Raw genomic sequence first — 469,094 nt, 5'->3', positions numbered from 1 at the left:
ACAGTAACAGTCACATGCAAAGCCCTGTATCCATCAGCTCCTACACGCTAGTGTGTCCCAGCAGTACTTTTCAGAGGGAGAGGTTCCCTAGTCCCTCTGTGATTTTGGAAAGCTTTGGGTATGGCATGAGAACAGTCAGAGGAAAGCTGTATTGCCTTCTAAAGAAAGGAGTGTACTTTGGTGATGCCCACTGCTGTCCTTCATTGTCACCCCTCTCACCCTTCTCATTTTATCTGCATGACCTGTATTTGTAAAGATGGAGAACGCAGATTAAGGAGTGAAAACCCATCTAGTGTTTATGTGATTTTTAAATACAAGAGGCAGTTTGGTGGGTAGTTTTTCCTTATCTTCGAAGCATTTGCACTGCTTTTCCAGGAACAATTCGCCACAGCTCAGAAAAGGTCTGCCTTGCACTTTGTTTTTGTTTGTTTGTTGGTTTGGTTTTGGGTTTTAATATTGGAATAAGAATCCTAATATAACCAGTTAGATGGTGCCTGGGCCAGTTCTGACCCTCGCTGCTGGGCCAAAGGCAGCACTGTGGTGTTTTACCCCAGAGATACCTTGGCTGAGAGTGCAGCGGGGCACAGGCGCAAGTCCAGGCTTGTCAGGACTCCGTTTACCTCAGGAGAGAGAGCTTCTGGCGATGGTGAAGATAAGAAAGGGAGTGGATTCTGCTGGAGGGTTATATCCAGATGTTTACTCCACGGGTACAGAGGTCTGAGCCAGGGCAATTCCTCCAACAGAATGGAGGCCGCATGGTCTCATTAACCTTTTAAGCTCAGGGCAGGGGAAGGGGAGGGGACAGGTGAGCCACCAACCAGGTGAAGGGGCAGGGTCTCAAGGGACTAGGGACACCTATACGGGCCAATGTCCCCCAGGCCTGAGGGACCAATCACACGACGCCTTGCTGGTATGTTAGCCTGATTGACAGGGCACACTCAGCGAGGGGCAAGGGGGAAGGGAGAAGGTGTAGGCACACCTGGGAAGGGACCGGAAGTTTAAAACAGGACATTGCAACACACCGCAACATTTTAATACCCATTAATTTTATTTGCTTGCTCTCTGCTTTTTCCTTCCTTGCCCAGACTGGACCTGATGCTTTGTGGTGCCTCTTGCACCACCATCTTCCCCTCTGGGCTCTGCAAGGTGTTAGTGCAGGTAGGATGTGTTAGTAGGCAAGGGCTATTGCATGGTTCCTGTGGGCAGCTCTTCTGCTGCCCACACTGCAGGGGCAGAAAGATGTGCAACCACCTGAGCAGAGCTGACAGAGATATCTTCCTGTGTGTGTGCTGTGCAAACAAATATCAGGGGTTGTCAGAAGTCCTCTCTTCTGATATTGGCATTGTCGCAAAACCTTGGAAAAGTGTTGTACCTCCTCCAGGCTGCCTTCTTACACAAGCCACGCTGTCTAAACACATTGAGTAATCCCTGCCTCAGGCTCAAAAACTTCTGCTTGAAATAGTGTAGATCAGTTAAAAGTATAAGATGTTAATTTTAACATCTTAAGTTATTGAAAGCTAGCTGTTTCAGAATGCATTGTACCACAGACTGGTTGCTCCCATAACTCAACATTTGGGACCTGATTCTATCCAGTTCTTGTTGTCAAATGTCACTTGTCTATGCAGATGCTTCCAGATTTAAAATCCCATGTCCCCTAGGAGCTTTCCCCTAGGCAACTCCAGTGCTGGTGACTTCCCTTTATCTGCAGAAATGTATTCCCCAGTGGCATTTGGATGCTGCTTTCTCCATGGTGGCATGGCTATGGCTAATGAAATCTTTGCTTTGCTCTTTCAAACCTTATCATTTCCATGGTGAAAGGACTGATTCTGGGTGGTTTGTGAAGTAATTTTATGAAGATTTTTCTTTGATTCTTGGACTGCATCATGGCTGGTACATATCCTTGTTTCTGCAGCAACAAGCTGTTTACAGTTTATTTTCTCTGTACTAAAGTGCTAACCAGCTTGAACAACAATTTAAAAATGGTGTCATTTACAGTATGTCTAGTATCTAAGGAGAACCAAACCATGTATCTGAAAATATGTCTTTGGAGCAGGCACTCGCTACAGCCTAAATTGGAAGGAAAGTTCCTGTCCCACAAAATGAGTGCTATGTTCAGTGCTGTTGGACTAATCTGGTTCTCACAGTAAACCTAAAAATGCAGTTTCCACTATTCATATAGAGGATTACCTGCCCATACTGAGTAATTTCCACTTTTTTTTTAAGTACAGAGATCTCAATGACAAATTTTGTGTTGCTTCATTGTTATTGCTCATCCTATGCACTCAGTTCAGTCTTCCACAGCCTTTAGCAGCACTGTTTAAACACTGCTTCACCCAACATCTCCTTCCTCCATAACTCCTCTGTGAAATAAGCCAGGAAAGGCAAGTTTGTGTGTGTCTTTGAATGAGAAGCAGCTCTTTCCAAATTCCTGCCCATCACACAGCTGTTCAGTCGCCATTCAAGTTGTTGGTTTTTTTTGGTTTTGTTTTTTTTTTTTTCCTAGAGGCGCCTTCTTGTCTCTGATCTGATAGCAAATGTCTCCTTTCATGTCCTACATCAAGGCTGCTACTTTGGCCTCCTATTCCATTTGCTCCTCTTTTTTAATGCCGTGCCAAACATATTAATGTCAGGCGGAGCTGTCCTGGATCCCTCGGCATCATTCCAAATACAAAGCCCTCCCTTTGCCCACTGGGCCCGGGCTTAGGCGGCCCGGCTGCTCCCCGGCCCGTGTGGGCTGTGGCGGTGGCACCGTCCCACGCACGGCCTGTGTGCTGCCCGTTTGTTGCTCGCAGGGCCGGGTGCCTTTTGGCCCAGCTGGCTCTGCAGCATCCATCCATAAATGCATCCGGCTGCCCTCTAGTGAGAGCTGCCCGCGGGCCCTCGGCCCCGGGAGGAGCAGGGACCTATGGGGCCGCAGGTGTGCGGGCAGGCCGGGCTGTGCTGCCAGCGCAGGCTGCGGAAGGGCCGCTTCCCGCCCAGCTCTTTGGTGTCCGTGCCACCTCCGGCCCCAGCCTTTGTGGTACTGCTGCCTCCAGCTCACCCGCTCAGCTTCATCCTCAGGCCAAACAGACTGCAAACCCTTTGAAAATCAGGGAGTGGGGGAAGGAGCAAGCTATTTGACGGGTGATTATGGTTAGGGATTTTCTTCCTATTTATTCGGGTGTAGCTGCATGCCAGCCAGTTGGAACGCGCACTACGTGCCCTGGCGAAACGGAATTTTGCTGCATTGCCCCATTGCAATACAGAGGGAGAAGCTCCTCATCATCCACACTTCTAGTGCACAGGAGGAGTTTATGCAAGCCGAGTGATGCCCTGGCACACGCTGCCGCCGATGCCCAAGTTATGAAGGGAGGAGAGGATCCGGTCACTGCTTTAGTGACAGCCCCCCTGGGCAGCCAGAGCACTGCACAGTGTGACAGCTCTTGCTGGCTCTGGCTTAGCTGGCGATGAGTCACCTTGAGTGCCTGACTTCTTGACAAATCCTGGGAAAAACAGGGCAGTTAAATGTCAGCCAATGGGGAAAATTTCAGCTGGGCTAAGTTAAACTAGCTCTGCAGCTGTGAGGGACACTTGGCCACCAACCACCCACCTGCAGGTGTGGCTGGTTCAATAGCACTCCTCTGCTATGAATCTGTTGGGAGGAGGCTGGTCGGGTGGGCCACAATTTTAAAAGCAAAGTCTGAGATGCTACTATGGTTGTCCCTCTCCTGAGGCAACAGAGTTTGTCTTATTTTTGAGGCCAGGTAGGTAAAGAAAGAGGCTTTGTCTTCCTCTCCTTCTCAGGAATGTGGACAAAGGTAAAATGAGAAAATGCCTCTGTTTTTGCCTAATGTATTGTTCTTTCCAGGTTCTCAGCTGTATCTTAGTCACTTTAAAAGTTGATCGGAATTATTGATCTCATTTACTCTCCTTATAGCTTGACTGATTCATTATTTGGAAACTGGAGTATTGAGATACAACGAAAAAGCAAAGCTCATCTCGTGGACTGGAACAAAAATGCACTTTAGAGTATCTGAAATCTGTCAGGTGGCGTTTTATTTCTATGGTTTTGTTGAAATACTGAGTCCCAAGAAGGGGACTGTGACCCACTTCTGTGCTGTGGAGAGGATTCTGGCCTCCTGGTCCTCTAGAGAGAGGCTCTTTTTCTGCTGCCCTTGTGTGCTTTCCTCAGCTTCCCTGAACCTGCATCTCTGGGGAATGGCAGCTTCTGCTAGGAGAAAAGGTGGAAAGCTGCAGCAGCATTTCTGCATCTGGCCAGGCAGCTCTTGCCCTTTAGGGTTGATGGTTCGTGGTGTAGGAGACAGACCTAACCCTTCATTCCCTTTCCTTCTGCAAAGTTAGCTTTGCACAAGCTTCCCTCAGAGCTGTATCTCTCATTTTAGGCGTTTTAAGTGGGCTTGATGGTCAGTCAGAAGAGCACTGTGGGAAAGCTCAGTAAAGAATATGGTTGACTCTTTAATGCTAGGAGAAGTGAGAGCCACCTTTTCCAAAAGCTGTGCTCAACAGTGAGAAGTTTCAGATGACTCACCTGCTGGAAAGAAAAAAAAAAAAAGTAAAGTAATTCCTAATTCTGGACACTTCTTGACCTACTTCCAAGCCATATTCCTTCCCTACCACCACCCACTGTGAGAGCACAAGCTTTGCAAGGAATATTGCTGTGTGGCTGTTAATGGTTAAATGCAATTTTGTTTATTGGATGTTTTGGAAAACATAGAAAACGGCTAAGTGCACAGACAGACTGTTGCATCCAAAATGATTTACTGCTTTGCCTTTTATAGCTTTTGATTACATCAGGTTGCTGCATCAATATCTTTTCTGTGCAGTCCAGCCTGGTGGGGCAGCAAGGCAAAGAATATTGTTGCTGGGTAGTTTTCCAGGTGGTGTGGCAATTAAAGTAGCTTTCCTGGGGGACGTAGGGCTGATCACCCAAAGCTGGGAAGCAATTTAAACTCATGCATGTTCCGATGCTTGCCCAGCCCATAGACATAAAATAAAAATGCAATGTTTTAATGAAATATTTGGGTTGTTTTGCTTAGGACTGCCTGGCTGTACGTGAGCAAAAACCTTGCCTGAGTATTTTACTACAGCTGTCTTTGTTCAGGTTGCAGTCTAGAATTACAAAAAGCTGTCCATAGCAAGGGATGAGTGAAGGCTGTGAACACAGCTTTGCACTTTAAAGCCTCTAGAATATGAAGCTGCTTGGATCCAGTTCAGAAATAGGCATCAGTAGCAATGCCTTCCCCCAGTCTGGGATTCACAGGCTTTGTCTCCTTAAAAGTATCAGTAGGGTAGGATTCAGAACTTAGTGCCCAGTGCCATGTTATGGCTGTCTTTGCACCTGCAGGTCTCGTGGTCCTTGTAGGAAAGTGTCCTCCTGACTGCCCAACAACTGAGGAAGCCAAAGAGGGGATTGAACTTTGAGGATCCAGCAAAGCCCACAGCAGGAACAGATTCCCAGTGTTCTGATATCTCCTGTGAGGCCAAATCTGAATCCAAAGGAGATTTTTTTTCTTGTATTAGAAGATGTTCCCCTCCACTGTTGTGGTCCACTCCCTTCAGCAGGTAAACCAGCTTTTCCTGAAGGATGCAGGAGACAGCAGAGGAAAAGTGACTAAGGTGGTGTGCCTGGTGTATTACCTCCACAGTGGCCCAGAGCAGCTGGGACAGGAGGGAAAAGGGCCCAGTGCACTGAAAGAGCTTTCCTCATAGAGGACAGAAAAAGTGAGGCTAGAAAAGCAAATGCTAGAGCAGTTCTCTTGGTGAAAGATGCAATAGTTGTGACCTTAAGCCCCAGACAATACAGAATGGGGAAGGCCATGTGAGACAAGGAGGCTCCCTGGTGAAAGCCATTTTCATCAAGAGTTCAATTTCCTACTGCAGCCAGAGCTTGTGCCTGATGAGTGTACATCTTAAAATCAGATAGACTTTATACTCCTATTCTTTGGCTGTGCACTAGACACAAGGAGTGATTGCAGGAAATTGAACACAGGACTGCATGTCTGCAGCTCTGGGGAATGTTATGGCATTAGCAACCCGACCAAGGGTCTCCTTCTGGTGGCTCTGGAACTCACAGAAACACAGCACAGATCCTCAGATCCAATTTCCTGCTCCCCTTTATCCTGGGTGAACGTGTCAGTCAGAGTGACCTCCTGTCATTATCAAGTGATCCATCATATTAAAACAAGGGGGAAGGAAAAACCACAGTAGAAAGGAAAATTAATGTGTTGCAGACTTTGAAGTACTTCCCCTTTCATCCTAGCCCATAAAACTTTGATTTAGTTTTGTATCCTGGCTCAAGGGTTTCTCTCTGTCCCAGTGTTCTGATCAGTCTGGTTTGGACGCTGGTGAAAACCAAGCAGTACCTGCACCAGTGTGTGCTAACCTGGCCCAAGGCAAGTGCCCTGGGCGACTGTCACTTGACTCATGCTGGCTAACAGCGTGGCATGCCAGGGAAGCAGGCTCATTAGTGCTGCCCCAGGTTTGTGCCCCTTCCCCTCCAGGTTTATTAAACAACAAACTGTCAGAGGGTAACGCCAGGGAGGATGGTGACCTTGTGCCAGGCTGGTGTGTGAAGGAGGAGGACCTGCAGCATACAGGGAGATGTAGGCTGTGCCAGTGACTCTCCATACGTGTGGCCCGTTCCTTAATGAGATGGTCAGGCCGTACTAGTGGGACTGTAATAACTTCCAGTCCAGTTCAAGGCCAGGAGCAAACCAATGACCTCTTTGTCTGTCATCTTGCCTTTTAGTAGCAGGTGTCAACTAAGCAGGTGTTATTAAAGGTCTGTTGTGCTCCATGAGGGAACTGGTGGCTATGACATTCTGATCAGAGTACAGATTTCATTCTGCTTCTGCAAATTCCCCTTGGAAGGAGTTGGATGCAGCATACTTTCCTTTCTGCCCTTCACCATTCTGCACTGTTTCTCCTGACTCTTCAGCAGCTTTTATAGAGTGGTGTGGACTATACTTCTCGCAGTGAAAAGTTCCAGCTGATTTCCATAGGTTCAGGATTTGGCTTGATCCCATGCACTCCACTCCAGGGACTGGAAGCTCCCTGCACCACCCTCCATGCACTGCAGTAGCACCAAGTTGGTTGGGACCTTGTTGCAATTGTCCCTTGTGAATGCAGAGGGTGACAGAGAGATCTCACATTGGCAGCTGTGGATGTGGGTGAGGAAGGATTATCTGCAGGTCCTCTGGCTGGCCAAAGTTCATGAGTTTGCATTTCCTGAATTGGTCTTACAAGATGTGGGGACCCTTTACCTAGTCAAGAGCAGTGAATGCTCAGACAATTCAGACAATGCCTGGTGGCTGAGTCTGGGTGCTTAATGCTCCACAGCTGGAGCACCTGGGCTCAGAGCTCTGCCCTCCCTGCTGCTGAGAGGTGCAAGAGCCAGAGGAAATGTGAATGTGTCTTATTTACTCTGTGCTGTTGAGAAATCTGTGAAGGAAATATCCCCATCTCAGTATCTCAAGCACCTTGAGACATTTCTATGGCAAAGACTGGCACTTGTCTGCCTGTTTTCATCAAAGAAAAATGGTGACCTGGTTTGGACAGCTGTGTCTCATCATTCCCCAGTGGTACCCGGGGTTGGGGGAAAACTCGGTAGCTGAGAATGAACCCACAGCTGCAATTGCATTCAGAAGGTGGTTTCACATCCCCACCTTCTGTGATGAAAACCTCTGTCATGAAATTAATCGGTGATTTCACACTTCCTGATATACTATGAAAATGATTAGACACAGCAGCAGCTGGGGAAGTGATGAGACTCATTGAGGCTTTGCTCCTTCTAATATCTTCTATTTTATTTTTTCCCCTTTTCTGAACACACATTCATTGTTCATGGAAACTGAACCAATTGCAATATACCTACCAAAAAATCCAGCAAGGGAGCTGCTCTTGCAGCCTGTCCATACCACATGGCAACAGCTCTGTCTCATCAAGGCAGTATAAAAAACTGTAAAACCACTAATAAAGATAAGGAGGAAGTTGTCTATGCAGGGGCTAGAAAAAAGGTGTTTCCTGGTTTTTGCCTTTCTGGAGGCATGATGAAATAAGCCTCATCTCAGGCCTCTGTTGCATGCTTTTGTCACTGCTTGCTGTTACAGCGATGGGATTAAAATCCTTACAGCATGTGAAGTGGAGGCGATGCCCGTCACCTCCCTTGGGAGCACAGTGGGTCTGTCACTGACCTGGGCCGGGGAGCTCCTGCCAGGCTTCTGGGGGTAGTAGGTGACGGGTGGCAGCCTGGATGCCCAGAGGCATGGTAACCCACGGGCACCATGGGCAGAGGGGAGATGCCAAGAGGGAGATGCTCTCCCAGCCAGTGGAGAAGAGGGGAGCAGTGGTCTTTTCCCAGGGATTGCTGTGGCAGCTGATGGCTTTTCTTCCCCTAGATCCCCAGCAGCAGTCACAGTGCTGTCTGTGCCCTGTAGGACATGGAGCCATCCCTACACTCTTCTTCTCAAGAAAGTACTTGAGTGGGGGCCCTAGAAAGCTGTTAAATAGAATACCATATGAATGTAACCATATAGAGTAAGTAAGGGCTCAGTCCATTTCTAGATGCAGCTAAAACCAGTGAGATGATGGCAGTAGGGTCACCAGCTGAAAGGGGAGTGCAGTGGTTCATAGCAGAAACAATTGAAAGGGAATCACTGCAGGGTTTACTCCTCTTTCAGTGTGAGCAAAACCACATGATGCTGGGGGAGGAGGCTCCCTGGTAATGTTGCCACTCCTGGGATGCCATTTCCCTTGTCCAGTAAATACTGCTTCTGGAATAAGCTGCATAATGAGTGTGCAGAACCACACCTTCATCTTCTGGGCAGCATCACAACAAGAGTCAAGCAATTATCCCTTGTAGTGGCTTTGGGAGAACAGTAATGCCCCCCTTGCACTTTTGGAGTTGCCTGGTGCTGCTGAAGCTCCTGGAGTAAGCCAGGGCAGGGCTGGGACCAGCAGGTCTGTCCCTCCCATAGCTCTGGTTAGGTTAGGTGGCTAATCTACTGTAGGGGAATAGAATATAAGAAAATAAAGGTAGCATAGAAAGTAATCTTACCCCTAAGGAGTTGCAGCTGGGTTAATTATTAAAGATTAGGAGCAGGCCTGACTTTACTGGCCACAGCTGTAGCAAATCAGAAGAGTGCTATAAAAGAGTGGATTGGCTGGTTGAGGGGGACCTGGAGTTGGTTGGTTTCTGTGAGAAGGAAAAGTCAGTGCTTAGATGAGATGCCTATGAGAAACATCAAGGAGGTATGGAACTCTTGTACTAAGGAGACAACAATATGGGACCTTTGTAATATAATGACAGCAACCCACAGCAGGGAAATTTGGTAGCCAGGTAGCAGTTTCCAAAATCCTAATTTCCCACTTGTGAGCAATTAGGCAGGTGGAAGGAGAGGCTTGGAATTCCCAGTCTGTGGGAAGTACATGGAATGTTAGGGCTCTGCTGTAAGACAGTCAGTGCTGCCAGCTGGGTCTTATCTGCTGTCAGCTTTGCTGAGTGATGCTGGGTCACTCCTGTTGTGTGTGGCTCAGGTGGCTGGTACAGTGGTGAGCCCTGACAAATCTCTTAGTGGCATGTGGAGGTGAGGTGGGTTTTTCTGCATTGTTTCTGCTCCTGGCCTTTGGGGTGAGGTTGATGTATTTGGTAAACAATGCTGTGAGCAACTTGTGTGACTAGGATTTCTGGAAGCTACTGCTCTGTAGCTGCAAGGTGGTCAGCAGTGCAAAAATGAATGTCAGAAACCACACAGACCAGAGCCTGTGCAAAATGGCCATAGCTTCCCTCTGCCTGGAGAGAGCCAAGGTAGGCAGCCCAAGACTCTCCAGGCTGAAGTGCTTCAGCCATTCCAAATTATTCTCCCTGTTATCTCCAGAGCAAAACTTGTTCTGCACGTTCTGGGATACAAATCGGTTATCAGGGAGAGTTAATTCAAATTTGGAGTTTATGTGAAGTGTTGAGAAGAGCAACAGCTAAACCCATGTCCCCACAGGAACAACATAAAGAGGGTGTGTGATGAGAGGAGCAAGGGCAAGAAGTACGTGTAGGTGGGAGACTGCACAGAATGGGGCAGAGGAGAGGGCAGAGGCTGAATGCAGGACTCTTTACAAAGTACAGGACAAAATACACATTGTGTGTAGAAGAAACCCCAGGATATGAAAGACCACCCTATTTTTTGCACACAAGTGTGTTGTTCTCCACAAATTAACTTCTATCTGAATTCTTTTGACTGCTCTGAGGGTGGGATCCTGTTGTTGGAGCAATCCTGTGGGACTGCTTCAGATTGTGATGGCATGTCTAGGGCATGTGGAGTGTGTTCAGCAGGATATAAGCATGTATAGATATATAGGTGCTCTAGAATGACCCTGCTTGAGCAGGGAGGTCAGACCAGATGACCCAGTGTGGTCCCTTCCAATCTAACCCATTCTGGGACAGAAACAGTGCATGTGTCAAAGTACTTTTCTGGCTGTGCACTTTTTTAAAACAAGAGAAAATAATCTTGTAAATTTAACTTTCAGGAGAACCTGAATAAATTAATATTTAAAGGGAAAGCCAACATTTTATCATCCACTTAATCCCAAAACATGAAGGATGGGTTTTTGCAAGTCATCAGAAGGATGATTTGCAACACAACTAGATATTTAAAGTCAAGTCTTCAGTGCTGAGGGAGGTATCAGGCCTTGTGTGGTGTCATGATGACAGTCTTCTTCCCAGGGAAACTGTCTCTGTCTTACCATCGTCAGAGCAGTCTGGGGTCAGACTTCACACCAGAAGCACTCATCTCATATGTGTCTCCTGGATCCTGCCAGATCTGGACAGAAGCCACATGTATCCTAGAGATGGATGGATCTCTCCGTGCACAAGCGGCTTACTCCTTTAATTAAACTCCAAACTTTCATTAACAGCTGATCTTAATTTACTTTATAGTTCTTTTTCACATACAGCCCCCCTTCACCCCCTGATTTTTTATAAACCTGGATCAGATTCTCCTGGAGGGAAGCACGGCTTTCTTCTAACTGCTCAGGGGAAAAGACAATCTGGCATTCTTCACTTTGTCCCAGATTTGTAAAGGAAGATACACCATTCCATAGGAGACTTTTTTTTTTTTTTTTTTAGTAGGTCTTACCTATTTTCCTAAGAAAATTATTACACTGACTTTAGGGGAATTGTAAAATTTCATTCAATTGTTATCCCCACTGGACAGTGCTATCAAGGTCTGTAGCTGTGCTATCTGATAACATCTGCTGAAGTTGGGGGCCTTCAGCTTTGGCATGTTACATTCTCAAAAGTGGAGTCAAATGATAGCGTGAAGCCTTGTTTGCCAGCCTGTCAGAAGCTGTTTGTGAGGTTAAAAGAGGGGCACCCTCAGCCACACCAGCACTTGCTGCCCACGAGCTGAGCACCCACAACACCCCTGCATGTGAAGGTGGGCAGCTACAGGACAGCTGTAGGAGAGTCTGAATTGCTGTGGAACACCCTTATGAACTGAAAGCCAATACAGGGATTACATGCTCCTGCTACTCATGTGCTATCCACATACAACATAACCCCAAATGTATTTCATTGTGGCACAGTTTTAACATGTTAGCAAACATGCTGGCCAGGGAGTAATTTACCCAGAATGTGAAGGCAGAGGATGCAGAAGGAAGGGTTTGAAAGAGGTGTAAGAAAACCAGCCTGTGTGCAGTGCATGGCTGAAGCACCAGCTACTGCTCTAGAATCATCCTCTCCATGAAGCACTAGCTTAGTTTAAGAAACATGGATTTTATTTTTTCTTTTCGTGCTATTAGCCAGCATGTGGTGCAGGAAGCAGAAAAAACACCTTGGTGCCAGTGTTTAACAGGGAAACCAGAGTGGTGGTAGTGCAATTGATTTTTGTCTTTGTTGGGTTTCAAAATCAATGAAATATGAACTTTTCCCATTGATTTTTTTGAATTCAAAATTATTTTGGGAAGCTGTTAAATGAATTGACATCTTTGTGAGCTAAATCTTCTTCTACGCTTTGTAAGACACGTGTGAGAATCCATCAGAATGTGCTGAAGCGCCTACAGGCCTCTTGCCATCTTACTGTTTGTTGGTGTCTTCTGTCATACCAAACCTCTTCCTCCGAGGCCAGGTTCCTTGGTCCTCAGTGAGAGTGGGGTATTGGAATATGAATCCCAATATTACCAGTTAGATAGTGCCTGGGCCAGTCTGACCCTTGCTGCTGGGCCAGAGGCGGCAGCTGTAGTTTATCACCCCAGAGACACCTTTAGCTTGCTGGAGGTTGCAGCTGGGCACTAAACAAGTTCAGGCTTGTTAGGAACTCCGTTTACCTCAGGAGGGAAGGCTTCAGGCGATGGTGAAGAGAAAGGAGACGGATTCTGCCGGAGGGTTAATATCCAGAGCTTTATTCCATGGTCACAGAGGTCTGAATCTTGGTAACAGCTCCAACAGAATGCTGAGCACATGGCTTGATTCAGCTTTTAAGCTCAGGGACAGGGGGAGGGGAAGGGACAGGTGAGCCACCAACCAGGTGGGAGGGGGAGGGTCTTGGGGACGAGGGACACATAGACAGGCCAATGACCCCCAGGCCTGAGGGGCATCCTTTGAAAGTGACGAACCACACAACGCCTTTGCTGGAATGTTAAAACTGATTGACAACTCAGCAGGGGGGCGAGGGGGGAAGGGTAAGAGAGGTATTGCCACACCTGGGAGGTGACCTGGAAGTCTAAAACAGGGCATTACAACACACCACAACAGTGGGGTAGGAGCGGATCCAATCCACTGCTGTAATCTGAGCCTCGTGTTCTTGTTCTGCAGCTGAGAAAAGGGATGTATCTCCTGCAGTGTTGGTGCTGGTTGCTCATTAGTAGTCACTGCAGTTGAAATGGCCTTTTTGAATGTGCCCCTTGTCGTGGCACGTAGCCTGATGCTGTAACCCCAGAGTCCCATTGGTCCTTCCTGGAAAAAAGCCCTCAAAAACATACAACCTAATTTGTAATAGAGTTGCTATTAAGCCATTGCTCTAAGACACCAAAAATATGTGAAATCTCAGAGTTCCTCAACCTGACAAGGTTCCCCTGACCACCTCCCATGGTTGGCAGTTAAAATGCACAAAAAAATCCCCTTTGAATGAGTCTTGTTTCCTGCCCCAGGACACACTGCCTTGCCAGGCCAAGCCTCAGGGTGTTTGTCCTGAACAGAGGATATGCTCCACTACAGGTGTCCACTTCTCTGCAACCTGCAGTGGTCCATCCATGGACCATGGATCAACATAGTTTTTGAAGCCAGTGCTAAAATGGAAAACTTTGGAATTAACATGTGTTAATTAACACAAGGTAAGTCCTAGATTCCACCATTATCAAAGTCTGCTTGTCAGATGTACCCTCATTTTCTATTGTCAGGTAGAGTCTTTGGAAGATGTCACTTCTCATCAGAAGTTTTCCAGGGTTTGACTTGCCTGAACTTCCAGTGGCTAGTTGCTGTCCTCAGTTAGGTTTTTTTACTTTTTGAGGGTTTCTGTATGGTGTTTGAATGCTGTCTAAAATTTCTTTAGGTCTGTGTTCTCTTGCACAGAAAACCTTTGGCAAGCTCAGGCCAGGACATGTTTGTGGTATCAGTCACCTGCGTGTGGGCTGTCTCTACATTACCCTGCAATCATTTGTGAAGATGACTACACAAAGAATTGCCCTTCATTGTAAGCCAGACCTGAGGAAGGTGGCCTTTGACCCCAGGCTTAACCTCTTAGGAAGCTCTACAATGAGACTAGAGGATCTTATTGCAACCTGCAGCTGGCACAGACACATCTGTGGGTCAGAAAATTTAAACCCATAATTTTCTCCTTTCTGAGCATTGTACAAAGGATACACAAAGAATCTTTACCCATCTGTGGCAGCCCTCTGTCTGCTAGGACCTGTGGAGGAATTGTCCCCTGGTTATGGAGAAATGCCATGAAGAGTGCATGGACTGTCCCAGGTGTCTCATGACTTGTTTCATAAGAATTTGCACACTGTTGTGTGTGTAAAGCTCAGCTTGGCTTTCAGGGCTCTAACCATATTTGCAAAACAGACTTTCATAGGACTAAAAAATAAAGAACTTTACATTTGAACTGGGTTCATTTGCTCTGTAATCATGGATAGGCTTGAAGCTGGCTTCTACATTGTGGCTCCTTTCCTCTTTTGCCCAGAAAGTAATTTTTTCTCAGATTTAAAACTTCATTTCAAGGCTCTGCAAATGCATCATATTAATAAAATGTCACATTATCTCATCCCTTCTGACACAAATGTGAGCAGGCACCTGATGAAAGCTGGTGAGGGAGGAAAAGCAAAGCTATGGAAAAATAGCCCAAACAACACAGGTTCACCAAGATCAGATCTTGAATGAGAGAAGGGGGCTGTGCCAAGCCCTTTCGTACAAAATTGAAGTCTGCAGCAGTTAGTCTGCTTGTATTCAAGAAAAAAGGGCTGATATGGTGTTTGTTTCTTTCTTATATCTAGTCTAAATCAAATTCTTGGATCATTAGGCCAAGGGCCAAAAGATTTCAGGACAGCAATAGTAGGAGCACTTCCTAAAGCCTTGCTCAGCTAGAAATTTTTCAAGGAAAAGCCAAACCTACAGCTTGTCATGTCTGCCATAATAAAACAATAATATGGCCCTATCCATCTGAAATTTTGGATGGTAACTGTGAAATTCTTATCTGTATGTGTGAAGTGTATAGCTGGTGAATGAAGGGGAAAGAACAGGTCCTTTCAGACTCAGCTAACACACTCACAGAGTTTCCTCTGGAACTTGTAGGACACTGGCAGGTTTTTATGTCAATAGATGCTGTTGGCCTGGCAGAGCAAGTCAATGCCTGTTATGCACATTGTCTTTAACAACAGCACTGCTGTCGAGTACATTCTGCTGTCAGCATGTTTATTATCAGCATGGTTGCCAGCAGAAGGCTGAAGTCATGGGATGTTGAAACTATGGGTTGTGTTAAAAAAGTCTTCTCCAGTTTCAGGAGGAAAAGGAAAGGAAGAGCCAAGCCTCCATTTCTTCTTCTGCTTCAAATCTCAAAAACTTGGAGACAGGTTTGAGAGAAGTATTTAAGGTCCTGATTGTTCATGGGATAACTCCCCTCTCTTTTATGAAGAACTTCTTTACTGTGTGGGTGACTGATCACTGGAACAGTTGCCCAGAGAGTTTATGGAGATATCCAAAAGCTGTTGATACTCAATCCTGTGTAAAGTGCTCTAAGGGACCTGTGTGAGCGGGGAGGTTGGACCAGATGACCTCTGGTTAGAATGGTCCATTCTAACCGTACTCATTCTGTGTTCTTTTAATATTCCACTGTTTGGTAGAATTCCAGTGGTTTTGGGTTAGAATAATACAATAGTTTAAATTGGAAGGCATCTTTTAAAGGTCACCCAGTTCCAGCCCTCTGCAATGAGCAAGGACATCTTCAATTAGATCATGTTGCTCAGAGCTCCACCCCACCTGACCTTTAATGTTTTCAGGGATGGCATGCCTACCATCTCTCTGGGCAACCTAGGCCAGTATTTCACTGCCCTCTTTGAAAGAAAACATTTCTTTCTTATTATCTAATCTAAATCAGCCCTCTGTCAGTTCAAAACTATTAGCTCTGGTCCTTAGGTAACACTTGAAACATCAAGTGATCTTGGTAGTCATTAAAAACTAATATCCGTGCTTGTTTAGTGAGATTGCGCTAAACAGCCCAGGAATTTGATCATCCTGTATTTTAATTGTTAGAGCTAATATAAACAAGAGGTGGTTGGTTTTTTTGTGGCGTTTTGGTGTTTTTAAAAATTTTTAAACAGTATTTTTATATAAACACTTTGGTTGCTTTTGTCTTAGGTTAGTACTTTGCAAGCACACCTTTAAGACTAAGGAGATAAAAAATTTCATATACTCCCTCTTGTGATGAAAATTTTTTTCTTGAGCTGAGCAACGTAAGATTAGGTCCATATGGAAGGGAAGGAAAGAGGGAAGTGCCTGGGAGCATTTCTTAAATGTATTAGGCATGATTTTATGTACTGGGATGACGTGAAATGAAACAGCTGTGTACCATAAAGAGCTCTATCTTAAGTTATTGTCAACTGTAAATTTTTGTATTGCTCCTGCTGATGAGCATTTTGTACTGCAGTTCCTCAGCTCTAGACCCACTCTTGCTGAGCCTTAAACACGAGCAGTTGTTTGGAACTGCCTGATGATGAGCTGGGCATGGGTTGGTGAGCATGAGATGGGTTGGGAGAGTTTCCCTGTGCCAGCTGGGGCAGTTTCCTTTGCTTGGTGTTGGAGGTGACTGGAGAGCTGCCACCCTTGGGGCTGTCCTCCCTGGTAGGGGTGTGACGCTTGGAGGTGGCCACCTGGAGATCAGGTGACACTGGCCAGTTCCAGAGTCCCTGCATCCACACAGTCTTAGGTTTCAGCCACTGATGCTGTGCTGTTGATTTTATGTGTTGATGTCAGTAAGGGTTCTTCTGCAGCTCGGGTGAGACTGCTGGGCACTTAAATGCCACGGGCCACACATGCACATATGCCTGTGTTCCCCCAGGCACTGGGAAGCCCTTCCCCTCCCTAACATCACACAGGAGCATCATTCAGGGTTGCAGCCCTGTGCAGAGCTGGCCAGCACCCTGAGGTCAGACACTTCTGTAAATGTTGGATCTTATCATGTCTCTGGCCCATGTGCATCCCTTACCATGTTCCTACCTGCTAAGCTGCCTTGCTGGGTTATTTGAGGACACCAGGAATAGCAGGTGGTATTTGGGGAGATAAAAGGCCGAGTCCGGGACCCATAAGGGGTTTTGCCACCATCTTTTGTACCACTGTCTTGTATTTACTTGCAGCAAATCTGTCCCCGTGTGCCTCTTCCTGCTGTGTGTTTGTCCTGGACTTCCATGCCCTGTTCTAAACAACAACAGTGAGTAGCCAGACCAGAATGGATAATTGCTCTTCCAGGTCTCTGGATCTCTTCTGTGCTGAGGTGTGGGGCCAGGGGCTGTTCTTATTATGGAGCCATAACTACTATGGAGCATTAACTGGAATGTATCAGCTGACTTCCAGGGCCTTAGTGGTGTGTGCTGTCTTGCAGGGGACCACAGCCCATTTGCAGCTTTTCTTGTCCACTTTTGGCAGCATGAAGCCTGTGCAACTCTCAGACAGGTCACCCTCTCGGTAACTGTTCTGCCCTTTCCTCTTCCGTCTTTGTACGTCCGCTGCCTGTGCCTGGCTGAGGTAAAAGTTCTTGCCCAGCATAGGACTTGGGCTCAGGTTTCTCATGGCAGTTTATTCAGCTGCTTTTGAGAGGGATGGTTTGCACTTGCACATGTGCTCAGGTCTCACCAGAAAGCTTCAGGGCCTTCATCACCTCAGGGGGTATGGGGAGTCACTGGCTATCCTGCCAGAGAGAAGCATTTCCTGGCTGTTCCTGCCAGAAAGAATGGTCTGTTTCATCCTCCAGAGAAGCATTCTTTGGCAGGATAGCCTGGTGTTAGGGATTGTTGCCTTGTAATACCTGGTCTTTAAAGAAGTGAGAAGCCATGCCAGTAGGTAAATCTCCTGGAAACGCGTCTGCCCATAGCTGCTGGGGCAAAAACAGAGGGATCCTAAGGGGAGACAAACGTGTATAAATATTGTGATCTGTCTTGTGTGAGGCATAACTGTGCCGCTTTGCTCCATGGTCCTGGAAACCAGCCCCCAGCAGTCTTCTGCCAAAGTCAAATAGCAACTTTGGAGGTAATGTGTATTTTTTTACCTTAAAATTATTTGCTGTCTCACAACTTGTTATTTTACTTTGGTTAAAAAATAACTGGGTGGTTTCTGCAAGCACAAACTAAAGCATGCAGCTTCAAATGGATACCAGGACTAATCTGGCTGTGTAATTATATTGCCTATATTTAATCTCTCAGAAGTGTTTGGCAGATGCTTTAAATTTCAGATATGCAATCAATATCTTCTTCTCTGAGGCTCAACTACCATGTTCTTCCCCCACCTTGCTTGAAATACACGAAGTCAAGTCAATATACTTGGATGGTACAGGAGTGATCCCCGCTCAGTGAGTGTATATCTCTATCTATATATACCGATGAAGACCTCGTAGAGGTGTGTGTGCGCGTGTTACATGCAAGACGTGCTCTGCCTTTATTTATTTTGGAAAGGGTTTGCCTTGGTTTCACCGTGCCTTGCTTTAAACGATCCGAAAATCCCCCCCCGGATTCAGAGGAATAAATATGCATGGCTTGTAATTCTGTTGCAGCGCTCGCTCCCAGCTGATAGGTGACGTGGAGTTTGGAGGCTCGCAGATTGGCTTTTTGATTTGGCTTCTTGCTGCAGTTGTGCAAACCTCGCTGGCTCCCAGAAATCAGGCTCAGCGCTTTGCCGTGCACCGTAATGCTGGGAAACCTGCACCAAGCCCCGATGGTGTGAGCGCGGGAGCGGGGAAAACCCAGCAGATTCAGTGGCAATCTGGGGTACAATCCATTTTCTCTTTCCCCCTCCCATTCATCTCCGTCCTCCTCGCCCTCCTCCCTCTTCGCCAAATCTCCCTTCCCTCCCCAAACTCCACCGCACGGAGCTGAAGATCAAGGCTGGTGGATTTATCAACATTTTACCTCCACCCCCACCCCCTTTTCCAGATGCACCTCCCCGCTCTCCCTGACAGCTGCAAAAGGGAGCACAGGTTTTGTAGCGAGCGAGGCAACTTGGACTGACATGCAAAGGCGAACCCCCCCGTACCCGCACACACCGTCGGTGAATCACCGGGAGATGCGATGAGCTCCCTTTAGGAACCGGAAGGATTTGTGTTGGGGAGTCAGTGGAGCCCCCCCTCCCCATCCCCCAGCCCGACCCTCCAGAAAAAAGTCAGGAAAGCCGCCAGAAAGGGTAAGTAAGGGGGTGCCACCCCCGCTCCGCGGGAGACGCGAGGCTGGCGGGCAGGTGTCCTGCTGTCGGTCGGGGCTCCATGCCTTGCACGCGAATGGCCGTGAGCGGGGGGTGTTGAGGGGTGGGGGGACGAGAGCTCTTTGCAGGCTCATCTCCCGGGATAGCGGGGGGAATTAGCGTTGCCCAGGCGCTGGGAGCTCGCTTCATTCCCGCTATCTTCCCGGCGCCGTGGCGGCTCCGTGCCCGTTTGTGTGTGTGTGTGTGCGTGTATGTGTGTGTGCGCTGCGGAGGGAGGGAGGGCTTTGCCTTCGGCGCGGAGCGGGCGCTGCGGGGTGGATGCGCGCCGGGGAGGGGGCGCCGGGCCGGGCCGAGCGCTGCGGGGCCGGGGCCTGGCGGAGCGGGCGTGCGCGGCAGGAGCTGCCCGGTCCCGCGGCACCGCGCGCGGCCGCCCCGGGATCCCTCCCGCCGCCGGGCGGGGGTGCCCCGATTCGGCGGCGCGGCGCGGCCCGCAGGGATGCCGGGGAGCCCGGGGGGGTGGTTCTGCCCGGGGCTGCCAGGCGGGGGAAGCGGCTCTCATGCAGTGCTATAAATTTCCTTTTTTATAATTCCCCCCCACCACTCCCCCCTTTTAAATTTCCTTTTTATTTTTAATTTATTTTTTTCTTCCGCCGGGAGAGGCCGGGCCGGGCCATCCCCGGCCGTGGGGCGGGGGCGCCGGGGCCGCCGTCCTGGGCAGCTGTCGCTCTCCGTCCGCCGGGGCCGGCTTGTTTACCCCGGGTGTCAAATATAGCTGCTGCGCCAGGCGCTGCCCTAAATAGGGCACGGGCCGCCGGCAGGCCCGCAGCCCCCATGGCAGGGGGACAGGAACTCTGCACACACACATGCACACGCATGAGAGCTGACCTAAATGTGGGCTGGTTTTACACTCTACCTGTCTCCCAGCCTTGCTTCAGAGCTTTATGTTTTTTCACCTGTGTCTAAGTATTGATCATCCTGGGTGAGAGATGAAACCATTGCAGTTGGTTTTGGGGTTTCCTTAACTATTATTCTAAAGAGTGGCCATTCACAAGCATAGTCATTTCCCCCTCTGCCCCCTCCAATGGGGCTGTAGTTTAATGGTTGGGTTCCTGACTTTTTGGTGCTGTTCCTTGGCTTGTTCTGGGGATTTTACCCTAAAAATATAGTTCAGATTTAGGGGGACATGCTGGAGGGACAGTCAGAGTGAGAAGAGGTGCCCTACACACATCTCTCCCCCCTCTTCATGCTTATATGTATGTTCCTTTAACTTCACACATCTTTTTTTAAAGCAAAAGAGTGATTTTTTTGGAGCTGTTTTTTTTTTTATTATTATTATTTTTTGGTTATGGAGATGAGAGGGTTGGAAGACTTAGGTAACAGTCAGTAGCACCTTTCCATTTTGGAGCACACATCTCATGGCCCCTAGGAGACTGGTGGGAGGCCCAGGACAGCAGAGCTGGCTTTAGGGGACACAGAGGCCTTGAAGGTGCTCTGTGGGTTCGGTGCAGCAGGGAGAGGCATCGCACCCCTGCAGCACCAGCATTTCTAGGGAGTCCCTAATCCTGCTCCATCCACTGCTGTTGGAAGCTTTTGTTTACCCTGATCATGGTTTAGCTGAGAAAGTCACATTTGGTGCTCATGTTTGTGCTTCTGTGTTCAACTGGAACGAGACTTGCTTCCTGAATAGAAGTAGTGATGTTGGAAAAGAGCATGTCCAGCTGCTGCCGAGGGCTGGCTGGGGAGGAGTGGGAGCAGCCCAGGAGCCCTCAGTTCTGCCATGAGTGTGCAACATGAGGCGAATTGGCTACCCTGCGTTGTAAATAGAAGGATGTAGTATCAGCCAGTGTGGGGAAGGAGATGACTGTTGGTTGTAGAGAGCCTTACACAAAAGGTGCAGTACAGCAGTCTGGTTTCTTTTCCTTAAAGCCAAATATTAGTCCTGCTCTAATAAGGAGGTAGTTTAAGCATTGCTCAAATGCCCAAGGTAGGACAGACTGTAGTAATCCCACTGCTGACGTCCTAAAGTGAGAGCAGAGGAAATGCAAGTAACCTCGCTATGTTTTTTGCATGCCTCCAGTGTGCTGCTAGGCACATCTCAGGTCCTGGATTTTATTTGTATAATTAATGGTACTTTTGTTCCTGGGTGGGGATTTGGTTGCAATAACTAGTGGGTGACAAGGTGTGAGAGGGAAGGCAGATATGTAGCCATCCTAACACGGCTCTGCGCTGCACTTGTTTTTGCAGAGATCCTGCTCCTTGCAAAGCTGCCACCTGACAGTGTGGCACCTGGGATGGCAGATGCCATCATCAGGTGGGAATAGTCCTTTCTGTTGCCCTGGGCAGTGTGGGAAGCAGTCTTCAGCATCCAGAACAGGAGATCACATGTGGAGCAGTACCAAGCACAGCCTGGACCGTGCATCGTTCTGTGCTCCACAGGTTCTTGCTGGGCCAGTGTAGAGCAGGGGCTGCCCTGTCTGATCCAGTCAGACTGGAGCACGCTGTGTTGTTGGGAGTCATGGGCAATTGTTCTTCATGGCAATCCTAGGATGCTGAAGGCACTTCTCTTCAGCTGGGCTGGCATGGAGGAAGGAAAGAGGTACCCACGGATGAATCCACCCTTCCTGCTTCCTCTGCTTTCCTCTGAAACTGGTGGGTTTGAAGTCAGAAGAGGCTGGTCCAAGTTTGGCAGATGCTATGATGTTGCAGGTTGGACCGGTAGAGAGATTGCTAAGGGCTTAGGCTGACCTGCTGCTGTGTTGTGGCAGATCCCTTATTTTTAAAGGGTCTTTCCTGTGGGAGGCTTCCTGTGTCCCCAAGGCAGGGCAAGGCCACAACAGCGTGTGTCAGCATTTTTATTAGAAACCAAGTGAAGATGTATTCCCTTCGCCAATATTTTCAAGTGAAGCACTATACAGATAAATGGTCTGTCTGTCAGGGTTTTGTTTGCTTGTTTTAAACAAACAGCATCAGTCTCCTCCCCTAAGCTTCCCCAATGGCCAAGTGGCGTTGACAAATAGTTCCTTGTTCTTTGTTGCTGTCATGTTTCAGATGCCTTTCATGTGCTTCACAGTTAAAAAGATAGCTTTGATTGCTGGCCAATTTTTTTTTTATAAACCAGGCAGTAATTTCTAATTCTGTATTTAAAAAAAAAAAAGTGAAGGAAATTAAATTACAATGACAAAAACATCTTCTTAATAGGGAAAAAAGTCTCTGAAGCCAGGAAATTGATAGTTGCGATGCTCCATCTACCATCACCCACTGTGTTGAGGTATTGTGGCATAGATTAATGCTATTGTTGATTTACTGTTTAGATAATGGTAACTCCTAAAGGCATTAGCCTGGTTGGGGACCCATGTTTCCAAGTGCCATACAGATGTTTAGTAAATTACAGTCTTTGTCCTGAAGAGTTTCATGCATTGAGAAATACATGAGACGATAAGCTGTTCTCGGGAACCTTTAAAACACCTTTATTGCTGAGCTTGTGGTCCTGAATCTGCTGATTTCAGTGATGTGGGGTTTGGGGCTGAAGAGGAGGCTCCTGGTCATGTCCCTGCTTGCTGGCAGGATGAGATCCAGGAACCACCTCAAGTCTCCTGCAGCTTCAATGGGCTTCTGGGCTGCTTGAGGACTAACACAGTATAGAGTGTAGCTGCCTTCTCTGCCTCTCCTCTGCCTTAATACTTTAAGCTACAAGCTGTGGTTGAGGGCCATCATGGATGTGAGTGCATGAAGTTCACCATGATGGCCTCCCAACCTCCCCACGAGACCCTTCTGTCACAGGGGTTTGCAGGGATGTGTCATGCCATTCTGAAGGTAGCACCACCACCGCATCTTGGTAGTGTCACAGTGAAACCCAGGTGCCATTGTTCCTGCAGTACAGCATCATAAAGTAATTAGCTTGCCCCATAAGACACATTTATAAATAGGTGATTATCATGCCCCCATGCTCCTTCAACTCTCAATTTTCTGGTAATTCTGCCTTTAAATCTGCTTGCTGGAGCCTTTGATCACACAGCCGAGCTGTCATTGATGTCTCTGACAGTTGACATCATGGGAGAGAAGGGAGCTTAGGGCTCTTAACATTTCTTTTATGACAGCTTGTTTTCTAATGAAACACTCCAATGAGGATTTTCCATCATAATAAAACAGGGAGCTCTTCCAGAGCACTCAGATTTAGGGAGAAGCTTCTGTTTCTATTCACTAGCAGATTATTTCAAGGCTACAAAACTGAGCTTGCTCTGGTTGCTGCCTTCCTGTACTCCGCTGTCTTTTTACCTAAGCCTCCTAACTCAGGACAGCAGCAGAGACAGCCAGGTCAAGAGCAATCAGAAACACTAAATATCCTGTGCTGCTGGGCATGTTTTGCAACTAGCGAGGTGCCAAAGAATTTTAGGAACTACAGACAGATGAGACTGCATTGCCATTGCTTTCATCTCCCCTCTCCTAGGCTGGTACTTGGATGCTGTCTCAAAGCAAACAGCAGCATTGCAGAATAGAGTTTTAATCAAAAGAAGTGTAGTGATGCAGGGATGTACCTGTGAGAGGGCACTTAGATCTGACTGCTGAGGTTGTGTTGAAGGTGACATGTCCAGGAGTGAAGGTGGGACTACAGTGCTGACAACAAAAGGTGCCCTGCCAGTGCATTCATATGCTGCATGCTGGTGAAAGCTGGTTTTCATCCCCAGAGTAGGGGCAGAAGCAGGGAGGGTTAGAGCATGTCTGCACCTCACTCTGGGTGTGTCCTAGCTCACCTCGATGTGAGTAGTGCTAGGAGAGAGTCTGTCAGAGTCCAGGCAGGCTGTGAAATCCACCACTGCCCCAGAGCCACAGCTCCCCGCACACAAATTAGCGAAGGCAGCACTGCCTCTGCCCTGCACAGGTGAGGGTACTTGGAATACTGCTTCAGGTCTGAAGATCCTGTCCTTTTGCTCTCCATACTGCTTACTGTCAGGAAAATTTATCTTGGATGATTAACTTGTGGATGTCTTAGTATACCAACTGAGGGAGGCCTTCATTGTTGGGGAGCAATATCTTGATGTTGAGCTTCAAGTTCACCTAAATAAGCACCTTTATCCTCTTCTCTGGTTTTGGTTGGGATTAGGCAGTGACTTGAACACACGTGTTTGTTGAGAAAAATGGAGACAGAGATATGTCTCTGCCCTTGCATTCCAGGACAAGGCTGTTCAGTGGTCTGGGAGGTGTTACAGGATTCACTGCTGCAAGAGGCAAACCTGCCTCTGCCCATACAGCTGATGCACTTGCCATGCTTCTCATCTGGGCCTTGTTTTCTACAGCTTTCCCACCCTGGCTGCTTGTTTCTTCTCCTGTCCCACCCCTGCAGGATGCTGGCACAGTGGCACGTGTGCCCAGGTGGTGGGTTCTGCTTGCTTTTCTGCCAGACAGATTCCTGGTCCTTATTCACGCCCTAGCCTTGCAAATAGTTATGGCAATATAAAGGGGAGAGCTAGAGCAGAGTGGTAACAAATGACCAGAGGTGGAACATGTTCAGGTTGGCTTAAGAATCCCTGCTTCCACCTGTGAAGCTTCTGCCTGAATTGCCTGCAGCAGTTAAGGCTTGGAGTTGGTTCAGCCTTGAAGTCTGTGCTTGATGAAACAGTACTGAATGCAAATTAGTTGCAAAGAATCTAAGAGTGAAGGGGTCTGCGAAGTCCTTTTAAAGCTATTAAGAGGCACAAAAAGCAGAAAAAAAAACCAAAATAATTTTTAACATAAAATCATCCCAAGAACATGCACAGGGGTTAATCCTGATTTAAAAAAAAATCAGAGTCTAGGCCAAGCTATTTCTCAGATGCAACATGCCAAATGGACTCAGGTTTTTCAAGAAGAGAATAAAATGGGAACTTCCCCTCTGCTCTCGATTCTTTCGAGTCCCTTGAAGCTTCACACTAGCACTCAGCACTTCATCAACAGCCATCTCTCCATGTTGAAGCCTCCAGACTGCATTCCCTGGCAGTGCAAGTGGGAGCAGTGCCAACTGTTTTATTAGGTTTGCACCCACGAAACCCACTAGCAAGGGAGGACGTGACTCTTTGTCCTCACGGGACCGCAGCGGGCTCAGCGTGCGGTGCTGCCGTGCACACACCGGGGGTGCTGAGTGTGGACTCTTGGCCAGTGAGAGAGTCCTGGGGAGGCTGCTGGCCTCAGTGCTAACAGGGCCCCGTGTGAGGACCCAGGGACCAGAGTGAGGTGGAGCTCTCAGTGTTGCTGTCTTCAAGGTGTGAGGGAAGGTGGGTGTCTGTGTACTTTTCCTTTGTGAAGGATTCTGATGAGGGATAATGACTTATCATGCTTAATGCTGCTGCTTTTGCTCTGGCAGCCCCTAGACAAGAATGAGCTTTTCAAAGCTGGTGTCATAGGAGACAAGCAGGCGGAATGCTGCTGGAGTTAGCCATGATTGGATATTCTCCCATATGAGAATTTTGGAGATGGGTGGACTAGACAATGGCCTCACACAAATTGTTGCCCATACTGACTTTTTAAGCCTCATTTTTTCCTTTCATTTTAACCTTCCAGAGTAGTTTCAGGTTCACTTCTTCTAGTAAATGTTTCCTCTTCTCTTAACTTAAATAATCCATCTCCCCAAAGCTGACCTGACAGATGTTTCCCCCGCAGTGACCCTACGCACACAGCACACTTCATGAAACCCTGGCTTCCATGGGGAAATGCAGCACCAGCAGTGACCCTGCTGGTGTCCCAGCTAAAAATAAAGCCTGTCCCTCCTGGCAGTGTTGGGGTTTGCTTTTAAGTAGGTAGGCAGTTTTACCCACTGGCTGCAGTGTGCTCTTGTGCCAGGCAGAAGGCACAGCTTAACCTTCAGAGCATGATGGAGCTGCCTTCCCTCTGGGGAATCACACCAGGAGACTGAAGGTGAGAAGATGCTCCGCTGCACTTGGTGCACCTACGTCACTCCCAAAAATCTGCTGGCTTGCCTGCTGCCTGTCTAGATCCATCTCTTTGCTGTTTGTGCATCCTAGTGAGTCACAAACACCCTTCCTTCTCCCAGCTGTGGCCTTTTCCTGCCTCTGCTTTTCCTTCTTAAATATATAGATTTCTTCATGATTCTCAGTAACTGCCCCAACTCCTGACTTCCCTCAAAAACTCCATGCCTTCTTGCTTCCAGCATCAAGCTTCTTTTGCCTTGGTTGACCAGCTCTATCTCTCAGACCAAAGTTAATTTCCCAGTGAAGGCTGAGGGAGGGAATGTGGGAACTATGTTGGGTTGTGCAGTATTCCAGAAACCTCATCTAATTACTGTTGAAAAGAGACTATGAAGAGGTGGTCTGGTCATAATTTGCAAGTATCTGTGTGGGAGCCAACAGCTACTAGGCATGGTGGGCTTGGTGCAGTCAACCCAGATGAAGGGTGGTCTTGGTAAGCAGGTTTGGGAAAGACCACAAGGGTTCTGTGGGAGGAGGGGTCAGGGGGAAGATCCAGAAATGTTTCTATGTCCATGGAGTGAAGATTTGTTTTGATACAGGCCTCAAGTTCATTGAGAACCCGTTTTATTCATTTGTCTGCTCACTGAACTCTCACTGCAAAATGGATTTGTTTCAAGGCTTTGTCTTGAAAAGTGACCATCGTTTCGTCAAAGATGTTTTGTGCTTGTTCTTTTACCTGTTCATGTCTCTGACCAGATTGCAACACTAATGGTGGCTCTGCCTGGGATAACATTCTTCCTATCCATTGTTCCTCACGTGCTGGTGTTGGAGGACTGTTGCTTCTGTTTTGGCAAAGCATTTGCCTGTGACTTGTGACAGATGACAGGAGTTGCTGTCATCAGCAATGTCAGGATGAGCTGGGTTCAGAGCACCACCACAGAAATATGGCTGGGCACGAGAGGCTTTCTGGGCTGAGGCAGGAGGGGTAGGGAGTGAGTCTTGAGTAAGGGTGTGAAAACTGGCTGTTTATTCCTGCCTCAGCTGTTGCACAAGTCAATCCTGCACTGAAACTTGCAGCAAGAGTGGGACCCTGCAGTTTTCTTGCTGTAGCAGGGTCTTAGGAGAGATTTGGACTTGAAAGCAAGTTAAATGCATCTCAGTTTTGAATTTTCTCTTCGCAGAAAAGGATGAAAAAATAATTTTTGCTGTCCCTGAAGGGTACTCAAACTCCTGAGTAAAACTGATGGAGATATGGGACTACTAGGAATCCATAATGGAAGCTGTGCCCCTCAGTGGCAGGATAGAAGCTGTCCTCTCTTTTTGCCCTGGTGGCTTAAATAGATTGTGCAGTGAGTGCTGCATGGGATGAGTATGTTATCCAAGCACATGCATTAAGCCAGTGACTCCTGTCATTTTACCTCCAGGATGAGGCACTTCACATGCTGATCCAAGGTGACAGTGGGCACATGGTAGAGGGGAGAGACTCTAAGCCTTGTGTGCTGCAGGCTGGGATTGTGGGGAGAAGGAGAATATTCTCATTCTCTTGTCTGGTTTCAGTGCATTTGGCTGAGGTGGTCATCTCCCATGACTCAGCTACTGCTCCTGTTGGCAGGACTAGTTGTGGCAGATTTGGGGCCAGCATGGAGTATTGGGAGGAAGGAGGAATCAGGGCAGGATTGGACAGGAATATAGTTGTACAGGGGAAGTAGGAAGATGCCCCCCAGCTGCTGTGTGTGATGTGGATTGTGAGGAAGAAATAGATTAAGTTTTCCTTTTGAAGGTTTTTGTTGTATAAAATGTTGCCAAAGGTCCTAAGGCATCTCTTTCATAGAGTAAGCTGGCTCTGCTGACTTGGGCTCACTGGACCTATGCTGATTTATGCCAGAGAAAATCTGGTCCTAAGTACTCTGTCTCTCTTCTCTCTTGCCAGCCCCCCTCTGATGGTATGCAAATTGACTAGGCTGGAAAGATAGTTCTGGTTTTTAAGATGACTTTGTGTAAAAACAGGCTTTTAGAGGGGAGGGTCAAGGGGAGGAAGCTGGTGAAAGTAAGTGCTCTGAATACCAGGAGAATGCTATTTCTTCACTTTGGAGATAAACAGTAGTATGATTACCATATATGTTGCTAGAAAGTTCTTCTGATATATGATATCCTACATCCAGTTTTCAAATATTCTCCACTGGTATCTAAGTTAGGACTTGCTGACTGCTGGGAATGGAAGAGTATCATTGCAGGCATGTTGGACAGCACAGGGGAGAAGCCTCATCCTTTACAAACAAAGTGCTTTGTTGTATGCACTGCCTCCAAGCTGGCAATATAGGTAATCTTGATTTTTTTGAATCTTCTTAACGGATCGAGTCATGTATTTACCTGGCTTAGCCCTATGACACCTGGGTATGGAATCTGCATGATGCTCTTGGTAGGAATCAAGAAATAACCTCATGTCTTTCTTTGGAGAAAACTGTATTGGTCTCTCATAGTCATCTGTTTGATTTTCTACAGGAATTCTAAATCATGCCTAGGTGTCCAGTGGAAAATCTGTGATTTCAGTGGGTTCCAGGTATCCAAGTGGGTTAAAAGGAGCTGCTCTGTTAAGCTTCTAATCACCCTTTGAAATGTGGTCCTTTGCAACTCCTTTGGGGGAATATCTAAGGCACATTCAGACCATGGAGGAGGCAGAGGAGGAAGGTAGTGAGGCTGTAATAGTGAGAAAGAAGGATGTGGGTATTGAGGGTGTCTAGCTCCAGACAATATTTCAGATTACCTGCCCTTGGCAGGACAGAGCGGGGCAGCCAGCCAGCGAGGGCAGACCTGCAGTTGGAACACACTGAAAGGAAAAAGGTGAATCAACCTGTCTGGTAATTCTGTAGTGAAGAACAAATTTCTGCCTGTCTTTGCTGTAGAGATCAGAGTGGCATATGGCTTTATACAGCCCACAGGGAAAGCCATCAGAGGGTGGGGAGGGAAGAAATGGAGGTGGGGCAGCGGATAGCCTGGAGACTGCTGCCACTTACTGTAATTGCTGTAGCAGCTCAGCTTCCACTGTTTGTTGTCCATGTCATCTCTGCAATTACCATATGGTAAATATGACTTGAGTCTCTAGCAAATAACAGAGCTAGTATTAAAAGAGAATCTGTAAACAGCTAGTGCAGAAATGAACAAAGAACAATAAACAGCCTGGACTTATGAAGAATGAATTAATCATTGTGGATGCGAGGGCTTATTTTTTTAAAGCAGTTGCAGAATTAGCAGCTGAAAAAACACCAACGGATTAAGATATCTAAATTGTCAATAAGAGAGACGTGGGGATATATGGCAGTAAAGGGTGAAAGTGCTGTGTGGAATCTTATTTGATAACTGTATTCAAACTGGGTGAATTTACAGGTTTTGGCACCTCCCAAGTGAAGTGGGAGGTATTTTGAGGATAACCCATAGCTCAGTGCATTTTTCATGCCTCCTGCTGTGCTCAGATCTGCAGAAGCAGTGGGCGTGTTACAGTGTATTTCCCACATCTCAGCTGGAGACCTTGACTTTCTGGTTGAAACTCTGGAAATCTCTGCTTTCATTCTGCACATGGCAGTCAGCGCTGTGCTCCTTGTGCCAGCCCCACCGTGCTGGGGGTGCACAGCAAACAGGTGGAGAGGTCTTAAAAAGTGAACAACACAGTGGGTCTCTGTGCATCGGTCTTGATTTAACCTTCCTAACAGTCCAGTATCTTGTGAAAACCTGCTGTACAGCAGAGCTGAGAGGAAAGCGTTCACTGCCCAGGCATGTCTTTCCTGCTCCAACGAGGGCAGATCTGCTGTTGTTTTTGGTGGGAGCAGGCACTGAACTTTGGCTCTCCCAGACACCCGTCTGCTTCTGACTGCCTCAAAGATGGAGAATCAAGAAGAGATGAAGATAAATGATTAAAGGGCAGCCTGGGCTAATTTATAAAGATTAAAATAAATTTGTGTGCTTTGGCCAAAGAAAAGCTGTGGAGGAGAAGAGCTATTTACAAGTATCTGAAGCATGTAAATCTCAGACAGGGAGGAGAATGGTTGAGAGTGCTCCAAGGACATGATAATGAGAACTAGCAGCATAAATTTTCTTAATTTCATCCTAAATATAAGGAAGACGGCTAAAGCCTCCAAGATAAATTACATCATGGCAGAGTCTCTATGGGAAGTTGTGGAGATGCCATCACGTGGATAATTTAAAACTCAGCTAGACAAAGTACTAGGAGATAATGGTTACAAGGGGAGGAAGGCAGTGGAAGTCCCTGAGGCATGGACCAGGCAACTCTTCTGTCTCTGGTCTAGGTAACTCTGAAATGAATGAAATCTGTGCTAATTAGGCTGAGGGCTTTTCTAATATGACAACAACCACTTGTTTTTGCTGCAGTAGTAAAGATGCTTTCTGAAGTGTAACCTTCTTCTCCCCTACCGGTTTTCTGCCTAGTCCCTCACTTCACCATTTGCTGCTTCTGCCTCCATTCACTTTTTTAATATTTTCTTTCTTGCTGAGCCAGGAACAGGCCCTTCTGAACAGACTTGTGGAGGGCTTATAATTTCTCTCCTGTGTGATGTGGCATTTTTGGCAAAAACTTTTTTTTGCTGCATATAGACCAAAAAAATATTAAATTTTGTTTTTATTTTTCCTTTAGTAAGTTAAGAAATAAACTGGCTTTTCCAGAGGATGGGAACAGTGAGTGCCCCAGTTCCTGGGATTAGCACTCAGCATGGCTTGCTGGTGGCTAAGGGCTCCCTACCTGCCTACTTGTTGCACCAAATCCAGCACATCATGTGGTTTTTGTTTGTCTCAAATAGGTTTTCTGTCAGAAAACTTGTTTTTCTTAACGAAGTCTGGATCTAAAGATGAGATGTGACTACAACACCTCTTCTCTCCTTATGTACCATTTAGCCTGCCTCTCTGTGCAAATAACTGTGGGCTTTGAGGCACAAGTGCACTGTTGACTACAAATCCTAGAGTCTTTAATTGTAACAGTTGCAGATCTGTCACCAGAATGCTAAAGAAATGTCAGAATTGCTGCTGTCATCTGTAGGATGCTGTGAGTCACTAGGTGATAAGTTGCACTCTGATGGTGGCACCTGAACCAGCAGTATAATATTTCTATGAAGCAGGAACAGTAAATAACACACCCTGTGTGCTGCCACGGGCAGTACATAAAATGTCTTTCACTGACAAGAAGTTTTCCTCACACTGCTGAAATGTTTTTCCCCTTCCCCTACTGCTCCCCAAATGGTCTTCACTACTCTTTATAAACCAGCAAGACAGTGTGATGGAAACCAGTGCCTTGAAGGTTGCAGCAGAGGAACCAGTGCCTGGTGCAACCCCAGGTGTGGTCAGGTGCTCCATGTTTTGTCTCCTTAAGCTGCAGTCCATGGAAGAGGCAGGGGGACCACCAAGTGGGTGACCAAGTAACTCCACTTCTTGATTTCCCTCAGCCTCCCAAACCTAAAAGGGAAGATTTTCAGTATCTTCACTGAGCTTTTCACATCATGAGCATAAGTCTGGAGAATGTGGCTGAACCTTCCCCCTCATTTTGGGGCCATTCAGTCACTGGGAAGAACAGGGAGTCACCTGTAAGGGAATACAAGCACCTAAAGACTTCAACTGCGTTTAGAAATGTTGAAGAGACTGATCCTTGAGGCTCAGCCTCTAAATGTGCAACGGAGGCTTCCCAGGGACTTCTGAAGGGCCACAACACTTTTTGCCAAATGCACGTGTGGTTGTCACCAAGGCACTGCAGTGAGCTCCAGGTGCAGTTTGCTCTGGGTCCCTGTGCACTAACAGCAGGATTGGTGGTCACAAGCAGGCCTGGACCCCATAGCTGTGCTTCTTAGTCTCTTACTATGTGGGTGACTGAGCATGGGCACAGGCTGACCAGAGAGGTTGTGCTTGAATATCCTCAAATGTATTTTTTAGTATGTTTTGAATGTATTCAAAAGCTAGCTGTATGTGGTCCTGGGCAGTTGGCTCTAGGTGGCCCTGTTTGAGCCAGGGGGTTGAAGTCGATAGTCTCCAGAGATCCCTGCCACCTCCTGTGTGAACTGCCTGCTTGAAAGTCCTAGAAAAACAACAGTGAGATTTGTGTAATGTTCATGAAAAGAAAAAGCCCTCATCTATATCTGAGCAGATAATACTGCCTTTTAAGCAGGAGCATGCCCACTACTAATCTGTATGTCAGCCTAAATACTAGGTTTTGGGGTTTGAATGTAAAAGAGGCTATGGTTCTGGGGGAAAAAAGAGCAACTCTTGCTGTTTCCCAGGCTCAGGAATCTCAAACATGAATATGGACGGGGAGCAGAAGAGCGAACCCACCGTGGCCTCAAAGAAGGCTGCAGTACCACACACCATCAATAAGGATGGCTTTTAAAGTGTGGCTGTGGCTGGCCACTGGAGGCTTTCTGCAGTGTCTGCCACCTCCTGTGCATGTCTGTGTACAGAGCCGTGTTGCAGCTCCGCTACCCATTATCTGTCTGTCCTATACAGATGTTCTTTAGGTCAGGTGTGAGCAAGGAAATAAAATGCCTGGCCAGTCAAGTGCAGTCAGTGGGGTATTGGAAAGGGACAATTAATTACAGGCATCTTTATGGGTTAGCTATTTATGCCCCTGCTTTTCCAGGAGCATCATGGATACTAAAATACAGAAAAAACAGTGTGGACTGGTTCCCTAGGGCAAGTTGAGTGTTTGGAGGTTGCTCCTAGCTGTACACAGACTTGTGCTCTGCTTGGACCAGCCCCTGGGATCACCAAATGACCTGGATCTCATCACTGCAGCATTTCTATAAGGAATTAGTAGACTTGAGTTGTTATGTCAATTAACACCCATTTACCATGTTAGAATGGTGGGTATTGCTCAAATTAGTAGAGATGCCAGCTTGTAAATATTAAAGACTTGCTAAGAGAGCTGGTAGCTTTTTTTTTTTTATGGTAACTTTTTTTTTGCACCATCTTGAGCAAAAAGAAAGGCTGCTTTTGACACATACCCAGGGGATTAATCCATAGGCAGCTAATTCTGGGCTTTGGCATGTTTACTGTGAAGTGCAGAGTAACAAGCACCTACAGCTCTCTGCCATAACTTTTCCATGGAGCCGAACTGTGGGGATCTGTCATGGTCTAGACATGAGTTATTGTGCTGTTTCCCTCATAAAAACCTAGCTGGTGCAGTAGTACAGAGGTAAACTACCTCTTTGCTGTATCATAATCTGTGTAAAGTCAGCTTGGGCTCCTTGGTTGTGCTCATTTCAGGTAGGCAGGCATGTGCCATTAGTCTGACAGTTTAAGGCCTGGTCTGTGTTGGAAATCTGTACTTGTCAGGCAAAAGGAATCTGATTACACTGCTGTGGCCTTTGGCTTGCAGGTAAATCTTAACTTGCATTCTGGATACTATTCTTGTAGTGATGAGCAAGGGTCTCAATAGCATTTCAATGGAGAAAATTGAAAAATAGGCTTTGTTTCGTATTAAATATTTTGCCATGCTTTTATGCTGGGGGAGGGAGGACTGTGCAGTAGGTATAATACCTCCTCTGCAAAAAGTCAGTCATTTGTGTTCTTTGGCAAAAAGGTTATAATTTCAATTTTAGTTCATGGTTGTGAAAACCCCTGTATGTTCAATCAAAAGGCTTTTATGTGCTTTGGAACTGAGGAATGTGAAGTCATGTTATTAAGCTGAGCCTTATTTCTGTCTCACTCAGCTTTGGAGCAGGGCTGTGAGATGATGCTGATAGCAGTGCTGTATCTGCTAAGTGCACCTTGAGCCATCTCTGCCTGGCTCCAGTGCAGCACCCACGCCTGAGTGGGGCTCACCCCATGCTGAGATCTAATCAGCTGCCTTTCCTGGCTAGTCACAAATTTACTCCCATGTCTCATTTATCTGGGAGGTGGGAGGAAGAGGGGAAGGAGAGGGAGGTGCCAGAAGACTTAATCTTATTTCCAGGTCAAATCCAAAGGCTTATTTGATGGTTTAAGGGGCATTTTGCCTAAATAAGAAATTAACAGGGACTTAGGGGGTTGCCTTTGGTTTTGTATTTAATGAGCAATGATATAGGAACTTGGTATGTAGAGGTTACGTATTAGCCATAACTGTGTTACGTTGCCTCTTGATTTTATTTCTTGTAAGTGCTTCCTTTTGAAAATATCCTTACCTTTAGATTAATGAAAGAAGTTGTACACAAAAAGCTAAATTATAAGGTATCAGTATAGCCTTGCCAGCTTTATGCCAAATACAAATCCACAGGAGACAAACCATTAGTCTTCTGAAACTCAGCTATTATAAAATATCATAAAATTTATCTCATAGAACCATAAAGTGGTTTGGGTTGGAAGAGACCTTAATTGTGACAAGCATGGTCCATACTACCCTCTAGACTGTCTTCAGAAGGATTTCAAGACTCATCTTTTTACTTTTGGGTTCTATTTATACATTTATAGATGATGTGGCCATTGTCAACTCTTGTAGAAGGAGTTCCTTCCACTAAAATAACTATTATGTGTCTTCCCAGAGCCTTCCTGTTGAACGCTTGCTCATCCTGGTGCAGTGATGCTCACAGCGCTTTGTCTCTCTTTTGCATTGATTGATTGCTTTGAACTTACCCTGCCATACAGGGGGCACTTTCTGGTCCCTTCACTGCCAATGCCCTCATTTGCGTGTATTCAGTTTCGAAGCAGGAGCAGGGCAGAGACCTGTGGGAGAAAATTCTGTCTGATAGCAAAGAGATGGTGGAAATTATGATCCTTGTGATCACCCAGTACCAACTAACTTTCTACTGTTGCTGCAGCCTCCTGCTGTTCACATCTTGTAGGGCCAGGGCAGTGACAGTGCTGGAATGACACCTCTGTGTGCCGGACGTGGATGTGTTTTGTTGCACTGGTGTCAGAGGGGTGACACCATGACGCCTCCTGAGTGCCTAGGAGTGTCTCAGGATTGTGCTGCAAGGCCACCTGGAGGCCTGGTGCTCAGAGCAAGTCTCGTGCTAAAGTTTGGCTCCTGTCATAGTCAGCCCGCTGAGATCAATGCCACTGCTTAGAGGAGGAGTGGGGAGTGTCTGCTGCACTCCAGGCAGGCCAGGAATTCCCTCCTCTGGTTTTTAGACTGAGTTTAGTAGCTATACATTAGGGAGAACCTGCACCTTGTGTAAGCAACCTTGATGACCTGGAGCTAGAGAGTGAATTTTAACTTTTCTGTCCTCTGCCACCTGAATGTCAAAGCATTACCTCAATGTTTTCTTAAGACCAGTTTTAAAATTTAATGCTTTTATTCAGTTATAAAGCATTTTTGTAGCAGTTCTCAATAGGGGGATGACCATAAGAATGCTTCACTGTATTTTTCAGTTTGGTTAGGTTGCTGTTTTTCATGTTAATGAACATATATTAAGATCTTATTAGACAGCATGGCTGTAAGCAAAGTTCCTGTTGGTCCCACTGGGAAGTTTTATCTGTGGCAAAGAATTGCAGGATCAGGTCATTATCGTTTCATTTTAGAAAAATGATTGTGACCTCTACTCGATGTCAAAGCAAATGAAAATCAGTGAAGAAAAATGTTCCCAATTTCTGAGATTTTAGTCTGCAACACATAGCCTGAGTTTGGAGATCCTAACACATAAACAGAGGCTACCCTAGCAGAGATTGTCTTTGAGATAACATACTATTAGTTTGATAAATAATAGTAAAATTAGCCTCTGCTTAAAATCAAATTAAAAATTTAAGTGGAACTGGCAAGGTCCTGGAGTGTGTCGAGGAGTGCCAAGCAATAGAAACCATCATGGTATTACAGAAGGTAGACAGTGTTAATTACAGAAGTTGTTTGTCCCACAGAGAAGGAGGTTGGTGGTAGCAGTGATTTATTTCAGAGGGCATTTAGTCATTGCACTATTCCTAGACAAGGCTCTGAATTTAAGTGATGCTTAGACTCCTAAATAATGTTTGAAACCAAATTTAGGTGGTTGAGTCATGTATATGTTTTCGAAAGTACTCCTGTCTTTCTGTCAGCCATTTCTACATGGCTGATCTTGGAAGACACAGCACCTACTGGATGTGGTACAGTTAAATAGGAGCTGGGAGCTGAAAGTCTCAAGAGGTTGGTGGATACCTGCCAGCGGCTGCAGTATGGAAAAGGATGATCTGATGTGCCTGGGGTGTTTTTGGAGCTGCTGTGCTCGTGCAGCTGGTCTCTGTGTGCACCTTGCGTCAGAGGCACCTGGAATGCGTCATCTTTGCTGTTGTGTGCACACATCTACCTGGCAGCCCAGAGATCTTGGGCTTGCTCACAGTCACTGGCCTGCACATGTTCACTGGCCCTTTCTCAGGAGTTTCCTAACACCCTGCACCCCGAAATCTAGGCAAATACTGTGCAGAGAGCGAAGGAGGAAAAAAAGGAGCATCACACTGAATCTGAGTTGTATTTTCTGGGCAGTTCAGTCTTCGCTGTGACCCTGAGATATGCAGGTAGTGGGGTGTTTTAGTGAGATTTCAAGGCTGTCTAGCAGTCCTCACTGGGACTGAGGTCTCTCACATTGCTGGGAGCTCAATCAGGCACCAGGGCTGTGGGATACAGGGGGATAGGTAAGTAGGCATTGGAGTGGGAAGGTATGTAGGCGAACACAGGAGAATTTCACTCTTTTGAATTAGTCGGCACAGCATGAAGAACTGTATTGTTTTTTAATATCAAGGGTGTCAGATATGGATTTGTGATCCTGATACTGCATAATCAATTCTCTTCCCTCTGCTGTGCTTTGTCAGGAACAGTTTTGTTCATTTGCAGTCTGTGTTCACGCTTTCCCTCCTGTTTTGCTGTCTTTATAGATTTTTATCTGAAAGTTGAAAATGTTTTTTTGTTGATATTGGGAAGATTGCACCTGCTTTTGGAAATAGGCAAGCAACACAATATGATGATAAAATAGCCATTTGAGATGCATTTATTATTGCTGATAACACAATAATGTTGTCTGGAATATTTACAGTTCAGAGAGGAGGGTGGATCTCCTCAAGTGTTCAGGAGCTAGTTAATCTCTTTGAACTACTGTCATCTGAAGTTCAGGCATCTTGCTCTAAATTGCCTGACTGGGCACCCTCATGAGACAGCAGAGAAAGGTGTGAAGGGACATAATCCCTTCTGGAGATGTAGATCTTAAATACATCTTTTGTGTCAGCACGGGGTGGGACGGGAAGGACCGCTCCCTGGAAATGAGTCTCTCCTCTGACTACAAAGGGAGCCTGAGAGACTTGGTTTGACTTGCTGCCCAAGATTTGGTAGTTACAGTAGGGGAAATGAATCCCAGGCCTGCTCATTTGGCAGTACAAACCTCAATGAAAGTTAGTGGGAGTTAAGGCATTTGAACCTTCCAAGTGCTATAGATAATGCCACTATTAAGGTTGATGTTTCCTGTGAGATACTTGCCTGTGTGTGGATTCACAAATGTGATTTGTCAGTTAAGCTTGAGATCAAATTCTTCCAGAGGCCCGTTATGAAGGAAGGAGAATAGTGTGATCCATGATAATGTGAAGGGTTCAGAATCCAATTTTAAATGGTGCAAGCCCTACAGCAATGTAGTCTGTAAGTAATAGAAGGTATTGTTGGGCAGTGATATGCCAAATCTGTGTGCTACATCGATCAGCTCCATTGTTTATGTATGGTATTTTAGGTTAGAGATTACTTTCATTTTGGAAGATATTTGAAAATACATCAATTTCTTAGGGATGCAGAGGGAATGTTAGTGGGAATATGCATTTTGCTCTGTCTTCTGAGTTTTATGAGCACAACTTTGCCTAAATGTGGTATTTTTGTAGGCTTCTGTGGCCATTTAAAAGCATGATTATTGATGTAAAATGTGACTGTCCAGATGGCAAAGGAGAGGCTAGTGATAAATGGCCTTTGGCACTTTGCCGAGCATGAGTCTTCTGCCCTATTTCGGAGTTGATACCTTTACCTTCTAACATGGACCACCTGTGCATCAGAGCTTGGGGGAGCAGTAGGACTCTTCTGCAGACTCTGCAGCCTGTTAGGAGGGGCTGTTTGTGGGGATGATTTGGTCACAAAGGTACTCCATGATTTATGACTGAATCACGTCATACAAATGGACTTCATTTGGCGATTGGTCACTGGTCTTAAGCGGTACTTTTTATGTTGCTAGAGACTGCTTGAATTGTTTTATTCCCTGGGTTCTGAGTCAGGGGGGTCCTTAGGTTTGACAGCTTGTGCTGAGTTGAAGTGCTGTGCACTGAGGATCACCATGGCATCACTAGGTGAGTGGTAGCTGAGCGTTAGGTTCTGTTGCACATGATGTACGTCAGGAATGAGCTTATATATATATATATACACACACACACATACCTTTCCTCTGAATTACTTTTCTAGCAATTGATCTGCAGGGCATGTAAATGCTGCAGTTTGTTAGAGTCCCTGCTAAATACTTTCTTCAAAGTGGCAGAGAGACAGCCCATACATCTCTACCAGTACTCTTCAGTGGTGAGATACTGAAGTGCGTTTGGGTAAATGTTGCATCTTCCTTCTCTCTCATGCTTCCCTCCCCCCTCTCTGTTTTGTTTGTTTCAGGTTCTCGGCCTTTTTGGATCTACACAGTGGAAGTTGCATCTTGTGTATGGCGTGGTTAAGCTTGCAGCCTGTCACCTCGGCCTTCCTCCATTTTGGGCTGGTTACTTTTGTGCTGTTTTTGCATGGTTTGCAGGTGGATGCTGGCCTGACGGGAGACTCAACCAGTACAGTACAAAACAGCTCGTGTTCAGGATCTTTTGACTGCAAGGAGGGTGTTATCCTGCCAATATGGTACCCAGAAAACCCATCCCTTGGGGACAAAATTGCCCGTGTTATCGTATACTTTGTAGCGCTGATCTACATGTTCCTTGGAGTCTCCATCATTGCAGATCGTTTCATGGCATCTATAGAGGTCATTACATCACAGGAGAAAGAAATAACAATTAAGAAACCCAATGGAGAGACCACAACAACCACAATTCGGATTTGGAATGAAACTGTTTCCAACTTGACCCTCATGGCTCTGGGCTCCTCTGCTCCTGAGATCCTCTTGTCTCTGATAGAAGTGTGTGGGCATGGATTCATGGCTGGAGACCTGGGACCATCTACAATTGTTGGCAGCGCTGCTTTCAATATGTTTATCATCATTGCCATCTGTGTCTATGTGATCCCTGATGGGGAAACCAGGAAGATAAAACACCTGAGGGTTTTCTTTGTCACAGCTGCATGGAGCATCTTTGCTTACATCTGGTTGTACATGATCCTTGCTGTTTTCTCTCCAGGTGTGGTTCAGGTTTGGGAAGGCCTGCTCACGCTGTTTTTCTTTCCACTTTGTGTCGTTCTGGCTTGGATAGCAGATAGACGTCTGCTTTTCTACAAGTATATGCACAAAAAGTACCGTACTGATAAGCACAGGGGCATTATCATAGAATCAGAAGGCGATCACCCTAAGGGAATTGAGATGGATGGCAAGATGATGAACTCTCACTTTCTAGATGGGAACTTAGTGACTGTGGAGGGGAAGGAGGTAGATGAATCTCGCAAAGAGATGATCCGGATCCTAAAGGACCTGAAGCAAAAGCACCCAGAAAAGGACTTGGACCAGCTGGTGGAGATGGCCAACTACTACGCCTTGTCTCATCAGCAGAAGAGCAGAGCCTTTTATCGCATTCAAGCAACCAGAATGATGACAGGAGCTGGCAATATTCTGAAAAAACATGCAGCTGAGCAAGCCAAGAGAACCACTAGCTTGCATGAGGTACGGCCAGAAGAACCCGAGGAATTCATCTCCAAAATTTATTTTGACCCATGCTCCTACCAGTGTCTTGAGAACTGTGGTGCTGTTCTCCTGACAGTGGTGCGGAAAGGAGGGGACATGTCCAAGACCATCTATGTGGACTATAAAACAGAGGATGGCTCTGCCAATGCTGGTGCTGACTATGAGTTTACAGAGGGGACTGTTGTCTTGAAATCCGGGGAGACCCAGAAGGAGTTCTCTGTGGGAATTATTGATGATGACATCTTTGAGGAAGATGAGCATTTCTTTGTGCGGCTCAGTAATCTCCGTGTGGTGGAGAGTGAGGAACCTCCAGAGCTCAGTAACTCCCCATACCCAAAGGCCATGTTGGCTTCTCCTTGTGTGGCCACAGTGACTATCCTGGATGATGACCACGCTGGCATCTTCACATTTGAGTGTGACATTATACACGTCAGTGAGAGCATTGGTGTGATGGAAGTCAAAGTCCTAAGGACATCAGGTGCGCGGGGTACAGTCATAGTGCCATTTAGGACAGTAGAAGGGACAGCAAAAGGAGGTGGCGAAGACTTTGAAGACACTTACGGGGAGTTGGAGTTCAAGAATGATGAAACTGTGTAAGTACCCCATTCATTTCTGTTCTCGGGTCTAGTTATGGTATTTAACCCCACATTTTGAGTCCATTACAGGTGAATGCTGACAAGGGACAGGCTCCTTTTCTTCAGCTTTCTATCAGTTTCCCTACTTACCTCTATCAGGCAAGAGCCGACAGCAGGATTTAAGAGCTCAAAGCTCTTGTCCCTTCCCTCTTGGGAATGACAAACTGAGGCTTAGAAATACTGGGGATCAGGGATAGGAAGAAAATATATAATTCTCTGAGGTCCTGTAATAAAGCTAAGGGTTAATGGAGAGTTAAGGTAGAGAGAGAAGGAAAAAGATGAGGTTTTACTTGGCTGGGCAAATACGGGAAAGCCTCTTTTAGAACACCAAACATAGGGAACACAGAACTTTGTTGCAATCCCTAGATTAAAGGTTCATAACAATTATTCCCAGGCATGCAAGAGCTGTTCAGTAGTCCTTGGGTTTTATTTTCACATGAGCAATACTTCGTACCTGTGTCCCTAGGCTTGCCTGTGCAACTGGCAGGTCTGTGTGGCAGCTAATTCCCATCACAGGCACAGCTGCAAAGCTATTCTGCTGAACCTGAAATCCCTGCAGCCTTTATGACTCTATAGTCTACCTATATTCCCTACATCACCTTCTCTATGATCGCTGTATGTCTGTTCATTTGCTACCTGTGGTTTTTTCCCCCTTATAAAATACTGTGGCAAATGGCAAGTATGGTCTAAAGCATTACAGATCACAGCCTGCCCATGTGGCTCCATGACCCAGTGTTTTCATACAGAATAAAGAAGGGAAGCAGCACCCATCCTATTAATTCAGCTTTTTTTATTGCATACTGAGTAGCTGATGCTAAGCTAGGAAGTAATAAAGACCAGAGAGGCGATAGTGTCTAATTACTCTAAGTACCTGTTGTTAACAAAAGTGAGGAATGAGAAAAGTCCCTTAGTTGAGCAGGGAGAAGAACAGAGGTGTGAGCCTGGTGCTAAAACTCCTAAGTGCCTAGTTCCTTTTGTTAAAATCTAATCACTTGACCTATCACAGGAAGAATTGTGCGGCTTGCATCTGACATCAGAGAAAGGAAATATTTGTACCAAACCTCCCAAGGATGTGCCCAGAAGGATGTTAATATATTAAATTCTGCAAAGTAGGGATGTCCTAATTTGATAGGCCCTTCTGTTTTAGCCCACTAAACCATTTAATCCAGCTAATATCCACAGTCTTGATGCTTGATTATAAGTATATGTTCTTCCTGTTAGAGGAAGAGAAGCTCCTGTTGGCTGGCTTCAGCCAGTGTCAGAGCTGGAAGGGGATCAGCTGTCCTAATCTGGCCTTTTTGGGAAGATGGACCATGCAGGTCAGTCTCCTTAACTGAACCACAAGCTAATTTCTGTGGAGAAAGCAAAGAAGAATGTTAGGTTTGTGGTTACAGTCTCTTGTGAACAGGCTACCTAAAATATGATGAGTACTACTTCGCTTTGGCCAGGGCTTGAAGCAGAGACTTTCCTTGCTCGAAGAAGACCATCCGTGAAAGGCCAGCAGATCTGGGGTAACAGAGAGTACTCAGAGCTGTACTCCCTTTCTCTCATGTGCTGGCTAATGGAAGACTTCTTTTTGTCTTTGAAAAGTGTGACAGAAGGTCAGAGCATACCTACAGAGTTGCTTCACTTGGGTTAAAACAAATTGTTTTCAGCAGAACCTTGTGGCACAGACTCCAATAAAAAAAAGGCAGTCCAGAAAACAAGTATGTGTAAGTTGCTTAACACTGTAGTTTTTGACCCAGCAGTGGCGTAGAGCATAGACAGGACATTTGTAGTGTATTTAAAATGGTGGCCACACCTGATGCATTAATGAGACTCACTTCTGCATCAGAAGCCTACTGAGAACAAAGCCCACTAGCCTCAGTGGCCATGAAGATCATATGGCCTAACAGATTTTAATTTATTTTGAAGCTGGAATTAGTGTAGTGGCTCAACATAGCATTTAATCAAGCTAATATGCCTAACAGGGAGGGAGATAATATTTGCCAGCACATATCTTTATTCACTCTCTGTTTACTCCTTTATTCATACCTCCAGGAATTACAGGAATGGAATTTTAGTCTGGAAACATGGAGGTAGTTTTCAGTAATCAGTCTTTGGCCTTTAAATTCAGCGAACACAGGTCAGTTGCTGCATTTTGCCAGCTCCTCTTTGAGGTCCAGGTTATAGCAGGTGTAGAAACCTGGAAGCAGTAGTAGGTGGGTTTAATATTTTCTTCCTTCTCTGCTTTCTAAATCTGAATGCAGAAAAATAATTTTGATATTATACCTATTATTTAGGCTACAAATAAATTTGAAGTGATTTAAATCTGAATTTTGGACTTCAGACCCATAATGCTGCTATTCCAACAAACAGTTTGCTTAGCCCAGTTTGGGAAGATGGGTGGATAGGGTGTTTGGTAGTTTTGCTGACCCAGGGGGCAGTGCATGAGTCACAGAATTGCTTGGTACAAGGCTGTCTGAAGACACTGGGTCACCAAATAGCCAGAGCTATGCCTGGCTAAATATTTGAGTCTGCCTCTTAGATGCCTTGCCACTGAGGGGGATTCACCATGAGGTATTGACATCCCCTGCACACTGAAGGGGGAACCAGGAGTCCACCAAGCTCAGTACAGAACAGAGAGGACAGAGAGGACAGCAGGGGGACTAAGATGATCAGCAGGCAATACGGTGGGAGGCAAAAAGCAGCGAGAAGTTAATGTGCTCCCCACTTCAGCCTACTGTTTAGATCCTTGCCTAAGAAAAATGGAATTTGGGCTCTAGTTTCCATGCTGGTGTAAAACTCCTACACCAGCATGTCCACCTCACTGCCTTAACCTTCACAGTCTTCTCATGGAGTCACTTTGATAAGATTTTTTGACTCATGGAGGAGACAAATTATTTAACAGCATCTTGCAAACACATAAGACAGTGCTGAGCTTTGCCATGGCTATGCACATATGCTAAGGATCTGCAGAACTGCAGCCACAGAGAAGCACTGATCTGTGTAAACTGAAGGAGAGCAAAGCTTCAGTTCATGCTCTCAGCTTGCTCTCCGTCACAGGAACTTAAAAACTCACATTGTGCAGCAGCAGGCAATCTGTAAGCAGTTTGTAGGTTGGCCTCCTGAAGTGTAGCAATGGCTAAATTAACTTGGGGAGAGGATTGGATTACACAGCACCCCTGAGATCAAACTGTAGGAGAAGTGCTGCCACCTACCAGATCCCGAGGGCCAAGGATAAGGGCTTTCCCTGGAAACTAAACTAAAGGGGGAACAGGCCTTCACTTAGATATAACAGGACAAAACAAACAGTCTCACGAGTGGTTTTGAGAAGCTTTCCCTAAAATATATGGGACCAAAAAAAAAGCTGAGTTGATTTGAGCTTTACAGAACAAGAGGGAAATGGGTCCTGCCAGCGGGTCTTGCTTATTGCCTCTGTGATTCTTTCTAGACTAACACAGTCAAAGTTTCCTTACTCACTTTTGGGTGGGAGCACAAGAGAAGATGCTGAGAATGCAGGCTGAGACGAGGGGTATTGAAACCATGCCACTATTACTGAAATACGGTTCTATGCAGAGTGTGTGTGTTTGTATGTATGTATGGGTGTGTTTGAGTGTTGGATAGCTGTGAATCAAGCCATATAATCTTGAATGCTGTTGTCTGTTGAGAAGGGAGTTGATCAAATCTCAAATATTTGATTATTCCGCCTCCTTTTCAATACATTTTTTATTTCTGAATTCCTGCTCCATTGAGGGCCAGATATAAACTAAGCAGCTAAAGTGGAATCCTAGCTCTCTTGTTGACCAAAAGGATCAATCAACCCAAAAGCTTCTTTTTTTTTTTTTTTGGCAAAATTACTGAATACTTTTATTTTAAATTATTTTGTATGGAAATAAATGTTAGGTTCTTGAAGGTATGAAAATGTAGAAGAATGATTGACCCTGCTGCTTTATCATGTCTCAGCAATAAAGAAATCATTAAGAGCCAGAAGCAAAAAATGAATTGAGTTTTAAAGGATTTTTTTTTACATTAGAAAGAGAGCTCCTTTCAAGCCATTAAATTTAATTTAAATTTTCTCTGTTTAAATTGTTTCTTCTGTTTAAAACTGTTGAAATTCATATGGAAATTTGTCTATGTCTTGTTTTAGAAAGATACACAAGTTACCAATGGCTAGCTGATATGCTAGACAATCATGAAGTTCTGCTGTGGCCCTGTCACTTGCAGCAGCTGTACTGACTTAAGGCTTACTAGATGCCTTTGTTGCTTGCTAAGTTGCTTGCAGGACTTGCAGGCTACTAGAATTACAGCTATTTGCTTGTAGCCTTTGCAGAGTGTTGCCTGTGGCTCAGGAAGGCTATTGAGAGATGCTGTGGTGTTGAAATGGTATGCAGTGGGCTGCACAGCCTCTTTTCCAAGTCAGCTTGGCTAAACTTTGGTAGCATATGGGAACCTAGAGTCCCTTATCTATGTGTGTGTTAGGCAGAGTGCTTGATATCAGAAGGGCTGTCTACTCCTTTTATACAGAGACTGCTGGAGACAAACATATGGGGACACTGCCTTGATAGGCAGTGAGATACTGTTCCTTCCCTTCAGGATTTGGGTAGGATGTTGTGCAAGTTGCATGTTGCCTCTCCTTGTCTGCTTCTCCCCAGAGAATCCCACAGGCTGCTGTGTGCATGGCTGTGTCTGCACCATGAATCACTGTGAGCCTTGGGCTGTCTCCCAGGATGTGCTTAGTTTGGTAATGCTGGTCTTCCAAAGGGCTGCCATGGCACTGTGCAGTGAAAAATCATCCTCCTGTTGGGGGCTTCAGGCACTTTCTGGCAGGGGGCTCATGAAATGCATGTCTTTGTGTGCATGTGGTGGCTGGAGGTGGTCCTGTCTGCATCAAGGTCACCGTGGTGCTGTGCCCCAAGGCTGCTGGTTAACAGTTGCCCCAGGGCAGACAGCACATGCTGGTGCTGCTGTCTTCTCTCCTGTGTGTTGTGCCACCCTTGTTTGGTAGGAAGGTCAGTATCCCTTTTCCCCTCCTGTCTAACGGGGGTTGGACACAGAGACCCTGGGCCCTAACCCTTTGCTCTCTTGCCTGCCGTGATGGCTCTTGGCTTCTTCCAGCAGATCTGGTCATGGTGATGGGGGAGAAAAGGGAGCGTTGGTTTCTGCTTGAAGGATGTCATGCTGAGGTTTAGCACCCTTAGTTGGCCTTCCTTTTTGCCATGCAGCACTTGAGGAAACTGTCAAACTAATTTTTTAATTTGATCACCTACACAGTCATGGTTGTGTCATTTTCAGGGGAATGCTATTATTGATACTTAGCTCTTTTGTTTGGTATTTCTTCAGTAGACCTCCTAGCACTTTGCAAAGGAGATTGAGAGACAGTATTCCCATTTTGCAGATGTGAAAAAAATACAGAGAAAGTGACTTGTCTTCCTTCTGGATTACCGACCAGATCAAAAGCAAAGACATGAATAAAAACTGATCTCCCTGAACTGCTGACCTGTGCTCTATCCAGAGAAGGTCTGTGTACATCAAGCTTATAGTTTTGCATTACTCAGGACCACATTGAATTTTTTGCAGATTCACTGACCTCTCTTCAGCTGTTGAGAGTCAGGATGGTACAGGTGTAGGCAGTAACTGGAATATCTCACTATTCCCCCAAGCTGACAACAGGAGCTGCAGTTCTGGATGTTCATTTTCCTAAATTAAATTTTGGCTACATGACATGGAGGTCTGCTGCATCAGCAGACTTTGCTTTATTTATATCAGCTGTGATTACGCCAATTAATGACCAAGATAATAACAAAATTATTTTGGTACTTGAATCTGAAATCTTATTCAATAGCTGTCATACACCATACACTGACCCTAAGGCTCTGGTTCTGAGAAGACAGCCTTCAAAAAAATAAGATTTAGTAGTGGGACTCCAGGCAATGAGAATTTGTTGTGTGAGACTGATGCTTTCCTTCTCTCAGGAGGGAATGCTTCCTTCCCATTACAGCCTACTGAGATTGAATCCTCTAAACTTTTCTCTAGTTTGTCTCTATTAGTGGGTAGGCACCCTCTGGCTTTCTTCTCCTGCTTCTACAGTTAAATTAGAAGTTCTTGATCCCTATTATAATTCACATTAAAGCAAAACAGTAGCAGACACCCTCAAGTTAAGCAAACTTGCCCCCACTATTTTGCCATTGATAAAGGCTGTTGTATTTGCTTTTTGCGGTGAAATTCTCCTGTCAGTTTTCTTAGCAGTATCTCAGCAGTATTTAATTTAACTGAATTCCTTTTCCTACATGCACAGATGCTTTAATTTCTGCTACAGTCTGTCCCACTGTGAGGTCTAGGTGGTGTGACCTGCAGGGGATTAGTGTAAGGTGTCAGGGGACTGTTTCTGGAATGTCTGTAAAACCAGCCTGCAGAAATGTGAGACCTTGACACCACACTGGGAAGAAGAGAAGCCCTGAGCTGACCTTTACCTTCCCAGATAGTCCTGTTGGCAGGTGTCAGGGGGATATACTTGCCCTCTGTCCATGAAGGACAAGCAACATCCTGTCTCAGGGACTGTGACTTCTTGCCCAGAGGCATTATGTGACAGTGTTAAATGGGGGAGGCCTGGGACTCCAGCTCAAAACTGAGGCACGTGGCAGGGATCAGCTCTTCAGCAGCTCCTGGGAGGCCTATGGATTCTTCAAGAAGGCCCTTCAGATGGACATTCTGCAATGTATAGGTGAGGGCAGTGAAATTCCTAGTTTAGGGCAAACACAGGGAAATTCACCCTGACAAATGACACAACCAAGTTTTGGGTTTAAAAACAAACAAAGGACCAGAAGTGGTCCAAGATAAAACAAGTTTACTGTGGTTTTGCCTGCTTAACTCATACTGACTCATGCCTTACGGAGTGGAGCGCCTTTGCAAAATGAGTAACTTAGAGGTCATGCTGTCTACACACAGGGTTAGAGGCACAGGCTGTATTTGTTTCCCATATGTAAAGAAGAAGGAGAAAGCACAGTTTGAATGATATGAAGCTTCAGGGGATTAAGAAGAGATGCTGGTAGCAAGCTTGATGGACATCCCATCATATGTGCTGGGAGTTTTTTTGAAAGCCAACAGTGGGAATGCTACTTATGGCATCATTATCAAGTGTCTGTGACTCTGACTTCTAACAAATCAGAGTGCCAGTAGAATTTGTGTTAAGTATGGGCTTATCCTTCTGTAAATGAGATGAAGAGAACAACGGTGTCTAAAGTATCCCCACCCAGAGGTCCTTCAGCATGTTTTTGATGTGATTAAAGAGGAGCAGCTCATGCTGCTCATGGTGCAAGATGGCAGCGGTTTCAAATAAGAGCTGATTTACCTGTTGCTAGCAGTGTGATTTGGTTTTTATTTACCTCATGTCAGGAAAAAAGGTGATAAAAGAATTTGCTATGCTGGCTGATTGAAGCACCAGGGACCAAGTTCATCCTCCATTTAGCTTCAGTGAAAACAGCAGATTAAAGATGGGAGGAATGTGGACTCATACATATTTACAGCTGTCTTAGCAGATGGGCTGTTGACAGATGAGGCCCCTCAAGTCTCTGCCTGGGTGCTGGGTGCCAGCATGTATTGCTGAGAGCATTTTAGCTGAAGTCAGTCCTGGTGTTGAGCAGGCACTGGTTGCTTCCTGGGTCAGACCCTTTACGTGAATTGTGCTGGAAGGGCAGTGAGATGGAAGTTTGAATGTCAGATAGCACCAGTTCTTCCTGCCAGGCTTTACGGGAACTGTCCTTAGGAGGCCGGTGGAGACATCTGCTGAGGTGCCACAAAGCCTGAGCAGCTTCATGTGGAGCGTGGTGCAGCCCCAGATGTGGACTGCAGTAACTGGAAACCTTCCTCTGAACAGCACATTCCTAACAGCTTCTGCTTATCCTGGCTCTCTCCTTCCACATCCTCACGTGGAGACCTTCTGGGTGTTAAAAGCAGACCAGGACTTGATGCTCTACTCCATGTGAGCAAAAGCCACGGCTCTGTTCTCCTGCTCCTTTTGTTAGATGGTGGAAAATCTCCTTTGGTGTTTCCTGGTGCTGGGGAAGAAAGAGCCTTCTTCTTTCTTCCCTGTTCACCTCTCTAAAGAGATTCCAGGAGTGGTTGCTCCTGCCTGTGCTGTGGCTGTTTGGCTGAGTGTGTCGTTGATGTTTTATCTCCTGCTGCACCTCTTTAGTGATCTATGTAAAAGTATGTTGTTAAAGTGAAATGGGTTAGGAATTACCTTTTGTGCTTCTGTTTTTCTTTCCATGAGATCAGCAAGCCAAATGTGTCCTGCTCTCAGAAAATTACCTACCTGAGCACTGTGCTGCTTGACTTTTATCATTTAAAGAGAAAAGGGTGATAAAATGATTAATGTTTAACATAGAAATTTTGCTCCACTTACCTGTACTTTATCTGTTTTCCCTCCTGGGTTGGTCTCTCCTTTGCCTCATCTGCTTGAGAGTTTTTGTTTAATACTGCTATTCCCGTTTCCCTCAGTAAAGACAACTAGATCACAATGCTGTTTGGGAAGGATGTGCTGGGACCAGTGCATTGGCTTTACAAGATATCAAATGCTCCGTTTTCTAAGACTTCAGAAATGGTTACTTTTGGGGTGGGTTGTGGCGGGCTTTGGTAGCTCACAGTAGTTTTCTCATTCTGTGTTGTAACTGGGAAGAGGGAACATGTGAATTGGCAGTTTTTCCCAGATGTGTCCTGTTAGCTAACACCACCAGAGGTGGGCAGAACTCTGAATAATGCAGGAGCACAGTAAGCTGACTATGTATGAGCAATAACTGCTTGCCTAGTAGCTGGGCTCCCAGGGTTTCATCAGCTGGATCCTGCAGACCCGTACCTGAAAGCTGTGGCAGGGTCCTGAAAGCCAGGGAGGAGCCTGGTATGAGAGGCTGTAGCACTGGGAAAGCATGAGGAGCTGAGCACACTATCTCAGTGGCATGGTGCCTGTCCTATTGCAAAGTCCTAATTTTCTGTGATTAGCAAATTCTTGACATAATTGTCTTTCTTGCTCTTTTTGTGGCCTGAGAAGTGGAGCAGTGCTAGACATGGTCTGTGGGAATCAGGGCTGATGGCAGCTTCAGTAGGTCATTAGACTTTGTGGTGGGCAGCTGGTGCTGGCTTTCCCTTGAGGTACTGACAAAGAAAAAAAGTCAGAGGCCTCATTAACCCATCCTTTATATGGTATGGGCAGCAAAAACCAGCATAACAGATGTGACATCCCCCCTGGCTTGACAGTAAGCTGTAGACAGCAGAGGCCGAGCAGGAGAGAAGTGCAGAGTGGTTTTCTTGGAGCACAGTGCCCAGGAGAGAGGGTAAAGAGCAAAGGATCTGCTGCTTGAAGTGCTGGGAGAACATCAGTAAGTGACAGGTGGGTTTTTTCTTCTCTAAGCTCTGTGTGGAGTAGTAGAACCCCTCTGTGTTCCTGTGCAGTGCTTTTGGCCATCCAGGAGGCCAAAAGCATCATCTGGAGGAGGTGAGGTGCCATGGTGCAGAGGCAGCAGGGCAGCTGTCTTTGCTAGCCTGGTGCTGCAGCTCTCCTGGGAAGATCTGGTTGATGACAGAAAATCTCAGCAAGTCCAGACTAAAATGAAGAGCAAAGTCCAAGGATGAAATAGGCCACTGGCTTTGGGTGCCCAGGCGATGGAAGCATGGCCAGCCTCAGGGGAAGAAGCTGCTTTGTGCTGGGGTCACTCTGTCTGGCTGAGGGGCCAGGGTGATCTTTCACAGCTCTGGGGCATTTGAAGACAGGACAAATGGAGGAGCAGGCTGAGGGAGGACCTTTCCCAACATATGCTGTATTGACTGGAGTCCCTGAATGCCCTAGCCTGAGACAAGGGCATTCAATGCCCTCCAAATGCCTTTGGAGACAGCTTCTTGGAGTCTTTCTAAAGAAGACTGAGATTTCCTCGTGCACGTAGCCTGACGTGTCATACCTCATGTGGCGCCGTATTTCCTGTCCCCACTCTGGGAATGGAGCCCAGCAGTTGCCTGGGCAGGGAATGGTGACTGCTGTTGGCAAGGAATTTCTCCCATGTAGTGTAGGGCTGTCCTGGCGGCAAGCAAAGGAGTTTCTCAGGGCTGTGAGGTTGTGGAGGAGAGGAACAAGTATGCAGCATCAACAAACTTCTGCTAAGGGTACCTTTCTTTCAGTCTGATGGGGGGAGATGATTTTTTAAAATGAATTGCTGTATAAGGTAATGGCCTGCTCCCTGGAGAGAACATCTAATGGAATGAAAGGGTATCTCTATCTTGTTTTGGGCGGTGAGAGCTTCCTCGAACTGCTGCCCAGAATACTTGTGAGACACCCTATAATTCAATTAGAAGTACCCTCCAGGGAGCATATAATTATATCATATCTATGAAACATAATGACAGCCCCCTCATATCACATGGTGAGCAACTGTCTGCTGCTGCCCAGAACCTTTCACCGGTAAGGAACTAATCTGCTTAGCACAGATTGAACTCGGTGGTGTACAGTGCTTACCCAAATGCTTCTGAAGGGAATCCCTGCCAGCAGAATAAACCTGTTAGCAGCATGTGAGCATCGCTGCACCCGCATTTCTCTCCCCAGCCTTCAGGCCATTCCAGCCAGGGCAGTTCACCTGTACCTTTGCTATCTTCTCTAAAGCTGCTTGGGAATTTTAAAGACTGGGAGGTTTTCTTTATGCCTTTAAACTTGTCTTTTTGCCCCTTATTGTGTAGTAATAGCCAGTGATACAGTGTGCGCTGCAGGGATTGAGGTCCATAATAGGCAGTGTGCTACCATTCTGCTGGTAGTTTGTAAGATTTCAATACAAGTTAGGATGTTGTGGGAAGAAGAGCAATTGTACTACCAGTTGAAATGAGTTTCCCTGGTGTGAACCACAGCATTGCAGCATCTCAAAAGGTTTTAGACTAGAAGTGAGGAACACTGACCACCACGTAGAGGACTTCTGTGGGATACTGTATTTCCAATTAACTCTCACAAGAGGCATCAGCTTCAGTCAATCTGCAGAAGACTGTAGAGGGAGAACAGGGTGGGGTGTTGATGTGACTTTCAAGTACCCAAGGAAATCCTGTGGAGGAATTTCCTGACCCACAGTAGAAGTCAGCTGGGAAACAGCATTGTCTGCCTTGTGATTGAAGAGTAGCCCAGTCCAGAGAGGACTGACGATGCTCTGCCAAGATTGGGCTGCCCCCAATCTTGCTGTAGTTAGTTCAGCAGCCTCAGATGGCTCTCACAGAAAGCTCATCCACCCACATGAGTAAACTCATCTACCTGTCCCAGGATTGTAGTTGCTGTAGGTACTGTTGCTGTCTGTCAGCCTCCAAGTGTCTTTTTGCCCTCAGATCCCAGAGCTCTAAGGGAGTTGGACACCTCTGGAATATGAGACAAGGACCTTTGAGAGATGATAGAGACAGTGGATGAGCGAAGTTTCCTCCCATTAGGAAGAAGGAGAACATCATGCTGAACTTGAAGACAATGGATCTGAGTCCCAACGTGTGTCCTTGACTGCCATTTTGGGGGTGAATCTCCACAGGTGGAGCTGAGTTTTTTTAGATGGCACTAGAGTGCAGCATCTTTTTTAGGAAGGAATTCTTCACAGAAATGGTGATTGGATAGTGGAAAGGGCAGGGAGGTGTTGGTGTAGTCACCATCCCTGGAGGTGTTTAAGGAAAGGCCAGTGGAGCTCAGTGTTCTGGTCTGGGTGACAAGGCGATGTTTGGTCATAGGATGGACTCAGTGCATCTCAGAGATCTCTTCCAACCTAACTGATTCTGTGATCTCTGTGATTCTCTCCTTGGGGACAGTTCTATGAGGAATCACCGGCCATCAGGGCCCTAGTGGGGGTGTGTCCAGGGCTCAGCTGAGTTCTGCTGAGAATTGCTGAGTAATCTGGTAAAAGGCAGATAAAGAGCATCATGGTTGGAATGCGAAATGGATGAGAGTTCCTTGCTAAGAACCATGGGGCCTTGGTCTCCTCCTCTGGTGTGGGGCTGGGTTTCCTTCTGCAAGGGCTCCTCGGTCAGTGGGAATGTCTTGGAGAGGAATTCATCTCCTATTTTCTTCTCCACTAACTGGTAGGAAAGGAAATTTCAGTCTTGCTGAGGCAAGAGAAGGGAAGGAGGAGCTGATCTCTGCTCTTTCTGCTGTCTCTACTCCCCCTCGCCAGAAAAAAATCTAGCACTGTGGAGCCTACCTACTTCCACTACCTATGGCCAGTGAATGCTTCAGCAAACTGGGAGGGCATCTGTTCTTCAGGCAGCACTAGTCTTGAGCATGGCTTGAAGTGAAGGGAAAACCAAGATTCTTCCCCATATTTACCTTCTTCTTAGCATCTAGGTATCTGTAATGATGATCCCCAACTCCAAGCAGTGCAGCAAAGCAAGAGTTTTGGTATGAAAGAAAATGCTGAATCATTGTGTAAATCCTGGTGGCTCTTGAGTACCATATCCTTATTATCCAGAACAGGAGACTTAGACAAACACTTGAGACAGGCTCCCACTGGCTGCATTTGACTTGTGTTTTCACCACAGCTCTGGAGTAATGCTCACTGCTTATGTGCATTTGTTGGCTTTCTGTTCCTGTGGAAGCTCCTTTTACCAGCTGGCTCATGCTTCACTTGGCCCTAGGAGCAGTTGCATGCTTTTTCTGTAACAAGGAGGTGGGACAGTAGCACAGTCAAGGTTATCTGACCTCCTGTAGGCAGAGTACTGAGAGACCCTGAGGAATATTGAGGAAACATTATTTGGTTACCCTGGACAGTTTCTCATAACAATTAAAGATATTTTGTGGTTTTATTTCTCTTTTTGTATGGAGGGAATCCAAAATTCCTCAACAAATTGAGCAGCAAAATCATTTTATGTACTGAGAAAAAGTGAGTGCCCATAGGCATGCTGTGTTTGGCGGCCAGTGGTCCTGTGAGGTAGCATAGGGCAAAGGGTTCTCATGACCAGGAGGGGCCTGTGCTGGGCAGGTTTGGGGGCTGGCACAGTCAGCAGTACGGTGTCTGTTCCACGAGGAGGGGTGTGCTGCTCTTGGGGAGCATGCAGTGAGCCAGGAGTGAGTGCCTGGGTCCCGAGCACCCTTCAGTGCTGGATGGGTGACTGGAGTGTTTGTGTGGTGCTCACTTGAAAACACAGGCTCTGGAGAGCAGAGTGGTTGACACAGCTGGGATGCAGGGAATAGAAACCAGACAGTTTCTTCATAAGGAGTACAGATCTGCGACAAAAATCACAGGCTTCATTTCTACATGGGCACCAGGTGCTGGGGAAAAGGCCTCCCTGGAGAAGCCTGCCTAGGGTCGCCCCTGAGATGCTTCTGTTGCCATGCCCAGATGGGGCACATTGATCCTCTTTGGGAGCAGTGATGGGTTGGTGGGCTTTGTGGCATGCTGTGATGTTGCTGACCTTGGCTCCAACAGCCCTCTCCAAGCAGCCCGCATAGGTCTGAATGTCAGCTATTGCTGCAAGGCTCCTGCAGGGATGTAGTGTCTCACCAGAGCCCTGCCATTTAAAGCATCAACCTCTTGCTAACCCCTTAGCAGCTGTGGAACTGTTGATCTGTTTCTGCCTTTTTGCAGCATCTGGGTACACTGTTCCCTCCTCTCACATGCATGTCACGGTTTTTGTGCACAGAAGGTGATGCCACTGTTTCCTCTGCTCATGCTGCCTGTACTGACCCAATAGGAACCTGTTGCCAGACTCTGGTGAGCACCTCTGAGAAGTGTGGAGACTGAAGTCCCATCCATAAAGGTGGCAGGGTCTGCCAGCCTATTTGTTAGCTGATGTCAGGGTGTGTGATGTGGGTACGTGCCCATCTCAGCTTGTGCTTATAGCCCTTATTCACTCAGTCCTTTCACCAGAGACTGCTTGGGTACTTTAGCAACTTTAAATTGCCTTTAGCCTTGACTAAACTGAGAACCTACAAGGAAAAGCTTTTTTACAGTGAAAACCATCTGGGAGTGGATATATGCTAGATTGGGCTCTTTCTAGCTGCAGAAGGTGACTGGGAGCGGTCAGCATGAGTTTACTATAGCAGATCATGGCTGACTAACCTGATGGCTTTCTGTGGTGATATGCCTGAGATGGTGGCTATGGAGGGAGCAGTGGGTGACATTTATCTTGGCTTCTGGTTTTTGATGTGTTCTACTGCATCATTTAGCCAGACTGGGAAGATACAGCCTTGATAGGTGATACAAGATGAATTAACAGGCTGTCTGGTCTAGCAGACTGAAAAGGTAGTGGTCAGTGCTCTGAGGTTGAATGGGTAGCCAGTTCCTAATCACAGCCTTAAGAAGCCAATGTAAGAACTGGACAGTTCAGCATCCTAATCTATGCCTACAGGGTCCCTAGTCTACAGGGATGACAGGGTAACATGCAGCCCTGTGCTGGTGTGCCCATATGCACTGTGGTCCAGGGGGAAGGTTGGTATGCTGGAGTGTGGGTTGCTGGCCAAAGGGACCTCAGTGTGCAGCAGAAAGGGACCAATGGGCCTTGGGAAGTCGGGAGAGAGAAATGCAGATCTTGTACCTGGGATGGGGTCAGCCATTGCCCTGGTGCAGGCTTGTGGGCTGGCTGGGAATGGCTCTGCAGGGAAGGAGCTGTGCTGCAGGGAGAAACTGCTTGGTTCATGCAGTTTAAAACAAATCAAGATTGAAGCAGCGCATTGATTTATCAGCAACATATAATTAACCAGCAATCAGTGAACTATATAAGGATCAATACCAGCAGCTCAGGGAAGAAACCACAGTGCCAGTCACCTATGCAGTGCTGATGTTCAGCTACAAATTTCCAAGAGTCCTTCTGTAACCGACTCTCAGAAGCTGGGCTCACACACAGTTATGTGCCTCCCTGGCTTTCCTGGCTCAATGGCAGTTGGTGCCTGGGGTGAGCTCTGTGAGACCCTGGTGGTCCCTGTGGACATCAGTCAGCAGCACAGTATGTCTTAAATATTAGCCAGAGTTGTCACTGCTACTGACCTGGGATTTTGCAGGCAGTGGCAGAGGATTTTTCCCTGTAAAAGATAGAAGCAGCTCTGGCCCTTATTGGGATGTCAAGGGAAGGTCTCCCTGGGCTGCCCACCTTCCCCCCTTGTCTAGGCAATGTTCAGGCAAAGCTGGTAAGCTTGAATTTCCCACCCAATGCCTATTTTGTGATTTTTCTCCCATCTGAAGTAGGTGAGCGCTCTTCGATGTTGACCAGCTGAAGTGCTGCTTACTAGACACGTAGCAGAGCTGGGGACAGCACACCTCTGCAGTAGAGCTACTATCCCAGTCTGGCAAGTGTACTTCTTGCTGAACCTCTGGGAAGTGTTGGATGATGTCCCTTTGCATGATATACATGTATTATGTACTCATCATGCGGTATTCATTTTCCATCTGCCCAGCTGTACACAGCCATTGTTGGCTGCTGGAACTAGCTGAGGACATGCAGCAACATCCTCTCCAGGTCATCTGTTGCTTTGACCTCCAGGTCTAAATTCTGAGTGTCTATCACACATTGAAATTGTGGGGCAGAAATTAGTTCCCCTGGTCTATGTCCTGTGTGATACCGGGTGGAGACCAGTAGCAGCAACCCCAGAGCGAGTTTCTCTTCCTGACACTGGTGGAGTAGCAGATTTGGCAGAAAGGGATAAAAAGCAGGAGAAGCTTTCCAGAAATAATAGATGAAAAAAGGGCTAAAGACAAGGAGGTGAGAAGCACCGTCTTCTTGGTATCTCCGATAATATGTATTTCATGTGAAGTACACAACAGCCAGCCTGGCTGTCTTTGAACCCTGATGTCTGGTAGATTTTTTTTTTCCTGTTAACATTCAATTTTAAATAGAGTAGTCCTCTGAGGGCCCAAGCTCAAGCATCTCAAATGTAGCAGAAAGACTCCCACAGTTAGAGCAGGTGGAGGGAGTTGAATTAACCATCTCTTTGCTGGTATTTGCTGTTTTGTTGGCAAGTTACTTCCATGTCATTTGGACTTGTCCGGTTGGAAGAGCACAAACCATGCAGTCATGACAGCTTATTTAAAGCTTCCTTTCTCAGGCAGTCCAGGTGTCTCTAGATGGCTGTGTGCCATAAGGACATGTCAGTAAATAGCCATGAAATTGGACTATTTACATGAGATTTTAACCAAGGTCTGCCAGGACTGGAGTGCAAGTAGGAACTGAAATATTTAAGTCCCCTATGGAAGGACTTTATTTTCCTAGCTGAAAGGGTATGGAAATTTCACAGGCCCAGAAGACCAGTCTGTGAAATATTCTTTGAGAACCTCAGTTTTTAGAAGTGTTTCTTTGTGAAAAATGGAATAAAAGGGCAGTTCATATTCTTTTGGCTGCATAGCATTTTTATTCGTTGTGGTGACTTGGAAGCACAATAGTAAACCATGAGAAAATGCAGTAATTCCTACTATTAGGGGTTTTTCTACAATTGTTCCTGTTCTCTCTGGATTTAAGTCAGAACAGGAATTTGGCTTTTCCATTGGCTTTCTTGACCTGTATGAAGGTTGGGAAATTTTCTGTCAAGCAGCTGTGGTTACACACTTGTTATTGAGAGGGTTAAATCTCAGTGATTTGTGTTGAAAACGTGACATAAGAGATTAGATCTAGAATCCTATTTTGCTGGTGCACTGATAACAGGATGTTATCAGCCTGCCACTCTTATTTGATTACTAACACTTGCTACTGCAGAAACTGAGAAGGAGAAAGGGGAAGTGGCTATTGATTGGCAATCAATAGGAACTGAGGTGCTTTCATCAGCTCCAGGCAAGGTGGCACATTCACCTACTAATTGCAGCCTGCAAATCCCAGGGGGCGTGCTCTGGCATGGCATTGCAGCATGTTGTACTACCAGACCAATGCTTTAAGGGATCAGTCTTGAAATCAGTACTTTTTGGCACCGTGCCTGTGTAAGCTGTGCCATCCAGTGACAGAGCCACCCACGCTTCAGCCTAAGGTCAGGAATATTGACGGAATTCATCAAACATGCCCCGAGAGGATGCAGAACAACTGGATATTGTACAATGGGGCTGACTGTGATTATTGCTTGAATACTGATTCTTCATTAAACAATAGGGGGCTTTTGCTGTTGGGAATAGGACCAAGCCTCCATTTTTCTTGATAGAAGCCAGATGAAGTTTCATAATCCTTTTCCTCTTTCTCTGTGTATGCGTCTATATCCATTTTTATCTCTTACTCTCTAAACCTCTGTTTCTCAACCTGTGTGTGCTTTACCTTCAAGTGCACCTCTGCTTCATATGTTTTTAAATGTCCTTGGAGAAAGAAGTCTGGATTGGCAAGTAATGCAAATATTAGAAAAGGTGAGGAACATCCTACATAATGGTGGTGTCACCTCCAATAAGCGCGCTTTAAGGTTTTACACAGGACAGACTATGACCGAGCCCCGTGTGTTCAGCATGCTGTGGTGGATACAGACTGGGCCACAGGTGGTCCCTAGCTCCTGATGACTGTGAGCCAAAATACAGAGGGGAAACCATCTCATTCCCTTCTGCTCATTCCTGAATTAGACTTGATGCTGGACAGGGCCAAGGTACCTCATGCCATTGCTATTATCTGTACAGACCATGGAGTGCTGCGCCCTGACACAGGACCGCTGCAAACAGGGACATTGCCAGGCCCAGATCAATGGTTTTTAATGTTCTGTACATGTAAGCAGGATGGACATTCGATGGAACTTCTGGAATCACGCAGGGATCGTAACTTAGTTCAGTGTGAAACACAGACTTTGGACACAACTTATTTCTGACACAGATGTTCATGAACGTGCTGTGTTGTTGCAGCCACTCCTGCTTTGCTTCTCCTCAGTCTGCCTCTGCACTGTTGGCATGACTTTTGTTCTGTAGTAAACAGCATGGAGCTGAGCATGGCTATGCTGTGCCCCAGTGACCCACCTTGGCAGGCTGCCTTAAGTGGGAGCTGGGGCAGGAGGCTTGCTAAGGCGATCTGCAGTCCGATGGCCTCCTGAGTGCAGTTGTCCAGGATGAGGATGTGGTATGCCCAAAGAAAGGTGCTTTTGTGTGAAAGCATTCCCTGGGATGGAAAGGAGTACCCTTTGTCTTGCCCAGTCTCGATTTAAACTCAAGAGGGACGGTTTAAAAAAAAATCTAGTTAAGAGAGTATCCCATTTGCTTTAGTAAGTCCTAGAAGTCAATAATGCCAAGCAGAACATTAATACTGCCCCCAGTGTGTGTCATTATAAAATGATATTTAATGACACAATTATAAACTGTTTTTCTGATAATGAGATGTACTCTGTGTCTTCTACGCGCAGAGGTTTATATGTGAAACATCTTGCAGGATTTTTGCAATCTGCTGTACTCTCACTAAATTAATTATCCTGATTCTGCCATGTGCAGCTGAATTGACCTGTGCCTAATTCTCTCTTAATTTTTACTGAGCCAATGTGTGTACATCAAAAGAGGCTCCCTTCACATTAAGAGAGTTACACCGGTGTAAACCAGACAAAATAAGGAGTTTTTCCCTCATATAGTGGTTGTCAGCCTTTCTCAATTTTTGCTGCCTTCAAAATATTCTAGGGGAATATACGAGCCCCTTCAGAAACATCTTACTTTGTCTTATAGAGTACAGCAATCTTGTTTTATCCAGTAACCTTTTGTGAATCCCTCAGGAGCAGTCCACAGTCTGCCATCAAAATGGCAGGCTGAAAGCCACTGCTCGAAGCCTTTTAGGCAAAAATTCCCTTCCAAGTCAATGGCTGTGTATTATACCATTCACTGTCCATTAGCACTTCACTGTGGAGGGTGAAACAGTTAACTTCAGAGCTATTTTAGCTGCAAAACTTTGGTGGCCTAAATAAGCCTGCAGCAGTTCTCTCATTATGTGCTGTTATATTTAATTTCTTGTATGTTGTGTAAGAGAAGTGTACTAAGCTCTTTTCTCATTAGGGACTCTGGGAAGTTTGTTCTGTAGAACATAGAGATGCACTGTACTGAGCAGTATTGCACTGACTGATAGATTATGGCTTCATGGGATTTAAATAATGAGACGTGTCTGCATTGTTGATGTCTGTACTGTGTGTGTAGAGTAAGAATTGCTTTTGGGAAAGTAACTCTCATGCCATGGGACAAAAAAAATAATTCTGCCATCACAGTGTTCTTCTTGATATTGCCCCTTAATTTTGTTGATGTACTTAGGTGTGCCAGAACGCTGCTGTGCTAAGGCCGCAGGCTCAAGCTTCATTTTCCATGGCAAAACCAAATCATACCTTTAAATGGAGATTTTTTTTTCCAAATGGTTGAGTACAGACATCTTTCTCTTGATTTACTATTGCAATCAAGAAACAAGTGCTTATCCTGTCACTACAAAATAATAAAATAATATTCAAATGATAGTAATAGGCTGGCATTTAGAAACATTCTGTGCTGACCAGAGCTGGTGGGGTAGAGCATCACAGCAGTAGTTAATAGCTATTTAAACACCCTCTAGCTGTGTTGGAACCAACTGTGTATTTGGAATGGTAGAGCACAGGCTATGGTGATGCTGCTCTTCAGGAAGCATGTGGTAGCTCTGTAGAGGTGGTGATATGACCAGAAATGGTGGAACATTTTGAAAAGGAATGAAACCAGAGTGTGATGGTTCTGGTGTCTGGACTGGTGGCTGTACCATGAGTTCGATCAGACTCAAGTCTGCCAAAATCAGGCTGAACCAGTTCTAGTTTTATCGACTGAGGCTTTGTCTGAAGACGTTAGTTAAAGTCTGTTAACTCCATGTGTGGGTGAGCTCATTCCCAGGACCTTACTCTAGCTTAATTGCCTTTACAAGAAGATTAAGTTAAACTGAACTGAGGTCATGCTACTTCAGAGCATGAGCATCAACACAGGGCTTTCTAATGCCTTAACTTCCCATTCCTAATTAATTCAGCTTAATTTTCCCAAGCATCCCCAGATAGATGAGGCCTTCTCAGTGTTGCTAGATTATATTTTTCTTACATAGTGTTGGAAGCATGTGTATCTCCTCATGCTAAACACAGAAGATGGGGATAGGAGACATGCTGTGGTAGGTCCCGATTTCTCAAAGAAAGCAGCAAAGACCACTTGGAACTGCTGTCTAGGACTGTTCCATTATGCTGGGGCACACAGTAGCATCCCCAGGCTCTGGCAACAGTGGAGCTGCATGACTGTGCTGGCTGTGGAGCAGCCAGCACAAGCACAGCTTGGATTTTGGATTTCAGGCTGACCCAGGTCTGTTGCACTGTACTCCCAACACCCATCCCTTGCGGCCAAAAATAAATCACCTTTATTATGGCTTCATTTACCATAACTGAGTAGACTAGGATTAGATTAGACCTAATTTCTGTTGGGATTTTTTTCCCAGTGGTGATGCAGCTGAGCATCTTTTCTCATTCTGGCCATGTTTAATAGTCTTATATGATACACCTCTAAGGGGAGTAATTGAGGAAGAATCACTTCTCACTTATTAGTAAGCCCTTGCAGCAGAATGGTAAGGGGGTGTATCCAGTCCAGCCCAAGAATAAGGTTTGCAATTAACTTAAAGACTGCAGTGGTGGTTTGACTGACCAGACTTGGAGAGCTGGGAGGTCTTGCAGGGCAGCTAAGGCAGCTGCAAGCAGGAAAGTCTGTTTCAGTCTGTTGCTAAAATGCCTGTGGCTACTTTAGGTCTGTATGGCTGATTCCCTCTTTCAGCTACTGCTGTGTAACATAAGATGGAGGAAACTGTGGTCTCCTGGACCTGCCTGTGATTCGCTGTGCAGCTGTGGGCAAGCTGCATAACTGCTCTGTGCCTCACTTCCCCCGCATGGAAAATGGGAGTAGTGTAGCAGTCATTACATTTTCTAATGCTGCAATATCACGGAAAGTCTCTTGTCCGTGGTCACTGCTTCCTTCTCTGCTCTGTTCAGGGATGCCTAGGACTGAGCAGCTCTGCCCTAAGAGCGGACATGTAAGAACTGTCAGAGTGATTTTGAGGAAGACTGGAACTGACTCAGAAGACCCATGGGTAGGGATAAAGCTAAAGGCATCTGTCCTGCACTGGGTGCTGGTATGGCAGGATGCTGGCTTCAGCAGAGCTCTGTGTAGGGTTAAGTCCTTAAATCTGTCCAGTGCCATGGACTGCAGTCGGGGGAATGCAGAACTAAATTAATGGCAGCGCATCTTCAGTGTCATGGCCCCCACTGGACTGAGCATCTCTTCTTTCTGAGGAACTAATAAGGTTTTCAACTAAGTTCCTTGAACTGCACATTAGCTTACAGCTTAGCATCTTTTAGTGGTAATGGAGAAAACTATTCACCTGACATTGGGTTGAATGGTGGCAGGGTGGCAACTTGAAGCCTTGGGAAAGACCCTGAAAGGTTTGGTATGTGGTAGAGACGTGTTCTGCTCCAGCCTGCTGGAGAAAGGATGGTTCCTGAGATCTGCCCCTTCCCCATAAGATGCTGGGAAACTGCTGGGGAATGGTACACTGGCTCCTCCAGGCTTGGTAGCTACACTCATGCTGTGGCAGTGGGCTTTTCCCACTGGACATGGGCTCCCTTCCTGTGGCAGAATGGATGGCATTGATGTTGACTGTGTGCTGTGGTGTGCTTCCTGAGCTGTGCTGCACACAGGGAAACAGGCAACATGATGGATACCAGACTTAAAAAAATAGTATCTGTTCCCTTCTTTTACCAATTTCTCAGCTTTGAAGTTTTTCAAGGCCTGGTCTTCTCTGTGTGAATTGCTTCTGTTTGTGCGGGCAGCATGGGTAAACTATTCCTGGTCCTCCACAAACAGGATAGCTGTGGAAAAACAGACTGCGATGGCTTCTGTCAGCACCAGACTTTGCTCTATAATTACAAGGTCTTTATTACCAGGGGAAGCAGACAAGATCATGTCTGACTCTCAGATCCTAGGCTGGATTTGCAGAAGAGACAGTTAAAAGTAAATAAATAAAAATTGAAATATTTTTACAATTCATTCAGTCTTGTTTCATATGGGAGCCATTGCAGGGGGAAACCCAAATGTGCAAATAATACCAGCAACAGCAGCAGCAACAAAAAAATTACAGAGTCCCTCTAACACTGACCATGCTCTGGGTAGCTTATTGTGTCCCCCTCTAACACTCTGGTATTTAAAGCATCAAATTAGCAAAGCCATGTAGTTACGAAGGAGACCACCAGTCATCTCTGAGCCTGACGCCTGTGACTTGCTGGCACTGTTTGCAAGGTTCCCCATTTCCTATCTTTGCCACCCTGAAACCTGACATAGCAGGGAGCATCTACCATCCATTTCCCTCTGACAGAGAGTGACAGGGAAGGTGCACTGGGAAGATGAGAAGCATTACTGGTGGCAGCATAGCTGTGCTGAATTATTGCCTATCGTGTGGGGAGCAGAAATTTGCTTTTGGAATGCTGGACTCTAAGTCATCCATCTCTTTCTTTTAAAGGTGAAGAGTTTTGCATGGAGGAAAGAACTAGCCAACTAGAGCCAGAGAGCATAGAAAGATAGCATAAAAAGCTTTAAGAGCACTTCCTTATTGAAAATAAGGACTGAAAATCACCTTCTCCTTTATTTATTCTTCGCTTTTTGGTTGTTGCTTTTGTCTAGTTAACACCACCAAGTAAGTCAGTGTTGGAAGAGGTTAGGGTATTACTGTGATGGACTTTCCAAGGTACTGCCTGTTCCCTCTTGTTCTCTTGAAATGCAGTGCTCCTGGAATGAAGTTGCTCTTGTATCTTGAAATCTGTGAGATGGGATGGGGTGGCTGATCAGCACAACCTCAGTGTGTACTCTTAGATACATTTCATCTAGAGTCCTTCAGGGTGTACATGTTGGTTACATGTTTCTGTGTTGTCAGAAAATGCAGATTTGAATGCATATCTGCACCTGAGACAGGATTTGGGGTGCAGAAGAGCTTTTAACCAAGACTTGTGTGTCGCCTTACTGTGTGGAAATCCAGGCTTGAGTTAAGAGTGGTTAACCTCAGGGAACATCTGTTTCTGTGAACATGAAAATCTCAAAAAGTAAAAGGATTCTTGAATTATCCCGGTCCCAGTGTGATGCCCCACTGTGGAGCTACCTGCCCTGGGTCAGGAGGCAACAGGGCACGGACCCTGCTGCAGACAGGAAGATCTGAAGGAATCTGCTTTACAGCCTCCATAAGAGCAACAACTTTGCTCTTCAGTGGCAGCTTCTAGCATTTCTTACAGATCTTGCATCCTGTTTTGCAGATGAAACTAAGGCAGAAAGGCAGTTTTGCGAAGTTAAACCATAAAGCTCTGCAGAGGGGAAGAATAGGACTATAGTCTCTAGGACCACAAGGGCTTTTCTCTGCTACACTACTTTCCTTTCTTCCTCTTTCCTTCTTCTCAGGCCTAAACTGTTTCTCTCTCCCTTCCTAGATGTAGAAGCATAGTGCTTAACATGACATTACACCATGCATGATATCTGTCCAGGGAGAAGGTTGGTGGGTGCCAGACTGGCTATGAGGAGTCAGTCTGGGTGTTGAGGGTGATGGAGATGTATGGGGAGTGTTTCTTGGGGAATTTCAGACTGCCAGTGTGTAGGTTCCTGTGTGGGAGCATGTGGACCTGTAGGGACGGTGTGAAGGAAGGCAATGAGTTGCAAGCCCTGCATGTTGCTTGCCACAATCCAGGGAGACATAATCTCATGCTGTATGTATCTGGAGGCCTTAGTAAGGAAACCTGGGAGCTGGGAAGGAGGGACTACAGTTTGTAGGAGCAGAGGTGAGCAAAAGGCTCCTGCAGGGGATCTGTTTCAGATATCTGTCTGCAGTAGTACAAGGCACGTGGTGGTGTGGGAACCATTCAGACCCTCCGAGCCACCCTGCACCAGGAGAGCAGACAGTGCCATGCCATGGGAGCAGTGCCTTGGTAGGAGTGTGTGAAGTTTTGGGACCAGAATAATGATTGTCATCATGGCCTGAGCCTGAGATGCAGTGATGGGAGTAGGAGGATGGGAGTGCTCTCATGTGGCTGCTTCTTGGCTCCCTGGCATGAGCATCTCCCTTTCCATCTGGTTTCTCTTCCACTCAGGGACTTGAAAAGCCAGAGCCCAATATTCCCTTCTGTTTGAATTATCTCTCTTAGCCTTCTGCTGGGGTATCACATGAGTGTGGGCTGACATTTCCCTTTCCAGTGGATGAATTGCTTACTGCCGTTTGGTGTGGTCTCTCCCAGAGATCAACATCCCCCCAAGAGCCTGCTTGGGCTTTAATGAAGCACTGCCTGCCTTGGAGACTCCCCCAGAGCTTTCCGTCTCTTTTGTTTTTATTGCAGTAATAAATCTTCCCAGATTTCTCTAGCTGGAAGGGTAGGAGGGTTGAAGAGGGGAGGTTTCCTGCCTAGTGCATTGCAAGCTTTTATTGACTGCCAGAAGTAGCAGTAAATCTGAAGTGGGAGGTGGTATGGCATCGATGAGCTGAGCACTGAGTCCCTGATGGGGATCCAGCACAGTCCCCATGGGATCACTGCTGCTCCACAGTCCCCACCAGCAGACAGAGCTCAGCTTCAAGATGGAGTTGGGCTCACAACTGTGGTGCAGCTGGGTGAGACAGGTCATCCACTTCTCCAGGGCTTGGGTCAGCGTGTCTTTGCATATCTTCAGCAATCTGGGTGCGATACAAATCTGATCAAAAACCCCCTACCCTGAAGTGTCCTGACTGGCACTGGTGAAATACTTGGCCACCTGGCTTCCAGAAGGTTAGCAGCTAGCTGTGTCATTTTAGCCAGTTATATTTTTTCTAAAACCTATAGCCCCAAAGCCCAGATATCTTTGTTTTTAGGATTACTGACTTTTTTCCTGGTAATTTTTTTCTATGTATTTCTCAGAAGCAGTGTGAAGGACTGGCACTGGTAAAATTTGTGTTGCCTTGAGGAGGTGTCTGCCAGCACTGCTAAGGGGGTCTTACAAATTTCCCCAGTGAGATTCCTGCCTTTAGGAGCCAGAACTTCTTGCAACATGCAGAGGGGACTGTTTTGGCTGGAGCAAAGCAGCATCAGTGGTCGTGTGTCCTGGAAGGGTGCAAGCTGTAACTCTGAGAGCACGGCAGGATCCAGGCTGGGCAGTTGGAGGGATGGGAAATAGGAAATGTTGAGTTATGTGTAGGTCTGCACCCTGCATCTGCTCCTGCACCATGCCTGGAGCAAAGGCCCCGGATATATTTTCAGAAAGCATTAATGCAGTCAAACCTCGGGGTCATCACAATGATGTGAGCTCCATGTGTAGGTGTCAACATGTCCTTCCCAGCAGGCTGCAGAGAGAAAACTATTCTGTAGTAAATAATTCTTTAATACCCCCCAAAATATTGTAACTAGTATTTTAAATAATCATGAATAGCTTTTTTGAGAAGAAGCTATTAAGCGAAATCTAGCAGGGTTCTCTGTGCAGATCTTCCCAATTTGTCAGGTTGATAAGGACAGAATGGAGGATGTGTATCACCTGGATTCCTCTAGGCTGGGAAGAATGACAGTGTCTCATCTCTCATTTTTGCCATGGCGCATTAGAACTGTGTCAACCAGGTCCCTGCAGGTCCAGAGATTCCTACAGCTAGCAACATACTGCTGTTTGGGTAGGGCTAGAGTGATGTCCTTGGTTGCTGGTAAATCACAAAACCTCTAGTCTGCAGTCCAGGTCGGACAAGTAATAGAGAGGCCTGCCTGTAAGAGATCCTTTGCTTGGATTTCTCAATGAATGTCATTTTCCACCCACACCACCCCCGTTAAGTCCAGCAGGTTAGACGAGAATTTCCATCTCTTCTGTGATCTCTTTGCTGCTCTCTTTTAAAGGCAGAAGAATCACAGCTCAGTGTGATGACAGAAGTGATTGTGGCCCCTCTAGCAATGACAATCACTCCTTCCTCTGATGTCATTCAAATGAGCATTAGAGGCAAAATGTTACTCTAGCAAAGGGACTGTAAAGCTAGAAAACCCAGCTTTTATAAGTCATGGCATGAAAGGTATTGATGTGGCTCGTAGCTCATCCTTCTGGCTTTATGTCCTTTAATTACCACCCTAAGGAACTCTTCAGAACGTGGCTCTGCACCCATTAGGAAGCATCCACTCTGGCATCTCCATCCCTGGACAGGGAAGATGCACACAGAGGTCTGTGTCCTCCCTATGCTGCTCTCATTTCTTCTCCCCTGCAGATAAATGCTGGACTACGAAGCCTGTACGCAGGCTCCACACCTAGAAGGGATGTTCCTGTCTTTCTTGTGAAATTTGGATACTTCTTATAGCAATTCAGCTAGAAGCAAGACTATCTTTTCAAATTAAATTTCAGCACACTGACTGAATTTCTAGCCAGGATCTGTCATTTTGTTGGCAAGAGAACATGGAAAGAAATAGGGGGAAAGTTTAAAAAATGCCATATTCTTAATGATGTTTCTAAAACTGGTGATGCTACAAAAATGGACGTGAATCTTAACTCTGTAAAACCAATTCTCACATCCTTAATTCATAGTCTGTCTCACCTGAACAGTGGAGCCAAATGTCTTGGCAGGACAGATGATGGATAACATCTCTACCACAGTGCATGCAGTGTAGTGCTCTGGCATTCTGAGGTCAAACTGGGTAAGCAAAGGGTTTTTTTGTCTCCCAGCTAGCCAGCTCTCAAATTAGCCTTGTTGCTCATCCTTCATTGGCTCGGTATTTGTAGAAAATGCCACTACTCTGCTCTTGTAGTTGGCCATCAGCAGTCACCATTAATGCCTGCTTTAACTTGGAAGAGAATTCTGGCTTCCCTGCTGCCAGTCCCCTTCCCAGAAATGGCAGTCAATGCAGTGCCTGTCTTATGGAGGGAGTGGACAGACAAGGAGACAGCTCTTGGTGAAATCCCTCTGGACAAAGCAGCTCAGTTTGCGGAGTGTTACAAGGATGGCCAGCAGTTTACAGAATTCAAGGGATGATCCCTCTGAGGAGAGGGTTATCCCTCCTTTGCTGTCCCAGTTAAGCACAATGACTGTTGGTTGATCAGCTGAGAAGCACGGGCATAAAACAGCCAACTAAAAAAGGTGCAACATCATCTCAGCTTAGGGCAGAGCCACTTGCACCTTTGTATTTTCTGACAGATATTTTCTCAGTCTGTTCTTGAAAATCTTTGGTGCAGAGGCATGTACAATACCCTCTAAGAAAGATACCCTCACTATCCTAACACATTAGAAAGAGGTTTCTGATTTTTGAGCTAAGTCGGCCTTGCTCCAAATCCAGCCTCTTATTGTTCATTCTCTCCATGAGGGACATGGAAAATACATTTTTGCCAGATCCTTCCTTTCTTTATTTCTTCCTAAGTCTTTCACATCTTTGAAAGTTGCATTTCCTGTTGTGTTTTTCTCCTCTGTATGATAATCCCAGTTCCCTTAACCTTTCTTCAAGTAAACCAGCTCCACTTACCATCCAATTGTTCTCCTTGTTTTTCCATGGACTTGGTCCACATTTCTCTGGAAGTACAGCACCCTGGACTGGATCTGTACTCCAGCGGAGGCCTTTTAAGTTCTAGGTAGCGTGGAGAGATGGATTTAGTCCCAGGATAGCTGGTCCATGTCTATGTCTGCTACCTTGTGTAGGTCCTGCCAGCTCATGCTGGTAAATCATTCTTTCCAACCCTTATTTTTATCTCCTGTCCTTGGTAATTAAAAGTGGGTCTCATCTGTTTCTGTAATTAGTTCTGTGGTCAGCAAAACTTGCCCTGTTTGATGAGGCTGAAGGCATACCTGCTGTGGCTGCTCCTCCTGCTCTCATCACACCCTCTCAGCTTTGTGCCGCTGTAATTCCTCCTCTTCCTCTTTTAATGCCCTCCAGGATATCTACTTTCCTCCCTCTGCTGAGTTGCACTGGCTGCCAAGCACAAACCATTGAGCCTAGGGGCTATTCACTTCACACCTTGCCTATGAGATGGTGGCTGTTTGTCATACTTTATAATCCATGATCTATTATGAAGCTGCTGAAGTCCCATCTATTTTTATAAACCTCAGTCCAGGTGGGGTGGGGTGAGAAGGAGAAAAGGCCTTGATGCTATGCAAGCTCTGCTTGGAAGTAATGAAGACATTCCTGTGTTATCAGCACTGTGCATTCTAAAAATATCCTTTTTCATACCTAGATAATATTTGAAATATTCTACTGGTCTGGGGCAGACATCTTGATCCTATTTTTTGAAGGTCATTTGGCTAATTAGGAAGCCTCCTGGTGTGTATGAGGTGACACTCCTTCCAAGCCTTAGTTTGAAGATGAAGCAAGGATGGAGGTATGCACTTCCCTGGACAGAGGACAAGTGGGAGGTTATCAGACAGGATGTGCCCTCCATTGCTGTCACATGTACTGTCTTGGCACTCCTTACAGACCCAGGAGACCTCAGGGTGGGATTTGCACATTCACAATGAGCTTCTCCCAAGCTGCAAATGGCAGGGGGATGGGAGGCACTGTGATGCCCTGTGTGTTTGCAGAGCTGTTGGTGTCTTCCCACGCAGGGGTAAGGCTGGTACATCACTCAGCCCTGCTCACAGGGGTTGGCAGAGTCCATCCCTTCCTAGTGCCTCCCTTTGCTGCAGGATCTTGTCCATTCATGTAAGACAGGTTCATGCCTGAGCCCACAGCTCATGGAATCAGAGGAGTTTGTTCCCATGCCAGCATGCTCCTTGGAGGTGAGTGTCTGTGAGGCCAGGCCAGCATCTCTTCTCTTCTTTTTCTGTGTCTTTCCTCCCAGTGTAACATAGGCCTGGACAAATGTTCCTTCAGTGAACAGCACAAGGCAAATCCCTACATTCTCCATCCCTCATTATTGCCACCTCCTACTACTTTTCCTTTCATTATGTCTCACTCTTGCTTGTCCATGTTCGTGTCCTTGAAGGTTTCGGAGAAAACAAAGCTTAGAGAAGACAGCTGAATTCTCACCTCTGAATTAGCTGAGCTACTGACACAGCTTGGACTTAGATGTGTAGGCCTTCTGAGAATTCAGACAGGGATGCCGTCCCTTAGCCACATCCTCCATCCCCAAAAAGCTGTGTGCAGGAAGAATAGGTGGAGCAGCAGATACGACTGATCTGTTCCAAAAATCCTCTCCACTGCCAAGAGCTGCCAAAATCTTACTAAGAAAGGAGCAAATGTCTCTTGTTTTCTCCTGTGGTCACCTGAGTGAGGTGGTGGCACTGGGTATTTCTTGGAGGAGCCTTTTGTTGCCAGATCTGAATTCAGTATTGTACAACACCAGTAAGCAGTCAGTTGAAGAGCCACTGAGGCAACTGGAAAGAGACTGAAGAGAGCACTGGGGCCTTGGGGAGAGAGGAGGGTAGGGAGAAGATAGTTCTTTCACAAACCAAACATCTAAGATTCGTCTGTGGATCTGGTCTGGTTGAGGACTGGAGGTAGCCCAAGGAAAAAGACTAGTGAAAAAGGATGGGGAGGAAGGAATAGGTGGATATGGTCTGTCAGACATTGCTGTCAGGGTAGCAAAGCTGTGACAGATGGGACTGCAGCAGGAAGAGACAGCACGAGCTCTGCTACAACCTGTATTTGGTAAGAGCTCTTCCTCCAGTGCACAAGGCTTTTTGCTCCCATTTGTGAACAATGTTGCTATGAATTAGACGTTTATCTGAGTAAGAATAGCATCACCAGTTGTACAAATTAGGATGAAAGGAGTCCTCAAGCTTTCAGATAGGAACTGAATGCTTGCTGGGGCCAGGAGAAAGCAAAAACTGTTTAGAGACTTCTGACACAGGTTGGTGTGCCACAGGCACCATGCCCAAACCAGCTGGAGTTGGGCACTGCCAGGATGTTGAAGTGGATCAAACAGGTCACTTGCTTGATGTGACAGACGTCTGCTATTCTGTTATGGGAGGCAGGGTAAGGACAGGATCTGTCTAGCACTCTCTGGGAAGTAAGGAATTCCAGCTGGCTTTTGCTCTTGGAAAAGCAGGCACAGCTGTTGGTGACAACTGCAGATGAAGAGGTAGAGGGATTGCCTGGGATGCCTTTACTTTCTGCTTTTTTGAAGATCTCAGGAGGTGCTTCTAGGAGACTGCCTGAACAGCAAATACCAGGCAGAGAACTCAGTGTTGTTCCCACCCCTCTGAGACACAAGGAACTGCACAAAACTTCACTGTGGCTGTGTATACAAGATTGCTTCCTTGATTATCTTCTAAAACGTAACTCTTGTATTTTGGTGAAATGTTTGCTTTACACAGCATTTCTAGCATTAGTTATTTTTAACTGTATATCTTTGAAACACTCAGTGGGTTTGAAGTTTGCTCTTTTTTCTGGGATGTCACAGTTGTTTATTTTATGTGAGATGAACCCCAGGTTGCTATTAATCTGCCTTCCTAGGGAGGCTGTGTAGGAACCAGCCACTTCAAGATTAAACTCCTGCAGATCTGCTGGCAATGCCCTAAATTACCCAGGCCCTGGAAACTGTCCTGAAAACATTCTTGTCTCAGTTCTCATGGTGGGTTCTCACGTGGTCTCTGCCTGAAGTCCAGAGGAGACAATGTTGTGTGGGTCATGTCATGAGGTCATGATGGCCCTGGTCAGACCAGGAACTGCACGTAGGAGGAGAGATGCTTTAATGGATCTCTGACTATTTGATCCACAAATTGCAAATGGTGGATAATTATCCCAGCTTTTCTGTCATTCATTCCCTCAACAGATCCTGCTTGGACCATATATTTCTGTGTTTTGGGTTGATCCACTTTCAGCTGTTTGTGCAAAAGAAGAATGCTGATCTCATCCACCTTAGTGCCTCCTAGCCAGGAACAAGCTCTGTGTGATCTTGAGCCCAGAGGGTTCCCTCTTCTCCCTTAGGAAGTCAGGATTGGGTCATAAAAATTTCATGTTACCATTTAGATGTACTCATTGACCTGAGCCTGCTGCTCCAAATCTGTGTGCTTCCTCACCTCCTGGAAGGGTGTTAACCACAACACAAATACAATGCATGATACTTCATCTATCAACACTATGGGAAACGTGACGGAAAAGAAATTTTAGTCCTTGGTAAGAAGCTATACATCTAGACGTGTTTTTTTTAACTTTAATTTTCTAGGTAGCTTGAAATCGAACCTTTCATTCCTCTTCATTCTGCCATATCTCCACTGGCCCCTTGAGCTCCTTCCTCTTCCCATAGACATGGCTTTTGTCGTGTAGAGTGTTTTTTGTTCTGAGACATCTCCTTTGCCTGCTTTCCTCAATGGACACTGATGTGACATGCAGAGCTGAGCTGTCAGAGCTCGGGGGTGTTTTTTTCTCCACCCTGTGATGAGCTGTGACACTCCTGTATCCCAGCTCCACAGGCCACTTCTCTATGCTTTTGTTAATGTTTCACTGTGAATGCAGCAAGCGTCTGAGGGCAAAATGCAGTGGCTAGAGGTCTGCCCAGTACAGGGGGCATTTTTGAAATACATTATTTTTCAGTTTTACTTGAAGAATCCATAAGGCAGCTTTGAAGATTATTCCTGCTTCCTTTCTTCACGATTTTTCTCCTCGTGGATTTTCCCCTGTTTCTCTAGCTTGTCCTGGCCATTATTTTCTTCCCTCTGCTCCTCTTCTGTCTGGCTCAGGGGAGAGTTTTGTGGGTGGATCATGGGCTCTTTGGGGCAAATTTACATCCCTTGGTGATGCAAATGAGGAAGCACATTATTGGAGTTGGTAGTAGTGAGCAGTATAAATGAAATTATCCCTGCAAGCTTATTTCCATGAAGCAAAATAAGGCTGAATATGAGAAAGAAAGAAGTTTGAGTGCGGCTTCTTTGTTGGATTTTGTTTAACAGCCATTGCAATGAAGGAAATTTCACTTGTGCCCCATCCTAGGGCCAGCTGGTAGGCTGGGCAGTGTGAAGGCAAGATCTGGGTTCAGCCAGCCTGTGGAGCAGGCAAAGCCAGGAGCCTGGGAGCAGCTACCTGAGTGCTGCTGAGAAGGAGCAGAGCTGCCCAAGGATGAGAGGGGACAGCCTGGTGCAGGGAGGGCATCCTGCCTGTTCGCTAGCTGACACACAGGCACTGACCTTTCTATAGGAATGAATCTTGTAGGCTGATCCTATTAAGATTATCAGCAAAAGCCTCCCTGAGGCCTTTGCCCTCCAATATATTAAAGCTGAGCTCTGTTCCATCTCATATTGCCTTTGCAGTAGCCTCTCTGGCTTTACTCTTTGCTAGCCTGGTGCTGTTTAACCCTGAGGACTTGACGTGTTGGAGTTTTTCACAGGGGACACGTGGTGCCCCACTCTGGTGCCTGGAGATGTAGAATCCATCTGCCCCAGGCAGGACGTCTTCACCTGACACTGGCAGAAGTCCTTCCGGAAAGAGGCCAAGCATGCATGGTGTCTATAGGATGCTAACAGGACTGGGGTGGAGAGGATGTGAGCTTGTCTTTGGGACACCCTCTGATGGGACCTGATATGCACTGGAGGTTTGATTTTAGATATCCTGCTGAGCAGTTATACTAAATGGGTGTTTGCATGGTTGCAGCCAGTCATCAGTTTTGCCTGGGACTGTTTGTCCCTTTGCCAGGCAATCCTCAGAGTATTTTTTTAGAATGGCTGATGTGTCCTGGCACTATTTCCCCTTGCTGCAGTGGCACTTACATTGCAGGGGGCAATATGTCCAGTGGGAAACATGGGGGTCTCACAGGGGAGACATACGGTTATGGAAGAGGTAGGGTTTCTGGCTAGAAACATCCATCCAGCTCGTTGGTCCCCAGTGATCCCAGCTGTGCATCAAGGCCAGAGCAGCAGTGAGCTGCAGACAGCATCACAGGTTGCTCTCTCCTTGAGTTGCTACTTCTAAATTTCAATTTCTTTTGGCTGTGGGCTAGGTCAGAAAATGTGAGTGGTGCCCTGGTCAGTGGGAGCTGTGGGAAGAAGCAGCCCTGTACAGGGAGCAGGGCAGTGCAGGGGGAGACTTTGTTTTTGTCACATAGCTTGGGAGGAATGGGAGAGAGAGGAGAGGAAAGCCAGGGTGTGCTGTCAGATGGGAAAGCAGGATTCACATTGGAATACCCCAAGCATGCTACTGGATAGGACAAACAGGAAGAGAATCTTTCTTTGCTCAAAAATCTGTAATTTTTTACCTGTAATCCAACTATGTTTCCCACTCAGAAATCTGAGGCAAGGACTTGTTTGAAGAAGCCATGCATCTCAGCCATGTTCCTGATGGGGTAGTATTGAACAAGATCAAATACTGGCAAGTATCAGTTGTCATCTAGCAGATGCCCTGGCAGGGAAGCCGACTGGAAATCCTCAGAGAGATTATCCTGATCTCCTCATAAACACTGAGGCATGGAATAGAATAACTTACTTTAAATACTAATGCTAATTTAACATTAATTTTGACTTTGTTACTGGTGGGAGGTACTGCTGTGACACTCCTAACAAAACAAAATCTTCTTAGTTACAAAACTGTGAGGGGAAGGACAGAATACAGCTTTGCTGTGCTCTTCTGCAAACTCATGGAAAATCTGCTGTTCAGTTGACTATTCATCTACTTTTGTGATTCTTTGAATAGCTAATAGACAAGCTTTTGAAAGAAACCCCACCCACCACTTTCTTCTAGTGGTGGCTTTTTTAATTTTTTTTCAGCCTAGGAAAAAAAGGTGTAATCATTCAAGAGGTAATAGTTTAATTTGTTGCTACAGCTTCTCAGGGGGTTTTTTGCAGGTTTATGTTTCCAGAGTAGGCAAAACCACTTGTTGGCACACAGGGTCTCCATAAATAGTTGTTTGCACAGCAGCACAGATAACAGGAGATATAAATGGATACTAGGATGCCTAAAGATCTTCTAAGACATGAACAATGAGTCTTGTACTGCTGTAATTATGTTGAAAATATTGCTGAATTTGGAAAAGTGGTCTGTAAATTAGATTTGTTGCTGCAAACCCACTGCCAATGATGGGACTTGTGCTGTGTCTGCAGAACTTTGGGCTAACTTCAGCATTCCTTTCAGTGCACCTTGGGCTGAGCTTGGACTCTGATAACTTTGGGACTTTTTGGTGGATGTTGGTTGATAAAGCAGGATTGCAGTGCTGCGGCCAGATCTTGGGAAGCACCAGGCCTTTTCCTCTGCACTAATACACACTGTACAACACTCATTACTGGTTTTGCTGGGACACTGCAGAGCTGGTTGACCGAACCCATCACAGGTTCTCCCAGCAGCAGAGCAAGGATCTGCTCAGGTTGGTGCATGCTGTTAAAAGAAATCATTACCCTTTGTGGCTCCATTAGGTAAATTTCATGAGATGCAGAAATACCACTCTCCCCATCCCCTTGCCTCTGCATCCTAACTGTGCTGGAAATTCTTCCAGGTAAGTATTATGTCACAGTGTTATGCAGCCTTGGCTTTAGAACAGCACCCCTCTCTGTCTTGTAGCTGTTGAGAGTTTCTTGAGAGCAGTTAGCAGCAAGCAGAACTGATACAGCCATACCAGCATGCGTGACTGGGCAGTTCCTGCTTCTCTCCTGGGTGCAGAAATATCTGCTTGGCACTGTGAATATATTGTGTGAGCCTTTTTGTCCCAATTCCATGAATTTTGCAGATTTGCTGATATAGTTGAAATACAAGCAATCTCATATTTGTTGGGATATTTCCTGAGCAGCACTGAAATATCAGGGTATTATCTTTATGTCCTGGGTATGTGGAGAAAACAAATCTGGAGATGCAGTCCTTGGCTCCCCTGAGCCTTGTCTGAATGTATGCATGGATTTAGGGATCTGTTTTCTGTACGCTGTTTATCTCACAGGTTTACTTCAGCTGATAAGATTTTACAGACCTGCTGTTTACAGCATGCATTGTAGACAAAAAGGTGATGATACAGCCTATGGGGATCAGACGCTACCCTTGGTCTTGTGAGGTGTGAGGGCAGAACTGAGCACAACGCTATCCACAGAGCACTGAGGCCGAGCTGCCTTTCAAAATAAGATGCTTCAGATTGTTCTAGTGAAAGTAATGAAAAGTCAAAGAAAAATAGAAGATGACTCCAGGGGTTTCTTTTCCATGCTCAACCAAACCAGGCCTTTGACTTTTAAGCTTGGGGCTATATAACCTCTTCTCCCTTGACCCAGCTATCATGCTTTTGGGATGGTTGCTGATGACCCTGTTTCACTTTGGCAGGGATGAATCATGCCTGTGCATATGTCAAGCTGCAAGAAACAGCAAAGGAGGGAATGAAGGAAGAGAGGACAGGTCTTGTCTGCTGTAGGGCACTTCCCCACTGATATTGTCCTGGTCCCTTTCTGCTGGCATTCTATCTGGATGCACCTTTCTCCTGGTAAAATAAAGCTTAAAAAAAAAAAGCCCATATTTTTTTTTTTTTTTTGTGCAGATCTCCTTCGTTTGGGCCCAGTGTCTGGGGTAGAAGTAACAAGGTGCAGTGCCTTTTCTAGGGAAGTCGTGTGCCTGCCACTATTCATGAGCTACAAGGGTTAAGGAGATTAGCTGTTTCAGTGGATTAGCAAGGGGCTGTGAGATCTGTTCATCTCTGTGTAGCTAGATGTCTTGCAAGTGGATGTGTTGAGCATCTAAAAATAATTCAATTATTTGTGCAAAATATCTGTCAGGCTTGTTTCCCTCAGGCAGGCACTCGCTTCCAGAGCCGTGCTCTTGCAGAGCAAGGTCCCACCCGAAGAGAGATGGGAGCAGATCCCTGCCACGGCTGTGGAGTCTCAAGCTGCTCGTTCCCCTCTCCTCCTCCTCCCCACAAACCAGACTCTGCCCTTGATGCTGTGTCAAGCAGTGGCCTTCCCCCTTTCCCCTCTGCCCCTCAGCCACCCCCTTGCTGTCTGTTCCTCAGTCCTGATGGCTGGGCAGGGTCACTGCCAACAGCCTCCCCAGGTCTGGTGCCACCCTTGCACCGACGGGACCATGGGGAGCACATGTGGGAGCTCTCCTGGGGACAGGGCAGACAGGCTGGGGAGACCAGGCTGAATCTCCCTTCTTCCCCTCTGGCTGCTGGGGATGTTTCTCAGTAGGAATAACTCTATGCCGAGACGCCCAGTATTAGTGTTCTCCAATGTGAGCGCAATAAAAATCAGTGGCCTTGAGTGGTATCAATTGAACTTTGGAGGCATTCTGAAGCCTTGGCTGTAGATTCTCCACCTGTTTGAATATATGAAAAATAAAAAAAGTTTTATAGATTCCTGAGGCATCTCTTAGGCAGAATAGAGCATTTCAGCTTTCTGTGCCAATGTTACTCACACCCACATGTAGCTGCTTGATCTTAGAGGTCCCTGTGATAGTATCTGATCAAGGTTAGAGCTGTGGGGTAGCACACAGAGCAGTAGCTAGGGAATATGATTGGGAGGCGCTGGGATCTAGAATTCTGTCCTAATTTTTCCACTGAGCTCCTGAGTGCACTGGCAAGTCTCTTAGTTCACTATGTCTCATTTTTGCTGTTTGTAAATGGGAACACGTTTCACCTCACAGAGCTGCTGTGAAGCAAAATTAAGATTTGCAAAGTGCTTTGGTGCTGTATAAATGCCAGTCACTTTAATTAATAAAATTAAATGGGTGCGCACTCTTGGCTTCTTTGTTTACCTAGGTGTGAGCAAGTAGCAGTTAGTGCAATGATGTGCAATACAGCTGATATTCCACACAGTTCTGTTTTATAGTTTCCTGTTTTCTGTAAGGCACCTTGGGATACCTTACTGACCGGTTAGACTCTCCCTTTCCCTGACTGGACATCACCTTTGGAAATAAGGGATGAGTATATCAAGCCTGAGTTGCAAGGACTCCCTCACCACTGCAGGTGGTCATCTGGCAGGGCATGTGGGAGAATGCAGCAGAAAGCACATGTGTCTGTGTGTGCTTTAGTGTCCTGCTTTCTGGTGCCCAGAAGACAGAACAAGCTGCCTGCATGTGCCTGGAGCCAGAGGGCTCAGAGGTATGTGGTGTCAGCGGTAAAGACAGCTGCACGGTTTGAGCACAGCCTGGTGTTGGAAAAGCTGGGATGTGCAGGAGGAGAGGTCTGTGGTGATGGGACAGGGATGATGAGTGGGTCAGGGTCTGAACGGCGTTGGCAGGGTGCGTGCAGCCAGGCACAGCTCGAGCAGGGACTGTGGGCAAGAGCTGAAAAGTAGCTCCCCTCTGAAGGAGAGCATGAAGGTCCTGGGTGATGCTGTGGGGGAGAGCTGGTTTGACCAGTCTTCTGAGGCTGCTTCTGGTTTGCTCCTGCTCAGCAGGTCTCCTCGGTTGGAGCTGGGGGAAGTGGGGCAGCTCACTCCAGATCCTGCCATGGGAGAAGCAAAGAGAACCGAAGCAATCCACAGAAATGTCTTTTCTTGCCTTTCTTTAGTTTTCCCTGACCATGTTCAAGGAAGGATTTTGCTAGCTGTGTCATCAGCATCTTTATAGAAAAGGCTTATTTTACATTCATGAGAGCCAAAAATGTCCATGAGGAAGAAGCTAACAAGAAGCTCATTAAGAGGTCTTTTTCTCAGACTTCCAGGTGCCAAATGCTCCAAAGAGTGTTCTCAGGTCTGTCCCTTAGTGCCTGGCCAGATTTCCAGCAGTTGCTTTGTCCAGTGCGACAGAAGCACTGGTTGCTTCATTGTGGTGAATGCCCAGTATTGTCACATGCTGGTCCAGAGCAACAGCCCTACATTTCTGGCTACTTTAGATATAGATCTGAGTATCCTTGCTCTGAAATCAGGAATCAAAACTTTGGCTCTGCACCTGGAGGATGCATTGTGGTGACCTCTATGAGATCACTACTCTTTGTTGTTCAAAGAAGAGTCTGAAATACATGACTGTAGGAGAGAAGAACCTGCATGAGTGCTGTCTGTTCCTGGACAGGCATCCAATATAGAAGTTGGTGGAAAGAGCCCTCTGTATGGCTTTTATTTGAGTTAATAATCTGTTTTTGCCCAAACTCTTTCCTGCTGTAGATTCCGAGGACACAGCTTCCTCCTCACTTTCTTATTTGTGGAAATTGAATGGTGTTCCCCTTGTAATGTTGTCATGTTTAAGCCCTAGCCAGCAACTAAGCATCACCCAGCTGTTCTCTTTCTCTCCCCTCAGTGGGACTTGAGAGAGAATCAGAAGGGTAAAAATGAGAAAACTGATGGGTTGAGATAAAGACAGTTTAATAGGAAATGTGAAAGCCGTGTGTACAAACAAAGCAGAACAAACAATTAATTCACCACTTCCAGTGGGCAGGCAGGTGTTTGGCCATCAGGGCAGGGCTCCATCACACATAAGGGTTACTTGGGAGGACAAACACCCTACCCATGAATGTACCCCCTTCCTTCCTTCTTCCCCCAGTTTTACTTGCTGACCAAGGTGCGATATGCCTGTGGTCACTTATGCCTGTCCCAGCTGTGTCCCCTCACAAGCTTTTGGGCCTCTCCCCAGCCCACTGGCAGATGAAGTGATACAAGACATAGAAAAGGCCTGTTTTCAGCACAAATCCAAAACAGCCCCATCCTAGCTACTGTGAAGAAAGTGAACTCTTATCTGCAAACCAGCAAAGAAGTACAGTTCTTTTTCTGTCACTCAGACCTATCCATCTCCTTCATAGTCAGAAGGGTGGAGTGGCAATGAAGCTTCATCTGTGTGGTGGTACCATGCTGTTGTCTCTCAGCCTTTCCATCTGAGTGTAACTCTATCATGGATGAGTCTAAACCATAAAGACCTCAGAGTCCTTAAGTTCTCTCTCCTGCTGTTGATTCTTTTCATAGGATTTAGCCAAATGGATAGTTTTCTGAATATGCAGGTTTCCTGTTACCCTGTCCAAGGCCAGGTCTCTGGAGACTACTTGGTTTGATGGATCCATGGTCCTTCTGCCTCCTCCTCCCTCTTTCCTCCTCACTCTCGCCTCATGGGCAGCAAGAAGGAGGAGGGAAGATGCTCTGCCTAATGTGCATTTCCCCACTCCAGGATGGTTGCCATCCTTCACCCATCAGTAGGTGATGCTGCTGCCAAAGGCACTGCAATCTGGCGCAGCAGCACATCCTCTCCTGGAGGAAACAGTGTGGGCAGGCAGGAGATCCCTGTCTCCTGGTGAGGATGATGTTTAAGCATGTAGGTATCAGTGTTGGTACACTCTGCTAGCGTGCATTGCTGTGTGTATCTCCACACCTATCATTTGTACTGTAGAGAAGCACTACCTCTTGTCTGAATGTCTGCACTACAGGGACGAGTAGGCGTGTGTGTAGATGACTGCTTTTTATGAGCTGCCAAAGGTTTGTACGTGCAACCTGCTGAGCCACTTGTAGTTGAAAACCAAGTGTGACTCTCTCTCTTTTCCACCCTCACCCTCAGGGTCAGAGTTTTCTTGGTGATTTTTAACAGTTACCTCTGTGATGGACTAAAGCTGACCTTTGACTCCTGATTATTGCACCGTGATTCAGGCTTCTGAGCAGAAATCCGTATCATCTTTCTGCCCTTGCAGAATATGTGTAACTAAGAGCACAGGCAGCAGTGGAGGATCAGGGTGCTTTATGGGCTCTCATATTGCTTCTTACTCATGTCTCTGTGACCCTGCTGTTATGTCACAGCTTAATATGTTGTCCAGAATGTAATGGGTTAGCTTAGTAGCAAGTACCGGAGAAAGTCACAAGATCAAATTAAACTCCATGCCACTGACAGATTTGATTTCAGGGGTGAATTTGCAGCAGGGGGTGGATATGTCGAGCCAAATTCTAAGACCAAGATGAATTTCAAAAATATAATTGTGATATTTAAAGACTGGCGGGAATATTTTAATATTTTTAAGTTTTACATTGCCTTTTCCAGTAATAGTGGTCATCGAATTGTAGAATGATTTGGGTTGGAAAGGTCCTTAAGTATCATTCCTGATGCTCAAATCCCCATGCAGTGTGGCCTTGAACGCTTCTAGGGATGGGACATCCACTGCTTCTCTGGGCAACCTGTTCCAGTGTCTTGCCACCATCACAACAGAATTTCTTCCTAACATCTAATCTAAATCTCTTCTCTTTTAGTTTAAAACCATTCCCCATTGTGCTATTGCTATCTGCCTGTGTTAAAAGTCACTCTCCCTCTTTTTTCAAAGCCTCATCTAAGTACTACAAGGCAGCAATAAGGTCTCCCCAGAGCCTTCTCTTCTCCAGACTAAACAACCTCAGCTTTCTCAGCCTATCATAATATGCTGTTGTTTAAATTTGAAAGGGCGATCAACACTCAGATCTAGCACAGATAACCCTTTAACAGGTTATTGCTTTTTGCAAATCTGAGTGCTAATACTAGATTAACCTTGTAGCTTGAACACCAAGGAACAAATCATGTTATTTCTTTAAAAATATATGTAAGCTAGAGACCTACTTGATGTCTCTACTGTGGTTTGCGCCAGATTTTAATGAAACCACTACAATTTCTTATGTGGTCAAAGTCAGTAAGAATGAATTCAAACTACTTGGAATTAGTAAGTGGAATTCTGTGGTGAATATTTCCTTAAATCAACATTACAAGGCTGTCAATACTTCCTATGCAAGATACAAAGGAGTGTGCTTTCCTGCTGATATCTGATATCTCTGTTGGTGAGAAGGTGAGTGGCCAGTAAAGGACAATGGCCAGTAAAGGACACTGTCTGGGTGCCAGCCCATAGAGGGGGTGACACGATAGAAGTTCAGTGGGAGGAGTTAAGCCTTTTAAGAGACATGCAGACCTCATAGGGGACATCCAGACCTCCTGAGAGGCAGGGAAAAAGGCAGACCACCTTTGTCATCAATGGTGCAGAGTTCAGCCCCTCTTATCTCTGAAATATCCTCATTAGAGGACAAGTGATGTCCAGTGACTGAGCTGTGATGGAAATGCGGCGGACCTCATTATTGCAGGACAGGCTGTACCATACAAAGCAAACACAGAAGCCTTGGGTTTGGTCCTTACTGGCTAGGGCTGCTCAGTCTGAAAAGAGCCACTGACTATGGCTGAAGTCAGACCAGCATAAAGATGTGGGACGTGGACTTGGCTGCAGAACAAAGACAGTGAGCCCCAAAGGTGATCTCAAAAGATTTGATTAAAAGCACAGGCAGAGTTAGAGTGTTTAAATGAGTACAGGCCTCTTCACAGAAGCTGATGCTAGAACTTCAAGAGGCCTGGCATTGCCAGTATGATGCTGAACACAATCCACACTGTGAAAACAGCATTAGTCTACGTGGCCTTTTCACTGTCCAGGCATGGAAATGCAAAGAGCAGAGAAAAGTTAAAAAGCTAAAGAAACTCCTTTGAAGTCTCAGGAGTGGGCTTCAGGTCAGATGCTAGCAACAAAAATTCAGAGAGTATTTTTTTCCTAGCTATAATAACATTTTACTCACAAGAGTATTGGCTGAGAAACTCAAAACACACCATTCATTCACTGGTTGTTTCGACTTCTCAGAAATGCATCATGACCATCCCATCCCACTGTCAGCTGGAATGCCCTGCAAGCCCTGAGAACAGGAGGAAGGTGGCTCCTCTCTCTGTAGAGTGTGCAGCAAGGCTCTACTGGCTGCTTGTGGTCAGGATCAACTCTCTGCATATACTCTGGTCCAGACAAAGCATTTTTGATGGGTGTGTTGACTGCACTGGAGGACCTGCCTTCTTTCAAAGACAATTTTTGGTAACAAACTGGGTGTCCCATCTTAGTTTCAAAGCTGTGAGCAAGCCATGGGAATGGGAACATTTCCATGATCAGGGAGTTGCGGGGCTGCTGACTCACTGAGCATGCCAGCGGCACTGCTCTGCCTTCCCCAGCATGGAGGGGGAGGGAGATGGAGGCACTGCAAAGATTGGTTGAGAGATAAGGTCACCTACTGCCTCAGGTCACCCAAGCAGAGTAGCTGGGATTTTCATGACGTTGTTTGCCCACACCGAGAGGAAAGAACGGAAAGATTCCCTTTGTAACAGCCCTAACTTCATTCAAATGCCTGATTTAAAGCTACTTGAGTCATGAAGGAGATTCAAGAATTGATTAGTGTTGATCTGGCCTGTTTTGGTGTGCCAGGTGAGATCAGCCCCCTGCCCTTTTGCTCAGGTGTGTGAGGTGTTTTGCACAGCATCTGCAATGTTGCCAGGTGTAGGTGTCCTCTCCTCCAGCAAGAGGTATATCCCCCTCTAATCCCATGCTCAGGATCAATAATTGTGATGTTTGTGGTTAAATTCAGGCTGGAGCTGTACCTGCCATGGTATTGTGTGGCTTGCTCTGCCAGGCATATTCCATGCCAGGCAGTATAGTCACTTTTCACTGGAGCAAGGGACCTCCCCAGACATTGCCCCCTCCCTCTTTAATTGTGGGGCACCCTCCTGTGGCCAACAGTACCACACAGCAGCAAGTACCCTGAAAAACCGAAACCACTAAACCCCATAAAGGCAAATCTCTGTGCTGTACCCAAAACTCTGTGCTGTACTCAGAGCCTTCTGCACCCAGAGCCTGTGGGGAGGAAGGGAGTGTTAATAAAGCACACGTGACAAGCATTAGTCACATTGCTTAACAAAGGGTAGAAGGCACTTGCAGACCCTGAATAGATGATGACTGCTGTGTGGATTTTCTGGCCCTGAAGTTAAACATAACAGACCTTGTTTTTACAGGATTTCAGGTCAGCTTTTTCTATCAGAGTTGCATGTATGCAAGATAACCCTGTAAGAGAACTCTTAGAGTGAGCTGAAAATGAAGGGAGTTTGGGAATTCCTGCTCTTTGGCTTTTGAAAATCATCTACTGGGATGGCAACTGAGGATTTCCTGTTGTTGATCTTCTTGACATTTTTAGCTTCCCCATCATCTTTCTCTCATCTTCCAGGATCTCAGTTCTTGACCTCAATTCTTCCCCAAGGTAAGCACAATGCTCCAGCTAATTATCCAAAAGGGAAACATTAGTGAAAATCATAGGTGGAGTATAAGCTGAAAATCTCAGAGCAGTGGGCCCAGCTGGCTGGTTAGTGTACCCTGCCCAACATGACGCACTGTTTGCTTGCTTTCTTAAAAGACCCTTTGATGAACACATAGCAGTGCTCCTGAGATGGTTTGTAGTCCTCTCCTTGGCATATCTGTGGCTCCCTCTACATTCAAATCCACCATCAAAAGGAGCCTCAGGACAGCCTGGTGCTAAGGTTAAGGTTCTCTTTTAGCCCAGCTGGTCAAAAATAGTCTTCAGAAGGTCTGTGAATCTTGGACAGGAGTAGAAAGAGCAGGGCAGGTCCCTGTTTAAAAAGTGACAAATACTTTCTAATTGCAAGGGCAGCAGGCCTGGTGACCATGTGGGGACACTCTCCAGGCCACTGGTGCCCCACAGACCATGGTCTAAGCACCACTGGCTACCACATGGGTTTTTAATAAGTTGGCTTCTGTCTTTCAGTCAGTGCCTTTCAGTCACGGAAACATTTAACATCCTTTTACCACTTTGTGTTGGCTGCTCTAATTCAAGATCCCAAGAGTGCAAGGTTTGACTTTTCTCTCAACAATTTTCAGCCTTCATAATGATCAGGGTGAATTTTCCGTTCAGAACAGAGGGATAGGCAGTCATTTCCCTTAATCTGCTTGTGGAAGTCCAGCCAGTGGTTTAATCCGTCTCAGAACAAGGGTCACCAATCCTCTTTTCTCTGTGGACATGTCACTGAATCAGGGGAGCAGAGAGGAAATTGTTCCCTGTGTTAATCCAGTGGGATAGCAAGCGTTTTCAGGATGGAAGGAGATAGGTACCAGTGTGTTAATTAAAACATGCAGGCCAGTGCAGTGGAGCAGCAAACATTATTGCTACCATCAGCTTGAGTCTTACCAGCCCTTGCACAAGTCCCAGACAGAACACCAGCTTGAGCCTACTCTGCCTGCAATAGTTTTCTCACACTACTTCCAGTACATGGTAGCATATTTGGGGCATTTCTGGTTTGTTGTGCTTTTTGAAGAATGTTTATTCCATTGGAGGGAGGATCTCACATGGATCATTTTGCATTTTGTCATCCTTATTCAGTTATTCACAGAATAACTGAATGGTTATTCAGTTTTCACAGAATCACAGAGTGCTGAGGCTGGAAGGAACCCACAGAGGTCATCTGTTCCAATCCCCCTGCTCAAGCAGGGCCATCTAGAGCTTGTTACACAGGAACTTGTCCAGGTGTATTTTGACTGTCTCTAAGAATGTAAAGTACACAACCTTCCCTGCTACCCTTGTAAAAAGTGTTTCCTGATATTTACAAGGAATCTTCTCTGTTTTGGTTTGTGCTCATCGCTTCCGATACACTTACTGGGTGTCAGTAAGAGCCTGTCTTCGTCCACTTTTCAACTTCACTCTAGGTATTTATATACATTGATAAAAGCCTTTTCTTCTCTATGCTGAATGGTCCTGGCTCACTTAGCTTTTCCACATACGGAGAGATGCTCCAGTCACTTAGAGGGACAAGATCAAGTGCTGCCTGCTTTCGCCCTCACTTCCCCTGCCACAAGGGTAGCAGAGGCAGCCATTGTGGTGTAGGCAGCAGTTATGTCCTGACATCACAGAGCTCCTCTGTCCAGGGTTGGCAAGAGCTTTGTATACTCTAGCGAGCAGTCTGGAGAAGCTAAAGTCAAGGCTCTCAAGCAGAGGTAACAAGACTGCTCCAAATGTGAAGAGGAAGTGGGACCTGTGTCCATATAGCATCTTGAGGAGTGGTTGTGGTGCAGAAAGGATAAAACCTCTCTTTTAGCCCTCTGATTCTGATGACATTTGTGCAGTGACTGCAGTTTTTAGAAGGAGACCTAAGTGTTCTTAAACAGTTTTAAACAGTTGCAGTAACCTGGAGATCAATAGTGTAAATTAATTTTCCCCCAGAGTTGCAGGTAGCTTTAGCGTGTGAGGAGCCCTGCACTGCTGTGGCTATGTCACTAGCAGCTGGTGATAGCCAGCACAAGGAGCTTGACACCACCTATAGCTACAGCAGTGATTGCAGTACAGATGCAGCCCTCAGCATGCAAGCCTGAAAATATTGGCCTGTCTACCCATATGTAAATCTCAGTGCATATATTTATTTCTGTCAAGAACTAAATTAAATGGAAATGGATGGTTTGCCAGGCCTATAAACATGTCAGGTCTTCAGAAAAGCCCCATCTTCAGAACAGCATTTGAAATACTGCATATATATTGGTGAGGATTAGAGCCAAATGAGAAGATAGCAGATAGAGCAATAAACTCAGGCTTGCAGCCTGTTTTGTTGAGTCTTAGGAGTAAAGAGACTGCAGATCCACCTTGCATCAAACAAGGTGGCAGCATGGCAGGCTCCTTGTGTGTATGGAGGAGTTGACTCATCTTCACTGCATTTTATGTGGTGTTTTCTTCCGTCCCGTTGAGCTTAACAGGTGAGAAGTGTGGCATGCTGGCAGTCATGGGAGCTGGTACAAGCCCTCAGACGTGTCTTCTTTAGGGCTTCAAGCTAATGATTTTCCTTTTGGCAATATAGATTCATGGAGCCCCTTTTAACTTGAGCAGTTATATTGAATAACAAAACCCAAAAGAACAAAAGCAAACCCTCCCCTGGTCCCTAGCCCCAGGACTAAGCTGGCTGAGATAAGAGAGCATGGTGAGAACCAGATATTTGCATAGACTAAATCCTGTTTCTCACTCAGACTGTAGGTTTTTTTGCTGTTGCTGCTTTAGTCTTTGTCTTATAGTCCTTCCTCTTCCATTGCAGAGATTATTTTTCCTTCCCTATCACAAAACAATAGCTGCCTATAAATGTCTTCATTTTGGGTAATAAGGCATGCCTCAGTTTAGGCATCATCTCTTAGCTACCTTATGCAGACGATAGGCTTTTATCCAAAACACACACTGCACATCTGTCACCTTTGGTGCTTCTGGCAGGCTGTTCCCCAGAGGTGATCAAGACTCAGATTGAGAGAATCACTTATGCATGAGCTGCAGACCAGACCTGCTTGTTAAGCGTACTTTAACAGGAGCTTCATCTCTAGCTCGTTGCCTAAAATCGAGAGTATGGGAAGGGGGAAAAAAGAAGCGTGATGATTTTATTCTCTCTCTTTCTTCTCCTGTTGCCTGACCCAAATGCAACAACAGCCTGCAAGGAGGGTATAATCTACTACAGACTTCCCTTTACAGCCAGCATACCAGATTGTGTACCTATTCTTAAGACAAAATACAAAAAAAAAAAAAAAAAATCAAAAAACCCAAAAACCCCTTTATTTGCGTGGAGTCTTGTCTTAGTAGCTCTTGCAAACAAGCAAAGTAAAAGGCAAACTTTGACTCCTCCTTGCCCATATGTTGCTAATGTTTGAAAAGCAGTGAAGTAGAAGAGATGCTTTTGCAAGGGGTTCAAAACTGTAGCACATTCTCCAAGCCTTGGGTCCAGGTCTGAGTGTTCCACACAAGAACCAAGCTGCCCAGTTCTCAGCTGCTAAGTGTAAAAAGATGTTCAATAAATTCAGCTCTAACTCAGGTGGTCCTGGCTATACCAGGTTTCTGCCCAGAAGCCAGCCTGGCCTGGCTGAGAGGAGTTCATTCCTGGAGCAGCCATGGGGTGCTACACATGCTTCTGATTTATGGGGTGATAGCTTCAGGCACCAGAATCACTCTGGGCATCTGGTTGAAGACACTACCAGTGTTCAGGCATCTTTTCCGATCCCTAGCTGCCATCTATAGCAACCCTTTTCTAAGGAAGGGTCTTTTCCCCAGACAGGAGCCAGTAGCCAGGAGTTCTTTGGTGCCATCTGGACACTAGATGGGAGTCACAACTCCTACCTTAATTCTTCCTTTGGTTCCCATCTCATTGGCATGCTGCAGGGGTAAATGCGTGAAAGTGTGTGAGACATTAAGATGTGAGGGGTCCTGTGAGAGACCAGATTGCTAGCAATGACTGTGGCCTTCCTATTCACAGCAAGCCTTTAAGTGCTGCCAGCAAGCCTCATAATTGATAACAAGCAGAGGTCTAAGGGTCCATGGCTAGGTTTTATCATTCTTGACAGATCTGCTGACTTCTTGGTTTGTGAGAGCCGAGGATGCAGCAGGGCTCCTGAAATGGACTAAGGAGCTGAGCCGGCCACAGCCTTCACTCGGGTCATGTGCCACATGTCCCTGTCTCAGTGTCATGCTGCTGGACACCCTCCTGCCAGCAGACAGGAGGTCCATGGAAGCCAAGCTTGTCCCATCTTGACAGCTTCATCTCCCTTACAGGCAGCTCCCTGCCTCTCTCTGCACCATTGCCTAGTCCCATGCTGGTCCTCCTGGGGATCCAGAGAATCTTGCACAGGAACTCCTGGGAGTGGAGCCAAAAAGGGTGGGAAGAGAAGAAAAATGGGGCCAGTCCAGGAAGACTGCTCTGCTAAGAGCATCCATAAAGAAAAATCCTGGAAAGGGAGAGAACACAAAAAGCATGGAGGAGATCTGAGGCCAGGTGGCTGAGCTGCCTGGTGAGGTGGAAACCTGCCAGAGTTCTCTGCCTCACAGTGAGGTGTGAAAACAACCCATGTGCAAAGCCTGTGAGAGTTGATTTGGGGCCAAAAAAGGTGTTATCTCATTTTGTATGTGTAGTAAAGCAAGATTTCCAGTCTGTCTGGGAATGAGAGCATGACTGGAGGAAGGCAAGCAGGAGAGATGGTGCTTTGGGATGTCCCCTGTGGGTTATCTTCTCTGCTCCCATCCTCCAGGGCAGGGCCCCAGGCTCTGAAGGGGAGTCTCTGGGACAGCTTACATGGTTCCAGTTCCTGCAGCATGACTGCTTATCTCCAAACATACTGTGCTTTTCAGATGTCCTTGGTAGAGATCTTACTCTTTACAAGAGACCAGGAGCACCTTTGTATTTCTTAAAAGCTCGTAGCTGCCCTTGCTGTGAGACTGAGGTCAATCTTACAGGAGCTTGTCTCAGGCAGGCTCTTCTCAGTCCTGGTGAGGACTGAACAGACATTCAAGAGCCTTCCTAAGGGCTTGGCCTGTTAAGTTCCATGTCTTGCCATTTATGAGAGTTAGCATTTGTTTCACCAGGTTGTGTGATCTTGTTTAGCAAGGTGGGTGGTTATAGGACAAATCATGTCTATGTGTGCCGCCTTCCCCATGACTGGAGCAGCAAATACAGTGTGATTATGGTGGAATATATTGTTGCAGCAAATATTGTAGGTTTCACCTTAGGTTGTCTGAAACCAGAGCTGTGGTGGAGAGCTCAAGTATTTCCAGAAGAAATTGAGGATGCCTTCTTATTGCTTTCTTACTTTTAAGTAAGACCTTAATTAGCTATTTATGCTGTTGCAAACTGTGATGGCCTAAGGATATAAGTCTCCAGGGAGAGGAAACTTGAGCCCAGCTGATTTGTATGAGTTCCACAGAAGAGACAATTTAAGGCAATACAAACCTTTTTATACAGGGTCAAACAGAAGCCCCAGTTTTGAAACTGAGTACATTTTGAGCCCAAATCCTGTGTTTTAAGAAGCTCATAGAGCAACATCAGTTGAGCTAGTAAAGCATAGCACCTCTCCTTAAAAACTTTGCTTCTATTTATTTAGGCATTTCAAGTATTCTCTTCTCTATATATTGAAGTGTTCTGAAATATTAATGCACTCATGCTTATGGCATGCTTCAGAGACAAAGAAGCACTTGTTTCCATTTTACAAGTGGGGACAGAAGTGACTTTCTTAGAGTCACAACAGAGAACACTGTCAGAAGCAGAGCAAGGACTATATGGTGGCATCCCCAGTTCTCTGGTTCTTTTGGTTAGGAAATCTAGATTAGCTAAGGAAGAGGCCTTTTCTCTCCCTATGTACCATTTATAATTTAACTCCATGTTATGGGGCATGATAGTGGATCATGCTGTAATTTTAAATGAAAACTGGCGTTTGTGTGAGTAAAGGTACAGATATGGCTGACTTCCTTTTGCCCCACTGGTGCTGCGCTCCCGCACTGCAGGCACCTCCTTTGATCAGGAAGATGCTGTACTAGCTCCTTCTTTGCATCTGTCAATGCAAGGGAGTGTACAGCTTTGATATCTGCTCATTTATTTCAGAACTCAGTGGGGTAATGAGATTGGGTTTTGAACTGCATCGCTGTACGAGGCAAAATGACTGTCCAGGCCTCTTTAATGTCAAAAGTTATTTTAAATAGAGGTCTCAAGGGAAAGGAGAAAAATTTTGACATGCGACCACTAAGGTTCAGGCTACAATATCCTGAGAAAGCAGGTTTGTATGGTCTAAATTGTGCATCCATCACCTTTGCAAAGAGGAGATGTCACAGAGGCCAGAATGAGCTCCAGTGACAGCTGTACTGAATTGGCATGAGCCGTGGTGCCACAGAGAAGGGGAGATCTTGCCAAACCCTCTGTGTGCAGCCTGTGGGGAGACTGAGGCAGAGGTGTCAGCCTAGCAGCCTTGTGTCATGAGGAGCAGGAAGGAAGAAAGGAGGATACCTTAACAGGCAGTACTTTTGTTCCAGCTTTTATGACCACATGTGGTCAGGGCTGGGGCTGCTGCAGTGCTGGAGGTGTCTCTGCCTAATCAAGCAGCTGTGGACAGTTTTCTGCATGGGTCCCTTAAATTTTCCTGGTGCTGTTGACATCTTAATTTGTGGCAACAGTTTTAGTGCTGTGTGTAGTTTAACATGAACCATGTTTCATCCTAGTAGCAAACCCTTTCCATGGGGCAGAGAGATGATTTTCTATTACATTTGGGAAATGCCTCTTGTTGTGTTTTGGTAGGCTTATAGCAGGACATGAACCTGGTTTAGCAGGAGAGACGTAACAGATGGGAGCTAATGTATACAAAATCAGCTTATATAAGGGTTCAGTGCCTCCAAGTGATGACTTTTCATGTCAACAGGAATGGCTTATTCTAGAGAGAAGGGTACTGGGTAGATTGCTTTGAGTTGAAGGATGCCTGAATACAAGGATCTGAGCAGAAAGAAGTGGAAAACAGGGATCTTTGATTTTAACATCCAGATATACTAGGTTCAAACCATGTTTCAGTGCCCGGCTGGGTTGTTTGATTTAGGACTGCCTTCATTTAAAGGCACCTGGTTTTGCCAGAATTGTCATTTATATGGAGCAATTCTGAGGTCCTTGATTTATGAGTTCCTTGTGACAAATATGTAGATTTGAGCAGAGGTTGGGCATTCTTTTTTCCCCAGATATTTTATCAGGCTTCAGTTTCTCATGACTGAAGTAAAGATGTTACTATTTACCTTTATTTTTTGAATTGCTTTTATTAGTCCTTAGATAGAAAGTTGTGTCACAGGACAAGGAAGAATATCACTGTGTGAAGGAAATTCCTGGGGAAAAAATTCTTCATTTTGGAAGAATATTGTGTCTTTATAATGGGAATAGAGACTTTGGTCTGTGACACTCCAGCAAAGGTGTCACCTTCTGAATAGCAAATTTAATCTGACTAGTAATAGGCTAGCTTGTCCAAGGTATTTTCCACATTTCACAAAAATAATCCATGGGTCCATAAACACCTGTGAGCCACAGAACACCAGCTGCTAGTCTATTACTTAGAGCTATGTACACCAAAGTGGGTTTTTTTGGCTGGCATACATTCTTACTCTTGCACACAGTGTGGGAGGATTAGTATGGAGGACAGGAGGCAATAATCTTTGTTTTATTCTTCTTTGAAAAGCTATGCTTGCAATGGTTTTTTATCCCATATTTTTCATCAAAAGTGTTGATTTTTTTACTGGGTTTTCCCACCCCTCTCCCTGCACTGGCACAGAATATGCCACCCATGAAATATAAACTAGTACCACTTCCTCTGTGACCTTAGATGTCTCCAGGTCTCCAGTCTGTACCAGCCAGTTATCCAGCTACATTTTGTCAACTCTGTGAGAAACCCACTTTTTACTGAGAATGTTGTTTACCACATAGGTAGACTCAAACAGCCTCCTTGATTTATCCCTGTTTTAACATTTTTGCCTGTGGGTGATGGAGTTTAATTAAGGCTGACTAGTAAATATTTATTCTCTTGGCAGAAATAGGTCCAGGTTTGTCTGTTAAAAATACTGCACAGCTTGCCTCTTTGACTGCAGTTAACTGAACCAAACACTCCACAGTTTTATTAATATCAGCAAGGAAAAAAACCCTCAAATCCCACCACCACAAGCTTCTAACTGTGCGGCTTTCCCCCAGTCAAGGAGCACCTCTCCCCCCAAGTATCCCTGTCCCCTGCATCCCTGGCCCTGCCGAAGTGGAGCCCGTTGCCATGGAAGCCTCATTAAATCTGCATCTCGCCTGGCCGGGGCTGCAGGGGCTGCGGCTGTATTTTTAGCCGGCGGTGGTTGCGTAAGGGGGGCGGGATGGGGCTGGGCTGTGCCTTGTATCTTGCCTTGATGGAAGTCTGCCAGGAAGCACCGCCAGCCAAAAGACATGTCCTGCTCAGGAAAGCTCTCTCAGGCCAGGCAGCCTTTGGCAGCCCCCAGTGTTGCTAGAGGTGAGCACGGGGAAGATGCAGCATGCGGAGTTTGGCTTAATGGCCAAGCAAGCTCTAGGGTGGTGGCATAGCTCTGCCAGGGGCTCCGGAGAATGAGGCTCTCTTTAGATTAGACTAAAGATAATAAATCTCTCTTGACTTGAGCAAAACCTTAACACCTGGAGGGGTAGGAAGAAACTCATCAGAGCACAGCTGCAGAACAGCACTGCACTCCTAGCCATGTACATTTTGAGGAAAACAATGCCACATCTAAGTGCATTGCCCCCAAAAGAGGAAAATAGAGCTAGATGGTGTCAGAGATGCTCAGGGTCAATCTAATCTTGGGTGCAGTGTTCCCTAAATCAATTTTTGGAAGGATGGGATTTGAACCCATCTCCCTGTTTGACAAATAGATGACACTGAACAATCTGAAATCTGCTCTTACTGTAAGACTCTTACACCAAAAAACCAAACCAAAAAAACCCATTACAAAAAAAAAAAAAAAAAAGAAAACCTCCAAACTGCCCCACATGTTCATTCTTCAGAATTTCAAATCAGAGTTGCTGGAAGTAGAAGACAAAAAAAGAGGTTTTAGCATCTCTGCACTATCAGACTTTCTTGGCTCAAAGCATGGAGCTAGGCCCCCCCCTCTCAGCACTGAATCCCAGCAGTGCTGAATGTTCCAAAAACCAGATTTTTATCCAGAATTACACCTGGGCAATCTTTCAGTCTTCAGTGGGTCTCACAGATGGCCAGGAGAGCCTTGTTTAGCCTGCAAAACTGTTATTATTTGTGCTGAGGCATGAGAAGGAAGGAGTCCAGTTTGACTGTAAACTAATGACTCTTGCCTCTAATAAAAGCTATGTCTTTCGTTGAAGGCTGTGAAAATTTGATCTGGAGCAGTTGGGCTAAAATTAAACAGAGCCCAGTGCTGCTATCCTGTACAGTCACACTCTGTCAGAGCAGAGTCATATGTGAAGCTCCAAGGGCTAGTAGGGACTGTTACTATCATTGCTTTTTAAATAGATGCCAATATCATGCCAATATCATTAGTAGCCTTTGTCCTTTTTCCAGTTGCAGGTCTCCAAATGCTTGTCTTTGCAGGAGGCACCAACTGGTAAATAAATGTTTAATAACAAAACCAAAAAAGGAAACAACAACAACCTCCAAAAAACCAAACCACCAAACCCAGCATTATTTCTAATTTGCTGGAAGTGGAATGTGACCTGATTATCTGTAGGCAAGTGTGCCTGACAGAGCCAGCTTTTGCTGCTGCAAGTTGTCCCTGGCTGTAGACCATCTCTGAGTCCTTCATGTGGAGATATTTCCAGCTTCAAGGCTGGCTTCATAGACCTTTCTCAACATTAGGACCTGAAAAAGGTTTGCACAGGTTTGCAGGGACTCCTTTACAGTTGCAGGAGATGCAGCTCACCTTCAGTCATGCCATGAGATTAGGCCAAGTGTTGTTTTGCCCAGGCAGCCTCATTCCTCCTGATTCAGTATCCTGATTGTGAGTCTTGCGCAGCTCAAGTGAAAGTGGACTTTTCAGACTACTTCAGAAAGCCCTAAATTATTTCCTTTTCCCTTGCTCAGAGCCTGGCTCTGGTTTCAAAGACCCAGCCTGGTATAAGCTCCTGCTTGGCAGCGCCCACCAACCCAGGAGGGCACACATGGCTACCGGGAGAGCCCAGGGCACTCCTTGCTGGGCCCTGGCAGCAGCGATGCTGCAGATGGGCAGACTGAGCTGCTGTGCTGCAGCCCAGAGCCAGTGCCACTCCAGCGGCAGCCCTGGGTGTGGGGGTGTTCCCTGGTGGCAGGAAGGCCAGGCAAGTGCCTGGGAAGCCAGCAGTGGGGGGGAATCTCTCTTGTGTGTTCATTCCCATCTGCTCCAGCTGATTGCTGCCTGCGAAGCCAAGCAAGTCTTTGATATCCTCTCTGCTTCAGCTCTGCTTCTGGAGAGCAAAGATAAGTGCAGTGTGTCCACAGGTGAGAAGCCAGGGAAGAACCTCAGATGAATGAGGTGCACATTCAGGTCTGGTTTGTGGCTGATTGGCATCAGTCTGAAGGGCTTTTAACAATTTATTTCTCAGCATATATTTTACTCCACTGCCTTTCTAGGGTGGCAAAGGAAGCATGGAGCAATGTGATGGCAAGGAGCAAGGGACAGCCTCTGAATATAAGAATAAGCCATTGATAAACACAGACAGACACCCTGGTAAACAGACAGACAGAGCAGAAGGCTCCTGCTCCTGACAGTCTCCCTGGCATGTAGCAGTTTCCTTGTAAGAGCACTGACACTCACTGCAGGGCACATGTGAAATGAGCTGGAAGAAAGCAGAGGCTGGAGCAGGGAGGAAATGATGCTCAGGCACCAATGGCATTGCAACTCAATTATGTTCTGGCTGGGCAGAGAGCTGGGATGGGACTTCCTTTCAGAAAAATATTAAAATCAGTTCAAAAAACCTCAGGTGCACCTTTTCCTTTCTCTTCAGAAGATCTTTATCTTAGGATTTCAAGTCCTAAAAAGTTTTCTAGGTCCCATAATGGGCAAAACTTCTGATTGAGACATGGCATTACTTTTTTTTAAATAAACAGGCTGGGAGGGCAAAGAGGGAGCCCATTATACAACAGCCTTTCTCTGACACCACAAGGGGTTCATCCTAGAGTTCCTTGTGAGGTTTTAACCTTTAGAGCAGTTGTGTCACGTTGCTAAACCCCTGAGGACATGTTTACTGATTCTAGGGTGAAGGGTGCTGCACCTGCCACCAAGCTAGGGATCAGACCAGGGCTGATAGTGATTTTTTCTTATTAGTTGCAGTTCCAACTGCAGATGGAGACAAGTATGTGATGCCACCCTACAAACCCAACATTTAGTCGTGTTTGATATATGCCAGAGGCCATCAGGATTGTGGCTGGTCTTTGACAGGGCCAGTCAGGACATACAGTTGTTCAGTGGTATAATCAAAACTTGCAAGGGAGGAGACAGAGCATCATCTGTTAAGGTGTGAGATGTTTAAATGGTTGTAGTGGGAGGGTTTGGACAGCAAGAACAGGAACAAGAGCTGAGGGACATGTTGGAATGAGAGTAGGCTAAATTTTTAGGATCGGTAAAGGGCCTTTTGCCACAAGGTAGAGAAGATAGAAGATTCCTGTTTGCCAGCCAGGGACCCCAGGAGGATTTTAAGCTGTCTCTCATATAGGTCATTTAGCAGCTTAGCCAAAACCAGATCGAGAGCAGCCCTGCTGAGTACTGGGTGGTGCATGAGAGGCAATGGGCACTGCCAGCCCAGAGAGCCTATTGTATCCTGGGCTGCATCCAGAGCAGTGTGGGCAGCAGGGCCAGGGAGGGGATTCTGCCCCTCTGCTCTGCTGAGAGCCCACCTGCAGAGCTGCATCCAGCTCTGAGGCCTCAGCACAGGAAGGACAAGGACCTGTTGGAGTGAGTCCAGAGGAGGCCACCAAGATGCCTAGAGGAACTTAACACCTTTGGTGTGAGGAAAGGCTGAGAGAACTGGGATTGTTCATCCTGGAAAAGGCTTTGAGGTGACCTAATAGTGGTCTACCAGTACCTGAAGGGAACCTATGAGAAAGATGAGAGAGACTTTTTACAAGAGCATGTGGAGTCAGGACAAGGGTAAAAGGATTCAAAGTGAGAGAAAGTAGGTTCAGATTAGATATTAGGAGGAATTTCTTCGTTATGAGGCAATGGAACAGGTTTCCCAGAGAAGTTGTGGGTGCCCCATCCCTGGAGGTGTTCAAGGCTAGACTGGAGCTCTGAGCAGCCAAGTCTAGTGAAAGGCATCCCTGTCCATGGCAGGAAGGTTGGAACTAGATGATCCTTAAGGTCCCTTCCAACCCATGGATGTGATTCCAAGAATCTATAGGAGACCTGCATGGGTGGGAGAATGCTGTGCAGGCTGTGGTGTGCTTGGTCTGTGTGATGGGGTCCTGCCAGTGTGCAGCACTCCCCTGTCTGGCTGAGCCAGGCTGTCCTGCACAGGGCTGGGCTGTGGCAAGACACAGAGGCAGTGCAGCAGCCCATCTCTCTGTGAACTGAAGCTGGTTCATCAATTGAGGCTTGAGGGTTGCACTGCTCCTAGATTTAACCCTTCTGAATCATTCAGGTTCACTGCAAAGTTGGCTGATGACGTGATTTCTGTTCAGTTTATGAATAAGGAGGTGGTTTTTTAATGGTGCAAAGCTCTGGATTCTGAAAGTAAAAGCCCACCAGGCCTGGCCTCCTTCTGGGAATTGCAGCTTCTCCCAAGGCATGAATTCCTGGAAATTCAGAAAATGGCCCTGTTTGATTTTCCCAGTGTGTTTTTATTCTGTAAGAAACAGAAATAAAACAGCCCCAAAGAGCAAAATGAAATGGTGTAACTGAGTATCCTTTGCCCTATTTTCAGTGTTACAGAAGAGAACTGTGAGTCCCATCAAATGCACAGAGCCTTGGATAAAGATGCAGTATCTTGGCTCTATGTAAATGATTGGATTTGGCTGTGTCAATTCATTGTGCTGCCCCTTATCTTGGTCACAAGAAGCCTGTGACCGGAGCCAAAGCACCTCAACTCCGTCTCCAGCTCCTTTTGTTCATATACAATAATTGTATCTGCAGTGTGCAGAGCGGGCTCATTTCAGGCTGGCAGCTGCACAGTGTTGTTTGCAGCTCATTAATTTCCTACAGATTGCTGCCTTGCTGCTTTGGATGTAGTGCAACTCCAGTGGCTGGGCTGAATGCCGTCCTGCAGAGCTGAAAGCACCGTCTGCGTGGGTGTGTGGCAAGAGCATGGTGAGGGAGGGGACAGCGGGACTTGTGAGCCTGGTATCCGGAGACAATTGTGATAGGAAAGTTGGCTTTGCTCTCTACCCTTTTTGATGTGCTTTGAGCACTGAAATCTGTGGATGCTGTCACATGCAGGTGCCAGAAAAGAGTGGGGTGCTGAGATATTCCAGCTTCCGTGCTGGGAACTGGGGGGACTGTCCTGACCTTTCTTGAAAAGCCAAATTTCATTGCCATTGTTGCCCTAAAATAGGTTCTTTCACTTGGTAAGCAAGAGGCTGGTACACACACAGAATCGAGGTGTTTGTCTGATTTACAGTTTTGGGCAGAAAGGCGTGCTGGGTGACAAATCCACAAAGTTAGCACAAGGACTATCAAAACTTTTCGCTATTTATACATTTTAGCAAGCAAAGGCATTGATGTTCATTGGCTACAAGTTCCCTATTAATGCTCTTATCAACTAATTAATTAATTGTATTTTAGTGCTCTTATTAGTTAGTTTTCTGTCTTTTGGTTAAATTATTTCAGTTCTCTGCTCTACCAGCTTTTCATTCCTTCTCATGCTAATTAGTCCACATGCTCAGTCTTTCTCTTCTTTTGAGTCCATCAGTTTTCTGAGTCAGTACTTCATGAGTGATCTCCTCCTGTCGAAATGACCTCTTACCCAGTCAGAGCTGATTTCAACACAGTTGCTGAGTTGGCTTTATTAGTTTCTTCCTTATCTGGGGATTTCTGCCAAATGTCCTTGTGGCCAGGAAATCCTGCATTCTTTGTGTCCACTATCAGTAGTACATGCTTCTCCCCAAGCATTGTCAACCTCCCCCTTGGTCTGAGATCCCTGAAGCATGTCAAGCCCTAAACTTTTAGCAAGGAAATTCTATCAACAAGTAATTTATCTTTCTAATGCCTGTACATCAGCAGTGTAGTAATCGTAGTACAGTGAGTCTTGAACAACAGCCATGTTGAGAAGAGCCCTTAGTCTCACCTGTGTTGTCTCTACTGGGAAGAGCAATGTTGTAGGTATGAATCTGCACATCTATCTGTGCCTGCATCTAGTGTGATCCCGGGGAATGGGGATGTGCTTGGCTGACAGAGATCAAGGACCTGTAATTCCTGCCTATGGTCCACTTTACTCTCACCGCAGCCTGGCTCCTGTGCTGGGTTGTTTGTCCCTAGTGTGCTAGCATGTCCCTGCCCATGCTTCTGGGTAGACTTGAGCAGTTCTGCCCCCAGCTGCAGCACCCTGTCTACCTCTACTGTTGACAGCAGAGACAAAGCCACCCCAGCTATGGCAGGAGCTGACCAAGTATGGGGTCAGTATGAACTTGTGAAGCAGCATGGCAGCAGCAAGACATTCATGAAGTTCCCAGAGTTCTGTTTTTGGCAAGCTCAGGTCAAGGGGGCCGCACTCTCCTAAAGGAGCAGTGTTGAAGGCCAGCCCCTTGTGTCTCTTCAAACCTGCCATGACAAAGCATTGAGCAAAGCATGGCAGGGTCACACCGTCAGGCAATGCCAGGGGCTCCTTTTGGCTTACAAGCTCCAGCAGTTTTTGCCCTAGGAGGAATTTAAAGCCTTCCCAGGCTGGTGAGGATTGTTTTGAATCTAGTATTTCTCATTCCTCAGCTTCCTCCCCCTTCTGTCCCCACCTTCTCATCCTCACCAGCATCTCCATGGCAACCCTGTTGCTGAAGAGTAGGAAAGACATCTAAATATAGCTTCCAAATCTACATGCCTTCAGCAAAAAGTCTAAAACTAGGGGCGACAGCTTGAAGCACTGATCTGCCTGTACCAGCCAATGATGAGCATCTGTCTTGCAGGTGGAATTCAGGAACACTGTGGTGGGACAGGGGGTCACTTCCAGCTGAATCCCCATTTTGTGTTTGCTCAGAATATCTCAAGAGGCTTTGAGGTAGTCCAGCCTACCGGTCCTGTCCAGGGCACTCCCAGTCCTGCACCCTGTCAAGCTTTGGAGCCGTTCTCTAGAGCAAACAAAAGATCTCTAGTACTTTTTTTTTTTTGGCCATTGATACCCATGATGCATTTTGAGATTATAAGTATTTACTTTGGTACATCAGACTCAGATGGAAGCAGTAAAATTCAAAGACCTTTAGTAAGGAATAAATGTCCTTCCTTCCTGCTCTTCCTCCCTTGCTCCTTCTATCATTCCCTCCGTCTGTCCCTCCATTCCTCCCTTCCTCCCTCCCCACAATATGGCTGTTGTTGAAGTCTTGCTCCCTCTGAAATTCCTTTCTAAGACAAAAAAGGCACAGAGTCTCCTCAGTGAAGCTGTTCCCCTGGGAATCTGCCCAAGGTAGGGAGGGGTAAAATGTCTATGCCCAGGGCCCTGGCTCTGCTTTGCACCTACACCAGGCTGATACCCACCTCAACTGTCTGGTTTCATGGGCTGCCAGGTTGAATTATTGCTTGTACAAGACATGTACTTACTGTACAGACCTCAACAAATAGCTCCACAGGCTGCTGAAATTTTGTCTGTTCTCCCCTGGCCCTGAAGCATCAAGTCTCATAGGGTAAGCAAGAAGAAGCTGACTTGGAGCAGGCCAGACAAGGGCCTGCTTGTGTCTGTACACACAGCTTCAATATTCGAACCCAAGTAGCTTCATGAAACTGAATAAGGAAAAGAAAACCTGTGGAGCTGGGCTGCTATGCTTGTACAGCCTAACTTAAATAGCTCAGCTGGTCAGCAGCATGGACTCAGCTGAGAGAATGGGGTTTAACAAACTCTGATTTTCCCTTTTTTTGCAGAAATTCTTAAAAACTGTGACATCTTTCCTTGAAGAACCCTGTATATGTTCTAGCATTTTATAATGTTTGAACAAAGTGAAATACAGAGTGCTTTGGATATCTTGTCTGGCAGGACTGACTGCATTATGGACGTTCATGGAGCATTTTTTGGTGCTTCAGGGTTTCCAAGTTGAGTGTGAGACTTGAGAGTGGAGTGAATTTGCCATTTACTAGCTCCAGTGGTGATTCCCATAGCTTATACATGGATATATCACATGTCTTGAGTTGCCCTGAATTTATTAGTCACTTAAGGATTTTTTTTTTTTTTATGGCATGGATGTGCTTAATGGACTTACTTGCAACTTAGCATCTCTGATTTCTCATTGCTGGTACAGTTATTTGTACTGGTACAAAGGTGTGAAACATTGTCATGTGAATTTGGTGGCATTTCTTATCTCTTGGCAGTCTTGGCTGGCAATGGGAATCGACAGCTGGGCTGCTGTGCACAAAACAGGCACAAATTGAAAAATGAAGATGACCAGAAAGACAAAAAAAACCCTTCGATGTTGTCATCTAGGATAGAGAAACCATAACAAGCAATTTTAAATTTCTTTTTTACTTTGGATTTATTTTTTTTAATGGTTATCACTATAAATCTTTTACTTGTAATGCTTTAAAGTTTTCTTATACAAGTAAAGACTAAAAAATACAGCTCTTAGTCTTGGCTATGTCCTTTTAATTATCATGTGTCAGCTACTAAAGCATTTTCAATAGTTCTAATTGAAGCATGAGCCAATTTACTAATTAGCCAAGATTACATGAGGAATACACAAAGGGAAGATGCCTTTCTGTGTCAATATTTCCTCCTTTATGCCTTAGGAGATCTGGTGTGATGTGAACAAACTACACTGCTAACAGTCAGGCAGGCAGAGCCCCTGAGCTCCTGGTGGTCCTGCACATTTGTCCCACACAGTCCCACACAGGGGTAGGCATGAGGGATCACCCAAGGCTTTGGACTGGGGTCACTGTCCCCACCTCGGGGTACAGCCGCTTCTTGCATGGTGTCTTCTCCAGTGAACCTTTTCCCCCGGCCTGTGAGCTGCCATAGCAGAGCTGGATGTTTCTGGCCCTGGCTCTTGGGGGAGTGGAGCAGAGATCTCCTGTGTGCTGCATGTATGGCAGGAATAGAGGCTTGCAGAAGGGCTCTGGGTCTCCTGGGCCAGTCTCAGACTCTGCCTGTGTGGGAGGAACAGCAGGGATGCAGGGAGCCGCTCCAGGGGGCAGTGCCAAAGGCACTTCTCCCTCCTGCCTTGTCAGTCTGGGTGGACATTACAAAGGACTTTCTAGGGGTAAAGAGTTGAAATATAGGGAAAGATCATCCAGAGAACCATCTTTATAATGTGGCTGTTAGAAGGCAGTTGGGCAACACCTACTAGTCAGGAATGGCTTGGTGGAAATGCCTCTGCCCAGAGGCAGGATGATAGTTGTTTGCAGACATATTTTCTGAGGCCTTTTAGTTCCCCCATGAAGTAACTAGACTTTAGCAAGGAAGAGGAGGTGCCCTACAGAAGTGCACAGCTCGTTCAAATGGGAACCATGTCAGATGAAGCCAGAATAAGTTGATACTCGTACGAATAAATGAAACTTGGACCACCACTTCAAGCTGTCTCTGTTCTCTTCCCTCACTTTCTTTCTGGTTGCATCACTGTAGCACCTTCCACATTGGGAGTTCAAAGAAAGTAGGGACTGTCCCCTATCAAGTCCCTGTGAAAAATAAGGACCATGGACCCTGCATGGATATAGAAACTAAAATATGGAGGTATCAACTGACTTACTTGTAAGGCTTCAGGCTTGACATCAGAAATACATAGGTCATATAGTGATTAGCACTGCAAAGAACCTTATTTCAATGATAAGATGGTAGTTTCTTACAATGATTTATCAGGTGATTTTGATTGAAAGACAATTAGTTACCATCTGGTTATCCCATAAAACAATTTGACAACAAAAGAGAAAAAACAGAAGGGGGAAATCTCATTTTCTGGGGATGGCTTCTGACTATGTTACTTTATAGCCGACTGGCTGGTAGTGAAGCTGTTGGGGCTTTCCCCCATGTGCTTGCTACACAGAGTAGGATAACTCTTGCACAGCTGCTCTTCCAAGGTCCTCATGAACAATGCAGCCAGATCTTGGAAACTGGCCTGCCATGGCTTGTCTCCAACTTCTGCACCAGCACCAGCTCTTCTGTAACTCAAACATCAGCAACATGCACATCAGTGCAAATCAGTGATCTGCTTGAAACTGTGTTCTGACAGTTCATCTATCCTGTTGGCACCTGTTTAGTCAATCGGTATCAACATCTAATCTGACCTTAGAGGCACCTTCATTTCTTACCTTTCTGCTAGAATAAACGGTGACCATATCCAGTGGCTGCAGCTGAATGCTTGATGGCTTGTCCCCCCACTCCATAATCTCCATGGTAATCAAAAAATCTTCTTTCATAAACATGATCTTAAGACCAAAGTGCAACTTGCCTGTCTTGGTCATAATCTGGATTGATTCTTAAATTACGATGATTTTCTCTTGAAATTAAGATCACTCAGCATCTCCTTGGTGAGTTTAGTGAATCTAGTTTTGGATCTAATGATTCTGCCTTTCAAACACTTTTTTTTCTTTTTCTGTGCCATGTGACAGCATAATTCTTTGCTTCAAAATTGCTCAGTTTGTTACTCTGGGTTATTGATGCACAACTTCATATGACATGGGCATCAAATCAGGCTTCTTTTGCTGTCTTTTTCACCTTTCCTGTGTGCACTGTCACATTATTGTGTTTAATATCCACCTCCCAGTGAACTAGGCAAAGACAGATCCCCACTATTTATAACCTTATTTAATCCCTTCTGGTTTGCCTCAAGCACACAGCATTGCCAGCCAGTCAAAGCAGGTGATTTTCCTGCTCTGCTCCTCACTGGGTGGCATCACCTCGAGTCTTGTGTGCAGTTCTGGGCACCACAATATAAAAAAAGCATTGAGGAATTACAGTGTCTGAAGAAGAGGCATGAGGATGGTGAAGGGTCTGGAGGGGAAGCCATGTGAGATCTGAGATCTAGCTGAGATCACTTGGTCTGTTCAGCCTGGAGGAGGCTGAGGGGAGACCTCATTGTGGTCTTTAGCATCCTCATGAGGAGAAGTGTCAGGTACTGATCTCTTCACTCTTGTGACCAGTGGCAGGACTTGAGGAACAAACATGAAGTTGAGTCAGGGAAGGTTTAGGTTGGATATCAGGAAAAAGTTTTTCACTCAGAGGGTGATTGAGCACTGGAAAGGCTCCCCAGGGAAGTGGTCACAGCACCAAGCCTGACAGAGTTCAAGCATTTGGACAGTGCTCTCAGGCACATGGTATGATTGTTGGGGTATCCTGCCCAGGGCCAGGAATTGGACTCTGTGAGCCTAATGGGTCCCTTCCAACTCAGCATATTTTATGATACTGCGACTGCTTTATGAAGTCTTCTGGCATAGTAGCTGGGCCCTATCTGCAGCTTCACAGTGAAATCCCAAACCAGCTCAGAGCTCTGGGGAAGAGTCAGTCTGGTACCACAGGCTTTGAACTTCACGCTGCAGGAACTTCCACCCACCGCAAATCAGATGAAGATTTGGGTTCATCAGGATATGTGTCAAGAACAGAATGGCTTGACGCAAAATGTTTGTACTAATGATTCGCATTAATGAGTTACTGAACATCTCCTGGTACATCTCACTCAAAGGGGGATGTTTACTTTGCTGTCTTGGCTGCTTTTCATCCTGGCTAATAGCGTCCCACCAGGGACTCTAAAATGTGCCCTTGCACAGCCCTGCCTGTTTCAGTGGCATACACTATGTGACATCTCCTGACTTGCATTCTTTTTAGAGTTGCTTCACATTCCAAAATCACACAGACCCACACAGACACATCCTTCTAACCTTCTCAGCAATAATTCCTGAAAATGAGAGTGTCCACACAAAGAGATACTCAGTATTTTCTAGCACATTAATCAAATAACCATTCAGTTGTTGCCTTATGTGTTGGAAGTGGACGTGTTGTCAAATAAAATGATTTTATAGATTATCCTCTGTACTTCCCAGATGGGAAATTTAGCAACATCATGTGCACAAAGTCCTTTAGGAGAAGATCGATGTCTATTCATTTCATCTTCTGTTGCTTACTCAGGGAAATCTCATTCTTAATGTTGCTCCCCAGAGGAGCTTTTCCATCCCTGACATTTAAAACCAGTGGTTGTTTCTAAGTGTATGTTCTAAGCAGAACCTCATCTGAAGGCTGTTGGGTGGCCGCTTGCAATGACCTCAGAGAAAAAGAAGCAAGTGAGCAGCTATCCTCACTTCTGTATGACCAGGTGTTCCCTGAGAGTGCTGGCTTTTGGTTTGCCCTGCTGTGCCACAGGCCAGATCGAAAGCATTGCTCAGTCTGCTGAAAGCTGCACCAAGCCCTGAATTAAAGAGCCCTTCCCATCACTGTAGTTATGCAGGTGCTGAGATTGGACTATGCTGTGGCTTGGTGCTGGGAGTGGGGCTTTGTGTTCTGCAGAGTGGCTCCTTGCTGCCAGGAGAGGCTTTTGGATGGTCTCTATTGTTCTCTGCTTTAGAGCTGTCTGAGGTGTGTCTTGGCCCCAGTCAAACTGTCAGAGAGAATGGGGAAGGCTGGAAAGTGTCCTCCTTTGCCCATGTGAAGTGGCCAGAGGCTGGGGAATGAAAGCTGCTCAGCTGAGCAAGGTTCCTTGCTTCCCATGGTGGTGAGCATGCCCATCAGGGCTGCTGCACGGCCAGCCCCTCTCGTGCCCGCCTCTGCCTCCATTAATTTCAAGAAGCTGTCATGATGTTCTTGCAGCAAAATGTTCCCAAGCCTCCCGCTCCCACACGCTCTCTGCCTCTCGGTGTCCTTCTGTCACATCTCTCACATTAACGTGATGTCCTCCCGGGGCAGCGTTACACTCCAGCCCTTCTCTCCATCCATCTCCTCCACTCTTCCTGCCTTCTGAGGACGCAGCTCTCAGTGTGGCTGTAGGTGAGAGATGAGATTATGTGGGAGCAATCTGTGTTTTGGCCTCCAGACAATTTATGACAGCTCAGGACGCAGCTGTATTTATGGTTGCTTTCATAGGCCTGGAGACGAGCGAGATGCTCACAGAGATAGGGAAGCTGCACAGCAGGGGAAAGGGCAGCCCTCACCGGCCACAGTGGGCTGGGAGGGGTGGCCTGATGGGCCACCACACCCCCCCTCTGTCAGCACTGACACCTTTCTGCAGTGACAGTCACGGGAGCAGCCAGCCGAAAGAAAGGCACTTCCCCTGAAGGGAGCAAACGCAGCACTGTGCCCCCATCTGTGCAGGCTGCAGAGCGGCCTGGGAGCAGGGATGCTGCTCTTCCCTCTGCCACAAATCCCAGGGAAAGGTTAACTGCTCCCCATTATAGGGCACTGGGTCTGTGAGCCCTGGCCCACCTCCCCATGTAACTGCACAGTCCTTGCCAAGTTCTGCCTTGCTCCCTTCCCCCTTGCACAGGGAGGTCTGTCAACACCCTGACTCTGGAGCAAGAGCTGGCATTGGCTGCAGTTTGGCTCCCATCACCCTCATCCCACCACACCTGGCCCCAAGCATCACCTCCAGGCTCCTGCTGTATCCCCAAGGCTTTTATGGGGTGGATGACCTTCTGAGCACTCACCACCTCTCAGCAAAGCTGGAGAGGTCAGGCACCACCTCCTTTGGGATTCAGTCAGATGGGGAGAGGGGGTGCAAGGCTCAGCCTGTGTCCATGTAGGGCGCCTGTGGCTTTGGCCTGTTGCTTTGATCTGTCCTTCACCTGTTGTTTCAGAGCTGGGTAAAAGGTTCTTTTCTCCTTAAAAGCTTGTAACAAAGGAGGAAACCAGGAAGTTACAGGCTTGGTAACCAAATTCAGAGTCTCTTTTTGGAAAAGCCACCTGATGCTTGAGTGTGTGGTAGTGGTCCAGTTTGCAGCAGAGCTGAGTTGGTTTTGGAGCCTAGAAGGTTTGTGTTCCAGACTTAAGGGGACCTGTTTTTGCAAAGCCAGCACTTTGCCATGCTAGCTTCTAGGGATCCCCAACAACCCTTCTTTCTCTTTCTTTATAACTGTTTTTTTTTTTAACATTAAAACAAAGGCTATTCTAAGGAAGTCTCAGCACTGTGGAACTACTTGGTAGGGTGGAGGGAGGGAGGGAGGGAGGGAGGGAAGGAGGGAAGGAGGGAAGGAGGGAAGGAAGGAAGGAAGGAAGGAAGGAAGGAAGGAAGGAAGGAAGGAAGGAAGGAAGGAAGGAAGGAAGGAAGGAAGGAAGGAAGGAAAGGGAAGGAAGGAAGGAAGGAGAGGAAGGAAGGAAGGAAGGAAGGAAGGAAGGAAGGAAGGAAGGAAGGAAGGAAGGAAGGAAGGAAGGAAGGAAGGAAGGAAGGAAGGAAGGAAGGAAGGAAGGAAGGAAGGAAGGAAGGAAGGAAGGAAGGAAGGAAGGAAGGGTTTGCATGTAGAATATTAACTGTACAAAGCCTTAGAATAGCTTTGTCGCAGTACATAAACTGACCCCAGGAAACAGAGTCTGTGGTGTTTTTTCCAAATTTTTGCAGACAAGCAATACTGATTATTTCAAAGCTCCTAGAATAGAAAAACCATAAGCAATGGTACTTATGAAAGGGATTATTAAAAGCAACCCACGTCCAGGAAGCACTGGCTGCTTTGGAAAATCCCACCTTCTGTTTTGTAGTAATGAGCAAGGAAAAGATCAGAGCTATGAATCAGCTGTAGGTTTAACTCAGCAAATTGAACAAGCTTTGCAAAGTATCAGGGGCCCAGATAAAATCTGGTTCAAAAGCCAAATTCAACATCTCCAACAAAAATGAAACAAAAAATCATCATGATGAAGTCTTGGCAGAGCAGCAACATTTACACCAGAGAAATACCTTTTAAAATCTTTCAGGCTGGATTAGCAGAGATTGAAGGAGCCTAGAGAAGGGAAAGGAGGCTTTCTGACATTGGTGCAGGGTATGGGTAGAGCAAGCACTGGCAAAAATAAAGCTGATTTAGCTCAGAAAGAAGAATTGGAGGTGATTTTTCCTGCATATTCCTGCACTGATAGATAGGCCGACATTGTCCAAATTCTGCTCCCACCCCTGTGCCATCATTTGAAAGAGAAGGGTTGGGACCAAGATCAAGACCAGAGTCAGCACAGGGAACAGGATTTCCACAGCTGGAGTGCAGGAGGAATTGACTTGAGGGTCAAATTGTAGGATGACCAAATAATTTTGTGGTCATTATTGATATCAGTAGGAATGCAAGTTGCAGTGAAGATTCTCCTGTTCTGTGCTGAAGTGATGATTTTCCAGAGGCTGATGGCTGTGGCAGCATCCCCAGGGGTGGGGATCACAGCACCCCCAGGGTGCAGGGCTGGACTGCTTGTTCTCTGAGGCACTGTGAGATCAGAGATACAGGATTTAATTGCAAAGACTACAGTCTGAGGCACATAGAGATGTGAATTTGGTCACATCTGTCCAGATTGCCAGTGATTGTGATTGCCAGTCCTGCTTTTTTCTTCCTTCCCATTGCTAGTCAAGACTGATTGTGCACAACATGCACCTGGGCCTGATCTGATTGCTAAGGATGGGCAGGAAGAAGAGGAGGAGCTTGTTGTGTCAGGGCCGTGTGTGGGACCAGAGCAGTGGGAAGCAGGGGGTCTTTCACTTGCAGGAGGGCAATTGTTTTGAGGAAAGGAAAATACTTTTTATGTGGAACTGACTTCTGGTTTAAAAAATGCAGTTCCAGCTTGGGGTAGGGTTCCAGGAGCCCCAAGATGGCAAGTAGGTACCCATTCAGAGGAGTTACATGTGCAAACAGTGTTGTATTTAAGAGGGGCTTATGCCAGCTTGGAATGAAAGCATCGATGTCTTCAGTCACAAGTGAGGGATGTGACTGCATGAACCTTTGCAGCCACTGGCAGAATGAGGGGTGTGCAGGGGTTATTTTGAGCTTGCAACAGTCAGTGCAGCCTGTCTGTAAGGAGGCAGTGGCTTGGCAGTCTTTGAGTTGTTTCTCTTGTTCTCTTTGGGTGTGAAAGTTGTGGGACAGTACTCTGCATAAGGCATGTATTTGCTGTGAAGGAAGCCATGACAGAGTGAGCTCTTCTTTTCCTACAAAATAGTACAAGAACTTGCAAGAAATTTTCTAAAGGAGAAGAAACATGGGATCTGCTGCCCAGCTGCTCAGCAGCTCCAGCAACCAGCACTTCTCAGAGCAGGCCAATGAAGCTGAGGCAGCAGCAGGGTGCCAGCAGGGTGTGTGGATGTGTGTGGATGTGTGTGTGTGTGCACAGGGGTAACAGGGTGAGGGAAGCCTGCTTCTCTGCTGGCCATGAGACCTCACTGCCCACAGGCTGAGCCCTGAGTCAGTTTGCTGGGGGATTGTTTTTGTCTAACTTCACTTCATAGTTTAGCCTACCATTCTGCCTTTGGGTTAAACAGAAAATTGGCCAGTGTTGCTTGCAGAAGGGGGGCTTTAGCCTTTCTCAAAGGGCCATGTTGAGTATGTTCAGTGGGTGAGAAAACTTTGACTCTCTAATGTACCCATTTAACTCTGTCCTTCCTTGACTTTTGCTTCTCTGTTCCCCTCTCCCCTTTATGACCCTTATTATTTTTCCATCCACAGCAAAACAGTTCACATCAAGGTAATTGATGATGAGGAGTATGAAAAAACCAAGAATTTCTTCATTGAGCTGATGAGCCCCCGCATGGTGGATATGAGTTTACAGAAAGGTGTAGTACTGGCCCTGCAGACTAACATTAACGTTCTTTCCTCCTCTCTTCCATCTCCTTCCTCCTCTTCTCTTCCTCTGATGTCTCTCTGTCTCTGACTGCTCTGCCCTAAACACTGCTGTGCACGCACACTGTGTCACATGGTACCCATGGGGTGGCATGGGGAGTGGTGCTGGGGCTGCTGAGAGGCAAAGTGGCAAGGGGAGGAGAGAGAGAAGGATGGAGAGCAGTCCTGCTTGTCCAGATTTCTCTGGTGACTTGAGAGGAACCTTCTGCCACCCCCACTGGAGGGCCCAAGAAAATTTTGTAGTGTCAGTGGGAAGATGTTGGCTAGAAACACATCCAGCATCTCAGGAGATCATTCCCCAGCCCTGGTCCTATGGGTTGTTCCAGTCAGTTTCATGTTAGAAAAACACAGGAATTGAGGCCTGGCAGAGAAGCAGCTCTGTAACTTCTGAGAAGCAGTGGGCAAAGGCTGTGCAACCCCTGGTCTGGTTGTCACAGAGCAACTCTGGGAGCAGGAGCTGAGGGCAAGGAAGAGCCAGGGCCTGCTTTGCTTTGCCTGGGGTCTCACAGCAGCTGTGTACATTGCAGGGGTAGTGGAGGGGGCCAGACAAGCTGGCCTCAAGGGAAAGAGGCTAGATCTGCTCCAGTGCCCAGGGCATTTGTTTTTGAACCTTGGAGGCATTGTCCCATTGTGTCTCCTGTGAGCAAAGCTGTCCATCCCCTGGGAAGACTGCATCCTCATTTGAGGAACAGGACAGGAAGATGGGTAGATACTATCAATAAGAGAAAGCAGTAAGATGTGCCATTTTAAAAATGGGAGTTAGAACCATCAGCCTCCTTAGCAGCTAGTGGAGCTGTAGCCACTGGCAGAGACCTGCCTCTCCACACTGGGGAATGTGTCTCTCTCTTCTCCTCAGGTTCCAAGCCCAGAGTCTTTGCAGACTTATTATTAATCATGAGGGTATTATTACTGTATTTATTATTAATGGTAAGAAGAAATTGGTCTTCCAGCTAAAATGCAGTGGGTAGCTCAGGGTGGTGGTCCCTGATGCTTTTCAGGCAACTGATACCCTTTCCATTACCATCTGACACTGAAAAAAAATGCGCTGCAGATGTCACCTTCCACTAACCATCAGCAAGGTCCTCCTCCCACTTTTCCCTGCCTCCTCACTCCCTTGCCAGCCCCCCCCTGCCCCTAACAGCCCGCTCCCAAGGAGCCGCTGCAAGGATGCTGTGTCCGAAGGCAGGCCAGCGCACGCCGCCCCAGCGGGACGGGCTGCGTGCCAGGAGCCCTTGCTGCCGCCGCCGCCGCGCCTCCAGCCAGCTGACCCGCTGTACACGGTTGTCTCTCTTGTTGTCCCTACAGGAAGACCATAAGGGTTAAGATAGTAGATGAGGAGGAATACGAAAGGCAGGAGAATTTCTTCATTGCCCTTGGTGAACCGCAATGGATGGAACGAGGAATATCAGGTGTGAGATCCTTTATGAAAAACTGCAAAAAAGAAAAAAATCAGAATCAAGTATCCAAACCCCAAATCCAGAAAATATAACCTTCTTTCTCCTCCTTACCCTTCCTCCTTTTCTCCTCCTCCTGTAGAGGGATCGACTTTTACTCTTTGCCCTCCTGTATTCTGCTCTTACTCTGTTTCAGTGTCATCTCTGTGCCTTTAAGAGCCTAGCTTACTTCTGATCCTCCTTTTGTGCAATGCTTGAGTCTCGGAGGCTGTGTTATTTTGATTGGGTTTCCTTGTCTTGATCTGTTTTTTGTTCTGAGCACACCTTTGCTGTTCTCCCTGCTCCTGCTTCTTTGCCAGGACCTTGGGGAATGCAAAAGGCAAGAGAAGGGTGTAATGCATGGCTGCCCCCTTCAACTCCTCCTGTACTCCCCTGTCCTTCCCTCTGTTGTTGCCTCCAGTGGCACTGCTTTGGTGCTCTTGGGTCCCTATGAAGTGTTATGAAAAGTCCATAGGAGAAGAGAGAAGGTGTGAAGTAACTTGGCTTACTTTTTTTTGAAATGGTTCTTCATGTCTTTCATTTGAAAACCCTTTAAATGTGTCACAAACAATCACAGTCTGTGAGGGTGAAGGGTGTGAAGCTCTACTGAGGTCCTGCTTCATCTGAAGTGAGACCCAGGATCTCCCAGGAGGCCAGGATTCATTGCTGGAATAAACCCAGATTTACAGCTGTGTCTTGCCTACATCTCCCTTTGTTCTTGTCCTATATGTGTTTGACTCCTTTCTCACTGAGTCTTGCCACTGGCTTCACTAGCTTTGGGGTGGCCTAGGAGGGCCAAGATTTAAACAGAGGCACTTTACATAAAGGAATTCAAATCCTTCTGGGTGCCTGTTACAGTGTGGAGCCAAATGTGTGTGCCCACAGGTTTATTTCTGCTCTCAGGTGCTGCTGTTGGTGGTGGGACACCTGGCTGCTGCCCATGCACTGCACAGCCCAGCTCTCCCTTGATGAAATGTCTTCTGTTTCTTACCTCATCAGCACAGCAGCTGCCCTCTGGCCAGTCCAAGCTCCCATAGACTGCTCCATAGGATGTTCAGGATAGACACAGGTTACATTAGCATTTCAGTATCATGTAGCATCCATGGACTTGTGAAATGTAAACCCATATTTTAATACTGTTAGACTGCCTCCTGCAGCCCACAGGCAATGAGGGATATCGGGTTTCACTTTGTCAAGCACAAGCCCTCAGTTTTCACTGAAGTCCAACTGCCCTTGAGCAGAAGCAGTGATCAACCTTGCCATATCCCATGGGAGTATGTCCCAGCAATCAGTTGCCTGCCAGAGTAAAGATGTGAACATGGCTTCTAGGTAGAAGTTGTCTGGCATCAGCTTGTAGCCACTAGTTATTTTACTACTTTTTTCCATCATATAAAAGAACTGTATAATGCCACAGCTTCCATGTAGCTGTCTGTTCTCTACACCCACAGTATGCTCAGGTTTCTTCTTGGGCATTGTGAAGGCCAAATCCTGGATCAAAGTCTTCAGTCCTAGAATCACACTGGGGTCTTCTCTCCACATGTGTGGAGATGTCTTCCTATCCATGGGTCTCCCACCTCCATCTCAGCAGGTCCAGGAGGAAAATCACAGGCCCCTGGCTTTCTCCTGCTTGGTAGCTTGGAGCAACACAATTAATTTTTTCCTCAGCTGTCTGTTCTCCGTGAATCCTGCAGCCTTTTCTAAACAATGAGCAGAATCAGAATATAGAGTCATAAATGGGCTGTTTTTATGAAGTCCCATATTTCTTTTTCCTACACAGGTCACATTGCACCTGGTTGAATAAGAACAAGTGTTTGGAAAGAACCCAAGTGGCCCCGGAAGTGGACCAGTTGTAAAACGTCCCTCATTATTGCTAGGACTACAGAGCCAGTTTGCTGTATCATATGTCTCCTATTTACATCTATATCAGCTCTAGTCAGTGTGATTGTCTGATTTGCAAGAGGCAGAGAAGAGGTCAGAGCTAGACTAAATTGATGTGCAGCGCAGAGCCTGCAGGCCAGGAGGTGAGGGCACACCCTTGGACAGACCCTCTTTTGCCTGGAGGAAGTAAAGGACCATGCCAGGGGGGAGATGCAGGGCCCCAGTTGGCCTCATTAGAGAAAAGTCAGAGTGAGAGCACCATGGTTTTAAAATATGAGAGGCAGCAGATTAAACTGCATTTGTAAATGTTGCTGGCACAAGGTGGCACAGTCGCTACACTAAATCCAGGGCATCTGGAAAGATCCCCAGCTCTGTACTGGGGATCTTTGTACTCTGTGCACTTTGCGGCACCTCCGATGAGCCTACCTTGTGCCTGGCATGAAGAATAAGGAGCTACGAGAGGCTTTCCCATAGAGAGCATTGTGAGTGATCCAGAGCAGATGCTGTGGCCAGCAGCTTCACAGAATTCATGCATGACCAGCTGGCTCCCGGCGGAGAGGAGGCAGCCCGGGCCACGCTCGGGCTCGCACGTGCTGGGGCATCGTGCGCCGTGCAGCGCTGGGAGGGGGTGCTCGTGCTGGCTGCAGCACACGCCTTCCTGCTGGCATTGTGTGGGTGCTGCCATTGCCCTGTGCCCACAGACAGGGAAAATCCCACACCACAGTCCCCTAGCGGGGGCTTTGCTGGGTTTTGTTGTGGTGATGGATGAACCCCCACGTGACTCACACAGCAAGTGCAAAGCACTGCTGTTGCCTCTCCTTGGGGACCCAGGCCCGGTAGCTTTTGAGGTAGAGTCTCTCTGGGTTTTGGCTACTCATGCATTTGTTCCCAGTGCTGCAAAAGATGTGGTGTTTTTGACAGTGTGTCCTTGTTTTGTTGTTACTCCACACTTAGCTCTGTCACACTGAACCTGTGCCTCGGTGCTGTAGGAGGATTGATGCTCTCAGCTATTTGCAGCATCTTCAAAACCTCTCCTGGCTCCTCTGAAAGCAGGGTGGTGTTGGGCACCTCAGATGAATGGCAGTCATGTTTGGAAGTAATCTGCAGTCCAGGTCACGCAGAGACAGCTAGTTGTGCCTGCACTACCACAGCTTTGTGCTGAGGGCCTGCAGCCAGCCCAGGACTTCTCCATGCAGAGGGCAGCTCCAAGCTTACCTCAGGGGTACAAACAAGGTGGCAGTGATGAAATCGGGGTGAAATGTTCCCTGAAGTGATGGCAGAGCTGATGACAGGGAGTAGTATGTGCTTTTCAAAGCAGCCTGGGGCAGAGTTTGAGCGGTTTATTTTGGGATGCAGAACTTGGTCCAGAGCCTGGTGCTATTCAGACCCAGTGTGCTGTCCCTGAGGGTACCCGCACTGCTGCAGGCTGTGGTGGCAGTGGCTCCTGACAGACATGCAGTGGAGGAGGATGGCAGGTGGGAGCAAAGCTTACTACCACACCGTTGATTTGCATTACTGTCTGTGCTGTCCTGTACACCTGCAAATACAAAGCAGTCACCTCCAGTCAAGAAAACTTCTCCTTGGCCCAGATAAGGGCTGTGGGCCACAGAGGTCTTCAGGATAGTCTCTGTGAGGGCCAGAACTCAGCATGACATTCATCCTATTGCTCTTGCTCTCTGCATCTGCTAGCACCTTACTGGAGGAAAAATCCTCTCTGCACAGAAGTGTTCCTGTGGTGATGCAAACAAAAATGCCTGTCTTCAGGTTGACCAGGGCTTGCAGAATGCAGATCTGCCACTGATACAGCCTTTGAACTGGAACATTGTGCATCATCTGCAGATGCTGCTCCTCACTGTTCATCCCCAGTTACATGAGTCATGCTGCTTTGAGCCTTGGGACACTCAGCTGTTAACCCTTGCTGTAAGGACAGCTGACCACTTACTTCTGCTACATAAATGCTACATCTACTTTGTCTCACAGGTCATCTGTTCTTTTTCATCAATCACTTTCTGCAGCTGGAGTTTTTCAAAGTCTTTCTGATCATCCAAACAAATCACATCATGTAGTTTTACTATAGCAGCTCTTTTTGTTGATGTGCTCCAATAATTCAAAGAGATGAGAACAGATCTGAGATTGGTATCTTGCCAGCCTGGCCTGTGGTGACGACCAGTGCTGACTCAGTAGTGGCATATCAGATGCACAGAGCACTGGCAAAGATGGTGCTTGCTGCAAGCTTGTTGCATCTAAGTGAATGAGTAAAAAGAAATCAAAGAGAGAGACTCATATTCTTTGCTTGGCCAGGATGGTAAATGTTGCTTTTCTCTATCCTCCTGACCATTTTCCAGGTTTCCTGACTTTTTTTGTCCTTTCCATTTCTAAGAAATTAATCTTCAAATCCTTCTTGTCTCACCTTTCCTCCATATGCAAAGTCATGTAACCTGAATCCCTGTTTACTGAGTGCTGAAGGGTTTTGAAACTTCCCTGCACCATATTTCTGGGCATCCTTTTGTCAGCACCTTTTTAAAGGGTTCCTGCAGGGAAATGAGTGTCTTCCTCTATGAAGAGATGCTGTCTGTTGGTTTGACTCTTGCTCTCATAGCATCTCTGCTATCGTGTCAGCTCACAACTCAGAATGCAGATTTTGCTGTTGTCCCAGCAAGATTTTGGCGTAATACTTTCTTCACACATCGGCTTTTACAGTTTTTCCTCAGCCCTGGATTACAGAGGAAGAACTTGCTTTGCATTCCCTGGACGAAGTTGCTCGTCTGCTTAAATTGTGGCTAATCTTAGTGTTGATACAGCCTGAATGGCAAGTGAGGCTAGTTTGGAAGATTTCACTTGATTGCAGATAATGGTGCAAATGGCATTTGGAAAAATACGTTACATGAGGATTACTGGGAATCAGCTTGTGAGAATTCATGGCACAGTGGTGGAAGATTCAACCTCAGGGCTGATGCCTGAAGGCTGACTCTGAGGGTTATGTTTTGTGAAAGGGACTGACAACCTTCATGTGAAGTTTTGCTTCAGAAAGCATGTCTCCCACAAGATATGACTTTGCTGGAAATGGCTGTGCAGATGGCTGGCAAACACTGTTATCAGCTGGGTGGCATGCCCTGGCTTGGGAGGATTTTGTCTTCTCAGCCCTCCCAGCACAGAATCAACTGGTGCAGACAAATCTCATAACTCATCTCCTTCTAATCAAGTGTCGGCACCTCTGATGGGGAAGCTTTGTGCCCAGAGGGAGGATGTGACTGGGAGTCACAGAGAAAGGATTGAATTGCAAAGAAGGAAGGATTCCCAGATTGGATTGATCCATCAAGTTATCTATATCAAAATATTGATGAAATTATTTGACTTGTTACAAAGATCCATACCTGTTTAAGGTAAGCTGTATTGATACGTGTGCTGCAGTTTTCTGAAGTGTGAACAGATGGTAAGACACTCCTTCATCAACTCCATCAGCTGCTGATGAGAGTAGCAAAAAAATGTTAGATTGTTGTTACCTCATTCCCTCAAGGTTTAATAATTTGCTCACAGCTCTGTGATTAGGCTGAATGCGCTGATTCTCCTGATGGAGAGGAGTTTCTTGGAGTCTGCAAGAGCTTTGCTATTGCCTTCAATAATAATAGGATTCAGGCTAATGCTGCAAAATCTCTGCCTTGTTTGGCCTGTAGAAAACCCCATGTTAGGTCTCTTCACAATCTGTTAGAGAAACATTTTACTCACTTCAGTGAGCAAATCTGGAAGCAGAGCCTGCAGACAGTTACATCTGGGAGATGGGGGACCATTATCTCTTTGGGAAGGGAGCCTGTGTTCCACATGGGCACTTCTTGGCCACCTTTGAGTGTGCAGGGAGTGGAGGCTGTGTGTTCTCTTTGCCTGTGGCATCCTCTGACTGCCCTGCTGTAGGACTGAGATTTTCCTCAAAATTCATCCTCCTCTCTCTCATTGCAACTCCCTCTCTAAATCTCAGGCCTTTAACAAGGATCCTCTTATCTACACAGTGGCTTCTCTGAGTCTTTAGGGATACTGATTAGAAAAGATTTATATTAATGAAGAATGAGTCCAGAATAAAGCATGCAGCATAGTCAAATCTCTCAGTGAGGTAAACAGCAGAGAAAAGTGTTTAGAAAAAGGCTGGGACACACATTCGGCACATCAGGTTGCTGTAAACACAGGATTGCTGGATTGCTGGTCTGCTTCAATCCCAAGCCTGGTTCCTCTTGCTTTAAGCTTTTTGGAGTTAACACAGGAGGTGATGAAATTCCTGATCTGTAACCCACACCAACATGCATGTCGCAGCAGAATTTGACCTCAAAGTATGCCAAAAACATGCAGAATAAATGGCTTATTAGTACACAGATTTTTAGCAGCTTTTTAAAATTCAGGTTAAAATTGTCCATTTTCAGGGGTGGCAAGGGAAGCAGAGTTCATGCATGCAATTTTGACTTCACCTAGTCAAAACCAAGCCTTCAGTGAAGAGAAACCCCAGTGAAGGAGGAGCAGGGATCCACAGCTAAAGGCTGTGGGTCCTCCTGGGTGAGTCAGCATCATAGCCCCCTTATCTGCAGGCACACATGTTTGTCCACAGCACATCATGCAAGGGTTAGGTAAGGGATACTTGGGACTGCTATTTTGGAGTTGGCTGCGGAGCTAATTTTAGCAGTTCCCCGTAAGAGTACCCATGTTAAGCCTCTGAGACTACCTGAAATGCCAGGAGCAGTGAGGTGGCCTGGCTTGGCCCCATAAGGAGCGTGATGTGCAGAGCAGCAGTGCAGCAGAGGGAGAGGTGCCCTGGGGAGGGCTGGAGGGATGCAGCCCAGGCTGGGGAGAGTGGAGGGAGGCTTGTGGGATGGGAGCAGCACGGAGGCCATCAGTGAAGCTGGTACAGGTACAGCATCCCCAGATGGGCTGTCAGGAAACATTACAGGTCAGGGCTAAGGGCACATTAGCAGATGTGTGTGCAGGAAGAAAGCTTTAGTCCGTGAAATAATTTTCTTCATTGTGCTTGCATGCACAGCATTCACTCTGAAATATAAAGACAGAAGAATCCCTTGGCTTTCTGCAGACTGTATTCTTGATGTTTCATTCATAGCTTTATAGGCTTCTTCAAATATTCATGTATTATATCATAAGTGAAAGGGAGAAAAATTGTTCTTTTTCAGGCTCACAAGGAAATGGGGAAAAAAATAAACTCAAATCCCAGAGCAGTATAATAACAGTTTTAACAAACACGAGGAACCAATGGTTTTTTAATAGCCGCCGTAGCTTAGGGTCCCAGTAATACTTCATTATTTTACATTTGAACACCAAACTGACCCATTGTACTAATGCTTGTAATTGCAAAAGGCAAATTAAATATCTGTACATTGTCTGGAGAGCCAGAAGACCATGGAACAGTAAGAAGGTCCCATGATAGCATTAACTGCAGCAGGACAGAGCTATAAGGAATCTCCAGAGTCATGCTGCCAGGGGTACTGGTGAGCCTGTTGGAGACTTCAAGGAGAGGTGTGTGGATGTCAGGAGGTGCAGGCAGAGCAAACATCCCTTTGGATCTTGTGGCTCAGTGGAACCTAATGCAGAACGTACTCACGAATAGTTTCCCCAAAGTTTTTACTCTCAAAAGGAATTGACCCTGAAATGGAATGGTTGCTCAGCAAGGAGCCTCTTCATTTCACCTTTCACTGTGCCTCTACCTGCCCACATGGACAAGGGAGATCTCTTGGGTTGCCTACAGTCCTTCCAGCTGAGGAGACGGATCAGTGGATGAACATCTTGGCTGGGTCACTCTCTGCAGACTCTCCAGTTTCTCTGTTGGGAAAGCTGTGCCCATGGTTGCTGCTCAACAGAGCAAGGAAGTTACTGGGTGTCAGGACTCAGGATTAGTTTCCCTGGCTCTGCCATGGATGTGCTGTGCGACCTTTTATAAATTGCTTAGGAAATCACTTTCAAATGGCACAGATACAATTGGGTGCATCTATATAAAAGTGCCTGCTTTTCAGAAGTCCGAACCGGCAAGGCTGGGAAAATTAGCACTTTTGGACTACAGCCAACTTCTGAGTTTGCAAAATGTTCCCTTTAGCTTCTTTTTGCTTGCTTCACCATCTGTCAAATAGGGCTGTTAATACTGACTCTGTACAGAGTTTTAAGCTTCTGAGACTAAAAGTGCATGATAATAAGTGTTAGTAATTACAATACTGTCATCACATGCAACCAAGTCTTCAGGGATTGGTTTGCTGTTTGAAAAACAAGTAGAAGTTAAAGCTATGGCACAGACTTGGTGCTTGGCCCCTCTCAAAGAGTGTTTGAGATTTTTAGCTATATGGATTCAGCTGCAGCTGGTTTGATACCTGGATGTAAGCTGTGGCTGTCTGTGGGTTATACTTCAGAGGGATCCAGCCAGATGTTTCTTTGTGACAGTTCTGGGGAGTGGAGAAATCAAGAGAGGAGAGGGTCAGGAGGTCACTTCCAAAGGGGCTGGACTGTGTCTTTATGGAGAGCCAGGGTAAGGTCATCCCTTGCAAGGACCTTCTCTCCTTTCTCCTCTTTTCCTCCCACCTCAAATCTCAGAGGACCATGCAGTCACATTTCCTGAGACCATGAAGTCACATTTCATGACAGGCAGTTGCATCCCACTATGGTGATGTTGCATGGCCCGTGTCCATGCAGCACTGTCAGGCAGATCAGCAATTTGGAACAAAGAGATCCAGGAGGACACAAACAGTGATGCTCTACATGTGGCTAAGCTCCTCTAGGTACCCTGAGCCTCTGAAAGTGGTACCTGTGGGGTGTGGGATAGGTGTAGGTGATCCAGGGCATCATCCTGAGGGATGATGCATGGCTGTGTAACCCCTGCCCCTTTTGACATTGGAGGCCATCTGTTCAATCAATGCCTCTCTCTGATGCTCCTCTTCTCAATGAGGAGCCTTCTCTTCTCAGTACCTACAGGTTTATTGAGGCTCCTCAGTTGTGCCAAGCCCTGCCACAACCACACATACCCAGCTTAGGCAGGGGCACCTCCCACGCCTTTGGGTCAGTTTGGCTTGTGTCAGGCCCCAGTGGCAAGTGTAGCTGCCCTCCTTCCCCCCTTTTCCTCCTTGCCACTTCCCCCTGCTGCATCCCATCCCTTTGCCTTTGTTGGGGGGAAGGGGTGACTTTGGGGAGCCAGTGCCGTGGTGCTCACTGGAGCACCCCAGTCTCCTCTCCATCTTGCTGCTGTGGTGTCTGCTCCCCAGCCTGTGCCCAACATGCAGCCCTGGTGAGCTCGCACGCTGCCTTGCACCATGTCCATTGCTCACTGACAGCCTTCATCTGCAAAACTGCTTTTTCCCAGTGGATATTAACTTCTTCCCTCTTTTTCTTTTCTCTCTCTGTCTTTCTCATGTTCTTTCACCACAGCCCTACTGCTCACACAAGGTAAGTGCTTTTTCTCCTTTTCTCTGGCTGCTCTGGCTCTCTTTTTGTCCCTTTTGGTCAGAGCCTCCCTGCTTGTGTTTGCTGTGTTGTAGACAACTTCAGCTCTTGATGTTTGTGTCTAGTCTAGTTAAGAGCAGTACAATTAAGAAAATAACAGTGATTGATTGATTGATTCATTGATTGATTGACTGATTGATTGATTAATTGATTGACTGACATCTAAGAGCATTTCCCATATTCCAGATTTTTCCTGGCAGTTTGGGGGAAATGATCCAGACAGAGTTGCAAAGCAACACAGGCAGCTATACCTGGTCTGAAGCTGTGACTCGAGACTCTCTTTAGGCAGCTCTGGTGCTTGGGTTGTGCTGATGCACAGGGAAAGACAGGGATTTCTGCAGGGAGGTGGCATTTCTGCAGTGTGGGACAGTATTGCCTGGGGTGGGTAAGGGTACAAGGTTGTGCAGGTGTCCCCTTCCCATGGAGAGTCACATGTCACCCCTCAGTCCCTTCACCCCTGTGCTCTCCACCTTCCATCCTAGGGGATCCCCAGGGTGTGCCCAGCACCAGAGCAGTACTACCAGGATATGATCAGCACCGTTTTCTTCCTCACCCTCAGCTCTGGTTCTGCACTCTGCATCTCCTGTCCCTGTGTCAGGATTTCATGTGTATTAATACAGAGCCCCTTTTCCTTGCCTGAAATCCCCATTACACTGGTCTGTCTTTATCCCACCGTGGTGCAGTGTATGCCTCCTGTATTGTGGTTATTCCTTCAGTTCCAGATGTGATTACTGTTCAATTTCCACAAAGAAGCACTTCTTGAAGGATAAGGGTGGGCATGGAGGGTGAAGAGAGGAGCTTGAAATCCCACAGGCTTGCGAGCAGGCCTGAAAACCAAAGCGTTCATGATGCCTGAGCTGTGCTGCAAATCCAAGGAGCAGCATCTGCCACACAGGCTTCAGTCTGGCCCCTTTTTGGAGGATGCCAAATCTGCTGCACAGGGGATGTCCTGAGCCCTCTGTTGGACTAATTAGAAAATTGCTAGTGGCAGGCAGAAATCCCCAGTTCCCCAAATACCAGCTAAGGGTGCTTATGGAAAACTCCTTGGAATGCTTTGGACAGTTTCCTTTGTTACCTCTTCAGATTGGGGAGGACTGGAAATAAGTTGAGCGCAGTCTCCTTCCCAGTAATTTCATTGCTTTAATTCAGTAGCTGCCTAATTTGATCAGAACCCTGGGAACCAAATAATTCCTATTAAAATAACATAACTTTCCTCCCTCTGTTTTGATCCAGCCTGATTGCTTTTGGCAGCTGTTACTGGAGGACTTGGTCACCAGCTATGAAAAGTTACTTTTTGTAAGGGAGAGCCTCCTCTCTGTCTGGTGAGGGGTGCCTGGGGTACCCCCCTTGCCGAGCTGCCTCAGGGTGCTCTCTGTGCATGTGACGTGTTTGGCTTGTGGTGCTTGGCCCCCACACGTGCTTCAATCCAGCAAGCAGGCACGTGCTGGAGTGTCACTCAGCAGCAATCAGGGCTAATCAGTGGGGAGAGAAGCGATGTCCTCGTTTAGTCCATGTCATGTTAGATTTAGGTTACACCGGCGCACGGGAATCTTTGTTTAAAAACTGCATTATTGAATGTTCCAGTGGAATCTGTCAGTCCCACACCTCGTCCCTTGCCTCCTGGAGCATCTTGCACAGCTCTTCCTGGGCAGCATCCCATTCCTGGGGATGTGTCTCTGGACTGCTGGGTGCCCTGGCTCTCCTCTGCAGCCCTGGGGCATTCCTCTTCCTATGGCACCACTTTGGCAGCCCCTGCAGGGCCAGCAGCTGCCCAGCCCCTGTTCACAAGAGTGATCCCTTCTCTTCACAGAAAGTGTGGGTACCCTGATGGATGAGCCCAAGTGACAATGCCTCTCTTGTCCCAAGAGCCCTTACCTGGGAAGAAATGAGGGATCCTGCCTTTGGCCCCCCGGCCTGGCAGGGCTCTCCCAAGGAAAACAGGGATGTGAATTTTACACAAGGTGAAGTAATTGGGCAGGGCACTGGTTCTGCTCAGCATTTATTTCTTCCAAATTTCTTCTCTCTCTGAGCCAGACTTGCAAGGCCATGCAGCACTTGGTCATGTGTCCAGCACCAACTGTTCAGGCTTCAGAGTAGCATGGCATAGCTGTGGAGAGACTTGAGGGTCTGGGGGTTTCTTAACCTTCTTTTTTGACACTGGCAATGATCTCTCTGTATATTGTTTATACAGGGAAATACTTGATACCAAAGTGCAAAGGTACTCCAGTTGTCCCTGCCTTTGCCAGCAATAGGAGAGCTGCTCTCAAGGTCTTTCCAGCCTTTGCAAAAGTCACTGAAAGCTTGGGCACAGCCTTTGCTTGAAAGTTCTTGGGCTCTAAAGATCTAGATCTTTAAAGGGCTATGGAATTATCTATATGGTATATAGTTCTATATCATTATTTCTATATACTCATCCAGTTCCAAGAAAATATGTCTAAATATATTTCTTTATTTATGCATTAAAACTCCCATGTCCACTTAGCAGTGGGCAAGACCGAGGAGCAGAGATGCCAGTTGTCTGGCCAGTCAGGGATGGTCATGTCAGCAGCAATCTCAAGTCAGAGCCAGGAGTGGAATAATGCTCAGTTCCCAGCCCTGTGCCTTTGCCTCCCTCTCATGAATGTGCATCATTTCCCAGTTACCATTAAGGAATGCTGAGCATGTACATGGGATGTATCATGTCTCAAGAATAGCTTTCAGGGCTAAGTCGGCAGATTCCTTACATTTTAGAAGGCAGCCTGGGCTGCCAGTGTTTGTATGTGGACATGTGCTTCTGTAAAGGGCATATCCATATGCTAATCTCCAAAGCCAGAGTGTCTTTTAGCCAGAAGTCTTCTCCACTTGTGACTGACAGCTTGACAGTGCACTGGAGAGAGGAACTCATTCATGCTCTCTATTTACTCTGTTTAGCCAGGGTTATATCTTATTAAGCCACAACAAAAAAGATCCCATTTTAATTGTTTTAATTTTTTCTTAGCAGCCTAGTGTCCAAAAGGGGTGACCTTCATGAGATACATGCCCACTCCAAAAATGGATGGAGACAAGATAGCTTGAAGAGTGTGAAATGGCCTTCAAAGCAATCTTTCATGAATACATTGCTGGTTTTAGTCCAATTTATTCAGCAAGCATCAGGGAACCCAAACTTGTCCATGGTTTGGTAGTTTTGCAGCATTGCCTAGGTGATGGGTATCTACCTCTCTGATGGTGTTACAGGGCCTTCCCATTGCCTGCTTCAGCTCAAAAGATGCAGTGGGCAGATTACACAATAGAAATGGATTTTGTCAAACTTTGATTTATAATGTGGCCAGGAGGCCACAGGCAATGTCTAGTTCCTGTTTGATTCCCTCCCGACTCTGAAGGAGGTTGAGTGGGCAAGCAGTGCAGGATATGGGAACATAGCTCAGTGCTCCCTTTTCCCTGGAAGAAATACAATGAGATGGGGATATGCTCACAGTATTTTGACCCCAATAATTGGCCTGTCATGTGCAGGTCTGAAATGCTTTGCGGATCACTGCAGCTCAAGTCCTGGGATGGCCCTGCAGACATAAGTTGAGAGAGACAGACTGAGAGGGATGTGGCGAAAGCTGGGCGGTGAGCATGGCAGAGACATGCCCAGGGCTGCAGAGCACAGCAGTAGCAGGACCATAACCAGGAGCTGCTCAGCCCCCTTGTCTGTCATAGCTTTAAGGGTCTGAACAAGGCAGAATGAGAGCATGGAGTGGTTTATCCTCTTGCTTCCCGCACAGTCCAGCATCTAGTGGGTATCAGCTGTGGCTGTTGCTACAGCCCAAGCAAAAGCGAACTTGATCCTCATTCCTCCCACCCAGCCTTTGATTTTACTGCACCTGTTGTCTCACTTGCTTGTAGCATATTCTCTCTACCTCACTGGCTCCCTGGCACCAGGAGCAGGGTACCTTGGTGCAGCAGCTGCCACAGCAGCCCCAGCTTGCCTGGCCTCAGCAGCCTGTGTGTGTTCCTGCTGCCCAGAGAGGTTCCTAACTCTCAATGGTAGCACATACCTAGGTGCCAGAGCAGACAGGGTCTAGGGTACCCCTCTCTGGCCACCTTCTCCTTTCCAGGGAGGAGGTAGAGGCAGCCCAGAAGGTCCTGGCAAGCTCTGTTCTCGATAGGCACAGCCAGACCTTATCAGGCTTAATTGGAGTTGACAGCAGGGAGTCCAGGGTGCAATCCGCATTGAAAAGTAGGTACTGATGCAGATACAAACAGAAATCAGGCTAGTTAATAATTAAGCTGCAGCTTGGCAGCATTCACCTTGACAGACATGACCTTCCAAATTAAAATCTCTCTCCCAACATACAATCCCCCCCATCCTTGCTCCCCCTACCTTGTGTTCTATTTATCTCAGCCCTTGGTAGTCTTCTTTGCAGGCTGCCATACTGGGGTGATGTGTGACACACATCACAGATGTCCTGTCTCTGCTTCCTTCAGGTGCCCTCCAAGACCCCAGCCCTACACCAGACTGTGTGGGAGCATATTCCACACTTGCAGCAAGTGAGCAGCCTGATGGATTGCAAGGATTGTTGGAAGCAAGCGAGGATAGCAACCTCCTGTGGCTCTGTAGGCGGGCTGGGGCATCCTGTGCTGGGTGAAGTGCCTCCCTGAAATGCCAGTGTTGGGATTGTCCTTTGCCACTGGGTTTTGTGCAAGAGTTTATTCCTTCTCAGCTGTTGGGTCAGTACACACAGGCTCAGCTCAGCCCTCAGCATCCCATTGAAACAGGCAGACCCAACAGGTCTGGAGCAGTCTTAGGATGGGATATGGTGTTTTGCAGAGGTTGACACTGATTCCCACCCCAAGATGCTCGTGTGTCCTAAACAATAGGTGGGCAGAATTGGTGGAATCATGTAGGTGCTTCATATTGCTCTTTGAAGGTGCTCAGCCCACCTTAACTGTATGGCAACTATAGGTTCTGGAGAAAAAATATCAGCTGGGCTCCTAAATTTGTCCTTCCTGCCACTGCCTTAATTTAGAAAACAGTCAGCAGCCTTGTATTTAGCACCTATGGGTCACTTGCATAAGTACATTGAGCAAGATCCAGTACAGTACTGACATGGGAGTCTTGTGTTTTTCTCCTGCATTAGGATGGAGCCTCAGTGAAAATACAATGGCAGCTTAAATGTTTTCAAATGCACCTTTGAAATTTAGGTTTAGGTCAGGTTTCTGTGCTTTGCTTTCCTGTTGCACGTTCAAAAAGGTGACTGAATTTTAATGAGACATTAAGGGATTACCTTTTTTCTTCCTTATCCAAAAGCTTCCACTATTAACATTTCTATGAGGTACCCATTTGGACATGCTCCCTGTGCCTGGTCTCCTGTGGTTTGCTTGCAGCTGACATTGAAAGACCTAGCTGGACAGTCATGTTCAATCACTTGTCCCCACAGGATGCCCTTTGATGTGCCATCTTGGGTGCCCATGTTCTTCTGTCTGCACCCTGTTCACCGTACACATGGAAGAGGAGGTGACATCAGTGCCTCACTTATTCATGTTTCTCTGGGTGTGCTGTCAATAGGCTGAAGGTCTCCTTTGCTAGTCAGCTTGTCTCTTCACTCCAGGTGGCTTACTGAGGGCTTGAAGGTGCCTCTGGTAGCACTTAGTCTGCTGGCAAGGTGCCTTCTGAAGTAGCAGGACTCCTGCCACCTTCACTTTGTGGAGTCTCTGGTCCTGTGCTCATGATAGCATCTAGCCCCTAGGCTGACAGACACTCTTGGACATGCTTGTGTTGCTTGATTTACTCTAAGAGCTGCCTGGCAAGTGATTGCCTTGGTTGTGGCATTAGTAGGTGATCCACAGGTGGCTTGCAGAGACATCAAAGCCACATACTAGAAGGGGAAGGTCTTGTGAACACAGGCATTCCCATGCAGCCTGCCCACCCGCCCAGAACATGGCACACACAGGGAGGAGATTTTCCTCCTCAGGGAGGGATTCACATCTTCCACTGTCCTGCCTGGTGCAAGTACATAAACTAGCATAAGCAAGATGCCAGGTTCTCGGATAAAGCTGTGTTGGATACCATTTCCTATGGAGATAAGAAAACTTGCTGCATTGCACGTGCCTCCAGACCTGCCTGCAGTTCAGCCTTGCCTAGAGGCATAACATTTGCGTGAGACTCTGTGTTCTTTTACCATGCCAAAGGCTTTTGTAATCAGTTAGATTGGGGATTGAGGTTTCATTGCATCATTTCTCTGGGAGTTGTTAAGCTAAGGAAATGCTGCCTGATATTCCCTATTTTCAGAGCATTTCCTCAGATTCCAGGCATTTGCTTTCTGCGCTCTGCAACTGCAGCTAGCGGGCAGGAGCCTAAGGGACTGTGCCGCCAGCTGTGACTGCAGCTTTTCAGATGTGTTTGTTCCAGGGAAGGTTGTACTGAGTCACACTGTCAACCAAGTCTGGGCTTTGCAACCCTTCTGGGATGGCCGTAGTGCTTTTGCTCAGTTCTTTATTGTCAGCACACGTCAGCATGTGCTCAAGCTCATCTGCCAAGCTGGGTTTTGTGGAGCTGAGGGTGCCTTTGCCCCTGACCTTCAGGTTACGAGGAGCTCAGACAGAAGCAAATCCATGTCATAAGTGCTATGGCAAATGATGTGTGAGCACCTGCATTTTCATTGATGGACACAGCTTATCTTCACACACTCTCAGGTAGAGCAAGACACTGGACTTTCTTGTTCTGTGTCTTAGAAAAAGAGATGTACATGATACGAGACTCCTTGTTCCACTGAATACAAGTACCTTGCATCTTGTTCTTGATAATCGTCAGTTCATGCATCCAAGTGTAGTGTAAAGCAGAACATTTTCAAAGAATCATGGAATTATAGAATCATTAAGGTTGGAAAAGACCTCCAAGATCATTGTCTAACTTCTGACCAAACAGCACCATGACAACTAAACCATAGCACAAAGTACCACATCAAGTTCTTTCTTGATCTCCTCCAGGGATGGTGACTCCACCACCTTCCTGGGCCCATTCTGATGCTTAACTGCCTTTTCAGTACATCCCCCTGCATTGCCTTTCTTCTTCTCCAGGTGCTGTGCTCCTCTGTCTGTGCAATTTTTTTCTAAACTTACAGGGATTCCTAAATCCAGATGATGCTGTCTTGGAGCTAGGCAGTGATGGTTTTGATGTACATCATTGATTTTAAATGATGGATGCAACTTTTCTCTTTCTGTGATGGATTATAATAATGTCACCTGCCATAGGAGGTCTGGCAAGGCTTACAGCCTTTGCAGTCAATCTAGCCAGGCAGATGAAGAGAAAAGTCAGAGTTTATAAATAGATTTCCCTGTGACTGCATAATTTCTATGTGACTTTTAGTGTGTAGTATGAGATCTGCTGGAGTCCACATGGGATCAGTCACATCTGAGGCATTACCTGGGCATTTGTTCAAGCTCTGCAGGAAACCTCAGGTAACATCTGACCCACTGCTTAGCCAGAACAAGATGCTCTGCCTTGGTGATATGCTCTCCCAGGTTCTAAAGAGCTCCAGCTTGCACTACCAGGCTCAGCTGGGCCCTGTATTGCAGCTTGTACACCCTGACTGCTCAGGCACGGGAAAGCCAGGGGAGAGCCAGCCCCTTTCTTGAGGTGTCAGTTTTACAGAGAGCCCATCAGCATCTTCCTGCACTAAGGCATGTGAGTGGAAGACAAGATCTGGGCCAGGCCTAGGCACCCTTCCAGCTGGTTGGGATGCTCCTTCCCATCTGGTCAAGCAGAACCCTCTTGAGGCACCTCGCTGGGTTAGCTGGGTCATCAGCGAGATTGAGCCTGACACAGGGTCATCTCAGCATGCTGCTGACCCAGCGTCCTGGTTTAGTTTCCTTCAGCAGAAACGACATACGGAATTACAGAATGGAATATGTTGGAAGGAATCTTAAAGATCATCTGGTTTCAACCCCGCTCGCATGGGACACCTTTCCCTAGGCTGCTCAAACACCACATCCAACCTGGTCTTGGAATTCCAGGGACAGGGTATTCACACCTTCTCTGGACAACCTGTTCCAGTGCCTTTGCACCTTTGCAGTATTATGAATGGAAAAAACTACTTGTTTCATTACTTGTTCCCTTTTCCAATTCATGTGTGGTTTACATGTGGTTGTGACTGTGTGTCTGAGTGTTAGATCAAGCACTGAGTGGCACAAGGAGCCAACCATGATTTTTTACTCAAAGGGGGAAAAAAGGCTCTGTCTCTTGTTAATGCAAATGAGGGAGCATGTCAGGGTGTTACAAGGGTCTTAAAGGGCACTTCTGCCAAGTGGCAGAATGATTTTTTACCTTGCTCTCCCCAAAACTGTGGCTGCTGCAGGGGTGATGGGAGAGTGGATGTCAACTGAGAGCATCAATGCACACTAAAGAAACATTTAAGGTTTTTTTTGTTAACAAATTAAAACCACGTTGCTTATGCTCTTGGTGACTGATATTCAGAAATCTCGGTCCTTTGTTTCTGTGGTCCAACACCCCACCACTGCCCCCCAAACTGCTGTGAGGGGGCTGCAGCAGCCCATGCTCAGGCCCTGCAGACAAGCCCCCATGGTGCCCTGGAGGGCTGCTGCCCACAGCTTGGTGTTGGCCTTGCTTTCACAGAGGTGGCTGAGAGGAAGATGACAGTAGAAGAGGAGGAAGCCAAGAGAATCGCAGAGATGGGCAAACCAATACTCGGCGAGCACCCCAAACTGGAAGTCATCATTGAGGAGTCCTATGAGTTCAAGGTCAGTAGGTGTCCCAGGGGTCCTCCAGGAGAGGAAAGCCATGTGGCACTGTCGAGCAGCCTTGGAGAGCAGGACTGAGGAGGCAGCATGTGCTGGAAAAGGTTGTTGAGAGAGGAAAGAAGTATGTAATGCAGCTAAGGATGGATGAAGTCTACAAGAAATGTCAAAAGTAGCAGCTGCTGGTTGGTGGGGGTGGACAGAGAAAGGCAAGAAGGCCCTGATGGATGCAGAAGAAGCCAGTGGGCAGGAGGATGGAGGAGCAAAGCTGTCTCTGGTGAAGCAGGGTTGAGGGAAGAAGGAACCTAATCAGGATTGAGATGCGGCAAACAAGCAGGCTCTGGTGAGGTCTGGATCAGCCAGTCCAGCGAGAGGTGGGCTCAACCCTAGTCATGGCCTAATCTAGCTGGTAGGAGAGTGCTTGTGACACTTCTATAGTTTGGAAATGGTCTGTGAGACCACAGTGTACTGCAAGATCATCCTTGCCCACTAGCAGCTGGTTTAACTGCTGTGCATCTTTATTCCCACAACAGAGCACCGTGGACAAGCTGATTAGGAAGACAAACCTGGCTTTGGTTGTAGGGACACATTCCTGGAGGGACCAGTTCATGGAGGCCATTACTGTGAGTGCAGGTGAGTGGGACATCAGAAAATCCATACTAACATCCACAGGATTCATACATCCTGGAATGACAGCATCTCCCTGGTCACTGATGCTCAGCTGTGGTCACCCACCAGCAAAGCCAGTCCAAAGAGCTCCTCTGCTCCAAATATAGTGGGCTTTTGCAGGTACATTAGTGAGGAAGCCAGGAGATCCATCTTCTGGTGCAGAGCCCTCCAGAAGGCCAGTTTTCAAAGGCTGTGTCAGATGGTGGTGCTCCTGCTGCTTCAATGATCTGATGAGCTGTGTGCAGGCAGCAAAATCCCATCCTGGCTGGGATCCTGGCCAGTGCAGGTAGCTCCTACTGGGAGATGTCCTGAGATGTCCTGTCATAGCCAGTAGAGTTCCTGGGAGTAGGGAGAGTTACCACATGAAGACTGGAGATGTTGCCTCATGAGGCAGCTGCTGGTAAAAGAAGAGGCCCAGAACTTGCCAGCTGTTGTCTGATGAGAGAGCTCACTGCTTTCAGAGCCAGGCAGCTGTGGGGAAGGTGTTTTAGGCACATCTGTGCCAATAATGGCAGTTTGGCATCTTTCTGAACCTTTCCTTGATGGTTGGTTTCACATCTGCCTCAAAGGGGTGTTTTTCACCCCGCTGTATAGGAGGCAGTGGATAGCCCAGCCTGTGCTCTGGAGCAGGAGGATCAAAAGATCTCTCCAGTTTCCCAATTTTATTACTTTCCACTAGTTTTGGTCCAAAACATCACTTGCCTGTGTAATTTCTTCATGCCACTCAATAGTGATCACCACAGGTTGACTACCTCCTGTGTGACTGCCTATGGACAGGGACAGGGCTGCTCCTCTGTGGGTACAACATCCCATTACACTGTTCCCCATCCCTGAGGGCTCTGGGGTTCCTGGGAGAGACTTTTTGCCAAGCCTCACCCATCACTGAAGGACCTGGTATGCCTTGGATTCACTGTCATGGCCAGCACCACTCCACCTTATCCCCGTAGAGCAGAATCCCTGGAGCCTTGGGGTGGAGGAGACAAGCATGAGCTGCCCCAGTGGAATGAATGCTGGACCTCTCCTTCCATGTTGTTTGCAGCAGGTGATGAGGACGAGGATGAGTCTGGTGAGGAGCGCCTGCCATCCTGCTTTGACTACGTGATGCACTTCCTGACAGTCTTCTGGAAGGTGCTGTTTGCCTGTGTGCCCCCCACCGAGTACTGCAATGGCTGGGCCTGCTTCATCGTCTCCATCCTCATCATCGGCATGCTCACGGCTGTCATTGGCGACCTCGCCTCCCACTTTGGCTGCACCATTGGCCTCAAGGACTCGGTGACTGCCGTCGTCTTCGTCGCCTTTGGCACCTCTGTACCAGGTGGGGCGGCCGTGGGGAGGGGATGGGGTGGGAGGTAAATCCTCTGGAGATGCTCCTGATTTCAGGAGAGAAGCTCTGTCATGGGATGGGATTAGTCTGGGAAGGGTATCCTCAAAGCCCTGTCTCCAGGCAAGGTCTGCACCTTGCTTTTTGGCAACATGGGATCTCTGAACCTAGGAGGGGACTGTGCGCCTCTTGGTCTGTGTCCTAACCTGGTTGGTGACACACTTGAGCCTCCCTTGTCCCCCAGGCATGAAGGGGTGTCTGTTTCTCCTGTTGGACCCCCAGTGATTTCTCCTTCCCTCCTCCCTCAACCCCAGACACCTTTGCCAGCAAAGCCGCAGCTGTCCAGGACATGTATGCTGATGCCTCCATCACCAACGTCACGGGCAGCAACGCTGTCAACGTCTTCCTGGGCATCGGGCTGGCGTGGTCAGTGGCAGCGATCTACTGGGCGTCGCAGGGGCAGGAGTTCCAGGTGTCAGCAGGCACCCTGGCGTTCTCCGTCACCCTCTTCACCATCTTCGCCTTCATCTGCATCAGCGTGCTCCTCTACCGCCGGCGGCCCCACCTTGGCGGGGAGCTGGGCGGCCCCCGGGGGTGCAAAGTGGCCACGACATTGCTCTTCGTCAGCCTCTGGCTGCTCTACATCCTCTTCGCCACCCTGGAGGCCTACTGCTACATCAAGGGGTTTTAGGCGGCGGCGGAGGGACGGTGCTGCCGGGGGAGGGACCCTCCTCTGTTACCTCACCGCACACCAGTCCTGGGAGCGCGGTTTCACTGGAGGGACGGACGGCCGTCTGTCAGGGGCTGCCGCTGCCCACACCGTCGGACAGCTGCGTGCCAGGAAGGGCAAAACCATCACAGAGTGAAAAAAACAAAGAGACAAAACCCATCCAAAAATGGTACAAAAGAAAGCAACAATGGCAAGTGTTGAAATAAAACACAATAAACCCAGGCACTGACCCTATTCAATGAAATTATGAAGTTTCAACTATCTCCAAAGGCCACCTCTCCCACAGGGGGTCATCTCCTTTCCTGCCGAGCACCCCTCCACTGTAAGGAGATGTTTCCTCATTTTTACTAGTTGAGAATTGCAGAAGTCTGGTTCAGGAATTTGTGGGGGTTTTTTCTTTTTTTTTTCTGTTTGCTCGTTGCTTTTTGGTTCTAGGGGAGCACGCTGATTCTTTTTTTCTTTTCTTTTTTACTACTTAATCCGAAAAATGTCAAAAAGTTAAACTCAAAGCTTCAAGCTGCCGTCAGTGCTGGAACTGAACATGTGTATTTCTGAAGCCACAAAAGACTGTGACACAGTCAAAAAACTTTTTCACTATTACCCGTTTCCTCCCCTGCCGCCTTCCATTTCTTTCTTTTTTAAGAACATCACAAGACTGATATATTTTTAATACAAACACAGACACACAGTCACACACATTTAGTGACAAAAGCTGGAGCATGTAGCATCTCAATCACCTGCCTGGGCTAAGAAAAAAGGAAGGAGAAAAAACCCCAACCCTCTAATACGTGTCATGTATATTTTGACTATGGCATTTCTCTTTGTATAATTAACTTTGAGCTCGTGGCTCTGCAGGGAGAGAAAATTATGTTAATTTACAACTGTTAAAGAAATAAAACATCCTGCCCTGGGGGGAGCAAGGGGGACAGGGAAAACAGCAGCGGCTCCTTGGGATGGTGGTGGTGGCAGGTTGGCTGCGTGGGCCTCCTGCTCAGAGGTGGAAATGAATTCAGGAGAACCTGGATAGTGTGCCCATATGTTCCCAGCACCATCCCACCCAGAGCTGTGCCGTGGCTGCCCTTCCATTCTGTTGCTACTCCATTTTTCACAGCACCTGCGCCTCGCTGGTGGCCATTGACAGGTACAGGCTCAAAAACTGCCACCCACATCAGGACTCCTACATCATCTCAAATACCTTTTAGGAACACCAGACAGACAAAAAAGTATCATTTTAATTTGAAATGCATTTCTTTTTAAGGATAAAGAAGAAAAAAACCCACCACCATGAGAGTATGTCATGAGTTACATCAACAGCTGCAAATTGAAATGTTGGGTTGGTAATAAAATAAATAAAAACTATACCTATATCTATATAAACAGTGCTATCTAGAAACATATTTCTTAATTGAGAGCCCTGTAAGACAATGTTAAAATCCTACTCTTTGTAAAGTGTTTTTGAGATTAAGATAATTTCTTCTGTCATGAAACAGGTGCTGTAAAAGGGAACCATGTTCATCAAGTTCCCTAAAAGAAGCCAAACTTTGGGAGGCAGCAAGTAAGAGAGGGGCTGCCAAAGGGTAAAGTTCTGCCTGCTGCTGTGCTTTTGGCTGCCCCAGGAGGCAGGGAGGAGGTGCCCATGGATTAGGGAAAAAGCAATGGGAACAAGATTGTCATGGACAAAAAGATGTAACATTATAGCAGGTCACTAGATGGAGGCAATGATGGTTTTTAAAACGCAGATGAAGTATTTATTTTCATACAAAATGTTTATCAGATATCTATATATAAATGTGTATACATGAGGCAGAGAAGAGGGATCCTTCCCAGATGCGCAGCCTGAGCTTTGTTGATGGGAGCCCACAATGAGTGAAAGCCACTGGGTTTGAAGCTACCAAGTATCCAACCCTGCCTCCTTACCCTCCCTCTGCCTTGCCTCTGGGAAAGGACCTAAAAAAGATGGGCAAGAGACCCCAAGGCCAGGCTCCCACTGAGCTCGCTGGTCCTTCTGGCTCCAGTAGTGCCAGCAGCCACCAAGAGCAGCTGCTGCCACTGCCACGTGGCCCATCAGCCCCAGAGCTCATATGTGTGACACTAAAGGAAAATTACAAGAGTCCCCAAAGGTTTTTTGTGGGGGTTCAACGTGCAGCTCTCAAGGGGAGATTGGTGTTGTTGCTGTTTTTAACTGGGACATACAGAGTCTGTTGAGTTTTATTTTGCCCGTGCCAGCATAGCCATCCCTGGCTAAAGCCCAGCCTGGGGTGCTGCTGTGCTCTTCTTCTGTGCTTGTGGTGTATCCACCGTGTGCTTTTTATCCACTTCCTTCTCCAGCTGACTGCAGGGAAGGGGTGTGGGGTAGGACTGGCTTGCCATGAGGGAACTGTATGGGGCTCCTAGTGCCCTCCATGCAGAAGAGTGATCTGCACCAGGCTGACATCTGTGGCATGTTCCTTTTATTTTATTTTTTTTACTCCATTAAAAAATATGCAAGCTAAAAAAACACAACAGGTTTGGTGCCTTTGGGGATTTTTTTTTTTTTCTGAAGCTGTTGTTTCATTTCAGGTCTTGCTCTCTGCTCGCTTCTCTTTTCCTTGGGGCAGCTGCCTGGACTTGGTTGCAATGGCTTTGGCTGGTTGTCCCCCCACCCCACCACCCCAGCCCTCCGGTTTGGTGCTGCTGGGAGGACCCTGCAGCCTTGGCCCTGTCTAGCTGGCAGAGAGGAGGTTCTGCTGCTGTTTTGGTTGCTGTTGATCTTTCCCCTTTGTTTCTCCCATCAGCTTCCCATGGCAGCCTGCAATAACAGCTGCTGGTCCCTCCCAGCAGCCCTTGTGCTGCACATCTTCCCCTTCTGCCTCTTCCCCTGCATCACTGCTGTGATTGAGAGTAAATAACACATCCTGACATCAGGAGGGAAAAGCCAAGGGGATTGAAGGAGTTGCTTTGTCCCTGGGGCCTACCATGCTATGGGGACGTAGTCCAAGGGCCATGGATGGTGTGGGGCCAGTGGTACCTCTGGCTGCTTCCCATCACTGTTGCCACAAAGGCTTTGCTGTCCTGCATGGGTGCTGGTCAAAAATCAGCCTTTGAGTAAAGAAGATTTTGGCAAAGAGATATTTACACCTGTCCCCCAAAAACTCTCCAGGAACTGTGTCCCCGTTTTGGCCAGTACCATGCTGCCTCCTCACCCAGTGTCATCACTGACTGATTTTTTCCACTTGCATTTGGACCCTCAAATGCCCTTTGCAGTGGCCCTTGAGCTAGAACTGTTCCTGCCTGCCCTCTGAAGCATAGGGGCAGCTGCTGCAGCCCATAACCCCAATCCTCTTCTTTGCCTGACAGCATGGGTGTTATGTTAACTCCAGTTCTGGGGTTCAGGGGAGACTGGGGCTTGGGCACCTCGCAGTGCAACGCAAAATAACCGAGTGGGGTGGAAGAATTCCCAGTTGGGCACCCATAGGAAAGGCAGCCCTGGATGTCACTTTTTTGGGCAACCAGATCTTGGCAGAGCAGAAGAGACCACTGCCCTGTTGTGTCCTGCACACTCCCACCCCGCTCCACAGGCCTGTGGGGTCACTTCCCACCTCTAGCCCTGCTGGACAGCTCCTGCCCAAAGAGAGCACACCTGCTCCTGACCTAAGGGCAAACACACAAGTTCCAGCTCTGTCTCTGGCTCATCTTTGACTCCAGTGATGGGACCAAGAGGATTTTTTGGGGGTGTTGAGGCTCATTTGGGCTGGTTTGCTGCCACTGCTGCACAGAAGTATCCTGGTTCCCACAGCTTTGGAGATTTAGATCCAGGACCAAAGGGAGCCAAGCCAGAGAAAGCTGAAATTAGTAAGAGGAGTGTGTGCAAGCATCAGGAATCTGTTATGGCACAGTACAGTGAGAAATGGAAGTGTTTGTTAGAGACACTGACCAAAGGTTTTAAATTAGGAAGGAGGCATTTGCAGCATGTGGATTGGACTTTGTTACCTTTCTGGCAGTTACTGTGGTGTTGGTGTGATCAAGACTCTTCTGGACAAGCTCAGACAAATCATGATGCATGTATCTTCTGATTCCATGTCTGGGGCTGCTGGACTGCTTTGTAGGTCACTTGTGGTCCCTGGCATGGAAGGAGCCCTCCACTTCTCTCTATCCCTAAGTACCAACAGGATGCCTCTTCACAGCCCCATCTGCCAGGAGAAGTCCCCATCAGCTGCATGTGCCTGCTCAGGCTTCAGCTGCTGGTGTGGGCTGGTGCCCACCTGCCTGTCTCCACCAGCACAGCCCTTTGCTTTGGGAAAGCATTTCGGAGGACACCCAGTTCTGTTGTACCTGGACACTGGTGAGATAAAGCAAGACCTCAGTTCATCTCATCCACCTGACAGCACAACAGGACATAGGTGTAGATGTAGATGAGATAACAGAAAGGCATCCAAGAGACCTGGTCATGCTTGAATATGGATTCAGTGTGGGAGCCGGTCTGCACAAATGGGAGCAGCAGTTGCTCAGCCCCGGCCACAAGCTGGAAAGCACTTGTCACCAAAAATAACCTTTGGAGTATTAGATGGAAAAAATGTTTTTAATGACATTGTCATCCGTGTGCATGTGCCAGCAGCCGCCAGCTTGCTAATGACAGAGCTGTGTGTGCCAGTGCCCAGCAGAGCACACTGTGCTCCCAACCTGCCTCTGTCACAGGAGGGGATTAAGCACCTTCTGGTATTTAAATGAGTCATTTAAAATACATAGATAATTAACACCATGAGTGAATTTATCCCTCCTCCCTGCCTTCCCTTCACCCAGGAGGTCTGGACTTTGCCCAAAAGTAGGTGGCAGGGGCAGAGCAGACCCAAGGGCCTCAGGGCATCCCTGCAGGTAGCTGGTGGGGTTTGCTCATATTTTTGCCCCACTGCCAACAGCAGATACCCTTGGTGCCTTTTCCACACTGCACTTACCTACATGTGCCCTGGGGTGTCGTTTGGGCTCAGACATGGAGTCTAAAGGCATGATGTGAGGTGGATGAGCTCAGCAGATGCTCCCACTGCACTTAAATGTAAGCACTCACCCATGCCCCAGGGTGCACCATTGCTGTTGCCATGTACGTGGCAAGCTCAGTGGGAGCTGTGGCTAAAACAGTAATCGTGACCTACCTAGTACTTGGTGCTGGGCATGCACTCAGAAATTGGGCCAGTTTCAAGAACACAATAAAAAACTTCACAGGCCTGGGAAGTACTTTGAAACACATGTGAAATTTGGGTGAATTAAAGAAATAAACCCTTCAAACAGATTTTTTTAGGGTATAAGTTGTGAAGTTACGAATACCTTCCCAGGAAGATGCCTCTGATATTGAAGAAAATAAGCTTCCATTACAAAAACACTGGTTCCATCCCGTGGGAATTATGAGTACAACCTGTATACATGAAAAAGCTGTAGGGGGAATAAAATCTCAACACAAAAGCTTCAAAGGTATTCTCAGAAAGTCCTCATGGTACATCCTTGGCACTAAGGATGTTCATATTGTAGAGAGCACCTTTGTGTCTCTATTAACACAAGGGGTGTCCAAATAAGCTCTTCAAGCTACCAAAAGAGATTTGATTGCCTCGTCTTCTTATGGAACATCTTGGGCAGAAACTAAAAGCAAAGCCAAATGCAGGGTTTCTGCTGGCATTGCTAATTTTTTTTCTTCTTGTTTCATTAACAAGGGCATAGAAAACAGCTCACTATTATCCTTATGGTAACAGGATTTTGTATGTGTCGCAGTCCTTCAGGTTCTCCACTTTTTCTTTTCCCAGCCTCTGAGAAGTCACTTCTACAGGACTTCTGCCCAGTGGGTCTCCCTTTGTTTGCACATTCTCACAGCTGCCTCATGGCAGGGTTATCCCATGCCTCTGCTGAAACTCATCCTGTTGACTGGGATTGTTTCTTCAAATTATCAACCACTCATGTTCTACCCTCCTTAGGTGGTGACAGACACCTCCCCCAGGCCCCCTGGACCCCACCCCACACTGGCTATCACCAGGAAAATTTATAGCAAAGCAATTTCTAAAAGTTACTGCTGAAAATACTGAATAGATCTGGACTCTGGACCACAACTGGGAAGATCTCCCCAGAAAGCTCTCTGACTTTGACACTGAATTCAGTGTATTGTGAATCTAAATAGGCTGCAGTTCCTTGGTTCACTTATGAGAATGTCTGCTGGGACAGTGCCAGAAGCCTCTCCAAAGTCAAGACATATCACATCCAGTGCTGTTCTCCCCTAGCCATGAGGCGAGTTATCCTGTCAAAGAATGGAATCAAATTGGTTTGAAATGATTTGTCCTTAGTGAAACCTCAACAAACCCATTCCTGCCATCTATTTACAAATTTATTAATCTTTAGAGGATTAGAGAATAAGTGGTTGGTAGCTTGCTCCTTAAGGTTTTTACAGAGAGGTATCAGGTCTGTAATTCTCTAGGATTTTCTTCGTCACCAGTTAGGTGATGTTGCCATGCTCTCTTCAAGTCCCCTGGCAGCTCACGTGTAGTCTGCAATGCTCCAGCACCCATCCCACATTTCATATTTTTTCTTCTTATGCTTCAGGATGTTGAAGAGCTCTTGATCCACTTTATTGATCTCTACTTACACTTCCTTCATTTCTCTTGCAGCAAGATAGTTTCTTATTTGGACTATGACTCCTTTTATCAGTCCCCAGATCTCTTTTATCATTTATCATGGATCAGGGATTTATCATTTATTTAGGACATCTCTTCACAGATCCTGCCTATGAGTTTTCTGAATTAATTTGTATTTGATGTTTCGGATTTTTGGAGTCTAAGTACTTTAGATTACCAAGGTCTGGTATCTAAGTGCATTTTGAGGAGAAAAAGCTTGCAGCAGACATCTCAACACTTGTGTTAGAACCCACTACAGAAGGCAAGGGTAGCCCAGGTTCTTGCTAATAGATCTCTTGGGGCAAACTGGAGTGAAATGACCTTGAATGAGTGGTGTTTGTTAATATACACATGTAGAGTTTATTGTAGAACCATTTGGTTGCATTGTAAAACAGCTATTTTTGTTATTGTTATGTATAGTAATATGGCAATACAAAAGCGTAAAAATACTGCTTAAGAAAATGGGTAAGAAAGAGAAGGGAAGGATAAGAGTTGAATAAGAGTTGAAATGTCACCTGTAGACCTCACAATGAGACTTGGTTGTTGCAATTTTCATGTTTCTTGGTCAAAGTGGTAGCTGCAGACTGGCTCCATCGTGTGGTGGGGGGAACTCCCAAACAAGTGGTGGGGACAAATCCCTAAAACATAACATCTGCTGGGTTTATATTCACTCCAGTTCAGGTAGGAACACCCAGGTACCTCCCCTGGGGCAGGGAGTTTCAACTGGATGATGTAATGTTGTGGATCAGCTCAGGAGTCTTTGACACCTTCTAAGACAATACACCCACCCATAGCATCATGCAGTTGAGTCCATTATGGCCCATTAGGGCCCATCAGCAGAGATGAAAACCTTCAGGCTGTGTATGAATGTCCCAGTGCTTCCCCAGCTGGGGAGTTATCTCAGCTGAGTTCACTTGAGTAAGGACAAAGAGACAGTACCCTCCTCACAGGCTTTCCTTATCAAAAAAGAGGTGACACAGCATCTGGCTGAAGAGAGAGCTATTTCCGAAGTGACTTGGATGCTCCCACTCCGAGCTGGCAGGTTGTCTCAGAGGGAGCTGCATGAAGTTGGCTGAGGCTGGATTGTTCACCTGCAGCTTGCCCCATGATTGTTGGAGCCATCAGCATTCCAGTCTCTCTTCCAGAGTCACTAGTGAATACATTTTTCTCCCCAGACCTGGGACGACTGGACAGCAGTATCCCCTTTATCTTAAGTTCCTGTCATTGTCCAAATTCCAGTTAGCAGGCATATTTGGGGAGGGGGGGACTTCTGTGATTGCAGATGGACAAGGTTTCTTTGCAGTCTCCTAGAGCAGGCAAAAGTCCTCTGATAATTTTTGCAGTGTTTAAGCCATTAACTTGAAACAATTTTAACAGCTCCAGAGATGCAAAAATTCACTTTAATGTTGGGCTGCAGGTGAACAAATCCAGCCTCAGCCACCTTCATGCAGCTTTCTCTGAGACAACCTGCCAGCTCAGAGTGGGAGCATCCAAGTCACTTAAGAAATAGCTCTCTCTTCAGCCAGATGCTGTGTCAGCTCTTTTCTGACATGGTGAAGCCAGCAGGAATCCCTTCAGTGGTCCCAGCCAAAATCATGACTGAGGGAGATAGCAGTGGCATTTAGTGCTATGCAAGGCCAGGGCTGTGCTGTGCAATGGGACACTGGACACTCAAACTGCAGTTTTTAAGTGCTTGAAGCACAGCACAGAGATGCTACAAACAGAATTTGTTTCACCAGAGTCCTTTGTTCACACACCATAAAGCAATGAGTTAAGGATCTGTTTTATACTGGGATTGAATTTTTTTATTTTAATAAGGTGAGCTGTATTCATCTGTACTTCAGACTCCCAGATCTTGCACCAAGAAACTTCTCTGAGGTCCAAACTAGGGCCACCTAGTTGTGAATCATATGCAGGAGACCTGAGCTATTTCTGCTGGCACCAGAGAGGAGGCAAGGTGTGGAAACCTCAATCTCCACTGGAACCACAAGCAGCTGCCTCCCTCATTGCCCAGGGTGCCCCTGTGCCTGCAGCACAGCACTGGTCTGGCTCAGCTGGGGCAGAGAGCCACCCACCACCACTGCCTGGGCTGGTGTGGGCTGAATGAGCAGTGGGGCCATGGCCCCTCTCCCTGGCCCAGTGCCAATGTGCTGAAAGAAAACATAATGTGGAATAAATCTTCATTTATGCTTTTGCAGGAGACGGGCATATAGGTTTGTGCTACAACACACAGCATAGAATTTGTGGTGTTTTCTGAACCAAAGCTAGACAACTCCTGGAGTGCACAGGGAAGGTCCCTTTGAAAAACAAAACCCACCATTAACATCAGTAAAAAAAGCCCTCAGCAGAACTACAAAAAGCACAATTGCTTCCCAAAGCCAGTCTTGGATTTTCTGGCAAACACTCCATACAAAACACTCACTGTTAAGACTCCTGGTTCCTAAGCTGGCATTTTTTTAACCCATTTCCTATTCAAGGTGTTTTCCAAACTAAGGAGCATAATTTTGCAGATGTTCTATCCAATTTAATATCAGCTTTTGAAAAGTTTCCATTTTGCCTGAAATGGCTTGTAAGGGCTGGCTACTGAGAATTTAGAAGGTCAACATTCTGCATGTCAGTTATGTTAGTTATACTGTTACAGATAAGAGAAAAAATGGCTGGGGGAGAAGGAAGAGAATAGCAGTATCACTGTTGGAAGCAGAGGCAGAAGCAAGCAATTTGCAGTCCTTTTGACCCGCCCACAGAATGGCAGCACTGCCAGGGAAAGGGTGAAGGCCTCTTGAGGTACCTTACATCAACTCCAGAAGCAGGAAGCATGGCCAAGGAATTGGTCTTTTTCAAAATATCCTTTTCCTGGTTTTAGTTAAGTCCTGAAGGAGCCCAGATAATAACATCTACTGCTCTTCCCTTCGCCCCAGAATTTGTTACCCTTGGTAATACAAGGAAATTAAGTGGGCTGGCCAGTCCATTCTTGACAGAGGCACACGAGCTGTCACACCTCTGCATTTACTTCTTTTATTGTTGAATCTGCACTGAAAGCCTTAGCAGAGCTCTGACGACCTACAGTCTGTGACTACCATACAAGCAGAAATCCTCCCCTGGGACTGCAACTGCCTTGCCTTCCATGTGCAATAAATGAGCTGGCTCCTTATTCATTGCAAAGATTTACATGTGATCAAGTGAAATGACAGTGATGACAAAGCTGGTCAAATGCACTTGAAAGGATCAGTGTGTGGCCTCCTCTGCCATGGACCTGGTGCTGCAGCTTCTGATGAACTGCACTCCCTTGTAGCCTAGAAAAACCTATGTTTTACAACAGCAGCAGCTTTCCAGCATGGCATGTTATTCGCCATCTTTGAGGATTAAAAGGTTTTGGACAACAGCTAGAAGATACTATTTCAGGCTCCCGTGTAGCAAGGCATGACCTGCAAACTAAAGTACGAGGCTCCCATGTGAAAGGGAGCTGTGAGGACATGCAAGGTTCAGAGCCTGTCTCCTACCTGTGGTGTGGGAAGACTGTGCTACAAGATCCCACATCCCACCTTCTACAATCATCTCTATGCTCCTGCTGAAGCTTCATAGCCTTTCTAAGCAGGCTGGGCAGATACAGACAGCTGTCATCAAACCACAGAGATGCACTCTGGAGCTTCTTTTAACTCAGCCTCGAGGCTTACACACAGGGGAGAAACATCACAGACCTCCAAACCCAACCACCGACTGACACTTGACTCTGCAAGGAGCAAAGTCTCCTTCCCTCTCCTACAGCGCTGTAGGAATAAGTGGAAATCAAGATTCAACAAGTAACCACCACAAGACACTGGTGCAAAAGTTATCTATTTTATTACAAAACCAAAACCAAACAGATACCTTTCAGTTTAACAAATTTACCATAGGCAGAAATGTGCTGGGGCAGGTAAGTTCAATATAAACTCAGGCCATGGAAAGCAGTGCCTTCCCACAAATGAATCCCACTGTAATGCAATTTCCTACAACACACTATGCCCTTGGAAGATCAGCAAAAAAGATTTTTTACTTCTGGCAGGATGAATAGATGACTTGCACTGTCGAGTCCTGCTTCTCTTCTCTGTCCCAGCCGTTTTCGGCCATCATTCAAAGCAGAGCTGGAGAGGCCCAGCAGGACTTGAGGAATGAGGAGACACCTGCCCAGGGTCTGCTTTCAGACACAACACTGACACTCCCTGTGTCCCATCTTCAGGAAGATGCTACTGATGCAAGGCAGAGCAAAAGACTGTTTACAAGCTCTGGATAAGGATGATGTGGCCCAGCAGCCAGGTGGACTGGCAATAAAACCAAGAGTGAAAACGGGCAGCTGAGGCACTGCTCTCATCTGTGAGTACAGGTTCTTGGACAGATCACAGCATGGGCTATGTCAGTCAGGACCAGAACGGTCTGCCAATGCTCCAACACAAACCCAGAACAAGTAACCTGATCTCTACCTGGACATTACATCTCTACCTGGACATTACACAATCATGCTGGTTGGGCCTTCCATGGCAGCGTACAAGTGTTGCCAGAAGCTGCTCAGAGACCCATGCAATTTCAGCAAGTCAGGATGCAGGGACTTGGAATTGTCTTGTGACAGAGGAAAGCAATGTTATGCCTGGTCCCCAATCCATCCATAAAGTCAGCCCTGGCCTAGCAACAGGAATATCCACAAATACCAAAGTCAACCAACAGCCACCCCTTGTTTGCCTTCCTTGCAGAACTGACCCAATTTCAATTGCAAACGACATGTGAGTGCAGGCCTCTTGGAGAGGAAGGGCACAAGGATGAGAAAAAGGAGGTCAGCAGAAGGAGTTATATAACAAGCAGGAGTGGTGACTGGCTGGTTTATTTCCAAAAGATGCTGTGAGTTTTAGCAGCTCTGCAGTCCCCCCACAATCTTGTGGGGCATTTCCCAGCCCCAGTGTTTAGCTGATAGAATTCCTAGAGACATCCAATTGTCTGTTTCTGCTGGATAGAACTACACATTAAAAAAACCCCTGACCAAACAAAGAAAAACCCTACCTCCAAAAAACCCCAAAAACTCCAAACCACCAAACACCATCCAACACAGCAGTCAGAACTTTTAATTCCTAAAACTAGAATATTAAAATGGAGAGGAGTTTTTTTATACAGTTGGTTTCATTCTTTACTCCCCACAATAGGATTAGTAAGTGTGGCATGGACATTTCTAACTATACACTAAACCAAATTATTTCAACACACAAAAGATGTGCCCAGGGAATTAAAAAAAAAACCAAAACAACCAACCAAAACAAAAAACACAACCCAAAAAACCCAACCAAGCAAACAAAAAAAACCCCAACCCCAAAGAACAACAAGAAAAGAAGCAATCAAGAAGGTGGGAGCTTGCAGGCCAAAAAAAGCACATACATTGTATGTGAGAAACCATGAAGATCCAGCAGCAGGATCTGCTCTTGCTAAAGAGATGACTTCTTTATATTATGATGGTATGATGTACATTTCAGATATTACCAGAAGTGTTTTTAACCATGCCATACATTTTAATTAGCTCCAATATACTTCCCAGAGGAAGAGTTATTACTACTCTTAATCAGGTATTTATAGAAAAGCTTGTTAGTTTTTATTTTATTTTACTTTCCATTTTGTCAACAAGCACTAACTTACTGCATCAGGACACTTTATTTTGGTGATGTATTTCTCTCATGCTATTGTCACAATGACATGACAGAGTGAAGATGCTGCGTTGTATTATCTTTTACCAAAGCAACAGAGCCCTGAAAGATGAGTCCAGTCTCTACTGTTATCTATTGCTGTTACAAGTAACTGTTGGTGTAATCTCATATTAGCATGTCATTTCATCATCTTCACAACAGTTTCTTCTAACAGGTTCTTGGTCCAGAGATAAGTGGCAGAAGGATCACCAGGTCAGAAGTGGGAGGCTGCTCAGAACAGGCGAGTGCTGCCAGTGGTTGGAAATACACAAAGCAAAACTGCGTGTCCCATCACACTCTGCCCAAATCTAGGATTGTTGATATGGGCACCCCTGCCAAAGAAACAACTCTACCAAAACTGCTAGTGGTTGACACAGCCCCTGTGGCCTCCAAGAACACCAAACTCCTCTCTCCAAGCCTCCACTGTTACTGCTGATGACACCCCAGTGTCACAGTACCCAGGAGGTACTGGCAACAGCAAATCAGGCAAAGTGGACATCAGTGTGCTGGAGGAGAGCTTGGATTCACAACCACCAAGGACAAGAAAGTCACTGCTGACAGACCTTCAGCAAAGAGCATGGCCCAAGCTGTACTGCTGCAAGATAAGGAAAGCAGACTCTTTGGGACAGCAGCAACTGTGTCTGTCTGCACTGACAAGCATGTCCTTTGCTCTTCAGCAAAGCACAAGGCAGGCTAATGCTGCTTTTAGCAGGCTTCTCAAAATGTTTACTGCTGTACAACATATAGATGAATACTTTGTCAGAGCAGAAGATGCAAGACTTCACTCCACTGACTCTACTAGGCCTACGGCTCCCACATCCTTCTTACAGCTTCAGATTCCAGAGGCACGGAGCAGCTTTGCTAAGCATGTTATCTGAGCATGAATAGCAATGTATTTGTATTTAATTTCTGCCCAACTTGCAACAGGTGCACAGACTACTGTTGTACATCCCTATTAGAACCCTTTTCTATCCCTACGTCAAGCAGCTTTGCAGTGCACCAATACTTACATGAAATCTGTGCTCTCAAAAGCCCAATTGCCTGAGTTGCAGAGAGCTTTATGGTAGAAGTACTCAAGAAGTATTTGGTATCTGGGGCACGGTGTGCACATCTGCAAGAACAATTCATGCTGACACACTGGCTCCTTTCTGCATGGAGGTGCTGTTAAGGCTCACCACTGAATGATGGTTTGGTGGCAGAAATGAATGCATTACTATAATCCATTATATGCAAAATGTCCCTCTAACCCTAACAGCCTTCAAAAGCAAAGGGAGGAACAGAACAGTGACTCCAACCCCTGTACAAGACAACTGTACAATTTACATATATATTTATATACAGTATATAAAATTCTTTCCCAGTGAACTCAATTTTACATCATCAGTAGCTGTTCCAATTTTAAAAAGTCGTGATCCTGCTTCCCTCCACTTTCCAAAGTATTAGATAATGGCATTGAAAAGCAATTTTTAAAAAATCCAAACCAATTTTTAAAAAGTGCAAATGTTCTGGGTGCCACTTTTGCTACGGTGGATGTTGCTGATGCTGCGTGCTTGCTCACAAGCAGCAAGGTGTCTGTCCGTCTGTCACTGGATGTTTTCTTCCTTTGGGTCAGCTCCTGCCTTCCCCTCTTGTCTTCTACTGCTACACCAGGCGACCTACTGAAAGAGTGGGGTGGGGTGAGCAAGGAGGGAAAAACAGAACAGAAGCAGAACAGGTAAGAGAAAAAGGCAAATTAAAACAAAAAGAAACCTGACTGATAAAGATCCAGTACAGCTTCTGCTGAAGCCATGGCCTCAGAAAGCTGAGATCCCAGAATAAGCTGTGAGGCTGAAAACAACCAGGGGCTAATGAGACAGCCTTGCTGGAAAAAGCACTGAATGAGTCACATGGAGCCTTAGGGACTGGCATATTTTTAAACACAAAACACCACTTTCCTCCCCCTCTTTGGAAATGGGCATGCAGTCCAGGGAAACAACTGGTCCAACATCCCTTGCTCTGCTCTTCTGCCTGGCACAGCTGATGCAGAAACTCACTGCTGCCAGGCTGCCCTGCCACCATCTCCCCATCAGCCACAGACAGCTGCCTCCTTCTCTAGCAGACAAGCAGGTCTTGGAGGCCTTTCTTCAAAAGAAAGCTTCTGTTAAGCCCCTCACCAAAGGTTCTTAAAGAACCAAAGCTCTTAAGGGATCAGAGCTAGAGCTCTGTGGATTAATTACCGATGAAAACATGCTAAAGAGACAGCAAAAGTAGGGATTTGAGGGAAAAAGGAAGGAAAGGCCTCAGTGAGATCAGTGCTGATCAACATGCCCTGTGACAGGGGGGCAAATATTGTCAAATGCAAAATTATTTCAGGCAGCTATATTTGCAATCAATTGCACAGCTCTGCAAAAGGTGCCTGCAGTGCTCAATGACCAGCTCATAAAAACAACAGATTGTTTTCCATATCTGTTATTGCAGTGTAGTGTGGGAGTGCAGATGACCTGTCCTATGCTTTGAGTGACAAGGAGGGGGCTGAAGCTACAGCAATTGTTCAAATGCCTCTGCTCAGCTTTTAGCAGCAGGCAAAAACCAAGTACACACTCAGAATGAAGGACACACCAGGAAACATCATATCATCAATGCACAAGGTGTAGTTGATCTTTATCTTCAGCTCTCTGTTCAGCCCATCTCACCAGGACCAGATACATTCCCCAGGAAGACAAGGAGGACAGCAAGAGGTATAGGAAGGCTTCTGGCACTGAAGAGATACACTGCCTAGGTCTCATCAACACAAAAAGGAGTCTAGCCAGACATTTGTAGGACAGCTATAGAACAAGTAGCAGAAGATACAGGCAGGGGAGAGCTTCTCACTGCTTCTTACAATCCAAAATGAGAAGTACTCAGCAAAACCATGAGGCTGCAAGTCTAAAAGCAAAGCAAATGATGTTATTGTTCATGGTTGATGAAAGGGCTGGTCTATGTGATTCAATGCCCAAAATACTGGGAGAGCAGACCTTTACAACGATAGAGAACAGTCTTCATGGGAACTTGTCCATGGAGTGATGGAATGTAAACACAACAAATCACCTAAATTACTGCTTGACAGAAGAAGGAAGATTAGGATAGGAGTCATCCCACAGCTGCTTTATCCTATTCTAATTCCTTAGCAACATATAGTCTGTTTCAGCAAAAGACATAGAGCTGGACTTTGAAATGATGCAATGGAGCTGCACATTGGTGTATTTATACGTCTTAAGAACAACTTTGGTTTCCAGCTGTTTCTATATTGCTGTTCACGAACATAGGAGAACAGGGGAGAATGAATTCTGCAATACATGCATATCACAGGAAAAAATAAACATTTTGACAAGATACTCACTGAAAGGGTTAAGGCCTTGTCTTTTTCCATTGGGCAAACTGCTCAGGCTACCTGTAAAATCCAAGAACCACATTAAAGGAAGTAAATGCCATGGCATGACAAAGGAGCCTTCCCTTGTCTGTTGCCAGAGAGCAGGTTCAAAGCACCTACTGTGAGCATGCTCACAGCAAGTCCTGCCAACAGGAGTCCATGCAAGAGCCTAACCAGTGTGCCTGAGATGAGAGATGTTAAATATCTGGTTTTGCAGTAGCTGAGTATAGTGAAATCCAGAGGTTTTGGGTGGGCAAGAAACAACAATTACAAGGTTAAACTGAGCAGTAGAAGGAGAAAGAAGAAAAGAAGGATGCAAGCAGTATCCTGAAGTTTCCCCAAGCAAGCAAAATAATGCCATGTAGAAAGGGGGCAGACAGAAGAGAGTGAAGGTACAGGCAATACAGACAGCCCAGGTTTATTAAATCTTTCACTTGAATCAAACAAACAAGTGCCTAAAATCAAAGACCTGAACTTATACCTGGCAGAAGGGCAGAGCTGTGACTGTGTTATAACAGGTACACGTGCCCTACACCAGATGGAGCTCATGGCAAGGGCCTCTGCACTGGGTACAGACAGCTCAGGGATTACAGGAGCTGTTGAAAGCATGTCACACTTCCTATGAGCTGCTTCGTCTGATGTCAGAGGAGGGGCGAGCTGAAAATGGGAGCTCCTGCTCCCAGCCAGCAGCAGTAAGCCTGTTGCCACCCTCCACTCCATGACTTTCATTTGTGCATGCACATGACTTGACTGCACAGCTCGCTCTGCACATCAAGTACTCTACAGCACATGCTGCTCTGTGCAGGAACAAGATGGGCAGAAGCTCAGAGGGCAGGGTTGAAGTGCAGGAAGCCCCAAGGGCCAGGAGGCTGGGCTGTAAGATAGGAAAGGAGCTGCTGAGAAGAAAAAGCCAGAGGGAGAAAAGGTGTCAGTGGCCAAGGCTGAAATAGGTCACAAAGCACAGCTTGCTGGCTTTAGAGAACATTAATAAGAAACTGTGTAAGCACAGGAAGTTATTCCAAGACCCCGAGCACCGGCCCGGCACAGCCACCCATCCTGCTGGGATCAGCAGAACCGCAGCTCGCTGATGGCCAGTGTCAAACGCGGCTCTGCTGCCATGGGCAGAGGCTCCACTGCCAGGGCCAGAGCATCTGCCTGGGCTGACTGGCACTCACAGCCTGGGCCCTTCATGGGTGGCTGCCAGGGCCCAGAGGGCACTGCCAGGCTGTGCATCACTGCCCTGGCTGGCAGCCCGGGGAAGCCAGAGGGCATCCAAGAGAACCCTCTCACCTTTACTGCACAGTGCAGGTAAGCCTGCAGCACAGTGCTATGCAGGAGCACAACCCATCTTTGGAAAGAGCTGAGGGAGCACTGCCTGTCTTTGGAAAGAGGAGGGGATCTCCAGGCCGGTGTGCACAGAAGGCAGGAGCATCCCTCCCTGCCATGGCTGGTAAGAACTGGGCCAGTGCTCATATGGCCCCGTGCAGCCGTGTGGGAAACCGTGCTGGGGCTCATTCCCCGCTGCGCTGGGCGCAGAGAGCACAGCCCTCGGCTGCCTGCCTGCCACACCAAGCACACCAGCCACGTGTACTGGCAAAGGCAGAACCCTGCCTCAGTAACTCTGCACTGCTGACACACAGGAGAGGGAGGAATATGGCAGGTGGTGACCGTGGGTTACTAACATGTACCTGGGAAGCCCTTGGGCATTATGGGGTAACATCCCATCATGTGGCAAGTTTCATAAAGCTGAGTATTTGCTCATCCTCACAAGTACACTCTCTTGGATAACAGTTCTAGTCACACTGGATTAGGCTAGGTGTCTTTCAAAGAAAAAGCCCCAAGGAAACCCCAGCAGCTTTTCATAGGAAATTATTATTCTTCAGACATACTGAGCAAACCTTTCACCCTCTGGGGAGAGAAACAGCCTTATCTTGTGTTCTCAGCACAATACTGATGTCCTGATTCTACTATCACTTACTTTTGTCAAGATTAAAGGCAAATTATAGCACCTCTACAAAGCTCCAGAGGGGAGTATCTTGACAAACAAAACCAAGCACTGAACGAGTACAGCTCCTTTGACTCTAATCTAATAGCACATAAATGTACTTCGAAATTCCTTTTTAATTCAATCATTACCTGGTTACAGTTTTCTCATGGCCACTCACAATTGTTATTTTCTATCATCACTGGTCCAGAGGCCTTTCCCAGGTGATTGCTCTTTGCTACCTTCTCTCACACAACAACTTGTACAGTAATGATATAGAGCAACTCATTCCCAGCCTCCCAGGCATGCAGTCACTTCTCAAGATAGCAATAAGAAAGGTCCAAAACATCACTGAATGAAATCTGCAGTTCAGATTGTCTGTCTACTTTTCCTTCTTTCTGTAACATTTCCTCAGATTCAGTAGAAAGTGACATTCTGTTTAATTACACACACATACACATTTTAATTAAGACATTTCAATCCTGTTTCTGGACTGGCTCTTGGTGGCTGGGTTCCACCTCAGATGTCCTCATGTGCTGTGAAGCATGCCCAACACCTACCATCTGACAAGCTCTTGGACAGCAAAGCAATCACAGGATCTGAGCTGGCAGAAGGGAACTTCCCGTCAGCTGGCAGAGGGACATTTCTTTGCTGCTTATTCCCTTAGCTCCTCTTTGGGCAGGCACAAAATGCTGACTTTGTCTCCTGAACTTGGAAGAATGTAGAGGTAAAACTCAACTCCAACATTTTGCAGCCAGCACAACCAGCATAAGCCTCACTCAGATCTACAGCCCTGATTAATTGAATTCCAATTAATCTTGGGTCCAGTAACATTCCAGCAAAGCTTTACAATATGTGTCAATCTCCACTCAAGGATCCTGCCTTTTGACTAATGCAGAGAGATACATTTGTTTTTTGATCACAGATGGTTCCCCCCTTAACTCAGGCTGTGCAGACTATGCTGAGGAATGCTAACTTTTAACAGGCTGTAAATCAGTCTGCTTTTCTTCCACAATTCCTCAAACAGACAATCTTAGATCAAGTGATGGCAAAGACTGTTTCTGGCATACTCCGAGCTAAAAGCCCTGCCTGCTTGTTCTGCCCCAGTTGAAGAAGCCATTTGCAGGCTTCTGCAAACACTCAAAGGCTGACTCTTTCATGTGGCCACATCATTCTGAGATCCAAGAATGGCATTTTTCCATGTACATAGCCCCTGATAAAAACAAGTCTGGTTTAAAGAGAGGGACAAGAGCTGTGCAAAGCGGCCACCAGACCTAGCAGACTTGCCAGCAACTTTTTGAGTCACCATAAGGATGGAAAAGGAAAGGGTTTCTGATAGACTGGGCAGCTCACTTCTTCACTGGAAAACCACTTGTTGGCAGTACCCTCATATTTGGTAGCCACAGGCATGAAGAGATTGCTGAGGAAGGGAAGACAGACACAACTATGCATCTCAAACAGATTTAATTCTAAGCTGGAAAGAGCTCAGATTCAGGTTTGTCCTTACAAATATCCTAGCTGAATCCCCACATATAAATCTTACTTGGACTCTCAAGGTCCTGAAAAGCACATAACAGTAGTGTGTTATCTATGCTCTATGCTTCTTTTAAGCAGCTCTATTTCCAAGTTTAGAAGGAACCGGCCACCAAAAAAAAAGCAAAACACTGACAAAAATGCAGAATGCTTAATATCTGTTTTCTTCAGAATCCCAAACACTATAAATTTGTATTATGTTTTATTTTCAAAACTATTATAAATGTTCAATTTGCCTGGCAAGAGGCATACTCACCTGGAATGATGACCCACTTCAGTTTAGTCCTTGTGCTATTGGACACCCAAACAGGATTTGGAACATCTGAGCTACGTTCACTTGTAATGAAGTATGATGTTGAGGTGTGGTGTAATAGCCTGTCTCAGTCAGGTGTGCCAATAACCTCTCCCTTCCCCTCCCTTGCTCCCTGCTGACTGCTGTCCGTCAATCCTGGCACTCCAGAAAGCGCATTGTGCGATTGGTGAAGTTCAAAAGATGCCTCTCAGCCCTGGGGACATTGGGCCATCCAGTGTAATTTGTCCCCTGAGACTTCTCCCCCCTCTACCTGGTTGGTGGGATCCTACCCCTTCCCTCCCTCTCTCTCTGGAGTTAAAAGCCACTGCAACCACGCGGTTCTGTAATTCTGTTGGAGCTGTTGCTGCATTCAGAGGCCTGTGTGCCAGGAATAAAGCTCTGGATCAAAACCCTCCAGCAGAACCCGACTCCTTTTCCTTCACCTTGCCTTAAAGCTTCTCCACCAGAGGTAAACCTGAGCTCCTGCATGCCTGGACTTATCCCAAGCACCCAGCTGCAGCATCCAGCCAGCCAAAGGTGTCTCTGAGGTGAAACCACCACAGCTGCCGCCTCTGGTCAAGCAGCAAGGGCCAGATGAGCCCGGGCACGTTCCATCCAGCTATACTGGTATTTAATTCCAATAGTATATCAAGGGGAAATTATAACCTTCCTTGCCTCCCTCCAACCCCTCCTCATCCAAGCTAGACCAGAAGAACCTTTCAAACAAAGCTTTTGTTGAAAAAGAAACATTTCCATGAAAAGTCCTGTCTTCATCTGACTAGCAGTTTACAACTGAAAGTACATAATGAAAAAGTTTTCCATCTAGCTCTTGGCTTGAATCCACAGTGTCCTCAGCCCCAGCAGATCTTTGGAGGCCACAGTACAGAGAAAGAAACAAACAGCAAAATACAGGGACTGACTACATGCACCTATGATCCAGGAAAGGAAAGTTAGAGGAAGGGTAAGATGGCAGAATCATAGAATGGTTTGGGTTGGAAGGCATCTTAATCTTGTTCCAACCTCCCTGACATGGGCAAGGACACTTTTCACTAAACCAGGCTACTCAGAGTCCCATCTAACCTGGCCTTGAATACTTCCAGTAATGAGGCATCCACAGCTTCTCTGGGCAACCTGTTCCAGCTCTCACCACCCTCAGAGTCAAGAATTTTTTTTCTCACACCTAATTCAACTTACTCTCTTTCCATTTTTAGTTATTTCCCCTGTCCTGTCATTCTGTGCCCTTGTAAAAAGTCCCTCTCCCTCTTTCTTACAGGCTTCCTTCAGGTACTGGAAGGCCACAATCAGGTCACCCCAAGCCTTCTCTTACAGGGTGAACAATCCCAGTGCTCTCGGCCTTTCCTCACAGTAGAGATGCTCTGTCCCTCTAATCATCTTGGTGGCCTCCTCTGGACTCATTCCAACAGGTCCTTGTTCTTCCTGTGCTGGCCCCCAGAGCTGATGCAGCCCTGCAGGTGGGGTCTCAGCAGAGCAGAGCAGAGGGGCAGAATCCAGGTGCAGGACCAATCCCCTCTGCTCATCCAGAGCACCCACGCTGCTCTGGATGCAGCCCAGGACACGTTTGGCTCTCTGGGCTGGCAGTGCCCATGGCTGGCTCATGTCCAGCCTCTCAGCCAGCAACACCCCCAAGTGCCTCTGGGCAGGGCTGCTTGGATCTGTTCATCCATAGCCTGTGTTGATATTGGGGATTGCCCTTAACCATGTGCAGGACCTTGCCCTTGGTTGTCTTAAACCATATGAGATTCCCATGAGGCCACTTCTTGACCTTGTCCATGTCCCTCTGGATCCCATTATTCAGGCATGGCAACTGCACCACTCAGCTTGGTGTCATCTGCTAATTTGCTGAGGATGCACTCAATGCCACTGTGTCATTAATGAAGATATTAAATAACACTGATCCAGTATAAATCCCAAGGGACACCACTTGTCCCTGATGTCCATCAGGACTTTGAGCTGTTCACCTCCACCCTCTGGATGCGACCATTCAACCAATTCCTTATCCACCTAATAAACCAACCATCTCTCTCCAGTCTAGAGAGGATTTGTGGAGGACCATGTCAAAGGCAAAGATACTCACTGTTTCTAAATTTAGCAGTTCTTATGAATAGGAAGCATAGAAAATATATCATCTACCACCTCACAACTTCACAACTTCTTAAAAAATATGCATTACAAACTTGTTTACTGCACCTCTGGAGCACTCTCACTTACTTCTTTCTTCCATGTTAGTACCTGCTGTCTGCACTGCCCCCTGCTCTGCTTTTTAGTCCTCACCATCCTTTAACTTATCCCTTTATCTTTGATCCTCAAGGCTTATCAGGTTTGTAGTAGGTACGTGGAGCTGCATGACAGAATAAGATCAGAGCCCCTTTTTGACCACAGTCCTGTCCTCATACAACAGAAGAAACCATGAAGGGTCAAGGATGTGTTCTCAGCAAACAGCTGGACAATCAGGCACTCACAACAATGTCACACTGCCTTCTCTCCCCTTCATATGGGCTCAAAGTTTCACATATTCTTTCTTCTCTCCCTTTGATTATTTTCCCCTTCCATAAACTAAATTTTGAACATCCAGTTGGCCAGGGCAGCAGATTCCAGAGAGTCTTATTGCAGGCCAAATAGCAATAAAACTCATTTGGCATATTCGTCTTATTGGGAAGGTAATAAAATTAAGGATTGCTATTTTGGTATGTCATTCCTCAGTAGGGTGCTGATGACTAAAAAAACACCTCCACAGGGCTAGGGAAGCTGAATGCTTCTCACAGCTGACAAGTAATGCTATATGCTTATTATGGTAACTAGATGTTTGCAAAGCACCTAGAAAATGCAACTTCCCAACACCCAAATGTACTGACTCCCTTCCCACTCGTGCTAAATCTGAGAAAAGGACTAAGGAAAGATTAAGATGGCAGAAAAAAAAAGCTATCCACCCTTCCCAACTACCGTGACACATATAACAACAGCTGCAAAGCCAAAACACCTGCACAGGAAATTAGTCCCCTGGAATCTCTCTGTTTGCCTTCTCCTGCCAAGCAAGTCTGCCCACAGTCAAGAATGACTGATAATTATTGAATTTGGGTTGAACTGTTTCAATTCCTAAAATTTCCAAAAATATCAGTTTGGTTTGGGTCCCAACAGATGATGAGGTGAAGATGAAAAAAGGAAGAAAAGGCAGGAGGGTGGGTTGATTGCTCAGACACTAAACAGAAGGAAAACAGGTTATTCACATGCCTTATTTCTCTACCAATCTCAAAGTACAATTTAAGTTTGAAAAAGGGCAACAGTACAGCCCTGTGCTTGTTTTCTGAGTTGTTCTCTTTGCATCATCCACTCTCCTGCATGCTGAATTTAGGAATGAAAATAAATATTATTTTCTGTTAGTAAACAGGGTCTCCAGAGAAGGCCTGGGTCTGTGCTGGCTCATACATCATCCAACCTGCATGGCTGAGACAACAGAATCTTGTTAGCATGGTATTACTCAGAAGGGACCTGATCTTAACTACAGTTTCCAAGGACATCAACAGTACAAACAGAAAAAGTTTGGAATAAGTCTGGCCAAGAACTCTTATCTATTGCCTTGTTTCTGTATAGTGCTTAGCACAGAGGTCTGTGATAGGAAATAGAAGATGGAGCCATAACACAAGTAACAAACTACATTTGCATGGCAGTATTTTAATCCCACTCATTTGCTCACACAATCTCTGGCACTTCTGAAATAGCTGGGAGAAAATGTAGTTCTGAATTTGCTGTAACTCAGTTTTTATTTGTCAAGTTTTTCAGTTTGTACTGCCATGCAATGAGGAAGAAAAGGTACTCACCTCCTTCCTTGCTGACTCCCAAACACCCTTTCAGCTCCTGAAGCGAGATGGACTTGTCCTTGTTGAGGTCACAGTAGTCAGTGAAACGCCGGGCACATTTCTTGGGCTTGGCTTTCTTCTTCACATAACGTTTGAAAGGCTTTAGCTCCCGCTTGTTGATGTCATTGCTGCTGTTGTTGTCCAGCTGGCTGAAATACCAGTGCACCACTCGCTCCTCTAGCGTGTGGCTGGGGTCTGGCTCAGAGAACCTGCAACAGAGGAAGCACAGGCCCCCAGCAAGGGGTGCTCACACCAACACTGTCAAGCACATGCTGAGGAGCAAGAGCTGCTCGGTGAATCAGGCAGGTGCTATGCCGTGTTCAAAGTAAGCAAAAAACACAGGCCTTCCAATCTCCTCCTTTTAACTGGACTCTTTTGAGATAGATGAATTTTTTCTAAAAACGTCCTTTAGCATTAACAACTGAATTGCCAAGAGAATCTTGGAGTCTGATACCATCAGTAGCCGTGGTTCTCCTCACACCAGTTGCTGAAACTCTGTCTAATCCCAGAATGATCCTCATTAGAGGGCAAGAGACAATCTCCTTGGTCCTTTTGGCCCTTGGGCTCCCATTCAAATTACCAGCAAGAGACCATGAGTGTCAGCTGTTGTGGTAGTTTCTGTGACAGTAACATCTAGCTTCAGAAAGGGAACAAATTATTTTAATTCAAGACACACTCATTATTTGAAAACGTCCTTGGCAAGATACAATATTCTTCTCCCTGGATCTGTTTACATAATCTGAACTCCTCTACTGTATTTTCTGCATTTTTCATGCTTTTCACATACCTGATCTACACATAAGAGTTCCACAGAAGATAAAAACCACAAATCCATTAAAAGCAGTACTACAGAGCTGGAAACTTCAGTTTATTTCATTTCTTAATCATTGTGGTGTTACAAGTTTGATGCTATTTGACTCATATTTTCCTTCTGTAGACAACAATAATATCAGAGAGGAAAAGGAGAAAAAAACAAGGAAGAGCAACAGCTATAGACACACAAATACAGAATGCTGTATGCCAACCTCATGCCATCACTGAACAGGTACTGTTATGTCATACCATTTAAGCAGTGTCTGGTGCTCTGCAGCAGCAGTGGGAAAGGGGGTTATTCCTCAGGGATACTGAGAACCAGGGAAGAAACTCTTTCTAAGCCAGTCTGTCTTTTCTCCGTATGATGAGCATGCCAACAGAGAAAGCTGAAAAGATGCTGAAATGAGGCTGAGGCCTGAACCTTTTTTTCCTCCAAGAATAAAGCATTTTAGTGCATGGAAATTAGTGGATAGGTAGTCAGACATGCTACACTGGCACTGATTGCTCTGACTTACTCCAGTAAACATATCCAGCTGCTGCATAAATTCCTTCCCCAGGAAGGAGAGAGGAACAGTTGCCTACTGCAGGCAGCCAGATTCTGGTGTGAGTTTGGAGCATTCTAGCTGATGGAGAAACATGAACCCAAATACCCTACAAAATGTTCTCCAAGACTGCTGTTGACCTTGTTTCAGAAACTAGTAGAATCTATACTTATATAGTCACTGAAGCTTGGGGGTTTTTTTTTGTTGGCAACCAGGAGAGAGAAAATTCTTTTGACTTGTTGGTGTGACGAGTTTTGCCTTTAAAATTCAGCTACACAGCCTGAAAAATATCCCCTCACACATGGTACCCCTATGGTAAATTAAATTATTTGTGAGGAGGACTCTGCAGCATGCAGAAAGCAAGAAACGGAGTTTAAGTGAAGAACTGAGATCTTCATTAACCTTTTCTGATGGCTTTTACAAACAAGGATAGAAATCAGAAAGGTAGCCCCTATCCAGAGATCCTTGTAAAAAGTAAACATACAGTACAGAGAGGCAGATAAACAGTATAACATTTTTTCCCAGGGTTCTACTTGAAACTGTTTTCTTCATTTAAGTTTTAACTGAGAGGCAGGCTGGCATTCAGTCACAGCATCTGGTGAACGTACAATGGGATAAACACTGTGCAGGAGGAAGAAGGGGTTAGGAATAAGTCTGCCTTAGTTGAGGAACCAAAATACCAGGCAAGCACCAGGAATCACCTATAGACAAGCAAAAATTGCAAAATTCCCCCCTTCCGCCCAAAGTTAAGGAATTGTCTTGATTTTCTAAACTGCATGCATTGACCAGGATGTCAGGAGAGAACAGAAACACATCTTGTATCTTGTATTTATGACATTTATTGCCATAGCTATTGGTCTCTCTCCCTTTTGGAAAGAAGCTGGCTATCATTTGAAGACGAGCATGTTTCCAACAGGCTCAGAGGAGTTCTATATTGCCAGGGGCAATACTCTGCCTTTGCTGAAACAGAAGGGTAAAACCTGAGCTCTTGCATGTAAGACTGCCCTTGTTCACACCTTAGCTTGCCCTCGTTTACTGAAAGCCCACAGCTGGAGAGGCAGAAATGGAGAAAATAGCAGAGCATCTTAGAACCAACAGCAGAAAGACAACAGACAAGAGCTTTTCACTACTGAAGAGGCACTCAGAAGCAGGACTTTAAAGTGCCTCTTTTCCAGGGCCACACCAAGGAGGAGATTTTATAGGTTATCAAGAAAGGCAACATGGCTCTCTTCAGCACTTTCACAAAGAAAATGAGGGACATTCACAGGCTAATACAAATACATTGACTCATGAGGTGACACTAAATCAATCTTTGCCATTACAAACATGGTGAGAGCTCAAGCTGAAAACTGCAGCATGCTAATAAAGCTAAAAGGAATTAGTTTAATGGCTGTGACTCTAGGAAAAAGGAAGATACAGCCATTTCTGTGTTTTTACCACTTTCTGTTGGCTGGCTAACAGAACTGCAGTTCCTGAGATGGTTGGTTGCCTGCCATCTCTAGCTATCACCCAGAATGCCAGCACAGGAAGCATCCCCATCATCTCAGGGTGGCCATATATCCCTGGCTCATGAAATTCCATGATACACTACAGAAGGATGAATTTGCAGTACTGTATTTAACTACCTTGACTTAGACCACTGCCCGTGAAAGGCACTCAGGCCCCACCCATGAAACATGAATTAATGCAGCTACACAGCACTGCTAGGCCACCTAGCTTTGCTGATGTGCCATGACACCAGCCGTGCCTGCCGGCTCTGCGCAGACAAGTCGGGGCTCTGACTGCCCTGTGAGCACACACTTGGCAGTATTCCAGGGGACTGTCCCTCCACTTCCTCCCCATACTACTTCAAGGGAAGAAAATCAGCCCTCAGATATAAACTTCATTTATTGGTCCACCTCTCATTCAGACCATAAAGGAATCAGAAAAATCAAGACAGAACAAAGCTGTCCTGTACATTCTCAATTTCCAACATCTCTTGCTCTAACTCCAATCACACTAAAAGTCACTGAATTCCAGCACCTTGCTTCAGTGCTGTAGCAGCTTTGTAAAAAACAGTAAGAACTACCAAAATGAAGACAGCCTTCTTTCTCATGTTGACTGCATTACAGCTGTACTTACTTTTCTGCCTAATTGCTCTTCTTTAGCACTCTGTGGCAAAACAATCAGTCCTAAAGAATGAGCACTAGTGAAGAAAGGAGGTCTGTGTAAACTGATTTTCCAAATGTAACCTGATGTTGCTGGACTGCTTTTGTACAAAAGCCAGGAAGTTTAGCTCAGTTATGCAGCATAAGCCCACCAATATTCCAAAAGTGAAGAAAAGCATGGTCTGTCATTTACAGACTTAAGACAGCAAAACAGCTTTCTAAAAAATTTGTTGGCATCAAGGATAAAGTCTTCTCCAAGCAGGCTCTTGCTCCTCCTTCTGTATAATATTCTAAGAGCTCCCTAATAGCAGAATATTTATTTCTTAGGTCACATAGAGATATGTGTGTTAAGGTACAGCAACTTCTAACAATGCTGTCTTCCAGATGAGGCGCACCTCCACAGAATGCCTTCACATCATCTGGTGTCACTGAAGAACACAAAGAGGCTGTGAAAACCATGGACATACACTTTTTAAGCTGCACTGAATGCTGGAGAATGACTGCCAAAATATCAAATAGGCAGCTTGAATATGCACTGTGCATGCAATCTGTAATGGTTTTCAGCCCTCAAGGCCCCTTGCGAAAGGAGCAGTTAGCTCAGTGTGAAGGAGCAGGGAAGCAGGGGAGGAATAGAGGCTAAAGTATACAAGAGCAGCTAATGTGAGACATGACTGCCGTAAAGAGCCATGTACAGTGCGCCATCACATTATGCTCCATAGAACTGTGCAAAGTGTACTATGTGCCACTACATTTTACTAAGTAAACTGAAGTCCATTCCTACCAAAGCTGTCCTTTGCTCCCTGAACACTTTCAGCCCCACAGGCTGCAATCTCCGAAGTATCCATCAGGCACCTGTTTTGAAGACTTAGAAAATCTATTCTTTTGTACTGCAAACTTTATGTAGCAACATTAGCAGCTGAGGCAGAAGGACATAAGGGCAGTAAGATCAGCCCATCATCTAGCTGGACTGCAGAGCCTGTAAACCAGAGGGACCTATTCCAGGATGAAAGAACACTGATGGACAAGAAGCTGGTATCAAATGCTACAGAGTAAAAAGAAAATTAATTAGTCCAGCTTTCATTCCCAACACGCACACAAGGTATGTTTGTGGTCAGGATGTCTAAAGGAGTTAGAGCTGTAAGTTTGTATGACTTGTAAGCATTTTGCGAGGATATATATACCCTGCTTGGTGCTGTTGCTGAATGAACAATGGATGGAGTGTGACTGACCCCTCCAGTCAAAGCCCATGACAGCATTGATGATAACCACCAAAGTGCCAGCACTACGCATGGAAAGCAATGAGTTTAATAAACTGAGGTAAAATTCAAAATTGTTCTTGCTCTGCTTCCATTTCTTACTCCCATTTTGTTGTCCTTTGCAGTTGCCTAAAGTTAGTCTGCAACAGTGGAACATGGTTTGAATCAGAGAGGATTACTACAACGGAATTGCAAAAGGATCCTGTATTTGTTTCATTATTCCTCCTTTCTTGTAGCCAAGGAATCAAGAAGCCAACAAAAAACTAAGCTGTGTTCAGACTAAACAAAAGGGTACTACCCAGTTCAAATTAATTATGGGAAATGCATAGTTCCTTTACAGTTAAAAATTATCTCCCCTATTACAAGCCAGTTTCTTTCTCTCTTCAGGCTTAGTTGTATATGAAACATTATTCTGAACACAATTTTTCTGAAGACTGCAGGATAAATAATTTAGAGGGTTAAAAAATCGCATCCTTTCATTCCTCACTGACTGTTCAAAGACCCTCCTCTTACATGAACTCTCCTGTATCTTTAATTAGGCTAGAATTTCCATAAGAGGACAAAGGGAAGTTGGTATCCAACTTCAATTGAAATGCAATAGGAGTTGAGCATCAACTTTCCTGCACTGTTTAAAAGTGTCAATCTTTATTAAAACATGGATTGGCTTCAGAACACCCTGGAGATGTGCTGAGCTGTGCTTGCCTGCTTCAAACTGCTCAACTAGAGCATGAAATGGAACCTCAGGGCCATTTTCTGGAGTACTTTTGGGGGCTATTACATGGGAGTAAGTGGCAACTGTAAATTAAGGGACTGACAGCTGCTTACATGGTAAGTAAGGGTGGCTGTTGTAAGCTGTTCATTTACCTCAAATTCCACAGGGCAGTAATATGTTTGATGATAATGTAGCAACCCATAATGCACACATTTTGGCAACTAAAACTCATTTCTGAATTGGCAGGGACCAAAGAGAATTTCTCAGATAACGGAAACCCAAGCTGAGATTCCCTATGATCTAGTTTAATTTAGGTCCTCTGTAATATAACTACATCAGAATTAGAAAAGAGACTAAAATGTACTAAAGCTAAGTCTAAATTTTTAAGTGCTGTTCTTATTGTATAGTAGTCACTTGTGAAAAATTTCAAAAATATTTTTTTTTTTCAGTAAGGATACAATGTACTGGCTAATAAACCAATTCTCTACAATTGCTCCCTTAATTACTTTGAAAACATACAGTAACAAGATGTGTCTTGGAGTTATAATATAAACTTAAAATTAAGAATGAATTTTACCAGAGATTTTCTGCTTCAAAACTATAAATGAAGTCTATTTGGCTATTATGCTGTAATATAAACCAGGGCCATGAGGAAGAGAAGTTCTCATCTCATTTACATTATTTACATTATTGTAAAGCAAAAGTAACTCAATTAAAGTCAATAGCTTTGAACTTCCTTAAACAAGACAAGACCTATAAGGGAATACAAAGTTGTTTTAACCATGCCCAGTTTAAAAAAAGAGTCTTATCAGGTTTTGTTTACATGGCCTGAAAGAATCCAAGCTACTGCCTCACTTTCCTGCTACTACATTGTTTTTGAGGGCAACTTAGCGCAGTTCTATGTAGTTATTTCAAATGCCAATCTCTAATTTTTTCCCATGCTTCTCCCTCATCATCCCACTCTCTCTTCCTCCCCCCAGCCCCCTCACAAAAAAATAAAAAGCTAATATGGATATTAATTGCAAAGGCACTCAGCAAACACAGAAGTTTTCAGTCACATATCCGGATTCAGACCGAAGGTAGCAGGGTAATCTAATCTGATTTCCTTTGTATCACAGTCACAGAATGTGAGTCAAATTATTCTTGGGACCATAACTCAGGTTTGACTAAAGCAAGTCCTTCTGAAACATATCAGGCCTAAGATGAAAGCTTTAGAGAGAGTGAATCAGTCCCGTCCCTCATGGCTTCACTCTGGCTCGGAACTGCCCTCGCTTTAAAGAAATTTTGATCACAAGTTTGTTTATATTCAGTTAATCACGTTCTTCCCTGCTAGACTTAGGAGCCTGCAGAGCCTTTGTCCCTATAGGGATACTCAGATTTTACAAAATGAACTTCCAACCTTTTTTTTTCTTTCAATACCCTAAGGATGTCTGAGCTCCTTAAGACTCTCACTGTTAAGCTTTTTTAGTCCTGGACACTTTGGAAAGGCTCTTCTCTTCCTTTGGTCCTTAATTTTAATATTGATACTAAAGATGCATTCTGCATGTCTGTATGTACTGGCTACCTGGGCACACTCTGGCTCATGTTCAGCTGCTGCAGACCAGCTCTCAGGTCCTTTTCTGCTGGGCAGCTTTGCAGTCACTCATCCCCCTGCCTGTAGCACTGCCTGGGGCTGTTGTGAGCCAAGTGCAGGATCTGGCACTTCCCTTTGCAGAACCTCATACAATGGCCTTTCCCCATTGATCCAACCTGTCCAGATCCCTCTTGCCTTCCACAGGTCAACACTCCCCCACAACATGGTGGGATAAGGGGACACTCAATCCCCTTGTCCAGGTTGTTGAAGGTGATATTAAACAGGGCTGGCTCCAATACTGAGCCCTGGGGAACACCACTTGCGACTGACCACCAGCCACTCTCTGGGTCCAGCCATTTCTTACCCAGCAAAGAATACACCTGTTCACACCATCAGAAGCCAATTCCTGAAGAGAGAACTCAGGATATTCCTCACCTTGGGACTCTTGGGAAGCTGGACTCACTGCACAGAGACAGCTTCCCAACTCCACAAACACACATGAAATATGTACTGATAAAATTTTTATATAAATATCAAAAATTCCCTGAAATCACTTTTTTAAAAAAATAAAAAAGGTCTCATCATGGTCTGTTGGGTTGGAAAAGCTTGACACATATTATTTGAGGTACATGATTAGTTTAGCTGAGGCACATGGAAAATTAAACCAGAGCAGTTATCTGAATTTAATCATGGCTGTGGGCCAGCAGAGTATTTGGGTGGTAGCAGTCTTTTGCCTTACCAAGGACAGCCTGCTAAAAGATTTAATTTTCCCCCCTTACAACTGGGCTGCTGACATTGGAGTGGAAAATAAATCAATGTGATGACTGTGTGAAGAGCTGGGCAGTGAAAAATTCCACCAGAAAGGCCTCTATTGAAAGCTGGGAAATACACAAAGCTTGGGGAACATCAGGAAGCGAGCCTGCTGGTTTATAGAAGCGCAGTGGGGGCATACATCCCTGGTCTCTGCAACATTGGTTTATATTAAGCTTTATTTTAAGAGTGATGATTACATTGGCTGTGTTTCAGTCCCAGTGCCAAAGATGCCAAATAAATATCAAATACTCTCCAGGGCTTCCCACCACCCCTACCCGCTGCATTTGAACCATGCAAATTAGACAGAATTGACACTGGAATGCTAAAGTCTGGGAGAGAAGGATGTATTTCCCATCCTTGGGGCATTTTTCATCCTGTTTATATGAATACAGACATGTTAGCACTACAGACGTACAGCACTAATTCAATGGGTTACAGAATATTCAGCAGGCAAGCACACACACAAGTCACTGGACTGATTTGTAAGGTCTAAATGTGAAGTTAAAACCATATGAGTTCACTAGTAGTCCATACTGAAGCCAAGGGACACAGCCATGCCACCCAGGACCTTGAATAGTCTTGAGCAGTTAAAAGATGGCACTGATTCCTTCTCCATTATGAAAGAGGAAAGCAGGGGATCAACATTACTGTCAACACATTGGAGGAATACCCATACAAGTAACATTTGTGCAGAGGCACTTCCATCTCCAGACCTGGGCACATCAGTCATTGTGCCATCCCTGCAAGCTGCCCCAGCACTGACTCCTTTTATAGTCAGGCAAATCCAGACCCAGGGAAGCCTTGCCTAGCTGAGGCAGAGCAGCACATTTTAAATCCATCCCAGTTCGTTCACAATGGTCTGGCCCGAGGCAGCGCTGCAGGGATCTGCTGTTACCAAGCAGGAGGGGGAGACACAGCCTCAACTCTCCTCCAGTTCCCCAGGAACACAGACTGCTGCCTACCTCTTGCAACAGGCTTGACCTGTTGCTCCTTCCAAAAGGGGTGGACACGCAGCTGGTCAGAGGGGAGGGCCATGAAAAACAGCTCCTCTCCTCATCGGCAGGCTGGCTGCCGCCTCAAAGCAAAGCCACAGCGCTGGTCCTGCCAAGAATTTGGTTCACATTCTTCACTCCCTGTGGTAGCCACTAGGCCACACTTCAATCCATTTGCATTTTATTAGGTCTTTTCATGCACCAAGGGACAAAAGAACAAGCCATTTCCTCCCACTGTGCTCTCATTTCACACTTCAAATGGGCTATACTAACCTTTATGGTGGAGCAGCTGCCAGGGAGGAGGGGCGGGAGGAGGCAAGCTAGGATGACAGGACAAAGCAGCCTCAGATCCTCTCTCAGCAACCCAGAGGAACCCAAATCAGTCAGAGCAACACCTTTCTCACCTGCCCCCACCTCAGGGGCACCCAGAGCTCTGTAGTCACCTGGGTCGCATTCAGCCGTGCTTTCTGGACTCACCTCCCACCCCCAGTAGGTGCTGCTGAGTTAATAGCCTGTACCATATCCGTAGTCAGAGCATCAAGTAAGCTGGTAATAAATTCAACTTTCTTCCCTTCTGGGCAGCCTGCAGAAAGAAAAGAGGAGGTTTAATTCAAGAACACACAGACTAGTCCCCTACCCCAAATCAGCAAGGATCTCTCAGAACATCTTTTGTTTTTAAGACAGCAACAACCATCAACACAGTCCCTAAGGAAAGGCAGAAGAATCCCTCAGTGGGTTTCTCTGCGTGGCAATTTGTCCTGCAGCTTTTGTCCAGGCACATGCAGGGTAATCAACAATATCTGGCAGGAAGACTGTGTGGTTAGCTTTATGGTCTCACCCAGCTCTCTACCAGCAAAACCGCAGGGATGCGCTGGAAGTGCCTGGCAGATGGGAGTTCCCATGGTGACACTTGCAGAGAAGTTTACAAAACAATTCATTACCTCCTGGATCACCTTCTGAGGCAAATGTGGCTGTTCTGAAGCCCTAATTGACAGATTAAAGAATCCCAGAGCACAAGGCAAGGTCTGCTGCTTGCACTCTCCTCTTCAGGCACAGAAAGCATTGCCTGCCAGTGCCTACCACAATAACTCATTCTTCACATGATCACTCTACATAGGAAATATGTCAAACTGAGTTGGTATGTGGTTGTCACCTCCAGTCACTGCTGGCTTAAGCAGGACAAAGTGGGTTGAAGATGAGCTTGGTATCCATTTCCATTACTTAGTGCTGAGGCTGTCTAGTTCCCCACTATCATAACCATGGACTGACAGAACCTTCTATCCTCAACAGTGCCAGCCTGTTACAATGAAACTCTCCATCTCCTCACCTTTAAAAGGCAATCTATGCTGTTTACTTGCTACTTAAAGTAAGCTTTTTTTACTACCCCATGAACACTGTGACAACTGTTCTAGCCTGGAACAGGCTAAGGAACAAGGAACCAAGAACAGGCGTGCTTAATTTCAACACACTATTGTCAAAACTTGTCCAAAACCCATCACCTGCCATCCAATTGTCTCCTCTTGATGTGACAGAGAAGCCATCACCACATCCCTCACCTCTTTCCCCAAATGACCATGCACTACCAATTATTCAGTTGATGAGGGCAGTAGATGTCAGCACACAGCCTCCCACAGCAACACAGAGCAACGTCAACACTGTGCTCTTCTTGAACAAGCAAAGAAGAACATGTACCACAAACAGAGCACCAGAAACTTACTGTAATCCCTTGACAGCTGAAAGCAGCTTGCAGACTGATCTGACAAAAGTCCCTCCTTTGCAGTAGTACAGGCTCTGTCCACTGCAATAGCTAACCAACAGTCCCTAGCCTGTCTCCATATTCTGTACACTGCACACATGCACACCCCTCAGCAGTCACTTGGCATATGATCCAGAAAATGTCAGCATTGTGATGGGTAAGCTGCTATTGCAGCCAGAGTAGACCACTCACTTAAAGGAGCTTTTTGTTGAGGTAATGAAAAGGCTGAAGAACTATTTGCTACAAGTCATCTCCCTGGGCTCCCAGCATCTCACCATCTGCAGGAATTAGCAGTTTGCCATTTGCTATGTATAAGCAACATTTTCCTTCCTTCTTTCTTTTTTACTTTTGGCCACAGTCATGACAGGTTGTGAAGAGAGTATGTGTAGGTGTGCAAGGATCTGAACTTATGTCTTTCCCACCTGGGCCTCTGCAGGGTCTCTTCATACAGGCCAAGAAGTGCACTGCTGCAGCACTGGGAGTCTAAAGAATGGACAAATCTCTACAAGAGGAATAAAGTAAGGGGTCTCCCTGACAGAACCGAGTGCAAATGATGCAATCAGTCTCAAATTAAAGCAAGAATTTTTCTTGACATTCAATTCTGCTAAGAAATGAGAGCAGGGGAAAAAAAAAAGAAACATTCTCTCTCATCCCCTGCAGTTCTGGCTCATCAGTAAATTTTTGCATACAAGAGCAGCTAATCAAACAAACCTCAAGATTGCATAAGAAGTTCATGCAGCACAGCATTTCTCGGGCAGACAAACCAGGATCAGATCCTCTGTCTCCCGATCTCTCCACAGACAGGGATATTTTCAGTAATAGGAATCACAGAATCACAGAATATGGCTAGGGTTAAAAGGGACCTTAAAGATCATCTAGTTTCAACCCTCCTGCTAGGGGCAGGGTTGCCATTCACTAGGCCAGGTTGCTCAGGATCCCATCCAGCCTGCCCTTGAGCACTTCCAGGGATGGGGCATTCAAAACTTCTCTGGGCAACAATCATACCAACTAGTGCAGCCAAACAGAGCTTGAAGTTTACAAAGGCACAGAAAACTGGCTTGAGCTGAAAGGGCAGCTCTCCTGGAGTTTGATATTGGGACCAGACTGCTAAGCTACAGAGCATCCCATGTACTCTTCTGCATCAAGCAGTTCCTGTCCCCTTCTCTGGCTTCAGTGGAGAAGGAAAAGGAGAAGGGAAACAAAACTAGTCTGTCTTCTTGAGATCAGAAATAGAGTCTCAAAGAAAAAGCCAAAGTACAAAGAATTTTTGCAGAGGATCTCTGAAGAGGCGGGGAAGAAGTGCAAGGATAGGTGGTAAAGCAATGGGAATGGGGGATGGGGAATCAAGGATGTAAGGTTATTCCATATTTCTGTGATTTCCTAGGGAAATGAGCCTTAATGTAACCCATTTAGCTGGCTTCCCCCACCCTACAACATACTATTTGAACCAATTGGTTGATTTCCTTTGAATGTGAAAGGGAGGCAATAGGAAATTTTTACATGACTTGTGAAAATGAGGAGCTGCACAGAAGTCAACCCTGCTGAGGGCAGAGTTTCTAAGCAGAAAGGTCTGGGGTCTGAAGCCAGGAGCCAGCAGGACAACAATTAGGAGACACATGAGGCAGATCTGGAACAAATCTCATTTCCTTTGCTAACCTGCTCAGGAACAACTCACTTTATGGTACCCTTAGAACATTAAGTTGATCCAGAGTCACCAGCTACTTCTGCAGGATTAGTGGTGTCCACCACCCCCTCATGGTGCAGAGGGATCCACTGTAGCTTGTGTTTTCAAGCAGTTCTCATCCAGAGAGGGGTGGGGGTTGACCTGTCAGTGAAGGCCCCTCACTCTGCTCCTTAGAAGGGAGCCAGAAGGAAAAAACAGCACAGACAGGTGGGATAGCATTTTTAAGAGCTGCACTGACACCAATACCCAGCATGTGTTCCTAGCAGAAAAAAGGTAGGCAAACAGCAAATTACGCTTGCCACTCTGTTAAGAGAGAAAAACAGAATATAAAACAAGGAGCAGTGGGAAATAAAACATATTCCAGGCAGAAAAGGAGGAATAAAGTCCAGCTAAGTGAGAAGCCACCATTAGATAGGAACCTCAGTACACTGTGAAGGTTGTTCTGCCTGGTCCATGCAGTTAGTGAAAGGGAGCAAATAAGAGCACTAACTGGCAGTTGCATCCTCTTCTGTGACTCAGGGAGCATCAAGCTGCTGAAAAGCCCTGCTAAACAGAAAGGATCTTGTCCTGGTCAGGCTTTAAGGAACATTCAATGTTGAGCCCATTCTTCCCCCAGGGTATCTCCGGGCATCCTGGTTTCTCTCCACAAAATCCTAATCCCAGAAAGGTTTTCAAAGGGCAGACAGGCAATAAACACACCCAGGACAGACCCAGCCTTTTCCAGTTCACTGCTGAAACTGAAGGTGATCTTAAAAAACCCCCACAGAATAAAACCCATGGTAAAGCATGCACTGCGAGGAAAATCCCCTATCTCCTCAACAATATTCTTGGCCTCTTAAGAGTCCCAAGGTGGGACAAGGTAAGAAGGCAGAGAAAGGATTTTGTTCCTCTAACCTGGAAGTTCTCTGTCCTTGAAGGGATCATCAATCTCTGTGCTCTTCGATCTGGCATCGCTTTCACACACTGGGGTCTCATACCTGAAAAAGGAGAACAGCAGAAGCTAAGCTATGTAACATAGCTTTAGACATCACATAGTCACTAATCACAGACTATTCTGAGCTGGAAGGAATCAGCAAGGTCCCTTTGCTTGAGTCCAACTCTGAAGTGAGTGGCCCATACAGGGATCAAATCCACAACCAAGCCATTATCAGCACTATGCTTTGACCAGCTGAACTAATCTCAGGATCAATGGCTTTTGCCTTGTCTGCTCATTGCAGGGGAAACCAATAAAGAAGAAACCTCCAGAAGAAATACCATTCTCAAGCAACTGACTGTTTATGGACAATCAGCAACAGCAGCAGAAGTAGAAAGAGAAAGAAGAACATACTTTGAAGTCCAGTACCAGCTGTCAACTGAAACCCACAAACAGCACAGGACCCTCTTCCAATTCCTGTGGGTTTAGGCTGAAATTTTTTTTCAAAGCTGTCCATGCTTTGCAGAATCACTACATCTAGCCAAGTTTAAGTCCCAGCTCTTACTGGCCTGTTTTTGCAACTTGCCATCCCTGCAATTTGTTTCCAAACTCCAAGTGAGAAAATGTAGTTTCAGGTAGTTTCAAGATAGGGAGTGACTGAAAAAAAAATAATCTCTCTCTCTGTTTTAAAATCTACGCATGCACAACAAGCCGTCTTCTAATTCCCTACTGATCAGGATTCAAGTGGCTGCAACATGGAAGTATAAAGCGGATGATAATGCAACAAAGACACTTGTCTTTTCACTGCTCATGCCCATAATCTATACTCTTAAGCAAAGCCCCCATTCCTTCTACCTCACAAAAGCAAGCCAGAAGAAAAAAAAGGCTGCTTTGTATGAATATTTTAACACAGAGAAAAGTAAGGACAGAAGTTAACATTCACCAACTCCTATGGAGAGGATAGAGAGGGAGCTGCACAGTAACACTCAACAGGGAACACCACATACAGCATTGCTTGCTCTGGGGAAAGCAGTGTAGAGCTGACTGCTCTAGGGTGAGGAACCGGTTTCATATTGCAGCAGTATTTTTTATATCTCATCTTCTTCAGCCAGGCACCTTCCCAGGCCTGCCTACAGCTCTCACCGTGTGGAAGTACCAGGCAGGGGACGTCCCGTGTCCACCAGGACGCACCAGCAGTACCCAGTGGACTGGTGGCACTGCACTGGCTTGTAAAGTCCTCCAGGGGCGCACTCGGGGATGACGATGCCCTCCCGGGGGTTCTGCCGGGCCTCCTCCAAGGCGCTCTGCCTCTCCTGGTCACAGGAGTGAACTTTTTCTGGAAGACAGAAGGGAGGTTGGAAGGGGTAGAAAAAGGAATCAAATCAAGATCACTTTGCTCAGGTCAGTGACATATGGGTATCCTTCACACCAGGAGCCCTTTGTGTCCCCTTCTCATCAAACATCAGTATGTCTACATCCTCAGGGACTGAGGGACTGCTGCGTTGAGAACTTTCTCCTACATTTAGCTGTGACACAACAAGATTATGGACTGAAGACATTGATGGCTGGGTGCTCAGGATGCCAGAAACAGCAGAAAAACTCTTCTTGATCACTTAGGTTTTGGAAATGAACTGTCAGGTAAAAATAATTCACTATTAATGCAGTCATAAGGTAAGCATTTCCCAGGTTGTTTTTGCAAGCTGAGAGATCCTAAACTGTGACTTGTATTTTCCAGTTAAACAAAGGATGCAAACACCCTGCCCTGCCCCTCTGTCTCTTTCTCCAGACTGCAAAACACTCCTCCCTCTTAATACCACCTCTCCAACATGATACCAAGAGAAGCAGGTTATGTTTTAATACAGATTTGCCCAATGCAGACAGCATCTGCACACGCCTCAGCAGGGAACAGAACGGGATATCTCACTCAACCCCCACTGCCATCAACTCTCCACTGTTGTCCTCACCTAGAAAACAAAGGGCACCCAACACTGCTTTCTACTGAGCAGCAGGTCAGGCCCTGTGCCTTAGGAACACAGGAAAGGCAGTTTCCAAAGGTATTGTCAAAGAGAACAGTAGTTCTGTGCATGCACCAAAGAACAGGAAGAAGCCCAGAAGTGGTTTCTGCAGCCAGCCTGGCACACAGAGCCCAAGCACTGCCCACAAAGGAGTGTAGGGTGCATGGACACTGCCAGGCTGCTGCCTCTCACATGGACCAGCCATCAAGGGGCAAGAGAAGCACAGAGTACCTGCATGATGATAAGACTTATTTGGCTCAACAGCCAGAAATTTGCAATTATAATTCTTCAGGTATTCTGACCTTTTGACAAGCAGAAAAATGATTTCAACTTTGTAAACTACTGGAAGTATGACAATGAAGAAAAGAAAGCAGTCAAGACAGCTGAAAACACATCTAAGTCTAGGGCAACAAAAGACAACAATCTAACTCCTAACTTTTATCCTTAGGAGAGTGATGAAAAACAGAAGCAGGAAAAACAGCTGTCCTCTTCTTCCCTAGCCTTCCTCTCCCCTGCAGTTTACTGTGGTTTTAATTTTATTTTTATAAATAGGCCACAAGACCTGTAATTCCTTGCCACAGCCAAGAGCTACCTCAAGACTTCAATACATAAAACTTTTCCACTGACCAGCAATGACACCCTAGGTTCATCCCAAATCTGAAGATGTTTGCATCATCAGCCAGTGGACACAGCATAACCTCAGCATCCTGCTCCCGTGACTGGACTGCACACAACTCAGCACACACAAGGCTCAGGTTCCTTCTACTTTGCCTGCCTGTTGGTACACCTTGTATTTTGGTGATAAATTATGCTGTAGAGAGAGTAAGTTTTATTCCATATTTGGGGAACAGAAGGGTTGCCATTTACAGCTTGGTAGCAGCAGATACAAGAAACTCCAGCAGCTCTGCACATCATCACCTGAGTTAAGCATGCCTGGGTACCAGAAGCATTTTTACTGGTTTCTAATTGAACTGTAGCAGCTGAAAGAGTCTCAGAGACCCCAAAAGGTCTCACTCTCCTCAGCATTTCAGATCACTGTCAAGGCTGGGAATGTGAAGGCACCTGAACTTTGTCACATACAAACCCATATAACAGAAACACAGAATTAAGTGTCAGTAAGTCTGACTCAAGCAGAGAGAAACTTTACCGGGAAGGTGCAGGAGGGGATAAAGTCAACAAAAACTGAAAGGGAACTCAAGCCACAGCTGATATTTAAGCTGACTTCACTTTGCTGACAGATTTCACATCTGAGAACACAAAGAAGAAGAGGAAGAAGAGGAAGAAGAAGGGTGAAAAGGAACAAGAAAATAGGAAAAAAGAAAAAAAGAAAAAGAAAAGAAAAAAAGAAAAAGAAGACTGTTCCCAAGATGTACATGGACAGAGAAGTCACTGAGCCAGAGGCCTGCTGGTTCACTAACAAACCACTGACATCAAAGGGCCCCAGCGACCCACAGTCTGCTGACAGCAATTCACCTCTTGCCTATCAGGTGAGGCAAATCACTCAGGCAGCTTGGGGGAACCAAAAAAGCAGGCGCAAAATTTTCTGTCATCATTATATTGCAAGCAAAAGGAAGAAAAACTTCTGCTAAAGAGAACTACATTCCAGGAATTTTTCTATCTAAATCCCAAAAGCTTCCTGAGTGCACAATGTCAAACCAAGATTTCTCAAGTCCTTTGAGTCTTGCAAAACTCTCAGTAAAATTACTCTGAAAAAAATACAGTATGTGCTAGAACAAAGAAATAAGCTATTGTTGTTGAAATCAAGAGAAAAAAATAATAAATTCCTTTAATAAATTAGTATGTTATTTTACATACATTTGCAGTTAGGTATGCAAATTACACAGAATAAATCTACATATTTACACATTTGTGCTATGGCATAAAAAATCAGAAAAATTCTCTGCACATATTACAGAAATTTGTGGGAATTGAACAGTCACATTTACTACCAGAATACATAACTAACTGGTAGTTGTTTCTGTTTGCAGGCTGTTTAAAGACTGAGTGAAACAAATCTTAGAGGCTTTGCTCAGTTGATATCAGACAGATGTAATGATGCAAACTCTGTCACCAGCATTGAGTAGTTGAGTAGCCCCCCATTAGCAATGACAGTGGCACAGCTGAAGTGTCAAGGAGATCATACTTTACTCAGTTCTAATGTACATCTAGAAGTATCTGCTATGGAAGCTCCTCCCTGCTTTACAGATTTCTACTTCATCTCATTTACATGATGGAGAGTCCCACATGGCACAATTCTTCTCTGAACCCCTTCCAGATCCACCAAGCCTTCCCCAAGCTGGAGGAGATCAGAATAGCAAACACATTGACTCTGACAACAGCCTTGTGGAAATTTCCTTCAGTGACATCTGTCTGCTAAGCAGAATGTATTAACTAGCAGTAGTTCCCGAAGAGACTCCTCCAGGCTACCACTCTAACAGCACTTAATTCCCTCAAAAAATAAACATTCATATTACCATTTGGGTATTCAAAAGCCAGCAAAATCAGCTGGGAAATCCACACCATCAGCTTCCCTAGTCTGGGACTTGGCATGAACTGCATGCAGTGTCACCCTGAAAGATTGGCTCATGGGTAACAAAAGGATCATCAAATGCTATCCCAGCTCCAGGACACTGAAGTTCTCCTGTTCCAGTCAAACCGCGTACTGGAAACTTTGCTGTTGTTGCCAAGGCCAGGTTAATGGAGAATAGAGAAAGCCTATGGCAAAGCTAGAAAGTTTAATGCCAGTTATGAAATTAAGCTGTCATCTTAGAAACCAGAAATATATTTATTATACATGCAGGGTACTTAAAAGCCTATTCCCTGTTAATGGGAGTTGCAGGCAGAGAAAGAAAGCTTTTCCTTCGTTGCCTAAACTAAACTTTTCTTAGAGAAAGAACATTTAAGGCTGCAAGTAAGTGGAACACAGTCTTCCTAAAACAAATAATAATATTATACCCATTTATTTATTTATTTTAAAGGCACTGTGACATTCCACTGCCATTTTCTGCCATCCTTGCTTTGACTTACCATCAGCAAAGAAACCAAGTAACACTTGCCAACTTGCTGCTGCTGGGGAGTGAAACCTCTGTGAGACAGCAAATCTAGATTACAAAACCCAAATTACAGAAAAAAAACCCAATAGGGAGTGTATTCATACACAAAGAGAAGAGTCATTGGCAGAAATATCCATTTTACCTCAACTGTTCAGCTCTAAAATATTAACTGTTCCGTCCTATTCTTGACTGCTTCTACCACTAATTAAAACATATTTTTAAAGTACTGTCTCTGAAGCCATGAGCTATGGCAGGAAAACAAGGCTTGAACATCTGCAGTTGCACATTATTTATGCAACAATTTTGCCCTAGTAATGGCCTTCTGAGAAATATCTGGTCAGATTCATTAAAGGTCTCTCATTCCTGGACTCGAGTACACACATTCAAACATGCATTTAATGCCTGCACAATAAAAATAAAAATTATGGACAAAGTAAGGGACTTGTTAGTGTAATAAACTGTATGGTTATTAAAGAGATGGGGTGCTTGTTTACCTCACAAAACTGAGAAGAGAGGGTGTGTGGTGGCACCTAGCCAAAGGCTTGTGCTTAACAGTTCTCATGCTCACCTTGCAGGGCTGGGTGCAGCCCCTGGGGATGAGGCAGCCTCCCCCAGCTGCTCTCCTGACATGGAACAACTCTCACTGCCACCAAAGCCAAGGCACCAAGCATCATTCACCACGGCTGTGAAGATGCTGTGGATAACTATGGTGGGACATAGGGAACATTTGCCATCCAACCACAGAAGATTAACAGATTATTTTTTGAACTTTGGTCTTCTGCACCCAAATATTTTCTCCTTAAAAGAAGAGGGAGACTGTGGCACCAAAACCAACCACCTTGGAGAGATTCCTACACCCTTAAGAGACAGGATTCTGTCTTCCAAATCAGCCAAAAGAGAGGGTCTAACCTCCCTCTATGCTTCTGCCTGGCCCCAGTGAAGCCATGTGAACAGCCTAACCCCAGAGCTACAGGCTGTACCAGGCAGGGCAGATTTCCTTCTCTTTCTCTCTCTCTCCCTCATTTCTTTTGACCAGAAATTCTGTCTGGACCAGCAAAACTTTTCCCATGGAATTCCCACAAAAAGCTTTAGTTTTAATGAACAAGCATTCATCACAAGGAGAGGAAAAGGTCTTTTAGAAGAAGAATTCTTGACCAATCCCCATTGTCAGTGCTGCAACAGGGACCTCATTTCAAAAAACTATTAAAAAAAAAGCCCTCAAACACATCTCTCCTAAATTTTTTTGTTCAACTCCCAACTTTCCTCTCAGTGAGACATTAGTGCAGCATAGAACAAAGGGGAGCAGCATGGATATCTAGCGCCAAGTTTCTACTGACCTCCTGTGCCAACCCAAACACGAGGACTAAGTGTCTTTGTGCCTCAGTTTTCCTTTCAGTGAGGAAAAGTGTTTGCCTGTCTCCCAGAAGAGCTTAATTCAGACAGGGCCAAATTCTTATGTGTCTTTACACTGCTGTGGCAGAGAGTAAGAGCTTTGAACCTGTTATTTTACCATAGCATGTACATCAGCTTAAAGCTGCTTTTACATTGTTTAAGGAAGCTCTAATGTGAACAGGACCCAGGTCCACTCCAGGAGAACAGGTACCTCACGCCAGTAGGGAGCTTACAAAAGCTGTGGGCAGAAAGCAAGTTCAGCACAGGTTACCTCAGCAGCCCAAACCTGCATCCTTCCCTCCTCAGAGGGGAAAGAGCAATTGAAAAGCCTTAAGTACAGACATGCCCAAGTGCTGGCAGGAGTAGCAAAGCAATGCCGTAAATAGGCCCTTATTGCCTGTCCCCTGAGCAGGGCTGTGGGTGGAGGGAGAGAAACAACCCCTTCTGTGTTTACTGGGAGCACAATAACAGCTGAGCAAATACGGCTCATGGGGATAGCATAAATCTCTCCACACCTCTGTTAGTCATCAGTACTGATAGCCACTCCACCCTGTTCTGTCTGGGATCATGGTCCCTCCAGAGTTTTCTGGCTAACATGAAGGTAAAAAGAAAACAAACCTTGCAGGTGTTCCCATACTGTACCAGTTGAGCAGCCTTTGCTTTACCTTGGTACTCACTCCATTTCATTTCTCAAGGCACAGGCTACAGAGGAAGCAGATGGTTCATGTTCCAGTGCTGAACAATGCAAAGGTTTAACAGGTGGGTTATTATTTTCAAAAATGCATTATTCCAAGTGGCTCATTAAACTTCAGCTATCCAGGCTGACATGCTTCCCCTGCCATTTTCCTTCTGCTCTAGGAGATAAGGCTGCACAGCAGTCCCACCAGTGTTATATGAGAAGTCTATTCAGTATCTACCCTCTAGCTTGCAAAAAGGGGGACTGGCTGAAGGAAGCACCATCTCACAGATTAGAGGAAACTCAGTGAGGGACTTTCTGATGCACAACTTATGCTCCTTTTGCAGAACCTGTGGGCATTGTGCCCTGCCCAGCAAACAAAAGTGGGCACTCTACAGGGTTCCCACCTCACACAGGAATAAAGATACACACTTGCACATCTTGAAACCTGTCAGTTGAAAGCTACCTGTCCTTGCAATTCAAACTGAACTGCTTTTCAAGCAGGCCTTTTACTCTTTATACCATCCCATCTCACAAGCAATCAGTCACACAGTCCTAGCCCTCCCAGAGCTATAGCCAGACTGGCTGAAGGATGGCAGAAAAAGAACAATACATCCTGGAAAAAAACCTGAGAATTAATCATGTTCATATACAATGCATTAGAGGTCTGACTAAATTCTGGTTCATTAGAGCATATTTTAAGTTGCATCATTCTCATAATCAAATGAGGAAAATGTAAGCTACACACAATTACTACGAGATAGCTACGTAACACAGCAGGTTAAGAAAAAGATGCTCTCCAAGACAAGAGGTCTCAGAAGTTGTCTATTTTGAAAGCTACCATGAGACTTGTATCAAATTAAATGACCACTCCAATGGAACAGACTGAACTTCAGGAATGAATTCAAAGTCACATTGATAAATGGTTTTAAATCAGTGTAATCACAACTTACAAGTACAAACCATAACAACCAGCAAGAAGAAATCCAGCGCATGGGGAGGAAATTACTGGCGAGACAGTCAGTCTTGGAAAAAATGGTCAGCAGCTTAGGTAGACCACAAAAAGAGTCATGACATTGCAAACAACAACAAAAAGAATCAAAACAGGTAAGTCCAGCCATGGAATGTAATGATGGGGGCTTCACATAAGGAATGGGCTCTAAGTACTGATGATCCTTATATCAGCCCTGTGTACAAGCCCTGGGCGCTCTGAGGGACAGGAGGACTGTTTGGCAAGAGGGCATGGGAGAGCAAGGGGAACAGGCAAAGGTCTACGAAACTTGATCTATGAGAAAAGGCTAAAAGAATTCAATTTGTTTAGTCTAGGGATGACATTCAGTCTTCTGAGACATAAAAGCTGTTCTATAAGGAAAAAAAAAGGATACCATTGATTTTTTTTTTCCTTCCCCATGGGTAGTTCAAGTAGCAGAGAGCTTACTTGGAGAAAGACTATTTAGGTTTGATATAAAAAAGCCCTGATGATTAACTGTTCATTCATTGGAAGAGGCAGTGGGATCTCTGTTGCCAGATTAGGAAAAGGTTACATGCGTCAGAGCTGCTATTATTTGGATATGACCCTGGGTTAAAACAGAGAAAGAAAAGCACATGAAGTCTTCAGGTCTTTTTTTTCTCTCCTCTTACAGGCTAAGAAGCTCCAGCAGATCCTCAATGGTTGAGGCAACCTTTTTTGCTAACACAAACTAAAATCGTGAAGATATTTGATCTGGTTTAAATTTCCAGATTCTGGGGTCTGATCCCCTCTAATGCACCTGGCCTCCATATCCTTTATGACAGCTATATCTGTGCAGTACCTTTACAATGACAGCAGCTTCCATAATCTGAGCAGAGAAAGTTTGGCATCAAAATGCAGCCTCTTCACTTCTTGACATCAGAATGGTTTCTCAGCAGTAGAAAAAACTTTCAACCTTAGACACTGCCCTTCTCATTTTGAGACAAAGCGACACAGTCTGTGTTTTTCTTCCCTAATGCCTCTTTTCCATTTCATGTAGTTTCTAAGCACTGTGAGCTCGTGGAGTACCTAGCTCTGACACAAGCCACCTGTCTCTGAACACATTCGTTTTCCCTATACTCCTTTTTCACTGCACTCTTTCCACACTGAGGAATTCTGTTCAATAAAACAAAAAAAGTAGATGTTTCCACTGGAGCCTTAGCATTACTGGGAAACTTTTTTCACTTCCACACCTGTTTTTAATAGTCCTTAGAAGAACTAGTACAGCAATTATTGAAAAACTTGCCTAACTCTTCTAGCTAGAGTATACAAGCACACTATTTTTACAGTATTGTTACTCTGCAATTATAGAACACCAAACAGAAGGTCTTTGAAAACTGTCACAGACAGGTAAAAAGTGGTTCAGACTGGTCTTCCTACCTACAGCAACATTATATTTAATGCCACTGCTGGTGAGGAACAAAAGGCAAGAAAGACAGGTTTATAGTGTGATGAGCCTTTTCATGCAGTGACAGAGCAGCTTTTTCCTGTAGTATTTTGCACTTTACAAGGAGGCAGAGGGAATTGCCTCTGACAGGAAGCTAGCAGTCACTTTTGGATATTTACCTAGAGTCAGCTGTAGAACTCTCTGCATAGAATACCCAGGCTTTGGAAGTTCAGTGATTTAACACGGGATTCAGACATCAGCCATGGCATAGAGAAACTGCTCCCACTTCATCAGCGTCACGAGATGGATGTCCAACACACATCCCCATAGAGGGGTAGGGTTTTCCAGAGTTTTGGAATGCAGCTCTTCTCCTTCACAGCCTTATGCTGTACTAGGCAATATTCATGGCCTTCTTGGACAACTCTGTGGGCAGCAGATGCTCATAGGGACACACTGACCTGTGCTTTGAACCCTTTTTTTCCTTCACTTGCCTCTTTTTCTTCACTTGTCACTTGCAAACCCCACCAGGGATTTTGGTTTCAGGAAAAGCCTACCTAGGCCTAAACATTTTCCAGAGGTTATCTAGGAGCTAGCAATGACAGGTGCCTTGAAACAGCTTCTCCTTAATTGTGGTACCTCAGAAATGTGGTGAATTTGACAGGAACATTTCAAGAAGGTGGGAAGGTGAGTCACTATGTGCAGCCTTTCTGCAGACATCAGCATACATTGAAATGGCTGTCTGAAGTGCAGATGCACAAAGGAGCCTGTGCTGAATGCTGCTATTACAAACAGCAAGGAGACTGTGCTGCTAAGGAATTACTTCAGCAAATCAGTGCAGACCCTTCAATCTGAACCAGCTTCTGCTAAAAAGCAAAACAAACTCCACAAAAGTTGACCAATCTCAGTTTGTGTCTGTATGTTCAGGTAATGCCTGCTGTTGGAGCTGATTTCCTTTCCCTTCCCCACCAAATCCCCAGTGGTTTTAAAAGCAGCGCTGTTTTCTATTCCCCCTTTTACCCCAGCTTCTTATATCTTTGCCCCTTCTCCTACTGCTCCTTGCCCACTTGCCTTAACTGGCAGCTGCAGAGTAGTAGTTATGACTCCACATCTAAAGTAATTTATTTTCTTTCTTTGGGGGATAAGGAGGGGGGAGTGACTGAATTCTTTAGGAATGATTTATCACACAGCTCTCAGGGGGAGCTTCATTTATTTGCCTAGCTGCATATGGTTTAACACCTATGGTTGCATGCTGATTATTATACAATGTTATTTTTCCCACTTGTATACTTTGCACCTTTTCATAGAGCAGATTAACTGGTCCCCAATGGCATGTTATTTATGACTTTGTTTGCTAGCTGTCTGGGAAGGGTCCTGGTCCTAGATTCTTCCAATCCCCCTGCTTCTGCTCTCTCCTACATACTCCCTTTTTCACCACACACACCTGTCACACTGAGACTGCAGGAAAATCACCCTTGGGCATCACACATATCATCCTTCTCAGAACTTCCAGAAGGGAATAAGATACAGAGACCTCCCAAGCAGCAGCCAAGACAGGAAAGGATGCCTGCACCACAGATGGAGTCAGAGGGAAGGGAGGGATAATAAGTAAGGAAGAAACATCACATTTTGGCTTGCAAGGAAACAGGAACTCAGCAAATAAAAGCATATGTATTTGTTGCAAAAATGTAATTGAATTAGTAAGCTTTTATTTCATACTCAACAGGAGCTTCTCTTGAAATTACTTTATTTGGAATCTAAACTAAAATTAATTCAAAACAAAACCAAAACAAATCCTCACCCAAAGAAGGGCTGGGAGGACTAATGCAAAAGTCTGAAAATAAATAGTTGTGGCAGATGGGACAACAGTCACAGACTTTCAGCCCAATAGTTTTGACAGGTTAGAGGAGCACTGTGTTGGGAGACATTGGCTCAAGATGCAGGAAAAGAACCAAGAAGGATACATTAAAAGAGGACAGTAGAAAAGACAAAAGCTTTCTGACACACTGGTTCCCTCCTATGAACTCTTGTTCCTGACACCATCAATGACACTTTTTTCCTTTTCAGCTAGGGAGAAATTCAAAAGTCTTTACCTAATCCCAGGTGTGATTCCCAGAGGAGACAGAAGCACAAAAACATTTAACAAGGAGGACTGCAGACAGCATTAGAATGTCATCCATAGGCAACAAAATTTTCCAATTCAAATGCCACCAAAACCTCTTATTCAGACGTCTCTAAAGCACAATTATTCCTGACTACAGCCCCTTTAAAACCAACCTACTCTCCTGACAAATAGCTATCTCCTTTGCTCAGTATCCTGACTAACACTAACCAGCCACAGATTTTGGGGAAGAGCCTACAGTCCTGTATTACACATTTGGACAGTAACATTAACAGAACTGGCATTGAGAGAGAGAGAGACAGCCAGTCTCAAACTAACACAACTAGTTTAGTAATAGTGGAAAATAGGAAAAAAGCAGCAGAAGTCCATGGTCTCATGTCTTTAAATAACAAGGTGGAAAGCGCTGTGCACCAAGAGTAGGACAAGACACCTAAGGAATAAGGCTGAGAAGCCAGGATAAAGACAAGTGTGGAATTACCCCTATTAATAACATTGTTTTGTCAAGAACCTCATCTGAATCTACCTGTGGCTCTCTGCAGTATTCCACATTTTCAAGGCATGAAGAAATTTGCTCCAACTCCAGATAACTGTACATTCGACAGATAGGTGCAAGGTCTCCCCACTCTAGAAAATAATATAGGCATTCAAGCTCTTTCTGTTTATCCTCACTTCTGAAAAGGAAAGTTCTAATAACAAATTAAACTCTTGTCTAACCTTGACTATTTTTGGTGTATCCCACTAAAACTTGAAAAGAGTTTCCTTCTCAAGCTCTGTCTCATTACACGTTCATCAAGAGGAACTACATGGATTTGCAATATTGTCTCAAGCAGACTCGTTTTTCATGTATGTGATTGCAGAAAGCCTCCATATGGATAAGACAACTGCCCCATGAGTACATTAGCCCCTGGGGCAGTTACTACTCCTGGTCAATAAGAAAGGCATGCAGGAAAATGGTGTAACTTCCTAACTGAGCACTAGAGAGAATGTTTTTGGGAGTGCCATGGATGTTTTCTTATGTTTTTTTTTCCTGCAAGTGGGAAAAAAGACCTCTTAAGGAACACAGACAAACCAAAGAACTCAGGGCCTGGTAATAACACTTGATATAATCACATCCCACTTCACTGTGCAGATCTCCGCAGACAAACTGCACCCAAGAATTAAGAGACTCCCTTTCAGGTGGAGGGGAGAATACATATAGATGTGAAGTTTCAAGTTGTTTCCCCCTTTGAAAAGCCCTAAAGTTTGGGCTTCAAGTTGACTCAATTAAGAGAAAGAAATGTGAATGCCACCATTCTTGTTTTCAAAGCTCATTCAGTTATACTCTGTCCACTAAGAGCTCCTGACAGGAGGAAGATCTATCACTGGAAGGCTATCAGGATATGCCAGCACAATGCCTGGGGTGCCAGAGCTGAACAGAACAGGCCACATGGAATTGGTCCCCATTCACCAAGCAAGATCTTGAAACAAACAGCTATGGGCTTTTTTGGGTTTTTTTTCTTTTTTTTTTTTTTTAACTAGGCACAGCACAGAGAAACCTGTCTTCAGCTGCTAACCTTAATATATTACTCATTCTTCCTTTCAAATAACGTCATTTTCAAAACCCCAGTGACTGAAGAATATTTACTTGAGGCTGCTACTGCTGGTTTCTCCAGAGCTGTTTATTTTTCCATGCAGGGGCTCATTACATCATTCTGTGGTTTTCTTAAAGGTTGTCACGGTAAGCTGGATACAGGCTGGAAACTCTTGCTAACTAAAACCAAATCACTAAGTAGCACAAATGAATTTGGAGATAACCCAGCTCTGGAAGTGAGGAAAATCCCTGGATTCCTCAGTGGAGATGGGGTGCTCCTAACCAAGCAGCCATTAGATTTCTTGGAAGTGGATAACATTATCAAATGCTTCCCTAGATTAAGAACTTAAGAAAAAATAATCACTTGGATTGTTTCAGGGTGAAATAGGTTAGGGGTGAGGGGAAGAGGCTGAAACAGTAAAAGTAGAATTAAAAATTTGCCAGCCATGCTGAATAGAGAACAGCCATTGCAAGAACCCCACCAGAATCACCTCCTGCCCTGGCAGTGTTAACAATAACACATTACAGAGAGCAGTGCCAGGTAACTGTCTTGGTTAGCTTAAGGTATCCATGAGCATGCACATGTGGATGTGCGTGTTTGGGAAAGGGGAGAAGCAGCAAAAAATATTTTTGTCATCTTGCCACAACAATGTTGTGTTGATCTAGACTTTTCACTTGCCACAGAAAGAAAAATTTGGTACTTGCAGGATTCATACAGATAGAAAATGTAGTTTTTAAGTGCAGAAAAACCAACTTTTCTGCTGTGCAACAGTCCAGATGTTCATATTTTGGTTCCTGCCTCTGCCTGAGAAGGTTTGAACCTGCATCTCACACTCCTGAGAAAAGGGTGCCATTTAATTCTTTAAGGTGGGCTGGGGTAACAGCACTAGCAATCCCTCCTAGCAATGCTCTTTTACTGAGCATAGAAAAACTCACTGGCAAAATGCCTAGAGACATATAGATTCTCAGTCAAGTGCTCTAATCACCAGGCTGGAGTCATTCTGCTTTTCCTGATGCCTAGCTTAATTAGGATTTACACATGCCAAACAAAATGTAAGTGCTCCAAAAAAAGAGGTCAGTTTCAGAAGAACCTCTTCTGTTTGCAAACACTAAACAGAAGATGGAATACTCAGATTTCAAATGCAGCCCTCACAGGATACAGGCAGCATGTATTACATGGGGTGCAACCAGCCCTGCAATGCTCAGCCGCCTAGTGGGTGGCTCACCTAACACAGACCAGAGACAATGAAAGCAAGTTAAAGAGTCTATTTGACTCCATATAGCAATTCTGAAATTCTCCTCATGGTTAACATAGCAACGGTGCTTGCTTTCCAAGATGTCCAGTGTCAGTGCTGATTAGAGAACAGCACACATCCTCTGACAGCAGTATCTGAAAAGGACAGGGCCACATAATCACCACAGGGAGAAGAGAGATCAGAGCTAAGTGTTTCACTATACAAGCTCCAAGGAATAGGAAGTAAAGAAGTGTTAGGCTGGATATTACAAAAGAAAAAAGTCTGAGATTGAATTCAGAGAGCAGAGCAATTTCCGCAGGGGAGAAATAAAATCTTTATTATCTAAGGCATTTATGGTACAGTAGAAAATGCTGCTCTTCTTACAGTATAAACATTCACTAGCCCTAAGGCAGTAGATTAGATAACCTACCAGGTCTTTACTCTTTTCTCACTTCCAATTTCAGTGATTCCAATTAAACTGCTCCAAAAGCATACAAAGGTATATCTGCTCCAAGACTCTAAGTGTAAGCTTGGATAGACAATACAGCTGAGGCAACAACAAACTGAAGAATCTAAATCTTGTGCTAGCAAAAGTTATCCTAACCCTTTAAAAATAAATTTTAAAAATGGAAATGTGCTAAGCATTAGCATTTCAAGTTGGGCCAAAGGCAATTAAAAACATCCCCCAGTTTTGCATGCCCATTTCATGACAGCTGTTTCATCATCTACAGCCAAGACAGACTCGAAGACACTTGAAGAAACATGATTCTAAATGATAATTATCCCCCCCAGTTCCCTGCAGTTTGATCTACCTACTGTACATTGCCTTTAACATATATTACAACGGATGAAAAGAATGAAAGATACCAGACCAGGTGACTAGGCTTCACTTTTTGAAAGAAAAAGGCTGAAGAAGCCCACACTTTATAACACCTAAACCATAGCTCTAGGCAGTATTTCTTAATAATTTGTAAGAAACTGAAATGGATGTGTATCTGTATGGCCCAGTGAGGAAATGTGGGGATAAAAGTTGGCAACCCAGTCTTTTAATGAGACCCTACAGTAAGTGAGCATCAGAGCAATCAGTAAGGCTGAGTCAGATGAACCACGTCTTTTTTTAGCTTGCTGTATAAACCACCTTTTACACAGCTCTTGAATTTTCCACATGATCATTTATTTTTCATTTGTAGCATGCACGCACAATAATTTTGTTTAAGTAACAGAACTGACATCAGAAACAACGCAAAAAAGTGAGCAAAAGCAAAGTCACACAAGGAACCCTTCTGTGGACAAAATTCCAGTTCACATCAGGCAGCTTCTCAACTAAACAATCAAAGTGATTGCCTTTACAACATGAAAGCCAGCCTACTTTTGCTCTGTCAGGCCAAGAAAGGGTGGAAGACAGACCCTCCTGCTCCCAAGTCCCTTTGCAACCCCTTAGCATTCACTTTTCTTTCCATTACAGCTATGAGGTTTTCCGTATTAGAAGGAAAGTTGGTCTCCAAGATAGGTAGGACCCATTATAAAGGATTTTAATATTACACTGTCACCTTCAATTATACTGCCAGTTGCTGGTTGTCCCAGCAGCTGACAAAAATCAGAAGCTGTGTTTGCTCTCCCCTGAAAGACATCCTTAAAGAAGGATGCTGATACTCACACATTAATCTCCAATCTCAAATTTTACGCTCTGACTTCATGTCTTCCTGCTTCCCCTTTTTCCACCCATGTTCATGATCTCTTCTTTGCTGTTTTTTAGGCTTTGGTCTTCTTCCATCCACTCCACTACCCACAAAACAATCTCAACATTTTTGTAGGCTCACACACAATTAAACCACCTTTAGCTGTGAAATAATCTGCTCATTTCTCTATCCAAAAATATCCCGTGCAGAGAAGAATCTTGAATTTACTAGCAAAGAAGCCCCTTTTTGTATTTTTTGCAACTGCTTAGACCAAAACAACTGCCCCTATCTTTTAGCCAAATGCCTCAGCTCATATACCCATGCTGAACAGCAAACAGAATAAAGATGACAGACGACTAAAATGAATTAACAGATTAAGAAATTAAGAGATTCCCCAGTTACGTGCTGTGGAAATAAACATCCTTCATCACACATTGATTATGGCCCTTTGGCCACAAAAAAGGACCTTATCTGAAATTACTTTGTAGCCTGGGCTGCAAGTAACCCTAGAAGCTTGATAGCTCCATGAAGAAAGAATGAAACAAGAACAGATGTGAGGAGCTGCAGACTAGTTAAAATAATAAATTTTTTAGATGGAACCTTACCTGAATTCCTTACATTAGAGCTGTTCATTTTGGAATCTTTGATGACCAAGTGCTTAATCCAAAGGGTGGGTGCTGTGATTTCTGAAAGAATAAAAATAACAGCCTTAAGGAAACTGCAGCAAGTAGTAAAATTACACGCTAGTTACTCAGAATCACTGAGTGTTTGGGCTGGAAGGGACCCTAAAGAACATCTTATTCTAACCCCCCTGCCATGGGTAGGGACAGCTTCCACCAGACCAGGTTGCTCCAAGCCCCATCCAACCGGGTCTTGAATACTTCCAATGATGGGGCAGCCACAGCTTCTCAGGGAAACCTGTTCCAGTGCCTCATCACCCCCACAGTAAAGAGTTTTTTCCCTCATACCAAATCCAAACCAATTCTCTTTCAGTTCAAAGCTGTTCCCCCTTATCCTGTCACTACATGCTCTTGTAAAAAGCCCCCCTCCAGCTCTCTTGTAGGCTGGCTTCAGGGACTGGAAGGCGCTAGAAGGTGTCTTCTGAACAACCCCAACTCTCTCAGTCTCTCTTCATAGAAAACAAGATGTCAGCCACAATCATGCCATAACTAATCTATCATCTTTGTACAGACAGGTTCATCCCCTGGTGAGGTCTTCCAACTCTTGTGAACCATCATTTGTAAATCTTCCACAAGGTTCTCTCATTATCTTCCTGTTTCAGAAAGTATATCTCTGCTGGCAAAACTCTTTCTTTCCTCCCTCTAATCCCCACTTCCTAAATTCTCAAAAAGCCTTTTTCCTCAAGACTCAGAGATCACAAACATTGCATTGGGTGCTATAGTATATGCTATTTCCCCCAGAAATCTAGATTTTAAACAGTCAATCCAGACCTTAAATATTGTTTTAACAGCCCAAGAAGGTCTGGCCCCAGTCAGTTCCCTAAAACAAGCAACAACAAAATCTGAAATAAATAGGCAGAGACATGAAGATATTTCTGGAAAGACTTGAAAGGAAGTCTGTTAAAGAAATAGGTTTTGGTTAGAAAAGCATGTCTGATGCATTAACCAAGACATCCAAACATAAATTTGTGGAAAAAAAGTGCTTAGAGCACCTCCTCTGAGGTGTTGTAATCAACTTCAAAACATATCTGAACCTGCCTTAAGCCACAGAAATGACATAACCTCAGCATTTGATTAGAACTGAGCAAAGCAATACTTGCTATCATGGGCTAGAGCACCTCATGTGACATTTTCAGGACTGATACTTTCTGAAAAAAAATTCAGTTTCCACAAAATTCAGGTTCCTGAGGTTTTTCTTAAGCTCCTCTAAGAACTTTGCACAGGAGTTTTCCTGCTTCCTATTTCACATATACAGGGATCTGCTCAGCAAAGGGAGAAGTTGGCTGAGTAAAGAGAAACTGAATATAAATTAAAAGAACATGGAAAAAAAAAGAAAATTAATTTCTCCTTCCTAAATATTTTCAGCCACATTGATTGAAGCCATCATAGTAATTGTGTTTAGGGCATTTTTTTCACAAGGAAGTATCGATTGAACACTGTTAAACAAACTTTTACTGCTGCTGGAACACAAAAAACTGCCTTATCTGCTAGTTTCACTACACTATTTTATCAACATTCAGCCATCATATGCTTCTATAAATACATACACCTACATGCTTTGGTTTAATGACTATTTCTACTTGGGTGCTTCTCCCCTTCCTAGCTCTTACCCAATGTTTAACTTGAGATAGTTCTGCCCAAAAGGGGCCTAAACTCCCATATCTGGGATGAAATTTAGCTCTGACTCTGCATTATATGGAGCAGGTATGTTTACAGCTGAAAAATGAGGGACAATCAAAGTTAATAGATGCTGAAGAATGATGAAGGCCTTTAGAAATACAATGGTGTACATCTTTCAGTGAGGCTGAAAGGTCTACAAAAAGCAATTCTGTGAAAAAAGAGAAATATAAAGAAAAGGAAATTAATTCCTTGGAATCTACCATAAATACATATTTTTAATCCAAGTAACCTGGCTATCTTTTTGGATTACAGGCACCTCTGAGCAACAGATCTGCAGAAAGAGTAGATTCCCACTTTGAATTAAGAAGCAAAGTTTACCAAAAAGAAGAGATGTGTAAAGAATATATCTTTAGGAAATTACTACTCCTTGCACATGGAAACTAAAGAGATGGTGAAAACAAAATAAGATAGCCTAGAAGTGCAGGACGGAATATTACATTTTAAAACCATACCAAGGACATTAATAAAACACTCTTCAGCAGAGGAGAATCTTGTCCTAAAAAAAGATTCACTATAAACATCTCTAAGATCTGCATTATAATAATATGAAATAATTTTTAGAGAGATGGCTGCCTTATGATTCAAACTTTGGATGGGAGAATTTAAGTTATCTGATTGACATTATCTCTGGCACTGCTCTGTTATGCCCTCAGGGCAGATGGTAGGGAGTGGGAGGGGAACTTATGCATGAAATGCGAATTTTCATTATCCTCTAATGTAGATGAAAACATGGGAAAGGTGAATCTTCATCTTAGAGTTGCTGAAGTCCAAGAGTTATCACACATTTCAGGGGCAGCTCAGTGTATGTAATGCCCTTTGAAAAAAGTCAGCCCCTTGTGTATGGAAGGTACCAAAGGCAAAACATGAAAAAAACCCTACATGGTTATTGTTCATTCATGTTGGTACCAGCTCCACCCTGGCTGCCTGGCCTTGAATATACAGGTTTACAGGAACCCATCAGTTCTCAAATTCACTGAAGTGGAATGGGATCTGAACTTTAATGCCTTTGAACATCTATGAAGATTTCAGACCTGACAGGTGAATGGATAACTGATTCACTCTTTTCTGTCATTTGTGTCAGACGTCAAGTACAAGCCATTCCTCAGGAAGACCTACCCAAGCCACTGGGAGAGTCTTCTAGTGAAGTATCACAGCATATTTGCTCAGATGGGATCAAGGGATTGTTCAGGATGACATCCTGAGGTGTCTGGTCCAACCTTCTGCTCCAGACAGGGTCAGCTCCAAGAACAGAGCAGGTTGCTCAGGACTTTAAAACCATTAAAATATCCTGAGCTGGAAGGGACCCACAAGAACCATTAGAGTCCAACTCCTGGTGTTGCACAAGACACCCCAAGAATAACACCATTAATTGTTTATTCTCACAGCCACCGCCAAAATCTACTCAGTCCTATTTTACTAATAGAGATGACAAAATGCAGAGTGAACAAATTTAGAAGAGATTATTCATCAATGCATAGCCTGATTACCTGCCTGTCCATCTGTTCTCCAGAGTCATAAGGGACATTGCTAATACAATAGGAGGCCATGGCACTAGTCATGCTCTCCTAAAGTCTAGGAGATAAGGTCTTGAAAAATATTTTGCAATGTTTTTGAGAGCCAATCTTTCATCATTCAGTCCAAGCCCATTTATCAGACTGGAGTTCACCTATAAATCAATGTGAAGGGTTTTGATTGAAAATGTTTTTCATGAAAAGCAGAATAACACTTTTTTCAGATTCTGCCATCACCAAAAGAACCAGAAAAGGTGTGTTCACTACACCACTTCAAGAACTTTGTCCACTTCTATTTGAATGACCAAAATGTTTAAACTCTCCTAGAAGGAGCTTCTGACCAGGCTGTATTAACCACATCACCTCACTCCTGCATTCTACTAGCACATTCCTTCCTTTAAATATCTATGGGTACCCGCTCAGGGGAAAACTTCTAAGGTCAGAAGTTTGTGATTGCCAACAGTAATTTAATACAATATCAGCTTACTAGCAGAAGGAACCCACTTTTGATATAAACAAGAGAGAGCCAGCATGGCTTCAGTCTCCTTTGTTTATTTGAGAGTGTTTTTTCTCTGAGAGCTTTACTGTTTCTTGAAGCTCACAAGAAGATTGCTACAAATCTACGATCACTAAATGCAAAGTGATAGGACTACAGCATCTTGCCATTAAATATGTTTATTTTAGCAACAATAAAACCCCACCACAGGACCCGTTTCTACAAGAAAGCAGGAAATATCAATAGAAAAGTAGCTCCTGCTCTTGCTCAGTAGTCTCCATTTCTGCCTTTGATCCAGTTTAAAAAAGGAATAAAGTACAGCAGAGCCCTATGAAAACATACAGGCTTTCCCTCACTGCCTTATGGTCTACAGTTTCAGATGGGTCACAGAGTGCTCCATACTTCAGCCCATAGATTCACTATAATGGTTGTGGGTTTAAACCTGCAGAAAACAGGCACTGCTTCCAAGCAATATTCAAGATAAAAGCAGCTTCTGTAAGGCTTACTCACTACCAAAGGAGCACTATTCCTACTGGTATTTATGTTTGTATGCGTAAAAGGCTTGAACCCTCTGTGATGACAGCCATTTTATCCTTGTTTAAAGGCTTCCAATAGACTAAGGTCTGATATTCCCTCTCCAAAATAATACAATTGCAAGATTGCCTATTTGAGAAGGAAACTGCCTGGGTGGGCCATGAATTAAAGTGGGCCCAGGACAATGACTTCATTTGCTTAAATAGTATGTGCGTCAATGAAAGCATTTGCTAAATAAAGAAACCTCCCAGCAATTTTCTTCCAAGTCAACATTCACAAGCTGTGGTTTAGCATTACCCTTCCTTTTGTGAAGCTCTAAGACACTGCAGAGGTTATGAAACTCCCAGTATTAGCATCATCTGAGTGGAGATAGCAAGGGGGTAAGGACAGGCTAAAGGAAGTGGCCACTTCTGATTGGATGCACCTTTTTTTTACTTGCTGGGACACACTTTTTCCTCCAAGATTACACCCGGAGTCTGATCAACTAGTGTTATTGCCAGATTCCAGAAAAGCGGGGAGGATGTAAAAGGATTAGAAAAAATGCCTGAGGTCCCAAGGGCACTCTAAAATTTTGATAATTTACGAGATTCACTGGCTTGTCTGCTTTGCAGGATATAGAAAGCATTTGAACCATAAATCCTAGAGAAAAGGGAGAGGGGAGTAGCTTTTTTTGTTATTATTTTAAGGGATGTTCTTACCTTCTCCATCGAAAATAGGCTGGGTTTCCATCGTAGGCGTTGGCTTCGAACCATCATCTGAATTGAGGGTTAGAAAGAATCGAAAAGAAACTACCATTATTGAGGTAAATACTATCTACTCTCCAGTACTGTTGAATGATTGGGATTTGTACATGGCCCGGCCAAGTCCAGAAAAGAGAGAAGACAGACAGAACAAAATCATTTTATGCTGAAAGCAATAACATTTTACATTAAATATGCACCAAGCCCTTTAGGTAGACTTAAAAAGCCGCCCCCCTCCCTCCTCAAACCACTGGTGTTTATCACCTGGTAGTGTCCCCAGAAGGCAATTAATTGCCTTTTTAGTTTCAGGTCAGTTTAGTTTCACACTAAGTTTTACGCTACTCAGGCCATTTCCTGAGACAGCAAAGGTTCTGGAGATTGCTGTCCTATTGTGTCTTTTTCCTCACTCCTTTTACTCAAAAGAAAAATTCTTCTGAAACTTACCTGTGTAGAACTGGCACCAGTATTTACTGCAGAGGTGTTAGAATGGGATGGTCAATAGCAAATCTTTTTTATTCACAATCTCTGCATCAAGATGTTCTCTAATTGCAATGTGGTGGCAGTGTCTTCCAATGGAAAATTGTGGAACAATAATTTCTCTTACATTAGGTTCAGGTTTAGTTGAGTCTGTTTTGCCCATGACAGTATTTGGTGAGTGATCTCTCCTGGACCTTAACTCACAAAGTTTTGATGCATTTTCTCCCCTATGCAGTTGCAAAGCAGAGTGACAGAGCAGCTCTGGTGGGTGCCTAGCCAGGGTCAGCCTACTACATCTAGAATTGGGCTTTTTTCCTGTTGGAAATACAGTGACTTAAAACCTTCAATTTCTAGTAACTATTCTTTGCATATGTTATTGGCAAGAATGACACTAAGCAGCAAAGTGGGCAGTACCCTCAAATGCAAAGTAGCACAGTGAAAATCTGTTGGAGGGAGGAGTCCATGCCAGAAAAGCCAGGCTTGCTTCTATTTCCATGACCATCAGATGCACAGGGCAAACACCCTTTGGAGGAAACGTACATGGGACAGTCCTTCCTAGAGGAAGCAATAACTGCCCTTAGCCTTCTCTTGTATCAGCTCCATTTACAAAAGTAAGAGACCATTGGAAGAAGAAGGGAAGGACAGAGATGGAAAACAGAAGCTTGTAGACTTTTTCCACCCATACCTGTATTTGCAGTTTTTTTAGGAACAGCTTGAATACCTCTTCCACAGTTAATTTATTTTATGCATTTCCACACAAAGTAGTCTAGTTCACAGAAAGCAAAAACATGCTGATAATTCCATTTCAACCTCAGAGATCCACTTAAGTAAAGAACATTGACAGAAATGAGAGAGAGACCTTGTTGCCATGTTCCTCTTCATCACTGCATTTGGTTTCATGCTAAACTACAAGTGTAACAAAAAAACGTGGAAGAAAAAATACTTACCATTCCTCAGTCAGCTCTTGTTCTGAGCTTTTCTGTTATTGGGCATTACCAGTAACCTGGATAAGCAGTACTTATTTTTTTTTAAGTTTGAGCAACTGATTTGAAAAAAAATCCTGAATACTCCTTAAATTACAAGGAGGAAGGTTTTGCCCTTTAAAGGCTCTTTGGATAAAAGTAAATAGCTGATCTTTCCTTTTTATGTTAGAATAGGTTGCTCTGCTTTTCCAAGACTCCAGGAGCCACAGCTATGGCTTGTTATTTATTTAGGATGGCACTTTACACTGAAATGAAGCAGTGAACAGAATGTAATTAGCATGACTGGCTTTAAAGATTGAGAAACCAACCCCAAACTGCTGAAGACACTCATAGAACAACTAGAAAGGTGAATAATTCTCAAGTTATACAAAACAGGAAGAGACCTGGTTTTTAAAAAAGACCAGGGCAATAGTAAGTTTCTTACTGCTCTCATGAATGCTTCTGCACCAAGTAATTACAGAATTGCTTTTCAGATTTAAAGCAGCAACCTAGAAGCCAACAATGGGGGAAAATTAGAAGTGGATCTGAGCCATAGCACTTGATCCAAATCATTACTTGAAATTTGGCAGAACACAGGTTGTTTCAGGTTCAGGGGGATTCTTTCACATTCATGTATGTGCAAGGAACACAGCAGCAATTACAATTTGTCAAATACATTTTTCTTAAAGAGAATTCTGCAGCAGCTTTTGTATGAAGTTAGCCATTAAGCTACTGGAGAGTATTAAACAAACCCTTCAGTTAAAAGCTATTGTTTAAGATAATCTCAGTAAAATGGCTCAATGGATTACACAATCATTTCCTTACTGGATTACTAAAGCCAAATTGTCACTAAGTCCACATTGTAGCAGCACCCAGCATAGTATTAAGGGCTTTGCAAATAGAGAAGCATAATTACTCTCCTGTTGTTTAAGGAAGTACAGTTCTTTCATCACACATACAAGAAAAAAATGCAATAGACAAGAGCCCTGTAATTACATTCACCATATTTCAAAAATCAAAAGCCAGAGATATTTCTGATTGTTTTTTAAAGGTCATGAAATAGTCACATAAAAGACAAAAATTGCACTTCATTAAAAACACTATGCTCACTTCCCAGCTGCCAGCTTCTTGCTCTGAAACTACCAATTTTTTTTCTTAAACTGGAGAATTCTCAGTAACTCTCAGTGTTCCAAATTAGCTTACATCAAGTTTCACTGCTGTTCCCTCTCGGCAGAAAAACCACCCTAATACTTGCCTGCTCTTATCTGATTTTTCCTCTCGCTCAATACTCCATTTGTCACACTGAACATTTGTTCCACTGGCCTGTTTGCTCCTCACAAACAAGGCATAAGTTATATTTTACATCGCTGAAAGTTTTGAAAAAACATTTTGTATTCCTTAAATAAAAATTTCAACATAGAACAAACCCCCTCACTATTCCAGAGGCATAAGGTCTCCTGTGATGCTATATGAGGAGTACATAATACTGTTACTTTGGGTACAAAGGCAATGAAGTATGTTCACTGGGTACAGTATCTTCCTTTCTTCAAAGAGCTGTTAAATTCCACACTTTCAAAAGAGGCATGCCACTGCAATAGTTCCTTATGCACAGCATGTCACAGAGATTAAAGAGATCAAGTGTTACTTCCTAATCCCTCTAGATAGCAATGCTCCAGATCAGAACTCATGTAATTCAGAACCACATCCCTTGGTTGCAGAATATTTTCCGAGCCTTGAGGAGGAGTTCACTGCATACTTCTCTTCCAAGTTTTACAACCCAGCATGAATACCCACTTTCTTTTTCCAAGACCACTGTCTGCAGACAGTATCACTCACCGGAATACCTCCTCATGGGATATTTTAAAGCTATAAAACTCCTCCAGTAAGTGTCCTTTTCCTAGGGTACACTTGCAAAAGTTAAGCAGATTTTTCTGGCTCAATTGCTGTCAACTTTAAAATGGTATTTTTATCTTTCCACAGGACAAGAGTGAAACAGGCAGGTCTAAATAAGAGTCCCTAAGGCATTTTCACATTAAGGTATCTCGGATATAAACCAGAATTCCACTTCCTCTACTACTGTCAGAAGCTCATGAGCAAGAACAGTTTTTATTGCGCTTGACTGACATTGACTTGAAACAGGGACAATTACTGCACATCCTGATCTACTGCTAGTGCTGGGCAAGAAGTTTTTATGCTCTCACTAGAATACCTTTCCCCATGTCTTATCCTTGCAAAACATCCAGCAAGCATCCACATCTGCAATGACTGTAGCATACACTGGGGTTGAGGGAGAAGAACGACACCTGTTAAAGTGACCATTTTACTCTGAGTGACAAGCACTAAGGCCATGAGCAACTTAGATTACATCAGGAGAAAAGTAAACTCCTTGACATAAAAAAGCATTATTACTATGGTAAAAGGTGAAGTAACTGCCTGCTGCTGTGAATCACCATTCTCAACTCAAGCTACCTAATGGAAGCTGTAGAAAGGAGAGAAGTTAGAAGATAAAAGTGATGTACTGAAGGTTGATGTTGCTGGAGAAGCACATAGGTCTTGGTCTGCTAATGTGATGATGCAGGTACTCAGATGACTTGCCCAGTGAGTATATTTTTCCTGGGTAGCAGATGTGATGTGGGAGGCTAATGCTATGTTCTGACTGGAATCCATGAGGCAATCTGTAAACATTACTTCCATTTTGAAGAGCACAGGTGTTTATGGAGTCAATCATCTAAGCTGTATACAAAGTCTAATTTTTTTTCAAAGTCTATAGCTTGAACATCAATGGTTTCCAGACTTGAGTCAAACTGATAAAATAAGCAGATGACAATTTTAAGTGCATAGCTCTGCTCTGGGAGGAGGCAGCCTTCTTCCAGTGTCAAGTGGCTCCTTCACTTACCATCATCTGGTTTTGGCTGAGTCATTAGAGAGCACAGCTGGAGCTAAATAGGCAACTTAGAGCACAGAGAGCCAGGACAATGAGTGAACTCTTAGCAGGTCCTGTTCGACACAGCAAAGTCCACCTTCAGCAAACCTGTCAAGTCTACAGCAAGAGAGAAGCTCTTTCCCAGGCTCCAGTACTCCTGAGGGACTCAAGTCATACATACTCATTCCTGCAGCTTTAGTAACTCCGGGCAGACAAACAAAGAGCTGCCAGGTCAATTAGGTTCCATGTATCCATGCAGTTCCTGAATCTTGAAGATGCAGTTTTGACTCTGACATTTTTATGTATTACCCCCAGATCCAGAGTATTTTAAAGTATTAAAAAAAAAAAAAAAAAGAAAAAAGACAACAAAACTTGTGTGCTGTGTTTGCACTGCAGGGGGTCTTAGACAAAAAATACATGTCCTTTCTAGTATTGCAGGGGAGGTGCAAATTGTTGCCTTAACCACAATCCTTCCCTACATTAAATGAAACAGTTTCAGCAAGTCATAATTAATTTAATAGTCTATGCAACTTCTGTGTACAGACATATAATGCCAACATAAGTGCAGAAAGTTAGCGTTCATGCAAAGAAAATTCTTTCAATCTGGCCAATCAAGGTAAGTTTTTGCAAGCAGCTGAAATAGAAACACACCAGTGCAGATAGACCTCCCCGCCAAGTTTTCACACTCCTGTCCATAGAATTATTTAAGTTGAAAAAGACCTCTAAGATCATCAAGTCCAACCACTTCTATGCATGGAGATCCCACAGCTGTTACAAAAAAAACCCAAACAAACAGCTTTTTAAACCAAATCAGCAAAAGCCACATTCTCACTCTTTATTGCTTTAATTTTACGAAACAGCAGCAATGTGCTGCCTTTGGATATAACAACCTCCAAACACTTGAACATGGACAACTGAAGCAAAATTTTGCTTAGAAAGGGGAAAATATGCCTAAGTGCCAAACATTCAAGGGCTCTGTCGGGCTTAATGGGCTCCTGAGTGCAAAGGTTGACTTGCACTGTCACTGCAGTAATTTTTCTCTTCCTACATCAACTATTCTGTATGCCATATGGATGTCGGCAGCCTTTACTTCAGCACTGCATTCCAGATATCAACCAGATAGGATAAGGAGCCTTTCCCTGTGCCTTCTGGAAGGCATTAGTTCCCCCCACTTCCTTCTCACATCTCCCTTGCAGGTGCAGCAACATGAAAAAAGCCACTGAAGCCCCAAGGACTTTGTGGTCCAATGTACTCAGTGTTTGTTTGGCAGCACAATTCTTCGCCCTGCAAGAAAGCCTATCCCATGCACAGACAGCTGGAAGTAACTCTGACCCCTGTGACACAATTCAAAGCCTCCTCTGTTTGGCTTTTTGATTCCTGATTGACACACTCACTGCCAGGCGGAGATAAATGCTGCTGGGAGGACAATGTTGATCTGCTCGACTATTCTTGTGAAGGACTTTTTCAGAATAATAAACAAAAAACACTGGTGTGCTTAAGTGTCTGAATAGAACTGGAGGTAGACAGAGAGGGGAGCGGAGTGCTTTACAGAGGCTGGCAAGTCGACTGAAGAGTTAATTGTCTGGGTGTACAATGAGTTTATTCTGACCACAAACAAAGAGCTCCCTCTTCCTGGGTCTGGTCCTTCAAAAGCAAACGTGTCAAAAGCAGTCTGGAGCAGCACTCATTAATAGCAATGCTCTAGTCTCTGGGGTTCAGTGGCCTTAAAACTATTGAATCTTGAGATTCAGACAGAATCTCTCTAAAATCCAAAGTCCTTATTTACTGTCTAAGTTCTAAAGGCAGTTCTACAGTAATTAGCCAAAGGAAACCTCCCCTCTAACCTCTCATTCTTTACAGCCTTTAAACAGCATCTTTTGAAAAATTAAGACATAGCAAGGTATTACCCTTCAAACATAATGCTGTAGACACCTTCCCCAACATGAGATCCAGTTTTATATTATTTCAATTATGTGTCATGTAAAAGTGACCCTCAATGTCTCATACTTGGAAAGATACAAAATCCCAGCCCACATTTGGACCTGCATTTCAGAGCTTGCACTATAATAGGTCAAACCAATACAATGTCCAAAACCACCCTCTGCCTCTGGGAAAGTTCAGATCCAGATTCAGATTTGAACTTTGCAGGTTGAACCAAGCCCTTAAGGTAATTACTTCTTAAAATACCTGACTCCCTTCTGTAACCTGTGCAAATCTTTCTGGGGAGAAAAAACGTCTTCCTAGTACTACTGCATGGAAGACAAGGCAGTTGAAAATTGAGCCATTACACTTCGCCATTTTGATGGCAAAACTCCTAGGGATTTTGGTGTCAATGCAGAGACACTACATGTCATTTGAACCAGCAAATAAAGATATAAAGATCAGAGAATTAAGCTGAGCTGTTAGTGAACTTTCTTGTCATGTAAATTTGCTTCACTACTTGTGAAAAGTTGTGTTTTGACACACTTACAGAAATGTAGCATTCCAAAGAACATTTTTCTCAAGTGTATGGGCATGCTTCCAAGCAGAAGACAAACTATCTGAAGATTATTAAAGCCATTATTAAAGAGCATTCACCTAATTCAAACTTGAGACTCACCCTCTGCTCTTCCCTTTCTCAAGCTAAAATCCCCAATACAGTGCAATCAACTAATATAGGAGGACAGGAGGGAGCCAAAAGTTTGTGTGATCTCTCTTTTGTTCTACTGAGTAATAAGTGAGGGATTCAAAACCTCAAAATCTGTGAAATAAGATTTCTTGGCAAGCCACCAGTTTCTCTCCAAATTGTAAACAGTAAACCACAGTCTTAACCAATTTTGCAGGCTTGGACTTTTAGACAAGAAGCAGCAGTACCCCACAGGTACAGATGTCTGAGTACAGATGTAACTCAGAATAAGGAACCTGTACACAGTCCTGTTATTTAGAGTCAGAACTCTCAGTTCATTTCTGGGCCAAACTCCAACACAGAGATGATCTTCTCTATAAAAGCAATTTACACATAAGATATGGGACAAAGAAGCATATGATCAGATTTTAGTTTGGTTATCAGAGCATTTCTGAGGTCAAATGCAAGGAAGCTTAAATGGAGAAGACCTGTCACTGTGCATAGATTTACCTTACTGCAGTTTTCAGACTTCACAGCCAAACTCCTTCCCAAAAGGCAAAAGAGGTCTCTTCAAAAATTTGGAAGTAATAGGAAAAATAAATGCCCAAGGCCAGATTTGAACCTTATCTGTTAAAAAGGTGAAGTAGGTAATAAAGGTCAGGTTACTTTTGAGACCATCTTCAGTTTAGATCTGCACAAAAAGCTTTCTTTTTGACCAATGTGGAATCAGTGTCAAGCTGTGAAGACATTGTCCCCACTGTGCCCTCCCCCACTTTCAGAGGCTTATTATTCTCACTCTTCTGTAACAATCCCAGCAGCAGTTTTATTCCTTAAGCAAACAGAAATCATCCTGTGACTTAGAAATACATGCTCTTGTCATCAGCTCTGACCTACAGAACCAAGCCTCCAGTTATGTCACTGTCTCAAAAAGTGACAGGTAGGTTGCCAGTGATTTTAATTGTCTTGATTTAAGTAAAAAACCTTAAATTCACTTCCAGAGTGGCTCAAATTGCCAGGAAAAGCAGAAAAAAAAAAAAAAAAAAAAAAAAAAAAGGACCTGCATATCCATTCAAAGGCTCTTGAGGGAGCTGCTAAGATACAAGTAATTTTCTTAATCTACCATTTCCACTCTATCAGATTCAAGCCCTTCATTTCCCTGGTATTGCTGCATTTTTCTACCCAACTGCCATTCTGGCTACTTTACTGAGTTAAAAACCAAAATGTTCTCTTTTTTTTTCAACTACTGTATAAGCTATACAACACTTTTACCTTGAAAGATAACCATATTCCCAATCCCATGATTTCAAAATTCATTCTTTTATTTTCTTCATATATCTTCTGAAATAAGCTATGCAGCAGCAGGGACAACACTAAAATACCTCCTTGGACTAGATTCCATTAGCCCTACTGAACAGCTTACCTAGAAATGCTACATGTAAGTGCCACATATTGATTTGTATGTTTATTTCACAATAATAATGAAAAATGAATAATTAAGAAGATTTCAGGACATAGCATCTAGCAGCAGACAAGCTATGAGCCCATCCTCACCAGCAATCTAAGAATGTTTAAAACATTCTAGTTCAATTGCTTGTTGAGAAAGGAGAAGGGGAACAAAGCTCAGAGTCCCAGCTCAGCTTCCAGGCTCTGCTTCCGTCATCTGGTAAGTTTTCCGACAGGATCTCAGCCTGCCTGTCATTGCAGACTGATGTTTCACAGCTGCTGGCAATGTTCTGCACTGCTAAAGAAATGAATCTCGACCACCATGGAAAGTGGCTCTTCTCCTTATGAACCAGCAGCAATTTCAGTATGTAAAAAATCAGCTAGGACAACACCTGGGAAGGCTATTGGAATGCCTTCAAAACTAGAAACCACATACAGCCTGCAGAAAGAGGCTCCCAATGGGAGCAAAGAATATTTTTCATTCAGCTGTGTACTTCAGCTGTCCTTCAAGAGTCTAATGCCGTCCCCTACTGAGACACATACCTGAGGGGAAATGGAGACACAGCTAAAAGAATCAGGGGGAATAAATGGTTTCTTGGTATGGTCATAGCACATAGCACCAAAAACTACCTATTACCAAAAAACATGACTACTTAATACATTTGCTGAGGAATGATGACATTTTTACCAAGTACCAATAGCAGCTGGCTGTAGGGATGGCAGGCAGTTTCAAAGCAGAGTCTCCAAAGCTCATTTTGACCAGGAGACACCTTCACAAGTCAAATGGCATAGAAGAGCTTTGTGTGGTAAATACAACCCAGCAATTACATAGCTGTAAATCCAGCACTTCCTTTTTTTTTTTTTTTTTCTACAGAAAAGGATCAAGGTAATGAAGATGAGGGGAAGAATTGAAATAACCTTATTCTTCAGGAAGATTAACAATTGAAGGGAAATAAGCTGTAATAAACACCGAATAAAGAAGAATTAGACTCTATATCTGTGTAATAAAAACTGCATCCAAATGCATATCAATATAGGCTACAACAAAATTTCTTGGAAAAGCTATTGCCAATCCATAGAAGGGATGCTAGGCCATCTTGTTCCAAGAAGGAGTACTGTCTGTATTAATGAATTGAGAAAAGGGAGGTGAGTTAGAGCAGGCAACGTAATACATGGCTGCTCCACAGTCTTGGCACTAAGCTTCACAGGGAAACTGGAGAGAAGAGACAAAACACAGAGAAACAGACTACCAATATTATACAGGCTGGGTAAATCACAGTCAGCAAAAGCTGGACTAGTTAGGAGTGTTTGTTGGTGGCTTTTTTTTTTTAATCCAAAGCAGAAACACCTCTAAAGTGCCAGCATTACTTACACTGTAGAGTGAGTGATGAGATCAAGAAATCAGCAATAGCTAGCACTGAGAATGTTTAAAACTAGATTGAAGGACAGGAAGTAGAGGAAGAGATGCTTAACATTTTTATAGCTTTGTACTTGGTAGAAGAACTCTTTTATATCTCACCCTGTAAACACTAGAAGTATTATAGATACTGCAGAATTTTAAGCTGCAGTATCTTAATTTTAAACCATCTTCCATTTGGCTCACTGCCTTGAGTGACATTTGAAATAAAACAGTGAGCAAAAAAGTTTCCACACAAAGAAATATTTTGCTTAAGGCACCATATCTCATAGCAAGATTTTTAGCACTTGACATTGCCCCAAACTTTGAGCAAAGTTTGCAAAAAGCTCTATAGCACTGTCAACAGCTGCCTGATCACTGCTGGCAAAAGCAACAACCACCTTATGATTGTTTAGTTTAGCCTCTCTGTTTTTATTCTACCTACAATATATCATTTTTTTTCCCTTTTTTTCCAGGAGCCACTGCTTTGATGTGAAGTATTCTCTGTTTCCATACAGCCCAACAGACACTCCCCTCCTCAACTACCTCCCCTGAAAGGCTGCTCAAAATCCACAATCAACTACCACCCTGTCATTTCTAGGCTGTGCAAGAGCCCAGATAGCTGCAGCTGTGGAAAAGGGAGCACATCTGAAATGCCTAAAGGAACACTGTGATTCTGATCAAGTCAAAAAACAACAATTGTTATGCAAGCTTTATATACTAAAAACAAGATCCCCAGCTTTGGAAACATTTCTGAAGCTACCTGGTAATATACAGTGAGCTGGGGCAAGGGGCATAGAATGGTGTGGTTGCAGTACGACTCTTTCTTCTTTCTCTCCCCAGTATCACTCACATTCCCCTTTACTGCTCTCCTTCTAGCTCTGGTCTCCTCAAGGTAAAGACTCTATAAATTCTCCCACATCTTCAAGGCCTGTAAGTGGGGGGTTGGAGACAGCAGCAGCAAATTTGCCAGATCAATGGCTATTTGAAATTCAGACATATGGCTGAAGCCCTACAGCTGCATGTGTTAATTACCACACGTGTCCCCTGTAAAGCAGTCTGTTAAACACAAAAAGAAAACAGAAGAGAAAAAAGCCTTTCCAAGGGATTAAGTAAATAGTCTAAATTTTTGACCCTGCTCCCCCAGACACATGCCTGTGTATAAGCTGCCTTCCTTTCTCCCAACACCTGCATGCTGAGGAAGCACAAGACCCCTGCCACCTCTAGCCATGTGCAGCCAACCTATCTCAGAGTGTGCTTTCCCCCTTCCAGCTCCTCATTTCCAGCCTCTTCTCTCGCCAGCCCCTCTCCCTTTCTCCTTTAGAGGACTCATTCCTGGCTGACAACCAGACTAGCCTTGGGCTTACAATACGCCTTTTCATTTCCTTGCAGGCAAAGAGAATGGATACCTCACTGTTATATCTGTATTGCATGTGTGAAAATGAAGAAAAAGGAGGGGAGGGGGAATATATGTTTTTCCACTGCTCGTTTCCACAGGTTTTTTTCCTCCCTGGATCATTAAAGAGGAGTGTCAGAGCTTTAGTGAGTGAGCACAATTTTGCTCTCTAACTACATAGCCCCAGTTTTTTCACCCCAGAATCTGAGTATTGCCTAAAGGAGGTTTACTATTTGATTATGACACCAAAGGAACAGTTCTTCTCTGTGAGGGAAGGAATGGAGAACAGAGGGAATCAGATACAGTAACAATACTGCTGGAAGGACCTCCAAAGGACCTAATCTGCTTCAGAAAGAAATGTGTATATACAGAATAAAGCATCTCAGTGTACACAGAGTATAAATGACAACACCTTTTCAACACTGAAATATTTTTATTTTAAAGGTGAAGGTCAATCCTCAAGTTACAGACGGCCAGACATCTACAGATGTATTACTCAAAATGAACCAGAGACAGCTGATTTTAAGAATCATCTAATTTAACGGCATATTTGTGAGAAGCTGAACAGTCGAGATGAAACCTGTCAAGTCCTTACACAAATTGCTTTGCTGCAGCTCCTGAAGGTCCCATCAGAAACTTGAGCACTGAGCTGAGCACAGGAACATGTAGTAAAAGACACGGACACTGCCTAGAAAAACTCAGTCTGTGGGGAAGACTTCTCCCATCCTTAGCCTCTATCAAAGCATTTTACAGTACAGCTCCCTTGCAGTCAACATAGAAGAAAAGTCCAGGTGAGCACACAGAGGAAAGCTATTATTCCAGATAGATCTGTTGTAAAGAAGCTTTAATTCCCCTAGGTGCCATCCCAGGAACTTGAACAAACATTGGGGTTGTCTCTCCAGCTTCTCCCTACCTTATTTAAGGACACACATGGTGTGCATGCATTCAAGATTACCCATCACAATTTCATAGTTTATTTCTCTTACAGAGAAACTTTGACAGAGCTCAGGGGGCAAAGGAGTTGAAAGAAAAGTATTTCCAGCCCCTTGACCAAACACCTGCACCACGACAAAACACATTTCCTGGTGCATTACTCTGATTTGAAAGAAAACAACACTAACATTCAGATGTCTAGACTGTATAAAGCATGAGAAGAATAATGTCAACAACTCTTTAAAAAGAGAAAAGGTTTTGAGCCTAAAGTATTTTAACAACAAAACCAACTGACAGATCCCAAATTTATTCCATTTCTCTGCAAGCTGCAATGATCAGACACCAGAAATCCATGTATAGCACATAAACAGTTAATAATACCTTAACAGATGTTGTTTAATCAATTGCTAGTCTACTTATTAGATCTACTCACCAGGCTGCTCAATACTATGACTTAATAATTTAAAAACATTTACAGCTGTTCTTAAGACATTACAGACAGGACTTGTCTGTAGATTGCTATAATAACACTTGTAAACTACAATTTTATTAAGTCATATTATATAGACTAAGCTACTGATTGGAACTGCTACTTTTTAGATGAAAGCAGAATTCTTGCATTGTATCAAACAAAATACACTTTAAAACAGAATTTGCCTTCTTTTATACTTGCCAATGAAACTTTCTTCAGTCTCAAATTTGATACATATGTTCTGAGGCCCACAAAAAAGTCTTGATGAAAACTAAACAATTTCAGACAAGGCAGCAATGTGGGGAACCAAAAGAATTGTTTTCAGTTCTACTGTTTATGTAACAAATTTGAAGTTTTACTTCTAGACTTTAGTATTTCAAAAATCTGTTTTCTTCATGTGATATATCTAAGTGCTTTTTAGAACATTGCTCTGCTCTGGAAAAGTTATCTAATATACACAGTATTGCAAAATTACATTCCTCTGTTCTCAAAAAATTGATTCCCATTTAAAGGCTGGGTTCTTGCTATCTAATAAAATCTGTTATGTTGGCAAACTATAGTCTACCATACCTGTGAAATTGACTTGCTTTCTACAGTTACATTTAACTGGAACTTAATAAATAATTTTGTAGATGATACACAGTATAGAGACAGCAATAGGAACCAGGGAGAATTCTGACTATTTACAAGCCGGCAAACTTACTGATTAAGAGCATTTTTTACAGAACTATTCTTATAATAGGGAAGCAAACTTCAATTCCATTGCTAAGCTTGCTTGGAAATATAAATATGAGCTAAGCAAAATCTTATGTGCTACAAATTCCATCTACAGAAATTTTGCTCACAGCTCACTTGAGCTATTGCAGGACTGCTTTTTTTTTTTACGCTAACCCCATAACTCCTCAGTCAACTGAGCTTTTATCCTAGTTTCGCAAAAAGCAGCACATATTCATGTTTCTCCCATAGATTCTTTCCTAACTCCCTGATTTTAACAGGGTAGACTGAGAAACTGTCACCATCAATGTGTGGTAGAACAAATCAAGCTTTTGCTTATCTGAAGGACTTGCAGCACACACATATAGCAAATTGGTTGCTTTCAGGAAGCAGACTTAATACATACGTATAGTACAGTCTGACTTTCCACTGAGCTACACTACACACTCAGCTATATCGACAAGCATCAAATTGTTTGTGCACATTTTCACCACATGTGCATCTTTTACCTATAAAAGACCTGAGAAACACATCAGTCCTGGTCTAGGAACATTACACGATGAAGTTAAACAGTTCTGAAAATTATAATTGCATGAAAATTCTCCATCTGGATTTCTAAATTAGTATATATTCTTTATTTAAATATATGCATTAAACATAAGGGATCCAGATGAATTGTTTCGGTAGCTCTGCAGACTTGCTACCTGCTAATTTCTGCAAGAAATGAAACATAAGATGGTGTTCACCAACTAGAACCATCACTTGACTTCATATTGCCTGGATAAACTTGTATTTACTTCATCTTACTGATGAAGGCCACACAATATTCTTCTGCTGTATTCTCCACTAACTGCTAAAGACACCAAAGCATTTTCTGTGTTCATGAGGCTGGAGACGCAGTTGAAGCTCGATTTGTGTAACAGCACAGCTGTGTTTCAATACATAGCACTGGGTTGAATACAGAAACATCTGGAGAAGGTGAAGACCAAAGACCCAGTCTGATGTTTTAGTCACATTTCAATTTGATGGTTTATGTCAAGGTATTATCTGTCTTCTGTGAGCCATTCGAGCCCCTGTGGAGGCCATGGGCTCTTCTCCCTCCAAGCTGAGGACAGGTGAATTAGGGCCAGCTGCACCTGACTTCTTACCATCAGCAGACAAACCTTCCAGGTCCCCAGCTACAAGCAGCTCCATTTATTTTCATCAGCACAAGCCTCCTTTGCTTGGGTTTGCCTGAGGAGAGTGTTCGCCCTTTACCGCTCAGCCTAATTACTGACTCACACTAATGGCTCATTACTGATTCAAATTGCTCAGTCTCTTGGCTGCATAACTGGGCCATTAGCATTTTCTAGAGGTAAGACTCTTGGAAAAAAGCACGAAAAAAGCCACAGAATGGGCCAACTTGCCCACAATTGCAGCTCAGGATTTTCCTGCCAACAAAGCCTGCCTTTAAACTAATTTCTGACAGTTAAACACACAAAAAGGAACCCAATTCTACATGCTTAATTTGCAGGAATTTCAAGTTGCTCATCTTAGGTTTCTCAGCAGGAATTTCAAGTTGCTCATCTTAAGTTTCTCAAACCGTTTCAGTGTTTTCTTGTACACTGCAAAACTCACTGAGAAAAAACTTTTTGCAGCTCCATACAAGAGTCATGTCTACACATAAGATAGTAAGTGTACAACAAGCTCAGCCTGGGCTTTGCTTTCTGCAGGTCCATCAGAGCTTACATCTCACCAACAACTGTTCAGGCAATTGCAGATGCTATTGTCAGCTTTTGCAATAGGGAAACAAGACAAGTCAAAACAGGCCTGGAACGTTTTGCACTGCAAAAGACTTTATAAAAGAAAAAGGGAGTTCATACTACTCAAGACTCTTCATGACTGACACTGAAAGGTACTCCTGCCCAAATTTACCCTTCAGTTGCATCACCTTTAAATCCTAGACTACTGGGATCCATCCTTTCCCACTTCCTTCATTTAGTTGGTTTGAAAATGGTATCATACAGTGTCCAGAACTGTAAACTACCATTAATGAACCAGTATCCCCACTTCAATATATTTCCTCTTCACTCACTTTTAATTCACTGTTTCCAGTTTTAAGAAGGAAGACCAGGTAAATTTACAGAGATAAGCAGTTACATGGCTGTTTTTTACATCCCTCTGATTCCTAACCAGACTACTTTTAAAACCTTCTTGGTGACTGTAAAGGCACTACTCTTGATCTGAGCTAAAGCCCCAACACTTTCCAGATAAAGAAAAGAAAACTTTATTTTGTTCCATGTTTACTTCTTTTGTCTCAAAGTATGGCACAATGTCCCTGTGGCTGGAAAGGAATGCTCTGCATTCTTTAGGCAGGAAGAAATCCAGTAAGGTTGGCTCCAAGGATGCATTTCACTGCTTTTTAAAACATTAACAACGTCCTAGCGGGAGAGACTGGGGAGATCCAGACCTCTAGAGGACAGCATGCATTTTCCTAGTGTCTCAGGGCCATCAAACTGAGCAGCAACTGGAGCAAATTAATGCAAGAAGTTCCTTATGAGAAAGGACTGTACAAAGAGCAAAAGCAGGTTCTGGATATCCTAATCTCACTGAAGAGCAATTACATTTCTTGGGAACTTGTTCTTTGCTTATGGGAAAAATTCAGCACTAAAAGGACATGGGTAAGTGTCTGAGCTGCAAAGTCACAGAGCAAGCATGCCCTGGAGGGCCTGGGTTTCCATTCCACCTCATGCAAACATACCTCCATCTCCCCAGGCCCCAGTCTGCATTCCAGCAACTGAACACTTCTCAGGACAAATCAATATGGCCTATTTTAAAGTTTTAGGTTTGGGGCCAATTTAATTTGATTTAAATTACTTTATGGGGCAAATTGTATGACTAACTGGCATTGCACCACACAGCAATAGCAGTAATGTAAATATGGATAACCAGAGCACGGAATTTTGAAAGAAGAAGTATCTCTTGCCAGCATGCTTGCTTGCTCTCTGCAGAAAGCTCCACAGAACCACTTTCTGGAACTACATGCCAAGTCACATGAACATGAAGCCATTTTGTTTTCTACTCATCAGTATTGAGAGAGTCTGTGAGTGGAATCATGTGTTACCTCATATCTTCTGGTACTCGAACATACCTAGTGAGCCCCAGAAATTGGAGCTTAACAGGAAGGAAAAGAGGGGAAAAGATCTGGAGAAAGATTTATTACCAATAACCAGCCTTTTTCTACTTCCAACATTAATTTGCTTCTTCTAAAGGCGAGCTAGTATGCTAGTAAAGTCTTCATTTATTACCCAGCAGCATAAGCCTACCCATCCACACTGTTTCTAAGGCAGAGCAGCCTCCACCCTTTTGCCCTGAAGACTTGAAAGGCACGAAGTTTATTAGCTCATATTTTACATTCCTGTATGAATGAGAAAAAGGAAATCACTTTTGAAAGTCTTAGCTATTCTTTGTCTTCCTCAGAGTACCTATTCTGTGCCAGATATGCTCTTTGACTATAAGACCCTCACTCAGGGATGAAGAGAGGGAGGAGTCTCCTGTGCAATGGGAAAATTCCAAAAGCTCTCAAATCAGATGGCAGTTGCCCAAAGAGGTATCAGAAGTTTCCAGGCTGTGCCTCTACAATAGAAGAGTCATCACTGACCCAGTTCCTGCTGGACCTCTCTTCCTCCTGCCCTTTTTGTCACCTTTCAAAGGGCAATCTTTGTATCAAGTGTCTGAACACTCAGCTAGAACAAATGGTTATGTTCATGGCTGGCTTGCCATCAGAGAAGCCAGACCTGCAGCAACCACCTTGCTTCAAGAAAGCCAGGCTGTTCTTGATTCCAACTTCCTTCCAAAAGGACTCGATACTGGAACTTTGAATCAAGGTAACTTAAGGCAAGGAAAAAAAAACTGATAAGAAGGACGAATTCATTTTTAAATTAGTCATTTTCACCACAAGATGAAAAAGTAATGCTATGTCCATCAAACTTTAAACCAAATTATTACAGCTTCTAACAGCCCTCTTGATTTTAAAAGGCCCATTAAATATCTTTTCAGAAGTATTTTTCTAACATGATGGAATAGGGCCAGACTTGCTTATGTGTGGGTTTCTAGCAGATATGAACAGATTCAGAACTGCAGGAGACAGTAAGTTTACAAGACTGCTTGAAGCATTCTGGCCCAAAGGGAAACATTTCCCCTTTGACAGCTACTGCACGTTTCTGCAGCCACATGACCAAGCATACCATCATTGAAACAGGATGCCACAGGCAGCACCAAGGAGAATCAATTTATATTACAAATTTTAAATTAGTTCATACCATTTACAGTTTTCTTTTTGCATGTTCCAACCCTTGAGTTAATAAAGGGAGTGTGGAAGAAAAAACAAGTTCAGATGTTTTCCCATTTTGCTCCTGTTTCTCATGAAATCCAATGTCAGCTGCTTTCAATTCTAGACCAGGACTACCCAGGTAAAAAGTCTACAAATAACTCCAAAATAATGCAGATTTCAAGAGCTATTTGATTTGCTTGTACTTCAGGCTAGACTGGCAATGATTGCATTAAGAGAATTATAACCATGTGTTCAGGTGCCAATTACACATTAATGCATAATTACACGTTTAAAGAGACATATCCTTACCTAAAATAAGAAACAGGCTTCAGTATTCAGTCTCAGCTAAGTAGTTTTCCTTGCATATTTCTTCTCCTTACCTTAAGCTATTATATACAAGCAATAGGCTGCAGAGCAGATATGCTCAAAATACATCTCTACTCTGAACAGAGCAATCGAATCCCATTAAGTGCTTTCAGGACCTGATTGACATTCCCAGCATGGAAGATGTCCCTGTCAGTGTTTTCCTTCCTTCTGAAGCGTCAGGAATAACTGGTTTAGAGAGTTAGCACTAAAAATCCTGCTTTGCTTATCAAAAGAAGAACTTCTCCCAGGACAGAGCATTCATCCTCACCAGCAGAAGCGAGGATGCATTCAGCACAGTTTTCCTGGAGTACAGACACAAACTCAAAACTTGACTCTCCACTGGGGCTAGAGGGGAAAAAGGCTGAAAATTAGGGTTTGGAAAAGGCCTAAAGACATATTTGAGTGCTCCTCAATGTATACCTCAGTGGTGAACCCTCCCAAAGCTATTGCAGCGAATGCAAACCAGAGGACACAGGGAAGAGCACAGGAGAAGAACAATGACCCATCTAATGCTCTGCTCAGGAAGGGCAAGGACTGAAGATAGGAGTGTAAAGAAGAAAAATCAGTGCCTGCGAGGTGTCCAAGCAGTGCCTGCGAGGTGTCCAAGCACTGCTAAGGTTTAACCCAGCACTGCTCCAGCTGGCCAGAGGGCTTTATGCACTGTTAAAAAACCTCAACTTTCAATGCATACAAAGCCACAGCCATGACATTGGCACTCCTGTTTCCCAGAATACAGATCATACTGACAGCCTTCCTAATCTCTAGGAATTTTACTGAGCAATGCTCAATATGTGACTTCAAGGTCAGCAAGCAGAAGTTATTCTGGACCAGCCATTCCTTTGGGAAGCTCAGCTTTCTTGTACTTTAACTCAACTGAGAAGCACAGAGCAGAGAACACCCTTTTCTGCTCCACAGGGAGCAGAACAGTGAAGGGGAGCTCTAGTGGCACATCCACCCCTGCACCCTGGAGCTGGTTAGGAACCCATGTTCTGAGCTATCTTAAGGGACTTGGCCAGGCAGCTGCTGTTACAAAAGTTGGTGAACCACAGGACTCCACTCACCTTTCCTTCCCGAATTACCCTGGCTTGATGGTTTATCAGTTACAGAACCTAGAGGAGAGAAAGAAAAAGAAGAAAAGACATCCATTTAGATGCTGTACGGTCACACAAAGCATATGATGTCTCAATAATACAGTCTATATCTTAACCCATAAAGCATCTATTTAACTTGTCAACAGCTCCATTTAAGACTCAGAGAGCCTGTGGCTTCAACCAAATTGAAAAGTATAAGGAAGTTTTACGCATTAAGACATTAAATTGGGATAAGGGTAAACAAGAAATCTTTAGTAGCTGGATCTAGTGATTTGAAAGACCTCAACAGAGCATCATGCTAGTAAGAAACGTGGAATAAATCCAAGAGCAAGAATGAAAGATCAGTAAGAGTCACTTTCATTTGCAAATGTCAGGAAGAACAAATCAAAAGCAGATGGGGAGAGTGTGCAGGGAATGCAAGCACAGTATTCCAGAGGAAAGGGATTAAGTGGGACAATTTTCAGAAAATGGATTTCAACCAACCCCAGAACATCCCCAGCTGTTTGAAATGGGACACTGAATAAGATCCAGCATGTACTTGAACAGAACACATCTCGGGTTGTTGACTTTAACTTGGATCTTTGCATAGTATGTATGATTCTCTGCTTGGTACTGCACTCTACTTTAGTGCCTCATCACAGTTTTCTACTAAAACTTGACCAGGTAATAAAAGCTAGTCAAATAAATCCATTACCAATGTGTATAAAAATCTGACAAGCATTTTTTTTTAATAGCTTTATTCACAGGAAACTGATTCTTCTATGTACCATTACTGAACAATTCTAATGATTACTGAACATTCAGGAAACATGGATCAAAAGTCAGCTTTAAAGAAGGTATCTCTGACAGCCCCAAGAATCTGATCAAGACAACCTCTGAAGGTAAACTATTGCCTGGACACTTTCCCTTGCAGATCAGCTCATCACAGATCTACTGCTGAATTACAAGTGGTAAGCACAAACTCTGTATTAGTCATCATATGTCTAACATCTGTGTCCTACAGTACAACATGACTTTCCTTTTCTGCAACATGATTTCATAAACAGCACAAGACTAACTGAATAGATTAGTAAAAGTCTAAAACATGCCCTACCAAAATGATAAATGGTGTCATAAAGTCATATTCTAAAGGTTTAAGCCAAATTATTGTAGGATTGCACCTTAAACTAAAATAGGATATTTTTTTTTTCTTTCCACATGCCTGTGATAAACCAAGCATCTCCTCAAGGTACATTGGGTCACAGCTCTCCCACTCAACTCAAACCCTTATGCAAGTCACTTATTACCACAAGTAATAAGCGCAAGTTTGCTTATTACCACAGAACAACCTACAGCCAAGAGGACACCGTATAAGATGAGAAAAAATCAAAGTCCTAAAGGTTTGACTGCTGTCATACTCCTATTTAAAGGGCAAACACTGCAAGGTGTGAGAGAACTATACTAAAAACTCTTGAGGCGCAGACTGTAGAGCATGAAGACATGTGGCATCACTGAACATGTTAGAAACAAACTCCTATGCTTGCTGCCTTTTCCTTCTTTAATTTTTTGGGGAGGAGACAGGAAAGTGAGAAGGCAGCATAATTCCAGTGTTGCCCTTCAATTCTCCCCAGAGTACAGAACAACCCTGCCTGTGTTTACTGTGGTTGTCACAGCAGGACTGTTCACAACAGCTCACAAAACAAGACCACTATTGATCAGGGCCATATGAAAATCTGGAGCCCAATCTCATTCCACTCGAGCCATGGAGTACCAAATCCAATGGTGTGGAGAAGAAAGAAAAACAACATTACTCTTTTTTAAAGAAAATTGTGGATTTGGTGTCAATAAACTGCTGAGCAACAAAGTAATGTCAGGCTGAGTGCCCAGAAACACATCACTTAATAAACATGAGTAACAGCCTGGGTCTGGACCTCCCTCTTGTGAGCTGTGGCACAAGCCCAGCGTTGTCCACCACGTGACACAAACACAGGGATCCTAAACTAAGCAATGTGGCCAAAAGACCCAAATTCATTATAACAGCAGGACCCCAGAAACTGACAGTTTTGCACAGAACCACCTTCATGAATTAACAGAAATCACTCTGTACAAAAAATTACTCGACATTCCACAATATACAGCCCAAGAACCATTTCATTACAATACAGCTCATGGAAAAAAGTTGTCCCATCCTTTCAGCAAATCTGTGGTGTTGGTGTACACAGCAACACTGACTCTTGCCTTGGCTGCCACAGGTTGTCACCTTAGTGGTTTTTCTTACTGAGCCTTGCAGAAACGTCTGTATCCTAATTGCAGGGTGGACATGCCAGAGTCCAAAGTGCAGCATTAAGTGGGGTAAACTGGCCAAGTCACCTGAAAGATTGAGCTCTCAGAAGGATGCATTCACCCCAACCCTCTGGTTATCAAGTTAGTATTTGCTGAAGCCAGTCCCACAGTACCTGAACATACAGGAGTTTTGTTCTGTACAGAAGAGCCGCTAATAGGTTTGCCATCAGGTGTCACACACCAGCAGTATCCAGTGTAGGTATGGCACTGCACCTGTTTAATAAAACAAAGAGCAGGCATTTCATTTCTCGCTCTATCACCAACCACTTTATTATCATTCAGCATCTTATTGAAAGTCCCAACCCAGAGGTATCACAAACACATGCTTCAGAGCAAGAATGTCTTACAGAAGAGTACCTTTGATATCATTATCTTTTCTTCCCTCACCACCCCCCTACACCCCAAGAAAGGTGATTTCTCCTACACCAACTCCTGCAGCTGAAACTCAGAAGGCAAAAGAAGTTACAAGTAATCATCTGAGAACACTTTAGTTGGGAGGTGCAGCAGTTGTATCTCAGCTCATTCCACCCTCTGCTACATCCCATTTACTGTTTACTATTAAAAACCTGTCCCGCTGCATCCCCAACTGGGTTATGCAAAGGCCACCCTATCCCAAATTCCATAGCCACTGCTTGAGAGCACCATCTGTAGGCATTTCAGAAGCATTTTGTTCAGTAATGGCTGGAAAAGGGCAATACCGACTTGCTTAACAAACCTTCTCCAGACAGATTTAAGCTCTGTTGTGTTACTATGCAAACTACACAGCAGGAGCAAGATCCAACATGCTAGCTCCTCATATATTGACATGGACTTAAGAACATTTGATGAATGTTCTAGTGAGTCAAAAGGTACACAGTATAAAATTCATCTTGATTGACTTTAAAGCTCTACTTCTGAACTGAACATCTAGAACTGCCCAGTTCCTTCCTTCACCACAGAAAGACACCAGAATTACGAATTCAGATACAGAACCTCTCAAATAAGGGTAAGTTCTAATCTTGCAGACTGATCTTAGTAACATCTATGGAGACATTAATTCAGCACCACTAAAATTTCATTCAGCCTAACAAATCTAATGATAGCCTTTGCCTCAGCTTCCAGAGTAGCCAGCAACTGGATGAAATTCAGGATGCCTTTGACATCTTTGAGATAAAAGTAAACTACCATTGTACAGGCATCTGTGTAAACACTAACAGGTCTCAAAATTCTTTCAAACAAGCATACTTTCAGCTGGAGTTAAATGTGCACATCAGTACCTTGAAATGGTACAGAAGTGCATCCTGTTACTATAAACTAGAGATGGCTCCTTCAATACATTTCTGAAAAAAGCCATTAAATGAGACCATTTCAGACACTGCCTTTTTCTTTTACTTGTAAAATTAATTCTGTTCATTCTCTCTTTTTCCAAACAAGTTCACTGAAACCAATTTCCAATTCCAGTCCTCCTCACACAGAAAAGAAGAGTGATGGGGTGTTTGTGCTGGTCCCCTCATTAGGGATCCTTCAGAGCAAAACCAGTCATTCCCCCTCGCTGACAGCTGGCTTCAATGCCCTAAGGTAGCAAAGTTTGTACAGAGACTTAACGACAGTTTTTTTTAAAGGCTTTGAATATCACATAAAACATGATCTAAGAGCAATTATAACACAGTACGTCGTGTTTATCTTGGGTTTTACTTGTTTATCTTGGGTTTTACTAAAGTGCAAATCAGTCATTTTGCCTCAAGCATTTACTTTTAGTAGCCAAAATCAACAGCTATCTCATGTACCCATGTTACTGCAGTCACTGTCACTGCTATTTGCAGATTCATTTTTCTTCTCTCAGTATATCACAATACTGATGGCAAATTACTCAAGAGTACTATGACTATAATAAACAATAATCAAGTTAGAAAATATTTGTTATTGCTCAATGTTATCAATTGAACACTCAAAACAAATGTGATGGATCTGTTTGGGTTTATGTTTAGAGTTTATCTTTTCTGATCACACACACACACAAGACTGCATTCCCAACAGCACAAGAAGCTGCATTAATTGTAAAAATCCTACCAAGGGATAGAGCTAAATGCCAGGATAGGGTCTTGAATTGTAGGGCAAGACTATTCCATGTTACGTTATATAAAAAAACCCAGTGTACCCAGCATTTAAAAAACTCAAGTACTAGTCACTTGATAGTCCTTTAGCCAAACTTTCGAGAAAATAACAAAGTATGTGGCAGAGGAGTCAAAAAAATGTATTGACACAAATTCAGGACAGATGCATCCAGAGTTTGTTATATAACACACCTCAGTGGAGAGCTACAAATTACATACTCTCATTTATGGAAGCCAAGCACATTAAACTCATAAAAAAGTGAAGTAATTTTGTAAATAACTAGGCTAAGAAATGCTAGTCTTCCTTGGACTGGTATCCCATGACCTTTTCTTCCCCCATGCTGCCATTAAAAAAAGAAAGAAACTGCCATTAGAAAAAGGAAGGGGGAAAAAAAATCTGAGACTGACAGCACTCAGCACTTTCACCACAACCACATGTTTTACTGCAGTACCAAAGGGTTTCCTTTCTACAGATAACAGCTGCAATTAAAGCTCAGCCATTATCCTAAAGGCCAGACAGCCATGAAGAATGGGCACTGCAGAAATCTCCAGGGTCAGTGCAGTTGTTTTTCCTGAATGGCTTCACACTGAGACACCTTTCAGCATGATACCTGACCAGGTCTCAGTACAATTTAGGGTCATAACAACAGTGGCCTACAGCCTAGAATTTGCATCTTAAAGTCTGGGAGGGAAAGTAAACTCTTCATCACTTACATAGTACTGGTATGCCACTGAAAAAAGCGTAAAGGCGACAGCTGATCCAGTACACTGTCTAAGCACTGTGTGTAAACAAACATAAAATGTTGACTATTTCAGAGCACCTCCAGCGATGAATATCCAAAATTTGGGGGTTTACTTTAAAATTTTCCATTGACCTTACATTTGAGCTTTAATTTCTAAACAAAATTTCAACTGTCAACCCAAAATTCAACCTCATTCTCATCCTGCTCCCAAAGTAGTGAGATTTTTAAACACTCATCTTCAGGTAAGTAAGTTTGCAAGCATGACAGATGTTTACTGCACAGATCTCATCTTCAGTTATTGAGTTCATTTTGACTCTATCAAAATACAAGTTAGAAAAAATATGTTTGACTTTTTTGGCTCTCAGTCTTCTAAAGCTAAGCATTGAGGCAGAGGAAATACAATCTTATATATTAAATACAATCTTATATACTTAATAGACTTGATTGTTAACCAAGCTGCAGTTACAGAATGCGCCTGTTATGGCTGGAAAGGCACATGACAGAATTTGGTATCTCAGATTAACACACAACAGCTGTATTGTAAGTTACATAATAGAAAATCAATTAAATAAAACCTGTAAATCATTTGAGGTCTTCAATAGATACCCCACTAACATCTACATTTAAAAAAAAAATCCAATTGCATTTTAAAGCACTACAAGGTGCCAAATCCCTGATCATGCAGAAGGACACTGTTCCTATTTTTCATGAAGAGATAGGTCATCTTACCTGTGTCTCAACTAAAGGATGAAAAGCATGGGTGGCAAACCCAAGAAAAATTGCTCCAGATCACCACTCCCCAATTAAAAGTGTAGCAGCAGTTTCTCTATTCCACCCTGCCATTACAATGTGCGAAATCAAACAGCAGCCAATACACTGGCCAAATACCTGTTCTCATAAAATTCCTTACAATATGTAAGCACTAAAAGAGTAGTCACTGGGTGATAACTCTGCCTCTTAAGTTCCTCAGGGGGAAAAGAAGCCATTCTTTGGGTTTCTTCAGTATCTCACTGACAATGCCAGGATCTGATTCCCAAGTAAAGCTTCTAAACAAGCAAGCTTCTAAAGTAAAGCTTCCAGACAAGCAAGCAGCATCCCTTTATAACTGCTTAACAAAGGAGGATCTAGGGGATGTTGCTCAGACAGAAATCGGAAGTGAGAGAGAAATCATATACACATATGATGGAGAGAACAGAGGCAAAGCAGCAATTCTGTGATGGCTGAAACCAGCTTCCATGGAGTTACAGGAAGAGGTAGTTGCCTGTAATAGGCTTGAAGGAACCTTGGACAAGCACTGGGCTGACAACAGGAACACTCAGACTAGCCTCTCACTACTGTTCAGATGAAATGTTTAGCAACCCATTCCTATCCCATCACAGATCAAACAAACACTTCCTGGCTCCTTCCACAATGGAGGGCAGAGATGAGAAGGGAAGAACATTCATTCTGTATTGAAAGCTATACTTCTATGAGAAAAGAAAAAACACATTCAGTTTTTGAATGGCAATGCCGAGGCCAAGGGCAGGAAGCAGAGCTACTGACTGCATTCACAGAACCAGGCAAGGCTCCAAACCCTGGTTGCATCCAGGTGCTCCCTGTAAACACTGTGAAAACAGCTAAATAAATAGCTCCAAGTCAGCAGGTCATCCAGTCTGACCCAGGGAGCAGAAGCCAGTGTGATGCAGCAATTCTTTAATCAAGTCTTTCTTTTGGTCAAGCCTCTGAGACTCAGCTAGAAAGTCCTCTGAACCCATATTAGTGGCACACAACTGCACACTGGCCTGATGGCTGTATATCTTAACTCTGCATGGTGATCGATCCTCTGTTCTGGTGCACGTCTTGCTATAATGCTTAGACCCTGCATCTTGTAATACTTTTTGCTACATTAAGAGTCAGCTGATTATTGTCAGAAACCTGCCTTACCTTTATAGGCAATTTTAGGAGAGCTATGAATTAGTCTGCATCTTGTATTTAAGCCTCTTTGGGACTGCAGCCCCTTAAACAATTCTTGTCACTTTATCTGTTCTCCACTCCTATTTAATTATTCACAAATGGTGCTGTGCAAATGTTCCCACCAGGGCTTTATGCAGCACCCACCTCCCTCAAGTCCATGCACCACTCAAGAAATGCTTCCTCCATGGGAATTTCACTGTTCATACAACCAGGGGAAAAAATGACCTCAAGTAAAACAATCTTAATCGTGATCAAGGGCATTCCCATAACACATGCTGGTACATAGGTTATTTTTAGTTCAGGAAAAGGGTCCTCAAGAGAGGCTTTCTGCTTCTGACATAGAATGTGACACTTTGAAGCTAAGAATGACCTTACATTGTCACTTCCCCTAAGTATGTCTACTCTTGCTTTAAGAACCTGTTCCTTTGCTATCTCAACTGGTACTTCTTTGAAGAAACACCATAAATAACCAAAGTTCTTACCTCCTTACCCACTCATGGTTTATCTTTAGCACAACATACAAATGAGAGATACAATGAAAGCCACAGGAAGAAGGCAAGTGTTCAAGTAGCAAACCTGCAGAGCAGTATTCACAGAAAGCTACAGCTACCATCATTTATAGAAGGGATATATTTTAATAAAAAAAAAAGCCAGAACTACCTACCATTTAAAAACCAAATGCTTTTTAAAGAGTTTTTTTAATCTAGCAAGACAGACTGTGTTCTTCTGAAATGAAAGGTGAATTCTTTGAGAGCTTAGTATTGCTGAAATCTGAGCACTGAATAATGGAATACCAGACAGCATCCCGGGAATGAAGGATGTCTACACTGTACCTTGCTGCATTAAGAAGTAAGTCTGTAATTCTGCTCAGCACCACACTACACTAGCCAATAGAGAGGAGCAGACATGGATCATGAAATCACACTGAAAGCTGAAAGGGGTCCCCACATCTTTAGAAAGGGCTGTTTGGGGAACCTGGGAGAAAACAGAACTTTTTTATGTGCATTAGCATAGTGCAGAGTGAAACTACTGGTATGGACCATAATACTGATTTCTCTTTCCAAGCAGACTTATATTACAAGATGTGGTAATGCTCTGGAAGCTATCTGATAATGCAGAACTGCTCTGATAGCCAGCCCCTCATTATAGGGGCTGACTGTCAGACCTGTCATAAGACCACAGGTTTGACTGATGCACTCATTTTAACAGAAATCTCAGTGCTACATCATAACTGCACCAGGAGGGAGATTTTAAGAACCCTAAACTCAAAGAAACTTTCCAAGGAAATTTGTCCTCAGTTTTATGCAGACTTGTAAGGAAAAGAAACCACAACTAGACCACAACTAGACAGTGGAAGGTGGCAGCAAACAGTAAGACATACCACAAAGTCCCACAAAACTACACCCCCAAGGCAGGATTAACATTATTTATGTTCATATTAATCTCTCTGAAACAGATCCCATTTAAAATCTCAGCAACCTTTTCTGAAAAACTGCTTGGGGAAAAAGTATGAAGAATGCAAGTCTCCCTCAGCCCATGGCAACAAGCCCAATGGCACTAGGCAGCAAAAGAAAGTGTGCAGATTACCCACTAGTGCCTGTTGTTTATGAAGAACAGATCGCAGCAGGTTAAGTGCAGCATAGAAAAGGAATGGCATTTATGGAAAATACAGCATACCAGCAAAAAAAAGCAAAAGTCTTGGGAACACAAACTGGTTTTAGTCATGGTTAATTCTGCACAAAAGTGACCTCAGTTTTCTACAATTAATCAAATTACTCGTATCTAACAAACATTCTTATGTTGTGAATAACTCAAATTTTATCTGCCTGCTTATATTACTGTGGGTTAACTGTAGAGAGATTTTGTTATAGGAAGCAATATTGCCCACACAGACTGAAATATAAAGACACAGCAATTCCAGAGGAGTTAATCAGATCTGCTTCCCCATTTACAGTCATCCCATCATGCCTGCAAGTGGCATCACTTCTCCATCCTGCAAATGCATGCCACATTTGTAGATGCCTAAGTAGCACTAAAAGGGGACTTGATAAGATCTTTGCAATACACGAACTCAACAAGGGAAGCAGCACACATGTTGCATAGAAACAGTTACGACAGCCAGTGAACTGACAAGTGCTAGCTCCTCTTGATGCAGTACACAAACCCCATTATACCTAGTCATGCATAAGAAAACTGGAAAACTGATCAGCTGAGCAACAGAATTGGTGGCAACACTGATTTCAGTCTAAATTTCACAGGAAATCAAAACCAGACAGGTCATACAAGTGTTTTAAGACGTGTGTGATGTCTCTCTACAAAAGGGTTTAAATGCAAGCCAAACGAAGGCCTTTGCCTTTAGGCCCTTCTCCCTTTCACCCTTGTTGCCACATCTAACTATGGCAGATGCAGCCCTGCGGGGAAGTGGGAGGAAGTAAGCTGAGCATGGTCTTCCTCCCGCAGCCGCTGCCTAGTGGCACATGCTCTGGCAGAGGAGCTGTGTTCTCATCACTCCCTGTACGCCTCCAGCCCCAAATCCAGCACTGAACTGGCTACAGCTCCAGCAGCTGCAAAGGGCAAACTTGAGCTGCTTTCAGACGAACAGCCCCACTTTCAGTGTTTACCCAGAGTGACTGCAGTTTAGTTTTAATCAAGATAATTATGATGAACTACAAAAGCAACAGCTCAATCCAGTTAAGGCCAAGCAGGTTCTCTGAACATAGATACTACTACCTAATTCTCCCACATCTGTACCGCTCTTGTTTTTCAGTCCTACAAAAATTTCAAGAATTCCCAACAATTAATTAGTTTAATTAAAAATCAGACTCTCGAAGTCTGGTGGCAAGGACAATGATGTGGGTCTGAATACTACTGTGTTCAGTTGGCTCAGCAAGATGACCTAAAAGCAAGTAATCTACGTCTTGAATGAGTGCTGTAACACTTCAGACATTTGATATTCTAAATATATGCATGCGTCTTTGATCAGAATTTTTCTTCTACATAAAACTCCCTTTCAATAACAGTTACACAGAAAGGGGGAAGTTGTTGAAGAAGTCTCCCTAGCCAACTTTATTTACCCTGAAACATGTGCATCTGCTTAAGACTCTTTTTAGGATGGGGATTCCATGTTGAAGAGCACAATGGGTATTCTTCCAAGAAACTTCATTAAGAGATGCTGTTCTGTTGTAGACTTCCCATCTGAGATTTTGGAGTCTAGATGGAGCAACATTCAGGTATTGAACCAGAATAAACTAACAACAGTCCAGAGCTGACTTCAGCAAAGCCTCAGGGACTTCACAAGAACACAGCCTCCCTGTAGAGCAGAACCCAAGAGCTTCAATTCTCTGCACAAGAGATGCAGTATCAAAAAGTACCTCCACCGAATGAGATCTATTCATGAGTTGCTGGAAGCAAAACTGTTTAGATTTTTCACTAAAACTCTAGTCTTTATACATCTTTTTTTAAATCAAAATTTAATTTGTTTTGACCAGAAGCTAAAGGAAATATTTGTCTCAAAAGCAGGCTGAAACTAGTTAGCTTTCTTGGACATTATTTTTCATTTAAATCTTATGCAGGGACAATTACCTTAAATATTGCAATATAACTGATGAAGCTGGTTCATAAGGTATGTGGAACACAGGGTATTTTTATGAACCAAGGAATTGTATGAATTTCAGTTAATTCCAGATACAAAGAGATCAGAGGCTTCCTTCATCATGCCAGGTAAAACAAAAGCATTTTAGTGTTCACAGATAGAACTGAATGGAGGAAGAATGCGAAATACCACTTGGCTGCCAACTGACACCACACAATTTTTGTAAGCAGTTTCATGCTCTCCCTCAACTGGCAACCAGCACTGGCTAAGGAATGTGCCAAGGAAAAGTCCAGCAACTTCTCCACAATCCAAACACTGGTACCAACCTTCAAAATAAACCTGTCTGAAACAAAGCTTTATCAACTATACTATCAGTCCAGCCTTATCTTTTATAAAGATAAAAATTTCACCTACTTTCCTCTCCAAGAGGTTGATGGACAGACAATAGACATTTCAAAGTTTGCTTTCCTTACCCTTTTTTTCTTGAGCTATGAAATTTAACATGGAACACTTTGTTCCATGTTGGCCCACTGTGATAGCTTTTATAAATATTAGCCTCCAGTGCCAACAGAATTTGAGAAGCTCTACACAAAATCCAATTGCAACAGTTGTAAGTGCACTTAAACTGCAAGAAACTGCAGCCATCTTCTCTTATCCCAACCTTACCATGATGGTCCACACAGTACAGAAACAGAATGCTGCTCTAAAGAACCATGCGGAGTTTGCAGGATGAATACAATTTTTTCCACATCATAATCAAAAAACAAAAACAAAACAAAAACACTCCCACACACCAGAATATGGGAGGGTAAGGCTGAGGAGGGGAATAAAATTTTTGGTGGGTTATCACAAAAAAAATCTTTCCTCTCCTATCCCCCCAGGCATCACAAAATGTTTACACCAAATCCAAAGTTCTCTGCCTTTCTCATCTTTTTTTAAGAAAATATTGATTCTGTCTTGGACTTTCTTTTAGCTTCAGAAGACCCTGCAAACAACCAATATATCCTAAAATTTCTCCAAGAAAGAAGGTATCTAGAACAGTATGAGATGTGTGAAAAGTTAGGCAAAAAACATTCTGTGATTTACCTAAACCCACAAAATAGAGGTCCCAGGTTTTGTAGGTTGCGGGTTTTTAGCTTTTTAGATGCATGCAAAACTGAGCAGACAGCATGAAACTGTGTCAGGAAAGTGTGCATAAGCCATTTTTAACAGCCAGTTCAGTCAGCACTAGGGCACCACCCAATATGCAATGGGTAACAGAACCAGGTATCACTCTTCATTTCTACCCTGCTCTGGCAAACTTCAGCGACTGAACAGTGAGGAATCAAAAACCCAAACAAAACAGCCTCATCTCCTCTCTGCCAGTCCTCCAAATCACTACAGGATATATAGCACAAAAAGTAACCAGCAGAAGGAAGAGGCTGAACAGACTGCTTTTATTCCTGGGATAGATGAAGCAGTGGTAAGAGCAGAATCAGCTGCATCCACCCTGCTCTGTGTGTGTAAGCCACACCTCTCTTTGCAGCCCCTCTTCATGGACAAAATGACGTCCCCTGCAACTTTTTTTTTTTTTCTATGCAATGCTGAAATTTATTGCCATTCTTTTCTGTACTACACTGGAGCTGGGTGCTATTGCATATGTGTATGTCTTTTAAGGTATTGTGACAGAATCAAAACTTCTATTTGGTTAACAAAGTTCCCAGCTTTCAAATTTTTACCCAAGTAACTGGGTCAGAGTGTGCACCCACTCTGCTATCATCACCTGGTTCACCCCTTAACACTGAATCTCCCACAGACACCCAAAGCTTGGCTGAATGAAGCAAATAGAAATTTTACCTGCATGAAAGATCCATCCTCATTGCATTCTGGGATGAAGACTGCTTCCTGAGGCTTCTTTGCCTGTTCCAGTGCTTGAGCTCTCTCTAATCGACACTTGCTTTGGCCAGCATCTACCAAGAGAAAAGCAAAACTCACATTGCAATTTGGCCTCTCCAAAAGCTACCAGATGACCCACGCAGCTGTGAGGGAAAAAACCCCAAAACAAATAAATATGAAGTATAAAAGACCATTACCTGTATATTCACAAGGTAGATATGGAGTTACCACTCATAATCCTAAAGACAAATATGAACCCAGACAATGAAATTACAACTCAGTTAATTAAGAACTGCCTAATTTCCTAGCCAATAGTTTTTATGGTCATCTAAGGACCCTGGAAGCTTCTTTCAACCAGCACTGGAGCACAATGTCCACACAATGAAATGCCATTAACAGCCTGAAACTAGATGGCTGAATATCACCAAATAATTCAGTCCAAGCAGCAAGCATTGTGGAAAAGAAATGATGATCCCCTCTTCTCTGAGTAACTCTCCCAGGAAGATACTAAAATAGCCAGTCATCCATATGAACTTCCCCCTCTGTATGGTTCAGATGAGGCAGATACCTCGTTTTCTGTGCTTTCCTGAAACCCAGCTTTTACCTCTAGTCCCAGTGCTTACAGCCAGGTGTGCATTACAACTTTCTCATATCAGTTACTCACTTTGGAGAAAAGAAAAAAAATTGCTCTGCAAGCAGAGTTTGAAGGGGTTAAGATCTCAGTTCTTACTTCAGATGATGGCAAAGTGTAGCATGACCTTAACCCCTTCCAGGTGGAGCTCATGGTTACAGAGTATACCCAGATAAGTCTAACTCTAATGACTGATGGATAAAAAGAGGGAAGTTCTGCCCTGCAGAGAACCAGACTGACTCAGTGTTTACATTTTAAAACATCAGGTCTAACAATACTGCTGTTCAGTCTAGAAAGAGAAGGAAAACAGTGAACATCTGTTTCCATGACACTCTGACACCAGAACTAGCACCTTCTTTCTTCTCCCATGAATCCACTTACGAAAGATTTTTAGTGCGGAAACTTCAAAATCTTTTAGCAGTACCATACAGAGTGAACAAGTTTCAATCCTCATTGTACCAGGCATGGAAATCATACTGGTTAACAAAAAATTCCACTGGATCCCTGAAGATCCCATTCTGTTTCATCAATCACATGAACTTTGACAACAGAATCACTAATATCAGCATTAAATTAGAAAGTCAGTCTGTGTTCTTAGAGCAACTGAGTTCACATTGTGTGGCAATAGAAGTAACTTCCATCCAGGCATCTCTAGACACAGAAATCAATGACAATGCTGTAACTAGTTTTGATAAAGACAGACCACAGCTTTCAGGCTGAGCACTTTATTTATACATCTGATGACTCAAGAGATTAAGTTTTTGTCAACACAGTTTCATTTTAAACAGATCACATTACTTCCCAAGAACGATTTCACAAGTCTTCTGAAGTTATGAAAATCAAACTGCTCTCTCTGGAAAAAGAATGATTCAGGGCAATAGTACACAGTAAAGATGCCAGCTGCTTAGGCTCTGCATTAGGAAGCAACAGTACCTGTAAGAATTCTGCCAATAACCACTGAGTGATTACAAGTTGCTCACCTCACCCCTGTGTGACCTTATGTCACTTCTGATCCTATGTCACTTATCTTTAGACTAATTTGTTTGTTGGCTGTTTGCAAAATACCAAAGCATATGGAACTTTGATCTCAGGTGGGCCCACTATGCACCTGTAGAAAGTGTGAAATTGTTACAGAATAAAAAAAACTCGAATAAAATTTATACTGTATTTTTTTTTCTAGCTATCCATCAGCTTTGACATGGAATTTCCTTTTTGCCTGCTTGCCAATGTGACCAGATGATCAGACCTTGTTTGCACATCTCCAGTGGAGGATAGTCCTGCCAACTGATCTTCCAAGCATGTGCTCACTCTTTCAGCTGAAAAGGAAGAACTTGCAATGCTTTTAACTGGAACACCTATCACCTGCAGATCTCCTGTTCAAGCTTAAGAATCTAATCTTGCTTGGCAGGATAGAGGACATTACTACAAAACCAGATGGTGTGCCTGCACTTTGTTTCATATCTGCCTGACTGAAATCACTTTCAACTTCTCCTTCACAGGAGACAACCAAGTAGCGGGAAAAAAAAAAAAAATCAGCATAGATTATGGAGATGTGCACTTGCAAGGAAAAAAACAGGTCTGAATTTCTTACATGACAATCAAACCACAAATTCCCAAATGAAAGTGTTTTCTAGTCTCTATATATGAGGATACAAGACTGCAGACAGGCGTTTCTGGTTCCTCTCCCAAACATAAAACAGAAGCATAAAGCACTTCCATATACCATCTGCTTTCGTGCTGGCACACTCACAACTACGCGACTGAAACTGAATGCATCAGCACTGAGCTGGTAGAAACAAACATTTTGTGAGATCCCCCACAGTACAAATACATTAGAAGTCCAGGCAGAAGGGAAGCTAACCCATTTCTTGTCCAATTTGTCTAATCAACAAAGAAACCTGCACAAGATCAAGCCCTTACTTTCAGAAGATAATATAAACACATCATTGCTAAGGCTACCATGTCTCTCCTGGCAATTTTAACAGACCTTTATAGATTGAACTCTCTACTCCCACCCAGCAGAGCATACTTCAGAGCACACCACCACCACACCACAGCGTTGAAGAGCTCATCGTTGTTGCAGCCCCTTCTGCACTTCAGTCGTTGGCTCAAGCAGTGACTCTTCCCAAATTGCTGCTGAAGTACAGAGAAGAGAGAGTTTTTCTCCTGTTCATGAACACTCAGGATTGATTACTTCTCCCATCCTCCCTCACTGATTTCCAAAGGGCATGCCAGTCCTTTTACAGCCTTGATTTGGAACACCTTTATACCACGCTGGGTGGAGAGGTGCATGCATATTGCTATCTTTTTTGTCAGTCTTCCACAGATCAGTTCCAGTAAAAACAGTACCTTTAAGATCAACATTTACCAGTTTGTTTTTAAAAGGACTGTCAATCCTTCTCTTCCTCACTCCACAGGCTGGTATTTTTATAATGTTTGCATCAACATGTGATTTCAGTGAGATGACTTCACCTTGCTATTTTTGCTTTGTTAATTAGAAAATGTAAAGTATTACATAAGTGCCAAGTGTTTAAAAAGTAACTGTCAAATAGCTCACCCCAAATAAGATGCATTACAAATTTTACTAAAGCCTAATCTTATGAGTGAAGGTTCATATACGCTATTCTGCATTTTGACTGCTTACCCAAGTGTTTCAGCGCTTTCTTGACTGTTTTTAGAAATGTTATCTGGAATATCAAACACCATGTTTATAAACCAGAATGGCATTAATGCATTCCAGTTTCATGGTTCAAGCAGACTAAATTGGACACTTTTCCCTCCATTACATTAGGTGAAAAACCAAAACAGCATAACTGCTTTTGAAAGCAGACTTGCTGAATTTTACTTTAAATATCTTCAAACTTGGGACACATTCACTGTAGCTCAGAAAGCTGCCTTTTAAAGAAAATTAATTCTCAAGCTGGGAGCTGGCAACGAGGAGATTGTTAACTACAAGTGATATTTTTGACATCTCTGGCCTAATCAGCACAATGCAGGTGCACATAATTTGGATTTTGCAATGATATTGGCTAGTTACCATGGCTGATCTTATCCATGAATAGTTTATTCAAACAAGACCACCGTGTCCCTCATAATATACACACTGCACTCCTGAACAGGCTCCAAGAATTCCAGCAACATCTCTTCAACAGGCAGAGGCAGTATTGACACCATACAACATCACAGTATAAAGACCCAAGCTCTCCTAACAACACAAAGTAAAACATCTCCAGGATTCACATAACACTAGCAGCAAATCAATACAATGCAACCACTAAAATCTATTAAAGCTACTTACTTTTAATTCTCTTATGCTTGTATCCAAAGTTCAAATAGCAAAAACTGATCAACTATTTTCAGTTCCATTAGGTAACTGTCTCATAAAGGCCAGGTCTCCACCAGACATGAAGCAGTTCAGCTACACTAAAGTCAGCACGTTCATACCCATCTACTCAATTATCTGTGTATTTGCAGAAAACAGGCAAAAATGGATCTCAGCAAACTACAAAAACATGCCTGTCTATTGTACAGGATATTAATCATTAGTCACTCTCCTCACTGTTTTCCACTTCATTTGGGCCAAGTCCTACACCAGGAATCTGAAACTTGGTCACCCACAGAGAATGGTTCACGTTGGTAGGGACCACTGGAGGTCGTCTTGTCCAAACTTCCTGCTAACGTAGAGTCCCTTGGAGCGTGCTACTCAGGACTGATTAGAGACAGCTACAGATATCTCCAGAGGAAGAGACTGTACAACCTCTTTGAGCAGCTGTTCACGCAGCTCTCAAACCATTTCACTGTCCACATGTCCAGTCTGCACTCCCTAAGCTTTCCTGTGAGGATATCATAGGAGAGGGTGTCAAATGCCTTCCTGAAGTCCCGGCGGACAGCACCCACTACTCTTCCCTCATCTATCCAGCCAGCTGTCCCACCATAGAAGGCAATCTAGTTGGTTAAGCATGACTTCCCCATCCACACTGACTACTCCTGGTCACCTTCCTGTCTTCCTTTCACATCAATGCACTTTGTTCCTTTTTTGATATCCATATTGCATTCCTACTCCAGAGTTCCCTAATTTATTCAGAACATGCCTAAATTTGCAAAGTGATCACAAGAGCCATTTTAGATTTTACTAACTGCTGCCAAGGAAGGACATTCTTACTCACAATCAAGGGAGAATAAAGCAAATTTGAAGACAAAACACATGGATCTAGTAAGCAGACAAATTGGTTTCAAAACATCATCTCCGTCCAACAAAAATAGTAGGCAGAGAAGATTATCTTCAAATAATCCACCAGTCAGAAGACCTGCCTTTCTAGAACATTAGCCAAAAGCTCTGTTCATTTACTGTCTCCCAGGAGAAAGGCTGAAGGTCCTGCTACAATCTCCACCAGTACCTTACAGCTGGGTTCACTCTACACAGTGACTTGGGAGAAGAGCAAACTCTGTACCAGCAGACTTATCAATCCAATTAATAAATCTAAAGAGAACTTTTAGAACACTCCTGCATAGTAATTAAATAAGCCAAAGAAGCTCCTAGAAATAAACCAGTTCACACAGAACTTAAATGTACTCTAAGCCACAGATACATACCAGTAAAACAATCACTGCATAAATGCCTCTTGGCAAGCTGTCAAGATTAACAAGTATTTGTCCTGCACCCCCCCAGTTTTGAGGTGTAACTCTTATTTAACACCTGATATTACGACGCCTCCTGAGAAAAGATTCAGGTAGCATTGCTTGGCTGTGTATTTTAGACACAGCTATAGCATCTGGAACTATTCTCTAGAATCCCATCAGCGAGGTTCCATTTTCCAGGGATGCCATAATTTGATCGCCTTAAGCTGCTCCTGACTCTTAACCCTTTGTGATGCATGAGGGTTTCGAGGGAGTTCAGATAATTTAGCACTGAAGGAATTTCACTGAAAAGCACGTGAGGAAGCTAGCAACAAATATGAGCTGAATAAGGGTTATAGCTCCCAAAGGGCTGGCAAGATTTCATCTTTAAAGGTCCTTAGATTCTTGAGAGAGAACAGAGCATTAACTTGAATCAAAAAGGTTCTGTTCTCACTATGGAAACCATTCTGTTTTCCTTGGCACAAGCACAGTTCAAGCCATCAGCATATACACTGGAAGCCTATGATAATCTGGGCTGCAGAACTATGCCTTGCTGTCCACAGGATACTTTCTCTTCTACTTATTTTAGTCGCCTGCTGTTTTTCCCCTTTCAGAAAGTGAAGTGCAAGTTAAAACTTCTCATTCCATAAGGATAAGCTCTTGGGTGCAGTATCTCTCACAACTGTACATGACTGAGCTTGAAGGCCCATGGGATCCCTTACACTTCCATGAGAGCACCCCTGTAGAGCATGTGTCTTGCAGGAGAAGTGAAGGATGTTCAGGGTATACCCAATGTCCTGCTGCAGTATAGGGTGCTCAAACACTGTTGGAAATACCTTCCGTTTTGCAAGTACACAATACGGACCTGGCCAACAGCCTGTAGTTCAGCACAGCTGTCTCACAACTGCCCAGATTTGCCAACAACTGTGATCTTTATGCACTAGAGGTCATGCTCCTAATGCAGCTAGAAAAACAAAATACCTTTCAAGAGCTGCACATATGGAAATTACCAGCTAGGTTAAATTTGCATGTGATATAGTTGAAAGAATATTCCTGCTTCACAGGGATTGGCAGGAGCGCCAGTGGGTTAAAAGCAAGATTTGCAATTTATAAACACTCCCAGGCTGTTAGGTACTGTATAGTACCACAGGGTAAGAGGAAAAAGGAAAGGAGAATGCAAGTTAGCTTCAACTAAACATTACAGTTGCATCAGAAAGCAGAAAGAAAATACACCTTACCTCTGTCCAAGACAAAAGAAGAGTCTCAGTTATTTCTTTGGGACTCTGGAATCACAATATGCAGCAGGCCGTGTAGTTTGGGAAGCAAATTTTGTCTACTTCCATAAACAGTTTAGTATATGGATGTACTGCATTTCAGCAGTCATGTTTTAAGCAATTGAACAGTGCCCATTTATATGCCAATATCAGCTATGGAGCTGCTTATTTGAAACACTCTGCTCAAGGAATGAAAGAAAAAACAGGACTCTCACTATACTGCCTCTTATTGTGATACTCAAAAATGCATCACTTGCAAGAACAATCCAAGTGCTTCTCAAGCTTTGTGAAGAAAAGTTCTGGGTTGCCAGTATTTAGAAAGAAGCCTGATTCAAAGGCCTCAATCCATACTATGGGAGAAGCTGCCATAAACCAACGCAGCAGTGGTGGAATAACAAACAAAAAAAAATATATGAGTAAGTTTTTCCCAATGAGAAACTGTTTAAAAGACAGCAATATTTGAAGTGAGGCCAATAATTCACCCGAACTATAAAGTCTGTCAATACATTGAAAAGAGATTTCCATTTTATATCAAGAAATTCTAACAAAGATACATTTTTACAATAGTAAAAAAAGCCTTTATAAATAAATTCCAGGCTTAAATGAATTCTTTTTATCCTGTCACATGGATTTTAATGAGTTTCTCCTGTCACATTAATCCACTGCCAAAAACACCTGTGCCATCTGCCCTCTGAGCCAATCGTGCTCTCAGAATATGGACTCCACTTCATTTTTCACTTCATTGTAAATGCAAATCACTTGTGTGACAAGAAACTTTTTTAAAGAGTTATTGGTGTCAACTTCATCTTTAGACTAAGAGCTGAATTGAGGGGCTGTATTCATACTTCCAAAGGTTTTAAAAAAATCCATGTAAAGCCTTGCATGCACTGCTTTCTTAAACAGCTCAGCACAGAAAGGCTGTGTATGTCTGAAAAGGGACTAGACACCTAATGTACATCAGAATCTTCCCCACTCCAAATTCCTGCCAGTCAAAGGGTCAAAGGAGTCTTGATTTCTCATCAGCACAGGTAGCAAGGAAGAAGTCTGCTTTCAGGATTTGGTTTTGTACTTCCATGGGTCCAGCTGTTTCTGTCTGCAGAAATATATTTCAGCCCTTTTCCAGTGATGTCTGTGGCTCCTTTGCTTTCTTTCATTGATAATTCAGTCAGCTCATACTCTATTGCCCAAACCGAGACTCAGACACCCATGCTTGCAGGAATGCACAATTCCAGACCAGATTACTCTCAGCGCACGGCACTAAACTCAAAGGTCTAAGAACTCAGTTTCTTACAAGGCTGCCCCCTCCTCCTCCTCCCAGAGGCATTTGGAATGCACCTACCTTTGCAGCGGCCGCGGTGCGTGACGCTCAGACCGGGCTCGCGGCACTTGGCTCTCTGGTAGTCGCACATGGACTCGTACGTTCTGCCGTCGGACGCGCACAGCGGCTTGGACTGCGACCGCGAGCAATGCAGGTTACACTGTGGGTCTCTGTCACGGTCGCTGATTAAAAACTGAAGGACGTGAAGAAGGAGGGAGAGAAAAAACAGTGGTTTTGTTTGGTTTCCCAAACTGAGCATGGTGTATTTTTTTCTTTATGACAATAACAATACGACTATAATGCATTTTAAGATGCCTCACAAAGCTGACCTTGCCTGAAGGGAACTTTAATGAAACACGTACATCTTTAAAAAATATTAACGGTCTAGTCCATTCTTTTTAATAAAATGGAAACATTACTCACTCTGCCTCACCTCTAAAAAAGTAAGATGTGCAAAGCCAAACACAACCCACACGGGAAGGGCAATACTGAGTCACAACAGCCTAGCTTGCCCAGTGCTGTGCCACAAACAATATCGGGTACTAGACAATTTTAGTCAGACAAAAAATTTATCACCAAAGACAGAGGAATACAAATAAACTATCAAGATCGGCCTTGGTAGTTGAACCATACATTAACCAGTTTTATATCAGTGATGTTTTTGAAAGCATTGTTTATATCATCTGTGAATACCACCTACCAGAGCATACCTGCACACTCCCTAAGTCCCTTTTTGTTCCCTCCTGATGACACCCAGCACAGCTGGCAATTGCACTCCATGCATCCCACAATCTAACTGCACACTATGTGAAAATCTATTTCCTTTCAGAAGTTTGAACTTATATCATCTTTCTGCATACCTCTTCTTCCTGGGCATTTCATCATGATGCAACCCATTTTGTACAAATGTGGCATCCTTCGCCAGTCTTGCATAGTTTGAATAATCCCAACCTTCCTACTTCTTACTCAGACCACTTCTCTCCACATCATGATCACTACTGTTTTCCTTGGCATTCTGCCTTATTTTTGGTGATGGGGAAACCCACAATGCACATGAGTCCCCACCTTTTGTCTACTTGTTCCCTGCAAATCCCAACATCTGGAAGGAGTTTACTGCTGTACCCTCAACTCTACTCTGAACTGCCTATAGGGACACCCAGGTCTCTTTCCCAAGTTCATATTGTTTTCCTGAAGATCCAAACTGACGGTGATCTTTCCATAACTACTTGCTTGCAGAAATTTTTGGCAAGTCATGATAGTAGCAGCCTTTTTCTCTTTCCATACTACCCCACTTAGTGGTTCGTCAGACCTTTAATTATTGCCCAAACCCAATCACTTGCTCACAGGAAGATTTCAGAGGATTCTTCAAACAAGTTCCATGCAGATTAAGCAAATAAAAGGCAAGTCAAACCTGCCTTGCACTTCCCCATCCTTACCTCCCCTTTCTACAGCCCCTTGCAAGCCTGGGGGCACCAGAGCTGCTCTCTAACACACTGATATCCCAGCCCACTGTCAAAGCAGTTCTGAGCTCAGCAGTTCAGAGCTGGCTGGCAAATGGGCACTGACTGACACCCTGCCTGCATGCACAAAGACACAGCTCTCCAAGTGTGTTGATAGCTGGATGCCTTACAGGGAAGTGTGAGTCACTGCCATAATCACCTTGGTGTTACAGTTTCCTACAAAGCTGTCTACTCTATGCTTTGAGGTTAAAACTGTTGAAAAAACATTGCCTGAAGCCTAGTTTGGATTGGTTTCTAACCACTCCGAGAACATGCATCTCTGAAATTTGGTTGCTGGTAAGTTTTTTCATTACAAAAAATTTTTCTCCCCAGTTAAATGAAAAACAATTGAGAAGTTTCATATTTTCATACTGTACTGCAGGATCTTTTTAAGACCAGCACATTACTAAACCCCCTATTTAAACATGACAGCTGGGAAAAGTAAGCAAGGTTTGCATTCATTTTACTTTTGGTGGGGCAAACATTTTCTAAGATCTCCTCTGCCACAGACTTGACATATTTGTTACAGTACGGTGTTTTTGAAATGTTTTTGTTCCTTTTCTGCAACACATTCTATAACCTGGCAACACCTGCTCCAAATGGGAAATTGGAAAATTTAATCCTGAAGGCAATTTTAAATTGTTTATAGAGACCTGGACTAGACTATAAAAACACTGTAAAGCTGGACCAGATTTTTTTCTTTTCAATGGTTGGACTATCACAACTTAACTTGGAACTGTTCTGGCGACAGTAATGTCTTTCTGTTGCCCCCAAAATGCAAATATTGGTAGTGACTGTAAACATTCAGCAAAGAGCAACAGACTGAAGATGCTGAAGCCTCCTCTCAGCATGGGATGTCAGACACTGAAAGTATAAACAGACTTGCAAAGCAGAGCTGCCTGATAGGACAGTATAGTGCACATGTAGCAATTAAGTATTCAATTCAACACAGGAGCCATTCTGGTTTAGAAGGAACACACAGATCTCCTATTTATCACAGCTGGAGACTTGAGTTACAGACATGAAACTTTTTGCAAATTCCTTGTCAGAAGCTGAGTTCCACAGGTATGAGTCAGCCAGAGGCTCAACAAGAAAATCTGGAATACTGGTTCTCAGCATCAAACACTATTACCGACTTATTGAAAGTCTTCTTGTGTCATGAAAACTCAAGCCTTCTGCAGCCTGTACCAAAATATTTAGTATAGAGGGGACTAATATGTCAAGAACACCCCTTTGTCATTCTAAAGAACAGAAAGTTGTTCTTAGGGCTGACAAACAAGTTAAACCTAAGGCTGTGGAAGAGCTTTCCTCAGGTGCCTCCTTGCAGACAGAGAAACAACTCGACATTGATTAATTATGTGGGCCTGAGAAAACATGCAGAGCACCCCAATGCAGTCTGTGAAGTTCTTGCCTACCCAAATTAAGCCAAGAATCACGTTATTAGAAAAAAAAATTTTAAAAAATCAAAAGCCTTTTTAGCATTTGTAATTTGGATTACAGTAGGGCGCCCACACAGCACGTTCGGTGCTTTCCAGACACTGAAAATGCCACACCTGCCTTGCCCAAAAAAGTTAATGGTTTACGTAGTTGCACAAGATGGTGCTTGTTTTGTTCAGGTAGATTGTAACTGTGAGTCTGCATTAAATTCAAGAAGGATCCAGGATCACACCTGTCTGATCAGAGTTCTTCTCACGCAAGCAAACTATGCTGCCAGAAAGGCCAGCAATATCTCCAGGAGATCTGAAGGGCTTCAAAAACTCCCCTTAAGAGTAGGGTACCTGCTCCACTGCAGCTCACAGCCCTTATCTTTGGTCAGTAACCCTGACAGCAGTCAGGTATAAAATGGTGGTTCTTTGTCCTCTTCTAGCAGGTAAGCATTCAGGCTGCAGAAGTGATGGTCAATGCAGACCACACACCGACATTTAATATACTAAATGCTTTGAGTGCACATCTCCTCCTGCCCAGCAGAAAAAGTCTTCCTTGAGCATTTTGCTGGTCTAAGAGCATGACCTCCACTGTAAGCAACTTCAGCTGCATGAAGAAAAAGAATGGATGAATGCTAAACTTGTCTACCATGGGGAGACTCCTTGGTTCTGTAATTTAAACAGGTAGGACCACAATCCATATACAGTCAGTTTGATTTTTATTTTATAAATCCTACTTTTATTTTAAAAATTCTACAGGCATTGCTTTCCCAAGGACACAGCCCTGCTCCAGAAGAGCTGCTTGGTCACTGCTGGAGATACTGCTGAGCTGGACTGAGGGCTGTGAGCAATGTGCCCTAATGCCTGGTACCCATCCTCCCCAAACAGAGGAGACAGGAATGTGATCTTCTGGTCTTTCCAGGGGAAGAGCAGCAAGGTAAATATTCTGCCTTTAATGCTAAATGTCCTACGATGACTTTCAAAGTCCAAATCAAAGCCTGATGTCCCAACAGCTCTGGGATGCACACACAGACAGACTTTGCAAACAACTAAATCACTACTCACAGAGCAGTGCTTGGTTCTCGACACACAGACACACAATGTGAGCAAACCTGGACTCAGGGAAAAAGCAAACCTGCAATCATGTGCAGCACCAGCAGGTTTCCAAGCTTCATCTAGAAAGAAGAGGAAAATAATTATCTTAGCTCTGAAATTTTTCAAAGATTCTTCTTGATTTCTGTGTTCCCATTTGTTTCAGAACAGACTACAACCAAAGCAAATGGGATTGGAGACAGCTTATCAACTCTTAACTCCTCCCTTTTCCTTCATGAGAAGAAAGCTATTAAAAGTACAACTAAAAGGAAAACAAACAAACCACCACGAACACAAAACCTCAGCTAAAAAAAAAAAAAAAAAAAAAAAAACCAAAATGAACAAACCCCCCTCCAAAACTAAAAGGAATAATCTATTTAACAGGAAAAAGTTAAAATTGACCAGACTGCAAATGGGATCTGTTGAATATAGACTCAATACTAAGATAAGTAACACTAGTATTAAGCAACAGTATTTGTATTTATGTAACATTTATTTACACTAAGGGAGTCTGCACAGTGCCTATTCCAGCCAGTTTGAGTCCCTGCCCTAAAGAGTTTCCAGTTCAATGCAGCTCTCAGAGCATCTTTTTATGTCAAACGTTCTATCTGTATAAGGACACAAACCTCCTCCTTTAGCAAATACATTTACACAGGTGCTTGCAGAAACCACTTCCCAAACTGCTTTCTACTTCTTCAGACTTGAAAAGAAAAAGGGAAGATAAGAGGTCAGAAATAAGTTAACTTTGCCAACAAAGCATATCTGTTCTTTTTCTCCACACCTCAACACCACTGCTGACAAACAACAAACACTGATTAAAGGGTTTTTAATGCCTGTGAAGGAAAGCAGACTCCCTGCAGCTGCACAGCAGCTGGGAACACTTGTGTTATTTAGCAGAAAAAGGTCTGACCCCACAAGTGAAAATGAGCTTGGTGGTCACTCATTCTATTCACCATCTGGGTACATTATAAGCACAAACAGAACAGCAGAGCCTTTTGTGATGGAGGTAACGAGAAATGGCCAAGGCATTGTAGTACCACAGTAACATGCCTTAGCAAGGCTTCAGGGAAAAGAGAGAGCAAGGGACACAAATGACACGAACGTGAGAAAGTGGAAATCTATTGAGAAACAAATCTAGCGTTCACTACAGATCAAAACAGAGGTGCCTCTGCTACTTAGCAGCTTCAGTTCAGATTAGTACTGCAGAGTGCTGCTGCCTAACAAAACTGAGATAGACAAAAACAGCACATGCAATACTTTACTCCTGTTTTGGCAGATTTCAAGTTTGAAGACCCTTAGAACAGGTCTTGGGAAAGGTGATTCATCTACCAAAGGTGTATATTCATATGGCACAGATCACCCTCTCATTAGTCAAAGTACTCAGACTGGCCTGACTTAAGTACAAATGAGCAATGAGTTCTCTCCTTCCCAGAGAGAACTCCTCAGGAAAACAATACCATTTTACACATTAAGGGAGACTATAAACTTCTCAACATTTTTGTTGCTGTTGGAAAGAATCATTTCACATTTTTATGCTTCAGTTTCAGGCTCCAAACTGGTGCAACCAGCCATTCTGGAGGCAGAACTGAAGCCAAGTTACAGTTTTAATCAGGGCAAGACTCTCAGCCCTATGGCAGGTTGCCTACAGGGCACAAGGGCCTTAATTTCAACCACGGGTTTTGGACTTCAGCCAAGTTTCCTGCCATGGAAACAAAATCCTAGCAGGTTTCACAGGGGTCAGAGATCCTGTTCTGAGCCGGAGACCCAAAATGCCTCGCTTCTAGGAATACAAAGAGGAGAATTTGAAAGTCTTAAAAACTCTCTCAGGGTCTGCAGTCTTACACATGCAGGAAGATACCAACCAGAGCCACCAAACTCCCAACAGCTGACTGGGCTGTCCAGCCTCTGTCCTGAAAGTGCCCACGCAGCCTCAGAATCTAGCAAGTGAAAAAAGGCCTTTGAAGTGGACTTCCTGGGAAGTTTGTCATGTGTTTTGGGGCAGGGGAAGGAAGAGATTTATTTATTTTAATATACCCTTTCTGGAAACACTCACAAGTTTGTACTTCACTGGCACCTGGATAACTTATTAAGACAAAGGTTCTCAAAGTGCTCCATCTTAAGAAGTTCCACTCCTTGGGTGGAGATTTTTAGCTCCTACAGTTTTATACAGTTTTTAAGACTTAAGGCTTTCCCAACAAATTTCAGAAGGGCACTTCCCCCAGGTAGAAGGTGCTTACAAGAAAGATATTGTAATACTTTTATTCCTTGAGTCACCCCTCCTGGAAAGTGAAGAGTCTAGCCTAAGTTAAAGCACCACTTACGTTTCAATCCCAAGCCTCCAGCTGTGCAAACAAGAATGGGTTCAAAGCACAGAGCCTGTGCTTGAGGATGGTAAAGGCTGAGCAAATGCATGGGAGCACACTGCAAAGCCAGCAAACTCTACATTTATTTGCATGAGTTGAATTCAAGACAGTTTTTTGCTCTTACAGGCTAGAAACTTCATTTTTCTACAGTGATTTTTCTTTCCTCAAGCTTTGCTTTGTGTAATGCAAAGGCAGCAATGAAGGGCAGCACTTAAGGATTATGCTTCATCTGTTAGATTACTTTTAGCTAAGAAATAATACTTTGGTTTTCTTTGCAATCTGATCCCCAAACATGATGCAGCAGCTGTGTTCTGTTTTTAGAAGATGAGGTACTAGATCCAGAGAAGCTGCCTAATGGAGGATTTGAAGTGCCCACCAAAGGTTTGGTAGAAGAGCCCACCAAGGATTTGGGAGAAACCCTTAGAATTGCACTTCATCTCAGAGCAGCTCTCTGGGATTTTTATTGTTGTGATTTCATTGTTTATAGGAAAAAAAGTCATTGCAGTCAGAAAGTGAACTTTTAAAATTCTCTATTTTTGTTTTTGACATGCAAGTTTATGGAAGTGCCTAATTACATTTACTTGTGGGAAAGAAAATGCCAGAGACATCAGGGACAAGAAATTAATTTCATATTTTAAAATAATCCCTTCTGCCACACAATTGTTATATCCACATGGCTGTACCGCCTTCATAAAATCCAAGTTCAGTTTTGTAAGTCACAAGTTTAAGCATCTCATAAGTTCAGTACACCAATCATCTGAACAGTGGAGGAAACCCAAACTTAAACACAAAACAGAAACTTCATCTTAAGTCTCACATTTCTAACACACAACTTTTAAATCTTTCTAGTAAGTCTGGCAGTATTAAGGTAGAGAATGATTTAATTTATTTGACGTAATTACTTCAGTTTCTGTTAAAACTCACTCTCCTACTCAAAGCATTCCTGCAGCCAAGGTAACATGTAAGCCTAGAACAAATTTGAGATTATATTTAATTTGTCAAACACATTGACAAGAAAAGGTATGTTTAACTTGGACTATTTCTTCTCTTTACCTTTGCTACTATACATGTTGAACCAGATAGAAAACCCAAATGTTTGAACAGTCAAGCAATGAACTTCTTGTCCCAAGACAATAACAGCAAAACTTCCATTAATATAAAACGTGGAATCTTGTCTTCACTAAATTGTATTGTTTAATAACACAATCCAGTCTTTCCAGTTTAAGGAGTCCAGTGCTTATTCAGCATAACTCAAAAAACAAACTCAAAACACCGTACTGTATACCTTATGCCAAGTTAATCTCTCTGAAACCATATCCCCTACTTTAGTCTGTCAAAATGATAGCTGAAGCTGTTGATCTCCACTAGCAAATGTAGCAGGATTACAACTTCGTGCTGTCACTAGGTGAGAAGTCAGCGATTCCATTGTAATGGGATATGTTCTTCTCAAAAGAAGCTCCCAGAAAAGCAGAAGGGCTGAAGTAATACCAGGTGTATACTTCAACAAAGGACAGTAATTCAAGCAAGATTTCCATGAAGAGTGATGCCCAAGCTTCCCAAACATTAGCATACTGAATGCTTCAAACCATTGCTCAGACTTTTCCTCCTCGGCCCCAGGTCTCTCAAGTCATGGAGACTGAAGTACTTTCTTACCCTCCACTGTATAAACCACTAAAAGCCAGTTCCAGGATTTGTAGACTTCTGTGGGAAGTCTACCCACTTACAGAAAGTGACTGTGAAATAATACTTTCTTGAGCCTATTTTCCCTCCTGCACTACTTTTAGCAGGACTGGCTATGCAGTCAGCCTAGGAATCCTTCCCAAATCCCCATTTGCAAGAGCTTGGAGTACTGGAATAGTCTTGATATAAGCTTTCCATGTGAGTCGTTGGTATGTTCTGTGGGGCTACACATAAAATGCAAGCATGTCTCATGACAACTAAGTTTTGCTGAAGCATTCTTGAATTAATAAGTTGTTTGATGAAGTACAAATTCTCTGTTGATTTTTCATCAGTATCCTGATAAGTATAAAGGGCTTCCTTCTAAACCCAAAGCCCCTAAAATTTGTCAACATTACCTGACATCAATTCACCTGGATCCCCTTCTCTTAAACATCTTATCATGCTGTCTTTCTCTCAACAATTCCAAGTACTTTGCCCTTTACTTGCACAGTGTTATTGCTGAAGAGTGGGCACCTACTCTAAGCAGAGTCTCCAAGTTGGTTGATAAGCTTCCTAAATACCCCAAACTAGCAAGATAAAAATTACATATTCTCCTCCCATAAACCCTTTTTCCCAAGAAAACAAAAGTTTCTAGCCACGCCAGAGATTGCCCACTGCAAAAAGCAGATAGCAAGTCTTACCAAAGATGGCCTCATAACCTCCTGAACACTGTCTCCTACATAAGCACCAATCCCTTCAGCATGCACAAAAGGCACATTATGTAAGTACTCACAGCCAGACATACAACTGAGTTTACCTCAAGCCAGACACCCTTTCCCCACTTTCTAGTCTACACCACAACCACTGTCACCCTTCAGCCACAGTCATATGTATTAGACACTATTACTGTAGACAAAGCAGGTGTATGAACACCACCACCACCTCTGGAACTGCTCTATTCTGCTAGAAGATAATCTTGTAGGGAGACATGATGACTGAACATAGTTTGCAAACTCAGTTTGGCAGCCACATCTTCAGGGTTGAGCTCCAATGGAAATAAAACTATACAAGGGCACTTCTTCCATCACAAATTATTTGTCCTTGTAGATCTTCCAGGATGGAGAATGCCACCCATTATAACTCGATAGCTCTACAAACTTTGGTCCCTAAATCAATTCCTCAAAAATGCTGAAAGAAGCATTCAAATTGAAGCTGGCATCCAGCCTTCATTATGTTTGGTGTAACTGCTGCCAACAGCAGAACCAAGAAGTAGATATTAGAAATAGCTGATCTCATTAGTTCAAAACCTACCAAGGGCTGGCTGCCCATCAGGAGATGCATACTAAATGAAGGCCGAGTCTGACATTCCATCGCACAGAAGGAATATTAAAAAAGGAGATACTGAGAACACTCAAGGGTTCACTTTCCTTAACTATATTCTTACCCCTTTACACTCCAAATACAATGCTTAACTGAAGATGGTTGCATCAGGAGCTTCTCCCCACTTCATGCAGCTTTACACTTGCTATCACCAGCACTCCAGTGGCAAAGCTTCTGAAGGACTGTCTGGGGACAGAACTGACAAGTCTCCTTCTACGGGCCTACCTTGCCATCTCCAGAGAGCTGTTCAGAGCTGGGTTCTGGCCTGATCAGCTATACAGAGTAACAGCCTTCACCACCCACAGGTCTCAAAGCTGTAGAGAGTAATAAAGGAAGTAGCCCCCATTGCTGTATTACTCCTCTGAAGTGTCAGAGACAGCAGAACTGAAGAAAAGACTGGAATTTCACTTTGTTCATACATAATATCATGTATTCTTATTAAATACAGAGTAGCTTGTGAAAGCAGCAGCAGCTTTCTTACATTTATTACTAACATTATTCCAGTACTGTTAAAAAAGAAAGGGTTTTTCCTAACAGCATAGAGGATGTGTTATCCCTGGACTTCTGGTTTATAGATTAATTGGCAACAATAAAGACATTCTCCTTACCAGAAGGGAAATGGTTGGTTAATAGATAAATTAACTCTTCAGTTAATTGCCATGAGGTACTATTGACTCCCCCTACATCTCACTGCAGTAGTGATGTCCACCTACCAACACATGCAGTTATTTAACTTTAAGATCATGTGCATCTGATCTACAGACAAGTAGTTTCAGAGACTCGGCTTTCTACAAGTCAGATGACAACTTTTAAAAAGACCATCTAGATATCTTAACTCTTGCTTCAGCAGGCCAGCAGAGAATCTTCTGAATAGCCCTTCAGTAGGATGCTGTCAACATCATAAGTATCACAGGCTTGGCTTAATACTCACTGCTTCAAGGGCCAAACCCACCTTGGTGTATTCTACAGCGATCCAGACAGACACATTAAACACAAGGCAACTTTTAAATTCAGAGTGAAATAACCCAGCCCTGATAACCAAGAAAAAAGTGTGCCAGCCAGGAATTTAGAACAAGAGGGAAAGAATCAGGAAAGGAAGTACAAAAGCGAAATGAAAGCTCTGTAAAAAGTCAGAAAAAAAATAACTTTTCCTTATAACTCACTAAGGGAAAGATTCATTGTTTCATTACTTCATTCTGTAGCTCTGTTTGCATTGTATTTTACAGTGTTTACCAGTAATTCTCATCCTTCTACTTATATTTAAATTAAATGCTTCTCTCAGTTTTGTAGGCTTAACCATCCAGAGTTTAGCCCTGGGAAGAAAATGCTGGACAATGCTTTCTTAGACTGTGAGGCAGTTACAGCCTTTTGGGACAGCACAAGCAGTAGCAGAAAAGCTTTTCCCACTACCAAGATCTTTCTGCATCACAAATTGAAGAAGCTGCTGTGCAGAAAAGCTTCAGGATAGGAACTTCCATTCTGCTGGCATGAAACTCATTCTCTGCTCTCCACTCCTGCCTCAAAAAAAATAGTCAGTTATTATGACAGTCTAAATATATGATAAAAACCTTTCCATAACAGATAAGATGCATGAACTGGTTGCTTCAGGAATTTGAAGTGCTACAGAGAAACACTTCTAAGATAACGTGCTTGTGCAAGGCAAGAAGGAAGGACCCTTGTCAGGGGCACCATGGTTAGCTCCAATGCCATCATCTTCTGTCAGACAACATCCAGAAGAGTAAGTACGCTTCCTGATTCCTGCAGACAGGACTTGTTTACAGTAATTACTTGTGCCTTTCTTAAAAATTGTAGCAGTAACCTAGGTGCTGACTGTGAACTTTGAGAGGAAAGAAAAACAGGTCAAGCATCTCTACAGCACTGCCATTCACTGAAGAGCCAAACTAGGCAACACCCTTTCAAACTAGTAAGTTGTTAGTGTACAAAGTTTTCCAGACTGTTCAAGCACAGTTCACATGCCTTCCAATAGAGCTTGGAAGTAAGATATTGTATTTTAGCACTACTGCTGAACTACCCAGCAATATTACTCCACACTAGCATGAAAACCTGCTTTTGCATGAGAATCTGTTTACACAGGTCAGGCATATTTTCCATACTGAAGTGACAGATGTGGTTTGTATGATCTTCCCAGCAGAACCTCTCCTGCTGAGCTCTACAAGGAATCACAGAACAGAATCATTTAGTTTGGAAAAGACCTCCATAATCAAGTCCAACCATTAACACAGCACTGCCAAGTTCTCCACTAAACCATGTCCCTAAACACCATATCTACACATCTTTGAAATGCCTCCAGGGATGGTGACTCAATCACTTTCCTGGGCAGCCTGTTCCAATATAGTTGGCATCAATTTCAGTGAAAAAACATTTCCTAATATCCAATCTAAGCCTCCCCTGGTGCAACTTTAGGCCATTTCCTTCTGTGCTGTCACTTGTTACCTCAAAGAAGAGACCAACCACCACCTGGCTACAGCCTCCTTTCAGGCAGTTATAGAGAGCAATAAGGTCACCCTGAGCCTCCTTTTCTCCAGACTGAACAACCCCAGCTCCCTCAGCTGCTTCTCAGACTTGTGCTCAAGACCCTTCCCCAACTTCATTGCCCTTCTCTGGGCACACTTCAGCCCTTTCAGTGTCTTTCTTAGAGCAAGGGGAATACATCTCTAAGCTGTCACGTTGCTGCTATGAGGTCTGCAGTTTTATTACGCAGAATGGGAAGCAAGGACAGTAGTATCTTCAAATGAAGAAATATTTACAGGTATCTTGATGCTGCCCCAGACTGTCGACATGAGCTTCCCCAGTAAAATACAAAATCCAGTTTCCACCACAGCATTTCCCTTCCTCCCACTGTGTTATAGATACATTTAACCCCCCACTCCCAAGAAGAAAGGTGTTAGTGACTGATCTTAATACAGGCTGTTCACTCTCAGGGTGACAGCTTTTTCACAACATTTTGTACTATAGAACTGTTTATTTTAGTGTGTTTACTTTCAAGCTACAGAAAGGGCAATTCTAGCTACACTGAATTTTTCACGATTTTGTGAGGAGCTGCAGAATACTCATACTGCTTCCTTATTGCTAAAAGCAGACATACTTTCCTTATTTTCTGGGGAAGTAAGTTTTGAGTATTTCCAGTTCTACAGCATTTCATTTTAAACACAAATGAAGTTACATTGTCACCAAGCCCCTTGCAGTCAAAAGCTATCCAAGCCAGTGGGCTTGGATATCTTTGGTATCTTTTGCGGTATTGCCATACATGAGCTGTTCTGTCTAGGACTGACAGCATTCCATACAACCAGCCATCTCTACAGCAATTCACACAGCACTCGCCAGGGTAATTTTCCTCCAGTTGCCCTTCACTGGGGTTTTGGAAGTGCTCAACCAACATTGTGCTGCGATCTGTGCATCTCTCCAGTGGAGGCTAAAAAAAATTCTAATATACATATCAGTCTGTTTTTTCTGTCTGCCTCCCTGAAGGGAGCAGGATATCAGTCTTTATATAAGCAAATATGAGACCTTTGCACAATAAATCTTTGACACAGATAATTGGCAAGATTATTGCAGTCTCTCATCTTCCTTTTCAGGGCATGTTATTGAAAAAGCTATGGGAAAACATCTGCGGTTTTATCTGGATTCCTCAGATTTTCTGGATCTCTTTCTGTCTGGTCTAAGACCTGGCCTCAGTACAAACACATACTCAGGCTCACTGGTCAGGCTTCTCACAGCGGACAGAGACCAAACTGACATTCTTAGCTGACAGACTTAAAGCAGGCTGTGATACTAACTTCATACAGCTTTGTGACTGCTTCAGACTATGGAGAGTACTCACACCATCACCACATCTAGAAGAATACAGTGAGCTTCTGTAAAGGGTTAAGCAGCTTGCTTTCTTTCTTTGTGCATTCTACAGCTTAAGAGGCTACTGGGCCAGTTTCATCTGAAGAAATGTGCTTCTCTGACCCAAATAATTTAGGTTCCTCTGCTGACTGGAGAAAATTGTCCACCTTCACAGCAGCCGGGACCATGGCCGATCAGAAGATGATCCCAGGAAGAAGTGACACCAGCAGAAAGGATCAGAAACAGCAGGACTTGCTTTATCACTGAACAGCACAACTGAAGGGTAGGCTGCCTAATGCTCATGCAATACTATACTGCTTGAGGGGACAGCAGGCAAGCATTGGCAGGGAACAGGGAAAGTGAAATATTACTAATCACTTCTCCCCATTCACTTGCAGCCACCCATGCAAGAATTACACCATGTATTTTTCCTCATTCAAATAACACAACAACAACAAATTACACGCCCTCCCTCTGCTCAAATGTAAGCCTCAGGAAAGAACTAGACATCATAGCTATAAAGTGCTGCATGCCCCAGTTGAGGTTCATTTAAAAACAGGTAGATAGATGGCAATAATGAAGGCCTAGATTGTGGTGATTGGAACACACTGCCCAAAAAGCAGCTCAGAAGCATATAAATGTTAGCAAGACTGTTCTCAGCAGGTTTCTGGCTGAGGAGGAGCCTGTTCTGGTGCAAAGGACCTCTCTCTTCTCCTCTCCCTTGAGCTTGGGAACCTCTTCAAGATGAAGAGTCATCCCAGGCACTAGTTGTCTTAGTAAACATTGCTAAATCCTAGTTTCACCTGAAAAAAATCTTGACATGCTGAATCAAATATCGTTCCACTTTTTACAAGCTTTTTGGTCATGACGCAAGAGATAACTGGAGGGGTAATCAACTTGAAGAAATTTAAGGAAATCCAGCTGTAAAAATAGGAAGGGAAGAGTTAAGAAAAAATTAATTTATATTGTTTGCTAGGACTCCAGGCAGATACTAGGTCAGTTTAGGTCAACTGTTACCCAAGAAAAGAAATACCTGGGTTTAAGAACTTGGAGTGACAGTTTCATTAAAATTGGTTTAATGGGTGCATGAGAAATGGCTGTGTGTCTGGCCTTGCTACAAGGTTTCCTGAACCTTAAAGATATAGGTACCTGACAGATTCCAGACTGAATCAAGTTGCTTATCCTTGTCAATCCTGATTTTGCCATGACTGTTTGCTCCATATGTTTCTCGACTCAAGTCCCCTTGTAGCTAGACACTCCCCCTTCCTCACTCTGACTTGCTGACACTTGGTCTTTGCTCCTTTTAAGTTTCAGACAGGTCTTACACATTTCATCTGCCCCCTTTCAGTGCCTAACTGCAAAACACTGAAACCTTCAAGGAAACTATTAAAATCATGAAGAGTCATCTCTGATCCTCCCAGCTCAAGTCTGCCAGCTCTCACACAGAAATACCACTCTGTACCCAACTCTGGAAAGACATTCTCCTCCTAGCAATTGCATTAAAATCTTACATATACAAATATTGTTACCAGCTCCTGCACCTTCTCCCCAGGTTTATCTGCATGTCAGACTGCCAGTTGATTTCTACCCCTCCTCACTATTCTAGGTCCTCCACCTTCATCTGAACTTCTGCAGCTTCCTGGGCCTTTCTCTCCTCCCACTTACAGTTACAAACCCAAATAATTTCACTAGCCAGCTTGTCATTTAGAATTCAAGTAGAAGAAGGAAGCTATTAAGTTTTTGAGGAAGCTCCTCAAAAACCCTAATTATACTCAGTAATTCAGCTCTATCACTGGATATTATTTTGATCCCCAAACCTTCTGCTACTGGTTACAGCTCAAGTACCACCATATTCCTTTTTTTTCCAGGACTTCTGACTCCAGACTACAGAGAAATAAGACAATTCAATGCCGGTGTGGTTTTGATCATCAAGCCATATGACAAATTTTACATCTTGAAATCTGAGATTTTATTCCTATTCATTTTAAGTAAGAGGGAAAGGTAAGTGTAGCCTAGCACAGACTTGCTGGCACAGGGCAGAGAATCAGTAGCCTAGTTTCTTGCAAAGATTTTTAGAAGCACTCCACAACAGTTACACCTGGATATCGAGAGAGCATCAAGAAAGCATTAGTATTACCCGAAATAAAAGCAGAATGGAAAAGAATATGAAAAAAAAATGCAAACTTGAATTATTCTTAAGAAAATACAAACCGTCAGAAAACAATATCTAGCTGTCCTGCAGAGACTCCACTCTCTGGATTCAGCTAGCTTCATCCAGTGTCACCAGAGCCTGCTAAGAGCACAAGTACATTAGGGCTCACATAGGACTAGGATTTATTGCAATTTCCAAGTCTGTCTGTTAAGGCTCAGCCAAGGAACTTCCTTCTTCCCTCTCCCTCCCTCACTGGAATTCCCTCATTAGTAAGCACATACTTCTTAGAAACTTAGAAACTTCTTAGAAACACAAACCTTCTTAGAAAAACATTTGCAAGAAAATTTAGTCATAAATAACCACTAGGTAAAAGGGAGGGAACACTTCAGGAGGTAAAACCAGAGCCAGATTTTGAATACCTGTGAGCAAGGCGCAAGGGAGGAAGGTCTGAAGTTTGCACGCAAACAGACTGACAGCAGTTTTTGGCTATAATACAGATTTATATCCCTTGCTTTTCTCACCATTCTCCATGCTCATACCCAGAAGCAGATTCCATTACAAAGAGTGAGGCCTGTATCACAGTGGTATCTACATCTGAGAATTCTTCTTAAAATGAGATCACTTAAAGTTTTCTAAAATAGAAATAGTCCATTTGTTGAGTGCAAACCCATGGTTTGTCTGTGAGTTAACTTGCATGAGAAAGCCTGAAGCAGGACCTGCATATATCCTTGAGCATAGAAAGAAGCTTTACAGAAGTGCCAGGATGTAAGTATGAATCTTTAAAAGCCTGTTACTGAATGAATTGCTAAAGAGCACAAAGCAAAGCTGGGGTGTCTGGTCTCCCCAAAACACAGGTCACCTTGTGATAATAACACTTGCCCAAACATTTTTCTTCACGTCAATTATCTGAACTGGCATGCTCTGAAGGTATGTAATGCTTCAGGTGACTAAGTACTAATAAAAAGAGGCTTAGGTTGAACTGGGAAGAGATCAAACCAAGGAATGAAAACAGCATCCCCACAGAAACTCAGTATAATGAGAATTTAGAGATGAGATTTTTGTTAGAAGATGATTAGTGTTGTTTTCCTAGGAAAGTTCAAGGACCTGACAATTCTGTGAAATGGCAGCATCTCTTATTTTAGTATTTTTATATAGAAAAGAGCTTTTGTCCAGCATTAGTGTCAAAGAGGAAAAAAGTGTACTTTCACCAAAACAGTGCTCTGCAAGGAAAAAGAGTCAAAAGACTCCTTTTTAGCTCAAAACCAGGAGATTGCTCTTATAGGAGGATGCATAAATCACCTGGCCTTTGCAAAATTTTACAATTAGCATAATTTGGGTAGCAATTATCCTGAATTATTGGTCAAATTCATTAGGCACATGGTAAGTACATAGGAAAGACAACCCCATCCTACTCTTTCCTCATTTTTTTCTACAAGCATAAGCCATCTTTAGCAGCAGAGGCAGCCCATGACAAACATTATTTTCAATAAAATTCTTCCCACTAGTATTAAATAGTTCAGGCAGAAAGAGATTGTTACTGGTTTGGAGTAGCACTATTCTTCATAGTGGTACCACGTGATAGATTCAGAAGTAGATACTGGAACTGCTCATCTTCTTCTCAGTACTTAGCCAGGATTCTTCAAAACAGGGAGTCAACATCCATGGCAATGGCTACTCAAATGGACTTGTGCCATAATGGATTAATTCAGGCAATCTATATTTAGGGACCTGCCTGGCAGGCTCACTGTAGCTAGCTTGTTGACTTAAGACTTATCACTTTGTCCCTTAATTCCACTTTCTACTTAAAATCATTTCCCCAGCATAAGAGTCTTTTCTGATAAAGTTTACCCCTTTCAGGCTCACACCAATTATTCTTCTTTCCACGAGCACCAAAAATCAGCTGTTCTTCCACCCCTTTGACCTGCACCAGCCCACCAAAAGCAGCAGCCCCACAATCCTGAACACACTGCTTTTTGCATTCACACAGCATGGTTTCACTAACTGGAATACAGGATGCTAGAGCCACAGCAAACTGTCCCCCACAAATACATACCACACTTCCACTGCAGAAATACCATTTAAGGTCTGTTTTGAGGTACCTAACAAACACTTGATAAGCTCCCACAATAACTTTCTTCACAGATGTTCTGACTACTCCACTAGGCATTTCTACTACCTTTATGCAATGTCCATGTATGCAAAGGATATTTCTCCAAATGCAGGAGTTACTTTCATTTTTGCAGAGTCAGATATCAAAGAATTAAACTAGTAGTCAGAAAACAGTAGATAGTTGGATGGGACAATTCCTTAAATTTCTTGTTGCTGTGTGACTTTTTAATAAAGGAATCAGGTCGAGATTTTTTTCAACAGCTTATTTGTCAGAGAACTTATTTTTACAGTCATCATGAGCAGAACTATTCACTAACCTCTAGAATTCCTCCCACCATCTAAACTGTCTGCACTGGCTTAAGGTGCTGGAAGAATATCTGTGTCCTAACCACATGGAATTGGGATTCTCAAATCCACTGACCTCTTCAGCTTGCTAAGCTTAAGTTCTTCCCAAGAAGAGTGAAGAAGTGTTGCCTGAGAAAAATAAGTTATGTATTCTTAATGAAATTAAACTGTTGATAAATCAGAAACACCAGAGAAATCCTGTAACTTTTTACTACCTTAAGAACTGTTTTACATGGTGGTAATATGTGGCACCAACATGGTACCCAAGCCTACAACAGCAAGGAGCTTCAACTCTGCAGTTCCCAAGCCAACACAGGTACAAAAACACCCTAAACATTTTTGCTCTTGTATGAGCTTTCAGGCAGAAATTCTCTTAGGTGCTGTGCATCACTTGAACAAGAATAATTTGAGGTCCTACTTAGGAACAGGAACGACTAAGATCCCATCAAATGCAACAGGATACATACCTGGCTGCTTCTTATGGAATAAAGAAGACTGGTAAAAAAAAACAGTTTAAAACATCCCTCATTAACTGGAAATTGCATTAGACACTGCCAAATAGCTGTTTAATGGGGATATATTATACCCATGCTATGCAGCTTCAGAGGTTTTGCACTTCTAAGACTTCTTTTACCTGTGGACTACAGCACATTTACTAGGAAAAGGGCTCTGACACATACCTGTAAGGCAGGCAATGTCCCACTCTAAGTGAAAAGCTTTAGAGATGGTAACTTGCTCAAATTCACAAAACAAGCTAGTAGAAAAGATAAAAGAGAGCACAATCTACCACCATTCTTCAGGCATTTAATGCCTGGTAAGGTACTCTCCCTCAGCCTCTAGTCATGTTCATAGTTACCAACCAAAAGCACATCCAAGAAAAGAGCAGATAATGCAGCACTGTGGTCAGGTGTAGCACTTGGTTAACTCCTTACACCTCAGAGCTCTTTCCTGCTACCTCTGAGCAATTGCAGCTGTGGCTTCATTTTCATGCAATGTTTGAACTACAGGAAAGCACTTGCTGATTCAGCCTGAGTGTCTAACTTAGGAAATAAGAGGATAACACTGGACAGCCAGTACAGCCAACACCTTTCAAGAGGGAGGGTTAACCAAAAACCTATCACTGTTCTCTTATACTACTGCATGAGTGTTGTACTGTGGACAAGACAGATTACCACTATGTACTGCCCTCAATTTTTTATCTGTCAAGAAAAGGTTGGGTAGAAATATGCAAAAAGGAACCAAAGGTACCAAAGCTAGAGTCAGTCCAGTTGAGTGGCTAAGTGGCATGTTTATTGTGGAGTTACTTAATTTGTTTGGGCTTTTTAAAGAGCTTACACATGTAATAATCTAAATACAAGAATTAAACTGCATGGATCCAAGTCTCAAATTCTACGTAAGAGTAACATGCCAGTTTTTGTTATAAAACTAACTTATAATTTCATTAGCAGCTTACCCAAAAACCATAAAATGCTAACCCTCACTAGCAGAGAGGCAAGTTATTCCTCTACTGAGCTGCAACAGCCTGCTTATCCTTCTGACAACAGCTGGTACCTTCCCATCAAAGGAGACTGCTCAAAACTAGAAATTTAACACTCTCCTGATGCTCCAAGTTTGACAAAGAGACCTAGAGCATCCATGTAAGACTCTGGAGCTTTCCATCACACGTGACATGTTTACTCATTGTTTGAAAGACTTGAAAATCCTCTCAAGTTACCGAATCACATTCTCTGGCAAGTTGAAGATACTTGACATTCCTGCCTTCTCCTTCCCACCTCTGGGGAAAACTAAGTGTAAACAGGGCACCAACACAACTACAGCAGGGCCAAGTAGCATTTAGGATCTCAAAAGAGTACCCTTTGAGGTTAGCACAACACAGAAGATTGAGACACTGTCCTTTGCTATCACCTAACCTGTGGGATAGAAAGCACTGGGAGAGGCAGTAAAGGATGATTTTGGTTTTGCTTCCAGTGATGGCACTTCCTCTCAGCCCTAAGGCTAGAAACACATGGTAGCTCCTCTGCAAAACAAAAAATAAACAGTTATCCACTTAACTAGTAACAGAAATAGAGTAAGGCATCCCAAAACAAGCGATGGGGAAGCACATTCAAAAAGGCAAAGACCTCCTTCAAATTCTCTATCTAAAAGGGCCAGACAAGAATAGAGAAAGTGCCCAGTCTGATGTGGCATTCAATTCTCAAGATGGCTTACAATTTGCATTGTTTCTTCCTGAAAACTTTCAGGGCAATTCCTTTGGATTGTTCCCACTCTACAAATTTGCGGCACAACATGCACACTTTTGGCAATCCAGCTTAGTATACTTATGTAGGAAGAGAAGATCAAGTAGGAGTACTGTTGACATCATTCCCTTTCACAAAGAAATCCACTCAGCTGCTGACAGGCCCAGAGTTAAAAATATCACATCAGGCATGTACCTTTGTAGGAGACCAGCAGTTACAGGCTTTGGCAGATGAACCCAAGCCAACTGCTCAAAGAGGCTACAGAAGTTGCATGCCTGCTTTAGAAACTGTTTTGCCACCTCAGTATTGCTCTTCCCCATCCAGCACAGCAGTGTCCACCAAGCTCAGTATCAAACAGGTCTGGCTGGATAAATGCATCCACACAACAATAATCAAGTGCAGTATCCACGATAAAACCAGAAGCTGAACAGCTCAGACTCAACACTTAATTACTGGAGCAAAGATCTGCTGAAAGAGTGATTGAGAGCCTTAAAGGATTTTCTCACCTGCTAAATTCAGTTACTAGACTTGAGTAGAAGTCTGTCTAGTTTCTATCTTCACCTCTTTCTTATTTGGACAAGTCCACCTCGAAGAGACTGATGCAGTAGTCAGCATCAGCTATAACTCCTCAGTCGTCCAGCCCCGTGGGTGCAGAGGTACAGCACAGCAAGTTATGTTCAGATACTTCGTAATAACTAGGAAATGCAAAGCTGCAGTAGGCTTGGAAGGAAAAACAGACACCACACTGAGTTTGTTCAACAACTGCATTCTGAAGTAAACAAATCACTGAACAGAAAAAATAAGCATCACGTGTGTATTTTGGCAATTATACACCCACTGTATTAGTATAAGACAAGGTACCTTTAAAACAAAGTCCTTACAAAGCCTGTGACTTACTGTGTTGAAGACTAAAGATCCTAAGCCTAGTGAATTTAAATCCTTCAATTCCTATGGTTCAAAGCCTCTTAACACACTGGGGGAGCACCACTCCAAAGAACACAGCCTAAAGAGAATTTAGGCTCCATTTTTGACCATGTTGAAGCTACTCACAAGTTGTCCAACTTAAAACAACATGAGCAAATTACCAGAACAGCAATCCTCAATTCCAAAAGCATGCTCAGATGGGACTTGAGACTGTCTTCAAATCAGATGCATAACCCAATCTTTGTTCATTCAGTACTATCATCCAGCTACATCTTCCACTAGCTTTTTTGAGTTACTTCCAGAGGTAATTTTTCAATATCCAGTTCAAAGCACTTTATAACTAAGCATGCAAGAAGGCCATCACTGAGTTACCTTATCAGTATGCACACCAATGCCTACACCTCTAAATGGCACAAATGGTCAATTAATTATATTATTGGTCAGGCAGACTATTCAAGTGGAATTAAAGCATCTAATTAACTTTCACCAACAGCATGCTGAATGAATGTTGAACTAATACATCATTACTAGAAGCCACAGAAAATTTAAAGATTAGATTTAAAAGCAGAGTCTCACAAGCAGTTCTGATCTTGGAAAGTCATGGCACATACCAGTTTTCCTTCTTAGTAGTAAGCAAGTAGAGACAGCCAGTTATGCAACCAAACACGTTTTAACCTTCTATAGCCACACAAACACTGAATATCCTAAGTTTTGTTCTTCAAAAGACCAAGAAAGTGTTAGAGAGCACACAGGCAACAGTATTCAAAGCTAAGCAGCTCCTTTAGGAGATTAACCTAAAGGTTAGAAGAGTACACCTGTAGCTAACTTGCACATACAGACCAAGTTCCTGAGTCTGCACAATCTTCCATGGTACTGTAAATACAGTGATGTGCATTTTATCTACATGGTTTGAGGTAAAACAGGTTTTACCACACCACTGATGCAGTTCCACACTCTGTGATTCTGGAATTCTGTCTTGGCTAGCTTTCCATTTTACCATCTAAGTATCTGATTCTTTGCTCAAACCTCCAGGCTCTTAGAGAAGGGAATGCTGCCACACTTCCACAGTGGGCTCTTCTCAGAAAGGCTTTATTCTCTGACTAAAAAGGTGTGAGTACCCCCAGATCTTGCTTCTGGATGGCATCCCATAATATTTAACAATTCAGCTTGGGAAGTGCTCCCTGGATGATTTCCTTTGCTCCTCCTCCCATCTCTCTCACACACCAGAGCACAGCTGCGTGCTCAGCACATCCCTCCAGCTCCCTCGTGGTGCCCTGCAGCAGGCCTGAGGCTGGTGCTCCAGGTCACAAGGCAGCCATTCCCTGCCCAGCCAGGGCCAAGAGGGCAGGATGCTGGGCAAGGGACACACCTGGCCCTCTGCTTCTTAGGGAACTCACACTTCCCTATCAGCTCCCTCTCCACAGGGATCACATCACCACTGGATGCCCATGCCTACAACCACATGAAAAACATCTTATGGTTATCATAACTACCCCCAAGCAAGATTTCAGCCTTTAGCTTACATCAGCCAATTCACCTTATCAAGCCAGAAATCACATCAACCTACATATTCCCACCCTGACACACTGCTGTGTACATTGGTCAAGTTTTTGCCATCGCATTTCGAGTCCCTCGGTAATTTAGGCAGCAGAAAGGATTTCTGAGCATTCTCTGCCTCATACGCAGAGAGCAACAATCTCTTGTTTCCTTCCGGGCTACATTCAACTTTGCTACAAATTCCAGATCTACTTCCCTCGTTTCCATCAAGGGCCTTGTTCACACTTGCAGACAATATTTTAACATACTATGTTTACAGACACCGGCAACAGATTTCCACTTTCCCATGCTGCAAACCTAAACAAGAAGAACTGAAGGCAACTGACAGTCCTGCATTCATATTTAACAAGCAACAGGTGAACAGAGATGTCCTGCACTCACCAGAATCATCTCAATATTCTACTTTACAGAAGTACTTAAACACTTGACAATGGAAAATAAAAAGCAGCTGTCAAAATCTTTGCACAGGTTGGTCATAGGACTTAATAGCAGAGAGAATGTAGATGTCAAGAGCCTAAATTAATAGCATGCCCTAGCTAGGCTAGATCTAGTTCATCCCACCTGAGGGCTTGGTTTCCTTTCCCTATTCAGATAAAGACTTTTCAGAATACATATGGGGCCAAAGCCATCCACCAACACCTCTTGAAAATTCAGATCCTAGTGCACTGTGGATAATTCTTCCATGTTCTGAGGCGCCACATCATCCCCTCAAGTGCTGCTCCACATTCAATTTGAAACCAGCTTGCCCACAGCAGCACACAGCGGTTTCATAACCAGTGTGGCGCAGTTCATTAGGTGGAAATACAATATGACCAGGTATGCCAGTTCAAAGCACCTCCAGGTCATAACCAGCTTCATGAAGTCCAGGCAATACCCTTATCAGATCATAGATATGTCTTGTACAGCTGCTGGCAAAAGTGGGCATCCTTGCAGAGTTCAAAAGTACATGTAAACAATCTGGATCTATCCACCAACCACTATACTAGGTTTGCAGGGAAAACTTCCAAACAAGTGGCAGGATAAAACTAATTATAATGCCAAGGTTGGGACATAAGAGCCATCCCAGATCTCTGTTGGAGAGATGGATAGTTTTCTTCTGGAAGATAAACTCTTGTAGGTAGCCCTGTGTTCAATTATACCTACACTAGGTGCAGCACAGATAGGAAGTTCTGCCAGCACAGGACACCAGCAAAGTGTGGCTGTGATGAAAGTGGAGTCTTCAACTAAAGTCAGCCAAGACACCCTTAACTAGTCTCACATTGAACTGGTCTTCTTCACTGCACGTTAGCAAAGAAATCTGCTCTTTCTTTGAGACATAGACCCTATTCATGGGGAATGGGGAATAAATCCTCTCTATTCAAAAAGTTCCACACAGAGCCTTAGCCTACTCCAAAAGATTAAATAAATAGTTTGTCTTACACTTCGTTGGAAGTAAAGTTACTTCTCATGCATGTAACATTTGGCTGGAACATCATAACAGAACACTGCAACTTTTAACACAAACCTAGGCAGACGAGGGGTCTACTGTGATTTTAGTAGATATTAACATTTGTTCCTTTCCTTAGCTGTCAACTCATGGTGAGTGCACACAAGTTCTTCTTTCTTGAAGGAGCCAGCATGAAGAACTTTGTATTACAAACAACAAAAAAAAAAGTTGGAACTCATTACTCTGTAAGAAGCATAGCTATAGCAGTATAGCCCCTAAGAGCACAGGAAAGGAAAGCAATGCTTTATCTTTAACTTGCAGCAGAACATCAGAGCTGTAAATTCTTTTTTCCCAGGACAGTATTAAAGTTCATAAATAGCACTTCCAGACTTCAGCCGGTGCACTTAACAGCTCCTAAGTGACCACTGCCTCTTGCCTAGAGCCAAATACCAGGTACTATCGCTGAACCAACACCTCTAATCCAGTGACGTACAAGCATATGGATGGTGGGATGAGTTAATAAGCTAGTCTTTGAGAACAATGAGGAAACATTGGGTTTCTGAAACAGGAGAAATGCACCTACTGTCACTAAGCTGAGAGTCCAGTCTCCCAAAGATAACAGCTGCAAGCAGCCATGGAATTTTTAATTACTGTGCTTTTAGAAGCTATTTCAAAGGTTAACTTTACTTAATTCACTAGTATGTGGCACAGAAGGAACACCTGAAGCACTTCCAAGTGTTTTAAATTGCCTGATATCTAGAGGTGTTAACTAAGCCAGTAGAAACAAAGAGCCCATTTTCAGCGTGGTCCATCTCTAGAGCCAGCACAGGCTGCCTGTCAGCAACTGCAGTATCATAATGAGAGCTCTACACTCTAAAAGCTGCTCCACTTCCACAATATGTCAGCACTTAACCAGGAGGCCAGAGCTGCCTAGACCACCTTCAGTAGCTGTTCTTCATCCAGACTTGACCACCAAGGCAAGTGACTAAATCCAACTCCAGCCTCACAAGCGGAAGACAAAGTTGGTCAGTCCAGCCACAGCTGTTGTCTGACTGTATCTCACAGCAGGCCAAACCAACATATTCAACACATGGCCAGGGATCAGAAAACATGCCTGGACATGAGCTTGGAAACACAGACCACAGAACAGATGCAGCATAAATGATGGTTTATGAACAGAAAACCAGCTTGGACACAGGAGGATGTTACAGCTTGAGAGTACCCAACTAAGCTTGTTGCCTGTTGCACTTAAATGCTAACAATCTTAACTAGTGGTACTTCGATATCTAGGATTTTTTTTTTTTTTATTACTACATTTCACTTAAAGTTTGTACTTTTCACTACATCCTGCCAAAAGGACTCACATAATGCAAGTAAAGTAATAGTTTCATTAGTGCTTTAAAGTGTAAGGTCAGTGTTTGTGAACTACTACAGTGGTTTAGTCTTCATGGGACTTTGAGAAACTATTTGGTAAAGGCTTAAACCCTCAGATTAAAATGCTAGAAGTTGCCAGATTCCAAAAACTTATAAACATTTATTCCTATCCTGTTTGGAGATTGTTGGTGACCAAAATTACTAGCTTCTATAAGTTCCCCAGGTCAAAGTGTGTCAGGAGATACAATATTTGGCAGTCCTTTTTCAGAATTATTGACTACCAGGACCAGTTACAGCACTTACATTAACAGTGTGATCTATTCCCCCTTCAAATAGGTAAGATGCAAAGCCAGTCCCTACCTTTGGATGTGACAGCCCTGCCATATCAAAATTTTCAGAGGCTCTTCATGGAGCCAGAAATAATTAGCATGTAGGTACTTGAATTAATGTAGGATTTAGTACTCAACTCACTGCCAGAGAACCTGCATCTATATGCCATGATCTGAAACATCTACAGTGTGTAGAAGCTAGAACTTCAAGGTGATCAGGCTTTCCCTTTCCTTACTATGAAAGTCACCCCCCAAAAGTCACACACATGCCTGCAAAGCAGCTGTTTGCAAATTGTACAGAACTGCACTGCTCTGGAGGTAAAGGCATTCATATGGAAAAACACAGATTAACACAATTAGCCTGAAATCTACATTCATATGGGAACAGAACTTGAAAGTACTCAGTCAATTTGAGGCTACATCCTAAAAAATTAAAAGCACAGACTAGAACTTAGACTAGACAACATCTTCTCTGATATTGCTTAGGTGTACTGTCACCTGTCACAGAAAAAACACATGGAGCCTCTCCTAGACAGCCACACTGTCCTGATAAGGACTGAAGAAGGTGACTTTAAGGCATAACCAGTTTGACTGATGTGTGAACTCCAAGTTGGTGGTACTTTCAGAAGCAAAACTATTGCTAACTCTGCTGGGAGCTTTGCAATCCAAGGCAGCATCGCAGAAGCAGCAATGTTGACTCACAGTGTGAAGCCTTGTCTGACCACCTGTATTGGGTTTACATGGCAAAGTTTTGGTAGCAGCTGCAGAGGTGGTCTCCCTGAGAAGACAGGGGGTGCCCTGTGCTGGACAGAGCTGGTTCCATACCACACCCACCACAGGCCAAAGAGCAGTCCATTAGCCAGGCTGACAGTGCCCCGAGAGCAAACCTAAAGGGCAAAATGTCACATGGCATGGGAAGCAGGCTGGGAAGTGAGAAGCCACAGCACAATCAAGATCAGTGAAGGAGTCTTTGATACCAAAGTAGAGATTCCCCTGCAGCCCACAGAAAAAACACGGAGGAGCAGGTATTGCCCTGCAGACCCTCGGAAAGATGCCACAGCACAGCAGGTCAGCATTTTCTGAAAGCTGCACCGCATGGAGAGGCCATGATGGAGCAGATTCTTTCTAGAAGATTGAAGTCACTAAGTAAAACTCATGCTGGAGCATAGGAGGAAGTGAGGAAGGGTCTGGCAGCTGGGCAAGGTCAACCAACCACACAAGCAAGGACAAAAGCAGAAACATTTCCAGTTTGCAGATTCTAGGCCCAATCCTCATACTCGAGCCAAAAACAATCCATGCTGTTTGGTCCTGTGGATAACTTGGTGCTTGCTAGTGATTAGAGGTACTGTAGTATCAGTGAGGCTTAAGAAATAGAGGGATGGTCTGAAATCTAGAAAGGCAGCTTTCCCTGGCATAAGTGAATAAACCAGTAAATAAATCAACCAAGTGAAGAAGAGGAAATTAAGTGAATGCAAGTGATTAATTACAATTCTGTTTCATTTTGTCACTTTCTGACACCAACTCAGATTTTGAGCTCTCCCGTCTTTCCAGAACTGTTGAACTTTCCTAGCCCAAGAGCTTATATTGCAATAACCAAAGCAGATTACAAGCTTCAACTGAGATAGACACTTGCCAGATAGTAATTCAGCCTTTCATAATTGTCTCCTTAGTATCTTGTAGCATTTGTTGAATCAGCGCCATTTGAGATTTAAAGTGGGGCGACTTTGTAATCTCACTCAATTTCCACAAAAACTTTCCCCAAACAGGAATCACATTTGAAGGGAAGCCTCCGACAAAATCAAGCTCACTGTCTGAAACCAGTAAATCCAACTAAAATTGTTCAAGCTGAGCAGACTCTGCATACAGCACTAGATAGAACATAGATGTTACCCTATAGTACATCTAGAAGTACTTCCCAAGAGTCAGCTGTATATTCTAATAATCCCCAGCTGAGAACAAGACGTCACTGGCTATCATCAACTTCCTCCCCAATCAATACCTAAGACAGAGGCATGTCACTCCCTAAAGTAAGGGGAAACTTCATGGTGCTTTTCCTTCACTTCAGGGATGTGAAGCTCTAAGCCAAGTATTCAAGATGAGCAAGAAGCCAGGGCAGCAGCTTGATAAATGTTTCAGTTAAAGAGTGGATACTGCAGCAGCTGCTTCATCAGAAAAAACAAGGTCAGAGCTGGGGAAAGTAAGAGGAAGTACTCCCTGCACTTTGCATAAGAAACGCTTCCTCAAACTCCGTCCCTTTCCTATTTTAAGAGGTTTCCTCTATTCAAATCCATCAAATCCTGATTGCAATTTAGTGCAATAGGTCATCAACTAAACAAGCTTCATCAGTGTCAGCATTTATAAATGCTGTCATCACTTAGTATCTTGTTGAATCCAGTTGTGACTACATTCAGATGTTTTGTGTAAACAATGCCTAGCACTGGTGTCAATCACCTCACAATAAAACAGATGCCAAGACAGTCTTGTATTTTTAAATCAACATCTGCTAGTGAAACAAAAGCCACTAGCAAGTCCCACTAAAGCAATTTTAGATAAGTACAATTCTACCCATCTGAACACTGGCATGAGATTTAACAAGATTATCTCTTCTCATTTGATCCTAATTGGTTGCCTTAGGAAATGCATGGATATGCGTGAATATCAGTCTGCCATACAGTGAAGAACTGACATGCTTGGCTTAGGCTGTTTGTGGTAACCCCTAGGTTTGCTTTCTAATAAATACTAACCAGAGACAAGCCAAAGATAACACCCTATTTTGTCCTCTTAATCTGAGGTGACCTCATCGCGTCTATAATCAGCCTTCTGGCACTTCCTGAATACAAGTGCTTATATTCTCCACAGTTTCATGAAAGGTAAAGACAAAGAAAGAAGTGAAAGTAATTTTTAGCTTTTGCACTGACATGCCACACTTAATCATTGCCCTGAAAGGTTGGTTATAGCTTTATAAGTGAGTTTATCAATGCTGAACAAACTGAAGGAAAACATGTCAAGTGGAATATATGTGCAGTTTAACTTGATTTACTTGCCCCAGTGATTCCAAAGAAAAGCATGAATTCCTGAAATTGGACACACCTTTACCAGGAGGAAGGCTTCAGGCACAATTCAGCAAAAACTACCAAGTTCAGAATTGTTCTCCCACTCCTGTTGTCCTGCCTGAACAGAGGCACACCCAGGGAGTACATATCTTAAGAGGGAATGAAGCAGATTTGACAGGAGTCTAGACAAAGGAAAAGCTAGTCAGAAGCTATTCTGTAGGTAACACTATTAATGGGCAGGCTAACTTGGAAGTAGTTACAGTAGAAGCTTTCCACTTAAGGTCAGACGTGGAAATTTCCTTAACAAAAGCAATAAAGAGCTAAGAGTTGCATGGGATACCTGAGGTTTGAAGTTTAACAGGAAGAATAGCTTCTATGGTAAAATACCTACCTTTTTTAAACATAGGGGGAAGAAAGAGCTATGCCTCTGTAGTTCATGATTCTTTGCTACAGAGAAAAACTTGCCTAGAGTTGAAGTTAAGCTTTTTATTTTGGACTGTCATTCACTTAAGAGCACACTGTTGCTTTATTTTTTTAATCAAATCTTTGTCTTCATATTGCATGAGGTTCTACTGCTGAACTCCTCCCCAATTCTGGGACTTCAGCAGGGATCAGGGAAAAAGTTCCTCGATTATGTGAAGCAACTGTGGAAACAAGTTTGGTTTTGTTTGCCAACAGAACTAGAACCAAAACTTGAGGACTTTCAGGTAAATTCTGAGCGTTCCAACAGGAAACTTAGAAACTTAGTTTGCTTATGACATCAGCTATTCAAGCTGGATCTGATTCTCAAATCTTTGGGCTCAAAATGTGCTTCTCATACAATTGGGCAAAATCCAGAAATGTTGAGGGACAGTTTTTAGGAATGCTTAAATTTATTCAAGTGTGGCAAATTTTTTCCTCCCACTCAGTTCCAGTTTCAGCACCAAAAAGTTCCTAGTGTTCTAGAAGATATGCTGTGTTCTTCTTAAGTTAATTACACAGGCAAAACTCAATTTGGAAGTTGGAACTGACTTTTTTTTTTAATTACTTTCATGCAAGAACCACATACACACAAACCAGGATAGCTTCATCTTCCTAGGATAAAAGCTAACATCTACACATCATATTTGTTTACACACCAAGAGATTTTACAAAACAGTGCAAATGAGTTAGGATGCTTCATCCTATGGGTGCGTTCAAATCCAGATTAGAAATCTGCAAAACATACACTGCAGTATGCTAATGATCAACAGCTAGTTTCAGCTCCAATTCTGCTGCCAAAGTGCTTCAGGTGAAGAAGCACTTTTGTGGTAAAGAAAAGATCAACTTCTCCTCACAACCCAGCTAGTTTGGAGCTCCTTTAGGTATCTATTGTTCACAACAAAAATCCTGAAATTTATACAGCCTCACTGACAACTGAAGAGGAAGAGAAGAAAAGCTGAAGTTTCACACCGATTGCTTTCCACTCCCTGTCCTATTCACCCTTAAGAGACACCCTACTTTAGTAACAAAATGGCAAAAGTTTACCTTTTCCATTTATTTATAGCTGTATCAGCCACCTTAAATTTAATCCTGATTTTTCAGGATATACATGACTAATAGGTGAGCTGGGAAGTTCAAGAGAGCTCCAACAGTTAGATTTTAACAACTTCACATTTTAAGAAGGGTAGTAACTTAGGTCAAATCCAGCAGAGCACAATTTTTTTCTACTAATACGTTTGTTACTTCAGGGGAACTGAGGAGAGAACAAAACCTGACAGCCTTGGAAAACTTAAGTCTTCAACAGCTACAACTAGTAACATCCAGCTTACTTCAAAGACAACTAGACTACCTCGATGTATGAGCCCTTAACTTAGAAAAAGAAAAGCACCACTAAGTTGGAGAATAAAGCAGCTTCTTAGTTCACTGTGAAGAGAATACTCAGCTCCCTGGAAACTCCTGAAGATGAACACACAAAACAAAAAATTTGGGCTGACCTACTTCCCTGTACTTCTAGACAATGGGTTTAACAATCATTAATACGCTACCACCAGCAAACGATGTCCATTTTGTAAAAGTCTGTAGAAATTGAAACTACTACTCCTTCTACAGTTCAAGCTTAAACTGGGAAAGTAAAGGGAGCCCAAGAGCAGCTACTGCCACTGAAAGAATGTCCTGACTCCATGAAGCAGAACATCCCTGGCTCTACAGAGTACCCAACAAGATAAAAGCCCACAGCAGATAGCTTTGACTTCCAAATGTAGGAGTACAATCCCTGCTCATAAAAATTCTCTCTGCACCTAAGCAATAATAAAGAAGGAAATACAGCCCATAGACACTGACAAAGTCAGGGGAATGCTAGTGTAGCAACCCTGATTTAAAAATCATTGCAAAATTCTTCAATGTTTACCCCCTTTATGGAAAGCATGAGACATGTCAGGTAGCACAGCCACCAGCCACCACTGAAATATCTTATTACACCACGGGGTATTACCTATCCAGATAAGCAGTGTCACTTGGCCATCACTTCAGATTTTTACCTAGAAAGCTAAAGGACAGCACCTCTAGAATAACCTGAGGCCTTCAGGTACAGCAGCCAGAAGCACCAGACTGTAAGTTTTCTCTTACAATCACAAACTAAACCCCTGGACATCTACATGTGCAGTGCATTTAAGAAATCCTATCCCATGGCAAGCACTTTCAGAAGTTATGTTGAAATTATAGTCAGACAGATTTCTGCATCTGCTAAATTCAGCTTAATTTCCAGGGATATTTCAGATGCATTGCAGCTAAGTGAGGGTAAATACCACCACCAGCTGAAGCACTGAGAATCCAAGTGGCTAGAGTTTACTACAACAGCAGGAAGATATGGCAGCACTTACACCCAATCCCTTACCTGACAGGACTCCAAAGACTTGGCTACAGATACTGGTATTGTTTTTAATTTTAAAAGGTGGACCAAGTTCTTCTAGATTTACATATTTTGAGGTTAAGACGCAGAAAAGGAAAGAAGTCAAGCTAATCTCCAGAACTGTGGAGCAAAAAAACTATTGCATTAACACCACTGATCATTTTACACATACCAGTCTCACAGATTTCTATGTTAAAAGTAATTTGCTTCCACTAAGCCTGAGATGCATACACATTGAAGCTCACATTTCCCTACAAGTTTGGAGTTGATAATACTCTAGTGTTCTGGGTGCATACACATTTTTAAAAACTAATTTTGCGCACAGCTTATCTACTTTTGCAACACTTGTCTGCTTACTTTTAAGGGCAAAGGAATAAGCCAAATGCAAAACTCCAGGCAGAAGCCAACAACACTTACTGCCATTCTGTATGGTAACTAAACCCAAATCAGAAGCAGCTTCTTGGCTCAGACAGTAACCCCTTTATATGGCTAGTATCCACAAACTCCAACTCAATTTAATATCCTCCACTTGGAAATTACACCCAAGAGCTTCTGGCTTTTTAGTTCTTAACTTGCACCTAGTTCCACCACGTATTTGTTTAAGCCCAAGTGTAGAATGCATATAAATCTGCTTCAAAGAAATTGGAAGGGAAGTGGTTTGATGTACTAGCTGGAGTAGGTTCTTTAATCTTCACACTACTCAAGGCAGTCTGTGCTGCAACAAAAGATTACCATACTACACGTTTCTTACTAGCATGTATATGGTATACACAGAAGCAAGATCTAGAGATAATGTACATCTGGACATTAAAGGATACCACTATCTCTACCAGGTGCTTTCACCTAAGGATGTTTCCTTATCTATTTGATTCCTGGTTCATTCCCCCTCCATACCATATGTGGTCACATTGCTTCTTGTGCAACCCACAACAGCCAGAGAATCTGAGACAGTTACCTTTACATAAAGGCTGTATTGGATTGTTTTAATTTGTTGGAGCATCAAACCCTAAAGTATTAGCTTTACAACTGAAGGATCATGTGATCTTATATTTTGGGTTCTCTATATAATCAAAGAAAAAGTTGTTAATCAACTATTCAGGATTCCATGGAATAGAACAAGTTCTATTCCATGCATCACAAGCCTACATATAGCGGGTAAGTTAGTGGAAGTTGCTCATCAAAAGGCAGAATGTGGCATCCCTGTGCAATTCAAATGATAATTCTCAGTCATGAAACAGGGAAGAGAAAGGGATGGACAACATTTTCCACATTTCTTCTAGTCTGCGACCCAAGCAGTGGTAACAGAGGACTGATGGCCAAGAGAAACTCTGAAACAGAATCTGCCCACTAAGTGTTTGGAACCTCTCCTCCCTATTTGAGGATCAGCAGTTCCCTCTCGATATGATTCCAACTATCATTAACTGGACCAGTGGCCAAGAAAAACCTTAGAAAAACAAGTTATTTCATCTGTCCTACTTCTCCACCTTTCTTATCCCAACACACCTTCCCTTCCCCTTACTACAACTCGATCAGAGGCTCTCCCATGAGAAAGCCCTCACTTTTTTCAGCCTCTCAACCCCATCTTTAATCAACATCTCAGTGGCACAGAAAGAGCAAACTTCTTCCACTCTGAATAGAGTAAAATTACATTATTTTAGTTTGTCACAAGACTCAGAATAGAGAAAAATTCTATTAGGCAAATGCTCTTATAGCAGTGAATCAAATTTAACTTCAGACTGACAAGGGCTGCCTTGTCTGTACCTGACCCTACAGAGCCAACGTCAACAGATTCATTGAACAGAATCTCAATAGTCTATGCCTTGCACAGAAAGAATGTTGCACACAAACAGCTTCCTTCCCCTTAGCCACTTCCAGTGTACGGGGCAAAGCGACCCAGTTTACAGAGCCCGGGCACATGCTCTGGGCCTATACTCAAGCAGTGAGCAGTATGGTGCTCGGCAGCAGTTACTCAGGTACAGTGCCCTGCTCACATTCATTCATTTACTTCATCCAGAGGTAACAGAACTCCAGTGCCAGCCCAGGAGGCGAGTCCAGGTGCCCATGGCAGAGCAAGTTATCTGCCTACACACACCAGTTTCTGTATGACTTCCTCCACCTGCATGAAGACTCTGCCAGCAGCACTGGTGGGTTGCTTGTCTAGGCTTTGCTGCCAGACTATACTTGCCAAAATCCTGAGCCAAGCCTTAATGATACAGCCTCTGTTACTATAGTAACTGGTGTTATTTTCCTATCTCTAGGCTCAGACCTTGGGGGGAAGTACTTAAGTTTGTTCTCATTTCACACCTACCACTCACTTGCCTGCTGCATAGGTACGTGCCACTCCAAATGAAAACCTCTGTCAGCGGGCCCTCAAAAGCAGCTGGCCCAGCCACAAGCCAGTGGGAGGCAAAAATGCACAAACCCAACATGCAGGCACATCCTTCTGAGCAGGCTACAGCTGGGAGACCAGTGAAGAGTCTGACAGCCCAGGCAGCTGGAGGCTTAGGAGGCCTTCCAGGCCACTGCTCTAAGGACACACTCAGAACACAAACATCTGAGAGTCACAGAGTGGGTCAGGTTGGGAAGGACCCCAGTGGCTTATCTGGTCCCACCTCCCTCCTCAAGCAGGGTCATCTTAGAGCACGTGACACAGGATTGCATCCACACGGTTCTTGAATATCTCCAGTGAGACACACAGGACATCCACCAAGGATGTTATTCCAGGCTGCTGCTGATGCCTTGGCATCATCCAGTCAGGCTCAGGCCAGTCTCCAGGGTACCCTAAAGACTAAAGAGTGAATCCCTCCATAAACCAAAGCCAGTTTGCTCCATTGTCACCCGCAACACCGCAGGACTGCACTTTCAGCATGAAGGCCTTCTACTCAGACAGCACAGATTTCCCTTGAAGCAGCTCTTGTAGAAAACCATAATAACCATATTTGTCACCTCAATTTTTTAAGAAATTGCATTGGTAAGAGGGCAGGCCCACTATATGAGGGAATGTTCTCCTCACCAAACAAGCAGATGACTCTTTTCTAAAACCCATGAATATTGCTAACATTATCAATATTGTTACTGCAACATCCCACAGGAGCCTAAGTTGCATCAGGAACCTACTTTAATAAAGAGAAAAAACATACAGGATATGAGGCATGAGGCTGGTTTCAAGGTAAGGCCTTATCCTGGGAAAGCTAATCTCAGGCTGAACAGCTGCTGATAGCCTGTATGAGGCCATATACAAAGAACTCTTTTGTATGGTGGGTGGTTTTCACTGTCCTGAATAAAACTTTACACCCTGGTGTGACTAGCTATGCTTTCCTGTTGTTACTCTCCTAAAGCTACAATGCCTCCTCCCCTCAACACAAAAAAAAAAAAAAAAGAGCGCAGAGTTGCATTCTTAGTCAGGGTTTTGGTGCCAGAATACTTCTTCCTCATACCTACAAGCAGTAAAGTCATCACACACACAAAGCTTCACATGGTTCACAGATAGGCTGCTGAACACAAGTTGTGACTGCTCATGTGAGCCAGCCAGAAGAGACAGCCAGCTACATACTACTTCCATCACATCCTGGTAGTTTCTCTGCATAAGCAAACATATCAAACTGACCTCCCACCTTATCCAGAAAGCTCCTGCATGGAATAGATTCACCCACATCAATTGCAGCCTTCCCTGTTAGAGCAAGAACTACACAAACAACAGCTTCTCACAAATGAGCATAGGAATCTTAGAGTCCCACCAATGCAATGACAGCAGTGAAGCTTGTAAGCTTCATAGTTCAAGTCAGAACACCTGCTACTCTGACAGAGTATCACCTGAGTACCAAAGCAGTAAACTATAAACTACTCTCATGGCATGTCAAGCTCAGCTTAAGGTCTGCTGTGCCACAAAGTCCCTGGACGGTGCATCAGTACCAGAGAGATCATGGCAGCCCCCAGGGAACTCTGACAGGAAGCCACCACACTGTCACACAGGATGCTTAAGTATGACAGTCAGCACAGGAGCCTTCAGGGATCAGCTTTAGTTCCACCTGTATTGCTTCCATGTTTAGCTTCTAATGTTAGCATAAAGCTTATTGTGTAACACTTAACTGCACTGTCAGATGTGCCAGCACCAGAAGAACTGGGATTCACCAGCCAAGTGAGAGACAAATGGGGTTTTGTTTGTTTGGGTTTTTTTTGACATAGTAATGTCGCAATTAGTTTGAGATGGCAGGATAAGAACATCTAAGATATTTAAATAGCAGTATTAATATTTTAGAGCTACTACACTACTGAAATGAGTTTACAGTCATCTTACCAATTGCTTCAGGCCATCTGGAAATGAAAGAAGCCAAGAGAGCATCTGCTCTGCACTGTGAAGATTACCTTAGCACACTAGAGCTAGAAACTAGAAAACTAAGAGATTATCATTGTAGGTGTTCCACCAGCTACAGAGCTTGCTGCCACCACCAGCAAAAATACATGAGCAGCTTCTTTTTCTGTACCCCATCTTTTGCTGGCCAGAAATCCTCCATTAACAGCACAGCTCATTAACATGAGTGGGAATATTCTTGTAGCTAACTCTGAAGCTCAGGCAGTTAAAACACCAACTCTAAGACTACAAAAAGCAAGTAAAATCCTACAATATTTTTCTGTTTAGAACAGGGCCTTCTGTTCCAATAGGAACATAATGTTTTGATACTTCTCTACACAAGAATTAATCCTGTTCTTCAACAGAGTTGCATACTGTTTAAAAAACACAAGTCAGAGCAGTTTCTTTAGTACACATAAATGAATTCAGCTGACAATAAAGGTCTCAAAAGGAGCAAGGAGAAGGAGAAATAAGCAACATAGCTCCATATATAATTAGAGTTTCCACCTGGGTAAAAAACATCCTTCATCCAACCAAAACAAGCTATCTGTTTGCCATAGAGCAACAAATCTGTCCCATCTCTTTTCTAAAGACTTGCCTTTGGGTACTTGTTTTGTCATTAAATTAATCTCTCCAATGGTAAAGAAATCTAAAAGCATGAAAGTGCTTCAGTCACTAGGTACTAGTGTAGACCTTTGCAGTGTAGAATGGCAATTAATCTCAAACACGAAACAAAATTCAGTCATTGAAAACCTAACATTCATTTTTCTGTTCTAGACCTCCTATGTATGAAGCTCTCTGCTTTACAGTCTTATTACACATGCTTGCATAATTTCTTCCTACCATAAATAACACAGACTCCCTAATTTTGGTATGCATAAAGACACCTGCTTTGTAGAACCCTTCCTGTGAGGCTGCAGTGAACTGAGAGCAGAACATGCTCCTTGTGCCACTCCTGCATAAGCTGCAATGCTGCTGCCTCCTCCCAGAGGGGACAACAAAGCTGCAGGAGCCTCTTCAGCACTTTTTACCAAGACTCTTATTTGGTGTTCTAGCTAGTAGTCAACTGCAGCAGGAAATTCCCAGTGCTCTGTGGCACTCCAGTTTATGCACTGGAATCTGCTGGTAGCATCACAATTTTGCTATTTACTACCTTCCTTTTTACGGGCACAGAACTGTAAGGTCCTCCCTCGTCTCCAATCAGCATGCCTTTCAGGGGAGGATATGACACATTTCCATGCATGAAATAGGAAGAACGTTAGAGTGACTACCCTGTCCCCTCATCCTTTTGTCCTCTGAAGTCACTGGAGAGGTGCAAGTCCCCAGTCCAAGCCCATCCAAGATGTAGCACATCTTTCGACTGCTGCAGTCTCATTGTGTGCCTTCTGCAAGCATCCACCATTTCTCTGTGCTAGTATTTGTCATTACTGCCACCAGCAGTTCTCTGCCATACATGAAGTTCAGAATGGTCAGGAGTTATAATCAGAAAGCAGAGAGCCAACACAGATCTTTCCCTGAACTAGAAAAAACAAAGGTCACACTTAATTGTCCAGATGGAGAAAAACAAAGCTTTGTGGCACAATCTATTTAATCTGCTATGAAAAAATACTGCTTAAAGGCACCACACAGTAGGAGATCCAAGAGCCAGCCTGGTCAAGCTCCCCATCCTATCACTTTGGATTCAAGGAGAGGGGAAGCAGCAAGACCTGCCTTGTCCCACACCCCATATCTCATGCCAGCAGAGAGAAAGAGGCACACAGGAAGATAAAATGAATAGCAAATAAAGCCTGATTATCTTTTTCCAGAAGGTAGCATCCTTCAAACAGACATTTTTCAAGTATAGTCCCACGATGCTCTTTTGAGCCACAAAAGTAGAAGTGACCAGGTGATTGTGTAACACAGCAGAAGCTTTACTAGAGTCTGTCAAGTAAGGAAACAAGTCACACAGCCGCCTTGTCCTATTTCTAGGACATGATATTAGACTTCCTATGGGGCTTCACTTGGGACAATTGTCAGTAACTCTCACTGGGCAACACCATACGTGCAAGAGCCAGATGTTTCCTACGAGTCACTGACACCAAGCCTAAGGAATTCACATCACTGCTCATAGTTTCACTATAACAAGAAACAGCAAGCTTCATACATCTTTTGAGAGCCAGAAGTTCCCCAACAGACCTGTAGGTACTAGCTGCATTTTTAATTTACCTTGGTATTCAAGTAATTATCCTGAACTCACTTAATCTGAAAGTTTCATCCCTTATTGGCACAAAAGATGTAGATATACCTATTTCTCTTGAATACCTCAAGTTTTTCAACATTTTCTGCAAATAGTAGCAACCATTCTCTTCTGTTTATGTATTTAGTAACAGTACTGGCTGCCTATCTTAAAACACTACAGTAACAAGAGAAATGCAAGGAGGAAGATCTAGAACTTGATTCAAGCATTATTGCTGGTCATTTGAATTCACTGAGCAGGACTAAAAACTATTGTTCACCTTTAAGAGTTTCAGCTTGCAAATATATTTCTAGCACTTACCATACAGAAAAGAGTGCAAAAGAGCAGGTATCACACTTAGCACTTGAACAAGAGCAGTTCCCCAGACCTGCAACACTGACACCTGGCCAGGGAGACTTCCTGACAGGAATACACTCTTGATCACAAGTCCACACAAGAAATACATATTGGCGTAACCTGGTAGTCATTATTTAAGAAATTAATAATAAAGTATTTTTGTTTTTATTGGAACCTAAAGCATGCCACATTTATACTAGTGACAGCTTTACTGGCAATGTCTAATCGCCAAAAGAGATGAAGGTCAGGGGCTTATATCAATCAATCTGGTTGCAAGCAAGCAAACCAAACGCCTCACCTTTACATGACACTTTGAGGGGCAAAAATAAGAGATTTCATGAGTAAGACATCCTGGAAATATACAGCTTTCCATTTAAGAGCTTGTAAATTAAAACACTAGGTTAAAACTTTAAGGCACATCTTCCAACAGAACTACAGATGTTAGTGTTCACAGCTGATATTCTCCCCAGTCATGAAGAAAGAAATCGCAAAGTCAGTGTACTTACTTCAAGCAAAAAGTAAATCAGTAGTCCTTTGTATTTGGTTTCCCACTCCCCTGAAGTAGCTCCCACTCCAAGATAACTGAGCACAGGGAGCAATTAAACTGCCTTGTAAAGTACAGTACAAAAAACGGTATATATGAAAACTGTTTGGTATACAGGCTCATTGTACAACATGCACTACCATCAGGATTTTTTTATTTTGTTTCAATTGCACTTCATTAAAGCGGTTAGATACTTGTGCTGATGAAGACCCTAGTCACCCAGCCAGACTCTTACTTATCACCTTTAAATTCCTCTCTATTTGAAATCACTCTGATCTTGAGGTTTATGCTTGATATCAGGTAATAAAGATATATGCATAACCCCCCTGTGTTTCCTGATCTTTCAAAGCAGGTCTCAGTAATTTACAGCACACACCAGTTCTGACTTAGAACTAGTGAGATCAGAACCAACAGTTGCTGTTACACATCTGGCCATAAAAGAGACTGCACAGCTGAACACAACACAACAACATCAGTGCAGCCAGTAGTGTGCTTTTCATAGCTCTGAGAAGCATTTAATAGCCTTCATGGTCAAACACTCCCATTAGAAAAAAAAAAAGAACATTTCACTCAAGTCCCTTGTTGTTATACTTTGGCCAAGTAGGGATTTCAAAGACTCCTAGTCTTGCCTAACTATGGTCTAAGTTAATTAGGTACTACACTTCAAGCATTTTAGATAGCATTTAGATGTGCAAAAACGTATATGGCCACTGCATCCAACAAGCCTGCAGAGTGGCAAGTTTATTCCACTTACCCAGAGCTATGCAGCAGCATTGGCTGAAGAACAGCTACTGTTTTGTAGCTTCATAACTGAAAACTCTCACGCTACTCCGTAGTGATGCTGCAGTGGTAACACTCACTCACTGGGAGAACCATATTTAGAAAAATGTTGGGTTCTCCCCCAGAGCAATGTAATAGTTTGGTAAGTGAAATGAACAGCCCCAGCAAGAGTCAGGCATTGTCAGATTAAAAAAAAACAGAGCTAGACTCCTACAGGGAGAAACCTGGGCTGAAAGGATCTAGCTTTATTGGAAGGATTCATTTAATCCCTGCTTGAGAACATAAAAAAAGAAAAGTCCTAAAGCTATGTGCTGGAAACAGGGGCTATATTAAATGCAAGTCAAGCAATATAAAAACACAGCCTGCCAACCTTCCCCCTCCCGTGTTTTTCTGCAATAAATACCAACAAGTTAATAACCGGTGTATGAACTTCTCGCATGCAGCCGATACCCGGCTTTTAATAAGCGAGCGGGGCAGGGCCTGGCGAGGGTCTGCGCCCGGGGGTCGCGGGGCCGGGGGCGCTGCCCGGCGGCCGGGGCTCCACCTGCGGCGCTGACAGGGCGCGGGGGCGGCGGGCCGGGGCAGGGCGCTGCAACCTGCCGCGCCAGCTCACTTACCCGGGCCAGCTCACTTACCCGGGGCCCCGTGGCTCGGTGGCTGCGAGCCGGCGGCAGATGCACCAGCAGCAGCGCCAGCAGGAACGGGCGAGCCCCCGCGCTGCGCCAGGCCCGCGGCATCATCGTCCCTCGGGGCGACGTGGCTCTGCGGCCACCAGAGGCGGCTGTCCGGGGCGGTGCGGCGGCGCCGGACCCGCAACAGCAGGTTCCCCGCCTCGGCCATGGGGATGCCCGTTATAAAGCCGCGGCGGGGCGGGGCCGGCCGGCACTGACCGCGCCGTGCGCCTATCGCCGTGCGGCCGCCGCCAATGGCGGGGCCGCGCCGCCTCTCGCCCGGCCCCTCGCCACCGGGCGGGCGGCGGAGGGCGCGGGGCGGGCGGCGTCCCCGTGCTCGCGGTGGCACCTGGAGATCCCGGCGGCGCCTGGAGCCCGCGGCGGCCGGGCGTGTGTGCGGGTGCCGGGCGGGCCGCGGGATACGGCCGGCCAGCGCAGCGAGCACTCCCCGCGGGGCTGCCGGGCTGCGCCCCCCGCCCCAAAGCCGTGCCGGGCATAGCCGGCGCCAGCCCCGGGCGGGGGCAGTGACAGCTGAGCCTTGCAGGCGGGCCGGCCTAGCGAGCAAGTAAATTGGGCATAGGAAACCAGCGCATGGTCACAAACCGTGTTCATTTGGTCCTGAGGCCAAGGCTGCTATAGGAGCAAGCTCGTGTCTCAGGGAGAGCAGATCCTCGTGTCACCTCCGAGCCGAGGCATGGCCGAGCCATAGCCACAGGGTCTACCTCTCCCTGAAGATCTTCCTCTGGGTTCCCAGCTGCACAAGTGGCCCCAGAGCCCATTGCTTTGTATTGCCCAGCAAATCCTTCAGATCTCATGCAGGTGATGTGTTTGGGGTCTTTGGTAATACATGCCTTGCACCTGGGAGAATATCCCAAGTCCAAGATTGGTACCTCTTGAAGTGACAAGCTCATAGAGACTGCATGTGGGTCCCAGTTCATCCAAGCACCAGGCACTCCTAGTAATGGGAAGTTTGGGTAGAAAGTGAGCATCGTCATACAACGGGCAAGTTAGTGCAGCTGTGGAGCAGAAGGAAGAGAAGAGGGGAAAATGGCGATACATCTGCCGACAAGGCTCAGTATCTACAGGCATGTCTAAAGAGGGAGTACCATGGCATTGCAATGGCAGCAAGCTGTTGGCCTGAGCATTGGAGGCAGCGAGTAATGCCAAGCCCTCTACCCGAGAGAGGGACTGAGCAGTGGAGATATCTTGTGAACTAGACTGGCTCGCATTTACATCAAATTCTTAATTTTCAAATTACCAGCTTGAGTTTGATGTTGGGCAGGGCTGAGGCCCAACATATTGCAGAGTAATATGCATGGGAGGCCATTGCTGTGCATGTAATAGTGATAATAACCTTTAGGTAGGCCTGTTTTGTGCTGCTTTTATGGAAACACACAAAACTTGACATTTTTTCACACAATGTATTACCTTTCTTTACTCAGTGACCTTAGAAGAGGCAATACTCACACTTGCAAAAATTCCCTGGAGTGTATCCGCTAGGTATGGGGAGGGGCTGCTACACCCACACAAAGAACCTTGTTACACAGTAGAAGTCATGTAATTCTGGCATCTTATCAGAGCAAAGCAGAGTGGGTAGGTATAGCGGTTGCTTTAATCTTTCTTTTCCTAAAAAAAAAAAAAAAAAAAAAAAAAAAAAAAAAATTAAAAAATCAAAAATGCCGCCAATATGTAACATTTTGTCATTAGCCTAGACAGGATAAGTCGTTTGTTACTCACATGGAGCTCTGCCAGTATTCATTATTCTTGGCTTCCAGATTTCTCTGGGACTCCAAACACAGCGCCCCATACAAGCCTACCTTAGTCCTAACCCTCACCACTCTGCCAGCCTAGTTCTAAGCTTTGCCAGTATGGCCTGTGGTATCCTCTGATTTTCCATTTCAAAGTCTCTCTGATCCACACCTGAATACATGCCATTCCACATGACACAACCAGAGAGACCTTGAAAGGAAGAGGAGGGGAAGAGCTGGGAAATCTGAATATGAGTGTCCTTGTGGATATCAGGATCAGCTTGGTTGAGGTTGGGCAAGTTATACCTGTGCATGCCTGAATCTCTTAAAAGACAGGCCGAATCTAGTACGGTTTTGTTGAGGCAGTGATCCTACCACTCAAGTACCACATCACCTCATACTTAAGTTTTGATTAAATTCCAGTCCAGATAACAGTATTACACTTGCCTACATTCTCCTCTCCAACTTCGTAGGGGGATTTTTGCATCTGACCTATTTCGTGTTTTGCCTTCATGTGTTCATTATCACTTGTACTTTAAACATGAATGCCTTTCTTTGGTGTATTTTTCACACACAAACACAAGGATGTCAGGATCTCTATGCTAGAGGTTTGTTACCACCATGCAAAAATAATTGTTTTCTTAATCCCTAAGAGAGAATACCAGCTACACTGGAAACATCTCCACCAGTGCCTATGAGGCTCTGACACCAGCAGCACCTTTACACCAAGTAAAAGTTCCAGAGAGGGTCAGAAATTCCCAATTACAGAAACCTTTTACCCCTTCATGGTCAAAGATGTTCATAACCTTGCCACACATACTCCCAGCCATGGCCAGGCATTTCTCTGTAGTGAGAAATATTTCCCTTGTGGATAGTAACTGCCTTAGTGCAGAAGACAGTTCATAGCCTGGCTTATGTATCACCACTAAATTTTACTGAGCTGTTCCAAGCCCAAAAATCTCAGCAAGTCACCATTCAGGAGGCTGGAGGGATATCCAAGCCCTGATCAAAGACACGATTAAGAGAGAAAATACATGGGTCTTTTCCAGTGGTCACTTTCACAGCTGAAAATGTGTGTCTAACTCTTTGGCACACTGTGCCTGGTACTCTAGTTTGTATAGGTGCACTTTACTGGTGTGTCATCAAATAAAAATCTAGGTAAATAGAATAAACTACAGAAAGAGAAAGTTTTGGGCCATTAAATTGTCTTTTGTTTGTCTCGGGTTGCTGGCAAGTAGGAACTGCCTGCACTGGGCATCAGTGACATCGCAGAGATGTTGAGGAACCAAGAGAAGGCTACTCACCAAACATAAGAGGAATTGGGCACCTAATCTTGTCACTTGAACTCTTCTGAAAAACCCTGCCATCACTCAGAGTGCCAAATACGCTGGCACAGTGCCACTTCCATCAGTGATGTCTCCCTAGCAAACTTGCCCAGAGTCTGTAACTGAAAACCACAAAGAGAGAGGGACACAGAACTGGGAGGGAAGTTGTTCTTCACGTCCAGGCATTTGTATACCAGGCCCAACACATGGATCCTTCAGAGGAAGATGTAAGTTGAGCCATAATGAATTCAGCTATGCAGTGATGGTAAGGTAGCACTGAAACTGGTACCGTTGGGGCTTGCTGTGTGCATGAGATCCAGCCTACAACTTACACCTCTGAAGACTTACCCCAACCTGTGCCCGTCTGTGTTGATGATTCATATCTTGTTGCCATGGTGCTCGCATATCACGTGCATCACCACAAACTCATGGCACAGGACGTGTATATTGGTGGTCTTGACAGCTGTTCAGGGAGAACTGTTTGATTGCTTTGATCATTTGCCTCTGCTTCTACTTGCCTTGTCCTCAAACAAGTTTCAGAAGATCACTGTCCTCTTTTAAACAGTATTGGCACTCAGAACCATCATGGGATTTATCTGCCACAGTTTTCATCAGGGCACAAATCCCCTCTTGCACATGTTTAGTAGAAACGATTATTCAACTTTCAATAGAAAATAATCTGCAGCCTCCAAATATGAAGTAATTGCTTTTAGGGACTAATTTACTGTTAGAGGTTCTTTTTTAAGTCAGTAGCTGCTACAATCACTCCTGCAAGAGGTTTAGATGTCACTTCTTGTCACAATTTAAAAAGAGGCAGAGAAGAACATGAGAAATTTGCTGTAAGATTTGTTTTTGTGGGTTGTAACAATGCAGAATTTAGAGCTTTTTGGGGGTTGTTTGTTTGTTTTTTTAACTTTGTGACCATTGAATCATTTGGACCATTTAATCAGAGAATTATCCATTGCTGCCAGGTCTTAATTACTGAGAACCTCCAGTAGCAGAACCTTTTCTACTATGCTGACACCTGCAAATCTCCATCTAGAGGCAAGTTTGGACAGTCCAGAGTAAAGACTGAAAAGCCACAGCTGAGCACATTCATGACCCTATGAAGAATAGCAATCACTGTTCAGTCACCCTAAAATGAGGTGGAATACCCTTTCCCCAGCCTCCCAGACATAGGTAGAGTTAGGGGAGTGTGGGGAGGGGCTAAGTTTGACTCACTGATTATGAGGGTGGAAATCAGACATCATTGGGTTCAAAAAGTTTCAAATCACAGCATACAACAACATCATCCCACCATCAACACAGCTTTTTACTACATCTGGCACTTTACTGCATTCCTTTCCTTTTTGTTTTCATAATAATACTGGTGTATGGCAAACCACTTTTTCCCATGTTGGAATAACAGTCAGTTGCTGCTAACTGCAAAGTATTCACACTTGTTAAGAAGCAGAGATACATTGCTTTGGGGTGTTCAGCGTGTTCTGGGGTGTATTTGCTGGATTATGTCAAAAAAAGAGAGGCTCGGCTTTTTATGGAAGCCAATTATGTGTATGTATATATATACTTGAATGAAACAGAAAACCTGTTAGTAAAAAATAAGTGTCTTATTGGGCTTTTCATCCTGAAAGTTCTTTGCAGAATATTCACTTATACTTGAATGAAAAGCTTTGTCAAAAATATTACAGGATTTCAAACCTTTTCCCATTAAATCCATTTAGAGTCTGCCACTTCATTCATTATACTTCATACAGAAATTCTGTTCAGACTTTTTCTCTACAAAGTATATTAAATTGTATTGGTCCTTGCTGTGCAACTTTGGTTTCCCAAAGAGTTGCTAGTAGTCCTGATTAGTTCCCACCACTGCCAGACCCTCAGCTCTCAGTAGTGCCCATCCATCTGATCCTAATAACCCAGTCATACCTTCATGCACCTATATTTTTCCATCATGCGAAGAGCTGTTTGCCATAGCCCAGTATTACTATGAAAACAGAACAAAATGAAACCAAAAAGAAAGGGATGCAGTAAAGTCCAAAATGTAGTAAAGAGGCAGTAATGCTCATTTGATCTTCGGTATTTTTATTCATGGTACTTCAGCACATACCTAATTTTAAGGGTGGAACCACTACAATGACATAGCTTAAGTTAGTCTCTAATCTGCCAGCTCTTTGAAAACAAGGATATTCTCATTGTTTGACCTTTTTACTCTTACTTATGTTTTGCAAATTATAGGCTATGATGCTAAAAATCAATATGGGGCCCACTGCAGTGGTGGTAAATGATGGATATATATATGGCACTGGAAAATTCAATGGCTCTTCCCAATATCTATCTAATAGATTTCTAACGTAAATTGTGCACTCCTTTGAATTCTGTAAAGCAAATATAACATCACTCCAGGCTCTAAACAGAATGCCAATCGACCGTATCTTTAACCTTTAGAATCTTTAAAAGTACTTAATAACCTGCCAATTTTTTTTTTTATTTTGTCAGCTATGAGTTTGAAGTTGAGTTGGACTCCATATGGACTCCAGAAAAGAGATCTGTTCCAACTTCATTTATCAATCTTATCAAGTCAAGGATTTCTTCTGCTCATCCTGTCTACCTGGGTGGGATAGATGGAAAGTGGGTGGGGAAAAAACAACCTCTGCGCTGAAATTTTTGAGGACTTGGTACTCTGGGCTGCAAATGCAAAGGAGAGCAGCTGGTGAATCCCCCATGCCCATGCCAAGTGGGCTCACCATCAAAAGTGCAAAAGAAGTGTGTGTGGGAATCAGGCCAGGGCTCATGGAAAGCAAGGTCTCTTGCCTGACCTCCCTTCCATGTGATCCTCCACCAGCACAGACAACAACAAAAAGGAGAAGGAAGCAACTGAGGACCAGGCCCTGTGAGTTCAACAAGTTATGATATTGGGACTTAATTTTGTTGCTTGAGCACATTTACCTTTCCTCACAGAAATGCTCAGATGAATGCAGTGAAGTATTTTGTCTCACAGGTTAGCATCCCGCTCATCTGCCTCTCTCCATTAGCAGTCCGTATCTTCAGGAAACTCAGAATCAGATTTATGTTCTAAATGGCATTAAACAGCTCGGAAATATACTCCAGCAAAGAAGTCCTGACATCAAATTAGGCACTCTTTGTCTTCTCATTGTGGAGGCAAAATGGTGACAAAACAGCAGAATGATGTTCATTCTAAGATGTCTTGATCCCACAATTTTTCATCAGGGCCAAGAGTAACACTTGTTATCGGACAAGCAAAGTTTGTTTTTTCTTCCCTACCAGTTTCTTAGCACTGATTTAAGTTTCACACTGACACCAGCAAAACGGCACTTAAATCACAGCCCTGAGAACCAGCTACACATATCCAAAGCTGAGCAGAGTTCAAACCTCAGCCCTGTGCTGATACAGAGTCTTTTCTGTTTTAAATTGCCCACCCACTCACTATTCCCAGCTGCCGAGCCACATAACGTTCAAAGACCACACACAAGGTGCAAGAGCAATAGGGGCCTGTTGAAAATTAAAGTGCAACAGCTTAGTCAAGAGGATAGACTCCAGCATTGCTGCCTAGAAAATGGGGGCAAGGAATGAGACAGAAGGGCAGACACAACCGTGGGAGATCCGTACAGAAAGCGGTGGGAATCTACACTGGAGTCTATTTTGCAGAAATCCCCTATCCTCAGCTCAACAGATAACAGGGACACACAGATCTTCCTATGTGAACACAGGCAAGAATCAGCTCAGAAAAAGAGCTGCTGCTTTCCAGAAGCTAGACAAGATACTAGGGTCTCAGGATTTGTTCTCAGCTTGTCTGAAAGCACATAGAGCTGGTCAAAAACCCTCTCTGTGCCTTATTCTCCTTTCTTGAGCAAGTGTAAAGAAGTGTAAGAACATGTTTGCTATGCTCTGTTGCCCCCCAACACGCAGCAAAACTGTCAAAGAGCTCTGGCTTCCTCTCTCCAGTGCTGCTGATGAAGGGACCTTGCTCTGAAATGCACTCATTTGCATGCCATATAGTAATGCCACCCATTTCTCTTCACCCCGTTGTAAGAGCACATTGCTATTGAAAATTACAGTGTTGCATTACCACTCAGTGGTGGCACAAAGGCAGAAGTGGGTCAGCACCATCACACATCACAGTGCAACACAGCCCTTTTTAGAAGAGTGTGGTCCTCCTAGCGACTACAGGCTAGTACTCACAGGGTCTGAGGCAAACTGGTGAAAATAGACCATATTCTGAACCTATCTGCTCATATGGCCAAGTTTGCAAAGAGTTTTGCACAAGAAGAGACTGTTCACCCGAAAATGTTTTAAAAACATTCTTGGGTTTTGTCCTGTTGCTTCAATACATATAGAATATGTCTTCATACATCAAGATTTTGTGCTTGTCACTAACCAAGACTAAATGCTTAAAGACTGAGTCAAGCTGTACTCTAAGTATGGGCTGTTTAATCCATAACTAAATGAAACGGCCTCATTGCTGAGATGAGGCAGTGTTGTAACAGCACAGCTCAGCAGTCAGAACAAGAAACAACCAAGGTGGTTTCTAACAAAGTGCTCAGCATGTTTGAAGAGGCAGACTGCCAGCGCTCTATGGTGTCATCCTACTCCCTACTTCTCAGCTGGGACAGCAGCTAAGAAGAGAAAAAAGGAGGGAAGATGAAACACAACATGCCATGAACTTTCTCACTGCAGCTCTGATTACTACTAGCAAAAGAAAGTAAGCCAAAGAGGCACTGGAAAGAAAGACTCAGTGAAGTACCCCATAACAAGTACTCTGAGATGGTGGTTTGAACCCAGAACCACATAGCGTAGCTAGCATGTGTTCCTATAATGATCTAAAACAGAAGCACAGATACACAAGTGCTTGCAGCACTGTCAGGCTCCTACCTGTGATCCCAGGTTTGGGCTTCAGAACACACACAACAATAAACAGAAGGATACCAAGACTGGAATTTTGGTAGTTAACTCTATTGCTCCATTCATTTCACCACTTTCTTAAAAAACGAGAAATATAAAATAAAATATAGGCATAAGTGCACACCATTTTGATCTTTTGATTCCTGTCAGAAACTCAGTGCAGAATAAAACCTTCCAGCACACAATTGCTTGCATCCAGCTTTTTGAAATATCCCACTGTGATACATATCAACCTTTTCCTTTTGATTGATAGACTTTGCTAGGAAACACAGCAGAACAGATGTGTGTGCATGGGTGCCATCAAATTAATTTTAACGCTCTTTTTTTTCCTGCTCCCCCCTCCCACCCACATGCTTATAAAGTTATTCTGAAAGACATGAGAACTCTAAATAATGGGGGGAGGGAAAGTGGGGATTAAAGCACATCTGAAGAAAGTAGTATAAAATTGCACTGAAAGCAAAGAATCCTCCCACCATAACCTACCCTTGTCCACCCCTGTGTCAACAAATATGCAACCAATTAATGTAATTGCAGAGTTATTTATGGCGCACAGGAAAGTGTAGTCAGGGACCCTGAGAAACAAGGTTGTAGGGATAGGAACGCCTGGGTTTCCCCCTCACCCCCTCCTTTGCAGATGTTTAAGTTGACTTGTGGTGTCCATGTGTCTCATAACCAGCAGCCTGTCTACTTTGCAGGTGTTGCTTGCTGTATGGGGGTGGGTAAAGTGGATGAAAGGAGACCTGGAAAAAAGTTGGCGTCTTCTGATTTCAAACTGTGACCAAAAGATATTGGTTGGGTTTAGATATTCCCCCGCCTACTCCCACCAACTTTGCAGGCTACAAAAGCCCCATACTTAATCCCTTCAGATGACCCTTCCGACAGCAGCAACAACATTTGAACAACAGGGGCAAAAAAAATTTCTTAGCTCCATGATTTGATTGTTCAGGGTGACAGTTTTGTTACTGTTCAGTGCCCTGCACAAGAGAGGTTTTAATTAGAGCTATTGAATGGTTTGAATTGGCACAATTAGGGTCAGCATTAATGATTGCTGCATGTGTTCTTTTGAACAGTAAGGGCTTTTTTTTGCCCATGGACAGGAGGGGGTAGCAGCTAATGAACTAGGAGAGTGCAAATTATCTCTGCAAAGCTGGGGCAAGTGTAATACACACTGGGGATAAAGTGGAGAGCAGGAAGAGAGAACCCAGCTTATGGGGCTGATCAAGAAGACTTCTCAGGAGTGGACTGAGCACCATCAGTCTCCAGTGCTTGCCATTTGCTTCCTCAGGTGTTAGGGTGCTTGCATAAAGCACTGACTAAGATGTATTTTTGTATCGCAGGGAACACCTCAGAAAGGCAAAGTACATTCAGTACTTTCATACTGAAAAACACAAAAGGAGAAGGGGAAAAGGCTGCAATCTGCTGAGAACAGTAGTCTGCTTCAAAACAAGGATGTGCTCATGCAAATTGGTGCTCCCATGAGTAGGCTTGTAGGGTTTACCCACCTCCCATTCACTTCAGTGTGATACTGGATCACTTCAAAGGAACACAGCCACATAAGAGACAGACATATACATTTGTGTACAAAGACCCTGCTCTGTGTGTGTAGAAATGCCTCCCAAATACACACACCTGCTTTTGCAGCACAGCAGGTAGATGCCAGAGCCCCATGCATATGGCACCTCTGCCAAAGGCTGCTCCTTAGAAAAGAGAGTCCTCACAGAATGTGCCGCTTGACTGAAAGAACAGACCTCCTGGGGGGCATACCTATGGTCTCCTCAGAACTTGTAGATCTCTAATGTGTTCATTACAGAGTCTCTTCCTGATCCACACAGTCTGTGAAACTCTTCAGAAATGCTCCCAGGTTGCAGGAGGAATACACTCCTACGTCATTCCAGCATAGCCAAAGAGACTTCTCTTCCACAAACCTACTTAGTGACAATACCCATGTGGGTGCAGAGACTTGCTGGCAGCACAGGACCTGCCCCACTCTTGTGAAGAACCTCCATTGCTTCTGGCCTGTGCATGTCCTCCCCAAAGCATGTGCTATTTTTGCCTCAGGCCTACAACAAAACTTTCAGAGTATTCTCCATTTACTAAAATAAGCCTTTGGTCAGGCATTATATTAGAACCACAGGCCTTGCTTTGCCTTCAAGGTACAGAAAGGGTTTGTTCATGTGCCAGCTCCCCAGTGGTGGAGCTTCCCTCCCCCGGAGAGACAGCCACTCCCCACTTATATGTGCAAAACATCTGTTTTTACTAATGGTGGATTGACCCTCTGATACCTGATCAACCTCTAAGTCCCTTCTGGGCTCCAAAAAGCCCAGATAGGACATCCCTGGTAGGGGCACCCATGGGGCTGTCTCAGGTCTGGCAGTACCAGCTGAGCCAGATACTGGCACTGATCTCTGGTCTGGCCCTAAATACCTATGCAAGCCATCAGGCCTGCTGTAAAATGTCCTGTCTCATTGCCTGCAGTAATAATGTCTCCTGAATGTGACCCAAAGATGGAAATACATTGCCAGGCACCAGCATCAAGGAAAAGGTTGATTCTTCAGGAAGTTTAGTTGGTAGAGCAGAAATGTATATGCTGTCAGAGGACTGATCTTCATACATTTTTCAGAAAACATTTTCAGCCAAACTTTTTGCAGCTATCCCAGAGTGCGGCCACCAACACCTAACCACTAAAATTTTTGAGGCAGAGCACTGGCACCAGCCAAGGCTGCACAGCCCACCAGCTCCTTCATTGGCAAAACAGGTAAAACTGTGTGCATGACTGGAGTGGAGAAGCTGGGTGGAATCCTGGGTGTGCAGTCTTGGCTGGGAACTAGCCAAATACTTCACCTCTTATACATGCAAAGGAAAACAAAGGTGCTCAAAATATGGAGAGAATGAGACTCTTTGGTGTGGTTAAAAGAGCTTTCTGTGCATTTCTATTATGAGATATTTTCAAATCTTTTAGTGTCTTACTCTCTCTAAACATTACCTTCTCTTAAAAAAAATAAAATTTCTCTGGTTTTTCAAAGTAGGTAATATAAATTATGTTATTATTACCTAGGATACCCAGTAGCCCAACATATTTGGAAAATAATTACAGGCCACATTCTTGCCATGCAAAAGAGGTCAAACAGACTGTTTGTGCATAAAGAGCTCATATTCACTGATAGGCTTAATCCAGTAGGAATTTAGTCTGCAACAGGAAGATTTAAGCAGTGATGCTGCTGCAATCCATTTGAAGCCTATGGATGGATACAAATCTAATGGGCACTCACAGCTAGGATAATCTCACTTAGTTTTCAAGACAGAAAACTAAGGCAGACCCATGGTCTACCCTGGTGTGAGTTACCTACTCATTTGTGGCTCACAACAAGTTCTTTACCTTATTACCAATTTTGTAGTTCTCATGTCCAAGACACGTGAGAGTCTATCTCATAAAGGATCTTTCCCCAGGCGTGCCAACCTCCAGGGCATAAAGAGCCCAGCAGTGCCCAGCAGAGGTCTATGGCTGCCAGCTGGAGGTGAGCAGGTAGATGGCAGGAGGGTGAGAGCAGAGCTGCAGCAGTTGTCTCTCTTGGGAGCAAGCAGTGTGGCTGCAGGTGCTTCGGCTCACCCAGCACCCCAGAATGGAGAACACTTCTCCCTGCCCTTGGCTGGGCAGAAGGAACTGGTTCCACTGGGGCTCAGCAGAGGCGCAAAATTGGAGTGCTGAGGGAAGGGCAGAGACACAGGCAAACACCTCATGGGTGCTTTTGCCATTGGCTGCTTTCGCACCCTCTCCCCCAAGCCTCCCTCATAAGGACTTCAACTGTTCCCATGGCCAGCAATTTTGTTTGGGCAGACATCCAGCATTGCTTAGCAGATCCAAAATGACACCTCACACATTCTTGAAGGTGTGAAAGAAACAACCAAGCTGAATCACTTCACCACCCTCAGGGTACTAGAGGTGATACCATAGACTTGCCAAGGAAAACGCAAGGACATCCACAAACATTTCACGACCACCTTCTTTGAGTCTGCTTTGTTATTAAACAGTCCTGGCTTTTGGCATTAGCTGGAAAGCACAACATACAACTGCTCAGGCAGGACCCCTGCCTTGGCTTTCTTGTCATATATCCTCAAAAGGGCAAGACTTTTCAGTAACAAGTTGATTTATGTCATCCAATAAATATATTAATAGTCTTCGTATGGGTCATTTACAAGCAAATAATAACTCTGCAGGTGGGAGGATGGGGCTAATACCATAGGCACCAAACTGCCAGCTGGGCCATGGCCTGAGGTTCAGCTACCTGGAAAGAGTCTGGAAGCTAACAAGCAAGAAAGTGCATGTGACGTGGAAAGCTGAATGTGAGAGGGAATATTATGAGAAGCTGGCAAAGGGTGCAGGTGGTGCTGGCTGGATCCCTTGTGTGGTTACGGGGAACGTGTGTGAGCAACAGCCGAACCACAAGATAGCTGGAGTGGAGCACTAAGGACATTCTGGGAAATGGGGCCTTGCCAGGCCAGCATGCCTGGTAGCCATACCTGCAACAGCATAAAAGTCTTAGATAGCCTGGTTAGCAGTATCAGAAGTAGCAAACTCAAAAATGGATATATGGCAAAACCAGGACTACAAGGGAAAACTAGATAGGTGCAGGTTGTCTCTCTGAATTGAGGAACTGAAATGGAGATGGAGGGGTAGTAAAGAAAGAGTTCAAGGAACACAGAAATGGATAATAAGACAAGAAATGGATAATAAGACACAAGATTCATGTGTCTGGGAGCATTTGTCAAGCAGCCCTATGCTTGACCGCTGCAGCTGGAGCCAGCAATGAACCAAACCCTTTGTTTCTGACTATGCCACCAGAGTCAGACCACCCCAGCCAGAGGACAGGGCTTAGCAGGGCAGGGGATTAGCTTTTGCTAGCTGGACAGACAGATTGAGCATCCCAGTTTGGTGCCTGTTCCAGAGCAGATGGCATTAGCTGCCATTCACCACTGTGTAACAGCTAAGATTTTGGTTTTCCGTCCAATTAATACAGTTAAACTATTGGAACTAAATAAGGTGCCTTGTTTACCTTCAAACTCATGGTCTACACCCAAGAAAAATATTTTCCAGGAAAACCATTTGCACTGAGAAATCAGTATTGCATGTCCTCTGCCTTGGTGTTGGCACTGATTAGGAAATAAAAAATCTGCAACAAGCCTTTCTGTGAAGTGATGCTTAAAAGTTCTGCAAGCACTCCCAGCAAGAAGTTATAAATGCAGACTTCAAAAACTTGTCAGAAAAAAGCAAGTTACTCAGAATGTACTTCATCTGAACATTTACTGAATGCTTCATACAGACTTATTTTACTGAAATCAGTCAACCCATCTCCAGCTTGAGAGAAATACATCTTGTATTTAACCTCTACAACATGTAATTATACCTCAGATCACCCACAAATCAGAAGAGGCTGTGTTTTTCAGAATTTCTCTGTATCAGTGTTGCCATATCACTATTTCTGTGCTGCAGCCAGACCAGCACTACTTGCAAGTACCAGCTAAGAAAAGGTGATGAATGACCCCACAGAGATTAAGCGGTGAGATATCTCTCATGGCCCAAATATTAAGCAGTGGATTCACCCTTGCAGCCTTTTCTTAATGTTCCCAAGTCTCCATCCCCTGGCAGATCCAGAGTTTGTCCTTGCCTGGTCCCAGCCCTCTGCACCCAGAGCTTCAGGTCTTCTTTCCTAGGGCAGACTGGCCATCTCACTCTAGAGCTCCTGATTCCTTGCCCCCTGCTGTAACCTCTTATGAAGGCATCTTTTGCTCCAGCCTCACTAGAAGGAAAATAAGTTACTTAGATTCTGTATCTACCAGCACTTTGGAAAACTCCAGTGTTGCCAAGGCACTGGCAGAAGGCTGAAAGCAGACAATTTTTTTTGTTGACTGCTCTCTCACAGCACAGAAACGTGCAAAGCTGGACTTAATATATTGTCAAATTCATCACATGTGATAACCAGTATCAATTGCAGAAGTGTTTGTGAGAAAGCTGGGGACTTTTAGCAGAGCTGGGTAAATAAGCCACCATTAAGAATTCTATTCAATTTGAACTATTTATCCAGTTGAGTCTTTATTTCATTTTAAGCAACATCCCTTTTGCCACCTCAGAGATTTTTTCCCCATGGTTATTAGGATTTTTCAATATTGTTGCCTTGATTTGGGAGAAGAGTATATCTCCTTTTGTCACATCAAGCTACATTCTCACATTGAAAAGTCAGGCAACCAAGCTGATTTTCAGCTACATCTGCTTTTAGATCAGAGCTGTTATCTTGGTTAACCAGTGGGATGGATCAGTAGTCATGGCCCAGGATGCTTGGGGGCCTTTATCAGTAAGTTAATAGGTCTGAAAAAGGGCACCTGATGTGAGGAAAATGCACTAAGAAGAAGAGCAACATGAACTAAACAATAACTTGGGACTAGTATCAGGAATTCTAATGTAAATAGTTCCAATTCTTGTGGGTAATTCCATCACTCCACTCACAGTCACAACGAGCTTATATTCAAGAGTTTCTGCAGCCTAGAAGGGCAGCAGATCTTCCCACCTGCACCACAAGCCAACCGGCACCTTTACAAAAATCACAGTGCCCTGGAGCCCAGCCCCTTCATCATCATCCTGGCCAGGCCCAGACCCCGTGTTTGGTACCACTGACAACAGCAGAACTACCTCGAGAAGGGGTACATCCATCCCTCTATGGCTTCTAAACTTCCCTCCTTGCTCTGATTTCTCATGAAGCCTGAGAACCTCTGCACTAATTGGACAGCCTGACAAGAAAGGGCAATTTGTTACCATAGGAGCATATTTCACATGTAGCACCATGTTAAACACCTGGTGTGAGGATTCTGTAAAATTTCAAGCTAGAGCTACGGTCTTAAGTTTAACACCACTGACTGCAGACACACATCCTTACTTTCTTCAGCTGTCCCATTTTCACTGCTTGCAAATTACTGACCTTCCCTTAGCTCCATCTCCTCCATGCCTGAACTAACACAACTCAACATGGCCTTTCTGTAGGCTTGTACTGCATAAATCCTGTGCCATTATTTCTTATTAATCTAGATATCACTGGGCTTAATGGCAATCCAGTTTTGCCAGCTTCTCACAATTCCCTCTCACATTCGGCTTTCCACATCACATCCCCTTTCTTTGCCCGTTAACAATTTAACTGAGCATATAGGCATTGCTAGGTTACTTTAGTGCTTAAGGAGTGTCTTTCCCACACAGCCATTGCTATTTTCCATAGATTTACCACAGAAATCATCTCCAATTGCCACAATCAGGACTAAAGGCTCAACTTCCACTACCTAGGCACAAAAGTTCTCCGTTCCCTCAGCCCCACGATATGCCTTGGAGACAGCAATGGCCACCACCAGCCTTTTCTCAAAAGGATTATGAGCTAGTCTGTCATAGAGTTGTGAGCTACTAAGCAAAGTAAGCAGGTAATTTTCCAACAGCGACTAAGTGCAATTCTGAATTTGAGGTAGGATTTCTACATTCACCTTCATGGTTTCTGTAATGATATTTCATGTCCTCCCCTCACCCCCTATTCCATCTTTCCAAGCCGAAACAGCCTAGGAAGGGGCTGATATCCCTTTGCCACCCACACAGATGTCTGCACTGCCAAACCGGCACCAATGGCCATGCCCTTTTTCATCACCAGACCAGCAAGAATCCAACCTCACCTTCACATCCACAAGTATGTTTGCAATTAGAGTAATTTCTATTTTCATTATGTGAGACCCAAGTCTTTGGGCTGCAGTGGTCTAGGGAGCTCAAAGCTGTGAATCTCAGGAGGCACCTACAGAGCACTCCTGCTGTGCTGCCCAAGTCACAAGACAGGCAAGGAAAGGATATCCAGCAAGAAAGAAAGAGCATAAAAGAATTCAGCAGAGGGTGGATATTGGTATTTATGGTACTCTTCATCAGGTTCCATCCTTCCCCTTGCAGCACTCTTATGAGTAGGAAAATATACCAGTAACCTTGTCTACTTTCTGCATGTAACTCCCCTGCTTGGATGCAGAAAGCCAGGCTGGGCACAAGGAACATAATTTAAGAGCATCTGATCTCAGGCTTGGTAAATTGGGCCCATTGTACAACCCCCTGTCTGTATCACTGTACATACAGAGTACATAATTATGAAGCTGCATTTTTGCCCTCTGAACAACCTCCATATGATACCCAGGAGATATTTCCCATTCTCAGCACTGTCCTGTCATTAACTTTCCTGCTTGTTTTGACTGTTTGTCTCTCAAGCTGAATTGTCTAGAACTGGGAAAGCCACAGCCAAGAAAAGTCATTAATACAAACATAACTAATACTTATAATGGACACTCAAAGAAAAGTATTCCACAATGCATTATCTTGTTTTCCACATCGCTCAGTAAGGGCTAGAGTGCCTTAGAGCTCTATTCTGCTTCGGGTCCCTTCCATTTTCCTCCAAGCAGCAAGGGCACCTCAGAGCAATGAGGATTTTCTGGCTCTTTAACAATCCCCTTGCCCGCCAGACTTCCTCCTTTCATAGCCCCCATGTGCTCCCTCCCCTCTTCCCCAGGGCTAGTTAATATGTGCCAAATCCTGACACCCTGAATGGTTTCCCAACGCCGACACTAATCACGTTTTCGGGAGCAGGTCAGCAGTGAAGGAGCTGAAATTCGTGTGAAAAAGTCCCTGGGATGGCCCCGGTGCCTCACACCTGCATGCCCTATTCATCTGCACTGTTTACACATTGTCATCCACAATTAATTCTTTCCAGGGACGCTCCACTGCCTGCCCTCCCGTTGCACAGGGACCCCATTCTGAGCTGTTGTGTCTGTTAAATTGAGCATGGGGTGCTGCGATTAAATTAAGTTTTGTGGCACTCTCTCTCTTTCTCTCCCTCCCTTGCCTTCTCTTTTCTCTCCATTAATAACGATGCCTGATGGAAGATTGCTGGCACTGGAGTAAAGAAGTAATTACAGGCACTAAAAGTAGGGAAAGAAAAGTTTCTGTGTGGAAATGTGAATGGGGACATCTTTTCTGGCTAGCCGACATTTCTCTCAGCGCGAGGTGGGAACCACATCCGCATGCAATTCCAGGATACAAGCAGAAGAAAGGAGAGGAGGGCATGGGGGCACACATGATGATCTCCCATAGAGCAAACTGCCAAAATTTGGTTGTGTGAGTGTCGTTAGCCACTGGCTCCAATATAGGTTTTCTTCAGCAATTCACATTCTCACCTTCTACTACAGCTACATTTGTGCATATGCATGGCATACACCAGCCCAGTTGCTCTTCTCACAAAGTGTCATACCCAAAGGCACAGGGAGAAATTCCCTGGCTAACAGGCTAGCAAGTCACCTCCTCACACTGGCACACTCCTGCACTGTTGCGTAAAACAAGGAATAAGAATTGCTCACTGGAGAGGAGAAGGAAAACAAGAGGACAGGAATTTGACCAGCTTCTGCAAAACCTCAAGGAAGCAGCTTTTTTTGCCAAGTATTTTGCTCATGCATGAAGTGGACAACTGGTTTTTATTACTGGGACCTCTTCAAAGTTGAAGAGCCATTTTTGCTGAAAACAGAAATGTGCAGCTTTCCAAGCAAGTGGAGCTGGGTGGATTTGGCTTTACATCTTTGTTCAGCTACTTGCAGGACTCGCTACCACAACAGACTGCAGTCCCACAGCATAGCACACAAAGTGTCCCCTTGGTAAGAAGGGCAGGGCTCAGACTCTTCCAGCCAGCAGCCTGCATTAGAGCTATTGCCAAAATAAAGAGCAGCCTCTGTTTGCTCATGTCAGCCATACACCAAAAAAAACCCACCAAACAACAAAAAACAAACCCAAAAAAAAGAAAAGCACCTGAAAATCACCTGGAGGAAAGTTCTGAGACCCCAATATCCAAGACACACATGAAACATAACAAAATTAATTGACTACAAGCACAGTCTTTTAAGGCTTGGCAAATAGCAGCCTCTCTGATTTTTATCCTATGCAAGAAAAATGCCCCTGCAAGACAAAAATCTTTATGTTGGCAATTAAAGAAACAACCTCCTCCTAAACACCACTATAAAATACTGTTGCATGTACATAGGAAACCTGCTGGATATAAAGCACGTGCTACATCCCCCTCTAGTGCTGAACTACTACAGAATAACAACCTAATGCTGCTGCTGCTTTCTTCAGGTGGAGCAGAGACCTTTCTGCAACGATCCATAATTAAACTCCATAAAAAACCTGAAGGACAGCTGCCACATGTGAAAGGCACTTTATGAGGTGATTGCTCTACAGAAGATGGATTCACAGGGGCTGAGAAGTCCAAGAGTCCTTAAAATTAACAAGATTTTAATACTTCCTAAATACCAATGTGAATTCAGGACAAATTTGTTTCATTTAGCAAGTCTCCTTAGTCATTCTGTACTTCCTTTTAAAAACTAGGGAGCTGTACACATCACACACCTGATCAACACCTATCCCATGGCATCACAGCTCTTCAGAGCTTCACCAAGCACCTAGACAAAACAGCCCCTCTATGAGCACCAGCTAGAATTATGACCCTCCCAGTCATCTTCCACCACAGCAGCCATGGTCTTGCAGTCCTTATTCAGGTAAGGAGCCTGGCTGAGTCAGGCAGGGAGCACCAGCTTTCACCAGCTACCTGAATTCCATTGCATTATCGTGTCTCACCTCCTGCCTCACCCACAAGGACCATCAGGCCTGACACCAGGGGTGTACTAGCCCTACAGGTCTCCAAGGTGCATGACAGCGCACACCAAAATCATGCTGTGAGTCTTAGTTCTCAAGCATGCATGGCAGTGTTGCGTGTCCCAGACTCTCCCATGCTGAGTGACACAGAGCTCTTCAGTCTACATTTACCTTGTGTCCCTCTGTGCTGTTAAGAGGAGAGGGAAGAAGCCCGAGAGAAGTCAGGCATCAGGGAAAGTCAGAGCTGAAGAAGGCCCCGGGAGCTGGAGAGAGCAGAGGCAGGCTGGCTTCAGCAGGTTACCTGGGTCAGGCTGGGTAGAGCTCAGGATTTACAAGCAGCATGGGCACAGATAGCTGGCAGCCCCAGCTGGATGTGGGAACACAGCAGTACAGCACAACACCAGCACCATGCTCCTTGCCCCATCCTTCCTCATCAGTTGACAGAGCCTGCTTACACAGTCCTTCCAACCTGATACTACAGGCACAGAGCACACGAATTTTATCAAAAGGCTTCTGTGGCCTTCTGGCAAAAACACCATCACTCAGCAGAGTGGTGCAGCTGAGGCTCCTGTACCAGCCAGCCATGTTTCACCACCAGCTGCAAGCACTCTCTGCCTCCTCTTTTTATTCAGCCTTTAGGAGAATAAACTCAATCCTTCTTTCCAGGTGGGTGAAACTTGCCAAAGAACAGCTGAACGTAGGTATTTATAATGGAGGTGTTTGAGTAACCTTAGTGGCAGGTGTTGAGAGCAGCCCTGCCTATGAAAACTTGAGGTGAAGGCTCTTGATTTAATTATTTTCCTGAAGCAGAACTACTAGCACTCTTAGTAATATAACTGTTACAAAGCCTGCAAGTTGCCTACCACCCTTTCCTCCCATTGAAACAACGAGAGTGGAGGATGTTCAGCAAATTATACCACTTGCCCAGTTAATAAACAATTCACAAAATTATGCACTGTTTTGAAGTGCTCTATAAGCATATATTAATCAATCATTAAATAATTAAGATAACTCTCTGTTCTTTTTCTCTGGCACTCCCGAGTTGATGGATGTTCCTATAGCAACAGAGGAGCGGGAGTGAGGGCAGGGGAACGCGGGGCTCAGAGGCGATGCTAGCACGGGACCTTTGCTCTCCAGCCCTCCAAAAGTCACGCAGGGCAAGCGGAAGGGGGCTGCCAGAGGTGACATGCAGGAAGGAGGCTTTCAATTTTAATGGAAATTCTAGCGATGACAGTCTATGCAAATAGGTACATGAAAGAGGAGAGGAAACAGACCGGGGGAAGGGGGAGAGAAATTAACCCTGGTTCAGATTTCAAAGCAGAGCCAGGAATAATTTTTGGAGCTAAGAATAGTTGCAGTGCATCTTGTTCTCACTGGGCTCGAGCCTTGCATAATCCTTAGACTCGGGGTCTGAAATTTCAGCTGGGAGGGGGAGGGAAGCCAGCCTGAACAGTCCAGGAAATGTGGCTGTCCAGTCTGCAGTTCCATCACCTTTATGATTCCTTTGTGTCACCAAAAAGCACTCTTTAACAAAGGAGCTGTCCTTCTGCTTTTGCAGGGCCCTTGCAGTTGTTTTGCAAATGAGATTGCTTGATTGGTGAGCAAAATCAGAGATCTTTTGAAGCTGTTGCCCAGGAAAGGGGGAGGGCAAGGAGTTCAATTATCCCTCACAGTAAGTACTAGGATCTGCTTCATCCTATAAAGAGCTGTTGAGAATGAACCAAAGCAACTTCTGAACTGACTTTTACATAAATTTCATCAGAAATCCCAGGAAGACCTTAGAGCCACCTGCAGAAAAGAGCAGAGTCTGCTGAATTCCCAGGAGACACTCCTGTCCCTTTGCAGCCTCCTCATCTCCCTTGAGGACAGCTGAACCAGAGGCTGCCCCAGCCCCAGCTAGTCCCCAAGCAGGCAAATAGGGTCTTCAGCTTGTTGGGAAATCTGCTGAACCAACACCAAAAGGCAGCTCCTCCACTACATCCAGCCTGGAGACCTTGTGGAGGTTATTGTTTAGATCACATGAACACCTAGTGGGAACCCACTGGGAGATCTTTTTAAATCAGAAAACAGTTTCTGCAACACAAAAAGTGCCTATGGGAAGAGAGGGATGCTGCTGACAAGAAATGATGTTTTGTCACAGTGAACTGGAACCAAGCACTTTCCTTCAACTACCACAAATTTTTTCATTTCAGCTGAGTTCAGCATGGAAAGGAACTTTCCCGAAAAGGCCTTTTTTTTTTTTTTTTTTTTTTTTTTTCCTGTGCTTGGGGCCTGTGGCTGAGCACTCACTGAGAACAATGTGGACCTTGCCCAAGCTTTATGGGAGCTGGGCAGAGCTCCCAAGGAGCACAGACCAGAGGAGAGAATGGACCCAAACCCAAGGAAAGGCACTGCCTATTTTAATGTTAAGCAGACTTGAAATTAAACATTTCATGTCAGTTCAATAAATTGAAACAAAACATTCCTACCTCAGAAATGTCAAAATGCTTCACTTTGATCCAAAAAAATGTCAAAACAGAACAGGGAAACATTTCTGAACATGACTGTTATAATTCCAGGAAACAATTTTTCCTAATTTTTGCCCCAGTTTGTTCTGTTCTGAAAAACAGAAATTCAAAATTTCACAAAGCTGTAGTTAGAGCCATTTATCACAGGAAGGACCAATACTGCTTATATATGCATGGTGTGTGAGCACCGTCACTCCCACACACAGCACATCCACCGTGCCTTTCAGTGGCACCCCCAGGACACTCTCAGGGCTGGTTTCACCCCCAAAGAGCTGCCAGGCCTCCAGCCCCATGGCCAGAGAATGCCCTTCCGTCTGTAGGAGGTCCCACATGCCTGGGAGTATCCAGTACAAGTGCACTGTCAAACATAGGTGATGGCTGTCCACAAGTTACCTTAAAAACAGGGTGTTTAGGGCTGGCACAGCCATCTCTACCATCACCACAGGGTTCACACACAACCCAGCTCAGAGTCCTCCTGCTCTCCTCCAGGACAGACCCAGGGTTTGGTGCTGATGTGAATAACAAGAAACTGGTTTGAATAATCTCCTGTTTTGGGAACAAGTGTTAAAAACAGCATGTACTTTAAAAAAAAGAGGGAAGAGTGTAGGAATTTCACAGCTGCAGTATAATTTGACCTGTGATGTTAATTTATGTTGCTGAAGATCCTCTCCCCTGAACATAATTAAGAACATGCTAATATGGAGAAAGATGACATGCTCCTAATCATGCACTGCATGCCCAAGGTGGATCCACGTATCTACTTTCACCTCAGTAAGTGTAATCCTAAGGCTGCATCCAGTAACAGTTTGATGACTTTGTATGGACTCTCCTACAGTGTTCTTGCTGTCCAGCTGAGGCCTACAAATATGGCTGGCTGTGTCACTGGTCCCTTACAGAAAGTGCTCCCGGGAGTTCTCTGTGCCAGGCAACACCTAAACCAGGGAATAAAATCTTCCCCTGTGCTCCCTCTCTGTCCACCAAAGCTTTTTAGCTGTTTTGTTTCCCATTTGCTTAGAATAGCCTTCTTCTTCCAAAAAGCTAAAAGACATTCTAAAACATCTCTGTATATTTATTTTTCACAGTCTTTCAAGTGTTGACTTCCTCTCCATGACATACCTTCAGAGTCCCCTGGTGCTAGGTCCTGTCTTGTTCCTGTAAGCTGAGGACACTGTAAGGGAACCACTGTGGCTCTTTTGCACTGGTGGGATAGCTGACATGACCAGATTAACCACATACACCTTAGCCCTATAGACCAAACTGGCCAGGACTCCATGCTCCTCTCCTGCCAGACTCGCAGCACCCATTGCCTTGGTTTCCCTGCTATAGACCAGTCTTTCCCTGGTACCTTCACCAGGGGAAATTTTCTGTATCTTGGTCTCTTCCTTACTGAGGGAAAAACCCCTTTCTTAGATATTTCCCAGCTGGCATTTCTGCAAAAGCAGCACCTATCATCATCTCTGGACATACAGTGTTGCACCAGGAGATATATTTCTCTCTTTTTTTATAAATAATGCATAATAATATTTCATTCTGCTAATTCTCTGATTGTCTCCAACACTTCCAAACTCATTCACCCTCCAACCATGTAAGAATAAACTGCAGGGACAATTCATATCGCATCTACAGCTGAACACTCTCTTGCACTCCATGGCTGCCCAAACAGTACCCTCTGGACTCATTCCCAGTGGGTTGGCAGGAGCTCAGGGCTTACAGGCTCTCTGAAGCTTGTATCTCATGCAAAATCAGTTTCTTGCTGAGACGTTGGAGTTTCTTCATAAGGCTCCTGCTAAAGCCTAAAAGAACATGCAGAAAACTTTATCCATGACAGGGCTGTCCTGAGCTGCAAGAGGACATGGATCTGAGATGGGCTGCCTTCCTGGTGATGATTGTTGCCACCTCCTCGAAACAGCTTGCAGCAGCTTTGCCAATTGCTGGGTTTCATCCCAAAATATAGGAAGGTTTTAGGCTTTATGTGATGAAGATGAGTAAGAGATCTTCCTTGTAGGGACAGAAGCATACTGACACTTCGAGGAAGCAGTACAGCCCCTTTGAGAACCAAGGTATGCATTGTTTTAAAAATAGAAGATAATAAGATAAAGTATAACCACGGGAAGAAAGAAAATTGGTGTGTAGGTTATGTTCCAAAAGCCTCCTCTCTGAAGCTTCAGAGGTTGCCATCATCCCCCTTGAAGATTATTTCAAGACTAATATATGGATCTTGAGTGTGGCTGTTACCATGGGCACATATCTAATCAAATGGAGCCTAATTATGCATATTACCCAGTTTGGCATTTGGAAGCACTTCAGTGATGATACTTCTGCTTGTCTGACAAATAACATGATTATTCAGTAAGCTGCATATGTTTTAATGTTGGATTTTTGTTCTTTGGTAAGAAGCTGTCTAGCTAACCAAAAGGGCTTCTCACTTGCAAAGTCATAACCATTAGCAACCAAATTCAATTAATTACGTTTGATAAGCTAATAAATATATTTAGGACTTTTTGTGCTATGCTCAGTCACCTTTAGAAAACACTTCATCATTAGTCACCAAAAAATGAAGTGTTCTCTTTTTTCCAAGGATGAGAGCACTTAAAAAATTAAGTTTAACATTATAAATTACAATGTTATTTGCTTTAAAAATAGATTTTAAAATTGATGCTTGCCTTCAGCTTCAAAACTGGTCTGAAAACAGATTCTTTATAAATGTCTTGGATTTATGGGAAAAGCAAGGAATTTTGCAGAATCATGTCAGAAAAAAAGTTGGTGACGCTCATTCTCACGGCCTCACTATATAAAAAATGCGTTCTCCCACCCTGCTACAATGCCCCCAACACAAATAGAAGGCAAGATTTTTTCCTGTGACACCCACAAAAGAGGAGATTGCCAGCAGAAAGACAGTGGGATGGGTAGTGACAGAGGCTGCAGAGCTGGGACATGTTTTAAATAATCTGTGACAATAAGCTGGGAGACAAGACAGGAGCCTGACAGGCTTGGGTCAAAGTCCCGGGGAGAGGAGCAATCCACCTGTGCAAACAGCAACATGCTTTCCTTCTCTGTCTCTCTGCTGGTTTTACTTGACTAGTTTTCTTATAACTATATTTAGGAAAAAGACAGAGAAAGACCCCTCTGGAATTGTGTTGTTTTACCTTCAATCCCCATCACACCCACATACAGGTGCCAGAAGGACACACAGCTGGGAGAACCTGCCAGTTACAGCAGCATCTTTCGACCCCTCTTCCATGCCCTGAAATGATAATGAGAGAAGAAAGAGACCTTGTAAATCACCAGGTGACCAGAGGCACACCACCTTCTATGCTTTTCTTCCCGTGACACGGATTCCTCAAGTCTGCAAGAGAGAAATAGTGTGGAACTGAGTACAGGAATGAAACAAACTCCTGAGCTGCAGGAGGAACTGGTAGAACAGAACAGAAAACCACCCAAATTGGAGGTGTCCTGTCCAGACTAGCAGGAAAAAAGTGTCTCTACCAGAGTGAGCGATGAGTAGGTCAGACCATGACAAGACAGAAGAAATACTTGGCAGGATGAGCCATGTGATGTCCAGATGAGAGATCACTGACACCAGCACAAGTTGTGGCAGGTTGGCTTAGGCACAATTCTTGTAGAAACCCATTGGTGAGCACAGCTGCTGATCAGAAAGAAGACAGGGACTCTCTTCTGCAGCCTCAGTGTGGATGTATGAAAGACCCCCAGCAGACCACTGTCTTCAGCATGAGGATACCTGCCCCAACCACTGGGCAGGTGGTCTGTAAGGGCATGGCTTACCTGGTGCTGCCAGGTAAGTCATGCCCTTACAGAGTGCTGAGTGCTCCTGCTCCAGCTGCTCAGTTAGCTTGTACTGAGCTGGTAGGATTGGAGTTCATATGGCTGCCACTGTAACACTTAGGTTAGATGCCATTTATGTAAAATTGAAGTGTCAGTAATAAACCACAAAACAATAGTTGGAATATGGGTGTCCTTGCTACAGGTGGGAGTGTATCATTCAATTCTGGTTGTCACCTGACTCAGCCTGCAGATTCTGTGGGAAATCAATTTTGAAGTTCCCTGCTCCAGTTACTCTGTGACACCTGGCACCATACAGCCTCCTCTCCCTCCCCCAGCACCCCACATCATTAAAAGTAATTAAACTCTTGTCCCATGGTGTCCAGGTGTCACAAGACACCTGGTAAGTCTCACCTCTAACCTCTAACTATCCTCTTGGCTGTGCTAGAGTAGCAGCACTGCAGATGCTGCCTGTGGGGCTCAGTCTGCTCCCACCAAAGTGCTGGGTGAGCTCCTGGCGGGGCACCCCCAGCTCTGCCTGGTTTTCCAGGGCACGGTGGGGAGCTGCAAGTTAATCAGCAGTGCCCCACAGCAGGTCAGCACACACAGCTATCTGTGTTTTCCCATGTTTGTCATTTTCCATCAGCCTCCATTTTCCTCCAAACCTCTTTGGTGTACCAATTAATCCAGAGGGTTTTCATTTACTCGGGCTGTCCAAATCAGCAACACACGAATACCCCCCACAATCTCTGCCAACAGCTCGTAATACATTTTAACTGCTCCTAGGCCTTTGATGTGTTAGCCTTCTGGGCAACATTATCATTACCCTTTATATACCTCTGTGGGTGAATGCAGCGCTGCACATGCTATGTACAACGGGTTTGCTTGTGCCTGAAATAAAGCACATTGTCCTAAGAACCTGCAAGAATTGTGCCCTCTTTGCTAGCAAAGCCCTGAACCAACCCAAAACAAACACAAATAACATGAGCTTATGGTGAGCTTATTTTCAAACTGGAAGAGCAAATACAGGGAGGAACAGGAAAAACCAAAAAAGGTGTTTGCCCAGGGAGAAGCTTTAGTGGGAGAAAAGAGTCCTGGTATACTCTGGAAGTGTGGGCATCATGTCAGGGGAAGCAGATAGGGTGCCATGCAGATGTGCACATGCTAGAAGTACATATGGAATGGAATACATCATTCCAGCTGAAGTATCAGATGTAGGCAAATTCAGGAAAATATAATGGGAAAAATTTAGGGAGGCAGGATCATTGTGGTCCCAGAGTGGGGCATTCTTCACAACTTTAGAGACATTTATGGTTCCGAGGTCTCTTGTAGTTGAAATAGTTACAACTGTATTTCTCAGGGAATATAAATCAATGTGGGTGGCACCGGCTGACAATTTGGAAGGGTGCTCAGCCCAGCTGGGAAAATGTGAAAACAGAGCCCTGAAAGATTAGTTAGAGGTGGCATAGGTTAGCCAAGGTTGGTTCCACAGGACCCACGCGACTCAGAGGTGCTTACAATAGAGGGGTGGAGAAACAAGCTCTGTGTAATAAGATATTTTAGTGGGAAATGATGGATATGCAATGTTAATATGGGTACACCGTATTAACATACAGAGTACCCAAGCCCAGCCAGTGAGGGAGGGCGTCCAGACCTTGCCCAGCCAGCTTGTAGCCCCTGAAGTTTTCTACTTGTCTTGCCAATTCTTTTACCAAAGGTAATAAATTTCTCCCCTGGTCTCCACAGTCACCCTCTAGCTGTAAAACAAAGTGATGCTCATTGTTGCCCTTCTTTATCCAGAGGGCTGATTTTTTTTTTTTTTATAAATTCAAATAACAACTTCCCTGTTTGGAGGCATCATACTGTAAAGGATGGGCTGGTCCGTGCCCATGCAGTACAGACCTTGTTAAAGTGAGCATGGCCAGCCTCCAGATCCTCCAGCTCTGCAAGGGGCTCATACTAGATTAAATTAGGAGTAGCTCAGAAAGCTGAGAGGCAGAGAAAGGGGCTGCTTGCATTGGTCCCTAAAACAGGAGTGAGCCCTTCCCCACTCCCCCTGAAAGCACGTGGGGATAAATGGATCACAGAGAAGAGCTATTGAAACGTGTCTGGGGGAGGCCTGGTTTCAAGCAGGGCATGGGATGAACAATAGCTGCCATTTTGAAGCAATGGAGCCCAGAGTGCTCTTGAGGAGGTGACGGAAAGCACTGTCACAGGGTTCCACCCTGGCTTGTGAAATAAATGGCCCCTGAGAGCTCATTGTGCAATGGCTGCTGACGTGCAAAGCCAGCGCTGAAAAACATCAACTGTTCTTTCTAAAAATATGAAAGAGCAGTGCCCAAGGGAGGTGGCTTGGGAAGGGAGAAGCAGAGGGAAGAGCCCAGCAGTGTTGCTGTATCCCTGCAGGATTTCTGGGAAGGCACTGTGCCTTTCTGTGCCCTGCTGAGAGCAGGGTCACACTGGGGCGCTGCTCATAGGAGTCACCAGCCGTGCAAACAAGCCCCTGGAGGAAAGAGCCCCTGTCCTTCACGAGTCCTCAGGGAAGATCACACCCCTGCAGCAAGCTTTGCAGGTGGGAGATAATCCTCCAAGCCAAGCTGTTCACACCCTGGCTGCAACTGAGCAGGGGCAGGGGGTGCTCCTGCCCCTGGTGAGCTCCTTGGACCTTCCCCACGAGGACAGCGGGCTGCAAGACCTTGGAGAGGTTTTGCTGCCCAGCAGGGCTGAAGGATGTGGCCAAACACAACCAGGCAGGGCAGCCCCGCCTCTGCCACTTCAGGAATCCTGGCCACTGTCACCACCTCTGGCTGCCCTTCCAAGCCCCCAGAGGTGGGGGAGGCTCCTCAGCTGCAGGAGAGGCCACCCAAGAAAGAAGTGCAGAAAGAGTTAAAGCTGGTAATTAAAATTCCCAGCAGAAAAATATGATCTGGGGAGAGAAATCATCCTTTCCAGCACTGCCAACCCCACATACTCAAAAATTATGCATCAGGCTCCAGAGAATCCCAGCTTTAAAAGTGCAAGGCATTTTGTTCTGTTTTTCACAGAAAATTATAAACATTTGAGCTTTTCCTACTTGCACTCTGGTTTCCTGAAATTTATGATCACATTTTCAAACTTTTCTGCAAATCCCTGAGGGCTACAAACTTCTTTTTTTTATAAAATAGAATTGAGTAGCTCATCTAATGCCCACACCTTTGCACCAAACAACAAAGATAAAAGGCTTACACTAAAATGAGGAGTATAGGAAACACTGGAGATCTCAAGAATGAACACCCTGAAGTCATTTTTCTCTAGGGTTGCACAAAAAAATGTTAAGATGTTTTAACCAACATCACATTGCTTAAGTATTTTATTTGTCAGCATGAAGAACAGGTTTTCAGTGTCATTTTACTTCCAATAATAATGCTGCTTGCAGCCAAGTGCTGCAGGAAAGGTAAAACTGAGGCTGTTCTCTCTGCCTTAGGGGCCAGAGGAGCACACAATTTCTAGGACCCTATGGTGTGCTCAGCATTGCTGCTGCTCACGGAGCAGGGCAGGCTGCAAAGCATTATCCAGAGTGAAGCCCAGACCTGCCCTTCCATCTTTAGCCTGATCCATACAGAAATGTCTTGGCCAAAAGGGACAGGTGGGCGCCATCAACTTATTTTCTTTGTGTCCAAAGGCACTGAAAGAACTGCCGCATATCTTACAGGGGGACCTGTGTCACCGAGCAGGTAGACTGTGGGAAATATATCAGCCAGTAGAGAGGTCAGTGATCCTCCAAGATTAAAGGCTGATCTGAGTGTGAACTCGCTATCATGCTTCTTGAAAGGATTTGGCATGTAACAGCCTGATTATTGATTGCTGTCCTTAAGAGAATGTGATCCTCTCCTTTGCACTGATCCTGTTAGCTTTATTTACCACAGCACTTGCTGAAACATCCTCTCGCAGAGATAATGGCTTCCTTTGGTTGCTGTCAGAACAAATGGAAACAAAAACATGCTGCTAATAGTTGTGTCCTACTCTAATTAATTAAAGCAAGACAAAAGCACTGCACTGCTGGGTTCGGCTTGCCATTGCCTGGGTGCCTGGAGAGGCCCCAAGCACGGGGGCTGACCACAGGAATACCAATAACACAGCAGTGCCTAACACACAAGATTTCCACCAGCCCAGAAAGTCAGCAAAACATTCATGAGGAATAGGAATATGTTTGGCACCCAAACTGGGATCCAGCCACCCAGAGGCTGCTGTTCTAGACAGACCTCAGCCCACATGGGCCTAAGGAGCTGCCAAGATGGCAGATGGGTAAAGTACAAATTAGCAAGGGGTTTTCAACAGTCCTCTTGAAATTTTTGTGGCACATCTGCACCATACAAAAAAGCCAATAGCTCTGTCCAGGCAGGCAGTAACAGAGTTTTAGCAGGATGGTGGAAGAGAGGCAGAAATTGGCTCGCCTGCATCTTACAGCGCGATGCTAAGCAAGGAAATAAGTCCAGCTCTCTTCCCTTGCAAGTGAAGACCATAAACTCTGCACATCCTGCCTCTTCAGACTGAATCAGGGTCCAGTCACAACAAGTACAAGTTGAAGAAAAAGGGAACAAAGTAAATGGAGTGCACCAATCCAAACTAAAAAGCAGTGGCATAGCCACAGCACTGAGCACTCATAGAGCTCACACTGTAAACAAACAAGTCCCCATATCCAAGGGCTGCTAAACACACAGATATTTACTTATGATTTCTCTGCTGATGCATTGTGGTCACAAAAGCTTGGCCAGCAGTCCAGGACTATGCAGGCTTCAAACATCCCTTGGGAGGTGGTTTCAGGTGCCCCTTAGCTGTGGTGCTGCCTTGTGAATGCCTGCTGTCCTCCATGCCCACTCGGGGTGCTCCTCTGGGCTGGAACACTCAGGACACCCCAGTGAGTGTCCTGTGGGTGCATGAGGGTCTTGGACTCTTTCATTAATCCGTGGCTGTTCCTGAGCACCTTATTTCTTACTTTCCACTTTCCTAACCATCTCCTGAATTAAATCTTCATATTCATTATGTAGGAAGAAGGACTAGTGCATGTCACTAATTGAGCAGTTTAAAGCTATGATGTTAGAACTTGAGCACAACCTAATGAAAGAAATTATTTAAAATATAAGCTTTGATACAAAATAAGCATACTCACCTCAGCTGAAGGTGCAATTGCCTTTTGTAGGTGTACAGCATCCACAGCTGGAAGTTAGGCAAACGACTGGGCATGCCCACAGCAGCTCTCAGAAGCTCATGCCAAAGAGGATTCTCACATGACCCAGAGAGAACACAGCATTTTCTGTAGAGTTATCACCCTGCAAAGGTCAAAGAAGAGTAGTTAATGCTCATCTCTCCTCTGAAAATAAGAGCAATAGTCAAGGCTATACAGACTGGAGACAGGTTTAGGGAAATGTCCTGCTGACACCATTTTATCAAAGTTGCAAGAAAACTTAGGCTGTCCAATTTTTTGGAAGCTGTCTTTGACATCTGGTCCCTAAAGAAATGAAACATTCAAGATTAACTAGACCCACTAATTACATAGTAAATAACTACAATGGTCAATAAAAATATCTCTTCCTACAGAGAAAAATAAGCATCACAGATATGAACAGACTTCCTTCTATAGAGTTTTTCATAAAAAATCTGCCCTTGAGGTGAACCTGCTTCAACACCACACTGACACCCTTCCTGCAGGCAGAGGTAGGAAAAACAGAGACATCCTTTGTATCTGGGAAGATGGGTTGCCCCCAGTGCTCCCCTCAACCCATCAGCAGGGGGGTTTCTGCCCCAGACCTGCAGCTTGCTTCCCACCAAGGGAAAAGAGTCTTTGCCACGTATCATCACACTGGCCACTGCTACAGGTTCCTTGGGGAAACAGAAAATCTGTCACAGCAGCCAGAAATCCATGGCAACCTGGGCTTGCCTACCATACACATAACCCTTCTCCACAGCTCTCTGTCTGGAATAACTTAAAATCCTCAGGGTAGTATCACCACTGGAAGGATGGGGTAAGACCCTTCCCTCTCACCAAGGCCCTTAGGTATTTCGCAGTGCTGGTGGAAAGCCTTGCTCAAGAAATTCAGAGGGAGATTCAGTGTACTGATATGATAGAAATGTTGGTCTAAATGACTGAAGCATCTCACGCTCTTGGGAGCAATATTTCTTTCTACAGAGTTTCCTACACTGCTCAGGGTATAAACAATGCCTACCCGCCCAGCAAACTCAAATTTAAAATAATCTGACAGAGAAGAGGCATCAGAGCAAGCTTCTTTTTCACTGCTGGCCAACAGGGGCATGCTCTGGCTGACATGGACGAGACCACCCTGGGTCTCCAGCTGGGACAAAGCCCTCAGTCACAGCTGGAACAAGTCATGCCAGGTCATGATTGTCTCTGCAGAAGCTCTCCTTGCTCCATTCCCACTCCAGCATAGTGCCCACATGTGGGCAGGGCTGTGGTGGGCAAAGTGCTACAAAATCACACAGAAATTAGCAAATTGATTAGCCAAGCACATAACAGTACAGTTCCCACTGTTTTCACAAATCTTACCTGAGCAAAATGTGGGCATCAGAGGTCAAAGACATGTCTTGTATTGTGGGCCAACAGTGTGAAATCTGACATAATCAAGCACCACTGCTCCTGTTGGGCACATATGCTGAAACAGGGCCTTTAGGCAGCCACTAGACTGAGCTCAAGTTATGTTGAATTCTGTAAAAACACAGGAGAGATGATGATCCCAGCTGCAAACTAAGAAATCGGACTTCAACCCCCCACCACTGAAAGGGGCACATAAACCATTTTGTATATATCAGAGGAATTTATGAAGCTGCATTATAAAAACATGAAGCGCTAACTCCTTCCAAAAAAAAAAAAAAAAAATCCTCAACACAGTTCATTTTGAGCTCCAACAGGAAGTCTGCAAGGTCGTATACATTTTCTTATTCCTTTTTAAACACTTCCTTCAATGCCTCCGGCTTGCTAAGCATCGCTTGATGCCTGCTGCATTAGACCGTACCTGTGAATTTGGAATATCTTACTCGGTCGAGGCGATCTAAGCAGTCTTTGGGTGGTGTGTTTTGGGCGGCGCGCTCTGCTCTCCGGGCATGCGATCACTGCCCTCCAGCGGCACCGGCCGGGCAGGACCCGCCGCGGCAGCCGAGCCAGGTCAGGGCCAGCGCGGAGCCCGCCCGGCTGCTGCAGCGCCCCTGAGCCCTCAGTGCCCTCCCGCGGGCCAGCCCTGCTCCGGCCCGGCTGCTGCAGCGCCCCTGAGCCCTCAGTGCCCTCCCGCGGGCCCGGCTGCTGCAGCGCCCCTGAGCCCTCAGTGCCCACCTGCGGGCCCGGCTGCTGCAGCGCCCCTCAGCTCGCACTGAAAGGCGGACAACGCTGTAAGGGCAGCTGGGAGTTTGCCTTTCAGGAGCTGAACCCTTCCAGGGAGCGGCCGAAGCACGGAAAGGGCACGCTTTGCCCAGGGGTTAAACAGCCGGCTCCTGCAAGGCAAGCGCGTCCTCTGAGGCAAGGCGGGTCCTTGGGCCCCGGGTGCGACTCCCGGGCCCGCTGCCCTGCAGTGGGAGCGCGCTCCTTCCTCCAGCCTTCCCTCAGCCATCCCGCCACCCAGGCCCTGCCGCCGGGAGCAGCGGCTTTACAGCTGAGATGCAGCTCTTTGGCCACACTTCAATGCAAACTCCCAGCTCTGGTGCCCACGTCAAATAACTAGATGCACAAGCATGAACCACGGTGAAATAACGATCCTACTTTCTTCAACCAGTCTCTTCCTTGGATCCTGTGGTGTTTCCTCCATTAACTACCAGGAACCAGTAGGAATGCTCAAACAATGTACAACTAACAGGCATTTTTTAAATTATTAGACTCATTTAAACATTTTTCTACAGTCCTAGAAAGGGTGAGAATGTTAGAACATTGTCATTTTAAAAACCTGAGCTACACTGAGTTTAGGGGAAGAGGAGGTTGAGGCAGTAGCACTTTATAAGCATTTTATTGCTTGGCTTGACTCATTCTTTCTTACAAAATTCAGCACACAGCTGAAAGACAAACATGGTGAAAACCAAGCATTTCTTTAGGAAGATTTCTGGGGATTCACAGGGGAAAAACTCTTTAAGTGAGGGATAAAGAATTGCTGTGGGCTTTTCTCCTGCACTTTATCTTAATTCGTATGGATCTTGCCCATGTACTACTTGTGCAGCCCTTGCTTGTGCCTGGTAGTCTTGCAGATGCCTACAGAAAATCAAACTGCACACGGTGCTGCAGGGCTCCTCGCCCCACCTGCTCATCCAGAGCCCAGCAGTGAGCCAAGGCACTACTGTGCCACCACAGTGACACAGGGGGCTCAAGGCACCATCTGTGACTTACTGAAGGGCCCCTTGTCCCCAAGAAGGGCAGTGTGGTGCTCACAAGGGTGTAGGAGAAGCCATGGGCATGGATGTGCAGAGCCACTGAGAGCCACAGGCACTGCTCCTTCCCACCCAATGGGGATGACTGTGCTGACCTCCTGAGCTGTTGTTGGTGCTTTTCCGGCCTGGCTGCCAGCCTGGAAAACAAAGTTCCCAACCAAAGCAAGAGCAAGGGGGGAGGAACACGGAGCTCTGACATTCCTGCCTGCCTCCAGCAATGTTTCCAGAGCAATAGGGCTGCAGAGGCTGAGCCTGCTGAGCTCCCAGATGAATAGAAGCAATGGACATGCTACTGCAGCATCATAATGCCCTTCAGCAAAGGAATTAGAGCTCAGCCATAGTGCAGCAAATCTCCCCAGTTAAAATCCCTTCCTCAGTCCTGGTAGTACAACTACCAAAGAACAGCAACTTCCCTCTCTGTGAGGCTCTTTTAGACCCAGGCTTTATACCCTGCAAGCAGAAGATGGGATTTTACCAAGGGGGATTTTCTTGAAGCTGGAGGACTGAAGAGTATTACAGCTCACCAAGCCCAGCCAGGAAAGGATGGCGCAGCGGGTGATCTGCCAAAGCTTCCTACAGCTGCATCCACTGGCACTAAGGTAACAGCATCCATTTTGCTCTGGTTTAACATGCTCAGCTCTGTTTCTAGAGTCCCTCCCTTGACCTAGGGGATGACTAAGGTCAATCTGAGGGCAATAACTGCCTTAGATGAAGGCAAAACCTGCTGAGGGATCAGGAAGTATGACACCTGAAGGCATGGCAGGTGTAGGGAAGCCCATCCCCTATTATAGCCAGGGACAGGGAGCAGTGGCAGGATGAGCAGCAGGCACCCTTGCAGAAGCTGGAGGATCAACCACCTTTCCAGTCCCTCTTTGTGCCCCAGCACCAGCTGCCAGGCCCTGCTTCCCTGCACACCACAGCACTGAGTGCGTGTCATGCCGTGCAGCCTTGAAAACACAGGGCAGGTGCCAATCTGGGCTGGGGAACAGCTGCCTCTTTGGCTTTGCTTGGACAGTTTGTGTCTGATGTGTCTGTTTTGATGTCTGCAGCCCCAGCTGGATCACAGTGCAGAACACCCCAGGCCCTGAATGCAGCCCTGCTGTGCCCATGGGTCCCAGCCTTGCACTGCAGAGGTCAGTTGAGGTACCTACCATGCAGAACTTTCCCTCAGCACCAAGGAGGGAATAATATTTTCAGAGTTGGTAAGGCTTGGAGAATTAATTCCTATATGCAACCAAAATATTTCTAGACAGTGGCAGATTCCTAACACATCAGGAAAAAGAGATCTGAAGGCCCCTAAGAGTTTACTAGAGAAATTACTCATCTGCATAGTAATATCTTCCTAGACTTCATTATCAAAAGCTTTACTTATGGCCAGAAGAATAAGTATTTTATAATCTCATTAAAAACAAAGTACCCTGGATACATCATGTTTTCAAGTACTGGCCTCAGCAGTATCTTGTGAATGAGAGGAACTCTGGTTCATTTTCCTTTGTATGAAGTGCCCATCTTTACCTGTCTTCTCTATCCACCTTGAGCTGTCTTCCTCTTGCTCTCACCAGCTGTCTTATTGTGAGGGTGGATGCTGGAAGAAGTGGAGGACCAGAGCAGAAGATAAACAAACTGCACAGGATATTTCCAAAATGAATGGGGTTCACAGCTGATTGCTCTAAATGCAGATTTCTGTTTCAACAGGTGCTGAAGACTAAGAGTGGTGTCCTGAAAGAGAGCTCATGTTTTGCTTCCATTAATTTAATATTATTTGGACTTTTGAATCAATTCTTCCCGCACCTTCCCAGCCACTTACAGAAGAAGAGATCTCCTAAGCCCTCAGCAGGATGAATGAGACCAAGGGAGCTTTTGATAGCCCAGAACTTTGGAGCCCAGGTTGCATGCAGAGCAGCACCTCCCTGACCAGTCTGGCACCACCCTTTGCATTTGGACAGCAGGCTATGGACACAGCCCTAAATGTAATCCTTATCGTGGTCCTCCTGGTCATCATGGTGTCTCTGGGATGTACAATGGAGATAGCCAAGATCACAACTCACCTCAGGAGACCTAAAGGTGTGGCAATAGCCATATTGGCTCAGTACAGCATCATGCCCTTGACAGCATTCATATTGGGCAAGCTCTTCCAGCTGGGCACCCCAGAATCCCTGGCCATCCTCATCTGTGGCTGCTGCCCAGGGGGAAACCTCTCCAACATCTTTAGCCTGGCACTGAGAGGGGACATGAACCTCAGGTAAGGAAAGCTATGTACGTGTCCATTGTCCAGGCTAATCTAGTTATATGGCTGGTTCAGAAACTAATTTAATCAACATTAGGAGGCCCTGAGAAGCTGGACAAAGACTGAAATACTAAATCCAAAACATTTTTAAAGCACCCATATTGCTCAATAAGTTCATTTGTCCCTGTTTTACAATGGCACTTTGTACCTTTCTCTGAATCACTGGCATGCTGTTGTTGATAACAGGGGTGCAGGAACACGTTTTCATCTCCATGTAGCAGTACATAGAGCATATATATATATATATATATATGCTGTGTCTATACATACAGTTCTGTGCGCACTGATCATGCTGCCTGAAGAGGCTGCATCAGTGAGAAATGCTGAACTAGCAGAACACCACTCTCCAACAAACCCCAGTGATAAGCAAGATACAGCACAAAAATACAAAGTATTACTTTTTCTCTCAGTAGTGAATTTCTGAAATGTGAACTGTACCCTTGTCATGGGTATGTATGTACCATTTGTCAGCATGAAACTTGAGTCATCTTCTCCCTTCTCCATTCATATCACATCCTTCTACAATCTGACAGTGATGTTGGGGAGATCTCAGAGACAAGTTGGGAAAAAGGTAAAGTCTTCTATTAAAATCATCTGTCCAGGCAAGTAATCAGATTAGCATATTCCATTTTTAAAAAGTGTTGTTCTTCTAGTGAGGGGTCATTTCTTCATCTCAGTGTTGTAATGACCGCATGCTCCATGGTCCTGGCAATTGGATTAATGCCACTGCTTCTGTACCTGTACTCGGGAGGACTGTCTGAGGGTGATTTGGAGGGCAAGGTACCTTACAAAGGAATAATCACCTCCCTGGTGCTGATGCTAATCCCCTGTGCCACTGGCATCATCTTGAATGAGAAGAAACCACAGTATACTGGCATTATCACCAAGGTAAGAAGCATCCTGTGCTAGCTGCCTTTCAATCAAGGGCCTTGAGGAAGTTCTCAAAAATAGAATCACAGACATATTAACTTCTCTAAGACATGGCACAAATCAATGAAAGGGTTGAGGATAGAGCTCAAGACAAGCGCTTCACCACTTTAATGGTTAAAAAAGTTGCCCAAGAAGAAATAATCCATCTTTTCCAGGCAAACACTTTGTAGCCAACTTCGTACATTCCCTTTTTGCTTCAGTTTTAACTTTGGAAGTTTTTTTGCTACATCAGCACGAATGAACATCATAGGCACTGCCCCCAACTACTGCTGCTACGAAAGCAGAACCCAGATAAAAACCAACCAACCAAACAATAGCCACTCCAAAACAGATTAAAACCAATCCACTGTTCTCAGAGGTCCAGCACAAGGCAAAAATCAAATCACAAAATTGCTGCTTAATTCATTGAAATACCTATCCAACAGAAGCCACTGTATCACCAAGTGCCCACTTAGTGCCTGGAATCACATCCCTGCCTCCTTTATACATCAGGCATTTAAACAGCAAAGCAGAAATCCAGACAACCAGATACACCATTGTCTAACTCAAGAACTCTGCTAGGCTCTAACTGTGAGTAAAGTGGTTTCCTCAGCACCTCCTTGGGTAGACTAAAGCCACAAAGGGATCTGGACGGAGACAAGTAGCAATGCCTGAGAAACAAGCAGCTTGTGCAGAGAGAACAGACATTTTGCACAAAGACTAGAAAGGTATTTGGTTATTTAAGGTCTCTCTCGGTACTAGCCCAGGATGGTCTCTTGTTGATTACTGATAACAAGTATGTACATGAAAGGCACTTATGCCCTCTGTGTACTTCACGTGATGGACAGAGAACTGGGTACAGCAGCTTCTAACAGCTGAGGCAAATTTTGCTGGGGATTTCTCTCTTGTCCACACCTCAATCACTTTTACTTTAGGCAGGGATGGTTATGCTTCTACTGTCATCTGCTGCTATAATTGCTCTGTCTGTGGCCAATATGGGAAGCTGTATCATGGTTGTCTTGTCACCACCTCTCCTGGGAACTTCTGCCTTAATGCCCCTTACTGGATTCCTGCTGGGCTATGCTGTCTCTGCAGCCTTCAAGCTTGATGACCGGTATGTTCTTCCACACCTCCCTCCCCTCTCTCTCTCATCAGGAACAGAGAGATTTGGCAGCTCTGCTTTGTGGAGCAATGGTGAAAATGTGAATTTTAGGAATATACTTCAGTAGAACACTGACCCCATTCACCCAAAATAGGATCTAGGAATACAACCAGACAGTACAAGCTGGTCCCAAGCCAGTGACTCCCACAGCTTGAGTGGGAAGAGAAATTACTTTAACCTCTTCTTGGCTTAGCTGAGAGGTGAGGAATAGCTAAGCAGGTGTTTTTAGTACAGGCACCTGATCACCATGGAAGGTTCACTGAACAAGTAGATGGATGGTTTTGGCTTAAGGCCACTAGTGACCTGCTAAACATATTACCACCCTCTGCTCTTGGTAATGAAGCTGGGGGAAAAAATTAGTTCCAAGAAAAAACCCAAACGCAAAATAACTGAGAAATACCAACAGAGCTCAAACCCCAAGTGACACGATTATTCCCCAGCTGGTTACTACCTCAAATCAGTGCATTCACAGCTACAGTCCCAGGAATTTAGAATGAAAACCTGACATATAAAACCTGTTCCTCCTTGTCCTACATAAACCATGCAGGAATTCTGCTAGTCTTTATACCTTCATATGTTGGACTCTTACCACTTCAAATCACTTCTCTGCAGGAAGCTGCAGAGTCCAGAGCAGGACACAAGGCCTCCAACGCCATTATGAACAAAGTTCACATTTGTAACGTGATCTCTCTCTGCCCATTGCCAATGGAGCAGGAGGCAAAACCTTCTGGGACTGCAGTATTGTTCCTGACAGAGCAGCTTTTAGCCACAGGAAGTGCACCAGCAAGGTAGGCAGGGCTCTGTTTCAGTTGCTTGGAAGCAATTTAAATCTGTAATCTATTTAACCTTTTCTCCTTCAGGTGCAGACGGACAGTGTGCATGGAAACCGGCTGCCAGAATGTACAGCTTGGCTTAGCTATCCTCAAGGTTGCCTTTGCCCCAGAGATCATTGGCCCCCTGTACTTCTTCCCACTGCTCTACTTGCTGTTCCAGCTTGGAGAAGGATTTCTGCTCATCCTGGCCTTTCGGATCCATGACAGAATAAAGCAGGCCAATGGCAAGTACAGCTTTGCTCCTTTAGTTCTTATACTTTCCATGCTAAGCCATACACGCTTACAATGCAACTACCAATGCATCACTGCTTTATAAAGGCAGAATCCAGTTACTCTTTAACTAGAGATTACATACCCAGCACATTAAATTCAAATCAGAGTCAAAAATTCGGAGGTAACTGAACACCTTAGAAATTCCATTGACTTCTTGCATGAGCAGGATGTTTCACACAGCTACATACTATCAAAACTACCAGCGCTCAGGTTTTCAGAGTCTGGTGCTTTAGGCTACAGTGAATACCCTGTGAAAAGTCATGACTGGCACTGAGCACATGCAAAGAACAGAGGTGCTTGCGTGTGGCTAAAACTACACAAAAACATTACATATTCTTTGATGCAACGAATCCCAGCTTTGCTTCAAGCTGTTAAGTGATTCCCTGAGAGGACAGAACTGCCAAATACTGCAAAGGAACAAAACATTTGGATCTTTTGCTAGAAAAGTACATTAAAAAGTACCTAAAGAGATTGAAACTTCATTTTAAAATATATACAATATTGGTACAGATGTGAAAGAGACTTGTCTCCAACTCCAGGAGGTCCCTAATTCCAAGCTCAGCTAACTGCACAGATGGCTGAATGAGATCCTCCACCCACCACCCCTCTGATGCTGCCAATACTTTTCTCCACTGCCTTGAGAGAGATGCAGTAGAGTAGCTGCTACAGAGCTGCTTCAGGATCACTTCACCACATCTTACAGCTATGCTGGAGGACAACTTAATGGGGGGGAAAACACACTCACTTGGATCCTTGGGTGTGTTCAGAGCAAAGCAGGTGATACTGGAAACAGACATACAAGTGCTGGCAAGACTGTAACAAAAAGGTGGTATTCCAGCCTCCGGGTCATAATTGACTGGAAGCAAAATGGCTTCAGTCTTTCAGCAAGAATCCTAAGTTTCATCCTCTTGTTTTAAATTACCCAGTAATTCCAGTTGTAGTTGTCACAATCTTTCCCTAACCTGGTTTCAGAATTGCCTATTCTCACATTTTTCTCTTTCTTCAGATTCAGCAAAAATTATCTGTGCGGGTGTGGACACATTTAGAGCTCAAGAAATGAAATCAGTGTTAAGACATTGCAGAAACAGTGGAAAACCAGGAAAACAATATATGGATTCTGCAGCAGTTGCTCTCACAACCCTCCAGGCTCCACCTTCTGCAGCCAGCTCATAGGTCTCCAGCTGTTCTGTCAATCCTATCGATATGCTCACTTCACATCAGCCACTGAGCCATCTACACCCATGGTTATTCCCCAGAGACTTTGCTCCAGACTAAGCCTCACTCTGTCAGACCAGAGAGGAGACTTTCAAAGTCATTGTGACAACCCTTTAGGACAGCTGAAAAACATGCCCAGTGACTGTCCCAGTTTTACCTGTAAGTGAATCACTGCCAACATCAGTTCTCTTTCTTAATTTCACTTACCTGTAACTGTCCTGCTGGCACATAATGGAAGCAGATCCTGACAATATCACTGCAGATTAATGTAATTCCTTTAACAGACCCAGAATGAGTTGTGAAGTTTCTCCATGCAGAAGCCAGTGAGATCAAATGCACAGCCAAGCAAGCCTTGCTTGTGGTTGTTTCTCCCATCCTCCAACAGGTACTATATGGTACCACTGATTCCCCAGAGCAGAGGCCACACAAATCATGATCATGACTACAAAACTGCTTTTGTGTGCGGAGTTTGGGCCCAGCAAGCTGTACCTCCAACACCAGATGAACCTTAAGCATGCCTTCTTTTGTAGCAGTCACTGAACTCAACACCACACCTGTTCTAGACACCACCTAGGTATGGTCACACTACACACACAGTACCAGAAAAGACTCAACATCTCCCATGTCCAGACTATGCCTTGTGACCCAAAGGAGTTCATTTTAATTAAGAATAAACTGGTTTGTACCAAGAACCTACAATAAATAAACAGCATCATTTCTTATGCCAGGAATCAGCATAAGTCTCCACACTGCAAAGCCTGGGAATTGAACAGGAAGCTCATCATTACAAGAGCCAGCTCCCCAGGGATAATGCAGGCACCTGCTCATGCTGCTTGCACAGCAAGCGGTGCGGTCTAGAAACACAATTCAGAACAACTATTTATGGAGGAGATAATACTTCACATTTAGCCTGAAAGAAGTCCATGATGCCTTTCATCCCATCCAAGTGCTTTCAGCCACTTGGGCTCCAGTGGAAGCCAAGTCGCACTTGGACACAGATGCCCATCATCATCCAAGTTAGGATGATCGACTCAAGATCTCTACACAGCTGAGCTTCCAACCCTGATGAGTGTGAATGCTATCTTTACCCCTGCACGTTAGAGCCCTCTTAATAGACACCTCTTGGGATGAACATCTGCACCACTAAGGCTCTGAGAATGAAGCCTCCCATTCCCCAAAGCTGAGTGGTAACACAACCCAGTTAACTGTGGATCCTACCCCCTTCCCAGGCCTGCTCTCAGGAGTGCCTGAGTGCCACCTCACCAGACAGACCCACGCAGTACAAGAGCTCCTCCTCCTTCCTGAGCCTGGCACCCGAGAGCTCTACAGCAGCAGGGAGAAAATGGCCTCTGCAGCCCTAACACACAAACTCCCACAAGGCCAGACCTTGCTTCCAGAGGAACCACCTTGCACTTCCCACGATCTATCCAAATCTGAGCCTAGGCTACAAAGATCTTTTTAAAGGTTTCTACAGATTCCTAGAACAGCTTTGTAAAGCACTTTATAAGAAAACACATTATTTAAAAAAAATTAATTCTTAAGTTCTTGTGGGGGAGGGCTTGAGAAATACAGGGACTGCAGAGAACTGCTGCAACTGGAAGGCACAAACACTAAAACACAGACCCTTATAGTACTACTACTGCATTACTCCCACCCAGCGACTTAAAAATCCCTCTTCCCCCAGAATGAGGACTAATGCTCACAAAAATGGTTTATGGACACTTCAGTGTTCTCATACAAACATGCACAAATACACTAAGGAAGAATGCTGACTACATGTCTTTAACACTCCATACTTATTATCCCAAGTCATTAAAAGCTAAATGACTCATCCACTCCACTTTTTGCTATGAACTATGACAGCCTGATTATCCATGTTCTTATTTCAGAACACAGAGACATCCACGGACATCACACAATGTATTTAAAAGGATGCTAATTCTCATCCCTGTCCAAAACCGTTGTCACTTTGGCACAGCTCCACCTTTAGGAAACATTTTAACACAGTCACAACCACTTTATTAACAACAAGAAACAAACTAGAAGCAGAAATGTTTCTTCATACTTTATTTGAACTATTTTATTCTTAGGTATCAAGAAATAAGAGTGCTTTTTAGAATATTATTACCACAGGGCAGTGAAATGGGCATTTTCTTAGTGTAGTGCAAGTCTTATTAATAATGAAAATATTTTAAAATAAAGTTTTATTACCAGTACCGACCAGCACTTAATCTGCTGACCTATAGCTGAAACAATGTCTCAAAAGCACAAAAAAATACCCTCTGAAATAAAGCTTTATGTACAGCACATATAGAGCTCTCTTAGATGTCTAAAACTATTAGTCTGAGACATTAATGCTTTTAGTTGCTATTCACAGTTGAATATACTGAGAATTAAGTGTTCAGATGACTTAAGAGTACAAAAAAATTTGTCTGGTTTAGTTATAAAGAGCTCTGCCAATATACACAAACTATACACTTCAGACATTCACAAAAAATGTGAGCAAGAAAAGGGTTATCAAAAACATTTAATACAATTAGTCAATAACCCTTCCCACCATGGTCCACATCTACAAAGTTCCCCTTTCCCTCCCCTCTCCCCATCCAAACCCTTTCCCACAGAAAGTCACATACTTACCACAAGTTTTAGCAAGTATGGTTTAAAAAAGGGCCCACGGGGCAAGTTATTTATAGTTCAGTTGCCACTATCAACAGATCTGGATCTCGATCTAGACCTCTGCCGGTCTACGGATGACGGAGATTTGGATCTGCTGGAAGAAGCCCGTTTCTGGCTCTTGCTGGGCAGTGGAGATCTGCTGACTGACCGCGACTTGCTGCGGCTCCTGCTGCGTGACCGGCTGTAGGACTTGCGGCTGCGGGAACGAGAGCGGCTGCGCGAGCCAGAGGAGCTCCTGCTGCGTGACCGTGACCTGCTCCGGGACCTACTGAGGAGCCAACGGGGAGCGCCACTCAGTGCCAGCCACGAACCCCACGGCCCCAGGCAGGCACTCTGCAGCCCTCCAGCTTGGCTGCCCGCCCGCTGACTCCAAAGGTCCTCACTGAATGTTTAAGCATTATTAAGAGTAGAAATCCGTACCTGTGCCTTTTACTGCCTTCAATTAGTTTGATTTTCCTTCCATTAATTTCTTTACCAGAAAGCTTTTCGATAGCATTCTTTAAATCACTGTAAGAGGCAAATTCAACCACCCTATGGAAAAAAATAACAAACAAACAAAGCTCACTATTACAGGTTGTACTTACCAATAAAAGCAAAATTTACAGTGGGAAAAAAACAACCAAACAAAACCCCAAAACCTACACTGCTCAGTGTAATTATCCTTTGTCATCACTGAAGCATGAAAAATTCCCATGCCCAAACATTTCCTATGTACATTTTCAAAGGGTAGCTAAATTAAGCCATGAACAGCTGCTGACACTGAAAAGTAGCCAGCTTCCCTCCCCAAACATTACACATACAGGTTCATCTACAGCTTTCAAGAGATCACTTGACAGGCTTACCCTTCATTTAACTTAGGTCTGTGTGCATCTGCAAAGGTTACTTCACCGGCTTGCCTCATGAAGTCTTTGAGATCCTAACACAAGACCACTTTTGTTACGCACAGAAGTGAAATGAACGTTTACTTATACAAAAGTAGCTTAAAGCAAACAAAAGAAACTTATGACTACTGAAAGAGAAGTTGTTAGATAAATCACAAACATGGCAACTGCCACACTTGTAATCAAAACTGCATTATCTGTATCATGATCTGTATCAGGGCACGAAATAAATGAGAAAAGCATATTGCTTTAAGCAAAATGCTAATAAAAGGGTCTTAACATTAAGGTAAGTATTAGTCTAAAATGATTTTATAGTTTAAGTAGCAAAGAGAAAGAAAGAGAGAGAAAAAAGAAATAAAAAGCACATTTTTATATCAACTGAATTGACTTTGAAATGCTACCTATATATTTTTTGGACTATTTCAGTCTCCATTTACGTTACAAGTCTTATACGAATACAAAATTACATTTACATAACACCAATTATTTTGTGCCCCATATGTCATTAAAAATATAGTTTACTTTACCTTTATAAACATTTCCCTAGGCTAGCCAAGCAGCAAACTGCATTAAGCGACCGGAGATACCGTCATGACATATGCCCGACTGGCTCTTCGCCACCCACTTGCGGAACACTACCCAGTCGATGGAAGCCATTAATCGCACTGCCCTCCCTATCAGGAGACTATGGATGGATCCATTCTCTATGCTTGATGGCACCAAGGACCACTTTACTGCGATCAGGATTCCAACGACCACCTAATTTCCAATCTTTCAACTCTTTTCGACCAGGACCTCGTTATTCGGAAGCGTTACAGGAAGAACAGCTCTCAACTTAGGAATCAGATCTCGTTAACGCTCTGGGACGGCTGCAATGTGGCACTTTAAGGAGTGCATCGATTACGTCTAGACCGGCAAACACAGATCTAGAGGTGGCCAAGTGACATTGTAGGAGCTGACTGGAAAGTCAACCAGGCCCGACCAAGAGTGACCAAGACAGAACGATTAGGATAACCCACAGGCACTCCTCGTCATAAGGCCAACGACACAGATAGGCTGGCAAATAAAGGGTTTAATATGTGGTTAAAATGGATTTTAAAAACAAGAAAAAAATAAATATATATCCTCAAACATATAAATGTATTATTATTATGAATTAACATTAACTAGCTTTCATAAAAATATTTAAGTTACGTTACTAAAAATCATATTAATTACATAAACATTTTAATAAATTAGATTTTAATTTAATTAATTGTTTTCCAAAATAATTACATTACATTACATACCCATTAAATGAAGTCAAAATAGTTAATCATGTTTCAACAAACCTGCCAGCTGACACGGGAAGACAAATTTTCCACTATGAGGCGATTTTCTGTTCTTAGAGGTGGGGCGTTTCTGTTTTGAAACAAACAATTCTGAGTTCTATCAGTAAATACAATATAACCAAGCTAATATTAACGAGGGCTGCAAGAGCTAGTATCGGCATATCATAATTAGTACTATAACCTAAGCTATGTAATGGCCCAAGCAATCTAGGGCAGGCATTAAGTACTTAAGGGAGGAAGCGTAAAGATGACAGGCATATCTGAGAAGTTCTGTAATCTTCACTATCCTGCTGCCACAACAAATGACTTCAAGGGCAAATAACACCTTTTAATAGCTCATTGCAGCTCACATTCTCTGGGCTGAGCCCAAACCATTCTTTTTTTAAGCTGCACTAGCTCAAAGCTGCACTTACCTCCTGTCACTGCGCGGGCGGCGGCTACTGAACCGGTCAGAGTACCTCCCTCTGCCTCTGCCCCTCGAGCGTGCTCTGGCATGCTCAATGGTCACCCTGTGAAAAGAAACACATAACAAAACACGTGCTTTTATATATTTCTTCTTTGGTACACAGTTTTAATTCTTAGGACAAAGACAAAGCAAACAAAACCAAAATAGTTTGACCAATACTGATAACACAATTCAAACTGAAATTGACTTTTACAAATTTACTTATACAACCCTTATCCCCCCCAAGGTTGTACAGCCATGAAATAAGGCATCTCACCTTTCACTGCAAAGTTCTTTTCCATCCAATTCATAAACAGCATCATCTGCATCCCTCGGATCCTCAAACTCCTGCACAACCAAGACAATAAAACCAAGCAATTACATTCCAATGAACGAGCAGATGCTGATTTGCTACGTGGTGTGCCTTGGTGAGCACGTTAATGATTTTCTTTCGATAGAGCTTCATAAACCTCAAACGCGAGCGAGCACCAAGGGAGTGGGGAAGGGAGAGGGGGCGCACTCACCACGAAGCCGAAACCCCTCTTCAGGTCGATGTCGCGGATGCGGCCGTACCCCTTGAAAAACCTCTCCACATCCTTCTCCCTGGCGGCCGGGTTCAGCCTCCCGATGAAGACGCGGCAGCCGCTCATGGCTGTGTTTGCGCGGCCCTGCTGCGGGGACAGGCGCGTCAGGCCCGCCGGTGACTCAGCACCGCCCGCCGCCGCTGCCGCACTGCGCCAGCCGGCCCCGCCCCCGACAAGGGCCAATGGGAATGCGGCGGGCGGACACCGCCTCACCCCCGCCCAATAGGAGCCGGCGCTCGGCCTCCGGCCCCGCCCAGCTGCCTCACACCCAGCTAGCCCCGCCCCCCCAGCTGAAGAAGAAAAGCAAACGCCATCGCTCTACCACAAAATGGCGGCTGTGCCGCACCCGCCTTCGGCACAGACCCTGCCGCTCCGAGCGGAACGGAGCGGCGACAACGCCGGCCGGGGGTCCGCGGGCCGGCCGGGAACACAGCACAAGCGCCCCGCACCGCTCACGCCCCGCTTCCCCCGCGCTCGGCGGGGAAGCCCCCGAAGCTTTTACGAACCTGGGCTGTGGGTCTCGGAGCAGGCCGAGCCGGAGGGTTGCGCGGTGCGGCGCGGCAGATGATCGGCTGATCGGTCGGGCGGATACGTCCTCCCTGGGCGACAGACGGCTCCGAGTGCTGCGCAACACCGGCGCTGCGCCGCGAAATGGAGGCGGCCCCGCGAGTCAGCGCCGCCCCGCGCGGCCATTGGCGGAGGCGGTGGCCACGCCCCTCCCCGGGGAATCCAGGTCAGGGCGGGGGGGCCGCGGCGGCGCCCTCAGCCGGAGCCATGTTGGGGCGGCAGCGGGGGTAAACAAACAGCCCGGAGCGCCGGGGGCCTCGGCCGGGAGAGCTGTGCTGAGGGGTGAACACAATCATTGGGGCTCTTTTACTCACCCCGTACACAACAGGCTAAAACCTGTGCCGCTCCCGTGTCCGGGCAAGCCTTGCTTCAGGCGTTTCTGGCTACTGATAAACCAAGAGTGAGGGGAGGGAAATATATAACGAGCTTCTTATACGCTGAAATCCTCATTTGGAATCAAATGTGTAACGACAAGGGAGAGAGCTGAGCTTTGTCTCCATTTTACATAATTCTGCAGAATTTATCTGTTGGCTTCTAGGTTGCTGCAGTAAAGGCAAGAGATTCTCCCAAGGGGTATTTGAAATGAGGAAGACATCTGGAAGTTGAAGATTCATCCGCCAGTTTTCCAGTACGGAGAGAGGCTGCAGCTCTGTGACCCTCTTTGCCAGATTTGTGCACTGCAGGATCAGTTGACTTTACACAAAAAGCCAGCAGGCTTACAGCTGCACCAGGCTGCCTCTTTTGATGCATTTTGATAATTACAGTATGATCCTTTTAATAGCATTTTCCTGACTTGTCACCTGAAGTCCCATGCTGCCCTGAGTCCCAGCCCCTACCCCTTCCCTTTGGGGCCCATCTTTGTGACACCCAGGGGCTGTTATTAATGACCTCTATGGGATGAATTTCTCTTTTTCGTGCTTAGTCACTGACATCTGTTTCCCTGGCACAATACAGCACGTGATGGTGCTGACATCATAGCTTTATATGACTGCCCCCACAGTCACTCCTCAAACTGCAACAGCATGCAGAGTTCCAAAAATGGGAAAGTTATTTCTGCTGCATGCAGTGATGAGAAGGGCTACCATGTAGCTAAAGGTTTGGTAAGGGCACTGTCAGCATCACTCACATCTTTCTTGGGTTCCAAAGATGCACATTTCTGTCCTGGGCAGAGGCAGTGTCTGTGAGAAAAGCCAGGATGATGCACAGATGGGAAAATCTGCAATACAGGGAGAACTTTGAGCAAGGAAAGACAATGCTGGTGATTATCCCTGTGGATCATAACCTTTGCCTGCTGAGGAAGATAAATGTTAGATGGCACATCTGAATGTAAGAGTGCTAATTTCATAGAGAGTTACAGTGCTTTAACAGGTGCCATGGGAACAGCCTGTTCTGTTCTGTCAACACCAGGACTCTCCTGTCTGCAGAGTGAACGTGTACACAAAGCTAAACCAGCAAAAGGTAGTGCTGGAAAAGGCAGTAAGCAGACTTCTAAAATTTTACCTCCATGAAAACCAGCTTGTAGTGAGAGAAAAACAAAACTGAAAATAACTTCAGTTTCAACAAAACTGAATAGAGAAGGGAGGAAGGGGCAGGAGTGCCCCTTTAAGGAAGAGCTGCCCAATTTAGCAGTGCAAAGCTGCAGTTTAAAAAGCCTTGTCCTTGTACCTGGCAAGCAGAATTCTCCCTGCATCAGAACACTGGATGAAAAGCATCAAAACTCAGGAGAAGATTCAGAAGACAACAATCCCTCTTTAGGACATTCCTGTGTTACCTAAGTCTGTTACCAGCAAAAAGGTGACATACTCTTCTACTCTCATGGATTTCTCATGTGAGGGTCATGAGCAAGCACCTCTGTTTCCTGCCCAGTTTCTCCAAGTTTTCTGTAAACAGGCAGTGCTATTCCTCCCTCTGGCTTGAGGCTGTCTGAAGACCACCTAGGCCTTGATAATATTATTGCTGCTGGCTAGCCCAGTAGTGTCCATATGCCTACATTCCTGCAGTTCTGGTTGTTGAAAGACACAGAAACAGGCTAAAATTCTTGTCGTTTATTAATCAAGGGAATTAAGTAGATACAGTTACTATTTGGAAGTGAGAAAGTCATGAGGCAGCAGAAGATTAAATGAAAGTTGAAACAAATTCTCAGCCAGATACGATTAATGTCTGCTTGTGGAAAACTGTTGATAAGGAAAAACTCTTTGCTGTCTCTTCCAAATTTAAAAAATTAGTAATTAAAAAAGTAATCAAATGAAACTAATGAAGTCCAGGTCAAAATGTGCAAAAAGATGTATTTCTTCACCAACTGTTAGTAACCTGTGGCATAACTTGCTGTAGGATGCTCTGGATACAGGAAGTTTATATGGCCTCACCCTACAGGCAGTTTTAAACCAGGGAGGAGGAGGAAACAGGGGAAAAAGGAACAAGAGAGAAAAAAAGAGACTCCAGTTCAGAGACTGCCTAGCATTGCTGAAGACCTTCTACAAAACCTGCTGTCCCACAGATCCACAGTGAAGCTGCTGTATAAGCCATGTAGCCAGAGACTCAGCACTTTGCCCAGTTCTGCCAGACTTCTGGAATGAATGCTACTGGTGAATATATTTGTTACTTCTTCCATCATGGTCATCTGTGTTATTCTCCTCTACTGTTCTTTAGTTTCTCCTTTCCTGTACTCTTAGTTATCTATGAACTCTCTGTTCTGTTTTTTTCCAAGCTCCATGACTAACTAAACTAACATATTTCTGTTACTGCTACATAAGTGTAGCTCTCTCAAAAGTAGCACTAACAGGGGTTCAAGAACAGCTTTACAAAAGTTTCAAGTAGGTAGCAAACACTGAATAGAGAATTTAATCATTGAGCACCAATTGCTTTTCTTCAAAATATTTGGAAAAAGAAAATGGAAATTTACCAAAAAATAATAGAATAACACATTCAGAAATGAGTTTTTCACAGGTTATTTTTTTTTTTTTGTTTGTTTTTCCACTTTTTGGGAAAGCTAAGCTTTTTTAATTGCTCAGATCTAAAAATATAGATTTCTTGTATCTTAGTGTCAGGCTGAGAGCCCTTGCCCACCACCCAGAAGTATATTTAGCAAGTAGAATCTTTTTTTTTTGGCAGACTGTAATTCAGGGTGAAAGGTGCTGCCCTGGGGCTGTGTCACTGAGCAGTCAGTAGAGTTCGGGAGCCTGACTGAGCGCTGCTCTTCCACAGCCCAGACACACCCTCACAGCCTCACCAGCCTTGTTTCAGCGGGCTACTGCCAGAATGCCCTGGATAACAGCTCCTCACTCTCATCCTTTCCAGCCAAATGTAATAATTAATATCCCATTAATTATAGCTCAGCAGCAGGATTAAGCTAGTCCTGAAGGTACCTCAGGTACAGGGGGATCTGTAGCTCAACAGGGAAGTTGCAGACTTTACTTTTTGGCTCAGGTGAGTGTGTGTCCCATGGCTGTGGCTCAGGAAGAAGGAGCAGAGGCAGGAACTGATCATCCCCTCTTGTGGACATGGAGCAGGCACTGCCTGTCTCTGCAGTTTGCCACCCTGTGAAGCAGAAGGCACATTGACCACAGAATAGTGCACCATCACATCAGATCATATCCCAGAAGGAATGTAATACTGACAAGGCCTTTTGCTCCATCGCATTTTTACATTATCTACGAATGCAACAAGGTTTAGGTCAGCTTTTATGCTAATTTATGCCAGCTGCACATGGGCAGCTGGAACCTGGTCCAGCATGAAGATTACAGGTACGAAGTGGAAAGGATGTTTTTTTTCCTTGAATTAATATTTGAATCATCAGAACAAATTTACACCAGCTGTAAACTGTAAGTGTTTACTTTTAGATGCCAAATGCAAACAGGTGAGGAAATCTCAGACCACTGGGAGAGTGAGCTGTAGACTGCTACAAAAACACCTTATGGGGTCAAAACTATTTATAAACCTTGAGAGAGTAACAGGAGATCATCTGCAGGATCGTGTGTCCTTCCTTGTCTGGCCCTTTTCTGAAAGCCATGTAAACCCCTTTCTGATTTAACTTCATGTTAGAGCTACCCCCAAATACAACAACTGCCATGCTCTGCCATTACATTTCCAAGCAGCTTAAATCATACCATGTCTTTGTTTTGACAAACCACTTTCTTTGTGTACAAAGATCTAGGGACTAACACTGGCAACAGTTTTTGTTTTCAGCAGAGGGCAGATTGCAAACACTGAACATGTGTGACCATTTTGCTTAATTGAGACACAGTACTCACTTTAAACAGAGTATGGAGAACATAGGTCATAATAGAGGAAGAATAGGATGAAGAAAGTTCACCTTTTCTCAAGAAAACAGCACTTTTAATCCTTAAACTCTGCAAAGTTACTAATGAACCATTCCTGAGAAATCTCCAATATCCCAAATGCCTGATTTCCTAGTGATGTAGTGATTTTTTGATTGGCAGACTTCAAAGGTCAGAAACGCAATGGAACAAAAGATTAAATCATCAATTTTTAGACACTTTCATTCAGTAAACTGGTCAGATGCTTCTGCCAACAGGGCAGGCAGTCAAGATCAAGACATTTCAAATGAATACAACACTACTTACTGCAATAACTAAGTTATCAGGCAAGAGAGGGAAATGAAGATGTGTTAACCCTGACCATAATAAATCTCTCAGTCCATTTTTAAGCAACTAGGAAAATGCCAAAGTAAAATTAATTTTAAGCTGAAAGTACAACTTTTTTTAGAGTTTGCACTCCAAATAGCTCATTGACAAGCCTAGAAGCAATTCCTTTGGGGAATCAGGGGTCTCTTCTTAGCATGGAATCATTCAACACCTGCATTAATAATCTGTTAAACAGATTAGAGCATGTAGTGTTAGAACATGCAGGTGAATCAGGCTGGGAAGAGTTTCAAATACTCTGAAGACAAGAAAAGAGGGTGTAATATTTAAAGGCCAAGTTATGAAGTGAATGGCAGAATGACAGTAAGGCAAGATTTAACAATAACTTCAGTTTCCTCAGCAGACTACAACACCATTCATAAAGAGGAATATATATTGTTTTCTGCTGTATTTGATGAATAGAAGTCAAACCTTTGTGGAAGGCTGGAGTGTCATCAATGCTGTAAGTTCCTTCTGTTCATCTCACTCTATTTTCACATGCAGTTCAAGTCTGGGGAGGATAATACAAGCCGAATCAATGGTGTGTTTATTTCTTATTGCTAGGACACAGTTAAATTGAGGAAAAAAAACAACATTAAAACATTTTATCACATACTTACCCAGTCCAGGAAAAGTGTCAATAGGCTGTAATTACAAGAGACTGTTTAAAATAGACATCACATTACATTTTTTTCTTTCTTGTTTTTGTTTTACATATAGTAAAACAAAAACAAGAAAGGAAAAAGCTTACACAAAAATATATATTCTACCTTTCAGGAAGTCAGAGAACCAAGTGTACCAAGTGCTCTGGAAAGGAGATATGATCAAATGAAGTGCAATTGAAAAAATCCAGAAAATTTGCAAATGGCACCACTACAACTAAATGTACTGAGATGAAAAGAGATGCAGTGGAAAGGACCGAAAGTTGCTTAAATTATTCCCACTGAAATCCCAAAAGCAGGCCAGAAAGGTAAATAAAGAGACAGGAGAAGAAATGGAAGAAATTAAATGCTTAAAAAAAAAAAGGAGAAAAATCTGAAATTAAGAAAAACAGTAAAAGTGAATGGGATGACCTGAAGTGCAGGGAAAGGCACCAAAGCTTGCCCAACTGATCCTCATTAAAATGACAAGATTTCATCCCTTTCAGAAAGCAACTGGAATATATATACACATAAATATGACATTATGCTTCCTTCAACCTTCTGATGGATGTTGCTGGAAAGCAAACTGTATTTTCAGTACCTGTTTAACCATCCAGGAATTATGCATAACTTGCATTGTATTTGTATGTCACTTTAGTTACTTGGAAAAGATGTGTCTATATATAAGCACTATAACTCTTTGCATGTTCTCATACCAGTACCGAGGTGTTTCTTTTCCTATTGCCTAAAGATACATGTATACATCATCTTTCTATAGATGTCATTTGATGCCACAGTCACTTCAGTGACAGGCCTGTTTCTGGAGGATCCTGCTCCCAGCTTCTCATTCTTGCTGTTCTCTCTCCTTCCATTTTACCAACTCAACTTTCAGGGCTACTCTAATAATAATTATTTTGGTTTTTTTGAACCAGAACTATCACAGCTTCCCCTTGACAGGGCTGTGCTGTCAGAGGAGTACTAATGAGATCCACATCTCACCACATTCATACCAGAGAATTTATCTCTGAAGTGCTTATTCCCTACTGGGGACTGTGCCACCAGGTAACATCAAGCCCTTGACCTTTAAACTATCCCATGATCTGTGTGACAAATACAACAACACAGAGCTAGAATAATTAGTGATGGCACTGGAATTCACCCTTCTGCAAACCCATAATGCCAGCCAGCCAAGCCCTCAAGAAGACAATTAATTCTCTGAAAATTTCCCTTGCAGCCACAAGTGCTGGAAAGGCTGTCTAAATGTAAGAGAAAATTAAGCAGATTTTGGCTTGTATTATCCTCAGACATGGATTCTGTCTGCAAGAAGCCCTTCATGAGCAAGGGGGTGTTTGGTGCCCAAAGCACTCTCATCTTCAGGCACTGAGGAGAGATCAGCACCAGCAACTACAGAAGTGAGGTGGGACGGCTCCCAGGGGGCAGCAGCCGGAAGGCTCAGGGAAAGACCTCTGCAGTGGTTCACCTCTTCTTTCTTAAACACAGGGGTTTGTCTGAACCATGCTACTCTCTGTAGACTTTAAAGGCCTGCATGAGGGTCAGCTTGGACCAAGCTAACCTCAGAGCCCTGACACTGGTGTGCAGCCAGCTGCAGTGCATGCCAGGCTGCAAGGCTCAGTAACTCATGCACATATTCCACCTGCTGCTCTAAAGTATTTGGCCACCACAATGTTCTGAATATGAGTCTGCCCAAAACAAAAGACATGATTGTGCAGATCTCTTTTCTATTTGGCATAATTTCTGCAGCTCTAAAACAGCCATGGCTTCTCTCATGCAGCCCCCTGAGCTGCACAGTGCATTAAATAATGCCACAACAGCTTTCCCAAGGATCTGATACTGCTACATGACTCTCCAGCATCCCCAGTTTGCTAGTTCCCAGCAAATACACAAGCAGAAAAGTTCTCTTATGACTACTGTCAAATTCAGGCATTGAATGGCAAGGAGGAGAAGCAACAGGCACAGACTATTTCAGACAGGCAGAAAGCTGGAACACAAAGAGCCTGGCAGGTCAGTCCATTCTTCATTACCTGCTTTATCTCCTCACCATCACCTTCTGCCTTTCAGGAAAATATGTCCCCTCTCCAGCAGAGAGACAAGCCAAGACCCTTGGCTGCTGCTGCTCTCTGTGGGAAGTCACTTCAGTTTAACAAATGACATTACAAGACACTATATTTTTTTTGTCTGTTTAACCCATGTTTATATATTTATTTTGTCTGTTTAACCCATGTTTATGTTTCAGAATTTCTCCTGTCACATTGAGTTACAAGCCCTTGAAGTAGGATAAAGACTCCTTTTTCTTCCCTGGGACTGTTCCTTTTGGATAGTAATAACAACCCTCCTTAGCTGTCCTGCACAGCTGAGATACACATATTTATCCCTTTTCATCTTTTCTTGTAAGTCCTTCCAGCCTCTGATAATTTCACTGGTCTTGTGTGACCCTTGCTTTGCTTTTCACATGTCTTAGACTCAGCTGCAAGACAGCTGATAAAATTGATAAATATCATGATGCTTAAATATGTTGCTGCTCCCACAGTGCCTCCCACCCCTCCCCATCTGTTGCTGGGAGGGTATCTCCTGGAAGCTCAGACGCCTTTTCTTCAGGCTATGCTGAATTCATGTTACAAGGCTGATCATCCTCTGCTGCTCTGGGCTGTGCTGCTGAGAGGAAGGAAAATTAACTCCTTGTCTGGTGAAAAATGCTCTCCATGACCCTAGCTCTGCTGTCTGACTGAAATATGGACATAAAGCACTGGCTCTGGCAGGCAGCTTCATGGAAGAGGAGAAGAGTGACTCGGGCAAAATACTGATGGGCTCTGCACTCAAAGTGTAACACTGTGACCAAACTGTATACAACAAAGGAACTTGAAGTGTTCCTGACAGCTGCACTGGGGCTTCAATTCTATTTTGGGTTGGGTTGTTGTTTGTTGGTTTTTTTTTTTTTTTTTCCAAAGCTAGAACAAAAAAGGAAGAAAAACAAAATAAAGAAGAGCATTAAAAATCATTCCCCATTTAAAGAAAAAACAATTTGAAGGATTTTTTTTTGTTTGTTTTACCAAATCCTTTTCACATTCAAGGAAGAAAAGGGTGGCTTAAACTGACATCCTTAATTTCAACAGTAAAAGTAGCCATGGCTGTGTCACAACTGGGTGCTTCATGATCTAGGCTCCACACTGTAGTAGATAGATAGGTTCACAGATGGAAATTCAGGCAAGATCTGCCTTGGGTGGCTTTGAAGCACCAGCCACAAGACAGTATCACACAAACTCCTGAAAGAGGGAATAAAGACCCTCACCAAATGATTACACTCCATTTTTGTTAAGCACATTTTTAACTTCAACAGCTAAATACCATACTGGCTCACAGCTGCTTTATTTACAGTTTCATTGATCTTACTCTGCTGGGAGCTTATAATGAATACCAGAGCCCACATCCCTCATATTTTCTATGGAGACAGGCAGAAGGAAAACACTTAAAACAAGGCAAGCTTTCTTTGAGAAGCAGGGGAGGGTGGGAAGCCCCCTCAAGCAGTAATATCCCCCTGCTCCCTCACCAGACTAAAAAGGGAACACATAAAAGTTATAAATAACTTATTTTTTTCTTGGTTATGGAACCTAATAAAATAAGAAAGATGTTTTGGACTTAAAAAAAGCAAAAAAAGTCCAAAAAAAGTTTGTGTTTTTGAAAATTTCTAAGGAAACTGCATCAATTGCCCAGAAAGGCATAATGTTTGGAGAATTTATTTACTCAGCCATTGACCTGGGTGGCAAAGCATCCCCCCTGTGCCCTGAGAGATCACGTTTGGGTTGCAGTGTCACCCCTGACACTGCTGGAGAGAGGCTGGAAAGAGTCCTTTCTCTTCCCCCATTTACATCCCTTCCTTACCCCCTTGACTTCAGGTTAGCAATAAGATGCTGCTGGTGGATTTGTGCTGCTGGGGGAAGGGTCAAAGTGCAAGGTGGTGGGCATCCTCAGAAACTGCAAAAAGCAATCCCAGGTGTAAAGTGAAGATGGCTTCATACAAATGCAAATACAAATGTAGAACAGAGGGAGAAGCAAAGAAAGAAAAACATTTAATCTCCCTGAATCTCTCATAATTGTTTTTGCTAATTGCATGAGGAAGCTACAAGGCATTAATGTTTGCTTCTCAACTCACTGGGACCAGGCCCAGCCCATTAACTGATAAACCAACCAGAACAGCAACACACTTTGCTCCCCATTGCACTAGAAAGCAAGAAAACCTTATTCCAGTGCCTCAGAGGAACAGCACCGCACACCCCTGCACCCAGAGCCCTCTCACACTCCATTGCATTTTTACCACCTTGTTCTGAAATTCCTGATTTTGTTGCCAAAATTCAGTAAAGAAGGAAGGCAACCTCCCTGCACTACTGCCAGAGTCCCCACGGACCTTTCTTAGGCTGGGAACAGCAGGGCCTCCATTTGATACCCGAGGGCAGCGCCCCGACTGCTCTATCTCAAAGCCATTAGCCGCAGGGCAGAGTAAGAAGAGAGTGATTGTGTAGCAGGTGCTCCCCTTGGTTCAGCTCCACAAGGACGACAATCAGCACCTCTGAATTACCTTTTCAGTCATTCCCTTCGGGCACAGCCTGGCTGGAATAAAGGGGCCATGCCTCGGTCACCACATGCAGGACAAACAGGAGCTCGCAGCTAAAGCAGAGGTCTGCAAGAACACGTGGGGAAGGTGTCATTAAAAGCATTTGTTTCCCTGCCTGCAACACAACCTCTGGTATGACCTGGAGAAGGTTACTTCAGTTTTCTGTGCTTTTGTTTTTCCCCCTCCATCAACAAGGGCAGTATGGGCCTTCCCACCCACAGAGATGTCACAAAGATAAAATTCCCAGTTATTTGTAAAACTGTGAAAAAAGCACAGGGAGGCAATAAGAGAAATACTGAAGAGTTTCACTAACAAATCAAGTATTTTAAAGCTTCCTGGAGGAAGCAATTATTTGGAGCCAGGTTACATTTATAGGGGGAAACAGACTGTAGGATGGTAACAACTCTATCTTGCAGAGCTGAACCCAGGATAGTAAATCTCCAGCAAACAGCTGTTACAGGGACATTTCTGCCATTCTGTGTAGGTGGCTCATGGAGATGGAGGAAAGTTGTGCAAGTCTGAAGTCCTGTTACTCATGGGAAGCACTAAACTGTCCTGAAGCACACAGGGAGAAGAGCACAAAATGGGAAACCCAGCATATCTACACCCTTGGGTACCAGGCTTCCACTTCTGGCTCCCATCCAGGAGCTGGTTCCATAGGAAAGCTCTGCTACTTCCAAATCTGACCCCTGATCTTCTCAGCATGAGGAGATTTTAAATGTGGGTTTAAAGATGAACATATATACCTTCCAATCATGGGTAACATGTTATCCCTTCTTAGTGGAGGATCTGCCTGATGGGCAGAGCCGGGGCAGAAGCAAATCCAGCAAAGCAGCCGGCAACTCTGCCCAGTCCAGTCAGCTGCCACTGACCTGTCAGGGAGGTCGTGCACTGCCACTGCCGGCTCTCACTGCCACCTGCCCTGTCACCCCAGCTGCCACTGAACCTGATGAATAAGACAGGTCTCCCTGGTGCTCTCCGGTATTCAGAGGCTGCTCCAGCCCGCAACAGCTCCCCCCTCCTTCCCTGAGAGCATCAGCTCTGTGCCCAGTGACACTTGGCTGCTTGAGCTGCTGGGTGCTGTGGTTTGGCACATGTGGGGACACGGGAGAGCACGTCTGTCCCATAAAGTGTGTCCCCCAGCCTCACTGGGATACATGAGCCTGGAAGATAAACCCTGCATGCCACACAGAGCTGCTAAACTCCCCGTGATCTCAAACACCAACCACTAGAAGAGCTGCCAGATCAGAGGGGCGTGTCTGGACAAGGAGTCAAGGGTGTTTGTGCCTTGAATACTGGAACCAGTCTGTGCTCTCTTGCCCCAAAATCTGGTTTATTCCTCACTGGTGTAACATGAAAAGCCTGAGCTATATCCCACAGATGCACCATCGACCACGTGATAAAGAGCTGTCAAAGAACAATCACCTTATGCCAAGGTACCCTCAGGGCTGCTTGGCTCTGTGTCTCACAGAAGGGTTAAGGAGTTTGCTGGTAAACATCATTGTCCTGCAAAAAGGAACAGAGAGAATTGGGAAGTCCATTGAGTGTGCTTTCCCATCCTTTCCCCTGCACCCCAGCTTGGTGCCAAGAGAGACCATTCAGTGTTGCCAAGAAGCACCTCGGATGAGGGATGGGGGCTGGCAGCGTGTCCTGGCCAGACTCGGCTCTCCTCTCCCGTGCCAGCCCCGTAAGGGGCTCTCTGCACGGCCCTGGCAGGCGAGCAGTGCGCTACCCTTGTGAAGCACGGGGCGCGTTGGCACGTAGCCTGCTGGCCTTCTGCCTTCCGGAGGTGGAATCTGCATTTTCACAACGCCCTCAAAAACAAGTCAGCGGCTGGGGGAGCTCTCAGAGCACGGGAGGGTCGGGCGGGGACAGAGCCGCGGTACCCGAGGGGCAGAGCTGTCCGCTGGTGTCGCTGCAGCTCGGAGCAGGGACCGCGCCGCTCCGGCCGGGGCTGGGTCACAGCGCTGGGTTCCTGCTCGGCACCGCCGCGCTCTCGGCTTTGTGCTCTCGGACAGCCCACGGGTACGGACCACGCCGGCTGCGAGCCAAGCAGCGCAGGGCGAGGCTGGCAGGACGCCTGGTGAGGGCAGCAGCCATCTATCCTTTCCTGAGCGAGTTGCTCCAGGAGGCTTTGTGACGGGGCTGCTGCTCTGGAGCAGAGGTGTTCCCGTGTGCCCGGGCCGTTCTGCCCTTCCGCCAAAGGACCGACTGTCAAGGAAGGCTGCCCAGACCACCCACTGCAGGCTGCCTTCCTTCAGGCTCGTCTCCCACAGCCATTTCTCATTGCCAGTGCAAACCAGAGGTGACAAATAATTTCCAATGTGTCCAAAAGGGCATATTCCTGGCTGCCAGAACCGCTGTGGCAGGAGACCATCACCTAGTGAAAAACAATAATTAAAAACAATTCCTGGAGGCTAGTGACTCCCATGTGCAAACTGTCTGGTACAGGAAGGTATGCACAGACCAGGGAGCTCCAGTTTCACAGCAGTAAAATTACAGTAAGATCTGCTTGCTGTGTGGGAATAATTTTTGGAACAAATGGAACTATGAGGAAGGTAGATGTCACCCTTCCCTTCTCTTTAACGTGGCTGTTCCTTTCCAAAGAACAAAAGTCATGTCTACAATTACATGAAAATCTTAACATCTTTGAGGACTGCTCTGAACAAGCAGGACAAAAGGATCACCTCCCTCCTTCCCTTCCCTATTACATTACTGATAGATTCTGTTAAAAAAAAGGTACAGTCGTTACTACACTTACCTGAAAAGGCAGTTACCTTAGTTTTTGAAGCAAAACAAACATTAATAAAAATAGTAATGAACTGTATATTGCACTGAAAGAACAATGGGTGTCTACTCTGCAGTTTCTGCTTCTCCCACCCTCCCAAGGCAGCACAACTACAGAGGAGGGAAGAGCAGAGCCTGCCCCAGCCTCCCTCTGCACTCACAGATGCACTAACCCCTGTATCTGTAGATCTCTCTAATGTCTCCTATACTGTCTTGCTACCCACTTGGGATTATTATTTCACCAATGAAAGCTATCTCCCCTCTAAAAATAGCACTCTCTTACTATACACACTGTTCTTACACAGACTCAAAGATTAATTAGCCATTTATTATATTTACCCTGTCTTCCTCTCTGGAATCCACTGATACATGTTCTCTTTAAACCTTTCCCCCCTGCCCAGCCTGGCCTCATTCCTCAAGAGATTCTATGCAAGCACACCAAGGGCAGCCTTTGCTTCTGAACTTGGAAACTCGATCCTTCTAAGGCTGCACCAACTCTGAACCTCTCTTCCCCAAGCCATTTGAGCCTCCTTAGTTTTAGCTTCATCCTGGTTTTCACAACTGCAACAAATTAATTGATCATCTGCTACATTTCCAGGCCACAAGGCCTAAGCAGTTAAAACAAAACAGAAAAAACCCCACCAAACAAACACAAGAAATTATAGCTTCACTTCAAAAGAATTTTTTTAATTTAGAAATGCAGTTATATACATAGAACAATTAAATTAAACTTTGTACAAATATTAAAATACTATTTTCACACCCACTGCAATGTACAGGATACCAGAAAATACATATAAAATAAAGCAAAATAAAACTGATTGAGTGACATCCTGCACAGCATCAGTTATGGTTTTAAATCCCACATATATATGGAGTACCATTCTGCAAATAATTCCATAGTGGTGCAATTCAGATAAAAAGAAAACACATACAAGAAAGAAAAGATTAATGCAGAAAGGCAATCAAGCTCCCCTTGCACTTGGATCAGCAACTACCAGCAGTCTACCCACCACAGTCTGTGAGGCAGAGGACTTCTGCCTCACAGACAACTTCACTCTTGTCTTCTTTTAGGAGGAAGCAACTTGGAGAATCTGAACTAAAACATTTTCCAGCAGAACTCAGTTGCCTCTGTCTGATCTCACTCAAGGACAGAAGCAAAAGCATAGTTTACAGAAAGCATATGCAGAGCATCAGTACAACATGTTCTGGTGGGTACAGAGATCTGAACATCACCTGCAGAGGGCTGAGTGTGAAAGCAGTGCTGAACACAGGGCCCTGAAGTGTGGGAAGGGACAGGGTTCTGTCCTGGCGTGCTAGGACTGGAAGAAGGCTTACTTCTTGTATAAAAAACACCTTAAAATGAAGCCTGATCTAGGAAACCTCTTTGCACTTTCAAAGCTTATAGCAGAGAAAAACTGTTTACTAATGAAGCTCTTCTGCAAGTGAAGGTTTTCACATAGAGCAAATTCAATCTGCTGTTCCCTGGTAAGGACTGAAGGGTGAGGATAGGGTGAGGCAGAATGTGCAAAATGAATGGGATTTATTGCATTTATATACAAAAAAAACCAAAGTGGAATTTATTTAAATAGATATCTGGATAGAGTAACAAGGCAGATTTTTTGTTTAAACTGCTATCAGAACAGTAAAACCACATTTTTTGCAAGCATGTTCTAAAAAGGTCAGCAAGGACAGCTCAGTGTGTCCAACCAGTTGTACATTATTTTTTTTTAATACAGCAAGCCTGCTGGTGTATGCTAAATCATCTAACAAAGCACAAGCTTCCTTACAACCTGGTCATGATTGCAATAGCTCATTAGCCTGTAGTAAACCTCTGTTTTCTGCTCTTCCTTAGACAGCTCCTTGTGTTCCCTTTTCTGTGCTGCAAACAACTGAATCATCCCAGATTATTTCCAATGGCTGAGTCAGTTGCTCTCTTAGCCCCACTCCTGAGTACTGACCCAAGTCATCCACCTCTTGGAGCACCTTAGGATGTTTCTTCCCAAAGCATGTGGTACAGATTTCTTCCTACACACCTGAGTTCTCCACACACTGAAAGGCCAAATTAAGACTCCAGATGCAGTAAACAATTCACCACACCAGAGCTGAAAGGCCAAGGAGAAACTTCAGCAGACATGTCCAAGGGGTGAAAAGCACTCTGCTTGCTGAGTACACGTCCTGCTACCCAGCAACTTCCCTGGTGGTTAAGGATAAAAATGCATTAAGCTGTTCTCCCTCCAAAACTCATGATGTTTCAACTCAGCAACAACCCCAAAGGCTCACATGCTTCAGTGCATCCCTCCTGACTTAATTTTTACATCTTCTGCAATTAATGATGGGGAGGCACGAGCTATTTGAAACCAGAACACACAATCCCCTCTCTCACCAGTGCTGCTGACACCCTTCAAGGCGGCAGGAGGCTGTGACACAGTCCAAGCTGGCTTATCATTTGAGGTGAGCTTCATGATGCAGCCCCTGATGAGAGACTGGCCCACTTCCCCATGGGTCACTGCCAGCTTCACATCGTGGTTCTCTCAGGCTGGTCCAGTTCTACAATGCTTGGGCTGTAAACACTGCAATGAGTTGCATTTAGTTTTTAAAAGAACTATGGAACTGGAAAGGAGCAAGGAAGTTTCTCTATTGCACATAATATCCTGAATTTCTGAAATGCCCTCCCCCCCCTCAACTGTCAGACTCCAAAAATAATGGAAAGCTTTAAAATAAGTGCTATTTTTACTTTTCTCAATATAATTAAATAATTTTAATGTTCTTGAATATCACAGAATCCAGCACATATGACAAAGCATGAGATGATTAGGTTGGGAGTGTTAAATAAGAAAAAATGCCTCCTGTTGAAATCTTCTCCCAGACATCAGTGGTGGAAGAAAAGGTATGGAGAGTGTGGCCCCATCAGGGGGAAAAAAAAGGGGGAAAACCCCATTTACTGTACTACATCTGCAAGGCTGATCCTCTGTGCTTCCTATCCACAACACTGAGATCCAGGCTGCATCTACTTTTGGCAAAATCCAGAGAGAACACACTCAGCTCAGCGATAACAAACACTTCTGAGGCAGAGCACAGTTCACATCTGAGCAAGGCTTCAGGCCTTGCTCCCACACATAAAGACAGGACTGTACAAAGTTGATTTCCTGTATCTCTACCCAAAGACTTCGCACTCCTTCAGCCTCTGCAGAACTAAAACAAACATGAATGGGTAATAATAATTTGATAACCAGTAAAGTGAGGCCTTGCTCTCCCTCCCCTTTGAAAAAGTTGTCAGACATCTTTTGGATTTCTTCCCAGCTGTTTCACCTCATTTTATAAGAAAATTAACTCTAAAGCTGAGGATATAGATGAGCAATGTGATGCTTTCAAACTGTGTTCCATATTCTGGCTCACACAGATCCTTGGGGCCTGTTCTCACAAGATTTGCTACAGGGAATAGAGCTCTTCTGCAGGATCTGGAATAATCAGATGGATTACCAGCCAGCATGGAGACTGGCCTGGAAGCTGCTGGCACACCCTCAACAAGCGAAGAGAAACTGCCTGTTTATGCTTGATCACAATAGCTACACTTGCATATTTCCCTCCTCCACCTCCACATTTCCCCAACTCATTAAAAGCCATTTCCAACAATTCTTATAGAATCCAATGTTACGAGCTTTAACAAAACCAAGGGCCAGGTGCTGCACTTTGGCCACAACAACCCCCTGCAGTGCTACAGGCTGGGGGAAGAGCTCCTGGACAGCTGCCAAGCAGAAGAACCCTGGGCTCACTGTCTGCTGTCAGACTGAACATGAGCCAGAGTGTGCCCAGGTGACCAAAAGGGCCAATGGCATCCTGGCCTGTACCAGGAGCAGTGTGGCCAGCAGGACCAGGGCAGGGACTGGCCCCCTGAACTCAGCAAGTGAGGCCTCACCTTGAGTGCTGTGTCCTGCTCTGGGCCCCCCAATTTAGGAAGGACATTGAGATGCTCAAATGCATCCAGACAAGAGCAACAAGGCTGGTGAAGGGTCTGGAGCACAAATCCTATGAGGAGGCTGAGGGAGCTGGGGTTGTGCAGCCTGGAAAAGAGGAGGCTTGGGGAGACCTTATCACTCTCCACAACTTCCTGAAAGGAGGATGTAGCCAGGTGGGGGTCAGTTTCTGCTCCCAGGTAAAGTCTTAAGCTGCGTCAGGGAAGTTTAGGCTGGGCATTAGAAAGAAATTCTTCACAGAAAGAGTGAGTGGGCACTGCAATGGGATGCCCAGGGAGGTGGTGGAGTCACTCAGTGCCATGGTCTAGTTGACAAAGTGGTGTTCAGTCACAGGTTGGACTTGATGGTCTTAAAGGTCTTTTACAACCTACTTAATTCTGTGTGATTCTGTGAAATTAAAGTACTCCCTCTTTGTAGAGCTTGCTTCCTTTTTTTCCCCACTCTAACTGAATTTTCTCTTCCAAGCTGGCTGTTGCTTGTTTTACAACAGCAGAGAGGAGGCCAGGCCACAAAGGATGTGTTTTCTTCTGGTGGTGTAGGTGGTCATCCAGCACAAGGCCTTGGGATCAGCTTCCAGCTTCTCCCACCAACCTGGAAGTAGCACTACCCCTTTCAGGAAGGCAACACGTTCCCAACTTCTATACCTTGAATTGCAGAGGGTCAGTTGGAGCAGACAGGACCTTAAATGCATAAAAAGCAACTCCTGCTCTGAGCTGTTTAGGCAGTAGGAAAGTCACACAGACTTTCCTCCCCACTCCCTTACCACTACACCTGCTCAACTCCTCCAATAAACCAATGAAGGAGAATTTACTCAAGCTCAGACCATTTCCAACACTCAAAAAGCTAAACACAATTGTCCCCATGCTTATTTTTAAAAATTCCAATGGCAAATGTGTAAACAACATTTGTCCTCTACAGCTCTTGAAGCTGAGATACCACAGCCCACTGTAAAATGACACAAAATTTTCACTATCCAAACTTTAAAAAAAATACCTAAATCACCCAAATGGGATTTATCAAATTCCCGTGTTAATGCAAGGTAACATGAGCAACAGGGAAGGATGTTTAAAACACTTTCATTTTAAATTAACATCTCTCAATAACAAGGATAGGGAAAAGAGGATTCTTCCATCTACAGGCACACACTGTTCCACATGTCCTGGGATTTAACAGCTATTCAGGAAAAGGAATAGCAAATACACAGCTGGACACTATGGCCAATCCCCATTTCAAAGAACTGGAGCTAAGCCACAGTGATTTTCTACGTAAAGATGTTTTATCATTATTGTCAAGTGCTGTAATGGTTTTTTAACTGTAGCAATGAGGATGAGGACGGTGAGGATTGCAAACCAAAAGCAAAGCAGCAAAGACAGCATCCCTGTTTACCTGTACATTACCACATCATGTGTAAGGCCATGACATTTTGCTCCTTCAACTCAAAAAATGTAGCAGCTTCTCATAAGGGCAAACACTTCCCTGGTTACTTCAAGACAGTTATGACAAGGTACATGCATCTAAGAAGCCAACTCTTCTTGTGAAACCAATCCCATGGAACTTGGACCATCTACCCCAGACAAACGTGGCTTCCTGCAGTTATAGAGTCCCAACACAGACAATCTGACCTGCTGTAGATAACTGTGGTGGGCAGAGGTACACGTATCTCTGAATTTTCTCTTCCCTACTACCAGAACTTGAAACAATCCTCAAAACTTCAGCACTAAGCTATGGTGTCCTCTAGCACTGCTGTCAGTGCACTCAACTTTCCCTCAGAGCAACAGGCTGGCACTGTGTTTAGGAAAAGCATTACAAAACCTGCTTACTCCCAGCCACAAGGGAGGAGCCCTTCTCTATGGGCCCACTGGAGCCCAGCAGGTTAAAACAGAAGACCCTTTGCTCTATGAAGCAAGGAAGACACACCAGCCTACGAGATGGCAGCTACCCAGGATTCAAGTACCTACTGTGGCTGGAAAAGGAATTTGGGATTGCACCAATTGCACTAGGAATTCACTACCTACAGGCATTTTTTGTCATGGTATTTTCAAACACCTGAACCTCTTCCACTGGGCTGCACTGGTAGAGGAAGAAGGAGGAGACAAAAGTCATTTTCAGGAATGGACTCCTGCAGAGATGGGACAGAGGGCATTCCTACATGTTGGACTTCTCAGCCTTCAGTTTTTAAGCAATTCTCAGTGAACTGTTCCTGCAGAGCTAAGCTGTCACACAGCCCATCTCATCTCAGGTGCTTCTAGACATCACAAGCTGCCCCTTAACTGCAGCCCCCCCAAGGCCAATGCCAGTCCCAGTTAGGCATTCTGTCCTGCCCTATCACACAGAGGATGCTGGAAGAAGAGCCTATATAACAGATATATGTATATTTAAAGTGTGTCTGCACCCAGTGAGCAAGCAGGTTTAGCCCCTGCTCTCTGGGCAGCAAAGGGCTAGAAAGGCTGATAAGCTGCAACAAGCCGGTGTGAGGAGGAGAAAGGCACAAGAAAAGAGCAGCTCTTCAGAGACTGCTGTCAAACATCTGGCTAGGGAAGAGGAGAGGAGAGCTCAAATCCACTCTGTTCCTTGAGCCCCTGATGCTGATGGAATGGGGAAGCCAGTGCTGCACCAACTCCACAGGTGCATCCAGGAGGCAACCTGGTGACATCCTTTGGATCTTCAGCTGAGGGCATCTCTTCTTGGAGGTATCCAGGGTACAGCTTGCGAGGATGGGGAAGACTGCACAGAGTGCTTCTGTCCCAAAGGCAGGGAGAGAAGAGGAGGAAGAAATCCAAAATGGAGAAAACTAGACAAACACAGCAGACCTCATGCTTCCTTCAATAAGGGAATATCTGAATGGCAGGGAGAGAAAAAAAAAAGAAAAAGTAGTCAAAGTTCTGTAGTTTAACACACACCAGAAAAAGTACTATTGAAAGCAAGACAGGCTCCCACTTTCAAAACGTGACAATGCAGTGTCTTCCTCTCATCACATCACAACTTGCTCAGACTGCCCTAGGCTCCCAGTTCTGAGAACACAGAATTCTTCCAAAGGTATTAAATACTGCTTACATGTTTAAGAGGTGAAACATGCTATAGAGACTGGATTGGTTCAAAAGCTGCTCCAGTGGCAGACACACATAGGGGCATCCCTTGCCATTTTTCACCCTAGATAATCAACTCAGAACCTACTCTTAAAAGGGTCTAATTTAGTGCTTCTTGCACAAGCCACTTACCATCTGTGTATTCCTCAGAGGAAGTGAGTGATAAAAGGCTCTGTATGTCACTGCTTTCTGAATCTTGGACCTCTTTGTGTACAGGTCTACTGCTAGCCATGCCAGCTACCCAGGAAGAGGTAGCAGCCTGATGCACAAGAACAGTTTCAGAGCGCTGAGAGCCACTGGCTTCACACAGTCCAGAATGTCCAGGGGCTTCATCTTCTCTTTCAAAGGTATTGTGAGCCCCTTGGTCCTGCTGCTGCATCTCTCTGGGTCCAGTCTGTCCAGCTCCCTCTGAGAGCACGATCTGCACTCGGGAGTCTGAGGGTGGAATGCAATTCCCTGTGCTGCCATATACTGCTTCTTCATAGGATGGCAAGGCCACTTGGACACCATCCACCATAATAGAGACCTGATCTCCAGACACACCTTGGTCCCGCCTCAAAAAACAAAGGAACAAAGGAGGGGGGAGAAAAAAGAAATCAAGTTGAGTATTTACTTTCCTATATATATCCTACTAAGAACCCAAGTAATCTCCCTTGGCAGAACTGTAACTCTCACAATTTAGGGGAGGACAGAAACTTGAATGGTGATTAAAAAAGGTCAAGCAAGCAGTCTTGGAGCCCCATGTGAGCTGCCACTAAACATGAGCAGGGGCTGTAATTCGCAGCACCCGATGGATTTAGCAGCAAGAGCTGAAAAGGTTACAATGCTTCCCCCACTCCCTACTTACCACCATAGCTAAATTTGACAAAGGTCATGACTCAGCTCTGTGCTTTTGGCAAAGAGCACAGCCTGGTGCACTGCTACATTCCACAACACCCAGCACTGTCTGTTCCGCCGGCCAGATAACCTCTGGCACGATGGGGAAGACAGCTCGGGCACACCATGAATCATCTGGCCTTGTAAGACCTGAGAGAAAATTTTTCTTTCCTAGTAGTTTGGGTCTTTTCAGAAGAGGGCAGACTGCAGGACCCCACTTCTCAACCTCCCCACGGCTGGAGTGTCTGCCTTAGCTAGCAGCAGTGTTATGGCTGGGTCTCTCCTCTCATCCACAAACCCAGGCCAGGAGGATTCTCCTCCTGCAGCAGAAAACAATGGCAGACTTGCACATGTATCTGAAGAGCAGGACTGCTTAATCCCTGAAGCAGTCAGGGAAAGATGCACATATATACACCCAGACACAGACTTCAGTAGCTATCTGAGGCTAGAAGAGGTAGGAAACTGATCTACAGCCAGGCTAGTAAGTGTAGTAACTTTTTCCATTCAAAGCCAAGGCAAGAGCATAAGGAAGTCACTCAGTGAGTGGCACCTAAGACTGGGACTGCAGGTGGGCATCACAGACCACCATTTCAGAAAAGTGCTGGATCGGCAGGATGGGGCAGAGATGTCCCTGAGGTGATGAAAAGAGGAACAGAGAAGCAAGGAGCCAGGTTGCTCCAAAACAAAGGTCAGACCCAACTACCTGAATGGGTTTCTACTGCAAAGAAACAGGGGGCCTCTGAGCCCCTCCAAACGCAGTACACTCACCTGCTGTGATGGAACGACTTCAGCTTTGGCTGCAGCAACACAAACAGCACAACCAACAGCAGAATCAGGGCGACAGAGCTCGCTGTGGAGGCTACTATGGACAGCGTGGGCACTCCAATTGTGGGAGGAGAGTCCTTCTCTACAAAACCAAGGGGAACACAAGGTAAAATGTGTAACATAGAGAAGGAAAAACATTCACACTGCTCCTCAGGACTTACTCCTGGGTGCGTGTGCAAGGAACCCAAGTTTTCCATACAAGACACACCACCTATCTCAGTGCAGCTCAAGCTGACACCTCTCCATCAGCTGTAAAGGGAACCCAAAATAAAACAGGCATGTACAAGGGTCCTTGGAAAAACACACAGCTAAAAGAAAAGCAAGGGAAGCAGGCCATGGGAACTGACAGATGGTGTTAAGGGTCATGTTATGTATAGAGCTGCTTGAGCAAAAGCTAGAGAATGTCATGATGTCCCCAGCAAGGCCAATAATTGTCTAGCACAATAAGCAACCTATTTTAGGCCAAACAACAGAAAAAGTTCCAAAAATCATTTTTTCTCAACTAATGTAACAGCCTTGCAAAGAAGGGTGGAAGTCAACTGGCTAGTTATTATTATGCACTTATTACAATTAAGACACAAAAAATATTAAGTTTCACTCACACACAAACAAATGCCAGAGGATAGAGAAGGAATGCAGATGTTTTTTCAGGGTGCTGTTTTCAGTGTTAGGTACATGTGCCCTGTTCACGTTACTCTTTCCTGCCCTTCTGCAGCTGTGCTGTGCGACTGCACGGAAACCAATTTGGCTTTTAAAAGACCTGTGCAGGAATAAACTGGGAGTGAAAGAGAATGGCTTGGAGGTGGTATTGCTGAGCACTGCATACCATGCCTAGAAGGCTACACTACTCCTTTCACCTCTCTAGAGGAAATAATTTTCTCTGTGTGTTGTTTCTGTCCCTTTGTTATTTGTGCCTTTGGTAGGGATCCAAAAAGCCTCACCTACCTATCAGCAAATACTACTGTGAATTGCACATTTGGTTTATGCAATTCCTCAGTTCCTCCTATATCCAACACATTCTTCAGGAGCACAGGGCTCAGACTGCAGAGGGAATTCAGGACACATGCAATGAGGGATGAGAGGCAGAACAACAGGTAAACAGAAATAAAAGAGTTGGAGGATCATTATTTTTAAGCCTACAGCCTGAAATCTATCCCAAGATAGGCATTTAAGATGGAAACCTAGTTTGCAATTTTCTGCATCATCTCTTAGGGTCAAACCTACTTGGTTTAGTTGTTTTGAACTTGTTTCTTTGAAATCTTTTAGAAGTAGCTTGACCCCTCTTCAGGGAAAAAAATCCAAAAACCAGTGACTAGCACGTTTTTCTCTATGGCAAATAGGGTTGAGTAAGGATTTTAACTTCCAGCATTCCTCAGGGCACTAACAGGAACAAGGGAAGATGACCCATTTTCAGCATCAGTACATGATGCTGTCAAACTGCTCACTATCCAGGGTGCACTCCAGAACATTTACCATCTCATATGCCAAAAAAATGTCACTACCTCATACAATAAACTGCCAAAAGGCTATGGGGCTGACAGGCTCAGAGCTGCACAAAACATGTGATAACTGCTAGGGACTTATTTATCTATATGGAGCAGGTAGGATCTTACCCTTATCAATAATTTTAAGACTACTGCCTTTCTAGAGTCTCCCACCTCCTTCCCCTTCTTTGAGCCTTTTGAAGGAGACCCACTAGTTAAGAGTCAGCTATCTCTGACCCTGAACAGTTGATTTAAAGCTTGTGTTGTGAAAGCAATGGCTTTTTCACTTTTAAGGCACCATATTTTTGGTAATGCCACTGACCCTTCAAGATGCTAAAGAAATCTGAGGGATTTCTGTTCATCACAACACTATCCTTTAGCCAGACCAAGTGCCACCATGCAGGAGTGCCACTCAGGGAACACTATGTGCAATAGCACAGCTTTGCCCTCTGGCTTGGCTGCACCAAGGGGAAGGGGGATCACTGCAGAAAGGAAGCTTAAGCTGAATTTGAAAAACCCCTTCAGGATTCATTTGCTGCCAGGTAAACTCTCAGAGCCTTCCTTATAAATCACAGGAAGAGGCTATTGGAGTGGCATAAAAATACAGTGTCTTTGGGACAGGACGTTCCAGAGATCACAGGTATGCAGTGAGCTCCATAAAGAATTTGATGAAGGTACTTTTTTTTCCCCTGTTGCTTTCCAATTAAGCTGACACATTTTGCTTTATGTATTATGAGACTTAATTCTGAAGTGTACATCCTACTGGCTCAGCAGGACTGAGTAGTAAGGTTCTACCAACAAGCCCACCTAGAAGAGGAGAGAGAGTTCTCCTTTTATCCAATATACCCACTGTTAAAAGCAGAAGAGTAGTAGGCAAATTAAGAGTTGTACTATGAATATTTTCCTGCAAATCTTTCTACTTTGCTGCTTTGACGGAGGAATTCCTGTTCAACTGAGGAGACACAAAACAAAAGCTGCCCACTTCTATTTGGAGAGAAGCAGAAATCATTTGTCAGCAATGTCCTTTCCCACCAGTACAGTGAAAAGCAGCACCATCAATCTTTTCAGCACAGGAAACCAACGATTACTTAACCTGTTTGCCAGGAAGATTGACTCCACACACACACACACACCCCTGCACAGACTCACTGAGGGAGATGCACAATCAAACCCATCAAGGAAAACCAGACAGCATGGGAAAATGCTACTGTTAGGGCTTCCAGCATTCCTGGGATGAGAGCCTCAAGATAAGAGGCTCCACATAAGTAACAAGTTGCCTACTTTATACTCCTGTCCATGGCTTTTCTCCTTGTGTTAGGGACTCTAAGTCTGCATTTGACAGGCTGCTACTGAAGAGACATTTTAAAGAAAGAGTCATGATTGTGAGCTGCATTTATGAAATTGCTGGAGCAATGAGAGACAGCCATATGGACTTCCTCAGCATCACACTAAGTGCTTAAGGATAATCTGAAAAGTCAATGCAAGGGCAATTCCAGAGTTAGGGAGCACTCACCTGGGCTAAGTCTGCAGCTGACTTCCATGGCTGGGTTCCACTCTCCATTCTTGCATGTCAAGTACTTATAATCTCCTTTCAGCATGTAGCCTTCAACACACAGATATTCTATGACACTGCCTGAAGTCAGAGGGTTGTTGCAGGGGCTAGGGTGGCATTTATAGCCTCCATTCTCAGGTTGTGGTGGCTGGGGACAATCTGGTAAAAAAGAAAATATCATGAAGGATGTCTCAGAAGAAGAGACTTTTTACACAGTATATATGAAACACAGGCAGATTCTACCTAGAAACACCCACTAAATTAGGAAACTACTAAAACCAAGAAGAAAGGCTGTTACACACTGCCAGAGAACACCTCTGATAACGTTTCTGTGATTGATAAATACTGCTTGTTATCCCAGTAGTACAGTCCAACCGGCAGACACCAAACTGGTGATATTTTTGAACAGTGACACAACACAGATTCTGCATGAGAGAGGACCAGGAAATCCTTACTGCTATCTTCTCCCCACAGCTGTTTCACTAGAGACTGGGGTGAACCTAACAACCAGGCTTTCCTATTAGCCTAGCAGGGAGAGAGTGCAAGACCTGTTGAAAGGAATGAGGAATTCAAAAACCCCTCTGTACTACTATGGGTACACAGTGTCAAGGTGCAGATCTGCCTCATCATAAGGCACCCTACAAGCCTGTAAAAGCACACAGATTTTGACTATTTTACACAGATATACCGCCAACAAGATTGGCAACAGAGCTTTGTTGCTGTAGGATAAACTGCCTCACTGAAAGGGTGGTGAGGCATTGAAACAGGCTGCACATGGGATGGTGAAGTCACCATCCCTGGAAGAGCTCAAGAAACCACTGGACAGGGCACTCAGTGCTATGGTTTAGTTACATGGTGGTGTTCCATCAAAGGTTGGACTTGATCATCTCAAGGGGACTTCTAGGACCAAAAGTTCTAGTCTACTTTTAAAAAGGAATTCAGTGTATTAGGAAAACATTTCTTAAAAAACCCCTCTGTTTGAGTGTTAACAGTGCTTCACATTCCTTTTTGCACCTCCATTACCCTGACTAGTGGGTACAGGCCCATGTGGTATCTAGCACATACCAGAACTTTTCTTGCAGAATTTTCAACAGCTATTCAAATAAAAACAACAAACCAAAATGGAGGAAACTGCACTGAAAACAGGATATTTGTCTTGCTCAGAACTTCCTCTCTTCTGACAGGTCACAATGACCCTACAGAACAGCCCCAATAACTTCCGCTGACATGTATCTGCCTGGCTGAAAGATGGAGAAATCCAGATTTTTCCCTTAAAATTCACATCAACTTCCCAGACTTCATAAAAGAAAATACATCATAGATCCTTCTGGAGACATTCTGGGGCATGGAAAATCAGTCAACCCACTCGGGGTGTTCCATCAGACCATGGTGACCCAGGCCTGTCCTTAAATCCCAGAGCACACATTCTCCCATGTTCTACCTCTAATGTGACTCACTCACTGTGGGACAAACAGCAACAAACAGCTGGGCAAAGTTCAAAAAATTGGCTTTTTAGCAAGATTTAAGAAACAAAAGAAAGCTTGAGATTCATTCTCTGTGGAAAAATTTGCCACATTGCTTAGTGCAAACAACTCTTGAACCTAAACACGTGTGAGAATGCAGCAAAGGTAGTGCTTGCAAATGCCAATACACCCTGAGATGAAGTGCTGACTGAAGGCAAAAATGCTCTGGTATGGGTTCAGCCAGCTTTATAACTGCAATTCAATTTACTTCTTCAGAAAAGGTTAACAGGGGTCTAAGCAGCAGCTTTTCAAGAGGACTTTGCTCTTGAGATTTATTCTTAAATAAGCTTCAGAGAAGCCACTGTCCTGTGCTTCATGAGTTTTAACTGTTACCTCTTCTGTGCTTTTCATCTTTTCTTTCTGCAATAATTTTGTAACCAGTGTTTTAATCCTGCGCATTGTGAGGCTGAACTTCCTTTCACTGTGAACCTGTGAAACATCTCAGGGCAGTTGGGATCAGCCAAAGCAACACATTAGTGGCACATTTCACATTCAAGCACATAGACAAATGCCCTGGTTCATCTGCAGTCCAGGAGAGGTTTTTGTGCTAAAAATTGCAAAACCATCTGAGCACCAGAGACATTTTTAGCAGTTCAGCAGGTACCTCTCCTGGCACAGGTGGAGAGCTGTGGGTAAAAGACAGCACCACCACAGCAGTTGCCAAGACTCAAGAGCAGACAGGACAACTTCCCTACAGCTCCTTATACCACAGCAGGTACCTGGAATTGCTTGGGAGTCATGCACAGCATCTTTCTGCTGACTGCAGCAAAGACCTCAGTCCCACAGTTCTCTTTTCTCCTGAGCTATGCCCAGGAGCTGAGCCTGGCCACTGCACTAGGAGCCCTTCTGCACACAAAGCAGCTCACTGTTGGTTCCCCTTCTATCCCACCTACACTGATGAGATTTTTCAGTTACATACAAAAATCAGCCAGCCAACAAGGAACAGGCACTCAATACTTTGCAATAGCACTCTCAAAGGCTTGGAAACACCACCACATCAGGCACCTGCAGAACCCTGACCTGGTCTTCAGGAGATGCACAGCTATTGAACTGCAAACTGTGATTCCTCCTCACCTCCACAGACCACTTGGACAGGAAAGGAGAGAAGCAGCTGGTAAATGTGTTCAGGCAGTTATGCCTGACTTGTCCTGTTCTCAGGGAAGGGATTACAGAATCAACCACCTCCCCTTCCCTCTACCCCCAACCTTCAGTTGTCATCACAGCATGCAGGAGTGCACAAGTATTTTAAAATGTCACGTTCACTGTGATGGAAGAACACTGCCCGTGTACTGGGAAATACATGAATAAGGTACGGATTAGGCAGCCAGAACATCAACACCCTCCACATGATCGAGCTGATCCTGGAGTGTCCTTTCCAAGGCAGCCTCAGGGGAACAAAGCTGCTCAGAGCCTGCAGCTCTGGGGAGGTCTACTAGACAGTGTTAATGGCACTGAAAATTGCTGAGGGCAAGGCTTGGGTGGGTAAAATGATGAACTGGTGGTACCTGAAAAACTGAGAAAGTCAAAGTCTCTGTGCTTGGCATCTCTGACAGAATGCAGCACCTCTGCAAACCAGGGAGCAGTCCAGCATAACAGGCATCCAGAATGCCTGGGACAGACAATGCAGCAACCTGTTTCCTAAGCTTTCACTGCCCTCAGCTTTCACATTCTCCATAACAGGTTTCTTCAACTGCCTCCATATGTGCACTCTAAACTGGTGCTAACAAAAGACAAAGCACAAGTTTGATTCTGCACCATCCTTTATGTCTCCAGCAGCAAAGCTTATGCCCAAGCTTGCAGCACTGGTATGTTCACAGCAATACAGAACCAGGCAGAGCATCCCATTTACTGCTGTCCACAGAATAAAGCACTGACACATCAGGGGTGAAAAAAGCTGGGTACCAGCTGCTGCCAGAAGGCAGACCCAGAGTAGCCTGTGCCTGCCTGTGGTCAGCAGCCAGAAGGGGCTGGGGCTGAACTGTGTATTACTGCCCTGGGGCACATCTCTGTCGGGATGGGTCACTGCTGGGAACAGAAAGATACATGCAGGAATTTCATCAACTCCCTCCCTGAAACACGTCTTTTTGGAAGTACCCCAGGGCTTGTGAGACATCTTAAGACAAATGTTCATGCCGAGGAGGGAAGAGTAAGAGAGCCAAGTTACAGAAGTCACCAACTTCCTAGGGGCTTACTGACATTCTAGGCTCACATAGCTATTGCCAGGATCTTGATTCATCAAGCTTTCAGGATGCACAGAAATAGGTTTTAAGCATTTCTCCACTTTGTACAAAGGAGCAAATACTCCCAAAGGCCCTGTTTCTAGGAGGTACTGAAGCTTATGACATCTCCTGAGAGAGCTGGTTCTTTGCCAGCATATGCTGCTGGAAAACAGAAAGGAAACAGAAGTCCAAAGACTTAGAACATTGTTGAACTCCATTCAGAGATAAAAAAATTGTCTTTTCCAGATTGACAGGCGGAAATTAAGTTATGCATTGGAGCTTCTGTAAATGCCATTCCAAATCACTAGGTATTTAATATACAGTTTTTAAATATGTACATGAAAAAATACTAAGCCAGTATGTACCTCCACCCAGCATCCCACCAAATCACCTATAAGCATCGTATTTTTCTGTTTTAGTCACATGAAAAAATACTGTCCTCCTTCAAGGAGGGCTAACTGCTCTGATGTTCTTTGAATAGCTGTTACCAGCTGGACAATAACCACTACAACACTAAGGAATCTCCTTTTTTGTTGCAGCGACAGCAACATCACATTGTACTTTCACCAGCTTCCTTTTCCATGGCTCTCCTTCAAGCAGCAATCCTCACTTGCTTCCTCTTCCACCAGATTCACAGACAGCGGAGCTGGAAGCTTCTTTTAGAGACAGTAAGATATCTCAGTTGGCCAAATTGATTCATCTAATCACCAAAGGATGAAATGGTTCTTTCATGTCCTGGCTGAGCTGGAGCTGAGCAGTGGTCCTGAATGTGAACCAGATGCAGAACTAAAAGCATTTCCAGCATAATGTAACAAAGACTCAAACCCGAGCCATGGTCATATATAATGCCACAGATGGAAGCATATGGTCTGTTGTGTGCTGACACAGAAGTGAAAGGTTTAAGTGCTCAGAACATAAACCACAGAAGCACAGTTGAGCCTTGATCACTGAGAGTGAAATTCACAGATAAGCAGAAGATTTACAAAGCTCAAGCAGGATGAGCCTGTTGTGGCAAGCACGAAGAACAATACACTCCACTCACATATACAAAGAAAGATTAAATCATACTTCAATCTGACTGGGTAATTGTCACAGAATTATAAAAGCTCCTCAGTATTAACCTTCTTAGCACAGGCATAACACCACATAGAAGTGTAAGACCTCTCTACAGTCTAATTTGCTTGGCACTGTCTCTATTTTCTTCAATCAGTAAGATTCATGGACTCTGCAAGGGGTCTTACACCCCTCTTTTCTGCACCAAGCTGAACTGTTTTAGTCACTAACCTCTTTTACTGGGCCATCTGACTATATAGAGATGAAAACCCAATTCTCCTTAGAAAATGCATTTTTATGAGAAAAATACCAAAATCCAAACAAACAACTAAACAAAAAACACCACTCCAACCAACCAATAAACCAAGGAAGCAAACAAAAAATCCCTTCTAACCATGATCTGCCAGAGTACACAACTATAAGTTTGTAACTGAGGGAGAACAAGCCACAGCATTGTTCACCTTACATGGGCAGACAATTGTTTTACACTGAACATTCAGTAATAGTCCTTCTTCTCCACAGCAGGGCACAAAGGTCACTAAAACTAGGACAGGAACAGTTTTGACAAAATAAAGTTGCTCTTTACATGAATCAGGCCCAAACTTCAAGAGGCAGCTTCAAGAGGAAGCTGGGCCCAGCCTCAGGTAAATCCCTCAGTGACCACACAAGTGCCCTAGCAGGTTTGCCTACCCTCAGAGCAGTGGCAGAGGAGCCTTACAGGTCTATGCTGAAGCACTTTGGAAGCCATTTGTGCATACAACCGCTCTGCTGGATGCCCTCAGCATGTGCCTGCTTGAATACTGTTAACACCTCCTGGCCTTTTAGACATAGCACAATTTTTGTGTGATGTGGAAGCTAAAAATGGAAGATGCTAAGCTCAGTATTTCTCTTTCTTCATTTACAACATCTACTCCATTTAACAGATACTATCAAGATTGAAGAAAAACATCCTACAAACAAAAAACACCCTCCTAATCAAGATAAATATTCCCCTGGCTAGTCTGGTTAAACTTGTCCTGATGTCTCATGTCAGCAGGTCTTACCTGGTGAGCAAACATCTCTGTGAAGCAGAACACAGAAGCACCCAATTAAATTGTCCCAGTGCTAGAAGCCATGCCATTGCTTTCATGCTGATTCCCCTGAAGCCTGATCCCAACTTTCTTGTACTACTTTGATTGCCCTACAGTAGGATTACTGTGGAATAGCTCAGAAAACATTGGCTTGCCTCAAGGCCTGCCACCTTTTTGTCTCTTCTTCTATCTCCCATCACATGGGAAGGTTTCCTCCTGGTCACAGTCATTTCCTGTTCACCCTCTTACAACTTGTACTTCAGCACACTCCACAGTGGCAAGAAGAACTTCTCTGTCCAAGTCTCCAGTTCTCCAAAACACTGTCATCTTTATTCTTTTGGACAGGACTTGACACCAGCCTTAAAAACAGCATATCTAGAAAAGCACCCAAAATAAACACAAGATATCCCCATCTTCCAGTTACTTGTCCCTGCTACAGAGACTTCAGTTTTCAACTTGGATAATTTGTGCATTCATCACCTCAATATAGCTGAGGGAACTGCAAAAGCTATTGCTAATTTCTGGCAAGGAACTTCCAAACAACCCCAAACTCTAAGGGAGAAACTCTCCCTCTCTATTCCCACCTTCAATCTGGGTCTTGCCACAGCTAAATGGGTGCTCTGAAATACTAATTCCATCTGAAGCCTTCTGCAGAGGCTATGCATTTTCAGCATCTCAGACCTGAGGTTCAGGTTTAACACCATGCTGAAAACAACAGAGCCACATTCACAGCTCTTTTCCAGTGAGTGCCCTGGACGGGCTTGCAGCAATAGTGGGGTTTTTATCAATTGCTATTTGCATGCAATTCATACACAGGGCTTCATCTTTTTTTTACACAATGCTTTTTCACAATAAAAACAGGACAGCCTGATGCATTCAGCAGGCCAGAAGTGCAAGCCAAGGAGCAGCAAGAATGCTCACTTCAGCTTCTATAGGGTCTGGCAATTCTAGCAGAGTGCGGCCCATGGATCCCACTCAGGGGTGACACTGAGCGTTGGTTTGGCCTCACCAAATGCATTCAGCTGCTTCCTAACAAGAGCTCTGGCCATAGCTGCTAATAGAAGAGACATCTTTTTTTCTCTCCTTGCAGAGTTTCAGTTCTTGCCAGCAGGGTACTACCTGACCTCTCTGCTTCTCTCTCAGTTGTTTAGTAAGCCAAAAAGGAAAGAATTTACTCCTCCCTTTGCCCATTTCTTGGATATACTCCTAACTTCTGTCACCAGTACTCAGAGAAGCATGAATGTGATCCAACCAGATAACAGCATCAGTGCTGTCCTTAGCCACACTGCAGGGTAGTCAGCCACAGCCACAAGCTGCAGTCAGTCTCCAGTGCCTCAGGTTACACCTGACAGAACACACTGCAAGTAACTTTAATTAAATTTGTTAGGCTGGGGTCTTCTTTGGTTTTGTTTTGGTGAGTTTGTTGAGGTCTGGGGGTTTTTCTTGTTTTTTAGTGTAACTTTTCCTCTCAGGGAAGACATTGTCTCAAACACTTCCACATTTGCTAAGGTAGGACAGATCCTTACATAGGACATAATGAACTCAAACCCCAGTATGCACCTACTGAGAGAAAAAAACATGAAATTTTTTTAATGTTTTTCAAACCAAAACTAAAGGCACAGACGCAACTGGCATATGCGCCATTTTCAACAACAAGCACTTATTTTATAAGCCCTTTGGAACTATTGGATGGGAAATTCACTGTCCAAGTTAGCTGCTTTATCCCCTATGCTCTGCAGAATCTAGGCAAAAGGTGGTTTCCTGCCTTGAGAAGAAAAAAGATTTAAAAAAAAACATATATACCTATTTTATCCAAAGAACACACAACTACTTGTCATGTACCTCTAACCCAAATCTCCTGCTGTGTCATTCTCTGGGGGAACAGGGGAAAACAGGCTGACTGAAGAAGAAAACATTCCACAAGCTTCTTTTACAGCAAGGAATTTTTCTTCTTAAACCAGGGCCTTCAGTCACACAAGATTTCCTTCTGCCCGAGACAGGACTGGTTTGGCTCCAGGAGCCTTCTGCAGCAAGGGAGATGATGGAGGAAGATGACTAGCCAGCTTCGCTTTCAGTGTGAAATCCAGAGAAGCAATATCCTTGTTTTTTCCTTTCCTCCCTTGCACACACAAACCAGCCTATAAACAGCAGAAGCCACTTTTGGCAGCCCTTCCCTCTGCAGCTCTTCAGTTTTAGTAAGAAGCAAGTCTGTTACAATTTCATACCCCTTTTAGACTAGCTATGTCAACTAAACACCATCTTTTACCAAAGAAAGAAACACTTCCTAGGCAGTTGGTCTGGAGAGAAAAAGCACCTTGATAAGCTTTGATCAACAGCACTGCCGCTCCCCACCCACACCTTCCTTCCTGTGGAGAAAGCAGTAACAAGGGGATGTGCTTTAGTGGGAGATTGAAAAGCAGTCACCCCCACCCACATTTTCCAACAAGAGTGCCAGTTCCATTTCTGAATGCTAAATACCTTCAGGTTTCCAACTAACCATGTTTGCCTGGATGCACTCAAAAGCTTTCAGCACAGCAGCTTCCCACTATGCACCCTCTGCTCCTGCATTGTCCTTCCCAGGCAGAGAGCCTGGATTAATATTAGGCTAGGAAATTGCTCATCAAGTATTTCAGGGACAAACGTCACTGCTTCTGACAGCAGGTTTGTGCTGAACACAAAGAGCTTTACACCAGGGTTTCTCTTGGCAGGCTGGCTCCAAGAAGCACAATGACCTGATCTGGGAATAATATTTGAGATTTTATCCTCCTCCAGCATCTTCAGAGCATTTTTTAGCCCACACAATGAAATTCCAACACAAATGTGTGCTGCAGTCACTAGAAAGCCTTTTCCCCAGAGGACAAGAGGGTCTCTCCTGGTGGAGGTGAAGCATGCTTTGTTCCCCTTCCAGGTAGCTCAAGGTATTAGTGGGTTTTTTTTGTTTCCTGCCCACCAGTGTACTAGCCTGTGTGTTTTAACTACACAAACAAAGTAGCTGCAGATAGAACACGTGAAAAGGGACCCAGACTGAAGCCATCCTCTGCCAGCTGGCAAGAGTTGACAACTTGGTGTGCTTCTAGCCAGAGACAGGATTTACTCTGTAAAACACAGATTATCAGATGCCCAGGTTTTCCACTGGTCTGTAATTTCTGGGGAGGAGATAGGGATTGGAATCAGGAGAACAGATTTTTGAATCTTCTCCTTTTCAGCACTCTGGCTTTCTATAGCAGATGGGTCATTTCCCAAAGGGGCAAACCCGATACAGCAGCTGCTGCTGGGGCCTAGTCACAACAGCTGAGGCTAAAGGACCTCTTTATATTTAACTTACAGGAGGCAGAAGTCAATAAAAGGCCTCTATTGTAAGTGCACACACTTCTCATTGACCCTGCCCCTAAAATATTTGAAGCCTTCCTAAAAACACACTGCAAAACATAACCCTCTTTTGGGTTCTGTGTATTAAGCAGGGGCCAAGTCCACTGAAAAATAAGCTCTCTGTCTTTACTGGCTCCAGATGCTGCTTATTCTGAAGTCACAGACAGAAGGCCAAACTGAGCAGGGCTGGAGTCTTCACTGGGAAATTACAGTTTCCCCAGCAAGGGCATACTCTGAAAAGGAGGCTTATTTTTTTTATTGTCATAATGTGGGTAAATGAGAAGAACCAAAGCAATGAGATTTGTATATATAATCATATAGCTGTGCATTTATATAATTAGACACAAGCACTTAAAATGTGTACAGTAACAGGCACCCCTCACAGCCATCCCAGACACAGTAAAGCTGCATTTTTTCCCCTTTTCCTTCTTTCTTTTTTCCCCTTAGGGCAGGGGAAGAAAAAGCAAGAAAGAAAAGACTCTAATTGCAGCCTTCCACCAATGCAGTCGCCATCTGGTAACTCAAGAGACACATGGAGACGAATTATCTTAATTAACATGTTACAACAGTATTTAAAAAAACTCTATGCTTATTAACACTCAGCTGTGATTAGCCAACCACGGAGGAAGCCTGCTAGTGCAACATTAATTACGGGTCTTGTCTGTCTTTCTATTAGAAATATGATTTTTTTTTTTTTACCCCCAGTACTTTATCTATCCCCTAAAAAGAAAACCATTAGCATCAAAGCTTACACTAAAATGCAAATTATATTTACATTCTACAAGAGTCAAAATGTTTAGGCTATATGAAGCTGCCACACTGGTGCTTCTACAGTGCTACAGATTGTCTGGATATAAAACATACTTCTCTCTGTCCCTTAGAAAGCCTTGCTTCAGGTTAAAGAACTCCCAGTGTCACTGATATTTTGGCAGAAAAATAAATGTTATGCCTTTCAAGTTTCTTTCCCCCTTCAAAACAGGACAGACTTTGCTGTATGCTCGGCAGTTGAAAATCAAGATGCAAATTCCAGGTCTAACAAAAACCACATCTGCAAAAGGAAGATTTTTGCAATGGAAAGCAGCAACCAAACACAACTGCACTCCAGCAGCACATCTGCCTCCCTAGAAGAGTGCTATCACTGTGACAACTGCATTATTTTCCCTGTAATAAGCCCACCTGCAATGTGGTCCCCTCAGACACATTCCCGAGTGATTCAGCCTGACAGGCTCCGAGACTGACACTGCCCAGTTTTTCAGAGTTAGCTCTGTGTTATGCTTGCACAGGGCTGGCTGCAGCAGGGCTCCATCCATGCCAGGCATTCTGGGCATCAGGATAACACCAAATCATAAGACAAAAACCTGGTGCTTCTAAGCAAAGCCTGGATGATAAATTAATTCCGGAAACATTAAAAAGGAGGAGGAAGCAAACTGGAGAACAACTGGAGAAGTACTTTTAAGATCTTCTGATACAGTACTGCTGTACACACACACAAATGAATTAAAGTTATTGGTGATGTGTGTGGAAGCTCGTGAAGCTTACTTATGTCCCATAAAGATGAAGAGCAGTCCCATAAAGAAGGTGACCAGCACTTTACAACATCCCACACTGCCAGGACAGTACAAACAATTTGCATCTGGGCTGCAGTTGGAGTCAGCAGTACAGTGGCTCCAAAAAATCCATTTAATACAGAAACTTGCTCTCACCCATGGGCATAGTGCAGCTTTCCAAGTGGCCATATTTCATTTGCTTTTGTTTTCTAAGGCTGCTTCCAGCCTCCCTGTGCCTTCCTCAAATCACCCTATAATTATTTTCACATGTCCAAGAAGGAAATTAAGCAAGTGCTGTAAAAACACTTTGTGTAATCAAAAGGTTCCAGATTCTGCTTTTGAACCCAAAACCCAGTAGCCTTGTGGGCTCCTAAGAGTGGGCTCTTCCAGTTCTAGATTTTCTTTTATATTGCAACAAAGAGGAGATTATTTAAAAATAATAAGAATTGTCAAAATAAGTTGATGGCCTTACAAAAAAGAAACAGACAGCTGTGCAGGAACTTACTTCATACAGCTTTGATTTGTCATCTTGTCCCTGCTTACCTGTTTCTCAAAACTTCCAAAACTAAAAACTGATCCCCAGTTCAGGGGTAACCTGCACATATACCCCACTGTTTCCTTGTCTGTTCCTAGGTGGGCTTTCAGTTTGGATATAGCAATATCCTAAGGTGGGGTTTTTTTAGGATAAAAGCCTGACACGCACTATGGGACTCCAGTGTGATGAAAAACATCTCAGGCATCAGTAAGAACGATGAGACAGTATAGGAAAAAGCATAACTATGCTCTTCAGCATAACATGATAGTCATGCTGATTTAAGACACAGGTGACTGGTCTGTAAAGACCTGATGGAAATGAATACAGTCCCTCTATTGACACTAGGTGAGGACACCAGGGAAACACACCTTAAAGACACAGCAGAGCAAAACTTGTCTCTACCAGCAAGTGACACAAGGCCCTCAATTTAGCAATGCCTCAGGAAACTTAACTTGCTTGTGGATTTCTGTATGGCTACAAAACTTCCACTCCTGAAACTTCAGGCTAGTACAGCAGTCAGCCGTCTTTTCCCAGAAAGGCATTAGAAGTTCTTGCTATGCGAGTTTCCCAAAATATGTCCCTGTTGTGTACTCCAGCATGGCCACTCAAGCTCAGGATGACACATATGACTTGGTAACACCAACAGCAGCAGGAGTCCACTGCTCCTTGTCCACCATGAGGTGGAACTCAGGCAGACACCATCAACCACCATCACAACTGGCTTCCCCTTACCCTAGAGGCCAGTTCATGCCCACCTTCTCATCCCAGTTCTGTTATGGGTTACTCTTGACAAAGATCAATGCACAGTCATTAGTCTGCTCATGAGGCAGTCCTGAAGTCCAAGGGGACATGGGAATCTGAAGTAATAATTTCTGAGTTTAGATACACTTAGCCAAGTCACTGCCCCGGTAGGCCTCCTTCTTTCACTAATGAAACTTTTGCAACTGATTCATTTTTCGTCCTTTCAGCAGCAGCAGCTGTTCCCTCTGACTCAGCCTATCCAAAATGTACTGATTTGGAAGTTTGGGCAAGGCTAATCTAGTAATGGCTTGTGCACAGGAGAGCGTTGTGCACTAAACGTTGTTCCACCTTCATCTGTGTGGAAATCAAACTGAGAAGCTCAGAGCCCTGGGTTACTGAAGCTTTCCTATGCAATTCATCTACTGACAGATTTGCTAGGGAACGGTGGGTAAGGACAGTGATCCTGAAACTCCAATCTGATACACCAACACACAGAGCAGAGTACTTTTTCATTCTGCCATGCTATTTCTCTTCTGGCTTTTGGCTCTGCTCAGGACCACTGAGCATAACAGAATCTAATATCCGGGCAGATGTGTTTATCCTTTAAGAATGACTCATCTGTATCACGAGACTTGTCAAAACAAGCAGTCAGCTAATTTACCACTGACTGGGCAGAACTGCAAAGACTTATTATCCTTGTCTCACTGGAAAGCCTCTCTTGAGCACAGTCATATTTTCAGTCTAGATGTGGTTAGTTTAGCTGTAAGTATTAAGTCATCTTTCCTACCAGCTTTAGAGAAGCTCAGCATGACAAACAACTTCACTAGAGTCCACCAGACCCACCTGAACACTCCTCAAGTCATCCTGTTCAAAGTGGGAGGCATGTCAGACTGCACAGTACCAGAAGTGCTGCACATGGCAAACATACTTTCCCAGAGTCCCCAGTGCTACAGACTCCCACTTATGCAAGTTCAGTCAATCTGAGCTTCACTTTCTTGAATGGACAGCTGATACAGACCCAATCCAAACTCTAATAAATTCAAAAGCTCTAAGATAGAGTGAAGCTGAAGAGCTCATCTTCAAAGAAAAGTAAGAAGTTTCTTCTACTGAGACAAGCTAGCTGCGACACACCTCTCTAAATTGCCTAACACTTGAGTGTCGGAGCAATTTAAGAGCTAGGGAGGTGATAGTAGGAAAGGTGGTGTCAGACCCTGTATAACCTGCACTGAAACTTAACACCCACTCAGTAAGTAATCTCTATTTACTGGCAATACAAATAATTAAAGAGTATTTTTGGCAAGAAGGGAGGAAATCCAGTGAAGCTACTAGTAAGCTAGAGCATGACTAGCAAGAGGCATCAAGGTCTGGTGGGATGCTGCTGCTACTTTGATTTACCAGTCACAGAAGACATGATCAGCTCTGGCAGAACAGGCAAAGTCCCACACATTCCACCAACTCAGAGTCTGCTGGGGATCAAATGGTACACAGTAAGAAAATAGCAACTTAGTATTATGCATACAAATGCAGTATATAGAAAATCCAGATTATCAGCCATCTTCTTTTAGAAAACTGTCTTGCTATAAAGATGTACTTATTTCAAAGTGTTTGTTTTTTCATCTCCATTTTTCCAGTCCCTACCAACATCTCTAAGCAAATCAATGGATGTGAAACAGCAATTGTCAAAAGCATTCCTAGCAGCAAACGTGAGTTCTTCCTTTCTGTCTTTGTAGCTTCTTATCCCAAACACCCACAAGGTAAACACAGCTGAACTGAAACAAGCCAGGACTGGGAAACTGTTCAAAAAACAAGCTCCTTCCACAGCTGGCAAGAAAAGTGTTCAGAGAAGATGTGTAAAAGAAGCTCTCACCCTTTGAAATACTATTTGTCCTTTGACAGTTTCACTATAGCCACTGGAATTAATGCACAGGCATGGCAAAATATCCAGCTGAAAACACATGTAATAAGAATTAAAAAAAAAAAAAATCAGACGTAGCAAGACAGAACTCATTTGTAGCCCTTGATGCCTGACAAAAAAGTAGGAAAATATTAAATATCATTCTGTCCATTTGACGTAAGAAGAAATTATAAAACATACAACCCCAAACCCAAAAGTGTAACCATTTTTCAAAAACAGAATCTTCAGGAAAGAAATCAGGTCTCCTCAAGGACTACTAAACTTCAATCTTGTTTCTTGGCAAGTCACTGCTTTAGCAATAAGAAATGCAAGACTGTACATATTCTTTGCTTCTTGTTTATATTCCCTTGCAAATTAGAGAGGTTCTTTGTTTTGTAACAACTGAAAAGCCAAGTTAAAGCCACAAAACAAAACAAAGATCCTCCCAATGATTTATTATGGTGTTCCTTTTCATAGGAAGGTTTGGGTTGAAAGGGACCCTGAAGATCACCTGGTTCCAAACCCTCTGAGATGGGCAGGGACACTTTCCACTAAATCTCACAGTGCTACCCTCTCTTCTTCTGCTTCTTGCATGCCAGCTGGTTTTTTTAATATTATTTGTGACATTTCATTAAGTTTCATTTATTGTTCTGAGGCACTTATTTGCTCAGCATTCTCAAGTGGCTTTCTTCAGCTACATCTTATCTCTACAGCATCATTAGTCCTGTCAGAGCAGTTCTTGCTAAAGCAGCAGTATTTCTCAGGGCAGTGTACATTTCACAGGATAACAACAGTGTGAAAATGCTTAATTGAATTTTGGTTCTGTAAAGCACCAAGAATCTCACCTCAGTGACCACATTTTACTTGGATCATTCAGTGACTTCAACAGGCCAAGTCTGACAGATACTATTATAATTTCCTGCCAGCCAGACCTTGAGGTCTGGGACAACACCTTACAGAAAAGGAGAGGGTGTTGCAGGTCAGGTTCTTCCAGACAATTCAACTGATTTTCAGATGCTGTTCCAAACCCTGTTTCCTTGACTACCACAAGAACCAAAACAACGTGAAACCATTTTGTTTGTTGTCCTATCTAATTCCACACAGCATTTACAGCATCAAGTTGGAGATAATTCAAGTTCCTCCTGAGCTTCTTACAGATTTTTCTCTTCCTTTCTAAAATCTTACTGCTCCTCCTCACAGCCATCTTCCACCAAACACACACAAGTAAATTCCTGCTCAGCTCCCAGCATTCCCTCACATCAGACAATAGTTTTAACTCCTGTTTCAACCACCTAGCTCCATAAAAGAGATGGTGTTAGCTGGGGTTTGCAAGGTGTGTTTTGTTTTTCTTTGGATGGGTACTTTAAGTCATAGGATTTGGGGTTTTTTTAAAGCATTTAACTGTGAGGAGAGTTTCTGCACATTTCAGCAATGTTTAATGGTATTTTTACATCTACTCTGTTAGTAGATAATAATAGTATCCACTACATTGCTACTTGCTCCTTTTTATCTAAACCGTCAAATCCAGCAGGACAACATTTCAAACTTGATTTCAAGAGCTGCAAAACCATCTTATCACAGAGATAGCTATCAGAATGAAACACTGATTTTATACTGCAAGATGTCATTAGAAGAGCTTAATTCTGTGATCCTCTGAAAAAGATGATGAGGTGGGAATGCCAGATTATTCAAAAAAACCCACAAAATAATTACTTAAAGGATTTATTTATTTATAGGTTCATGATTCCCTAGAGCATAAAATCTGTTCCACTACCTAGGTCAACACAGACAGTGATTTAGCAGACAGATTTCACAACCACCACCTGACTCAGGCTTTGGAAGGGAAACAGTAAGCAAGATGGTGGGAGAAGTTATAGCCTGTCAGCTAAAAACAACAATCTTACCCAAATCAGGCAAGAACAAAGCAGTTTCAAGTTCCTACACAGAAAAGCCTATTTCAGATGCTCCCTAGGGAAGAATGCAGTAGAGGAAGCTGTTGCAGCATGCCTGAGTGCCACAGGAAGTGCTCTGCTGAGCACAAAGGAGAAAAATTCATGAGCGCTCCCGGCTTCCTCAGAGCTGGGGCCAGAGCTCACAGGAATGCTGAGAACACCCTGGGGAGCCCTCACCCTCACACAGCTGGACCCAGACCTGCCCTCCACATCATCACAAGAACATACGAGGTAGGAAGCAAATATCCAAATCCCAGCTCTTCCCCAGTATCAGTGCTCCCATACAATACTCCCTGAATTTAGCAAAAAACCCCAAACCCACCGGAGGGGAGGGCAGAGTTGTGCTCGCTCTCTCCACAGAACCAGTTGCTGAATGTGCCTCGCACCTTCCCAGTCCTCACCAGGCTTCTGCCTCTCACTCCTGGCATCTGACACGCACAGGGCCTGGGCACTGATGCAGCAAGTCCCACTTCTGGGAGGATGCAGCTCACAAGCAGATCATCTCACACGTTCAAGAAAAACACAAGATCTCTCCACACATAAGGCAACCCATATCCTCATGCATTTTCCCAGGTCACTTTCCAGGGAGCTGAAGAAAGGGTTTCCTGCACAGCACTCCCCAAAGAAAGGGCTCAGTTCAGGCTCAGTTCCGAGGCACCAGCCACCCCACGAGGCTGGCAGACAAGGCACAGCGCCCTCAGCAGCCCTGCACCCTTCCAGAAAGGAAGCTGAGGTGTAAGCCAGATGTGCAGGCCACTGACTTCAGACCACTCTCAGTCACCAGGTCTACACCTGAACAGTTGCTATGCTAATTCAATTCCTGAACTAAGAAGTCTTTATTCCTCATTTAAATATTCACTAGTTAATGATATTCACTAGTTAATGCAGTTTTTCTTTCTCCCTGTAGCAGACACTGTAATTTCTCTTGTCACATCTTCTGGAATGTAATTCAGTAGAGAGGCAATAAACCACCAAGAGTGGCCAGATGAAGCTCACCAACAGACAAAAATGAAGACCTCAGACACAGTGAAAATAAATGGTGCACAGACAGCATCCCTACAACAACTCTTTCTGAGCAGTAGAATGTCTGTGTCAGGCTACTCTCTAATGTCTCTGCAGCTGCTCAGAGTAGCTCAGTCTATCAGAGGGTTTGGCAAAAATGCCCAGACAGTGCTGATAGGTTTCTTGGTAGTGGAGCGGAAGCTTCCCATGCAAATTTGAGATCCATTTACTATAAGGTTCAACCTCTTTACAATCGGTAAAAGTTTCCCACACAAAGGAAATGGAAGATTTGAAGAAATCATACTAAAAATAGCAAAACTGCTGCTCCCCAGAGAGAGACACACTTGAGAACTCTCCCAACTGTGTATGCAGACTCCTTGGGAATGCTTAAATAACATGCCTGGGAACTAGTGGGAAGAACAGCATGGAGGAAAGTTATTTGATGCTGATAAATGAACATCCAGAGCATAAAATACACTTCCAGAGAAAAAACAGGAATCCATTTACTAAATCAATCAGTTACTATTCTGTAACTGATTTCTTTTTCATAGCAATACAGAAAATTTCACAGAACAGCACATGCATTTAATCAGGAAGAACAGGTATTACATGGAAACAACGTATACAGCAATCTGAGAGCTCTGAACCCAAACCTGAGCACTTGGGCCAAGTTTGCTGGGAACACATGGGGTCTTGAATCCATGTGCCATCTAGGAAGCCTAACAGACCAGCAGTAGGTATTACAAAGTCATTCTGATACTAAAGACAGAACTCCTTTACCCAGACCTTTCCTAGGTTTGTTCAGTTGTTTCCCTATCTCCTCCGTATGATTGGGGAAAATTATATTTGAATAATTTGAATTAATGAAGTTTTCAGGGGAAAAAAACAAGACAAAACTCACTCTCTTAGCAGTAAGGTAACAGGCACTGCAGAACCATGTTCAGCAGGCAGCAGGGAGCTACCAGGACAAATGACAGTATAAAAATGCCAGCCCCTTCTTTCAAACTTCTGGTGATTTTCTGTCCTTCCAATCTCCTCCACCTCCATACAATTTGCTCAGCACACAGGAATTACTCTTTCTGACCATACAGATCCCACAGACACTGTCAGAACCTTCTTCCTCTTGCCAATTATAGCCAAAGACTGCCCGAAGACTGTTGTGCTCAATTACACAGCACTCATATCATGTTAGACAGCCTGCAGCACCATCCTTTATTCTGCCCCATGTCCACCCCTGCCTTTCCTGTTAACTTCTTAGAAAAGGCTACTTTAGCCACACTTAGTATTGGGGATGCTACTCACAAAAACAGCTACATTCTGGCAGCTGACATGGAGAGCAGATGACAATGATCCTGAGAGACAGCTTAGCCTCTGTTGAAAGTACTTCAAGTTTGGGAAAGAAGGGAGAAGTGTTAAAAGTACCTACTTCCCAAATGGACCTCCTCATAAATAATCTCTATCTTTCATGAGGGTATTAATGAAATACTTAATAGCCCCATTTAAACTTCAGAATTCTTGTGTCCTCCCAAATCACTACTTACTGATTGGAACACCCAGCTGGAGTTTGACAACACATCCTCCAGCTAATACCACTTTTTTCTGTGCATGCACACAAGAGCCTTCTAAAATCTCAAAAGGGATATATTAGTACCAATGTAGGAATGCCCTTTCCCAAAATCTCTGGATTACATGGATCTTTTTACCTAGGATCCAGGCATTTCCAAATCACTATTTCTCAAATACATGTTCAAGAATTAGCACTGTCAAGATATGTATTTTCATTCTCTCAGTCACCCAGCAACAAACCTCAAAATAGGTCCTCAGTTCTTAACCTAATGCTGCAATTGTGTAAAAACTATTTTGTGGCTAAACACCATTATACTGCGTGAACTCCCACCAGAAATCAAAATTATTTCCCAAGAAACAGAAAGAATATTTAGTGTCTGAAAAACTAGACTGTTCCTCAAAGATAGACTAACTTCTCTTCTTGATGCCTTTTTTTTTTTGGTATCTTGCCTGAGAACAAAGAAAGCAGAAGTCGCCCAGGCACTGAGAGAAGTCCTGGATTATGATACTGGACCTTTTTCTCTCCCATTTTTCCTCCAAGTCTATATGCCTTTATCAGAAAGTAGGGTAGAGGTGTCTGCTTATATCAAATGCCATGTTCTACTTTCATAGCCCTGCCCCCACAAGCATCCAAACTGAAAACCTTAAACACAAATCACAGCAACCTAGTTACTGCACATCAAAGCTGTCACTGTCACTCATTCTCAGGGGACAAGAGACAACCAGACAGTTGACATTCACTCTTTAGCTCACAGCATAAACAGAAACCAAATCACAATATTTCTTCTGCTGCTCTGGTAAGGCACTGATCCCACACTACCCTGCAACAACCACACTACCAGGACTAGACTCTAACTGCACCTGTTTTCCTCTTAATAGCTTTTTGAAGTTCTCTCTTACAGGTGTTTTTAAACTCCTCATCACAATGAAAGTCACAGCAGTGTGTAGAACAAACTCCAACAAGAGCACTTCTCTGTTACAGAGGCAGTTTGTGACCACATACCTTCATAGTCAAGGGCACATAGCTCTGCCAATTATAGAAATTGCTTGCACTGAAAAGCAAAGAAACATTCAAAGCTTTATTTTAACACAATTAGAGCAGCTTGAAAGTAAGAAGCTGTTATCATCTGGCAGGAAAAACTACATGGGCTAATGTTATGTGTTTCAAAGACCACCACTTGGAAACTTCTAATCCCAGTCTAGCACATGTACTGGCAACAGATTTCCAGTCTGCAAAAAGCTCCCAGAAAAGCAGTTTTTTCCACAACAGTCCATTCTGACAGAAGGCCATGTGGCTGCAGATAGAAAATTTAGACCTAGCAAGTGACTTCCTCTTCTCAGTAAAAATGGTCAGAAGGAAGGTTCATGGCCATGGGAACATAACATAGCAAGCCCCTTGAGCAACAAGATCATAGTGAGTTTCTGCCTAGAGGTGCAAAATGCCTGCACTGGCAGGGCCATACTGCAGTAAAGGACATCTCCAGGGCTGCAGTGGCTGAGAGAACAGCAAGGATGGTTTTGCAACAGGTGCAGATGGTATTGTCTGGGGATACATACACATCAAGAGGAAAAGGCACACAGTACTACACTGCCTTCCTGAAACAACTCAGAACAGACTGCCATCACTGCAAATTGTTTAAAGAAATCGATTTAAGCCTTCTTTCAAATGCCTCCTCAGTCTGCCTATGGTCAAAGCAACCTTCGGAGAAAGCCAGCTTCAGTGTCTGTTCACGGATTTCCAAATGTTACTTAGTTGCTCTGTTAGAGTAATATTATCCAGTTGTCATGGGAATTTTGCAGCTCTCCTTCAGTAATATATTGCCTACAAACTTAGACAGCAGAATACTAAATCACTCTTTCAGATTGTTGAACACACTGAGCAAAATTTTCAGCAGTGTTTGCATGATTTGAGACATCCTCTCCCTAGTGACTAACAGTGGGACACAGGCACTTGGGAAAATTTCATTTGATGGTAATGTACCCGACATCAGAGCCATCCCACCAGGTATCTTCCTAATTTAAAGAAGGTGCATAACTGTTTTTCTTTGCTATTTACTTGCTTAGCTGCTATATCACTTTATAAAGACCTGTTCAAGCTGACAAAAGAACAAACAATTTAGTGGAATCTAAACTATACCATCAAGAAGTGAGAAATTTCTGACGCATGCTTTGTTTATTGTACTAAGACCCTTTCCTGGCAATCTGCCCCATCTCCTTTCTCCCACCTCATCCACTCTTGCTGCTTGTTACACAGAACCCCATTACTTGGTATAGCCATTTCCTTTCCATATTTCTTTTTTTTTTTTTTTCCTGACAGGAACAAAAGAAAGAACAACTTTATTATTATAAGGATCTATTTAAAAATCAGTATCTCACTTGCTTCCCTGCATCTAGAATTGCATCGTATATTGTCCTGGTTTCTCCCCCTCAATACATCAGAGGCAAATTAATTCAGTTCTCAACATCTGACACAAAGCACTTGCAATGAGGGATATAGTGGTTAAGGTCTCATGTCTTCAATTATTTTTACTGAATTGCCTCCTCTATTAAAATTTGCAGTCTTGTAAGAAGTACATTTGAAAAAAGCCACAAGTTTGCTACTAGCTATTTCCAAGTAATTAAATTCATTAATCCAAACAGGGAGCAAGGGAAATAAAACTACTTTCTCCTTCATGCTTTCCCCTCCTCTTACTCCATAATAATTATAAATGCTCTTAACTCACAAAATATTATGACCAGTGCTTATTCATTTGGGTTTTTGCTGTCCTTATCTTTCTTTTGCAAGCCTTAAAACAGTAATTGCCCTGAAATCGAAAAGAATAAGAGAGTTTTCCCCACAGTAAACCTGAAACTTCATCAGCCTCTCAGAAACAAGGCTGTTTGTTGCTTCTTGCATTCTTTAGTTCTTCGGTTTTTAGCTCACAGGATTCAGATTTACAGTTTTCCTTTTTCTGCAGCCTGCTTCCACAATGATACAGAATATTTCATTTCTAGCATCACTACCAGAAAAGGAGTTTTTGGAAGAGGATGCAGAAGCTCACACATCCCAAGAGCAGACACACGTAGGTGCACAGGAGCTAAGCTGAACTGCAAATCCAAAAGCCGAGAGCAGGTAGCACAGCAGCTCAGTGACACTTCCCCATGGGACAGCTGGGCGCTTTGCATAGCCGTGCGTGCTGCTGCATCTGCAGAAACAGGAAAAAGGAGAGGACAAGACAGAGCAACCACAGCTTTCTGTCCAGCACAGGGCGCCCAGAAGCTCCACCTTTCCTCTGTGCAGGTTCAATTGAACATCTAATGTTTAAGAAACTCCATCTTTGGTGAAGTTTATAGACAGAAGTGCCCTCCACGGAAATATGCAGATTAGAACATGCCTGGAGATGGGCAGAGCTCGAAATACACAGAATAAGCATGCACACATTGTCAGCAGCCACCACACTACTAGGAGGCCTTCCACAGTTCCTGTTTTCACACAAGTAAGTTAAATGCCTCCTTTTCTCAGCACACCAAATACCCTGTACTGTGTTTACAGAGGAAACTACTCCTGCTCCTCCCTGGTTCCCAGAAGGACAGCTTATCTCTGGCCCAGGACGCCATCTCCCTCAGGAAGAGCCACAGCTGCGCAGGAGCCATGAGTCATGGGAGAAGGCCCCAAGAGCAAGGGACACCTCAGCACCGCTTTGCACAGCCACCTGCTGAACTACATCCTATGTGAACATGCAAGACAAGTCCTCATGGGCACACACGAAGATTAAGGTCTGTGAACACTTTAGCCTACCTATAAAACAAATACACACCTTTCCCTGCCTATTCAACAGTACAATACACACAGCACTGGCAGTACTGCTCCAGACAAAGCTCCAGGCAACGACCAGCATTTCCTGCTGCACACCCTCCAAGGGTGCTCAGTCAGGGTAAGGGTTTCTGTTTTGGACACTGAGGGCCAGTTAATAATTTTAGGGCTCACGTGTTTGGAGAGATTGTACAAAGCAGTCCTGCCTCACTCTGGCAGGCAAAGAAGGCAGCTCCCTTTGTTCTGTTCCCCAGGGATTGTCAACCAATCTGTCTGTCCCGACCTGCCACTTCTATAGCTAATGGAACTGGACAGGAAGTAGCAACCACATAGATTTTCCACCAGAGACCAGTATTTTTAGAGCCTTAATGCAAGTTTCCAGCACAACTAAGATCACAAAGGGTAAGTGAACTTAGTGAAAAACAATCAACTGAATATTGATCAGAGGCGAGGGTAATGCAACAGAATTGCAAGAGTCAGGAGCTAAGTTTCACAAAATAATTTTTGTTGCTAAACAATACCGTATAAAAATACAATCACTTCCCAAGGAATCACCCTGAAATCCTGTGCCTGGGCACAGAAAGGATTTTTTCATGACACAAGATGAGTGGAAGGCAGACAATGAATAGGATGCATGTGCTGCGCATTTCCTTCGGTTGAAATACACAAGACAAACTAGTATAATGTAACTTCCTGTAAGCATGACTGCAAGATAGCTCTCTCTAGCACACAGCTATGATCACAACACAGGCCCTTTAACTTTTCCATCAGGAAATCAGGCAGCCACTCCAAACCAGTAAGAAAGAATGCTATCAGAAACAACCTTATATCTGCCAGCCCACATTTAGGGCAATAAACAACCAGCTTCCTTGCAACAACAACAACCCACTTTTAACATGGCATCAACCCTTCATCAACCCTTCAGGATCTATGGGGGAGGGAGGGGGGAAACGACTGAGACTGAGGTAACCAGAAAGCAGCTTTTCAAGTAACAGCCAAAATAGCCTCCCCTCAGAACCCGGGGGTTGTGGTAATCCCCTTTTTGAAATGCTAATGTCATTACAACCATAGCACCAGAAGACAAGCATGGGGCCTGAGTGACAGAGCTTCTGCTGCGCCCTTACACAGATGATTTAAACTGAGCCTTTTGTAACTCTCCTCCCCCAAGCTCCCTGCCCGGCATCATGCTTGACAGGAGCTGCAGCTGCCATCCGACCCTCCCGAGGAGCAGGGGTGCAGAGATCAAGCTGATGAATTGATGCGTGCGGGCCGGGGCGCAGCAGCCGTGTGCTGCAGCCTTGTGCTCGCTGATGCCACCACAAAGATGGGCTCGGGGAAGACTTGAAACAAGACAAAGCAAAAGGTCCCCAACTGCTCTCTTGCTACTGCTAAACAGCTGCACAACAGAAAAAATCATTACAGCTGGTCATTAAACTGGGCACAGCATATAGCAGTGTAGGAGAGCATGGCTCAAAGACACTAGTCAGCATAAATACATCTATCCTTCCACTGGGGAACCAGCTCAGCCTTGGGAAGAAATCCCTCCCATGGAGTAAGCTACTCCAAAGGGACAGGAAACAGTCAACTTGCCCAGCAAAAGCAACTGGAACGATTTGCTGTGATGAGATTGGAGATCACACCAGGCACCACAAGTTTCATCTTGCCATCACATGATATTTAACAACTGACAGATGGTTACCAGAGGGCGTTCTAGTTTTGTTTTCAATTCAGTTTTCATTACCTCTGATACCAGTCACGGAAAACCAACTTCAAGTGATGATTCTGTTGTAAATACTACAGGATTTACTGCAAAAATGTTTCCTGCAACTTACCATTTCCTACCATCTCCCACTGTATGAAAAAAGAGATCACCACCACAATGCCTGAGAAGTAAATCAAGCTAAGTTTCACACCAAGTGGAATACAGGTAAACTGGAAAAGCAAAGTACAGACTGAAACATTTGCCATTCACAAACACTGCTGCATTTACAGCAATTCCCACCTCACCATGACAGTAGATGAAGCCACCCTAACTGCACAGTCAAAGGAGGAGATTGTCCTGCTCTGTTCTGCTGTGGTCTCACCTCCAGTTCTGTATGCAGTTTTGGGCACCACAATATAAAAAAGCTATTAAGCTACTAGAGAGTGTCCAAAGAAGGATGAGGATGGTGAAGGGTGTGGAGGGGAAGCCATGTGAGGAGCAGCTGAGGTTACTTGGTCTGTTCAGCCTGCAGGAGACTGAGGGGAGACTTCATTGTGGTCTTCAGCATCTTCACGAGGGGAAATGAAGGTGCAGGCTTCAGAGACCAATCTCTTCACTCTTGTGACCAGTGACAGGACTTGAGAAAATGACATGAAGTTGTGTCAGGGGAGGTTTAGGTTGGACATGAGGAAAAAAAGTTTTTCAAAAGGGTGTTTGGGCACTGGAACAGGCTCCTCAGTGAAGTGGACACAGTACTAAGCCTGAGAGAGTTCAAGAAGCATTTGGACAAGGCTCTCAGGCACTTGTGTGACTCTTGGGGTGCTCTGCGCAGGGCCAGGAGTTGGACTTAATGTTCCTGATGAATCGCTTCCAACTCAGTGTATCCTATGAGCCCCTCATCCCACTCCTGCTTAGGTGTTTTAACTCTTACCTATAGAGAAGTATCTGCATTTAATGAGGAGGCCAACCTCTACTGCTGCAGAAAGGAGAAAGGTGATAGACCTTTCTGGAAAGAGAGATGTGTTTGGCTTCATTTGTGCACAGTGCATGCTGGCAAGCAGGTTTGAAACTCTGCATTCAGTGGCAGCTTTTTAGAAATAAAACCACAAAAGCTCAGATTCTGCAGGCATCCTCCCTTGGTGCTACTAACGAAAGTCAGGAGAAAAATTTCCTCCATCTGAAGCAACTAATTAAGTCAAGAGTTGGGCGGATGGAAACAGACTTAATGATAAGATGCTTTCCTGCTGTCAGAGGATGTAGAACAGACATTAATTTTCATCCTCTCAAATCCCTTCATGGCAGCCAATGCAGCCAAGCATGAAATACTCCTGACCTGCCTCAGACAACTGGCCAGAGGTATGCAGTAAAATAGCTGTGATTTTGCTCACCTTGACTGTAGTCAGAGAATGAATCTCTTCACAACACCCCTAGTTATAGCAGCTTATACCAATCCCTCTTTGTTTTACTAACAGCAAGAATCAAGGATGCTAAAAGCAGTCCTACCTGTGTCCTAGATGACAGGCTGCAATGTTCCTTTTCCCCCATGCAGTCATACCACTGCCTACCCAAGGACTCAACTCATACAAAGGATCAGCTCATGACCTTTAACCAGAAAAGACCTGGTTAAAGGGGTAGCAGATATGACCAAGGCAATACTGACAGGAAAAACATGCTACAACAAAAAAACAAAGCCCAAAAACCCCAACAAAACAAACAAAAAAGTGCAGTTTTCTGAAAAGGTGCTCTAGCCCTGAGGAGTTTCCACAGCTGGAGGCATGTGCCAAGAGGCAGTCAGGGAGCCAGAACTTCCCCCAGGAGCTAACCTCTTCCAGCAGAGCCCCCACACTGCACTTGCAGCGTGCTTGCCCAGCAGAGGCATGGCCTGGTGCCAGCAGACAGCGATCAGGCCCCCACTGCACACACCTCCTGTCCCACACAGCACAAGTGCACTGACAGGGCCTGCCCTGCCAGGCTGGTCATTGCCTCTGTGTGTTTCACTACTGCTCCAGTGACCAAAATTTATAAGGGTCCTGTACCCACAGAGAGCTCAGCTCTCCCAGCACTGGACATCTCCCCTCAACTGTTCCACAAGTGGAGTCCAGCTTACTAAATGCCATGGAGGAAACAGTCCCCATCAAAGCACGAACTGTCAACTTCAAGATAACATTTAAATATTTGAGAAGTAAATGCAAATAAAGAGATTCAAAATGAGAAGGCTCAAAGGTCAACCCCGCTTTGTGCTAATGGCATTAACATTTGCAGCAAGACAAGTTTGCTGGGAAAGGCAAAGAACTGGAGGACTAAAAGAATAAAGTGTAAAAAACCAAACTTGCCACATTGATGGATTTCACTAAGACTTGCTCTTAAAGGCATACTCATTGCAGCTTGTGATGATATTCAAATTTCTCATCTTATATATGAAAAATTAGTAATTTCCTCATTTGAGAGAAAAGTGACAGCTGAACCCAAACAGGCAAATGATAAACCTTTTACCTTGTCTTAGTATCTTACAACCTAAATCTTTACACCAAAGAAAGTGTTTACAATGCAACCCGAAGGTTGTCTTCCAGGTGCGTTCAACTGTTACTTTTGTTCAGGAAAGCAAAACCAGGGACCGAAGGGAAGTACTGGCTTTAGGATAACACAGAGCATTACAGATACTTTACACACTTTTCCTGTGCAAAAGAGAAGATGTGCTGCAGCACAAAGCATGGCTCAGCACAACTCGTACAGTACAGCTCCTTTTATCCAAAAGCACACCAGCAGGCCCAAAACTTGAACTACTGGAGACTGGTTACACAGCAGGGGCATCCCCAGGGCTCTGAGTTTCAAAGATAGCTGTTCTCAAGTTATAAGAGGAATGGGCACAAGGAAACTGTTAGAAATCCACATTTCTCTCCTCCCATGACAGAGATATATCAACAGCTGTGAGTTTTGTATGACACACCAGAAGCACATTCCTAAAGGTCTCTGCAGCATCAGCTAAGTTTCCTGGATGTTAAATCTCCAGCATGCTGGCGGTCCTGAATAAAGGCAGCACTAGAAGTCACCTATCTACCCTAACATAATTTCATTCCACACTTACAGTGACATACAGACATCACCTGGAAGGCATCATCATCAGCAAGGAGTGTTGACAAGGATCTAGTTAGGCAGCTTTAATAGTTTATCTTCGTCACAAAAAGGGTTCCTCTACACCTGACCCTTAAAAAATAAACACATATATTTTTCTATTACAGTTCTCCCTCCCAAGGCCATGCTATTCTCAACTGTTCTAATCTACTTGCATAAACAAAACACTACTTTCTTTTAGGATTTGCACTACTTAACCACCAAACCACTAATTTGCTTTATAAACCACTAGGATCTTTGTCACAATGGCCACTCTCCTGATTTGCTGCACTCCTGTCCCCCTCCTCTCCTTCCTAGAATCTTATTCTCTATTGATCCTCATTAACCTTCAATCTCTTCTACCACCTTCCTACAAACCCCACTTGCCTTACAACATTGGTAAGAACACAAAAAAGTTTTATTCTCTTTCTGAACAGTTATATCAGTGTCTAAGGATATGTCTGACGCAAAATTCTTTAAACACCATGATGGTCTTCTTATCAGGACATTGAAAATGGTCTTTCTAGCCAGAAATGCAGCAGCGGCATTCGACTTTCTAATTATGACTCTGCAAGTGTCAAAGCTTACCATGTTCCATCCCTGTCTGTGGGCTGAAAACTCAAGACAACATCCACCAGAGGTGCTTATCTCACTCTACAGAAAGGTAACATTTTTCAAGTAAGACATATTTTTCCCTTTACTGATGAAGTAAAAGATGTATCTCAAAAGCAGCAGTAATGGTATTTTTTTTTGCTTTGGAACAAGAAATATTTTCCCAATTGAATTAAGATGACTGGCTGGACCTAAAATGCTGAGCCCACAGGATTTCAAGATGCTTTTTTGTTGCCCTACTGTTCAATTCCTTGGCTTGTGCTCCCACTGAAATGCTTCTTACTATGCTAGGTGGATAAACACACTTATTTTTGCATTCACAGCATTGAACCTATAGAGAAGAAACACAGGAGACATCTCCATCCAGCATCAACCATGCCAAAGTACGCAAGAAATAAGGGAGCATCCCAACAACCTCTTGAGATTAGGTACTCTTCTCAGTACAAAAAAATCCAGAAGTTCCCCTCCCCATTCCATAATAAAAGGATCACTGTACTAGGCTGGGCCAAAAGCTCATTTTATTATTCAACAGTTTAGCAACAAGCCCGCTCCAGCTCAATCCACCTAGCACATCCTGTAACTCATCTGTGCAACCCCACACCAGAGGGGTTACTTCAAATCCCTTTAACAACATCTGGAAGCAGTCCTCTAACTCCAGTGCAACACTTTGCAGAAGCAGAGCCTCAGGAATTCCTGTTTGCAGGGGAAGATGAACGTTCCCCAGAGGTTTCAGTTCATTAAAAGGAAAACATGGTTTTATATGCAGACCAACACACACAGATACGCACATACACAACCTCTTGTGACAATGCCATAATCCTGTTCCAATTACTTTCACAAAGGTACAAACATTTCTGAGCTTGCTGTTCAAGTGCCTTTAGTATCATCTGCACTCTGGACTATTGGCAGCTTGTTACCAAGCCTCAGCTAGACACAGATTCCCAGGTTTAGCAGAGCCTTGACAGATTTGGCCACAAAAGTTGAAGATTCAACAATCTACAGTTTCCTACTTTGCCCTACCCCTTGTTTCTTCCTTGCCACCCATGTCAGCATGCTGAGGTTATACCCACAGCTTTACACACCACACACCAGCTATTCCAGCAGTATTTGCAGTAACAGCCCAGGCTGAAGTTTGCCACAGTTCCACAGCAAATGCACTTCTTGCTCTGCCATCCCCACTGCAGAATCACTATCAGCTGGCAGCATGAACAGGAAGTGGGAACTACTTGTGTTACTTCAGTTAAATGTAAGGGCTGGAGAAGCAATGGCAGACATGGGTTGCACAGATGAAAAACATTCCACATATTCTAGAAAATAGTGCCTCAGCTGCCCTGGGAACCAGTGAAGGATTCAAAAGGGAGAGAAAGCAGGAAAGGAATTTGGACAAGGTGATAAATAAGCAAACTTTCTTCTATCCCACTGGCAGGAGTTTTCCTGCAATACTAGGGACAAACCCAAACTCTCCCCAAATGATTGCCTCTAGCAAATAAAAAGGAAAAGACTGAGTGGAAATAGGAAGAGACAGAGAAATGTGTATCTTCAGACTAGCCAGCAGCTGTCCTTAAGGAGGAGCGGGATGGTGATGAGTCAGAACCTGGACTATAGTTCACAACTAGTTTCACCTGAAGAACAAATGGCACTTAGCACCCCTCCTGCTTCCCTCCACAATGAAACTCACACCAGTTTCCATCTTTTGCATTCTAACCCAAGAATCCACGATGAATTGGACCAGACAACTCCTGAGGTTTTTCCTAAAACAGCTGATTTCCCTGCTAGCAACCACAGCCAAGAATTGAAAGCCCCTTAATATTCTATGTATGTGATACTGCTTTTCTTGCCAGGAGCAATACTGAAGCAGTGAATTAAAAAAAGAGGATTCAGATCCCATCAGCACTTCTCTTAACCCCCACTTTCTGAAGACCAAAATTTGGTAGGTGGCAAAATTCCCCTCCAACACCTTTAAATTCTTCTTCATTAATCCATTCCCCTCAGATTTTGTTCCTGTGGTGGTTTTTTGGGTTTTTTTTAGTGAGGTTTTTTTGGGGTTTTTTTTGGGTTTTGTTTTCATTCTTTTTTAGTTTTTTGGTTTTTTTCAGAGGAGGGAAAAGTTCAGACTAAACAAATCCTATTTCAGAGTTTAACAAAAACATACAGAAAATTTTCTGTTTGATATATTTAGAAGAGATAAGGAAATAAAATAGGCTTCGCAACAAAGTTGCATGCATCCATAACATGGCCACTGGAATGACTTTAGACTTTTTCCGAGCACATGAAATGAAAAGCAGGAGTATCCAATGGAATATATCAAGAATCATGCTGAGATGTTCACTTTTCTTGATTGAAGGAAATGAAATATTTTTTTTACCTCAGCCTGTCCTCCCTGTCCTCTCAATACTCTGTCAGCCTCTCAAAACTCTCACAAGCAGCATGTCTCTGCATTTAATGAAATATTTATTCTGATTTGTTTTCTTGCGTCATTTGAAGTGAAATGCTGTAGAAGGCACAAGGATCCCTTCCAAGGTCCCATCTTTCACCTCTTAAACCGAGGGCAGCTGTCATTCCCAAATCCAAGGGTCAAAAATGAAAATGGGACATAGAGATGAATCCAAGCCTATGCAACATGACAAAAAGTATAATGGGAATCCTAGCTCACAGACACTTATATTAACCAGTAAAATATCACATTCATTTCTCATAGTACAGCAGTAAATGTAAGTTTACTCACATGCAGGTCCTTTGGATTTGCTTAGCCAACCTAAGACAGACAAAAGGAGAGTTCAGCATTATTATTATGCTATCATGGTTTAAGCCAGCAGTTGGCTAAACATCACAAAGCTTTAATTAATTCTTCAGCCACCAGAACTCGTTAAAATTTAAAAAGTTATGTGGCTTCTTGAGATCCTTATTACTCCCTTCAAGGCATTTACTTAAGTAACACTGCCTGGGTCAGTGTGTGCAGCAGCGTGAATATTATCATTATATGAATAGTCTAATTCTGAACCTACCTGCATCTGCTTCCTAGCCATCTCTGCAGCCTGGCCATTATTCTGCAGCTCCTCACCATGCTCCTCCATACCACTCTGCTCTTACTAAGCTCTAAAAAGGGACTGGAAAGAGGAGTTGCTCCTGAAAATGTTCCCCCTTCTCTCCACGAAGAAAGCCACTCTGCTTTGGGCTGACACTGCAATTCCTCCAAACCCACGCTTGCATGAAGCATACAGGTTAGAATCAAGATCATCTGCTCATGCATGACACTTTCCCACATTTCTGTCTGGCCATCCAGCGCTACAGTGTCCTTGTTTTCAGGGCCATTGAACTCATCCCTAGCTGTATAAATGCCTCCCTTTCAGCTGCACAATCAGAGACAAAGGAAAGCTCTGCTTCATAGAGATTCCCAGAGAATAGGAACAAGTCTGGATCTGCTCAATGAGCAGAGAGTGCTCTAACAAGCTGCTCTGTGCAATGCAAACAAATAGCAGCGGTGTCCAAGAGCTTCTGTGCAGAATAACCTTGGCACTGAAACAACCTGAGAACAGCAAGCAGCAGATTGGCTGCATTTGTGTCACAGACAACACACAGGAATGAAGTAGTTTCAGTTTATTCAAGCTCAATTTATCACTTTAATGGCAATCCTAAAAATTAAAGCACTAACTTTATAGCATTTTGCACGTGCAGTCAACAAAAATCAGACTGTGTCTAAATCTAAATGGATTTCAATTCACTGAATCTGCATTACTATTAATTTTTCAAGGTTAATATTTACACTCTCTCCTTTATGGGTATTGATATTTGCTTAATTCAGGATGTTTAATACTTTTACCAACACATTTACTTGCATTTCCCAGGATCAGGTGATGCTATTATCAATAATGAAAGGCCCAGCCTGTTTTGATAGGTTTCTGACAGAGCCAGTCATGAATCCAAGAGAGATTACACATTTGGAACATAAATCATAGGAAGCTTTCAGAGTATTTTACAGACTACATGTTAAAATTTAATGAACAACTTAATCTGATCCACTGCCATTCTTCCAAAAATAGCCTGGCCAGGCAAGAGGACCATTGTGAATGAGATATAAATACAAGGCCTTGAGGGACAGAGATGGGAGGGAGAGGGGGTAAAATTACAAAAGTCACAGCAACAAAGAAAAAATAGGGAAGCATTATCTGTGGAAATGTAGATTAAAAGGTTGTCACTCACTGCTCTTCTCCAATGCTTAAAAAATTCCCCATCTCTATCTACGAAGCATCCTGGCTATTAGCTACATTCTTAAAGAAACAGAAAAGATGAAGAACTAAGCCTCAATATTACTGAGGAGCTTTTCAAGTCTCCTTGCTCGCTCATTCCTTCATTATTTCCCACAACTAATCTTGGAGAACTTGCCAGACAAGGAAAAACACTGCAACAGTGATAAGGCTCAAAAAATATTCCTGAGCAGCACTCAAGTTTCCATAAATCCTCCTCTTCTGACACAGCTTCACTGCTTGCCTATTACCAAACGCTGCATTTGTTTTGTCTTAAAATACGTGCAGTGGTTATTTTCATATACATGCATATCTTCCCATGAAAAGGGAACAGTTTCCCCAAATTCTGCAGTATGTTTAATGACTAAGCAACTTATATTCATCTCATGGCACTTGAGGATATTTGGATAGACTGCTTAAGACAAAGTGCTGAGGATTTTTCTTAAAAATCTATGCATAAATAAAACCCATTTATTACCAGAGGACAGAGCAGATGCTTGCTGACTGAAAATGAGTCTGCTCTCTGCATTAACCACATGGCAAAGAGAACATCTTCCTGCCCAGATCATGAATATGTCTCTAAGCTTCCTGGAACTTAAGCAATAGAATTTCTAAGCAGCAAAATGACTGCAATACAATATACCTCAGATGGTTTTATACTACGAATCACAAGCTCTGCTTTCTTACTCAGGGCTGAGCCAGGCATTGTCTCCATGCTTGTCTTTTTATGAGAACATTCTTCAGCTTTTATAGCAATTTTGAGCTTGTCACACCGGCTCCACATTCAAGATAAGCATTACCACCATGAGATTTAATACAGTCTCCTGCTCCACGTTAACATCGTTTTGCTCTGCTTGCTCTGAATGACTTTGCTCTGCAAAGTAATAAAGTGAGGATGGCAAGGGGGTTGGGGCACCAAGGGGAGGGAAAGCTGATTTTCCAAGCGCCTCGCCAGTACTCTTTGTTGCTCCATCTGGCTCTCTACTCCTCAGCTGACTTGCTCATTAATGTTACTCATGGCTGGCATGCTGCTGCAGGTGCAGCTCCCTCGGCCCGTGACGCATCACTGAGCACCCCCATCCCTCCCAGCAATTGCCTTTTGGGCTGCTGCATCCCAGCCTCAGAAAAACTGTACATGGAAGCGCTCCTCAGCAAGCCCTTCCCCAGGATTTCTTCCCCTGCATGTCTTGCCCTCTGCTATGATCCTGGCTCCCCTGTTTTCTCACTTCCCCTGCAGGAAATGGTTCCTGCCTAACCACTATAATCCTGTTTAGCTGATGATCTGCCTTGATCAGTTCACCACAGCTGGTTTCAGATCCTGAAGCAAAAATAACACAGAAAGGGAAACACAATGCAGAATCACTCTTGGGTCTTCTGGCATGCCTAGCTAGTGCTTTTGTAATGTGACTGGATGTCTCAAAAATTACATTAAAAAGGATTGCCAGTATTGTGGCAGCTTTTCCCCATCCAGCAGTCTGTGCAGCACAAGGCATTTGCATACTTATTGCAGTCTCAGCTGAAGGTGCTGCAGTGCCTAATGGGGGTTTCAGATGGCATATCTGACAGGCCTACATCTGAAATGAGGCAGTGACACTATCACCAACAACAGCAAGCCTAGACAAAAATACATAGATACCCCAGATCCAAAAATATCTTGTCCCTTTCCCACTGTCAGTAACTATTAATGACAATTTATCATGCTCTTAAGGGTGTCTTCCCCACCCCCTCGTTACCTACAAGGCCAAAATCAGGTCAGGAAGACATATAATCCTGAGATATCTGATTTCAGTAGTCTCTCCCTTCCAACTCAAAGAGCCAGGAATAGTAAAAGGAAATCAACTCCTCCTCCAGAAGTTTTCAGCACCAGCCAACTTTTCCATACAGGATCACCTCAACTTTGACAGCATCTGGCAGCTAATGTTTATTCTGCTGTACCACACTGATGCTGAGGAATGTTGGTCACATCACATTCTCAGGTGCCATGATATGTCAAATAAATAGAACTTTTTAGAGTTATGTCAAGATCTGAGGTTTTCTTTACATAGGCAAGCTAATACTCTATATTACAACAGCTGCTCAAGTCAAATCTGTATTTTTAGGATTAACTCCTTCAAATCTCTTGGAAAAGCAAACAAGGTTCCTCCTTCCATCTCATGCCTCCTATGACCAGACATCTCTCTACAGACAAAAACTAGATCGTGGCTGGTCTGAAAAGAAGACATATTTCAGGGTATCCTGGGTAACCTAGCACATACTTCACATCATGTACTACCTTCTGAGTATTCAGTACTTTTCCTTCCTTCACTTATTTCTAAGAGGCAGATCTCCCATCTCTGATGACATTTTTCATATCATCCCATTCCACTGCTTTTTACACTATTCACAACACTCATCCATCTGAGAAACATCGAAAGATGAGGGGAGACGGAAAACTTAAGCTGAAAAGAGGATCCAATAGAGGGGCAGAGGTAGCAGTGTTAAGGGGTCAGAAGACAGCATACACTGAACAGATTCAACAGCTGTGCAAAAGAGCTGGACACAATCTCTGCTTCCATCCCTCCACGTGAGCAGTTGCTTCAAGGCACACAGATAACACTGCTTACACGAGAATCTCACTCAACAAAACCACAGTCCATGCTCTTGAGATGCCCCAAGTGTCCCCAGCTGCAGTGAAGAGATGAGAACGGAGGGGAAAAAACCCATGGGAATCAAAGTACAGGATGAAGAACAAGCATTTATTTACTAATATGCAAGATTCATTCAGTTCAGACACTTCCTGCTCTGCTCAGCAAGTAGTGATGGAATTTTTCCTGTGAGTACTGAAAGATGTGTACAAATACAACCACCATCACCAGTTTTCGCCTAAAAATATACAGCCACTTCCAAACTAATATACCTCCTCCTCCCTGCAGCATACATAAAGGTTTCACTTACCTGTGGACTGTGCTTCCAAGATAAAGGAACCAAAGATAACTAGCAGACGAAATAACCCATGGCCAGCCGAAGCAAGCGATGATCCTGTGTTGCTCTTTGATGCTACCATTCCATGGCACATCTTTCACCCCCAAGGTTTCTTTTCAAAAAATTTCTGAAAGATCTGGTTGATCAGGACCACCTTGGTCTAAAAAAAAAAAACAGACAAAGCAAGAAAAAATGTTGAGCCAAACACCTACAACATCTGGAGAGGGAGAAGGGAAAGTCAGAAATAAAGAGAAACTTTTTTCATGCTTAGGAATCTTACTAAGTATTCACAGTTCTCAAGGTCACAGGAGCAGAAAAAGCAGTCTTCTACACAGGAAAGACTAAAAGGAGCTGTATTAGAGAAAGACCATAACTTTTCACTCACTGATGTTTCAAATGTGAAGACTGCCTAGCTAACAATTAATTTTAGCTCTTCTTTTCAAGCCAGCCCCAGAGGACAGCATCTGGAGGATTTGTTTCAAAAATTCTTCAAGAGAGCCACTCTTTCTCCACTCCCACCACTTTTCAGAGGGTCTCTGAGACACAGCAGACTGTAGGATAAATCAATCAAATGCTCCTGCAGCCACCTGGAGAGGCACAGCAATGCTGACAGGCAGCCAGCAGGCAAACACATACTTGTGAGGAGGAATGTAAAACAACTGGCAAGCCCCAGGTATAATGATGTGACAGGACAGAGCACAGCAATTAAAACTGCAGGATGTGACACTGCTCATACCTGAGGACTGAGGGATTCACCCACAGCCTCTGAGGCACTGTCACAGCAAAAACAGCCTCGTACAGAAACACACAAAGCATAGCTGGGAAACAGAAAGCACAAACTGAGCCCTTACTTTTAATGAAGACCCAGCAGAACACATTTCACCAACCTACCATAGTTTTAACCTGCAAGGCCTCTAATGGTAAACACACCAACAAATGATCAACCAACCAAAAAACACCCTGGAAAAACAAATCAACCAACGAAATAAAACAACAAAAAAACACCCACATGGAAACACACTTCAGTACTTGTATCCTGCTATTCAATACACATTTGAAGCTCTCAGGTGAAAACAAATTTGCCAAAACTAATGTTTTTTACACCTGATAACAAGAATACTTTTAATTCTGAGGAAAACCCCATTCAGCCACAGCTTCTTCAGTTAAATGAATATGCAGACTGAAGGAAGATTAGATTTTTTATTTGGCCAGGTTTCCCAAGGAAATTCAAAACTGCTGGATAATCTCAAAGAGACCTGAGAAGTGCAGAGGCGGGTATTGTACTCTTTTGTACCTTGTGAGGACAAACAGGACATCTGGGTTATCACTCCTACTACTGGGGAAGGCAGAACCTTCAGACCCTTGAGTACTTCCAAGATTAAAGCAATACACCAGCACAGACTAGAGAAACACACGACTCGTCCTCAACTCACATTTCCAATTACTCAGGCAAAACAGTAGATGCATTATGAAAGGGAATATGTAGATTTGTTAACAAACCTGATAGCCATTCTAGTGAAAAGAGGGCTTTCCCTTAGTTCTACATCACTACTATGCTTATACTTCACAAAAGGGCTATCTTTAAATTTGGATCTTTCTTTTTGGATCTCTCTCAAAGAAAAATTCTTTGTCTGCATACACCCTGCCTTGAAATGTCATGTCAAGATGACAAAGTGTAATGCACATTGGAGCTGCTGCTGCAATAAACTCTGTGTCTACCCCTTTTGTTTCCTGCTTCGTTTGGAGGAGGGGGAGAGGAGTGAATCTATATCACTATGTCTGTAGCACAGCCTATAGATTTCTTATGTATTCTATGAATAAGGAGACAACGCTTGTTCAAATCTCCACCATGCAGAACGGAATAAGGATACTTCCACTTACCTGCTAGAATACCTTCAGCATCAATTAGACCATGGAATGAAAAAAAAAAAAATACTCCATGTGAAGAAAGCCAAGCCAGGTAATCTGTTTATCTGCCCTGTCCTCTCAAGTCAGACCTCCTGCATGGCATCTAAGTTCATATTTAGTCAGAAGAGGCCACTCTATCCTCCAGGCCAACAGATGGCTGCTCCCCTCCAAGAGTCACTGCTCTACACAGAATTACAGCTCTGAAAAAACAGTGCACCATCTTCAACAAATGCCCTTCTGATTAGACCAAGAAAGCTCTGTTCTCTCTATTCCAATTTAATGAAGCCTCATTAGTTTAAGAACCTTTGAAAGTACTGCCCCAGTATTTTCAAAAGGTGGCCCTCCCTGCCCTTGGAACAATGCATGTCAGGTGACATGGTAGCAGCCAGGAGAGGTAGGAGGAGGGCATGCAATTATCACAAAACTTGGTGAGCCACCTGAGGTGTGCTAGCTTTCCCCACAGGCATTTTCCTCCCCCAAAGAATGCACCCAGAAGTCAGCAGTGCAGTTCTGGTCTCTGAACAGCGAACAAGTTAGAAATATCTAAAACAAGAATATCTTCAGAGGGAATCATTTATTGCTTATTCTTCATTCACTAACAGATTGCTCCAAAGCACAGCACTGTTTATCTCCTTTCTTTTAAAATCAGACATGGTTTCCACACCTTTCTTTAGCTACCAAGTCACTTGAATCCCAGGTTACCACATATCCTGTCTATTGCAGGCCCGGGGCTGCCACTCCAGGAATGCTGTAAATTGATGCTGCTACAGAAACATCCCACTAAGCTGATCTAGTTTGGTGTGGAATTGAAGGAGACACAAGGGTAGCCAGCCCATCCAGTGGGTGCCAGCATAGACAAACCCCTCAGGACTGTTAGGAGACATGGGGTACAGGTACTGCTTGTGAGGATCCTCCCTTTGGGCTTCAGTCAAGTTACAAAACTCATTCCCAGCCTTGACTGTTCCCTGACAAAATTAGAAGAGAGAGGTTCTAACTAGATAAGAAACTATCCCTTTTTCCCAGAGGAAAGCTGATTTTAAGGCTATTTAGACAGACATTCAATTCTCTGAAAATTGACTGTTGTTTTAGCACACTCCTCATACCTACAGCTCAGGGAAAAGCAGCTTTTATAAGAACTCCTCAGGCCTCCACTGCCTGAAGTTAGCTGGAGTGCAGTATAGATCACACACATTTGTCAGACATACTCCCAGGGGCATAGCTTAACAATTCAGGGGTTTGGGAGAATCAAAGTGTACACAAAGCACTAAGGAACTGGCTGGTTTCTTTAATGGATACTAAGAACAGTAAGGCAGAAGCTGACAGTGGCACAAGTATGAAGAGCAAGGGCATTTCAGACCCATTTCACACACCACAGCCTAGGCTGAAGGGTTATGTAAGGATTAAGTTTAAACAAAGATGTTTACAAAGATAATATTCAGTACAGCCAGCAGTGTCCATAAACACAGTAAGGAGTGAAGGAGATTTTTCTCTGTTGAAAGTATACCAGCCAATAAAGGTGGAAGATTTTTTGCTTTCTTTATAATGTGAACCTTGAAAAACACCTGCTAAATATGGATAAGACAATAAGCCATCCTCTATATCTACAAAGTCAATAGTCACACACCCTCTTAGGGAATACTATGAACAAGTGAAGAAGTACCCATTGCTCCCAGCTTAGGGACATCTCCAGCTCTTTCTTCAAGTCTTGGCATCAAGCCAGCTTCCCAGCAATGCTCCACCAAGAGTCCCCCAGGTAGCATGGTCAGCCCTGCCTGCACAGGGAACAGTGGTTTGCTTCTCCATGAGGTGCTCAAGCAGACATCAACTCCCACTGAAACCACGCAGGCCAGACCCCCTGCTTGCTCTTACACCACCAGCAGCCCTTTCCACAGATGACACACTTACATACAGCAGGAGCTCTCTTTAAGATAAGCTCTTTGGGGGGACTTTCACCATTTATCTTCCAGACCTTCAGAAGCTGCCAACTCACATCCCTTGATCCAAGATCCCTTTGTAAGCATGTGTAAATTTTCACAGGATTACAACTTAATTGTCTTATTTTTCTTATTTTGTCACAGAAGGACTCCTAGGTCCACACAGAAAAAGCATTCTTTGGAAGGTCATATGCTCAGGACATGCTCTGGACACCCAGAGACTGGACAGTCTGAAGCTCTCTAGTTGCTCAAAATGCCTAGCACAGTTATGTCCTGTGTCACTGTTGCTGGAAAACAGGTCTTCAACCTGAATTCTTCAAAGTTTATTTAGGGAAGTGTTCAGAATGTTTGGAATGCTACTGGCTTGCTTTTAAATACCATGCTTGAAACTTAGCAAAAGAAAATTAGCTACCCTCATGCACGTAAGAAATCTCTATTTTATCCACATGATTTCCCCCTCACAGAATACTCAGACATTGTTTGCTAACTCTTGAATGCACACAGCAAAGATCTCAGCAGTGGCATGAGTGATGGGTGTGCAGAGCACAGCTTTTGAAAAGCTAAGTACAAGTGTTCTTGCCTCATGGTCATGCTGCAAGGGGAGTCTAATGTAAGCAGTGTGGTTTAGAGGATTTAACCTTCACCCTTAGTTGCTGGTTTTGTTGTATCCTTATTTTGCCTGCTTTCAAAGAGCAGTCAGGCTTTAAAGCAAAAAAAGTCATCCTCTTGGCTGCTAAATTTAAAAAAATACAGAAAAATCAAGTCCAAGTGACAGCAGAGGAAAGAAATCCTTCATTCCACTTACTTTTGATGGTAAAACCAGTTTAGTTGAAAGCTTTTAAAAACAGAATTGTGTTTTTAAAATTTAGGAACAGCATCACAATTCAATTACACTATTCAGTTTAAGTTAGGGACAAAGGAAAAAACCAAAGCCTTTGAAGTTACCTGCAGGCAGTTCAGAAAATTCTTAATAATCTGACTTTCAGCACAGCCAACTTTCAATTATTCAGGATAATTGGAAAAGGTAGAAGAGGAAAGGAGGAAATATGAAAAGCCAAACAACATGTAACACTCCTCCTGTCCAGTAACCAGATGATGTGTTTGGTAGCTTCATTTTACACCTTCATATTTGAATTATAAAAAGGCAGGTTTCTGCATAGCACAGTCACAGCATAAAGCAGACAGGCAAACTGCACAAATTCCCTGCTATAAAGAAGAACCAAGCTCCTTATTCTGGACATTGGAATCAGTACACACCCTACTGCAAACAACCCCACTGCTGAAGTGAAATCTGAATAGTTGGATTTCCTTCCTCATTCCCCAACTGTGCTGAGGGTTTGGCCTATGACCTTCAAATTTGGCTGTTTCTTTCATAGAATTGTTTTGATTTAGCTTTTACCTTCTCTCTCCCACAAAGGTTTCTAGAACATTTCTTTTAAATTTTAAAATGTTAAGTTAAAAAAAAATCCCAACAAACTAAACCAACAATTGGTGATGCACAACTTCCATTTTCAAGAGAGAGCACTGGAGTTTGCATAGAAAGAAGCCTGCTGGACAGGGTAAACTCTGAAATTCCATTTTCATCTCTGATAAATGGTATGTACCTAATTCTCCACAGACTCACTAAGGCACACCCAAGCTTTAAGCCAGGGAACTGGATTTTTCACTACTGGATAATTAGTACCTTACAACTGATAAAGTCACACCAATATTCCTACCTCAAGTGAATAAACCTGCAAGATTCACCAATCTGCACAGCCTACTGCCCAGCTTCCTCCTCTCTACCCTTCCTGTCACAGGCTAAAGTTCTTTTGGCACCTAGATCATGCTTTTGTGCCCCTCCCTTGTTTGCCTCCTTATCTCACTTGATGCTCCTCTAACCATCCTGAGGTTAACCAAGCATATTTTCCTGTGGGCTGATTGCAGGGAACACTTCCTCCAGCTGCTCCCCTTCCATGCTGGGTGCAAGCCTTTGTATACCAGCTTCCTCCCTGCTGCAGCCCAAAGAAATGGACAGCAGCTTCAAAGATGCTCCTGTGGGCACCAAACAAGCTTCAACTCCAACGCTCCTTTTAAAGGTAGGTAACAAGGAAGGAACAGACTTTCCAAGGTGTGTGCTTCCAAAGAAGAGGTGCAAGGTTGCCAAGAGGAAAAGGGGTGGTATTCAGTACCTTTCACTGTCCATTGCATGATGGAAATGCTCAATTCAGTGTGGATTAGCAACTGCCAAGCATGGCTCGGTTTTCATTCTTACAAACAGCACTCATGCTTTTAGAAACAGAATCAGAAACAAACTACTGGAAACAGTCTCAGTATTGTGTGATCCTTTCCCATTTCCCCGTACTGTGGTTGTCATGACATGTCTTGACACATTCACAGAAGATTCCAATTGTATTATTTAAAAAAACAATAAATCCAACTTTCCTTGCTTTGGTAAGCCCAAGAGAAAGCCCTAAATATCATTAGCTCCCCAGATTTTAAGACGTTTTCTTTACAGTCACAAAATTTCACTGGAAAATTTTTCTGCTTTACTTGGGAAGAAGAAGAAGATAAGAGATCAAAATCCATTGTCCTTCCAAATAAGGAAGAAGTTAGTTATGGGCAGGCTGTGAATTTCCAGGAACCAGTAAGAAGAAAAACAGAGCTGTGGAAGAGTTAGGTTAATGCACACAACTCCAATGTACTGCAGATTTCTGCACTATTACAAAAATGCTTATAGCAGTGGGCTCATGTCAACAGTGAATGAAAAGAAAACAGTTATTTTTTTTTTAAAGTGCCAGATCTGCTTTAAAGAATTATTTTTTTAAACATACTGATATCTATGCTATCTATGGGAGGAACTAGAGATTGGGGGGTTGTGGAAAACTTCTCACAATCTGTCTCGGTTTTGTTTTTGGGCGATTTTTTTGTTGTTTGTGGGTTTTTTGAAAATGTCTTTATTTGGAAAAGTATTCCCTTTAGAAACCATTGTTTTAGCATTTTTTCCCCTGCCGCACTGCATTGGAAAAGCTAGGTTTCATACTTTCAGCTTTAATCAGTACAACAGCACATTTACAGAGGACCATATGCACAAAATGTTCCAGAATGCCTTCCAAAAATAATAAGTCCTAAAAAAGAAAACTCACAGTAAACTGGAATGGCTTCAGGGAAGGAGAATAAAGAAAATCCGTGCAAAGGCAGAACTTCTTGTAACCACATCCAAGCTTGAAATGTTACTTTCAGTAACAGGGTTGACAAAGAAGCACTGGATTGCTAAAGTCACTTGTATATCCAGGATGTTATTCTCATTTATGCAGCTATCTTAATCTGTTTCAGAGAATGAAAGCCTGTGTACAGTAAAGGCTTATTTTATAATCCCTCACTACTAGAACATGCCTCTCCCTATCCTGACCATTTCTTGCGCTTTCATTTCAGCTAATGAGGCTAAAAGCATCAGTCTGCTATACATGCAGCTGCAATACCACCAGGTTGCACAGCCACTTGAGAGGACATCCATTTGGAAGTCTTTTTCCTATCAAAGTCCTCTAAATATAAACTTCAGTGAAGCAGTCTGACATTTAAGGAAGGAACTATACCAGGAGATGAAGGAACTCTTACATTTATTCCTAAAAGCACAGCTGTGAGACACAACTCAAGTTTAAAATGATTGTATTTCCCAGATATAAAAATATCCACTATACAGAAGTATCATCCACTTTCAAGGAATGGCAACAAATATTGTACAGTGCCTGTTATTTGTATTCCACCTGATAAAGAAGGTTCTCAGCAAGAGATGTGTTGTTGTATCAGAAGATTCCAGGCTAACAAATCCCTAACATTTTAATGTTCACCAGCACATAGATCTTTCCAGAGATAAACACACACACACAAAAATGCCAAAAAATAATACTGTCCCTTAAGTCCTCCGAAAATTTAACCTTCCAACAAGACAGATTATTGACCAAACCAAAAAAAAATTTAAATTCTGGTTGTGGCCTTGAGACTGCATTTGGGATTCTAACACAGAAGAGAATGACTTCAATAAGTCTTGATAAGTCAGGCCTTCAAAAGGCCTCAGCACTATGGCTCGGTTTTGCACCCATTAGCCCACTATTTTTCTTTACTTTTGTTTTCTAGCAGCTGCAAAGTTGCTAGATGTTTCTTACTGGTTTTCCTCCTCAGGATGCACTGTGCTAACAGCACAGATGCACTTGTACTGCCACAAACTCCTCACTGAGGCAGACATCACTCTTGCCAGTGTACAATGAAAAAAGAAAAAACTTGGCACCCCCATTCCATCCCCTCGCAATTGAGCGCACAGGACAATGAGCACAGTGCCTGCACACAGACCTGCTGCCCGTGTTCCCAGCAGGTCCCCAGCACAGCACCCTCACCAGCAGCAGGCACATCCCACACAGACTCCACCCCAACAACCTACATGAAGATTTCAGACTTCAGGCAAGTTAATATAAACTAATTTCAAAAGTCTATAGGACCAAGAGAAGAGGTGGTGGGGGGGGAAAAGGAGCCCAGACAGTTTGCTTTCTTTTAAGTCATCCTCACAATTACCAGAATTACTCACAGAGAAGACACATCACTATGCAGAAGACCCTCACAGCCTTTTTTCCTCTAATTAGTTTCCTTCAACAGGCTACACTTAACTTGATTTTCTTACAAGGGATCAGTTGCAATTACATTCTGATTTGAGCAGCACAAGCTAGAATAACCAAGTCAGACAGACACTCCAAGAAGGATAATGGCTTATTACATGTCACAAGGGGATATACACACACCATAAGGCCAAGTGCTCCAAGCAGAATGCTCGGGATAGATCCCTTACCAGCAGAGTACCAAACCATCATCTGAGACCTACAACCATCATACAAAGATGGTGTGTTAAAGATTTAGATTTTGTGTCAAAGATTTCCACCATCAAATTGGGGTGGGAGAGAAGCATGCCAGAAAGAAGTGTAGAGAAGTAAGCGTTTGCAGAATAAAACTTTTCATAAACAAAACCTGTTTGTTGTACCTCAATAGAAGGTCAGTTTAAAGCTTCAACTTTTTCCTCACCTGACTCGGTGACATTTAGACTTTACAAAGCATGGCTAGTAGAGCAAAAATATTTTAAAAAATAAGTCCCTGTTAGCTGGAACTAGGGTAGTCCAGAACTGGGACACCGGATGCTTTGACTTGCAGCAGGAGAGGGAGCACAACCAGTCTTCTGCACCACCCTGTGCCAGAGGGATCCCCATTCCTCCACTGCCCAGGGAGGGGCCTCTGTCAAGCTGTTATCAAACTCAAACAAAATGTTAAGCAGAGGATCTTGAGGCAGCCAAGCAACACTGCCTGAGAGTAACTACTCATTTAGCAACTCTCGGCACCTCGTTCATATAGCAGGAATGGTTCCTCACCCTTTAGTGACCTGCAGTCTGGTCCACCTCTTGTACATCAGCATTTCCCCTTTGCAGAGCCAGCTGGGGCTGTCCCTCCACCATTTACAGGCTACCTGGGCTGCAGGATGACCCTTAATCCTGAGTGAACAGACACCCCCGTGCTGCTGCTCCCACACCCACCTGCAGCTAAACATCCCCTTTGCAACAGTAATTAAATTTTTGGGAACTTCTCAGAAATTGGGACCTTGCACAAGGCCAGTGGAAGCAGCAGCTGGGGAAACACTCCCACCTCAGATTTGCTGCCAAGGCCTGAAGTGTCTGAAAGCACTCTCTGGCTTAAGCAAGCAGCCCACTATGCTAGGCCAAGAAATTGTACAGGCTTCTTGCTCCTAAAACCATCTCCATTTTCAATCCTCATTGACGTGTGGAAAAAATAATTTACTATACATAAAGATACTCTATATCGAAATCATGGATCCAGCATCATGGTTTCCATGCAGATTAAAAGCCAGAAAAAGCTGGGTGAGAGTGCTCCAAAACAGCCAAAGGTAACACAGGCTTGTTAGAGCTAGAGGCAGGCAAATGAAATCAAAGCCAAAAGAGAGGGGAAAGTTACATAAGGCAGAACAACAAGAGTCAGCAAAATGCTCAGCAGCAAACGTTACAGTTTCGTGCAGGGCTGCAAAGTGGTGCTGCACACAAGCAAGAATCACACACATGCCCATCCTAGGTCAGAAGTCAAGATCATACAGGTTATTTCATCTTCTACGTCTCACTTTGGCTGTTTTGCTAGACCACCTAGGACTCCAAAAGCACAGCTAGGCTTTGTCCAGTCTACCTCAAAACTCTAGGGAAAACCCTTCCAAAGATCATATTTCTTCCCAGTACTCAAAATGTGCAAAGACAAACTGGATAAAGCCACAGGCAACACCTTTCCACCAGGGACAGAACGTAGAGGTAAAGCATCCTGCTACTGACCTGAGCCCTTCCTTCCCTGCCCTTCTCCCTCAGCCAAGCACACCACTCCCAGGTGCTGCCTGCCTCCTGCCTCAGTCCTCCACACCTGAAGGGGCAGCTACCAGGCAACCATCCATGAAACATAAGCAAGAAGACAGATTATGGAGTCTTTTGGATTTCTACTTTTTTTTACTTGTCCAGCATACTTGTATTCAAATGTCAACAGGCTGCGCACATGAACGTGAAAGACACCACACATGCTGTCCCAGACACCTCCATGCCTTGCTCCTCTTGCACACACAGACCTGAAAAGTTGAAGATGCTTCCCCATTCCTTCTAAAAAGTGCATTTTAGAGCAGGGATATTTAACTCTCTGCTATCTGAAGGTAAGGAATAAGTATGTCAAGCAACCAGCAGCTAAGGGAACAGTACATCCACTTGGGAAGCATGTCACTCCCTGCTTTGCTTGGGGTTTTGAGGTGTCTCCAAGTACCCCCCATGAGTACACTTAAGCTATGAAACTACTTCTCAAGAAAAAACATTCCAGTGAATGTGACCAGTGACCTCTACCCAGCCTCATGGGAAAAGCTCAGCAACTCCAGTTTCAACTGCCTTTAAAGGAAGACTGATTCTATTATTTTTTTCCAGACATTTTGCAAATAAATATGAAGGTCCTGCCACAGCCAGTAATCCTCAAGCAATTTCCTGTCTCTGGAAACAAGGTTCCCTCAGACTGAATTGATTAAATAAAGGTTATTAAAATTAGTATAAAGCAAGCTTGTTTAAAAGTCCTGCTCTTCATGTTTTTACCTGTAACACAGTGTTCCAAGCAGCAGGACAAAGAGATCAGCTACAATAGCTTAAAACATAACAAAATTAATATGCAAGAACCACCAAAGAGTGAGAAGGTGATTTACAATTACTTTCAACAGCATAAGATTTTCATGTTCATTTAACCTATTTTGAAATGAGTTTCTCAAAGGGTAGGCACCTTTTCATACTGTACTCTTAAGACTGGATTTCTTTTCCCCATTTTGTAAATCTGATATGTGATTGAGTCTTTGAGAGTCAGCAGTTACCATAACCAAAGCAGTTTTCCTTTTGCCTCTGCAGTTTAAGGATTTACTGCAAAACAACTGGTTAAATCCATTAACACCATCTTTCAGTGTTACTAATTTCCTTTTCCTCTAAAGCTAAACATTCTAAATAAAACCCATACAGAGATAAGTGTTAGTTTCTACAAATGCTACACGTATGTAGAGGAAACAGCTTGACATCAGGATCAGACGCTTGCTCAACAATTCTCTGGCATCTCTTGAACAGACAAGAGGAAGTCACAGGAAGTAATGACATTGGTGCAACAGTTTAAAAGAAACTGAGCAACCATTTCAATTGAGGCACACTTTACAAATAAAAAATCTTGAGTCTTACAGAAAGGCCTAAACATCAACATCAGACTGGCAATAGTCTCCAATGCACAGGTTAACTGAGCTTCTTGTTCTTATTCATAAGAAAAAAATACATTATGCAGAGTTCCTGCACAGGAATTGACCAAGAACGGGGGGGAAGGTTGGTGGTTTTATTTTAATAATCTCACTTCTCTTCAGTATATGCAGAGTAACAACTGTTAAAAAAAGACAACAAAACATCAAATGTCATCTGTAGCTCCACCTATAAGGTTCAGAGAGAGACTGTATTGCACTAATGTCACAGCAGCTATATCCAGAGGAGCTGGTGGTGTGTCACTTGCAACTATCTGGATGTCCACTGGCATCTTTTAAAAAGCCACTTGCAAGCTTCATTTTGTGAAAATACTAGTCTCTGCATGTTTTATACACATTCTAACTCACCTAGTGCTGCTTTTCTAAGTGAGCCAAACATTGCATTTAACAGGTGTAAGGAACAGTTGGCTCTGGATAACAAAGGATCTCCATTTGTCTCTTGCACATCAGGGTCTGCTCCCCTCATGAAGCAGAATCATCCTTTCACATGCAGAGGGAAGTGGGGGGAGAACAAAGACAAGCCTGCATTGTGGAAAATAAATAGCTCCACTAACGCCCCAGAGGACACTCCAAGGCTCATTTTGGGGAAACCACCCTTCTTACAGCATACTACAGAGCACAATAACTGTCAGAAGCCTTTTCTCCAACACTCACATACCCTTCCCTGGTCCTAGCAACACTGCCACAGCCTCCACCTCCAAGTCCTGCTCCTCAGAGGCACTTCAGTATAGCTGCTGGAAATCACTGCAGAGGCTGCTTCACAGCATCCTTGAAAATGAAAAGAAATCCTGGAGAAATGCTACTGTGAGCCCTTTTGAAAGGTAAGAACACATGGTGGTAAGGACAGAACTCAACAACGTACTTCTAAGGGACCAAGGTTAAGCTTCATCATCTCTGCCAAGAACAGCCATGCTTTATTTACATCAAAGGCATCAACAGTCTTTACAAGCTCCTTGCTGACAAATCAAATCTGAAAAAGCTAATTATATTTAGGCGACATTTGCTACAAAATAAGTGAAATTGGGCAGGAGTTTAAGTTCTTTGAGGAAGCAGTCCTACTAATAAATTTTTATTTCTGACCCAGGAAAACTGTTGGGTTTTGTCACTAGACCAGCAGTAAGTTTCACTCTCAGAAGTCATGACATAAAAGATTACTCTGCCCCAAAGGCAAAGGCCCTCAGGAGTGAGGCCTTGTAGAATTACAGGTACAACCTCAATACAACCATTACCAAGGGAACACTATTCCTTGCAACACAGAAAGCACTTCCACCAGCAAGGAGAAATGGAGAGCAGGTGACAGTCTGCAACATTAATAGTTCCAAGATGCCTGACCCAACATTTCTGCTCACCTTTTTTTCTGGGGAAATAATCTTGACTTCCTTACTGCAGGAAGGACTCCTGATCGATGGGAATGAAGAAATGGAGAAAAGAAAGAACTGGTCTTGTGAGAGCCATGTCATCACAGAGCACAGCAATGCTCAACACACACTACACATTCCTGAGAACGGGCTACAGAGCTCACCTGCAAATCAGTCAAGAGATGAGAGCATGCAGAGGGATCCCAGCTCCCTTCTACAAGTGTTCACCCAAATTGCAAAGGGTCTGAGTTAAGACCAATGATAGTAATGTGAAAAGAAGGATGTCAATCTATAGTGAGACTCTGACTTTGCAGAAGACTAAAAAATAAAGCTGAGGAGGAGATTGAAAAAGAGGACATGCACATTACTGCCTTAAAGTCATCAATCCTGGGAAGGTCTGGTTCCTGACATTAGCTGAAGTTCAGAGTTGAAACGATTTTTTATATATTAATCCAAGGCCTGCAAACACCTTCATTTCAAGATGTAAAAAGGAATCCTTGGCTTCTTCAGCCGAGAAAATTATTAAATCCTCATTTCTGAGACAGATTTTCTTTTCCCCTCCACTACTGTAAGTCAAGAAAAAGTATGAGGGGGGGGAAGGGTATAAGGAATGAAAGTCTTAAAGAACTTCAGAGAGGTGATTAACATAATCAACACTTCTTTTTGAAACCACACCTGAAGTGTAGGTGGCCTTGCATAGGTGTTTACCAAGAGTCAAACCAGAGCTCTAGAAACCTGCTGGAAAGGTGTTGGCTTACCATCAGCTGAATAATTCAATTGACTTGAGAAATGTCAGGCCTATCCCCAGCAATGCCTGGCTAAATCCCCTCCCCTACAAGTAGTCAGCAGACTTTAGGCAAGCCTGCTATTTCACCAGAATCAAGCTGGAGAAGACTAGTCTTTAAATAGCATAAACGTGGGCAACAAAGGCTGCAGCTACCACAGGTTTCTTTGGTCTGTTTTTCTACAGCTGAATGCTGAGACACATTTTGTGAAATACATGACAGCCACATGCTTCCTTACAGCAGGCTTTTCTTGCCTTACATGGAAAACATTTCTTGTAAGACACAGAGGAAGCAAAGGTTAGATCGGATTTTAGTTGTGGGATCTTTTCATGCTGTGCAATAAAAAGCCCACTGATCTCATGCTGCTTCCCCCTCTGCTGCATATGCTCCTCCCCCTCACACAATGAAAGCCTCTCGGCTGAAACGTCATTTCCCATCCCTTCCCTTTAGCATGCTTTTTAACATCCTTTTTAACATCCTTTTCCTTACAAAACAGCTAGCTGTTTTGACTCGCTGCAGAAGACCCTGCAAAGGAAGAGCTGCAGACAGGAAGCCTGGGGCACCTGCCAAAGGATAAACTTTTGCTTTCAGACAGGTATGTGACTAGGCCAAAAAAGCCCCACACAAGCACTTCTGCCCTCATTAACACTCGCAGGTCAAAGACAAGCAGAAATCGGAGCCTACAAATCAGACCATGCTGTGCTAGGTGCTGTATAAACAGTGAACAAAAAAACAAAACAAAACCACTGCTAAACGGATATCTAAGCTACCATCACGTGGAGAAAAACCACCTCTATATCTGTGCGATCACTGCTCCCAGAGATCTTAACTCTCACAGCAGGTTCTTGCTATATCACACCCAAAGAAATACAGAGCTCTACTGCAAACATGCAATAAAATCTACACCACGCCCGTTCTTAATGCTTTCTTTGTCCACTACAGTTCATTACTCACTACAGTTCAGAAGATTGAAAAGGAAATTGAAAGGTCACACAGATACGTGAGCTATTTCTGTCCCAAATATGCCAATAATTTGACTCAGTAGCAAGAATCAAAGAGCAAAACTTCCTGGAAACATGTTTTCCCTCAAATTCTTGTCTGTAAATATTTAACCCCCTTTATATTTTTGTAGCTACAGTTACTGACATGAGCTTGATATTTGTTGATTTATAAAATTACATGTATGAAAGGACTACAAAGTAAGACTTTTTTTGCCAATGGCTACCCTCTCCAGTTTCCAGCTCTTTTCCTTCATTTTCAAGTCTCTGCCTCACCTCTGTTTCATTTCTTTCATTCCTTCCTAAGATATTTACCACACCTCCTTACCCTCTGCACACATTCTAGCTCACGCTTGGCACGCAAGAAAGAGCCTTCCCTCTCCCACAGTTCCTCGTGTGATTTCCTCAGTTGAACTCATTAGCAATGTCTCCAGGACTTCCCATGACTGGAAAGAAATTGCCCTTGGGCAGACAGGAATGAGTTTGCAAGGTTTTGAGGGCAGTTACTTTGTGCATTTCGCAGAGGTGCTGCGCTCTGCAGCAGCAGCAGGGATGCAGGGAGGCTTGTGCGGGCACAGCAGCCCTGGGCAGGGCCCCGCTGCAGAGCTCAGCACACGGGGGTACTGCACATGGACAGTGGGGGCTGTGCTCCTTCGTGCAAGGGACTAGCACCACCCTGGACACACCTGCAAAAGGCCTCCCTAAACGACCACAAAAGGGAACAAAGCAATCTCTTGCTCCAGGAAAAACAGCAAACTCTCCCATGCCAGATGAGCTTTCACACAGTGTGCAGGTTTTGTGCTAGGGAGAGCTGTTGGGGGGCACGGATGGAGGAGAGATGGGAATGGAGTGTTGGGGTTTTGTTTTGCCATCTTTTTTTACCTGTTCCCGGTTTAGCCATGCCTCCTTAAGAGACAGAACCTACACAAGCCTAAAGCATACACCCCCTCCTTGGCTGAGATAATGAGCTGATACTAAAAGTATCTTTTGGAGCTTGATATTAGGCCAAAGCATTCCTGCAGCATGGAACATGGGATGCTACAATGGTAGTGCAGGATAAATTACTGAGAGCAGTGGGACAAAGAAACGCACACATTTGCTACAAAACACCTCCAGCCGTTTTGAACACTGATCTTGTCCATCAGAGTTTAAACAACCTTTTTGTTGTTGTTGTTTTTGCTTAAACTGTGTACATTGTGGCAGCACCTGAAGGACTGTAGTAACTTTGTAAACACAAATGAGATTATTACAAAGAAAATCTGTCTCTTCTCAATGTCTTAAAATTCATCTAGCCTTTCCTTGCATTTTATCCCCCAGAGCAGCTGTTCCTCTTTTGATTATGGACAAAGATGAAAACACTGCTTTGTTGCGTCCTTGTAACTGGGCCCAGTGGGATTCTTAGAGAACATGAGTCTGCTCCCAAACACACTTATCAGGAGGTTTCAGTCTTGTGGTTTTGTCTTCTAGTAAGAGCAGTATTAAAATTTCAGAGCCATATTATAACTGAGCAACTCCACCATTAATCCCACCATCATCAAACAGAATCTTCCCCCTTAGATAAAGCACTCTCAGTGTCAGTCTCCTTCACAAGCAGATACTTAAAAGAGTTCAGCCTGTTGACTGGCTCTGCTAAGGGGCCACACTAAGTTTGGAAGCACCTGCAAGTGACAGTGTTTTGCAGTTAAAGCTTCCTACAAGACCACCTTGTCTCACTGAATGTGAGAACTACAAGCCCTCACATGCTAAGCAGAGTGCACAAACCATCACAGGTAATTTACAGCACCAAACAGAAAACAACAGGCCCAAGAGCACCCAGACAGAAGTCTTCCAGGAAGGACTAGTGGTTTCTGAACACAGACAGGAAGGGCAGTTTCTTAGTACACTTTTCTTCAGTGCATGATGTGAGGCAAACCTCTTGGGCCCTGAGGTAAGCACCTCCCCACTTCTGTTTCTTTCACCAGAAAGACAGAATCTATCCTCTCGAGACCCAAAGGGGAATCGCCCCATGTCACTGCCACAGGCCTTCCGAACAAAAGCAAGAGATAAAGTATCAACACACTGATCACAAGTGAGTGCTGTGTCAAGTACTTCATATCCCATGCAAACAGAAGACACCACAGAGAACAACACTTTATGGGTGCATTTATCACACTCCTGCATCCAGGCTGCCAAACGCTATGGTGGGCTGGAATACATTCTTATGTTAAAGACCAAAGTGCAAAGGTCATAAGTAACAGTAAAACAGAAGGAGAAGCAATTGAGCTGAGCATAGAGAACCATGGTTTTTACCACCTATACACACACAAACATCAGATCCACTACCCAAGCAACATTTCATGCACCTCCTGTCTTATCTCTAAATGAACATTAAGAAAATCAAGGCAATAGCCTGATACACTCAAGATAAGCAATATCACAGCCCACTGCAGACAGGACAAAAAGAAAACAAAGAGAAATTGTGTACCAAAGCAAAACACAGCAGAATAACATCTGCTGCTTTTACCAGGAATACCATATGGCAAATATCTGAGGTAAGGAGAATGAGTTCATTCATATTTAAAAACAAAAGTAATAGGTCATTGCTTCCAAGTTAAGAGGAAAAATGCCTGTTCCCCTTTCCCTGTTACAGACACAGCATTCCCAGTCCAGATATAGCCTTCCAAGGAACTGGTACTGACAGCATTCTGGCCCAGACTGTCAAACTCAGGGCACTTTCTATGTCAAGATGCCAAAAAGAGGAGGATGAGAATGTTTATGTAGGAGTTTTGCTTAGTCCTAACATAAGTCTGGTTTATCCACAGCCAAGTCAGAGCTGCAACACTGAAAGACCAGTTTTGTCACCAGCAGATTACAGTTAGCACTCTGGAGCTCTGCAGCATTTGGCAGCAGTGAGCATGGTTAGCACAGTACATCTCAACCACTATGGTGAAGCAATCTTCAGTTCCTGAAAGAACTGCTCAGAACTGCAACCAACACAGTTTATTCCAATCAGAGCATCCAGAAGCATGTCTTTCCTCAACAAATGTGAGGGCAGGAGCATGGCAGCAATGTTTCTAACATCTCGCAGAACACCTGCCTGCCAGCTGAGAAAGCTTCTACTTCTGCAGTGCTACACACACACGGATCTGCCATGCAGCAAAGTTACAAGGCAAGAGGGACAATCTTAATGCATTCTCACTGTCTCATGAAAAAAACCAAACCAGATCAATAAGGTCTTTTCCTATTTGAACACCTGTTGGTGGGTACCATTTAGCTGTGAAAGCAGCTAAGACCCCTGACATTGGCAAAGGCCCTCAACAGCTGTCAAGATAGAGCACACAAGTTAATTCACCTCTGTAAGAGTCCCTCCTTCCTAACAAGATCTTGCCATATTTGCTGGTTCTTCATTCTTCCCAAGCCTGAATCCACACTTGCTCTCTGGAATTCAAGTATTCAGTCTGTCAATTGAGTTTCTGTTGCCAGAGACAGATAGCAAAAAGGATTAGAAGGACTTCATTGCAGTGCTGAGCAGTCTAAGCCACAAAGCGAACACAGTATAAAAGTCTAGTCTGACAATCAAGTGCCAGGAGTAAATAAAATGAAAAATGACAGGCCAGATTAACTAGTGCCAGCATTACTTCCCAGATCCATTCACATCACGTCCCAGCCTCCCCTCTCCACCTCTTTAAAACACTCAGGTGTGAATCCAAGTATATTATTGCCCTGACCCATACATCTCACCTTGTATTTGCTCTCTGCCTACAAAAGGGAATTCAGGGAGGAAGCCAGAGATGAACATTCTTATATGCAGAGTAATCCATAAGTGTCTCCAGCAGAGCCAGCATTTGTTTTCAGGAAGACACAAAGGCAGTGTCCCAGATACCTGGTGAACAGCTCTTGTGTGGGGCTCAAGTCCACTGCTGACACAGCAAAGGCTTCCTCAGCCTCCTCCCAAGCAGTAGGTGGAAAAAGCAATGCAGCACAGAAGAGACCCAGACAGCAAGTATCTGGCTTTACGGCCCCACAGCCAGGAAGTGCCAGAAGCAAAATGAGATGACATATCAGAATTATACCTACTGCTAAGTACTTCCTGAGAAAGTTGTCTAGAAGTCTCATCTTAGGACCAGTTTTATCTTTTAAGCTTATGAAAGCCAGCTTTTGATGATGAATTTGTAGAACAAAGTGTCATTTTCTCACATGTTTTGCCTTCATCATTTACGGATGATCCTACGATAAAAAGACAAAATGCAGCAGAAACAGTGCACTCGTGTGGTGTAGAAACCTAGGGAAGCTGAAAGGTGAATGCAGGCTACTGAACCTAAAGCCTTCTGCAACTCAGCCTTCTGCACACAGCTTATGTTATTGTTATGTAAGTTTTTCTCTGTTACCAGAAGTAACTCACAACCAATTTGTCCCAAGATCTCTAGTCTCCATTTCTTCCATGTGAGAAGGAAGAATACTGCCTATAAAAGCATCTCATAATTAAATGCATTTTCAGACACAGGGCAATCAATAGTCTGGGAAATCAGAAAGATTGTACCACAGTTTTAGCAAATCAGAAAGGCTTTAGCAAGCCAAAGGCTACAGGGAGAGATCTAAAATGGACTTCCATAACAAATACTCTAGGCTTTTTTTTTGTCTAGTATCATTCACTCTGCTTGTGGCTAACAGCAGTCAAACCATAACAGACTTGCTACAGTTTTCAGAAAAGGTGGATTTTGTGGTGACAACTAAAATCCATTGTTTTCCTGTGTGAAACTTGGGATAGTTTGTCTATTTAGGATCACCTATAGAAACCAGAGCTGGACAGTGATCCCTTTGCATGTGGAAGCCTAAGAAGAAAAGGTCAGAGCAGACCAGCAGTTGTGTGTGTCACCTCAGCAGAAGCACACAGGACTGCAGAAAACGGCAGTGGCTGAAGTTACTCTGCACATGGCACCGGCCCTCTGCCAAGGATAAGGAGGTCAAGGGGACAGGCCAATACACCACAGGTCAGACAAAAGACTTTTACATTGTCTTTTCCCAAGTTCATCCTCGGCTCTGTAGTGCCAACACTAAACTTCATTACAAGAGCCATAATTACTTCTACCTTATAAGCCAAGCTTTGCCTCAAAACTCTCACTTTGATCTGTGTATTTGTCACCTACCCAATAATTAAAGGACTTTTTTCCCCTGCAAATTAAAAGAAGCTTCAGCTATAAGCAATGCCACCCAGCTGCTCTGCCAAGGTGTGAACTTTAGATACAGGACAGCTAGGTTGCTCATCACCTCATGTAGCACAGAAAAGAAAAGTGGCAGTATAGCCAAGCCCTCAAATTTGGAAGGACCAGATGTATTCTGTGGGATACCAAAATAACCACACCTTTGTCAATGAGCACACTATGATCTGAAAAGTAAAGTAACATTTCACCCTCCAAACTTTTTCATGATCTTACACAAACAAATACAGAGAAACTTCTGCAAAGATAGCAATTTCCACTTGACCAAGTCCCTTTACGTAGTCTGCTCATGAGGCTTTAAGAAAGCCCAGAACAATGGGACTTTTGGTTTTGGAACACCAAGTATTTCAGCTTTCCTGCCCAGTGAAGTCTGGTGAGGAGACACTCCTGTTTGGTGCAAAAGGAGGTGAGGTCTAGCTCAGAGCTATGCTCTGAGCAGAAGGACACCAGCAGCAGCACCTCAATGCTTTTCATCCCTGCGGCTGCCCGTGCCCTGCACACCTACAAGGTCACCTCCTCCCCGTGCGCCTGGTGTGGCTGGCACGGCCCTACACCAGCTGGGCAACCTTACAGCCTTACACACTGGGAAAACCACAACATAATGAAGTCACACACAGGCATGCAGCAGCCACATGTTACACCATACTGCACTGGAAAGAGCCATTAATTGTGGAAGCATATAATTTTTACTCGGTGAGCTTTTGCTTATGTACTTCAGCTATTTTAGCTCTTCTTCCAGAAGACATCAAATAAGACCATCCTTTGCTACAGAGTTACCTACAGAACACAGACAAGTTATTCAAGTACAAGGCCCACTCCAGCAATCTTCATCATAGAAAGGCCCAGGAGAATGAATGGGACTTAAGTTTTAATACCAATAAAAAGCAAACTGGATTAAATTCACCTAAATTTATTTTGCCAAACATTACCTAAAGGCAAAAACCTACAGCTAAATGATATTTTTCCTCACAGGAAGCTAATGAACTCACTGCATTCCAAGAACTAGTTCCTGGACACTAGGAGACTGGTGGATTGCTGCAAGGTTTGTTTTCCCAAATGTAGGCATATCACCAACATCTTAAGAGCAAGGTCACATAAAAGAAACAGACTGTTTCAGTTTTAGTTAGTTACATTATTAAGTGCCTTTTTTTCTCCCTTACCTTCCTCCATCGCACATCACTGGCCTTTGACTGGGATTTGTGCTCTCACTTGGAAGCACTGCCTAGCACACTGCAGATTACACCTTGATTACAGCCAGATATATACTGAGGAAACTGATCTACCTTCAAAAATTGCACACATAGAGGTGTGCAAAAACCCACAAGTGATCCAAACAAGCTCATCTAATTTACTGTGCCATTTCCTGCAGGTTCTTTGCAAGGCAGGAAGCTTGCAGAGAAGCCAGGCAGCAGCTACACAACACTCATGACACTATACAAAACTTGCATTAATACTGTATACACTAATCAACCTCTCTAACCTCACAGGTATTTTTCTTGAGACACCAACAGGGCCTCACCTTCAGAGCTATCAGTCCCTGTTCTCATAGGCAGTGCAAGTCAAATAGCTTTTTCAGTATCCAATTCCTGGCTAGCAGGCACAGTCTCACTCCTCAAGGCATTCCACACACTCTGGGTGCAACATTCTTGTTGTATTTCCCTTGGCCAAAAGGGGAGAGGATCTCTGCAATAGTGTTTCCAACATCAGGTGAGGAGGGGATAACAGTAATCACCTTTCATGGTGCTACTCTGAAGTAACTCTACTGAACTCATGGGATCATCTCAGTATACTAAAGTATTAAGCCAGCTTCAAAAAGCTTCCTTCAAATATCTCACTGTCCTCCTGAACCTCACCTACATTCAAAATCTTTTTTTTTTTCAATTTAAAAAACAGGCTGCCTTCTATACTTACATGGAATTCTACCATCATCACATATGACATTTTTGGCTCCATAGCCAAGAAGAAGTCAACGACAAAAAAGACTAAAGTAATTGTGAGTCCTAGAGGAAAAAAATGTGTAGATAAAATTAACAGATTTTACATTTAATATTGATCTTTGTGGCATGGAAGACCAAAAAAACCCCTCTGTTAGTGTATCTATCCTATAAAATTCACCACTTATGGGGATTAAACAAATTGAAGAGTCTGTGTGTGCTGCTGACAGGGAAGAAAGTGTTGCCTTTATCTTCTCTGAGCACCCTGACAGTGCCTGGCTGTACCCTCAGAGTTTAGGATACACACAAGCCCTTGTTAAGATACAGAACTGTGTTTTCTAAGCTGAATATCTCTCAACAGCTCCAAGTACTACCTTAAGTAGAAAGAGGCTGCAAAATTTCCCTATGTACTGGGAGACTGTTAAACAAATGGTATAAAAACCCCCAAAATCAATGTCAGCATAAAACCCACAAAATCGATGTATGCTTGACACATGTTTTTTAGCTCAACTTACCTAATATTCTACGTCTACATAGGCAAAAATTGGGCAGTTTGAAAAGAAATCAGATTTTTACATCATCACTGCAGGACTTCTCCAATTCTGCATTAAGGAAAAACACTCCACCAAAATGAAACATGAGAGCATAGCACCAATATGCTCACACTAGCTGTGCACACATAGGCAATCTCTGTCTTCTAGGGAAGATCCTGAACTTGTCTAATTCCTTCCATCCCTCTGTCCTGTACTGATACCAAAAAGAGTCTCAAACCCCACTGTGAAGGAAACAGCCCCTAGTGAAAGACTGCAAACTCCCTCACAAATTCACCAGAAGGCCAGCCCAGCCAGAGCCAGGACAGATTACCCATGGAGGATTGCCACCATTGATCCTCAGAGAGCCCACTATCACTAACAGCACTGCTGTATTAGCAAACCTGCTTTTAGCAGCACAAGGATGAGCTTCTCATCAGCTTCTTACTGCCCAGGAAAAGCTAAAGAGGCTAACTCCAAACACTTCTTCCTTCTTCTTGATCTGCATGACATTTTTAACAGCTCTGTCTGATGCAAGCATTTCACGAGACATAAACATGTTTTCACCACTGTCCTTTCCCCATTGTCACAAATAAGATGTGGTGAAGAGGCACAATATTCTGTGTTACATCACAAGCAGAGTCATATTGCACTATATACTTAGGTTTCAAACTTCTCTCTGATGCTGTGCAGATTATGTTTGGGCTGAAAGCAGATTACTGGCACAAACCAAAACATTACCTAGGCTGCACACACATTCACTCTAGAACACTTACAGAGCTCTTTGGACTAGGGATCAGAAGTTAGTCTCTTAAGGAATCCTTAAAAGCATCTGAGAAACAAGACTTGTTTGCTTTAGCCAAGAAGAGACAGAAGGAAAAATACCTTCTAAATTTGAGTTACATGTCCCCAACACATAGCAAAAGATGCCACTGCATTCAATCCAATGTGTCTTGCATCAACAAAGAGTTGGGATTTTTTTACTTAACGAGTAAAAAAATAAACACACACACATAGCCATCAAGATATATATTAAAATGAAGTGTACAAATACCACCCAAGAGCATCCAAAAAAATCTCCTAATATTTAAGTAAACATTCCTAATGACGCCTTCTTAAAACTTGAAACTTTGCACTCAAGGTAGCAGTTACAGAAAACAAGGACATCAGGCAGGCACAGAAAAAAGAGAGGTAGCAAAGGAGCTTAATACCTTATCAGTGCTAGAGGGTTCTGAGGGGAAGAGGGCGTAGTCAGAAGAATTATCCCTATCTTGATTAGCATCAGAACAAAGGCCCACATTAGTTTGTCTGCACTAGGACTCCCTTCGAGTGCTGGATAATAACCTGCTTGAAAGCATTAAAGGGATTTCCTCCCCACTTCACCCCCCTGAAATCTACACCCCTTCTCTAAAGGTGGATAAAAAGATGAGGTCCAAATAACAGCTTTATAATTTAATTCTCTGAAAGACATATCCGAGTAGCTTTTTCCAACTAAAACATCAAATATACAATACACAAGTACAATCCTTCTGTGATAAGTTTTCAAAGGTAACATCTGGGAGCAAGTAGGGGAAAAAATCAAATCAAAACAAAACCTATTTTTTGTTCAAGAGAAAAGGTCACATAGTGCAGGTGACATATCACACATGCTTAACTCTGGAAGGCAGGAAGGACTTCAGTAGTTTCTTCAGCAAAACCAGGAAGTGGTACCAGAGTGGAGAATACAAGGAAAAAAAACCCACAGCTTGTGGTATCCGAACTACACAAAAACCAGGCTAACAGTGGAGTAAAGAAAAATGCTAAGGCATGACTACAAAGGAGTCAGAACCTAAGAACATTTTAGAATACTTCCTGTTTCAAAAGCTAGAGATGCTAATACAAGTGGCTGTCTCACTACAGCATGAGAACATGGAAGGCAACACATTCTGCCTTATAGAAGAGTCACGGCATTTGGACAAAATGCAGGTTTTAAAAGCAAAAACTCAGGAAAAACAAAGTAACAGCATCAGCTTTCATCTTACCTGATATTGACACAGGCTGGCATACAACGGTTGTCAAATTAGCCACATTGAACTGATGATTCAGCGACGATAGGTTGATTCACACACCTAGAACTGCACAAAAAAAACAAGTATTAGCCCTGTAAGTACTAAGAATGACACTCTGTCACATAAAAGAGCAGGAGGCTTGAGGGGTAGAAGTAGTTCTATTATGTTTTTAGGACACAGGCACACAGCTATGCTTCTGATACAGACATTACTCAAAAAAATCAGATCTGAGTCAGAGATGTACTGCACAAGTTACTCAAAATTAAAGAATATGCAAAGTATCCTCACACATTCCATTTAAAAATCTCAAGGTAAGAAGAGAACAGTTTCAAGTGTAGCAGAACATAACCAAAAAAAATTTTCAGCAGCACTCAAGTTTATTTGATGGGTTTTTTTTCAGCAGGACAGAAATTTCCCAAGTTACCCAAAATACACATACTAAAACTACATCAAGTCCAGCCATCAGATACACACATGCACTTTCAGTGATTGCAAATACTGCATACTTCCCAGATAAGCATAACAGAAATTTATTTCTATAGTGCCAAAATTCACAGGTATGTTTCGTTGTCTCATCACTGTATACACTCTTTTTATTCAGCACTACTACTAAAAATTCCAATACTTAAGAAGATGGCTATTAATAAGGCAAACCTTCTCCACTTCGGGAAGCACAACAACAAACTGAGAACTGGGAAAACTGGTCATCCAAGTGAGAGCAAAAGCTATGCAGCTGAAAGGAATTTTTGTCTAGCCTGCTTAAATATCTCCTTTGTTGCTAAACATTTCATAGTCACATTTAAATGTCAACTTTTAAGTCACAGAACTGTGCAAGGCCTGCAAGACAGGAAACCACAAAGAGACTTGAGATGAAAGTTCTCACAGCTAATGAAATGAAAAGTAAACCTAGCAAAGTGCTCTTCACATCTCTGATATGCTTACGAAAAGACACAAACCCTGATCTTACAACCTTGCTCCCCATACCCATGAAATTCTTTTTAATTAATCTCTGTTAGCAAGTTTGTATGGTTTTGTAGTCTACTCATATACCAGGGCAAAGCTTGCAGTGAGTCTCCAGCACGCTTTTGTTGCACATCACAGAATGAGTCCGCAGCATTTCAGGATCACGCAGCTCTTTGCAATAGTGCCTTAGCTTATAAAGACATACGACTCGATTTTCCTTAGGGAAAACAGGACCCTCCCTTTCCTGAAGCAAGCAGCATGCCCTTTTTGGACTTTGAAAAGGAGTGAGGGGCCCTCAGAGAGAAGCTGGCTTTAAAGCTTTCAGGATGATGGCACATATGGCCACTGGCTGGCCCGTGGCATATGCGGCGGCAGATGGAGAAGTGAAGCTTTCATACCCTCTGAGCAATGCTCTGCAATTTTGACACTTCTCTTGAAAAGCAGATATGTCAATCACCCTCCCAGGCTGGTGTTTTGGCACAGAAGAGATTCTCCTCAGTCTGTGTATCAGCACCAAAGGATAACCCATACACAGTATTTTAGAGGCAGTTTCTGTCTTCGCTTTCAAATATAATGAATCCATACACAGCAGAGAATGATAACTTATTGTTGTCTTCACTGAACATCAGCTGGCTTTTGGCTCATTAGAGAGCCACACATACCCAGCATGCACTTTCCTTTAAAGGAGGGGTGGGGGGAGGTGTTTTAATTAACATTAGAGCACCTTACTGGGTCTCACAAGTAAAATGCCTTTTGAGAGTGGTCAGCACAAATGGGCTCCAATACCCAAAGGGGATTCTAACACATCCCCTCATAAAACTGTATTAGTGGGGGCTGCTCTAATATATTGTCCTTGAAGACTTTTAAGAAGTCAGCAATTGGGGAGTTGGGAAGGGTGTTGTTTGGTTTTGGTTTGCTTGCCAATTTTTTAAAGACCAATTAATCAGCAGGGTTTCCCTCTTAAAATTTACGTACCCCTAAAGGTCCTGCAGAAAGAGATCTAATATACCAACATAATTTATTTTCTATCTTCATTCCCAAACAGGCTGCAAACTTGGTTTTGATCAGAAATTCTTGCAATTCTCACTCATTTTATTACAAAATCCCATTAAATCAATGCAAGGAAAAAAAAGGAACTGCAGTGAAGCACAGCAATATTATAAACTGTGAGGAAAATTAGTTGAGGAAAAATGTAAATGGCTTTGAAGTTTTCCAAATGGTCCTGGCACTTTTGAAGTGTCAGGGAAGTGTAAGGGAGCTATGAACAGAGACACGGTATTGAAGCTGGTTCATTTCTGAGCATGAGGTTAAAATGGTGCATATTTCAGCCCTGCAAAGTTCAATTGCCTACCAGGAAGTTACTCCTATGGCAAGTAAGAATTAAACACTGTAAGAATTAAAGCCATTCTATTCTGCAGCACAAATATGACATGGTGTTTTATTTACCACATGAAAGTGATTCCAGTGGCCAATTTCCCATGACTCTGCTCAACCAGCTCCAAAAGCTGTACTTTGCCTTGTTACAAGGTTACCACAGCAGTGATGACCAACCCATTCCACTCAACACTCACTTATACCAGGAAGGCAATTTACAGCTGGTGGGCTGGTTGCCACGCTAGCAGCTCCCCTCAGGGAATCGCCAGAGTGACATGAGACACAGAGATCCCTTGTGCTGCAGACAAAGCTCCACTCTTGGAGCCTGCCCACTGTTCAACACACACGGAAAGAGAAACTGGGGGGACAACTGAGACAGTGGGAAAGCAGGAGGGGTTTTACACCTCCAGCTCCTGGTCCTGCAACTCTTTAATGTGAGCTTCCTTAAAAAACTGCCTTGGATTACTACACACAAATATTTCAAATAAATAAATAAGCAAGCAAACAACAGGCCAGGCTTTCACTGGTCTCTTATTAGCATCACTATGCTTAGTCTGAAAACAGACTGTGCAGACTGCATCATGTAGTAAGCCATGAGAGAGAATTAAGCTTCCTCTGAGAGAGCAGTAGCTGCCACTGCTCAATAACAAAACAGCCAACATACGAATGGCAGATGAAAACTTTTTTCGTACATACAAAAGCTCACTTCCTGACATTTATAGGAAGTATTTCTACTGATAAAGTTAAAATCAATTTTTGCAGCTGCATTAACAAGACTTCTAGCAGAGTCAGGGAAAATACCATCTACATTAACTACAGACTAGCAAAGCAGATGAATTACACAGATGGGCTTAAAAAGACAGAGAGTGCTTCACTGAAGTCATCTACCTGCTCCCAACTACAACACTCTGTGCTGGAGGTTAAATTGTTACATCTGAAATAATTCTACTTGTAACCAGAGTAACTTAATGACAAGAGAGTAAACATGTATGATGGCATTTCTAGGACATGACACTTGTCATGACAATTAGACATAATTACAGACTAGTGTACTTTGGCAAAAGAAATTTACTGTAAGTAATACCACAATACCTTTGCTATATATGGGTTAATTTTTCCCTTTCCCAGGAAAAGTCTTCATGTTTATATTTACATATTCCTAAAGCAGAATTCAATCCCTGCTGCCCCTCCTCCCTCCTTCCCAGTCTTTCAGGCAAACAGGTTGTGGGACCAACCCTGCCAGTGAAAGATGCCTCTCCCAGCTAAGCCTCATCAGCTGGGATCACCTGGTTACAGCAGCCAACAAGTGGCTCAGAGGGCAGAGGAGCTGCAAGGAGTCCTTGTGCCAAGCAGAGTGCACAAAAGGACATAGTTCAGGAAACTTTGGAGCAAGGCTTCCAAGCTACTGTCCTTTCATGCAGTTACTCACAGATAATAGGCTTCTCTGGAAGTATCTCAGGCAAGCAAAAAGAGATGCAACTTTCAAAAGGGAAAAAACATACAGCAGCAGTGGCCTGATGCAGACCCTGAGTGCAGCATCCAGCCTTCCTGGACAGACAGAGGCCAGCAACTTACATCTGTTTGCTCACAAAAGCAGAACAAGCAAGGGCCGTATTTGGGCAGTACAGCAGTAGGCGGCTGTGGTGTGAGACAGTACACCGATAAAAAGCAGAAGTGACGCAACAGGAACAGTCACAGAAACCCAAATCTATGGTTAGGACGTTGCACAGCTGAGGTTAAGGCCATGGCAGGCTGCTCTCACTGAGAGTTGAAACAATTCTCGAGGCAGGAGCAAAGCAGCAGCAAACAACCCTGACCCCAAGACAGAATAAATTCCACCAAAACCCCTGTGCTGTGGGCAGGACGTGCACCCAGTGACTCCAGTTACCATTACTTGCTGACTGCCCAGGCAGCTCTGCTCAAGCAGCCATTTCAATCCACCTTCACACACTGCACTAAATATAAACTGCTGATAACTGTGTGGAAACTGTTCCAGCAGAGACACAGAGCACTGCACAACTCAAGGGCATTGGGTCCTCCTCAAAATCTGCAGGTGGTCAATTTGCATGACAAGCAGAGAGAAGGGGACAGAGCCAAAGCCTCTGCTACATTTGTGGTTGGGAAATTTCTGTCTTGAGATTAGTACTTTCCCAGACCCATACTTTAGAGAGTAATCTGCCTTTAAAGAGGCTATGGGGGCACCTGGGTTTTGACATTAACTTGTCTAAGAGGTGGTCATGGCTCCCTTATCATGTGCTACTTCGCTCTACAATGACCTTCAATTTTAAAATCTAGTTAGATTAAGTTGCAGATCTTTCAAGCACATCCTTCACCCAGTAGCCCTTAAAGAAACGTACTTTCCTACTGTCAGATGGTACTGTCTTTTCTAGTGATCCATAAAACACTCATTTAAATAACAGGACAAGCCAACAAAGGAGGGAAGATGAAATTGCAAACAAGAAAAAGAAAACTAGTTCTTTCTCAAAGTTTTGCTTAGAGAACTACTACCAGAAACAACATGAAAGTTACAAAGACAAAAGTATGATCCGTAAAGATGCCAGTGCCACAACTGGCCACTAGATTACACTACTAGAAAGAATTATTCTCTCTTCATGAAAATATACCCCCCAAAAAGCACGTCATGAAAAGAAGAAAAGGAGGCAGACTTACAGAGATTTATGGCAGACACCTGAAAAGGGGAATGAAATCAACGATAAACTACAGACACCATAGAGAGCACAGATCCTTAGAGCACTGGCATTTAATATGTAAATTCCTTCTCTGCTTAGGCATTTTGCCTCCCTTTGATGTACACAGACAAGTTCAAACTAGAGATGAGAACTGGGAGACTTCCCTTTCTCCATTATCTCAAGATTTTTTCTTGTCTAAGCAACAGTTAAGTGCTTTAACTATATCACTTTTGCATCTGTTCAGAGGGGAAAAGAAAAAAAAATCACTAGAAAGAGAAGTATAACAAATATTATTAAAGGAGAGAGTCAATGTTTTGCCAGCTCTGATGCAGATGTAAGCAGCTAGCTGGTGCCCAACAGCTATAGCGCAGCCTAGGAGAAGAGAAAGACAAGCTGAACAACAGAGGACAGCAAAGATACTCTGGAAAAGATCCAGATGTCTTGAGCCTAGTCCTACTGCATGAAAAATTAAAGAGGTTAAACACCTCCTCTTAAGAACTTTTCTTGCTATTGTTCTGACCACAACTCTTCTGAACAAGCTGCATTGCTCCAGAAACCTCAGGAATTACGGTGACAATAGATTCCTGCCAAGAGAAGCACCATTACATAATAGCTTTTATGGGAACACGCACAAAAAGCCACTAGGAAGCGCAGACAAGTGCAAGATCCTCTCAGCCCATCGGCTCAGTTTAGCTCTTAACTACTTCAGAATTTTTTTAATTTATATATTTACTTCCTCTCATTCCCTTTCACTCAACAAAATCTGTGTTACTGTAACTACACTGAGATCACGTCTATTCCCCACAATAACGTAACCCCTTTGAGAATACGCCCACTTGAAACTACTGTATTTGCATTAATCTGTTTAAAAGAACACTTCAAAGCTAAAAAACTGTATGACTATTTCCATCAGTATATTAGAAATAAGAACAATTGATTATGGTATTTTTTCATCCTTTACTCAATTTTAGGGATACTTAGAACAATTATTGCTTGTCCGTTCTGAGAAGCCTAGCACAGCTATTTTTGAGTTCCAGGTCTTCCACGGGGGATTTACCATAGATTTGTTACACGCACAAGTAGAAGCTCAGCCTAAGCACTGCACACGTGTAAAGGCAGCTGCTACGGAAGCTCTGACCTCTGGGCAGTGTTAAAGCACCACAAAGAAGAAAGCAAAGATGAAAACCTAACAAACACAAAGTTTCTCACGTTGAATTGTCCGCAGCAGTGCCTCCACTACCACCTTCATCTCAAGACACCACTTTGCCTGTTTCCCTACGCACCCAAAAGCTCTGCGAAAGGAAAACGCGAAGACCGCGGCGAACGCTTATCCGCTGTTACTTAGGGGTTTTAAAGCCGAGGTTCATCCCGCACCAAGCGAATGCTCACGCCCGAAGACACAACACCTCAAGATCGCTGACCTCAGAGAAGCCCAGCTCTGCCGCCACCACCGACCACCCGCCGCTGTGACACGAGGGAGCCGCAGGTACCACAGGTGACATTATGTAAGGGAGGCGGCCGGGCAGCCGGCCGGGGAAGGGCTCCCGCCGCAGCCCCGAGCACCGCCAGCTCCGTGCGGGGCCGCACCCGGGCAGGGCCACCGGGGGAGCGCCGCCGACACCTTCCGGCTCCCAGCCCCCGCCCAGCACACGCTCCGCGCTCCCCGGCGGCGGGCCCGGCTCAGCGCCCCGCCGCAACCAGCCCGCTGCCCCCGCCCCGCGCCCCGGCGGCCCTGGGCTGCGCGCCCTCCTCCCGCGGCAGCGGCGGGCGCTCACCGGGCGGTGCTCACCGGGCGGCGCTCACCCGGCGGGCGGGCTCGGCGGGCGGGCTGGGGCGGCGGTGCCGCTGGCGCTGCAGGTCGGCGGCCGCGCGCCCCGGCCGCCCCGGCGTCTCGCCCGCCCAACGCCCCGGCCGCCGCCGCGCGCCAGGCCCCGCCCCGCCCCGCGAGCTGAGCCCGGCGGCGCGCGGGGCGGGGCGGGGCGGGGCAGCCCTTAAAGGAGCCGCGCGAAGAGGCGCGGCCGGAGGGGGGCGCTGCGGAGCGGCCCGCGGGGGGCGGAGCGCGGCCGGGGGAGCGGGACGGGGCAGAGTGGGGCGGAGCGCCGCCCCGCCCCGCCGCAGCCAGCGACGGCCGCTGTTGGGAGCCGGCGGGGTTCGTGTGGGCTCGTCGCCTCTCCGCGGGGCGGCGTGCGGCTGCAGGGACACGTGGCGCTCGCTCTCGGCACGGCGCCGGGGAACAACGGCTGTGAGCGGAGCTGGAGCCCTCTCCGGCCTTCTGCCGCTCCGTGCCGGAGCAGAAGCGGCTCCGCAGCAGCAGCAGCAGCAGGGGAGAGCGGTGTTACACAGCCCCGGCCGTCTCCGTGCGCTGCCAGCCCCTTCTCGCCGGGCCGCGGGGCAGCGCACGGTGAGCGTGTCCCTTGCCCTTGTCACGGCTGCGGAGCCACCCCAGAGCTCGGGCAGCGCGGAGACTCAGCCATGGGCACGCTCCTGCCAACTCGCCACAGCGGCAGGAAGCCATGGCAATGCTCCTGCAACAGGCACCCTGCCGCCAGCCCGTTCCTCGGCCCGTCCCACAGCTCCCGGGCTGCTGGCACACCCTCGGCACTCGGCTGGGACAGCCCGCGGGAGCACAGGGCTCGGCTGGGCCCGGCCTGCGATGCGGCACCAGCACTGCCACACGGCCGGCTGCGAGCTCCAAGGCTGCGCTGGTGCAGGAGGCCACACTCGTGCTCGCAGGGGTGCCGTGCACACACGCGTAGGGGATGCTTACACCTGGCCACCTCCTTCCTCTCCATCTGCTTTTTACGGCTGCTCCCAAGACTACACTCCTGTATCCAAACGTGCCTTCAGGGAATCAAGGAAGGATTCCTTGCTTTGCTTTCCTTTCTCTTGCTTGAACTAACACCTACTTTCTATGGATCTGCTACATTATTCATATTTTGCTGTGGAGAGGGAGCTGTTCTCCCTCTTATGTGGGGAAGGAACCATGTGTAGTTCTACTGGAAAGGTAGAGGAAGGGAAGTTTACCTATTTTTCTGCAATAGTACGGTGATCATTCATAGTAAAAGCCCATAACAGGTTATAGCTCACCAATCATTTACCATTATTTCATCAGATGTAGGAAATAAATATGATCGATCACAAAACATTGCTTATAAATACTCCCCTTGTAAGCACTTCAACACCAAAAAGCAGGAAAAAACTACATCATCATCTGGAAAACATGCCTAAAGGCAGGAAGGAAGAGTGGGAGCTAGAGCTGCATGCAAACCTGCTGATTCACGCAGCTGTTCTTTTTGTCACATCTCAGAGGCAAAGGTGGAAGGCACGGAGTGAAAATACTGGCCTGTGTTTTTCTGTGCTTTGATCAATTAGTGCTGCTGTCCTGAGCCTGAAGGAAAAGTTCAGAAACCTTTGTCCCTCTGAAATAAAAGAGCTGTGAGGAGGCTGCCACAGTACTCCCTCTGCTCATGGCATTAGTGCACAGAGAAAGGTGCAATTCCTAGCAGATTCTCACTAAAATGACTTCTCACTACAGGCTGATTCATCACATTTTTGGCTTCAGCCAGTTCAACTTTTTTAACGTTTAGAGATCCTTTTATTTCTGTGCTATACTTTGTTTCCATACTCTTCATTCATACATATTTCTCTTTATAACTATCAATAATAAAACCACTAAATTCTTCCTTTGAGGCCTCAGATACACTAATTTGTCTGTGCTTATTTTTTTGTTTATCATAGAATCACAGAAATCAGCATTCACAGACCATCTTAAACGTCCAAAGTATCACACAGACATTAACTAATGCCTTTTACATTGAATTTGCCACACTGCATTAGATCACCAGTTGGTCTAATCCAACATCCTGTTACCAGCAATAGCCAACTGCCAGTGCTTCAGAGGAGCTAAATGCCACCAACTGCCCCCAGAACAGTTACAGCCTTCTTCCAGGCAAATGCTGGTTCCAATCTTTTCAGGCTCCAGGTTCTGAAGAAGGAGGTGAGACATTTTCTCCTTATTACATGTGTCAAAAAAGAAAAGGAAGGTTGGGAGCTGCTACCATCAGAGCACCTCTCTCCAAGGCACAAAGCTTATGGTCTCAACCCAGGCATTTTGGCACAACTTTCCTAATGTTCATTTTCCAGTTGCTTGAATGGAGATGAAAATAAATAATTCATTGAAACACTTCATTTTCAGTAATAGAAATTTTAAAGCATAAAAGCTGCCAAACTCCACCAGAAGGTCAAAGCATGCTTAGTTTGTGTGGCCCCATCTGATTAAATAATTAATTTCTTATCCAGTGGTTATGGATGTTGCTTTTACTCAACAGAAGAGTTTTACTGTCACATAAGTCTTAGTCCATCAATACACTCCTTTCTGGCAGAGACACAGATGGGATTTGGTCAGACTTACTAGCACAGGGCTGGGGAAAAGGGCAGCCCATACATTGGGGCAGTGAGACAGCCCACATCACATTTTGCCTTGGTTCTTTTGGCAAACCTGCAGCAGTGGAAGCTGGCCCAGAGAGGACATGTTTTACAACAATATAAAACATTTCTCATGGTGATGCAAATGCATACTGTTCTGCATGCCTTCACAGACCCCACAGGGACAGTGGCTGCCCTCCAGATCCAGATCTGCCACTGGATTAATCAAATAAACCAAACATATTTTTAATCCCAGACTTGAAATTTGTATCTTGCCATTCAAACTGTGAAAAGCCTTTCACAACCTTGTGAAAACAAATGTTACTTCTTACCCTCCTGCACACATCTGCCCATTCCTTCCCTCCCATGATGGACTTCTGTAGTAGGTCTGGCTGGATTCCAGGCACCCACCAAACCCCTCTCTCACTCCCCTCTGCAGCTGGACAGAAAAGAGAAAATATAACAAAGGGTTCATGAGTTGCAATAAGGACCAGGAGAGATCACTCATCAAATACCAGCACGGACAAAACCAGGATAGAATTAGAGATATTAACTGAATTTATTAGTAAAAAAAATTAGAGCAGGATGCTAAGAAGTAAAGTAAAACCTTTGAAACACCTTCCCTCCACCCATTCCTCCTTCCTGACCTCTACTTCCTCCCCCAGCAGCACAGGAGGACAGGGAATGAGGGCTATGGTCAGTTCATCACCCATGGCTTCTCACACTGCACAGGGAGGGGAATCCTTCCCCTGTTTCACTGTGGGTCCCTCCCACAGGAGACAGTTCTCCATGAGTTTCTCCAGCCTGAGTCCACCTCACAAACAACAGCTCTCTGTGAACTGCCACAACCTGGGTCCATCCCACAGACCTCAGTCCTGCTCTAACTGCTGCAGTGTGGGTGACTCTTCCACGGGGTGCAGGCCTTCAAGGACAGGCCTTACCACCACTCCTAGCTGGTGTTTAGCCTTGATCAGAGGCACATCCATCTGTGGAGCCACCAGGGATTGGCTCTGCCGAACATGAAGGAAGCCTCTAGCAGCTTCTCAAAGCAGCCACCCCTGTGGCCCTCCCCACTGCTGCCAAAGCTTGGCCAAGGAAACCCAATACAACTTCAAAAATTATTGAACTCTGTTCAGGTGCCACATACCTAACATGGCTCCAATTTCAAGGTAAATTCACTTCTGAGAGAAGCCACTGAAAAAATATGATTTCTGATGGTAGTGCTCCGCTAGAAAGGGTCTCACGACAGTCTAAGCACTTCCAGAGGAGAAAAAACATAATCTAAGAGATAATGTTACTTCAGGCTGTCACACAATCTATCCTTGGCCAGGAGCCTTGGTAATGTTACCATGCTGTGTGACCTCCTTCTCCGCAGCGCTGTGTGCCCAGCAGACAAAGAGGGAGTGCTGCACCTGCTCCATGCCATTTGTTCTCTCCTCCACATTGATGCCCAGCCAGCAAACCAAAAGACTAAGACACCTTCACTCTAAGGATAGGCTGCTGCAGACACCTTGAGCTCCCAGCTCAGTCATCCAAGACTTTTTTGGGTCCAGAGAACTCTCTCACAAACCCTTTTTTCTCAGAGAGAGCTCTTATTGCTAAGATGCAGGAGAGCTACTCACATTTTTCTGTTTCCATCAACCCCCCACCTCCAGATTCCAGTGGGAAAGCAGGTAGCTGGCATAACACCAGAGATGCTTTTGTTTCTTGGAGCTGCCAGCATGCCAGGCCTCATTCTAGCAAACAGCATCTCCCACTTGGGCATACATGACAGCCACATACACTCTTTTTCCTCCTTTGCTTCTTGCTGGGAACACCTCTGTAACCTATTGGCAACTTGTTTGAAATGGGATTTGTGCAGGAGTAAATCAGTTTTTAAGTGCTGTCAAAATCCTCCCAGCCCATTAGCCTCCTGTAGATTACACCTCTGTTGTTTTGCTTTCATTTTTTCTCCACTTCCTTCTGCACACATCTCCTGGCCTGCTAGCCCTCAGTTACACTTCCAGTATCATACACTGGAACCCATGCACATTTTTTGTGTTTAGCAGGGCATTATTAATACTTAGAGTAGATGTAAATAGAGCAGCTCATCTCCAAAAGACCATTAAAGCAACATGGGAAAAACAAGAATAAAAGAGTAATCTTGGCACACCATCCACCCTTTTGCCTTGTTAGGGCACTTGAGTTCACAGTCTGCTGATGAAGAACAGGTAAGGCTAAACCTGGCTATGAGCACCATCCTTGCCATGACATTTCCTTTCTTGGAGTACCACAAACATGCACTGCATTAAGAGATTTTTTTTTTATTCCTGTGACTTGAAATGCAGCATATAGTTGTGGAGCAGTCATCAGGGCTGTCATGCTGTCATGGGAGCAAGAAGCTCCAGCTCACACCCTGGAGTTTATAGGGATTTGGGTCTTGAAGCTGTACTACTTTCTTCTGTACATATAGGCCTGTACCAGAGAAGTTAAAAAAAAAAATCTCCTGGAAACTACCCAGAGCTTTTCTCTCTGAGGGAAACAAATGAGGCCTTAATTAATTTTCTTTCAAATACAGCAAATTGACTTCTGCTCCAGTTGTGCTAGTTTCAAGCCACACAGCACAATGGTATTAATTCCACTTCACTTAAGGGCTAAATGTTCAGAGCAAGGAAAAGGGAGTTTCCTGTAAGTCTTGCTACAGTTGAAGTCAACAACAAACCACCCTGATTTTCATAGGAGTTGTTTCTTCAGAGTCTGCATTTCTGAGGGTGACTGTGACATGTCCCCGGGTTAGCACAGCAAAATGCAGGACACACGAAAGGTATTGGCTGAGCAAATTGCCTGGTCCTTTGCATATTTTAAAGGTCTGCCACATCCTGTCTCAAATTTCATTTTACAGGCTCAAAGATAGAAGCACTTTTAGTGCCCTGTCCTAAGGCTAGCTTACTGGTTCACTGATCGTCCTAACTAGCCCTGCTGTATCAAACTCACTTTAATCTTTTTTAACACCAGAATCTTGCCTCCAGGATTTCCCAACATTGGAATAATACACAGTGTTCTGCACAGGGTCTCCTCAGTACCTTGCAAACCAGTGGTGTCCTCCCTTGCTATCAGAGACACTTTGCCCAATAAACCAGAAGATCACATTTGCCTTCTTAGCATTTGCTTCCTTTGGGTACAATCAGCACTCATGCCATGTCCAGAGAATGACACTCAAAACCCAGCAGAACAATTTCCCTGGACACAGTGCCACTGTACAGGCACCATCCTGCACAGGTATCTCACTGTGGTGTTCTTCAGGGCCATGGACCTGTACTGGCACCATCTCATGAATCTCATCCCTGAAGAGTTAGAAGAAAAAAAATTGTACAACAAAACCCAAATCACTGAGTACAGCGAGCCTGTTAGTTCAAGGAGAGAAACTGCAGGATGTGACCTATATATACATGTATAGGAAGCACCAATTCTACAAAACTGCTATGGTAAACTATCCATCATCCCACCCTCTTTAGCATGTTCAACGATACAGTAGCTGCATCACTGCTTATGTGCTACAGTAAAGAGGTAAAGGGGATCTAAGATGATGAAGGACAAAACCTCCTTCACCATAAAATCCTGTAAGCAATTTAAGTTACCTTCCAACCATCTTAAATTCCTCCCACTGCCAAGTTTATCTAATGTACTTGTTATTCAGCTTCATTATCACATTGACTCTGTTCTACTTAGGGAAGGTGCTATTATTCCTCTTCACAGATGGAAGAGGGTGGTACAGATCCCATAGATACCAACTTCCACCATTTGCTTAGTAAAAAAGTGACAAGCAAAGAACTGAACCTGCTCCTAACATCCATTGTTCTCAACCCTTCCTGCTTTCCAACAACTTCATGCTCCACGATTTCCCAAAAAGCAACCCAATTTACTCTCAGCTTCTCCTCTGTCAACCCTGAAAATTAAATTATAAAGTCAGGCTTCTCTTGACTAATTCTTCACAATTAAGGGTAGCTGTAGAAGTCTTTCTATTACACAGTACGTTTTTTTACGGGACATTTGTTAACTTCTTGGATTCCCACCCGTTCTTTCCTCATGATTTTGCATTGTTTGGCTACATACAGACTCTGTACACCTCAAGAGAGCAGCAAATCTTAATTTTCTTTTCTTTATATAAAAATCAGCCCTTTTCAAGTCGCATACTAGAACTACTGTCTGCTGACTTTCATATTTTCTGAGGCAACATCTGGCATAAAAAATTGATTGCAAATATGATCAGTTAGGAAGATTTTCTCCTAGCAGTCTTCCAGTTGGCTTCATTCCCAGAAATCGGCCCAACAGAAAAGAAAAATCTATTTGGCACTGTCTCCAGTTGCAATTACTCATTCTTCAGGTAGAACAGTTTCCCCCTTGGGGAGGTTTTGCTGACATGCGATTAACATTATGGGTTCTGAACTGCCCTGGAACTGGTATGGCCTCTGGGGTTCTGGACAGGTGCTCTCTGATGCCTAAGGAATTCAGAATCCCTGCTCATGCTGTAAAAGATTAATAGAGGTTATCCCCTCCAAAATCTAAGCATATAACTATAGGTATAACTTGAGGAATTTAAACCTAATCCTATCATTATGGGTAGTAGGTTTCAGCTGCAGCATTCACCCATAATTAAGCAGAATTATTCATAAGGGGCTTTGGCCAGAGTCATGGCAGCGTTGTAGCTCAGGTCATTGTTAAACAGTGTTAAATCAGCAGGGGCAACTCAGGCTTGGGCTACCTCCTGTGGACCCAATGTGGGAGAGTGATGCAATCCTGCCCATGTGTGTTCACTTTGCCTTCATGAGTGGGATATTTGTCCTCCAGCTCTCCTGAATTCAAGAGCAGGCATCATGGGTTTAACACCTCTCTGCCTTTCTCCTCAGGCCATAATAGACACCAATGCAGGCTGAGTGCATTGGCCCCATATGCATCCTTTACACTCCATAAGCATGGGTGTAGGGATAACAAAACAAGGAAAGGTCCAGCTTCCAACTCCTGACCCCTCTCATGCTCCCTGCTGTGCATCACTCCCAGATGAGAGCAGAAGGAAACAGCAAATCTCTTCCTGCTGGCTGCCAGCTCCTTGGCACAGCACCATCAAGCAAGACCAAGTACAATCTAGGAATGAAATAGCAGCTCATATTTAAATTGGAACATTAAATACTATATCCTAGAATGCTGTGTTCTGATGTGGCTTCCAATAGGCCAAGGAGGAGTGATGTGAGATTTTTTCAGTTCTAAAAATACCTAACTGATAAAATCCAAGCAGCAGTGAAGGTAAAAATCATACCAAAAGAGAAATAATCTTACTATTCAGCTAATGAACACCTCAGATTAGTTTAAACAAAAATAATTTTAAATCTCCAGTCTTAATCTGACAGTTTGTTCTGTTTGATTACACTTTGCATTTTACTTCCCTGGAAGAGCATCACCAGCAATGTCACATTTCCCACTGTTCTTCAATAGCTTCATGCTGTGATTCCCAGGCTGTGCTAGAATAAATAGCGCAGCTTGGAAACTGAAGCAGCATGCAAGACTGATCCTTTGCTCAAAACCAACAGTTTTCAAGTAAATAAATGGGATGTAATTGCATTCAGCTTCAGCTTGAAAATGTAACCATGTAGCATTAGGATGTAGCCTTCCTGTTGAGTTTACATTCAATGGGCCTTGCTTATTAGAGCCTATTGTGGGTCACTGCACTATTTGTATCTGGAGAGTAGCTCATGCACACGTAGTTTGTAGTCCTGCATGGATACTCCAGTGGTGTATTCTGACCTCTCATAACAAAGACATCCTCATACTCATTTCAGCTATTTGTTTACCTCATCTGAAGTTTGCTCTATGACCTTGGGGCCAAATCCTCCGTGATTCACTGTGTGCAAGGGCTCCATAACTCCCTCATGACCCATGAGCTCCCCAAAGAAGCCAAGCCTGACCAGAAGAACTGTGTGCATTAGGTTCAACAAACACATCTGAGGTTTGGTTTCTGCCAATACATGCCAACATTCTAATTGCTCCAGAAATAACCACTGACAACAGAATATCTTGAAAACCAAATAAAATCTACCCTAATACCTATACTTGTTTCCATGGAAATATGCAGTGACAAGGTTTTTTCCCCTCATTTTCTCTGCCAGCCTACCATAGTTTTGTTCAAACAGTCCTGGTAACTGACTAGGTTTACCCAAAAACAAAACTACTGCAGATGTGCCAAACTTGCACAAAGCCAAATAGAGCTGTTCAGCATGACCCCAAGAAAGCATCCATGCAGCAAGACTGCTGCCAGTCCTCAACACAGACACAGACAATCCTCTGCAGATCCCTTCAGCCAGGGACCAACAAAATCTTTTCATTACTGAGGACTAACTGGTTTCAGTGAGACAGCAAACAGCACACACCATGGTGTTTCCCAGCAAGATGAACACAAATAACAACTCACCATCAGCACACTGGCCTCAGACTCCAGCTTTGTATTAAAGTGAAAGCTATAGTACTTGCAATGCAAGTCTGTCCCCAGCGGCTGCCAAACATTTTGCTTCTGGCAGTAACCCTCTGCATCGCCCCCCACCGTATGTCACCATTCCCAGCTGCCTCCTCACGCCCCATCTCTTCTCTGCTTCCCTGCTCTGGGCAGCTGCCCCAGCCAGAAGCTCCATTTCCCTGGGGACCCCAGTGAGGGTAAGCCACAGATGTCAACATTAGGCAAAGCCTCTGGGCTGTGACCCGTGGGGATGGTGCCCCAGCTTTGGGCAGTTACTTTGAAGTCTCTCAGGATGCTGTGCACTCACCACACCAGAACAGCCTGGCAGGGGGAAACAGAGGAGGGATGCCTTGCCACGTCTCTCAGCAGGCAGTCTGTGAAGGCAGGAGGAAAGCAAATGCCATCCTGCCATCCATGCAGGAAGGTAAAGGCAAGCTGTGCCAGGACTGCAGGCAGAGCAGAAGCACAGAGTGACAAAAACAAAGGCAAAGTGTGGGAAATATAAAAAGGGAACCAACACTGAAATCTCACATAGGACTTTGGCTTTTGTCAGGTTGTTACACTGACGTTGTGGCATGCTGGGCTTTGGACCTTGGCTATCAGGCTAGCTCAGTGTATAAAGTCAAATGGGACTTTATGTTCAGCATTATCACAGAGCAGGCTGTAAAATCACTCAGGTGGATGGGCTGCAGGACTGTAAACAAAGGATTTTGGCATGTGACAAGTGGCTGTTCAGAGGGAAGGAACCGAGGATACCATGGTGCTGGGGATCAGTAAAACATTAGACTGACCGCCTCATTAAAGTTTTAAATTAGTGCTTAAACTATCCAGCTAACAAAAGAAGGTTGGTGTGTCCGGGGAGAGGGGCAGGAGCTGCAGCTGGGCAGGGAAGGGACATATTTGGGCAGATACTTGGTGCCTGTGACCCAGCAGCAGCTAGGAAGAGAAGGTCAATATGCCTGAGAGATGCTAGCAAAAATTGTGTCAGAGGCCTCCCTATTCTCCTCTCCCCAAGGCTGTCACTTTCCCCTTATCCACAGGGCTTGGGAAGGTGCAGGAATATTTTGGTGTAAAACCAGCAAGAGTCTAAGGAAGACGGAATAGGCTGAGAGTTCAGGTAGCTACACAGTAGGTCAGGGTTGTCTCAACAACAGTATAAAAAGCCTGAGACAGAGAGTAGAAATTGCAAACTAGATGAAGATAGGATTCAACCTGGAAAACAAAGGCTATTTAGCAAGGAGGAAATAATTCACCAACTAACATTCCTCTTGGCAGAGGAGGGAAGAGTTCTGGAAAGTCAAACTATATTGATCTAGCCTTAGGAGAGCCAGAAAATTAGCAAAGGGGACACAAAGAAATTAGCTAGACAGGAGGAAGGCAACACACCAGCACCAGGAATGTGCACAGAGCTACCCTGCCAGGCAACACAAAGCTGAGTGCTGAGCAGGAACCCACTGATCAGTTCAGGGCTGTGCCTACCATGAGAATCTGACACACCGGCAGGAGACAGAAGGTGATAGCTCCCTGTGCAACCGTGGGGGGCTGGATTTGTGATGACAGTATGTGTTCTTGTCTCTGAGGGGACATAGAAACAGTTGACAAACATTTGTAAGGCACACATCCAAGCAGGAGGGAGTGCAAATTACTTAGAGCAGACTAAACAAAGAGAAGGAAAAATCAAAGCTGAAGGTAACTCAAAAGCTTTTACCAAAGAGCAACCAATAGTAGGTTGTGAAATAGCTCCCATGAAGAGAGCAGGGAAGAACCCAGGTTTGGACAGTTTTAAAGTTAGATGGGAAGAAAGTAAATAATACATGAGCAATGGAAGGCATACGGAAGAATTTGTTGAAGTGATACAAAAATTTCCACCCATTCAATCTGTAGTTCCAGTTTTCCACTGCCCCACATCTCTTGCTATCATTAGTAGTGATGCAAAATTAGAAATGTTTATTAAAGCATATCATTATAGTTCTGCTCCACCTGAGCACATAGATTTCTAGACATATCTAGTCAACAGAGAATTAGGCTTTATAATTGTGTCTGGGAAAATGATTCACAAGCAGCGATCCACTTAAACTCCTCCAATGATCTCCTCCTTCCTCATCCCAAAACTCCTGTAGTCTTGATGAGATAGGGATATGACTCCGTGTTTGGATAGTGTGTGTTAACGTCTCCTAAAGTCACATCCAGCTGCTTCTAAAAATCTCCTGATAAATCCCTTTTTAATTGCATTTGGGAGACCACTTACAGGTCTCCCAAAGATGCACATGGAAACCTGAAAAGATCAAGGTCCAAATACAGTCCTGATGAAGGCTGAAATAAGCAACATGCCAAAAGCTTGGAGGAGCCTACACCTTACCTGGCATATGCACTTAGCAGCTTAATCCTCCCCATGAGGAGGGAACACAGCTATGGCTCGACAGGGCTACAGCAAGTATTAATGGTTAGCTCCATCAGCCAGAAGGCTGGGCTCTTCACACGGCAGAGCTGGTCCCTGGCCTCAGGATTTTTCACCTAACTAATAACCAAGCTTTATAACTGTCCCCTGCAGACTATCATGATGATGAATGAATGAGATCAGGTCAGTCAATATGGCGTATTGGTGGAGTTTGCTCACTTGCTGTGGATGCATCATTACCCTGTGCATTCATCAGCACAGTCTTTGCCTGTACAATATGAAATGACAACCAACCTTCTGCTCATCAGCTTTCCGCTAAGAACTCCCAAGCCTTTTTGGGTCCTTCTTTTGCTCTGTATCCTTGTCCTGGGCCATCCTGGAAAGTTGTTCGGGAAGTACCATATCCTTCCTTATTAAAGCAAACCATATTAAGGTGCACCTGTAGGAGTTAAATGAGAAATTGCTGAAAAACACTGACTTCATAACACCGTGATTAATGGTGCATTTACTACTCCTGTCCTCTGCCTGAAAAAAATCAAGAGTTGCTCCACTAAGTGGCACAGATGCTCTGCAGCTCCACAAGCAGCAGTGATCCTCTTTTGGCTGAATGGTATTTCCAGAGCAAAGCATTTCTCAACTCCACTGAGGCTGTTGAGCCCAGGATTCCTGTAGAAACCAGGGATATTTCAAAGTAACTGCAAGCACCACATTCAAACTGGGTACTCAAAAAGGTGTACTGTACAGCCTGACACATCTTTGCATCAAGCAATAGCTTACACCAGCACAAAAGGGAATAAGGTTTCATGGCTGGAAACTGCTTTGAACTGAAATCTGAGATCTTTGCCATTCCTTTCCAGCTCTGGCGTGAATTCCCTAGGCAGCCCAAGGCAGGCATCTTCATCTCCCTGGGGCACAGTTTGCCATCTGTAAAACTGGGTTAGCATCTCCTGCTCCTTCTTACACTCTTTTTATCCTGTCTATATTAACGGTAAATACAGATGGGCTTTTTTGTGTGCAGGTACAATGCAAAACTAGGGGCACGACCCTGAAAGTGCCACTCATTTAGGGACGGTCTGCAGGGAAAGACGCGAGCTCGGAGCGGCAGGTGCAGGGCAGGACGCACGGATTAAGGGATGCGCACACAGGGATTGGGGATGCCTGCAGGGAAGGATACTCTCCTGGCGGGCCGGGCGCTTACCCGCCACCCGAGCTCGCCGCAGCATCACCGGGCCCGGCCCCTCGCGGCGGGGAGGCGGGGGCGGGTCCCCGCCCGGCCGCAGCGCTGCCCCCGGCCCGGCGGCGCGGCGGGGCTGCGGGGCGGGCTCCCCCCGCTCCCGCCTCCGCCCGCCCCCCGCGCGGGGCTGCAGCGGGCAGCGCGGGGCGCCGCAGCCTGCGGGCGGCCGCCGTGCCCGCCGCCGCCGTGCCCGCCCCGCAGGTGGGGGCGCCGCGCGGGGCCCGGGGTGCCATGGACGAGCCGCCGCCGCCGCCCGCCTGATCCCCGAGGCCGCCGGCACCGAGACAAAGAGCGGGGCTGCGGCCGCGCCCGCCCGGTGAGTGCCGCGGGGGACTGGGGCGGGCGGGGGGCTCCGTCTTGCGCCGCGGCCCGGGAGTAGGGCTCGGTCCCGCTGCCAGCCCTGCCTGACACCCCCGGGCACCCCTCTCTCCGGTCACCCATTCACGCGCGGACACTCTCGTCCGCCAGTCCGCCAAGCCCAGCGCACCTACAGCATCCTCACAGCCTGACTACCCTCAGTCCAGACTGCCCTCCCGGCCCAGACACACCCCGTGCACCTCCAGCATCCCCGTTCCTTGCCGAACGATTCTGTGCCCACTGCCCGAACCTGCCGGAGGACCCTGAACGACCCCCGTCACCCCAAACGCCCCCGCGCTCACAACCCGCGCGTCCCGAGGACTCCCGCACCACGCCCCTATGCCCGACCGCCCAAACACGGCTCCCCGCCCCCGGACACTGCCCCTCCGTGCCCAACACCTGCCGCGACCTGCCCCTTTCCTGCACAAACGCAGCCCAGCCCAGGCACCCCCGGTGCGCCCCTCACCCCTGCCCCGGGGACACAAAGGGGTCCGTGCGCCCGCTGCCCGCCCGCTCACCCGCCGCCGCTCTCTGCCCCGCAGGCCGAGCCATGGTGGAGCCGCCGGCCGAGCCTCCCCCGCAGCCCTGCCCGGCGCCCGGGGGGGCGGCGGGGGGAGAGCCGGCCCGTCCTGGAGAGCAGTCGCCGCTGCTGCACCTGGACCTGTACAACTTCGACTGCGCGGCGGCGGAGGGCAGCCGGTACGTGCTGACCAGCCCGCGGTCGCTGGAGGCCTGCGCCCGCTGCGCCGTGCGGCCCGTGGAGCTGCTGCCGCGGGCGCTGGGGGACCTGCTGAGAGAGGCGCCCGGGCGCTCCATGCGGGTGGCCGCCGGCCTCTACGAGGCCTACGAGCGGGAGCGCCGCCGCAAGCTGCAGCAGTGCCGGGAGGAGCGGGAGAGGATTATCCGGGAGGAGAAGAGGCGGATCCTCGGGCCCCTCGGCAGCCTGCCGCCTTCGCCCGCCGCCCGCGTCTCCTCCCGGGCTGCGGCCGCAGCTGCCGGCGGGCCCCGGACCCATGGCGGGGGGAAGGCCAGGGCATCGAGGGGTGCCAAGGGCAAGAGCCACTCCCTGGACTCCTTGCAGAAGCGCCGCGAGGGTAGCTGGGGCAAGACCTCCTCTGAGTCGGGCGCTTCGTCGTCCTACAGCGGGGAGAGCCTGCGGGAGCGCGGGGGCAAGGTGTGCGGCCGGGGTCGGGGGGTAGCCGCCGCCAATGGGACTCTGCTGGGGCGCAGCTTCAGCCTGGGCGACCTCAGCCACTCGCCACAGACTGCCCAGAGAGTCGAGAGGATCGTCAGGGAGGTGAAGAGGAAGAAGGGTCTCTCAGAGGTGCCAGAGAGGGACAAGAAGATCGCGGCATTGATGATCGCCAAGCACCAGGAGGCCAACCTCCTGCGGGAGCAGCGGCAGGCGGCTCACCTGCAGTGGGACAGCCAGCGGCGCCTGGCTGAGCAGCGGAAGGAGCAGGAGGAGAAGGAGAAGCAGAGGGCCCTCCTGCAGGGTCAGCGGATGTGGGAGAGCCAGGTGGAGAAGCGGCGAGGGAGACTGAACCAGGAGCAGGAGGAAGCTGCCCTGATGAAGCAGAAGCAGCTCCTGGTATGCGAGGAGAGGTGGCGGGAGCAAGCGGAGAAGCAGGAGCGGCTGAGGAGGGAGAGGCTGGAGAGGGCCATCAAGGAGGACAAGCAGAAAAAACTCCATCAAGAGCTCAACCTGAAGGCAAAGGAAGAGGTCAAGAAGGAGCACCAGGAGCGAGAGGAGCAGCTCCTGCAGGAGAAGCTGTCCACAGCTGCACAGAAGAGGCTGAAAAAGGAGGTCCAGCTGCAGAAGGAAAAGAGACTGTTCAACCAAGCAGAGAAGCTGAAGCATGAGGCCTTGCTCAAGGAACTGGCCAAGCAGGAGGCAGAAGAGAAGGAAATGCTGAAGGCATCCCTGAAGATGAGTTTGACAAAGGCTCAGGAGAACTACGAGCAGCTTGTGGAGAAGAGGAACCAGGAGCTGAGGGAAAAGGCCAGGCGTGAGGACATGCAGATCCAGAGAGCTAAACTGGCAGCAGAGAAGAAGGAAAGAGAGCAGAAGGAGCACTTGGAAGCACTGGCTAGAGAGACAGAGAGAAAGCTCCAGCATGCTGCCCAGGTGGCTGAAGAGGCTGTCCAAGAAAAAGCCCGCAAAGTGGTCTTGAGCCGTCTGGAAAAGGAAAAAGTGCAGAAGATGAACAAGCAAAAGGTGGAACAGTATGAGGACTTACGGCGCAGGGAAATTCTCCTCTCTATAGAGAGGAAGCTGGAGAGAAGTGAGCAGATCTTCAAGGAGAAGAAGACTGTCTTAGAAAATGCCAGGTCTGTTGCTCGAGCATCCTTCCATGTCCGGGAGAAGGTGCGGGAGGAGACGAACATGCGCACCTTTGACAAGATGGCCTTCGAAGCAGAACTGCATGCTCAACTTAGTAAGAAGTGAAAGATCTTGTCATGGGTGAGTGAGGATGCACCACTGGTTGTCCATCATAATGTGACAGAAAGCTCCTCGGCATGAGCATTTAAAACACAACGAAAACCAACATCCACCCTAATTTCGTGTTTTAGGGGAGCAGGGTACCGCACAAAAATGTGGCAGCTATTTCACATACTGTTTTAAAAACATTTTTCATTCTGGGTGTGTTTTAGAGACTGACCTCAGTCATCTTTACAGAGAGGAAGCAAGTTTTTCTGTCCTCCACCCCACAAGCACATGCATTTTTTTTTTGGAGAGAGCTGCAAAATCTGCTTGAAGCCTCTGAGTTATTGATTGATTGTTTACACCAGAGATGACTACAGCTGCACTCTCCAGCGGGAAATGCAAACAGAGGTTGCTGACTACTAGAGCCTGCTGAATAAGAACCAAAACCACCCCAGCTGATTCTGCCTGCAGTGATGGGCAGTTTGGTTTCAGTTACGGGACTGCATTTTCAAAGCTGCTGCAGTCCCATGCTGAAGGGAGGGAGGCTGGAGTACCGAATGCCATGTACTCTGGGTGCCCCTTGACTGGGGCCAGTACCAAGCTAGGGAAAGCACAAATCAAGGCCATGTAAGTAGACATCATGATCAGAGCTGGGCAGAAGCTGTCTGAAAGTGCACGCAAACACAATTTATTTTTTGCTGTTACCCTTTCCAAGGTATCCTCACCTCTCCTCCTCCTTTTCAAGGTTCTCTTACAAACATCTCTAGAATTCCTTCTTTTTTTTTGGAGGAGGGAGTAAAGGAGAGAAATTTGTGGGCAGTCCACAAACTTACAAGCACCCACACAAGTCACCTGTTCATTAAGATATGAAAATGAATGAACCTGTGGAATCTGGACTTTTGGAGAAATACAGAGGTCACTTGTAAATGGAAATCACCACCCTCCAGAATTCCCAAAACCTTATCCAATTTGCCTGTCTTGAGCAGGAGGTTGGACCAGATGTTCTCCAGAGTTCCAAGCTTATAGTTCTCATGAGCTGCGTACAATGACATGTTTGCCCAGCTCTTATCAGTGTCTACTGAGCAGGGCAGCATTTCTCTGCCACTGGTGCTAAGAGCTGTATTCTTATATAGAGCACAAGAAAGAGAGATGCACAAAATAAGGTACATTACAGATTCTCTCAGATGAGGATCATGTGTTTTTTATAAGAGCTAACTCAATACTATTTAGGGGGAACTGAGTTCTTCTGCAATTAAATGCACCAGAAATGGGAAAAACCTACCTGTGCCCTGTGTACAGCATTCAAGTACAACAGCATTCTGCTCCAGGTTTCCACATGGACTCTTTGTTGAGTTGGATTTGTAAGCACACATCTGAAGCAGGCACTTTGGTTTGGTTTTTTTCTGGCTCCGGGCAGCATCAGCTCTCTGTTCCATCATCTGTGACGCCGGATTGGGTTGCTCTGATGATAGCAGTCAGACCTGGAGCACGGAGGAGAAGCACCAAGAGGAGACAGGATCTCGTTTCTTTGAGGATGTCTCTGACATGGAACATAGTAGAAGAGACAACCAGGAGAGGGTTGACATATGGCACAGACATGCAGTCTAGCATGCATAGATTGCTTACCAGAATTTCCCAGGAGGTAACAGCTTGTGAGAACCTCCTAGAAGGCTTTAAAGGAGTTGTTAAATGAACACTAACAATAGACCAAATACACTGGTGCCCTGCAAGATTAGAGACATTACACAGTGTTGAAAATTAAGACATAGGTATTTTTTTTATTTTTATAAGATTTGATCTTTGAATCAAAGTATGATTGGTGGTGTTAAGGGCAGGCAGCATGAAAGTAGGAATTAGGGCACCTGAGCAGTGTTTGCTCTGTCAGTCATTGGCTCACTGTGTAATGCCAGGCAAGTCCTCAGAGGCTGGACCTGCTCCTATTGATATAAACGGAAGCAGAGTTGGGCTCCTGGGACTCACAGGAAATAGTAAGACTCTGATTGGCAAAGCACTTCAAAGACTTTGGACAAATGTTGCTTATAAAATACAAAGTAATATTTATTTATGTATTTATGTATTTATGTATTTATTTATTTATTTGAGTGGTTATTAAAGTAAAACACCCCTTAGAGAAAAGTGTTAACACCCAAATCTGGTAATTGTGGAAAGGACAGCTGCATTAGTGTTTCCAGCAGGGAGGCTATCCCTTATCCTCAGCCTCAAAGCAGCAATCAGAACAGTGAAACAAATCCTGTTCTAACACTGGACAAGGTCCTTGAGAAAACACAGACTTCACATGATGTCCGTGCCTCAGTGATTTGTGTGTGCCCTCGTACCTGCAAAGACCTAGAAAAGAGATGGTCAGTGGCTCAAATCCAGCCACTGGAAAACTGCCCTTGCTCCCTGGCAGCACTAGAGTTAGGGTAAAACCTGCAATGACTCCAGCATAGCCAGTGTTTCATCTGATTTGTAGCCTTTGAGGCTGGAGAGAAAGCCTGCCAGCACATATATGAAGGGTTTTGCTTCCTGTGTCGTTGCACTGGGGTTGAAATTCACTGCTTGGTTAATTTAGCAGAGGGACAAGGGGGAGAGATGGGAAACAGTGGAAAGAAGGCAAATGGTGATGGGTGAATGAGCAGGCAGCCTCTAACTGGAGGAGCATGTTTTCCCTAAAGCTCTACTGCAATCTACCTGAAGACTGTCCAAACCTCCCTCTGACAAGGGCATTTCCAGACGGAGAACATTCTGCAGCCCAGGAGACATGGCCACTGACTGTAATTACACCTGGGGTCCATCTCTTGCTGCTGACTGAGTTTGACACCTTGGGGCTACAGCTGAACTAATCAACACAAACCTACATGAAGGTAATTGGATTGGCAAACTAGTGTTCCTCTACTGTGCAGTGTACAGCTCAAGTTTTGAATGTGCAATCTGAGAAAAATATTTTTTTTTCAAAAGACACTGATCTGTGTATGGATATTTTTTATTTCTGTAGTGGTTTAAGTCCTAAGTCCATGAAATTCAGTGAATTTTATGAGTTTAAAATTGAAGCATGGAAAATTTAAGTCAGCAGTTTGGATGGAGGCATGAGGTATTTCTTGGGTCTGTTTATGCTTTTGTTTATTTGAGAAGGAGTTCTACTGCTGGATTTCTGTAGGAACAGAAGTTAAACCAATGGTCACATGTAAAAAGTATGGCCCTTTTAGATGGGGCTTATTTGGTGTTTTTGCAACTGAGCTGCAGGTTAGGGAGAACTAAAAAAGCAATCAACATGGAAGAGAAGCACTGACTAAAGAGCAGTTTCTTTTGGCTGACCTCTGGAGGAATTTTGGAACACAATGGAACACATTTTGCCCATTCAGAAATTCTTGTTTATGTGGATTGTCTAGGCTTTAATGGCATCTGGGCTGAAACTGGAGCCCTTCAGTGCCAGAGAGAGTGCCAACAATTTTACCTGTGTGCTTCCTCTTCACACAAAATTCATCACTAAAACTCATTCTCTCTGTCAAGGTTGAATTTGGCAGATATGTCTAAAAGCTGTTAGGAGGAGCAGCTGCACCACCACTGGTTAATATTTTGCAAGGTAAATTTTAAGCCCGTTTATACTAAGTTCTTTCTCCACATGCTGTAAGAGGGATGTAAGGATTAAATTTCTCACCTTGGTTATCTATTTTCCTCTTAGGATGCTGTGGAGCTGCAGACTCATTCTTTGCTAAAATTTTTCCTGGTGCCAGGGGAATCTGTTTGCTAAGAAAATGCTGAATATGCAGTGCTCACATGTTTGATAGGGGACTTAGTTAAAGACATCTACATGTCTTTATTAAGCCAAGGCTGGACAGGGAGGTGTGGGAAACAGAATTTGCAATACATAGCCCGGCTTGTTATATTTTACCTGAGGATGGCTTCTCATTGCCGCAGTTGTTGCATCAGAGAAAGACTTGCTTTCAGCTGTGGGCGTTCTTCTGCAGGTAAAGACAAAAATGTAGTAATTGAAATGCCATTTCAAACATGAGGTTTTTTTGGTTTGGGCTTTTTTTGGTCTTGTTGGGGTTTTGTTTTAAAGAAGGTGCAGGGAGATGTAAGGATGAGATACAAAGCTAGTTAGATGCAGCACATTACAGATGGTAACTGGTGTCTTCACACGTAGTTCTGCTCTGTGGACCTGAGACTGCGCTGCTTAGTAGAGCAGCCACTACATCCAGGAGAGCAGAGGTGCTCTTGGAGGTGCTCTGTGATGTGTTCTCAGATCACACAGGCTCCCTTCAAAGCAATCCACTGTAAGCTCTAATGCTTTGCTGCTCCAAGGGAGTATAGTTTGTTAGGATTGGATTTAGCCTATATAGTTGTAAAAGAAGGCTGTCATAGGCAAAACACTGGCTTAGCGCAGTCCTTCTGGAAGGCAGCCCTGAGACACCTGCTTTGCAGTGCAGTACAGGGAGCTGATGGAGCTTTAATACAGCTGCTTGGGGGAGTGCAGCCCCACAAGTCCTTGGCAAGCAAATAGCACCCACTCTGAAGAGCCAGGTAAGAAAATCATAATGCTTCTGGCTTCTAAGCAGGCAGCAGCTCTGCCCTCCTTTTGGTGAGATATTACTAGGTGATTGTTCAAAGAGAAAACACTGGGAACAAGAAAAAAAAAGCAAAACTCTTCTAACCCAAGATACCTGGAAAGAGATTCTCCATTCATGGAGACCATCCAGCACTATAGGGAGGCCAGTCTTCAGAGCCTTCATAATGGAATATGCCCCATATCCCACATACCTCTTAACACTAGGACCTGAAAAAAATTCGTTTCTAGAGGCCTGACTTCTTTGTCCTTAGCCCATTCTTTGAGCATGCATCTTTACTGTGAAACATTACTTTGTTACTGTAAGATTCTAGTCTGAAAGGACCCAAGTCTTTCTCTGGTAACTTTGCACTCATCTCCTGCATCCCTGCCATTCAGAAATCCTCTGCATTGCAAAACCACTCTGGCAGTAAGAATCATCCTGTATTACAAAACCAAACTGCCAGTGCTGTTTTGTTCTTATGTGCTTTACACAGCTCCCTGCATCTAATCTCAGGACCTGGCTGAGGTAAACCAGTTATCGCCCCCAGCCTAAGTACAAGCAAACTGAAGCAGAAAGAACTGATGTGATTTGCCCTGGGCCATGTTGGCCTCCCTGATCTAGCTGGAGCTCTCACTCACGTCCTCCCTAATCCCCGTGCAGTCCTCTAATTGGCCTCCTCTGCTTGCAGTGGAGGGATATCCCTGTGCCCCTGCTGTGGCAGCTCCCCTGACTCCTGATCTGCAGCTGGTGCTTCATGGAGGATAAAGGTTTTAAACCACCAACCACCACTTCTGGGCATTGTCTCCAAACTCTGAAACACTTTTAAATAGGGGGGTGGAGGAAGAGGGTTATATAAGGCTGCACTGGGAGGCCAGGATAGGAGCAGAGAGAGAGGAAAGTACATTAGCAGAAATGGGCAGAAGCTACAGATGGAAATGTTAAATGAATGAGTAAACATGGACTGAGTATCCTTATAGCATCCTGGCTAGCCAGAATCACTTAGATCTCTATGTGACAGCATACAGTAACACTTTCTTTCAGCACATTAAACTTACAGGGCTCAGTTCATCCCATTAGTTACCTCTTTAGGGCCATCAGAGTTATTCCAGGAGTGAATACAGTCTAGATATATTAAACTTTTCATTATTTATGTAAATCACAGTGGCTTGGCAGAGTTTATGCTTTCAAGAGCTTGGTGGAAATTTCCTCCTGCCTGAGCAGTACCCAATGCAATGGGGTGGGAGGGTCACATATCAGCTGATATTTTTAGACTGGGTGACAAATTTGTCAATAGCCTGGTGCTGGACACTGTGTTCCTGGGTGTTTACAAAGCAGTGTCTGCTTAAGCAGCTCAGTGCAGCTGAGGGGAAGAGCAGCTGGCAGAGAAGTACTTTGTCAGATAGTAAGTTAAACAGTTGGGAGTAAGAGATTTGGCTCTTTGTCTGTTGGACACTACTGGGAATGTTTTGGTTTGTAGGAGGGTGATGTGTTAATGTAATCTCTTTTTTAATCACCTCCAAAGTAAGCAGTGCTATTTTTGACAATTATTTAATGATTTATAAGAGGTAGGAAAATAAATGAGGAAGGGAGCACAAAACACAGATGTGTAGGCAAAGCTGAAAGCCATTTTTCTTTCCCTCCTGAAAAAAAACATCCCAGCAGGTGAAGGTTTTGTTAAGTGCCACATTGCATGCAATTTCTTAGACCCTAGGAGGGGACCACTCTGTTCATGAGCTTTGCTACTTATACACCTGTCTCCTGTACATGCTGACAAGACGGGCTTCATGTTTACCTCCCAGGGACAGCTATTTCTTCAGATTTCAAGGAGAATGTGAGATCCATGAACAGGCACCATTTTCACTATAGAAGGACCACTGCATAGCCATCCTGGATGGACTTGGTTCATCTGACATGAACCCTGATGGAACTGGGGAATTTCAGCAGCCCTCATCCACACAGTCTAGGGGCCTCTGCACCATTTTCAGCTTCCACCTGAAGTTGCCAAAATGTCCTTGTGTCCTAATTTGATCCCAAGGCTCCTGCTCTCATTGCCTGCAGCTAGGTAGCTGGGGGGCTCACCATAGGGTGCAGCCAAGTCTCCACATGTCTGCAGAGGCTTCAAGAAAACTAAATTGCCCTGTTCTTTCTTAAACTGGGGCATGTCTGTGCACAAGCAACTACAAGAGCAATCTGAGTCTGGGCTTTGGGTGCAGTAGATTGAAAACCTACAGAAGAACTGAGGTGTTGTGGCCCAGCAAAGGGACACTACTGTTTTATTTTTAATTATCAAACACTACTGCTAATTTACTTTCCCTGCATTGCTTTCCCAGACAGTACCATGAATGGGGCAAGCATTAACAGCCCCAGTGGAAGTGCTTAGCTGTTGCCCTCCCCACTTAGACCAATGCTTGGCATGGGAAGCGGTGTCCCTTCTTGCCTGAGAGGGAAGCTTTCCTTTCTGCAATCAGCATCACGTCATGCACAGGTGCTCTGGGGCAGGCTGGCATCTAAGGTACATCCATCCTATCACCAGCTTCTCCTTCTGACCTGGACTCTACCAGTAAACTCACACCTAGCTCATAAAGGTCTGCATGACCTGTCATGACAGGGATTCTAGGTATGTTGTAACAGGTGTGCGTCATGATGTTGCTTTTTCTGTTATCAGTTTCACCTGCTGCTGCTCAGGAGGAAGTAAAGCCAGGGAGGATTTTTTCAGTAAACCAGAGCTGACCTGCCTGCTCTCAGAAAACGGTAGGCAGGTAGGCAAGCTGAGAGCTTCAGGGCTCTATGCAACACTAGAACACCTGACATCTTAGGTTAGCTTTAGATATACTCCATATCCCTTTTCACGGTAGCTATCACTCCAATTTACATCACTTGGATGCTGTGAGTCCTAATATTTTCCAGGGCAGACGGCACTCTGTCTTGTAACAGAAGTTTTCTGTGATTCCTGCAATTTTTAAAAAAACCTGCACAATCTGTTTGCAGAATCAAGTATTTCAATGCATTTTAGTTATGGTTCCATCAAAAAAATTGTAGAAGCAGAGATTCCTGAAGGCAATGATGTTCACACCCAGACCTACTGTCCTCTCTAAGTCTCTCTGATCAGACTGCACTGTGCTACTCCAGAGGTTTCTTGCAGCTCCTGCTGTCTCTGGGAAGCTGCAGGTCCCTCCCTGCAAAGCCACTGTACCATAACGCAGCTGCCACGTGATTCAGTCACCAAATGCACAGAAAACTTGCTGTAAGCTACCAGGGGAATTTATGCATCTCCTGGAAGCCACAGGCCCTTCCCATCCATCCTGACACCAGGGCTGTAAGAACTCCCTGTACAGTACCTGCTGACCCAGTAATGCTGTCTGAGTCCTCTCCATGGCAACGCACTGCAGTGTCCTCAGCCACAGGCACGGATGGCCAGGGAACCGATGCATCAGATGTATGGAGAATAATTTTAGCATAAGTTTTTCCATGGGGAAACTGGAGGCACAAAATTACTCCCCAGAGGAAGTAAAAGAATGTCTGAAGAAGAAAGAAATAACAAAATGAGTTATTTAAATATCCCTAAAATCATAGGAGACATGGTTTATATGTCTAATGCAACAGATGTACATGGCCAAGCAGCTTCACACATTTTAGGTACCCTCAGGGATGAAGAAAGGTAGAAAGTACTTAGGACCTCAGGTGAGAAAGGAATGAGGTTTCCCAACAAGGATTAGGGCTGGTCAGAGTGGAAAATTGTAGGGAAACTGTTTTAGACATCTCCAACTATGATGGCTCTCATACCACTACAGCAAAGAAACATATCCTGAATGAATGGTGGGAGTAAGGATGGAAAAGAGAAGCCTGGGATAAACACACACAGGACTTAAACAAATGTATAAAATAATGGAAATAAGACTGGGGCCCTACATGAAAGTCAGGATGAATTGTGAATTTTTGAGGTCTCCTTCCTGGTGAAGGCTCCTGCATTACAGCAGCAGAGAAATGCCTTCTGGAGCACCCCAGCCCAGTGGCTTCCTCTACCCCAGGCCTGCATGGGTGCTGCTCCAGGCATCTGTCTGGCAGCACCCCACAATGTTAGGAAGGAGCCTGATCTAACCCACCTCCCTTTGGGCTCTAGGGCAGCAGCCAAGAGTGCCCAGGGTTCTCCTGTGAAGCAGAAGGTGATGAGGAGCACCTCTTTTAGTATTTGAATCTGGGCTGTCAGAAAAAAGATTTTACTCTGTGTCAGTGCTAGGATCAGGAGGATGAGCTAAGAACAGGTATGTATCTCAAGACCACAGGATAAAAAAACACCTTTCTACTAAAGACTGTTTTATTTCTGCTCTTTTTTTTTTTTTTTTTTTTTTTTTGCAGGGGTGGGGTGTGGGGAAGGTGTTGGGGGATTTTTTGGTTGGGTTTTTAGGTGTTTTTTTGTTTAGGTTTTTGGGGTTTTTTTGGGGGAGTTGTTGTTGTTTTGGGGGGGGGGGGTTGCTTGGCTTTGGGGTTTTTGTTTCATTTTCTTTTATTTTTCTTTTTAAGTTGTTTGGTTTTTTTCTTCCTCAAAGACCAAATTTAATATCAAGCTGCCATGGTTTGGTAGAGCATGGCCACAGTCCTGTTCTCATTAGGGAACTGGATTGCTGGCTGCCAGTGTTCTGCAGAGACCAATCCATACCCGCCTTTATTTGTAATCAGCCATTTCGATTCAGCCACCAGAGCCGGGATTGGCTCCTGCCTGCTGAGGTCAATTGCCCAAGGGCAAGCACATGGTGACAGCTAGCACATTCCTGTGCCCAACAGAGGAGGCACCAGAGCCAGAGGTAATCTGAGGCTGGGGCTGTTTCCAAAGAGCAGGGACCTTGTGAAAGGGAAAAGCCAGATTAAAGGGGAATCATAATCCTTGACTATGCAGTGACAGCCTGGGAAGAGAGGTTGGCTCAAAAAGGCCAAGGGTCTTCCCTCAAGAATGATAGTGCCTCACTGTTGGCAAGATGGATATGGGCTTGTGTCTCCCTCTTCTCCTTCTCTGGCAGGGGTAAGAAACAGAATTACAGCAAAAAGCAGGGGACAGAAGTCTGGCTGTGGGGATGAAACCTCCTAGGTGAGACCCTGTTAGTCAAAGCTCTCCCTGATTTCACTTGCAGACAGAACCCTAAATACCACTGGAAGAGTGGACTCCAACCCTCAGTTTGTTCAACATGAAACCTGGTCCTGCACCCATGCTCTGATGCATTTGCTGCACTTGCTTGGAATAAGGCAGGCTTGTGGGACATTCCAGCATGCCCCCTGCATGCTTCACAGCCATATCCCAGCCACAGCTTTGAAGCAGCAGGAAAGGTTTTATCTCATTCTTGCCCAGTTCAAATCAGCAGGATTAGCTGTTTATTCAGGAGTCCCTTCCCCCATCAGCAGGGGAAAATAATTATAAACCTTCTTTTTATATGTGCCAGCTAGCAGACAGGATCAGTACGCAGAGGGACTCCCTGATTTCTGACATGCCTAAGCCCTCAGACGACTGTGGGCTTTTTGCACCATATGGCTCTATCACTGGACAAAATACTGCCCTAGATAGGCTGGTTGTTTTCCAGCCTGCCACCAAATTAACTTAGGAGGATGGGCACATACAGCCACAGTTTCTGCATTGTTGCCACCATTTCTGAAGTCTCCAGACCTATTGCAAGCCACTGTATTTTTGCAGCCCCTCCTGCCCCCCTCCAGGACCAGCTACCAAAGGGATTAAACACAGCATGTTATCTACTGCAGTGGCTTAATCACTAAGCAAAGCACTCATCCCCTGACCACAAGGTCAAGGAATTATCTTCCTGACAGATAACGCAGCCAGGGCTTGGAACAAAATGAGGAGCTGAATTGTCATTGCCAGCCCACAGGCCACAGTTTTATTGCTGTTTCTGGGGAGTAGTGCTGCTAAGATGCTGTGGAAGTGCAGCATGACTCTTCTCACCTGCCCCAAAATGTCTTTTGGTGTCAGGGGAAGAGAAACACAACAAAAATGGTATTCATTTTTGGGTACATACATCCCCCTCTCTCAAACACCTCTTATTCCAAACCTGTCCCTCTGAGAGCAAGAGGTTTTGATGGCTAGATGTTTTTGGCACTGTGTACTAAGGAGACTGAAGAACTAACTGAGCACTATGACTGGGCCAAAAGGGAAGTGACCTTGGGGGAAACATACATATCTAGAAATACAGTTTCAGAGGACATAGATTCTACACATCTGTTTCAGCAGAAGGTGGGAAGTCCTTTTCCCCTGTAAGCTGGTCTGTTAGGGCAGAGCTGCAGGGCCTGCCAGCCCCATAGCTCACTACACAGCTGTGGGCTGTGAGGGGGCAACTCACACCTATGGGGGGAAGGTTCTTCATTGGACACTTAAATATAGAGAGCCCAGGTCTGCTGCCACTCTAAGAGAGTGAGGAAAACTCCTGACACAGGGAGTTCAAAGTGAGGTTCTTAGTAGGCACTAGCAGAGGGCACCAGCTCCCGCAGCATTGCTGTGAGTGCCTCAGGACCCTCTGCACACAGCCAGGCAGGATAAGCCATGGTCTTCTGCCCCAGTGGCTGCCAAGAGTGGTGTCTTTTCACAGAAGGGAAAGGTGTAAACTGAGATTACAGAAACAGGCTGAGAGGATGAGGCCCTCTACCCAAAGCTGGGTAAAACAAGTAGCTTGCAGCTCTCCAGGTGACTTCCTCCTGGTCACATACATGAGTCACATACTACTCCAGGGGAGGAATCCTCATCTCTACAGGAGTCTAAGTCCTGAAGACTCTGGTTGAAATTACACGTGTGCTAAATCTTCCTTGTTGTGTCTTTCAAAAACAGCTAAGCAGTCAAATGACATTTTCTCACCTCCCTCAGTACATCTTGCCTTTTGCAGTCCAGCTGCTCCCTAAAGGCCCTTGTTGTTACCATTTGTCTGTGAAACATTCACACCCTGCCAAGTCCGTGTGCCTTACCTGTGAACAGCAAGGGCCACACTGCAGCCAGGGGCACTGCTCCTCTCCATCTTCCCACCAGGAGATGCTTCCTGCAGCACTGGTGTGGAATGTGAGAGAAGCAGTTCCCACCTTAAAGCACAAGGTTAACACATCTTAGCAAATTTCACTGCTCTTCAGCTATAAATCAAAAATAAAAATGTTTTTTGTTATTTTAGCTCAGAACATGAAAGGCCTGATTGTCTCTGAGATGTCTGTCTCTATTAAGCTTGGTGGATCCTCCAAAGAGCTCACTGAGGTTATGTGCATGCTGTTCATCCTCCTGGGACAGGACACAGGTATCAGAGCCCTTCCCATACACCCACATCCACCCTAACAGCTGAGGCACAGCAGAGACACAGGCAGGGCAGGCAGGCAGAGTAAATAACCTGCTGCTGTGCAAGGGAACTGCATGAGCTAGCTGCAAATAAAAGTCCCTTTTCTCCATCTCTTATCTCAGGCAAAAGAGAGAGCATCCCACAGCGCTCCGTGGAAAACAGACCACTAATAAAGCTTTAGATTTTCCACTCAACTAATGCTCCTTGGCTCCCCTCACTTTCCCAGCTGCATTTCTCTGTGCCTTTGGGGAAATTGACATCATGTGTCTTCTATATTGTTCTTAATTAGGAAAACAAAAAATCTCCTTCCATTAAGTGACTCTCAAGAGCAGAGACAGGGGCACATGCACTGAGAGCCATCTACCTTACAGTCTGCCAGGGGCCCTCTCCTCAGTGTCTCTCCCATGGCCACTGTGCCTGCAGCTCCAGGATCTGCAGAAAGCACAATCCAAGCCTCAATATCTCTTTGTCCATAGCAGAAAGCTGCACAACCCCTTCAGAAAAAACACATTTCTCTTCTAAAACATGTGAGAGAAAGGGAAACCACCTGGAAATCAAGCCCTGCTCTGGCTCTCCTGTGTGTGCTTCTCTCCACAGGGATGTGGCTGTGAAATGCAGCTGGGTATGCAACCCAGAGCTTGTTCTGACCAAGCCACAAGGTGCTCCCCAGAAAGGGAAATGACTGCAGAGGTTCACCAGGCCAGCTGGGGAATGGCATGAGCTGCTTTCTCCTCCCATGGAGCTCCAGCCTGGCACCTCTACTTACTAGTTTCTCCATTTCATTAAGTTTTACCTCCTCCCTACCAGCAGACTTTAATCATGACTTCTCTACATTTCTACCATGCACCAGATGATAGCATGGCCACCAAAAACAGGACCATCTCTTCCAGAGGATTCACCAACCTTCAGCCTCCAAAGGTTACAGCACCTAGCCTGGATAACAATTAATCTTCCCCCAAAAATGGTCCATATATGTTTAGATACAAATAATACTTGGAAAATGTATGTAATTAAATTTAGCCTTTCCAGTAGTAAGTCTAAGGGCCTGGCTTTCCAACTTAAGCAACTTTTAAGCAACTGCTTTCCTCCTTCTCCCCATTAGGGGTACCAGATCCTGCCTGCTGTGTGAGATGGGCTCCCTCCCACCAAGGACCCTGGTTCCTCTCCTTCCCTCTGCTCAGGCACTGCCAGCTGGGTTTGCCAGGTTTCCCCTGGGAGCTCCTCTGCCTCTGGCTCTCAGTGCACAGCCAGGCCTGCCAGCCCATGTGCTCCCCAGCGAGCTGCTGCTCCTCAATGCCTCCTGCAGGGTCTGTGCTGGCTGTGTGTAGGAATGTGCTGCTCCAGGCAGCAGTAAATGCAGCTGGAAAAATCCCCAATGTATGCCAGAGATGACATGCCACACATCCTGCTCCCAAGCCTTTTTTGCCATAGATTAAGAATGGCACTAAATTTACCCCGTGGTAAGTAGGCAAAACATACTTGTCTGTGGCAAACAGAAGAGATTAGAGGCTGTTTTCAATAAATCTCTGAAGATTAAGGAGAAAGGAGATTCCATAAAGTGAAATCTGATTTATCCTTGGCACAGCTGTCTATCTAAAGATAAGTACCCACATCCCACTTCTGTACAATTCACATTTCTCTACACACTGCCTCCAGAACATGAGCTGAAGTCATGACTTTACTACTGTAACTAGCATTCATAACATGGCAGGCTGTGCTATCAGGGCTGTGGGGATGGCAAATATTCACCCATTTCTCCTTAGAAAGGAGACAGGATTCATTTCACGTTACCTTGGGAACTCACACTCTGCTATGGCAAACATCACACAGGCAGGCAGAGAAAGAGCTGAATATAGTCCTGTCTGTCCTACTGTCTTCTGACCTTATACAGCACAGCCTCCTTCTTCCATAATTGATGTCTCCTGCTGCAGAGGCAGCCACAGCTGCTGATTCTCTGGCTATCCCATTACAGCAGTAGTAAGTGCAAGCCCATTATTCTGCAAAACAATTCAAATTAATTCAGAGCCTTAAACCAGAAAGTCTTTCCTTATAACACCACCTTTCCCTTACTGCACTGCAGCTACAAGAAGTCAGCAGCTCCATCCCTCCATTTTCCCCTTAAGCCCATTGTCTTGGACACACATGCCATCTCTTCCAAGGAAACAGTTTCAGTGACATTCAGAGACACTTAAAAAATCCCTGGTGAATGTAAGAGGGATGTCTTTCCATGGCTCTTAGGATATAGCTGCAGTCTGTTAAATCATGCAGATAGGAAAATGTTGAGGAAATTTCTGGCACACCAGCTGTCTGACCTGACTTATTTACACGATGCTAGAGCTAGAAAATGCACTAGTTTTATAGCCCTTGTGATTTGAGACTGCTTTTCCAGGGAAAAGCAGCAGCAAGGAAAAGGGCACATCAGGCTTTCTATGTGCTTACTTCAGAAACCACGTTTAACTGAGCCTCATGGCCAGCACCTGCCAGGGGCAGGCTGCCTGCCCCCTTCCCCAGCATGGGAGCTGTGTGCCCAGCCCTGGCCACAGGGAGCTGCCCCCACTGACCCTCGCCCAGGGCAGCTGGGAAGGTGCTCACCTGCCTGTCTTTAGCAGGTTGCTGAAAGGCTTGGAAAAGCTGAAGGCACAGCTGACCTGGCAGCTGCAGAGTGGAGGCACAGACGTGTCTCTAATGCAGGATTAACAGGCTGCTGTCCTTGCCAGGGCTGCTTGCCCACACACAGCCTTTCTCTGTGTGTCCGGCAGTGCAGCTACAGCAGAAACACAGCCACCTTCAGGTACAAAGCACACCAGGCTTCATCTGAAGGTAAAACTTTCTGGTCTGCTCTCTGCCTCTGAGGAAAAACCAGAAATTACTTTTGAATAAATTATTTTCAGGGAAAATAAGAAAAAAATTTAAAAAACTGGATTATGAAATATTTCTTTGAATAGATGACAAACTCCTCTGAGTGAAGGTCCAGTGGAGGAGACTGGTTCCTCTGCCTGCCCCTGGCCCCTGTGAAACACACTGGGACAGGACCTGGCACAAGGACTCCAAAACGGCTCACTCTGCATGTCCCAGGTGAGGGGACACCCAGCACCACCCTGCCCAGCTCTGTACCCACATGTGGCCCATGAAGGAGGGAGGGAAGGTGCCTGGTTAAGAGCCCGGGGTGTTCACTGCCCATCGCTGTGCATTTTCTACATGAAATGCTCAAGTCGGAAGGACTTTGGATCAGGATGAATAATATTTCTAGACAGGAAGCCAGTGTTATGAAAAAAGCATGAGCAGCTATGAGGGCGTGTCTCACCTCCTTTGCACTCCAAAGAGAGCAGCCCCCCCATCCCCACCATGGCAGAACTGTCCTCCCACTGTTCCTGGGTGCTGCAAACCCCACCAGGGTGAGGCTAATTTCCACCTTGGGGAGATGGCTCCAGTTAAGCAAAGAAGAGTAAACAGAAAGCTGAGGGAGCAGCCTGGAGGGGAAGGTGAGGAACAGCCAGCTTGCAATCCTGTTCAAAGCTGGGGAGAGCTGGATAGACAGGGCAGGGTGTATACTCACTGTGTAAAGCAATGTTTGTTTGCTAGATCTGTGATCCTCCTCAAGCACAGACAGGATGGAAACTCCAGCTATGGGCAATGCACCAGAACCAAGGCCCAGAAGTGTATTTCAGGTCTGTTCCCTCCTGTCTTCAGGACACTTCACTCCTTTGCAGAGTTCTACCCACAACAGCTATTCTTTGCTTCCCTGGTAGGACAGATCTTTCTTTCCCATTCACCCGCAAAGCAACAGTTCTTTCTTGCCCTTCTCTGGTTCCCTGGTCTGGGAATGAGGCAGAGCCCACACACATCTCCCCTGACTGCCAGGCTGCACTTAGGAGCTGAACCAGGAGCTCACAGCAGAGCACTATGGGGGCCAGGATCAGGAGATGCTCTTCTCCCTTCAGGAAGGGAATAGAATAGCTCCCACCCCTGCTCCCAGTAGCCTCTCCTAAGGCTGGCTCACTAAACTGCTTCCTTCCATTGTGCTGCTGAAATCTTGGTGCAAGGTGTGCCTCAGCGTGCTGGGATCCAGCAGGCAGGAGCAGGATTGCAGGAGCAGCTCAAGCTGTGGGCATGGGGCTCTCTGCTCCTGGGTGGCAGCAGAGCAAGCTGAGCTCATGCCCACTTGCAAGGGGAAGCCAAAGGCTCCCATGACATGGAGGAGCTGTGAGTGTGTCAGGAGAGGTATCATGAACATCCTTTGGGGCATCCGAGTCTGAGGGTGCCCCCTGGATCCACAACCACCACCACTGTTTCTGAGTGAGGCTACAACTCAGCAGCAGCTGGTCACAGCTGGAAGGATTTTCTGTGTAGCTAGCAGCCATCAAAACTAATTCCATGCCAGCACCAGGAGCCAGCCACATGCTGAAGTAGACTAAGTGTGCATGTTCTCTTCTAGTTCCTTCAGCATCAGCCAGGGCAAGGGACTAAAACATTTCCTTCACCAAACAAATTCATTCCCCCTTACTGCAAGACTTCAAGCTTCAAATACAGTGTATCCCACCTCACCCCCTTGCCCAAGCTTGATATATGTGATAAGCACAATTATTTTACCCATCTGTGATACCTTTGAATGGCTGAGAATTTTCTGTCCTCATTTTGGAGCCCACGTTCCCCCTACACAGGCAGGAAATATAGCTCAGCCTGCACATTCCTTCTCTTAATCTAAAATAAGTTCCACATTAAACCACACTTGATCTGTATTTGTGTGAGGGAGAAAACCACTGCAAGAGAAATTTAGGAGAAGGAGGAAAAGCAGCCTTCACTGCCATTCCCCACATCCCTTTGTGGGTTGCAGCATCTCTCTGAAGTACCACACACTTGATCAGAGAGGGATCTAGAGGGCTGCTGCTCCAGGCCTGAGGAATTTCTGAACATCCAAATCCCTCGAGAGTTACAGGAATTTTCAATATCTTCCAGTACATGTTTAGATATCCAAAAGCTTTCCAGCATTTTTTCAGCTCCCCTGAGCAGCCTCTGTGTAAACACAGCTACCCACAAAGTATAACCCTAAGCGTGTCCCTGAATCACAGGGATCATATTCCTGCATCACAGGGCATGCCTCATGTAAACCAGGGAGAGGGGAAAAGGGCCTGAGCCGCAGACTCGTTTTCTCTGAGCACCTGGGACTGGACTCCTTGGTTGGATCCAGTAAGCTTTTTTTGCTTACTGGGAAATTGAACAGCCGTCTTCAGGTTATTGAAATGTGTTTGCCAAAGCACACAGTTTGTTTTTGAAGCTCAGCAACTGTCAACTGTCAGCAGTGCTCCAGCTTTTAGTCACACCTCCTGCACTCCTACCTCTCAATCTCCTTCCTCTTGGAGCCTCCAACAAGCTCCCGTTGCCTGCAATAAGCATGTGGTGTGCCTTTGGCACAATCAGAAAAGGAAAGGAGAAATTAAAATGGTGGCTACTCCCAAGCAAGTTACAATCCAATCAATCTCTGGCAATCTTTGCATTAAAAGCCTGCTCCTCTACTCTGCTACAAAAGCCGCAGCATTCTCATCTTGTTGCTATGTAATTTTTATTGCTGGTAGCACCTAACAGCACAGCCCATCCCTGCCACCCAGGGACCCTGAATGCCCTGTGAGCTGTCCCAAAGACAGAGTTCTGCCAAACATGCTATCACCCTGGTCATGGCTGTGCTTTCAGCAGTGACTGGCACAAGCCTCCAGCCTTATTCCGTCAAGGCTGAGAGTCAGAACCTCTTTTGAACAGGGCCTAATTCCATTGCAGGGAGTCAGTTTGCTCACACCCACCACAAAGATCTTGTTTCCAAACCCCCTTATTAACATGGTGATGTCAAAAATATTAATTCCTATTTGCAGAACTTGGATATAGAACCTCACAACAAAAAACAGAACCTGTTTTCCTCATGTTGGAGAGGCAGGGGCTGTACCTTCTGTGGGCAGCCACTGATGTGTGGAGGAACAGGGAGCTCTCTCCCACCCCAGAATTAATGATGAAGAAACCAACAAGAAGAGCAGCTCTAGGAGAGGACATATCCCGCCACTCTTGGGTGGTTTCCACAGAGAGGTCTGAGGCAGGGGTGCAGTCAAGAAGAACTCAAGGGTAAGCAGAGTTCACTTAGTAATTTAAGCAATGCAAGGTTTGCACTTTTCAGGATACAGCAAAAGAAGAGCACATGACCCTGCTGAGTTATTTATTGCAACAGCTCTGAGTTAGCAAAGGTGCCTTTGTTACCCCCACAAAACGCCCTTTATAATTTTTCTTCCTTTGAAGTGCCATATCTGCCAATACTGAAAAAAATCCAAAATATGAATGTTGGTTCAGGCACTACACTGTATCCTGCAAAGGGCAGGAAGGACTCACAGACCTGAGTACTCAGTTGGATCTTTCTGCATTCTGGCTGGGGAGATAAGCCTGCAGTAAGAAGTAAGTGTTACTTAATACAGAAAAGGGGATGTTATCTCTGTACACAGAAACACACTGCACTGGTTTGTTCAACAAACCACACATAGTGGCTGAACTTGGGGTGACTGTCACCCCAACAGGCCACCTCAGACTCAGCTCTCAGGTGATTCATTACAGCAATTCCTCTTGCTTGGTCATTTCACCCATTCAAATCCATGCTCGGACTAGGTAGGTAAAAAATCATACACAGACTGGGCAAAAAACTGCAGAGTTGTCCTTGTGCACAAGGAAGAAGATGCCAGAATGAATGCATCCTTCACAGGCACACCAGCACCAAGGAGCACTGAGAGTCCAGGCAAGCCCCTGCCTTGGGCAAGACTTTCAGAACATGGGCCACTTTCCTGGGAGCAAACCTCTCCTTTCTGGGTACAACATGAGCCGGCTTCTGTCCCTCTAACAACCACAAAGAGTGACAGCATTGAAAACATTCAAAACAGACTATTCCTATGGAAATCTATCATCTTATTTCCATAGAGATACACTAATATTACACTAAGTCCTAAGCAGAAAGCCTGCCTACTATCTGGAGCTAAAAAAAAGCCATACTTTGTCACTAAAAATTGCTACCAGCTTATGTCACTTGTGTGCCACGCACAGCAATGCACAACATGCACCAGCAACCATTTATCCTTCATTATCCACTTCTGACCCCAAGGGCAATTTCCATTTCTTATCCACTTTCTCTGCTTTAGAAGAAGCACAGACTGGGGGCAACAGGGCTAGGGCTGCCTTTCTTTCTCTGACATTAACTTCTGTGCAAGAGCAAAGCCTTGGGGTGGTGGGCACTCCAGCAGGAACCACTCTTCTTCACTAGGGACTGAAACAGCCTGTGCATCTTACAAGGAGGATGAAGTTAACTCTTAAATCAGTTAATTGAACTTTTAACAGGATCCATCCTTCACACTGTGAAAAGTAGCCAGGAAAATGCAGAGGAAATCAGCAGGCTTCACACTTGGCAGTGTTTCTGACAGGAACAACAGGGAGCATCTTCAGAGAGAAAAGTTCCCAGGTGTTGCACAGAAGGTGGAGGTGGTGAAGAATGGCCACAGGCTTTTCAGAGCCAGTGTAGGTGTTCTGCAACTCCTGAAGAGAAATCTTAAAGGTGCAAACCATCCTGTATTTTCTTCTATCCTCAGACACAAGAGAACAAGTTAGAGAACTCTTCTCATTGGAGGAAGTCATTACCCCCTTCCCAATTTTCCCAGCAGAAGAAAGCAGCCTAGGATTACTGGTGGAGGTCGTTTGAACAGAGGGGAGCTTCCTAAGCCATCTTCCTGTTACTGCATTGTGTTAAAAATACACAGAGAACATTGGAATCAGTCATTTCTGTGTCCTTTGAAAGGAGACAGTCACTTAATTTAGATGCTGTGGTGCACAGAGGCAACTCCGTGCTGGCTCTGCCTGGGAGATTACAGGGGAGTGGATTCCTGTGCAGCAGGGAATGACTGATGGAAAGCACCTCCTCACAGGTGGCTCAGGGCACATCTTCCTGGTTACATACAGAGGTGTTCACTGACTTCAGGTAAGCAAGTGGGAGCTTTCTACTTCAGATGTGATACAGTCTGCTTTAACTTTATACACAATTTAAAAGGGGGTAGCAAGGGTGAAAGCTTTTTACATACGGCCAATCCTTCTGAGAGGTGATGTCAAGCACGTAACACAGCAACACAGTGAAGCAGAGGAACTGCACTGGCAGTAAATGAGAGTGTCACAATGATTTGTTTGAACTCCTGCAGAGACAATTTAACATCATTTTGGTGACAGTGTATCAAGAACACACAGGAATTCATTCTAGTGTCAGCATAACTTTTATTTACTTATTGCTGTCAATATGCACAGTAAAGGAAGACCTGATGTGACTGCCTCCTGCATACAATACTTCTGAAGAATCAGAGATTGTGGCTTTGATGGTAATAGAACAAAAATGCTGTATTCACAGGCCACAGGGTGATTTTTCTACCTGCCTGAATTACAGATGCATTCTCTAGCTATCCTTTATTCTGTTCCTTCCAGCATCACCTAATATAGACCTTGTAACTGGAAAATAGCCAGAGATTATCTGGGAGCAGCATCAAGGAAAAAAAACATTTCTGTATTGCTTCTTTATCACAGCCCTTCAGCCTCGTAGGAGCAAGAATTCATTTGTGGCTTTCTAGCATATAAACACAAGTAGATAAACCACAGAAGGATGAGGTATGCTAAGGAAGGATGGAAACAATCTTCTCCTACTGTATCACCTATTATCACAAAAACATCCTCCTTCAGAGCTGGATCTTCTGATTGGATGAAACCTCCCAATGCCTGGCAGAAGGATACTAGTCAGTAACTGACTGAAATGGGAAGTACAGGCTGTGTTTTCAAAGCTTTTCCTCTGGTCACACTAGAGTGATTCCATCCAGGAGCATCACACTGTCACAGGATGTTCCTCCACCCAGCTTTAACCACTCTCCTCTGGCTGGTAAGCCAAGGCTTGCTACCCAGCCTCATCCTTGACTTCTCCCTAAGAACAACACTAAATTGGTAGGGAATTATGTAGGTGGCCAGAAACCAAAGGCTGTTAGTGGACACTGTCACAGTCTGAATGGGACAGTAGCAAGCAACCACCTGTGTGTCACTGGACATACATAATACCCAGGGGTCCTGATGCCATGAAAGGTACAGTAAATCTGTACTTTATCACCCCCTAACCCCTAACTGTACTTCTGCTGCTTACTTTATTCACCTTTGTATTGTCTATTTCTTAATTTCCCAATTAATACGCAGGAGAAAACAGGGTGTCACTCTGAGCATGCTTATCCTGTGGTCTGTAAGCACCAGGCAGTGCTGCTTCTACAGCATGGGTAATTATTAGCCAACTGCTTACTTAAAATAGGTGGGGGAGGCTGCAAGGGGTTCCACAACAAAGTGACTCCTCTCCTGGACTCCTCTTCCACAGCCCTTGCAGCTTGCCTGAAGTGGCAGTGGGTTTTGTTGCTGGACAGTCTTCTCCCTCCTGCCCCCCAACTCACCTCACAGGTGAGGTGTTGAGGAAGCCGTCAAAACTGAGTCAAAGGCTTCTTCACACTGAGGAATAGATAGCCAAGAGCTAATACATTCCCTAGTTCTGACACAGCTAGATGTCCCAGTGCAAAAAAATGTGCAAAGGTGGCCCTGGAATGTTCTGCCCACCATCACACAACAGAACCCTCCCTCCAGCTTGCGTGGATGCCATTGAGTTACGTATAAGCTCTTCTCTGTACATGATCCTCCTTGGACCCAAATCCACAGCATCCTCCTGTTGTCTTCACCTTGTGTTGTTGCTGTTTGCTTGAAATTATGTAGCATCAAGACAAAAAGTTTGGCCCTGTGTTTGATACTTTTGCCTGTGCTTGGGAGGCTGGGACTGCTGCAGTCTTCAGGACATGTGCCCCACCGAAGTGCTGATTTACTGAGGGTGTGCAGCTCCTAGAGGGGATCAGGCAGAACAGGGTGAGCTGTGTTCAGCTGAGGAGATTATACAGCTGGAACATAGGCTGCTAAAGGTTTCCTCAAAAGCACTTGTGTTTGGCAGACAGACTAGACAGGGAAGGAAAGGAAAGGAGAGGCACTTCCTAAGCTACGGTCTCTGGTTCACGTGAACACCGACTGTGGCATCTTGGCCAAACATGGCTTAGTGTAAGCAGCTGAAGCAAACAGGTTTGGAGAGATCAGCAGAGAAGGTCTGCCAGGCTGCAGGGAGCACTCAAACTAAAGCAAAGCCAGTAACTCAAGGGATTTCCTACACACAACTCTCCCCCACCTTGCCCACCAAATGCCAGATCTCCCTTCTGAGCCTAATGCCCAAGGCTGTAACTTTTGCAGAGCTGAATGGCAGGTTGATCTCAGAAGCCCCCTCCCAGGAAGAGTCACTTTTTGTCCCCTGAAGCAGAATCCTTTTGTGACCTCATGATTTGATAGATAGTTTTCCTAAAGCGCTGGTCCCGGCTCAGTCTTTTGGCTGCTTCTTTCAGCTCTTCAATATTTTCAGCTTCTGCAGGTGAGAAGATGAAGGACTGTGACTGTTTCACTGAAACAAGAACAGGACAGAAAGGTAAGCACTCTCCACTAGGGACACAAACTGAAGATAAAGCTTCACTAGAGTTCACGAGCCATGTGACCAGCATGACTGAGCCTAACTCAGTCTGTGATTAGGCATTCTGATGAAGTCATATTTAAGTATGTTTTTTTAGGGGCCCAAGACCATCACAGAAGTTTAGCTTTCAACATATATAAAGAAAGGGGCTACAAGTACACAGGCTCAGTGCCTGCTCTCTGGGAAAGGAAGCTCCAAGTAGCACCATGGCTCCATTCTGCTGCTAAGGAACATGGAATAGAAACAACATTTGCAAACTTTACTGCTCTGCCAGCCCCCTGGGCACATATCTGCTCCTGCAGGAGATGAAGGAGAAGGCTGCCCAACACCCACTGTCATTCCAGGAGGCGCTGGTTCTCCGGCAGCGGAAGCGGCAGCTCTTTATGCGGCGAGTGGCAGCCTTGTGGATGTACACGGAGTTCTTCATGATCACGGGCATCTTGGCCTCCAGCTCAGCATTGCGGATGCACTCTTCAAAGAACTCTGGGAAGAAAACACCACTGTTACAGTGATGGGGCAGACACCCCAAGCAATGAACCAACCACAAGGGACTGCGCTCATTGATGGGCTGAACCAGGTAATGATGACCTTCATGAACAACAATCCATAGAGCTCCAGAATATCATCAGGAAGAACATTTGCAAATGTTCATTTTCAAAGTGACAAAACCCTCCAGTTCCTAACAAATGCATACTCAAATTTAGAAAGAACTACAGTCATCCCTTCCACATCAGTAATTCTCACAACTGCTCATGACTCAACTGCCAAAAGCCTTTTATACTGTGATAGAAGTTCTCAAGTCTGAAGCCTTGCTCTTTATACTTTCTTTGAAGGACTTCTAAAACCAGTCAGGATGAACTGGAAAAGGCAGGGGTTTGCAAGTGTTGGCAACACCATCACGGGCACACACAGTAAGGGATTTCTTAGTAGCATAGCAAATACCAGCACATAGTTACATATATTATGGGCTCCAAGGAAAGCCCTATGCCCAAACTCTGACGTTATTCTGCCCTGATCTGCCACACAAACTGCTTTTCCTGCCCCATTTCCCCTCTTATGGTCTGAGCAGTGTCTATTCTGCCATTCCAGTCTTGCTGTCCTCCTGCCTGTTGCTGGTCCATTGCTGTTCAAAAGCATCATGTGCTAATGTGCCCCAACTCTTCTATAAAGGGTATGCAGAGCTGCAGGAACCACTTGGAAGGACTGAGGCAATGTGTGCTGGGACTAACGTTATGGGAAACATTGCTGGTCCCTTATTTTCCCTAGTGCTCTGCTCATCAGTACATTTTTACTCTTTTGAAAAAAACATCTCCCAAAATCTAAGGTTGGAAATATCAGGAGACATTCAGTACCAGTTACTCATGTATGCCTTGTGAAGCTCCACTTGAATGCTGAGCTCAACACATCCACTTTCACTCTGTTTTCTTACCATGGCCCTGAGCTAGTGGCATGAAGTTCAGAATCATAACTGTTTTTATCCATTTAGAAATCTTATGTAGAAACTACTGAATAATACTTTTAAAATTTAAATATATATAAATTATAAGTATGTGAATAGATATAAAACTATTTATGCATTTATTTTTCCCTATTTACCTAACAGTGCTCAGAATACCACAGGACTTTTTGACTTTTCTATATTAGTCCAGTACATCCACCCTTCACTGAAATGAAGCCTTAACTGTACAGGCCTAGCACCTTAATAAACCCTTCTCCCTGCACTATAACTTGCAGGGCATGCAAAACAAGCAAGATTTGACTCAATTGAAGCTGCTTATGTCAGTTCCCAAGCCTGACTCAAGCCAAATGCCATGGTAGTGCCCCCCAAGAGAACCCAAAAAGACCCAGCCGAAACAAATCAGAAAAAGGCAAAGAAACAGGGATAACTTGTGAGAAGCATCAGTCTGAACCTGACCCATGCTCTGTAGTGCTGAGCTGATGCTGTGATTCAGCTCTGAGTAAAGATCCAAACTTCACCTGCTGGGTCACCCACCAGCACGTTGCTACAGCAACCACAGGCCTCCTTAAACTGGTGCTATTCTTTTAGCCAAGGCTGAGAAATAAAGCCTTGAGGGGAATCAGAGGATTCCTTGTAACTCAGACCTAGTCAGTAGTCAGTTTTTATAGCTCTGCCACAGCTTCCCTGTTTGACATTTTGGAAAGTCAAGATGATTTGCTCATCTCTAGGTTTGTCTTCCACCCAGCAGAGATGGCTGGAATAATTTAATGCTCCTTTGAGAGGCTGGAATAATTTCCAACCTTCTCTGAGGGCAAAACATCAACTACCTGCATAGCACATTATGGCTCCTCAAAAGGGAGATGTGGTGGAGGTACAAGAAGTTGGGAGACCACATTTATCTGCAGCTTTGCTAATTTGTAATCTTTGTGTGCCTGGGAAGGTAGAAATATTTCCTCTAGTGAGTTTGCTCATCAGTAGAGAACATGGATGACTAACTTACTTCTCAAGTTACTGACATCTGCTTTCATCTTCTTCTCTTTCTCCTTGTTGCAATTCAGGGAATTTAAGCCTTGCTCCAAGCTCTGCAAGGCTTCCTCAGCCTCTCTCAGTCTCTTCTCCAGATCCATGCGTACCTTCACTTCAGCCTGAGGAAGAAAATAAGAATTGCTGGAAAACAGCTTCTTTCTCAGTAAACATCTGGGTAACTCACAAGGTCTGTGAGCAACTTGCCATGGATAAAAATGAAAAGACAACAGTGATGGAAATCCTTAGAAGCATTGCAAGGCAATATAAAGGCATTTCTCATGTTTTCAGACAGAATCTGAAGTCCAGATTATTACAGTAATATTACTTTACTCTGACTTCATTTTTCACAGTTTTCCTCCCCTTGCATAAACCATATGGAACCAGAGATGGTATTTCAACACATGAATTTGTGCTAATGCAAGTACTTGCAGCTTAGCAGGAACAGAAGGACATCAATCCAGCTGAGACAGACTTGAGATAAAGGCAGCCAATTCCCACAAAGGGATGTACAGTGCTTAGTTTCAGAAACAAAACACAAGAGGAGTTAGAAATACTGTACTAGTTTAGCAAATGAGAGACTACACAGCTTAGGTCAATTTAGCTTTAGTCTGGCCAAGTAGATAGAAGGTGACAAGATAAGAAAATATTGGAGGTTCAGGAAAAAATAATTCAGAGGGTGGACAAAATATTGTATAAGGAGTTTGAGTGTCAAACAGCCAATTATTAACATAACCTTTACATTATTTAGATTTAAATAAAATACCATATTTGTCCAGTTACCTTTGCATAGATTAATGTACTGTCAGTTACCAAGTAGGGCTGGTCCCTCATCTGAATTCCTCTGCTTTTGAATCCAAGTTCTTGCAGAGGTTACTGAAGATTTAAAAGTCTTAAGGTTTGTTTTTCTGAGCACAGGTGAGAAGACAAAATGTCTGCTCAGTTCTGCAACAACCATATTAGCATTTATTTGAAATCATCTTTATTCTTGATTGTGTCTACTTTCCTCTTTTACTTTTTTTCCTTCCCTCCATCTATAGGTTATGTTTTCACAGTAACAGATTAAAAGACTTGTACTGAATGGATTAATCAGGCTTCAGGATACAAAAATAAACAGTAGTACTACATAGATATAAGACAATTTCATGTGTTACCATGATATCATAGTGCTTTGGGTAGGAAGAGACCTTAAAGATCATCTCATTCCCCTTGGCCATGGGGAGGGATAATTTTCACTAGACCAGGTTTCTCAGAGCTCCAACCAACCCAGTTCTGAACACTTCCAGGATGGAATATCCACAACTTTTCTGAGCAACTTGTTTCAATTCCTCACCACCCTCACAGTAAATAATTTATTTCTAATACCTAATGTAAACCTCTCCTCTTTCAGTTTGAAGCCAATCTCACCTGTTCTATCACTACATTGTAAAAATTCCTATAAGGCTTCTGTCTCAGAGCCTTCTCTTCCCTAGGCCAAACAGCCCCAGCTCTCTCAGCCTGTCTTCACAGGAGAGGTGCTCCAGCCCTCCAAGCACCTTGGTGGTGCTCCTCTGGGCTCACTCCAACAGGTCAATGTCCTTCCAGAGCTGCATGCAGCACTGCAGGTGGGGTCTCAGCAGAGTGGAGCAGAGGGACAGAATCATCTCCCTCGCCCTGCCTGCTACTCTGCTTTGGATGCAGGCCAGGATACAGCTGACAATACAAAGCACAGCTATTGAAGATTTATGACCATAATGTGAAAACTAAATAAAACCAAGTGTTTGGCTTGATAGAGAATGAGTTGAAAGAGGAAATGGAAGCACTCTGAGCCCAGGGACAGCAATATGTGACGTATGCAGGGGATACCTTGAGGTCTCTCTCTGCCTGCTGTTTCTCTGCAGTCAGCTCCAAGAGCGAGTTCTGCAGCGCTTGCGACTGGGAAGAGTAAAACTCGCGCTCCTCCTCCAGTGCTCGAGACCGCTCCTCATTCTCCTTCATCCTGGTGCATGGCACAGCAAACAAAGATGACCATTCCCACCCCAACACAACTCACAGGAAGGAAAGGAGCTCAGTGTCATGATGGGGCATCCTCAACTACCTGACTGCCCAGAGCAAAGAGATGCTAACAGGAGCACTGTGTGCTCCATTCCAATAGCACAGGCATTGCTGGAGAAAGCCAGCTGGACAGTTCTTGAATGGAACATTCTCAACTCCCAGATGAGGCCCAGGACTACCAAACACTCCTTATGGACAGGCCATGAACACTTTTACATGCACAAGTCCTGGTTTGAAAGGAGCAGGCCCAACTGGGTGCAAGTTCAGCTGCCCTGCCTCACTCTGTCTCCTTTGAAGGATTTGTAACCTGGACTCCTGCCATTGGAACCAGACAAGCTTCTAGACTTGTCTGGTGTTGGCAACCAAAAAGCAAGTCAGCAGACAGTGACATCCTTCAGCACCACTAACCCTGAGCAGAAGTGTCCTCTTTCCCCACTTCACCTTTTCTCTGCCAGGAGTTTCTCCTGCAGAAGTTGCTGCATCTTCTCTTCAATCTGTCGCAGGCTGCAGTGCAGTCCCCAGATGGGGCTTTGCTCCTTGCTGGGGCTGGTTGGAGGTGGGACCTGGCTCTCATTTTCTTCCAGCATCTCCAGCATTTGTTGTTTTTCCAGGGAGAGCTCCTTGAAGAAGGACAAGAGATTGTGAGTATCAGCCAAGTCTGATGTTTCTGCTCCTGTTCCTGTCTGGTTCTTCCTTACTGAGTGCCTCCATCCTTGCATCCACATGCCTCATTCAGGTAAACACAGGAATAACAAAATTTGGGTTTCATTTCATACCCGCTTCATGGGGAGCAAGCCTCCAACACAGCCTTTGCTACGAGGGGGTGAACCAGCAGGCTCCTTTGATGCTAGTGAGGACACAGCTCAGGGACCGGAACCTTGTGCTTCCCTGCCTTCCCTGCTCTGCTTGCTCCTTAGTGGGAACTGGAGGCATCCCCTCTGTGGTACTTCTAAATGTGGGCATGGAACACATCACACGGTTTGCCTCGGAAGTGTTCAATGTGCAATTAGGGCAAGAATGGCACTCCCATAGCTTTCCAGTTCTTTCTGTCATAACTGCAGGCAAGGAGAAGAGCTCAAAGGAACAGATTTTTGGCCAAACTTGCAGGATCTGACACAAACATTAAAGATGACCTTGCAGCTTCAGAATGCGAATTGTGTGGAAATTTCACAAAAAAAATACGTTTAGAAAAGATACTTTCCATAAATCCACCAGTAAGGAAAGATTTTAATACATCAAGACTCTGTTTCCTAGATTCCCATGTACATTCCCAGGTACACGATTTCTTGGGAACCATGCTCCCTTCTGTGAACAAAGAATGCCCCTCTGCTGCTTCAAATTCCATCAGAAGGTAGAGAGATGCAGTTAAACAGAAAAAGCTCATCAGACTTATAGTCATGCTGGCTGGAAGGGACCTTCCAGCAGGCTCCTGCCCAGCTTGCTGTTCAGAGGCAGTCTGGCAGCACAGCAGGATATGGTCAGCTGTGGCTGTTTACAGTCTGACAACAGTCCAGGATGAGGGTTCCTCAGCCTCTCTGCCTGCCTGCCCATCTGGGGAAAATTCTCCCCCTACTGTTCCACCTAAGCCTCCTAAACTACAATTTATTCTGGTCATTGTCCAATCACCATATCACCTGGTACTGCTGAGAAAGTCTTGGTCCACTTGTGCTCTGTGCCATTTCTCATCCTTTTCTGCAGGGGATTTTGGTGTTCATATCAGCTACCAAATGAATCTGTTCATCTGCACAGCACTTCAACCCTGGCACTAGCAGATGTTGGATTCATGCCGTGTGACAGCAGTGCTTTCAGGCCCAGATGCTGTCACTCAGGGCAGGAGCAGTCACTCACCTCCAGGGTGTTCTGTAAGGACTCTGTCAGGCTTCTCAACTCTTTCTTCTCTTCCTCCACTCCTTTGAGGGAGCGGGCTGTGAGCTCCAGCTCCCTAAAGAAGCAAAAAGGGTGACAGCTATTGCAAAACCAGCCCTGCAGGCTGCGCCCAGGCTGTGCCTCTCCTGGTGCAGGACCTGCAACCATCGGTTGGTATAGCCAGTCCTGGAGAGCCAGGAGTTTGCCAGAAAACATCACATCCTGCCTTGGACACACTACAGGTGGCCAGGAACTTCACTGTGCCTCCTGATCATCAAACCCAACCCAAGAGTTACTGTGCTTCTCCAGCAAGGGCAGAGCCATGGTTGCAACTGAAAGAGCTCAGACATGGCAATCACATCTAGGCAGAGCCTGTGAGAACAAAAATGGTTTGCAAAATCACACTGGCTTTTCTGGGATGTTACTTAGGGAGAAAAAAAAGAAAAAAAAGAGAGTGATAGTAAAAAATGTCCTTTCAATACTTGGGGAAAAGCACTTGGATTCTTCTATTTCTAAGTACACTTGTTGCTAATATTTTTCATAGTTAACTTCAGAAATGACAAAACTAATCTTGGTGAGCCAACATCATACATCCACTGTCATTCAGCTGATGGTGGCAAACTAAATCCAGTGTCTGGACCCCACACAGCTGCTCAGTCAGCTGAACTAATTGCCTCTCTGAAATCTTCTCTTGCACCTGTCCCATGCTACCCCAACTAAACTGGGCGTGGCTTGTATCCCAGCACTTTAAAATTAAATTGCTGGAGGCCCGAGTGCAAACTGAAGCTGAACTGTGCTCTATTGGCCACCAGCAATAGCAAATGCAGGTAAAGGGCCCACAGCCACTCCTGTTTTGGTCAATGCACAAACCAGATGGGTTTCCAGCCTGTTTGGATTCACCACCACAGCAGTATTTTGCCCAGTGTGGGAGTTGTGTCCTTCCCTGCCCCGTGGCCATACCGCCGGATCTCCTCCTGCTCCAGCCGCAGCTCCCGCACCACCTCCTCAAAGCGCTGCTTCTCTGCTTCCAGGATCTGGTTCAGACGCTCCAGTTCCTGCTCCAAAAGAGAGGACAGTGATGTACTCTGCCAACACAGTTAGGAGAGGCCTCCCTGCTAACAGCACCTGGGGCTTTTAACATGGTGTTTTACCCAAGCTGTGTAGAGCTACAGGGTGTCTGACTCCACCACACTTTCGTCCAGGGGCAATTAGAAGGATTTGAGGTTGCCTGAGGATTTTCAGACATCCAGAAGTCCCAGCCAGGTTACCGAGCACCTGGAAATCTCAGACATGCTCCCTGCAGAGGTCAACTCTGCCACACATATACAGAAGGTCCAAAACTCCCTGGGAATGTTGGATGGACTTTATTGCCACAATCTTCCAAATAACACTTGTGTAATTCAATCCAGTGAGTATGAATTTCATTTGATCTTCCTCCCTGGAGTCATAAAGATAAACCTGCTGCATGGAAAGTAACAGGGAAAGGGAGCAGGGATACACCTCCATGACCCATCTCATGGCACAGGTCTTATTCCTCTCTTCTTCCACAGGACCCAGAGATTGGCTGGAGACTCTTGTGCCTCCACAAGCCTCTCTCCCTGAACACTGACATGCCTTCAACAAGTCCCAGCCTACCAGCCCTGCCACATGGCAGCTGAAGGAAACTGTCTTATGATGAACTCACCTCTTTTTGCTCCCTCTGCAGACATAGCTCCTCTGTTTCTTCCATTAGTTTATCTGCAAGCACACAAAAAAAGTCCAAGCACAGAGAAAAGCATTTTATATCCTTGGGATATTTACAAACAAGAATCACTTTTTGAAGCTTGAAAATGCATCATTCCCTATTCCTTTTTGTGTATCTGTCTGGGAGGGTCCAGGGCACTAATGGGATTTTCTATAACTTCCCTCCTGCCAAATAACTTAATAAACTAAACAAACATCTTGCTTTATACTCATTCTAAGCTTTCCTCTCAATGTTCTTAAAGAGCCTTGATGAACCATCCTTCATTATCCTCCAGCTGAGGCAGGAAAATATTCTTACATCTGCTTCAGAGATAAGGAACAAGGCACAGAAAGGCCAAGTGAGTGCAGAATCACACAACTCGTAGCAGCAGTCAGTTTTCCTGCAGCTCAGTGCCCCATCCTCACTTGCCTAGCCCATCATCCTGTCCTTAGCTCTCTGGGCAGCACTGCCAACTCCCTATTGTCACCTTGGGATGTCCCAGCCGAGCCCAGAAATCAATCCCTAATTTAGCCACAAAACTTGTGCTGTAGGGAGCAGTTCCCCTCAATGTCATTTGCTCTTGTCCCCTGAAGACACAGCTGCCCAGCAGAGGCTGTGCTCTGGTCCTCAGCCTGCAGCACCTCTGCTGAGCCAGCTCCAAGCTCAGAGGCTCTGCCTCGGGCAGCTCTGAGACAGCTTACCGGAGCTCAGACAGAAACACTTCTCGTGGTCAAGCCTCAGGTTCAGCTCTCAGCTCTGCCACCTGGCTGCCGCGGGAGCAGGGGCAGATTGACTGGAGCACTCCTCTCTTCCTCTTGAAAGGTGAGTGAGGTGCTACTGGTTTCCGTGGTACTGAGGGCCTGAGTTGCTGCTGCTGGCAGCATGACTACTTCTAGGAGGAATGCAGACCTCTGCCTCCTGCCCAGAGCAGGGCTCCAGGTACCAGAGAAATAGTGTTGTATTACCAAAGCTCTGCTAAGCACTGCTGCTGCCTTTCTTTCCCACTCTCTCCCTCTTCCTCCTGGCCAGAGCCCAGCACAGATGCACTGCAATTACAAGGCTCTCCCACCTTCCCCACCTTACAGAGGCTCTTCCCACCTTGACCCCCTCCTGGAGGGCCCAAGCCTGATGGGCTTCTGTAATGTCCATGTCTGATAGTGAAACCTGGATCCCAGCTGGGTGGAAGATAACTCAGTGTGGATTTGAGAAATTCTTTAGAGTGTTCCTCCAGAGAACCTTGACCTGCTTCCAGGAACAGTGCCTGCCCTCAAAGCTTGATTACAGGATGGACACAGATCATTGAAGGTAAGGCTAATGAGGCAGAAGCTTTAGCACTTATATAGAAATAGTTCATGTCATAAGGAAGTAGCCAACTGTGACAATTGACCAGCTCTGAATGTTCTTGTCATGGACCAAAGAACCTGGTAAGATACATATTTTATATTCCAAACATCTCCTGTTTGCCACAGAATGTGTATTCCTCTATTTCTCCACTACCTTTTCTTTTATCATACTAAAGAGTTCTTTAGTCTTTAAAGCCCTTTTGCTCTGATGGTAGCAAAATAATGTTTTGATGGAACTTTCCTGTTTCTAATTTTCCTCCCATTTCTGTCCCTTCAGGTCCTCCTCTCAGAATCCCCTGTTATTCCTTTGTCAAGTGTAGAACCAGTTCTCCCTGCTTGCCTCATGTATGGGCCCATCCATCACCTCACATGGGTGAATGGTGTTCAGATGGACAGAGTAAACACACCCTGGTACTTGAGCTATGATCACTGCTACATATGCTGAGATCAACCCTGATCAGTGTGTTTGCAGAAATGCAAAAAGCTCTGTAAGATTCCTCCAGTGGCTTGACAATTAGGAGTAGATAGCATGAGCCCCTACTCAGAGCATCACCAGCCTGAAGCGCCCAAATTTCTGCCATCTTATTTAAAGCAGATAACACTCCAGACAAGTCAATGGGCCCACACTTGTGACCCACAGCCCCCAGGTCACAAGGTCTCTGAGACCTGGGGAATGCTGTAACTTAGAGGGAATCTGAGTTAAAAGAGCTGCTCTCCCTTGGCTGTTCCTATAGGCAGTAAGGGGAAGAGATAACTGGACCTGCCAAGGCAATCAGAGCATCCAAGGTATCAGGCCATGCAGAGGCTGGTTCCTAAATAGGGGATTTGGATTACATAATCCCCTTTCTTCATATCTAGATTATTTCAGGTTCATCTGTTCTTTCTCTACTGTCTACAGAGAGAGCACTGGCAAATTAGCCACTGTCATTAGATACCTCAAACAAGCCCATGTAAATGCTCCCACTTCCAAACTGAACAGCATCAGCAAACACAAAGATCGAGTTGAGTAAGACCAAAAAAAGCACCAGCTAGGTGAAGAAAACTCATGTATGAAAAGCAGTGACCAACCTCAGAAGTATCAGTCCTGTCTGATTGAGGGAGATAAATGTATTGTCTGTTTGCCTGTGAGCAGCTGAAACCAGCACATCCAAACCTCTCAGGGGTGGCAAATGTTTGTACAGGTGAGCCATGGAGGACTGCAGCATGGTGGGCAAAGCAGGTTTCTTCTTTACACTCCACACAGATGTTCAGATCCCACCTTAACTTTTGCATGTTTTGACTCCTTTCAGACCTGAATTTCAGCTGACTGCTCAAAAGCTTCATCCAGAGAAAACCTATAGCTGCTTGGCTTGACCACAATGACAGCTCCAGGAGAAGCAAAATTGCTATTTTGGCCTCTATTGCTTTTCAAAGTAAGAGTTTCCTACCTAAATATTCCTGTTTCTCCTTGGCCAGCTGTAGTCCTTGAGCTTCCAGGCTCTCGATCATGGCTTCTCCCAGCTGGGCATTCTTCCAGGTCCTTGGGAGAGCAGACATAAAGCAGGCAATGTGAGAGAGCTAAGGGTCTAGGACAGGGGACTCAGCCTAGCAAACTGCCAAGGAATTCAGACATGCAGACTCTCATCAGCTGGGACCATGAGTCTCTAAAAGTTTTCTCCACAAATGAATTGGAGAAATTTCCCTGGCATTCAGTATTTTTTTTTTCAATACATGGGCTGTATGTCAACACCTCACAGCTATTCAAATGTTTTTCCCAGTGTTTTGGAGATTTTTATACTGAACCTAATTTTGAGGGCTCTCCAGACGAATCCAGCACATTCACAGCCTTCAACTGCAACAGGATGTACCTGGAACCCTTTAAATGACAGACTTTAGAACCAGATTTTAGGTTTAACTCTAGTAACTTCCCACTGCCAGCAACATTGTCTTCTGCAGCCCTTCCAATATTTTGTTGTTAGAGTCACTCTTCCCCTTCAGCCTTCGACCACTTATTGGATCCTTCCTATGGCCTTTTACCTTCGGTCTTTCTGGTATCCATCATCCATCCTGGAAGCAATCAACCCCTCCTCTGCTAAAGTTGTAAGCCACTAGGACTTGGTGTCTGGCCCTACCCTGTGAGTCAAGTGCTTTTTCCTGACAATGAAGAGCCAGAGATAAAAGCCAGACAAGATGCTGGCAAGTAGGGAATGTTAGAGGCAGCAGGCATATTCAAAGAGCACCTTGTGTTATTGTACGGCCACTGGTCAGAGGATCTCAAGGTCTCTTAAACACTTTATGAAGCAAAGCTAAAAAAAAGGGCCTGTGGAGCAAATACCCATTACTGATTGAGTTCACAGACAGGCTAGGCTTTAGTACAGATATTAAACATCATGGACAAGCACACACAAAACCCAAAAATAGAACCAGAAATGGAGTTTGCTGCTCCATTCATGTTTCATTAGAAAAAAAATCTACACATATAAAATGCGTAACATTAAAACATACCTAAAATTGATTCCAATATGTTTATATAGATGTGCATACAGGAACAGCAATTGTTGCCCAGAAATTCTGCCATCTTTGTTAAATCCTAAGGGATCTTATAAATATTAAATATCTGTAAAGCTTCCTGTATCAGGCCTCTTTGTGAACAACTTGAAATTGTAGCTTTTTGGAAACCATTAATTTGGCAATCTCTGATTTCAAGGCAAGCTGTACTTTGTCTCTGATAAAAGCCAGATGAATAAATTAAACACACACCACCCCAGGGAGCAGGCAGCTCACAGCTCCAGCAACCCAGGCTCTTTGCAGATATATGTGTTTCTTGTCAGCTAATGAGGCTATTTCTAAAGTAGAGAGAAAATTAGAACACTAATTTAAAAGGTGCTGTTTTGCCCACAGGTAGACATCTTCATCTTGAGTGAGAATATGTGGGTGTGAATGTGTTTTCTCACTGACATTCCCTGTTACAGGATGAATCTGATCCCAGAGAAGCAAACAGGTCAAGATGGGTGTGGGGAGGATGACAGAGTTTATCATATGATTACATGGAGGGTTTCAAAACATCTGCAGCCTTTAAGGTGTCTGTTTACAGTCACCTTTTCAGTGCTCCCTCCCTTTCCTAGACTAACAAGACATTTTCCTGTCAATTACTCAAAGGTTGCTGCAAAGTCACCCACTGCTGTGTGACTTTGAAAATGCACTGGGATCACCATGTAGCATTTAAGCTTTTATTCCTACATCTGCTGGAACCAGTGCTGGTATAACCACAGCTACAGGGAGGTACCAGGCTATACCCTCAGCTGAGGGGCAAGCAAGAGCTTTCTATTTTGTATTTCTTGCCAAGTGAGTTTTCATCAGAAATAGCTACATTGCTTAAAGTATTGGAAAGCACAGGGCCAGGAAGGCTCATGGGACAAGTAGAAAGCCCCTGCCTGAAAAAAAAAAAACAAACCCAAAGCTGTAGAGAATCTCCATCACATATACACCTCAATCACTGTCTGTTCCAGTTCTGCAGCACTGGGAATACCTCTTTAGGTAAAATGCAGTGAAAGCTTTCTTGGTAGCACCCACAGCCAATTTTTGGAGACAGTCAGCACTTTATAGTCCACAGGATGTAAGTACTATGTCACTTATTTTCTCCTGCATTGCCCACCAAGTTCACTTTCTACCACTTCAGGGAATGTTGCAGTGAACAGAGAGAGGTTATGTGTGCCCCTCTCTCCCCCTTTCAGCAGCAAAGCCTCTCTGGGTGGGAAGAGAGCCTGGCAGTCTGGGAGGCCTTTGTGCATTTCCAAAAAGCTTTCACAATCTGGCAAGTGTGGTAAGTCTAAGCCACAATATTTTGGAAGTGTGGGGATGCCATCAGTTCCCCTCTGCGTTGAATAAGCCATTTCCCCATCAGGGCAGGAGGCTTGGAAGGGAGTGAAGAACTGAAGGGATCACCAGGCATACTGATGGTGGAGGCAATAACCAGTTCTGCAGGCACATACACATGACCCACCCCAGATGGAACGAGGCAGAGGACAAAATCAAAACAAAGAACTGATGATACTTCCCAGCCTGGATTTGATTTTCCCCCTTCGCCTATGTCCATATCTCAGTCTATGGAGTTTGTTTTGGGGTTGGGCTTTTTTTTTTGGCCTTTTTTTTTTCTTTTAAAGTTGTTTGTTTGTGAGTTTTGGGGTTTTTGTTGGGGGTTTTTTTTGGCCTACTTTAAACAATTATGAAAACAGCAGGTGCCACTGGCAGTGCAATCTCCATCTAGGAACAAAAGAACATTATAATTGCCTAGAATAATTCAACTGTATTATTTTAGCTTTTCTATTCACTGCAGATCAATTTATTGGTCCATGCTGGCCTTTCTGACTGCTGTTTAGCTCCCAACCTGACCCTGTTAAACCACATAATCCGTGCTTTTCCTCGCATGTAGGTTACCATCAGCCCTGATGAGACGGGCACTGGAGCTGCACCACTCTCTGATGCAGGAACAGAAGCACAGAGGGGAGGAAAGGTGTCTCAGGTGGATTATCAACTAGGTGCAGGTGGTCTGCTGTATGATAGCAACCACTTGTAGCTTCTGTTTTAAATGCTACTGCTGGAATATTAAAGCATGGGCTAGAGAAAAGGCTGGCTCTGTGACAAATGCAGCAGTGCAGGGCTTACTTGTGCACACCCATCCTGAGTTGTGCTGCCCTCCTCCTTCCCTCCCATACACACCTGAAAGATGAACTTGGTCCCAAATTATTGCCCTTGGCAATAGTTGATCTAAACATTGGCAAAGGCAAGTGTGGACCTGGGCTAGTCAATAAAAATCTCCAAAGTGCTCCAGGGCTACCCCTGTGTCTGTCACTTCTCCTCTGCAGCGGCCAAGGCTGCTCGTGCCCAGGGGGTGGTAGATCTCTGCCTTGGGTCTTGTGTCCCACAGGACTCCTGCTCCCATGGATCTTCATGGCCAGTTTTGTGTGGCAGTTCACACACTGCCACAGAGGGAACAGCTCGCCCCAGCACCACAGCCAAGCACAGAGCTTGCAGCACAGAGCTTGGCTTGCACTGATCCACCGTAACATTATGTTCCCATTAATTACAAATCTACATTTTGGGCCTCACAACATTGAAATTAACTGAGATATTGCCTTAGCACGTACATGTACATGCACACACTGGGATTACAAGTTAAACAGCTTCTGTCCCTGCAGTGGTAAGAGATCACACATGTTATGCAGCCAGGAAGGGCAGAGCAAAATGCTCATTGCTTTAAGCCTCAGAGCTGAATGGTAGGCTCTGCCCTAAAATCCAGGAAGTTTCTATATCTCATTTGGGAAAGTCAAATCCCTGTTTTAGTGTTATCTTTTCCTGCATCTTCTGAGATTTAGAAGGAGCCTGCTCTGGCTTTGCAGGACAGCTGCTCATTGCACTGTCAAGCTCCTGGGTGCTGGGGGATTGCAGAGCTGGAGGCCAACAAACTGCAAATCTCTGTCCAGCATTCTCAGCAGAGTGTGAACCAGTACTGATTGCAGACAGCAATCAAACCCTCTAACCCCTGCAGGTGGGCTGGAAATGCTTTGCTAACACTGCCTCTCCTGGGATTTAGGCTGCTTCCACATTTCACAATTAAACTGTTTTGAGAGGCCAAATCCTGCTGCTGCACGCCTGAGCACCCGCAGATCTGGGCAGAAGGAATCACACCCCATGGACACTGAAGTGCATCACAATTACTGTTATTGATCAGAACTGTGCTGCTGAGGACCCTGCTCATGGCAGGACATAGAGGCACATGGCAGCTGCTCACTAGCTTCATGTCTTGTCTGTTCTGCTCTTACTTTACCTCAAATTCCTATGGAGGGGTTGTCTGACCTCCACTTCCATCAAACCTGCAAACCTTGCTTCCCACACAAAATGGACCAGGAGGGTTCCCACATCTCTGAGGCACGAGAGAGGGGTAGCAGAAGAAACTCAGTGTATCAGCATTTGGCAGATGACAGCCTGGGCTGGTGAGCAGAGAGACACACTGCACTACAAGGTGGGAAGCTTTGCATGAGCTTTAGAGCACTCCCCTTTAGAGTAAGGACGGGTCCAGGAGGCAACTAAAACTATCACTGGTTTTGAGGAGCTTGTCTGACTCCCCATAGCCCTTCTAGTCAGGCTTCTTCCTCTTAATCCTTTATACATCTACAGAGCAGATCAAAGCAAATAAGGAATAGAAAGGAGCTTACACTTTTCCAGACTCCTGTAGCATCTCCAGCCACTGAGCCTGCTCAAACTCTGATTCGGCTGCTAGAACAATGTTACCCTGGAAGAGGGGAGGGGAGGGGGGGAAAAAAACCCAGATTAGAGAGGCTGGTGCCTTATGCACCTCTGTGCACCCCTGGCATGAACTGGACACAGCTGTGGTGGGAGGAGAGCCCACCATAGCCCTCCACCTCCCCAGGAAGCATCACACGGGAGCAAATATGACCTAGGCCTACCACACATTGGGAAGTGTGCACACAGCAAACAGCCACAGCAGGAATAACACTGATAGGGCAACATGGGCTCTAGGCCTCCTGAGAATTTGTCCACTGCTCTGCTAGTAGCCTAAAACCTGGTGTCAGAAAGTGCAGGTTCCTTACTGGTTGTGTTGATGGGACTTGGGATTCTAAGTCACCTTTACCCTCAGGATAGTCTGTCCAGAGAGGGTAGGCATACCTTGGTGGGGAGGGAAAAGTCTGCCAGTCCAGCTCTGCTCATCAGCATTAACCTGTTCTGTGGTGTTTGGAGGTTTTTAGGAAAAAAGGAATCTACTTACATGGAAGTCTTCATGAGAGATCTTTATGGCATAAGGCATGTTGGCCTCTTCTTTGGGCTCCACAATGCAGCCTCCCAGGGGTATGACACCCTGGAGATAAACCAGAGCACTCTAATCAGTCAGCAAAATCAAGTATAACTATCAACTAACCAGGAGCTGAACTTTCAGTCACTTTGTTGGCCCCTGCCCTGCCTTGTCTACCTTGGGAGACACACAATTCCTACAAAGCAGAGGGACTCTCATCACCACCAGGAAACCCTCAGCCAGTATCTGGAAGGGGTAAGGACAGCAGTCCTGCCTTCAGCATGGAGGGAAGCTGTTAGAACACGGAAGCAGAAACTGTTTCATCAAGGAGGAAGTGATGTCCCCAGAGGGGCAAATGTTGCAGATTCAGTGTGGTATCGTGAGAGAGGCTGTGCATCCATTGCAGTCACTGACAGCAGTCAAATCCCACAGTGCTGCCTGGGGCAGGCAGGCAGCTGGCTGTGACAGCCAGGATGAGTGGAATCAGCACCTTCAGGAGCTCATGGGCTACATCAGCCTGCAGTGACTACAGAGGACAGAAGCAGCTCAGAGCACAGGGTCCCCTGGAGCTCCAGGCAGCAGAGCTACAGAGGGCAGGTGGGCCATCAGCTGTGCCAAGTGCAAGTACAGGTTAGAAACAAGAGCCATATGGAGCTCTTAGCCCTACCACTGGCTTTGCCAACATTATTTTTATAGCCAGATGATTAGTTGATTAGATCATGAAAATAAAGGAATATATCTACTATCAGGTAAAAAAAAAAATAGAAGTCATATGCCCACTGAATCATGAAATATCCTGAAAAGCCTTTCTTTTGAGGCTTTCCTAAACCTGTGAGATGTCTTGGGCTTACTGGAACTTACCTCTTCATCATCTGCTGGGCCCATGGAGGAAGGGGGAGGGAATGCTAGAAAGAAAATAACTCCCTCCTTGTGCAAACACTGCTCACCTTCGGATGGATATTGAAGTATTTATTGCTTTCAAAACTCTTCTTCTCACTCTCAGCATAGTACAGCAGGAAGCTTTCCTTAATGATGAAGAACCTTTAAGACAGAGAAGGGAATTACATTCTGGTGAAATGGAGGTTGTGGTTCACAGCACTAGAAAATCCCCACCTAACTAAAGCTGCTTTCTGATCACGAGAGTTCACCACTCCCACCTAAGACTGAGGTGAGGTGCCTTACTTTGCTCACAGCCAGGAGCTGGTGCTTAACAGCAAGTGCCAAGCTGAGGTACTTTGTGCTTGCAGGCGCCCAACAGGCACCACCAGAGCTGAGGGCAAGCCACAGGCTCTCAGGGCACTGGGACAGCACTCTGTGCCCCAGGCAGGACCACAGACTTTTGGCACCTCGACGTGTGTGCCCTCTCTCACTCATGGGTTGAATTCAACCTACTGGAGAGAGCTGCTCTTTTATTCAAGGGTTTCTTGCATGGGCTAAGCCCAACTAAATGCTTATTTTGCAATATGCTGCCTGTGACCCTCTTCCCTCCCATCTCAGCACAGCCAGAGGGAAGTGTTTCCAGTCTGACAGAGAATCACAGCTTAGCATCCCCAAGTGACTCTTGAGGCAAAAATTGGCCACCAAAGCACTCAGGAGCAGAAATAAATTTGAGAGATATTTTTAAGCAGAGCACCTGGCAAACTCTCCTGTCACTGACCTTCACAACTACAAAGGAAATTGAGCGGTTTTTTCTCATACGTGTAACATTAAAATAGGCCTTGTTCTGCTCTCTTAGCCTTAGGTATGCTCTGGTGATCATTGTGTAGTAACCACAAAATATCACAGCTTCTGCAAGCCAAGCCTCTAACTTACCGGAGTGTGTCCTCAAAATTATGATTAAAGGAGTGCCACCTTTAACTTATTTGGATTTTTGAAATGCCCCTGGGAGGGTTCCTCCTCTCTTCAAAAATTGAGGTTGCACATGTTCTGCAGGCAGTGGTACAGGGGAGAGATACCTGACTTAGTTTCAATTTGGTCTAAATCTCTGCAGCACTTAAAAATTATGAAGAGCAGCTGAAAAAAAAATGGGGACAAGTGTAATAGGGAGGTTTCAAAAGAGCAAATGACAAAGAAAATGTATTGTTCTGTTCTGCACATATTTTCTGACACGAGAAAGAGGGATTTGGAAAGAAAGTGAAAGGCAAGAAGGTGAAAATTATTCAAAAATGCCTTTTTACACTCCACAAAACACAGCTGTGTAAATCACTTTCATATGGTGCTGAGGACAAGAGATCATGAGGAAACTGGAAAGGATAAGACATTTCTGTGAATAATAAGAACATTGCCAAGAAACCCTCCTGTTTCTGGGAGGGAATAAGAGAAGACCTCCACAGGTAGCGCTGGCCACTTGTGCAGCCTGGGCATTGCTGCACCTTTCCTTGGAGCCACCTTTAGTAATGGGCTAGAGGACAAGGGGGCTGATCCACAAGGACAATGCTAATGCCTTCATGTGCCCTCACCCCCCCCAGGCCTCTCCTGAAGTGGCTGGGCTGCCAGGTGGAGCCAAGTCCTGCCTCCAGTACAGATGAGCACAGCAATCTGGTACCAGTTTAGTTCCAAAAGCTAAAGGAAGACGTTGAAGCTGGCAGAGAATTACAATAATCATAATTAAAAATATAAATAATTATTAATTATTATTAATACCATTATTTTACTCAGGTGAAAACTTTACTGCTTCCATCAGCTTCTTTCTCTTGCTCTTCTGCTATGGCTCTGGGAACACAGATGAAATTGCCAAATGCCATGGGAACAGAGACCACAGGCTCTTGGGGCAATAAAAGAGCAAAGTTAAACTTTTCAAAGTCTGCAGCAAACTCAAGCTCTGGATCACTGTGTACCTTCTCCAAAGTGTTAGAAAGTGACAGTCATTGAACAGGTGCATATTTACAATCATAAATCTTCAGAACACCAGCAGCAGTTATTGTTCCCCTGTTTTTTTTCTTCTCCTTCTCTCTCATCTATACCTGTTCATGTCGACATCAGAGGTGGGGAGAAGCAGGGACTTTGCCAAGGCATACATCAGAGACCTCCAGAGAGCAGACAAGGCTTGTTCCTGGTTCCTCCTGTCCACATCACTTCTGTGAACAGCAGCCTTGTGCCTTCTGGATTAATTTTTCCTCACATCTCTGGCCTTTAACTCTATAAGAAAGTTTTCCTTTGAGTAGCTGCATCTTTCTGTTTTCTCCAACTCTACGCTTAGTTCAAGGAGGACTTCATTTTTTAGAGAGAAATGTTGCCTTATCTGCACAATAAATACAGAAATAACCTCTTAAAAGAACAAACCTGCCTGCCCAATGGCCTGTGCTTGGTCCAGTGAGTCACAGGGAACCAGATACTGTGGGCACAAATATGAATCTAGAGATGCCAAAAGTCAACACACCACATGAAACAGAGAAAGTTAAATCATGACTTTCATCACTATTTTCAGTCTGACTAATATAAAAAAACATTTGCCAAACAAGTAAAGATATTGATCTTGAACTGTGTGATTTTTTTAATCTAAATGTTATCCCCCAGTTAAAGCCAGAGTTTAGTTTGTTGCATACTTTTTATTGCTCAGTGCTGATAATCCTCATATTATAGATTATGCTTCTATGGAAACCAAAATCAAAGCAGAAATAAGAACAAAACGTAGCTCTGAAAAATGATATGTCTTTCACAGATAAATAAACTTTTAGATCCCTGATTTCACACATGTGGAGAGAAAATATGGGGATTTGGAATGAAAATATACAAAATAAGAGTTTAGAAAATAAGAAGAACAAAATCTCACTATAAACAATGAAGGAAAAACATTGAAAATCTGGTTAGCTTGTGCACATAATGTATTTATGCTCAGATCATATTCCCTCATCTACCTTTACCTAGAAAGCAACACCAGAGCAACCAAGACCATTACTTTAAATGACCTTCAGGACAAAGTCTCCATGCAACAATCCAGGGGCAGTTGATGCAGCATGGTGAAAAGAGGGATGAAGTAAAATAACAGAGGAGAGAGTTACAAGGCTCAAGAGCAGGTTGAAGACTAAAGCAGCAGCCAGGTGAGTAAGAGCAGAAAGGGAAAAATGGTCAAGGGAGAATGGGGAGAGACACCCAGTTAGGACTGTGATTAGAGGACAGGAGACACTGAACATGTGTCTGAATTAGGCACAGATGTGGCAGCAGGAGAAAAGGAAGTGCTGTAAAGGCAGGGCAAGATTTTGAATACAAACAAGAACCCAAAAAAGAAGCAATTTAAAAACAGAGCAGAGCTCAAAACCTTGGAGAACACCAGCAAAGGTGTGCTAGATGAGGCAGGCTGGCACAGCCATACTCTACAGGCAGCACAGGTAATGCAAGAGCCATTCATGTGGTCAGCTGCTCTGGTCACCCATTCCTGCTGCTGGATCCTGCTCTGAGGAACCACTGAAACCACAGTATAATTAAACCAGAATAGGAGAGGAATGGTAACAATTTGAGTGACTCTGATGTAAAGCAGAAACAACAGCTCTGTACTGGACAAATTGAGACACCTGATCTCTGTGGAATAAGTGCTTTTTGTATTACAGAGGGCTAATGAAATTAATTAGCTACTCTTTGTACAAGTTTTTGACATGACAATGGCCCAGATGAAGTAGTTACACTATAAAACTGCAGCGGTCTCCCTCGTCCTTTATTCAGATGGTGTTTCTCTGGGCCAGGAGCACAGGGGGTAAATCCCATTTACTCGATCAGCCCAGTACTCCGTCCCCAGGGACAGCTCAGGAAACTGATGGGCGAATGATCGTTATCAGCATGAAGATCGGAGCTCGCTGCTCTGCCCCTCGCCCTGCTCCCCTGTCAGCTCCAGGCTCCCCTGCCCGGCAGCCGGAGCACGGCCAGCCTGCGGGAGCGGGGAGAGGCTCAGGAGGCTCCCTGACCGCAAGCAGCAAGGGGGGATCACAAGGAGCGGAGGGAAGCCCAGGCTCCCGCAGCCCCTGTTGCCATGTGCCGCACACGCTCGCTGCTCTGCAGCTGTGTGATTCCCGGGGCTCCTGAGCAGAAAGCAGCCATAAACAATTATCTTTTCCATCCGTCCTGTGACCACACGCAGTGACTGTAAGTAGCCACTGTGGAAAACAAGGTTATGTGCCTGCTTTGCAATGTCACTGACAGGACTGGTTCAAAAGACAAAAAATTCTCTCTTAACTGTGCTGTGTTTCTCTCCTTCCAACTTGTCATCTCTGACAGATTTATGGAGACATACAGGCATATTTTGTGTTTTGTTCTCTCTCTTCTTGTGCTTCACCTTGCTTTTCTGATGTTCAGTTGTCCACCAAAGAGATGGCCCTTCCTGGCACTGTCCCACTGAACCCCAAAGTCTCAGACATGGATGGTGCCAGTTTAGAGCCTGACATTTCTATATGGGACTGGGATTATTCATGGTAAAGAAGGGGTATGCCACTTCCATCCTGGAAAGCTACAGCACCCAATTCATGCCATATCCAGGGTGGGTACACACACGATGCATTTCACTCCAGCCTCTGTGCCAGGCTCGTGCCATTACCAGTAAAACTTTTGTAGCAGGAGAGGCTAAATTGCTTGTTAGGCATCGGGAGGAAGAAGTTGTTCAGAAGAGGAGGACTGTTAGTCAGTGACTGAGAATATGATTTTCCAAAGCCACTCCAGCAGTGACCCAAGCTTAGACTGCTCAAAAGCAGCACTAAACTCAGAAGACAGGTGCTTCTCTGTTGGATAGATATTACTTTACAAGAAAAGAAAATCCACATTAGGAATAGACCTCCCTTTCTTTAAGAGACAGGCATTAGGATGCTGCTAATGGCATTTCAAAAATCAAGCTCTGAAAGGCAGCATGCTCAGATGTCAGCCCTGGCAGATAAACACAGCTACACTGGTCCAGAAGCATCCAGCCCGCCCTTGGACAGTACCTGAGGCAGGACACAAATATTATATTTGGGCTTCAGAGCAGACCATTGCATGGGCAAAAGAAAGGACTGAAAATACTCCACACAGCTGCCCCAGGTAAAGTTCAGCTGTCTCCACAGGTGCCATCAGATTTGGCCCTGACTAAAACAAGGCTCTGTTTATCCCTTCCTCCTCCCTGCATAGCCTGTACTGCTGTGAAATTCCAAAACCTGGGATTTCCATCACCAAAGTACTGGACACCATGCCTGGACACTTTTTCCTTCATCTGCTATCTAGTCAGATTCCATCCTTCCCTGAAACAGTTGCTTTTCTTCTCAGTTGCTCCAGAAGTGTTGCTGCTACAGCCAAATGAATGGGATCCGGCCAGTAAATATCATGTACCTCCCACATAGACCCATCTTCATGGCTGATGGCCTGATGAGATCAATCCTCCCCTTAAAGACAGGCTATCTCCCATATCTTGGAAAGACTTTCCTTGGGAGTGAGAGTAGTACAGTTATCCCAGATTTCAGTAGTACAGTTATCCCAGGACAAAACGTACATTTATCAGAGACCATGTCCTCAATGACATCAAAATATAGCCAATCTTTTTTCTTTATTTAACTGGAGTGGGAAACATCTCTTCTTTTCATAAAAAAATGTACTTGACCAGCTATGTGCTGGTGGGCATGGGGAAAAAGAGGAGGAAATGAATGAATTGCTCCTTATCTCCCCCTAATGATTTGTTATAATACAATGCAAGTTTGTTTTACTTTAAGGCAAGTCTCTCCCACAGTAAAACAAACAAACCAACAACACATCGCTCCTCCTGTTCAAATCTTTTTACCCCAGAACTCACTTCTTCCAAACCCCACAGATTCCATGTTCAACTCTAACTGACCTGTGTCTGGTCCCCCAGGACCCTCAGCTGCTGTGCTTGCAACTAACCTTCCACATCACCCCTGCCCCACATCACCTCCCCTTCTGCTCCCAGCTGCTATCACTAAAACATTCACCACTTGCTGAAGATGGGGTGATTTCTAGGAATAGAACAGCACTAAATAAATAATGACAGAGGGAACAGAGATGGGCCATTTGCCTGCAACATATTTTTATTAGGGAGAGCCTTTTAAGAATGCCTCATCCATGGCAAATTACCTTCCCCTCTGTTATTCTGTCCATTTATTTTCCGTAACACAATCACAGTAGTTTCCAGGCATAATTCATTTATTTGTCAATATTTGGGAGCTGAGTAGGGAGCATCAGCACAAATTCTTTTCTGGGTGAAAATAGGCTGTTCTTGGCATGGGAGGGAATAAAACACACACATGGGTCAAAAACTGCTACAAACACAAAATGCTTCCCAAGTAATGTTTTTTTTCAGGCTATGCCATCCTCGCAGACTGGGCAGCACTATGGTTACTACAGAATGCAAAGCTGGGAAAGCTGGCTTTAGAAATGGATTGTTTGTATCTACACTGCAGACTGCAGCAAAGGTACTTACCCACGAAAGGTAAGTGCCAGAGATTCAGTGATTTGCATAAAGAAACTACAGCAACTCTAAACTTAAAACCAACCCACCACTTCAGTATTACAGAACATACTTCTGTCCTTGGTTAAAGGTTATAGCAAATGCTTTCCAGCTCCAAACTTCCTGGCTGCTGACAGACAACATACAGCAGCTTGCAACCCCCTAACACCAGATGGGAGAGAACTCAGAGCCACCTTCTCCCCGGGGAAGAGTCTGCATGTGCTGTTCCCAGCACGCAGTCGCTGTCAGGCAGCACAGCAGTGCTGGAGCTGTGCACAGACCCCTGCAGACCACACACACACACTACAGACCCCCACACTGTCAGCTCAGCCCTGCCATCTCACACCCGAAGGACTCAAACAGCTTTGAGTGCCAAAACAAAAACATCAAGCAGTTTAGGGGCAAAATACATGAACAGACTCTTCCCCTTTCATGAAACTCTCACAATTATTCAGAGGAGGCAGCTAGTCTCTATTACCACCCTGAAGTGCACATAGCACAGGTTCTGGACAGATAAAGAAGAGAGCACAGTGGGGTGCCACGTGTGTGAAGCAGACTCAGAGCAGCGGGGAAGCTGTGCCCCAAGTTTTACCCTGAGTCTCTGCCTGGCTGGCTGCACTTGAAGAGTCAAGCACTCAGTCTCTAAACTTACCCCAGACCCTTAGGCTTTGTGTTTCACCCGAGCATCCCTCAGCAACTGTGGCTTACCTCCTGGACCATTTGGCTGACTGCCTCCCAAAGGGTCTCTTCCAGAGCACACCGTACAGCTGCACCTTGGTGCTGATGTCCAGAGCATCTGAATCTGCCTGTTCCATGGACGGAGAAGGGGAGACAGAACTGGATTTTGAAGCAAACATTATAGATGGATCTGGTTCTAACTCACCCCCTCTGCGTGGCAGCTCAGGGAATCCGATTAAATGCAATGAACCAGCAGGATGTAACCAGCCCAGCAGACAGAGAGACTGGGCTTTGGTTTGAATCAATAACTTGACTGCTCAGCACTCAGTCAGTAATTCTCTCCCTGATGCACAGATGATGAGAGTTTTCTCATTGCGTATTACTTCCTGATGCATTGCAAACAGCACACATCCCAGCCCAAGGGAAAAAGAAGAGTGAAGAGAGTCAGACATCAGAAACACAGAGGCAGAAAGAGCTCATCAGAAAGAAAGCTCTCAGCAATAACATAAGCCAAAATACCTCTGCACCAGAGCCAGCTTGGAAGGTTATTTCACTCGACATTGCAGCACTCCATGCAGAAATTAGGGCAAGACGGATGTTTTACTGACAGGCATCTCTGACACATATTCCCAAAATCTTGCACTTGGAGACAGGTTCTTCTCATTTGTCCTGAGGAAAATTGGGGCAGAGTGAGTGGGAGCCAGCAAGTTCAATCAGACTCCCTCTGTCATTGGGGAGGGTGAGGGGGCCTTGCTGTGCCAGCCTGGCACTGCCCACCTGGGGAGAGTTCACGTGGCTGCTGGGTTTGGACTGGGCAGTGTCCACACTGCACGCCTTGCTCTGCCTTAAAGGGCCACTGCTGATCAAAGTTAGAGCATACAATTCTGCCTGCCTTCATGCTTTGCTGCATCTTGGAGAGGTGGCAAGAACAGCCTCTGCCCTGCCTCTCAGGTACCAGCTCCTTTTTGGCCCCAACACAGACACATAGGAATACATCACACAGCTCAGGTCCATGTTCATCTCCTGCTTAGGGAACCTGATTAAAAAG

At 44.7% G+C, this 469,094-nt stretch overlaps 8 protein-coding genes across 34 annotated transcripts; 4 read left to right on the top strand and 4 right to left on the bottom strand.

Moving 5' to 3' along the window:
• Nucleotides 1–18,242: 18,242 nt before the first annotated feature.
• On the top strand, nt 18,243–131,413 carry SLC8A3 (solute carrier family 8 member A3). 7 transcript variants are annotated; one of them, XM_064713696.1, is made up of 9 exons: nt 18,243–18,456; nt 18,622–18,868; nt 38,342–40,153; nt 107,636–107,742; nt 118,519–118,536; nt 127,190–127,314; nt 127,845–127,944; nt 129,020–129,295; nt 129,616–131,413. In XM_064713696.1, exons 3-9 carry the CDS (start codon nt 38,388–38,390, stop codon nt 129,990–129,992), a joined length of 2,769 nt encoding a protein of 922 aa, XP_064569766.1. In that variant the 5' UTR covers nt 18,243–18,456; nt 18,622–18,868; nt 38,342–38,387; the 3' UTR covers nt 129,993–131,413. The 7 variants fall into 7 exon arrangements, with proteins under 7 accessions (XP_064569766.1, XP_064569772.1, XP_064569770.1 ...); XM_064713702.1 differs by having other exon boundaries at nt 18,243–18,868; nt 38,475–40,153; XM_064713700.1 differs by lacking the exon at nt 107,636–107,742 and adding an exon at nt 109,115–109,218 and having other exon boundaries at nt 18,243–18,868.
• Nucleotides 131,414–140,475: 9,062 nt separating this feature from the next.
• SMOC1 (SPARC related modular calcium binding 1) lies at nt 140,476–287,731 on the bottom strand. 6 transcript variants are annotated; one of them, XM_064713670.1, is made up of 14 exons: nt 287,460–287,731; nt 269,940–270,098; nt 227,935–228,106; nt 220,035–220,147; nt 209,931–210,030; nt 207,466–207,513; nt 188,364–188,453; nt 183,370–183,450; nt 167,773–167,965; nt 166,611–166,693; nt 162,754–162,859; nt 153,390–153,637; nt 145,715–145,765; nt 140,476–144,014 (listed from the first exon to the last, which is right to left on the bottom strand). In XM_064713670.1, the coding sequence occupies exons 3-14, from the start codon at nt 228,002–228,004 to the stop codon at nt 143,998–144,000; spliced, it is 1,200 nt and encodes a 399-aa protein (XP_064569740.1). In that variant the 5' UTR covers nt 228,005–228,106; nt 269,940–270,098; nt 287,460–287,731; the 3' UTR covers nt 140,476–143,997. The 6 variants fall into 6 exon arrangements, with proteins under 6 accessions (XP_064569740.1, XP_064569735.1, XP_064569736.1 ...); XM_064713665.1 differs by lacking the exons at nt 269,940–270,098; nt 287,460–287,731 and adding an exon at nt 268,437–268,661; XM_064713666.1 differs by lacking the exons at nt 269,940–270,098; nt 287,460–287,731 and adding an exon at nt 268,437–268,661 and having other exon boundaries at nt 140,476–144,011.
• Nucleotides 287,732–302,042: 14,311 nt separating this feature from the next.
• SLC10A1 (solute carrier family 10 member 1) lies at nt 302,043–308,809 on the top strand. 4 transcript variants are annotated; one of them, XM_064713617.1, is made up of 7 exons: nt 302,077–302,444; nt 302,895–302,978; nt 303,541–304,087; nt 304,786–305,020; nt 305,977–306,155; nt 307,064–307,260; nt 308,316–308,809. In XM_064713617.1, exons 3-7 carry the CDS (start codon nt 303,684–303,686, stop codon nt 308,480–308,482), a joined length of 1,182 nt encoding a protein of 393 aa, XP_064569687.1. In that variant the 5' UTR covers nt 302,077–302,444; nt 302,895–302,978; nt 303,541–303,683; the 3' UTR covers nt 308,483–308,809. The 4 variants fall into 4 exon arrangements, with proteins under 4 accessions (XP_064569690.1, XP_064569688.1, XP_064569687.1 ...); XM_064713621.1 differs by having other exon boundaries at nt 302,078–302,444; nt 304,810–305,020; XM_064713620.1 differs by lacking the exon at nt 302,895–302,978 and having other exon boundaries at nt 302,043–302,444; nt 304,810–305,020.
• A 1,767-nt stretch (nt 308,810–310,576) lies between these two features.
• On the bottom strand, nt 310,577–315,082 carry SRSF5 (serine and arginine rich splicing factor 5). Of its 4 annotated transcripts, none has more exons than XM_064713623.1 (8): nt 314,948–315,082; nt 314,382–314,528; nt 314,135–314,205; nt 313,826–313,921; nt 313,413–313,482; nt 312,043–312,116; nt 311,621–311,731; nt 310,577–311,468 (listed from the first exon to the last, which is right to left on the bottom strand). In XM_064713623.1, exons 2-8 carry the CDS (start codon nt 314,505–314,507, stop codon nt 311,219–311,221), a joined length of 798 nt encoding a protein of 265 aa, XP_064569693.1. In that variant the 5' UTR covers nt 314,508–314,528; nt 314,948–315,082; the 3' UTR covers nt 310,577–311,218. The 4 variants fall into 4 exon arrangements, with proteins under 4 accessions (XP_064569693.1, XP_064569692.1, XP_064569694.1 ...); XM_064713622.1 differs by having other exon boundaries at nt 314,382–314,525; XM_064713624.1 differs by having other exon boundaries at nt 310,577–311,465; nt 314,382–314,525.
• LOC135448105 (serine/arginine repetitive matrix protein 1-like) lies at nt 314,619–320,268 on the top strand. 4 transcript variants are annotated; one of them, XR_010440391.1, is made up of 3 exons: nt 314,619–315,174; nt 315,547–317,593; nt 320,001–320,268. XR_010440391.1 is itself a non-coding variant. In XM_064713626.1 (2 exons), exons 1-2 carry the CDS (start codon nt 314,624–314,626, stop codon nt 315,557–315,559), a joined length of 564 nt encoding a protein of 187 aa, XP_064569696.1. In that variant the 5' UTR covers nt 314,619–314,623; the 3' UTR covers nt 315,560–318,335. The 4 variants fall into 4 exon arrangements, 1 of the variants encoding a protein (XP_064569696.1); XR_010440392.1 differs by lacking the exon at nt 320,001–320,268 and having other exon boundaries at nt 315,547–316,802; nt 317,340–318,335; XM_064713626.1 differs by lacking the exon at nt 320,001–320,268 and having other exon boundaries at nt 315,547–318,335.
• Nucleotides 320,269–328,369: 8,101 nt separating this feature from the next.
• Nucleotides 328,370–419,484, bottom strand: SUSD6 (sushi domain containing 6). 6 transcript variants are annotated; one of them, XM_064713614.1, is made up of 9 exons: nt 419,365–419,484; nt 417,550–417,694; nt 398,895–398,987; nt 374,371–374,557; nt 369,918–369,947; nt 339,465–339,662; nt 336,411–336,549; nt 334,899–335,320; nt 328,370–334,517 (listed from the first exon to the last, which is right to left on the bottom strand). In XM_064713614.1, the coding sequence occupies exons 4-9, from the start codon at nt 374,489–374,491 to the stop codon at nt 334,492–334,494; spliced, it is 936 nt and encodes a 311-aa protein (XP_064569684.1). In that variant the 5' UTR covers nt 374,492–374,557; nt 398,895–398,987; nt 417,550–417,694; nt 419,365–419,484; the 3' UTR covers nt 328,370–334,491. The 6 variants fall into 6 exon arrangements, with proteins under 6 accessions (XP_064569684.1, XP_064569685.1, XP_064569683.1 ...); XM_064713615.1 differs by lacking the exons at nt 417,550–417,694; nt 419,365–419,484 and adding an exon at nt 408,706–408,723; XM_064713613.1 differs by lacking the exons at nt 417,550–417,694; nt 419,365–419,484 and adding an exon at nt 405,738–405,849.
• On the top strand, nt 418,655–424,235 carry CCDC177 (coiled-coil domain containing 177). The gene is made up of 2 exons (XM_064713609.1): nt 418,655–418,805; nt 419,389–424,235. Exon 2 carries the CDS (start codon nt 419,397–419,399, stop codon nt 421,293–421,295), a length of 1,899 nt encoding a protein of 632 aa, XP_064569679.1. The 5' UTR covers nt 418,655–418,805; nt 419,389–419,396; the 3' UTR covers nt 421,296–424,235.
• Nucleotides 424,236–441,412: 17,177 nt separating this feature from the next.
• Nucleotides 441,413–468,800, bottom strand: PLEKHD1 (pleckstrin homology and coiled-coil domain containing D1). Of its 2 annotated transcripts, none has more exons than XM_064714995.1 (14): nt 468,566–468,800; nt 468,077–468,174; nt 460,902–460,995; nt 459,931–460,020; nt 459,359–459,435; nt 454,592–454,683; nt 451,783–451,835; nt 451,059–451,153; nt 450,081–450,174; nt 448,674–448,852; nt 448,044–448,176; nt 446,176–446,320; nt 444,050–444,199; nt 441,413–443,650 (listed from the first exon to the last, which is right to left on the bottom strand). In XM_064714995.1, exons 1-14 carry the CDS (start codon nt 468,605–468,607, stop codon nt 443,490–443,492), a joined length of 1,503 nt encoding a protein of 500 aa, XP_064571065.1. In that variant the 5' UTR covers nt 468,608–468,800; the 3' UTR covers nt 441,413–443,489. The 2 variants fall into 2 exon arrangements, with proteins under 2 accessions (XP_064571065.1, XP_064571064.1); XM_064714994.1 differs by having other exon boundaries at nt 468,077–468,432; nt 468,566–468,594.
• Between the last annotated feature and the right edge of the window lie 294 nt (nt 468,801–469,094).

Source organism: Zonotrichia leucophrys, chromosome 5 (genome assembly GCF_028769735.1).
Source record: "Zonotrichia leucophrys gambelii isolate GWCS_2022_RI chromosome 5, RI_Zleu_2.0, whole genome shotgun sequence".
Lineage (NCBI taxonomy): Eukaryota > Metazoa > Chordata > Aves > Passeriformes > Passerellidae > Zonotrichia > Zonotrichia leucophrys.
The sequence above is the reverse complement of the archived record's forward strand: the minus strand, read 5'-3'. Positions and strand labels throughout refer to the sequence as shown.

What these genes read in the sequence shown, in the direction of transcription:
- SLC8A3 (XM_064713696.1), top strand. Translation starts at nt 38,388, where the DNA reads ATGGCGTGGTTAAGCTTGCAGCCTGTCACCTCGGCCTTCCTCCATTTT. An exon ending in AGGAGTCCTATGAGTTCAAG is followed by an intron (nt 127,315 to 127,844) that starts GTCAGTAGGTGT and finishes TTCCCACAACAG; the next exon opens with AGCACCGTGGACAAGCTGAT. An exon ending in CTTTGGCACCTCTGTACCAG is followed by an intron (nt 129,296 to 129,615) that starts GTGGGGCGGCCG and finishes CCTCAACCCCAG; the next exon opens with ACACCTTTGCCAGCAAAGCC.
- SMOC1 (XM_064713665.1), bottom strand. Translation starts at nt 268,541, where the DNA reads ATGATGCCGCGGGCCTGGCGCAGCGCGGGGGCTCGCCCGTTCCTGCTG. An exon ending in AGGATGGATCTTTCATGCAG is followed by an intron (nt 210,031 to 220,034) that starts GTAAAATTTCTA and finishes TTTATTAAACAG; the next exon opens with GTGCAGTGCCATACCTACAC. An exon ending in CTGCCTGGTACTTCCACACG is followed by an intron (nt 166,694 to 167,772) that starts GTGAGAGCTGTA and finishes CTCCTTTTTCAG; the next exon opens with GTATGAGACCCCAGTGTGTG.
- SLC10A1 (XM_064713618.1), top strand. Translation starts at nt 303,684, where the DNA reads ATGAATGAGACCAAGGGAGCTTTTGATAGCCCAGAACTTTGGAGCCCA. An exon ending in AGAGGGGACATGAACCTCAG is followed by an intron (nt 304,088 to 304,785) that starts GTAAGGAAAGCT and finishes TTGTTCTTCTAG; the next exon opens with TGAGGGGTCATTTCTTCATC. An exon ending in CAGAATAAAGCAGGCCAATG is followed by an intron (nt 307,261 to 308,315) that starts GCAAGTACAGCT and finishes CTCTTTCTTCAG; the next exon opens with ATTCAGCAAAAATTATCTGT.
- SRSF5 (XM_064713623.1), bottom strand. Translation starts at nt 314,507, where the DNA reads ATGAGCGGCTGCCGCGTCTTCATCGGGAGGCTGAACCCGGCCGCCAGG. An exon ending in AGAGGGGTTTCGGCTTCGTG is followed by an intron (nt 314,206 to 314,381) that starts GTGAGTGCGCCC and finishes TTGGTTGTGCAG; the next exon opens with GAGTTTGAGGATCCGAGGGA. An exon ending in AGACCTAAGTTAAATGAAGG is followed by an intron (nt 311,732 to 312,042) that starts GTAAGCCTGTCA and finishes TTTTTTCCATAG; the next exon opens with GGTGGTTGAATTTGCCTCTT.
- LOC135448105 (XM_064713626.1), top strand. Translation starts at nt 314,624, where the DNA reads ATGGGAATGCGGCGGGCGGACACCGCCTCACCCCCGCCCAATAGGAGC.
- SUSD6 (XM_064713614.1), bottom strand. Translation starts at nt 374,491, where the DNA reads ATGTGCCATGGAATGGTAGCATCAAAGAGCAACACAGGATCATCGCTT. An exon ending in CAAATCCAAAGGACCTGCAT is followed by an intron (nt 339,663 to 369,917) that starts GTGAGTAAACTT and finishes CTTTTTTACCAG; the next exon opens with ATTGTCCCCAGCCACCACAA. An exon ending in AAGTCGTTCCATCACAGCAG is followed by an intron (nt 335,321 to 336,410) that starts GTGAGTGTACTG and finishes TTGTTTTTTGAG; the next exon opens with GCGGGACCAAGGTGTGTCTG.
- CCDC177 (XM_064713609.1), top strand. Translation starts at nt 419,397, where the DNA reads ATGGTGGAGCCGCCGGCCGAGCCTCCCCCGCAGCCCTGCCCGGCGCCC.
- PLEKHD1 (XM_064714994.1), bottom strand. Translation starts at nt 468,225, where the DNA reads ATGTTTGCTTCAAAATCCAGTTCTGTCTCCCCTTCTCCGTCCATGGAA. An exon ending in TCAGCCAAATGGTCCAGGAG is followed by an intron (nt 460,996 to 468,076) that starts GTAAGCCACAGT and finishes TCTGTCTTAAAG; the next exon opens with GTTCTTCATCATTAAGGAAA. An exon ending in AAACTCCTGGCAGAGAAAAG is followed by an intron (nt 448,177 to 448,673) that starts GTGAAGTGGGGA and finishes GCCATGCACCAG; the next exon opens with GATGAAGGAGAATGAGGAGC.